General features: G+C 39.3%; 3 protein-coding genes and 3 long non-coding RNA genes across 28 annotated transcripts; 3 read left to right on the top strand and 3 right to left on the bottom strand.

Moving 5' to 3' along the window:
• Nucleotides 1-6225: 6225 nt before the first annotated feature.
• On the bottom strand, nucleotides 6226-39925 carry LOC111940906 (interleukin-6 receptor subunit beta-like). Of its 2 annotated transcripts, XM_086869410.1 has the most exons (15): nucleotides 39883-39925; nucleotides 39614-39664; nucleotides 37056-37167; nucleotides 33683-33849; nucleotides 32478-32617; nucleotides 27547-27688; nucleotides 27302-27384; nucleotides 25974-26184; nucleotides 23751-23909; nucleotides 22586-22708; nucleotides 21868-22020; nucleotides 19355-19498; nucleotides 16264-16360; nucleotides 14251-14314; nucleotides 6226-10300 (listed from the first exon to the last, which is right to left on the bottom strand). In XM_086869410.1, the coding sequence occupies exons 1-15, from the start codon at nucleotides 39923-39925 to the stop codon at nucleotides 9824-9826; spliced, it is 2166 nt and encodes a 721-aa protein (XP_086725536.1). In that variant the 3' UTR covers nucleotides 6226-9823. The 2 variants fall into 2 exon arrangements, with proteins under 2 accessions (XP_086725536.1, XP_023799563.2); XM_023943795.2 differs by lacking the exons at nucleotides 39614-39664; nucleotides 39883-39925 and adding an exon at nucleotides 39019-39221.
• Nucleotides 39926-57566: 17641 nt separating this feature from the next.
• LOC147648497 (uncharacterized) lies at nucleotides 57567-107381 on the top strand. The gene is made up of 2 exons (XR_015281098.1): nucleotides 57567-57738; nucleotides 104525-107381. It is a non-coding gene; the product is annotated as an uncharacterized LOC147648497 (long non-coding RNA).
• Nucleotides 107382-118619: 11238 nt separating this feature from the next.
• MAST4 (microtubule associated serine/threonine kinase family member 4) lies at nucleotides 118620-405352 on the top strand. 21 transcript variants are annotated; one of them, XM_086869388.1, is made up of 31 exons: nucleotides 118661-118950; nucleotides 178455-178608; nucleotides 198748-198869; nucleotides 239787-239861; nucleotides 260965-260996; nucleotides 332100-332188; nucleotides 344124-344193; nucleotides 346801-346821; nucleotides 347549-347627; nucleotides 353670-353827; nucleotides 355048-355123; nucleotides 356537-356746; nucleotides 359814-359915; nucleotides 364390-364522; nucleotides 370054-370121; nucleotides 372454-372539; nucleotides 380726-380934; nucleotides 381861-381999; nucleotides 383080-383212; nucleotides 383925-384090; nucleotides 386842-386943; nucleotides 390715-390837; nucleotides 391080-391192; nucleotides 392152-392279; nucleotides 392382-392614; nucleotides 393368-393568; nucleotides 394798-395027; nucleotides 396680-396802; nucleotides 397152-397288; nucleotides 398061-398242; nucleotides 399065-405352. In XM_086869388.1, exons 1-31 carry the CDS (start codon nucleotides 118726-118728, stop codon nucleotides 402940-402942), a joined length of 7797 nt encoding a protein of 2598 aa, XP_086725514.1. In that variant the 5' UTR covers nucleotides 118661-118725; the 3' UTR covers nucleotides 402943-405352. The 21 variants fall into 21 exon arrangements, with proteins under 21 accessions (XP_086725516.1, XP_086725518.1, XP_086725514.1 ...); XM_086869390.1 differs by lacking the exon at nucleotides 239787-239861 and having other exon boundaries at nucleotides 118620-118950; XM_086869389.1 differs by lacking the exon at nucleotides 346801-346821.
• On the bottom strand, nucleotides 181753-192121 carry LOC147648496 (uncharacterized). Its single transcript, XR_015281097.1, has 3 exons — nucleotides 189016-192121; nucleotides 188254-188386; nucleotides 181753-183688 (listed from the first exon to the last, which is right to left on the bottom strand). It is a non-coding gene; the product is annotated as an uncharacterized LOC147648496 (long non-coding RNA).
• A 4898-nt stretch (nucleotides 405353-410250) lies between the features above and the next one.
• CD180 (CD180 molecule) lies at nucleotides 410251-418877 on the bottom strand. The gene is given in 8 exon segments (XM_086869811.1): nucleotides 410251-410334; nucleotides 410336-410401; nucleotides 410403-411140; nucleotides 411143-411229; nucleotides 411231-411951; nucleotides 412617-412724; nucleotides 412726-412801; nucleotides 418796-418877. Coding segments are annotated over 8 exon segments (1962 nt in total).
• A 16967-nt stretch (nucleotides 418878-435844) lies between these two features.
• LOC147648495 (uncharacterized) lies at nucleotides 435845-454541 on the top strand. 2 transcript variants are annotated; one of them, XR_015280437.1, is made up of 3 exons: nucleotides 435845-436083; nucleotides 442144-442275; nucleotides 454274-454541. It is a non-coding gene; the product is annotated as an uncharacterized LOC147648495 (long non-coding RNA). The 2 variants fall into 2 exon arrangements; XR_015280438.1 differs by lacking the exon at nucleotides 454274-454541 and adding an exon at nucleotides 443320-443554.
• Nucleotides 454542-455006: the final 465 nt, after the last annotated feature.

Raw genomic sequence — 455006 nt, 5'->3', positions numbered from 1 at the left:
GACACTAGCAGTACCTGTCAATTTATTGCCATGGTTATTTTCATACTAAAATTTACTTCTCAATGCCTGAGCTCAATTGCTTTGTATAGTTGGTGAAAATCTAAATAGCGATGATTAGTGCACAGAAGTTTGAGATGTGCTTCTAACAGACTAACTTGCTCACTAGTGATCTGATCTTGTGATTTTTGAGGTTGGTCATGTCTGTAATGAGACTCATGGCTGGTTTAGCTCCCACTGATTTGGTCACCACAGGTGATTTAGTTGCTACATCTGTGGTACATTTGTGAAGTGCATTTCACCGTGCTGTTCCTCTCTGTGAAAGCAGGGAAAAACAGATCTGAGAAACACATTGAGATAACTTTGCAATGGTTCAAAATTGTATTTTGTGTAAAATATAATATATAGGATATAAAAGTATATTACAGAGGAGACAAGCTAGCCTCTACATAAGGTGGTTTTGGGTACTCATGGTAATTGTACATATAAGTATGTTAATAGACCTATCCAAATTTCACTTGTATCAGTGAGGAGATAATTTCATTCACTTAAGATCCTCACAATTGTGACACGTTTGTTTAGTTATGTTTGGTTATGTTTAGTTATGGTATGAGCCTGAGGGAGCTGGAGGCTGCTTTGTAGGGCTGTTTCTCAGGTAACGTGGGACACACAGGAAGTCACTGTAACGCTGTTCTTCACTCTTCTAATTTTATATCAGAACTTGGAGTACTCTACTCTGTTCAGCCAAAGTGTGTCAATGCTGAATTAATTAACTGGAAGTGTACTTCAGAATCTTTTGATGGAAGGAAGTGTTAGACCTGCATTGCATTGCACTAAATCCATTAGAAATGGGCATTTGTGGTGCTGTGATGGCTAGGTGAAAAGTGGTAGCCAAGTATTGCATAAGTTAATTAATTCTAGTAAATCAGATTCCTTTTGATCATTTTTACCCTGGGAAATTTATAGTTGTAAGAATTGTTGTAATTCAGTAGGTGATAATAAATCCTACTACTTTTTAAAAAACTTTCTTCTGTCAGATCTGTAACTATTCCAACAGCAGCTTATAACTGCAAATGGAAAGAGTAGTATATCCCTTTTGAAGTGATCATGTTTCATGGCTTCTGTCATCTTCTCTATGTAAGATTAGCAAGTTTTGCTTTTATGCTTTTTATCAAGAGAGACAGCTAGAGATCTATCAAGACCGTAAAGGCAAGAATTATTATTTTAGAAGCTGTGTCAGCTTTCAGATCATAGTTTTCAAGAGCTACATAAAAGCAGTCAAGCTTCATTTCATATCTGTCTTGTGTTATAGAGGTGAGGAGTAACTGTCCAAGCCTGCTGGTACCACTGTTGATTCACCTTCTGACTTGTAAGCAGACCTTAGAGATATAAAATGCCTACTATTAGTGACCAACATCTCTGGATATGATTATTTATACCATGTAAACTTGCTGCTGCTTGGAAGCTGTGACTGTTTGGGTGAAGGAGGAGTTTTGGCTTTGGGGAGCAGGGTGAGTACAGTTTATAGCTCAGTCTCCACATTCCCTTTTGTATTGTGAAGGTGTGAACTTGTATATTGTGAGCTATGGATTGAGGTATCTTAAGAGACCTCAGATTGGAAGACCATATACATAAATCATGAAGAATTAATGACTGTAGAAGTTGCAGTGTTAGAGGAATTAAAGTAATTTGCAATGAGGCCTTGCTGTTGGATGCTTAGGCAGGATTCTGATTTAGTGCTTGTACAGAAACTTAGCTTTATTACTCTGAATTTATAACCCCAAGCTTTTCAGAAAGCTCACGATGTTCTTGCTTTTGTACTGTGCTGCTTTAAAAAGACACCTTTTCCAGTATGATACTTTGAATCAAACTAGAAATCCTCTTTAAAGATGGTTCTATGTATCACTTAACAAAAACTTCCAGGTCACAGTCTTGGGTTTGCTGTAGCAGTACATTATTTTTAAGGTGTTACCCTTATTGCTGAGAACACAGGCTAGCTGTGTGACCCAAGAAAGGAGGTTTGCAAGAAAACTCCAAGCCCCTGAAGGATTGCTGAGGGGATTACGGTGGAGAAACAAATAATTTTAAGCCGGAATCAGTCCTGGGATGTCAGAAAGCATGTGACAGCTGATGTAGGAAAAGCATCTTCTGGAAACTGGGCTATGCTGCCCTGCAGTATAAAACTCAGTGCAGGAGCACCCCTTCCTGAGCTATCACAGTAAGATTTCAGGTAGTGTTTGAAATACTGCATATTTAGATACTGAGTGTGCTACAGGATTTGTTGCAAGACTACTGCAAAGCACCACTATTTTTAGTACTCTATCACTGCTAATTCTGTACTCTAATTCAGTAGTAATCTGCTGAAATCCACTGAAAAGTGATGTACCTATGTACACATTTAACAGGAGATACTCCATGTACAGGTGGCAGGGCCTTTTTAGTCATATCTGAAATACGTTTGTTTTGACTTCTGTGTTATGCTCAGTTCATTATCTGGTGCCTTGGACCGACATTCGGGGACTAAGGCTGATGTATGTTGGAGGTTTGTCTTTAACACTAATTAATTGATGGAATGTAGTTTGAACTATTTCTTTTGGAGGGAGAAAGGCAAATTAGAATGCCTGACAGCAGGAAGGTGCTTTTATTTAATCTGAGTGAGGAGAAAATGAAGTAAATCAGAGCTCTGCAGTCTTTGCTGCAGTGCAGTTTATGATTGCAATGAGTTTTGCCAGTGAAGAAAAGGAAAGGGAACTGTAAAGTTGGATTCTGTAGCATGGCATTAGGCAGAGTACCATGATGCCAGTGTGCAAAACTGGGCCACCTGAGCAGCACAGCTGCTTGCATTTACAAGACATATTGGGCTGCTGGACGGATAGACAATGCAAGTGTAGGGATGTGAAGATAAATAACCAGTGTGTGTTTCATCTTTTGTTCTCTGCATCCATCCTTTTTGCCCCTTGGAGCTTTCAAATAACCAACCAATATTATTAAAAAATACTGAAATGAAAAACCCAAAAAACCCAAACCAAACAACAAACAAACCCAAAACGTAACTGTCCTTAGAAGTTGAAAAATATGTTCTTTTGTGCTTGTGAGTAGGTCTTCAGTGCTATTTCTCCGTGTCCTAGAATCAGGTCCTTTCATCAGGTCTGGAGAGCAGAAAATGAGTCACAGAGAGTATTACAAACTAAACAGGCTGACTATTTATCAGTAAAATACTTGGTGGATTGAGGACTTTAAAAAGTTCTCTGCAACGCTGCAGCTGCAAATAGACAAATATGGAAACAGAGGGGAGAAGCTCTGATGCTTAAAAAATATCAGAGTAAGAAATGTTCTTAGAGCAAATGTCTTCAAAGCAATTGTATAATGGATTTATGAGTACATACACAACCCCTTTTGGAACTGCATGCTCTTCAAGCATTCCAATGGAGGTACAGACTATATAAGGTGAATTCAAGTATGCTACCACACTTCTGCTTTTCTTACTCATTTTTGTGAAATCCAGAGGGTCTTCTGATGAAGGTGAATGAACATTGAAATAAAGTGAATAGAAGCACATGCTACTGGACTATTATAACTGGTTTTGGAGCTAGGGCTTTTCTCGACATCCACAAAATCTCTTAGTTATTAATGGAAATATTTGTATTCTTTTTCATAGTGGGATCCTTAATAGTAATGTTCATTTTCATTGAGCCACTGCATCCACTGTAAATTTTATCTTTTTCATAAATACTTTACAGCATTGGAAGAACATTCATATGACCCAGCATAACTAGTTATAATTTCAACGTGACTAAATGCTATTCCTTTTTAAACTGTAAGGTTCTGACCCGTGTTGTGTTGAAAAGTCTTTACCTAGATAAATAGCTCATCTGTGTATGTTGTGTGGGCATCGGCAATTACAGCTTCTTTGACACAGCTGTGATAATTAAGTTGCAGAAACACATGTAGCTTTCTTTCCAAAAGTGAGTAGGTAGCGCTTGAAAATAGCACACAGGAGTCACAGTGGCCAAGTTGACTGTGTAACCCACTAAACCACCAGATACTGAAAATGCAACCACAGCTGTAATGCCAAAAGGGCATTATTGTGTCTCATGGATCCTGATTCTGGTGATACCCAGTAGCTATATGCATGAAATGAATGCTAGAATGGTTATTTAATTACAGCTCAGAAGAAAGGAAATGGTTGCTGATTGCTGAGTACCTTGGCTTGAACCACTACCAGCGAAGTTTAACAGTAGCAATTAGAGAACCACAGAAAGAAGTAGGTTGAAAAAGACCTTGGAGATCAAGTCCAACCTATGACCTAACACACCTTATGAAATAAACCATGGCACTGACTGCCACATCCAGCCTTTTTCTAAACACCTTGAGGGATCTCAACTCACCACCTGCCTTGACAGCCCATTGCAGGGCCCGATTTCTTTTTCTATGAAGAATTCTTTTCTAGTTGCCTCATTATCCTCTGGCACAGCTTAGGGCTGTGTCCTTTTGTTCTGTCAGTGGTTTTCCAGGAGAAAAGACCAACCCTCACCTGGCTACAGCATCCTTTCAGACAGCTGGAAGTGATCAGGGAGTGATAAGGTCTCTCCTGAGCCTCCTTTTCTCCAGGATAAACACCCCCAGCTCCCTCAACTGCTCCTCACAGGACTTGTGCTCCAGACCCTTCACCAGCCTTGCTGCCCCTCACTGGACTTGATGGTCCAGCACCTCAACATCCTCCCTATAAACTGAGGGGCACAGAACGGGACACAGGATTTGAGGTGTGGCCTCACCAGTGCCCAGGACAGGGGGACAATCCCTGCCCTGCTCCTGCTGGCCACACTATTGCTGAGCCAGGCCAGGATGCCATTGGCCTTCTTGGCCACCTGGGCACAGCCTGGCTCATGTTCAGCTGCTGTCACCAGCACCCCCAGGTCCCTTTCTGCCTGGCAGCTGTCCAGCCACTCTGTCCCCAGCCTGTAGCACTGCAGGCGATTGCTGTGGCCAAAGTGCAGGACCTGGCACTTGGTCTTGTTAAACCTCATATTGCTGGACTCGGCCCATCTATCCAGCCTGTCCAGACCCCTCTGCAGAGCCCTTCTACCCTCCAGGTTGTTGATCACTCACACCCAACTTGGTGTCATCTGCTAATTTGCTGTGGTAGGCTCAGTCCCCTCATCCAGATCACTGGAAAAGACACTAAATAGAACTGACCCCAGCACAGAACCCTGGGGGACACTGCTAGTGACTGATCCCCAGCTGGGTGCAGCAGCATTCAGCACCACTCTCTGGGCCTGGCCCCAAATTACTGTTTGGGAAAGGCCAGAGGATACCTGTAAGAGCTTTATTGTTCTGTTATCCACTTCTGTGCTAGCAATCAATGAAAAACTGGCTGCAGCCTGTAATTTTTCATGTAAAATAGCATGTTTACTACTCTCCAGCTTGCCTAGGCCCCAGTGTCTCCAGTAAGGACCTGAACCCATTTAATCTGTTTCCCTCTCAGTGCTGGCTGTAGCTTTGCCTGTCATTCTTCAGGACTTTTCTTTGTCCTTCCTGTGTCTACCACTTCAACAAATCCAGATTACTTCCTTCATGGGTATTACTTTTTCATGGTAATAAGCCCAGTTTGCCTGAGGAAGGCTTTGTGGAAGGAAGTTAGAGCATAGGGCCTACAAGAGGTGACTGAGGGAGCTGAGGATGTTTAGCCTGGAGAGAAGGAGGCTCAGGAAAGGGATCTAATCACTCTCTACAACTGCCTGAGAGGATGCTGCAGTGAGATGAGGGTCAGTATATTCTCACAGGTAAGAAGTGACAGGATGAGAGGATATGGCCCCAAGTTGCACCAGGGGAGGTTTAGATTGAACATTTAGGAACATTTCTTCACAAGCAGAGTTGTGAAGCCTTGGAACACACTACCCAGGGAACTGATTAAGTCACCATCTGAGGAGGCACTTAAGGATCTAGTCTAGTGGTGGGCTTGGCAGTCTTAGGTGTGCTGTTGGACTCAGTCCTAAAAGTCTTTTCCAACCTCAGTGATCCTGCGTTTCTGTGAAGCACTGGAGGGGTCTCTGAGGATGGGTAATGGGAATGACCATTTCTAGCACAGCAGGTTTATTTCAGTTTTCTTGTCAAAATGGTGCTTCTGCTGTAGAATTAAATAGGTATGAGGATAAGATTATTCCCATCTCAACAACACTGGCATGGAGTGATTTGTCTTAGCAGTCTTCTATAAACAGTGCTCAGAAGTGAGTGGTGTAAGCTGTCACAGGTTTTATTACCCAGGTTGATACAAATTCCATCAGCATTGTACCAGAACACATTTAACATCATTCAGGCAGCAGACACACAGTGACACTGAGAGAGAGAAACAAGCAAACCAAGAGCCTGTGACACACAGTCAAGATTATCTTCTGTAACTAGAGGTCTTTCATGAATGCTTCATTATTTGACAATTTTTGTAGCAATAACTGCAGCTGACTTGGGTTGATAGGATGCCCCTGTGTTCTCTGCTTTCCAGACAACTCTGCTTGGGTGGAGATACTATAGTGCCATAAAAGTAGCTTTAAGGGTTGTCACAGTACCTCAGAGGTTTACATTATGGGGCAATTCTTAGATATTTGGTAGATATTATTATTCATTTGTTAACTAATACATAATAAATCTCTACAATACTATGGTTGCTGCAATCTCCTGTTCCAGAGTGAGAACTTGCTTGTTTTGTCTCTGACATAGTGTTAATTTTGAGAGCTAGCTACTGCACTGTAGTCTGACTTTAAGCACTAAATAAAAAATATAACAACAACAACAAAAAATATTAAAAAATCTTCATGTCCATACAAGAAAAAAAAACATCTACTCTGGATACCAGAAAAATACATGTGTACTAACCTAACTTTGTACTATATTAGAGACTGAGTATTACTTTCCTTTCTTTGTAAATATAGAATGCTGAAGTTCTGTAACCTTGCAGTATTATATCCCATGCTATCAATCACTATGCTGATGTGCCTCCAGGTCTACAGTTGTCTAAGCTTTTACCATGTCTAAATTCTCACTAATGCTGACAGTGGTCATCCAGAGCTATGCTGACTGTGAAAAAAAGGAAAAAAAATAATTATAAAATACTTTGTCTTTTGTGGTCCTGAGCTTTTGTATCTGCAATTTCACTTAACATAACATATATTGAAACTAAGAACACTACATAAACCACTTGAACAGTACTATTGCACATGGAATGAACTATCTTACATGTTTATCCATATAGGAAAGCTGCTGCAGTCACAATACACCAGTATATGCACACATTTTCTTAAACTGCCTGAAGACGTCAGGAAATGCAACTAGACGATTGTTGTAGGACCCTTCTAACTGAACTAAAAATCTCCACAGAAGAGCCAACCAAAAAAAAAAATAAAAAAACAAACCCAGAGAAATCTATTTTTCCCTAACCTGAAGACCTGAGCATGGTATGTATATCTCCTAATCCTGTGTCCCAGAGTAAGTACATTATTCCAACTAAACTTCCTTTTTGGCTGCATTAAACTATTTAGCAAATGTATTCTTCTATTTCTCTCCACATAAAATGTTCTTTCTTTGCTGTCAAAGGATACAACACGATGGGAGGAGTTCTTAATTAATACCTAATCTCCACACCAGGATTTTTCATGTATCTCTTATTCTCCCAAATGTACTGTTTACAGACATTGTGCAAATATTGCTTTAATGAGATCAATATTGTGAGCTTTATAACTGAAAGTAGAATACATCTATACCTTCTATTTAATATCCATGGGTGCTTCTAGTACAATTATCCTGTTCTGCTATGTGAATTTTCTTTAGCAAGCTGTCATGCAATGGATATTGCAGTGGAGTTGATAATCACCAGGTTAAAAGCCCAAGCTATGTGTTAAGATTCATTATCAAGGCTGTTTCATATACTAGAACTGCTTGCAAGCCTTTGGTTTCGTTCTACCTACTTACACATACTTTATGCATAATACGTATTGGTTTGGTAGGTGCAGAGTAAGAAAAGAGGAATTCAGTGTTTAAAGGAATGAGTAAAGCTATTGCAGGTACAAACTGCACCAGGAAAATAAGTTTCTTCGACCAGAAATGAAATAAATGCTGTAAATAAGGAGCATTGATAACTCTTATATTCTGGAAATGGACAAATTATGGCTACTTGATAAAGATTATATTTCAGGACTTCATTGTCTGGAACAGCATTTCAACACCACTACTAGATATTACAAGTAAAAATATCTCCACTCCAATAGCTCCAATAGCTTCAATAGCAGGATCATTTGCATTCTCTTAAATTCAAATCAGGCAAAGCCACCAGATTAAAGTTCAAAGAAAGAAGAAAGATATATAAAAGACTGCCCAAACTTGTGTGAATTCTATGGAGTGCTTCTCTTACCCCTTGTTTAAATTATGAGATTTAACAACCACGAGTGCACATTGCTTTGTGGAAGAGCAATGAATTTTAAGTGCTAAGAAACAAAACAGTGCATAACCCACAGTGAAATACAGGTTTGTTCCTGGCAGTCTTAAGAGATATAGAGAGATGTAGCTAAAGAGAGAGTGAATATAAATAAGGAAAATGAATAAACTAGGTTTTGTTGTGCATTCTCACTAAATCAATGAAATGGGGATATGGAATATCTGAGTTTTTGCAACCGTGGCTGTTCTATAATTCACACTGCTTAATATGGGCGGAAATATTTGTGTGCATGCCAGTCATCCTTCACCTTCTCTTTTACTGAGACATTTAAAAAATGTCCATCTGTGGATTCTCTGGTGCTTACAATACAGGTGATTGCTTTCTTTCTTTCTCCACAAAGCAATTTTAATAAACTACTCCTTCAACTTGAGACAACAAAAATAAACTGGGTCCTCTACAATAAGTGCAGATCATTAATGCCTGCAAAGTTCATGACTGAGTAACTCTTGTAAGCCAGAAAATGGTTCAGACTCCTTGCATTGTGGAGATACCTGATGGAGTTGCATAGAAAGCATATTGAGGAAGACTTTTTTCCCCCTGTATTCCAGTGGCTCCTATTCCATGCAGTCTTTGGAGGTATGGCTTGAAATATCTGTTCAGCTCCTGAAGTCTGTTTAACAGTTATTGTCATTGCAATGTGAAAACATATCTACACCTACACCTCATCACCAACTATGGATGTTTTTTTCTGAATGTGTAGGTAATTGTAGGAGGAAATAGCCTTAATTTAATGCAAGTAATGACTCCAAAACTGTTAATGAAACTTATTATCATCTTCACTTACACAGAACTATTTAGCTACAATGACTAAAGTTGTAAAGTTCTAGAATGTAAAGCATTTATGGTGTTTTATATAGATCAATAAACAAACTTTCCATTCCTAATTTGAGAGATACGCACTGATTTCTTCAGCTAGCTTTGACAAACTGGAGAGCTTCTTTGGAGTGGTAGATACTTTTGCTGGAATTTTTTTTGCTGAAGAACTCATGAGATTTGAAAATCAGAAATCTGAAACTGGTCATAGTGAGTACAGAAGCCTTGAATGACTCCTGAGTACCCTGGGAAAAAATACCAAGCAAGAGGTACTTTACTGAAAGATTTTTCATATAAGTCCCTGAAAGTTTTGCCTGTGTGAAGATGGTGGGACTTTCCACTGAATGACTGTGGTGAAATAGCTAATCTGATCTTATAATCAGTCTACTTCACCAAGGAAACTTACCATAGTGGAGATAACTATTGTCACAAGCTCACTCTCCCATATGGTCCCAGTGGCACCACTGAAGTATAACAAGATTTAGAACTTGATTCCATGGTAAGGAAAATAGTGAAGATGCTCCAGATTTAATTGGCTTGTCCCATGAAATTTGGTCCAGATGGCAAAAGTACCACCTGGCTTTGTTTAAGGTAGTCCTGGGAAGAAAACAAAACCTCATGCACAGTTTGTGCTGGCTTACTGCTTAGTTCCATTTCCAGATGAGGATGAGCAGTTCTTTCAGGCATGCTCACAGCCAGGCTCATCAGGGCTTTCTGACTAAACTCCATGCTGGCATAGTCACTCAAGAATGGTACTTCAATGGAAATGGTGTCTTCTTCACTTGTAACTGCTTCTGCAGGGATTTCTTCAGTCCTTGGGCTCATGTCTGTGTTGTTGCTGGGTTTTCCTGACTGGCAGATGTCATGCTTGCGGTCTTCTCCACCATCTGTGAGGAGGTCTAGCATCAGAGGAGCCTTTGGCTCATGCTCTATGACAAAAAGGCTGGTGGTATCGTTGTCTGACAGTGCTTGAAGCAGTGACCTTGAGGCAGGTTTCCAATAAGTCTGTGAGACAAAGCAAGGAAAAATAATAATATGCTAATTAATTTTATCTCATCTTTGGTTCTAGAAATATGAATAAGAATACTTATTTCTGTAATTTAAAGGACCATCTCCAGTCCCATAGTATTTAATCAAAATTTTTCTTGCTTTTATGTTTACTTGGGATCAAAAGTGGTGATAAAAATGTGCTGTTCTGAGAACACAGCTTTTAAAATATTTAGCAAATATATTACTATAAAAAGGCAGGAACTTGAACAGCAGCCAGACAAGATTAAGCTGTCAGCTGCTATGAACAGTTTGTTATTAAACTTCATGCGGTGTTGTGATCTGAGCATACCTGGTTAACAAGTTTTTGCAAATTTTGGATGGTTAAATGGAGAACAGTTTGTAACACCAAGTTTCCATATTGTCCACCTAGATTGTCCCGTGTTTGACCATATTTGCTGTAATATTTTTTAAATTATGGGCAGGCTGGTATAGCTATTAGATTTTTTTCCTTCCTTCTCCCCCCTGCCCCCACTTGCTCTGGAATTGTTTGCATTGTTTTTTTATTTTTGCAAGAAATAAGTTAGTGTGTTGTGTTTTTTATTTTCTTTCTTCTTACAATTTGTGATCTGACCAGGAAATGAGAATGTTGTTTTTTGAAGTCTCAGCAATACCAAATAAAATATCTCTATTTTTCTCTTGTAATGGATAAGTAGACATCACTGCATGGTTAACTTCTGCCTTGTTTTGAATAAAGATCTGTATGGTATGTACCTTCGTTATCATATTTTTTATGAAGAGCAGCCCAAATTCCAAAGCTACTGAATCTAAGATAGGTTTTATGTCTACATGGACTTCAGTAAAGCCTGTCGTACTATTTCCCACAGAATTCTCCTGGATAAACAGGCTGCTCCTGGCTTAGACAGGTGCACTGTTCACGGGGTAAAAACCTGCCTGGGTGGCCAGGCCCAGAGGGTGGTGGTGAGTGGAGTTACATCCAGCTGATGGCTGGTCACAGGTGCTGCTCCCCACAGCTCAGTACTGTTTAGCAATCCTCACTGATGATCTCATGGGGTGCACCCTCAGTCAGTTTGCAGTGACACCAAGCTGGGTGGGAGTGCAGATCTGCTGGAGGGCAGGAAGGCTCTGCAGAGGGATCTGGACAGGCTGGATCATGGGCTGAGGCCAATGGTGTGAGGTTCAACCAGGCCCAGAGCTGGGTCCTGCCCTTGGGTCACAACAACCCCAGGCAGCTCCACAGGCTGGGGCAGAGTGGCTGGAAAGGACCTGGGGGTGCTGGTGGCAGCAGCTGAACGTGAGCCAGGCTGTGCCCAGGTGGCCAAGAAGGCCAATGGCATCCTGGCCTGGCTCAGCAATAGTGTGGCCAGCAGGAGCAGGGCAGGGATTGTCCCCCTGTCCTGGGCACTGGTGAGGCCACACCTGGAGTGCTGTGTCCAGTTCTGGGCCCTGACTGCAGGAAAGACACTGAGGGGCTGGAGTGAGTCCAGAGAAGGGCAGGGGAGCTGGGGCAGGCTCTGGAGCACAAGTGCTGTGAGGAGCAGCTGAGGGAGCTGGGGGTGTTTATCCTGGAGAAAAGGAGGCTCAGGAGAGACCTTATCACTCCCTACAGCTGTCTGAAAGGAGGTTGTAGCCAGGTGAGGGTTGGACTGTTTGCCTGGGTAACAAACGACAAGATGAGAGGAAATGGCCTCAAGTTGCACCAGGAAAGGTTTAGGTTGGATATTAGGAAGCATTTCTTCTCTAAAAGGGTGGTCAGGCTGTGCAGGGATGTGATGGATTCACCATCCCTGAAAGTGTTTGGAAAACGTCTACGTGTGTCACCTGGGGACATGGATTAGTGGTGAACACAGTGGTGGTGGTTAATGGTTATGGACTTGAGATCTTTTCTAAACAGCATAGCATGATTCTGTATGAGAGAGGCAATATGTGAAGAAGGAGAAGCATTTTCGAAGAACCTTGCCTATATGTGAAGAACAGGGACTGGTTTGGGTGACTGACCGACATTTTAGTTCTCCATTGTTCATTTTCCTGGTCTCTATAAATGAGAGTGTCTGCAGTTCTGCCTGCTGCTCTGTGCCATGGGATATATCACTGACTTATATTTTGTTAAATAATCCCCTGTCTGGACAACAAGACCTCTTGCCACCTTTTGGGATTATTTTTGTGTTTTTGTCAAGAGTTGCTAAGTTGCTCAAATAAACTGCTGCACCTCAATCTTGGAACAGCTAGAAACCTAATGAATGTACAGAATATGGCAAAATTTGCTCCCTGCCTCTGTCTTGCCATGCCTGTTTGGGGAATAACTTTCTCCACAGTTCATTAATTGTTCAGAATACCAAATTACTTCTAGACAACATATGTGGTAAGCTGTTTATTGTACTTCTCTTGACATAGTGCTTCTTCTGCTTTCTCCCAAACCATTATCTGGTATCTGGTATTTCTGTGTCTGACATATTATCAACATTATATTATACTCTACCAGGCATGGTTAATACAGACTTCATTTCCTTTGGCAGTTGCATTTCCTCTGCAGGAAAAGCTAAAGGCATTTTAAATTCAAGTATTTTGCTTTCAAGCATTTTATGTCAAAATGGCACTGTGGTTCATAAAAGCTACTTGTCCTTTCTGTTGCATGCAGTCTCAGTGTATTTCACTTGCAATCCTTCATTGCAAAATGACTACCTGATGACAGCTCTGATCTCATACCTTCTTTATCTATATTTAGGTGGAATAAAGGAAGAAAACAGCAGAGGAAGTCCTGACCTGTAATACAAAAATCCATACTTGCTCTGTTGCAGGAAGCAATGCTGATGTTCAGCAAAACTTCTGATTATCAGCAGACTATCAGGGTCTTCTGAAATGTTCTTTCTGATTATTTCACTCTGTATCCCAGCTCAGGACAGTGTCTGGCTTGATACTTACTTGCTAATGCCCACAATTTGGCAAGATAGAAGTCTGCTTGTTAAAGCTCATGAGAGAAACTACTGGATTGTCAAGTGCCAAATTATGTTCAAGTCTTCCAGAAAAAGAGATTTATCAAGGAAAACAGTACTAACTCCTGCTACAAAAACACAATCATAGGTGGTCTGAGACTTAAGAGATAAACTTAGGTGCTCTAAAATGGGGACTTTGAGTATCAGATTGGATGATCTATGATTGACATAGATACCAAAACTGCAGCAGAAATCTTATTAAAAGGGGGAAGGCATAAAGGTGAAGATACAAATAAATCCACTAATCGGCAAAAGTGGATAATGTGGTCTCTAGCAGCTGCTTCTAGTACAGCTAGTAGCTGTATTTTTTCCTAACAGCTGATTTCCCTGCTTCTTTAGTGCTGAAATTTAGGTATACTTACCAAAACATATGGGAAAGATGTGGCCAAGACATGAGCATGCTGCTGAATGCTGGTGCCTGTTGGGTGCTCCTCAGACAGCTGCCAGCTGCCAGTCAGAGCCCCTGGATTGCTTAAAAGGCAAGCAGGGACTAAGGAGTCAGGAGCAGACTTCAGAAAACACCACGTTACATGGCCTCTGTCATAATATGCCTCTGGAATTAGGCCACAGTTCACTACTTTATATTCTGGATAACTTGTACTTAATAATCAGTTTGAGTTGGTTAAAACTGACTGCATATAAAAACTGAATTTCTCTCTTTAGTCTCCATCTACCCCATTCAGCTTTGATTTGCTCTTTTAAGAACCACGCCTTTAAAAATGTTCTACATTGTACTCAGAAAATGTCTGAGACCTTTATTAAATTTAAAAGTATATACAGCCTATGCCTAAATAACAACCACCCCCCATTCTATATTTTCAATATTACTCTGGCTTCCAAGCTGTTGTTATTAGACGTTTTCTACAGTGAAGTGTGAAAGAACTGGTAACTAGCATCATGATTAATCAAAAATCTCCCCTGTGTATTTTTTCATGCCATCAGAAGAGTACTTGCCATATCTTGGAGTGCACTGCTGTTTCTTGGGCTCGGTACACTGGGCCAGTGTGATATTTTCAGCCTGTAAAGAAGTATCTTACATTTAACATCAGGTTAAATGACTGAAATTTCCTATGCATCTAAATTAATTTCTGTTCATACGTAAGATATTAACATTTTTGTAACCATCAGAAACGGTGTTCTACAGAGACATTTAATCATAATGCTAATTAAAAGCAAGACCAATCTTGGTAGTCTACAGTGAAATGCTGAGTTAATGATGATTAGCATCTTTGTTTAATGACAAAGGAGCTGTGAAAGTCTGGCAATGGTGTGTCTTTCTGTACATTTAATATAATATTTCTCTACATCTAATTTGTTATTTCCACAAAACCTCCATCTTCCTCAAGGGCTTTTGGACATACAGGATGAAGTTTGTTTCAGTAAGTATTTGCTCCTGGGCTTTGATTTAGAAGTTTCCTTTCCCCTGAAAAGGAAGAGCAAGATATTTTTGCATTCAGCCCATGCACAATGGCACGGGTAGTCTGGATGAATCTCTGATCAACACAACTCCTGCTCCTTCCTGATTGTTTTGAGTTTGACGTATTCTGGGACATATTACATACAATATCTCACCTCCATAAAAAAAGCCTCAACAAAACTGTAAGAGAGACTGAGAGTTTAGGTAGTCTATCACTCTGCTTTAGTGTTGGCTTCAGTATTTTCCAGTTTTGAAATTAAATCTAGACTTCATTAGTTTTATGGTAGTTTGCCTCTTTTTAGGCTGTGTTTGGAGGTAAGGTCTGTGGCTGTAATACTACTGGATCTCTTGCTGATCCTGTGAAGATGGAAGGTTGGCTGGCTGGTGAGTCCTTTCTTACAAATCAAGAAGGGAATTGAGATGAGGGCATCACTGGGACCCTTCATCTCAGTTCAAAGTGTTCAAAATTAAAACAAATGTGAAAATTTAAGCGCTATTTTGTAGTGCTATACAGAGCTCCCGCTGCCTGGTTGTTTTGTGTCTTGTTTTTTTCCTGTTCTTTCCTATTGGGCCCAGACAATGAAGTGTGAAGTGTTCTTATATTGAACACAATGAAGTTTGCTCTAGGTCAAAACTTCCATGTAGGTCTCAGAAGTTCCTGTCAAAACTGCTGTATCAGACATGATGCAACTTAAAATACAATCTGAAAGGGTAAGAGCACAGGAGGCTTCATGTGGAGTCTGTTTCCCAGTGGCAAAGACAGGAATTTAAACTAAAGCAGGCTATGTAATGTTGTGTGGCTTTCAAGCCACAGGTTGTGCCATCTGTCCTTTAGCAGCTCTGTTTTCAGCTTCTGAGACCAGTGCTTTGTGAAGAGGAGAAAAAGGGAGGGTGGTGTTCTAGGACACCAAATGCTAACATGAGTGGTTGTATACAATTAAGTTTGCCAGAAAATTAATTTTAGAACACATTACTATGCAAACCTTTTAGTCATAGTGTATGTTGCTGATATTGTACCTCAGATTATTATATGTACTTTATTACTGCAGAAAACAATTTCTCCTAAAATAAGAGGACCATTGCCAGATCTTACAGGCATCCTTGTTATCTTCTGTTGTTCCTACTCACTCATGTATTTCTTCTTATTATTATGTGCATATATGCATACTTTATACATTTAATATGCAATGTTTTTGCAAGAAACATCTTAGATAAAAATAATCAAATACGTGCTTTATTTATATATCTATAACATGCTTCCCAATGTGAGAAATGGTCTCATCTCTTTCTAGGCATGTTTGTGACAGGAGGTAGTCAAATGAAGGAATCAAAAGCTAAGTTGTACAACTTTTTTACAAACTTGTTTTTCCATTTTAATCAGCTTATAGTGGCTTGTAATTGCTCTCACTGTGAAATTAGTATGGTGACTTTTGTGCTGTGTGTTTTCTGAGTTGTGTTGCCTTTATGACAATAAAAGCCCAGTGCTATGAAGTCAGAGCTAAGCAAAACAAGAGTGTTGCTAACAACTCCAGCCAATATTATGTTCTTACCTTTTAATCATCAGAGAACAAGTGAGAGGTGCAAAAACCAGAATGAGTATCATGCTGAAACAAAGACCAATCACAAAACCTTCAAGTTCTCCTTTATCTGATGGGAAACAGAAAGCTTGAATCAGATTTATGGTCTTAAGTACAGAAAGACCTTATTAACTTCATGAGAGAAATATTTCAAACAGAAGTCAAAGCCAACTTTACACATGTTCTGGAATTAAAGTAAAATCTAGTTAAAACTAAACCTGATATTCTCAGGGAAGTGTGAGCTTTTTGGGTTTATATTTTTAAGATACTGAGGTATCATAGAGTCACAGAATGGCTGGGATTGGAAAGGATCTCTGAAGATCATCTGTTCTAATCCCCTGCTAAAGCAGATTCACCTAAAGCAAGTGACACAGGATTGCATCCAGACAGGTTTTGAGTATTTCTAGGGAAGAAGACTTCCCAGCCTCTCTGAGCAATCTGTTCTCGTATTCTATCATCCTCACAGTAAAGAAGTTCTTCATCATGTTCAGGTGGAAATTCTTGTGTTTCAGTTTATGCTCATTGCCTCTTGTTTTGTTGTTGGGCACCACAGAAAAGAGTCTGGCCCCATCCTCCTGACACTTGCCCATAGGGTATTTATATACATTGATAAGATCCCCTCTGTGTTGCCTCTTCTCAATGATAAAAAGGCCCAGATCTCTCAGACTTTCCTCACTAGTAAGGTGTTCCCGTTCCCTAAACATCTTTGCAACACTCAACTGGACTCACCTCAGCAGCTCCATGTCTCTTTTGTCCTGAGGAGCCCAGAACCAGACACAGCACTCCAGGTGAGGCCTCACCAGGGATGAGTACAGGGGCAGGATCACCATCCATGACCTGCTGGCAATGCTCTTCCTAATGCCCCCCAAGGTCCCATTGTCCTTCTTGGCCACCAGGACCCGCTGCTGGCTCATGGACACCTTGTCCGCCAGGACCCCCAGGTCCTTCTCTGCAGAGCTGCACCCCAGCAGGTCAGCCCAAGGTACCTGGGGTTGTGTCTCCCCAGGTGCAGGACCCTGCATTTGGCTTTATAGAATTTCTGACAGCTCTTCTCTGCCTATCTCTCCAACTTATCACGTGTTTTTTTTCACCTCATGCTCCTACATGAGCTCTAGCTTGTTTAACAGGTCAGGACCCTCATGCACATATAGCTTAATAAGAAACTATTTGAGTGAAAGTAGCCTTTAATCTGTTTCAGGATTTATTTGTGTCTGGGTGTTTTTTGGGTTGGTTGGTTTTGGTTTTTGTTTTCTGGGGGCTTTTTGTTTCTTTGTTTGGGGTTTTTCATTTGGTTGGGTTTTGTTTTATTTTAGGGTTCATTTGGGAGGTCATGCCTAATCCTGATAGAAATAACACAGTTTCTGTATTTAGTTGGTGTCCATACTTTACCTTTTAAGATTTATCTTTTATCTGCAAACAGCCATTTCTCAATCCTACAAATGCAAACCTACATCTCCTATTGCCTCTTAATACTTGCTTGAGATACTTTCTATCAATATCCCACCTACCTAAAGAGGAGAAAGTGTCTGGGAGGTTAATGAAAGTTGATAAAATGCTCAGGCTAACACAGGAAGCAAAACTGACTGTGATATTAAGAGTGAGTCGGTGCAGATGTCTTCTTAATAGATGCAGACATCAAAAGTTTAAAAATAGTGCTAGTAGAGTGTGATCAGCTCATGATTGTGTTACTGATATTGACAAACCATATTTGCAAAAAAAATTCACTTGCTTTTTCTTTTCCTACCCACCCCAAAACAAAAATGTCTTTTTTTTATTTTTTTATTTTTTTTACCTAACAGCTATGTAATATTAAAAAGTAATTTGGAAAGCTGTGAATTGCTTTGTTGCTGAAATTTGTTTTTTATAGCAAAGAAACCTGACATTCTTCTAATGGTTTAAATAACCTGTGAAATGTCTGGGGAGAGCAAAAATAGTGAATGTAATGTTTAAATTCAGAGTAATTCCTCGAATTTTTAAAATGTTGTATTAATTTCTCTCTGCAATTTTTTTACTTTACTGAAAAACTGAATACTCTCCAAGCATGTATTTGGTAGGATGAATGAAATAGAGTCTGAAGTAAAGCTCCAGGGAGAGACTTTAATATTTTGTGTTGAGAGGAGAAAGTTTTCAGTTGGGGGGGGGGGGGGAAGAGGGGTGCAAATCCTGTTGATTTTGAAGAAGATTTAAAATTTCTTATTTTTTTATCTCTGCTTTACACTTCTGACTATTCAGTTGTATGGTTTTATACCTCCTTCACTTAATACAAAAAAGCTGCTATGGGGAGAAACCATTTGTGTACTTCTGTCTCTGAATATCACAGGTTACTGATACCATCTTAGCATGTTCTTTTCCTTTGCTATTTAGAAATCTTAATTAAGGGAAGCTGTGGTCAAACAAAAAAAAAGTCTGTTGCAGTGTTAGTTTTAGTTTAACTGATGAGATATTTAACATGTTTGAAAGACTAAGTTTAGCCAACCCTATACGATTTTAAGGTTTTTTTTACTTTTTAAATATAATTGTATGAGTCTTAGCCTATCCAGGCACTTCTGAGAAAAGCAAGTTTTTGCCAGTGACCTAAAGGACCTGTTATTTAGAATGTACTTAAATTATCAGAAAGCAAAATATACTTTGATTAGTATTCACCCACACTAGGAGCAATTGAAAGGTACTTAATCTTTTATTTTTGCAGTTAATGGCTCAGGAAGCCAATTTTGCGTGATTGCTCAGGATTTTGCCAAGAGCAGATGATTGAACATTACTAGTCACAGGCAGAAATTTCAACTGCTGAAATCTAGAGAGTAATTGTCAATAAATTAAGACATAGCTAGCACAAAAAGGTCAGCAAAGATTTCAGAGATGAAGAATCCTAGCTAAGGCTTCCCTGAATACTAGATAATGAAACACAGGCAGAGTTGTTCTGTGACACAAAGTTTACCTCTTGCAGAGGAACAATTTTGTGTTTGCTCTCAGTAACTGAGGGTTGAATAATAAATCTTATGAGTGAGCACAGAGAAAGCATAAAGCAAAGATTCATGCCAGCTAATGCACAGAGGTTCCACAGTACCATATTTTGGAGTGCTGAAAGATTGAGAAAGAGTCAGAGGTCCTTCTCCAGCATTAGTGAATCCTGAAATCTGCACACGATAGGTGGTCTTTTCCTTCAGTCCAGTAAGATGGTAACTTGTGATAGAGGAGTTGAGAGTAATAGCTGAAATGCAAGAGGTTTTAGGAGGAGATGATTAGAAGTCTCATGGCTGAGCATGTGTCAGTGTAGCTGACTGGGGAAAAGGCAAAATTTTAATGCCCCAGTGCTCATCTGGAGGAAGCCAAACCGTGCTGATGTTCTTTGGATGGGTATAAGATTTCTCCAAAATATTTACGTGCATTTTGAATCCAGAGGTTAAAAACCTGAGCTTTTAACACACCAAGGCTGTATTGGGTTTTTATGTGAGGTTTTGGTAGCAGAGGTGCTAGAGGGATGGCTTCTGTGAGAAGCTGCCAGAAGCTTCCCATGTCCAACAGATCCAATCCCAGCTGGCCCCAGGATGGATGTGCTGCTGGCCAAGGCTGAGACAATTAGAAATGGTGGTAATGCCTCTGTGATAAAAGATTTAAGAAGGAAAAAATGTTACTGTGCAAATATAAGAGCAGAGTGACAATTTGTGAGAAGAACAGCCCTGCAGTCACCAAAGCTGGTGAAGGAGGGACAGGAGGTGCTCCAGGAATCAGAGCTGAGGTTCCCCTGCAGCCCCTGGTGCAGAACATGGTGAGGCAGCTGTGGCCCTGCAGCCCCTGGAGGTCCCTGGGTATGCAGAGATCCACCTGCAGCCCCTGGAGGTCCCTGGGGATGCAGAGATCCACCTGCAGCCCCTGGAGGTCCCTGGGGATGCAGAGATCCACCTACAGCCCCTGGAGGTCCCAGGGGATGCAGAGATCCACCTGCAGACCCTGGAGGTCCCAGGGGATGCAGAGATCCACTTGCAGCCCATGGAGGAGACCCAGGCCACAGCAGGTGGAGGCCTGAGAGGGGGCTGTGGACCCGTGGGAGGCTCGTGCTGGAGCAGGGTCCTGGCAGGGACCTCCAGACCCACAGAGAGAGGAGCCCGTGCTGGAGCAGGTTTCCTGGTAGGATTTGTGACCCTGTGGGAGATCTATGCTGGAGCAGGCTGTGCCTGAAGGACTTCATCCTGGAGGAAGTGAACACTCTGGATGCTGGAGCAATTAGTGAAGAACTGTAGCCCTAGGGGTGGACTCATGTTGGAGAAGCTCATGTTGGAGAACTGTCTCCCATGGGAGGTAACCCATGCTGGAGCAGGAGAAGGGCTCTTCTTGCTGAGCAATGGCAGAAACAATCTGTGATGAACTGACTGTAGCTCCCAGTCTGTGCCTCCCAGTGCTGCTGGTGGGGAAGAGCTAGAGCCCAGGAAGGAGGGAGTGGTGGAGAAAGGTATTTTAAAGGTTTGTTTTACTTGTCATTATCCTGCTCTGAATTTCATTGGCAATAAATTCCATTAATTTCCCCAAGTCGAGTCCATTTTCCCCTACGGTAATTTGTGATCTCTCCTAGTCCTTATCTCAACCTGTGAATGTTCTGTTACATTTCCTCTTCCCTGTCCACTTGCAGAGGGGATAGAGTGGCTCTGGCATCCAGTGGCTGTGGTATACAGCCAGGGTCCAACCATCATGGGTGATGAATACAGAAAGCTGTGTATACTTCATGTGAGGAAAATAAATCTAACATGCTGAACAGTTATTTTTATCCTGACTGTAACAACTAACATTAGGAGTAGCCCATATCATATACTTTACTCTCACTCCAATTGTCACAAATATCAGGTGATATTTATCTTCCCTACCATGTCTTCTATTCTATTTGAAATTCAGTATATACAAAGTTAATGTATTATCACTTATGGCAAAGAGACTTTCCACTCTAGACCAGAAAGAAAATGTTTATCAAAATAATATGGGGATTTTTTAAAATTGAAAACTCAAGTGGTTTGAATTCACAACTATTAATTTATTCCAAAGTGTAGAAGTTTCATCATTCGTAGTTTGTTAAGGCTGAAACGGTTCTTTAAGGTTATCAAGTCCAAACTTAGACATAAAAACTACCAATTTAAGATAATGTTTCCAAAGTTAAGTTTATAACGGTATCTTTCGAAACAGGTAAGAAATACAAACTGCTAATTGAGTTTAAAAATGAAATATAAAATGTCTTATATCTTACAGAAAGGCTCAGACTCAATCTTGGATGAGGTGTAATGAAACATAAAAGTGTTATGACTGAAGTCGTAATACTGAAAATGTATGTCTTTCTTTAAGTGTTCCTAGAGAATTCTGCTCTAGTCTTAGAAATGTAATTTTTAAGGGAATAGCAATATTTAATTTGAGATAATACCTAGAACATTCTAAGTGTTTGTGTGAGCATTAAAAATCTAACTAGGAGTTGACCTTTGAGAGCAAAGCACTCAATTTGCACAGAAACTGTAAATTACTCAGTAGACTTAATGGTCCAAATGAAGCTTTTCTATGATGACTCTGAGACGCTGCTTTGTTCTGGCAATGGTGACTTACCTGGAGAGTTTTTCCTTGATGAATCTGTGTAACTGATCCTGTATCCCTGGAGAAAGCCCAAACGGTCTTCTGCAGCTATTTCACTCCACTTTACAAGTGCAGAATGCTTTGTTATATTCAGAATTGTCACATTAGCAGGACCAGTCCTAGGAACTTAAAAAAACATATTTGAGTTCTGCATCAATGCCTGTGCAATAGACATACAAGACTGAAACCTAGCTGTTTCCGAGAGAGTTCTTGTCAGATTCTAGATGCTATAAATACAATGTAAAGGGTGCAAGAGAAAGGCAGAATCCCATAGAGTAAAACCCCCTCATCTTAAACGATACCAAATTAGGTAGAAATTGTGACTATATCATTATGAATATTGTACTTCAATAGCAACAGCCATACTCATTTCAACTTGCAATAACTTGCAAACACTATGTTATTGGGATTGGAAAATCTCATTTAATTTAAACTTGAGCCACATGGGTCTCAGACTCTGTTATTTTTGGTAATGTCACACATTATAAAAATATTTCTGTGGGCTTGTCAGTAAGGAACAGAATTCAGGTCATTTACTGCCAGGACATAACAGCTAAGAATAAAGGTAATGTTTCTGGAGAAAGCTGTTCAGTCACCTAGAAAATAAATTTTGTGTAGTCGTCCTTTTATTTCTGCAAATAGGAAACAAGAAAAAACATAGGGAGTGGGGTAATACAAAGGGGAGGAATACCTCCTTCAATGGAGTAAAAGTGGGTCACTCCAAAAGTCTTTTCATGTCTTAGGAAACTTTCACACTGACACACATCAGATGCATGTACCATTATTTTGTACAACTTATATGGCTGAAAATTGTCTGGAAAATAAAGAAAGGTATGTCAAGATTTACTGAAAAGTTATAAAGAAGAATAGGAAAGACAACAACTGCATAGATTTTCTGTGCAGCTCTTGCTTTCTGAGACTCAGAGCATAGCATGAGTGTATAGTGCATTACATTGAGTACAAAATATGTACATCCTTCTTCAGTGTCTCTAGATGCTTTATGCAAATTATTTCAAAGCCAGAATGGGACATAACCTGGGTTTTCAAAAGATAACAGACGTGTTTATAGTGTCCCTATGGGAGACTTTATCTGTTGAAGGAGAAATTGGGAACTAAAATGGCTGTAGTTATCTTATCTCAGGGATAGCTACTGCCCACTCAGCTAGAATATATAAACCCAAACAAAAAACCTATATGTAATGAGACACTACAGATTTTGCAGAAGAACCAAGGTAAACAATGCACTCTCTAGAAGACTTTGTAGAACTCTGAAAATAAATGTTCTCTATTGTACATAAAAAACAGTGCTGAATGGCCCTTGCAAGAATCACATGACTTTAATCAAGATTTTCAATATCTCTTCCATAAAGAAATCCCTGACTGAAGTTCATCATGTCTAGCATGGTAAGCAGAATACTGGAGTTGAAAACTTAGGCTTTGACAAGTATAGAGATTGGTATAAAAATAGAAATTAATCTTAGGGATTCTGTAACAGAGCAGTTTTTATTGAGAGATCAGCTTACCTAGGTACAAGATGAAAATTTTTTTGAAGCCAGTAATGTATAGGTCTGCCTGGAATGTGGGCAAGGAGAGACATCTTACCAGCAGCTTAGCTGCATTTCTTGCATTTCTTGCCCAACAGTATCCAGAAGAACCCTCATGAAAATGCTGCTTTTTAACTGCCTTAATGTTGCTAAGCATTGGATGGTGACTCAGTACTGGACAGGTATTAAGAGCTGTACTTATCTGGAAGGATCTTCAGTTTTCCCTTAAAAACAGAACAAAAATCCTACTCTGCCCAACCAAAATTAACCAAGAAATCAAAGGGTGCCTCCATAGGCAGTGTTTGCTGTTACCTAATGTGAAATTGCTGGTAGGTCTGTTTATTATTTTCATGCGCATATCCTCTTTACCAGTGCCCCAGTCAACCACAAAACATTTTGGATTGTATTCTGGAGTCCATGTGACGACTGCACTAGTTCCCTGGCTTTTGACATGGATTTTACCAGGCAAGTCTGTGAAAAAATATACAATTAAAGGTCAATAAACAGGAAAGCAGTTTTCTCCCCTATTGTTCTTTGTCCCTTTTGCTCTGTTTTTTAAAAAATTATTCATTAAGCAGTTATCATAGTAAGTGACTTACTTATCACAGTAAGGTTTATACTAGTATTTCAATAGAGGAAACTTAGCATTTACTACTTTGCGGTGGTGGGCTAAGGTGTTGGTTGCTGTTCAAGACTTTTCCTGATTTCTGATTATTTGAAATTCTGTGGCTGTTCGAAGCCACAGGAAGAAGTCTGGTGTTGCTAAATAACCTCCTGTGAGCCGCTAGTAGCTGATATATATAGAGTAACTTCGAGATAGCGCTTGTCTGAGCAGGGGTGGAGGAGAAGAGGCTAATGATAGATCATAGCTAGGTGATTAGAAATTTCATATATTTTGAATTTTCTGAAAGGATCTTTGATTTTGATTATTTGAAAGACAGATTATCAAATTAGGGAATACCTCTGAACGACACTAAGGAGGGAAAAGGGCAACCTGCCATTTTGAGGTAAGAAGTGGAACTTGTGAGAGACATAAACATTCTCCATTTTGTTTCCTGACTGGATACAAGAAAAGCAAATTAATTCTGAGGGAGCTGTGGTTGACTGAGGGAGCTGGGGCTGTCTGAGATGGCTGGGGTAGTTTAGCCTGGAGAAGAGGAGGCTCAGGGGAGACCTTATCACCCTCTACAACTATCCAAAAGGAGGATGTAGCCAGGTGGAGTCAGTCTCTTTCTCCCAAGCAATGAGCCACAGGACAAGAGACACTGTCTTAAGCCATGCCAGGGGAGGCTTAGGCTCAACATTAGAAGGAATTCCTCCACAGAAGGAGAGATTGGGTGTTGGAATGGGCTGTGCAGGAAGGTGGTAGGGTCACTGTTCCTGGCGATGTTTGAGTGGATGTGCCACTTTAGTGCAATGGTCTTGTTGGCAGAATAGTGTTAGGTCATAAATCGGACTCAATTATTTCAGAGGTATTTTCCAAACCAGCTGATTCTGTAAAGAAGTGATTATGTAAAAAAAATGACTGTACTGGCTGAGAAAAAGTTGTGTATGCTGGGAAGGAATTTATCTTAAGAATGCACTTAATACAAGTATCCCCTCAGTAATTCATGATAGGTACAGAAAAGCTGCACTGAAGTACAGTGAAATGGAAACTGGCATCTGTGGAGAGCCATGAAATACAGGTTTAGAGGTTCAGTAGACAGCTAATTGTCAGTCAAAAAGTGGCTTGAACTGGTAGGATATATTTAACAGAAGAGAGCTAAGAGACTGAAATGTAAGGACAAAATCAAGCTGTTGCCTCTTTGCAAGGAAAAGGAGAACAGCATGAGGGGAGTGTTAGAAAATTCTGGATAAGCAATCATTTCCAGCTATCTGAAGACCAACAAGGGTACTTGCATGCTTCTTTATTGTGAATGCTATAGCTCGATTTAAAAAATGTCTTAGTTTGTAAGAGAGGTTCTTCTTATATTGCAGTAAATACACCTCAAGACTGTAACGCGTGAAACTAGCTAAGGAAGACATTACACAATAAGTTTTATTATTTAAATGAGAAGACTGTCTATTTAGGCCTCAGAAAAGCTTACATCTTCATTAGAATGTGACATGTACATCTATTTCTTTTCCTATGTGCCAGTTAGAATAATAGAAATAAAGGACAGTAGCAGGTCTCTTAATAGTTATTTAGCTCAAGAACTTGGACTTGCACATAGTTCTGTGATGTTTTATTAAATCATTGGCACCTACTTGATATTGAGGACAGCACATAAACCATTTTCCTAAGTAGATCCAGCACATAAGTGCTTTCTTCAGCTTGACAAAAAAAGAAGGGCTAAAATGAATATTAAATTGCTAGTCTGTTAACTTCTACTGAAGTATCTTCTTAAGAAACAATTCTGACTCCTAGTATGTGAAAATATTAGCCTAATGAATATTCAAGAGAATACTTTCACCTATCCCAAAGTCTGTCAAAAGGTACCCTTAGAGTTATAAAACTTCCCCACCATTACGATGAATAGAAGATAAGGTAAGTACCTGCTACAGAGAATTCTGGGACAATGTAGAAGGCTTGTGGAGATTCTCCTGCTTCATTATAGGCAGAAATAATAACTCTATAGTGAGCCATGGAGAGATTAACAAGAATTTTTCTGTCTTTGAGAGAGATGTGATTTGGTGGGCGACTGCAGCTGTTGGGTATTCTTTCCACATTAACAAAATATCCAAGGACGTTCTCACTTTGTGCTACCTAGCAACAGGAAAAACATTATTAGTATTAGTATTAGTATAGTTATTATCATTGTTATTATTATTATTCTTATATAAATGCTGTTACATCCTGTGCAGAAAATTAAGAGGAATTTAATTGTATAAGCATGTAGCCTCTAATGATGGGGATAAAATCATGCTGTTTTAATTAGGTCCTTAGGAATCAATGAAGCAAAACATTTCCTTAAAATTAAGAACGTGCTTAAATTGAGAGGATTTAAGTAAAGGATTAGGAATTTTCCTTAATTGAGATCTTAGTTATGGGTATGCAATTAGTAATAACAGCAGTGAAGCAGCTGTAATGTTCTCTACATTTCAGTGGAACATATCCCTCATTATCAGGAACTTGAAAGTTAATGAGAGGTGTTTAATTGAAATTTATGCCTCTGGGGATCCTCATCTGCTAGGGTTTGGTTAGGTATGTAGTCCCTTTAAAGAGAAGTGCTAGTAATTATCCTACAAATTTGGAAGCTGTTAAATATCCATTGGTAGGAATTTCTGGTTGTGGTTCACTCATTATTTTATAGTACTAATTTTAATAAGAGATTGGAAAATGAGTGCACAGAAATTGAAATTACTGCAATATAGACAGAAACTTAATACATGAAAGCCTGTGAATTCTTCAAGGATTATTTCTGATATCAAGATTGTCTGTTACTTCTGGCATTAAAATTAATAGTGTGGAGACACCATGACGCTGTGAGGCTGGGTTATCTTAATGAAATAATTGAACACTTTTGGAGTAACATAGATAGGAAGACATTCAATAATTTAAAAGGCAGAGACAAATGTCTTGTGAGGAATTTCAGATGAAGCTGGAAGCTCTTAAAATGAAAACATGTTTTTCCCTGGAAAAGAAGGGAAATTTTAGTAAATTTTCAAGATTATAAATTCATTTAATTTTTCCTTGTTAGTTTCTAGCACCTGAATCATCAGCTTATAGATGCAATGAATTCTGTAGCAAGTATACAATATCCAGTGCCTTTCACATTTCAGGTGTAGACTTAGTACAATGAGAAAGTCTGTTTTTCCTTTCAACACAATAGATAAATAGCATATACATAACAGGAGGTATCCAGACTCCAAGTGAACCTTACCTCCCATCTCAGAAGAACACTTCTTCTTCCTGGAGAGACTTGTGTAGTTACATTATATGATATTCTGGGCTTGTTCATGAGTTCTGGTAAACATGGAGAAAGTTGGAGACAGGCACTCAGATGAATAATTCTGATCTTCATATTCTCAAGAGTTATCCGAAAATGCTATTTGATATGGCACAGAATTTGGAAAAGCTTTTACATTCATACTTAATACCAGTAGGATGAAACTACATTTCACTTACTGTGAGGGACCAAAATCTCTCTGCTCCAAACACAAACACAGTTGAGGCCATCCTTGGTTATGCATCTGAGCTGAACAATGTATGAAGACATAGCATTTAAATTTGAAATGGTGACATTGACAACATTGTTTCCTACAGGCACCTAAAAAAAATTAAATTTTTGTAACAGCAATAAAACATTATCTCAGATTGTCTTCTCAGCCTAAGACCAGTCTTCTGACTTAGCTGAAAGTAGAGGTTCCTGTCATCAAATAGGAATTATTACGCATTTTAGTCAAGGTATGTTCAGTCTTTCAGGGCAACACTCTTTTTCATGAACTTGTTCTGTTCACTCAAGACAGTAAGTAACCTGGTCTAAATATTACTTTTAAAATCAATTAGACATTACATATACTGAAAAATTAAAATTTACTTAACTCTGATTCTTGTTAATTTTCTCAAAAACAGGAAGTCAAGGGAAAATGAAATATTAAAAAAAAAGTCCTTATTTTTAGAAGTGTTACTATGTTGATATAGATCCACATTGCCGATGTGTTGAACAGCATGGCTGGATTGAGTGTGTGGCTGCCTATATGCCTTAGCACTGCAGAAGAGATTTCATCTGCAGCTCATGATGGCAGTGGAGCCCCAGTAACTGTACAGGGGAATGGAGTTTTTCTTGAAAAAAAGACACCACCATGACTAAGGAAAACCCTGAGCTGAAAAATGCAGAAAAAATAAGAGAAAATACAATAAGAAACTCTTGTTATCACTTAAACTCTTTGCTAAAACCCCACAAAAACAACAAAGGCCCACTGTAAGGTGACTAACTCTTCTCTTTCAGTTTCTACAGTACTTTATTTTTTAATTAATGTTTAATTAACTTCTGTGACACTGTGCTCACCTCCCTCCCCTCCACTTCCCCTCCATCCTGATCTTTATTTCCTGTAGTCCTGACCAAGTGATAGCCAATATCAGCAGTCATAACAGATGTGTCTGGACCAGTATCTGGCTCAGGCAGACAGACAACAACATGAAAGACAAGTGTTAATTTTAACAGTTCATCCACCTAATCATAGTGCTGATTAAGATTTGACTCAAGCCAGCTTTGGAAAAAAGCATGAAGTGAGCATGCATATATGTCTTTAAGTTTCTCATCTTACCCATTAAACAGTGGACAGCCCACAGCCTCCTGAGCTCTCCTGCACTTCAGTGGGCTATACAACAGAACTTACAAAGGTTACTCCTCAAGGATGAAAGTATTCTTCTCATCAGATACTTGATAATTCAATTGGAAATTAACACACTGAAAATTTTAAATCTCAATTAAGTGGTACAAAGGATTGATTGTGCACATATAATCCTTTAGACATAAACTATTGACCAGGTCTGGGACTAAATCTGGATTTAGAAGCAACTAGATTGGCAGGGGCTCTAAGAAGAATTTTAGAATGCAAGGGGAGCCTTTTCCAAATATCGTGACCCAAGTAAAAGGTGTCCCTCACAGTTCTGTCTGACTCTATTCCCTATGAAGTAATCAAGTGCTCCTTGCCATCTCCTATTGTTAAACCCCTGTCACATTTACTATCAAACTTTGCTAGATTTCTGTTTTATATCAATAAACGTATGGCAACTTCTTTCTTATGAGTGAAGGGTATTACTCTGTCCATGACAATTTCATACAACTTTGCTAATAAAAAATGCTTGGTTGCAAAATAAATCCCACTACCCACAATATTACAGAAAGACTCCATGTCTCTACAGAATAAGAAGGAAGTGGAATAGATTTAAAACCCAAATGTTAAATTACATTACAGGTACCGCTATTTCACTCGTGATGAACACCAGCTTTATACATCCTCTGTGCATGTATGACCATGCTCACTTACTCATCTGCAAGTGTAGCCTGTTTATACTATTAGGAAGAGATTATAGCCTAAATTCATAGAATCAGCTGGGACCTGGGAGATAATGAATATTTATGACTTGTAGTCTTCACTCATTCGTGTCACTCAGTGTGGCTGTCTCTACTCATCCTTCACTCGTCCTTCCCCTGTACAAAGTGCATTTGTACTGCTTTTAATCCCTTGTCTGCTCTTCCACATGCCACATACCAGACTGTCTGCACGTGGTTTTCTATCTATTCCACTACTGGGTGGGCTATGCAAAGGTGACTGGCTGCCATAGGATGGTCTCAGACTTGTATGCAAGCGAAAGAGGGGACCTTCCCAAGACCAGCGTGTTCTTTGTACTGAGACAAAACATTTCATACGTGGGCCTCTCAAAGTACCTCTTCTGAAGTGACTAAATAAACAGGCAGTCTGTGACAGGAGAAATGGGAACACTCTTCTGAGACAAAAGGAAGAAAAAGGGAGATTTTTGTAATAAAAAGGAAGCAAAGAGGCTCCTGGGCGAGCAGTTTCCCAAGAAGTGGGGACTGTTGCTATTTGAAGAGTTTTCTTATTGAGGTTATGTTCCACTTGATAAATGCATATTTAAAACCTGATTAACAAATATAAAAATAACAGAGCTTGAAAAACAATTTCAGGGACTTAGTGATACAAATCATGCATACGTGCCTGCCTGCTGGAGAGCTTGACATGCTGGATAGGAGGGGGCAGGATAAGCAGTCATTGCTGCTACATACAGACATTATTGAAATTATGACTGATTTTCCATCTCTTATGTATTCCCTTTAGTTTTGTACTGCCCTGTTGCTGTGCCATATTGCATGTCCTAAAATGCATCTGGAACTGAATCTTGTATCCCACAACATCCTTCTCTCCAAATTGGATAGTGATGGATTTGATGGGTAAACTGTTACGTGGATTAGCAAATGGCTGGATGGTCACATCCAGAAGGTAGTGGTCAGTGGCTCAGAATGCCAGTGGACATCAGTGACGTGTTCACCAGGGGTCCATAGTGGGTGTGACCAATGTTATCTAATATCTTCAGTAATATCTTAGAGGAGTCCAGTGCACCCTTTGCAAATTTGCAGATGACCCCAAGCTGAGTGGTGCTGTTGGCACTCCTGAAGGATGGGATGCCATCCAGAGATACCTGGACAGGCTCCACAGGTGGACCATTGGAACCTCATGTGGTTTAACAAGACCATGTGCAAGATGCTGCACCTGTGTCAGAGCAGCCCTGGTACCAGCCCAGGCTGGGGGATGGACAGATCACAGCAGCTCTGCCCAGAGGGGCTTGGGGGTGCTGGTGGGTGAGAGGCTGGACATGACCCAGCCATGGGCACTCCCAGCCCAGAGAGCCAAACGTGTCCTGGGCTGCATCCAGAGCAGCGTGGGCAGCAGGGCCAGGGAGGGGATTCTGCCCCTCTGCTCTGCTCTGCTGAGAGCCCACCTGCAGGGCTGCATCAGCTCTGGAGTTGTTACTGAACAGTCCTGTAAGGCAATGTATATACAACAGTGGAGGAAGGTGCTGGAAATTCTTTTAACTTCAACACAATAGAGCATGACCCCCCTATTTGTTGTTAGTGCTTAATTTTGTACATGCAGTACTTAGTACAAATACCAGAGATTGATGTGGCCTTGTGCACAGATGTAACTCCCTACATCTGTGACTAATAAACTTGTTCCAGTTAATGCTTTCTTGTTTACTTCTATAAGTGATTTAATATGTACTAACTAATATCTCAGTTTTGAGAACAAGGATTGTGTGTCAGGGCAAAGAATGATAAGAGGAGTACATTATGACCTGATGACATATTTGAGATAGTCCCAAGGAGAAAAGATTCGTCAGAAGATCTGGAACCATAGCCAAACAAGTGGAAATAATTAGCATATATGTGTTTGTTCAGGAAACATGAAAATACAATCATTTCAGGAATATAACCTGGTCTCTTAGGTTTCTGGACATGCATGCTTTGAAGAGAATCATCCATGCATTCAGCACTGCTAATGAAATAATAGTGGCTTCCTAATCTAATAAATTCAATGGAGATTTTATTTCCCAATTTCCAGGGACAGAGTCCCCAGCAGAGGCAGGATATGGACCTGTTGGAATGAATCCAAAGGAGGACCACCAAATAGATCAGTGGGATGGAGTAACTCTCCTGTGAGGAAAGGCTGAGAGAATTGGGATTGTTCAGTTTGGAAAAGAGGCGGCTTTGAGTAGGCCTTATTACTGCCTTCCAGTACCTCAAGAGAACTTACAGGAAAGAAGGGGCAAGACTATTTACAAGAACATGTAGTGACAAGACAAGTTGTGATGGCTGTAGACTGAAAGAGAGTAGGTTTAGATTAGTTAGTAGGAAGAAATTCTTCACTGTGAGGGTGGTGAGGCACTGGAACAGGGAAGTTGTGTATGCTCCATCTCTGGAAGTGTTTAAGGCCAGTTTGGATGGGGCATCCTGGTCTACTAGAATGTGGCCCTGCACATGGCAGGACTGGTTGGAACTAGATGATCTTCAAGTTCCCTTCCAACTCAAACTATTCTATGATTCTATGACTCTATTACAGAGAAATTATTTATCTTCTTTCAAAGAAGAAAATCTGGAATACTTATACAAACCAAAAGTTTGTAAAGTATGAATTAATACCTTAAAAAACAAAGCAACCTGATCTGTTTGAAAATGTAATGATACCAGCTAAAAAGCAATATTGTAAATCACTGAAAGCATGATTTAGATCTGAGTTTACATGGCATTTCTGATATTCAGCTTTTGCATCACTGGTAGCTGTAGTGTCTTACTGGTAGGTTAATGAACCAGACAACATGCTACTCTATTTTATTTTTTTTAAAGCTACTATTCCTTCTTTCCCAAGCATTTTATGATTTGCTAGAACCAAACTAAGGTGCCTTAGTGGGATCTGCCTACAAAGTGACTCCTTGCTGTGCCTCCTTGCAATGCTTGTGCTGAATGTAATATGTGCAGCTGAGCTGATATTGAGGCACCTTATGTTCCCATGAGGCTGTCATCTGGAAGTACTTACCAGTGTCCATGGAGCAGATTCTGTGAGTGCCTCTCTGTATCTCAGCTCATACTGTGCATGAGCTGTCGTCAGGTCCCACTTAATTATCAATTGGTTTGTGATCTGATAAGCATTTATGTTAGATGGTGACAAGCACTTTCCTAAAATGGGGGATATACAGCTGTTAAAAATGCAAGAGAAGCAGGAAAGCTTTGGTAATTATGTCTGTTGAGTGTGGTCTATAAAAATAAAAAGACTTGGCACAGAATACTGAACACTGTGAGACTTCAAAAAACCCTGGAAATGAATAATTACTACATCTTTATGGTATCAACAAAATACCGTTGTTCCTCTTCCCTTTTTTTTGTGAATGTTTCAACTGATTTCAGGAACACTCTTTTTCTAAGCAGTTACTATTCTGAGTAAGGCTGGAAGGCAAAATCAAAATGTCAGGAGCACCTGTAATAGTACAGAAAATATCCAGAATAGCTTTACATTTCAGTAAGTGCAAATATACTTTCCAGTAAATATACCTCTCCAATAAAGACAATGTGGCCAAAAGTTTTCGGTAAAGGTTATATTGATAATTTGGGTGTACCGGTAGTAACCCCCAGCAGTGAGAAGCATTGTTATTTCTTGGGCCATGATTAGTCTGAGAAGGTGAAGTTTTGTAAAGTTCTTAACATTAGCTCAATGACCAGATAGGTAGGGAAACATTAAATTATCACCTAAAGGGCATAGTAAATAGGGCTGTTTTTTCATATCATTTTGTAGCCCTGTGTAATGGATAAGTGGCCTTAGAAAAGAGTTGAACTTTGAAAATTTTCTCAAAATACTAATGCTCAATATCAAGGATTCCTTAGGTGCACAGTGCTGAGTCAACCTGCTCTTTGTAAACCAATACAAAGAAATTCAGAAAACCATCAAAGAGAGCATAGAAAGCTGGTTAGGTTCGGTACACAAATATTACTGTATGTTTTTCTGGATATGAATATTAAATATTCCAGCAAAATATTTAACATAAAACCCTCCTCCCATAAAATGTGATAGACTTCATCACATTAACTTCATTATTAACTTCATTCAAGGAAGTCAAACGGCATCTTAGCTCTCTGAATCTGTAAAAATAACAAGAGTATTTTGGGAGCTGAACTTTTGGAAATAGTCTTTACAGACTACAGATTTAGCTGGGCACTGCAGAAGCACAACTTCTGAAAATGCTGTACCTGCTTTGCTTGGTAAAATTGAGATATTCTTTCCTTTTGCACAGGTGTCATGAGCATAATTCACTGCTATCCAAATGGATACAAATCTCTCCATGTAGAGATTCGTCCGTTCTATTGTGATGGAAGGTGATGATGTTTTTCGTTGAAAAAGTTTTCGTATTTTGTTCCTGCAGAGAAAAGGAGGCAGAATAAAAAACATTTGACTGGATTATAGTTATTCTTTCTTCTCCTGCACAAGAAAGCAAGAAAGCAAGATTACAGTAATTGATAGCTTTCCAGGTACCACTACACATAATTACGCTTCTGGAAATCATGAAGGTTCACACTGAGCAGCTTGAAACAGCAAGATGAATTCCAGCACCCCAGTAACCCCAGTAAATTTAAATTTGCAAATCCTTGTGTTGTGTGGTAGAGAACTGTTGAATTCCTTAAACTTTTAAGGCATCGCATGATACAACAAAAAGAAGTATGACCTTCTTTTGTACTTACTGTGGGATATATAGAGCATTTTGAAGATATAAAATTAGGTTAGATATTACTTCATAAAACCATGTCTCCTATCACAAGGGCACCCAAATTCCTTTTGAGCAGAAAAAATTTCCCAGTTACATGAATCTAAATTACTATAAAGTTATGAAAAACCTCTTATGAGTTATATGCCTACCTTCTGGCTTCTCTTCCTGCCAATCATCAGTTTTACAGAGATATTTAAATGTCACCTGAGTCCTCAGCCCTGTAGATTTCTCCTGGTATATCTGATACACACAGCACAGGAAGAGGTTTGATGCCTTACAATTTTGCTGCCTATTTTTTTTTCCCCTGTCTCTCTCATTTAGTCTCTGACACACACAGGACAGGTTTTTCCAAGGTTAAAATTGTGGAAGTTCGGTGTTCTTAAGGAGATGGGCTAGCGTACTAGTTGCCTACCTATGCATTTCAAGTACTAAATTACACACATCATGATTCAATACTTAATACCTGAGCAAAACTACTTGAAGGTTTTCCTGCCTTCTGCTTCAGGCCAGTTGTGAATCAGCCATTAAAATTTCAAAGCATGATTTTGAATTCTTGGCTGGAACTTCTCTGTGGGTGTGTTTATCTATAATCTTTTTCTTCCTGACAACTAAATCATAAGGAGCAAGGAAAGGAACTATTACAACATCAGACTGATGTTACATGCAGGAAGGGGTGATACCCTCTTCTAGGCAAGTTAAAAGCCCTTTCACATATGGGTTTTTTTTTTTATTTTCCTTTTAACACAGTAGAAGAAGAGATAGGAGGTTTATCTTCAAGACCACCGAGTGGAAGCTTAGGAGACTAAGGTTAAAGTCCTGACTCTGACTTGATGAAAACATCAACATCTCTGCCAGGGAATTGTCTCCCTCTTCCCTCAATGACATCCTATTCCATTCTTTTTTCTGCCTGTTCTGTTCATGACATCAACCATGCAGCTTGGGAACGGCACGGTCTGGTTCTGGCCTAGGACTTCAAGAGCAACTATCTTACAAATATTTCAGCTGATAACATCTCTTCAGAAACAGAGCTGCCTCACAGATGTTTCTGCCCTCCCAAAAGATTTGGATTCCTTGAAGTCCCAAGAGGCAAGACAGCAAATGCAGTGGAATGTGGTGCTTGTTGCAAATTGATGCCTGCTGCTACCTCCAGTGAGAAAATATTGAAGGTGATGAGGGAGTAACTTCAGCCTCTAGGTGGTTGCTTTACTCCTCTGCAGTGTGAAGATGATCACCCAGGGGAATTTCCCAGTGTGGTGACATTTTCTTAGCTTTAGGAGATGCTTCTAACCACAGCTTATTTTTAATGACAAGGGGTGGCTTCGTGGCAAAATAATCAGCAATGAATATCAAAATACCAACGGCATACAGTGTTGTACTCTGTGTACCCCGTGATACAGTCTCATGGCAAAGATCAGGTTTTCTGATCTCACGTCTCTATTTCTGAACACACCCTTAATCTCATGGGAGATTCCAAATATCTAGATATAAAATGAAGAAATTCAATTTTGTAATGCAGCTGCAACTGAAGATACCGTATTTGAGGTAATCAGTTCAAAATTAACCCTTCAAGTTCATTCCATCTATTAAACCACTACTTGATAATTCAGAATTGCCAGAAAGCATGCCACATTTGACAGCTCCTTGGGTACATGTTATAACAAAATTCATACTACATAAAATAAAAGCCTAATGTCTGTTTATGTTTGCATTTTTGGTTTAATTTTTTTTTTTTTTACTTTGAATAAATCTGTGTTGAATAGTCAATAAAAGTCAACAGTTGCAAATAAAGGCAATTGAGTAAGCTCATCTTTGGCAATAATGCTTTAAAGAGTGTGTTGGAGGCACGGTATAATGTATAAAGACTTTGTATTGGGTTTGCATGGCAAGGTTTTTGGAGCAGGGGAGCAGATTGCTGCAGAGGTGGCTTCCTTGAGAAGCTGCAATAAGCTTTCCCCATATACAACAAAGCCAATTCCAGCTGCCTTCAGGACAGGTCTGCTGCTGACCAAGGCACAGCAGCAGCTGGCAGAGAGGAATGGGAGCATATGGGAGCAGCAGAGAGCCCACACTGGAGCAGGTTTGAAGGGTCGTGAACCCATGAGGGACCTGCTTTGGAGCAGGCTGCTCTTGAAGGGCTGGCACCCCATGGAAGAGACCTACACTGCAGCAGGTCATGAAGAAATGCAGTCCCTTGGGAAGAATTCATGCTGGAGGAGCTCATGATGGACTGTCTCCTGTGGGAGGATTCCCATGCTGGACCAGAGGAAGAGTGAGAAGAAAAAAGAAGTGACAGGCACAACATGTGATGGACTGACCACAGTCTCATTTCCCATCCCCCCACAATGCTGGGGTGGAGTAGGTAGAGAATTCAGGAGAAAAATTAAACCCAGTAAGAAGAAAAACCAGGGGGAGGGGTGGAGGGGACAGAGAAGGGGAAGGTGTTTCGGGTTTTAGCTCTATTTCTCATTACTCTACTCTGATTTGAATGTTAATGGATTAAATTAATTTTCCCAAGTCAGGTCTGTTTTGCCGATGACAGTAATGGCTGAGAGCTGTCTTCCTGTCCTTATCTCGACCCATGATCCTTTGTCATATTTTCTCTGCCCTGTTGGACTGAGGAGGGGAGGGATAGAACAGGTTTTGTGGTGTCTAGCCAAAATCAACCTACCACTCATTCTCTTACCAAGCTCTTACAAATCAATAGGTATTGATGAGAAGTGATGAAACATATTGACCAGCATTATGTAACAATCTATAACTTGATGAAATACACTGGAGTATAACTCTGGCAGATGGTGGGAATCACATCTAACAGCAATAACAGCTTTTTGTTTTCTGTGATTACTTTTCAGACTTACCATTTTAAGTATACAGTGTAATTAACTGTATTTGCAGCACTAGGTACTGGCAGCCAGGTACAGGTTAGATCCTCATTTAATTCTTTGTAACACACCAATTCGTTGTCCCAATCTGGAAGATGAAAACATGTGCACTGGAAAAGACCCATCACAGACAACCATTAACTGACTCAAAGGGGCTGTGAGTAATGAAACCAGATATAAACCAGGCCAGAACTGGTCAACTAGACCCGAGAACTGCTTTGAAGTTCAGAACTACACATTATTGCTGGGTAAAAACAATATTACTTTTATACTGGCAGCTTTATAAAGAATTAATTATAAAACAGGATGGGCATCAGTTTACGTATATTTTTCGCAACTGAACATGCCCTTTTTTCAGTTGATGTGAAAGTAAACACTGATGACATTATTAAAAGAACTTATTTTTTGTCATTAGTAGTTAAATTTATGTCAGTATTTCAAAAATCTCTTATCAGAAATGCTAATGATAAAATATGACCATTGTTCTTCTCTTGCTTTGTGTCTTACTGTCTGAACTATTAGTTCAGAAGAATCAGTCACAGTCTCAAAGTACCACCTAAAGGACTTTTCAAAAAGACTCAGATTCTTCTGTTATTGTTGTTGTTCAGAAAAGCAGACAAGGACCTCAACAGGCATGGTATCCTCATGGTGAATTTTTCCTGATGAGTAGAGTCACACATTCTTCATACCTGTTGGGTTTAACAAGTTGCCAATAGGCCTATCAATCTTAAATAAGAAAGTTTTTCTGTGTGATAAGTAAATATGAATATGTCTGGAGCTGGTGTTGTAGGATAGTTGTGGTATCTCATAACCTAGGTTATGAGTTAAAAGATCAATTCTCTTTTCCTCATTTCTTCCCACAACCTGAGTTACAAAGTATCCTTGGCATTCTTTTCATCATTGAGATGGCAAATGCATATTTAGGCTGAAAAGTCTTTTGGAAAAAAAGTGTGTCAAGTGAGAATAGCACTGACTTGAATAACCTCACCTTATGACACTTCTCTCATACTATATAAATAATGCTTTTTTAATAAAGTTATGCTGCATCAGTTCAGGCATGTACAGGCTCCTTTCAGAAAGGTAGAGATCATGGCTTCCTTATTTCCATAGCAATGTGAAGCATTACAGAATTCTTTGCTTTTCTAGTCTGGCCTCCAAACCATATCTTGGCCTCCTCACCCATGACCATTATGTTTGTCAGCAGCAGGGAAAACAGTAACAGCTCTCACGTTCTTCTCCTGATTTACTCGGAATTAAACCTTACCCTTAGTTTTTTATTGTCATTTTGAAGAAACATCTGAAAACAAAACCTTTTTAGAACTGCTGTACTACTTCATGTCAATGCATTGGTAATACACTGCTCCTGAAATGATTTGAAATAAGAGTTCTATTAACTCAGATTCACACAGTGTCTACCATGCTGTAGACCTGTCTCTGCTCACAGAGGAGCAGGGGTCGTATTGCTCCTCATGCTCTAAGTTTCAAAATATCCCCTTGTCTTTCTCTATGAGATTATGGTATTAGAGCAGACAAAGGAAAAATAGTAGATTTTGTGTGTGGAAATAATGTATTAGCTCAAGTAACACCCCAAAGCATCCTCCCACCCCCAATATACTGAAGTTCTATATTACCTTCTCCATATGAGTATAATGAATCTTGCACACTTCTATATTCACTTGTCTTGTTTGTGGATATGAGTGTCCACATGCACATTCATTTTTATTCTAGTGCTTTCTTTGTTTTACTGCCCCACCTTAACATGCGTAGTTTTAGTTCTTCCCAGACTAGTATAGTACTACAATTGTATCATGTCTGCGCTCCAAGAGTTCTACAAAGGAAGAAAAAAATTCAGTTTTTTCTTCCTTTGAAAACACAGTTCAGTTTCTCCAATTAAAAAAAAAACCAAACCAACAAACAAACCAAACCCCAAACCACCCACCTTTAATTTTTTTCACTCTAGAACTTTCTGTTTTTCTTCCCGAGCATCTGGTTTTCTCACTAATGATTTAGTGGAGCTTAGTCTGGCAGGTTAATTGCAAGGACTAGATAATTATCCATGGCTAATTTCAGAAGAACATAGTCCTGCAGATGTCTGGCCCCGTGTCACAGTGTTCTCAAGAACCTGTCATCTCTGCTGTGTCTGCTAGCAAGCAGGATGTTCCTGCCTATATTAAATCCTGCACAAAGTACATCAGATGACCACCCACTGCTCTGTAATACTCTCAATCAAAATGTGTTGTACTGTTCCTTCTGGCCATCATCAGCAAGTTCCCAGTTAAAAGGAAAGCAGAGACAGCCGTCGCACAGGAACATTAGAGCATCCGCCGTCTTTTGGAACGGGCTCCACTCACAGCGCCCGGGTGAGCCCTGCTCCCTGCAGTCACACAGGCACACCTGCCCGTGCTGCTCAGGCCAGGTGTTCCCCTCGGGAAAGGCTTTTTAGGGGCCGTGTTTCCCGAGAGTCCCTGGCTGTCAGCAGCCCTCAGCGCCCGCGGAGCCCGGGCACCGCGCCGGGACCCGAGCGTTCCACCCACCTGGCAGCTGCCGGCAGAACGGAGAGTCCCAGTCTGTGCAGAGGCAGGAGTCTGGGCAGCGCAGAAAGGAAGGGGAAAAAAAAAAAAAAAGGAATTGTTGGTCAAGACAACCGCAAAAGAAGTAAGAAAAATGCTGCTGGTGGTTGTTTCTCCTACCCACAGAACTTAATTTGGTCATGATTTTGTTCATACGGCCTCATCCTTGAGTAGCATTAAGAATTCTGACTGTCCATAAGCAACAGTAGGCTGTGCAGTATATGAAAACTCACCTCTAACAAGTAAAAAGATAGCTGCCAGCAGAGAGTTCTTCATCTTCTCTGTAAAGAAGCATAATGATTACCATCAACATTACGCTGTCTTCAGTCTATTTTTCACACTTCCTCTTCAAACTTCCTATTCATTCTAGCACCTATACTGCTACTGGCTGAACAAAAGTAATAAATTTATTAATGACAATGACAAGGACACTTGAGTTCTGTGTTTTTAATTATACTTACAAAATCCTAAAAATTCTTCTGGAAAACGGGAACTCTCCACCCTGGTTTTTGTAAGCACTCACAGTGAGATTCTTGACAATGCCAGCAGTGACAGAGCAGTGCAAACTGAATTAAGCTTATAGATAATTCAAATTCCTTTGAAAACCCTAATCTCACTGCAAATTAGTGATATTCACACTAGTAAAAAGGAAGTCAAGGTGTTTGACTGAATCTAATATGAATTCTTGGATGCTGTAGAAATAATAGCAGCTGAAGACCCTGACTTTGTCTTCACTTTCTGACATCTTTCATCTTTCAGTGTAATTTCCCTACCACGAGGATGCTATATCTACATTGTTGGTACCTACACTGGGGCCCTAATACAGACAAAAATCACCATAGCATAAATCAGAAGTTTGCTCCACACCATTAATTCAGAGAACATTCTGAACACAGAAGCCAGCAGAGACATAACAGCTGTTACTGTTACAGCAGTAAAGGGAAATTTTCAGAAAATTTTGTTACGGTGGGAAATTTCCCTTCTGGGCTTAGACAGCTGCTATCAGAGATTGGATCCAGACCTACCTGGAGATAGGCAAATTATTAACTTATCTTGGCAACCGTGGTATATTTCAGGTTGAGTGTTGATAGAAAAAAAAAAAAAAAAATCTGCCTAAAATTAATCACTTTCCTAAAGAGAGAGGCATGCTTCTCAGCATGGTCTACAGTAGAGGTGAGTGACTAATGCAACAACCGTGTATTATCAGATTTTATGAAGGGCAGTCATGAAAGGCAAGTGATCAAGGAATTCTGAGTGCTACAGGGGGTTTCCTAGTGACGAATTCACTGGCCTTGGGAGTAAGCTCCAAAATGCTGAGGGGGTACAGATACAATGTAGGATCACAACCCCTATTATCTGAGAGGTCCAACAATTGGCCTTGACAATGCCTCCAACAAGGAATAGCCAAGAGGACAGGGTCAACTGATGATCATAAGGAGACACTGATAAAGAAAAAATGCAAGTCATCTGTGACAGATTTTGACAGTGGGGCTGAAGAGCTGCAGACTCAGAATAGTGTAGAAGCTAAGATATGAAGAAAACTTTAACATTTATATGTATTGGTTTGATGTGCTCAGCTTAATTACATTCAAAACAACCTATCCTAAATGAAAGCCATGTAATTAACCCAATGAAAGAGCAGGATTGGATTTAGTGTGCACAGAATTAGAACAGAGCATACTGGAGAGATTTAAACCAAATGAAGCAAGTCCATATCATCTTTGCTCAAGGTCTAGGTCTCAGTATAAATGTCACTGTCATTTGAAGAAAAAAGTTAATTCTGACAAGCAGAGAAAATACCTTATCAGTCCAAATAGCAGAGGAGATACAATCTTGAAAATTGGAATTTCACATTTGAGTGAAATTTTTTACTATATATTTTTACTACATTTATTACTATAGGATAGCTATTGAGTTACTATAGTAACCTTTTAATGTATAACAAAAGATAAACTCAAATATAATAATTATTTGAGGTAAATTTTGCATAGAACCACTTTTTCAAATATTCAATATTTCAGCTTTTTTCACCACTATGAACTTCTATCAGAATTGCAAATGCTTGAAGTTTTCCTGTTAATTCAGATGAGGATAAATTATGCCATCTTCTGTGATATGTTTGGAAGTGCAGAATGACTGTAGGATACTTCCAGCTTTTCTTCATTTTGACCTAGATGTTTTTTCAGACTTAAGTTTATGCATAATTCAAGATGAGGTTTTCCATGAGTGCTTTCCCCCATCATTTCCTTATATAAGTTCTGCAATAAAAGACATGGCAGGCTCCTGATCTCTGCAGAATGTCATCTTGAAATCAATTAAACTTTCCATTTAGACTGGATTTGACAATGTAAATGAATCTAAACCCCACATCCTTTTCTGTTCCCCCCCAACATTATCTGTTAACTCTTGCTCTTCAAAGGGAAAACAATCTCTGAAGACAGGAAGGTTCAGCCAGGAAAATGCCAGCGGCCCCTTCGTCCTGCTCTGTGCCTGTGGAGCCACAGCTCTTGTAGCACATCATGGGAGGACTGGTCAAGCCATGAACTTCTCAGCGCATTTTTGCAGACCAACCACGTGTCTGTGATTGCTAATGAACCAGAAGGGGTCTGAAATCTTGTTTGTTGGGAGCTTCTCCCAAGACAGTTTGGGTTATGTGTAATCAACAACCCAGTTAAAGTGCACTCAGGTTCTGGTGGGCAGCCAAAGCAGAATGCAGACTGCAGAGATACCACATCGGGAAAGGCATATTGCATTTTTATTTGAAGTCTTTGTATGAAGTGCAAACTGCTGTTTCTTTGATAAACAGTTGCAATTGACTAGAGGCGGTCTCTTTCAGGTATGTTATAGCAAATTCAATATTGTAGCAATTTCAAATCCAGTTTTTGCTGCTTAGTATTTTTCAGCTAATGCTGAAATTGTGTATCTTTCCTTTCTGGATTGAAGGTAGAGTCACACAATTTTTACAAGTTAGTTCTCATATAACTCTGCTTCCAATAAGCAGACCTCCAGGTCTGTAAATATCTAACAGATTTTTACAGATTGACTTTGTTTTCCAGAGAAATACATGAATATCTGAATTCAATCAGCAAATTTCATAGGATCATTGGGGAAAGAAAAATTCCCACTCAGCCCTCAACTATAGCTCCTGGGGAAAATTTGTTGTGCTAGGGAGAGTCTCCACCATGAGCGCTTTCATCCTTTCTGAGTTCAAGTTACATTATCAAACAGCTTACTTTTCAAACTATTCCGTATTATCTTAATGGAAATCACATTTTTTTACCTTAACACATTGGCTAGGCAGAGGCCATTAAAAAATGTCAATGAGAGATCTGCCCTGGATATTTATAAACTTCCAATTACAGATGAAGCATACACGTGCCTGAATAGACTAGGCACCCAGCACAGAATGCAAAAAAATCCCAGAGGTTTATATATTGGGGTGAAGATTCCTTTGAAGAAACAAACAAAAAACAAATACAAAGCAAAGACAAATGTAGACTAAATTCTGCTTATACTAGAGTAGATCTGGGGTCTCACCAGTACCATGCCATTGACACTGATGTGGTGCAGAGTTTTGCCTAATGCATCAGCATATTAATGAGATTCAAGGTGGTATGATCAATGCACCTGGTAAATTCTCTTTACTACAGCATCACAGTTAGTACTACAGGCTTGTTTGTGCAGTGATGGGAGAAAATTATCTCTGTGGTACCTCAGACTAGTGGGTTGAAAACAGAGTTCATCTACATGGTGGCTGACCTGTATGCAGAACCAGAATCTTAAGTGTTGTGATTTAGAACCAGGGTCTTAAGTACTGGGATTTGACTTGCAAAGGAGATCTTCTGCTAGATCACCTTGGGGCACATCTTATTTGTCAGACTTAGTGGTCTCTGACTGCTCTGAAAATACAGTATAAGAATCTGCTTCCATTTACTTCCATTATCTTTTCCTGTGCAGCCCAGAGGAGAAACAAGGATCATTCTTAACTTTCTCCATCACATTTAAGACTTTATTAAATGCTTTACAAGCATAATTGTGCTTTTAATGCACAAGTGGATGACAAAGAATCTTCTTCCCATCCCTCCTGTTTAGTTTCCCTAGGCTTGCAACTGCTACAGGGTCTTATTTTGGATTACTGATGTGAAACCAAAGAGAATTTGACAAAAGCTTGTCTGTGCTCTTCCTATACACAGTTTTGGTAGTAATCTCTACATTTTTGAAATCTACAGGAAGGCTGGATTGTTTGTTTTGGTGTGTTTTTCTTTGGCCTTTTTTTTTAATGCCTGTGTTTTAATCTCTGAGGCAAGGAGATATAAATACTTTGGTTACCTCCCTTTTTCTTTTTCCCCCAGGGATTACTCCTGGACAAATAAATGCTTGCCAGTGAAACACAACTATTGTAGAAAGCATTTTTGAAGAAAGTCCAGGAAAACAGTATGAAGAAGCTTACCTAGCACAAGGCAAAAGGTGAACTTTTTCAGGATAGTATTCTGTGTTTATCTTTTAATGGTATTTTATCTTACCATTTCCACCTTAGTAACAATGAAAGTATTTGCACTGCTAATGCAGTGCAAAATGAAATGAAAATTTCATGAAAATTTTTGTCTCTGAATTTTATCCAGCATAACTGGTCTGGCAAGTCCTTAGCTTTTCTTAATTTAGATGTTTTCAAGCATGTTTTCTAGCTTAGAAAAAAGTGATTTAAAAGTAGTAATTATGGTTAACTGAGTTCTGAGAGTCTGCATATATACCCAGTTATGGCTTTATTACTCTTGGCCACTTTATTTTTCTTTCAGCTATTATAATGCAATAGATAACCTGGGGGAATTTTATTTTGTTTTGAGGCATCATTCCATTATCTATCAGAAGTTGTTTCAGCCATCTTAAAATAATTCACAAATAGATATTTTCTGCTGTGGGTAGAATAGAAAGTCAGGGAAGAGCTAGATTTGCCAAATTGAAATAACACTGTCCTGATTCTCATTAGCCCCTGTATCTTCCAGAGTTCAGTGGTTCCAATGATTGCTCAGAAGGTGGGACCCCTTAAACTTAGTTTGACTACTGGAGAGGCTTGCTCATGAGACTAAGCACTGTTATTTAGGACATCATGGCATGGCTTGTTTTGAACCCCCCATTAAGATTATTCTTGCTTTATATCAATAACAATTGATACACAAAAACTCTTGAATGAGGGTATGTATCTAGTGAGCCACATCTCATTTAAGCTTTTTAACTATTAACCTGAAACATCACATTACAGCAAGAGTCTCCAAAGAGTACTCCTATGCAAATTGTGTAACTATCCTAAGTTGTTAAGGTATATTTTTTACAGCTGAGAAATTCTGATTTATAGTTTGCCTCATAAGATCTGAGCTAAACATCTTTGCAGCTTCTAACTTTTATCTGCCTGCCTTTGGGCTACTTGCACAACTGTGATTATGGCTTCTTTTAATTATGGCCTGTCTGTCCATAAGCTCTGTCAGCTTGCAGATTTTCTTCTTTTTTTTAGTAATAATCCCATTCACTTTTAGCCTCCAGCTGAGGTTTGCTGCTAGGAACACAGAAATACCAGGAGTGTTACGGCTGCCCGAAGTTTCCTCTCTGCTAGCATTCTTCTCACAATTTCTTCTGTGAACCGAACTTGTTCGATCTTAAGGAGAGATTTTTGGTTTTTAACCTCATATCTCATACAAGAGACTGCTCCTGAATTTAGCAAACCCTGTTGAGAGTTCTTCCTTTACTCTAAAATCTTTTCTTTCATCTCCCAGAACGATTACCAGCCTGTGTTCTGCTAGATTTAGACAAATTATTTTTTTCCCAGTCTATTGTAACACAAAAAAGGTTCCATTTTCCCTGTTATCTCATTAGTCTTTCTCCATACAGTTTGATTCTCTGAGATTTTGCTGCTAATGGAACGAGAAACACCTGCTTAGGCTGTTGCTTCTATTGCCCTTATTTTATGTCTCTTTGGCTAAGGGTGCTGTCAAGGTGAAGCCCTCCCTTTTCACGCTTTATGACCACAAATAGTCAAGGTTTTATTTTTGAGTTGCTGAAGTGTGTTTCAGTGGTTAGCATGGAGTGTGACAGTCTGGGTCCAAACTGGCAGGTGTTTTTAATGTTAACAGTTTTGGGACTTCCTACCACAGGGGGTGAATTGGAGGCTGAGGAGTAGAATGGCACTGAGAGGCCTAAGTTTGCAAGTGTGCCACAAAGACTCAGAGAGGAAGGAGGCTGGCATGTGGCATTCTGCAGCATGAGCATCTGCAGGCTGAGAGCATGCAACAGCATCTCTGTGGGGCAGATGCAGAACCCTGAAAAGGTGCAGACATGGCCCTATGAAATTTGCTGATTGAATATGAATATGAATAAAATGAGTTGTGAATTGGAAAATTCCCCGGGAGCTATAGTTGAGGGCTGAGTGGGAATTTTTCTTTCCCCAATGATCCTATGAAATTTGCTGATTGAATATGAATATGAATAAAATGAGTTGTGAATTGGAAAATAGGGAACATAAAGATCCTAAGGGATGTCTTTGACAGATAAAGAAACATTTCAAGCAAAGCTACTGATGATTCTTTATGATGCGGTAAAGCCAAAGTGACCTCTATAAATTGCCCTGTTTTGAAGAATGCAAAACTTTCTTAGGTCTCTCCAGTTATGAACATTTAATTAAAACATTTTCTTCTATTTTCTGAGGAAGAAAATGAACTTAGATCTGTCAAATGGTGACAGATTTACTTAATGAGTTCTCAGCATGAGCCTTAAAACAAAGTGGTAGGGGATATGGTGAAAGTGTCTGCATGAGAGTGAAAGTCCACATAATCACCATGATTAAGTCGCTTTCTTTTATGAAGACAGGTAAAGGTTGTGGAGGGACTGTGACAGGAAAATAGGAATCACATTTAGAGTGAAATGACATGCCAAAGAGTACAACTGAACTGACAAGGATATAAGCAACCCTGAAATTTGGAAAGTTTATATCTAATCTTTGTGGTCTTTTCCTCATTTACAGAATGAACAGAGATCAATGGTTTAGAGCTCAGTTTCCTCCTCAGGCACTGGCCCTTGTCAATGAAAGAGTAGTTGATCAATATGCAGACTTCAGCACTCAGTTAAGGAGAATCTGAGAAATATGTAAAGGACAGGCCTTCCAGGTTACAGAAAGGATTGCTGCAAGATGGTGTGGAACTGCAGTTAGGAGAAAATGCCTAGTTATAGTTTTGAACTTCCAGGCCCGCACTATAGCAGATAGGTCACTATGGCAAGAGCAAGATAGAGCTGGGAGCTGGGCTGCCTGTGTGTGTCTTGCTTGTTATTTCCATTCTTTCTGAATGCTTAGAGGTATATTGATATAAAAAATAAAGTGTAAGAACAGAAAGGAGGCACTTCTTCCGAGGAAAACAACACAAGTACTAAAGGATCCTCCTCTCTGTCACACATGGCTGTATAACATGGGCATGTGTATATACAGGCAAAGCAAATGTTGCCTCTTGAGGTCATATGCTTTACAGTGATTTGGGACAAGGGCCATTCATATTTGACATACATTTATTTGGGAGGTTTGCTTTGGCTTTGGCTTTATAAGGGGAATGTGAACTCAGTTTGGTCTTGCTATATACCACCCTGTCTTTCACCAAAGCAAGGCCTTGATGTGCTGGGGAGTGTTTCTGACATCTGGGAAAAGCAGTTGTTGGCAGCCTGTAAGCGTTGTGACATGCAAACAGGCTGTGGTGTCATGCCCCACCTACCACAGGAGCTTGCTCTGCCATGGGAAGGAGGCACATGGCCTCTGAATGGAGGAAAGATGGAGAAGGCTCGTTTTTACAAGACCTTGTGGTGTAGAAGCTATGCAGCAGAGAAAAGCTGCTTTATTTGATCCAATTTACTGTGAGCATCACTTTGGTAGTAAAAGAAATAGGAGAACTAATTCCATTCTTACCTGTAAATTCAGTTTTCTAGAAGTGAAACAAAGTGAAAGAACTTTCATACAGGAAGAAACAATATTGCAATAAACAGAGAACAATTTTATTTCATTTATCCTTTCTGCCTCCGGCTCTTAAGTGAAGGAAGGGAGCTTCTGAGTTGCCAATTCCAGTACTGTTGAAGACATTTGCAATCAGCATTCTTGTAAACTGGTCAGGCTTCAACTTAAAATTTCTTGGTTTTGATTGGTACTACTCCTTAAGGAAAGCTTTTTTTCATAACTGCATCTCTGAGAGCTATTTGTGAGAAAATATTTGAGCATCTAGTGTGTTTTATTTTTTTGAATAATATGGAGGCAGAATTTTAAAGGAATACCTACAAATGGCTTTTTGCTCTTCCTTTGTAAAAGAAAAAGAAATTCCTTTCATTACAGTGGAATGCAATTTCGCAAGACACTTTTACATTTAATCTCTTGTCTTTGGAGTCATTGTGGCAATGACCCTTGTTCCATGTTTAATGACAGTTCAGAAGTCAGCAATATCCTCTTTAAACACAACAGGCTCTTGATGATAAAAAGGATTTGAAGCATCCTTTCATGCAATCATTCTTTCGCAGACCTCAATAAAGAAAGTTTGTATTTCTTTAATTTTATTATACTGCATTACAAGTGACATCACAAATGCATAACACAAGAGACATTCACAACTCAGTATTTTTTACTGGGTGTAATGGCCTTTAATGATATCTCTTAATAAGTATGGATAGGTAGTGAAATGCAAAATCCAATGTATATCCAATATTTTGTAACAGCTCTTGATGGCCCTCTGCCACTGTTTTCCTCAGTCCCTTCCATTCTGTGGTTATTGAAGTTTCTAGAATTCCTTACTAAGAAATCATCAGCATTAACACTAAACATGACTTAAGGAATGCCCATGGGTCATAGAATAAGAATCATGCTGTCACAGAACCATAGAATGGGGGTTGGAATGGACTTTAAAGACCATTTGGTTCCAACTCCTCTATCATGTCAGGGACACCTTCCCCTAGTCCTGGTTGTTCAAAGTTCCATCCAGCCTGGCCTTGAATGCTTCCACAGATGGGGCATCCACAGCTTCTCTGGGCAACCTATTCTATTGTCTCACCATTCTCACAGTGAAGAGTTTCTTCCTAGTATCCCATGCAAACCTGCTCTGTTTCTGTTTAAGGCCCAAGTAAGACACAGTGGATGGAAGGGAATATTGTCAGCTTGGTCTAAAAAGCCATGATGCAGGCACTGCACACCAGTTAGTAGTGGAGCTGGGGTTGTTGTTGCCAGAGTTCATGTAATTGTACAGTTTTCAGCCCTTCTCTAGTGATGCTGCTTTCAGTGGAAAGCAGATCTTGTCCCTCTATCTTCCCCTTAACTATTTCTTTCCATTCTAAACCTGAGTTCTGTGAAGGCTGCTCAAACCTGGCTGTGCCTCATGGTGACACAAATCCAGTAATGCCTTTTTGCTTAACTGAGTTTCTGAATCTCAAAGAGTAAGAGAAAAATAACACACACATCACAGATCTGAAACTCTGATAAGCTTCTGAGTAGTGTTGAGTAAGCTTTGTACATCTTTGTAAATCAAGTTCTTACTTATGGTACTGGGTAAGTTTATTACAAAAAAAAGAAGCAGTTAATAGAGGGAAAAAATGACCAAAGAAAGGTCACATTTCTTTATATTACTTTCTTACAACTTATTTAAAGGAGAAGGCTTTTTCAATTTAAGTAATTTAAAAAGTGAAAATTACAGTGCAGACCAGAAGCAAATAATGTGCATCCTGTACTAGTTAGTCTGTTCACCTCAAGGAAGTTTATTTTCAGAGGTCAAAAGACTCAGAAATATTTCCTCTCCCATCACCTTCAATGCTTTAAGGAGCAAATTTCAAAATTGAAGGAGATTCTGATACTATTGTTGAAATATCTCTTTAGAGGTTCTAAGGAATTTGATGGAGGCATTGTTTTCTTTGTGAAAGTAGAGCTCTAAGGTGGAAGATATTTGCTGTAGGTTCAAATGTGCAAATCAAACCAATATTTTCTTGACTGTTATTAACCCATTTCAAAAGGGGAAAATATAGTGAGACATTTCTGAGTTACAAGTGTCAGAATTTTTTTGTTTGAGAATGGTTTTTCAGAGACTCTTGTGCATTGAAGCTGTGGGATTCCGATTGCTGCTGGTAAATAAAGGCACTTGACTACCTTTGTATGTAGCAGGCTATAATTCACTGTGCCAATTATAAGAAACAGCAGTGTTTTGAATAATCATATTATAGTTTGAATACTTTGTGCTGATCTGGAATTTATTATCTGCACCAGCCTATTTTATGTATCCCTGTGTCTACATACTATGGGTTGAAGAGCTTCTTGAGAGTAGTTCCCTTCATACCACAGGTTGAAGAGCTTCTTGAATAGTAGTTCCTTTTTTTGATGAGAATAGGTTATCTTCCCATAACATCTACTAGAAAATAATCTTTTGATATAGAAAAAACCAAAATTCTACACTTTCCTACTACATATTTTCACAGATAAAACCATATTTATTCTCTAGACATGAATAGTATATTATTTTTACTCATAGAAATGTTCTCTGGTTTTTAATAATCAATACTAAAAAAAAAAAAAGTATATTTGAAAGTTCTTATGAAAAACTTAAATTGAAAGAACCTTCCAGCTCAGAGGAGCTTGACAGTTCAGGAACTCTGAAAAGTGACAGCCAAGAGTTCAAGTAGAGGGCAGGTCACAGAGAGCCAGCAGGGTGCCTTCCTCTTCAGCTTTTGGACACTACTGTTCGTTTCTGTGCTCCTGTCCTTCACTCCCCTTTTAAGGAAGGTTAGACAAAGCCGGTACACTTCCACAAAATATTCTTTTGTGTTAACATTTTTCAGAGAAAGAGTGCTGTCTAAACTTCCTCATCCATCTCTATATCTAAGTCTACTCGTGGTTTATATTGTATAACAGTAATGTAATAATTTACATAATTGAATTGCTCATAAAGGCTATTATGACTGAATTTCTCAGACACATCGGTACTGATTTGCTCCAACAATAAAAACATAAAACCACTCTGGAGACTAATAAAGCTATCAAACCTGAACTGCAGTTCTGCAGCCAATGGAATTTTTCAGTTTGGCTGCAACAAAACATGAAATTATGCTGACATTTTCAAATTTGGCTTCCTGACGCCAGGCACACAGTCCTTAGGCAGACAGCTATACACTGATGGCCTTGAGTGTCTTATTGCTCTGGAAAACCAGTCCCACAGCTGCCAAATTAAGGATTTCATGACACAGCAGAAGCCCAAGATTAAAAAGTAGGTTTTGCTACTGAAGCCAGCAAGGATTCATCCTGTGTACAGCTCCAGGCTTCATAGCAAAAGCTGTGAAATATTTAGAGTAGCCCCCTCCACCCACGATGCTCACGGAGCTGCTGGAGGCCAAGGACCGGGCCCAGATGTGGCAAACCCAACAAGCCTCCCCCAAACAGGCCCTGGGAAAGGCCTATGGCTGCATCTTCAAACGCTTTTTTTTGTCAGGCTGTGGAGTGTGTGCCAATATTCCTTGCCCTGAGGGCACTGAGCCATGGATTCTTCACCCAGCCAGGGGAGGGGTGTCCTGAGTCCCGTCCAGCTCCCCACAACTCAGGGAGGGGCTCGGATTTTGTGTTTGTTACCTTACAGTGACACCTGCTGGAAAAGGAGCTTCATCCAGGCAAGGAAGAGTTATTTTCACTTGGGATTAAACATTCACTGGATGCCAGGAGCAGGACATTATGTGAGGCAAAGATCACAGAAAAGACTAGAACAAGTGAAAAAACACCAGCAGAGTATTCAAAAACTTCCTGAGAACAGCACTGCAATCTTGTAAAGAATTGCAGCTTCCTGGAGGCAGGAACTGGCTGACCACAGTTTTACACCCCAAGTCCAACACCATTTGAGTCCCTGTGCAGACTTCGGAGGAATGTGCTGATTCTCTGCACAGTGATTTTTGAGGATGCTGAAGCCTTCTTCCGGACATCTAGTGGGGTTTAATCAATGTATGGAACATGCTTTTCTCCCATTCCCGTATTTTAGGAAACAGTTCTTTCATTTATAAAAGGCGTAGTTCTCACTTCGAAGTCCTGGTATACTCCCTCAGCTTCCCGAGAGATTCAGAGAGCAAAAGGAAGGTGGGGAGGAAATCTGCCACTGGGCATTCAGAGAAGCTATTTTTCTAACATAGCTGTGTAACAAACCGAGAGTGAACGGGCTTCTCCCACCCAAGAAAACACCACTAGGTGTCACTGAATGCCAGGGATTGTCGGTACTGGTCCCAAGCTGCACCTCCAAGGGAAAACACCAACAGTGTATGTCATATACACACTGCTTTATTACTAGCCTTTTTGCAATGAACAAAATGTGAGGTCATCTTAGCTTTTAGCAAGATTTGAACTTGTTTTGGAAGCTTTCCAGTTCTAATTGGATATGTTTTATGTACAGCATAAGTGAAATAATCTTGGTCTGTATAAGCTGTTAAATTCTACGTGTTTATATTTGAGAGGAGTTACTTTAGTCTCAGAATTAAAATAATGATGGTGTTTTATCTGGTTTTCCTGCCATCTGTTCTCAGAGAGGTTGTACTCAGTGGAATTCTCATCAACATTTTGTGTAGTCAAAAGAAAAGCTTTTAGAATACTTTTTGTATGTGCACATACAACGCATGCAGAGGTGTTAAAACTAAAGCTGCCAATGAAGCTGCAAACACAACTTTGTCCGACCATGCTGTGAATTTTAGAACAAAAATTGTAAGTGTGGTTTCTCTCTCAGATTGAGTTGTGATTTCCTTAAGCAGTGTGGGAAGACACAGGGAGAAAGCATATTTTGATTACAGTGGTCTAACTTATTTTGAGAGATGTATCAGAGGTCTTCCAGCAACTTCCTAATTCCAACTCTGCTCGGTTCCCTACCTCAATGAGTGTCTGGTCTTTCTTCAGAAAGGAAGGATGTGGAGTCAGGATGTAATTGTGAGTACCCAGAAAAAGGATTAATCAGCACACAGTATGTAAATACCTCTGCCTTTAGCATCTGCAAAGGGCCTGAGTAGCAAGGATCTTTGCTGGAGCTGCTGGTGCTGGATTCTGACCCATGGCCCTGGGCAGAGCTCTGTAAGGCAGAGCTTCCTTAAACTGGCAGTGCTGAGGATCTCCTGGGAAAACCTCTGAAGATATTTGTGTTTCTTCAATCAAACATTTGGTGCCAAAGGCAGAATGGAAGTGTGTGCTGCAAAAAGAAATAACAAAGTGAAAAGTGAATATCTGTTTCTTCTACTGAAGGAACAAAAGCTTAGCAGAATAAAAAGTAGCATTTATATTTATCGGTAATGTCTGCTTCTTTATGCATACGAGGAAGTTGTGCTGAGATTACATGTGCATCTTGTGTTCCTTGTCACATGATAGGAATATTTACTGAGTTTTCCTTTTGCCAAAAATAATTTTTAAAAAATATATCATCCAATATATATTTAGTTCAGCCTCTCCTCCTCTTAGGAAGAAAATCTCCCTCTAGAATCACGTATTTTATAATTACAGTTTTCTCTGACGGGGAGTAATAAGAGTAAGCCTCTCTTTGCTCTGATCATTTGGTTTGGCTGTGCTTCTTATCCCCACTCAGACATATTAATTTTGAACTTCAATGTAGTCTTCTCATACACAGAGCAGTAAAATTCTTTCTGGCACAGTTTTTTCCACATAGAAAATGAAGATGACTTTATCTCATGTACCTCATGTTTTAAGGTTTAATACACACAGGTTTGCAGAGTGTATTGAAGATGAAAAGCAGTATATTTTAAGCAGTACCTTCTACTTTGATCATAAAAGGCGCATTAGTGCTTTTCCTCATCCTTCAAATAAACAGCAGTGCTATTCCTTCCTAGACATCCATAAAAATATATCTATAGAACAGGAAGGAAAATAATTATAAGATAAGGCTTCATAAATAAACAAATACAGAAATAAATTATTTTAAGATGACAGTTGAAATCTCTCTCACAGGCTTCTTTTGATCTCCTTGAGGCTCATTAAATTGTGGGTGGCAGACCCTGCTTCCATATTTGAGAAAGAAGCTAAAGGGCTGCTTATGTGCAAGCAAAAGTTTCAAAGGTAATGAGGCTTGGGACCTATAGACCAGAAAGTATAGGTTGATTTGCATGCATTTTCCACCTCTCCTGCTGCTTATTTGCATTGTTCATCATTTTCCAGCCAGCTCAGAAATCCTCAGCTGATTTGTTAATATTTGCACAGTGCTCATAAGCATTACCGATAGTCTTCAGGTAGACAGGGGAAAAAAGCACTGACCCAGTGAACTTCCAATCAAATCACTTGAGTTGTGACACTCTCATTTTCATCTGCTCCTTACCCTGGATGAGCATCAAAGATTTTCCATAGCAGGTGTGAATGATAAATTCACAGAAATGTGTTCTAAATTGAAAGTCCAAAATAGAAGGGAAATGCTGAAATTCTGCTTCCTTGGGTTCTATATGTAAGGAATATAGACATCCTCTATTTTTCTTTTTTTTTCCTTTCTCTTGTTCCTGTTGGTTTTTTTTATTTTTTTTCTTCTTCATATTATTTTGCTGATTAGGGTTGAGGTATGCTACAAATCAAATATCTGTGTAAGGACTGATGTGGGATTGTCTCAGCAGATATACTAAAAGCAAAATAGCTGTTTGGATGCCTTTACCTAACTTTTGTTACATGCTGTGTTAGCTTTGTGGGCCAGTGCTGCATACAAGCACTGATAGAAGTGGTATCTCCTGCACCTGGTATGGTTTTCTATGGCAAGGAACACTTGCAGATTTGAGCCCCATATTTTGGACTAGATGTATCTTAATACATCTTCTAAAAGGGGAAGAGAATTATTTTAACAACTTACATAAGGTAAAAGAGATAAGCAAATTGTAGCCCCATAAACAGCTTACATTACAGCCAAGTTCACAACCAAGTGCTCTGTAATAGGCTCTTCAGGAGGGTTGACTTAAACAAAAGATACCCCAAATAACACTCTGGGTGTCATAAATGACTGCTACAGACTGACTGCTGCTACGTGTCCATGATGTCTTCCAGCACAGAATGTGAGGACCTGCTGTTGGTGAGCAGCTGTGCCCATGCCAGCCCATCCTGCTGTGTGGCATCACTGCTCACAGGTACAAAGCACCTGCACAAAGCGCAACCTAAAATGAGTTCTCATCATGATACTGCTTTGGCAAAGGAAGCTAATCAAGAAATGTGCAAAGCAGATGAATTTATCCTTGTTTTTATTGTGAGTGACTTTTCACATGCTGTTGAAATTCTAAGATGGAGTTTCTAATGGCAGAAGGAGTTACAATGAGACAGGAGAGGGTGAAGAGACCTGCTCATCCCTGCACAGCAATACTAGTATGGAAGATTTTTGTGTAAAGTGCATTATCTCTTTGTATATAAGCTCCTGCTGAGATTGAATCCTAACTGGGACAAAAGCACAGCACAAGGAAGCTGATACTGCTTAAATCTGTGCTAGATTACTTTCTTCCTCTTTCCTTTCTATGGTTTAAGGAGTCAACAGTAAGCATAAAACATATCATGTTCCCAGTATGCGGCACTTCTATAAAGAGAACAAAATTTCCTTAAAAACTACAAAGGAGCTCCTGAGCATATGTTGTTATCAACAAAGTTTTTGACAATAAGCAAGAAGCAAAATAGAAAATACATTTTTAAGTAGCATTCCTACAGGTTTATTGAAAGTTCATTGTGAAACTACGACACCTCCTATTAAGCCAAATCACAAAGAATCTATGAAATCAAAGACACAGCCATGAAACATATAATCAGCTGTTAAAATAGAAAAAAAAACATGCTTGGAGGAGAAAATTTTGCATTATAAAGGCAGCAACCAGCAGCTACAAATCTGAAAGCAAAAAGGCATTATCTTGTGTTTCCAAACAATATTTGTGCACAGGGGCCTGAGATCTGAACAGATTTACAGCTTCCCTTTCTAAAAAAACCCATGTTTTTATACAAAGCACAGATTAAAAATAGTATGCAGAAAATGGCTAGAAGATTTTAACAGTGAAGTGTTATGACCACTTCCTACCCCCCTCAGTAGTAGCTGCTGCTGCTAGAGAGGAACATGTGGTTTGCTGCATGACATTGTGGGAGATCAGCTGGTTTTCTCTTCAGCATTAGTCCCCTCAGTGCTGATCTGGGGCACTCAAAAGCTTGTTTGAATAGTGGAAAAGAAGAATATCAAAAGGCGGATTGGAATTAGTATTCAAATGAATAGTGTGATATCTTCAAAGTGAGATTACCAGGGAAATAATATACAGCCATCTCAAAAAGAAGGCTGTTATTTTAAGAAATGAAATTTCACCAAGAAAAGAGAATATCGAGATCAGCCCCACCAGAACAGTGACTTTCAGATGGAAGGTAGATCTTTAATATGAAACACTTCTTTACACACTGTTGTGAAATTGGCAAATAGGTTTGAGAAGATTTTTATCCTTATCCAAATATATATCTCAACTTTTATCTATATCAAAATATCTAAAAATATCTAAAAATAAACAAATTAATAATTTCATATTTTCCCCAGAGCCTAAGATAAAAACACCAAAGAGAATTTTTTATTAATGTTCCTTAAATTAATTTTGTATTTATACTTCTGAATGAAAAAATACGAGAAACATGCATGCAAACAAGATGATTGGTTTATTTTCTTTGTTATTTGGTTACAAAAAGATTTGAGTATTTTCTTGTATTTATTTTGAGTAAAATATGAGCTATCTGTTCTTTTGGGGTTTGCAACAAAGGCTAGGTGATCTGGGGAGAGAGTGAGAGAACAAATGCAAGTGTAATGTAATTTGTCTGCAGCTTCTCAAGTGCTGTAAAAGTCACCAGAATAGAAGGACCCGTATAGAACTAATCTGTAATATTCCTGTTCTGTAATGCTGGTACCAAGCTGTGTTACAGTCAAAAGTGCAAACCAATAGAATTGTTGTATTACTGTATAGATCTCTTGAAAAATCACCTTTCTTTTGGGCAAGGTAAGTAAGCTTTTAGTTGTCTTCCATATTTTTTCTTGGTAGATTATTAACTTTGAAATTACCTTTGTCCATCAATTCTAGTTTTTGGTGGAAAATTGGAGGCTGCTTTTGATTATTTAGTGGTGAGCAAACCCCAGTAATTCCTCAGATTCTGGGAGAGAGCTGAACATTGACTATACTTGCATGGCCACATACCTGCTGCATGGGATTATGTGTATGTTGTCCTTGTTTTTTGCTTTTCATTCAAAAAAAAGGAAAATTTTGTGATGTTTTGTGGGCTATGCCAGTCCATGGATTACAGCTTGATTAATCCTGTCTTAGAGGTTGCTAGGGGTCAGAAGAGTGTGATACTGAAAAAATAATTGTCTGCTTGTTTTACTTAAATGATGCATGCATCTGTTGTACAATATTAAAAAAATGTTTTTACACTTTGAAGCTAAATTTAAAATAAGTAACAGAAAGAGCTTGTGATGAGTTGCTAGCTGTGGAGTTTATTTCAGAAGGAATAACTTCCCTCTGTCTACCAGCTCCTGCCCCACTTAGTTTGAAGAGAGCAGCCTCTGCTCCTGCTTTCAGAGCCACATACAGAGTCGTGTTTTGTAAACCCAGAGAAATACAGGTGTCCAAGAGAATTCTTTGTCTTTCTAAGCTTCACTTGACTGTCACTGCTATTTCTCCAGTGGAAAACTCATCTTTTTTTCTGTTTAAATCCATTTCTTTTACTGAAAGAACAAAAAAAGACCAGCATTTTTGTTCCTTTTGAAGTTGCCCTCAGAGCAAAATATGACCTTCTGCTTCACAGTTAGAACATCTGAGAAACTTCTCCCATTGATGTTAGCACATCCCAGTGACCAGAAGAGTTGTCTCAGACTGACATGTGTTTTTGCTTCTGTGTGTGATTTATCCCTTCTTTATTCAGAGGAATACTCCACATCAGCATTGATGCCTTTTGGAAGTCACGCGGTACCTTCCTGCTCTGTAACAAAGATGTCTCTGCTATGGCACTCCATTCCTGACAGGTGACACACCTGCACAAAGAACCTGGCCCATCAAACTGCTGTATGCCTGAACTGCACAAATTCCAAGGCTAGGTAAGATACGTGTAAGATCTTAATTTATTAAAAAAAAATACAGATCCTCATGCTCCTTCTGCTTCAAGTTCCTTTACCCCTTTATGCCTCAGATGCTGTTTGTCCTCTACATCCTGCTTACATGCTACCCACAGCCTACCTTCCTGAACAACACAACATATTGCAGGACTGACAGGGTGATTTCCTTGTGCCAGTGAAAGAGTGAAATGTCTGCCCTTGATTTGTTCTGCTTAAAGAAAACATTTTCTGTGTAAATCCCCCAGACCTCATAGACTGTCTTGTGTTGCATTTGGTAGAAGAAAAAGAAGCAAGAGTTATGTAACTGCAAAAAAAGAGAAACGAAAGGATGCTGTTTGCAAGAACGTAATGATTTTGTTATTTTAACTGCAAACATAATTATTTCATTATTTAAATTGCAAGGATATTGATAAGGTATTGACAGACTTTGAGAATCAGTTCTTCAAAATATTTGCCAGCAGACAGTTGAAAACAGCTAACTCTATGAGAATGTGTATGCTTTGGGCTTTTTTTCTAAACAAAATCAGCAGCTGTGCATCCTGATCTGCTTCAGGAGGGTAGCAGTTCACAAGCCATCAGCAGAACACGACATAGCTCAGAGTGATGTGATCTCGAGAAAGTGCTAAGCCTGTGCACATTTCTGTGCTCAATGACTCCTTCACTTGTACAAAATAGATGGAATATTTCACACGTGTAGTCATATTGCTGCCTGTGGATTACTGCTGTGGATGTGACCAATGTCTTCTGTAATTCTGCATATTTGCATGCCAGCAGCCACCTAAACCTTCACAAATGCAGCTGAAAATAAGGTGTTGCAAACAAGTAAAGGAGCCTTCACGTATTACTGCAATAGACAGTTTTATTCATTGTACCAAGTTATTGTGCAAAATCCACATTCAGAGAAACACTGTCAAGGAAGAACCCTGACACAATTATTTGAATGGATCAGTTCTGCTTGCTCCTGCAACCTTATCCAACTGACACACACAAATGGACTGAAAACGCAGCTTTGTTATGCAGCCAGGTTATTGACAATTGCTTGAATAAAACAAAAGGGATTCTGCAATCGTTAGACTTTCAGAAAGATTCAGCTAATTTACATGGCAGTTACTGAAAATTAGTCTTGCCTTCTTCACGTAGTATTAAATCAACAGCTTACTCAGAAATAATAGCTGAGACAGGGAATGAGTAAGTCCCTTGTGTGCTTGCAGTGATGGTTACCTGAGTGATGCTTAGGGTAATGCACATCTCATGGTACAGAACAATTTGACTTCTTTTGTGGAAGATGAACAAGAGTCTTCATCTTAATTCTCTGAGGTCATAGTCTTGTGCCTGACTTTCATCCAGTCACAGAAGCATGGCTAATAGTCAGATCTATTTATTTGAACCAGATTAACCAGATGAATCAGATTAATAACTTACTCTACATTCTGTGAAGATAATGATTATTTTTGTAGTGCAAACACCCACAGAGGGTCACTTTTCCCTCTGCAGCTTGTGATGTAACTTGAACATGTACATGATGTAGCTGGTGATGTTTTGTTTTTGAACAAAACTTGCGGTGCCATCTAAACAGATAAAAAATAATAGGGTATTTGCTTTTAAAAAAACCAAACATGTCTACTATACAATACATTACTCTGTTAAACTTCTATACCTGCTCTGGAAATCTAAAAATATATTTTTTGATCTGCTACAGCTGATTCATATACCTTTCACAGGACACTTGGCAACAGAGCAAATCAATTTGCAATAAGAAACCACTGCAATATTAGTTCAGAGACACACACTACAAAAACATCATAAAACATGTAACAGGTAGGCTCCAGTCACTAATTCTTATTTGCTATCTAGAGGAAAAAAATTCATTTTTCTGTGAAATTTCAGTAAACCTGCAGTCTAGTATAAAACATGAATTTTGATTAAATATATTGCATGACCAAATGAGTGCATCAGAAATGCTGATGATTTTAAATCCTTCTTCTGTACAGCCTATAGTCTGGTGGCTCAAATCTTATTGCAATATGTCACAACTGAGACTTCCTCAGACAAACAAGTGACACCAGCTGGACTTGTTATCATTGTTGTGCCATACTCTGCCTTTGGAGGCTTCACACTGCTAACAACCCTGAGCCACATTCTCTGGACTTTTATGTGATCAAAGCAGGAAGCCTGGACACAGCTCAGGAGACATAAAAACATGTGCTCAGGTCCTTCTGAAGTTAGTAGGGTATCAGTGTGTGCTAAAGTGCTTTGTAGAAAAGGTATGGAATTAGTTCTGAACCTAAAAGTTCATTACTGAGTTACTGAAAGGAGCTTCTGTAGGCAGACTACTTACATAAGTGGAAGCTGAGGTACCCTTGATAGCATAACTTGGATTGGAATGACTCTGCTAATGTTCCATATGGCACTGCAGCTGAGCTGCATGGAACCATAGGTCAGTTGATTTTGGTACCTGAAGCAGCTGTCATCTCACCTTTGATGGCAAAGAAGTGGATTTGTAACCACAGAATCATGGAATGGGTTGGGTTGGAGGGGTCACAGTGATCAGGGACATCTCCAGCTAGGTCGGATTGCTCACAGCCCTGTCCAACCTGACCTTGAATGTTTCCAGGAATGGGGCATCCACCATCTTACTGAACAACCTGATCCAGTGTTTCATCACCCTCATCATAAAAATGGTTTTTTTCTTATACCTAGTCTGAATCTACATTCTTCTAATTTAAAACCATTACCCCTTGCCCTAATGCACAGGCTCTGCTAAAAAAAAACCTGTCCCCATCTTTCTTATTAGCACCCTGCTAAGTATAGAAGGCCACAGAAGGTGTTCCCAGTCTTTTCTTCTTCAGCCTGAACAACCCCAGCTCTCTCAGCCCGTCCTTGAAGGAAAGGTACTACAGTCTGCTGATCATTTTTGTGGCCCTTCACCAGACCTGCTCCAACAGGTCCATGTGTTTCCTGTTCTGGAGCCCCAGAGCTGGATTCAGAACTCTGGGAGGGGTCTCACCTAAGTAAAGGGATAGAATCACCTCCTTTTACCTGCTGGTCATGTTTCTTTTCATGCATTATGTCATTGATGAAGGCATTAAACTGTATGGGTCCCAAGATGAGTAATGTGGTAGATAAAATTGTGTTGTGTAATTCTTGGATACTTCTACTTAACGAACCAAAGTTCTCTCAATGGCATGTAGCCTAGCTTAAACTGCAAAAAAAAAAAAAAAAAAAAATTTGGCTCCATATTCTATTTAACAAATTCTCAAGTATAAGAACAATTTGTCTTATCTCTAATTTATGTGCATGTGGCATAATCCCTTTTTCTTTCTTTCTTTCCCTTGAATGAATTTCCCTAACTGATCCTGTGGAACAGAGATTACTCCATAGTAGAATTCTCCTCCTCCACCATTGTGCTAAATAAATTGAAGGGAATGGCTGTGATACTCTCTGATTACCACTGAAGGAAAGAAGTTTTATAGGCAAGGCTAATTTTGAAACCCATGTTGTCTAAGAGAAGAATAAAATCTTATGTAAATAATGTGTTGTATTCATTATATATATGCTTCCAGAAAGCTATGGGGAATTTCCCACTTAAAATCACAATGAAATTTACCAGATATCGAGAGTTGCACTATGCTAGTATTTCTGGAAGATGCTGTTGCACATTCTATATGTATTATTATAAATTAGTCTTCAGCTGCAAAAATAAAACCTTGTGTTCAAATACTTACCCTGCAGCTTGTTATGTTAGCTAATTTTAAAAGTAGTTTGAAGTAGGAAATTACAAAATAAGGAGATAAAATATCTTGTATATGACTCACAATGTGGAAGAAAACCAAACTCATTGTAACAAACAAGTGCCCATATATTTGCAATGAAACATTTTTTTAAAAAGATGGTTTGTATTTGGTTCTTTTTAATAAAGGAATCCACATGCCTCTCTTAGATCTGTTTAAAAAAGCATTGTACCATTGTACCATTGTACCTACCATTGTAAATGTTATTTCTATGCACAGCATTTCCTATTTTCACTGTGACCTCTACTTTTCACAGGGGTGTAAATAAAGCAGTAGTTGCTTCTGTTCACTACTTCCATGACCTCCTGATGGTAGGGTCTAGTCCTCTCCTTGGGCTTCTCTGGGCTGCTGCCATATTAGTAATTTCCAGTGTTACACCAAAGCAGCAGTTGTAGGAGTTTTGTAGGTCTACACTGCTTCTTCACATCCACTGACTCCAGTTTTATATTCCCTTTCCAAGCAGTGAAATTTTGCGTTCTTGCCAAGACTTGCTACAGCTGCATTTCCATGACTAGGCACGGATAACAAGACACTTGCATTCTCCACATCTGATACACGTGCTTTAAAAGAAACCACTCACTTGGCAGTTGGCTATCTGACATTCTTCTAAGAAAAAAATAGATCCTGTTTGAGAATATTCCTGTTCAAAAACCTGTTTTCTGTCTGAATCAGTGTGCAGTTTAAATAACTGCATAAAGTGCTCATGAACTGTGTGTGTTTGTGCATCAGAACTTCTGTGAATAGTGTTTTGTTCAGAGCACTGTTCCATGTCCAAATCTTCATAATCCCAGGAGTATGGAATATAAACTCCACTAAACAAAGCAAAAGTTGGCTAAGTAACATGAGCTATCTCCAGGGTAGAATCACAAAAGACATTATCTCCAAGTAAAATAGATCTTTCCTTTATGCACAGTGCCTTGTTGCATCTTGCTTTAGGCTGTGTACCACAGTCTCACAGCTACATTTTCTACCCTGGAAATTTGCCAGTATCCTTTATCCATATGCAGTCAGTGGCAGAAAGTGTACAAGTGACCTATAAGGCTTTTGAAGCCTTGCACTTTGCAATAAAGAAAGATGAAAGTATAGCCTTGAGAGCATCCATCAGATGGAGAGGGAACTGCTGCAGAGAGGCATCAGGTGAACAAAGGAGTTTAAACATATGCATAGCTGGGACTGCTATTGTTGAAACAGGTTTTGTGAGGAGGGTTCAGTACATTTTCTACTAAATCTGTCTTCTGTAGTGTTAATATCACGTCGTTTCTGCACCAAGAACTGAAGATGACTAAGAAATTCCAAGATTGATAAGTGAGTGAACAGAAAATACATTTCATCTGATTTACTGAATAAAATACTGAGACAAACTTGAAAAGATTGTAATCCCCAGAAAGCCCATGATATCTGTAAATAGAAATATTGTAGTACCACAATCTTAGAAAAAATCTTAAGAAGAACTAAGGCCTCTTTTTACAGAATCCAGAGCTGCATTTTGCAACTTGCCCAACAAGGCATACAGGGAGAAGAAGGTGAATTTCAGAAAGCAAAGCAAGAAAAATAAGTTTTCATAGATACATTTGGTAGAAGACCTTCATATTCTTAAGGCAGACGGCCACGGACAGAGGTACAGGTTGCTACATCCCCATTTTAGCACTGAAAATTGTGAAGACCTTGGGATTACATTTCCCACAGAACTAGAAAGCTTTTGAGGGCTGATATTGTCAAGTGCTAGGACGATAGGGAAAATGTATTAAATTGGTTCCTAGTTGTCAAATGTTGAGCAGGGCAGAAGCAGCTCATGAATTTTGGAAGCCTTGTTTTCCCAATAAGTTAAAACTGGGCATTTAACAATCTTGTATAGAATTCTGCAGTCTTAAGCAGAGGCCACAAATGTGTAAAATTGCACAGCTTTTTAAGGGAATACAATCCCTGTGTTTGTAATCTAGCAAGGCAGAGATGTAGGATTTAACCACCTCATACCTGCACAAGAACAGTTGCATATGGCTGATGCAAGTTCTGTCATTGCCTCTGTGACTGTATTACAACACAGACATAATCAAAACAGCTTTAAATGATTGGCTTTGGGAAATGCTAGCAATATTGCTAATCATACAAGTACTCTGATTTCCTGGGTGGGTTTTAAATCCTTTGTTGAGCTGTCTGCTATAAGAACTTCCTGCTATAAAACTAATTCAGCTATAACTAGCAATGTGGTAGTTACTGTAGAGTTGTTGAAAACAATGCTGCTTTGAGAAGCTCTTTAAACAGATACACCTGAGAAATTGTTCCTGCTCTCAGGCAATGTTTGTATGCTGAGGAGGCATTGATGCATTTATCTGCTCTAAGATCCACACTTCATCTGTCTTGAATTGATGTGTAGTTCATATCACTCTGCTATGCCAGTTTATGGTTAATAATGACTTTTGTCTAGCTTTGCCCTTGTTTGAAAGAACTATTTATCAGTCTGACCACATATCTCAGGGCACAGCCAGCAGGAGTGTGATAACCCGCAATGGCAGGCAGCTCAGCTGTGGGAAGGCAGAGGATATTCTTCCAAAGATCTTCATGGAGCTACAGCAATGGCCACTGATATGAAAGCTCCCCTTCTCTAGCTGCAGTTACTCCCTGGGAACATGCAGTGCCCTAGAGCAGTCAGGTGTTCCTCAAGAGGTTTTGGCTGCAAGGTCAGGTACATAGATTATTATGATGGTAAAAGTGTGCTGCACCTTCACATGTTCCCTTCCCACCTTTCAACTCTGCTGTTCTCTGTTCCTTTTCAAACTTGCTTCTTCCCTTCAGTCATTCCCAGCACAAGTGTCCTCTAGCAAAGGCTGTATTTTGAAATTGCATTTTCTTTTCAATGCTGAGTGGTGTGTGATTTTGGAAGATTCTAATGTGCTTTTGTTTTACACAACCATTTCATACAACTCAGTGATTATATCCAGCCTGGACTAGGGTTAGATATAGCAACGGCTGTCAAGGCAACAGAATTAAGATTATGAAACACTAAAGATATATGTGAGTGTGATCAGAGTATGCTTTAAAAGTCAGGATATTAAAAAATAACATTATAAAATGAATTTCAGGACAGAGCAACATGGTCTAGTGGGTGACATTCCTGACTATGGTGGAGGCCTTGGAACGAAATGATTTTTAATTTTGCATCCAACCCAAGCTATTCCATAATTTTATGAAGAATCTGGAGTAAAAGTGAACAGAGAAATTAACAGCACAGGACAGCTTATAACTTCTGTAGGCTACTTCGGATACCCAACAACATGGACAAGTGCCAGTCAGGTTCATTAGTCACCCCTTGGTTCTACCCAGCTTGATCAAATGAGGAACCACTGTTCCCACAAGCTGGCAGGGTGAAGGAGCCCCTGCTGGCACTGCTGCCCATGCTGGAAGGCCAGGGAGGGGATGTCAGGGTGGTGCCTGAACACCTGGACAGACTGTAAATGGCCACTGAGCTGCAAGAGTGACCTGTTCAAAAAGTCATGATGTGAACCAGGGAAATAGGCAGCACTGCTATTCAAGGTTTTCCCAAGAGGCATAGGAATTGAAGGAAACAGCAGGCAAACCTAAGTACATTGTTTTGCTATGTAAGTGGAGGCTACAATTAAAAGCCTCTTTTACTCCAATTTCTGTCATATAACACTTATAAATCAGTATAAAGATAGCTGCAAAATTAGTCACAATCTGTAGCAATTGTTACAGAGATGAGTGTGCAATCATGCCTTAAAAGAGATATGATTTCCTGACATGTCTCCATAGCCTGATTTGAGTCATTTATTTCTTGAAAACTCAACTTCAAGGAAGGCTGAGTGCACTCTCAAAGCTGTAGGTTAGCATGTCTTTTCTATTAGTCCTTTTTATTAATCTTTCTCTACCTGAAGAGAAAATGAACAGTATGTGTCTCTGTGCAGAGTTATAAAAATCTGATTGCGTTTTATTTTTTAACCCATCTGGTGCCAGCATTTTGTAGTTGTCTGGAGCTTGCTGAAGTGAGAAAGAACAGGAAGGAGGTGGTTGACAAGAACAGGCAACAGGCAATGCCTATTTCACAGTACACAGAAACACAGTGAAGAAATTCCTGTACCAGCTGTGTTGTACGAAGGGAGGTCAGTGACATACAGGTGGAGAGAAACACTTAGCTCTGCAATACTTACATTACTCCAACCCAGTATATTGCATACTGCAACCCAGCCTATGCCATTCCTTATTTTCTTGTTTTATAATGGAATGAGTTACAAGTCCTCCACAGCAGAACTGGTGTGTATGTTTTCATAGGTTTTTTGACCAGGATCCAAACCTCTGTAATGTAAATTTGATGGTTCTTCCAGTAACTCCCCTCCTGGTGAAATCCGAAACATTTGGACTGGAAGATGGGATTTGTGGGGAAAACGGGTGTGATTTATTTTTCCATGAGTATGAAGAATGCAATAAAGGCCAGGTCCTCTCTCAGAGAATATGGGGAGGCAAAAGAGCCATTACTGAAAAGGGCCCCATGTAACGTGCATTTCATCCAGTCAGGAGAACTCCAAAACATAGCATCAACCCAATTAAAATAACACTAATGTTGTCAAAGGACACTTTTCAAGTAAATTAACAACTACTGTAGCCGGTACCATGTTATGTAGACTGGGGTGAATTTGGTGATCCCATTGGCCCTTAAACAAAATTTTTTTCCAATGTATTAAAGCAGTTTCCTAAAATTGTTGGTCCTAAAGTTCTGTTGCAAGACTACTTTGTTTTTTGAAGAGCAGTGATTCTCCAGTCCCAGATCCAGTGGGATATTATTTGGGATATTTATTTCCAAGTGTGGAAGCCACTGAACAAGCTATCCAAGATATTTCACCATGACCTCCATATATCTCTTGTGTTACAATGCCAGTATAGTTTTATCCTAGGACAGCAGTTTGACCCAGGTAATCCAGTTCCTTTTAACAGGACTGCTTTTATTCCAACAGCCCTTGAACTAAAAGGAAGCTTGCCTCCATGTCTGACATGGGATATAATAATTTTTGTCTAGGTGAAAAAGTACCAGCAAAATGCTTGATACAGCAAGGCTCTAACTCATGCAGGTTTAATGCAAAAATACCCTGTAGAGTGCCATGCTGCCACTTTCCTTCAGTTCATGGGGTCTCTGCTCTCATGACTTGAGAAAAAGGAAGGAAATTTACACTGTGTAGGAACACTGATTGGTCTGATTTTTTGTTTTTTTATTTTTATATTATGCATAAGAGCTGCTGACATGTGCAAAAACATTTTACTAGGTGTGATCAGGAAGTAAATTGTGCCTGCCCTCCAGCATGGTCCAGCAAATTCTTCCAATAGCAAAACTAGTAAGTTAATCACAGTATTTGCTAACTTAATCTCATTGTTCATATGCTGCTTTTCCATTAGAGTGTGGCCCATTGAAATTGAGAGTTTACATGTTGCTCATTTGAGGCAGGTGTTTCTAACTGTCAAGAATACTCTAATTATTATTTTTCTAATTAAATTAGGCTTTTTAAAAAGGTTAACCATGACATTTTAATAGCTTCAGCTCATATTGATATTCTGAGGACACACTTCAACTCAGCCACTTGTGACTGAAAAGGATGTTTTTCCAATTAAGAAATCTCTTTTTAAGGGCTTCTCCTAAACGACATCTATTTTACAGGAGGTTGTGGACTAGAATATAATTTGCTTCCCTGGCTGCACAATCTCATAGTTCAGCAGGTAGCCCTTTCAAATTGTTTTGTTACAAAATTTTAACCTTCAGGATACATATTGTTTGCAGTGTCCAACAGACAAAAAAAGAGAATAAAACAAATTATTATGAACAGTTAGTTGTAGTCAATCCACGCACATTTCTTTCTAATGCATCAGGGAAGATTCTAAAGAAATACAGATAAAATTTATAGACATACCAGATTCGTTAAACGGTGTATCTGAGACTTCAAAATACTCCTGCAAAGTATGTGCAGGCTGCTGGAATACAGTTACAGTTCCTTTCATTTTGCCTTTACAAATTGTATGTGGGGTCCCCCACAGGGACTTGCACTTCATTCTTTTCTGTATTGCCCAAGCAAAGAAAAAAGACAGTAACTATCCCAGGTGACCTACAGATAAACACTTGTCAGGATTGTATGGATACAGCCAGGTGAGGGGGTTAAAGTTGGAAGAAGGAATCTGTATGGTAGTGACTTAATATTTCTGCAGCACGTTTAGTGAATTCCGACCAGGTACAAGGAAATAAAAAGGAAGGAATAAAACTTTTAAAGACTGGGAAGACAATATGGCCCTTTGGTGACAGAAGTCAGCTTCTTAACACAGAATGGAAATAGGATTGTGATTTTCCAAGAGGGTCCTTGAAAATGAGTACAAGTAATTTACCCTTGTTGAAACACAGGGGAGGTATTGGAGAAGTGCAGAGCAGAGAAAGATATCAGATATAAAATATCAGACCAAAGACAAAAAAGATGTGGTTTTATTTTGTTCTTTGCTTTATATTTGACAATAATTATCAGGCCAAAGTTATACTATTGATTTAATACAAATTTTTAATGGTCAAAATCAGAAAAAAGCATTTTATTTGCACTTAATGTTTTTCTATTTTGATTTTGAAGTGCACCTTGAAGATAGTTACCCTTACTTAGAGTTGGTGGGATGAATTCCATGACTGGAGTGTGGCTATCAATGGCTACAGGCTGGTCAGAAAGCAACAGGGGCAGAGAAGTTGCCCTCTAAGTCACCTGTTAGTTGGGAAATTTTCATGAACACTGTCTTCAAGAGTAAAAAATTAATTACTCAAATCACACTAAGTACCCTAACTTAACTCTAAACAACAATGTAACTTTTAAGAACCATTTTCCTATTTAACTAAGCTTAAGGATAATGGTTATTGTATTAACATGAGTTTGTCTTATATTATAGAAGATTTCAAATAACAAATTTTCCATCTTGAAATATTTTGTGACATTACTGTATCACGGAAAGAAATACTTTGAGAGACATTAATTAGGACTGGGAATAACAACTCAAAATTTTATTTTGTTATATCTCTGTGTGACTTGTATTTTACCACTGCTCTAACTGTGGTTCAGTAGAAAGGAAAGAGAATGGACAAACTCCTTGACAGGACAAAAGAGAAAGAAATGCTGTCCAAAAGTCTCCATTAACCTAAAAAGCATAAAATGATGAGAATCATGAGTTAGTTGTTAGCTGGCTTTGGAATCAGCAGTGCCTGGAACTGATTATTTCTGGCTCTGTCAAAAGGTCTAGCTGCAGTGAACTGAATTACTATAGATGGTTTCAAGGGATAAGGAAAGATAAATGAGCCAAACGAAAAAGCCTTCAGGAAATTAAATGAAAATACAGACTTTGTGCTCCAACACAATATCACTGCTAAAACTGAGTGCAAGGGAAATAATGAATTCATCAGAACAAGCAGATGGGCTTAAATGTTATTGCATCCAAATAATTTCTGACCTAATTTTCCTCTATAGAGTAAGACAAGGTGGTGACATCATACATACAAACTTCTATCTTGTTTCAACTTTGAAGCATATTTAATCTATTTTTCGCTAATTAGACAAGATTCAAGCAATTGCACATCAGAATGTAAAGACACTCAGGCAATGATCTCTGAATTATGTCACTCTTTATTAGTTTTTGTAATAAAGTATGTCCATTTGCTTTTCCTAGCTTGTGCTATGTAGCAAAAAATCTCTGAGCACATATTTCTGTGAAGGATGGAAACAATTTTGTTGAAAATAAAAATACTGGCAATAAATGGCATAAATAGATAATCCAAGACAATATATGCATAAAAAGAATACTAGGAATAAAAGAACCATAAGCTCATAATAAGCTGCTAAAATGGAGAGGAATACATGAGGCAGTGCATGTAAGTAATATTATCTAACCATCTGGTATAAAATCCTTAGTAAAAGAGTTGGAGGTCAAAGTACCTGATGTAACTAAGCTTTCTGCAAACTGAGAGTATGACATGAAGGGTGAGAAGAGAGTTTGCTGACACTCAAGTATCTTAATTTAAAAAAGGTTTTACTCACTGATTTTCATAATAGACCCATTTAATACATTATAAACTCCTTTTAGAACTCACTGTTTAGTCTATTAGGCAGTTAGGCACCCCAAACTTTATAAAGTAATGATTAACTTGCTCATTCGTGGGGAAGCTCTTACTGGCCATGAAAACATATATAAACATATCTTTGAACTTTGCACCCCTCTTACTAATTTTATTGCATTCAGTGTGCCCCTGTGACTGAAGGGATAAATGAGGATTTAACAGGTAATAGGAATAATCTATGGAGATGACCCCATTTCCTTCACTCAGCTGACTTTTGCACACAGCTGTCTGCACTGTGCAGAGGATAAAGAATAAAAGAAGTTACATGAGATAGGAGGGGTAAATAAATATCTTCTCTTTTATAATTTTAAATAATGTATAGCAAACAGATCTATTACCCCAATAAGGCGTAGGATTTTTTTTTCTTTCTCTTTCCTGGTTGTTGGATTAAAGCATTGAGAAGTTGGGATCCAATCCAGGATTTTGGAAAAGATGACCCAGAGGTCCCCTTCAACTCCAGCAGTTCAGGGAGTCTGGCTTTCTTTAGCAGTGAGAAATGTCATCTTTGTGTAATAGTCCCAGAAAGTAAGATAACAGAAAGAGAAAATGGCATTAATGGGTGTCATGTCTGGTGTGCCAACTCTGATTTACCTCAGGTGATGCTGGTACGGAAGTGTCTCAGGCCAGGGAGCTGTGTATCCCTCATCTGCACCTCTTCTACATCTCTCACCAGCTGGATATAGCTGAAATAGATTGAGGAGAGACCAGATGGCTTCACATAATAAATATATGATGAGAAATGTATCCAGTGTCAGAAAAGATTTTGGAATATGGGAGATGTGGAGGAAGAGAAGGAAAATACAAATAAAGGGAATATATAAGCTATTTCCCCCAGAGTTTCTGCACCCTTAAGAGTAGATCTTCAATTTCTTTCAAAAATTATGCTTTTACACTGCTGTGATTTAAAGCACAAAATAGGCACAATTTTTTTTTTTCTTATTATGAGGAAAAGTAAAATTAATTGTCTAAATGTGCCACAGGCACTCTATGTCTTCTACCAGGCATAAAGTGGTCTCCTGCATTCAACACTAACATATATTGTTTTTCTGTGAGTAATTGAGGAAAGGAGTGATTAGGGTCTGTTGGTAAAATTCTGATGATGATAAATGATGATCACTAATTATGATGGATCTTTTTATGAAAAGATCTATTAATGTTAATACGACTCCATTCTATTTCCAGCAAAGGAAATCCAGCTCCTTCTATCAAAAAGTCATCTGCTAATTTCCTATATCAGGAGCCTAACAAAAGCTGCCTGCTCCCCCTCTTAGTGTATGTATGAGTGAGTTTTTCTGACCCTTGACACTGCTCAGTTGATTAACTGGGAAACAAAAGCAGGGGATGGACAACTAATTAGCTTATCCTCAGCAATTTGGAGCAAGCCTATTTTCAGCACATTTAGGTTATACCAGATGTTGTTCAAGGATGTTTATTTGAATGTGATGAGCAACTTACTACACCATTCACTCGTTCTGTGTTTTTCCTCATGTTACCATTATATTTCAGCATTTACATTTTTCCCATTGTGGCACTGAAGGTTAAAGAAATCTCAGAAATAAAGACTTACTTAGTTTTTTGTGGGCAGATTCCCCTCCATTATTTTTTTTTCTCTCAGACCTTTGTTAAACTGAAGTAGATGAAGTGGCTGGCGGTGTTGGAAACAGTTTCAAGTTTGCAATTTGTAAATAAACTTGTGTGTTCTTTTGCTTCAAATAAACAGCAACTAAAGACACAAAAGCCTATACACAATAGTCACCTTTTAATAAACTAAATTCCATCTGAGATAACATTTATCTAAATCTAGGAATTTAGCAGTTGAAGAAAAAATACTGGGGATTGGATTTTTGGCAAAGTGAAACATTTTCATGTCCAGAAGTAGAAGGAACAGTATTTTAGCAAAACCTAGATCATCTGTAGCATTGAGAAGTTATACTAACCAGCCTTTAACTACCTAAAAAGCAGACTTTTATGTGTAGAGAGTCTATATAAAGACATTTCTTTGTTGTAACTCCCTGATTCTCCATTGCCCTTATGAGGTGTGGAGAAGGTGCCACTGGCAGGGCGTGTTCCAGTCATTTTCTGTCACAGCTGATGGCAGACCACACCCACAGTTTGCAGCTGGAATCAGAGTTGGATTAAATCCTAACTGTAGAATTACAGAGTCATTTAGGTTGGAAAAGGCCTTGAAGATAACCAAGTCTAAGCACTAACGCAGCACTCCCAAGCCCATCCTAAACCATGTCCCCAGGTGACAAATCTGCACATTTTTAAAGAACCTCCGGGGACGGACTCAACAACTTCCCTGGGCAGCCTGTTCCAATGCTTGACAACCTTTTCTGTGGAGGAATTTTTCCTAACATGTAATCTAACCCTCCTCCCGCACAACTTGACTCATTTCCTTTCATCTTATTGTTTGTTATTTGGGAGAAGAGAACTGATCCCCATCTGGCTACAATCTCCTCTCAGGTAATTGTGAAGACTAGTAAGGTCCACCCCTGATCTGCCTTCTTTTCTCCCGGCTAAACAGCCCCACCTCCCTCAGCTTCTCCCCATATGACTCACTCTTCAGGCCTTTCACCAGCTCCATTGCCCTTCTCTGGACATGCTGCAGCATCTCAGTATCTTTCTTGTAGTGAGGAGTCCAAAACCAAGCACAGGATTTGAGGTACAACCTCAGCAGTGCTGGAGTAAAGGCAGAAGTGCTTCCCTGAACTTCAGGCTCAGTGTTTTCCTGGCAGGTAGACAAGTTCTTTCCCAGCGCTAGTGCAAATGGGGACTCAAGAGTGGGTCACATCTGGCATCTTTGGCCTCTACAGCCAACCCACAATCACAACCATCTTTGTGGTGTGGAGTAAATTATTTTACTCCCTTAGAGATTTAGCTCCCTGACACATCTTATTGTTGCACCTTCCCCACTGCTGAGGAAGCCTTTGCAAAAGTCTTCTAAGGCAGCTGATGTGTATTCTGGAGTGGATGATCCCTGAACACACCCTCACACCCTGGACACACCTTCCTGATGGGACTGGTATGAGAAGAGAGTACCAGTGCCCGGGCTGTGAGGGAGGCTCAATAATGGAGCTGAACAAAACACTTTGACTTTGGCCTTGGGATTTCCTTCAAAAGCAGTGTAGACTTACCCTGTCTTCCTGGAGACCTGTACAGAATACTTGAGAACAAATATCCTCAAAGTCTATTTGATTGATGGCTGCTGTTTTAAAGTGTTGCAGAAAAGTATGTATCTTATCCCTACAATTTAACAAGGTCATAACTGTGCTGTAATCTCAGGGGATTGCCAAAAATGAAAGGAATGAGAGCATGCTTATTAGATTTGCTAATGACACTAATCTGCAAGGGACTGTGAGTATGTTGGAAGACAGGATTGGAATTTAAAGTGATCTTGACAAATTGAAGGTATGGTCTGAAATAAATAGGATGCTATTCACTGGGGATAGATACAAGGAACTGCATTTATGCAGGAATAATCAGGTGCACAAATAAGAGGACCAACTATTTAAGTAGCAGATCTTTATATGTAGGTTTTATGGATCACAAACGGAGTACAAGTCAGCAACAACATGTCCTACCCTTCCCTAACTGCCAAAGAACTGAGATATTCTGTAATGAATAACATAAACTCCAGACTGTGGGGATGTGCAAAATTATACTCCTTCTTTCCTTGGGACCAGCTGTGCCACAGCTGGACTGCTCTATCCCACTGGAGTATTGTCTCAGTCCAATAAAATGTTTGAAGTGAGACTACAGATGATTCAAAAGGATTCAAATGCTGGATGGTGTAGAATATATTACTTAAGAATAAATTGATTAAATTAGTTGGTCTTAGTCTTCGCATATTGCAAAAATTGCTATGTGGATGTCTCAAAATAATTTGTGATAAGTAACTAAAAAAATTAATGTGTGGTGTGTAGTTTCATTTGACTAGACCTGCAGCTACAATTGGAAATGTCTTAAAGTATTTTTGCAGTAAAAAGATTTTAAACCACTGAGTTAGACACTGGAAATGGTTTCTTAAGATCTAAGGCAGGACACTGATGTTCAATCTCTATTTGGGGATACCATTAAGGACTGGTTATGTAAATATCTGTCAGGAACGACACAGACACAGAAATAGCTGATATTTGTTCAGGTAAAGAAGTAATTTGGGTGGTTTTGTGAAGCTTCTTCAAGCTGCATCATGAGCTGTGTCTTTTGGAGATGAAGGCAGGGAAAAGCTCTAAGGGAAGGCAACAAGGCTGCTTGTACTTGACATTACTGAACATTGTATTGCTTTCGGAGGGATCTCTTTCCTGCTTTACTTACAGTTGCAATTTCTTCTTCATCTTCCCTCTTTCCCTAAGTCTATTTTCCTTGACATTTTCATCATTTCCACCTATTCATCCTTTCTTCCTTTTTTCTCTCCTCCCTCAATATACAAGAGCAAATGAGGTTGTCCCTCAGATGAGAATAAATTCAAACTGATGACTTCTCTGCTGCTGCAGTGGGTATTATATTGACCCTCACCTTGACCCCCCTCTAACTACTGGCTCTTGAGGGATGCTTCACCTTGCTGCTCAGTCTCTTCTCAGCTCAGTGTTTGAGGAAATATGCAAATACTTTGGCTGTACAGGCAAATCAATTGGAGATTGATCGTTGATAAACCATTTTGACCTCATGCAGAATTTGTCTGAATATTCAATTACAAAATACTGCCATTGTTAATAAAGCACTACATACACTTTGGGAAGACACAGGCTGAAGAACAACAGTGTGCAGGTCCACACATACAGCCTATTTTGCCCAAGATTGAGTTTTGCACAGAAAAAAATCAGGCTTGAGTTGCACACAAAATTGAGACCAAATCCCTATTAGACAAATTCAGAGGTTATCACATGGTGCAGAATCATGGCATTTCTTCTAAAGACACACCTTCCCCTACACTGTCAAACATGCAGACAGCACATCACTCAGCCCAGGCATCCCGAATCAATTTGGAGCTTGAGCACTTAATTATGTGTGGCCCTGGGCAAATTCCTTCTTCACTTTGACCTTTCCAAACTTCTGTTTCTCTTATTTATGCTGCAAAGCCTTTGATTTCAACAAAGCCCTGTATTATATGCTTACACTGCATCCATTTTAATGGAATCTCAACAATTTCAGCCTACCATGCATAACTCTGATTGTAATGATGGAAGAGAATTCAAAGTTTGACACCTTTTGCCAGCTTACTAATTATGGGGAAATATAGTATTTTTCAAATGCAATAAATTTTTACACAGAACATTTTTCACAGAACATTTCTCTACAGTTGCTGCTTTGGTCTGATATTTAGGATGCAGGAATTTTAGTGAACTCACGGAACGACCATTCGTTTAGGGATGTAATTGATATATAGATTAAATATATACTGGTGGCTTATGCACTTAGTATTATTTATGTATGTATTCTTTTTCAAAGAAAAATCCCATCTGACACAGCCTTAATTATGATGATTCAAATCTCTGGTTTTGCTAGCAATTCTACTTCAAGCTGTATTAGCAGAAAATGCCACCTACAGCACTGGGGATTGTAGCCAGAAACAATATACTCCATCTTCATTTTATCTTTCAGCATTGAGTCCTTTTTAAATTATTCAGCTGTGCAAACTGTAGGCAAGGAAAGCAAAACCAACACCTGCCCTCTTGAGAAATAAATGCCAAACCCTCTAGGTAGGGATATAGCTGACATTTATCCAGATGGTGCATGGTAGCTCAAAATATTTCTCTTATTTATCTGCATATGAAAAAAATAGAGCAAGGGGGATTCAGGTGGGGAAGATTCAATTAATACACAAAAATAATTTAATATACAATAATTGATATTAAAATGTGTAATGTCAGTATGTATAAACATGTGGGTGCCCTGAATGAATCCTCCCTTGAATAAGAACAGTAGATAAGGAAAATAGAAATGCAGCAGTCAAGGCAGACAATCAGAAGTGGGATGCATTATTTAAACATACTAGTTGTGAGCATGTGTTGCACAGTGAGCTAATGAGATTTCAGTGTTAAGCAATACTTCTCTTTTTCATAAAATTCCCACTTCACTAACTATAGTGAGGGAAAAAACCCCAACAAATAATTGCAGATTAGCCTTAAAATTAATCTAATATTTATTTTTTTTTAAATCTGAACATTTTAGATTAATTTATTACTTCAGACAATGATGTAAACCACTGTTTAAAGGGATGGTGAGCATAGCTGATCAGTCAGAGGACTCTTCCCTCCACCTCTGTGTGCAGAACAGACGTTAAATGAGAACTAACAGAGGAATTTTTTACTCTGCTAATATGCAGGAATTTTTTTTTAATACACCTACGTTTGGAGTTCAGCTCCAGGTCTTGTTTTGCTGTGTCCTTCACTGCCAGCATAGACATCAACATGTTTATACTGCTTTAATAGGTAGAGTGAAAAAGTGGCTTGGAAAGCATCTGAAAAAAAATCAATGCAAAAATAATCCAAGACTGTGGGAGGACAGGGATTATACAGATATTCAAAAAGCTATCAAGAGCTTCTTGTGTGCATGGGTAGGGCATGATGATATAAATACATTCATATATCTTCTCTGCACTTTGCTTTTGTTTTTGCCGACGTGAATTTTTTTCTGGCGAAGTGCAATTTGCAGGTGTTTGCTGAAACGAACCCTGGTAGTGACCTACATATTACAGAGCCCTTTTCTGTGATAGCTGACTCAGGTGATCATCAGCACTGTGTCTCAACTGATGCATAGCATTTGATGAAGACAGAGCAGTCTAGTCTGCAGTGTTATTACTGGTAACATAGATGATAACACTACACCTCTTGACATTTACAAGTGAAACAAAGTATTATGCCCTTCATTTATGACTATGAGGACAGTGAGACTTAAAAGGGAATACGGAATGGAGGCAAAAATGGTTTTAGATAGATACCAGTGTAGAGAAATAAGGTTTTATCTTGTACAGACTTGTAAAATGCATAAATGTTGATCCACTTTGACTTGAAACTGCAACCTTTGCAGTTAATAGACCTATTTATCCAGGTGTCTAGAGAGTTTTGTTGTGGCTAGTAAACACCTGCTCAAAGCTTTAGGATTCGAGGAGGGTATATGAACACTAGTACACTGAACCAAACTTCTGACCTTGAAAATAAGTGACTATGAAGCAAGTTCTGGCAAACAGATCTAGTAAACTAATGCATTGCTCATGCATGTTAAGATTGCTAGAGAGGAGGAAATGGTGATAAAATGAAACCATATAGCCTATTTCTACTTTGTGAAAGCATAAGTTGTACAATTTTCTTGCCTCCCTTTGGATATCCAAAATGAAGACACTGACATCTGGTGGGCTGTCCATTTTTTTATGGAAAAGAGAAAGAAATAGGGGGTGTATGACTTCATTCATCACACCCAGTTTAGATCCTTTGGAACTAGATGAATCATGCTGTAGAAATGCCTCTGGAGTGAGATGAATTGAAGCCTCAGTATTCTTGTCCAGTCCTCCAAGGATGCATTTTTTTTCAAGATGTAGGAAGCTAGATACTTGTGGCATAGGCTTTGAGGGATGAAACAGCTAGTTACAGGAGACATAAGGTATGTATTAAAAATATTTTAAAATTGATGTCAAGTAGAGCTATCTGCCACACACTAAATGCACAAAATCTCTCATCTAAGACCTTTAAGCTGAATGCTCAATAGTTGGATTTGAGTTTCTGAGTTGTTTGTGTTTGGTTTTGAAAAGAATTTGGCTTGGACTTTATCGTAACTCCTGATGTCTAGTCCTGTCCTATTTCCAGCTTAAAGTCTGGTTAGCAAGCTCAAGGTTAGCAAGCTGAGCATTTTAAGACTATCTATCAAAGCTGATTACCAAATTTTCAGGAATGATCATTTTGATGTCTCTAGTCTTGGTTTGAAGCATTTCAGTGGGCTTCTTGAGAACAAGGGCCAGCTTTTGTCATGCAAATCCTGATATAATTAGGCTTTTCTGACAATAATAGAAAAATTTAAAATTTGCATATCTCTGTACAGGTAGGAGCACAAAACCTGATGATAATACAAAATGATTCCTTATGTGAAGCACATTATCTTGAAGGTAGCTGGTGAATGATAATGTTCACAAAAGCATAAACATGGGAACGCAATGCATAACCAAGTATAGATCAGCGGGAGGATTTGCATTTTCTCTCATTTGCTAAAGTATTGTAACTGCTGCCAATTACATAGTGACTAATCCTGGTCTACACCTCATACAACTGATGGAGCTGTGACAAGTTGCTTGGTATGAATAACTGTTTATAAGAAAGTATGTCAGACAGTTCAATTACTCTTTTGTTTTAACTCATTTTGAGCCTCCTTCAAAACTTGAAGCTGGAGTCTGGAAACACTGCAGTGCCTGCCATCTGTTTTAACTGGGCAAAAATTCAGATTCCTCAGTATTTTTAAAGTAATTTTGATAAATGGAAATGTTGAAAATGTGTTGCACTGCAAAACTTTATCTATTAAAACGGTATGTTGCTACTTTAGTAGATCTTCCTCTACTGCATTTGTCCTGCTCTCTTGCACTATTGGCAAGACATTGTCATTTTTTCAGTCTTCTGGAATTTCATAGAAAGTCCAGAATTCAGCAAGTGTTAAGAAAAGTGAGCCAGAGAGTTCCTCAGATGGTGCTTTTAGGAATTAGATGCAAGTCTTCCCAGCCTGATGGTTTAAAAATTATTAAATGCACTAGCTGTTTAACGTCCTTTGTCACAAATAGGCTAGAAAGTACTTAATCATACAAAAATCATCCTTTTGTGATGTCTCTTTATTTTAAATACAGCATGGAAATGTTTCATAAACACTTCTGCTCCTGGACTATTGTGAATAAATCTACCATCTCTGTTGAGCAATGAGCCTGTACCATTTTTGCAGTTTTTATTTCTTTCATTTCTTTCAAAATAGACATCAGACTCGATTTTTTATTGGTCTCAGCCCTGCCATCCACAAAGCCTTCTGTCACCTTTAGCTTCCCTTATCAGTTTTACACAATTTAAACCATCTTTTATATATTGTTTGCAATCTATTTTCTTTCCCAATTAGTGATATTTTTGTTTTCATTTTAGAGAAGTTAAAACCTGTGCAGCACAAACATCTCTACTATTCATCAAAGGCATGCAAAGTGCTTCAGATTCCTAAGACACTTTGCAGTGCACTACAGAAAATAAAATAAATTTTGGGAATAGGAAACTCCTCTGTGGGAAGAAAAGTACAGAATGGGATCACAATCCATTGGAAGGATTTCACTCAGTCAGGCTTTGCATTCTGTTTTGTACCAATTATATATGATATTTACAATAAGCTATTAGCTGAATTTCCTTCAGTGGCAGGAAGAGAGTATTTGGACCATGGGTAGACACATTGTATTTTGATTTTGGAAAGACTTTTGGTATTCTCCATGTCAATATGTCCTATGCTAGCTAAAGAAACATGGTGACTTTTGGGAATGTAGATCTAGAACTTGAATTTGAAAAGAATACTGAAAGACTGTTTATCAATTGGTCACTGTCAAAAGAGAAGGATTTATAGAGTAGTACTTATTTCTAACCCATTTGTTGTTCACTGATTTTGTTAATAAATGAGACGATGGAGTGTAGAGTATGATTATCTAATTTGCAGATGGAGCCAAGCTAGGAATGAATTACTGGGAATGGTATTATAATTTCAATGTATTTTGACAAATTGGAGACAAAATCTGAAAATAATCAGATGCTATTCAATGGGAACACATATATTAAGCAGTCACTGTCTGTTTTGTAGATGGGATGGATAAAAGTAATTTAAAGAGCAGTTCCACAGGAAAGGATACAGGGGTTAAAACTGGCCATAACTGTAGATACACTCAACATGATTCAACAATGTCATATTGATGAAAAGAAGTCCGAGCTCTTTGGGATCAAATGGAATTTATTACCTCAAGTGCAGCCTGCAAGACATGAAGAATTTTTTCCTATTGATTCAGCATTTAAAGGCTTCACTCAGAGCAATTTTCCAATTACATGTGGACCAGTTGGAGAGAATTCAGTGGAGGAAAAATGAGAATGTTCGGTAGTCTAAAAATGTGATCTATGAAAAATGGTTGTACAAATGGGGTTATTTAACCTGGAAAGGAAAAGATGGTTGGAACCAAACAACCTTCAAATACATAAAAGGTGTTGGCAAAGAGAGGGAATAATCCATTCTTCCATGTTCTGTGCCTGGAAGTAATGGGTATAAACTACAGCTTAATTGGTAGGAAAGTGAAGCACTGCAATAAATTGCCAGGAGAATTGGTGGAATCTCCATCTTTCAAAGTCTTTAAGAACCAACTAGTGGAACACCTGTCAGAAATGACACTGGTATAATTGTTCTTTCTGGAGCAGAGCAATAATAGACTTAATGACATCTCAAGGTTCCCTTCAGTCCTGTGTCTCCAGAGAATTTTTGGATGAAAAATACATCACAATGGGCGGATGTGAAAAATGCTACAGTTCTGATACAGTAATGGAAGTTAACAAAGACACAAGAACTAGAAAATCAAGTGTCCTAACTTTAATTGTGAGAGATAAATTTACACAAAAATTCCTGGTCTTCCTTCTTAATTGTTGATTAAATCTTAGAGATTCTAAGATCATCTCATAAGATGAAATATGAAATGTGGAGGAAGTATTAATATCATAAAATTCCCTCCAGTTATAAAATTACTAGAAATTAAAGCCCTGTCATATGTTGCAAAGTATTTAAATACACTATATAGATGTAATACTTCAACAGATTTGTAAACAATCCACAACACATATTGTGAATTTGGTTAAATTAAGCAAAAATGTGTGATAGAGTGATTACAGACTATTTTTCCCCAATAGCAATATGCACTGAAAAAAACCTGATATTGAGTTTATCCTTCAATATCAACTTAGCTCAAAGAGGATCCTGCTTTGCATAAGCAGTTGAAGCAGTCAAATGAAAAAGAGAGGTCTTTACTTTGAATGAATAATCATGGATTTCAGCAGAGTTTTCTCAAGTAAAATGAAAAAGTAAATGGAGAAGTTTGAAGACTTCAGTCTCTTGTGCTTTGGTGTTTACAAGAATAAATGGAAATAAACCAGAAAACAACTTGTAAGTGGTATAGATGGCTCTGAAAGAAGCTTGTTCCATACTTGGGCAGTCATGAGATAAAAAAGTCAATCAATCTGACTGGGTGAAGAATAGCTAATTCAAAGAAAGCAGAAGCACAAGGACAGGTTTCATTAAAATCAAGGTAGTGGAGCAGAGAAACAAACCCTGATGGAATGGATACAGAGCAAGGCTGTCCACATGGACTTGTGCTTTCTGATAAGAAGAAATGACAGTTTTCTTAGTGAAGCCTGAGTTACTTTGCAGAAACAGAAACATTTTCACTCAGGAAAAGCAAACAAACAGATAAACAAACTCTTGTGTAAATTCAAAGCATTTGAGGATCAAACTCTTCAACAACTGTCAAGATTCAGCGGTAGAAATACTATTACTTTTTATTGATGTGTTAAGAAAAGATTTGGAATTTGTATTCCCCACACAGAAAAAAAAATACTCTTTTTTCTGTTTATTGAAAGTAAAAAAAAAAAAAAAAAAGAAGATATAAAAGATTAGTTATCAAGCTTAGAATGGAACAATCTGTGGCTATGTAGCTTGAGCTCTACAGCATAGTCTATATGACTAAATGAACAAATTCTTGTTTAACTACAATGCCTTTCCCAGAAAAACACCACCGTTTTAATTAAAAGTTGTCAATGATAGGCCATATCAAAACCCAATCCTTGCAATCATTCGTAAATTAGTAACTCCTCATTTAAAACAAAGATAACATTTTATTGTCAATTTGAACTGCCTCCCTTCAGCCCCCAGCTATTTTATCTTGTCATATATTTGTCTGATGGGCTGACAGGCTCCCTATGATCCTGTTGCTGTGGTGCATGTGAGTACTTACACAGTACAATCAAGTTGCCCGTGAGCCTTCTCTGTGTTTAGTTAAAATGGATTGACACATTGCAGTCTATAAAAATAGGCCAAGTTTTTCAATATTTAATGTTTCTCTTTGGCTCTTGGAACTCTAGCTCAATTATTGCTACCCAAACTGCATTTCTCTAGATATTGCATACCTACGTTCTTTGGGTTTAAATGTACTACTACATGTTTCCCAGAAGAATTAGGAATGTTTCCTGCTAGGAAAGGCTCAATTAACTGGTGAATGTGGCCAGAAGATTTTTATTCTCCTACAGATCCCTTCTAAAATGTGAAAATGCACTTCCTTTCATTGTTAACTACTGCATAACCCCAGATGGAAATGCTGAAGCCATGTTTTGTGAGGTTAGGTACTGCAAAGTGTGTACTGTCACAGTCCAAAAAACTGCATGTCTGGGTGTTTGGTATTCAGCAGATATCATGGAAATGTCCTTAGCTTCAGACATGCTGAGGTGATAGAAAATCCAAGCATTTATTTGCGAAATCCGTGATAGATGATTCAATCACAGATATTAGAAATAGAACAGCCACACATCTCTGCTTATTCTAAGGCCAAATTTTTTCCCTTCTACTTTGTTTCTGGCAATCAGTGTGACCTGGCCTCATGACAAGGGTCTCCCATTTTGTACGCTCCCCACAATTTAAGGAAACTATTATGGGGTAATTATACATAATCAGCCTTGCTTTGACTAACTGATCATTTCACATCTTAATTGATCATCGAGGCATTGATGGCTTCAGCATGACCTTAATGTGACTTGCTAATGACTGGCTCCAAATAAATCTCTCCTAGAACTTTTCCTAGCTGAGTAGCCTTGTATTTCAGTTCTGCATGAAGCCTTTTCACACAATGCATCTATAGGACTTAGGAAACCTATCTTCTGTCAGTCATACCTTCTGTAACTGTATGAGTGTGTATAGCTCAATACTGGCTGCTGTTTGCAAGCCAAAAATGACAGCGAGTAATCACATAGGGGTGCTAATGGGCACAGAGGAGATCAGTCATCAATCATCAATTGGACACTGCATGATTCTACATTTAGCTTTATTAAATGTGCGTGCCTAGCTTCCAGGCATTAAAATAACATGGGGTTAAGGACTTGTTCTCTTATTTGGCCTTCCATCAGTCTTTGTGACTATTGGAAATGTTATCTGTAATGACTTTGTTTTTTTCCAAGTCATTGATTAAAAAATGTGACCTGTCCCAGGGCCATAGGTTCCTTGGGGAACTGCATTAGTAACTTGTCCATTTGGTGATGGTTCCCCAGCTGCATGCTGACAGACAGCCCATCAATGAATGTGGCCTGGACCTGGACATGGATAGCCCAGTCCAAATGTTAGACCCTTGCTGAAGTTAAACTGTTATTATAGCCTTCTGAGGCAAATAGGCCTTGAAAGATGTGCCCTAATGGGTCTAAACTTCCAGGGAATTGATGCTTAGTCAACAATCTCCTCTGCTAATAACTTACCAGGCAACAACAATACTTCAGTTACAGCTATTGACACACTGCCATGTCAATCCTCCAGTGCCTCACCAGCCATCATGATTTATTTGTGATTGATGAAGCAGTGAAAGAAGATGCTAGAGCACTACTGTCAAAAGATTGCTGAATTTGATTAATTTCAGCATGGAATGTGTTTGTTTTCCCATGTGATAGCAATGAAAAAAAGGTGAACATGTCAAGCCTACAACAATATTTCTTCTGACTGAAACCCCTTGAGGTATTTTTGAACCCCAGGATATGGAGATGGGGTAAATACTTGTGAAAATGGTAGAAAAATTAGATATGACTCCATGGTTTACAACAGAGCTATAGTAAGCGTGGATGAAATGTAAAATATTTGGGCTGATCCTGAAAAGAGTGCAAATTAAGTAAGATGAATATTGTGATTCATCTGAGGAAGATACCTGATGAAGTGAGCGGACAACTTCTGTTAACCAAATTAAATGTTTTTGGGATGAAGCATCTGATGAATGCATAAGTGTGAAAGCGACTAATATGTTTGTTTTTGTAAGAATTTCTCATTAAATAATCTTGATATGAAAGATTATATTTTTAGATGGTAGATTGCAGTCGAAAATAGCTAAATATTCCAGCTGTCCTTTGAAGCTAAAGACAAGTTGACATTTTAGGGCTGACAGACTGCTTTTCATGTATTTAGGTATCTTTTCTGTCAGTGAAGCTTAAAAACGGCTTAAAACCTCATTTTGGGTGACCAGATTAAATGATTAATTGTACCAAACGATTTTTTAACTGGAAAGAATGAGGGATCAAGAAAGACCTTTTCTGTTTATATAGTTATTTACATTCATGTGAGTACACATAACCTCAGCAATACTGCAGCTGGAGTTATTTGACTAAGGGCAGTGGTGAAAAGACATAAGCCAGCTCTATAAAACCTTTCAAGCTCCCCACCCGTGGGACTTTAAACACAAACAGCCAATACCTGCATTTTTTCATGTTGTGTAACCTATTTCTGTATTTTATATATTTACATCCTATATTTACAGCCAATTATTATTAATATATATTATTAATTATATATATATTATTAATAATATTTATTATTATTAATATATATTTGCAGCCCATTATTAATAGGCTCTTGTCTCTGTTGACAACCCATACTCAAAAGATAAAAAAAACAGAATTAAGATTGCTACAGGAAAGATGGCATGTGATAGTAATTAAACAGTACATATGCCTCAGGACAAAATAAATTTGAACAAAGAGTCATAATGATGGAATTTCCCGGGTTTCCTGTCTACATTAAACCATATTTACTTGTTGTTTTTGGTTTTTTTGCTTTTGTCAGCAATTCTTCAAAATGTACCATTCAATGTTGAGGATGATTGCCTGGGCCTAGAATGCTTATTTTAGTGGTGAATGTGCTGTGTACATATAGTTCATATACATGACATTGATACATCAAATGCCTTTTTGAAATCATGACGAAAAGATCTAATAAAAAAAATAAATTATCAGTTAGATTGTGCTTTTGAATAAAATTTTATGTCAGATTTGACTGACAGCAGTAGAAGAGAATGAAGAAAACCACATCTTAGTACCTGTTGCAGGGTTACTGTCCACTTTAGTTCACTCAAACCGTGCCCTATGCTTCTGTTGGCAACAACTCAACTGTTGTTTCCAACCACAGCTTCAGTTCTTTTTTTCTGCAAGAGTGGTGGAGTTTTACGATGCAAAGTACTTACTTTTCAAAAGTCACATTTCAACCTGCAATTCTGTTCTCACCATATTTCAAATATTAGCTTCACTTTCCATATCCAGTAACACTGATCTAAAGTAAGTACTTAGTTCTCATCACCAGATACTAGTTATATACTTTGAGTTTATGGTATTAGTTGCTGAGCTTAAAGTAAAACTGTATTTCCCAGAATTTCCTAGAATGTATTTCCTTCCCTGCTTCATAGTAACATTGGCTTGGGTAGAGGAACAGAGAAAATTTTTTTAAAGAACAAACTGTAAAGTCTTAAAAACATGTTTCCAGAAGTCTGAAATTTGATTTCTACATATATATATATATGTATCTTGCAAAAATACTGGAAAGAGTATTCCAGTCCTTTTATCTGTCACATTAGGCATGGCACTTTGATTTATGGTACTTAGGGATTTATTTGATTTTTAATGTTGCGTTTATTCAAACCAGTGAACAGTGTACTCCAGATGGGTTTTTGTACACTCGATTTACATCTGCACACTTTAAATCCCATCCTGGTAATTAGGCACGGATAGTCAGGTCTAAGGTACTTAAAGTGCTCTGAATGCTACTCTACTCTAAATGGCTTTTTGCATGTTTAAGTGTTTTACTAGTCAAGATCTGAGGGAGACAGTACCCAACTTTGATCTTAGTGCCAGCAAAAACATACTGTTAACTGTGGCATTTGTAGCAGCAAATGATAAAATTATGTTTTTTGTAAAAATACAATCAGTGTTCCTCTGAGTATGCAGTCCAAAGTGAGAGAATAAGGAGAACTAGAAGAATACAGAAAGGTATGATGGATTATCAGGGTGTTTTTAAGTGGAAGAATTAGTTAAATTATCAAAGAGTATAAAAAACAAGGCTAAGAAATGACTGGATGAAAAGGAGAGAAGGGAATGACTTCTTTGGCAAATAGTAGGAAGGTGAGATGGAGAAGGTGTCTAGCACCATTACTTTATGCAAACAGCCAATGAGAAGAAAATCTGGACAAATTTACTACCACTGAGAGTTTTAACTAAGTTTTTGCAAGATTCACATATGCAAGCGTGAATCAGAAATATTTCTGATTTCTGAGTTGCTAAGTTAAAAAAAGGGCTAAAAGGAAACCATATTTTTAGCCTATTTTTTGTTTGAATGAAAATCTCTGGATATGCCAGAAGTTGGTCTACAATGAGGTTATGTAAATCTATGTATTGGGGCACAAGCAGAGATACTTCAGTACGTGAAGCTGCATGCATGCATGCATCACTTTAGTGTGAAAAAGCAGTTTGTATCAGTAGCTCCTGCAGACTAGAAAATGTTCTGCTTGTGTATTCACTCTCAGTTCAATGAAATTAAAATGGTGTTTGTGCAGATAGGTGACTTTTAGTATAATTTTTTTTTTTTTGCAGTACAGTCTGCAGTCCCATCTTTTGCAAGAATCTCAGCAAAGGTGCATGTTCAATAAGAGGTTGTTTTGCACTTTTGTTACTTCCAAAATGATATCACAGGAATTTGGATTACTTGGTCCAAATTTTTTTCAGTTATGAACTTTGTTGAAAGAATAAATTAAGTTTACAAGCAGAGCACTCCTATGGCCTTTTGAAAGTGAAAATCATATGATCATAGAATCCTAGAATCACAGAATGAATTGGGTTGGAAGGGACCTTAAAGATCATCTAGCTCCAGCACCCCAAGGATGCCACACATTAGATCAGGTTGCTAAGAGCCCAAAAATTCTTATTTCTCTTTTAAAAAAATGTTAAAATGGTCTTATGAAAGATATTATGCAGTGGCAGAAACATTTGGCCTCTAATGAGATAACAAAAACTTCTCAGCATACAGTGCTGATTCATGTTCATGCCTCTGTAATATCACCTGATTAGAATTACTGAGAACTGTATTAATCAACTTGTCCTTTTTGCAATTAATTACACCTAGATGAAGTGTATGTAAAATATTACTATTCAGATTTGGTAATGTTTTATCCCCATATTTTTTACTATTTAAAAGATTACATAAACTGTAGGACCATGTTTGGTCCCTGGATATTTAGAAGAGGTCTCAGAGGGTCATGTTAGGGTAGCCAATACTGCAAGGAAAAGGGAGATTTTGTACTTTCTCTGGTCTCTCCAAAGAAGAATTCATGCCAATTTATTTTTTAAAAAGTAGTAGATGTGCACCAATTCTTTTATTTTCACCCACTACAAAACAATAAATACACTTTACAGTCAGGGGAAGCACATACCTTCAGCATGGTTTTTGCTGAAGGTTTAAAGGTGACACTGGAGAAAGCACAGTTTGTGTCTCCTATGTAAGCTGCATTGATACTGTATACAAATATTGAACACTATGCTTTTCAGCCAGCACTTTTAGGTTCTTAGGAAATGGAAGGCCTTAGTGGAGAAGGCTGTCCAGTTTCTGTGAAGTGAGATGCTTGATTTAGATATATATATATTTAGCACAACCCCTTAAGTTGCTTGTCACAATTTGGCGGGTAGGGCAGCGCTGGCAGTGTGCCACAGCCTTTTGGGCTATGCAGTATTTGCCTAATGAACCTCACAAGCTTTCATTAATGTTACATGGAGCAGTGGATATAAAGCTGCTGTGGAGGTTCTGTCAGTGACAGGACACACCTTGGGCCAAGTGGTGTGCGAAACAAACTCTTTGTAAAGGACCCAGTCTCATTTTGTACCACTGTTCAAAACTTTCCAAATGCATTATGAAAAGTGTGTGTGTTTATGGCATTATCTACTTCAGTGCCAGAGCCTTCCTATGTCAGAGGGCAGGGACTGCAAGGAAGAGGTCATGGTTTTCATGTATGGGTGATTTTTACTTTTACTTAAGGATTTTTTATGTAGAGTACAGCAGGCAGGGCTTTATAAAAATGCTTGAGTGCATGGGAAATGAAAAGTCTCCAAATTGCTTTTTCGACAGCAACAAAAACCTCTCTTTCCTAATAGTACAAATGTTCTATTAGGCTGTATAAATTTGCAAATACATACATCATAAAATGGAAGAACTCTAGTGCATTGAATACATGGCTAGGTATGTATTTTGCTATTGGTCCAGCAGAACAAGTATACAGTTGCTGCTTGCATCAGTCTTGCTCTTGTGGCTACGAAGAAATGTTGATTTTTTGAACAGTACCAGACCATTTGCACATAAAACATCAAAAGCCTCCACAACCCACTGGATCTGCTGCTGTGCAGGACGGAGCTGTGGCTGGACAGCTGGACATTCTTGCATGTGTCCTACAGCTCTCAACACAGGAAATCTCTCCAGACCCATTTGAGATAGATGAGATCCCAGAGGAATGTGGTGAGGAAAATGAGTCTAAATTTAAGAGAATATCTGTTTACAACATCTATTATCCTGAGCATTCCTGACCACAGCAAGGCTGAGCTCTGCTATACCCTTCTCTTTAGGCCTCTGATTTAATTTTCATACTGTCCGCTTTCAGTCTTGGGACAGTCATGTTTATACGGTATTTTGGCAGGATGACAGCAGGGCTGTAAGTTACCTCATCCACCTCTGTGTCCCTGTATACCAAGCGTTTCTAGCAGATATGTCTGCTCTAAGTCATTATGCACCACACAAAACCTTTGACCTGGGTGAGTTATTATAGGAAAGGCTTGCCTTTCCCAAGCCAGCTGGCATGCAGTACACTCAACTTGCTGGATAGCTGTGTTGTTTCCTTCTTGCTGCCTGTGAGATGTACAGGCTGTGAGCAGGACCGAGAAAACAGATTTAGACTTTCCTGTACAACCTGTACCAGGTTGGATACCATGGAGGATGGAGGGACAAGTGTCTTTTCTGTCTCCCTGTTTGATCCTTCAACCAGAAACACTGCTGAGAGAAGTGATTCCAAACATAGAGTGTATTACATTATAGTGGTAACACCCAACTGGGGTCATGGCTGTATTCCTTCTGTTTTCCAAGGACTTTCAGGACTGCAGAACAGAGATCAACACCTTGTCATATGATTCCACCATCCTCCCTCATCTGCGGGGAACCGCAGTGAGTTCCTCTGGGAAGCTGGGTTTTGCTGTTTTGGAAGTTTGGGAGAAGTCTCAGCTCCCAGCATTTTAAGTCTCCGTGTCCCAGTTCCACAGGAGGGATTTGGTATCTTGGATGAATCTGGGGAATTAGGAACAAGATGCCATTACAAAAGGTACGAGCACACTTGTGGTCATGTGTAGTGACTTTAAGGGACACTGACAGTGTGACTTAACCAATACAGTCCATCACAGTGCCGGAGAGCCCTTAATCTTTCTTGGGATGACTGTCTGATGCACTGACACCTGTATTATTTTGTCTCTTGTCTGGCTTTGCAAACACAGGTGCAAAAGAAAAGCATTTCAAGACAGGTACAGATAACAAAATCCTTCCTAGATGCACAAATGACTTAGTTTAGGAAATTGTCAGCTTAGTCCCCAGCTTTTAAGGGCTGACCTCTAGTAAATCAGCTTCAGCATCTCTACTCTGTCCCTTTGTTGGCCATGGCTCCCTTTAGGGCTGGTGAGGTTTGCCTGCTTGCTCTTATCTCTCCTCATTAAATCTTCCTTCCTCTTCCCACTTGAATTTATATCTCTCTGGCCTAAACCTCCTTTCTCTTAACACTTTCTAGAGCTGGATTTAAAAAGTGCAAATGTCCGTAAGCAGCTCGAATTTCTCTTCCCTTCCTTCCCCTTCCCATTATCTTCTTTTGTGTTTTCTTACACTGCATTTTGCAGTTATTTCTTCTCTTCTACTTTTCATGTTTCATAACAGTGAAATATGATGAAACACTGAATTACATAGAATTCATTGTCCTAAGCTATCCTAAAATGTAATTTTTGCGTATATATTGTATAGATTAATGAATCTCTATTACCAATAACTAAAGTTCTGATGTAATTTCACCCTGGCCAGCAACTAAGACCCACACAGCTGCTCACTCATTCCCCCTGGGCAGGATGAGGGAGAGAATCAGGAAGGTAAAAGGAAGAAACCTTGTGGGCTGAGATAAAAGCAGGTTAATCAGTATAAAGCAAAAGCTGCTCACACAGGTAAAGCATGACAGAGAATATATTCCCCCTTTCCCATGGGCAAGCAGATGTTGACAATCTCCAGGAAAGCAGGGCCCCATGACATATAAGGGTGACTTGTGGAGACAAATGCCATCACTCGAAATGTCCCCTCTTTTCCTTCTTCTCATACACCTTTATACCTATGGCCCAGTGCCATATAGTCTGGGATATCTCTGTGGTCCGTTCAGGTCCCAGCTGTGCCCTCTTCCAATTTCTTGTGCATGCCCAGCCTCTTTACTGGTGGGGTAGGAGCTGAAAAAGCCTTTATGCTGCTCAGAAATAGCAAAAACACCCCCGTATTATCAACACACCTTTCAGTAAAAATCCAAAACACGGATCATGCTTGCTACTATGAAGAAAATTAACTTTACCTCAGTGAAAGCCAGTGCAGGCTGCAAAGTGATTTGTCCAGGTCACTGGTCCCTCTATTACATTCTTCAAGTGCTAGGGAGCAGGATGGCACAAGGGCTTCCCAATTCTCTTTGAAGGACAGGACTTTCCTTCCTTGTCATTTGTCATGGGTCTTGCAGCAAGAGAGTGAGAAGCAGGGGCTATTGCACTGTGAATGTGTGAAATGTAGGGCTACATGGGAGACAAAAATGCTTTAAAATCCTGCTGTGCTTATCCTTCTCAACTTGCAGGAATTTGACACGTTTATTCTGTTGATGAGTAGAAAGAGTGGATTCCTATCAGAGGATAAAGGCAGTGTATACCTTTGCTGAGAGTACCCTGTATGCACAGTAAGGTAGTTGGAGCCAAGGGCTCCATGTATTTCCCTCCTGCTGTGCCCTAAGGGAATCTTCAGTTGTCTCCAGAGCACAGCAGTTATGGCACTTGTCACAAGGGCTATTATACTTACTATTGAAATTTATAGTATTTATTGTATTTATTAATATTGATAATATTAATATTTCATTGTAATAATAATATTTGTTATTATATTTATTATATTTAAAACCAGTGTATGAAATAGTGCTTAGAAAAATCCCTTCTCGCTTTATCTAAAAAGCCTCTTGCTAAAAGAATTGATCAGCTATCTTGAGCAGTGATGAGTTTACAACTATGGTCAAAGCTAGCAGGGTCCTGCAGGGCTGGTGAGGCTTTCTGAGTACCGAGTCGTTTTGCTTGGAATAGCTGGTCTCCTAGCATATACATTCAAACTTCCCTCTGGCTATTTAAGGAGATCAATAGTTCTTACAAATGCTTAATAATTTTTTTTTTTTTTTTTACTTCAAAATATAATTTTAAAAAGTTACTCTTAGCTGGACTGTATCTCCTTGCATCTGAGTAATGACATTTCAATATTTATATCACTCTTGCTTCAGAGTACTACCAATACATTTTTAACAGAAAAACAGAACACAAAAAATGCAAGCAAAAGGAACCAAATTTATCCTGTTTCTAACTAAATTGATGATAAAATTCTTAACCACCAGACCACTTAATATTATTGCAAAAATTGAAATGAATGCCTGTCATTTCAACACTGAGGTAATGTGTTCTCCCTATTAATATCTAGTTACTGGAACCTTGCAAGATTGCCTATAAAAGCTTTCATGATGCAAAAAGAAAAGCAGAATATATTCTTAGTGATGACCTGGGTGAATTAAATTAAAATCAATTTCAGTGCACCAATGTATATAATCCATTTCCTCCTAAAGGCTTATCCAAAGACTCAGCCTGAATAAGCCAGGAAGGCCAGGTGCTGGGCTGTGACATACTCCTGCTAGTAACTGAATTGCAGCAGGTGCTTGAGATCCTATTTTCAGGAGAAAAATGGCCTGGCTAAAAGGATAATTACTATGCTAAATATTCTTATTTATATTTAGACTATGCTTAATATTATTATTATTCTTACTACTTTTTGCAGACAGAGCTTGGTTCAAAATGATTGATGTGTAAAAAGTGTCTGCATATGAGAAGACAGAGCTGAAAAATTGGTGATAGGTAGGCTTCATGTTCAGTAGGTAGTGTGAAAAGACATTAAAATATTGCAAATTGAAATGCTTACCTAACATTCTGTCTTTCACATTACGATCAGCCATAGTACATTAGTCAGCTTTGCAGGGAATTACAAACATGATTTAAAAGGTGCACAATTCATCAGTATAAGGTTTATTCATCATAATATTTATCATAATTATTCATCATAATAAGGTTTAAAAGTCAAAATATAAATTATTTTTTTCTTTCCATTTTACAATGAACTCCCTACATGGACAGTTTTCCTTCCCAAAATTTCCAGTTGATTTTCTTTAAGATTAAATATTTTCCCCACATTTAGATGTGTGCTAGAAGGAACCTTCTCTGTGGAGTTTAAGGAATTTTTAGCCTTGCTGTTGCTTTGTTACGACTCAGCTGAGATGGATGAAAACTATGTCAGAATTACTTGTGATGATGGTTAAAGCTCGGCTTGAGGAGAAGTCTGTGATCACTGGTAAGCCAGGCACACACAGCTGTAAGTGGCTGGTTCATTTGCCCCGGATCATTAAGTCTCACAATGTTTGTGGACAGTTACCAGGTTGTAGTGTGATATGTGGAGCACCTGTTCTAGCACAGAAAAGTGTATTCAGCTAAACTGTCTGGCTCTGGCATACAACTAAGGTGGCCATCACTGCAGGGGCAACAGAAATCCTTGGGAAAGAGAAAAAATCTGATTCTTACAAATGCCTTTAAATTCAAGATTGTCTGCAGACACACAGACGTTTGGTAATCAAGCCCCATATGACACAAATTTTATTTATTGTAGCAAAATGTTAACATTTCTATTATTTAGTGAAGCTCATTTGAAACTAGGCATATCTACATAATAAAAACCCTCCTGCAATATGTTGTTAATAATTAGGAACAAGCCTTCCAATATGCTATAGGTAACCTTCATCTATGGTGCTTCATGCTGTTGAAAATAACAGCTGAAATGTGGATTAAATCATGCCAAAAATGACCCATGCAATTATTTGTAACTCATTTATGATACTGGTGAGAAATTGTCACCAAATACTACAGGTCTAGTTTTGGGTAAATTTGTTCCAGCAGAAGAAAGAGCCTGTATGCCTGCCCAGTCTTTTCATGCCTTTCTCTCTGTTACACTGCCAGAAATATTACTGATATCCTGGCAAATCCTGGCTGCTTAGGCTCCATAATAAGGCAAGAGTGTAAGGCAGAGCAGGATTCCTGATGCTCGTGTTGTGCCAAAACAGTTCCAAGAAACAAACATTTGGGTAAGAAGTAGAGGAAGTAGAGGAGTCACATTTGGCCTGTTGATTCCAGGGTCAAAAGAGCCTTCTGCTGCTCTTTGCTTTATGTGCCATATTTTTTGTGAAGAGATGTCATGTAAGAACTACCTCTTCCTGTAGATGACCAGTAATCTGATTTCCATAGTTTTGTTGGGGTTGATGATCTGTGGATTTGGAAAAGAAAAAAGTCAGGTTATAGTTACTTTAAAGAAATGAAAAATCTACAAAACTTTCAACACAGCTGAGTCTGATAAGCAGCAATGACTGTGCCTTAAATTTCTGTGGGATGAGTCATTTGTCTTTGATAATTTAGAGCTTCTGAGACACTTTCCTTCCTTCTTTGCCTAATACTCCATTTGGGCAACATGCTTAATCAATGTTTGTTGATGTTTATAGTCTAATGCATACTGACAGCAGGTGCAGAAAAAGTAAATCCCCATCTGCATAAAAATCTTGCTGACATTCAGAAACATGCTGTTTCACTGTAATTTTCATAGACAGGTGATTTTTCATGGTACCTCCAGAAGGCTCCTCCCACCTCCCTGCTGTTACCTCTATTTTCCTACCTGCTGTTATCACTAGCTATGGTTTTGTTTGTAGCCCTGCATGAGACACCATTCAAAATCATATCTATTTGTTTTGTTTGATGGGCTCTCCTTCAGATTCAGTCCAGGTATGTGTTTATGTGTCAGGGCTTGCCTCATGACTTTGAATGTTCTGGCAGGCAAGAGGCCTCCTTTGAAATACTATTGCTCTTCACTGGGGATGTCGTAAGTAAGGCTTTAAAGCAGGGGTGGAGATCTTGCATCCTGGGGATGAGACTCTGTGACTGGTTCATCCTGTTTCTGGCATGATATGTGTTAGGTTTTGAAGAGACTTTTATTATTATTTTTTCATTACTATTGTATAGCAGTATATTAATGTGACATGGTTAGGTAACTTCTCTGTGCTATAAGCTTTTGTTCTAAGATTTGTATTGGACATTTGAAGTTAAGGAACAAGCAAAAATTGTAACAACCTGTTTCTAAAAATGGGGAGGTTTTTTTGTGGTTGATTATTTTACTGGGTTTTAAGGATCAACATTAGTCTTCTGTCCCTTTTAACATACCTTGAGGATGTAAGACGGCTTCCTTTATTGTCTTTTCTCTCCTTATTCTCTGAGGAAACAGAAAATTAAATGGTTTGTATGTGAAAATTTATGATCAGCAGCTGGAATATGTCTTATTCCTCATGCTAAATTATTTTGAATAATATGTGTAAGTGTTCTCAGAGGTTACACAGGACCTAAGTCACATCATACAAGTAAATAATTTTCCCTTAAATTTTTTTAACTTAAAAGGTTAAGAAAAAAGAAAATAAAAGACACGGTCTTACTGATTGAGATAAACCACTACAGGAATTAGGAAAAGAAAACTTGATTCCTAGCCAGGTAAAATACACTGGACCATGTTACCACTTAGTAGATGGTTTCTTAAAATTAAATAATCTGATATCTTTCAAGAAGTATCAGAGATGAAATATAAAAAATGGCTTAAAGGAAAGTTACACAGAGTCATACTTACATTCTTACAGGTTTAGCAATCAAAGTAATGTGATACCAAACCTGATGACATACAAAGAAAGATTGCTATATAGAGCAAGATAGCTTCAAAATCCATTTAAAAAAATTGAATGTAAGAAACACCCCCACCAAAATACAAAAACCCCAACATGAAATGGTACATTTCAAACACTAAAAAGAATATGAGAAAGAACAATTCTGCTTGAGGTATTTTTTATTTTTTGGATTTGCTGGTTTGTCTGTTTTTGTTTAGTTATCTGAAGGGCTAGGGGGATTTTTATTATACAAATGTGTATTTCCATATACAGTTTCTAAAACTTTAAGCTGTTTTATCTGATTTTCAGGTAAAAAAAAAACCAGGAAAAAATAGATAAGTTCAGTTTCTGGTTCAAATACATAAAATGAAAATCAGAAAATAATTAAACTAAACCACGTGAGAATAATCTCAAAGCAAGCTGAAGCTAAACCGATAGTAACTCAGGCTCAGCTGTGCCTATACAACAAAGGCGAAATACAATACAGCAGGGAAAAGCTGTGGGAAGAAATGCATTAGAACATTATCCATTATAGTATGCTAGAGAAAAATGAGACCCTGTGCTACTCGGTTTCTCAGAAAGGCTTTTTTCAGCAACTAGCAAAAGCAAATGCTTTGCTATCATCGTTCTGTAACTGTTTTTAAACATGTTGGTAACTAGAAGATGTCCCTGAAAAATGTGGGATTGAATGGCAGCTGTAGCTGAGGCTTCCCTTGTAAATTAAGTCTTTGTCAGGACTCCAGTTAAAGAAAATGAAAGGTTATATGGCTAAGCAAGCTGGAAAGAAGGTAATGAATAGCTGGGATTCTTTAAATGTTAAAGAGATTTGTCTCAGAGCACTCATAAAATATGGGATGGTGATACATGGAAATTAAAGTAAATGTGAATATGAAGTATTTTCAATGCTTTTGCACAGAAAAACGTCCCATTAGCAAGAAGAAAAGAGCCTGGAGTCAAAATTAAACATAGATGTATGACTAAAAGATAAATATTAGGTAAGATAAAAGGTGAAAGAGATTGACAAGACAAAACTACATTTAATAATTGATCAGTCTGCTGATTATACCTCAAAATGTGGAGGACCTTCTGACAGCAAAATAAACAAGACTCTTTGTTTCACTACAGATACAGATTTTGTCATCTTAGGCAAGGAGTTGAAATCCAGAATTTGTTTCAAGGAATATTTATCTAAGACTTCCACACAGGTTTCATTTTTCTCATTTAACTTGCAAGGGAATGAAGTATTGTTTTTTTCATGATGAAGAGTTATTCTTTTCTAAACATCAGGCTTATAAAATCCCACTAATTATATGACACAGATTAGAATATCCTGGCTTCACTTGCCACTGTCAAGTTAATTGTGTGCATAAAAATCTGAAAAGAAAATAGAAAATTGAGTCATTCAGTATAGTTCCCCGCTTCAGCTATTTTTACCTCAAGTAAACGTTAAGGCAGACAGTCTTGCACAACTGAAGACATTACCCACAGCTGGTATATCTAAATATCTATCTAGCCTAAATATTTCATAAATGGAATTTCTTTCGACATTTATTATTACCCTTGTTAGTTTCTGCATTTATCTTTACTATCAATATTGTTGATGTTAAACTTTTTTTTGGCCCCATTCTCATTACTCTGGAATCATAAAATATTATGCTTGTGACATAATGGACTTGAGCAATCACCTGCACTGTCATAATGCAAAGATATTATAATTTGCAATAAAGAGTAAATTATAAAAAAAATGAAAATTCAGGTTCCCTAAATAATACTATAAGAATACTACTAAAACTACTAAAACCATTAATTTTTTTAAACTGTGATATTTTTGTTTTTCCAAGTAATTTCCATTAAATTAAAAGTCAGTACTGGTGGCACGTTATTCATGAAGTCATTTGAGGGAAAATGTGGCACAGCAGCGAGGGAGCAAATATGAGGAAGAATTTCTGTTAAGCTGTTTGTAACTAAAAGCACAAATATGCTAGTACAGATTAAAAGCTGTTATTATGTTTGATTTTTATTAAGCAAAAAGTCTGATGAGCTGATGCATTGATGGGAAGTCGATAGAACGTTACCCACTAAAATTCTCAAAAGACCAGGCTACAATACAATGGCATGTAAGAAACTCTGGTGTAGCTCTTTTTGAAATGTTATGCTTCCAAGGGAATACCATTGAATGTGAACTGAAAGTAGGTTTGTGGTATAAAGCAGATTGCACGTTCACCTTCTTTTGCAACCTTTTCTAATCTTCTGGATTGCTTCAGGTTTCAGAGCACTAGGGATCAACCATACATGCTCTAGCAGATCTAGCTCATCCAGGAACTTGCATTTCTTTTAGACTCTTGTCACACTCACAACTTTCTATGTTCAAAATATGACTTAATAAGAAAAGAGGATAACAGAAAATGGGTTTGATGAATATGCTGATTTTAGTTGGGGTAGGGTTAATTTCATTTACAGTGCCTGGTATGGGGCTGTGTTTTAGATTTGTACTGAACATAGGTTTGATAATACAGAGGTGTTCTTATTATTGCTGAACAGAGCTCACACAGAACCAAGGCCTTTTCTGCTTCTCGTGCTGCCACACTGGTGAGAGGACTGGGGGTGCCTGGGAGGTTGGGAGCAGACACAGCCAGAACAGGTGATGCCAACTGACCAAAGGGATATTCCAGACCATGTGGCATCATGCTCAGTATACAAAGTGGGGTGAAGAAGAGGGAAGGGGATATGTTCAGAGTAATGACATGCATCTTGCCCATGTTCCTGTGAGGGATGAGGCCCCACTTTCCAGAGATGCTGAACACTGGCCTGTGCATGGGAAGTGGCGAATACATTCCTTGTTTTGCTTTGCTCGCTTGTGCACCTTCTGCTTTCCTATTCTTCCAGTTCTCTCTCTAGTCCTACTGATGGGGGAAGTGGCTGGGATTAATTAATGACATTAAGTTAATTCAATAATTTTTCATCTTATTTTCAATCAGTATTGATTTTTAATTCATGTATAAGCCCTTTGTGTCTTGCATTTTATTTGTTTTACGTGTCTGCTCAGCTGACCTTTTGGCACTATCTATTAAAGGTGCTGAAATCTTGCTCTGTTATGGTCCCTGAATCTGGGTTAAACCAGTTTGGGTGGTTTAGCAGAATCAACATATATTAGACCAAAGTCAATGGTCCTGAATGTTTGCTGATAGTCTGGCACTTCCAGAATTGCTCCTTTTTGTCTTCATTTCTTGTTGAATAAGCAGCTGAATTAATTTGAATACCACAGGAAACAGTTTAGTAAAAAAAAAGAAAAAGTAATAATTTATGACAATCAAATAATAGATATTCTAAATCTCTCTCCTTTAGAGACATGTAATCACCTCCCAAGACACATTGTCAGAGTGAATGAACAGGTATGGTTAATTTTTCTGCATGCATTTAATTGCGTCCCACAAAAAACGTAATCATAATGAAGTGCTGGAACCAACTTTATAAAGTTGTTGCATCATTAGTGGGTATCACTGGTTTGTTTGTGTACATGGACCAGTGTGCAGGAAGAGGGAGTTGAATTGGCTATGCTGGATTTGGGAATTCATCCCTTTTATAATCACAGCCCCACACTGAACATGACAGAAGTTACAAAGTTAGAAGAAGTACAACTTTCTGGAGGCATTGCCTTTTATTTTCATTGTTCCTTTTTGATCCCCAGATAGGTTTAACACATATCTGTAATAACACTGCTCCCTAACTGGTAACTTATGCAAGGCTTGTTTAGGGGTTCCTCACCTGTGTAGAGATAGTCATTGCAGTCAGTCCAACCTGTTTGAATTGTATGGATTACATTTATATTTGAAATACATATATAACTGGTATTCTGGTTGTGGCTGTTTATGTGGCTAAATTCAGTTTTCTGAATTTCTGTATCTGAGAAATAAGTGTCAATAATTAAATAAAATATTTTCCACAGGATTCAGGAGTCTGGCATCAATACCTTCCTAAACCATTACTTACCCATTACCAGAATAGAACTGATATCAGGTAACAGTGATCTATTACCAATTACACATTAAGTTCAAGTATCAACAAAAGCAAATATCCCTTTTGTGTTAAACATGATATACAACCTTAGCATATCAACTGCTTTCTAAATTCAAGGCTGACACCATACATGAATCTCATTCTGCTTCCAAAAGGCTGTAAATCCTCTTGGGGTGACTTTCGGAGAAGGCCAAGGAGGAAATTTAGACCCCAAGTATACCTTAGCATGTACCAGAGCAGCAATATACATCCAAGTGCCATCACGGATTTCTACCACTTCTTGCCACATGGCTCCAGAACTTTCCTGCCATAAGGGCAGACTGGACTTGCTGATGATCTCAAGGTACCTTTAGAATAGATCAAAACTGGTAGTTAAGCTAGAGGCACTTTACAGCAACAACAGATGTGTATGTATGTGTGCATGTGTGTACATGTATACAGACAATCTGCTGATTACAGCCCATTTTGTCAAATCATTGTGTGAATATAACATGGTCTAGGAAGCTTTCAGTCCAACTTTTTGATGGAAGTTGTCAAACAGAACAGGCAGGAGTGCTGAGGTAACTTCTGAGTACAAGAGGGGGCCATGTGTTCTTTATTTCAGCATATTGAAATCGTAACAGAGACAGATTGTAATGCCTATGTTAAACAAAATTGTCATCTTAGTTTAGTTCTTTGGGGCCAAAGCTGTCAATCTGAACCACCACTTCTGTTATTCAGAAGTGAAATGAAGACCTAAAAGGAAATGACACTTTGGGAAATTAGAATTAAATAACATTCATTCTTCAGCTTTCACTTATATCTGGAGAGTGGCTATGTACTTTTTTAGCTAGAGTAAATCTAATGCACTTAGAAAACACTAAATGAATATTTTAAAATGTCAAAGAATAAGAATCACATATTTATCCTGGGTTAGTGCCAAAGATGTCAACATTTGAAAGCTAGGTGTTACAGTGCCCTGAATCTTTGTCTTACTAAACTCTCCACTGTGTCACGGTAATTTGAAAATGAGAGGAAGAAAAGCCACTGGCCAGTCTGGGGGTGAAAGGAAAATACACATCGAAATACTGTGCATTGAAGTGCAATCTGTGTTGCACCAATTCCAGTAACCTGTGCTGTGCTGATTTAGATGCGTAGCTTTCCCATACAGTGGATAGTAAAGTACAGTACCTCCCATAAAGCCTCCTAGATTCAAAGGAAACTCAGTAAAAGTAGCCAGTAACTGCCAGACAATCAGTCATCTTTTCAGCCTGTCTCTTCTCCACTGTTGAGGTAATAAACAGTAAACTATTGCTATTTTAGATGTACATTCAAAGCTGCCCTTACGAATGCAAGGCTGACCTTCCTCCTTTTAACATGTTTTTCCTGAAGCATATCTGCTTCTGTCGTTCTGGAGAATCCTCATGGAAGTCTGTCTCCATAAAATAAAGCTAATGTGTAGTCACACCCCATGGAAGAAAGAAATATTTTATGCTAACTCTTGATCTGTTTAAGATCTGTTAAGAACGTTTAAAGCAAAATGGCCACTGGAGTGTGTGAAAGTTGTGCTTTGTGTTTGTAGGGTGCTTTAAACACCTGCTTCTACCTGGCTGTGGAAGTAGGCTGTTTCTTACTCTTCCTCATTGTACTCCTGGGTCCTGGTTTGGCTAACAGAACAGCTTCAGTCACCAAGGGGTGTGCTGGTTTCACAGTATTTGATATACAGTAAGAAGGAAGAAACCACCCATGGAAGAGTGCCCTATTGACAGCAGGCAGGGGAATACGCTGGCAGGATGTGTGCATTTTTCTCCAATCTGATTGAGGTGGTAATCTTCCTTTCTTGATTTCTGAATGAATGTTTTAGTCTTTCAGCTGTTTTATCAAAGAATCGGGAGAAGTAAGGTACTGATGCTGCATTTGGAAATCTGAAATAACTGTATACCATGGGAGCCTGAGGCTACCTACATGTTAAATAAACTGAGAAAACATCTATGAAATTCAGCTTTACAGGGCACATAAGCTAAGTAAATTCCAGTAGGGTTAATTTGAAAGAGTTGAAGGAATCAACCTGGCTAGAAAGAGTACATCCAAAAAGCAAGATGCTTTGTTGAGTTCTTACTGCCCTACACAGTGTGATGTAAAGTCCCTCTCTCCCCCTCCACCCCACCACATTCAGCAATATGTGCTTAAAAGTTGCTATTCAAAACCTGCCTGCAACCCAGTCAAGCAGCAAATTCTAAAAAACTGTAATTCATTGTCAATAGTTGCTGTGTGCCATTTTGTCTTGTCAAAAACAAAGACTGTTCCTGCATGCTATGGAACATGGATAATTTGTACGTTTGAACAATAGGTACTACCCACTACAGGTATAATTCACTCTGCCATGCATAAAGTAAGTTGAGTAATTAATGATCACGATTTAAGAATTCAAGTAGACAGTGTAACAACTATACATCAATGTTTCATTTCTACTAAAAACTGTATACCAGCATTTCTGGTGCTCTATGATTCAACAAGAAAACATTAAGTGCATATTTCAAGATAAACACCATGTATCAATGCTTCTGGCCCAAATTCTGATTAAAGAAGTACCCATGTATTATAGATGTGCATCTGGTGGGTAATACTTCATTTTCCACTGTGATTATACTATTTTGTCTAGCTGGGCTTTAACTTCAGAAGAAATGAAGCACTGTGTGGAGAGGTAATGTACCTGGAAAAGACAGGCCCACATATATCTCTCCATCTCAGGCAGCTACAGTAGGAAAGTGCTTATCCACTTCTGTGGTTCTACAGTCTCAAATGGAGTAAAATTCAGCACCTTTTATTAAAAGCATTGAACAAGCATGCTCTGGTTATGGTGTGGCATGGGTGTCAAATTATGACATAAGCCAAAAAAATCTGAATTTATTACAGTCCTTTGGCGTTAACTACAAACAATTGCATATGTCTCAAAAGTCAGTAGGTTTTCCAGTGATTGTGGTTTCTATGAATTTTTTGGTTGTTACCTTTTTGAGAACACTTAACTCAGGATTTTGACTGTTGCTTTGTAGCTTTTACAGCTTAAATGGTGCTTATGGAAGAAGAATTTTCTTTCCTGCAGCATCACAGAATCATAGAATTACCTAGGTTGGAGAATAATTTTGAGATCACAGAGTCCAATCTATGACCTAACACCATCTCATCAACAAGACCGTGGCACTAAATTGTCACATCCAGTCTTTTTTCAAACACCTCCAGGGATGGTGACACCACCAGCTCCCTGGGCAGCCCATTCCAATGCCCAATCTCTCTTCCTACTAAGAGCTAGTCCCTGATGTCCAACCTAAACCTCCAATAGTGCAGCTTAAGACTGTGTCCTCTTGTCCTGTGCTGGTGGCCTGGGAGAAGAGACCAACCCTCACCTGGCTACAGCCTCCTTTCAGGCAGCTGTAGGGAGTGATAAGGTCTCTCCAGGATAAACACCCCCAGCTCCCTCAACTGCTCCTCACAGGACTTGTGCTCCAGACCCTTCACCAGCCTTGCTGCCCCTCACTGGACTTGATGGTCCAGCACCTCAACATCCTCCCTATAAACTGAGGGGCACAGAACTGGACACAGGATTTGAGGTGTGGCCTCACCAGTGCCCAGGACAGGGGGACAATCCCTGCCCTGCTCCTGCTGGCCACACTATTGCTGAGCCAGGCCAGGATGCCATTGGCCTTCTTGGCCACCTGGGCACAGCCTGGCTCATGTTCAGCTGCTGGCACCAGCACCCCCAGGTCCCTTTCTGCCTGGCAGCTGTCCAGCCACTCTGTCCCCAGCCTGTAGCACTGCAGGCGATTGCTGTGGCCAAAGTGCAGGACCTGGCACTTGGTCTTGTTAAACCTCATATTGCTGGACTCGGCCCATCTATCCAGCCTGTCCAGACCCCTCTGCAGAGCCCTTCTACCCTCCAGGTTGTTGATCACTCACACCCAACTTGGTGTCATCTGCTAAATTTGCTGTGGCAGACTCAGTCCCCTCATATGGATCACTGGAAAAGACACTAAACAGGACTGACCCCAGCACAGGCCCTTGAGGGACACCATTGGTGACTGGCCCCCAGCTGGATGCAGCAGCAGTCAGCACCATTTGCTGGGCCTGGCCCGGTCTTAACCCAGTGAAAAATACATACATCAAATGCCATGTTTCTGCTGAGCCTGCTGTTAATCAAATTCAGCTGTGTGCATTTTATGGTATGAACTAGTAACCTTCACTGCTTAATCTTCATGTGGGCCTTCAATTTCTTTTGGCACAGAAATGCAGGACTACAAGTATTTTTACCCTGATAATGACAAGTGTAAACACCTAATCAGTCATAAAATAGATAGATATTTATCTTGTGTCCAGAGAAACATGTGGTCTTATTGCAAGAAATTTTGAAATACCTGGCAGAAGAGAGCCACTCTGTCCCCTTCCACTTACTGTGATTTCTCACTAGAACTGTCAAAAAATATAAATGACCTATTATAGCTAAAAATTATTTTCAAATTATTTTGACTGTGGGATGCATCTTGTCGGGTCCCATAAGCTTATGGTCAGGTTCCTCAGGCTGTCACACACACCAGATCTTCTCTTACAGTGGGTGGGACTTTTCTGTCCCAGGTGCCATCCTGCTGACCATCCACCCAAAGGTGTGAGAAGTGTGGCAAAAATATTAATAAGTACCTCAGCCCTCTCCTCCATTTTTACCAATTTAACAGTTTTGTTTATCAGACATCTTCTTTGGCTTTCCTTTTCTGGTTAATGTACCTGAAGAAGCCCTTCCATCCTTTGTGCTTCTTGCCAAGTGCAGTTCTGGTCTTGCCTCAGCCTTCCTTGCCCTAACCCTACATAACCAAACTTCTCTATACCCTGGCCAGGTTATCCATCCTAGTTTCCACCATGCATTTGCTTCTTTTCCCCCAGTTTGACCAGCAATTTCCTACTCAGCCATGACAGTCTCTTTTCTTCCTTGACCAATTTCTTGCTTTGGAAATTGCTACTCTTACACTCTATGCAAGATTTCCTTAAAGACCTACCAGCTGTGTTCCACTCCCTTACCCCTGGAGGCAATCTCACAGGGATCCTGTTGACTATCTCCTTTTGGATCTGAAAGCTTAGTATCCTGAAGCTCAGGGACACTTTAACTTTTCATTTTCAATTGTTTCTTTTTAAAAATCTCCTTAGTCAATTTGGGGTTTTGTCTCAGGTTACCCCAAAACAGTATTCTGTATTTCCTCTATGTTAATCTGTGCAGATTGTTTTTAATGTAATTTTAAGACTCAACAACCTGGGAAACAGCACTTAAGTTTTTTACACCAGATTCACAGAAGGGAGCTGGTGAGGTCCCTTTAAAAATGAGAAAAGGACTCATGCAAGCTCTGTTTCCTTCTCTCTGGGCTGCTGAGGGGGTTGCCTCTGGCTGGTCTCTGAGTTACAACCTGAGAAGCTGCATTTTGCAGTCTGAAACTGTTCCAGACCTTTTTTGCCACTTGGAACTGCCAGGCTGGGCCTGCTTTTTCTTGGTGCTCACCAGGAGCATTTCTTCTGCCCTGCAATGCAGCAGTGACTCGGAACTGCACTGACATTAACTGTGTTCATTCAAGCCAGAAGGAAGCAGGGAGGCTGACATTGCAGGCCTGGAGCTTCCCAGACATGCCAGCACCCCCGTGTGCCACCAGAACTGCTTCATATGCTCCTTTTTTTTTGTTCCAGGGAGAAGGTTGTGCTGAGGATGGATCGGACCTGCAACTTGCTGGGAAGCTTCTTCCAATGTTTTTGGCAGCATCGAAGCCTTATGGACAAAAATAGCTTTTCCAGGGTTTTTTTGTCCCTATCCCCCATTGTTGAAGTGAGGGAGTCGTGGAGTCATGGAGGTTTGGTTGCTGTCTTCTTTTTTACTTTGTTCTTTCTCTCTGGCACATGGTCTGAAGAAGGGGACTTTGCCACCGTCCTGTCTTTTTCTTCTGGCTCATGCAGGCTGCTACACTGGCCACCATCTTGGAGGGAGGGGCTTTTCCACCATGTTGTTTTCTTTGTTCCCGAGGAGTCCCCAAGGCTCGGTACCTTTGTATCTAGCGGTTATTGATGTTTTTTTGGTTGTTGCTGTTTTTCTTTTTAGCAAACTGTTACCTTTTCATTTATAGCTTCTTGTATTTGTCTCTCCTTATTGCTGAAAGGAGAGTGATTAAACTTAAGTAATTTTGGAGTTCTCACCCCACATAATTGTCTTTAACTAAGACACTTTTGTGGAAGACTAAGTAATAATAACTTGTTCGAGATTTGTGTTTTCAAATCATATTATATATTAATATGATATGACATTACATACTTAAAAATCTCTGGTCTAATATATAAATTTTACAGTATTTAGAACTGAACGTTATCCCAAAATGTATGCTGCCATTCAAATGTACATGTTCTCTATAGAAGAGAAAGAAAGGACAAACTACATGCTTAGATCTCTTGATTTTATTTACGTGTTTTAAATAACACACTGGCTCATTCACATAGCCAAAACAGTTTGGCAAATCAAAATGAAACAATTATTTTAAGTTAGACAAGTAGCAATTGTGCATATTTTAGTACCTCTATGCAACTACGGATCTGGATAAATACTGTGACTGTGAAAAGAACATTTGTAAACGAAAAGATCTTTGTTCAACAGAACTGTTGCAGTAAGAAATTAATTCATTTGCAAAACACTCTCAGCATTATTTAACATGTAACATCTTAACATCTTAGAAATTAATTAACACTCAAAGCAATTATTTTATAGATGAAAAGGCTGATTATGCATCAAGAGTGGTTTTCTTTTTTTCTTTTTTTTCTAGATATGCACAAATATTTCTATGAGCCTTCAGTAGCTGATGTTACGTGAATCACGAAGTCTGTCACAGCAGGCACACCTACATGTGTAACTCACTTCCTTATGCTTGCACAGAGACTTCATAGAGGGGACAGAGGTGCACAGTCACAGCTGGCCAGCCTGAGATCCTGATGAAATCACACAGTCAGCAAAGGGGGAACACTCTCCACTTCTACTGGCCCTCTGGTCTCCAATAAACTTTCCGACCTCTGCTTTCTACATGGTAGAAAAGTTCAAGGATGACGTTACATTGCTTGTCTTACATAAAATTTGTACTCATTTAATGAATTATGCTTTAGTTATACACAACTATAGTGAGTCTGCATTAACTCTGCTATGTAAAATATAACGTTGGGTTAATAGCAGGATAATTTCCCCATGGAAAGGAATTATGACTTTGACCCTCCTGGAGTCAGAATAAAATGCTGCAGGGATAAGAGACCTTATTATCGTTAACTCCCTAAATCCTACCATAACAGATGAACTGAAAAATAGCTTATGTGCTTTGGATAAATTTTTCATTCAACAAATTAACATGATCTAGGGTGGAAAAATATGTACATATTATCCTTTCTAAGACTTCTTTAGCTTTTATCTCACTGACAATTTTTTCTTTTTTTCTTTTTTTTTTCTGGATGAAGTATTTAATAATTTGATTTGTCTGGAATTTCATTTTAAAAGTCATTACTAAATCCATCAGGACCTAGAGCTGTGTTAGAGTGATTGAATATCCTTATAAAATTCCCTTGTATTTGCCATCAGTTCTAATTATCACAGTAAATGCATTTCAATGACAGTAAAAAATATAACACATCAAAATGGCTATAAATGGTTTTGAAAACTTGAAAACATTCTTTTTGAATGAACAAAATGTGGCTGTTGAAAGAGCCTTTAAAACTGCTATTTAGGGTGTCACTGAACCTCTTTTTTCTCAATTGTTGATTGCATTATTTGAAATAATTGTTTATTTTCTTTTAAATTTAAGGGATGGCTAAGACAGTTTAGTTACCTTAGCACCTCATGAGTTTACTTCAGGTTTCTTTGTATTGTATACCTACAATATTGAAAGAACTTTAAAATAATTTAATCAGCTAATTTGTTTTGAATGGGCCAGAATCATGGCTTCCTGGGTAATTGTACACAATCAGATGCCTTATTGCAGTAAAAACCAGTCTTGTGTTATAAGTTAGATGTCCAGTGAAATATTACCTCTTTGAGGTAATATTTCTTTAATTCCCTTGCTTCATGTGTAACTTCAGGGCTGACATAACTCATAACCTTAATCCTTATGATGAACACAGAATTATTAAATTTTGCCTGCTCGTTTCTGTGACTTTTTACTGTAATACAAGAGTCTTTTGTATATGAAGTAATTTCTTATGGCAACAGTTCTATGTCTGCAGTAGGTTTTACCTCTATTCAGGGTAGACAGAAGTTTCACCTGCTAGAGACACACTGAGTGGGTGAGCTTGGCTGAAGACAAAACAGGCCAATTTTCCAAAGGGTGAAGAACTATTTAAAAGTTTCCAGTGTGTTTTTATGATTTAATTTCTTTTTAACAGTTTTGATTCAAATTTAGTTTTGTCTCTGAGAAAGAAATACAAAGAAAAAGAAAGAGTATCTTAACATTTCTCCAGGCTTTTGATTTACAAATGATTTTGTTTCCAAACATCTTTATAAAGTTGTATTTGAATGGTTTTGAAATACAGGAATACAAACTGAAAGAGGGGAAACTTAAGCTAGATATTATAAAAAAATCTTTTACTGTGAGGGTGGTAACATAGTAGAACAATTTGCCCAATGACCTTGTGAATATCCTATCACTGGCAGCGTTCAAGGCCAGATTGGATGGAGCTTTGAGCAACCTGGTCTCACAGGAGGTGTCCTTGCCTATGGCAGAGGTGTTTGGGACTAGATGATTGTTTAAGTTCCTTCCAATCCACACTTTCTATGATTCAATGATTCTATGATACCTTTGTGTAGCACAGCAGAGTGATAAAGCAAAGTACAGGTTTTTCTTAAGCAGCACAAAGCAGCAAGGAACACAAAGCAGAATGCTTTTGTATTCTGGCTGCTGCAGGAGGATGCTGTCCTGTTCCTCCTGTACCACCACAGCTGTGGCCTGGATCAGCCCCCACTGTTCCCTGCCCTCCAGCACAGTGTTTCACATCACCTCTTCCAGCTTCTTCCACTATTTGAAGAGGCATCTGCACCATCCCCTCTTTTCTCCTCAGGCCAGTCAGGGCAGGATATTCACTGCTTCCTCAAGCATTGCCTCAAACCAGGGGCACACTGAGGCTGCCAGCATGACCTCAGCTTGGGTACTGCTGAAGTTTGGGATGTTTTCCTGTGCAGCTACATTGCTCTACCCTGCTGGATCCAGCCTACCGTCCTCAGGCCCTGCTCTCTCCCTCCCCAATGGCCCGCACCAAACTCTTTAGACCCCAGCCTGCCTTTTTTTTGGATTCATGTAGTTATCAGTCTGGAGAGTGTGGGCTGCCACACACATTGCCCCACGTGGCAGTAGCAGCGGTTTACAGCCTGCATGTTCCAGACAGCTCACACTTTGCCGCTGGCTCCTCAAGGGATGGATGCCAAGATGCTGCTGTCCAAGTCAGCCACACTGCAGCACCTCAAGGAGCAGGTATGGACAAAAGGACAGTGCACTGTGTGAGTTAAAGGGTGCAGAGGGAGTCAAAGAGTGAGAAAGGGCAGACAGATGCCAAGACCAGTGGAGAGAGAAAGGTGTTCTAGTGCTTGCTTCTTCTCTCTCTGCTTCCCTGTTCCTGAGTAAGGAATTTAAAACATTTTATTGGGATTTTAAGAGAGACAGGATGACTGGAAGATGTCTTAAAGCATGATTTATTACTCTTCTTTTAGTCTCATAAAGGAGTGAGAACATCTTCACCACATTCACCAGATGATTGCGGTCACAAGACCACAGGTTACAAGGTCTCTTAAAGGTTAATTAGCTTATAAACTAGTACCACAAATAATGTTTCTAATTTCAGACCTAGAGTTAACTATTTTGTCTTATACATTTTTGCCACAGTGCAGACTTTCTTTACCGATCATATAATAACACAAAACTATTTCCTACACTTTAAAATTTCTTATTACTTTTGGAACTACTTCTATATCTTAACTTTAAAACCTTAAACCTTTTCACTACCTAGCTTAATGAACATTTTTTGCTGTCTAAACTACTAACTCACATTCTTGCTTATGGCTTCTAAGTCCCCGAGCCTTTTCCAAGGTCATGTCAAACCCTGCGTTCATTTCTGTGTCTGGGCCTGAATGCACAAGATTTTGAGAATTTTCTGTGCTTGGAATTCCCACACATTAATTGGCAATAAATTGTTAAATTACCCAAAGTTGGGTCTATTTTGCCCATGACAGCAATTGGCAAACCATCTTGCTGCCTGTGTCTACACCCACGAGCTTCCTCACTCATGTTCCTGCAATTTTCTCCCACGCTGTAGGGAGGGAGTGGCCAGGGGCTGGTAGTAAGGCTGGCAGCCAGACGGGGCCAACATACCATAAACAAGAACCTCCTAATGTAAGGGACTCAGCTCCAGGGAAGAGATGCACCACCACTCCTTACATAAAAGATTTGACCCACACAGCTGTCGGATCTCAGCCCACTTGTAAGGTTCACTCTGGTTGTTTGATAGAAGCATGAACAGGGACTTGAGATACTTGAGATTTTGCAGTCACCTGCAGGTACCTATGCAGGTTTTGGCCTACAACATCCCTGTTTCCTATTGCCTGCAGCATTTTTGGCTTTTTCCCTGCTGAGATTCTACTCTTCTCTGTCCATACTCATCTGCATATATTCATTGCACTTGTTATATTTCCACATTCTTGCTCCAAATCATCCTCAGCTCTTTTTCCAGTCTCTGGTGCTCATAATTGCCAATCTTTCTGTAATCCCACTTCTTTGAATTCCCTCCAGTTTGAATATTCATGCCCTGTGCTACATGTTTTCAGTAGCAAAGACAATAAAAACCACAGGAAAGACAACCCACAACAATTTTCAGCATTTAAAAATTTTCACCAGTGTCTTTGAAAGCCTGTCTCAGGCTTTGTGATTCTTTTATACATGGCTGAATATCAGGCTCCTTTCAGACAAACTGTAAATTGGTTTTTTTGTTATACACAAAAATGTTTTTACTCCATGAACTAAGATAGATCTGTGATGAAATTAGGCTGCATTCTCATAAGGATGATAATCACATTCCTGACAGGAACGTGTTCTTCCCACCAAATGTTGTCTGTTATTCTGAAGAATAAAAACACAGGAGCTTTGTATTGAGTTGCTGTGAGAATTTTAAGTGTGATTAGATGGCACATTTTCTTTGATGTATTTTTTGAAATGGCCAAATTGTTTTGGTTAAAAAAATCAATAAATGCAAATCTACCCACTCCCAAAATAAAATAGCCTAACAATGACAACAAAAAACCCACACATGATTGATCACAACCTCAGTTTTCTCGTTATAGAAAACTTCAGTTTGAATGAGTGCAATTTTGCAAAGTTATAAGCAGTCCAGGCTTCTATATATATGTAACTGTGATAATGACAGTATTGGGCAACACCATTACTAAAAGCAGATCACAATACATACCCTTATTTTTGATACATTTCTTAAATGTTTGTGTTGGCAAAGCTTAGGCTGGGACAGTGATTTGGACAGGAAGCTTTTCTGTTAATGTATATGACTATATTTTTTGGTCTGAATACTTCTATCATGTCTCTGAAGTCTGTGAACCAGTCTTTCTGCTATTACACTTAACTAGCTGCAAAGGAGAAAAGTGTCACTGGAGAAGCATAATCTTTCTAGACTTGGTAAATGAAGAGAAGTTTGCTTAAGCACTTCAAGTTTATTACATTATTACCATATACAGAAACATTAAATGTCACATATGCAAAGATTATTTTAAGCACAAACCCAAATATTTTGAGAGAATTGCTTTGAACACAGAGAATTACATTGAGAAGGTGCAAATTTGAGCTGTGTTGTTGACACCAAGACTGCTGAATTATTAAATCAACAGTGGAAATTGCATTAATATATAAAAATCTTGGCTTACTTTAACAAACCTTATAATTTTCAAAACTTATTATTATGATTATTATTGTTGTTACTGTTATTATTATTATTATCATCATCATCATAATTATCTTCCACATTTTGAAGGGTTTACTCATTTTTGCCTGACAGAAAACTTTTCATAATACATATGGCCGTCTGTGTGGGTTTGCAGAATCTAGAGGAATCCCCTTGTAGAGGAAGCCAAGGCCAGCTGAGCAGCAATGTCTATTATTTTCACAGCTAGATCCTTCAAATTAGCTTCCTACATAAAATTAACCTTGTTTTAGATTTTTAAGTGGCTTTTAAGGACCCTTTGTACATATTTAGGAATTTGACTTCAGGCATTTACTTTTTTAAGTGTTGACCACTACTTCTAATCTGGAACATAAGAAATGTTTGAATTTTAAAATGCAAGTTTTGGATAAGTGGAATGTTTCCTACATCCCTGTCAGTGCAGTTTTTATTTTAAACTGGCAGTTACTGGCATAAACAGCACTTAAATTGTGATAGTAAATGAACCTAAGAATATGGATTTGTCAACTTCAGCTCCCAAAACACAACTGTAAAATATTTATTTTTAGACCTAGCTGCCTGCATGAAATTTCCAGTCAAACAAAACCAACATAGAATAAAAATTGAAAAACCTATGGTTGAGGTAATATTTTAGCAAAGTATACCAATGGACATGGTATGGTACTGTTGATATAATCAGTCTATCAAGCTACAGATGAAATAAAGGTCAAATTTTGATGGAGAATCTAGTGAGTTTTTACCGTACCTTATCTTATGCCATATATAAAGCCTAGGAAAATGTATGTAAGATCTGAAGGCTATGCATCTCTCTCAACAGGAACAAGCTTCTAGTAGAGACAAAACCCAGAAAATTCAGTCACCTCTAGCAGGCCTTCCACTCATGTAAATCTTACGTCACAGTGAGTGTGATTGTTCAAACAATAAAATTCCTCCCTCTTCAGACTCCACATAGAAACACAGAACTCAGTTTTGATACATGGTGGGACACAGATACAGTCAATGAAAAATTAAGAATAAGACAATAAAGGATAAATCCCTTTGTCATATTTTACTTCAAAAATAGGGGTAGGCTGCAAAAGAGGTAATCTTTGCTATTAAAATCTTGGAAGTTAAAAAAAAAAAAATGTAAAGCAATATTTCGAAAAGAAACCCCACAGCCCATTTTTTTTGCTAATTCTGGTAGACAGAGAAAGTAAATATTGGCTTTTGAATATTTTACTTTACACAAGGTATTTATGCTAAAATTTGTATCCATCTTGTTAAGCATGTGATGTCTACCTAGTTCAAGGGTCATGACATTTTGAGTTCAAGAGACAATTTTACTTTAATGAGAAAGAGATCAGAAAAGAGTAGAACTCTGAATATTAATCCTATTTACATGTACAATGAGGACTTCATTTTTGCTCATTCTATGAATAAGAATGTCTGAACAAACAATACCATTTAAGTACTGTGGCACCATTTTTAGTGATCCCACACAATAGCTGATTTCTCAGAGAAAATCACAGCTTTTCCTCAAACACTGTGCTTGCTCTATTTAGGAACTGTGAGGCCTGGGATGAGGGCAGGCAGAGCTTACAGAAACCTCGTGGGCTGCCTCAAACCTGCTTTTACCTCAGTTGTTGCCATGGAGCTTTGGAGAGTTTGGCAATTCAGGACAATCACTGGATCTCAGATTCACTTTCCATTTTCATGTTTTTCAAAGAGGATCTTGTTAACACTTGCTGAGAAGGATTTCTTTCCACAAACTTTACAGTCCATAATAACACTGTCAACCACAGCCTTAACATTTTTTGAAGGGATGCTGTGTAGACTTGAGGGCATCTAAACTTATCCAGAGAAGTCAAACACCCCATGGAGTTTGGAAAATGCATAATTTCTAAAGATGCAGATGTGAATTAGGTTTACACCTGTTGAGCTAAAGATTAAAACATGGCTTGGCAGTGCTGAAAACAATGATCAGACTACACCACAGGATGCAGACATGGTTTAGATTATATTTAGCAGTCCACACATGTCTTTGTCTCTCAGACTATGAGGCTGGCAACATAACCACAGTGCAAGTTTCAGAGCTCCTCCCTTCTCCCTGCTGTATCTACAGCTGGAGTTTTGGTTATCTTCAATTCCCATCCTGTATCTAGACTGTCTCTTCCTGCCCATCTGATCTTGATAATAACTGGTCTTCACAACACTCATGACTGGATGTCGCCCTGAGAATTAGACCTTCTGATCTTCTTTTCATAGTCTCTAGCCGCTTTCCCAGGAAAGTAACTATAAACATAGATGTTTATATATTCCATTAGAGAAATGTCTTTTGATGGATGTTTCTCACGAGCAGTGCAGTTGGGAAGGTGGTAACCTAACTGTCCTATCCCTGGTCATTGTTGAGAATCTATAAACACTGAAACCACAGAATTAATTGCACTCCTTTTCCTATCACACATTGAGCTGTATCTGTGTGAATCGTTTCGTGTCCAACAATGACAACTGGACATTAGGATGCTGCTGCAATAAAGTGGGAAATCAGCATCTTTCTACTTCTCTAGTTACTGCATTCTGAAGCAAGAGTTAAAATATAAGAATTTGTTAAAATATAAGAAGCTACAGTTTCCCCACAATTTTATGAAAGTCATAGCATTGACCTTGAATAAAGCAGAATTTGGGGGAAGAGGTCTTAGAATGAGTAACCTACCTGGTGTATGCCAGCTGTTAACAGGGTTGTACCATGTTCTTACTGCTGTTCCCTGCTTCTGGTATGTCACTATATATTCCTGATATACAGATGTTGTGAAGGTGAGGGAGAAATTATGGGAGGCTCCTTGCTCAAGGGTTATCCATCTAAAAACTGAGCACCTCTCCCCGCAGATGCACAGAAACTCCACACAACATGCTGTCAGTACACTCATGTATCTGAAGTCAGATTAAAACAGTTTAACTTCTGTTTGTCCCTCCAGCACACAGACTCACAACCTCCTTGAATCTGTCTGAAACGGAGGGTGAGTTTCTGATGTTTAGTCATAGTGCTGTAACCCCAAAGCAATGCCTTGAGGGAGACCTGACAAGGGGATCACTGCATTATGTTTCCCCGTGTTTCTGTACAGCCTTCAAATTCTCTGTGACATATACGGTGCTGAGCAACATTTCTTTTTTTCTTTTACACTGAAGTGATCAGAAATGTGAATGTCAGAGTGTAAACATTTGCTAGTGGTTTCATCTAAGTGTGATTTTCCGCAGGTCTCATGATGGTGATTCATGCAGTGCTCACACAGGTCCTCAAGTGCCAGTAGTCTGGGAAGAGTGTCTTTAGCAATTACACTCTTTAGTCCAGACCACATCATCTCTAGCTGTCAAGATGGTGACACTACTTGGTCTTGATAAAGGCACTTGCAGCAGGTGGAGGCCTACACTAGTTGTGTTTACTTCCCTGTCAAAAATATTTTATATCTAGTAGCATATGCAATTAAAAGGTGAAATTTTTTTTTTTCAGTTTTATTACATGTTCCACAGATTTGAATGCAGTATTTCTGTTCATGCATATGCTTATTGTTGCTAGGATTTACAGTGTAACATGACTAGCTTTTTAATGCCTTTTGAGATGATCTGAATCTAATCAGCATGTTCAAATGCCCTTGTTTCATGCTACGCAAGTTCTAGGGCAAGTAAATCGTGCCTCACATTCATTGTCAAAAAGGCTTTTTAATGGTAAGAGAGAGTGTCTCAGAATTGATTCTCTTAGAGAGGTACACGGTAGATTCTGCTTACTCTGAAGTATCCTAAGCTCTAATGAGTTTTTCAGAGACAAAAAGAAGGGATCTCCAAACTATGCTGTATGTTTGGTGGTACTGGCTCCAGTCCAGAGATGAGAGTTGTCCTTATGGGTGTTTTTATTCTCTTCCAGCCTATCACTGCTGTTTGCATTGGTGAGTATTCCTGCCAATGGTTAGAACCCTAAAAATGAAAACTTTTGAATTCGTGATCTTGGATATTGCTTGAGAGTGAATATGTAGCAATAAAATGCATCACATAAAAACTGTGTATCATCTTTATTACCCTGTAACGTGCATTCTCAATAAATTAGGATTCCCAAGAAAAAGAACTCTGATCAGAGAATTTACTGCTAGAGCTAGGAGGAGCGCTTAAAAGTTCAAGTTCCTGTTTGCCCATTTTCTGCTACTCCTCCAGGTAGGCAGCTTTGCTTCTTTATCTGAGAAAAAATGGCAGAAAGGAAGGAAGGCACTAATGAAACATTTATATACCACCAATACAAAAGTCTAGAATTAAATATTGAAAGGCCTATTCATATTACAATCTGCATTCAGGATTGGCACTAATTGGCAATACTGTTGGCAGTCTCAACGGGGAGGGCAAGAACTGAGTAAGCATGCAGACTTATTCATCCAAAGAAGTGGTTCTTCCAGGTCAGGTTTAATGCACATTTACTATGCAGAAAGGGAAGCACAGTGCTGTTGTTACTGATAGTTTAATTGTCTTATTTGGAGAGCCTCACATTTGCCAGATCAGTCAGTTTTGTCTAGGGATTTTCTCAGGTGCTAACCCCACTGTCTGTGTATTTTAAAAACTGTTTCTTACCAGAGGTAGACTTTTGCCTAAATATTCAGAATCAAAGAGGAAGAAGAATATTCTAAGCACTATAAAAAAGAATTTGATGCAACATTGCCTAGTTCAAAAAGCCAATGATTTGAATACAACTGATGTCATGGAACTGATACAGTAGCTACTATAAAGACCTACTTTTTGTATTTTATTCATTGAAGCTATAATATGAGACAGGTGCTTGACCTACTGAAACATTTGTCCCACCTTTAAACATTTTTTAATGAGCTTCACAGTCTTTCTCTCTGACTTCTCTGGTTTATTCAATACACTGCTGTGAAGTTTACTTTTTTTGTCTGTCATTTTTACAGTGTACCTGCTCCTTTGATTCCCTGCTATAATTTCTTGATTGAGATACTGATCTTTAGCTTGAAGGGCCAGTTACAAAGCCAATCATCATCTTCTTATTTGTCTTTTCATCCTGTCTCATTTACAGCTAATTTACATTATTTGCTGACAATCTGTTTTCTATACCTCTTCATGCCTTTCTCCAGTGTTTCCCCTATACCTTGACATCTTGTGCCAAACTTGATAATAAATCTGTTAGTCATTTTTTCACTCCTTCAACACCACACCGAGTGTCAGGATTTCCCAAGCATTAACAAATGGTTTAATATAATATATTATATTATAAACAGGGAGTTTTGAGATAACACTTTATTTCTTTTCCTGTATGTTTTCAGCTAACTGACATGAGAAAGTGAATAGCGCACATCCTGAACAGCTGTAACTGCACACAGCGGGTGACTGCAGTGTGTACTGGGGGGAGGACAGAAAGAAAATATTGAGCAAACCAGGGAATGGCTGCCTGAAAATGTACTGGCAGAAAAAAGTGTGTAAATGAGTAAATGTATCCAAAACTGAGCCAGCCACCTGTAATAGCTCACATCAGACCGCTCATCAGACCAATCACATCACACCCTTATCTCCATACTCTCCACCAAATGAGTCCAATGCATGACAGAAAGTGCTCAAAGCTTATTAAATATGGACTTCTCAACAAATGTTTTCAAAATTAGCTTCTCAAGTCATTCTCAAACCAGATATTCAGTGTTTTGCTACAAATACCTCACTGATTTGTGATGCGGAAGTGTAAGCAACAGTGCTTTTCCCAGGATGGAAAATGATGTAAGCTTCTATCTTTGCTGCCTTTAGCTTTAGCTCCCTTTTAGCTACTATAGGCAACATAGCATCCCTTTTCTGTTCATGTAAGATATGTTAGCAGAACATGTGATCTGACATTGTCTAGAGGCCAGAGCAGAACAATACTGTCACTTGTCTAACTCTGGGGTGATAAAATAAATTTTGAGTGTCTTCTTAGATTTCAATTTATGGCATAAATTAGAACAGCTCAGTGACTATTCTAATGTATTCCTTGCTGCCCCCAGATTACAGGGGCTGTTCTGGCAGCTGATAATAACTGAAGTGTAGAAGTGCTTTGGCTAAGCTCTATTTTTTCCAGTCTCATCTCTGGCAGCAAGAGAAAGAAGTGACAGAGACCTGCAGCGTTGCTTTTCACCGCCTGGCAATTTTCTTATGCATTGTGAAGAATAGGTAGGAAATTAAGCAAGTTGTTCTGCTATGAGAATGACACTAAACCAGAGACAAGATTCTGACAGAAGAAGGTTTAGTTCTAAAATCAAGGACTCAAGAAATATGAGTAAGTCCAGGTTTTGGAGATAGAACAACTTATGTGCAGAACAAGGAGTACCAAGGAGGAACTCTTTTAACTGGCTACTTAAAATTATTAGGGTTAGATTTGGAGTAGTACATGTGTGTAATTCATTTAGTCAAAACCAATTTTTGCTCATGTGCATATATCTCGTATTTCCTTATCATAAATGTTGGCATAGGCAAATTTTTGGGTCAAATTCTGTCCCTAGTATTCCACAACAAATTAACATTTAAAGGTCTGATCTAACTACTGATAAAAAAATCTCAAAGACTAATCAGCATTGTTACAGCCTAATATCCAGCACCAAAACCTTGCTGTGCACAGGGAAGGACTGAGATTTGGAGAATTTTGTATCACTGTTTTTCCATCCAGTAACAATCTGATAACAGTCTGACCTATATAGTAATAGTAATAGTAATAGTAGTAAGAGTAGTAGATTTTTAAAAATTCATTTACTCTCTGGGCATACTGGATAAATTGATCAAATTAGAAATCTGAAAAAGTGGAAGCATTCTGCTTCCCATTTTCATCAACTATGTACTATGTTAATTAGAGCACATCAATAACTGGTCTGTGCTCACATTTCTCTTTCTGTGAAATGGAGAAGATAACTATTTTGTAGTGATGCTGTGGGACTTTCTTAATTACAAAAGCTCTTAGTCTGTTTTGATTTCACAATTGGATTAATCTGGGGTCCAGACATAATCAAATAAGGTCCTGGTATATACTAGTATATATTTGTATTAAGTATTAGCACATTAGATGAAGACTTATGATCTGGGGAAAGAAAGAAAGAAAGGAATTTTTTTTTCAAAATAATACTTAAACAGTATTTTAAAATATTAACGACAGGATAATAATAACGACAGGATAACAGGGTTTAAAAGCCATTTAGGTCCTAGAAGACGGAAGAGTTGTCCAGGAAGAACTGCAAAAGCTTTCACGTGCCTAACTTTTTGTCATGTGCTTTGGTTCCAATGACTGAAAGCTTGGTGACAAATCCCAATATCGATGACCGTTTCAAAGTCAAACACTGAAAGGGACTTTCGTTTGCTGCAAAACCATAACGAGGCGTCTGTAGCTTTCTGCAAAATGCTACGAAGACGGCAAAATTGCTGCCGTAAACTGCCGGTAGCTCCGTTTTAGAGGAAGCGAGGGGCGCAGAAAACCCTTACATAATGTAGAATAGCTGCTCGCTCTTAAACCCGTGACATCGCCCAGGAGCGGAGCGTGGCTTGCCGTGCCCACGCCGAGTCGATCCCGTCAGATCGGGCTCTGGCGGACCCCGCTGCCCTCTCCGCCCCGGGCGGCGGGACCTGGTTGTCAGGGCACGGCCAGCCGCGGGACGCCGCGCTCTTCCCCCCTACCTCCTGCCTCCTTCCGCGGCGGGGAGCTGCCCCGGCCCCGCTACCTGCCGCCCTCCCGCCGCTCCGCGGTTCCGGGCCCGCCCCCGCGCCGCTGGCTCCGCCCGGCCCGGCCCGGCCCGCCCCGCCCGCCCGCAGGCGCCGCCCGCCGCCCGGAGCGCGGTGCCTGGCCCGGCCCGGCCCGGCAGCGCCGCTGCCGCTCCCGCGCTGCGCTCTGCGGGGCGGGGGAGCCTGGCTGCCGGCGGCGGGGCTCTGAGCCCCCGGCCATGGCGGAGAAAGTTTCGGTGGCGTCGGAGCGGGCGCGGGGCGCCGGCCACGTCGGCTCCTCTTGCTCCGGCTCCTCCTCCGGCTCGGAAACTCTCTCCGAGGAGGGAGAGCCCGGCGGCGGCGGGGCGGCGACGGCCCCCGGCGGGGCGACGGCTTCGCCGGAGCTGGCGATCCCCGGCGGGCGGGCAGAGGACGACGCCTCGCAGGAGGAGCGGGATGAGGAGGTGCGCGGGGCCGGGGCGGCGGCGGCTGCTTCTCCGCCCCTGCGCTCCGGGAGCCCCTGCGCGGCGCCGCCGTCCCGGGCTCTGAGGGGCGGAGGTGACCCCGCGGCGGGCAGCGGCTTCGTGCCCACCTGGGCACAGCCCCTTGGCGTCTGCTAAACCCGAGACGGTCTTCTTTCTGCTCTGCCGGCTACAGCCCTCTGGCTGCCGATCACTGAGAGTTGGGGTTTTTTTGTTTAGAGAGGGATTTTTTGTTTTAGGAAAGCTTGTTCGTGGTGTTTTCGGTTTTTTTAGGTCCCCCCTCCCCTCCCCCGAGCGTGTCACCTTTGGAAAGCGTTGCTCCAAAGCAAACTCCTGAATGCCAAAAGGAAGTGATGGGCAAGCCCCCACACTACAGTAATCCTCTGGTGAGAGCTTATGACAGGCTGTGGATGATGGAGGAGCTCTGTGGGTGATAGATCCATAGCGTGACACGCACATAGGCGCGTTGTTCCCTTTCCTCCCCTGATCTGCGTTACCTTCTAACGGCACTCTTAAGACAAAACAACCACCCCACAAGGTTACAGTAAAACAAAAACCTTTTTGGGTCTTGAGATGGATTTTTAAAAATTATTTTATTTATTTCTTGTTGCATGATTCACACTCCTTAAATCTCTTTCAAGCCACGACCCCAACCCAAGTGCATTTTTCTGACTGTTGGTTTACTTTGCTCCGGTGTATCATCTCTTGTCTGCCTTACTTACGGTCTTTTGTTGTGGTCAACTTTTTGCTTTGCTCTTAGATGGTGTTTCTTTATTCTGTGCCTTTATGCGTCTGGATGTGCAAAGGTTTTTTGAGAAACCTTGCATTTTTAGAGGAATATCTGTTAAGCTGGTTGAAGTTATTTTCAACTAGTTGAGCTGTGGTTGTCAGGAATGTTTCCCTCTGCAGTAATGGCTTTTTATGTAGCTTCTGTTTTTCCTTTTTTCCCCTTGCATCCTGTTAAATTGATACAACTGTAGAAGAGCACAATGAATTTTTTTTTCCTTAAATACTCAAACTCAGACCAGGTTCCTTGCTTCTTTCAACTGCATGAGACCCCAAATAGTGGAATGTATTTGCAAAAAAAATGCCTTTATGATAGGAGTAGAATGAATGTGGGTATATCCACATTTTTTTTTTTTTTAAAAATATTTATATGTGTACTTGCTTTTTTCACTGAACTGAGTAGGATCTCCGTAGCTGCTGTTAGCATGGAGCACACTGCTAGGTGATTAAGATACCCTGCTTCTCGGCAGGAATGGTACATGTGGGCTTGGGGCTATGCTTACCACAATTATGTGGTGTCTAGATGGTTTAGTGCTTAGTTGGTAAGCCTGCATAATACCCTGTAGAAATATACAAAGTCTGTCTGTTCAGTTAGCTGAACTTGGAGCTGCTGGCAGACTAGTGAATTTCTGGTAAAGGCTTGTTATTTCTGTGTGTGCTTTGGAGATAAAATTACAGGCATCTTTTGAGTTGACAGTATAGAGAAGGTAAGCCCAAAAATAAACGCAACATTGCGATCATGGAATTTTGAAATTCTTTAAGGACAATCTGATATCTCACCTTCAGCTAGTAGTGCTAGAACATAGCAGCATAAACTTAAGGAAGTGTTGTGGGAGAGTTTGCTTAGAATATGCAGCCTTATTCTCTTCCCTTTATTCCCCCCTGCTAGATTCTTTTATTACCTGAGACTAGGCTTCTTTTTGTGCTTTGATTTTTCCCATCTTTCCATTTTGGTGTAGTCAGTGTTTGCAGCTGAATTTCTGCCTACCTGCAGAATCACCTGGCAAATCCACCTGTATAATATATTTTTCTTTTTGTGCAAGGACACCACAGTGCATTAGAGTGTGGAGGTTAATTTGAAACTGAGAGAACATCTATTCAAATGGAAATCCCTAAGGACAGTGGAATAAAGCAAGCCTGAGGTCCAAGATGTACATACAGATGATTTCAGGCTTTCTTTATGTGGCACCTGCTGAAGGTATCCCATTGAGAATAGTGCTTGAAGATACTGTTTTCACATTGACATCCTATTTAGTTACTGTCAAATAATGAAAATTTTGATGTTTTCTGTGATTTTCTGTTACCAAGTTATTTTAGTTATATGGATCCCCAGTGTTTGATCCTGTGCTTGCAGGTTTCATTTCTCCTCTTGTCCTGTCCTTGTTCCCGTTGCCAACGTAGCAGAATTGAATCTGTTGTCACAGCTGTTCACTATCCTTCAGACAGCAGTGGAACAGATTGTCCTGCTACCTCTGTTTCTACCTTAGTTGTCAGTAAATTCTTCTAAGTCATGACATAAAATTTCCAAATTAAATAAATGGATAGTTAGAAAACATGTAGATTTTCCCATACACATTACCATTTCATGTGGTATTTCAGTAGAACTGTTTTTTTCTTCTGTGATGTTGACAACTTGAACCTTGTCTGCTCCTGGATTTCTTTAGACTAAACAGCCCCACTGTCTTTCATCTTCGGTGTAGAATCTGTTTCCAGACATCTGATCATTTACACTGCTGTCCTGTGTACTCATTCCAGCTGGTCACATCTGTCTTGAAGGATGATGTCAAAAAAACAGGATGTCATGCTCAGATTTACACCTTGCCAGATCTGCTAGAACAGAGAGATTATTTCAGAGGTCTCTCAAGCACTGTTGTTTTTTATGTAGCCCAGATGGCTAATTTGTAGTTTGTGGTCCATTATGAGTTTTATGTCTTTTCCTGAAGAATGATACGAACATTTCTACACTACAAAAAAGTGGTTCATCTCCCCACATCAGCTTAATGCTGCTGTCTAGAGTAGGTAAGCTTCTTTAATGTTCAGAAATTAGACTCTGGAACTGAAAGCATAATAACTTCTGAGCATCATATCTGAAAGAGCTAAGTCCTGGAAGAAAACAGGAGAGGAAGAGATGGGAAGAGATGCTACATAACTTTTTCTTTTTCTTCTCCTTCTCTGTTTTCATTACTTCATCCTACAGCTGCATAAACTTCACTTAAAAAAACCCCCAAAAAACAGAATAACAAAATCCACAAAAAACCTGAACAAAAACAATCTCTCATTTCATGTAAGCAATAACAAGTAATAGTTTACAAGATTACAGTCATCAGTTTCTGAAGTGTTTTTGATGTCTTACTTTGAGATCTTAGACATGTGAGAATTAAATAAGGGTTTAACACAAACATCTGAGAGGTGCTTTGCTTTTGGAACGTATGTGCTGTGGATAGCAAGCACATAAACACAAATGAATTTAAGCAGTTTATTTGCCTATGCTCTTCTGAGGTGAGTGGCTAACTGCTGACGGCAGGCAGGATGGGATTGCATGGTGAAGGGCACTCAAGGAGAATACTGCATAGATAATGGATCACTGCATTTCCAATGCCTTGTGGTTGTTTAGTTTTTTAATTTTTTCCATATTCTCTTCAGAGCTCTCTTTGCTGGAATGAGTGTTTTCCAGACTATCAAGAGAGGAGTTGAGGCTGGGCAGCCATATGTTTTCTGTTGTAATCTGTCTGCTTCTGCTCTCTTGAGTAGTTAGTCAATACTGGACTGGCATTGTGGGAACAGGCATAAATGCAAGAAATCCCAGTATTTTCCTCGTTTTCCTTTCTGCTGTTTTTTTGTCTTCTCTGCACTGGTTTTCCTTTTGGCAAAGATGTGACTGTGAGCAGGAAACATGATTTATGAAATTTATAGAGGCAAATGGTGCCAAGTGTCATTGCCTGCAGTAGTTTCTATCATTCAAAATGTTTTACAGTCTTTCAGCATAGGATATCCTCTTTTTTGATGGTGGCTTTCAAATCTTAAGTCAGTGTTTTATAGGGGAGGTGAAAGCTTACTTGGTTTAACCTTGTTTCTTAAAAGGAGAATGAAGACAGGATACCAGTATTCTCAAGGATGTGAAGGTTAAATTGTGTGTCTTGGAGTTGTCTGTCTTTTCCATCACCTTTCTATAAACCTTGTCACAGTAACTACACATTGCTTGCCAAAGTAGAGTAACAAACCAGGAAGGATCAGAATTCTTTCAGAATCATACTTCGCCATGTAACACAGCTGTCTGAAATGTATCCAGAAGCTTCTGAACCTGACAATGTCTTCTGAATTACCATAGGGATTTATCTTCATTATTCTAGAGGCTTAAAAAAACCCTCTTAAAACCTAAACGAATGGTTATTCACAAAAAATAGGGGGAGGGAGGGAAATAGAGTATTTTGTTCTCAAATAATTCCAGTTCTTGCTCTGTAATTTCAATGTTTGTCACTGAAGTGACTATTTGAGTTTATAAGAATTAAGATGAGCAACATGACAAGATAATATTTATCATGAAGTGTCCACTGAACTTTGAAGTTGATTGTTGACATTTTCTCCTACTAGCTATTTGGTGTGTATTGTATATTAAAAAAGATACCTCTGCACAGAGTGAGTACAAAACCTCTTTCTGTTGTGGCTAACTCTTCTCTTGAATCTGCCTTCTTGCTGTTCCTGTTGCAATCTGTTGCAGCTTCATGAGGACTATATGGTGAGCATTAATTACTAGGAAGCTAAGATTTTGTCATTATTCATAGCAAGGTGAGGAATGTGGTAAAGATGTATTGCACTAGAAACTCTTTCACACATTCATCCTTTAGCATATGCCCACTGGGAAGGTACAGTCCCTTCAGCATTACAGATGGTGTACCAGATCTTCACCCCAACAAAATTGTGGTGCAGTTTGAGAGAGGGGTGGAAATCAAAATACTTTGGGGTAAAAGAAGCAGAGTGTGAAGTGACGGCAATGTTTACATGTGTATCTATGTGTAACGGAGGTGGTGATAGTTCTGGCAAGATGTCACTGTGACCTAGCTAGAAGTAGTGTTTTTGTTACCTCTTTCCCTTCCTGCTTCTCCTGCTGCAGAAGTAACCTGGGACATTCACAGACTGTGTGGGACATACCATAGATTTTTCCCTCTAATTGTTTCAGGCTTTCTTGTCTCTAACAGTGATGGATCCTTCCCTGTTATAGCACACCTGAATGATAAAGCTAGCTAAAGCTGAATAGCCTAATTGCTAGAGTGTGATCTTTAGTTCATGCTAGAGAATAGTGATGCCAACAAAAATGTATTCTTCTCAGGGTAAAAATTATTGTGGTGAGATGAGCAACACTCATCTAGTCGAGAGCAGCTGCAAAACTGTTACTGTGTCATGTCAGTCAGGCTTGGTAAACTTGTGAAAAGTTACCTATAAAGTGAAATGTTTGAGAATTTAAGTGAGTGGGGCTGTCTTGAGAGTCATGTAAAAGACTTAATTGGTTTGATTTTAGTATTTAAAAAAATGTATGTTTGTCTACTACTTTAAACCTTTCCTGTGCAGGATAAGCCTTTTAAAGTGAGTGCTGTTACATACCCTTATTACTCAAGAAATCTTCTGGGGCACGGAGAGACACATGGTTGAGGGCTGAATCTAGAATAGCCATGTGCTGCTGCTTGATATTTGAGAATATCTGTATAGTAGTAATGTTTGCAGCTCTCTGGAACTTCTTTTCAAGAATCTGGTAGGTATAAATAAGGCTATAACCAGAACATCTATCTTTCTTCTCACTTGGACTAAGTGAGAACTGAAGAAGCAGAATCATACATTGAGTTGCGTATCTGATTTTTTTGTGCCAGAACTATTTATATACTTTAAATTCTTCTGGAAAGAGATGGATGAACAACTGATAATTAATCTTCAAAATCTGAATGGTTTGCAAAAATGGTTGAGAAGCCCTTTTGCACCCTTTAGATTTTTCAGACTGGTGGACATAGTCCTGAGTCTAATCTTCAGTATCCCTTAGTATCCCTTATGTCCAGCTGTGAAGCCCAATGTAAAGAAATGTCTGTTTTGAAAGCTGCAGCTCTGTAGAAGTAGTGCAGCCTGAGTCCAGTGTAGTCTGCTGCCTTTGACAGTGTGTTGGCTAGATGTGAGCTGCTTTGAACTAAATGTTCGTAAACAAGGTGTGTTACTCTTGTACTATGAGGAAGCTCTGTAAGATGAGGCTGATTTGGTAGCAGTAACAGCTTGTGTAAAGTTGAGCTGGTAGAAGGGAATAAGAGAGTCCAAAGTCTTGAGGCATAAAATAAAAGCATGGCCAAGCACAATGTAAATGAGGAATTTTTGAGCTAGGAAGCTTGCAGCTAGCTAGCCTTCTTCTGCAACAATTCGTGCAATGGGGTAGCTTGTCTCTTGGTTTTGTCACAAATTATATGCTCTGTCCCCCATTCCCAAAGCACAACTGTACTCAAAGATTGTAGTACTGAGGCAATAATACATCTCAAATACTTGGTTTCTGATACTACTGTTTTTGTTACTGCCTAGAGCTGGCAAATAGTAACTAGGAATGCTTTTCTGTACAAGGCATAAAAAAAGTATTTACCCTTCCTTTAGAGCAAAAATCTGAAATGCAGAATTGGGAAATTTAGGAAGAAGGGGCACAAAGATTTTGAAAATAATAGTAATGAGAAATGAGTCCCCAAAGTTTTCTATTGAATCTTCCTTCAGTAAAATTGCTCTGACACCAGACTGGAGTTTTACATCCATTATGACAGAGCATATGCCTTTTTAATAAGAACTTCAGTAATGCAGGGTCTGCCTGTTCTACTGGGTTGGGAACTGAACTGCTCAGGCATTGTCTTGAGAGAAATACCGGCTTCTTTAACAGGGAAAGAGCAAGGGAGAAAGAAAATTTTTGTTTTGTTGCTAGTTTTGTTTTTGGTTGTTTTTTTGTTGTGCACAGCAGTGTTCTAGCTTATGTTGGGAGCCTCTTAATGTTACAGTATCATCAGCAGTACTGTGCCGTTGCTAAGCTCCTTTAAAAACAGTGATGTGGGCTTTAAATACTCTGCAGTCTAAAACACAAAAGTCCTACTGCCAAATTTAATAATTTGTCGCTTCAGCCTTCTTATTTGTCAGTTTTTTTTTCAGTTCTTCTCTTGCAGCTGTGGCGTTTAAAATTATGTTTGAAACTTTACAATAGTTGAGTGGTATTGGGTTTTAAGCTATATGACTTGTGGGAGACTGGTGCCTAAAGTCATAAAATGCTGGTAACTCTTATTTTGTGATAAAGTGGAAGCAAAAAATTGAGGACAAGCTAGCTGAAAAGGTGAGAAACATAGGGTGTGGTGGCAAATGAGCTGTGCTTTGAAATCAAGCCAGGAACCTATCTTAGCTTTTGGTTTACTGAGCTAAGTAAGGTTGTTTGTTTGTTTTTTTTTTCCTACCAGAAAGGGGTGCCCTCATCAAACTTTCAATCTGAAAGACCTGTCTGGCTCTAGCCAAGGAGCAGTGGGATAAATGCCTTGCCCTCCTGTACAAATGTAAGATGATGAACTTGCACTGTTCAGAAGTGAGCTACAAGTACCTCAAGGGTTAAAACATAAATGCACAGCAGTATAAACAGCCTGATTGCCCTTGCCACAGGATTCTTTACTGAACAACTTAAATTTCAGGCGGGAACCAGGGATTAATTTTTTCTTAACAGATAACATACATAGTCTTGAACTAGAAAAAGAAAAATGGCTTTTTTTTTGCCTTTCTGATCAAACAGCTCTGGAAGTGGCTTTCAGGAGAAGCAAAAAATAACTCATCCACAAAAGAAGCTACGAGAAACCTGTTCCAGAATTTCTGTGTGTGAAAGTAATTGATTTTAGGATGGGCACTTCCATAGCCAAGAGAGATTCACTGTTGCCTGACAGAGAAGCTTCTGTATTAGATACATTTTGCGGAGTTTTATTTAAACAACTGTGTTTATCTCAATATATCCTTTTAATAATAATACAGTAATTTAATATTATACAACAATTTAATATTAATATATTCTTAATTTTTCAGGGGCGGTGCTTCTCTACCAAGTCTGTTGTGAGGCCACGCTGCCATGCTGGTGGGACTGTATAATTAATTGCACTTGGACTATTAATGATTCCATTGTTTTTAATAGCTTTGCAGTCCTGAGGAAGAGAGCTGTAGGTGAATGAAGCAGATGAGCTACTGCACTAAACTGCTAATTTGATTTTCATTGTTACCTCAGGAAACTTTCACTAGAACATAATAATGCCGTAGCTATGGCTCAGTGGGTGCTTTCATTGTAAACCTGTTATTCGGGCCATATAACAAAAACGCCTCAGATGACTTTCATACTGTGTTTTTGGTTTTGTGCCCAGTACATGGCAGGGAAGGACAGAGCGAATTGTACCTAATGTATTTTTTTCCGGGCTAGCTAGCAGAATTGATTGTTTACCAAAGGTCACAGGGAAATCCTTAAGCTCAACTGGGTCTTTGTAGCTTTAATGTAAAGCTTCTGAGTGAGTTTTTACTTGTTATCAGGACTTTCTTCCCCCTTTCCATTTGTTCAAATATTGCTCATGTTAACACATTACCCCATGGGAGGACACACTCCAAAGGTGAAGATGTTAATCCACTGATTTCCTTGGAACAGCGCTGCAACAAGCAGAGTACTGCACTTTGAATTGGCTGTATTTACATTTAAAAAATGTAGTTCTAAGTTACAGCTGAAGCAGCAAGGAGATGATCTTGAGCATATCACTTATTTGCCATTGCAAAGCAGTGACTGTCATTGTCTTGCTTGAGTTTCTTTTAGTTCCTGAGTTTACTGAACCACAAACCATGTATTGGAGTTATAGTGTGGATTCAGGGTTGCTGAGTTCTGCTGAGAGGATGTAAACATACTCACTGAGTATATGTTAAGGTAGTTGTGTGGAGCAGCAAAAGACGTGTTGATGTAGTAGTTAGGGACTGGTTTAGTGGCCTCGATGATCCTTTCCAACTTCAGTGATTCTAGGGTTCTAGGAAAGAAATCATGTATTAGAGAATATTCCTACTGTTTACAACAGTATCACTGGGCTGAGTATTATCTTCCCTCCTGGCAATTGTTTTTGTGGTCTCCCCTGGTTTGCTTCCACCCAAACTCAGCCTGCATATTTTTAAGGTCTTGTCAGAGGTAGTAACTAGTGGCTGAAAACTGAGGCAACTGAAACTTGGAGGGTTACATTCAGACAGCAGTGGTCCTACAGTTAGAATAAAGATTTTAGAGGAGGAGGAGAGAGATTCGGTTAAGAGATGATGAGGTACACTAGGGGAAAACATTCTCCATAGCATTCAATAATTTTTATGCTTCTGATAATATTAGCATTATGTTAGAAGGACCATTGGACACTAATTGAAGGAAAAAAATACATTAAAAATATGTAAAACCTAAAGCCATACTATTAGGCACTTCAGGTGTAAGCTTATTTGAGGGTGAAGAAAAGCATATCTGAACTTTGGTATATTGGTAACCACTGAAAGGAGGAAGCTACAAGTCCTGCTGTTACAGTCTGCCTTACCTCACCTGCATGCTGCCCAAGAGAGCAGCTGTGCCAGAAACTGGCATTATACCTTGTGCATAACAAAGGAATAGCTTCACACTTGCACATGCCCATGTAACTTACAAGCGGGTGGAAACAGGTTTTATAGCAGTGTCAGCTAAAGCACTTCATTCCAGGTGTACTTTCCCAATAAGACACTCATAAGCAGTATGTTGTTTTGACATTAAATTGGGAAAAAGTAAATTGCAGAAACTGCAGATGACAAATGTAGATATATTGTCATAGATCTGTCAGTGACAAACAAAGACAGAATTGGAATTAGCAAACTGAACATCTCTGAGGACCTGGGCTTTACTCCAGGGCAATTTGGGAATGTTTTTCAAAGTATACATGTGCTAGTATCTCACCTATATATAGTTGCAGTTATTGAAATCTTCTTGCTGCTGTTATTGAAACCCAACTATTTTAATGCTTATGATCTTCTGATTAAATTAATGTCTTTCTTTTTATTCTTTCCTTTTGGGAACTTTAATAGGTTGTGTTGCAGAAAAGTTGTTTTGACATTAAAACTTCATGTGTACAGCTTCTGGAAAAAGGATCCTACAGTTGTTTTACATGAAGATAGACTTTCTGTAGAAACCTTGTTCCTACAAAACAAATGAGGAAACAGAACTGTACCTACCTAAGCAAGTACCACAAAGCAAGGGTAATGGATTTGTGCTGTGAAATGTTGTTGAGGGCAGTACACATTGTATGTGTTTTAGGGAAATGATTTCAGATCAACACTAGTCTGATCTTATGCACTGCCAGTTGTACAGGAGCTTAGGTATGATTCAGGGTTTGTTAAAGGGCAGTAGGATCCTTGCTGACTTGGGTATTGATGGTGCTGCCCCCAGATCAGCTACCTAAAGTTTGATCCCTGGCCAGGTTTTTCTAGTAAGTGTTGAGCTTTAGGCAGCAGTTGATGCATAAACTGTTTTTACTGGATAAGCTTAAGCTTAGTGTGTCTGCAAGAGCTGTAGTTGCAGCATCAGTGATACTGTAAACACAGTCATTTCAGTTGAAATTTCTAACTGGGTGTGGTGCTTTTCATTAGTCATGAATCCCTGTCTTCATTGGCTTTTGTTGAGGTAATGTGCTTTCATTAGAGAATTAATAGGTGGTTAGTGTGTTAGTCCTCACTGTTTAGGTTTGAATTTGGTAATCCACCTCCAAGAAGTCTTGGCCGTCTGAGGCTGTTTTTTCCATCTGCCTTAATTTTTTTGAAGAGGAACTTTCTTCCTATGTGTCTTTGGCACTGTCTTCCCCATGATTAGGTATAGTTGGTTTTAAATAGATTTGCCTGTTTCCTAGGAGACAAAGCAACACACTCTACATGATTTTAATCCTTAAAGAGGTTATACATACATAAACAAACACAGAAAAGTATGTAGCATCCCCTATAGTTTAACTGGTATGGACAAACAGAATGACTTGATCTGTTTTCATTTCTGATGGTGTTGCTAACAGATGCCTCCTACAGTTTGGTTTTGTTAACTGTGCAGTGTCTCCATTTATTTGGACAGACCAAATCAAACTAGTTAAGCTGCTTCAATAAACCTTTTGGCAAAAGACGTTTTCAAAGAGAAAGATTGGTGTTTCCTCTAGATATAAAACTAAAGCCTAAGATTTAAGAACTCCCCTAAAACCACCCAGTTTTAATACATGTGTGTAGGAGACAGGTGGTCCTCAGTGGATTAATGATATTTACGTACTTGATATAGAAATCTTTATACTTTCTTTACTAGTAGAGAGTGTATATTGACAAACATTGTATATAAAAATGTATGATATGGCTGCATTGATTTCCTTTAGTGTTTGGACAGTTATGACTGTTTTCTTGCTGCAAAATTTCTATAAACGTAAGTATATACTTTAAAGATCCAAATAATATGAGCAAAAATATGTATGTGGAAATTGACTTTGAAGGGTTTTTCTTCCTACAGATGTAGCAGTTAAAATAATTCTGGTGTCTGCATTTGCAGGAGACATAGAAGGCAGCCTTCTGAAGTGCTTTGAGTGGTGTAGTATACATTGGTGATCACTTCAGCACAGCTCCTAAGTGCTTGGAGTTGCAGTACATCATTATATGTGACTAACCCCTGAAGCACTTGGAGAGCTTTTATAATAAGACTTCATCAAAAATGTCATTGTCTTGTTTACTTTATTGTACTCATCATGCATGCTCAGGTGTTCTTCCATGTTGGCTTTTAAGTCAAGTGTTTTTTTGTGGTTGTGGGTACGAAATAAAAGGTCATGTAAAATATCATGAGGCAGACTCAGTATTGGATGAAGGCAACAAAGGTGAGTTGAGCCTTCATTGCTCGACTCTCAGTTACATTACATAGATGTAATGGTGCTAATTTTGCGGCTTTTTAGTATCTGGCTGAAATTGTCAAAAGGACTCAAGGACTGTTTTTTCTCTCCCCTTTCCTGTCCTGTGCTATTAGTGACTGAAGGGTGTCTTTGCAGAGTTTGGTCTTGATGGCTGCAGACCCAGTTTGCTGGGAGTGCCTATAAAGAAAAGTAAAAATCTCTTTTGCCTGGCAAAATGGTGAGCTGTCTGCCTTCCTAGGCTCTCTAAATCTGGAATATAGCTTTGGGGTTCATGAGCCCCTGTGTAAATCCATTGTGTTGGGTGAGTTTCAGTAAGTGTCTTTTCTCAGAAAGTCCTCTTCAGGTGCTTTCCAAACTGCAGTTGTACTGGGCACAGGTGCTGGCAGTGGAAGGCTGCAGGAATGTCCTCTGAGGAGCTGGGCAAAAGTGTGAGGAGGGAGTGGCAGAGGGGAGTTGTGTAGTGACTCTAGCACCCATTCCCAATCCCCTTCACTGCTTGTGAGGAAAGAGGTAGAGAAGTTGGAAAGGAAGAAGTGAAGTCGAGCTCTGAGAGAGCTTTTAATTAGTCTTTGTTTCTCATTAGCTGATCAATTTCCCCTAGGCCGAACCTGTTTTGCCTATCATAGTAATAGGCAAGAGATTTCTGTTTATGTCTTGAGTTATGAACTTCTCCATCTTATTTTCTCCCTTGGGTTTTTTGAGAAGGAGAGTGAGAGAGCGGCTGGATGAGTTGGTTAGCCTGTGAAGGCCTTCACAGTCTTTTGCTTATGTGTATAGTGCATTTTAAAAGCTTTCTAAAAGTTTGGAAAGTGTTGTTACATACATTTAGGTAGGGGTAGCTCCATGCACTTTCAGCTGACACAGGTTGGCAGCTGACATCTGCTCAGTTTACAAGTAGATTTTTTTCCTTTCCTGAATACAGGGTTTTACAGTTGAATGCATTTAATACTTCAGAAATCACCTTTGGAAACTGATGCTGGGCTCTTGGCTTCTCAGTTGGAAACTTATTTTTTCTCTAAATGTACCTGGTGATCTGGCCATGTAATATTGTCCAAAATTAATTCAAAGTTGTAGTAATATTTGCATATCTTATGAATAATAAAGTTGAAACAAGGTGATGTCTTGTCTGAAGAGCTGTTGGAAGTGGCCATTGATGTTAGTTTCCAAATGGATCCAGTGCTGCCGTCAAAGTTGTGTTATTGTTACTGTGTGTTAATATTTTGTTATTTGCAATAGATATGCACTCATGTCACTGCTTCTTTAAGGAAGAGTTGTGCCTTATTTCTTTACGCAACAGCATTTTTAGAACATCATTTAGGCTATGTGTAAAATGTTTCTCTAGCTTCTCTACCCACAAAGTCCCTGAGTGTGTCTAGGGAGGTGAGTACTGCTGTAGGCTGAGTTCTGTAGAGCTGACCATGGGTGGGTTCAGATGTGGAACTTGAACAGCTATCCCTGTAGCACTACAATGTATGTCTTCCAGTTGTCATCAGGTAAGAAGAAAACTCTGCCATTTGGAAACTGCTAAGTGTAAACATTAATACTGATACTGATTTCATAATACAGAGTGTTATATTTGTGGGTTTGTTGTGTGAAAGGGTAAGACTGTTCAATGATTTTTTTTTTTTTAGGGAGAAGATAAAATAATACTATGGATAAGGTAGAATACTTAAATGAGATCCTGAAAAAATTGGTTATCCTTCACAATCTCCCAGTTACTACCGCTGCCTTACTACTGCCTGTTGGTTCACTAGGTAAAAGTGTAACTTCCTGTTCTTCTACATGGAGACAAGATTACATAGTAAATTAGGTCAGTTGAGAGGTCTTTAAAAATCAAACCACTATTTGCAGTTTTTATTTAAACAAATTTTGCAAGTTTTTGTTTCAACAAATGTTTGTAAAAACGTGTTGAATTTGTCAGAGGTGGATATTATAAGTATCTTAAGAGTAGGAGTATATGACAGGGGAACCTAGTATTAATTAAAACTTTTTTTTACAGTAATTTTAGTTTTATGAAGAAAGATTGCCAAGAAAATGCCTTTAGTGTGGCAAAAGCTGAAGGTTTACCTGTTCTGAAGCTGTTCATTGGTCATCTTACTGTCAAGGGTTTAAAACTTTTCTTCGTCTTAAATCAGTCAGCCTCTTTAATTAATATTTGTTTATGAGTTTAAGATTTGAGCTGCATGGAGGCCGGAACTGTGCTGCAGTTTTATACAGAAGATTGAGACTGCCATAACTAATTGGGTTAAGGTATTCTGTTCTCTCAACAGGTGTGCCCTTAGGAAAGGTACAAGAAAGCCATCTCCTTTTCCATTGTTCTCTTTGTTATAAATTGCCTTTCTGCAGGAGGGCAAGGGCAGAAAGAATGTTGCAGTGGTAGGTTAAAGAACATGCAGTGCAGGACTGGTGCTGAGGTTATGTCTGGTGGTGTGCAGCACACTGGCCTGAGGTTGTCCAGTTTGATGGCTTGAATCTACTTTTATGTGGTGTGATGAATATATGTGGCCATGCACCTGAAGTTGTGATTTGCTACCTTCATTTTGTTACTCTGTGCCCAGCTTCAGCCTCCAGCACTTACTGTCATGTCTTATTTATCAGCTGTATTATAGCCCTGGTACAGGTTTAAAATTGTACAGAATTGGTTTTGTAGACATGGCTTTTTTTCTTCCCTTTATTTTTAGTTTGTTTTCTCCACACTAGTTGCTGCTACTTTTATTTTCATTGGGCCACCAATACCTGTTTTTTTGGAAGAATTATGTGAACTATTTTCTAAGCAGTAAAATTATTTTAATGAAGCTTCAGTTGCAGAGATGTGTGTGTTCAGTTGGATGCTGAAGTTGGTTGCCTTTCTTCCAAAGATAATTGAACAGGTGAACAGTTTTCAGAAATAAAGCAAGGTGTAGCATGACTACTTAAAAGCAAAGAGGAAAAAGAATAGTTGGCGTATTTGCACTGACCTAATTTAATGATTTCCATGAACACGGCTAGCTTATCTGTGATGTCAGTAGGAAGTTCTTACATACATATCCAGAAAGTAGATCTTTGAGGGGAAGAAACGCTGATGCTAGCAGACATTTTGCTTTGAAACTCTTTAGAGCTGTGAATCTGTGTATTTGTATGAGCAACCTGAAAAAAAAGTGAATCATGGGAATCTGATAAGGGTTGTGGGTTTAGCTTTTTTGGGGACCGTCTCTTTTCAGGGGTTTCTGGATTAATTTTTGGAGCTATCTTTTGTACTGTGTAATTACTTTCCAGGATGTAGATTTGCATATCACTTCTGTATTAGTCATTTCATCTGCTGAAGAGCTGCCATGCTCATAGAAGTCTTTTCATAGAGGCATTATGCTTCTACTGAGACCTTGCTCGTTCTCCTTTAGTCTCACAGTCTGAACCAAAACACTTTCTCTGTTCTGCCTAGCAGTGGTTTTGTGGTGTGTAGACCAAGGAGGAATATATTTATTTTCTATATTCATTGTTCTGGAAGAGAATGATGAATTCTGAATGCAAGTCAGTCAAGTTTTAGTTCCATGTAACAGTACAGATAATGAAATCTCCATGCTGTTTTTCCCTCTGACTACTAATGTCCAGTGTGTTCCTAGGTAGTAATGTCTAAATGGAACATCCAGATTTTTCATCATACCAGTAACTTTCTTGATTTGTAAGGATAAATTGTTATTGAAAGTAAGGACAATGTATAGGAAAAAAATTGGTTCACTAAAAACCCACTGCGGGAATGATATTACACTGGCTCTAAATAGTGACATTATTGGGCTACTTCTTCAAGAACCTGCTGAAGTAACCTTTGCTTTTTCCAAGCATCAGTATTCTGGTATAGCTGCTCTTTTGGGTTTCAGTTACTGGAAGGCTATTTACTATTGTCACTGGTTTTTGACTGCAGTAAGTAAAGGGGGAAAGATCTTTCTATTTTTTGTGACTTAACTACAGGAATTCCCAAAATTCTCTTGTAAGGATTGTTGACCAGACATTTGTGCAATGGCCTCAAGACTTGAAGAAGAAAGGGGAAAGCTGTTTGCACAGTTTTATCTGTTCAAACTGGTTTTAGGTGAGGACACACTTTGGTTATTTTTGATATTGGGAGTCTGTCAAGCCAACAGCTGAGCTGAAGATTTTTCCAGGAGCTTCTCTTTTGCATTGCAAAGAGAATACCTAAAAAAGAAGCAGAAGGAGAGAGACTGCTTATAAATTTTCTGAGCTCTCATATTGATTATGTTGCCAAATTTAGTCTCACTATTTGAGAAAGTATGTTGATGTCCATTGTCTAAACTTTTGCTGTTTTTCCTTGTATTTCTGGCCTCTGCTGTGCCTGAACACATTAACCTTCTTTTTCAGCTGTCTTTATTCAGTATCCTTAGGTTAAGACTTCACCAGTATGTATGTCACCTGGGTTTTGGATGGTGGCACTTGTTTTTCCTTCCTTCCTTTAAGGGAAGTTGACTGCTATGTTAATACCTGCCATGAGCGGACAGCCACCACCTCACTTACTGTCAGCAATAATGCCCTTCAGCAACCCACAGAGGATCAATGTCCTTCTCTCCACTGCCCCCTAAGTTGGTTAGATTTATTACCAGAAGAAAACCCTGCTATGGGTTTGGACCATACTGATCACTCCACCACATCCAAGGGATCCTGTCTGCGGTGCCAGTAAAATGTTACAACTCACAGCTGAAGGTGAAGGTAACCCAGGTCCTTGTTTATTGATCCATTGGGGTAGATTAGAGTAAAATGACACTAAATGATCAGTGTTTGTAAATATGCATTTGTAGGGTTTATTATAGAGCAGTTTGATTGCAGAGGAAAACATATATGTAGCCGTTTTATTATTTATAGTAATATACCAACATGAAAGCATTACAGCATGAAAGAACTAAAGTATGAAAGCACAACGTCACCCAAAGATATGGACAAGAGAAGAGAAGGGAAGAGATAAAGGACAAGATGAAGATACCACCACCTGTAGGCCCTGTGCTGAGGCTTGGTTACTGCAGAGTACTCTTGATTACTTTAAGTCTGACTGGTTGAAATGGTGGTCACAGACCAGATCAATCAGTTGGTGGCTGAAGTCTTGAAGAAGTGTTGGGGAAAAATAATCCCTATGAAAATCCCTGGGACATAAAATATATTTGGTTTGTTTTCACTCAGGTTTAGGTGGGAATGCTTCAGTATCTCCCCTAAGGCAGCAGCTTCACACTGGATGATGTAGTGTTGTGGACCATGGGGCACCTTAGGAGTCCTTGACACCTCCTGCGACAACACAGCTGCCTATCACACCAGTGTGGCGTATGCAGTTGAGTCTCACTGTGGCCCATTAACAGAGATTAACATCTTCTGGCCACAGGGAAGTGTCCTGGTGTTTTCTCAGGGGAAGTAAGGAGAGCCCCACAACCCAGTGGTTTGTGCAAAAGGAGGAGGGCAGGTTAGGATGACAAGAGGTGCCATCTCTCTCCACAGATGCACAAAAGAGCCACACCTGGCTCCTTTCTCACTCATAGACTGTCATTCACTCTCCTATTGGAGGTTTAGCCATTACACACCCAAAAGTTCACCACCTCCGTTTCTGCAAACCACTCTGGCATGTTCACAAAGGGGGAATATTTTGAGTTGTTATTTTGGGTCATTACCCATTAGCAGTTCAGTCTGTCACTGTATGTGGAATGAATGTTTCAGCATGTTTCAGCTATTTATCTGATGACTAGGAAGTGGGCCAATTCCACATGCACAAGTGGCTAATGGAACAGTGATATTCCTGGAATAAAACTGTCGTATTTGTTTGCTTCTGGTTAGATATTCATGTTGTCTCTTGCTTGACTACACATGGGAATTCTTAGAACGGGTGAAAATTTGAAGTCAAAAAGTCTTGGGACAGGTTCCTAACCTACCATTATCAAAGCAAGAACTGAGCCAAATTGCAGTGTTACAGATTTCTCTCAATAATCAAACCACTTACCTGAAACACTGTGGTTTGAATTGTCTATCCCTCAGTCAAATGCTGATTGACAAGAAAATTGAAGGTGTTTCCAGGGAGGACGTAGCTAGAGGGAGGACATAGCCTATCCAGGGAGGATAGCTAGATTCAGTAAAGTGAAAGAATAAGGAACATCTTTAATCTCTCTTACCTTCACAAGAAGTCTGTTGTAAATGCTATGTAGAAATCCAAGTTCAGGTTTTGGAGGTCTCAGGAGTGCATGCAAAAATCCTGGAGCTTGGAAATGATTACTCTCTTCATAACAGCCTATTCTCTCATTTTAAGATATGTCAGTGTATATCCTGGTAGAGAGGACAACTGTAGTGGAGCCTTTCCTGTACAGAGGAAGATGAGCTATGGACAGTGTGTCATTAATATGTCATTAGTCTACCTTCTGACAGTAATGGTGATGACCCAGCATGTTCAGGCTGTCACCACTAGTTAATAGCTTTGGAGGTCATAAAATCTCTACTGGATACTCACTTTGGCTCTGTGTGTATGTTGGAAGGGTGTTTGATAAACCTGCAGGAATCTTTGCCCTGCTTTGCTCCTGACTTCAGGATAGCTTTCCAAATGAAGGCGGAAAACATGTTACATATAACCTCTTACTGATCTTGTTCATCACAGCCTCCTACAGACTCAGGCAGAGATTTCTGTTCACCTTTCAGACTTTACCCTTATTAGAGAAGCCATGATCAGAAGCTTCTTTCAGACTTCGTAACATCTTAAATTGACATGTAGGAATATTAAGTCTGGATTGGAGAATCTTGATCATTTGCTTTAGAACAGGTACTGACGGATTATTCAAGTACAGGCATTAGGTTTATACTGGATCAGTGAGGGAAAAGCTGATTTTTAAATGCTGTAAGGGCTTTAAACTGGAAGACTATAAACATACATAGACTTGGGTGCTGAAAAGCTTGTCCCATATTATGCCATGAAGCAATTTATGCATTGACAAGCTTTCAAAGCCATAATTAATTTCCTTCTATGTTGGGGTAGAAGAAGGTCAAGAAACCTTCTTGAATCCCATGATCTTTTTTTTACAGACAAGCGTTAGCAAAATAACTTTTTAAATATTTGTCTAAATTAATTGGAAGGCCAGAGAAAACGGTGTGATTTGCTATTCTTACTTTTCCTTCTCTGTTTTGATGATGCACTACATTTGATTGCTATTAAATATTCTAAGCCATTGTACTTGTTGCCATATTGCATCTGCTGATGAGTAATTTGTTTGATCATTAAGTCACTTGGGGGCAGGGGTGGAAATACACCACTATGCTTTTTTTAAATTTCTGAAGCAAATAATTTCAAAACTGAAGTGTTTCAAGACTTAAGTTTTGAAATTATTCATGGTATTAAAACAAGGTATGCTGCTAGTGGAAGGTTTCTCAAACATAACAGTGCCAATATTAAAATATTAGTCTTTTAAAGCGCTAAGAGGAGGCATCAATAAGACTCCAGTCTTGCACCATTACCTGTTTAGACCTTTAATTTCCACAAGTGCAAGAAAATTAGCATTTTTAAAGATTTTTTTTGCCTTGCATTGTTATGCTGTTTCATATTATGTTGTTAGGAAACTGAAATTTGACAAAAAGGTTTCTAGGTATTCACCAGAGGATGAATCACTTGGAGATGAAGATCTTTGGGTTTTGTGCACCAAGGAATAGTTTAGTCCAGTCAGCTGTATATGTGTAATAATCCTACAGGCAGTGTAACCAAATAGAAGTGAACTGGATTGCCTGCATGATGGATGGCACTAGATGAACAAAGGCAGGAGGTCTGTGAGTTTGTGTTAACAGCAGGTATTTAAACTGTTTTTAAGATGTGCAGATTTTGAGCTGTAACACTTGAAAATTGGCTTCTCTTGATCTGACAAGTTGAAGTTCATGCTTTGTTGATCTCTCTGGAGCAGCATGTGACACCAGAAATGTCATGACCACTTTGTTAACACATTTATCTTCTTCAGTTATAAAAAAATATGGGTATTTCAAGTGGTGCTACCACACAAATGTGCTCCCCTTCTTGCTTGTTAATGTCAAAATGTAAATTTGGTATCCTGTTCCTGTTTGCATTCTATGTGAACTCTTAATGATTTGTTAGCTATTATAGTGTTAGGAATAATGATTTAATGTGTACCGCATGTGCCTGATGTTTAATGTTAGGTGTGTTTGATATAAAAGAAAGCTAGATCTGCATAGAGAAAGCAGTCTGTATTCAAAGTTAGATTAGAAGATTACTTCCCTGTTGTTGAAGTAGTATGTGAATAGATGTGATTTTTTTTTCTTTTGATGATGATTAGTTATTATCGTTGTGTGTTTGTCATTCTAATGATGGGAGGCTTAATGATGGGAGGGGAGAGAAGACAATTAGAAAAACATCTGCTAAAAAAGAAGCTTACTTAGATTTCTCTGTGGTGAGCTTTAGTATTCAGGAGTGGGAAGAATATAAACATCAAAGCATGCAATTTTTATAAAGTAATGCAGCTTAGTTGTCTCAGTTACTTCTAATTTCTTTAACCTATGCTATTCTGTAGACATCTTGCTTCGCTGGCTGGCTGTGGCTCCAAAATAGTTAAATGTTATGTGCATATGTTAACCATTTGATCTTCAAGCTAACTGCAACTCTACCTTAACATGCATACAGCTGTTTTAATTTGAGATATTCTAATACCCTAAAAAAGTAATGCTTCTAAATACACTGGACAGCTCTCACTTTCTAGTCTAGTAGAAGCTAGGAGCAATAATTTTTATTTAAACTTATGTCTACTTATGTCTACTTGGCTAGGAGAAAATCTGGTCACAGAAATACAGAAAATCACTGTGAAATCTTAGGTATTCTGCTTCAAGGCAACACAATCTGAAACCTTAGTGAAAGATATCAAGCATGTCATGCCTAGGTAGTATATAATACAACTTTTCAGTTAATGTTATAAGTAAGCTAAAGATGAATGCTGGTCAAATAAATTCCTCAGAACCCTCTTTGCGGACCATGTAAGAGTTTCATTTGTGGTTTGGTTCTTTTTCTTCAGTTTTTGAAGACACACACATAAAAGGTAGTGGAAAGCAGAATTTTTGCAGGCTTGTATCTGCAATGTCTTTGCTGCTGATCTGGCAGTGTAAATGAAAAACAAGCTCTCTGATACCTCTCTGCTTTAAATTTATGTAGTCCAACTTGGTTCAATTCTCCACTAGACCCCAAGTGAATTTGTAACAGTGGATGTTTAGCCTAGTTCTTCATAATTGAGATGTATTGTTGCACGTGCCTTGTGAGTTGTTATTGTAGTAAAAATATATTGGCAGTTGATTACAACACTAATGAAAGTCTTGCTTCAGTTCAACTTTTAAAAAAAACTGAGTTCCCAATAGTGAAATATTTTAGTTTAAATCAAGATTTTTACTATAATTTTTAGAGGGCAGTCTGATCTATATTGAGTTCTGCATTTGAGACAAAGCTTTTGAAATAGTGTGTTAGTGTTGCTTATTAGGTACTTTTAGAATATTAATACAACTGCATGAGTTGTTAAATTAGGAGTAGCTGAATCTTTTAGCATAATATTCATGTGGTTCACACTGCTACTTACATCAATTATAATTTGTTGTATGTGTTCCATATAGGCTGTCTCAAGTGTTACTTAGCTGCTGAAGGTTTTCCCTTAGTATCTTACTCCTGAATTCGATTTTGTTCTGTAGTGTTCCTTAGAGTGGCGTGTGCTCAGTGATCCGTCGTGCAGTGACAGTCCTTTGGGTGCTTGTTACCTGTCCTGTGAGGGCATCCATTGTTTCCTTTATTTTGCTAGGGACTTGGGAAAAGGTGACCGAGACCTGGGGATGTTAGCATCTTTTGTCTGTTTGTGCTTGGGATTACAATACTTGAATAGAATGTTCCCCTTCTCTCATGGAAAGGTGTTGCTCTTTGGAAGCAAGCCTGGTGCTTACTGGTGCATGTTATTTCTTGTCATAATGCTAAACCGTAAATTACTTCATAAATGACTGTGTGAATGTGTCTTTCTGTCTGTCAGTATATTTTTCCAAATGAATGCATGCTAGTCTACTACAAGTTACTCCATCTTGTTTACAGAATTGCAGATCAGAAAAAAAACCTATTTCTGTGCCTGAAGGTAGTGATGTATTTTGGGGAAAATAATTACTGCAGTGACATGTCCAACACAAAAATTAATCTGCTGCATTGTGCTAGGAGGTGTAGTTGCCATGAAGTTGTAACTTATTCTTTGAGGTGATAATGTACATTTATTGATTAAGTAGACATTTGGGCTTGTGCTTTTTGAGATGAAAGTGATTCCTCTGTTTCTTTTGTCATCTCTAGAAATAATAAGAGCTCACTGCTTAAACCAGAAAACAGCCTCTGAGCAGTATAACACCTGATTACTGAATTTTCATAAAATTACACTTCTCTTTAAATCAGCAGTCCTGCTGTTTCACATTCAGAAATACAAATGTATAGCCATTGGGAATTAATGAAAGAAGAAACAAAAAAAAAATCATTTTTATGTCAGGGGCAATCAGAGAATCAGCTGGCCTTTTAATGTCTTTTGCCTTCAACATTTAACAGTATTGTAATGTGATTTTAAAATCTCTGAAATACATAACCTGCACACACAAAAAAAAGCCCACTCAACCTTAGAAATGTTGAACTATGAAGTTTTTGGTTGGCAGATGTTGCTAGAAGACTCCCTATGTAAGGACTGCTGTAGCTTGCAGAGTTTTAGTTAGTAATGTTGACGTTGATTCTTGAATATCCTTAATGAAAGGAAAGCCACAGCAATTGCTTTGTGGACTGGAACAGACTTAATGCAGAAGAAATGACGCTAACTTCTGGATATCATTTTGTGTAGGTCCTGTTGTGCCAATAAAGCCTCCATGTTCTATTCTGGAATAGTTTACAGAATTGGTCTTCTGTTGATAAAAGAAGCCTATGGATTTTTGCAGCAGCAGGCTTTGAGTAATTATGCTGCTAATGAGTTGAATTTTTTTCTGCATCTGTAAGAATCTCTTCTTACAGAAAACATCCAATTCACCTCTCTCTGTGCATTAGCTGGGCACTGTCATTGTGTGTGGTAGGGTGGTGACAGGCCTGGTTTTGCATTGTTTGGCTTTGTTTAATTCAAATGAAATCCTGGATGTTCTGCTTGGTCCCTGGGCCATATTGCCATATGCCTAGACTGTAACTGTATTTGTAGCTGTTCTGTGTGCAACATCCAGCTGAGTGTTCAAACTAGGTCAAACAAAGGGGGACTTTATCTGTTCTGGTATTCTGAAACATTTTGTGCAAGCTTTGAAGGCCTTTAAATGTGAAGTTCAGTCATAGTTGAAATGTGGACGAAAACTCTTTAACTAATTAAACTTAGAAAGCCACAGGTTTATTGTGACGGCAGGCAACAAGGGGAGTACCCTCCCAAAAATGGGTGTAAGATCCACAAAGCTCTTGCCCTCTTTTATCTACAAAAATCTTACATATTCAGGTATTCATTTATGTACATATATGCTTATACATACGTATTTCCTAATCCTGCCTAACCCCACTTTGTATTAAAGTGAGCTCAAAGTCCTCCTGTGCTTGGATAGTTCTTTTTTCTAAATGAGTTGGTGGGTCTTGAAATGGGTCAGTGGTCTCCTGAGATGAAGTCAGGAACGTCTTCCTCACACTGAACTTTTCACCTTTGTCTTGTTGGCGGGCTCTTTGTCCTTTGGCCATATTCCAGGCCTCCCTGACCTGGTTCTGGCTGGTTTCTGGGCCCAGGTGCAGTTATGGTTTCTTCATCTTCACAATGGCTCATCATTCTTGTCACCTTTTATAAACACAACTAAGTCAAGCAAGTAATATATTGCCATAGCTTGATTGGGTCCATCTAGTAATTATTAATCCTTTGCATAGTTTTGACTACCCCTCTTAATCAAAATATATTGCCTCTGCCTTGCTAGCTACATTCTTAGCTTCTAAGTTCTTTTAACCCTTTGATTCATGTAATGTGTATAGTGTCTGCTTAAATTATTCAGTGTCTGGAAGTTGTCAAAAAGATTGTACAGCCTGGCAGGGCTGAGGTCATAGTTTCTGAGATGGAGGTACTCTTTGATCAAGCTGCTAGGGGAAATTATCACAAGAGAATTTTCTGGTAAGACGAAGGGCGAAGCAGTCTTTGGTGTGAAGAACCACTGCGATTTGTGGCTGGGAGGGTGTGGCATCAGGTCAGAGCACAGGGCAGCGTGGACTTTGCAGCAGAATTGAGGGCTGTGAATGTCCACTTTGTAATGCTGCTTCTCTGGCTTCATCTTGCTACTTCCAGGCAGTAAACATTTTGAAGCTGAACACCCACATATACAGGGAGTCAAAGCTGAGGTTTATAAACTGGTAATTCTGTAGTTTACGTCAGCCAGTACGTGTATGTGCATGGGAAGCACACTCTCCTCTTGTGCCTTTGGCCACGAGAAGGCTTAGGAATCCTTCTGATACCCCATTTTTCCATTTTGGAGTATGGTCTCTTAGGGTGAAATAATTGGGTTTGCTCAAAAAGTTTCATCTATATAACCTTCTAATGCCATGTTTAGCAGGTAATTTGTGTTTTTCAAGAAAAACCCACAACCCTAAGTAACATTTATAAGTACATTCCTTCTAGTAAGCTGAATTCATCTGTGAGCCTGTCACATGCCTCTTGTATGACTGGAAGTGTGCATGGAGCTTTGAAGCTTACATATAAAATTAACAGGCAGAATTGCTTCACCTTACGGTTAGTTATTTTTTTGGATAATAATTATGGTGCAAGGCTAAACATATTATCATGGCAATGCTTTAATCATGTGCTGCAGCTCCCACCTGGGCACCTATAATTTCTACTAACACTGAAAATAGAGAGTAAGCTATGAAAAGCCAAAGAAACTAGTTTTTAAATGATGAGCAAAAATCCTGAATGAAATACAGGATCTTGTTGATGCAAATGACTATGAATAAAAAATAAAAATTAGGTTAGCTTTCAGGCATCTTTAATTCTGTCCTATGTGATTCAATTCAGTTGTCTTCCTTTTTAATCAAATGTTCTGCTTTCAAGCTAAGGGGATGAGATCAAGGGATTGTACCAGAATAGAACTGTAATCTAGTGATAGAACCTCACTGGAATTGTGAATGAAACTGTACTTCTGAAGCCACTTCATAAAGTACTTGATTTGTTGTCTTTAACTCATAATAGTTTAGATAAAGGCATGTTCATGGTAGAACAAGTTGTTGATTTAATATGATTATTGGGAAAAAAGTATTTTTTACATATTTCCAAGAATGAGGCTAAGACTGCAGAGAGGATTAATTGGCAATTACTATTACTGCCATCATGGCATTTCTGATGCTGTCACTTCCTTGATTTAGACAAATTAATATTATGTCAGGAAACTCTTCAGTTCAGTTTTGTTGGTCTCCTGTGAAAAATCCATGTAGAAACAAGTCTTACAGAACTGGTCAGAAAATTGATCCCTTGGCATCCATTTTGTCACGCACCTTTTACCACGGACAACCTGTATAAGCTCGAACTAGTTTCCCTTGCCCATTGTCAAAATTGGGGCAGACTAAATTTTGTGAACTAGCAGTTTTTTAATAAAGTAGCTTGTATACAAAGTCTAAATCTTCCTTGTAGAAATGTTGTATATATAAATTCTCTCAAGGAAGTAGTAAAAGCTGCGTTAATAAACTTTACGCTAATATTGAGTGTGTTTTCAGGTATGTTTGTTTCTTGTCTACAGGATTTAATTATGAAACCAAAACCTACCTACGATTTAGTGTTAATCTGCACCACAGTGTACCAAAACTAAGTTGCCTTTGTAAAATGAATATTAATATTAGTTTCAGTTCTTTCTTGGTAGGCAGTATTTGCCTAATGCTAATGGAGCAGAGAAGGAAAAGATGCTTTGCTACAACATGATGCTTTTCTCTCATGCTAAATGTGAAATAACACCAGTGACAGTGATTTGCGTTATCAATGCAAATTATTTTCTAGCAGTAAAGAGAAAATAAGCCCTGAAAATATCTGGTTTTCTTTTTAAATTTCTTTTTAAGTGAATTCTGTCTCACTGCTTATGAAATGAAAAAGATTTTGATTCCATATCTTGGAAAAACTTGTTAAAGAAGCCGTAAAGAATTAAGTTTGTAGTAAATTATTTAATCTATTTATTGCTTAATGATTGTGTAAACAGATAATTAGGATTAAGCATTTCCCTGAAACTGCAGAAAGTCCTGCTTTGATTCTGTAATTTCTAATGTGGATTTTGCTGAAGCTGTCATTCAGATTAGCTCTTGAAAATTCAGCTACACCCAGAAATTCTGATCAGATTGTTTTGGCATCTTTATTTATAGAGAGAAAATGGTGGTTACTACAATAATAAAGTATTTTCTTAATACAGTGAACATGTCAAAAGGCAAAGAGCAAAGCCTCGTGCATATTAGTGACACTTGAAGAAGAGGCTGTTTTAAATGTCACCGTTGGAATTATGTATGACTTTGGGAAATTTGTGGACATGTGGATAGAAAGGACCGTGTTTTCAAAGGATGCAGATATGCGAAGGAACCATTGAAGTGTTACTACTTTTTAGGAGGTAGGCCTGGGCTGAGCTTTTGTGTCTCTAGCTTAAAGGAGGTAAAATTTAGGAATCAGTAACTTAGGTTTGATTTAAATACTATATGGGACATGAAAACATAGAATCCTGAAATTATTTGTGTTGGATGGGACCGTGAAGATCATCTGTTCCAATTATATATTGAAGTTACCTTGAGTTTATCTTGTCAGCAAAAATCTCTGTTTTAATTTGTGTGTTTGGAAAGTGTACACCTTTAAAGAATTAATGTTCAATATTAAATTCAGGAAACTGAAAGTGTTTCTATAGGATGATTTCTATCTGTTGGCAGCGTGTTCTGTGTGGAGCTTTTTGCACTGAGTACTTCTGTGGGTTTGAGTTACGATATGTGAAATTATTTTATTTTTAAATAGCAGTCTTGTTTGAGCTGAACATAGGATCTTGAACTTAACGAGTTACCTCATTTAGTTTTGTGAGCTGTCCTAGCACTTTGTTGGTACAGAACTTCATGTTAATTTTTGGTTGTGTAACATTTTAGTTACTGCTATGATTTGTTTTAGGTATAACAGATACAGGATATGACATGTTGTTCAATTCTCACAAGTAAAAACAAAAAGTTCATCTGCTTGTTTTCAAGAAATATTAGTAAATTAATTAACATGAGTCTCCTGTGTATTTATGACCTATGATATATGAAGACCTGACTGTATCCCCACCCCTTGCCATTTTTCTAATTTGAAAGAACTGTAATTTGAATCAATCCTGTAAATAGAAGGGGAAGCTGAATATAGTCTTCTCTGGAACAATGTACATGGGGACACAAACACAGGAGTGGAGTTATTTGGAGAGCTGATTACGTGTAAAACTCCTGTCAGGTGTGGGTAGTCTGATGTAAATGTATGCACTGCTTTGAATTGTAGTCTCACCTGTCACCTTCCTCTCTATGTTCTGAGATTAAAGTCTTTGTCGCTTGACGGGTCATTGAACAAGCAGAATGAGAAAGTGGCCTGCCTGTTTGCAGCTCCTGATGAGGTGAAGGTGGGCAGCCGTGCAGGTGTTTCTTGGGTTCCTTCTCTTGAGTGGAGCTCAAAGTAAACGACAGTGATAGAAGAGAGGTGGACTTGTACTCTACAGCTAGATGAGGAAGAGAAACCAAACTGCAAACATCAAACCTGTGCTTTAAATATTAAAGGAGAGAAGGAGGATGAGAGAAGCCTCAAGGCTCTCAAAGTCTAAATGCTGAAGAAAACTTTAGTACTGGGAGAAAGCAGCGACATGCAAATAGGGATTTTCTATATATTCTCTGTGCTGTCTAAACTAGAAGAGAAGTGAGAACTTGTAAAATAATTTTAAACATATGCTTCAGTGACTGGTTAGTTGAAGGAATAGGTGGTAAATGAGATTACTTCACTGTTCAAATTGTGACTATAGCAGCCCAATAACCTGGTACATCCCCCAGGTGATACTGTGGCATAGTAATGTGTTACACATTTGGTTTAGTTACTGTAGAAATTTAAGAAATTTTGGAAATCCTTTACAAAAGGCTTGATGATAAGACTGTTTTGTGTAATTAAGACACTGCTATAGGCAATGGGCATATTTTAAAGTTAAGAGCTCTTGAAGGGATGCAGTAAAAAACCAATTTTTTTCTTTCCCTTTTCTCCACTTCTCTTGTATCTTAGGCCTCTTACCTAACAAAGCAATTTTTGGAATATCTGTCTTTAGTCTGAATATGTTCAGATGTCTTTAAGCAAGTTGAATTTTATGAACTCATACAGCTGGACATGATTTTTTTTTTTTTTTTCCCAGAGATTGACCAAATAGGTTTCTAAACCCATCATGTTTTAGTACAGCTAGCAAAAATTTAGTCCAGTTTATAACTTTATATTGAGTCAAGCAAGACAGTTTCTGTGATGCTTAGTTGGGCACAATAAGTGGTCACATACCAAAATACTGTTCAGTGCTTATAGTGCAGCAGTTAAATGTAACCTTTTGAATTTTTAGCAGTGCTAAGTAACTTAAAAGGAGTGCTTGGGGTAAATAATGCAGGATACAGAGTTTCCCTAGGAAGATGAAATCACAGGATGGTTATTGTACTCAGTGAAAATATTAATCTAGCTTTTACCTTGAAGGCACAATGCTCATTAAATAATTGAAACTGAACAAGCATGCAGGATGTTGATAGGGTTTTCTCCATGTATCCCTCAAGGATTATAAAATTAAGATGAAAGGTGCTTCAGTGACCAATGTGTAATCCATACATGATGATAGAGTTTCAGGAAAACATTTGGTTGCAATTCTGTAACCCAGTGATTCAGGCTAGAAAATGACACACTAATTCACACATATAGATGCCTTTTTTTTCTGGCATTAAAGTATATTTATGTGCATTCTTTAAAGGATGGTTACAAGGCTTCATGGGTTTATCAATTAAAGTGAAAATTATCCCTTTAGAAATATTATCCTGCACGAGCATTATGCAAAGGAAAAACTGTAACTCCCTTGTCATCCGTAGAAAAGACTAGAAATTAGTCTGTATAAATTTAATTCTCTATAAAATATTAGTGCTGATTATAGCTTAATGTGGAGTCATATCAAAAGTTTAGATATGTGAGTTTGAAGAATTTACCCTCAGAAGATACCCTTTTTCCCCTGTTACTCAGAACTTCAGAAATCACATTGTAGTTTTCTGAGTGGAAAAAGTAGGAGCAATCCCCTGTGGAGTGGCCATGCTTTCATTGTATTTTCCTTCTCTTCCAAATTCAAAACTCTCCAGCAGAGTAGCTTTTTACTGTCAAACATAAAGTGATTTCTCCTGTACTAGAGGATGCCTCTAGATTAAAAGTCAGATGATACTTGTAATTGAATTGCCAAAGTTCTGTTCAAAGTAGAGCAGTTTCAGAGCCTGTCATTCTTCTTGAAGGCACTGCATTGACTGTCCTGTCCTTCCCCTCCCAGGTTCATATGCCATTGTGTTCTGTGTCTGCACAGAAGACCTGTAACAGGGATCATAGTGACATTCAAACTTGCCATTTTTTTTTATTTTTTTTTTCAGAGGTAATGTGGGAACAGGCTGGTGGGTAAATCCTTTAGAGTACTATGCTTGTGAGGCCGTATGTTCACATGGTTATTTTATTAACTAATGGCTAATCAAATGATTTGCTCTGTTCTGTCGTTGACTAAAAAGGGCTGTTCCTGCACAGTTCCCTAGGTTAATGCTCTCTGGTGGTAGGTCAGTAACTGCTGCATTCCTACATAATTGTGTCCAGTCTGAAATAGCAAAAGTAGATAACATGTATCTAAATATTCAACAATTTCCTGTTGCTTTAAGTAGAAGTTGAGGAACCTTTCTCAGAGGAAGTAGGAAAGGAAGAGGAATCTCTTCACAGGATACTTGCTGCTTAAGATAGGAAGCCAATTTGATGTCTTGAACTTAGACATTTCAACATTTTATCTAATTTAAAATGTTTTCACTTGATATGCAGGATAACTGTGCTTCCTTCTCCTCCTTACTAGGAGAAGTATTTTTTTAAAATACATGTGAGCATGGTGGGTGCAGGAGTGGGTGTTAGTGATTTCATGCTGTGCCTCTTGTCCAGACGCTGCCTTGTTTGCTTCTGCTGCTCTGCAGCTGGTGCTTGCTGGGAATGCTGGCAGCTGTTTCGGCTGCCTTTGTGCCTGGCTGGACCAGGGCTGTGTTTTGGCTTCCTCCCTGGTAGGTCACTCTCTTAGTGTGGCACATTCCTAATGCTTCAGCTTAACACAACATGCTCCAAAGTCTCTCTGGGAAACATTTATAAGCTCTCCCATTCAGGTGATAGACCTCTACTGAGAAGTCCCTGCCTTGCCTTTTTACTACAGTTTTCCTGTATTATTTTTAAATTAAGAGCTAGGAAAAAGCATCTTTTTTTTTGTATTGTCAGTACCAAGTGGCATACCTTCTTCTTTGATGTGGTATGCAGTGTTAACCAAGAGAATTGTCTGGGGAACTCTTCCAAAGAACAGAAGAGACACCTTTCTGGCAATGGAGTGGAATTCTGTGTGTTGTGTTAGGATAGTTAAGTTATTGTTGGATCTATGGAGCAGTCCTTTTGCCACTAATATCCTTTTTGCATGTTCTTTATAAACTTTTGCAGTCTCAGTTGAAGTGATCCACAGCCAGCAGAGCTGAAGTGCCAGCTCCTCTTATCCAGCAGACTTCAGTTTGAAAAACAGAAATAAAAAATGCCCCAGTGGTATCAGAAGTTCCTGAGTCACTTGGTGTGGTGTTCAGGCTGTACAAAGAAGACTGGTGTATTACTGAAACAAGGGCTGGCAACTACCAAAGTAGGATTTCCGTTCATCAGCATTTTTGGGTAAATAATGAGCAGCATCAGATTTGGAATCGCATTGAATGCCTATAGTGCTGACTGCAGCTAACATAATTTTGCTGGTGACTGTGGTAATAGCCTTGTTTAAATGCAGGAAAGCTGAAATAACTGTAGGCATCTTAAGAACATAACATAAAAATGTAGTAGAATAGTTGTCACTTGCTGTTCTAGAGTGTTGCATAGGCATACTATGTGCTTTGCACAGTTGGCATTAAACAGTTTTCCATGTGGCTTCTTGGAATTATCTCTGACTCATTTTTGTCTTGTCTTAATGGGTTAATGGGAAAACAGCTCTTGGATGCACAATTACATGTTAGAAGAGATGCCTCTAAGAAGTTTTTGCTTACTCTTCAGCTTCTTTAGAAGTCACAGTGCAGATTCTTGTGCCTGTAGCCCTTCTAAAAATCTTTAACATTTCAGAGAAGGCAAGTCCCATAATACTGTCATCCTCAAGCTGATTTCTTGGGCTCCTTAGAGGAAACCTTCCAGCAGAACTTCAGGTAGATGGTAATAAAAAAAGCAGCACAGCAGGAGAATTCTACAGAGTGTCTTGAAAAAAGTGAGTTTATCTTCCAGCTACATTGGAAGTCTTTTTCTCTTTTTATTTTATATCCTGATCTTGGGGATTGCTGGTTAATAATTCATGTGTACTACAGTTACCAATTAAAAAAAACCTGAATTTGAAACAGCAGTAGGTTCAATTAAATATATTTGGGAATCAGTTATTTCTTTTATTGCTCAGGAAGGGAGTTTAATTATTTAAAAAGTCCCTTCTTTATACATTTTTATTTTACATGAGCAAAAATTACCAATGGCTAATTACCATTCCTGAGAAATTTAACATTTTGAGGCTCTGAAACTTGGGACTTTAAACCAGAAAAAAATGAAGCCAGCTCAAGGTGAAAAAAATGTTGTTTAGTTGGTTTGAATGCATGCATAGAACTAGTGACAGTCCTTACAAAACACTGTCAAACCTTGTCAGAAATAAAATACTTAGCTTCAATGTGTGGTGTAAAATAGCATAGTAGATAGTGTATACAGCAAAAATTGAGTAATTAAATATAAATGGAGAGAGTTGGAATTCTTTACTTAGTCACAAAGAATGGAGTGAATCCATTCCTTCTAGAGTACCTTGATTCCACCCCCTTCCACACCCCGTACAAGAAAATATGCAAGAACAAGAAAAAGTCCTTCATTGCATGGTACATGTATTACAGGAGTTGATTTGGTTTACTTTTTCCTACTAGTTTGTGTTCCATAATTGGCTGCATCAGTATCACAAATTAGTCATATTATGGCTATTTGCCACACTCTATAGAGGAAAAATAATACTTTTTGTTTCTAAATGTCAGCTTGCAGAATTTCCTGTTTTGGTGAGAAGATACATCTTGTTGCCACACATTGCTCTTTCTGACAGAATTCTTGTAAGACAAATGATTCTTTTTCCAAAAAAACTATACTGATTAGGGAGCGAACAGTATTCAGTATTAAGAAATATTTTATCTGTTTGTTTTAGAAGGAAATTCTCATCTATGGTAATATAATGCAACAAAACCAAAGCTGGCTATGTTAAAAACAGAAAAAAGAGATCTGAGTTAAACCATGTTGATTCTTAGTAGGCTGTAACAAAGTTGAGATGATTATCTCCTAATAATAATACTTTTATACCAGTAGGGACCTTTGAGTTCTTCTTTCATGTACACATCATAACCCTAGCCTCATAGCAGGATCTCTTTCATAGCATGAGTGATACTCTGGAAGTGTTACTGGTTGTACAGAGCAGAGGTTTTGGGGAGGATGAAACAGAGAAACCTTATGAATGTGATTGTTTAGCAAAAGATTCTGAAAATATGAAGTCTAGAATCGAAGTAGAAATGAGAGCTAGCTTTGAGTCATGGGATACTGAGTGCTATCCAAAGAACAATAGCCTAGCCAGCTGAAAGAGAATCCTGGTTGATGAAACAATGTCCTTCCTTCTGCTGATAAAGAATCTAAAGGTCCAGCAGCAAGATAAGAATTTGTAAAGCTTTTAGAGGTTGAAATGTAGCACTGTATGGTTACAATGTTTTGTAATTCCTATAGGCTATATGTAAATTCTTTAGTAGTTGTGTCTCGTAGTGATTGGTTATTGGGAATTAGAATATTCACTATAGAAAGACATATACTGTATTGTAACAGGAACTTCGTGCTCTTGCTCTTAATCTTACTCTTCCCAGCCTCTCTTGTTTCTTCCCTCCCCGTCTTTAACCTCTCTTCTCCTGCTCTCCCTGCACTCTCTCCCTGCAGCCCCGACCACGTGTTTGCCGAGGCTGGTGGTGGACTTTCCCTCTCTTTACCCATATAATAAACTGCTTAAACCTGTACAGCTTGACCCTGGAGAAGTCTCTCACTGCAAGTGAGTGTTTTGTACAACACTACAGAGGTGTCCAGCAGCAGACATTTGCTTGTTCATCATTTTCTTGTTAAACCAGCTTTGTATTTTAAATAATCTTGGGTACTCCTGGTGAATGTTTCCTAGGGGATTCCATAGACATGCAGGAAGCTTGATGACTTCAGTAAATCTCTGGCATGTGTCCCCTTTGTTATGATTGGACTTGTTCTGGTTTGTGATAGCTTTTTAAACGCTGATCTATACTTACAGGTATCTAAATGACTTGTTAAGTTCCAGCTGGTTTCCGTCCAAGAGAACTGAGGGAAGTGGTAGAAGAACTTGCCAAGCCTCTCCATCATCTGGTATCAGTCCTGGCTAACCGGGGACGTTCCAGGTGCCTGGAAGCTGGACAGTGTGGCACCCATCCGTAAGAGGGGCTGGAAGGAGGATCTGGGAGATAAGGCTAGTCAGCCTGACTTCAGTGTCCGGCAGAGTTATGGAACAGATCATCTTGAGTGTGATCATACAGCACCTATGGGACAACTGTGGGGGATTAGACCCAGCCAGCAAGGATTTAGGAGGGGCAAGTCCCGCCTGACCCAGCCAGATTTCTTTTTTTGACCAGGTGACATGCCTGGTGGATGCAGGGAAGGATGTAGATATTGTCTACCTGGACTTTGGCAAAGCCTTTGATACGTCCTACCACAGTGTTCTGCTGGAGAGGCTGGCAGCCCAGGGCTTGGACAGGAGCACTCTGTGCTGGGTTAGGAACTGGCTGGATGGCCCAGGGAGTGGTGGTGAACACTGCTGCACCCAGCTGGGGGCCAGTCACCAGTGGTGTCCCTCAGGGGTCTGTGCTGGGGCCAGTCCTGTTTAGTGTCTTTTCCAGTGATCCATATGAGGGGACTGAGTCTGCCACAGCAAATTTAGCAGATGACATCAAGTTGGGTGTGAGTGATCAACAACCTGGAGGGTAGAAGGGCTCTGCAGAGGGGTCTGGACAGGCTGGATAGATGGGCCGAGTCCAGCAATATGAGGTTTAACAAGACCAAGTGCCAGGTCCTGCACTTTGGCCACAGCAATCGCCTGCAGTGCTACAGGCTGGGGACAGAGTGGCTGGACAGCTGCCAGGCAGAAAGGGACCTGGGGGTGCTGGTGCCAGCAGCTGAACATGAGCCAGGCTGTGCCCAGGTGGCCAAGAAGGCCAATGGCATCCTGGCCTGGCTCAGCAATAGTGTGGCCAGCAGGAGCAGGGCAGGGATTGTCCCCCTGTCCTGGGCACTGGTGAGGCCACACCTCAAATCCTGTGTCCCGTTCTGTGCCCCTCAGTTTATAGGGAGGATGTTGAAGTGCTGGACCATCAAGTCCAGTGAGGGGCAGCAAGGCTGGTGAAGGGTCTGGAGCACAAGTCCTGTGAGGAGCAGTTGAGGGAGCTGGGGGTGTTTATCCTGGAGAGACCTTATCACTCCCTACAGCTGCCTGAAAGGAGGCTGTAGCCAGGTGAGGGTTGGTCTCTTCTCCCAGGCCACCAGCACAGGACAAGAGGACACAGTCTTAAGCTGCACTATTGGAGGTTTAGGTTGGACATCAGGGACTAGCTCTTAGTAGGAAGAGAGATTTGGCATTGGAATGGGCTGCCCAGGGAGCTGGTGGTGTCACCATCCCTGGAGGTGTTTGAAAAAAGACTGGATGTGACAATTTAGTGCCACGGTCTTGTTGATGAGATGGTGTTAGGTCATAGATTGGACTCTGTGATCTCAAAGGTCTTTTCCAACTGTCTTGATTCTGTGATTTTATAAGATTTGCTCTCAATATTTAACCATACATAATGAACTTGCTTTTAAGGGCTTACAGTTAATGGACATAAAATCTAACCAGAGAATAGTTCCTTTTGTCATTAATTAGGGTCTTGATTAATTTGATTACATTGCATTTTTATTTTTTGCAGTCAAATTTTAGAAATATTTTTGCTGTAGTCCTCCTGGTAAAAAATAATAATTCTATGAGATTAAAAAAATTCACATGTGCAATTTTAAATATTTGAATTCTGCTGAATTGGTGGAAGGAAGACAAAAGACATTATTTAAGTAATATATACACTAATATTGTCGACAGTTTTTTCATTAAAAAAAGGAGTTTGTCCCTTTGTTACAGAGTTGATAAGAAGTTGCAAGAGAGATCAGTCTGTAACATCAGAGATTTTCATAAAAAATGCCAATACTTTGCCCTGGAAAAGGTGACATAGAACTTGTGTTTGAAATCAGTTTGATTATCCAAGTGCTATGAGAGGGGAAATTAATTTTCTTGAATTTTCATGTTGTAATATCTTCATTTTCAGATCATTCCCCATGTTTGCTTTCTAATTGTGTATGTAATTAAAAGCAAATACGAGTTGAATCAGAGTGTTCATTTGATATTTCTCATAATAATTTTAAGTTTTGATTTTGCCATCATTTGTTACACATTAGAGAACAGAAACGGTTTCTTTTTTGTGATTGCAGCTCAGAAGATCTGGGAAGCTGCATCTGATAAATGAACATCATTCATGTGACGTCTTAGTAGTAAATTCAAGGAAAATAGTGGGTTTTGGTACGCAGAGATGCAGACAAGCTAGTTGTCTTTCCAGAATACTAGTGAAATTACCTGGCTGTTTTATAGTGTTCCTAAGCTGAACTGTCAGTGGATTTTTTTTAACTTGATACACTCTGGGTCTATTAAGGAATAAATTCACCTGTAAAAATGCAGCTAGCTTAAAATTATTTTTATTGCCAGAGGTATTCTTTTGTCTTGGTTTGCAAGCATGTCATGCTTTCTACTTGTGTTGTTAGGTCTTGCTTTCCATCTTGAGTAACATTGCTAAGTAATGTTGTTTATCTGGCGGTTATATGCCTTCAACCAGCTCAAATTATCTGTCATTAAACATGATCATTGTCTTCCTGGAAAACTTTTAAATGCTGCACGAAAGGAGAAAAAGAAAATTACTGAACATAGCCTGTATTATTTTTGTATCAGATTTTCTTGATTTTTAGTGCATTACTGAGTAAGAGAGGTCTTGCAAATTATTTCCCTAATGATTTAGTCAATGTAGACAAAATCTATGACTTGATGAAAATGTATTTTTCTCAAGTCTTTTATTCTGCATATCTGTTCTTTGAAATTTACAGACTAGCAAAGAGTAATGCAGTGGGTCACTGGTTAACATCAAGGAACATTCCTGATTAGCCTGAAGCAGACTGTTTACAAGTAGTTGATGTCTGAGTAAATAGTATGTAACCGAAGAGTTTAAAAAGCCTTTAGCTGGAAGGTTGTGGTAGCTTTTAGTGCTTTCTTTTGATCAAACCAGGGATTTTTTCCCTACTGACATGCTGACCTTTACTTTGTGAGTTTCTTTATTTCCCTTCTGCCTGCTTTGCCCCTTTACAGAAGAAAAAACAAACAAAAATCCCCCAAACCCAAAACCCAACAACCCTCATCCCCCTCCCAAACTCTCCGAAACACCAAACCCCACCAAAAGAAAAATTCAAACAAAAGAAAACCCCAGAAAATCAAAAAGAGTTACTGCTGTTGTCACTTGGTTTACAGCAGTCTGCCATGAGAGGTAAGCATAGCTGTTTTGGAAGGCAGCTTTGGTAAGAAGTTAATCATCAGCACTTAGGAAGAAGGTGCGCTTTCAGTTTCTGACAGGAGGCAAATTTTGACATTTTCAGTGGTTATTTCAGTTTTGTCCTAAATGTGTTTGGAAGAACTACTTCCAAGTCTTAGAACTGTTACCATAAAACAGTAAGCAGCGGGTGGGAGCCTGCCTGGGAAGGTGCTTCCTCCATGGTGTCCCCTCTCAGCTAAGCTTGAAAACAAAACATTCGTCATGCTGTAGTTTCCTGGTCACCTGCAAGTTTTCCAAGGTGTATTTGAAGTTAGCCCATGTCTCTGTCCCGAGCCTTGTTTCACCAGGAAGTGGCAACTGCGATGGTTCTGTGGACAGAGAAGGGCTTCTGTAGCACTCCCACCAGCCCTGGTTGTGGAACAGGGGCTGCTGTAGTGCTTCACTACGGGTGAGCTGCACTGTGCACTGGGGAAATTGCCCTAGGGGAAATGGTTCTAGAAGCTTCAAAAGTTTCTCTGCTTAAGGGATCATTTGGATGTGCAGTTGCTCTGTACTCTGGGAAAGGCAATGGGCAATTTTAACTGAGTGAGTATTGAGTGTTTTTTTTGATAATTACTTTTGCTGAGCTATGGTTGAATGATGGTGAAGATGTGGGAGCAGAAGGCTGGGCTGGATGACCGAGACCTTCCTGACCTGATTTATTTTTTTAGTTTTTAAAGTTATTGTAAACTTTGTAATTTTGTCTTTCCTGCTGCTGTCACTGCTCTGCCTTTCTTATGCCACATCAACCGTGCTGCCTTCATGTTTCCTTTCCTTGACACTAGCTGGAAATGCAGGTTTTCTTACGAGTAACAGGAAGAGGACAGAGTTGGAGTGAAGAAATAATCCATGCAGAAAGGTTTTGGTCATCCTTACCACCTCCCCCTCTGCTTCTAAAGGTGGAGCAGGAAAAGATGGTATTTTCTGTTAGACTTCATAGTAACTAGGGAAGAACAGTCTTTGTAATACACAAGAACAACTGATATTTCAATCTGTACTACCTGATCACCATTCAGAAAATTGAAATAAATTCCTTTAAGTAATACAACCATGATATATGAAATACACTAACGTGAATATTAATGTGTAACAGTAAGCCAGTTAATTTTAAAACATGATGATAAATTTTATTCTCTTGAGACTCTGGGAATGAAATGGACTTTCCCCAACACATATTAGTAATTGGCTATACAGACTTTATAAAACCAAAACATCATAATTGCATGTAAGGAATATCTAATTATGCATTCTTTGTGGCCATCACTTAAAAGCTTGGATGTAATTGTAGTCCTGTTTGTTTGTTAATGATGTAGGTATTTGATTAAAATTATCAATTAAAATTAATCAATGGTCAAATGGTCAAAATCTGGAAAAAGCCTTGGCACATGGAGATGTGTGTCTTACCACTCTCGGGTTTTGGTAGTGTACATGGGCTCGACATGTATTGGGAGCCATCTGGAAAGTAGGGTTGTGTTTCTAGGATTCTAAGTTTGTGTGTTTCTAAACTACATAAACTCAAACTCAGTTAAGTCACTGTCATGTGCTTTGGTACCGCCTGTAACGCAGTGGGCCGGAGTTTATCTGTCTCTATCACTTTGGGCCGCTCCAGGGGCGGGTCACACCCCAGGAGCAGGATGACCCAAGGTGTGACTAGAGCACTTGCTCTACGGCTTTTTGGCTGTCAGTCTGCACTCTGAGGAGACAAGGATGGTCTTTTGCATGGGATAATAGAGGATTTATTGCTCTGGGGAATCTTGGGGCAAAAGACAGAAAATGTGAGCGTGCAACAGCTGAAATAGGGAGGCGGTTCAAAGGGAGGGTACAAAGCATCAGCTAATCAGAGATATCCTGGGGAGGGTAAAAGGCAGGGTTCACAAGATAATTATCCAATGAGGGAGGTTGGGGGGAAATTGGGTCACATGGACTAATCAAGTGTCAAAGTTTAGGGGATTTCCGAAGTGGAGTTCCAAGCATGGGGTGGGCCTAAAACAGATTGACGGGAGACTCAGGGTAGATTGACAGCATGGGGTGGGAGGGACTAATTTGGACCAAACCATCAACTTGGGCAGTATCAGAACATACCATTTACAAGAAACACATGGCAACACACCTGTGTGTTTTTACGTAGACAGAGCCTCCTGTGACTTTTGTCACTAAAGCTGGATTCCCTTTGCTGCCTCTAGTAGAAGTAAATATTCCTACTCTTGCCATGACTTTTGTTGTTTGCTGTTCCTGGTGTCCCTTTGGCTTAGCTGTTTTTCTTGGAATTTCAGGATTTTCCAAGATTCAGTCATTGCTTCTTTGCAGTTGATACTCTAGTTAAGCCCGTCAGTGGCACTGCTTTTGTCTCTTTTGGTCAAGAAAGTTTCTTCTTCCATGAGCTGGTGCTTTGTTTTCGAGCTCATCCTGTGTGGGTCAGCAGGCTTTCTCTCTGGAAACCTGTTTCACTACTACATTTCCTTTTTCCCTCTAGGAGGCTCCATTACTTCAAATTCAACTTCTTTACGGAGAAAGTAAATTTAATGAACAGTAAGATTTTATCTGGTGAAAAAAAGTGGTTTTGGTAGTAAAGAAGTGACCAAATTATAGTGAAGTCAGTTCCTTTCCCAAGTATATGTGTGGGAGTCATGATGATAAAACTGAAATCTTGGATCATATTTGATAAACTTATTACATGGACAGAACTGGAAACTAACTAGAAAAGTTAGAAAAGCTAGAAAGACAGTTTCATAATGATTTGTCTGTTGTTGTGCAGCTATTTCCTGGTAGATGTTCTTAGTGGTGTCATACTCCCCTAGTTAATCCTTATGTCACCAGTGCTGTCAGTGTTGCAGTGTGTAGATTGTTTTCATAAGAAAATCAGAAAAGAGAACTACTATAGTACTATATCTTTGGGTTTTTTCTTGTGTTTTTTTTCTTTTTTTTAAAAATTTCTCTAGTTACCAATCTAAGCACATATATTTCATCGATGTTTTTTTTTCTTCCCCCTCAGTTTGTGTACACAAGATAAAGCATTCTAAGACCAAAACTATAGGACTGCTTACTTAAGAAACAACATAGCAAGTAGTTTTCTCATTCTTTGGATTTCCAATATTTTTTCCCCAAAAAGGAAGGAAACAAAAACCTTCTTGCCTTCTTGTCCAGACCAGTGGTTATCTATCCAGTGAAGTTCTTGTATGTCCCTTCTTAGAGAAACATTTTTAGCCAGAGTATTGTTGTTAATTTTCAATCTTCAGCTTTCTCTGCCATCATGCTAATTCTGGATACTGTCATCAAATCATATGTAATCACACATAATAAACCATGCATAAAAAATCATACATACATAAATAAACATATATAAACCATACACAGAATGCCTCCAAAGTGGTAAATAACAGCAAAAAAGGCAACTTTATAATATTTTGGCTCAGATATTTCAAAATAAATATTCAAAAATTATACATGATATTAATGTATATTTCCCATTCAGGAAACTAAGTTAGTAGCATATAATCTACGATGCAGTAGATCTACTTTCAGATTAATTGTTTTTAAAAAGCTGCACGTTTGTTAGGCACTTCCACTGTATTTATCCTTGGTTGTTATTTTAAGGGCCTTAAAGAATGCCATTATCAAAACCCACCAGTTTTAATTAGACTAAACAGTTCGGTCTTCCTTTCCTGTAATCATTAGAAAATCTTAATTTGTTTGAGAAAGGGCAAAGTGGCCTTTATTAATTTGGTCAGTGCTCAGGGTCATGCTTGTCAGCTGAATAAACATGAAAAGAAAAATACACTTATCTCCTAGTGGCTTTTCTTGGAATGAGTGGGGATGTTGCACTATTCATTCCAAAGCAAAATAGGTCAACTCTCTTAAATATCCCTTTCTTTCCCACAGCTCCAATAGTACTAAGAAATCACATTCCTGAAAATTGAATTAAGTACTGGATTTCCTATTAGTTGTGCTACAAGCTTAAGTCTGCAAAAATAAAATAAGCTCTACCTTCTGAATTTGTCTTGTAATCGGGTACTACTGTTCCAGTTAATGAAAAGTTAAAATACTTCAAAGAGGTAAATTCCTGTGGCTTTTAACATCTGATCTCACTTGCAGAAGTAAGTAAACCCAGAGATCAAAGAAAACTGTCATACATTGATCTTTCTTTCCGAGACTCTGCTTTTATAAATCCATAATGTTATAGAATGAGAAATGTGAAGCAAAATGTATCCCCTAGATGCACATTAGCTTCAGTTGTGTTAGTAACAGAGACTGGAAACCTGCTCCCTCTGCGAGTCATTGTCTTAGGTGATCGGCAAAGGTGTCTTTGTTGTTGTTTTTTTTTAACCCATTCTGACTCTATATGTGTTGGTACGTATTTGAGGTGTACACAGAAGTAAAATTTTACACGGTCAGATCCTGTCCCCTCTCCATTCCTTGTTAAGAGAATAATGTCCACTTTTACCCAGGAGATACAGATATGAAGGAATAGGTAAGGGATGATTAACTAACTGCATTAATCTGCAAGTGTGGCCATGTTTTCAAATAATGAATAATTTTGCCATTTCCATGATTAAAATTCAGAGCAGATGATGTAATAGTGAAGATGTGCTAAGGTGTTTGAACATCATTCACAAATCGAGGCCATTTTTAGGGGAGTTTAAGATGTAAATGATTATCCTTTTCATTGTGTATGCAAATTAGCTGCTTCCATGGGCTGTGTTTCTTCTTTGACTTTGATCTGAAACAAGGAAATACTGATTGAAGTAGAAGAATACTGTATGAAACTTCTGTGCTTAATTCTACTTTATGCTATGTGTCAACAAGGGTACAGATTTTTTTTTTTTAAGATTTAAAAATAATATTTTCTGTGCTAATCTTCCATTTTTCTGTGTACAACTTCAAGATATAATTTCTTGAGCAAAAAGTTACTTGGTAATTCTGAGAGCCATGTGGTTAGGTTTTTTGTTTTTTGTTTTTTTTTGTTTTGTTTTGTTTATTTTTTAAAATTTTTTTTGTTTGTTTTGTTTGCTTGAGGCTTCAATATCAAATGGAATTATAGTATAGAAACATGTATTTGTATGCTTTTAGATCTGTACCAGAATTCTTTCACCTTGAGCATTTCAGGTCTTCCATACTGGCTGTTTAATTTTGTACAACTAAATTCAGAATTTTGAATGATGGTCAGAGAATCTCTTTGCAGCATAAAGGGAGAGAGATTTTGAAGAATGGAGGAAAATTCTCTCTGTGTGTTTTATAGTCTTTCATTTTTCACTTTCTTTGTATCGAGTATTCCAGTCCCTTTTTCTCATAAGGAACATTTCTTTGTGTCTTTGATGCTCTGTATCTGTTCAGGTGCTAGCCCTGCCCAGTGTGGCAGCACATTTCCGTATGTTGGCTATGATCACAAAATCTGATGGATGCAAGAGTTATGATTATGAACTATAAACCATCTTTGGAACCCCAGCAGTGCTGTGTAAGCCAGTAACTGTGGCCCCTAGCTCAGGCAATTGTAGTGGTCCTGTTGTCTAAAAATGTTGGTATAAGGTCCTGACATACAATTCCTCAGTATTTGTTGTCTAATTTTTTTTTGCTAAATCTTGACTGAGGTCAAATGGTAAGGCCTGGGAACCCTATTCTGTCAGTTAGGGTCCTGATGATAAATGGGTAGTGTTGTTTTGAGGTACTGATGCTTTAGTGGCCTAGTCTAATAAGTTTCTGGGCAACGTGTTAAATTATCTGGAGTATAGACTTCTATATGCAGATTTCAGGTGCTTTGTGTCATCTGGATGATATGGGCTTTCCTCTTGCAAGATTTGTGAGCAGGTGACTTTTGTATTTACCTGGAAAGCAAACAGCTTATGCCTGACTCATAAATGAGCTGGCAGCTGTTAGCAAAAGACACCTTTCAGCTTCTCTCCTCATTTAGGCAAGCTACTATTCAAAGTAGGATAGGGACTATTAGGGAATTCATTTTTCATAAGGCAAAAGAGAGAGACATGAAGATCTTCCCAAAAAGGGTTGACTCTGGTTGCATAAATCCAGTGTTTCAAAACGGTGAAAGAGTGATCAAATAATTTAATGAAAAAATTGAGTCTTAATATTTAAAGGTGATTTGTAAAACTTTCATGTTTGCACTTCACAGCTACAAGATAGAATACTGATCTTCAGTTTTCACCATGTTTCTACCATGGTTTAGCAATTGTAATTTGTTCTATGCTCTGTGCTAACTGAAGTTTATTTCTGGTCTCTGAATATGTAGAAGTAAACCTTTTCCACTACTTAAGCCTGTATGATAGTGAAACAAACATGAGGTCATATCAGTAGACCAGCACACTTGATCAATTTGTTTTTTCTTTTCTTGACTATAATGTGAAGTTATAAAAGCTCACAGAGTGTACTGTATTTCTTGGTTGGTGGAGTCCCTAACAGTAAAGCTTGGTCTGTCCAGAGAGTTGGTTTTTGTATGCCTGATGGCATAGCTTAAAATGCTGTCTGAGCTGTTTCTTAATAAATACAGCCCTCAATGTTGAGCCTAGGAGGGAGACTGCCCATGGAATTTTCTGTCTAAATGCCAAGCTGTCTTCGGCTATTGTGGAATACGAAAGTGCAGCAGTTCTTTAGAGAAACTTCAGGGGAGCCCTCCAAAAAGTGGGTAAGAATAAAGTTTAAGAAACTACATTTTTTCTAAAACCCTGCAAACTTCTTCTGATTTAGATTTAGGATTTTGACAATGAAAGTAAGAAAGGATGCCTTCAAGATAGGGAGCCTTCCTGAATTTTAAGGATCTTTTCTTTTCATGTACCAAACCTCATTATGTTTGGTACTATCCTCAAGTATTGTCTTTCACTTACTGTGATCTGAGTTTTTCCTTCCATAATCTTCTGAAGACTCTTGGTGAGGTGTTGAGGTAGGACATGATAGCAATACTGCTGTTTCCCTTCTGTTTGCACTACTTGTCTTTTCTTTGGGAGGGATCCTGCAAAGATCTGGTGGAACGGAGTCTAGTGTAATCCTTAGCCTGGGGATGAGTATGTGCCTCCTTAGGCTGTTTTTTTTGACAGAGCATACAATGTAGCATTTTTTGCCTTGTTAAATACTGGCTTGAAATGAGAGGAGGAAGTGAGTGGATAAGTTGTGCATTTTATCTTTTGTTTCTTTAATTCTTTCAAGTCTGTATATATTGGGGGGATGCAGTTGTCTGGTCAGTGTACTGTCTGGGCTTAGTTTTCCTGCTCTGCTGTGAGACAATTAGAAGGGAGGGAAAGGTCTGCCTTTCTCTAGTCACCTCAGTTGTGGTAGATTGTTCAGTGACTTAGTAAGCAGTGACCAGCTCAGCAGCTGGTAAAGTGTCCAATAGGCTCATATCAAATTGTCTGATTTTCTTTACTCTTTCATCTTGTCTGGAGAAACTGGAGTCCTTTCCTTCTCTGGAGTCAGATGGCTTTCCAAGATGGAACCAGCTGGAAGAGAATGTTTCTGTTTGGGTAGTTGTCTTTTAGAGGCAGAGGAGATTTTTTATTGACTGAGACAGTCTTAAGACCTTAAGCTCTGAGTTTAAGAAAGGTTATGGTGCTGAATTTAATGCAGGCATTCTGCTGATCAGGCAATTCAGGATTTTTCTGCCAACATCAACACATTTCATCTAGGCATTTTTGTGACTGGACTGTTGGCTGTCTTAGAGGACTATTCTCTTCGTAGTGATGCTAACTACACATACTGCTGTTGTGAGGACACACATCCATCTGTTGGCTGGCAGAGACTGCAGCCTCACATGTTGAACATCTCAGGATATCTTTCAGCAGTCTGTTCCTGAACATTTCCAGAATCTTAACTAAATGAGGAGAATGGGACAGAAATCTGTGATCAGATTTCTATTTTATACTTCATTATAAAAATAAGTGGTTTACAGGCAGTGCATAATTAGCTGCACACCCTGAGGTCATTGTTCTGGAGATAAAACACCCAGCAGTGTCAGTCATCTTATGAGAGCAGTAAAGAGAAGCCAAATCTGCAGTACAAACTAGAGAATAATGAAGACTCAAATGGTAATATGGAAGTATAAAAAAAAGTATTAAACATTAGGAGGTTTGTATTGCTTCATTACTGATTCTTCTTTGCCTAACAGTGGCCTTGAGCTGCTTTCTTTCTTACACTTAGAGCTGTAAATTAATTTAACTTCTGTAGTTATGGGAAGTAGCATCTGCTGTGGAAGCATAGTGGCTACTTGTGAAGACACGTGCCAAAGAGCATGGATGCAGTAGTGAATCCTGACTGAAGCTAAGATGTCTGTAAAGGGAGACAGACGAACTTGAATCAGGCAGGCAGGTAAAGGATGGAATTGCCTGTTTCCTCTTCTTGCTGATTCCTCTTTGTTTCCTCCTGGCACCTGGGAAGTTTCTCCCCTGCCTGGCACTTTGAGGAAGGTATGTGTAATGACACTCTGAACTAGGAACCTGAGCTGTGGTTTTAGGAACTTATAAAGATTACTATTTTTGAGAAATGCTTTTACAGAGAAAATATGTGTTAGTCTTGGTTTGCTGCTCGAGTCAGGGTTTCTATCAGTACTGTACTTCTTAATGAGGCTATAATGTGTGTTTGAAACTACAGCATGGTAGTAGCCTAGAAGAGATTTACAGTCCTTCACATTCTTTAGCAGTTATTCATGGAGAGTCCATTGTTTCGTGTTATTTTTTGTGTGACCTCCTGTGTGCTGGCAGTGTAAGAGGTGAGACTGTAGGAAAGGCTGTTTAATTTATAGTCTTTGTATGGGGCATGAACAAATGTGGTGCAGCACCCTAAATCTTGCTGCATGGATGCTGTTCTGCACCTTTGCATCTGCAAAAATAGATGAAGCAGTAGTATTACCGGATGGCTTGGGAATCCAAGTTAACAGCCTAAATATAAAGGATAATTTAGAGTGATTACATTTCTTATTGAACAGATATCTATTAGTGCTAGTTCATAGATGATTTTATAAAAGAAGAGCAGGCATGTATATATTTTCTATCCGTTTTCTTTGTTGGAAGGTTGCTGATTTCGTTGTCTTTGGACAGCATGGTGTGTACTTGTTAGAGGAAAGAATTCTGGATCCTATGTTCCCTGGATGGGAAAGGACTGTGGAGGCAGTAGTCCTCCAGAGTAGATCCCTAACTGAGGTCTGAATGCCTCGGTTTATAGTACGTTTGGGATTCCTAAAAAGGGCCTTGAAGTGTTTGATACTGACCTTCCTGGGGAGGAATGTGCTGCAGAAATGTTGCATAGAGTTATTCCCTCCTGAGTGACTTTGGTAAAGTATGCTGCTGATTGCTTAGATGCTTGTAGTCTTCAGGAAACCAAATATTAAAGCTATATTCTGCCAAATCAATTAAATACTTAAATGGTATCATCATCATCATTATCATGGTGCAAAATATTTTTTTTCTGTCTTTTCTAAATAGGTAAGGTAACATCTAAGTGCTCGCTGAAGTACAAATTACTGTGGCATATGTTTGAGATTCAAAGTTGTTTGCCCTCCTGTCCATAAGCTATTTATTATTACCAATCATTTTTTGAAGTTGCTATGAAAACAAAGATGAGGTCACTAAGAAACCAATTTGTGTATGCCAGTTGCTGTGCTTTACCTGTATTTTTATTCTAAATTCCAAGTGGGGGTTGCATCAGTCATGGTTTAACCCCAGCTGATCACCAAGTACCACACAGCTGCTCACTCACTCCACACTTTCCCACTGGGATGAGGGAGGGAATTTGAGAAAAGTAGAACACATGTGTTGAGGCAAGAACAGTTTAGTAATTGAAAGAAAGGAAAACATAGTAATAATAATCTTCATCTTGGTTTAAGATGATTCAATGTTTTTCATAGTTTTATTTAATGACTTTTAAATACAGTATTAAAGATGTCCAGTTAATACAGCAATTGAACATCACTAAAAAACTGGGTTAGCTCCCACAGTGATATGTAGTCACATAAGTCATAAATTTCAAAGCTTTTAGCATGGCATGTTTTTCCTAGTGAAATCTTGTTAGTATGGCTTAGCACGATTGTTTTATTTGAATTTCAGGAGATGGTACAGTGAATTACTGCTACCTACCAGAATCAAAGAAACCAACTAAAATAAAGTGAAACTGTACTGTAGGTGATAAAGATATATCTAAAGGAGATTCTGTTTCTATATATAGATGAAACTAAAGAAGTGTTCCTGATGTAATGTTAGAGTGTTGCAAATTGCTTCTCCTAATACTTGAGAGAGCCTGAAAAATTACATTGTGTGGGTTAAGAAATAAGTTGTCTTTGGCCTTCTTTATATTTATGGCATGTTTGGTGCCAACATGTCAACTGTTTGAATGAAAAAAAGGTTGTTTTCCAGACAACTTTGATTCTGTATAATTTTATTAGCCTTTTTTATCCATTCTGCTGGCTTTCAGTGCTTTTAAATAAAATGTTCATTTTTCAAATCTGTGCTGTTACATGTTTTAGAAACTTCAGGTTTCTATCAGCTGACAAATTTCTAAACCATAGAAAAGGCAGTATCTTTGCCCTCTAATAGCTTTAATTTGTTTTCAGATTTTGAAATGCTAAAAATGCATCTGTATTTAGAAGCTGGTGGTGTGGAATTGCTCTAGTTGATAATCTCTGTAACTGTACACAGATTAAAGGACTGTGTGTGATTTAAAATTTTTGACACTAGCTTAGACAACTTCTTTTGTTTTATGAAAGAAGTGGGGGTTCATCTGAATAAGAAGATGTAACCCTGAATACAGGACGAAGTATGGTGCTTACTTGAAATGAGTGCACAGAGCTGATTTACAAGATAATTAAAAGTGCAGCTGCCTTTCAGGCAAGAGATATTGAGTAGTCCTTGATAACAGAAGGAGATTGTTGTCCCTCTTTTGACAGCACTCCTCTTTCACTAGTGGAAAGTGCAAAGAAAGTTGAAGTAACACCCTAACACAGTGCAAACGTCATGTGTAGGATTGTACTCTATTTTTTATTAAATCAGGTTACTTTAGGAAAAGATTGTTATAAAACCCTTCTCGTTGAGAGGTTACTACCATCTTGCAGATATTGTAGTGTTTCTGTGCTAAGTCCTACAATGTAGACATTTAAACCAAACTTGCATTAAATTACTTACGACATTCATGGTGATAGCAATCAACTGCTATAATATAGTATACGACTAATCCTTGTAATTTAGAGAGTTTTAAGTCATACTGAACTTCTGAGGAACTGTGTGTAAATCTCTGAGGTTATATGACCTGTAAATAAATCTCTAAAAGCCATACATCTTCTTTTGCTGTTAATTTTAGATTTTCTGTATGAGGGTGAACAAACCATAGCAGCTCTAACCAGTTTGTAAAAAATGCAGTAGTTGTTTAGATTTGGATCCTTTTAATATGTCTACTTTGTAGTTCCCTACATGTATATACTAATGTCTGTTCTTTCAGATAAAATGTGTGGTACATTCTGCTATCATTTCTTTGCCTAATGGGACTTAATATAGGATTTTTAAATAAGTAGAGATCTTTCATTTTCTCAGCCATCAATATAATTGTTTTAAATAGCTGCTTGTTTAATTGGAAAAGCCTGGATAAAAAAGACAGGACAAATAAGGGTAGGTCTACTTAATACGTGTAGGTTTTAAAATGGGGCTGTTTAGAATGCATGGACAGTTACTTGCTTAGATTACACAAAGAATTAAATAGAGGGGTGGAGTATTTAAAATGATCCAGTGTCACCTGTCTGGTTACATTCTCACATGGTCTTCATGGTTTTTCCTAATTGTAGTACTACTTAAAGTCATCAGGCTAAAAAAGAATTAAAATCTTTCTTAGGCCAGATAGTGTTAATAATCCCTTCTGGTAATGATAGACCTGGGTAAATTGTCTGAGACTGACAAATGGCAGCTTAGAGATGATGTGAAATGCAGTGGAGGCACTTAAAATTACCAACATGGATCTTGAGTTTTGTCCTTAACTACAAATCTCTGCCAAATGCAAATTGGATTGTGCACCCTTGCGCTCAGATATTCTTACCCTTCTGATATTTTTTCTGCTAATTTTACTAGTGAGGCTAAAGGGGAAGCATCCCAGTCTCTGAATTCTGTGTTAGATGATGAGGGCAAAACTATAAAGCTATCAAATAAATGCCTTATTCTAGTTTACTTTCAAACGAGTTCAGGAAAAGGGTTTTTCATGGTAGCTATTGTTCGGTAACTGCGCGTGCTGTCTTTCTCAGCACTGAACGGGAAAGAAAGAGATCAAAAAGCCCTTGTCTGCAAGGTCTCTTGTGGCGAGGCTGCATTATTTAAAAACTTAGGAGCGTGTTAAAGGCAAACTCAGGAAAAACCTGCATTTTCTGGATGTGCCTTTGCTGCTTGTGAAGCTTAATTAAGAAATACAAGGAGATACACCTACCGGTAATTATTACTAATTTGTGCTCAAGTTCACACATGCACATCACTAGTACATTGATCAAATAAAGCGTTTCTTTTCTCAATCAGACTGTAAATTTACAATGCAATCCCTTCACATAAATAATCTTGCTTTCATCTTGCATTGATTTATGGATCAACTTCAGCTCCATTACACGCTGAGAACCTTTTACTCCAAGCTCATTTCATCATGGGTTTCTCTCTTTTGTTTTGTACCTGCCTGGCATAAATGTGTTGTGGGTCCCTTTGATATGTTATTCCTAATGAAAGTGATGCTGAATTTGAAGCTTTATGTGGCAGAATTGATTATTTAATATTGTAATGGACTAAATAAAGAATAGTAAATTGAAAATATTTTTTTTACTTATTTGTGAAGATTATATCACCCATTTTTATGAGGTACTTGTGAATTGCTGTGGCTAGAATGCCTGGTTATACTTAACGTTGCTTATTAGTTCTTAACACAATTCTTACCAGAAAGCTGCATATCAAATGTGTTTTTCATTAGTCACAGGAGTAAGTTAATGAGTAGGAATTTTTTAAGCTGTTGAGAAGGTCCCTCAGATGCTGCATTATGGTCAAAAAGCTCTTGCTGTGCTTGAAACTATGGTTTTTCAGAGTGGTTTGTCACAGGGAACTGGTGGAACCCAGAATGTTTTCAGTCTGCATTTTTATTTTTAATTTTGCTATAACTGAGGGAAAAGTGAGACCTAATTGAGCATGGATGGAGCAGATAGACTTGAATAAACAATTAGTTTTCTGAGGCTTCCAATGTGATAGAATAAATGAAACCTTTATAGGTAGTCTAGGAGCTCATTGGTGAATGTGAATGGAAATAGATTTTATAAAGAACTGAACTGCTTTTGCTTCATTAGTATTCATGGTATAACAAAAAAACCTCACAACACACCACCTCTTTCCAGAGTATATGTATTCTCCTCTGGATTATTTTTTCCATGAGACAAATGATGATGGTGTCAACAACTGATGAAGATGAATAGGCTTCTTATGTATTTCAGGTTTGGTTTTTTTTTTTCAATTGAAAGTGACTTTGAAGGTTAGTTTTACTAAATTTTCATCCTGCTAGTTAGAGCCAGAAAAAAGTCTTTCTTAAAAATCTGTGTAAGAGCTGAAGCATTGGAGAGGTTTGAAAAATTTGTACATATGGATGCCTTCACATACACAGAGTATAAACACTTATTTCCATGCATTTGTCATGGATTTCTTGACCTGTAAAAAGAATTTTAAAAATAATTAAGGATGAAAATGGTGCCTGTAATGTCTAAAATATCAAAGTTCTTTTTAGTTTGCTGTGTAGCTAATTCCTGCTTTCATTGAGAAATTAAGGAAATACTCAGTGTGGCTAGTATAATGTCTTTATCTAGGGCAGAGCACAGTGCATAGCTAATGCTACTAATGGCTCTGCATATGATAATAAGAAAATGAATACAGGCACAGAAAGCTCAAGAACAAAAAGCTGCCAAAGAGGTGGCTTTATCCACGGGAAGGTAAGAAAATAGTACTTTGTCACAGTATTAATAACTTTTGTTTAAACTTGGTGGTTCCTACTGTTTGAAAACTTTGTTGTCTTTGTTCTCTCCCACTTTTTAAAGCAGATAAACCAGTGAAAACAAAACTACCCTCTGAAGTGGGTGCTGAGTGTTAGGAAGATGTGATTCTTGCAGCTGTCTGTTCCCTGCCCCGCCAAGTAGGTTCTTTGTGGGGGTCAGCCGGTGCTGCTCCTCAGTGTCCGTGGGCCTGCTGGAAGGATCAGGACTGCTGGGTTGATGCCTGCCCCTTAAACCAGCAGTGCCTTGTTATGTCTGAAGTGCTGTGTGGGGGCGTGGGTGTGGTTTTTCTTTTGCTGCAGGTTTCCAGCTCTTGTCCCTTTGCCCCGGCAAAGGTGTTATCCCAGGCCCCAGGAGCCACCCACCAGGTTTGTGGCTGGGTTGTGTCCTTGATTCCCCCACAGACTGAATCAGGAGTGCTTTTGCCAGCTTTCTCTTGCTGCCTTCTGGCTACTCTGTGGGCCTTTTCCAACAGGAAGATGTAGCAGTTGTGACAGCACATTTCAACACCACAAAATGCTTTTTCCTGACAAGATGGCCATCAGGACAGGGGCAGGAAGGGAGTATCCTTCCTGCTGCATAGCAGTGGCATGCTCTGCTGCACATATGGGCAGCTAAGGGTAGATTTTCTTTTTTTATCTTCATCAGATCACTTTTAAAAGCTGTGGAAGCAAAGGTAAAACATGAGTATGCTTCCTGATGCCCAGGCATTCTTAGAGAGGCTGTACCACTGCAGAAAGGGGATTTTTCTTTTTCTATATTTTCTTTTTCTATATGGTACCCTTGCAGCAGAGCTGAGTGGGTTTGGCAGACCCCTGGGACACTGCTCTCTGTTTTCATGCTTTTTTTTGATTAACTTCTCAAACAGACTTCCTCACAGAGTCTGCTGTTTTGGATCTGATCCCTCTGTGTCCTTCCTAGTAGGGCTGACCTGTTGAGCTGCTGCAGCCTTATCCTGGCTAGCAGCCTGTTTGTGATGCTTTGACTTCACTTTTTTAGAGTGCTGTCAGTTTTCCCTAGTTTGGAAATTATGTTTTATTTGTAAGAATCAAAAGGCCTTAGCACATAATGTGCATTCCTGAGAAGATACCTGTATAAAATAAAAAAGGGTTGATTCTACCTGTAAGTAAATCCCTATTAACCATGGGTTGAACTATATTTATTTAGAACTGTGTTCTGGTTTCTGCTTATGTTTTTAGGGTCTTATAAGAGGTCTGCCAAACCTGCTATTTCTTAATCTTTTGATGTTTGTTAAAGCTGGGTGTGTAAATCCAAGGAGACTGAGGGCACTCTGAGTTATTGGACGCAGTGCCTTCAGCACAAATACTGTTGCTTCCTTTGTTTCCTGGAAAGGGAGCAGTATAGACTGCTCACTCTGTGTGTCTGTGAGTCTGTGTGTACAGATGCAGCACACAGGAGGCTTTCAAGAGCTGAAGGACTCTGTCATATTGTAACAAAACTGTTCCATCCTAACAAGGGTAAAGTAATAATTGGCTCAGACAGTAGTGTGCATGCATATTTATAGGCTACTTTCTGGCCTTGTAGAATACTGTAAAGGCTATGCTTCATTTTCTGTGCAATCATGTGTAAATATGTTTCTGAAAAAGGATTGGATGCAACCTGATTATTTTTTAGCATAGTCATAGCTGATACTTCAAATTTGTCCGAGTTGCATTTATTTGCTTTTAATTGACCAGACATCAAATTTGTTTTAAAGAAAAATACAATTGTTTTAAATTCAGATTTGCATTTCTAGAATGAGTAGGAAGTGGGTAGCAAGATAATGTGGTTATGTCTCTTTTGATCCTTAGCAGAATTCTTAGAATATTTCTTTACCACCTAGGATATAATGGGTAAGATGCTATAGGAAAACATCATGACTTTGTTTGCTGATGCTCTTTATTCGAAGTCATGTGTTCAGCATAATAAAGTGGACAGTTTTGAACAGTGACTTTAGATTTAAGCACTGTCTTTCTGCATATATGTAGAATGTAAAATCAATAAATGCAATGGTTAGAAGTGATGCTTTGTGAATCGCAGAGCTTTACAGTGGGTTTCTTTTTACTATGGTAAGGACATGTTTGCATTGCTATTGTAGGTTGCATTTGTGTGTAAATCAAGTGTTGCTTTATGAATGATTAGCAGATTTCCCTGTAAACAAGACCTTTTCTGTCTCTAATCTTTTTCAATCCACACTGAGCCTAGGTTCTTACTTTCTGTGTCTGCCATAGCTGATGGACTTGTGTCACTGTCCTAACAAGGAAACTGGAGGTCATGGGGGAAAGTGAGATAATCCAAGGCTTGAAGTCTAGACTGCCATTAGGCTGGAGAACTAGTGAGGTCTTTCAGCCCAAGCTGAACAAGACCTTTCTCATGGAGAGACAATGCTGAATTTAAGATATGTGGGATAAATAGTGATCTTCCTTCCTCATCTGTGGTGGTGGAAAAAATAACTGCTTGTTTTTGAGGCATTGTGGTAAGGAACAGGGTAAGAAATGGGATATTTTCTTGTACACTGAAATCCTTGTAGCCTGTTGAGTCTTCCTTTGTATCCACTCTTCACCTTCATTTTCCATGGCTTCTTGGAAGTGATGCTAGTGTTTGGAGAAGTTTCCTTTTATCTCTGTGCCATAAGTTATTTGTGGTTCTTTTGCAGAGTCTGCTCTGAGAGCTGTGGATATTCAGAATAGTTGCATAGTTCTCCCAACCCTACTCAAAACTAAGGTGGATTGATACTGCTTGTGGGTAAGGGGAATGTAGAGTATTTCAACTATCAGCTGATTGAAATGGAACTGTTGACAGTCTTGTTCAGGTGATGTGTTTGATACAGATTTGTGGAGACTCGGGCAGCTCTAGATTGCTCAGATTGCACCCACAAGCAGAATTCCTCAAAAGCTGATGTTGTTGTGACCAAAAGCAGTGGATTCCTGTGTGCGGCAGACATGAGTTGTTGAAGGAGATCTATGGAAATTTGTTTCCACCTCTGCTTGTGATGGTACTGTTAGATAGACTTCTTTTATATCTGTGTGATATACCACCACTGTGGCATTTCCTCTTCAAGTCTAACTTGGTTCTACTGAGTTCTTGTCAGGCATCTGGAGTAACTAAACTGCACTATGCTCTTAATTGATTAAAGTGTATTTTTAAATGAATTCTAAGATGCTTTTGTAAGGTATGGTCCTGTCTGTTAATAAGATTATATTCAGTGTTGCTCTCTGTGTCAGTGCAGCTAATCAAAACTCATGTATCTGTGCCAAATGTAATTAGACTTAGAGAGAGTATTTAAATGGTAAGAACATACCTCTTCCTTATGCCTAGCTGCAATAAGTTTGTATAGCTTGCATCAAAGAAAAGTGCTTTACTGGGCTATTGTGTTCAGCAACTGTGCTTAAAATGCTTGCAAAGAAGCCAGACAGAGAGGCAGCATACTGAGAGGAGCCCAGTGAAAATAACATGTAGAAACAGACTGGCATATCAAAGCAGACTACTAGAAGCATAAAGGGTTAATCACTGTTGAACTATTGGTGGGTCTTAGCATGCTTGCTTCTGGCATAGCTTGTGTTTGAAGAGGCAAGAGACAGAAGGGATTTGTAAGGTTTGTGAAGCCGTGCTCCTGTTAAGCATTTAACTTTACAATGAGAATTTTTAGTGAATGAATCTCTCTTCCACGTCAGGGAAACTTCCATACTTTTACCTGCCTAGGGCTGGAGCCTGATGCTTTCTGACTTACACCTGTGATTTGGCATATTTCTTGGCAACGTACTTATTAGAGTAATTTTCTTTGGGGACTTTGGATTGCTAATGGGAAAAAAATCCTAAACAGTAAAACTACACTGCATATTTTCTACTTTTGATACACTACATGTGAGAGTTTTCAGGTAATGGGTCTTTTTCTAGATTGGTGCTTGACTGGAGGAGACATAAAATGGGTGACAGTGCGCACGCCTTCTGTGGAAACTTCAGTGACTGAATATGGATATAAAGCATGACCTGATGTAGGAAGAAATTGTGCTGCATTCAAGAGGAAGAAAATGGATTGCTTAATAGAACATCTTTGTTCGTATTTTTAAGACTGAATACTTGACCAGTATTTTCCAGTTTCTGTGGGAAGTAGGAATACTGCCTGTGGAGCAATTGAGGGAAGTTGGGGGTGAGGTAGTTTGGACAGTGAAACTGTAGTGGGTGTTGTAAAAAGAGTAGAGCTGATCAGATGAATTCAGTTCTTATTTCAATTTAATTTTTATTGGAAAAAGACACTCCATGTTGCAACACATCTCAGCAGCACAGAACAGCTTACTTTCCTTATCCTGGTTTATCAGTGTGATTGAATTCTCTTAGCTTCATTCACCTTGTACCACGAATTTTCTCTCTGAAATGCATTTTCTTTCTGACTGCCTCACTCCTCATTATGTACTCGGCTCAAATTGCGCTCCTGAACACTGATGCAAGGTCTTATTTTGAATCAGTTGTCATGTCCTTAATTTTCATAAGGACATGTGGGCTGACGTACTTGATGTGACTATTCGATGATACAATTATAAAGCCGAGAATTCATTCTAGCTTTAGAATAAATACATGATTGTAGATAGGTGGATTTAATGCTACTGAGGTTTTAAAAAATATTAGTATAATCCTTTCTGAGTAGGTGAGCTGTTAAAAGCCCATAGTACAGTATGGGAATAATTTTCTTCAGAGGAATGTATCTGATTCTGTTCACACAGAAAATTAATAGTTTGAAAATACAGGAAAAAAATGTTTAAGAACATATTGATTCCTTTGTAACTGAAGGAGACTTTCACTCAAATTCCTTTCCTGTTTCTCCAGGATCTCTAAATCTACGTGTAGAAGTCTATGGTAAGAATATTTTGATATTCTGTTCTATATAGTTTTTAAACCATTCTCTTCTAATAATACTCTGTTCCTTTTTGTAAGGTTCATACGTGTGAGGGGAGCAAGAAAGGATTTGTGATTTTATCTCCTAAATTTTACAGTGCTTCTGTAGAAATTCATCATACCTATGACATAAGCAGATAGATTTTTTTATCAAATGTATGGAAAAATGGATTGGAAGAAGTAAATATTGTAGATCAGTATGCTTGTCATAGGTTGGTGTTTGCTGTGTGTTTTCTGTTTTTCAAAGTGCCTTTGTTGAGAAGGTATTATTTAATGTTGGGGGAGGGAGGCTTTTAAATAAGTTAACTATCCATGCATTGTGAATATTAACAGCAGACTGGTGGCGAGATGTGCACTGATTAAAAATCCCTCTCTAAGCAGCCTGTATACACTTTAAGGCTGACTTAACCCCCCTCATAATTTAAATACAGGGTACTGAAATACACTTGTTTTCACAGTTTCCATTTTTCACTGTTTTCATTTTTTTAGCTTAAAAAACCTGCCCTCTGTTATCCCACTGCTCCCAAGGTCCTGAGGTGTTGAGAGAGTGGTATGGCTGCAGCCTGAGTGCAGTAATAAGACAGTGGGCAGAGCATGAGATAGCCAGATACTCAAGATGTAACATGAATGTGTGTCTGTTGGAAACTTCCTGCAGGGATTCTGCTATTGTATTCCCTGCAACTTGCTTCAAGCAAATTTGACTGATAAAAAAGGGGAACCAGCCAAACCCTGGTTAACCTGCTGTGTTTGCATGCCATGCAACATCAGCACTTGTCCGTATAGCTACTAAGTATGAAGTAAATACCAATAGAATGATGTCTGTGGATGGGCAAAAGTGAGTACTGAGAAAGCAGCAGCTTAATTAAAATGATTTAAAATATCTCTGGTAGAATTTTAACTGTCTTCTAGATAGTTGCTTTAATGTTGTCCTGTGGATAGCAGTGTCTAATCATCTGATAAGATGCACAAACTGAACTTCCACAGTGTGCAGGTTTCCAGGAGGTCTTTCAAATAACCATTAACAGCTTTGAATAGGTCTTGCTATTAGTTATCTACTTGAATTTGATGTAATCTTCTTGCTGAATGATTGTAGTGTCTTTTTGACTGAATTAACCACTTTGTAGGATTTGAATATGTAAAAGATTACGCATCTTCAGAACCAACTTTGTGTTCCAAGGAAGTAGTATCTATATGTTTTCTGTTGGACTTGGATGCTCTGCCTGTCAGGATTGGAAGGAAGTTCTGTTGAGGGCAGAAAGCCTCCTCATCTGCTGCAAATGCTTTTACTTGAAATGAGCTCTGAATAGGGGTATAAACCTCTGTTGCTATCTAGAGGGTAGCACAGGAAGGGAACTTGCAAGCCTGGATACCTTCTGCAGTCCATTTCTCTCATATTTCCCAGGCATCCAGAGCTGTTTTGTCAAGGCTATTAAGGGGTGTATCGTTATCTACTCTTCTTGGTTTACTGCAGTATCAGTTAGAATGTACAGATGCCTGTCATTTTACATGCTCTTAGGTTATTTTGGGCCTTTGGAAGCAAAAGTGAGTCTTTGAATAGCTTCCAGAAATACTTTGTTGATGTATGTGTAATTGTTTCTGTGAAGTGAGAGTTGGCCATCAATATGAAACTACTAAATCTTGTACTCCATGTTGTTTCTTTGTGGTGTTAGACCTTAAAAATGTCTTTTGGTGTGATAGAGTCACTTAGCAGCAAGAGGGTACCTTTGTGAGAGAATGCTGGCATCAAGACTATGAGCTAATGGGGGCTAATGTTTAAACTGTCTTAGCTCTCAAACATCATACTTTTCTGAAGCTGGGATAGCATCTTAATTATGACTTGAAGACCTAGATGGTACTGTGCTGGTCTATAGAACTGTTTCAAAGTTTTTTCTGAAACCCTGAAAGTTATGAAAGTGGAGCACAGCTTGATTGGAAATAATGACTTTAAATCAGAGCGCATGTTGTGGAATGCACAAATTGATTCATTGTGGGAGTGACTTGAACAATCATAAAGTTTGAATACCTGGTTAAAAGGGGAAAAAATGAGAGAATGGATGATGCAAAATTCTGTTATGTTGGTGTGAGTGCTAATGTGCATGTATTGATTCTTTTTTTTCCTTCTGTGGTTTAAAAATTTTGTGAAACTTAGTTCAGGAAAAAAGAGATTTAAAACGTGGTTGGTTACTTTGAAGTGTGAACCTGTTTCAAGAAAGAGCGTGAATTTTTGCCAGTAACTCACCTAAAGCCTTGATGGGATCATGTCATTTTTTGATGCTTGGACTAATTTGGAGTGTAGAACTAAACAATCTCTGGGATCCATCAGTCAGGAAGCAGTTTGAGTATTTGCTTTTAGACTTACATCAAAGACTCTCAATATGGTGTTTTTTTCAGAAGTTAGCTGTTACCAGTTGCTTCCTTTTTAAAAGAGTAATTCATATTTAAGTTTTAAATTCACCTTGTGAGGTGTCTTAGAAGTCGTAAATACAAATATTTGTGACATGCCCATGTTTGTGAAAGATGAATAGTAACAATGGTTAACTAAATATTCTTTGTGACCCCAGAACCACTCAGTTTAGGAAATAGCTAAAGGCATGGGCTGTGAGTTAATCAAATACTTCAGTGTCTGTTGTGAACATGAATAATGAGTCTTAATATACTGAAGAAGTAGATTCAGAAATCAGTTGCATTTCTTGATGCATTAGAAGTGTGTGTACATTTCCAACAAGCTGCATATTTGATTAAAAAAATCTTTAAAACAAACTCCAAAACTAATCAAAATTAATCTGAAATATTGAATACATAGGGAACTAAACATGGGATTCAAAAATGCTTTTTAGGGAGGATGGTACATGCTGTGGGATTAACTGCAAGGAAGAATGGGCTTTGCTGTGCAAAGGTTCATAGATGTTTCTGGTGACCTTGACTCATTCCTTTCAGTGGACAAAAAGGATGAAAGAGTCAGGGATGCAGGTTATGCTAGATTTTCTGGCTGATAAGTCTCAGTACATGAACTGTAAAAATATAAGACCTAGATGTGCTTGACTTCCTAAAAAATTGTAGTGAGAATTAGAATGAGACATTAAATGTTACAGAAAAAAAAGTTTGAATGTTTTTTCAAAATGATGATACTATGCCACTGCAGCATTTACCAGAGAAAGAGGCTTGTAAAACGTTTTCTACTTTGCATACTTACATACCCTGCTTTTTCAGTATTTTTACTTTCTTAGTATTTTCTCACATGCATTTTGTCTTGTTTTTGTGGATTTAATCAAATATTGAGGCATTAGATATATTGTCAAGACCAGGCAGCTAAAATGCTTTGTGGATATGATGACAGGAGCCCAGTCTGAAGAATGAGGATCTGTATTTTCGCTAAACTTCAAAGTCAGTGTAAATGAATGTGCCTTTTATAAACAGGATAATTTAATTTTTCTCACTGGCATTGATAAATCTGTTTTTTATTATTTCCTTGGACTGGGCAAGGAAATTTACAGTTTGTTGATAGTGTAGTGCCATCTAGTGACTGCTGACATGGATGTGGGAAAAACCTGTCAAAGAAAAATGTTTGAAGATCTGGTCACTATTTGGAGTAGGTTTCCAGATCAGGTGGTTCACAACTGCAGAAATGCTGCTTTATGGAAGGTTGAATAAGTTGAGTTACGATCCCTTGTATCTTGAGAGGGGACCTCTGTGAAAGATGCTCTTTGTGTGAGAGTGGTTGGAGGTGGTGTGTACTGTTCAAGAGGAGAATGGCTTTCTTACACAGCCAAATACAAATCTGTCACTTACAAACTTTTTCTTTTAAGTTAGCAAATTAATTACCTTAAGATCCTTGGGACCTGATTTTTTCACAAATGCTATCATAATCTTTAGTTTAAGGTAACTTACATTTTCTTTTCAATGAAGGTAAGCGTTTAAACAGTATAGGTATATGTATTTTTTTTTTTTTGTTTCTTTGCAGCTTGATCACATATTATCACCTCCACCTATGCCTTTACGAAAATCCAGTAGTCCTGAAGTTTCTTCTGGCCTTGGAAGGTCTCCTAAATTTAAGAGGCAGTTGAGTGAAGATGGGAGACAGCTCAGAAGAGGAAGTCTTGGAGGAGCTCTGACTGGTGAGTTTGGGGCATGAGTAATGTCACGTGGATTAGCAGTTGTGGAGCTGATGGCACCTTGACCCTTGGTGTTTGCCTTGTGGTTGAGCTCTTTGGGATAGGTGTGAGCTCCACCTTGAGTTTCCATAAATCTCTTCCATGTGTGTTCCCTCACTGTTAGTGAGATGAATCATATTTGAGGTTCTGCCTCTAGGGGCTGCTGAGAGGTGTTCAGGCACAGCCTGAAAATCACCCGTTTTGAGATTTGCATGACTGCGGCATTTATCTTGCTGACTCGTGTGCATCCATCCATGCGATCACCTGCATCTTGCTTCTTCAAGGAGTTGAAGTGCATGGATGGTGCCTTTAGACTTGATTTCATTAAAGAAAATGTGATTTGGCATCATTTATGTGATGAAATATTCATGGGGAGGAACAGCATTACCAACTAGCCGCAAAGCTGTGGACTGCAGCTTCTCCTCTGTGCAGCCATGCAGAGGAAGCAGGATGCTTGAGGAGGGCTCAGGCCTTCCCCGCCCTGGTAGCGTCTTGTAGATATTATGTCCTGGTATTGTGACTGTGTACTGGTACCCCTGTGGCAGTAATGGTCACTGAAGAGTGATTGGTTTTGATTATGAAGCAAATTAAATACAAAAAAATAGGGACTTAATGTATTTCAAGAAAAATAATTTTTAAATTCACTAGAATATGAATTAAGTATGGTCCTAAGGTGCATAATGGCTAATAATTAGAGGAATTTGTTGTACTTAATGAGAGGGACAACAGATTTCAGTAAATTTACTGGAAGATAGAAATTTCACAGAATAACAGAACATGCTAAGTTGGAAGAGACTCACGAGGATTGTAAAGTTCAACTGGCCCTGCACAGCATCATCCCTAGGAGTCACACCATGTGTCTGAGAGCATCGTCCAAACACATCTTGAACTGTGTCACGATTGGTGCTGTGAGCACTTCCCTGGGGAGCCTGTTCCAGTGCCTGACCTCCCCTGGGTGAAGAGCCTTTTCCAGATACCCAACCTAAACCTCCCCTGGCATGCCTTCAGGCCATTCCTTCAGGCCCTGTCACTGCTCACCAGAGATGAGAGATCAGTGCCTGCCCTTGTCTTCCTCCCCTCATGAGGTAATTGTTTTATCTGTCTAAGTGATGTTGATTGATATTAGAATCACGTACATGAAATTTAGGTTAGAGGAAGCTGAAATGGTGTTTACTTGAGATAGCGCTGTCCTCGTCTCTAAATTCTGTGAATTGTTCAGAGTTGTTTTCACTTGCACATGAAAAATGGTTCCACAGTGGATGGAGCTGGCTCTTTTGCAGTAAGTGTCTGAAAAGTACTTTCAGAGTATTTATTTTTCTCACTTCTCTCCTACCCCTTTCCCTAACCTTTTTATGGAAGAAGCTTCAAGAAGTTATAGCAATACTTGTCTTTGTGTTCACCACCTTAAAATCACCTCTGTGGCTCCTGGTAAATAAGTAATTTTGTCCTAAAAGACCTTAAGGAATCTAAAGAACTTAAAAATTAAAAGGTCTCATACTTTGTGTGACGGAAAAACATGTGCTACTACAGGAGTTTCTTTTATTATACCATCACATAGTTGTTGCTCTGATTTTTAGTGTCACTAGTGTAAGATCTGTAATTTCGCTTGTATCTTCATTTTTATCTTGAGTTGTTATGAAGCTTTCAGAAACAGTGTAAGAGTATTTGTGATCCGTATGGGCTTCCATTAAATGTAAGTGACCTGTAGCAGACAAGTGTCAATTTTGGTAGCCATTTCAGTAAACTCTGTCAACTCTGGAGTGTTACAGCTCTGAAAGCTTGGAGTGTAAACCAAACTGCTGTTTTACTGAGACTAAAAACTGCCCGCACCATTATTTTTTCAGCAAGAGCTGGTGTGGTTTTTTAATTTTGTTTTGGTCTAAGTTTAAAGTGTAGTGGTGGTCTTTAAAAACTGATCTTTGCCATATAAGCCATGCAGATAAGAGGAAGAAGACAGCCTAATCAAAAACAAACACAGCAATTGTGCTCTGCTGCCAGAGTCTCTAGTCTTTATCGCTATGCTTGAATTATTGCTTGAGGCCTTTATAAAGGGAAATGGATATGCTTTTTGTCTGCATGCAATATGTTGTGCAGGTTTCTTGTCAGGATTTGGGAATATAGTGTGCAGTGATGTTAAACTGCTTTATTACCAATGCACTTTAAATGAACCTGAATACCCTAGGGCTTTGGTATCTTAAAATAATTTAAATATCTTAACAGCTTTCATGACACTGATTAAATTAATCAAAATCATTCTGATGACAGAAAGTTCTTTATATTCTTTAGGAATTTTTAAAAAACTGTTCTAAAGAAACCACTGCAGATAGAGAGCTAATTCCTAGAGCTGTTTCAAATGTTCAGTAGTCTGAGGTTAATAATTTCAATGTTATTTTGGTCCTGTATTTACATACCTTTTTTAACATACTGAAGTTTTGGGTGTTTTTAATATTTTTTTAATGCTTGAGAGTGATTTGCCACTCTAGTTTGAAACTATAAGAATCACAGTGTCATTAAAAAAAAAAAAAAAAGGAAGACATGGGGCACAAGAAATCCTTCTTGTAAAATGGTGAGTTGACTTGTGCTTGGTAAGGGATAACTTCTGTGCTCACATATTCCCTCCCAAATTTCTGTTTAAGTCTTAATTTTTGAAAAAATATTCTGGGTACATAAAAGGGGAAAAATATTTGAAGGCCTGTAATTTGAGAAAGTACTAGATTTTTAATATCACTACTACTGGTTGGTTACTGCCTTGCTTTATTCTTTCTCCTCCTTTGTTACTTTTAATATGCCTTTAAGTGCTAGCTTAACAGGGGCTATTAGTTCATTGGAAAGTAGTTTGGAAAAGTATCTTTGAAATTATTTGCAGTTCAGTCTCTGATCTGTTGTTAAAAAATATGCAACTCCTAAAATAGAGTAGGTGGGAGGAAGTAAAGCAAGACACAATATTCCTGGCTTACAAATTTGCAGAATATTCTTATGCAAGAATATTCTTATGAGTGTGTTTCTCGCTCTAAATGTTAGAAAGGTGAATTGCACTTTGTGTTTTACTTTACCTTTCCTTTGGCTGTTAAAAACATAGTATTATTGAGCCATAGAGCACAAGCAGTATTAACAATGAAAACAAACACAAAAAAATTTATTTGTTTATATAAAAGAGAATAGTTCAATTCCTGTAAGCCTGAATATGAATAGAGGTAAATAGATAGGGGTTCTATCTCTGGGAATAGATCCCAAATAAATGGAGTTTATTGAGTTTTACAGGAGGAAAAATGTTATGCAGGACATACAAGAGGAAGTAAAATCTATATTGTTGCAGTATACTGAATGACACTTAAAAACCTGAAAGAGTACAGTTACCGAGAATCTACTGTACTGAAATGACTGAAGTAAATCACAAAACTCTATATAAGAATATGAGAAAAATTGAGAATAATGTACTTTGGTCATCAGTAATAATAATGTAAGTAATAATAAATGTACTGATCATGATGATCAGGGAGAAGAGGGCTGGAAACCTGCAGAGGTGGGATAGAAACTGAAATTATTTTTGACACAGTTAAAAGACAATTTTTTAGCTTCAGGGAAACTAGAACCAAATTTTTTTCCCCTGAATTGCACAGTTTTAAGCAATCCAGGAACCACATGTTTTCAGCGACAAACAAAGAACACTTTTCAAAGTAGAAGAAAAATGAAATAAATGTTTTTGAGAATAATTCTATTATTGCATTCTATTGAAAATTGCTACGCAGCCACTGATTAAAGTTTGTCCAATAAAAGAAATGAACAGGGGTTCCTGGAAGCACCATGCTACTATATTTTGGATAAACTCCTTCAATATAATTGCTGCAACGGTATTGCTTTTCTTAATATTCATTGCCAAGGAGGAAGATTTCAGGAAAAACAGAGACCAAGTTTGGAACGAAAATAGCATGTGGCCTGCTATTAGTCTAGTAAATCTCCCATAATTAGTTCTTGTTGTGAAGTGCTAATAGTCCTGTTGAATTGAAAGACAAGATGAAAAATAGGATTTTATAACTGTGGTTGCTAAACATATGTATTCATGAGATTTAACAATCTCAGAGTAAAAGAACTTCAATGTAATTTATGTCAAATTAATCTTGTAATTTGAAAGGTCGTGTTTCCAACAGGTTATAAAGTTTTGGAAAATATGGTCACTTTACACTGTAATCAGTATTTGCCTTTTTCTCTTCTGCTGTGTCCTAACTTCTCTCTAGCTCCAGATTGCCCCTTTCCTGCATGAACACATGCCCATAACAGTGCTTCCCACATCCTTTGTCTGGGAAGTAAACTGAATCTTTAAAATTTTGTGCTGCTGAAAGTATAAAATACAATCCCTGCATAGGTTGTTGAAGTGCAAGTTAAGCCCTGTCACAAAGATAAGCTGTAGCTGCTTGTTTCATAACCCTAGGTCAGATAGAAAGGGAAAGAAGATTGCTTCAGAGACATACTGGTGCCCTCTGGGTGCAAGGGCATTGGAGGTGTGCTAGACAGAACTGAGAGGAAAGTATGGCTAGGTGAGATCAGCTCTGTTATTCTTGGGACAATAGACACTTTTTAATACACGTGTATTTAAATACCTCTTGCTGTAGCCTTAGATCGCCTTCTTAAGGATTTCTAATGGTACACAGACTGAGACTTACTGGTTTTGAATCAGGAGAAAAGATGTTTAATTAAAAAGCTGCTTTTCTGTGGTGACTGGTTTTCTTGATCTCCATAAACTTCAAAGGGCTGTCTATAGTCAAAGGGTTTTTGGCTTAAATTGTCTACAGATTTTAGTTTGCTGTGTTCAGAGATGCTTAAGTAGAATCCATAGCAGAAGGTAATGTGAAAGGATGAGAAATTAAATGAGCTTTTACCATGGAGAGGGTTTACCTGGCAAATCACTCAGACAAGCAAAACAAATTGCCCTTACTTTCATGTCTCGCTGCTGCTCCTGTCCTTGCTCCAAGATGGGCAGTGCAGCCCTGTTCTGTCTTCTCAGTTGCTGTGCAGCATTTGGAGATTGCTATCTCCCTTTCTACTCCTGAAAGATATGAGAACATATTTCTGGGCAGAGATCATATTTTTGAGAGTGCGGCAGCTAACTAAGTTGTTTCTATACTGTGCTGATAATCTCTGCTGTTATATATAAAGAAAAAAATACACTTTAGCTACGTACAGTTTGAACTTCTTATCTTGCCTACTGTTATCTCATCAGTAATGACTTGGAAAAGACTTCCTGGTGGGCTAATTGTGTCTAACTGTGGGAGGGCTGTTATCTGCTAGGCTTATATTGATCTTACACAAGTACAGGTAACATAATACATACTAATTTCATTTTATAGAATCTTTAATCCAAGGATTCTACAGCACTCTACATTAGTGGAATTACTCCATGTTCTTCTGATCACATATTGTCTACAGATCATGAAGAGCTGAAACCGAAAAAACTTGTGATTTATATATTTTTTTTCTTTAATGTTTTTGCTTTGATCAGCTTTCCACCTCTGAGTCATCAGTCATCCAAATGTGCTCAGCAATTGTTGTTATTCCTGTATAATTAATCTGTGGTTGATTTGAAATGAATTTGGGAATTCTCAGTCTGTTTTTTGCTTCAGAGATTCATCACTCTGCTAACACTAATTAGCAGAAAGATCAACAGCTTTATGGACCGTGAAAAACAAGCTGTTCTCTTATCCATGGGTTGGCATGTGCTGGCAGGCCTTGGAAGAGGAGGTTTTCCCCGTTCGTATGGAGGAGCAATAGGCAGTAGCAGAATTTTCACAAACATTGGGCTGTATAAATTGTCATTAATATTGTTGAAAATGGAGATCAGCTCATTAAGTCTTACAGTGTCAACTATTTGGTACAACTTGGTGAATGGGGAAAATTGAACTTGTACCATCATGTGACTTGTACCTTGAAACCTCTTTGGGAATGGGACCTTCCCATAATATATAACTGCTTGTCATAGGGATGATGTGATTAGTTTAATGGCAATATTAAAAAAAAAAAAGAGTTATTTCTATTAATGATGGCCTCTATCAGTGGTGTTCTCTAAGAGGAAGTGTTCTGTATTTCCTGTGTACATAATCTAAATTTCTTCCTGTAACGGGATAAATTAAACCTATTTACACCAGGAATATATTAATACAATGCATGATTACACCACTCCCTAAGAAGCCCTATGATTTCATAGCTGTCTCTGGGGATACAACTTGATGGACTGTATTGGCCCGTCCCCAGTCTCAGAAGCTGTAGTGCTGTCGGATGTGGGGCAAGAATGACTGCCAGTGCCAAAACTCTATCAGATGTGCCTTTTAATAAGAAATTTTGCTTCTTGCATTTTTCCCCTCTTAGAGCAGAAGTATTTCAAAATGGCTTTCATTGTGATGCATGTCTGGACTGGATGTACCCAATTTAGAAAGCTTTTTCAGCTGCAGCTGCCTGAGGACTCTCCCCAAGGACAGCAGAGGGAGAGTAACAGTCCAGCACAGGTGCTAACACCACTGGGCTCTGGGCTGCAAAGGTGGGAATGTTCAGCAGCCACATGTGTATGATCACAGGCACAATATGCTTCATTCATTCACTGCCTATCCAAAGCATATCTGGCAGTCTTTTCAGTTGCCTTCTTCAAAGGTTTCCTTAGAGCACCATGCCACGTGTTAAACTTATTCCAGAATTAGTAGAAAGAGACAGAAGCAATCTATTCTATAATTACATGGCTGAGGAAATGTTTTTTTTTTTAATGCTTTCAGTACAAAGCTGTCTTTTCCAGATGAAGTAAATATATTCTGCTATGAAATACGCATTTTTAGATGGTCCTCGGTGCACTGGTGTTTGAGATGACATTAGGTTATATTTGTCATTGTCAGTTACTTTCATCATTTGAGGCTTCAATCAGCCTGCATAGTGGAGTTGATTTTTACTTCCCTGTGCGCCTAGCAAGATAATTTCCATATTCTTTGACATGTCTGGAGTCTGCACCATGTAATAGTCTGAGATGAGAACAGAAGATATTGTATTCCTGTCTCATTATTTTGCCTTTAACTCCTCGATTGGTGCTTAATCATGCTTGTATCATCAGAACATGAGAAGTTGATTGTTGTTGAGATCAAAGCAAACTGTAGCAATAGAGTGCCTAATTAGCAGATATGTTTGCAAGCTGCCAGTTTTGAAGGAGGGAGAAATAGAGTCTAACCCTCTTTGGGAGCCTTATAAAAGCAGCTTGAATATTGTTAGGAGTCATTTGTCATAGTGGGAAAACAAAAAGTGGAGAAAATTAATATTTGTGTTAAATTTCTGAAGTTTGAGTTATACCTCCTTAAGGAGTACCCTAAGAGCTGTTGAATTAGCTGGCTCAAGTATGCTTAGCAGTCTAACTGAAGAAGCACAGATGAAAGAACTTGCCTGGACTTAGCTATATGCTTGTATTTAACCAGCTGATTAAGTAAATCTGGAGTCTGTGAGGCAGCAGTCCTGTTGCTGCTAGTACCTGAGCTCATTAGTGCTAAACTGACTGCAGCATATTTATAAATAAACTATAATTGCACATCAAGAAGACATGATCTATACTCCTAGAGGTTTAAGTCTTCCTGTTTTTTTCCCTGTGGTCTCTCTAGTGGATGTTGTAAAGCAAATGATTTTACCACATTTGCTTTCTCCAAGTCAGTTGCTTTAGTAATAAATTGCATGTACAGACAGAGAAATACTTGAGAATAGGGAAGAAACATTTCCTGTACTTAATCCTTAGTGAAAAAATTTATAGATGTTTTCCAGTGAAAACAGGAGCAGGATTTTCTATTAGGAAACTTTAACTTGGAAAAATTACTGAAAGCATGTAGTGATTTAATTATGGGCCATAACAACATATACATGAAACAAAAGAAGGGGTCACAGTTGGTACTGTAGAGAAAGTAGCATGTTAACACACCATTTCACATTTGTCTTAATGTTAATTATGAGTTTCTGGGCGTGTTCTTCATAGTGCAATGGGAGATGTTTGTTTCTTACCATAAATTCTGTTAGCAAAACCCCACACGCTGAGCTGGTAGAGAGTCTTGGCCACTGATTGAGGCAATTGTTCACATAATGTTGGAGCTGAACAACAGTAAATTTTTGAAGTCCTTTATGTTCTAGGCATAGTTTAGTTTTAAGTCTGCCAGTATCAGCTATCTCTGACCTCATGTATAAGATTCCCACTTTTGCAAAATTGACTATATGTTGAAAGGAACACAGTCTCATTATCACTTGCATGTGATACTACATGTGTAGTGTGCTTTTTGTAACATCATGTGTGCAGTGTGAAACTTAAATATCTGTTTTTCCGCTGTTATCGGAGTTACAGAACTGGACCTTGACATTTTGCTAGAACAGCTGTAAGCTGTAAAAAAGGATGTAAGGGGTGCAGTAATACCTGTATATTATATTTGTGTTATAGAACGGACTAGCAGTTTATAAGTTTCAGAACTGCATGTTAGAATTATGGGAAAAGGATCTATTTGTTGTTAAGATAAATAAAGTGAAGCAGTAGAGTGTTCTGGCTCTGTGCTCACTGATAAATACTGCCAACTAATTAATTTGCTGAGTTGTACTTCAATGGAGTTGTGAGGTAAGGAAGTAGTGGCATGAATGACAACTTCAATCTGTAGGGTGTTTTTATCATGTATTTATTGTTGTCACAGGTTGTCTAACAGTGTTATTGAGTTAGGTATTTTTCGTATGGAATACTTAAAAAACCCAATCAAACAAACCAACTGAAAACCCCAAACCTATCCTTATCCTTCAAATCTAATTAAAGGTTAGGGAGATTTTCTGGTGATCTCAAATGCATTTCAGATGTTACATTGCTGTCAAAGTACTTCAGTAATAGATTGCAAATAGTCAATATAACTTCAGTGAATATGTGTTAGCAAAAGAACTCTGAATAATTTCCTTACCAGCAAAATTTTGTACTGTCTTTTAAATGACTTTCAGTGAGAGAATTTTGTTCCAAGCATGAACCATTATTTCTGGGATGAAGGACTTACTCCTAGTAATTTATCTATTAACAGGCTTGATTCTGCATGCCTTTGTAGTTAATGGAGGCTTCATTTTCTTTTTGTATATATGTATTTTTGGATACAGATCTAAGCCTTTATGCTACTAGTTTGTGGTCCAGAGCTAGATGCGTCCTTTTCCAGTTCCAATTCTGCCAATATTGGTGAAATTTTAAGGTAGGTCTCCTGTGGTTTTTTGTGGTTTTTTTAAGTTCATAATCTCACCCCAAATTTTTGCCTTTGTGGGTCACATTTATTTCATGCATTGACAGCCAGAATAATAGAACTATGGAATCCTGAGTTAGAAGGGATCCACAAGGATCAATGAGTCCAACTCCTGGCCCTGCTAAGGAAGACCCAAAGAATCATACTATGTGCCTGAGAGTGCCACTGCTTCATCTGATTTTAGAAAGTGATACAAATATAGAGCATTTTAATTACAATAAAATTAGAGATTTTTAATACATCAAAAGTGAAAGAACTATAGTGAGTGTAATGGGATTTTTTATGAAGGCTTCTTCTAGAGTAACAAAAGAATTTGTAATTCCGTCAGTTGTAAGTATAGGCTTACCTGGATAATGTTATGTTTAGAGGATTGGCTGAAAGGAAAATTTCACCTCCTGTATCAGACTGGGAAAGTGGCATTGTTCATTAACTTCAACCATGTATAGCTGAGTAATTTTCAAAACATGCTCCTTTAAGTTCTGGGCAACAAATAAAACATTATTAAAATGGTATATTTTTTTTTCTTTGCATGTTGGTGGTCATTTGAAACTTAAGTAAAACTTGATGCAGCTACAATAGAAAAAGGGAAAGTATTGAAAAGTTTCCTAGTGATGACTTCAAATCCATCCACTCTTTTACTTGGTGGCTAATAGCTAATGGGAACGATGGACTTTAATTCCACCCCTCCTCCCTGCCCCCAAAGATGAAAATAGACCCTAAAATTTGCAGTGTCCCCATAATTTCCTACAACTGGAATGTGAGCAGGAGTTCAATTTGAGGCAGTAAAGCTAAGTGCCCTAACTTGAACCTAGTAAATATGAAGGTGGGAGACTATGCCTTTCACCGGGCAGCTGTCTGAACCTGGAGTGAGGCTTCATTTACTTGCGGTGGTAAAAGTGGTGGTATGTTGCTTCTATGTTGCCTTGGTCTTCACTTCCTGCTGGTCAGGCAGTTTGTGAGTTACCAAAAATTTGGTAAAATAAAAAAGTTCTTAAGACCAATGTAGCATTAGGAAACAAGCATTCTTCATTTGGCCAGATGCACAGGGGAATAGCTTTTCCCAAAGCCATGCATTCTGAATACAGGGAAGTTCCTGTTTATATTTTACCTATGTATTGATTGATTGTCCCGGAGTATGATAATGATTTCCCTGAAATCATTAACATATTTTCCCTCCCCTTTATGCATGTGTTGTTCTGTCCTGCGGGTCTCTCTGGTAGTCCCTGGTGGTTGTAGGTCCTGATGTTCCTGTCGACCTGTCTGAGCAGGACACAGGGTCTGGTGAACTTGCAGTTCTCCTTACACAGTGGACATCATGCAGTTCCATAGGCCAGTAGTTTTTGGAGAAGAAGCACAGTGTTAGCTGAGCAGGTGTAGACAATTTATCATCTAGTCCCAGTAATATGCTGGGACTGCCATTGCTGCTCTGGTGACATGGGGGCAGGTGGTGGCTTCAGTCTTTCTTCTGTTCATATCAAGACCTGTCAATGAACCCAGTTCTTTTGGGGTTTTTTTGTGTTTGGAAATACACCACAGGTAAGAAGAGGGAGCAGTACCCATCTGTGTTTCTTTCTTTGCAGAACATTTTTATGACCCGAGTACTCTGCAGTAGAGTCCAGTTTTCTCTTCTACCGTGGCTTGTTGCTATTGCTTTGCTCATGCTCCTAAGGCTCCCCAGGAAGAGGTGTGTAATGAACAACCCACTTGACACTGTGCTTGGCAAGACTGACTTGTCCAGAGAATAGGTCCTTGAGATCATCAGTTACATTTTTGAGTAAACCAGTGAGGGAGAAGCATCTAGCTTTCTGTATTTTTTTTAAATATTTTGCACTTACATGTTACATTCCAGGGCTGCAGGATCATGTCCAGGGAAGCTACAGTTAGCAGTGACCGACATAGGACTCAATGAGTCAGGCTTCTGCTCAGGAAAACATTTACTCAGCACATCAACAAACTTGGCTTAGATCCAGAGACAGAGACCCCAAGACAGAAGGAGGGTGGTGAGTTTTATGGGACAGAATGTAGTAGTTTAGATTCGCCAATTTGAGTTTCCCAGACAATGCACCAAACAATGTGGTGGGTTTTAGCGCTGGCTAAGATCACCAGGTACTTACTTATTTCTTGTTGTGAGATAAGGATTAGGAGAAGGGCAAAACAGGCTTAAAAGTTAAAAGGAATAAAGAAACGTTATTAACAGGACTACAAGAATAAGAAACCAGAATAAAACCTCCCTCTACCCAACCTTTCCTTTCCCAGCTGACAATATAGAGGCAAAATTTGGGATGTTAAAACAGTCCCAACTATACAATAGTCTTTTCATCAGTCTTTGTAGGGAGAGAATTTTTCTCTTGTCATGCCATGAAGACTTCTCCACAGGAAAGTTTTCTTGTGGCTTTTCATTTTACGAATAGCAGCCACCTGGGCATAAATTATGCCATCGTGCCCTCTTCCCAGTTTCACAGCCCTCCTAGAGGTGTGTCCATGGGCCATGAACTCAAGGGGTATTATTTTAAGGATGAGTTATTCAAAGGCAAAGGTTCTTTCCATCTGTCTCTGGGATCATCTCTTTGAACAGAGTTTTACTTCTTCTCTCCCTGGGGGCAAAGGTGATATGCGGAATAAAAGGAACCTTATAACTCGCAGAGTAGTTATAAGAGTAGGTATGAATTTATTCAGCGCTGAGGTGCATGGGGATATCTCCTCCAAAAAGCATGCACACCTTTTTGATTAGGTTTTCCCTTTTTATCCTTTACAGAGTAGGTTTACACGATAGGCTTAATAACATATGCATTTCTTAACCTTGCCTGTCTTCACTTCATATTACAATTAGCTCCATGCTCCTTTCAGTCTTTTGGTCACCTTTTGGGACTTCAAATTCGTTTCTTCCGGCTTAGGGTCCGAGGAATCTCCTTTATCCTGTGGTGCCTTTGTCTTTGCATCTTGTTTGTGTATTCCAGCTCCTTATCTTATCTTGCAGTCTGACCCTTTTTCCTGTTCTTGTGGATTAGGGTGTCAGGGTATGGTTTTTGTCAGACACCCCTTTTAGTCAAGCATTTCTTCCTAATTCTTTATTTCTCTGTTTTAAAGGGTCTTCATCAGATCTCATCTCTCTCTCTGTTCAAGTGTCTCATGGGATCATAGTTACTCCAACATCTGCTTAGCTTTGTTGATGTGTACCTTTACTCAGATTTACAGCTTCGTTTCCCTTCGTACTCTTTCATGAATTAAAGGAGTTATTTTCAGAACATTACTGTCCATCTCCATGGCCCTACCAAAAGAATATTTCAGCCTATTAGAGCACGTCATTCTCCTTCCATTTGAGGCTTGATTCCTTCTTTTACTGACCTTGGTGTTTTCATGTTGTCTTTCTATGTGTCATCACTCTTTTCTCTCCCTTGAGAGAGGATCGAGGTCTACAGATCTATTCTGTAGTGAAAGGGTTAAATCTTGTCCTTTGGCAGGCAGTCACAGTGTTGGATTTCAGGCCTCGATGGTGCCTCCCTCAGCCTGGCAGCCGCTGGGAGGGGCGGACGGTCCTTGGGCTGGAGCCGTCAGTGCGGGCCAGAGGTGGGGGCAGGTATTGGTGAGATGTCAGCAGCCGTGGGCCGGCACAGCCTAGGACTGTGGCCCCCAGGGAAGGACTTCACTCACCCCGCCGGAATGGGACCCAGAGGGTTTCCTGGGAGAGGCCGCAGCAGAGCTCGGCCCGGCCTGGGGGTACCCCACAGTCTCCATCCCCTGCCTGGGAGCTGCTGGGGCCCAGCCCGGCCCCACCCCCAGGCTGCACAGGCCGCAGGGGAGCAGAGCCAGCCTCACCACAGTTCTGATACCTTTCAAGGCCAGAAAAAAAAGAGGACGAAGTTCCTGGGCTTGGGTTTTTAAAAGGTGTTTTCACAGAGGTGAACACACTTTTCAGTGGTGCAAAATCCTGTCAGTTCTCAGAAGTGGCCAGCTATTGGCTTGATCTTAATCACAGAAGAAGGTCCCAGCAGCTTCTCCCAGAGAAATCACCTCCGTGGGTGTTTCCCATTTCTTTCCCTAAATGCAAAACCACCACACAGAATAGGGGTTTTATAGGGGTCTAATAGGAACACAGTGAGAGAGAAATCCGAGGGCCTCAAACCCAATCAGAACTCCCTGGGCTGCCACCCCACGAGGGTCCAGAGTGGGGAAACTCTTCCTGGGCTCACAGGGCACATCCCCCAAGGCAGTGGGATGGAATCCACTCCTCCCAGGCTTTAAAGCCATGCCTCTCACTGCAACAGTGCTTACCCGAAACTAAATCTTTGCCTCCCTGGGCAGAGGCACCTCACGCTTACATCATAAATACCTGTAGTGGATTTAACAAGATAATTAATTGAAATGAGTATTTCTTGGCCCTTACCTTAAAGATGTCCAGATGGTAAGAGGCTATTTTGAAGGCTACTATTTCACAGCAGCTAACACAAACATATTGATGCTAGCTTCTGGTAAGTCTGTGGTACACTGTAATCATATACACACCTTTGCTTTGGACTAATTGTGTCTGTAGTTGCTGTTGGCCCATATTCAGATTTTTCCTTTTTAGCAAAGTATATGCCTGTCTTCTATTTGCAGTAGTGTAATAGAAAACTGCTTCTAATATTTTAACAAACAATGTTTCTATCAAAAACTTTCAAGATGCTTCCTCTGTATTTATTTTTGATTTTTGACTGCTTACAAATCAGACTTTCTAGTACGACAATCTACACTGTCCTAAGTACTTTTGCAAAGGTAAAATCTTACTTGGATGCCAAAACATTTTCTTAATGATATGTAATTGTTTAATTATCAGACACAAAGTTTTTTCTAAATTCTAACTGAAAATGGAGGATTTGTAGCTATTAGATTTGAGCTCATTTAGTAATTCTTAGCCTTTCTATTATTATACGCATTGGGAGGGACAGAGTAAGGAGAGGAGTACTTCAGCAGTAGGAAAGACTTTTCTGTTTAGAATAAAACAAAGCCTGCCTTTTGTGACTGATTTTTGTGGAAGTGTATGTGGTTTTAGGCACTTTGTCCTTATACAAGTAATTTTGTCCTTATACAGTAAGTATAACATACAATAAATATGCACATGCTGAGTGCAATAGAATTAAGAATTAACAACAATTCTGTTTGGCCCTTTGTCATGACCCACTAGCACAAGCGGGTGTTGTGAGAGATTAGTTTGATCTCAGAGTGCAAAAAGGACACCAAGGGATTTCAGTTTAAATCACAACAGCAATAAAGCATCTTTATTTTAGTGCCAGCATCATGGGTTATCCGATAGATGAGAGGGAAAGAGGGAGAGAGAGAGGAATAAAGAGGCAAAGAGAGAAAAAGGCGGGGTTGTAGCTACCAACAGATGAGACAGGGTCGCTGGTGTCTTCTTCCCTGGGGAGATCTCTCTTAGAAAAGTCGCTTATTGACTATTGTGGTGAGACCCATTGCTCTGAGAAACAGGTGTAGGGTACAGAGCAGGCCACTCTTGCTCTACAGAGCAAGTCCCTGCTCACCAGCAGGAATTAAGACAGTGTACTGTGGCAGCACAGCAAACACCTGCAAACAATCACTATTCTGGTGTAGGTCCAGCACACCTGCAAACAACTGCTTAGCAAGCATTCACGTCAACCAGGCCAGAACCCCTGCACTAAGTCCCCTGGGGTCTTCAGGGTCTTAGTCTCTGTTGTTGTGATGGTCGTGAGGCAGATGAAGGAAACTTCAGACTGTCTCTTACACCCTTCAACAAATACTCATTACAAATTAATCTAGATGTACAAGAGACATGTTCAAGGGGAAGATGCCACTGAACTGCAGTAATGTATTACCTATGTTCACCAACAATGATGTAATACTATTAAATAATGCTAAGTTATTGCCATTACATGGTCATCTTAAACCACTCTTCATCAAAATGTGTTTTGATAAATGTGCTGGACTAACAAGGATTGTATTCAGATATGAGAAGCGATGTTGTTAGTTCCAGTGTAGCTACTTTAGGCTGTCCTGGTAGTTTCAGGCAAAGGAAGGGAAGTAAAGATACCAGCAAAGCTTCTTCAGAGGAGCTGGTGGACAAAGTCAACAATGACCATTTTGGAATTGAAGAGGACAGAAGTAGGGGATCTCTATCAGTGACTGACTCAGTATCAATAGCTTACAAAAGTAACATGAACATTACTACCAGTGTGGCAATGGTCTGGATGCTGGCAATGTTATATGCCACCCAGAATACTGAATTAAGATGGAAGGGTTGAGGTGGAGCCTTCCTCTCAGTCCCTCATGAATCCCACATGAATTAGTTCACTTAAAAAGGAAAGTAGCTGCTTGGAGCATTAAACTTGAAGGCAGACATGAATGCAGTGTGAAAATAATAATGTATTTCAGCTCAATTTTTTTGTATAATACTGGCATTGAAATCACTTAACAAGGGAAAGTGTGGATATTTATAAATTCAAGGGTTAACAAAGAAAATGTAAAAGCAGTAAAATGCATACAATTATGAATGAAACTATAGCAAGAAAAGTGTAGGAGTACTATAATGTCAAGGGAAAGGGGGAGTGGACAGTATGAGGTGATTTAAATTTTTTTTTATTATTGGAGGAATTGAGGGAAAGTTGATGATTAACTCACTTTAGGGAGGGACTGTTTTATTGTGTAGTGATTTAATGCAGTAGGTTAGTGCTGTTCTCAGATAAGAGATTTATCTGTTACCATCTTTTTCTCTAAGGCCTGGCTAATTTTGCTTCTTTAAAAAGCATATTTCCTGTAAGCCATTTCTGTGTTTAAAAGCCTTTGTACTATGAAAAGAAGAATTGGAGTTCTAGACAGTCTGCTTGCCTTAATTCCAGTATTTTGTGAAAACTGTGGTACCTTCAAGGCTCCTGTTGGGGGTAAAGATGGGAGGAAGGATCATTCCAGCATCACACATGCTCATGATTTCACTGGCAATTTCGATAGTATTTACTGCCTAATTTAGCTTTTCAACAGACACCCCCAACATTATTTTAAATATTTCTTGGTGCTAACTGTGCAGGAAAAATAATGAAATATTAAGTGAATTCTTACAGTGAAGATACTGACTGTAGTACGGAGTAAATCCACTCTGCTTTCTTGTCAGTCAGGTAAAATATTACAGTTCAGGGAAGGGCTTAGTACAAGATTGTGTTGTTGTGTAGGATTGCATCTCCTCTGGCCTCTGTATCAAGATATCTTAAACTTTCTGTCAGATTTCTGAGGAAGATAAAAACAGAGTAAAATATAGATTACTGTAAAGGACAGATAGTAAAGGTGGTTCTTAGAATGCCCTGCACATGATAAGGTACAGACAATATTAGCTCTCCATATTTTGGATGCACATTTGCAACAAAAAGTAAGTACAAGCATTAATAATAGCCCTTATTTATTATATATCTTTATCCTCCTGGACTAATTGTCTTGTTATTTAAACCTTTTTGGCTTGGGATCCAGACTTAAACAAAACAATGTTAACTTATGTACTAAATGCAAATGATTGCTTTCTTTTTTCTTGAGAGGCTCAGGTGGAAATGAAAATTAGTGCAGTCTGGGAAGGGTCTAGTGTCTGATAGGGGGTTTTGAGACTGGTTTTAATGCCCTGTGTCCTAGTTCTAGCCAGGATAGAATTAATTTTTTATTTTTTTTTACGGTACTGGGTGTGGTGGTGTGTGCTGTAGTCCTAGCTGCCCATGAGGCTGAGCCCAAGAATTCTGGGCTGCCATGTGCTGTGCTGAGTGGGCAAGGCCAAGATACAAATGTTATTCATTACCATCTTGTCTCATTGCTGGGGAGGTAAGGGAAAAGGTCTCTTTCTCTTGCTATGAACAAGAAAGGGGCTTCTTACTGATCCTGGAGAAGGTGTGGTGGGTGGAGGGTCTGTGTTACTGTTTTTTGTTGTCCTAGACTTGCTGAGCATTTTGCTTGTAAGTAACCCTCTCTTCATGTATACTTTTTTTGTGTAGTGTTATTGCTGTTGCTGTTTATTTTCTTATCTCATTACTGTTTCCAGTAAATAACCTTATATCAATCCTTTATCTCTGCCTTTTTATGTCTCACTAAAGTGGGAGGGGAGCATCTTACAATTTTCTTTTTTACTGGGAAACCTATGTTGGGGAATACCATTCCTAAACAACAGTGCCCTATGAGAAAGTGCACTTGTTAACCATAGAGTGGTAATGTTCCCCAGTTTTAGAACAAACTTTAATAGAACGAACCTTTTTCTTTCTTGAAGGAATCAGGGCAAGACTTTCTGCTTTTCAAATATTGATTTCTATGAGGATAAAATGCCCTAATAATATGTTACAGTGATGAAGTTGGAAATAATTTAACATAATTTTCCTGGCTTCTAAAGTGGACTAATGAAGAGTTTCTGAAAAAGTTATGTGTACTGTGTGTCTGCTTGACAAAATAGGTACTGCTGAAGCATTATGCTGATGGTTTGTTTGGAACTATCTGGATGGTGCTGGAAGTCTGGAAACCTCTGGGTCTCAGCACTAGGAAATGTTTGATTTCACCCTAATCTGAGAACTTGATCTTACCAGTGTCTGAGAAGTAGAGTCAAAAAGGAAGGAAAGAAAAGGTATAGACCTCTTTTCATGTAGAAAGCATTAAAGAAGTAAAACATATATATTTAAATGGAAGGTTTGTATAACTTAGTTTTTTGCAATCACTTCTTAATTCTATTTTTCCTGTCCAGATGAGAAGGAACCTTTTGAGGTGATTGATACAAAGCTCTCTCTGGCTGCATATGTCACTGGTATATTTCAGGATTGACGTCAATGGAATATCAAAGATATGTATATTGCAATCAATGCCTTAAGCTTTTTATGGCACCCTTTTAGATGAGGATTATGGGACCCTATGTGAAAAGGGAACCAAAATTCTATAGAAAGAGGCAGAGAGAGCAAATGGGAAATTAATTCAAGTTTTCCAGTTCTGGGAAATGTTGTCCTAGATAATTGGGCAAGAAACCACAGATTGGCTGTGCATTTTTCTTTTAGTCTTGGGCAGACTGTTAGCAAATTGAGTGAAAAAATGTTTATGGGTTCTGCTTTACCAATGTAACAAAGAACACATTAGGAAGACTAATTGGAAAGTGTTAGAAGACTTTCTATGCTGCTGATTGGGAACTTCTGGATTCCAAGACAGTCACTTCCCAGAGGCCTCAGAACCTCTCTGTGGATCTACTATTAAAATAAAGTTACGAAGTTGAGGCTTTTGATTTCTTGGCAGACCTGTTCCAATTTACCAGGGTAAACATCTTGTGCCAGTGGTCATGCACATAGTCAGTGTCTGAGATGACAAAATTAATGAGGTGGGGTTTAATAACTTCAGGAAAGTAATGTTTAGGCCATGTGGATTGGAGATGTTTTTCATTTGATCTGGTTAGTCAAGATCTTGCATTGTGTTTTTGAACTGAGATTTGATGAAAAATAAAAACGTGTTGGAATTGTTGCTTTGCATTAGCTTGTTGGTCTTCCAAGAGAAGTCAGTTGCTTTAGTAATGTGATTATCTCATTTTTGTATAGTTTGCAGAGATAAGTAAGAACTTAGGTGGACATACTGCTGAAGTAAGCCCCCTTCCCACCCCCCCGAAGTAATCCGGGCTAGCTCTGTCGAGGGGAGGGATGGGGGGTTCTTCACGACCAAGATAAAAGACCAAAAGGCTGCTTTTCCCCCCGGGATAATGTTGGATGTTTATTCAGGCTGGGATCCAGGAGGAAAAAGAAAAACGTCTCCTGGGCATTTTCAAACCTCGGGAGAGGGGCGGGGAGACATATAACAACACCAACCAATGGGATAACATTTTAGGGACAGGGAGGGGAGGGGGAAAAACACGTCACAGCTGCGGGGAGGGCTTACACAGAAACTAAGGAATGCCCAGAAATGTGCATTACCACGTACTGCCAAGACCAGTATATAGCTTGTTGTTCTGTTTCTTGACAGTGGCTGAAAGTAAGCAGAAATTAACAGTATTGATACATGCTTGTCACCTTAGTGTAATTTCCTGAATATTCTCCTTGCTGCCAGTTTGTAGCTCAAGCTTCATGAGCTTCATGAGCTTCATGAACTTCATGAGATGTGGTCTGCCTCATTAGTACCTGTAGGGAGACAATCCTGACTGGGTGGTGTCACACTGGGATGGGGAATGTGACCCTGTGTAGCCCTGGGCTCGCGGTTTCCTGCCCACAGTCAAGTGACATCACTGAGCAGAGAGCATAGGCGCCGAGACCCCCATGTGAGTACTCCTAAGGAATGGCTGGCCTGCACCTTGGTCATCTCCCCTTACTTGGGACACTGGATAAAGATTCTTGCGAGCTGAATGATAAATATTAGGTAGATTATGAAGAATTCTGGAATAGAAGCAGAATATTCCTCACCCATAAAATATTGTAATCCTCCACATGGTAAGTGTCTTATTCCAATAAATCTCCCTTAGTCTGTCAGATTCAAAACCTTATTCCTTCAAGGGGTAAATGGAAGAATATTTCTTGGTACAATTTTTCTTGTTTTCATTTTTGAATGCTTTTAGAGTTTAAGTTTCTTTTGGTTCAGAACTAGCATTTTAGATGTTTGCATCTGTTGTTGCTTTAAACATGTTTCTATGTAGGAAAAAGGTACAGTTTTGAGAACAGAGAGCTGTATCTAGTGTAAGAATGATGTGAAGGACTAGCAAGTGAATGGCAGGAATTCTGTTGCAATCAGCTCTGGTCAGGGCTGCAGTGAAAGATGTTTTACTGTGGCAAGAGTGTTACAGTAGACTGTCCATTGCATTGCCTCAACTGCAGCATCTCGTATTTTAACTCACTCTTTCTAAACTTGACAGGCAAATATTTGCTTCCCAGTTCAACTGGACAGCAGCTGTGGCAGCCTATAGAAACCACTAATCTTGTTCGGATGCGCTACCAAACACTTGGACAGTCAGCACCTTCACTCACTGCTAGTTTGGTGAGTAATTTTTTTTCAATGCTTGATGTGTAAAAAAAAAATTGTGTCTCTGTGTCTGCTGGTGGGAGGATGGGGATCAAACCAGAGCCTATTTGAAATCCAATCTCCCATCCTTAAGCTGCATTTTTAAAGTACGTAATGCATGTCTACACACAACATTACTAAATATGTTGAGTGCAGGTGAATAATGGTGGCAGTAACTCTAAATTGGGTTACTGTATTTTGGATAAAGCCTGAGCTGAAGGTTGCATTCCTATAGCTGTTTGTATTTAAATGGTTTATTTCCTTAAAAAAATGTATGCAATAGAAGACAGCTGTCCTTTCTACTGAGCATTCTTTTCTATCAATATCTGTTTCCACTTCCTGATGTACTTTGGTTTCATGAGGACATAGATGTGTGAAGCATGATTTTAATGAAGTCTTTTGGGCAAAATGGTAAGGGAAGAGAAAGGGGCAGAGATGCATCATACACTTGAACTTCCAGCTTTTTGGTTTCAAGCATTCATTTTACTGCTTTGTGTTTCTGTTTATTAATATCTTAAGAAGAGCTGAAATTTAATGCAAGGTCCTGTGTACTAGCCCATACTATTCTTTAAAGAGTTATGGTAATATATTTCTTGTATAAAGAATGAAAAAAAATTATTGATCTCCCCTCTCCTGCCTTTTGCTGGTCATTAAAACTTTGTTGATCCATATCTAATTTCTAGGGGAAGCTTATTTTGTGATTTATTTAGGATTTTTTAAACACAATATTCGCGTTAAAGGCAGCTTTGGTCAGCCAATATTGAACCCTGATTTCACCATGACACTTTTTCATATCAAATTGATAGCTAGATGGCTGGTTTCTCCATGATCTATCTGAAGTAGTATTTCACTTTAAATGCAACATATCTTCACCTATTAATTTTAATCCTGGCTTCTGCATGGTGGTGGTGTTGTTTGTGGCTCTTTGAGGCAGATACGGCTTTTTTGACTGCACACTAACTACAAACACTTAATTCTATTGGAAGTTCTGTACTTGGAACCCTAATATTTTCCCTAGTATTTCCCTAATATTTTCCAAGGAATTAAGTGTCAACCTATGTATTTTGTTAATTGTAAATTAAATTTGTTAATTGTAAATGAAATATTTGAATTACTTAATTGAAATAAAAAAGAAAGTAGATGAATGGTCAGGAATGAATTTAAATTGCATTAAACCCACATTTTTTTCTTCTTTTCTGTATTTGGGAATAAAAAAAGTATTTCTTTGAAATTAAATAAATTTAAAAAGGGATGTGTTGCTCTTTGGTGGCATTTTTCTATCTGCACAGCATGCTGCTAGCAATATTGTGCTTTTGTTTTGCTGTGATGCTTAAACTATAGGAAGAGGAAGATGCAGCACCATTTTGAAAATAAGTACTTTAAATGGTCATAAAAAACAATAGACTAATGAAAAATTCAGTGAGCCTTGCTTCCTTAAGGCCCTTTAAGTCATCACCTATATAGTTTTATGGCATATCTGTCTGCCACAGACTTCTTCCTTCCTGTCTCTCCACATCTTTTATCTGTGCCTGACTGCAGCTTCTTTCATGCTGGTGCAAAAGCAGGCAAGAGCCGTCTATGCAGATCTGAGCAGATGGTGCACAGGGTGGAGGTGCAGGTTCCTCAGAAGTATTTATTTCTCATCTGGAGCTGCTGATCAGACTTGCCTCCTAAAGAGGTTAATGTTAGTGTCACATAGGCAGAGCTCTTCTCAAGTCTCCTTTGACAAATACTTGGCTGTCAGGCTTTTTAAGGACACTGGTCTTTGCTTAAAAGGGGCCACAAGTTAGGGATCTCTCCCTCTCCTTGCATGCTTGTGTTTTCCCCGTGATTCTGTGATTTGGCAGGGTTGAATTTGGTAGGCCTATTGTTAGATTTGAGTAATTGGAGCTTTTTATCATACTTATGAGAGAATTTACCTTTATGTAAAAGAGATTTTTATGAAGAATTTTCACGTAGCTGTTCACAGTCTGAGTTGAAATTACTTGAAATGTATTATCTCAGTTATCTGAAAAATTATTAGCCTGTTATTAATTCTTTTACTAGAACTAATTGTTCTCACTTGGGTTGATACTCAGTTGATATGGATCTGACTGAGTAGTGATTATGAGTCGATATAGACAAGAATGACAGGTGAACAGGTCAAAGATACATGCTAGTGTTCAGTGCAATTGCAAACTGGGTACAAAAGACATAGTTTTTTTTTTCTTGTTCTGTCAATAATTTATTAAAAATTCACAAACCCTCACACTGATTCACAGGTGTAAAACCTTTCTGTGGGAAAGGGTAGATTTTAATTTTTTACAGAATATTGATTAAAAATGGGCTGCAGGTGTTGCTTTAGGTAGAGTTCAATAGCTATGCATGATTCACTCCTGTAATATAGGCAGTTGGACTATAAATTAAAAATAGAGTACCATGTAGCTCCACAGAACTGGGTTAAAGATGTATAGGAGAAGGCTGATTTTGTGATGAGTGGGTAGTGTATTTGATTTGATGTAGACCCTTAATTCACAGAATCACAGAATAATCTGAATTGGAAGGGACCCAAAGGGGTCATAAAGTCTGACTCTTGGCCTTGTATAGGACAACCCCCATAAATCACATTATGTGCCTGAGAGCATTGTCCAAACACCTCTTGAGCTCTGTCAGGCTGGTGCTGTGACCCCTTCCCTGGGGAGCCTGTTCCAGTGTTCAGCCGTCCTCTGGGTGAAGAACCTTTTCATGATATCCAACCTAAACCTTGCCTGGCGCAACTTCCATGCCATTCCCTTGGGTTCTGTCACTGGGCACCTGACTCGATCTTCTCGAGTGTGGCCCGGCTAGCTCAGTGATGAGGTTTCTCTTCACTCGAGTTTTGAGCCAGCATATGTTTGTGAGATTCACTGATTTTCTTCAAGAATTCAAGTCTTGTCTGGTTTACATTCCACAGTTTATTTCTGTGAAGGGGAATCCAAAGGACGAGAGACCAAGGATTTGGGGTCTGGGGGGTCTCTTTTAACAGGGTTTCTCGGAGGGAGGGAACATCAGAGAAAGAACCAATTATTTTTCTCAGTTAGTACATCTTACAAACTTTCTACAAATCAAGGTTACACACACCAAGATAAGAAATAACAGACACCAACTTCTTCAAATGCCCACAAAGGTGTAGGAGTATTCTCCACAGAGGGGCAGCGGAGGAGAGAGGGGGGGCTTGGTTTCCTGGCAACCCAGGGGGGAAAGAAAGGGAAGGCAAGGTGAGCATACCCTCTCAGCTTCCATAGTTTAGAGGCATTCTGGGACAAGAAAAACAGAGTTACAAACTTCCATGTTGGAAAGAAGAGTTCTCTTCTCTCAACCCCGTGCTTTCCTGGGCTAAAGAAACTTCAAGCAGCTGGAAATGCCAGCGGGGTCCTCTCTTTACTCTATCCGGCCTCTCGCCGTGGGGCTGAGGAGAGAAACTTCAGTAACCATGGTAACTTGACGCCAGGTAAACAATTAGGAAAAAGAGAAGCTGGGGGTGGGGGGAGAATCACAACTAAAAGATGGGAAAAGATACATTTCAGGCTATCAGCTACAACATCTCCCCCTAATTTTTTCCAAAAGAAGGAAGGGAACTTGGTTTTACTTCTTCAAACCAAGGGGAAGGGGTTTGGGGTGTATTGGGATTTGGGAATTCCACAGCATTTATCTGAGGTGCAGGAGAAATTAACTTGTTGGTGGTGGTAACACACCAATGTTACAAAACAGAAAACATAATCAGAACAACAACAACAATGATTGCAAAAAACCCTAAAACAGTCCGGAAAACAAAAGACAGCCATCCCGAAACTCCCCATCCTGAGAAAATGTCCACAAAACTGTCATGCTGGTGATGGTTTCTTCCTAAAATACAGGTTAACAAGGAACAAAAAGCATTAGCTGAATTCATCAATAAACAGATTCAACAGTGGAAAGTCAGGGTAGAATGGAGAATCTGGATTTCCTTCTCCACCCAAATACCTGTTTGTCCTTTGAACTTCTGCCACTGAAATATCGGGGGGTCTTGTGGGGTGTTTTTCAATGTACGGTTTTACCCACCTCTGTGGGACCCACCGCAAACCCAGGGGTGTTGATACACAAGCGTATCCTCTTCCCCATGTCACTAATTTGTAGGGACCTTCAATTTTTCCACTATCAGGGTCTCTCATCAGCACTGGTGGATGTTCCTTGAGCTTGTGTTTGCCATGAGGGGAGAAATGCTTAACCACAGGGGGGTTTTGATCTTCCATAGAACAATTTAAAAAATTGAGAGTGAACAGGGCTTTGCATAATCTTTCCTGTGGTGTTAACTTTACTTTGTCTTTCCATTGATTTTTCAAAACTCTTTTGAGTGACTGGTGTGCTCTCTCTACTATTGCTTGACCTGTTGGAGAATGTGGGATTCCTGTCTTGTGTCTCACTCCCCATTCCTGCAAAAATTCCTTAAACACTTTGGAAATATATGCTAGTCCATTATCTGTTTTAATTTCTTTAGGGATTCCTAGCACAGAAAAAGCTTGCAATAGGTGCTTTGTGGCATGCACACCTTTTTCTCCTGCATGGGCTGAGGCAAAAATTGCTCCCGAGAAGGTATCAATAGATACATGTACATATTTTACCTGTCCAAATTCAGGAATGTGTGTTACATCAGTTTGCCATACTTCACAGCTTTCAAGTCCCCTTGGATTGACTCCAGCACCCAGGGATGGCAGAGCTGACTGCTGACAGTGGGGACATGTGGCCACAATGGCTTTGGCTTGATCTTGTTTCAGATTAAACTGTCGAATCAGGCCTGGTACATTTTGATGAAACATTTCATGGCTTAATTTTGCCTGTTGAAACAGGTCAGGGAGTCTGGCCAGCCCAACAGGGGCAGCAGCCAGGGAATCAGCTCTGTCATTCCCTTCTGCTATGAAACCAGGTAATTCCATGTGCGACTGGGTATGCATAACAAAGTAAGGATGTTCTCGATGGGACACTGCATAAATCAATTTTGAAAGCAATTCAAACGAAGTTCTGTTTGAGATCTCCTTGAGAACTGCATTTTCTGCTCTGGAAACCACTCCTGCTACATAGGCTGAATCAGTGACCAAATTGAATGGTTCTGAAAATCTCTCAAATGCTCTAACCACTGCTGCTAACTCAGCAATTTGAGGGGATCCTTCCACATAACCAATATCTGATTCCCACTGCTGCGTCTGAGGATCTTTCCAGGTCATTACTGACCTTCGGGATGCTCCAGAAGCATCAGTAAAAACAGTCAAAGCTTCAAGGGGCTTCTGACTCCTCTTATCTTTTGGTACCAAATTAAATTTTGAATTAAACAATTTGTGTGCAGGGGCATGAACTGAAATCTGCCCAGTAAAATTCTCCAGAGCAATTTGCAGGGTCTCTTGATTCCTCAAGAGGTGCTCAAACATTTCCCTGGTCATCTTCACTGAGGAGGTTTCTTCCTCAGAGAGGCTTAGGGGCAAATGTATACATGAAAAATCACAGCCAGCAAGTTCTCTCATTCTCAGCCTGGCCTTTCCAACCAGCTGGGCCATCAATTCCTGTGGCCTTGTAATATTTTTGGACCGATGGTGACTGAGAAAGACCCACTCAATTATTATCAAATGGTCTTTCTGGTCCTTGTCCCACTGAAAAATCAACGCCTGAAGGTGTGGCAATTTCCCCATTACAATAAATCTGAAAGGCAGCTCTGCATGGCATCTATGTGCCTGTCTCTTCTCCATCATGCTGCTTACCTTCTCTAAAGCATCCCTGGCTTCTGGAGTCAGAGTCCTTGGAGCACTCAGCTCATCTCCCCCTTTCAATAAATTGAAAAGAGGGGCTAGGTCATCAGTGGCAATGCCTAGCCAAGGCCTAACCCAATTCAGTGTTCCACACAGAGAGTGCAAGTCGGCTAAGGTTTTGGGATTGCTGTTAAAAGCCAATTTCTGAGGAACAATTGTTTTTGCAGTGATTTCCAGACCTAGGTATTTCCAAGGAGGCATCTTTTGTACTTTTTCCTCCTGAAGGGTGAGTCCTGCAGTTGTTAAAACTTCGATCACCTGGTCCAGTGTGGACTGGAGCAATTTTTCCTGGGGGTCACACTAGCACATCATCCATATAATGCAGGATAATGGCTTCCCCCACCTCAGCTCACACAGGGGATAACAAGGTGGCAACATACCATTGGCAAATCACAGGTGAATTTTTCATCCCTTGGGGGAGGGATTTCCAATGAAACCTTCTCATTGGGGCTTCTCTGTTGAGGGAAGGCACAGAAAAAGCAAACCTGGGGGCATCTATAGGGTCTAGAGGAATTTTGAAAAAGCAATCTTTGATGTCAATCACAGCCAATTCCCAATCTTGAGGAAGCATGGCAGGAGACAGCATTCCTGGCTGAAGAGGTCCCATCTCTACAATGACTTTGTTAATTTCTCTCAGATCATGAACTAATCTCCACTTGTCTTTCCCTGGCTTTTTAATGACAAACACTGGGGAGTTCCAAGGGCTAAAAGTAGGTTCATTATTGCCTTGGGCCAATTGCTCATCCACTAACTCATTTAGCGTCTTTAATTTGTCTTTACTCAGCGGCCACTGGGGTATCCAAATTGGGGAATCTGTGGTCCATTCTAGTTTTTGGGTCTGGCACTTCTCAGTGGCCGCAATCAAAAATCCTGAGGTGTTTTCGGAATTTCAATGCGGACTCCCCATTGGGACATGACATCTCTTCCCCACAGGGGAACCTGGAAATCAGTGACAATGGGGCGAATAGATGCTATTTGCCCATCAGGTCCTCTAATCTGAATGGGTTCCTTTGATATCTTGGCCAGTTGGGCTCCCCCTATACCTTGGATGTGGCTAACCATCGGTTGCAGTTCCCATTGTGGTGGCCATCTCCTTTCAGGGATGACAGTCACATCTGCTCCTGTGTCTATCATGCCTGTCATTCCCATGCCTTCACTACCTTTCTTCAAATGGCATGAGATGATGGGTTTGTTTTCTCCCACTGCTTGAGCCCAGTAGATCTGAGGTGCTGCATCATCTACTGGGATCCCTGATGGAATGGGAATAGCTTGAGCAATTACCTGCCCTTGTGCCAGGTAGAATGGTGGGTTGATGCACCGTGCCAAAAGGATGAGTGCCTCCAAATCAGCTGAAAGAGTGACAGGAGAAATTTCAATCTCTGGGGGTGTGTTTTTTGTGTCCCCAATAACAAGAAACTTACAATTCAGGTCGGGGGTCAGTTTTTCCCTCAGCGGGTCAACGGAAACAACCGTCCAGTGGCAAGACCTAAAAAAATGATCTTTCACAGTAAACAATTTGAGAGGTAAATTTGGCTTCCAAACTTCATAACCCTTGGTGTTATTTCGGTGGCAGAAGTCAGACCTGTGGGAAATGTGACATTTAAGAGTGTTATCACATTCAATTTTCCCTCCCCCTGTGACTTCTATTCCACTTGTGTCTCTGCGCGGAATAGACTCGTGCTGGGTTATTGGTGATGTAAAAACACTCGCTCGCGGTGAGAGACTTCTCCAGGGTCAAGCTGTTCAAGTATAAGCAATTTATTACAAGGGTACAAGGAGGGGAGGCCCATGTCCGCCACCAGCCTCGGTGTCCACGTGGTCCAGGGGAGGGGAGAGAGAGCAGGTAGAGCAGGGGAGGTGAGGTTGGAAGGGGGAGGGAGGGAGTAAGAGAGCAACAGAGGGAAAGAGCAGAGAAGGCGAGAGGGGTAGGAGCAGGGAGAGGGGGCTGAGAGTTAAGAGGGGGGAGAGGGGAGCTGGGAGAGGGGTAAAGAGAGGAGGGAAGAGAGAAGAGTAAAGAGGTAAGAGGTAAGAGTAAAAAGAGCAAAGTTCTTGTTACAATCCAATATATCTTTTTCTGTCGTGAATATTCTAATTACCAGTAACCAATCCCCATGAGACACACACACTAAAGAATTTACATACAACCTATGGGCTTCCCTATATTAACATACAGTGTTGCATTTTATACTCTACAGAGCTTTACAAGTTCTTTCCTTGCTTCTTTACTTTTGGATTCTTATCAGCAGAAGGACATTGTTTTATCAACAGGGATTCTCCTCTAGCTGGCTAGGCTATTGTTCTTTGGTTAACCAGTACTCAGTATCCTATAACTCAAAGCAGGCTTTCATTTCTACTTTGATTCTAGCCTTCATATTTTCACAATCTAGTGCCAAACAATCACATTCATAAGGTTTCCCTGTTCCATCTTCCCCAACACTGGGTATCTAGTTTTTTTGGTTCTGAGGACCCCCTCTCTTTTCCTGGTTTCCCTGCCCTTGCTTGTTAGGATATGACACTTGGCAGAACTTTGCACAATGTCCTGGCTGTACACACCGATGACAGGTGAACAGTCCCTTTGGCTTGGCTGGCGATGGCAGAGTAGGTACAGTTGTGGCTGCAATCCTTCCTGGGGTTCTCTGGGAATCCTCAGTCCTTGGCATTGAAGTGCTGATTACATCTGTACACATCTCGATTAAAGTTGTCAAGGTCGGTGGTGGTTCCTTCGGCAGCACCCGAATCAGTGCTTTGCAGGCTTCATTCGCATTCACTCGAGCCATTTCCAACAGCAAGTCAGAGTGCAGGGTGGTATTCTGCACTTGTCTTTCAATCTGTACCTTTAATCTATTCACAAAATCTACAAATCTTTCATCAGAACGCTGTTTAACTTGAGCATAGGGAACCACGGATTCAGAAAGAGGAATATTGAAAAATGCTTTCTCTGCAGCTTTCTTTATTTTCTCTCTAACTCCTTTTGGCAAATTTTGGGCCTGGTCAATAGGTTCACTCCAATCACCTTCGCCACATAAATTATTCATGGTAATTATTTTACCCCTTTCATCTAAAGCCTCAAAATCACTGCTCAGTAATTCTTCCAAAAGGGTTTTCAACAATCTTTTCCAAGCCCCTTCCCAGAGCAAATATTCTCCTGGGGATAGAAGGCAAGAAAACAAACCCTTCAAATCATGTGGGACCAATTGGTTGGAGGAGAGGGTTGCCTTTAAAAGACTTTTAAAAAATTGGCTTTCCTTTCCAAACTCCTTTGCTGCTTTGCATAATTCCATTTTCAATCGAAATGACATTACATTCCATTCTGGTAATGTTCCTCCCCTCCCGTAAGTTACAGGTGCTGCAAAGAAGGCAGGTCTCTGTTCCTGGTTTGTCCCTTCACCCCCTCCCTTCTCCACTCTGTGTGAGCTGGAGGGAGTGACCTGGGAGCCAGCAGCAGAGAGAGGGCAGGCGGGGTTGCAGGGGGGGTAGGAGGGGTCAGGGGCAGGGTGCCTTGGGAGGGAGACACCCCTGAGGGGTGGGGCGGAGGCAGAGGAGGGAGGGTCTGGAGGACCAGGAGGGGGGAGGTCTTGGGGGAGGAAAGGGTTGAAGGGGGGAGGGGAAACAAAGGGATTGTGGGAAGAAGAAGCAACTCGGGGGTCGGCCATGTGCTCACCACCATTTTGAAGTTCCTGGGCCCTTTGTGTAACACTTGGGGGGAGACTCACCATGTGGTCTCCTCCATTTTGTGTACCCAAAAGACCACCAGGAACAAAAGGAGAGGGATATTGAGGGTAAAGAGGGGTAGGAGAGGGAGCTGGGATGGGTTTTAGGGAAAGGTTTCCAACAGCTTGGCCAGAGCTACTGGAACAGGGGTGCTGAGAGGACTCTCCCAGCTTAGGGTAACAGGGTTGAGGTAAAGAAACAGGGTTACCAGGGTTAGGATTGGATAACCTTTTTTCTTCTTTTTCAATAAGGGTTAGTCTAATCAAAACAAACAAATGGATTACTTTCTCTGCTGAACTATCTCCAGCATTCACAGATTCAGTCAATTTTGTCCCCACTCTGTTCCAAAAGGAAACAGAAGTTATATCTGCAGGAGACACTTGAGGAAAATTTTAAAAAACCCAATTCACTAATTTTTTCACCTTTTTCTTAAAAAACGGTTTCTCTCCAATTTGCAAAATGCCAATCACTTGATTAAAAATCCCCCTTTGTGCTACAGACAGTCTTGCACTCATCTTGTCATCTCACCTGTCTGTTGCAACTATTTCACCAACGGCTCCAAACTGCTCTGCATCCAGAAGTTTCATCTGGGATGGGACTCTTCTCTCACCCACTTCCTCTTCACCACTTCCCCCCTTTGGGGAATTCAGTCTTCTGAATGCTCCTGCCGTTGTCTCGCTCTCAAAAGCAGCCCCTCGGTGCACAGGGGTTCTTGCTTTTCTCCCCAGCACGTCTTCCACTTAGAACAGCGAAGAGACGCTTCTGGGGTAGATGTCGTCCCAGCGGTGGTCAGAATCTCACCTTCCGTTGTTCTTCTGTCCCCTTTATTGAGGGACAGGCCAGCCCCACGTTGGGCGCCATCTGACTCGATCTTCTCGAGTGTGACCCGGCTAGCTCAGTGATGAGGTTTCTCTTCACTCGAGTTTTGAGCCAGCATATGTTTGTGAGATTCACTGATTTTCTTCAAGAATTCAAGTCTATAGAGCAAGTAAAGAAATCAGGGGGGGACTCTCTCTCTGGTTTGCATTCCACAGTTTATTTCTGTGAAGGGGAATCCAAAGGACGAGAGACCAAGGATTTGGGGTCTGGGGGGTCTCTTTTAATAGGGTTTCTCGGAGGGAGGGAACATCAGAGAAAGAACCAATTATTTTTCTCAGTTAGTACATCTTACAAACTTTCTACAAATCAAGGTTACACACACCAAGAAAACAAATAACAGACACCAACTTCTTCAAATGCCCACAAAGGTGTAGGAGTATTCTCCACAGAGGGGCAGCGGAGGAGAGAGGGGGGGCTTGGTTTCCTGGCAACCCAGGGGGGAAAGAAAGGGAAGGCAAGGTGAGCATACCCTCTCAGCTTCCATAGCTCAGAGGCATTCTGGGACAAGAAAAACAGAGTTACAAACTTCCGTGTTGGAAAGAAGAGTTCTCTTCTCTCAACCCCGTGCTTTCCTGGGCTAAAGAAACTTCAAGCAGCTGGAAATGCCAGCGGGGTCCTCTCTTTACTCTATCCGGCCTCTCACCGTGGGGCTGAGGAGAGAAACTTCAGTAACCATGGTAACTTGACGCCAGGTAAACAATTAGGAAAAAGAGAAGCTGGGGGTGGGGGGAGAATCACAACTAAAAGATGGGAAAAGATACATTTCAGGCTATCAACTACAACAGGCACCTAAGAGGAGAAATCAGTGCCTGCCTCTCCTTTTCCCCTCATGAAGAAGTTGTGACTGCAGTGACATCTCCCCACAGTTCAGAGGTAGCAAAGTCATAGTTGTGTTACTCTTCAGTTCCTGTTATGAGCATTTCAAATCATCCGTGACAGATTCTGTGGTGGTGAAACAGACGATGGGAGTCTGCGCACAGAATTAGTGTGGACTTAAAAAAACATCAGGAAAAAGGTGCAGAATGTTTTCAACACTGAATAGAAAGGGAAAGCTGAATTATGGAGTAGTTCTGCTTTAGGATGTTTTTATGGGTCACGTTGGTCTGGTCAGTCTCTTCCTCTCCATGGCCAGTAATATGTGCTCCTGGAAGGCAACTCAGTGTGCATCTCAGTGCTGGGTTTTGCTGGAGTGTAGGGAAACTCTGGTAGAGCTAGTTTATCTGACTCCTTGCACTCACTCTAGTCTGTCAGTCATCTCACTTGACTTCAGGCCTCTTTTCAGGGTAGGATGGATTGGGAGTTATTAATGTGAAGTTGCTGCCTCACCCAGTGTTCAAAGTTTAGGGGTTATTCTCCTGTCCTCTACCAGTTGCCTGCCACTCCATAAGTATTTTCAAATACCATTTGTAAACTTGCTGTTTTGACTTTTCCATTTATTAGTGTGAGAAGAATTTTTGGAAAATGCTTCAAAATAAATTGAAGTAAAGCCAATTTTGTTAAATTCTCATTGTAATAAGCTGATATGCTTAAAATTATGATAACAAGTCTGAAACTGAGCAATTAATTCCTGTTTCATAGGCAGAAAGATATTTTGTGTGACACAGATTGAATGAAATTCTCTATTTTAACGTTTTTTACTTAGCTTTATATATAAAAAGAATGGAAGCCTAAACATAAAATGTCTCTATGATACATTATGATGAATGTGTAGATGAAAGGAAAATAATTTGCCCAAATTAATTTAACATAATTTCTTCAGATTTGGCTTTGTCATGGTTTAGTGTCAAATTCGTGTTACGGGTTTTATTGATTTACTGCTTGTGTGGATGTATGGCGGTTTTTTTCCTAATTTAAAAAAAAAAAAAATCTTTTGCTTCAAGGAGCAGGAAATCTTTCAATTTGTTTATCTATTTTATATTAATAAAAAAAATCCTTTGTGCCACAAGAAAGGTTTCTCACAGTTCAGAGAGCTTTCCGAGACAGTGTATTTCATGATCACTTTATGGTAACTTGCTATATGAAATATACACATAATGAAAATACACTATAACAAAGTTCCTGAAATGAAACATGTAGATTGTAATACGCTTGGCTTTTAAATTCAGTCAAGACTGGATGTGTGATTTCAGCTTTATGGCAAGTACTGAGCTTAAGTTGGCTATTCCTTCTGTTGTATGAGATGAGCACACAACATGAAGTAAAGCAGTCTCTGAAAGGTATGTGGTTTCTTCATGGAAATGTGAAAGATGTGTGTGAAATGACTATTAATTTAATAATGGATCATCTTTTAGTACTTGGAAATAGTTTCTAGTAATATCAAAACAAGAAAAGCTGTAAAACTGGCCTTTGCGAATGGTTTCCTACTTGTTTCCTACTAAGCAGTCAAGGAATGTTTCATCTAGGTATGACTGAAAACATTGCTACTTTTTAGCATAGTAGTTACTTTGTTTTTTACAGGATTTACCTCTAGATTTTTTTCCCCCTCCAAACCAGGCGTCCCCCTGCAAAATGCCTTCACCAAAATAACAGAAGACCGAACTTGCAAGCATCTGTAATTTGATAGCTTTTTATTGCCATTTTATCAGTGTTGATTTGTAAGAATGGTCTTATGGAAACTGGGAAAGGGCGGGGATAATAGTATAAAGTATGGTTTATAAGTTGGATTGCTGCAAGAAAAAAACCATAACAAGTGTTCCATGTCTATGAAAAACAGTTCTACTTCAGAAAGAGCTTTGCCTCTTCCTTTCTTTTAAATAGCATAATACTGAAAATGAGTAAGTGTATCTTTGTTAAATATGCCATTAACTTCAGCTAAATTGACATAATGTTGACAGTTATTATGAGAACTGTTTCAAAACTGATTATGCTAATTAGAACTTAACTACTAGTAATTGCATATATTCAAACAGCACACCAACACCCTTTTGTGTGTTTTATTCCCCAGATGTAAGACAGCCATTTGTTGTCTGAGAAGCTGCAAAATTACAGTGTAGATAATAACTGATTGTGAACAAATAAAATATATTCTTTAGAAGCACTAATTGGTTAGATAAGAGAATGACAGTATCAATTGTGCTTAGCCAACCCACATAATTTAAAAAAGGCTTTTATTTAAATGTTTTATTTTGGAATTATAGGAAATTTTTCGAATCACTAATTATCTGTGTTCAGTTTTAGCTAATGAATATCAGGTGTAGCTGAACGTATTTTTAAGTAAAATTCCTTGAAAGCAAAAGGAAACTACATCTGAAACTTGAGTTGCTTTAAATTTTATTTCTTTCTGTTTGGAGATTCAGGTGTTGAATGTGAGTTGTTGAGTGTGAGCAACTAATTAATACTCTGAAAGTTAATGCAGAGCAAGTACGAGGATGGCACTTGTGAAAAGCACAAAAACTATGTAATACAAATTGCCAAAGTAGCTAATCTTGGCCTGTTATCTCAAATTTCCCCATAATAGTTACCTAGACTTCAGAAACACTGAGTCTGAACTGAGGAAATTGCTTGAATGCTGAACAACTGTATAAAGTTGAAAACCATATTCTTGTTTAACTTAAAATAAGCTTAATATCTAAGAGTAATTACTGAAAATCTTTTTAAAATGTGAGGTTTTTATTCCTATGAAATGCTAAAATTGTCAAATAATGATAGCAGGTTTTCTGTGCTTCAGTTTCTTCTAGCTTTAAAGACTAGAGAGTTGTTCTCCCTTGTGTATTTTATTCCATTATTTCCTTACCCATGAATATATATTTGCATTCATATTTCTTTGTCTGTGTTTGCCTTTTAACAAGTACGTATTTGCAGTTTTAATCCAGTAACAAGATCTAATTTAGTAGTAGCAAGAGGGTGGTGAACATGCATCTTCGTAGATGTGTCTATGTGCTTTGTATTTGTACACCGCAAAAGGCTGGAGTAGACCTGGTCCAGGGCAGTGAAACTATAATACTTTGACAAGCTGATGCAAGAAGTTCATGAGTGGATAGTTTCTTTCATAAATATAAATGCATCTCTACCTGGCTCTATAATTGTTTTCAAAATAGGCACGGTACTTGAATTTAAGACAAAACTGGAGATTCAGTTGCTTGACAGAATTCTAGATACTGAATCCTTTCCTAAGTCATCTGATTAAAACTAATGACTTCATTAATTCTTATACTTCATGTTTATTCTTGGATGTGGATAAAATACAGATGTGGTGATGCCTGGGATTTACATTTCTCCCAGAGAGAGCTTCAGATTTCTCAGAATTAGGAACACAGCTTATGCTGCAAATTATCATTAGTTAAAGAATAAAGGGAAAAGAAGGTAAAATAATCATCTTTCAGAGAAGACTAACCTAGGTTAAAAAATCCTGTGAGCATATGCAGTGTTTTTCAAAAATATCCCCTTTGTGGTGAAGTAGGTCATTTCTCATCAGCCTCAGTTAGCTTCCAGCTGTCAGGATGTACTGAGCATGAGAGAGAACTGAAAGGATATATTGCACAGTTTATTAGAGTTGAATGTAGGTAAAACCCTCTTCTGTACCTATTAATGGTACAGAATGAGTTGAGATCAAATACATGTAGGAGCTATGCTATACATCCCTGTTTTACATGAGTACCACGTTTCTGTTTTCCAGATGTCCCATATAATAGTCTTCTTCATTCATGAGAGACCTACCCTGAACAGTAAAAAGGCTCACCAGGACCAGTTTCTAGTTCTAGATAATCGGGAATTTAGGGCTGTTAAAATTTCTCTGTCAGCTGAGGATGCCTTTGTTCTTCTAGATTTTTGTTTGCCTTGTAGGACTGACACAGTTTGAGATCACTAAGCTAGGTTAAATATAATGCATCATCTCTGGAATTGAAGCTTCTGACTGTGTGTTAATAGTAGCTCTGAATAAGGGCTTATTCTTGTCTGCTGTAATACTTGAGTTATGTCTATGGTGTTAGTGATGGTTATCTTCAAATGTCATCTAGAATTCTGTTTCCAATATTGCTTGGAAAGTCGGAAAAGTGAGGCCATGAACTTTTCACCCAGGTAGAATTGGCCATGTGAGAAACAAAGAAGTAATGTTTTTTGGCAGTAAACTATATGACCAGGAGAAATCATTTGTAGTGCTCAAAGTGTAGATGCCTTTCTGGGAATAAAACTTTCTCGGCTTGTTGTTGGACTTAGAGGATAACTGCATAAAATTGTAATCTGTGATTAACAAGGGATAGAACTCAGGAATATAGTGATGAACTTCTTTGGCCTTAGATCAAAAGCTTCTGCAACTCCTTAAAATATTTATAAGTGTGGAAATGGAAGGAGGATAAAGAGGTTAGAAAGGACATGGAGAGCAGGAAGAAACTGGAAAAATGACTGACATTTGGTAGGATTGAAGAAAATTTAACCATGATGCTGTCTCCTGTTCCATGCTGTCTCTGGTTACCTCTGGTCACAGAAGACTATTGTGAATTTATTGTCTCTCAGTTAACATATTCGTTGAAACACTGGTGCATCTATAGTTTTTAACATTTAATGAGAAAATAGTACACAACAAGTTGCAAGATCTTCCTTTGCTTGAGGAGAGTCTGCTCATGTACAAATCTAATTTGATTGGTCTGATTTCCAGTCTCAGAAGTACATAATGAAAGTGTAAACTAATTCCAGTTGCAGCTCTGTCTTTAAAATAAACTGAGATAAAGTGGGCATGGGCAATGATGTGATGAGTATAGGAAAACTACTGTATGTACTTCTGACTGCAATCAGGAATGAAGTGAGAGGTGTTGCTAACCTCAAAGTGAGAGCTCCTTGTGTGGCGTGGGTGAGCAGTAGTAGGTTAGGTGTTGCTTGCTGTTCTTATAAGGCAGTTACAATTTCTTTGACTGTTCTTAGCAGTCTTAGTAGGAGTTTGGTACTCATGCACAATTAGGATAGGTTGATTAATTAAAAAAAAATAAAAATGCTGTAGAGGACAAGGTACTGTTCCAGTGACCTGAATTTTAATAGTGAATACTCTATATTTTTAAGAAACTAAATTTTTCCTAGTTCTTAGTGCTGATATTGCTATAGAAAACTTGATCCCTGCTTTGGCAGTTCCAGTTGACAAAAATGCAAGTATTAAAAATCTTTGAACTTCCTAGTAAAGTTTGGCCTAAAATGATGGGATTCTTTGGAAGCTGATGAAGTGTATTCCTTTTTGCTAACTTTTTTTGTTGTGGGGCAGCATCCTTTATATTAAAGGATAACTACATAGGGTGCAGTTCTGAATTGATGAAGCAACATTTTTGTTTTCCTTCCTGAAAGCTGACATGCTCTCATGAGTGTTGTACTTGCAAAGTGACTGTAGTGTGGCAGAGAATGTAAGCAGACGGTGTAGAAACAACAACTCTTGTTCCTCAAGTTGAAGTACTCCCATGGTTCTGAAGATAGCTGTAACTCTCAAGACAAAGAGACTCAAACTGAGTTGAATGACACTGCTGACTAACAGGCACTGGAGCAGAGTGGGGAAATGTAGTTTTTCAGGATCTCTGTTGGGAATGAGCATTCCTTCTCATTGACTGATTTTTTTTTTATTTTTTTTTTAAGTTCCACAAAGCAAAAGTATCCAGCAAGAATTTTTATGAACACACAACAGTGTACTTTTGTGTTGGATGGTATGTTGCTATTTATAATCTCTTACAGTTTTAGGTTTAAAAACAACTGCTGTTTTACTGACCTGAAATTTTAAGTGGATTGACTGCCACAGTTGGCTTTGTGACACATGCTACTGGGTATTTGCAGCTCTGGTTTTTAGTCAGACTTGTATATTCATGTGAAACCACATGTGTTCCTGTAAAAGATACTTTTGTTCTATTGAGGCAGGTGGGCATGTGGACTTTGATATTTTTTACCATACCTTACCTGATATTTTGCCATACCTTACCCAATAGTATTCTTGCAGTTTTTCCCTTGTTCTGATATACGGTGATATAAATTGTTCTTGATTCAGTGGTGTGACACGGTCATTGTGTTTGCTTCTCTCTTCTGTACCCTGTCACAATGGACTGATGATTTTTAGCATCAACTCTATTGTCATCTCAGTAAAGTTAGGAAGTATTATTTTTATTTTTTTCTTTTATTACAGTATGCCCAATTGTGGTGCATATGTCTCTATCCAATTCTATCAGATTTTTAATAAAGCAATAGTACAGTAAGATCATTACATCTATTAAGGATTTTCTTTCATGGCATTGCGAAGATTAAGAAACTAGGTGAGTGCTCGAGTTGACCTAATGTCACTTGAGTAAAAGCTATAATAATCAGCAGGAGATTGGTTAACTGCTACTCTCATGAATACATTTAACCTCTTGATCACTGTGGAATAGCTGCAATTATGTAGTACAGTGGAAGATACTCAGTATTTGGTCAGTTAAATTCAGAAATGATGGTTGGATTTGTAAAGCATTGAATAATTTCATGGTAATAAATACACTTGGCTGATCACAGATTCCTTTTTCTATCTGTTAGGTTGTCTGTTTGAGAGAGGATAAAGGTGGTAAGAAACAAAGTTGAATTATGAGACTGCGTGCTGTAAATGAGGGAGAAAAATTCAAGTTAAGTAAGAGAACTAGCCTACAGCTGAAGTTGAATTGGATCTCAATATATTTCATTATTCTCATAAAAATTTTTCTTTATAATAAAAACGTATCCTGAACAAACAGTCCTAGCACGATGTTGCTTTTCCAGCAACCTGTAACTGTGAATAAGTATTTTGGGAACGCTTGTTTTATGTCCTCTACCTATTAAATATGGGATTGCAGCTAGTGTTCATTAGGAGAATATTCCTTTTTATTACAGACTTCCTTACTTTGTTGATATGTAGTGGACCTTCTGTACATAGGGAGTCAAGACTTAAGTGAGGTAAACTATCTTCTGAATTAATTTGAATGTTGAAAGGCTTAACTATTGCTCTGTAATGAAAGGGAATGTTTCTGTGGAGCATCTGGACCATGAATAGTGGAAAGTATTGAATCTTGCTGTGGAAGAAACAGCCAAAACACATTAAGAAGAATTATGCATCCTTGAGAGAAAGTACATTAATATATTATCTCATTGAGAAAATGTGGCATTATTGCAAGTGTTGACATTAAATGCTTCTAAAAAGGAAATCAGAAGGGCATCAAAATAAAGGAGACTAGATGCATCATTGTTCAGAGTGATCTCAAAACAACTTAAACCTTGCCAAAGTTTGATAATTGAAGTTGGAATGGAGCTTGCCTACTACTGCTTTCACTTGAGAATCAAACTTCTAAATGTCTAACAGGGATTATTTAGAATGTAATTGCTATTACTGTTTTGCAATGAGATTTTTAAAAAATAATTTCACTCCTTTTCCATACACAGAATCTGAAATATTCCACTGAGCTGATTGTTAGAAAAGCCGCAACTCAGAGGGATTTTTATTTGTTCTCTGAAAACATAGCTATATGTATGGTGCTTCAAATTCTAAGATTAAAAATGGTGTAGCTTCTGTATGTTTAATGTTAGGCTTTCCTTGGGGAGATACTGGGACAAATACTTAAGCAACTTTTGAAAAAGGGAGAACATTATATGTGTATCTCAGTTCTTGTTGAAAGCAGACCCATGAGAGATACAGACTGAGTATGTATCTCTCATGGGTATGCAGACAATGTGCCTGTCTTTTCAGAAAGAAATTTCTTCTATGCTGTTGTGCAATTATGAAAAACTTAGAAAATTGGAGGGCTGACTGCTTCTTTTGAATCGATGATCTAGCTATGTCTTCTGATGTAAGAAACAGTATTTGATGGAAAAGGCAAAATGGATGAAGCTGGCATGTCTGTTGTAAACTGTGTTCCTGTGTATGTTCTGTCACTGAAAGAGAAGTTGAGTAACTTTTAAAAATAACTTATTATAAAGATTGGTTTGCTTCTGCAACAGTTACTTTTCTCCTAATATTTTCATGATGGATTGCTTACCTAAGGTAATGTATTTTCCCTCTGAATGAGTGGAAGTTGAAAAAACTTGTTGGTGCATGTAGGGTTTTGTCCGGCAGGTGGCAAGAAGACCCAGTGTGTACCTATGCTCTCCATGGAATGTGGCCATTCCTGCGGGTGTAATGATAACTGTTGGCGAGGCACACGTGCTTTCATGGGATATAGTGCTTTATTTTCAAGAACCTTAAAATATAAGTAATAGTATTAGTAATATTTTCTGTTATTAAGGAACAGCAGCAATCAGCCCCACTTCTTTAAGTGTGATAAATTGTTGCACCTGTCTACTAACCTGTGGTTTGTGACTTGTGTAGGTTTATCAGCTTTAGGAGAATTAGAGTTTTGCTAACTGAAGAGTCTTGAATTTTCCCTGCCTATGATATGTATTCTTAGTAATACACAATGAGAATAATAAACTGTCTGTTAAAGCATTCCTGGGCCTGGAAGTTGGAGTGCATCTCAGACACACAGGAAGTCAGCATGGCTTACCTGAATGTGTGTTTGTGTAATGTGTTAAAGTGGTACACAAATTCAATGGTGCTCTATCAATCCATTATTTCCCAAAAATCTTTACTTCTACCCACTAAGATTCTAATGAAATCCCTTTTTCCGCAAAGCATTGTGGAGTGACAGTATAGGTGGTTTGGTGTGGATATGTATGGGTCAGTTGAAAACTTCTGGGTGATGTTTTTAGAGATTTTTTTTGTGTGTGTATGTAATAGAAAAAAAAATGTACTGTGTCTACATAGGGTGTTTGAAATTCAGTGTAAAATATTGGGAACAAATGCCTTTAGGAACTGGAACTATTGTCAGAGTAATACAGAACAGGTATGTTATCTAGATTATTTCTTAATCATATGCAGAGTATGATTGTTTTGGTGTGGAACATAAAAGTAGCTCAATTTCTTTTACAACCATTCAGAAAAATAACTTTGAGCTCCTTTGTGGAATTATAATGCTGTCTTCTGTTGACAGTTTATTCTTTAAACCACTGCAGAAGCACAGAATAACCTGTCTGGGAAGGGACACACAAGGACCATTGAGTCAAACTCCTGGTCCTGTGCAGGACACCCCAAGAATCACACCATGTGCATGAGAGGATGGTCCAAATAGTTCTTGAACCAAATGCTTCTTGAAGTGGTGCTGTGACCACTTCCATGGGGAGCCTGTTCCAGTGCCCAGATACCCTCTAGTGAAGAACACTTTTTCTCTGATAACAAACTCCCCAACAGCTTCATGCCTTTTCCTCAAGTCCTGTCACTGGTCATGAGACTGAAGAGATGGGTACTTGTCCCTCTGCTTCCTTTTGTGAGGGTGTTGTAGACTCTCTCCTCAGTCTCCTCTTCCAGACTGAAGAGACTAAGTGACCTTAGCTGTTCTGGCTTCCCCTATAGACCTGTTACCATCTTTGTTGCCCTCCTTTGGTCACTCTCTAGTGGCTTTTTGTCTTTTTTGTACTGTGGCACCCAAAACTGCCCCCAGCCCTCGAGGTGAGGCTGCCCCAGAGCAGAACAGAGCAGGACAATCCCCTCCCTTGCCTGGCTGGCGATGCTGTCCCTGATGCTCCCAGGACACAGGTGGCCCTCCTGGCTGCCAGGGCACTGCTGGCTCACATTCAACTTGCCATGGACCAGGACTCCCAGGACTCTTTACTGTGGGGCTGCTCTTCAAAACCACAAAAGCAGGAGTTTGCAGGAGTTAATTTCAAAACCATTATAACTACAACATCCAGGGTGATGTGCTAAGGTATACTCTAGTTCTCTCTTCTCTAATGTGCTTAGAGAAAAGCTGCATAAGAATTAATGTTAAACACTTCCAGTATCTGCAGCTGTAGTTTGTCCACTTACCTTGACTTCTGAAATTACAGCAGTTTAAATATTTTAATTTTTCTTGTAAGTTAGTTGAATAGCTTATCAGTGGACAAAAATATGATGAAAATCTTCCTTTTTACCTGTGCTGGAAAAAAGTTCATGTTATTCTGGATTGCAAGTTATCAGAATATAAGGCAATTATTTCATTTCTTGTTATCTATTCTAAGCATATGAATTTTCACATTTAGGAAGAAAATAATTATTTTTAAAACTCAGTGGTGGTGACTGGATCCTATACCTATTTAAGGTATAGGAAATAGCCCTGATAGAGATAGACTTAGGGGCAGAGTACAAATGAGTTTTTTCATGGTGCATAATTAATATGATTTATCATATGCTACCACCATGTGTAATATGAGAGTGGCAGCCACACATGGGATATGTGTATGCATAAAATTAAATTTAAATTAAATCTGCATTGTAAAACTCTAGTTACATATTCATATATAGTTTTGCACGCTTAGGTTTTATCTGGATGATTGGCTGATTTCAGTAATTAAAGTGATTTCTAAATTTTCTTGGTTTTGTCAATCAATATTATTTTCTAAGTGAAGCTGTATGATTAATGCAAAAACATGGCAATTGGATGAGGATAAAAACTTACTAGATTTATGTAATTGTCCTGAAAACTATCTTCCACCATATTTCTTTGCAGCTTTAAATAAACATGGACTTAGGAGTATGTATCTAAATTAATTCTGAAACATCCTTCAGATTTAATCAGGTCAAATGATTCATTTATATGGGAGAAAAAAGTTTGGCAAAATTTGAGGTTGATTACTGTTGTCCTAAAATAATTTTGCCTTTCCTGATGTGGGGGGGGGGGGGAGGAAAAAAAAAGTTTATTTTTCATACACTGTACATGTTTTATTTGTGGTGCATGTACAACTGAACTGTGCCTTTCTGCTACAAGTGATGTGAAAGAATATGTGAGGTATTTTGCTGTATTTTGTATATATAAAATAAAGATAAGTATATTAAAATGTTTCAAAGAGCATGTATTCTTATTCTAAAGCACAAATTCTTCCATACCACAATCTTACTTGCCATGGTTTTAAAGGTGAATATAGCTGAAATAATAATCTGAAAATAATGACAGCTGCTAGAAAAACTGCCAGGCTATATGCATTTTTAAACATGAAGATGCACTTTTGACAATAACTAAAGGGATTCATAAATTGTGAGAAAATTCAGTGGATGCTTTCCTTCTTGTGTGCAAACCTCTGCCTTTCAGTTCCTTCCAATACACCTTTATAAAATTCAGCACTAGCCCAGGAAAATGCCACTTCTAGACTTGACAGTGAATGCACTTCTCACTGAAAGATAGTTTTCTACTCTTCTATTTGGGATTTATCTCATCTTCCACTGGAAGGCAGTCTTCTCTTTGTTTCATTCTTGGTGCCTTCCAGTACTGTTTAGGTGTCTGTAGCAATGACCTTCAGCATACTGCAAAACTTGTTACACTTACACTCTGTAGTTGGATAATTTCTTCAGGCATTTACATCTGTGCTTTGTCTGACTTTAATCCTTTGTGTAAATTGTCCTCCTATGAAATTAAAGCTTTTATGATACTTGAGGCTTTGTGCATTTTGTTAGGTAGGGGACTTTATGCATCTGTGCCTTTCAGTGACACATTAATTGAGGGTATGACTTTCTTGTGCTGTTGTTGTACTGTACTGTTGTTCCAGTAATGACCTCTGAGCTAGATGGTGTAGGGTACTTTTAATTCATACATGCACAGTTAAATGTACAGTTAGGCTGAAATGATGGTTGGACTAGAGCTAACTATACCTCAGTATTACTTAAAGGAACTGATAAATTGAGCATAGGGAGATATTGTATTTCAGTGATTAAAATAAAACTTGTGCAATATATATAAAGATTGGGTGTAAAAATGCAAACAGCCTTGCAGCTGAAACTTGCAGTGTGTCATGAGAGACAAATGGTAAGATTTTGCCTCTCACCCTTGAAACTTGTCAGTCTTTGGTTAATTAATTTTTGCCACCCTTGCTGGAAGTATGTAACAGCATTTAGATTGTCATTCATTTGCCTGTGTTGTGTTAGGAAACACAAACACAGAAGAGATACGACGTGAGGACGCATGTATGTGAATGATTGGCATAAAGTTTTAAATTGTTGCAAGAAGAAAGAAGATGACATTTTGAAATGGAAAAGGGAAAACAGGAATATTGGGTGGAATCCATAGGAGATTTTCCTGTTTGTTTCAAGCAGGTGTGAGGAGATCTAGTCACTTTTTAATTTGATTCTGTAAAGCAAAGTTTTCACTAGGGTCAGCATGTTGCTTGAAGAGATACTACTCTTGAAAAATGAATTCAGGAGGGATGAGTAGCGTTTGTTACAGAGGAAGGCAGGATGGTTGCATACCCCCTTCTGGCCTACAAATTTGTAAATCTATCAGTGTGTTTGATTTTCCTTGTCTCCCTCTTGTGGAACTGGAATTTTGGTCAGTATGAGCATCTCTCTTCTTAATTAAAATACTATACTGTTCTAATCCTGTAACTGAAGTCTGTGATTGCTAAATTTTAAGCCATTGGCCGGATGTGATGGATGCATTTAGAGCTGGAGACACAGGAATAGGGAAGAGGAAATATGTTCAGTTAATGTCACCATATAACTTAGACAAAAATTGACTGTTTTTTTAGAATACTACAGTTGGAAGTATCAGAGAAATGTAGCTTGACAGCTGAAATTACATATTCTTTAATTGTAACAAGTGTAAAACAATAACGTTAATGCATTTTAGTCATATGAGGAAGAGTTAAACTTTGGGGGCAGGGAACACAGCAGCCTTTTCTTCTCTGTTCTTAGATAAGCTATTACTGCTCACTGTTATCCTTCCAGCAGTCCTTTTTTTTTTCTTTTTCTTTTTCTTTTTTTTTTTTTTTTTTTTTTCTGGTTTTAAATGCCTTTGCTCCTGGCAGGTTTTGCTGCTATGGAATGAACATAGACTACTTCTCAAAATGATGCAATCTGACAGAAAATCAATATTTCTTTTTCATACTAGATTTAAGGGTGTGATTGTCATAGTCCTCATATTAGATTGTTAATGGGTGAATAGCTAATAGTATGGTGACAGATTTGGGGGGGGAGGGGGCGGGAATAAAAAAAATATCAGCTATTTGTTTAACCTTGGCAGCTTGGCAGATATGGAAACTCCACTACCGTTTTGCTCCTTAAAAATCTGTGCTTTTAGACATAACCTTTAAGGATCTAGCCCCTAGTTTTTGACGGAGACGAGTTTTCCTTGCAGCAGTCGGGACAGCTGAGCTGATGAGAGGCCCTCGGGCGACAAGACCAAGGTCACAGCCGGACCTGCTGGCCGCGGTGCCTGCACCCTGAGACAATCCGTCCTCTCTTTCCGCGGGTTCTCCGCAGGCTCACATGGGAATCCAGTGGGGCGCGGCGTCTCACGCGGTGCCGTTGTAGCACTGCTTTGGTTCCATTCCGCAAGTGAAGGAAAACTCGTTCTGCGTGGCTGTGGCGCCCCGAGTTGTGCGGAGGGCAGCGGGGGCAGCGCCCGCCGGACTGCGCCCCGAAGTTGCCGGGGCGCGCGCCTCGCGCGGTCACGTGCGGCGGCGGCGCCAATCGGCGCGGGCGTGATGTCAGCGCTCGGCAGCTGCGGGGATGCGGAGCGGGGTCCGGGCGGTCCGGCATGGCCAGGCGGCGCCGCGCGGCGTGAGGGCGGCGGAGCGCCGGCATGGACGAGCCGGGCATCCTGCGGAGGCGCGGGCTCCAGGTAGGGGCGGGTCGCGGCGCCGCGCCCGCGGGGTGGTCCGCGCTCCCCGCAGTTGGGAAGTTGCCCCCCTCACCTGCGGCGGGGCGCGGTGCAGGCGGGCACGGCCGCGGGGGGACACCTGTGGGCGGGCGGGGCGGGGCGCGGCGGCGGGCGGCGGGCGGCGGGCAGTCCCCGGAGCCGGCGGCGCGGCTCCCCGTGCCTGGGCGCTTCCCGGCGAGCCGGGAGCGGCGGCGGCGTGGTTCTTCCCGCCAGCCGCGCTCCGGGCCGGGCAGCGGACGGGCATTACCGGGAGGGGTGAAAGTTTGGCCGGCGCCCGGCGCTCCGGGCGACTGCGGCGCACTTTGTTTAAAGGCGGAGCGGGCGCGTCTTCCTTTCCCGGGCGGCTTTGGGCTGACTTTTCCGCTAGGGTCCCTAAACTCTAGAAAACCCCGTATCCCAAATGGAGTGCGGGTTATGACACAGTGTTGGTACTGTATGTTGTGTGAACCCCAAGACTCGAGCCGTATACCTTCCAACGATAATGCATAAGCGGCTCAAATAATTAAAATGCGCATACTTATTTACGTTTATCTATTGGCGGAAAGTGTATTAATAAAGAATATGTGACTACAGCCGAATAGAGGGTGTAGTTACTTTTTTAATGTTTCACCAAAATGGAGCACCACCTCAAACTACATCATTACGGCCCATTGTTCAGAAAGACCCTTTGCTCAAGTAGCTCTCGGCGATGAATGTATTTCCTTTCTTTTGTTTTCCTCCACATCTGCAATTTCAATGGGAGGAGGGTGAAAAGGAAAGTCTCCATACATTTGGGATCCTTATTTTTAAGTAATATTAACCCCTATAAAGCATTTGACATGCACTGAACTTGCACAGTTCTGAACTTTTTTGGTAAGACACCCTTTTTGATCACTGCTGTCAACTTGGTGCTGATCCAGCGTGACGGTTTCTATTAGAAAGGTATATACTAGTAGTATCTGTAGCACACGTTGTTATGTAGCATACAGAGGTCCTGAAATTCTCTTCGGCCTTTAAAAGAATCCATTAGCTTTTCTTTAACTTTTTGTATGATAATACTTGCCTGTGGAAGGTGAATAACTTTCATAAAAAGGTTCTGATATTTCAGTCAGACCATATATCCTAAATATTTTCTATCAGTTGATTTCCAAGTAGGAGGAATAATCTCTCCTGCAGGTTGAGTCTGTGGATGACAGCTTTTAAAGGATATAAAAGTTTCAAGAGGTAGATCTTCATAGTGAAACCGGATTTCCTTCTCTTAAACCTGCTCTAATCCATTTAGTAGTGTAAACCGGATTTCTTCCTTTTGACAAGAATTGAACAGCAGTCTGGTCTGATGAAATTATAACTTAAACCTCTGTGTGAAAGAAATATGTTGAGTTCTGCAGATGTTATTTCTATTTTATGTTCTATAACTCTAACAAAACAATTCTAAATGAATACCAAAAATATTTTATAGAACTGCTTACAGTCACCTAAGAGTATTGAAGATTATACAGTGAATAATCCAAGTACCAGAGGGGCCTATTCACACTTGAAGTATATGCAGTTTTTGAATATTTGTACTTTATGACTGTCCTTAGGATCTGGTCCTACAATGGAGAAAATCAGTCAGTGGTCAGAAGTGTTAAAATTGATGTACTATTATTTAGAAGAAGATCGGAGGGGTAGAAATGCTGTTTACACTCAAGTTATATTCATTAGACCTTTAAAGTGAATCCATTTTCATATTGTCCTCTCGCTCCCCTTGCATTCTTCTGTTGCTTTGTTTCTGTCTTCATGTGTTGTCCATGCAGCTAGCCTAGGGACTGGTATGATGATGTGAGCTGGAAAGCAGGTTATATGACAAGGGGTGTATCTGCTGTTTAAGTTTTGTTAATAAATATAGTCTGAGTTGTTTACTCTGCTGACCTCCTGATTTTATAGTACATTCCAAAATAGTGACTTGGTTGTTTTATAGTAATAGTATATGTTTTTACTATAAAATAAACACAACCCTAAATAACTCTCCTGTCTTTGTTTTCTGTGGGAGTAATCCATGTATTTGTCCCCTTCTTCTTTTTTATATGTGATCAATACTCTCTTGTAAAAGACTACTGAGTATCGTCTGAAGGGGATAAACAAACCGCCCCCCCCAAACAAAAACCCCAAAACATCCCAAAAAAACCTACCCATCAAAAAAACCCAAACCCAAACAAACAAGACCCCCACAACAAAACACCCACCTCGCCCTCCAAACAGCAGAACAACAACCCCCAAATAAACAACGGGGGAAAAGAAAAGGAAATTTTCTGAGCTAAGACTGTTCTGAAATACCTGTGATCTTCAATATAAGGCCAGATAACTGCATATAACTTTGTTAGTTGTTTTGGTTAGAAGTATAAATGATAAAAGCAGGTAAATCTTAAAAGCTGTGTGCTTTCTTAGGTGAAGGTACATTTAAATTAAACTGAAGATATAATGATAAATAGCATATGAGTAAATTAAAAGAGTAGTTGGTATAACTGCTGTGTTTTTTGTTTTTTTTTTTTTCTTTGTACACAGTTTGCTTCAAAGCTTGATTTACAGGACACACAAACCATTTCCTTTTCGACGGGAACCTGATGTAGTTGTGTTTAATGCCTTGTACCATCGTGCTGTGTTTAAAAAAAGCCAGGAAGCAGCTTGAATTGAATCTCAAAATATAAGCCTTAAGTAAATATGTTGACTTGGATGAATCTTGTTTCAGCTTGATATATAAAAGATTTTTCTCTTGCTCAGGCTTCTGAGAGAAGCTGAGCCCTTAATTTGTTGCAACCTGAATACACATACCTACTTAATATAACTACAGCCTCTTTCTTGTGTCTAGTTACTTATGTTGTTTGTATTCATAGAAGAATAAAAGCATCTGAATGTGTAGTATATGCTCCTTTTCAATGAGCAGATTCTGAAGGTTTAATTGCAAAGAACATTTTCTTGGTAAGAAACATCAGGACAAAATTGATCATTTCTTTCAAGGTCTAAATTTTTAAAGGACAATTTAGTATGGATTCAAACGACAATTTCTTGCAAATAACTTTGAAAAGGTGAAAACAGCTAATTACTTCTTACACATTATTAATTACATTCTTAATTGCAGTCTGCTAACAGCCTATGTTTGTAGTTGTTTGACTAAGCATTGTACTTCATATTGCCTTAAACAAATGACTCCAGCCTGGCAGTGGGTAAAGGTAGCACGTATTTCCCTGAATCTGTAAGGATATGGGAATGCCAGAAGTGGCCAGATTCCGTCGTGCTTCCAGTGCTGATTAGGCTTTCACTTTGTCAGACAGATGCTTTGGGCCTTCACTTTTCCTTTTGCTAATTTCAGTCTGCCTTTAAGTGGCTTGTAAACAGCGTCTTGTAAATCTTTGGGTAATTACGTGAGCTTTTTTAATTAGACTTGCAGAGAAAATGACCGACAGTAGAGGAAGCAGCTGTACATGAAACCTCTCAAATGTCAAAGAAAATGCTGTGTTTATTTCTCTTCTTGTCTCTAGGAATATATATACTTTTTTTTTTCAATGCTGGAAAATTTTCACAGTGAATCTAATCCTTCTTTAAATTCAGAGTGACTTCACTGCATTGTTTGCAGTGATATGATTATAGCCAACATGGAAAATTCCACTTGGAAATCTAATACATGCATTGATTTGAGGGGGGGAACAGGTATGAGGTAAAAATAATTGAATGACAAAATTCAGATTTACTGCTGTAGAGATGGAAGTAGGCAGTGTAAAAGAAAAATGTGGTATAAATGGAAAGTTACTATTTTTGTGGAATTGAGCAACTCAGTTTATACCAATTCCACATGTTTGTAGAAAAGATGGCAAGGGGCACAGTCATTATGTAGCCTCGACTACTCCTCTCTTCTATCTTCAGTACAGGAAAAGTTATTTTTGTAGGTAGATGTTTTGAAATTTCATACGTAAATTATTCAGACTTTTGCAAAAAGTCGTACCTTACAGATTTTCTAAGCCTTTGCTTATTGGCTCAACTGAAAATGCATTTTCTGAGAAATCAGAAAGAAAGGAAAGAACTTCATGGGAAAAAATGGCCTTATTTGCAGCTCCCAAGCAGGTGAGATTTCTTTGGAGTAGAAGGTTTAATAAAAAGAATTCTTTCTGAAATACTGAAAATTGATGTGTGAAGTAAAAGCATCATCTTGGAAGCCATGCTCTACAGGAGAGGAAAGAGGTAGACTGTAACCATCTCTTTTCTAAATGCAGTTTGTGTTTGGGAGTGTGTTTGTTGGGTGGTCTGCTGAGGAGAAAAAAGATAAAAGTTGGAGAGCATTAGTTGGAATTTGGCCTGGTGTCTCTTGCAAAGGGAAGAAAGAAGGGTGTAAAAGTCAGTCTTACAGATATGGTTCTGGAAAGCTGCTTAATTTTCACTGGTTTGAATACTGTGAATTTCGGTGTTCTTTTTTAGGCAAGAGAGGCCTTGTCCATTGTTTCTGCTGGTGTTTCTGTATTGGTGGAAATGTTTTTACAGTATCAAAGAGGAGTTGGGTAACTGTGAATCAGATCTGATATATCTCTCTGCCTCTCAGTGAGCCCATGGAAGAAAAAGTTTTTGGAGGGCGCGAAACAGGGAAGGATTTAAAAAAAAATTATTTTCAGTTTTCAGTTTCCAGTGGGTTTAGATTAATCAGTTAAGAAGCAGAGAGATATAAGACTTCTGGTGTTGTGTGGGAGCAGCTGTGTGTCTGCACACTGCATTCATGCTCCGTGTAGTAGTTTTGCCCAGACCTGCCTGAAAGGGGCCACACTTGCAAACTAAACTTCTCTACATTTACTAAAACCTCAAAAAATTTGTAGCAATTGAGCTACTTGGAACTACTTAAAATTGTGACACTTGCTCTTTCATTTTATGAGTTTTTTGCATGACCAACATACATAGATGTAAACGGTAAACCCTAAATTTTTTATAATTGCGGTAAATGATTATTATTTTCTTTTCTGTATAGAGCCATATTTATTTTTGAGTTGTTTTATACATTGTTGTAGAAAACAGGGTATCTAAGGTAGATACTAGGAGGTGTGCAAGTTAGAATAGATATTTTCTTGACTTAAATAGTGATAGGCAGTGTTAGGTCCCTTTAGAAAGGAAGGGAGCAGCTTTCTGAGAGAAGAGATACTGAGATAAAGAACATTTTTGCTCTCCTTCTTAGCTGTCACTTGCACAGGCCTAATAGACTGTACAATCTCTTGATCAGTCTATTCACCTCTGTTTTCCAGACATTCATACATTGTTACATGTTTGTCAGGTCTTCTAAAACACTTCGTGTCAGACATATTTTGCTATTATTTGAGCTGTGAAAGCTTTTCTGAAAGGGTTAATCTTTTTTATTCCCCCCCCCTCTGTCTCTGCTTTTCTATATGTTGTGGACACTTCATTGTGGAGTCCAATATCCAAAAAAGAAAGGAGAGCCCCATGCTGCATTCAGAGCTAAAATATTTGGCATGGGGCCAAAATTGGTGCCTGTAGCCCATATCACACTTCTTACTAATGCCTTCTGATAATTGTAGCAACATTTCTTCATAAAGTCTACAGTACGTCATAAAGCTGACTAACTGTTTTGTATTAGATTCGGAAGGTGAAACATAAACTTAATATTTCTTTGTGTTAAATCCTTTGGTGAGCTCAGTGGTAGAATCTGTAATGATTTGAACTTATCTCAGTTATGTTCTAAGGGTCATAAAATAAAGCGGCTTTGGCGTCTTCTGTATACTCGTTAGCTCCTGTTTCTGAGTCACTTGGCTTATCTCCAAAATCTACTTGTGTGGGGTTTTTTATTTATTTATTTCTTTGCCTGTTTTGTTGGTAACAGTAGGAATAATAGCTGCATGAAGGACAGTAGCTTATTGAAACAGATTTTTTTTTTAAGTTCCATGAAATGTCCTTGGTTTGACAAATGTTTTTACTTACTTTGTCACAACTAATAAAACTCGTTATTGTCTGTATTTTCTTTTCAAATTTTTTTCTTAGATGCTTCCTTTGAATTTGATGAAGTTTCAATTGTGATGCTGCTTCATGTGTCATATTTCACATAATGATTTTAGATTTACTTTCACCAGCTGATGCACTACATTTATTTTAAAAGTCAAAAGTTCTAGATTTGTTAAGTTAGCGGTTTTCTCATAATAGCCCACAGGCTTTGAGATGCTATTAATTCCTTCTACTAGATTGAAGAAATGCTTCCTTCAAATTGCTTGTAACAGTGCCAGTTATTCATTTGAACATTAAAATTACATAAAAATCCATAAGTTACTGCTATGGTTTCAAAGCAGAACACTCTACTACATTTTCATAACTGTTTTTGATCTTGTTTTCTTGGCTTTACATTTTCCCCTGTATGTATAGCAGTGACTTCTGCAACGCTCATGTAACCCTTCAGTAATTCATGCTTTCTGTAAACCTGTTCAATTACTTTGTCTCAGTTTCTGACTTGTGTTCCTCTTGGATTCCCTGTGCCTCTTCATTCAAGTCCCCCTTGATTTTAGGTCTGAAGTTTAGTGCTTCTCAGTGGCATACAACAGCTGGGATTAGAGACAAGAAGGATACTTGTACTCAGTGTCTGTGGCCTTGAGAAAAAACATGTTTTTCAGAGACATTAGCAACTAAACTCCATGTTTTCACAGTACATGTTTTGTTTGGAGTACTTTGTCCTTTTTGAAATTCCTTTGTTTTGTGTATGTATGCTTGGCTTAGTTCCATAAGGATGTTAAGTAACACTTCTATGACATCTGGTTATCCTCTCCAACCAAGACACTATTTCAAAGCAATGGAAGATGTGCATTGAAAAGTATTACAAAATGGATGATTTTTTAAGCTTTACTGTCAGAAATAGGAGATCCAGTTTAGCAGCACTATATCAAAAGTACCATCCTTGTCTGGGTGCTGTAAAAGAAAATGTTTCAAGTCATCAAATTTGAAGAAAATGTTATAGTAATTGAACTTACAGTCTAATTAAACAAATAGATGATCCCAGAATATGGACTTGTGGTAACTGATAGCTCCTGTTATGAAACAATACGTGTTTTTCTGTATTTTACTTTCAGCTGTCTGGAACCTGGAAATAGTTCAGAGTATCTACCCTGTAAAATTGACTGAAGTGCATTGATCTGTTTTGTCATGAGATATTTTGATATGAGATAAATTTCATGTCTTCCGATAGCATTTTAGCCCTAGAAAGCTACAACTTGAAGTGTGCGTGTTTCTGCATGTGTTTTGTGTATTTGAATATTCTTGGTATTCTCTACAGATAAATCATGTTATATCAAATGCAGAAACATAGCTGAAGATATTTTTCAGCTGTATGTATATTCCTCTCCTGTTCCACAGTATAAATTTTTCTTTCTGTGTGAAAAGTAAGGAAGATGTGCTAAGAAGTGTATGAAGTCTGTGCTTCCTTTAACTTCTGCTTTGAGTTCTTTTGATGTGAAAAGGGTTTTTAAATGTATTGTATTGCTTTGCTTTAAATTATGCCACTAGAAGAGCACCATTTCAGTTGCACTGAAAAAGCCTAGTGGTATCCGAGTTCTGCAGATACATTAGAGGAATTTAGCATTCAGAATTTGTGTGCAGAAGAACCTGGAAGTATTCCCCAAACTCTTATGTTTTCTGAATACAACACTCATGAGCACAGCTGGAAAATTCAGGTTATGAGCGGAAAATTGATTTTAGGACTTCAGTACCCCTTGGGAACACAGCTTTTTAGTTTTAAATTACTTCGTTTCTGATTTTTGATTTTTTTTTTTTGAGATTTTAGTAAATGTCAAGAAGTGTAATAAAGGAAGGAATAATATAAATGAAAAATTAGAGAAAATGTTTATGACAAGGGTAAGAGCTACATTTCATGCTACATTGATTCTGTATTCATGTGCTGTTCTCTTTCACTTCTTCAAGACAGAGTAGTCTGTGTTTTAACATTAAAGAGTATCAGAGTTGATTTGATGTAAGCAAAATAGTGGTCAAGTATGGTGATAAATTATAAAAAGACATGGTGATGATAAAAAGAAGGGTTCAACATTCAAACATTAATAGCATTTTCATATTTGTCACTTTTGTCATAAGTATGTGGTCCTGTCTGAAAGCAACAGTTCAAAATTGTTTTTAGGACAAGGTGGCCAAAATCTACAATTTTTTTGGGCCACTTGGCAGCAGAGAAGAGCATATCGCATTTATGACTTGAGTAGGGGCTCTTACTGCATTTACAAGCTTTGTTTTGTGGTTGTGATAAGATATTTAATCCTTAACAAATGTATTTGTATCATGTAGCTGCAAAGCCCTCATTGTACTTGACCATGATCTTCTGAAGAGACTCATTGCCTGCTAAACTGGAGCAGCTTCTTGACTGACTGTTAAGTTGCTTCAATTTAATTTCTCAAATAGTAGTTGTGTTTCTTGTCCATGCTCTTAGGACTGTGCATTGCTTTACTCCTCATATTTCAGCGCAGATTTTTTTTCTATGAGTGTTTGGAATTTGTTTTATGTTGCATGCAATTTGCCTTACCAGTAGTGCCGATTTTGTTTTTCTGTTTTTTGTCTTCTGGTGTTCTTCCTTATATTATCCTTATGGTCACTGCTAGTCTCATCTGATTGTGATTGCAGCTCAGGACTTGTGTATTTTTGAGCATTTGTGCCAAGACTTTGTAACTGATTTTGTTGTCTTTTTTATTTTTCATGGTGTTCAGGGGTTTTAGAATAGAATAATAAGCGAACAACCACCTTTTGTGTGCACGCATCTTTTTTTCTCCATTTCTGTTCCTGTGTATTCGTTTGTGTATACTTAGGCCTGATGTCTTTTAATAATTTCTGTAGCACCTTGTCCTGCAATGGGGTCCCCTCCAGGAAGCAAACCCATGTGGCCCCTTTCCTCCCCCACCCCGCAACCAGTTTGGGAAGAGATTTCTCATAGAGATGTGGAAAAAACCTGTTTATTTAACAGGCACAGCACTACCCAGTACGAGAATGAACAATATCAAATTACAAAGCCTCTCACCGCTCTGAAGAGATGACAAAATTCAGAGGGTCTCTTTCCTGTGGCTATTTGCTCTGTTTTCAATCTCTCTGGCACTGGAAAAATGCCACTACCCAGGCTGGGCTCCTGGTAGTCCACGGGTGCAAGCTCCCGATGTTCCCCAGAGTCCCCAGTCCAGAGCAGGCTTAAACCATTCCAAGAAAAGGGAAAGAAAACAGTCCAGGAAGACCTCACTGCTTCAGCTAGCTGGAAAGGAAAGGCAATCTCTCTCTCTTTGTCTGTCTGTCAAAAACCAATCCCAGGATGTGGGGGGAGCAAGTACAGTCTCTGATAACAGACTCGGTACTTCTTCTCCACTCACTTTTACTCTCAGATGAAGTTTTAAGGATACTAAACCTATTTCTGGACTAGGCAGATGAATGGGGGTGCAATTTAACATCACAGTCATGCCAGGACACACATTATGCCCCTTCCTTTATTTTAACAGTAAGATTGGAAACTTCCAGTTAGTTTTTTAGCATTGCTGCAAAATGTGTTAGTGTATGCTTTTGATTGCCTGTTTCATCCTAAAGACATCTTCACTTATTTCAATATAATTTCTTTCTGATATGGAGTCTATATGACAAATCAGTACTAACTTCTTCTGATGATGAATCCAGTAATGCTCGTCCAGCTTATAGGTTTGTGAAGTGTGTTTTCCTGTCTTCAGGCTCTAGGGAGATATATGGAGAAGATTCAGTCACTTATAAATATATGAGTTTCTGCAAAGGAGCTATTCTAGAAAAAAGATCTTATTTCAAGCACCCATTTTTCATGTGCATCCTCTCTAGTACCACTGAGGAAATGCAGCAATCAATGAGGATCCTGTCAAAAATTAGTTCTTGCCCTTTTCTCCTTCAAAACGGCCTAGTGTTCTTTGTTCAAATGCTGTAATGATTGTCTACGTAGAGCCGGATGTGGTTAGGGAGAAAGAGGGTAATGCCATAACCAGGAGTGCTACTGAGAGAGGGTCTGGCACACTGATGTGCCAAGCAATTTCAACAAACATGTTAGGTACACATTTTTGTTACTCAAAATTTAACATCTGTGGCTGTGCTGCAAGAATGGGATACAGGAGTTTACCTGAGATGAATTTTTTTGTCTGTCAGTACTTTATGTTGCTAACAGCTTAATTGATGCAAGATGCAGTCCTAGCCTCTGATTTGTGCTTTGTTTGGGAGATAACCTTCAACGGTTTGTTTTCTTACTGTTCAAAATTGAAGCTGTGCATTTGTGTTGCTTTTCAATGACATGGTATCTTGCCATTTCTGTTAAGGATTGTCAGATGTGCCATAATGTGACACTGTTTGTCGAATAACTGAGAAATTTTTTTTAAAATTCCATAACTATGTAGAAATCTTTCCTACTTAACTATGCTTTTTCTCTGCTGTGAGATGTCCCTGAAGCAGAAAGAGCTTTCCTGATCAGCCTATAAAGCTTGGTTCAGAATCTAGTTAAGTATTACACTGAAATTTAAAGTTTGGGACAGTGGATATCAGCAAGAAATGAACATCCTACTAGTTAAAAGCAAGCTAAACCAATGCACCCTTCCCCCCCCCCCAGTAAATCCCAAAACATTTCACACTTGCTTGAATCTTAAGCTGAGAGGGAAGGACTGTGTATTACAATTTATAGCTTGGTTCTGCCCCCACACTTGGCACACTGAATTGCCTACTGTCTGCTGCTCTGTTTTACAAAAACGAGTAATTTGAATTCAGCGTACTTTGAAGTCATGGAGACTATGATGCAGGATTATCCTCTGTTGTTTGTTACCTCTTGTACAACCACAAGGGTTTGGGGATATTTTTGGATTGTACTGTATTATCAGAAGGGTAAGTGCCAAGATTCTGAACATCTGCTGGAGTTGTCCGTCTCTGCTGAAACTGATTCTTGTAGGTTCATCATCAATGTGTTGTTGCATTATTTGCATGTCACCTTGGGTAATTCAACTTTTCACACTGGAAAATACCCTTTAAGTGTTGGTGAATTTTCAGTTTCATGGCATGTAAGCAGAGTATGTTTTACTGTCCAGTTTTGTGAGTTTTTGTGGGAACAGAATGTTTACTGCCTCCCTCGCTCTCTGCACATCCCTGCTACCTCTACCTCTTATGAAATATCAAATTGTTTTAATCAGTTGAATTAATCTTTATGAGAAAAAGGCCCCCAGTGTCCCCCCAAGTGGCCCTCCAAAAGTCTACTCTTTTTCCCTTCTTCTTAATTATGAAAAGCTGATTAACCAATCTGTACTTGTAGCACTGAAAATTTTAACCTAATTTACCTTGTGAGTCTTTTGTCTTTTCCTCTTTTTTAGTGTCATATTATTGCTGAAACAGGAATAGTATTTCTTTATTTCTTTGATAAGTTGGAACAGAGAAGTTTATTTGTGTAAGACTGCAAGGCTACCAGTGACCTTAAAACAGTTAAGACATAACATTATAATAGATAGAATGTAATATAATAAAACAGAGATGTCAAAATTTTATCTATTAATACAGTTCAAGGATTAAGTATGAAACGATTGTAATATCTGGATGGACCCTGTCTAATCACCGGTAGCTTTTACCAAGCGGATATCTGATAGAGATGGCCTTGGTGTTGTTTCGCAGATCTGTTCAGCAGGTAATCAGTGCCAGAAAGCTGAGTGTAGGAAGAAATCCTAATGCTGATGTAGCATGCTGACCCTCTGAATGGTGTCATATAATTAATAAAAACATAATTGGGTAATACGGTAAATTAGTGTTGTGGTGATGCTGTTGAAGGTTTTTGTATGTGAAATGACTTGATTGTGTAGACATCCCACAATATTTATTGCTTCCTTTGCTACATCCTAAAACTATTGAGCTATCAGAAGTTTCATGGTGTTCTTTATTGGTGATATCTTGGCCCCTTCGAGGCAAGAGAGAAAAAAAAGCAAGAGAAAAATCAGGCTAAATACATCACATTCTAACAAGTAATTTTTGTTTCTAATTTTCTTATTTGCTTTGTTCTTGCTTGTATTTTTGCTGTACTCTCACAGCTGTATTTACGTAGTCCGCTTAAATGGATGAATGATAACAGAGTAACATTTTAACTTTGTTTTACATTGCAGTAGAAAGAATGAAAAAAGGAATCTTCAGATAATTTAAAAATACACAGTGTATAGTGGTTTGGAAATTGAATAGAACAGCTGCATCTTGTGTGAGACATTATGCAACAGGAGGTAGATTGCCATGTAAAGGAAAGTAAGAAAAAGTTTAGATAAAGTCTTAGCTATGACAGCAGATCTTGGCCATGAGTTTTGCTGTAGCTTTTGCTAAACTCAAATGCCAGGATGCTCAGGCTGAACTATAGGACACATACAGATGTGGCAGAGACTTGAGTCTTGGGTGCAGATGTATCTTGAGATAGCTCAGGGCTAGCTTGTGCGGGAGGAAGCATATTTAGAACGATCATGGTTTGAGGTGTTAAGAGGTATTCTTCAGTATGACACTTACTAATGTAAAAACATTGAAATAGCCTTGTCAGCATAAGGATTTGCCCAGCTTGATGTTGATTGAATTGCGTCTGTGAATTTTTTTTTACTTCAGTGCTAAATACTTGCAAAACTGTCAGGGACCAGCTGTGGTGTTTGTTGGTGAATTTAACTCCTCTGTGTGGAATTTTTGCCACTTTTTTCAGATCTTGGTCTGGAAGCTAATAAAAATGGAGAGGAAAAAAAGAGGTCTGTGGCCATGTCAGTCTGGAGGTAGAAACCACTTCAGATAAGGCCACATGCTTGTGTCACTTGCTGTTCTTGCTTCTCTCTTGATACTGCTGTTTTCATGAGAATAGTCATACAATGAATGGTAGCTGCTCTTAATGGAAACTACTTTTAGTGTCAGTATTAAAGTCTGTACATAGTTGAATTAGATAACAGCCTCTGCAGCCAAAAACACATTTTCTCTTCACAGCTGTTTTCAGGCTTCTGTGACTTCAGAAATAAACTACGTAATATCTGCAATGCTTGTTGCCCCTGTGTTGCTTTTTTTTGGTGGGGTGTGTGTTTTTGGTTTTATGTGGGTAATTTTTTTTCTTTCCCTAAGATGTGTGTTTCCCACAAGATTATTTCTTGGATTACTCTCCTCTTAAATGAAATAAGTCTCTGTCTCTTTCTGCTTCCACATAATGGAGCAGCAATCCCACATGCTGCCAGTTTTCTGCATTCCATCTAACTAAAATACCTTACCACAGAATTATTTAGAATCCTCTGGTTTTTCCTTTAGCTGTCCTTGTTGACATGAATCATGTTGGCCTTTGCAAGGAGCTAGTTTTGTGACTGTAGTTCTATTATGTCAACTTAAAATTGCATCTGACTGGTTTCTCTCTAAAGGACATTCATCCTTTAATATCATGGATCCACTGTATGTGCTTTACTGATAATAACTGCATAATAACTGTAGCCACTCTGCATGCTTAGTCTTTAGGTGTTTTTGTTTTGTTTTGTTTTTTGTTTTGTTTGTTTGTTTAGTTTTCAAGTGAAAGATTACTGTGTCTCTGTGACATTGACTCTGGTTTGTGTGCCTTTATTATACAATCCTGTATGGAACAGTACCTACAGCTGACATTGGCAGGTTTCTGTTTTTATCAGCTGAAATGCATGACATTATGATGCAAAATATATATGCATACAGTCTAATGTCCCTAATGGCTTCAGATGCTCTATATTGAACTTATTCATAGTGAAAGAACCAGCATCTTTTCAGCTTTTTTAATCTCTTGTTGATCGTAGTTGAGCCTTCACATGTCCTGATGATAAACTGTCATCCCTACATGGAATGGTATTGCATGAAGTCTATCCTGTACTGGCTGGCGTCACTGAAGGCACAGCCCACATAAACATTTAATAGCCTGAAGTCTGACTTTGCTTTTTTGTAGGAGTAGTCACATCAATTTAGGTATATGTTTTTGCTTCTGAAATGGCATTGGTACAATATCAGTGGTATTGGGGTTTTTCAATGTGTTAACTGTTTGTGCCAGCTCTCAGCTACTTCTGAAAAGCATTCTGAAGGTGAGACAGGAAAGACAGAAAAATGCCAATAAGAGAAGAAGAATTCCATGTTTCTTACGATTCCAAGTAAAGGATCCCATGTTAGATTAGTTAATAACCTTAATATGGGAGAAGGTAGGGCCTCTGAAGTTCAGCACTTTTGCTAGCTAATGGCCAAATTACTCTGGCTCTACCATTGTTTCCAAACTGACAGAAAGGAGACCCTAGTCAAGCATCCATTGTTAATGATATAAAATTTGGTGTTAGATTGTAATGGCAAGGGCATTGAGAAATTTTAAAATAAATTGTTAAAGAAATGTTAAGGTCATCCAACCCTTATTAATAATTTTAGTCCATTACACCAGCAATTTAATGGAATGTTACCAAAATACATTACCGTCAGCAGAACAGTATTTTGCAATTGTAACCTAGTGTTTAGGCAAATGTTGGATAAATACTTTTTCTGTAATGCTGGTTCTATTAATTAGAACTAGTTTGCCCTACTGCTGATTCGTATTTGGTGAATTATGGTGTAATCATCCCATAGTGGCTGTAATCTTTGATAATTTCCACCATGATAATTTCCAGATCTTTTTGAGTTACAGGGCTGGTTCTATCTGCGTGGTGTCATGCCAGTAGAAGACTTTTGTTAAGGAGGTGTAAAAACTACTTTTATAAAAATGCTTTTTGAAAAACAAGTCTTGAGATCTTGAAAAATATTTGCAGAGTTGTGCAGCATTGTATTTTCATTTAAAGAACCCTCTGAATATCTTTTCAGAAATAGAAGCAGATCTGTCTTATATTTTAAAATATTGTAACTTTTTTTTCAGAGAAGACTCCTTGGAGAATTATATCTTGGCTCTGAAGGAAAAAACTAAAAAAAGAGAAAGGAAAAAAGAAAAAATTAGTCTTATCAATTTTCATCCTCTGATTCCTGTGATTAGGAACAGCCTCTTCACGCATATCTTCTACCCTTCAGACACATACCTGAAATAGCAGACTGTAGAGTTACACTTACTACAGCAATGAGGGGATTTCCAAATTGGAAAGTTTTTGGAGAGGTTGAGGCAGAATATTTAAAGTATCTCCGGGAAGAAGCTAAATGTTTCTCTTCAGTCACTTTGATATTAAGCAGGCAGAGGATTTGGAACCAGTATCATATCCTGGAAAAATCTCTTATGGTATTGCACATATAATGAAGACTGTCAGGTTTCAGGTTTTTTTTCAGCTGAATGATCTTTCAGGTTTTGCTTTCTAAGAGAAAATACCTTTTACCTATGTAAGCCTAGTCTTTCTCGGTTTTCTCACTCAAGGACATTAAGTTCTGTTAGGTAAAAGTCTCTGGAATTTAAGGTGATTATTACAGGTGTGGGTAGAGAATATGAATCTAAAAGTCTTATTGTGCTAGAGGAGATTTTGATGTTTGTGTTGAAGCATAAATCAAGTTTGGTCGTTGGCTAGTGGATTGAGGTTTTTGTGTTTAACTCCATAAGTTGATACAGAAAAGGTAAGATAATGTTTATAGTTCGGAAAAGTGAAATGAATGTTTATGTGTTTATCTAGAAATGAAGTAGGCATGTGTACATGTGTGTACATGTGGCTTTACAGGAGACAGCATCATTAAATGTGTGTGAATAATTCATATATAAGAGCCTGGAGAGACTACTTTTTAAAGAAAATGCTTAATTTTCTAAATAAATAAATAAATAAATAAATAAATATATTTTTCAAAGTTAGTGAAAATACAGTTCAGTTAAATACTCTCCCTCTCCCTTCTCCAACATCCTCCATTCCATCCCCTCCACGATCCATTGGCCCCCTTTCCTCTGTTCTTTCTCCCCTTTCTTCATTCACTGTCAGGAAGGGACGCCTCAGAAGAGTCATTTCAGCTCAACACGCCACCGTCAGAGACTAGTGGAACCATCACCTACAAAAGTGAGTGCCTTTATTGAAGGACCATTTCTAAAATGGAATGTTGTGCCAGCAGAGGATTTCTTGCTAAAGAGAAGCTCTGTGTGCTTGGTGGGGGATTTAGTTATTTTTACTCATCTTCAAGAGATATAATCACTATCTCTAAACTTCAGCACTGAATCAAGTGCAGCAGTTGTTTTTTTAACTTAAAAAAGCTGTGGGGAGATTTTGTTTGCATTTGCAAAGTGTAATAGAAACGGTACAAAAAGTTCCACTTCGCTTTTTTCAGTTTGTGTGATGTCTTTTTGTAAATCCATGTGCAGTTCATTTGTCTCATTCTTAAACAAAAGACTTTCATTGAATAAAAAATTGGCAAGGATATGGAAAATAATCAAACACTATTATCAAGCTCTACAAAGCAACACAAAGTTTCAGTGTAAAACAATAGGCTGGCATCAAAGATGATACGAGCTGATACAATAGCAGTACTTGCTAGTTCGTAAGGCTATTCCACCTTTTTAGGAATGTACTCAGAAAACTTGATAGGTTCAGTGAGGGAGTTGTTACTATGGAACTTTTAATGACATATACTATGGTGCATCAGTGCATCAGCATCTAAATATCATTTAGAGCATCAGTGATCACCTGTATTTATTTTGTGCTACTTTTTTGTGAGACTCCAGCAAATATGAAACTGTATCCATTACTACCACTGCTTGGAAATCCCATTTTTCACTTTATTTGAGATATTGCAGAATGGATTGCAGTATTTACATACAGCTTTTTCTACATGTTGAAGTAGGTCTGTGATAGCAGTCCTGGTAGTGAAAGAAAATCCCTGGTTTTATATTTTGTCTTACATTCTAATTAGGATTCTAAATACTGTTGTCAGATTGATTCTTTCTGTTTCTATATGTGTTAATTCATTAATATTAGTAAGGCTGACTTTTACCATTCCTTTCAGCGTGTAGCAACATTATCAGTATTAAGATATCCTTTTGGGGGTACTGGGTAAGGGCATTTTGGGGTTTAAAGAAGCAAAAGTAAGTCAAACACACACACACACAGATATATATGTGCACACATATATCAGCTTGTTCTCTTGACACGCCACTTCCTGTGTGTGTTTACTAGCATCACTCCAAGTAATTTCTGCAATGTGCAAAGCCTCAATGTGTAAAGGAAAAATGTCTATTGAAGTGCAGTTCTGTGGACATAAGTGTGCTAGGTTTTGCTCCTTCCTTTTACCTAGCTTTCCTGGATTTTTTTGCCATGCCCCACTGCCCTACTGTGGGTCTGGATATTCTTTATCAAAGGTAGGTGTGTTGTCAAAACCACAATGTGGTAGCTACAGAGTAACCTTAGTATTTGCTTTTCTGTTTAGTTTGAGACAGAAGGACCAGAAAGGGTCCTGATTGGTGTTTCTAGAGTCCTAATCTACTGTCTTAGTTTCTTTGCTTCTGGGTGGGAGAACATCCTGATGTAGTGGGAGCAGCTCAGCAGCTCAGCTCTGCTGGTCACCAGCCTAGCATCCCGAGGGGGGCTGTTACCACAGACCACATCAGCTCCACCACTCCTCCCTACAATGTCTGCCAGCAGTTTCAGCATGACCATCTGCTTACTTTTCAGCACATAGTAAGAACATTGCTCTGGTTTAATGTTTTGTTTTTGATTGAAATGAGTCTGGAGAGAGAGAGAAGGAAGAGGAAAGAGAAAAGAGGAGGGAGGGGTGGAGAGAGAGAAGAGAGAAGGCAAATAAGAAGCACTTCTTCAGTGTCAGTGGGAAAGAAGAGAAAAATTGCAAGTTCATGGTTCTCCATGATGTGCACTTCACATAATCTTCTCCCTCATTGTCCAGGCAAGAGACTGGTGAAAATCTGAAACAGTAGTCCTATGAGTCCTGTTCTTTGTCAACATTTAGCTGAGTGTGCAGTACTTAGACATGGCAAGCTTATTAAACTAACAGGCACCTGTACCCATCTGTACTGACAGCCATGCCTTCTCTTCTCTGGTACACATTTCTCAGTGAAGAATAGATGCCATGTTTTATGTCCTAGGTATATGTACCTTTTCTCTCGCACCCACCACCCTTGCTGTTCTTGAAATCAAAAGCTGAAAGAGCTGTATATCCCTGATTTGGCTGAGGAAATCTGAAGTATTAATTTCTGTTCATTTCCCTTTTCTTCCTGCATGCTTTTTCTTTTGTGCATGGGCCACATTCAGGGGCTTGGATGATGTGCTTTGGGCTCACAGAATCATAGAATTTTCAAAGCTGGAAAAGGCCTCAGAGATAATCAAGTCCAGTTGTTAACCCAGCACCATATTCACCACTAAACCATGTCCCCAAGTGCTGTATCTGTGCATCTTTTGAACACTTCCAGGGATGGTGATTCTGTCACTTCCCTGCGAACCTGGTTCCACTGCCTCACCACCCTTTCAGTGGGGCAATTGCTCCCAAAACTCAATCTAAACCTCTTGTGACACAACTTGTGTCTAATACTTCTCTGTGTTTCAAGTCTGGAAGTCACGTTAACTGTGGTCAGACCCCACTTGTGTTGGCCCAGCTGATGAAATGTAGAACCTGGATTTGGCCTTGGCGGCTCACCAGAAAGAAAGGATAATGGATGGTGATTATAGGACAAGGTAACATAGTTTGCTGCTCTGCATGGGACATGGCCTGGAAGTGGACATGAGAAGTGTAAGAAGGTGGTTTTCAGCACTCTTTATCAGGACTGTTTGGGTTGTACTGGGTTATTACTCTATTGGCTGAGACTACCAAGAAAAGGAATGAAGACAAATCTATCCTAAAGCAGAAACTGCTGCTGATTGTGTGCTGGTTGGAGGATAAGCCCTGAGCAGATTTGGCTGGGGAGAAGTATGGCACAATGCACTGGTTAACAAATGGGGGGAAACACTTTGTTCTTCAAAGGCTCATCTGTGTTCCAAGGACATGCTCCAGGCAGTGTGAAATCCTCAGTATTTACTATTCAGGTGACTTTGAAATTAAGGTAGGGAAGTGCTGTTAGCACAGAGCTTCTGAGAGACAGACTGTGTCTTTGCTTTGTATTCATGCTTGCACTTGAAGAACTATTGTTTTCTGTGAGTCCCCTGCAGTCAGCTGCAAGTCAGTAGGAGTCATCAGAATCCGTCTTTCCTGTTGTGTGGCATGATGGCATGAGGTCACCAGTACTTGCTGTGACAATCTGACCAGCAAGCACTCTGCTTGAAGGAATCCATTTGCAAAGCAGCTGGTGAAGAAAGCCCACAACTTTGTGTCATGAAGTTGTAACTAGTCTGGGAAAGTTGAACTCCAGTAATTTCAGAAGGCAACAGCAGTGCAGCCTATCTCCCAGTCCTACCAATGACTTAAGCTGAACATTCCTTGTCTCTCTGCAGACACATCTGCTGCAGTGCCTTTTGGCAGCCTCCTCTACCACTTCAGCCTACAGATAATTGATCATTCATTGGGCTATATGAAGCAAGGCTGTTCTCCTGATCAAGACTAGGAATATGGTTGAGAGTCAGTTATGCAGGTAGTTTCAGAGTAGGAAGCTGTGGAAAGGCAAGTCTGGCAGATCTTGTCCAGCTGCTTATTTTGTCTCAGTCATTTATTGCCTCAGAAAGAGCTGCCAGTTACTCCTGATGGTACAGGTGCACAGAAGCCTCCTGGTCTTGTTATGCCAAAACAAGGACTATTTTGCCTTTTAGACCAAAGATGGCAAATTGCCATCAACAAGTCTCATATGTTTTTCTTTAAGCTTGTTAATTCAGCTCTTCCTAGTTTAAAAAAACACACTACACACACACAAAACTCCAAAAATACAAACCCACAAAAAGCCAAACAAAAATCCAAACCAAACAAACTTGTTACTTTGAAAATGTTGTTTTGTATCTTGGCAATGTAAAGACTGGTGGGATCCCTTTTATTCCTTTTGTCTTCCTGTGCAGCAGCTGTTTGCCCAGGTGTCAGGATGTAATGGAAGCTCAGGTTTCACAGCTTGCAGGGACTGTTGCCTGCATCAGAGATGCTATTTGGGCTTGAGGCAAGACCATCACAAACTTATAAAGGAATACTGGTTTTGCGCCTACATTCTGCTGGGCTTTGTTCTAGCTTTATTCTGCGTGTCCTGAGTTTCCTGCATCTGCCTCCTAACCTCATGGTTTTGGGGGAATGGTTGTATTTGAGAGACTTGGAAGCAAGGCACTGTCTGTCATGAGGCACATGCTGTCTCATGAGAGCAGCAGCAGTGCTGAGTGAGTCAGAGGACACTGAGGTACAAATTGTCCAGAAGATCTTTCATTGGTGATCAGCTGACTGCAATGATTCACTTGTGTCTTCCTGTCCAGGACCCTGATGAAGTGCATTTCTGGGTCAGTGATTTGGTGACCCAGAGCAGCAAGGGACATGTTGTATTGACTTAGTGAGTTTCCTGAGGGGAGAGGACTTCGGCCTGTCCTGTCAAAAGAGAGTAGACTTGTTAGGATATGGTGCTGTGAACTTGGCCAGCTATGAGTTTCTGTTTGATCTGATGCAAATCAGGGAAACCTAAACTTCAATCAGTCATACAGTCATAGAATGGCTTGGATTGGATGGGACCTTAAGATCGGTAGTTCCAATCGTCCTGCCATAGGCAAGCTCGTCTTCTGCTAGACCAGAGCTCCATTCAGCTTGGCCTTGAACATGTCCAGATATGGGACATCTACAGGTTCCCTAGATAGCCTGTTCCAGTGCCTCACCAACCTCACAGGAAAAGTTGTTTTCCTGATATCCAGTCTAAACCTGCCCTCTTTCAGTTTGAAGCCAGTACCCTTTGTCCTCTCACTACATGCCACTGTAAAAACCTATCTTTCTTAGACTCCCTTCAGATACTGGGTGACTTAGGAGTCACACAGGTGACACATCAGAGTTAGGTCACCCTGAAATCTTCTGTTCTTGAGGCTGAACAATCCCAATTCTCTCAGCCTTTTTTTTCATAGGAGATGGGCTTCATCCTTCTCATAACTTTGATGGCTTCCTCTGGACTCACTTCAACACATCAATATCCTTACTGTGCTGGGGACCTCAGAACAGAACCCAATACTCCAGATGGGGTCTCAGCAGAGCAGAGCAGAGGGGCAGAATCCCCTCCCTGGCCCTGCTGCCCACGCTGCTCTGGATGCAGCCCAGGACACGTTTGGCTCTCTGGGCTGGGAGTGCCCATGGCTGGGTCATGTCCAGCCTCTCACCCACCAGCACCCCCAAGCCCTTTTCAGCAGGGCTGCTCTCAGTGTATTCATTCTGAAGTTTCATACTGGGAGTTGCCTGAAGTCAGGTGCAGGACCTTGCATTTGGTCTTACTAAAACTCATGAGATTCCCATGGGCCCACTTCTCCAGCCTGTACAGGTCTGTCTTGATGCCTTCCTGTTCTCCAGGTGTGGGGTCATCTACAAATTAGCTGAGGGTTAATTTGATTCTTTTGTCTGTTGTCATTAGGGCCGATATTAAATAAAGCTTAAGGACCTGTGAGGGACATGGCTTGTCATTGTCCATTGGGATTCTGAGCCATTGATTACTGCACTCTGCAGCATGCAACTGTTCCAGCCAATTCCATATCCACACTTAGAGTCCACCCACTGCACCCATTAAATCCACCTGTCTCCTTTTTAGAGAGATGGATGTTGTAGGGAGCTGTGTTGGGGGCCTTAGAGAAGCACAGATAAATGATGCCTGTAACCCTGCCCTTGTCTACTGATGTAGTCACACCATTAAAAAAATATGAAGTATAAAAGATGCTGAGACACTGGGGATTCTGACTTGTCTGCTTGACCTACAAAGCAGGACTGGTTCTCAGATATACATGGAAGCAATATAGATGTAATCTCTAATCAGCTTTTGCTGTATTACATTGCATTAATTTATTTACATTAGCTGGTGGTGCCTTGAAAAAGAAGCTTTATATAAAGGGTTGCTGGTTAATTTGTTCGCTGGAGCTTATTAGTGGGTAACAAATGTGGACACAGACAAAGTTGAAGAAAGTACTCCAGTAATAATGATCTGAAAGACAAAATAAAACATGCACTTAGAAAGCTGTGAAAGTTAAGAGTTGAATAAAAACCAATTTGATATGGGGGCACAGAATTGAGAAAAATTCCGTGTTACAAGGGAAAGCATTCAGACAATTCGCAAAACTCTTTTTGTGTTTCAGTGCATAAATAAAGCTATATTCAAATTTGGCTGCAGGTATAAATTAGGAACATCTGTCTGTAACAATTATGAAAGTTACTTAGAATTTTGTTAGCTTAGAAAAAAGCACTGTAGAAGAATGAATTAAATAAGTTCCAAAATGATTGTGAAAAGAGAAGACATTTCAACACAGATAGTTTGTTTGCTTTTACACACATTCTGGTGTGAGTACCCTATCAATTAATTACAGAGCGAAGTAGTCTTCCCTCAACTCATACTGAACAATTGCTGCTGAAGTTTTTTTAAAATCTGATACTTGCTTGCTTATAAAGTAATTTTTGAATTTAAGCTAGTAATTTATTGTACTTTTTCAGGTGATAAAATTTTTCTGCAACTGTTTTCTCCATCTTAGTGACTCATAATTTGTAATTGTAAAGAAGTAGTTTGCTGTTGAGAGCCATCTCTCTCTCTACCTGTTAAACCTACACTGCAGGTCTTAAATAGTTGAGAGGTCACATTAAAAATAATGATTTATATATGGCTATTGATAAGAAATGGCTAGATGGATCAGCTGCTATTTTATATCTTTATATCTTTATATATTTTATATCTTTATATATTTATATCTATAAGGCTCCACCTTAAGTATCCTTTAAACCTACACTCCTAAAATTTTACTGCTTTTTACCATAAAATTGACTCAAATAGGAGAGTGTTACTGTACAAGTAGGGTATTTGTGTAATGTGTAATGTATTAATCACAGGATCTGCTCATATAAAAAAGGAATCATCTAGAAGGCAGGGGAGTGCAGAGTATGAAGCACTGTTCCTTAGCACTGCTCTGTGGCAGCAGATGACAGAAGGTTGATTTGATTGCAAATTGATCGCTAGAAAGTTATGTTTACCAAAGGTTAGGGAGTCTGGCAGATGTATAAATAGAAACAGAAGATACGTTACAGTCAAATAATATCGATGGATCCTGCCTGGCAATTTAAGATTTTCTTCCTTATAAAATTATTCTTCTGACCAAGTCAAGTCTGTCAGTAGTGTAATATTCATTGCACTGGATAGATTTTGTGACATTCTACCCCAAATCTGGGGAAAAAATCCACAGTACTCCCTTTTTTCCGTAGTAAAACTTCAGTTCTATACAAGGCATTACCAAGTTATAATTAGATATTTTCAGCTGTTACTTCAGATGTGTGATCTCCATCTCAGAGTTGCTTCCATGCTTCTCAGTTGATTAAAAATAGATGTGGTGGAAACAGTATTATAAATAGTTTGGCTAGAATAAATGCTGGTATGTATGAAAAAAATACTACAAAACTGTAAAGTTAGTCTTAAAATATGGTTAAATTAAGCAGCATGTTTAATGCTTAATTCCACACCATTTAGATGTGGAATGCATACTACAGACACACAAAAAACCGGATCAAATTGTGAGCTAGATTTTGAAATGTCTGCCTAGAACTGGACTAAGGGAAGTGTTGGGTCACACCAGTCTTGGGAAGTATTTCAGCCATACTGAGATGAGGTTTGTGTCTTCAAAAAGATGGGTGTTTTTTTTTTTTTCCCCCAGAGAACTATGTTATTCACAGAATCACGTAGTTTAGGAAAGACCTTGAAGGATGTTAGTGCAAATCTTTGACTGACCACCACCTGCTGGCCAGCTATTTCTATGTCCAGTCATTTCTTGAACACTTCTAGGGATGGTGATTCCACTGCCTCCCTGGGCAGCCCATTCCAGTGCTTAACAGCCATTTCTTTCTGATGTCCAACTTGAGCCTCCTCTGGTGCAGCTTGATGCTATTTCCTCTCATCCTGTCTCTTGTTGCCTGGGAGATGAGGCTGACCCCTACTTGGCTACACCCATTGTCAGGCAATTGTGGAGAGTGATAAAGTCACCCCTGAGCCACGTCTTCCTCAGGATAAACAATCCCAGGTCCCTCAGCTGCTCCTCACAAGACCCACTCTCTAGACTCTTCACTAGCTTTGTTGCTCTTCCCTGGGTACCTAGTACTTCCAGTACCTCAATATCTTTCTTGAACTGAGGGGTTCAGAACAGCACAGGATTCAAGATGCAGCCTCACCAGTGCCCAGGACAGGGGGACAATCCCTGCCCTGCTCCTGCTGGCCACACTATTGCTGAGCCAGGCCAGGATGCCATTGGCCTTCTTGGCCACCTGGGCAAAGCCTGGCTCATGTTCAGCTGCTGCCACCAGCACCCCCAGGTCCTTTCCAGCTACTCTGCCCCAGCCTGTGGAGCTGCCTGGGGTTGTTGTGACCCAAGGGCAGGACCCAGCTCTGGGCCTTGTTGCACCTCACACCATTGGCCTCAGCCCATGATCCAGCCTGTCCAGATCCCTCTGCAGAGCCTTCCTGCCCTCCTGCAGATCAACACTCCCACTTAACTTAGTCTTATCCATGAACTTACTTACTCACTTGGTCTCCTCATCCAAATCATTGGTAAAGATTATAACAGCACTGGGGTCCCTACTGAGCCCTTGAGAACCTCACTAGTGACTGTCTGCTGATTGGTTGTGGCACCAGTGTCCCTAAAATTGTTGTCAGCTGATGTGCAGTAGACCAATCTCACACACTGAGCCGAGATACTTGTTTCTATCGTATTTGTGCTTAGATGAGTGCTGTGTGGTAAATCTGCAAAGCTAACACCCATTCTTGAAACTACACTGTTTATCCACTTGGGCAAACCGAGGCGTATTGGCTACAAGTTGCCTAGTTCTCACATTAATTAGTATTCTACGTTCTGTTGGTTGGATGATTCTCTTGCTTGTCATGGTGGTTAGTCTGCATGCTCAGTCTTACTCTTCTTTTGGGTTAGTGGTTTTCTTGATCAATGAGTCAAAGGTCATAATCCACCTCCCACCAAATTGTGTTTTACCCTGCTGCCTCTGTGTACGGCTGCTGATTGAGCTTGAGTTCACGGGAGCCTGAGTCCGGGCGGCTGTGAACTGGCACCAATCCTTTGCACTTCAAAGTGCATGAGGCGCTGTGGCACCAGCCAGGTGACAACAGAAACAGCAGGACCTGATGACTCAGCAGGAAGGCCCCAGACTTGTACAGGGTATAAAAGCCCAGGTGGTGCTTTGTTTAGGATCCTTCTTTTGAGGTTGTGAGGCCTGTTTCAGGGGTAAGCCAAGACCTGTTCCACAACCCTCTTCTCATTCCCTGTGACTCTCTGAATGAAGCATTATTTCTGACCCCTGAGATATTAGCACCATTCAGCACCACTCTGGGCCCAGTCACCCAGCTGGATTTTAACCCAGTGAAGAGTGAAATTGTCCAAGGTGTGGACTGACAGCTTCTAAAGGAGAATGCTTTGGGAGACATTAGGCTCTGAAGGCTTTGCTGAAGGGAGACTGCATCCACAGACTTTCCATGGGCTGGTCACTTGATCATAAGAGGAGATCAGGTTGGTCATGCAGGAGCTACCTTTCCTAAATAAAGGCTGGCTAAGCCTGATCCCTTGGATGGCCTGTATGTGCTGTGTGATCACATTCCAGGTCATCTGATAAAGCTTCCTGGACACTGAGGTACATCACTATTCATTTACTTATTTTACCTACTTATTTTAGGTAAGCACAGGAAACGTGGTTTAGATGAATGGACAGTGGGGTGGACCAAGGGCTGGCTGATGGCAGAGCTCAGAGAGTCAGGATCCAGGGCTCAGAGGGTCAGCAGAATCCAGCTGGAGACCTGTGGTCAGTGGTGTTCCTCAGGGATCAATACTGGGTCCAGTCTCACTCAACTTGTTTATGACTGGCCTGGATGAAGGGATCCAAGGTACCCTCAGCAGGTTTGCTGATGACACAAACTGGGGAAGTGGCTGATACACCTGAAGGCTCTGCTGCCTTCTGGCTGGACCTTGGTAGGCCGGAGAGTTGGACAGAGAGAACCCTAATGAGGTTCAGCAAGGGCAAGTGCAGGGTCCTGCACCTGGGGAGGAATAGCCCCAAGTACCAGCACAGGCTGGGGCTGCCCCACTAAAGAGTAGCTCTGCAGAGAAGGACCTGGGAGTCTTGGTGGATCACCAGGTGACAATGAGCCAGCAGTGTGCCCTTGTGGCCAGAGGACCCAGTGGGATCCTGGGCTGCTTTGGGAAGAGTGTGGCCAGCAGGTCAAGGGAGCTGACCTCCCCCTCTACTGGGCCCCAGTGAGGCCACACCTGGAGTGCTGTGTGCAGCTGTGGGCTCCTCAGTACCAGAGAGACAAGGAGCTCCTGGAGCAGCTCCAGCAAAGGGTCACAAAGATCATGAGGGGTTTGGAGCATCTCTCTTACAAGTAGAGACTGAGAGAGCTGGGCCTGTTTAGTCTAGAGAAGATTGAGAGGGGATCTAATCAAGGTGTATAAAAAGGCGGGTGCCAAGAGGATGGTGCCAGACTCTTTTTCACTAATGCTCAGTTACAGGATAAACAAGGAGCAATGACACAAGCAGTTTCACCTCAACATGAGGCAGGACTTCTTTATGTTGAGGATAGGAGAACAGTGAAACAGGCTGCCCATGGAGGTCCTGGAATCTCCCTCTCAGAAGACATTAAAAACTCAACTGGACATATTCCTGTGTGTAACCTGCTCTCAGTGACCCTGCCTTAACAGGGAGGTTGGACCGAATGATCTCCAGAGGTCATCAACCCTAATGGTGGTGTGAGTACAGAAAAGGTGAAAGCTGACACGTTAGCCTGCCAGTTCAATCATATAAATCAGTATATGAACTGGGAGGAATTTAATATACTGTTCCCTCTTAATTTAGGACTGTCTTGTCTCCTGGTTTAAAACCATCTAGGAAGTGTAGAGAAAAAATTATTGTTGTCTTTCTTTTACTTTTGCTTCATGTTGAATAGATAGGAATCTGAAGGTGTATCCTCTATTTTTTTTTATCTTTTTATTTTGTGAGGGTCTTTTGGACTAATCACACAAGAAATCTGTGCCTTTGGAAAGTTCTTCCCATTAATTAGCAGATAGTTCATGACAGAAACTTGCAGACAAACATATTAGACAGAGATACAAATGCGAGTAACCTTCACTGATCTTGTTAGACCTTATTAAGCTGGTGTAAATAGGATTATCAGTCAAAGGTAAAAGGAAATTTAAGAAATGTAATGTTTGCAAAATTTAATACAGTTGCTGATGTGATTTACTGTAGTTTCACTTGAAACAATCATCTTGCCATATTGGACAAGGAGGGGAATGAAACTGTCTATAAAATGGCAATAAACCAAAAAGACTATCGGGGTCCTAATCTCATTTGATCTAGAGTGTTAGTAGTCCAAATAAAAACTATAAAATATACCTGACTTTATTGCTAGCACATACAAAGGGACCAAGTAATGATATAAATTGTGGGAAAAGATTTATCACAGTTATGTGTTTGTGCTTTTTTTTATGGAAGAAAGATTGTCTGTCCATTGTGTTTTTTTAGCTGAAAACTGTGTCTAGGGTGAAACACTGCTTTATGTCAAGAGTTCAGAAGTTCTTACACACAGTGGTTCAGCACTGGTCTAGTAATTTGTATTGTTTTATCAATGATTATTCCAGTGAAATTGTCAGTATTAGGAAACTGGGGTTTTGCTTCAAGGTAGTTGCTGCTAGACATCGGCTTCCTCTCTGCATCAGAGATTTTAGACCTGAGATTGATACAGTAGGTATATGTGTTGTTGCACGCATTTTTTGATGCTTTCAGATAAAAATAAAAACAGCAAACTGATAAGATTTGTGTTATGTTCCCTTTCTGATAGGGAAAGGAATACATAAAAAGAGCATTGAAATTCCCAAATTACATTTTTTCCTGTCTTCCTGGGGTGGATACTCAAAATTGAGATTGCAGCTAATCAGAGAACCTGGTTAATGTCAGCAGGGAGAGCAGTGTAATATCAATATGGACCATGGGATTTTTGTTGTATTATCTTTGGAGAGGTTGAAATCAGTTTTTCTTGCTTTGGAATGTGTGTTGACTAGTAATTGAATATTTGTGAAACATTTTATGCTGGTGGTGTCCTCTTGCCTACCATATACGAAGAGGAATAGTCACAATAGCCTTCTGCAGTTCAGCAGCAAACAAGTGTGGCGAATGGTCAGGACATGTAGAAAAGGCTCATGAACACCTATGTTTAGATTAATCTGGTTTAAGGGATCTTCAAATTTTTCAGGGCATTTAAAGCCCTATAAGCAATCAAGCTTCAGATGAAAATTGAACAAGCTGAAAAATCAGATGTTGGGAGAAACGTGTGACTAGAATTTTAAAGCGAAAAAACAAAGTGTGCATTTTGACTAAGCAATTTTCAGAAACGGGATTAATGTTTACCTAGGTGGTCTCCAGACAGTCTCACTTTTTCTAATGTAACCCTTGTTTGAGAACTTGAAACTTTCTTTGACATCAATGGATTATATTACTAATAAGTTGTGTGGGATCAACTGAACACGTCAAATGTGAATTGATAAAAACAGATTAAAATGTCAACATGAAGCAAAATCTCTAATTTTGAGACTTTTAATTGCATAAGGGGCAGAAGATCTGGTGTCATAAACAGAGCAAATATAAAGTATCCATTTTCTGCAAAAGAGATATCTTTTGAAAGTGAAAATGTGATGTTTTGTCATTGCTGTTCCATGTGATTTTTCTGGGTGAAAAAGTGCATTCTTTGACCCTTTGTTTTTGGCTTTCCCCAATGTGGGGAAGAGCAGCTGTGGAGCTCAGCTCTATGGGTGTGAGTAGTGCTTTGACCAAACTTCGTAACTCAGTTTGGCTGAGTTGAAAACTTCGTTCCAGTGGACTTTTCCTTTCTGGCTTGGTCTCTTCCAGCTGATGATTGTGAACATGTTAAGGTAGAGCAAGGCCTGTATTTTGCTAGTGCTAATCAGTCCTGGAAGAAAGAACAAATGTATTTTGACTATTTTTGCCCCTTCTATTCTGTGCAAAATAACTAACAAAAACTATTGAAATCAAAGCCTGACCATAGGCAAGTGTCCCATGCTGAAGGCAAGCTTAATCATTTTGTCTTCTAGTTACTGATTTAAACAAAAGTCAGCAGCAGCTTCTGAATTGTGTGATACAAAACATGATTTACATCTGGGGAAAGGAATTCTTACTCTTAATCTGGGGAAAGATTCTTATGGGCATAATGGTCTTTAGCAACTATGTTGTCAAGAAATGTTGATGCTGGCCACTGTGTGCTATGGTCGTGTTTTTTTTCTTTAGCTTTTTAAGAGTAGGCAAAATCCTTTGTATGTATGCCCATATAAAAAGCACTGCTTTCTGTCTGATGAAAGAACCTTCAGATTCAAACAGAATTTAGAGAAATCAGTGGCTTTAGTTAAACCATGGATTTAGGATTTTCCAGTTCTGGTTAACTGTATAATTGTTCATATTTATTCAGATGAACACTTGTACCAGTAGCTGGCATTTATGTCTTATGTGACTTTTTTTCTTTTTCATCTCCTTTTCCCTTAATATATGATAACACTTTTAAACTCTAATGATGGGAATATTCATGTGAACTGTGCAGCTGGAATCTGTTGAGTGTTGGTGTTTCAAGCACTTTGCAGTCCATGCATTTTCTCCATTAGTCATGTGATGATGTACTTTGCCAAGGGGTGAAATAAACTGTAGGACAGCAGGTCAGAATGAAGCATAGATTTTCTAACACTGTGTTAGCTGAAATGATTTTGTGTACTTGGAGATGGAGAGTTCATTCAGAGTTTTCACACTTTTTTCTTAAAGAATTATGTTGTTTTTTTTTTTAATGGAGCTAAGAGTGCAACATAGTGAGCAAAAATATCAAGTAATATTTTTCTACTATGTTTTCCTGTGAATTATCTGGAATAAGGAAAGATCACACTGCTAGAGAATGAATGCATAGATTTACAGAGTTAATGTTGGCAACAGTCAAATTGCTCTCTTTTCAAAAAGGCTTGTGTTTCTCATTGAAAGGGGTTTTCACCTTTTACTAATTACAGTAGCTACTCTCAAATAAGATGAGCTGCATTATTGCCTTAAGGTAGTGACATTGATATGTTCTGCCACTGCTGCTTTTTGTGGAGAACATGAGATCTAGCAGACATAATTTTGTGAAGTGTAGTTTAAATAATTCTCAACTGCAATCTGCTTCTCGTTTGGGTAGTAGGTTAGTGGTACAGTTTAGTAGGGTTTTTTTTGTGATGATTTGGTATATCCCTGAAGCATTGAGTATTATGAACTGCATTGGGGCAAACTAGGTAAACCTCATTTTCTATGTTGATGAACGTCATTTCCATAAATGGTATGTTTGTAGCACTTTTGATTTACTTTTTTTTTTTTTCCCCCCCGGACATGTCAGTTTGGTTATTTTTTCTCTTTCCAGCATTTAAAGATGATACTCAAACTGACTTGAAGTGTCTGACTCTGTTTTCAGGTTCTTGCTACTTTCTCTGAAGAAACTGTTGTAGTTCTTTGTCTTCTGGAAAAAAGCCTGGTGTAATTATTTTTGTTTTTTGTTACAATTTCAAAATTTAATTGGGAGTGTTGTTGTATCCCTAAACAATGTTCAACAATGTAAGCAAAGTTCTTTTGCTTACTAGATGTTATTATGAGTCCCGCAATTGAAGAGTCTTTAGACTATAGTGTATTCCATAGGAAAATCCTTGCTGTTAACTCATGGAATCCTTTTGAAATGTTTCATCTTTCCTATGGATCAGTGTTTTTAATGCTATAGGAGAATTCCTAGAATACTACACAAAAAGCAAAACATGTTTAACTGCTGTTTATGTAGTTGAGTCTAGTCTGTTATAAATTTTAATGTTGTATCCAGTTCATCTGTAGGAAAATAGATAATTTAAATTGCTCTTGTATGTGATAAAGTGATTGCTTTCTTTTTATTATATGGTTTTTATATATAGCCAGTCTGGCATTTTTTGATCCAGTTAATTTGCATTTAAATTGATAATGCCTAGCACCTGAACATCCCTTTTATTTCACATCTCAGAACACAGAACTGACACAAAGATATGTTTCTCCTTTGAAGGATACAGTCAGCAGTGCCTGTAACAAAAGCAGGGAAAGTTAACTAAGGAGATAAAAATGAATTGCATAGAACACACAATATTGAATTAGATAAAATGTGGCTTTTTCTGGCCAAGTTGAAGCTTAAGTGCCTCTTTACTTCTGCGGTATATTCCCATTACAGTATGTGGTGGTGTTGCTAATTTGCAGTTTGAAGTTCGGGGATGTGAGGGGAATAAGTTATCATGCAGAATAACATCTTTAAATTTTGAAATGCACATTTAAGAATGTGCAGAATTAAGAAGCATTGTGTTTTATCTCAAGGGGTGTTCTGTTGTCATAGGGCAACTGTGAATGGAATCTTCCTTGAGTAGTGGTAACTACCTTCCAGAGCTTGTCAGTGCAGAAGTGGCAATTTTTGATCATGTTAATGCTTATGAAGAGATGATCTGTGATTTAATTGATGAACGTACACAAAAAACAAGCAAAACCCCATGTAAACCTGGTGGCTGTGTCTGAATGAGTGGAAAGAATCTGTAAGCCTTCAGCTGAAAGGTCGAACATCAGACTTTACTGTAAGGCATTGATAATGCCAGGTTCCTTGGCAGCAAGTGTGGAAAAGGAAAGATAGTGATCTTGACTTACATTACCAGTGAAGAAGATATTGGTACAGTTTTCCTGAGAAAAGTGGATATAGAATTGCATCTTGGACAAGACTAGAACTCAGACTGCTGAGAAGGAGGTATTGCAAACAGAAACTTACTTAGGTCATCTGAAAGGAAGAATGGTTTTATAGTTACACCTGTTCTGAGAGCAATCAGATGCGAGTGAAAATACCCTGACTGACAAAGAAAGACCTCAATGTATTTTTAGCATCTTTTCAAAAACTGGTTAATCCTGTGTTCAGCTGCAATTTTTAGGGTCAATAGCCACTCCTAAAATTCCACCCTGATGTTAATAAAATACCAGTTATAAGGCAAAGGTTTACTAATCCTGGAACCAAGAAACACTGTAAGTTGTCATAGGAACAAAAGACAACTTTGCCAGAGAAACAAATGTAGAGCAGAAGATGCACATTTGGTGTGAGACACTAACACTTGTCATTTGTTGTGGTTGCTCTGTCTCCACACAGATGTCACTGCTCTGTGTGATTCAAAAGAACCAAATACTGGCAAAGTTGGAAGCAATAAAATAGAAAAGCATAACCTGCCACTGCCTTGCTTAGAAGGTACTTAGAATGGATTAGTGCAACAACTTAATATATTAATCTTATAAAAAGGTTAAGATTAGCTTGTTAAAAGCTCTTGCATGGTGTAATACCTTTCTCTGATAGGTGAAAACAGTCCTTTACTTTGTTATTTGTACTGCTTTCTTTCCTTATTTTCACTTCCAAATATAAGATCTGCTGTCATCCCCCAGCTTATCTTCAGCAAAAACATAGTAATTATTTAAGAAGAAATCATACAATTTTTTTCCTCAAAGCAGTAAGTCTTGCTGTCATTGATGATGATAAGAAGGTGAACTGTTTGACGTTGCTGATTTTTCCTTCCTACTGTTATTAATGCAGTGATAATGTTACAATTTCTGTCTGTTTAGATCTAACACAGGTTACCAAAAAGCTGTCAGATGTTTACAGTTTATGATGGATGGGTAGAGCAACAGTATTTTAAAAAAAAACCCAAACAAATCCTCGTATTAATCTTATTATATTTAACACCACACCAGCTGAAGAATGCATAACCAAGATTCATTTTGAAAGGGTGCACTTTTCCAGACTACTTTTATGAGCAACTCGAAACTCTGAAAGACTTCTTGAATATTTGAAGACTGCAGTTGTTGGAAAATGAAGCAGATTTACTGTGATTGTAAAATCAACCTTGTACTAACAATATTAGCTGTGTCTTTGGTAGTTTATGAATGTTGTAACTTTTTATTGGTTGTTTAAAATTGAACTAGTAACAAGCAATAAGTTGACATTAACAATAAGAAACATTGTTTCTTCCTTGAACATATATGACAAAATTCGGTATTTTAAATTATCTTGACTTGCTGATAATCTTTACAAGGAATATGAAGAAGTTACTGTTTTCTAAGTCACCTCTTTTGTTCAAATCTATTAACACAGTTTTGTTTACTAAACCATATTTCTAGTTAGTAGGGTGAGGCTTTGACTCAGAATAAAGTTGACTGTGTTTTATTTGTTCAGCGTATCTGTTTGTAAGGTTGAATATATGCAGTGTGGTGAAGATACTGAACTTGTGCATACTGAGGTGTCTTAGAGGTATGTAGAACCAGAGGAAGAATCATAATTACTGAAATAATCAAAAAGCATTGTTCTTGTTAAAACATGCTATTGATAGTAAAATGCACAGAGTAGAGAGTTTGAACTGATGAATGACAGCTGCATTCAGTATACCTGGTTCTTAATGCTACATCACAGCAATTTGGCGCGGCTTGCATAGAACTCTTAAACTTGAGGCAAGGTTGATTATATTTTGTGACAACAGTTTTTGAGACATACAGGGCTTCAAGGGCAGGAGTCTCTGGTCCATGCTTTGTGTAATTGCAGTGGAATGAAATAGCCCTAAAACCAGCCCAACTTAAACTGTCCAGAGGAGGATTCCATGTAGGACAAAGGCAAAAGAGCACAGTGGTATCCTCTAGGGCAGAACTGGTGACTAAGAACCATGCAGAGACGTAGTGAAGGCATATTTTTCTCTTTTTAATGCACTAGGTGCTTGCCTGCTAAGTATGTTACCTGAAGGTCCTGACCCTGCTAAGTTTTACCTTCAGCAGTCTGCATGCATTGGATGCTGAGCAGTGGAACTAGGGCAGATGTATCTTCTGGGTCTTCTGCTGAGGCTTTCAGAAAGGAAACATGGAACAGACAGAAAAATTAGATTGATACAAGTCATTTGGAGTCTAACTGAGATCTCAACAAGAGCGTTGCAAACCTGAAGAGCTGAATGACTTTTGGTTTGGCATCATTCATCCCTGTTTTAAGTGGCTGTGATAAAAACAGCTGGAAGAGGCAGGGTAAAGGTGTTTTCTTTAGAATTTTAGTACAAATAGTGTTTTGTATACCTAGGAAATAAATTATTTCTCTAATCTAAGCTATAAGCTAGATCTAAGCTCCATGTAGAGCACATTTATGCCTTTTCTACCTGTTTTGTGTAGAGTCGGTTATGGAGCTGTGCTGTACTGTGACAAAACTAGCATCATGTTGGTGAGCCTTCTCAGGAGGGAGGAGGTCCGTAGTAACACAGCCAATAATCTATTAATTCCTTCAGGCTGTGGAAAAGTCTTTGGGGTGGGTGAGTCCAAAGTAACACCAAAAAAATCATGTAGGAGCTGTAATACTTTAACCTGATCTGAGAGAGAAAAGCATGTTTCAGTTTACTACATTCTAGGTTTGTTTTGTTTTTTTTTTCTTGGAGATACTCCAGCTGGAAAAGCATGAGATAAGTGACCTTTCATTTTAACATAACAGATAGGAAAAATGAGGATAGAAATATTATCCAGGAAGGATATTAGTTTTATTTTGGTACTACTTTTGTTTATGTATCATATATATTGTTTATTTATTATGTATGTTTATGTATTGTTTTAAAATCCAGCCTTAGAAATGCTGTATTTTGTAAATTGTCCTGTATGAATTATGTACTTAAGGTTTTGCTTTATTTTTTCTGTTACGTGGGGTGGTCTTGACAGTTTTTAATGTTTATCAGTGAGCCGTTAGTCTTTTGGAACTTCATTTGATAATCAAAAGTACTGCTTCAGCATGGTATGCATGAGAGTGTGCCAAGAGAGTAATGTGACCTCAGGTGTCTAGAGAAGCCAGTGTCTCTCATTTGCCCTGCTGTTATAAACTACAACCAAAACACTGAATAAAACAAAATGAAACAAAAAATTAAAGTACATGTTGCAACTCAAACTCATGTATTATTCTTGCTCCTAGGCTTTGGTAGCTCTCCCACAAGTATTGTCTATTCCAGTATAACCGTGCCCACCATTTCAAGTAAAGTCACATGTTAGAAATAGAACACAATGACATTGTAAAATTAAAGAAAAAAAACACAAAGGGAAGTATGTGAGTTCTAACTTGCAGTAACATTTTGTTCATTATTAATGTGACATTTTGAATTGAGGGGAATTACTCAGCTTCATAATGCAATATTGTATGCAGGTGTAACTGTTCCTTTGTACGTAAGCATATGTTATGCTAAAAGATGTTGTTTTAAAATGCAAATTGCTGGAACTTCCTAGGAAGTACCAGAATTGGTTACCAAGGCCCCTAATTCTGCTCTCCTGTGCCTTTGCATTACGATGTCTAATTGCATTGTTTCACACTATTTTTTCCTTCCTCATTCAGTGAACAGGATGGGCGGTGCTCAGGAATTGAGCTGCTACTTGATATTTTAGTCCTTATCATTCAGTTAGCAGCCTGGGCTTTATTTACTGCACACCATTTAAAACTCTCTAAAGAATACATAATTATTCATTCCCTTATGGTCTTTTATCTAAGGTGCCTGGCTGAACTATTTTTGTCCATTTGATTTTATTCTCATATGTGTTTTCTGGTTGATACCTATAACTTTCTTTGCTGTGTGAAATAAATGCACGTGCACATACACAGAAGGCATATGTATAGTTTATTTACTTTTCAATGAGAATTTTTTAGTTATTCCCTTTGATAACTTCTAGAAGCAAAACTGAGTGCCTGTTACATACTTCAAAACAGCTTTTTGTGAGTTCATTGTAAGTAAACATAAAATAATGTAATTAAATTACTAAATGCATCCAGCCACATAAATTGAACCATTCACATATGCAACCTTGTCTTTCAGTAAGGATGATGCCCTTCAAATGCATCTTAACTGTGTATCCTCTGGGTCAGACAAGTTGTCCTTTTATTTGAATGTTGTTGATTCACTCTGCTGGGCATGATTGCAAAGATAGTGCTTAACTAATGTACAGTTCAGGTTCATGTGAGAAATAAAAACAAATGGGGGTATTGGACACTGGAACTGATTGCCTGGAGAGATTGTGGGTGTCCATCTTTGCATAATGTTCAAAATGATGTTCAGAGCACGACTGGATGTACTTTGGAGTAATGGGATGCAATTGCCTCTGCCGTGAGTAGGTTGGACCAGAGGATCTCCAGAAATGCCTTCCAACCTCAGCTTTTCTGTGATTTATACAATAGGCAATTATATATACTTGTGGTATATGCATTTTGCTTGTGTCTGATGGACAAAACTTCATGGATCTTGTGGCTTTCTTATATGCTAAAATAACAGTAAAATGTTTGTTTTGCAGTTTCCATTTGACTAGCAGACTATCCTGTCAATCTGATAAAAAGTTATGTAATTGTTAAACCTAGTTTGACTGTTTAACTGTTCTCAGCAAAAGCTGTAAAAAAGTTTACCAGCAGTGTTTCTGTTGTTATGTAACTACTTTGCAGAAGATTGTAATAAATTGTAATTATTTATTGTGGACCATACTATTATGAACTTAATCTTATTAGGGTTTAAGAATATAGCGTAGAAGGCTTGGTGGCAATGGTCACCTGTTCAGCTTGTGGTCCTGTTAATAAAAATTTTTGCAAATTATGAGTATTGAAAAGAATTTAGTTCATCTTTGTCAGTGCCTCTTGCAGATTTTAATAGTGTTGCCACTACATCATAGCTGACTGTAAGGCTTTTCCATAAAATCTGTCTATTGCTTGAAATGTTTCAATATTGCTGCTACAAAAAGGTATAGACCCCCAAATGCTAATGTTAATATTTCAAATAAGAAAGGAAGGTGGAACATATAAAATCTGTAACATCTTTTTCTGTCCCAATATACCATGTTTGTCTTCCTGCTTCTGATGGGATGAGAGGATTATGGCACTTGTCTCAAAAAGACAAACTTCAATTAAAATATTTTATTTCTAATACGCTGTAACTTTTTTTTCTGTTACAGAAAGAGTTGAGCCTTCCAAGAAGAGGAAGTTTGTAAGTATATTAAGTTTTTCTCTGTTGCGCTTAGATTATAGTGTGTGTTTTTGACAGTTTTAGAGTAGGCTAGTTTTCCTTACAGGGTAGTTAAAATGTGGCAGTTGATCAACCTTAGAATACATAACAAAGAAATGAAAATTGTAAATGAAGACCTATGGGTTGTGTAGTCACCATTTTTATGCTCATCTTTTAAAGAAGCTGTTGTGAGGGATTTCCAAAAAGATAAAAAGTTCTTAAGTTCAGGATTCGTTTTGTATTAAAGATTTTTCTTGTTAAAAATAAAGGAAGAAACATGCTTTCTTTGTGAATAATACAAAAGAAACTTGTCATGCTTATGGAACTGTGTGAACAGTCCTGTGGATGAGAAGGTAGAGAAAAAGAATAGATGTTTTCTACTACACAGCCCTAGTATAGGACTGTTAAGCTACTATTTTGATTATGGAAATAAAGACTATATATTCTTGTATAAATTGTTGCTTAGTTATAATATGTACTCAGATACTTAGTTTAATTGTGCTTTGCTTGGATTTGTATACTTCTTTGACTCTCCAGTGATTTTGAGCTGCTTGATTTTTAAGCTTGTATTTTTTATTTGCATCTGTCTAATTTCTTGTTCTGTATTAGTAACTTCTTGAGAAAGTTTTGGGGTAAAAACATTACAAAATGTCTTAAGAAACAAAGTCTGTTCACTTACTGCTTTCTATCAAAAATAACACTATAAGATGATCTGAAGATTATTGGTGACAACACATTTTGAGTAAAACCCTGTGCTCTTGCACAAGAGGCTGGTGCCTTGTTTTCAGTTGTGATAGTGCTGTGTAGCTTTTAGTGATAGTAGGTGAGATATGTGAATAACCAAAACTGCAACTGCTGGGAAAGTGCGGTGAAGTGCTCTGTTGTTCCAAGTCAAAGAGCACACCGAAGTCTGTGTGCTTAATAGGATATCTGCTGTTTTGGAAAAGACTCTTTGGATGCATGAGAAATCTTAGGCTAGACAGTAAGCAAACCCATTATGTGAGAAAAGTCAAGAAAATAGAAAACTAATTTCCTATCAAGTATTTAATGATTTAAGTATTTCAGTGACAGAGAGAAAAATAGTTAAAGAAAATTATTTTTGTTGCATTCTCTTGGTGTCCTTGGTGCTTTATATTAACCTGAAACTGTTGTGTGGGTAGAGGACTGCCTCTGTTAAAGTTAATGGCTAAACTGCTGTTCACTTTAGTCAGAGCAGAGAGTGGCTCTTGGAACTTGACCTTGCTTACTCTTGCTAGGATGTTTGACATTGAATTTTACTAGTTTACTCCAAATCTGATAAATGACTGCAGCACAATCACCTCAGTTGCATTTGCAATTTGTTTTAGCTGATCACTAAGATGTTAGTGTGCTTTCTGTGATGTTGCTGAGGCTTTATTAAAATATAGTAGAGGACAGCATCTTGTCAGCATAATCATATCCAGTTATTAACGTGCTTAGGTTTCTGCAGATGGTTGTAGTGGGTTGACCCTGATTGGGTGCCAGGCGCCCACCAAAGCCTCTCTGTCACTCCCCTCTGCAACAGGACAGAAGTGAGAAATGAAGAGTTCATGCATTGAGATAAGGATGGGGAGAAATCACTCACCAAATACTGTCACAGGCCAAACAGACTTGAATTTGGCATATTGGTTGAATTTGTTACTAAAAGAGCTGGGATAATGAGAAGTGAAATAAATATTAAGGACACCTTCCCACACCCATCCTTCCCAGGCTCTACCTTTCCCCTCACTGTGGCAACAGAGAGAGACAGGGAATGGAGGTTATGGTCAGTTCATCACATCATTTCTGTTGCTACTCAGGTAGAGGAGTCCTTCCCCTGCTCCAGCGTGGGGTCTCCCCCATGGGAGACAGCTCTCCAAACTTCTCCAATGTGCATAAGCAACAGATCTGCATGAACTGCTGCAGTGTGGGTCACTCTTCCATGGGGTGCATCCTTCAGCCACAGCCTGCTCCAGTGGGAGTCCCCCACAGGGCCACAGGTCCTGCCAGGACCCTGCTCCAGCACAGGCCTCCCTTGGGTTCACAGCCCCCTCTCAGGCATCCACCTGCTGTGGCCTGGGTCTCCTCCAGGGGCTGCAGGTGGATCTCTGCATACCCAGGGACCTCCAGGGGCTGCAGGGCCACAGCTGCCTCACCACAGTCTGCACCAGGGGCTGCAGTGGAACCTCAGCTCTGGTGCCTGGAACACCTACTGTCCCTCCTTCACCAGCTTTGGTGTCTGCAGGGCTGTTCCTCTCATATATTGTTGTTCTGCTCTTCTCTGGCTGCAATTACACCTGGGCAATAACTTTTTTTTACCTTCTTAACTCTGTTACCACACAGGTGTTAACATCATTTCATTGGCCCAGCCTTGGTGAACAGCAGGTCTTGGAGTCACCTGGCGTTGGATCTGCCAGACACGGGAAAAGCTTCTATCAGCTTCTCACAGAAGCCACCTTGCAGCTCCCGTGCTACTAAAACCTGGCCATGCTTAACCAATACAATGGGATTTTAAAATGACTTTAATAGTGCTTAATTAAAAGGGTTCATGCTGCTGAGGTTAGCAATAGCTGTGGTGTCAGGGATTGTGTGCATGGACTGTGTTGGCTGCTGTATTTGCATATTAAATAAATACTGACACGAAGATTGAATTTCAAAATGTGAAAAGTCCTATGTTTTGCATAGACGTCTAGAGGTCCTGAACAGTTCCAGGTAGGCACATCTCACACTGTCTTTTGGAGCTTCAGACCCAATGTCATGCCAAGGGCACAACTTTAAACAGGACAGGGAGAGCTATTTCAGGGGTGAGCAATCTTAGCACAGCTGCCATAAACTGAGATAAAGAGTTGTGGTTGACTGTGAAGTGATCTTTTCCATGCTGGGGGCACCCCCTGGCTATGTTGGCACAACTCTTTCCCTGAACACAGGCAGAATTGATGCAGGTTGCAACTAGCTTCACACAGTTTCTTCAGCATGCTAAATTGCCCAACAGCGCAAATGCTTTTCTTTCTGGCAGCAGGGTGGGGTGGCTTGGGGGCAGGATGAATAGATTGTCACTTCCTCCCAGGCTGACTTCAGCAGCAAAACTGATTTTATATAAGCTTAGCATGATTGTAAACCTGCATGGCTGTTCGTATCCCACTTTGCAAGTCCATTGGAAAACTAAATAGCAATATATTTTTGCATACTGCTACAGTGGGGGTGGGTTATTTATATTTTGGTATATTTTTATAGATTTGTGTATTTTCACCAAACACTTCCAACTTTAACTGTGGCTCACTTTGTTAGATCATGGTGCTAATAACAGCAAGGTTGTGGGTTTGATCTCTGTATGGGCCATTCACTTAAGAGTTGACTTGATAATCCTTGTGGGTCCCTTCCAGCTCAGACTATTCTGTGATTCTGTAATATCAAGGAAGATACTTGTGCTTAATGTTAATCTAGACTCAGAAATACAGATTTAATTTGATCAGAATTGCTGTTTGTAAAAGCAGACAGATCCTCTTATGAACCAGGGAATGCCTGATAGCATCTACACATACCTATCCATTAGACATTCATCATGTGTCTAGCTGAAGTAGGTCGCCACAGATGGTCTCTCAGTGTGTGTCAATCAGGTGAGTTTCCATTGCTGGATTTATATATGAGTGTCTTTATCATGATTTGTTTCCTAACATACTAGAGGAGTTCAGAAAAATTAGAGCTTTTTATAGACAGGACAAAACCACAAAGATTGTGGCAAAAAAATGACACTCAGCTTTGAGCAGGTACATTCTAGTTTAAAATGCCCTTCTCCTAAAAGAAAATTTATAACAGGCTGCTCTGAGGTGGAGAGAAGGCTTCAGGAACAGCAATACATGTGAAGAAGTGAGTAAGTAGAGGCAGTTTCTCCTTTTGTTAGAGCCTTAGTGCTTAAAGTATGTGCCCTAGGAGCAAAAGTCCTTACTTTTCCAGACTGAATCTGTTCTCTTTCTGTCTTCTTTTCTTTAATTTTTCAGGTTCTGTTTGGTTTGGAGATGTATCAATCTGATGTATTTATTTTTGCAGCATCTGTCCTTCTCCTTACAGTTCTGCAACTAATTTCTATAATTATGAAATATGGACTCAAGTTCTGTACCCACAGTTACATAATCTGCTTGCACAAATGTCAGAGTTGGTCACAGAATTTTTATAAAATTAATTCTTGCATTTCGGTGAAACAGTTGATACCCTTGGATAATACCAATATAAGATTGTGGCCGTCCAAGAACTCAAGAGAAGCAGTAGTTAAAACCACTGCTTAGCTGCTTGATTAATAAATAGTTTTAAAGAATGGTAAAAATAATCTTGTAATAAAGTTTTTTTTAATTAGTAAAAAGTATGGACTGTCTGTTACCCTTATGGAAAAATGGGAATGATTTGTACTGTGGGAAAAAAAAAAAAAAAAAAAAAGCAAAAAAAAGCTCTGAGGCCCGTGTCATGTAGGTGGACAGAACTGGAATTTGACTGACAGTTTCTGTGTGCACATAGACATTTACATAATAAAAAATTGGCTATGTTCATAGGTGACCTGTTACCTTAAATTTGGAGAGTGTAGTAGATTAATTATTGTAGCCAGGTAGTGAATTTCTCCGTTCTAGTATGGATGGATTGTGCTCCAGTAGATATTCTCCATAGCCTGTGTTTGATTCTCAAGTTGCATTTTCTTTCGTGTCATTACTAGCATTGTTTCTGTCCTCAACTTTCAAGGGTTTTCTGCTGCTGACAGTGAGGGGAATTTTTTCCCCCTAAATAACCTGCCTCTCTGGGGAACTGATACTCAGAAAATGAGGTGATTATGCTTTAAAGCTTAATTGTGTAACATTATGTTTATCTACTGTTCTGTGACTGCTGTGGTTTCTAAGTAATGTAGAGTGACCAGGTATCATGTTTCTCTGCAGTGTGCTGTGTGTGCTGTGCTCTGCTGGAATTTTGTTTCAGCTACTTAGTCAAGGAGGACAGGGTCAAGAATGAAAATTAATCTTAAGTAGTTCTTTATCATAATAGTGATCAAACTTAAGCCACAGGGAAAAAGCAAAATTAAATGAGCCTCAAGAGTCAAGCTGTGGTTCTGTAGGCATGCTGCAGAATTTCAGGATGGCAGAGTCATATGATTCTTGGTGGAAGCAAAGAAAATCAAATATCTGGGTGCCTTCAAGCTTTGCCTAAAGTAACATATGTTTGAGCAGTAGGGTAATTTAAATTTAAACTGATTTTAATTTAGTTTAAAATTTAAATTAGTTTATTTTTGTACATGTAAAAAATTATTCTATAATGCATGAGGTTCAACCTGGTTTGAGAGCCAGATCTCATGGCTAATGGGTTACTGGTGGTGTGAAAGCAAGTGCCAAGGTATGGGAACTGACACTGCTCAAATAAGACAGTTTTAGGCTTCAGGCGTTAGCTTGAGCCTGAGTGAAACTAAGTCACACAAGGTTCCTAATCTGGCATGAGGAATCCAAACAGTTGGAAAACCACCTTTGCAGGTGTTGTTTGGATCCTTGTTGTTTACTTGAAAGAAACAGTTAAGGGGTGGTGTTCCCAACTGTCCAGTGACGATGATGTGCTAAATTATCAATGAGAGTTTTGCCTTTTGGACCTTCTCGGACATGTCTATAAAAGAAAATCAGGAATAATAAAACTTGCTCTCTTGTGCAGCCCAGAAGAGAGTCTATGTCATTACTTTAGTCGGTCCTAATATGGTGTGACACCAAGGTGCTAAAATATCTGAATCTCTACAAAGAAATAGCAGTAAAGTCTCATCAGTCTTACCAGTTCACTGCGAAAACTTTTAATAGTAAACCTGACAGAATGAAGCTTGGGGATGGGGGATGGAATGGAGGCCTGGCAAATTGGCAATCCTAATGTTCTTGATTGTCCCATGTGACAGTCTCTGCCTCTTAATAGCCTCTTCTGCTTACGGTCTTTTTCACTGAGCTGCTCACTCTGTGTTTGGGTTCTGCCCTTATATGCTGCTTTACCTGTTGAGCCAGCAGTTGGTGGTGTTCACGGTGTTCTATGTATATTGAAGCAGCAAAGCTTAGGGCGAGAGTGTACAGAAAATGCATAGGGGAATTTAACGGCTGGAAATGTGAGGTGCTGAGACATGAGTATTGATGTCTGAGCATCAGGGTGGGGTCTAGAGGTAACTTAGTATGTGAGTGCAATAGCTGTGTGATTAAAGTGTGTCTGGCAGTGGCAAATGTGATCAATGTATATAAGCATTTTAAAATCAGTATTGGCTGTGTCTTCTTGTTTGTTTTGTGAACAGAAGTTGCATCCTCAATGAGTAGAATTGTCTTTGATTTTGTTCCAGTAAAGTTTCAAAATTGTATCACATACACAAAAAGAACAAATGACCATATAACCTGTTTTATTCTGCTGCCTGAGAAATTACTTACGCATTGAGAAAACTGGCAGAAGAACATAATGTGGGTAATCACTAGTAGTCAGCACAACCGAATTTCTAATAGTAAACCTTGAAAACCTGACATAATGAGGCAGTTTCTTGTTCACTTTTTTTTTCCCAGTGTCATTAATTTCAGGAAGTTCAGTTTTCTTCAGTTAAGTAATGTCTGAAATTTGTTAAAAAGAATTGTTAGTCACAAAAGGAATTGCAATGTCCTGATGAATTGCATGATCTAGGCTGCTGTATGCTGTATTGATGAATTGATTTTTTTTTGGCACTGATGCTATGAAGTTTTGCATAATCTCTTCATCTACAGAGGGAGCTCCCTGAGGCTGTGCAATTCCTGGTGTGCACACACTTATTTAGCCTCTGTAGGACTGATGTCTTGGTGGGGTTCTGGGAGAAGTACGTGATACTTTGATGAACCTACGCTGTGTTTAAAGAATTGTAATGAGAGGTTGTTTTTTTTGTTGTTTCTTTTGTTTGGATTTTTGTTTGTTTGTTTTGTTTGTGCATTTTGATGTGGGTTAAAGGTGAGGTGTCAACTACAAGTATATGTTTGCTTTTACCTTAAGAAAAGAAGCACTCAGGTTTTTCTGGACAATATATTTTTTCTTCTGGTGCCAGTAGTATCACCTGTATTCTAAATACCTGCTCTTAGAAGAGGCAGTTGCTGAACATCAGGAATCTGCCTGCCTTGCATCTTCAGTTAAGCATTATGCCATTACAGATTTTCCCCTTGAAATTTTCAATATTGCCATTCCATTATGTATAGTCTGACTTTCTACAGATGTCATGAATAACACTCATGAAATCCCAGTGAATCACTTCTGTTTTGTCTTATAGGAGGAGGAAGGATTTTTTCCCCTCATTCTTTCCTGTGAAAGACTATAGACTTGGACATTTTTTATCACTGTCAGTACTCTAAATCTGTACTGTTGCTTATCATTAGGAACATTAGTGTATTTGTTACCTGCAGTTGTGTGTCCATAGACAGACTTCAAAGTTCTAAAGCAAACAGATGACAGCATGGCAGCAGGGTCTCTGTTGACTGTAGCTGGGAGTGTACCTGCTCAATAGTTAGGTTGTACCGGCTATGTCTTTAATATTTTGTGAACATATGGCGTAATGTTTGTAGCTCTGGCCATTCTTGCCCCTACCACCACCTCTATCCCTGTCTAAAACTTCGGGATCCTGTTAAATTTCCTTCCATCCTACTATCTGCTCTCTCCCTTCCCGCTGGGAGTTATGGGTCATGCTAACTGTCTTGCAAAGTTTTGTTGGCTGATTGCAGTCTTCTGCATGCTCTGTTTTGCTGGAGGCTCTCCACTTGTCTTTTCAGCCTTTGTGTAAAGCCAAGTGCCTTCCTTGCAGGTGTGTTCTCTGGGATGGAGCTGGGGAGAGCTGGGGCAGAGGTCCTGACATAGGTTTAGGCTTGCAGAACTCACTTCCTGATTGTAGTTTCCATGTGGGGATAAGCATGCAAAGAACCTGGTTGCCAAATGCTTTGTGTATGGGAGGCCGGGTGATGGCTCTTGGGAGCATGTCACAGGGCAGGCAGCACATGCAGTTCTTGCAGAGGGGTTGATGGTTTACCAAAGGACTGGAGCTTGCAGAAACTGAGTAGGTTACTTTAGCCAAAAGCATGGGCAGCAGGAAGGTGGGTGGCTTCTATGGCAGTCTAAAAAGGAAAGTGGGGGTTGGATGGCAGCAGGACAGAGCTCTTCTTTTGTAGGTTTGGAGAAGGAAAATATTGTATTGACATGCTACCATTCTGTTCTGTTAGGGCTAGTCAACGAGCTCTGCCTCTGTGTGGTCTTTAATGAGTCTGTGCTCACTGAATCAAGGCAGCACCCAACCTGGCTTTAGCACACATTCCTTCCATCTACGTACTCTTCTCTCCCTCTTGTCTTTTCTCCCAAATATTGTAGGGTTTCCACTTCTCTGTGGCATTTTTTCCTAGCAAGCCAGTCAAGCTTAGACCTGTGAGGTTTAATGAGGTGTGTTGTAACAGATCTCACAGGCATGTGGAAAGGTCAGAAAGGGTGCTGGGGATAAGTGGATCCACATTATTGCCATGCTTGCCTGAAAAAGGTAGCAGATAACTGCCACAGGGAGCAAGTGAGTCTAAAAGGCTGACACAGGGAGTTTCTTACTTTATATGCATTGTGTGTAGCTGCCACTGTGCAAAAGGCAGTGTAATTGCATATAATCACATTTCCTCAAATCCCAGTGGCTTCACTCATGAATGTTTAGTGTGGTCATGCCCCTAAGCAGTGAAGGCAAGCATGGTATTGAGACAAACATGCTATTGCAGGTGCTTCTGACATGGCACTGAGCATGCTGCTGTAAACAAGCAAGTTCCTGCTGTTCTGTCCTGAACAGAGAAGCTCTGTTGTGCCTCTGTAAAAGTTGTACAGGGAACATGGGCATTGGGAATGCTTTTTTCCCCTCTGCTACGTGGTACTATTTCGCCATCAGGTGGCTGGACACATACTGCACTTAAACATAGTAAGTGATGGAAACAGGACTAAATCAGCCATGTTTACATTCATGTGTAGGCATGTCCTTGAGACCCAGCCTCAGCTGTTCCGTGATTCTTCTTAGTATCATTGAAATGCTGCTGAAAATGAGCTTTTACAGATCATTTTCATATTTTGTGAATGCTTGTCTCCTAGATTCTGCTAGGAGAAATGTAAAATGTTTTCATTTGCATTTAAAAATATGGCTGTTTCTATAGCTGTCAGAAGTACCAAGAATATACCCACATATATCTAAATCCAGAAAGCTTTTAGATTCTTGCTCTATAAATCAGAACTTTGCTGGCTTTTTTTTAAGTCAAATTTTACCAGTAAGCCATACCAGCAAATGTGTCTTGGTGGGGTGAAGGCATAGGGTGGGGATATTGTCACTTCCAAGAGCTTTTTGTTTTGCTGCTTATAGGGTAGAAACACTAAGCAGGAGATACACTGGACTGCTGTAATAAACTAATAAACCTGGTTGACTGGCTGTAGTCATTATTTTTCATTAGTGACTTAGGTGGTAGAATAGATGGTGTTTATGAAGTTTGCAGCAGACAACAAGCTGGGAAGAATGCAAGTATGTTGAAGAACAGTATGGGGTTTCAAAACCTTTCTGACAAACCAGAGAAAATACACCAAGTAAAACAGAACTTCCTGCATAAAATATGCAGGTATGCAAGACAGTTGAATAAGCATTAGTTTTCAGAAGTGATCTGTGAGGTTTAAGGGACCACAGTTGCTGTTGGAGGGTGGTGGAGATCTTATGCTAGGAAACTGATATTTTGAGCTGCAGAGCATGCAGCATTACTCTATCCCACACTTATACAACAATACAAGGACTTACAAGGCCTTGTAGTGGAGTGCTGTGTATTGAGGTGGATCAGCTGGAAAGAGATGGCAACTCTCAGTTGCTTTGAAAATTTTACATGGTATATGGAGAAATATTGACTGCTCTGGGGTTTTTTATTTTAGGGAAGGCTGAGGGATGTTCATGAAAGTCTTCCAGTGTGTGGAACATCTGCCCTGAGTAAGAAGTGAAAGTGTTTCTGTGTTATTGGGGTGTAAAGCAAGATGTAGTGTGTTTAAATTGGATCAAGGGGGATTAATCTCAGACATGGTTAAAGCAGTGTCTAAACAATGTAGCAGAGTACACTGGGAGTGCCGTGGGAGTGTTGTGAAATCGCTATCAGTTTTTAAGAACAAATGAGAGAAAAATCTGACAGGGGCAATAGGAATATTAGACATATAATGGACCTCTCCTGGGGAAGGAAAATATGACTGCTTGACTTTCCTAGCTCTCTTTATAAATAATCATTATGTCTGAGGGATTATTGCTCAAACTTTCTGCTGAAACTTGATTCCATATATTAAGTATCTTCTTTGATGGAAGAAAATACCATCTCATAATGGACAATGTAATTAATTTGTACTTGTCTGTAACGACAGAATTCCCAGTGGAAATGTGTATAGGGCTTTATGTAAGATGGAAAAAAAAAAGACACAAGCTTCAAATTTCTTGAGGATTTTTTGTTTTGTTTTTGTATTTGGGTTGGTGGGGGTTTTTTTGTTGTTCGTTTTGTTTTGTTTTTTCTTTTTGTGAAAGACTGATGGCTCTCTTTCAGCTGCTCACCTCTATTTGGAGCACTTGCCTACCCGTTTTCCTAATGACAAAGAGAACCAGAAGGTGAATTAAAAAAAAAAAACAAAAAAAAATACATGAGGTAGCCTTACAGAATTCTTGGGAAGCCTCTTTGGCAGGCATATGTGTATTTGTGTGCACAATAGGGTTTTAACAAGGAATAAGTTATTAACCAGCCAAAAAAGAGCTTGGTAACTCTGTAGGTATATATTAGTTGTTGATAGATGGGTGTAAGGTTTTGGGAGAATCCAGCTGCAAGCTGGACTATAGAATCATGAAATTTCCTGCTTGTGCTTTAACTTTTTGAAGGAGAAATTCAGATACCATCATGATCCTAAAAAACTGTTCAATAGATGGTTTTTATGTCTCCGAGGTTTTTTTATGTTTTCATTCTTTTGAGGAAAAAATACATACAGGAAAGTTAAATGGCATCAATTAGCACAGAAATATGCCTTAAATGAAGCCCAGATAAACAAATGCTCATTAATAGCCTGAGCTTGGGTTATCCTAGCGTAACAAGGGTCTTGACTTTAAAAAGAACAACTGTTTAAACCTTGTATAATGTAGAACTCTTCAAAAAGTAGATATATTTTTGCCTCTAATTTTTAATGCCTTTTTTTTTTCATGAAAGGCGGTGCAGATTGAGGTCATAATTATTATTAACATGTAATTTCTCAAGCTTTTTACAGTTTTAGTAGTAACTTAAAGTCTGTTGGCAAAAGACTTTATTGGTTCAGCTATTTTTATTTTTATTGCTCTCTAATTTTTTGTTCTATTTTTTTTATTCTTACAGTATAAGAGTGAAATATGGTAGGAGACTCTCCAAATTTGAAGTAGCTGCTCTGGTAACTTTCCATTAAAAAAAATTTGGCAAAGGGTGCACTGTGCCATTGTATTGATTTTCTGTGGGATGTTATTTTTGAGCTTGCACAGGCAGGTGTGGAAATGATGCTGCCTGATCAAAGGAGATGGGACACTGGTTGGTGGAATATGAGGAAGGCTGCCTTAACAGATGGCTAGCACCTCTAACACCTCTTGCTGGTGTCATCTATAATAACAGTTCAGATGATATATAGACAAAGAATAGAGAACTTTTTCTCTCATTCTTTGGCCACGTACCTTGATTATTTTTATGTGTCTTCTGAAATCTCAGAGTGGCAGAGCCAGTCGGTATGAGTCCTGCTTCATCTAAAATGCATCTGTTCTACTCACAAGGAGGCTGTCTTGGCTGTAGGGAAAGTTCAAGAACTACCTGTTGAAACTCAGTGTAGAAGAATGGAAATGAGTGAGGTTGCAGAAAGATTTTGCCAGATCTTGGCTGGTGATGTTTATTGTCTGCAATGCTTTAGGATCAGTGATTTTAGTTAAGATGCTCAATGTGACAGTCAGTTGCTGGGTTAACTTACAAAAGTTCAGTTATTTCTAATGTTTAATTAACTCTGCTAATAAACACATTCTTTTGATCCATTCCATTTTTAAGTAATACAGACAATACCATAGAGCTATCAGCAGAATATACAACTGGTTTATAAAAAGTTATTAAAATATATTTGAGTTTAATAGTGTGCTTTCTATATAGTATATTTTAACACAAGTCCCTTGCAGAATTGTTAGAACTTTAAATAGACACTGGCATGTTTAGCAAGACCACCTGGTCTTTTACTGTGCACTCCAGTGACACATTAATAAAATGTGTTACTGTAAATTGCTTACTGGTTTCAGATTTATGGATATGCATGTAAATGCCAGTAGATCCATGATGTTAGCAGGACTTAGGGCTGGAAGGGGCTGTCTAGTATGTCTTTCTGTTGTGGCATACCAAAGTCATGCCTGTACCCTGGGAGATCATAGTGCTCTGTGCTGGCATGTATTGAAAACAGATAACTATATGCAGGTTCTGCCAAAATCTACCCACTGTGGTAGTGGTGACAAGGAATTTATTTCTGCATGCCATGCTGAGCCCACTGTGTGATCTGAGCTTTTGGGTGTGGGTGAATGCAGACACCTTCTGTCATTTGCATCCACATCCTCCCATCCCCAGGGAAACCAACAGGACAGCCAACCTCCTCCTGCTCCTTGTGTAAGCTGACCAAGATGAAATAGTCCTTGCAATTTCAAATTGGGCAATTATTGTGAGTTTGAGCATGTGAGCAAGACATTCCAGACAGAGATCTAAGGAAAAAGATTGCTTTCACCATCTGGTATTGCTTTTTATTATATTTTTTACTATTTTTATTAATTTTTTTTTTAATATTACCTGTGACCTATCTCAAATACTAATGGGAAAAGTAGGAAGTAGCCAACCCTGAATAAACTGGCCATTTAGGTCAATATTAAGAATACTTTTTGGTGCTTTCTGGCAGAGGGCTAAAGCATGAAGTTTGCTTTGTACACATTGTGTTGGTCAGTCTGTTGACTTCAGGCACAGGTAACAAATGGGAAGATTCATATTTCAGACTTTCTTTGTGCCTAGTTGTAATATGCCCAGACATATTATTTTATACATATTATACAGTTGAAACACTGTAAAAAGAGATTGTGCTGTGTTTTGCATCTCACTGATGCTAACAGGCAGTGTTGAGCTCAACTGCTTCTGCATCATTCCTGCTAGAACTTCTTTATAAACTATGGTGCTAGCAGTGAAGCAGCTGTGCTTATGCACAAATGTGTGAATTGGTGTGCTAAACAGACTAGATGACAGAAATTCCGAAGAAAATAATCTGTTGTTTAAGGACTATGACAGAAAGATGTCATTGTTCTTTGAGAGTTGATTACTAGCTCTAGAATGCCTTTGGAAAGCATTAGCCAAGAGTGCATGCAGAACCAAAGGATGCATTGACTTGTTAATTGTATTAGTGTAATTGTTGTTTAATGTTACAGAATAATGAAAGCCAGTGGCTTTCATTGTTAATGGTATTATTGTGTTACCATTATCTAAGAGGAAAAAGCAAGAGCAGTCAACATCTGCAGAAGAGAGGGGCTTTGAAAGCATACAGCATTAATAACTGTGCTATGGAAGTATCATCTTTCTGGTTTGTGTTTCAAGGAGATAAACATTTCTCTGTGCTTTTCTGGTTTTGCTTGGTTTTAAACAGGTGTCTGAGATTACTAAACCAGAGAGACCTTAGTAAAGATGTAAATGGATAATTTGAGCCATGTTTTCCTACATCTTACTTTTAAAATCTGCTCTTGAACTAGCTAAGAGGAGACCAGGGTTTGTATTTGCAAAGGAATACAATACTTAGAGCCCTTCAGTGCTGTGAGTGACTTTTTATTTGGATTTCTTTCCAGATAAGAAATTTTCTTTACAGAAGTTGTGTCAATATAGGCAACATTTGCAGGTTAATCTGCATTTAGCTTTTATAGTAACAGCAAGCCTTCTTGCTAACTTTTGCTTCCTTCCTCTACTCTGTGTTGGAGAGAAAAATCTAAACAGTGCAGAATTAAGAGCAAACAGATGTTTTGATCAAACTCAAAGTCAGCTTTCACTTGCAAGGCTTCATCTAATTAAATTGCTGCAGTTTTTTTGTCTCCAGATGCATGAAGCAGATCTTTTGTATTCCTACAAAAACTGTAAGACTACAAGAGTGAGAAAAATTTGATATCATACTCTGTATTCATCTCTCTTTTTTTAAATCATAATTTTCTAAACTTCTGTCTGGATCAGGCAACATGTATTAAAGAAGAATTTTCCAAGTCAAGCTATAGCTCAATCTCAGTTTTGAATAATTTACCATTAATGTAATGTGAGGTACTTGCATGAGTCAGCACCGGAAGGATTTATCATGGTCATGTAACAACCCTTCGATGCAACTGTGTATGTTTAAGTGCCTGTACCCACTTGCCAGTCCCACTCAGTTTCCTTTTAGACAAGACAAGCTGCTAGTATTGTCTTCCTGCAGGTAAAATGCACTAAATGATCAACTGTTGTGTTTCATGAAGTAGTGTTTGGTTACAGACTATTCATTTGCATGTGGAGGGAAAAACAAACAAAATGAGTGCTTTTGTTATGGACTTCCTTATGGAAGTAGTGTGTAAAATTTTTATTGCAGTTTTGATGGAAGCATACCTTCACCTCCAGAGCTAGTCCTTTTGCTAGTTTGTTTATAGAAATAGTTCTGGTGCCATCCTGAATCACTGGAGTTGGCTGTCCTCTTTGAGGTGTTAATGCTGTCTTTGTGTACTCTTTGTGCCTTCAACAAAAAGTTAAGTTTTATAGAACAACAAATAGTACTTAGGTGCTACATGTGCAGGTGCTTACATAGCTAGCAGAATGAAGCACCAAACTGAAAGTTGGTATCCACAGAGTTCAGCCCCTCTGAACATCCTTTAAGGCTTAACTAAAACTGTGCATGTCTGGTGTGTATACAGTCACAGTTTACCTGTCAAAATTTTCTTACTCCATCAGAAACAGAACTTTTCAGCAACTGTAGAAGTATTATGTACAAAAGATACTTTTATCAATGGATTTTTAAGGGAACAGATCTTGGTTTGAGAGGTGTTGAGCAGTAGGAGTAGGGAGCTGCCTGTTCCTGGCAGCTGGGACCTGTGGCTGTAGTACCCCATACTCTGCTGCTCTCTTGTTGAATTTTTGTTCTTAAGTAATTGTCTCCAAACTCAATAGTGAAAACACTTGTAGGCATGGCAGCTTCACCAGATAATTTCAGTGTCAGAGTTGTTTGACTGTTAGACAGTTGATTCTTGTACTGTATTTTTGAAGTTTGAGAACATCCTTGAAAACTGATGTTTTACTTGTGTTCTGAGTAAAATTTCAAAACCCTGTCTGAAAGTGCCGTTAAGAGTTGGGCACCTAACTGGTCTTTGTGCCCTTGCAAATGTGTGCACTCACCCATTGTGGTTAGTGAGCTGTATTTTAACTCCATCTGTTTAGTTCTTTTGTGAGTAGGACAATTTGGAATTTCCTTACAGAGATTGCTTACAGGATGCGTGCTGGGACCTCAAGTTAACACTCAGAATCCAGGTGTCTGTTATGTTTTAAAAATTCAAATGTGTAGTTCTGTGTATCCTTCAGGTTTGTTTTCAGTGTCTTCAAATGAAGGCTCCAGATAATATATAACATAAATTTAAAATACCTTCCAGTAGAAATATATAGGTGATGTAAGAGATGTAATTGAGCATTTAATTATTCTTTTTTACTGTGTGGTTGAAAAAACAATCAAGTACACCAAATCCAGTTCAGCAGTTTCCATAACTAGAAGATTTCTCTCTGTGTCTGAAACCTAGTACCCGTGAACTCACTAATGTCTTCCATAATTAAGCCAAGGACCCAAAAAGAAGCCTCTCCTGGTCCTGTCTTTTGACTAATCTGTAGAAGTTGTCCATCCACAGAACAGGTCCAAACTCCAGCAAAAATAATATTATGTGGTTGACTTTATTCTATTGTGTACAGGAAAAGTAGGAGGGTGAGATAAAATATTCTAGCACTAAAATTACTAAAAATAAGTACTTGTACTTTTTTTTTCCTGGTCTTTTTTAGAGCATTAAAAAAATATTACTCATGGAACAATTCACAGTATATATTTATTAAAATTGTAATTTCAAAATAAGAGACAGTGCCTAAAAAAGAAATACAATTAAGTTATAACTAAGATCCCATATAGCAGCACTATCTTAAACTGTTTATTATATGAAATGTTGTGTAGTGGTTTGCTTTCAAGTGATGCTACCTTTAATACTGTAATCAACAGACTTTTTTGACATTTGAGAGGTTTGGCTCTCACCCTCAATATAAACTGCAGATGATTTCCCTTTAAAATTTAGGTGCAGATGTAACAGAACCAAATGATGACTTCTGCTTTTGTGTTAACCTTTGTGTTACAGGAATACATTTGTTTTAAAAAGCCTTGGCAATTAATTTTCTCTATTAAAGGAGAAGAACCTGCTTTTGATTCAGCACTTCACTGTTCTATCACTGCAGAAACTGTCTGTTTACCACAGAAAGGGATAATGTGACTTAAAGAAGATGGCTCAATCCTATTTGGCAGGATCCGAGGGGGTGGTGAATGTTGGACATTTGCCAAGAGAAACTGTGTTAAGCACAGCGTCTGTTTAGCGCGGTGGGCTGGCGTAGTGAGGGGGACCACTGCATCCTCCGAGGTGCAACGTGTGTGTGTGTGTGTGTGTGTGTGTGTGTGCATGCGTGTGTCGGCGCAGTGGCTGCTGCTGCGGAATTCCGGGGATGAATTACTTGATGTGCACAACTGAAGGTGCCGTTCGCTCCACAAAAGCGGTGCGCTGCCACTAACCTGAGAGAGGCAGCCTGCGGCTCTTCGTGACAGCTCGAGGTGGAAGGACCTCAACCTGCGGTCCTCCCCCCGCCCCCAAGAGATCCTTAGTCCATTCCTTTATAGTGGTTCATTTGGCTCTCTGTCATCGCCAGAATGCTGCCTGTGAATGTGTGTCATGATTACAATAGAGTGTGGTAACACATAACAGCAATGAAAGCCCAGCGGGAAAGGCTACAAATTCCAGGGCTGACCTTGGAGTAAGTATTGTCTGTCTTTAATATTTTAATGGTTTCTGCATGATGCCGGCTTTTGTGCAGTCAGGAGCTTTTAACATACGTTTGTGATGACAGGCTGGGAGCACTGCAGCTCCAGGTTGAAGGAACACGTTTTCAGTGCATTGCAGTTGGTTTCAGCAAATGTGTGAGCCTGGAGCCAGGATATTGCAGTGTGTTTGGAAAGAAAGCATTTCTGCATATTTAAAGTTACTGAATCTCAGTGCATGAAGCATCCTGTCAGCTTGTAGGAGAAGAATCTGTCAGTAGGCCATGGTATCTTTCTCTTCAGCTCTCTGTTGTTGTTTATCCCAGCACTGCCTTTTAGAAAGGCCTCTTTCTGTGCTGAATAATAGAGAGCACTGTGAGAAATTAAAGCATTATAAAAAACCGGTTTGTAAAAATTCATCAGGAACAAGACGTATTTTACATACGTAACTGCACTAATGACCTGTATTGACATTCTGGAGGATTCCTGATAGTTTCTGCAGTAAGTATGTTTACCTAATTTAGCAGTGTGTTTACTTATACTTGCTTAAAACTGATTAACTAATCTGTGTGCTTTCAGCTATTTAGAGAGTAGCTAAATGAAAACGTGTGATTTTAATGTATAGTGATAGTAAATGTAGTCTTTTATTCATAAATGCCAGCATATGTTTACCCCAGATATATTAGTCAATGCCTATATTAATTTCTGTGTATACATACATACATACCTCTAGTATACACTGACATGTCAGGCATGTACGTATGCATGTTTCAGCCACCATGAGAACTTGCTAATTTTATCTAGGTAAATAGATATGGTTACGTCAGATCCTTTAGTATTCCCTGGGACTGCCCCATTCTTGCTGGATTAAAAAAAAAAAAAACAACAAAACCCTGAATTCTGCAGATGCCTGCGGTAAAGTTATTTAGCTAAGAAAGATTATTATCTCTGGCATCTGCCATGTGTTAAAGAGAGGGCTATAGGTAAGTGTGCAGCGTAGCAAATAATTTATTCTAATAATCACATGAAGGTGACAGAGCACTTTATTCCAATGAACAAATGTAGATGTCATACCGAACAGACCAGACCAGTCATATCAGAACTACATTTGTGAAATGTCTCAAAAATTCTGCATTTCAATCAGGCATCTTCTGGTAAGAGCAGTGTGTGTTAGCTGTGGGCAGGCTAAGCTCTAGATGTTTTTCTGAAAAAAACAGCATTACTAATTTCTCAGGAGTTTTGGAGGAGGGGGTCTTATCAGAGATCTCATTAAAATGGTTGCCATGAATAATTGATAATTATACTTCTTTTGAGATGTGGCAATTTAAATATTTTTAAGTCAGTCTTCACCAAATTATGTAATCATCATGTGAGAATAACATCACTAGCTGCAAAGGACGAGAAAGGATTCATGTTTTTCAGCGTATGTGTGTGTTTTTATAATATGAAGTAATTGTTTACTTCCTCCTTTTTCAAAGTAACCTAACATAATTACACTTGCTGTTCCATATTTTCAAAATATTTAATACTGATAATATTAATAGTTATATTTCAAATTAAATATCAATCATTGTTTTTGCTAAAATGTTGTCTGGATATATTTACTTTTTCCATGTATTTGAATTATTTTTGTCATCACACTTGCTACTTTTTGAACTTGATTTACCTATAGAGAAAAGAAAATACCATATTTTGGTTACTGGCACATAATGATTTCCACAGAGTCATTCTCTCATGATTTCCCAGAGTTGAGTCAATGCAGACTTAAATCATGTCTCCCAAACTGTTAATTACAATCATTTAAAGAAGAGCATATCTGGAGGGGGGGGGGGGGGGAAATCAAATTTATTCCTTGCACCCTGAGTCTCATGAATTTTCTTTCAGTAAAGTTTAAATGTTGCGACTAGAATTATGTTGTCTCCCTGAGAAACAAGTACAGTCTGTCTACTTTATATTCATTACTTGCAAAAAGCTCCTTGAAAGAATATTAAATCCAAAATAAAGCATTCCAAGTTTAGTAAGTGTAAGAAGTAAGGCTGCCTGTCATACACTGTGATAATTTGTTTTAACAGGTTTTTGTAGGTCTTAAAAAAGCAAAGCTGAAGAGTGAGTTCTATAGAAGAGCTGGATTGACACACCAGTGTCATCTCTTGGTGGGAATTTTTAGATCCGTAGTACTAGCACATCTGATGTTGGATGCCCTCAGAGTCTGTACCATTACTGAGACTCTGATGTGTTACAGTAGTGACAACGAGGAAGAATATGAGTAGCTACTAAACAGTGTAGGACTTCCACCTGCTGTGTGTGAGCCATCCAGTAGAGGAAGGGCAGTGCCCATTGCCATAGAGTATTTCTAAGATTTGTTCACAGCAAGGTGAATTAGGGGTCTCAGTCTGGGGCTTGAAGTGAATGTATTCTTCTTTTTCCTTTCTTTTTAACCATTCTGGCTTTAGTAGATTCTTTATCCCCAGTTGTTACTCCATAGCAGTCCCCTTGCTCTCTGCTGCAGCCCTGTGCTTTTGGCCAGTTGATGCCAGTGTTCTTCTTCCTCCATGATCCTATATTTGGATCTGTTCCAGCTTTCCCTCACTGCTTCTGGTCCTGTTGAAGTCTGGCCGTGGTCTGCATTGCCTGCCTCCACATTTTACCTTGCTGTGCCCCCAGGAACTGCAGTGCAAGCAGTGACTGTGCAACACAGGATTGTTGCCCAGCCTGACTGGTGGACAAAGGGAGGACAGTTGGGGCCAAACAACCAGCTCTGCTGCAATGGAGATGAAGAGACAGAGCAGATAAAGCATAGAAGTACAAAAGCAGTTTTTACAAGTCTGTCCTGTACTGATCATACAAGAAACAACAATCTTCCAGTGCGTGTTGTCGCAGGTTAGTGCAGTGCAACGCAACACAGACTGCCCCAGTGGAACAGCTGAAATCCTCATGTTGATCCACATGTTCTTCTGCAGACCTGCATGGGCTGACTGATAGGAACCTGTGTTCAATTTAGCCATTTTCAAAGTGATATATCAAGCCATTGGTTCTTAATGGATCTTGTCAGCTGAACACTACATGGGTAGTCTGCAGCTGAAACCAAACTAGCTTGTACTCAACTGCTGGTGCTCTTCTGTGCACCTTGTTCAGAGATTATAAAGGCACAGCCAGCAGCCAGATGAATTTACTCATACACAGTAGCCTTGTCAGAAATTACCTGCAGGCTCATCCTTGTCTCAGTGTGCATGTCCCTGCCAAACTTTGTGCCTTCTCCAAGACACCTCAAAAAGGAAAAAGTTGCAAAAATGTACAATATCAAAATTGTATTCCTAATCTGTTCTAGAAGCAGTAGTACTCTTCCTGCTGAAATGTTCAGAAAAATCCTGGATCAGGTATCCACCTTGAAAGATTTTTGAAGGCAAAAATCTGGCAAAGTGTTATGCAATTGAAAATCCAAACTGGACCTTGGCTGTGCTTAGCATATTGGCCATCTGCATCTCCACTGGGGACAGGACAGGAGTGCTAGCATTGGCTGGCTGCAAGGGTCTGGCACAGAGCAGAACGTACCTTTATGAAGATGAGCTGAAAAAAGTTCCTCATAAGCTTCTGCCTTTGCTCAGTCTGCAGAGAGTCGTTTTTTTGACAGAAAGCTAAAGCAAATTGCCGTGAGAGTTATGCTGTAAGCATGGTTTTAAAAAGAAGCTTTCTTCTGAGTTTTGTAGGGAAATGTGCATATAATGGCATATTTTAAAAGAGCATCTCTGAAATCTGGCAGTGGCCAGCTGTTTTTTTGAGAATCCTTTTGAATGGAGATGTACTTGAGGCAACTTCTTAAAGACACCTTTGAAGTCAAATGCTCAAGTAAGGATTTTATGGATGAATTGTTTATATCCATGTTGGATTACCTAGAAGAAGAACTTGGCATTTGTGAGGAAACACTTCATAATTAAATTGATACTAACTGGAGCACTTCTAATTTTCAGTAAATGTGTAAATTTTAGGCTCTCAGAATGGAAGTTTTTATTAAAATTTTCATATTGCTGATGGAAGTTTATCATGAGTTTTAGTTTTCTTTTTTGTTTTTTTGCATATAAAAAACTTAAACCCCCTGCCCCTCAAGATTCTTTAAGAGGAAAAAAGCACCCCGGTTGCATATTCTGTTTGGTTAAATGTCTAAAAAAAGTTACCATGTTTCACCACTCTTGGGACTTTTTACACAAACTTTGTTCCTGGAGGAAGTCTAGCGTAGTCAATCATATGCATCAACACCAATTCTCATATTTATTTTTATTTAAATCAATTTCATTTTCAGTCAAAACCTCTGTGGCTACTGCCAATCACTTCATTCAGGAGGATGGTCATGTTTTGGTTCTAACCGAAGCTCCTTTCATAACTCCTACACTAAAACATGCGACTCTTGCTAAACCTTCTGTTTACTAGAGATGACATTATTTTAACTTGCAGTCTCACCCCAAGGAGCCTGAGCCCAACCCCAACAAGCCCCTGCAGTCCATGCAGTCCTCTGTTCGCTTTTCATTTTTGGAGGTAAGCAAGTAAACTATCATTGTTGATGTTGTCTTCTGCATCCAAAACCTAATGATCAAAACATATTTCAAAAGGAAAATGGAAAAAAAAAATTAAGTATGTCTCTGCAATCCAAAATACATTTTACTTGATCAGCTGCTGTTCTGAAGGTATTTTATGGGAAAAAAACCCAGAATAATCTGTATTTTGAGTCTCTGTATCTGGTACAGAGACTCTAGATACTGATGTATAATTCTGTGTTGTTTTGACTGCTTAGGAGTGTATCTGAAATATTACAGTTTGCTTCCTGTGATCATACCTCAGATTGTATTCTGTTATGTGAGAAGTTTAAGGTGCATTCAGAAATGAGGGTGATTCATGAAACACATGGTTATTTTTTGCTTGAGTGAGGGTTAGTAGTGAGTTGAGTGATTCAGAAGAACACAAAGTCATATTCAGTAAATTGGTAGGACTGTTTTGCCTGCAGGACTAGGAAGATTTTAAGCTTTGCTTCTATTTCAGTAATGTTCTGGATAAGCCTTAAAAGCTACATGCAACATCCTGTTCACCTTCTTCTTTCTTCTGCTTCCATGTTTATTCATAAGAATATTTCTTTTTTTGCACTTGTCAGAAAGGTAGTTGTCTTCATGAGATCAGAAAATCATTAAGTGCTAAAAATTACTTTGTAATCCTCCTTTGTAATCCTATAATTACATAAAATTATAATAATAGTTGATGGATGTTTCTGATACAGAAAAACTTTTTTTACTTCCTTATTTTCTGTTTAATGCAGAAAGTTAAATTGCTAGTCAGGGATCTCATGGATGTCAGTTACTGAGATTCTGCTCCATAGGGAAAGTAGTTTTTAAAATCAGTTACTAATAAGTTATCAATGCCTCATGGATTAAAAAAAACCAAAACCAAACCACTTTTAATTTTCATCAGAGGTCTCACTTGTTACTGTGAGAATAAGAACTACTACCTTATTAAATTACATAATAAAGCATATTTTTGCTTTTTTTGGTACCACCTCAAACATGGTGTGGCAGAGTTGCTTGGATGTGTTAATCTCCTTCAGTATACTGACCAAATTAATATATGAGAGCCCTTCTATCAAGGCTTGATGTGATACTGAAAAATGGAACAATAACCTAGAGACTTGATATGTGTTTTTGAAGAAATACTGTAGTTTTTTTATATATTCTGTTTTGTTAGAGAAGAGTTGATAGGAGAATCCCTTATTTGTGCAATTTTTTGAATGATTTAATTAAAGACACTTTTTTCCTCAGTGAAAACAGTTCTATGTTTGTTTGATGAATTACTAGCAAAATCATCAGCTAGTATAGAATGCTTAATGGAATTAACATTTTCTAATTGGGTTTTTATACAGCCAGAAAAATCACTTCCCTTTTTTGGTGAAGGATGTGCTCTTTTTCAGAATTTCAGTTTTGTGGAATCAAAAAGCTGTATACAAATTTTATATTTTGTATGACCTGGATGACCTGCTGAATGGCCCTTGCAGGTGCGCGGATGTGCTGCTGTGCAAACTGCGCTATAGACACAGCTCTCAGTGTTTTTGGAACTCAGACCTTGTTTACCCCTCTGGGTGGCAGAGACTTCCAACAGTGCCAAGTTTGAGCTTTTCATCCTATGATGGAGGACTTTGGGAGCAGACTTTTCAGATGCTTTTTGAAGAAATAGAGTGGAAATTACTGATTCTGCTTGATGTGGAACCTCATCCCTTGATACGTCTGGAAAATGTCAAAGTTCGTAGAGAATTTTCTTAGGTTCTTTTGTCCTGGAATTTATGTAAGTCTCTGCTGGAATGGTTACTTTTTCCCTGGACTGGAAATGTTTAAAGTCTGATGAAATCTGAAACAGAGTGCTGTATTTATCTCTAGCTGTAGAGGACTGCTGATGTATTGAACATCAAATGTTTTAGTTACTAGTTATTCTTAAGCTTGACCTAGCGTAGTGGAAAGATGGAATGTGTTGGTTTTTAGGGTATATAAATAATTAGCATTTCCTGTTCCATTAGCTTAGAATACTCCCATATGTGGGAGGAATTACTTCAGTGACACTACTTCTGCTTATATTCAGAAATGTTAACATGGGAGCCTTACCAGAATGAATGGATAGGGTTTTCCTGCATTATTTCTCTTTCTAACATGCTGGCTCATCTCCCTCATGGCCTTTGACTTGCACAGCTGCTCCTTGGGCGGTTGTTTTTGTTGAACTTCTGCTTATAGCAGTTGTCACACATAGTAGTAGTCTAAAGGGAATCTTTTGCCAGCTAGATGATGAAGATCTTTTCAAAATAAACAGTAACATCCTGCTGGTACAGTGTGAATCTACCCATTCTTTACTTTTGAGAGAGGGTGGGGGATGAGGTGGTATTTCAGCGCTCAGGAAGGATCTCAGGCACACATTTGCCATTATATTTTTATGTTTGGTTTGAGTCACCTGAAAACTTCCAGCTGCTGTGTGGGGGAAAAGTACAGTTTTAGTACTAATAATTATAAGCAGCAGATTTGCAAGAAAAGAGAGAAGATGATGTAAAGAACTGAGCACAGCTACTGAGATATTTAAGATACTCATACTTCTAACATAATTTTAGTGTTTTTCTTTGCTGTGGATAATTTGGAGTCCTTTATCAGAGTAATGGGGAGTGGAGTGGGGAAAGTATTTAAAAAAGCCAGGAGGAAACACTAAGTGCTAGAAGTTATAGTAGCTTCTAGTAAAAGCGATAAAGAAGATGGAAATAGTAAATTAAAAATATATATAACAGCATGCATTTGAACTTCAAGAGTGCAGAGTGGTGATTGTCAACAAAAAATATATTTTTGTTCAACCTTTTGCTTTACTGATGTCATTGATACTGGACTGGGAGAAAAAAAAAAATATCTAAGGCAGTTGATAGAAAGCTCTTAGTTTCTAAAAAAATAAAAGGTTATAGTGAATTTTCCAGAAAGCCTTTATTCAGGGGCATGAAGATTGCACATATGTCAGGCACTGTACACAGAGAAATGTTACTACCTGGCTAAAACTGGTGAAGAGGTTGACAGAATTCATTCTGAAGCTTTGAAAAAGAAAGCATTAAGTAAAAAAGGCCATGTACACTTTTTTTTAATGGTCAAATTTTTTATAGACTATTTTATGAGGAAAATCCAGTTTACCTGACTGTATCCACAGCTAAATTGGCAGGAAGACAAATGAGAATTATTATCTATACCTTTTGGTAATGTAATCTGCTCTTTTGGGAAGCTTGTGAGGATTCCACTGTAAACACTGCAGTTTACATGGGGTCATGTTGTCAAATGATTATATGTTGCCAAGAGTGGCAATTAGAAGTATAACTAGCATGGATTAAACCTCATCCTATGGCATTGAGTTGAAAGAAAAACATATGTCAGTGTCACAGAGAGCTTGCCACTTTTTGGTATTTAGTATTAAGTTCTTATATCTGGAAATTGCCAAAAAATGTTGATACCTGCATTTTTTTTTAATGTAACCTGAATCAATAATATGAATGAGTAACCATTATAAAGGGAGAATTAATATAAGACTTTAAAATATAAATTTATACAAATAAAAAATTAAACTATTCTTTTTTATACAAATTTTATTTATTTTATTAATAAATTAATTAAATTAATTTATTTAAAGCTGTCTAAATTCATATACCAAATTGTTGAAATAAAAGTCAGCATGCTCCTCTTCTCCCACTTTGTTTGCATCCCCTTTTTTCTCCCCATGACATTCTGCATTCCTGAATTAGATAAAGACAGAAAGCTTAAAATAGCTACTTTCTAACAATGGTATTGGTTTGTATTATTAAATCATCAGTGAAATGGATGGCTTCTGTCAAAAAATGAACAGTAGAGTTTGTAGTGATTTTTTTATTGTTCTGAAAGTGAGCATGTTTGAAGAGCTTTTAAATGTTTTCTGGCTCTGTGTGATGCTGCATGGGCAGGTGGGGCATAAACACACACCCACGTGAAAGATGCAATGGACAGTAGGAATTTAGTTTGTTGTTTGGTTTTATATTACTAAAAGCAATAGTTTGTTTCTAAAGTTAGCAGCATTCCCGTGTTTTGGGAGGAAGGTGGTGTGGACAGTGTTGGTGTTCTGCTGCCTATGTGGGCTGGCTGGGCTGGGGCACTTGGTGTGGCTGTGGGGCTGCTGGGCAGAATTGACTCAGGGACTTGCACTGCCAGACCTATGTCCAGAGGGTCTGTCTGTCCTGCCCTTGACCCTATTGCCACGACCATGTTCCTGCCCTCTTCTCCATTAGCTCTTGGTCCTGTGGCAGCACCAAGCTGAATCTCTACCGTGAGTGACAGCAGGCCCCTCTTAGGAGCAAGGAGGGAGTGGGGCAGCGCTTTTCTGCATGGGGGGACCCAGTGGCAGTGTGTACTTGGACTGGCACTCCACTGCCTTTGGCAGCACTAGCTGCCCACTCAGACCGGAGCAACAGCCAAGGTGACAGCTGTTATAAATCTGGTTAATGATTAAATCTGGTGTAAGCATACAGTCTAGCTAGACAGGGAATACTGCAGAAAAAGAAGGACTAGTACTCCCTGATGAGGAGGGACTTGTGCAGACACATTACGTGGTTCTGTCAAGGTAGAGTAAAATTGTTGTAGAGGAGTTAGCTATTAAATCTGGACTCTTCTGGTCTCAAAGTAGTTTTACTTCTGTGTTATTTTACTATGGAACTGCTACTTCCTGGATTCATAAGGTTTTATAAAAGACACATGAGGAGTACATGTCAGAGGACGCCTCCTTTCCCTGCTTTCCTCAGTGACATAGCTTCCATACCCAGGGATTCTCAAACAGACATTTTTCTTTAAAATTTATTTCCACCTTAACTTTCTGATACCAGTACAAAGTACATTGACCTTAAGGTTATGCTGAAAGATGAAGCTGTTGATTTGTTACCCTGAAAGGGGAAGTTCTTGGGGACAGCTGATGTGGATAAGGGAAAGAATCACTTGGCTCAATTTCTTTCTCAAATTTTTCTTTAAAATGAAGAAAACCTGCTGTTTCATCTCTCAAAATAATCTGATTAGTATTCATGAACATCAGCCATGAAGCATGAGTTCCTCAAGGTGAAATAAATTAATCTTTGGCTTTCTCTTCCAAAAGTAGTCATTCTGCTCTGAAGTTATTTTTATGTCCTTGCTGTTCTCTTAACTCTTTGGGACTACTTACTTATTTTACCATATGAAACATTTTCCTCAGCTCCTCCCCATACTGCCTCATATTGAGACTTGTGACAGGTCAAAGGGAGAGCTGTTTCCATTGGAACTTGAAAATGGAAAATGAAAACAAATTTCATTGCATGTATAATTTTTTTGTGATGTAGAAATGAGATGTGAGAAGTAAGAAAAGCAGCCCCTTACTCAGCAGATGTCATCTCTTGTGTGCTCAAGTGTGCTATTCTAGCTTCAGCTTTTGAAACACTTTAGGAAGTTTTCTGTTGTTTGAGCTCTCTGGAGTCACAGCACTGGAGATTTTTGCTTGTGGGTCATCAGTATTTTGTTGAGTGCTAGTCTGCTATATGTGCATAACCGTATTAGTATTGTAATGACATTGCACCAGTGTAAATGAGGGTTCAGCTGAGAACTGCAGAAGCTGTCATGAGTGAACATGGAGTCCCCTGGAGGATCTTTGCTATTAGTTTTTATCCAAGACAAATATAGGGATCTGAATTTCTGATTCCATGTTGGGTTTTATGAGCTGGTGCTAAAGAGGGTGTGGTTTTACTTGTCCCACACTGATGCAAAATCAGGGAGGTTAAGGCTGTATTGTTATGATGATGTTTTGTAAAGCTTCTGGAGTATAAAACTTGATTTTGTCATATCATATAGATTAGGCTTTAAACACATATTTAAAAGCTCCCATGACAAACTGAATTCTTCTATATGACTTTGTCTTATGCACATAACTTTTTCAGTTTAATTTGTGGCTTGTACTACTTGATATTATTCTGCAGAAAGATTTAGGTATATATATATTTAGATCAAGTAAAGCAAGGAAAAGGAGAATCCCTCTAAGTTGACAGATGACAGAATTTTAGAAAGCTTACCAGAAATAGAGATCTTTGCTTTCATCCTGTACTGTTGGGTGGGTTTTTTTTTTTGTTGTTGTTGTTTTTGGGGATTTTTTTTGTTTTTGTTTTTAATTTATGCGTAAGGTGCATCTTAAGAAATCAAGTAAGTTCTTGTGAGTTATTTTTTCTGATAGACTGAAAGCTACAGACACAGAGCTCATGTGAATCATTTTAAAAGCCAGTTTGTTGATCTCCTCTCCCTCAATTCTCATAAAAATCCTCCCAAAGTACTTGTGTGCTAGTTTTTTTAAATCTTTTGGCCTTTCAGGTTGTATTTTGTGTTTACCATTGAATGTTACATTTTTTAATTTGGTATGCTAGACCTTCTAAGCATTTTGAGGAGGTAACATGAATTTGAATTTGAAAATTACAGTAATTTTGGAGGGGGTGTGTAACAGGGGAATGCTGAATCTGAAGACAGATTTTATTTTTTATTCAAAACATTCCTTGTAAAAATGTCTTTCTTACAAGTTTGAAGTCTATGCAGTCATAGGAATGACCTGAATGGAGATTCCTTGAACTGTTTTTTTACTACTTTTACTAGAACTTTTACTACTTTCTAAAACAGAGAATTAAAATATTCTGGAAGTATTTCCCACTGAGATATTCCCTCATAATAATGCTTATTTTTACCATAGTTTGATGTGCTGCTCAGCTTACTTAGGAAAGTGTTCAGTGGCTAATCTATGAATGTTTTTGCCATACAGCTCTTAAACATAAATGACCTGGTACAGGCACATTTTGAAATCAAAACCTTATATTACTCTGTAGATTTTTCTTTCCCCACATTTTAAATTAAAAAATCCTCACAGTGTAAGTTGTTAATACTTACAAAAAATTTACCACACCTAAATCAGAAATTGTAGGAAAGGAGGGAGGATGACCAGGAGTTCTGTTTGGGGCCACACAGAGAATAGGTGAGTTGAGTGCTGCACACTGTGGTCTTAAGAAAACACTGCAGTTCAAAGAGGCAGTTAAAATTTGAATAATTTATCTGCATTCTACGTACAGAAATAACTCTTATGGTGGGTCTTGAAAAGTACTGGAAAATGGACAGTCTGCTCTCTTCCTGTGCTGTCATACTATGGAGTTTCATGTACATGCAACTCACGTGCTAGCAGTTGTCATAAGTAGCTGTGTGACTGTTCCCATTGACCTCTTCGCTTTGCCTGCCTGGTTACCTATCTGTTAGTAGTGACTGAAATGTGCTGAGCCTCAGCTGCCCTCAACCAGCATGTACAATTCAGACTTTTGTAGTATGGCTTCAAAATTGGCTTAATCAGATTTGATAAGAATGCATTTAGTACATTGTAAATGCAAGGTCTCTACTATCCAAAATGGGACTGTCTGTAATCTGTTGTCAATCAGTTCTTGCAGATACAGAGAAACAGCTAGGTTACCCTGACAATTGGTCTATATTTTTCTTTAAAAATTTTGTCTGATAGGGATGTCAGTGGTTCACTTCCAGCAGAAGTATTTCCTGAGGTAATTCCACCAAAAATCACAAATTCTGCAGTCTTTTTGTGGCACAATGGCAAATTTCAGCTGGTCCTTGTGTGAGATGCCAGACGAAAAAAATCCTGCAGCTATATTCTTGGGATGGAAATTCTCAACCTTGCTCAATGCCAATGCTGCAGCATTATGTTGCATCTGCATCATTTTATTGCACCTTGATAAAAATAGACGCAGAACAGAAACCAGCGCTGTGTGCATCAGCCTTCCCTACAACACACAGCTCCAGCAGAGGAAATGCTTTGAGACTCTCAAAGACTTCAAGTGGGGAATGCAGAAGAAGGAGGTGTGCATTGGAAGCAGACTGCTGTCCCTGCAGTGGCCTTTTGTGAGGGTTTCATTATTTCTGTTGTACACTACACAACTTGTTTCCACTGCTGTGCTGGCTGAATTGCTTCACACTGGAAGTTGGTGATCATTTAGGGCGTCTTGCTTTGGTAATAGCTTATTCTTGAGTACTATAGAAGTGATAGCTTCACAGTTCTGAAAACCTTTTAAAAATTAATATTGTAGAAACAAAGTGGTAAATAGGAATGAAAATGCATGAGACTGAGCCCCCCGCAAAGTAGAAATCTTCTCAATCCTTCTGTTTTTCAGAGATCTTGTTTCTACTCTTGCTTGCCACTAACCATTTCAGAAAGAAAGTACTTGCATAGGTTCCTAGAGGCAATGTCTTGCAGCTGTAAAAAGCTGGAGAATGTCACTAAACTGGTGTGTTTGAGACTTCACATTTCTGATGCCAGTTGTGGCTAGCTTGTCGTTGATCTGTGAGATGCATCAGTGGTTAGCACAGGGAATGCCAGTGCTCCTGATTAGAAGAGCTGTTCCACAAGTAGTCTCATGGCTTGTAGCAGGAGAGCACTTTCCCTGGATGTTGTGGGAGAGGGATACCTCATGGCATGATTTGGGGACACAGGCTGATAAGCTACCCCATTGTCTCTGTCTTCTGGTATGAGATGAGATGCAGCTGGGCTCTTGTGCAGGGTGAATGTAGTCGTGAGCATCTCTGAGGAAGCGTTTCCACTTACTGCTGGGACACCACTTTTCTTAGAAAGTATTGGAAGCTCCTCCTGGGCTAGAACATTGGAAGCAGAAAGCATTGAGGAACCTGAGGCTGGAATGATCCCAACTTAAGTGTCCTTGCCTCCATCTCCTGATAACCCAGCTTTCACACGCTAGTGTGTCTGTCAGTTTGTGGTAATCATTCCCTGTGTGGTGTGGCAACATCAGTATTCATGTGATTCTGTAAATCTTGCGTGTATGTTGTCACATCTGGCTTTGATAAACATGGTGACATGCTGAGCTTGTCCTAGAGCAGTCTGATGCTCAAATCCACAAGGAATTGTTAATGTTAATGTTAATGCTTATTAACATTACAGACTGTGAGAGGGAATGATCCAGACCTGCAAAATTTTTTCATAGCACTAAGAAAGCTGCTGTCATAGACCAGAATCATGGTACACCCTCTGTTCATGCCAGGAGTGATGGAGGCTGCTTTCACTGCTCTTCAGAAAGAGATCAGCAAGACTCTGGTTGGGCTGGAAAACAGAAGGTGGTTTGCAGTTAGCAGCTCAAGCATAGTAACACTTCAGCTGAGCAAAACTGGTGGAAAGTTAGAGCTTCAGTTACCAAGCAAAACATTAGTGTGTCTGACAGCCAAAATGTGTACCTTGAAAGAGGACAGAGGGATTTGCTCCAGGAAGGCTTCTTGGATGGGAGATGGCATGATACTGCTCGGCTAGGAAGGCGATTTCTCAAATTGATAGAAAAATAAATGGTGGCAGAAACAGGCCTAAACTTTCACACAACAGAAACACTCTAAAGGACATGTCTGTGGGACTGTGAAGTGCAGCCACAGCACTGGCAAGGAGTTCTTGTCGGATTTAGAAGTTGTAGACTGGTTGCTGTAGTTTTGTTGGCAAGTACATAGGGTCACATTCTATCAAGTTTAGGAAGGCTGTAAATGCTGTGTAACTACTCCAGCTGATAAAACCTAAAGTATTTCTAAAAGTTGGTGTAGTACCTGAGAGAAGGGGATGATGGCAAGTGGTAGTGTACATATTTATCTACAGAAGCCAGTTTTTCATTATGAGCAGCATGGTATGTTCCACCTTCACCTTCATGCTGCTGTTTCTTTGCCAAGAGAACATGTAGGCTCTCCCCACGCAGTCTGCCACTGGACTGATGAAATCTGCTCCTCTTGTGAGTATGCAGAAGTGTGCAAGTGTGGATGCTGAGGAACAGGAGAATATAGAATAGTCTGAGACAATCCTTAAGCGTGGTAATTTCTGAATTTTGCAGAATTGAATTGTTTTGTGATTTTTAAAAGCCCTCTACCAGAAAAAAAAAGCGCAAAATACTGAGATAAATGAATATGATGATTTAAAAGAAATAAACCATATACATTTACATAGTTCAGGCTCATTAAATGCGTAGTAATCCGTGTCCAGATGTGACTGGAGATGGTCAAAGAAGAGACGGATGGAATGGTGAAGGAGTTTCTTGCTGGTATAGGAAGAGTATATATTTGCAGCAGGAGGTACTTAGAAGTCTCTTTTGTGTCAGGATCTTAGTATTTCCATAAAGTTATATACACTGCAGTTATATGAATGGAATAATAAGGTTGTCTGGTATCAGAGAAATTAGGACACTTAGTGGTTTGAGCTGCTATTCGAAAGCTGAACAGTTTATCACCTTGTTTCTACTATAATAGAGTTTTTCAGAATGCTGGAGGCCTAAAACAGCTAATGTGGGTTGTACTGATCCTCTGTGTCTTGGTTTACATAGTTTTGACAGTCTTGGTGACAATTCAGGTGCTGACTTGAGCTTCCTCATTAGAGAGAGCTGATGAGCACTCTTAGTCCTACAAAAATAAACTGAAATGTATTTGCCTGTCTTAGGAAATGGAGGGGGAAATTCTGTGATTTACCATGGTGGCCTCCCTGACTCTTGTCATTCTCCCTGACAGGCATATCAGAGAGATTTAAGACTGTTTCTTGACTCATCTAAATCCTTTTCAACTTATGCATATGTAGTCTTTGCTTATAGTGGGGGCAGGAATTGTAGGAATCATTCAGTACCTCTGAATCTCTGGAGTGGTCAGCCCAAAGATGTCCCTATCTATCTATCTATCTATCTATCTATCTATCTATCTATCTATCTATCTATCTATCTATCTTAATTAATTAATTATCTGAACATTTGATACAGGTGTTTCTGGAATTATCTTCACTGAGTTTCCAAGAAGTAGAACTTTGCTTTGCAGATGAAGAAGTGACACTAGGTCTTAGACCCTGAGGCATCTTAGCCATGAGGAAATTTTTAGTATTTTGTCCTTGATTTTGAGAATTTTCAGTCATTTTTATGAGCATAACTAACTAAAATAATCTTTACTAGTCTTTGAATTCTAGACGCTTGCTTTTAATTTTGTTTCTGTAAAGTTCCCTTCTTTCTATGCAGTTAATTCTGTTGCTTCCAGCGGTCTATTTGGCAGCCATGTCATCTCCATGTCGGAAAGTAAACTGTTTAGTAAACCCCACAGACATAAGAAAATGTGCTCAGTGTAATTATGGTTTTTCAGAAATTCAGATTTAAACCTGAGGTGTGTGCTGAAGCACACCTATGGTTGCTTATTATTCATCCTTTTGAGGAGGAGAGCATTAAGGGTGACCTGTAAAGAGATTTCAGGATATTACGAGCTTGCAGTGCTGTGTGGTCAGGTCATTGAAATACCAAGGGTAGCATTAATGGGCAGTCCACATTATAATCTTCTAAAGATAATGTTTTCCCTTTCCACCTCCTGTGTACCTAAATTCCAATTTGCCAGCTTGCACTGCATGGGGTGCCCCATCTCACACTGCTCTGCTGACAACAGATCCATCACATGGATTAACTGAAGCATGAAGCCAGATGAATGCAGGGAAAGATCAGGAAATGGCTCTACTTGGGTGTATATATATTGCAAAGCTCTGAGTTCTTGGCACCTGGTTTTTATTCACTGTCATTTAAATAATGATTTTAAAGAAAATGGTGTGTTTAAAATACGGGAGGCAAATAGAGTACTTCTGGGGAGGAGCCCATAATGTCTTTGCTCTGGCAGAGACCTATGATGGATCTGTAACTATCAGTCTTGTGCAATCTGATTGGGTGATTAATTTAGGAAATTGAATATGTAAATATTACAGCTGGTGAACTTTTTTATCTCACTAAAGACAGCATTTATAATGAAGAAGTGCTTTTCAATTCAGTATCACAAGAGTTGATCTGTTTAGACTTTGATTGACAGACTTGAGGACTTCACTGTGCTGACCTCCATTAAACCTCCCCTGTACCCCAGAAGGTGTTTTAAGAATGGGGAAAGTTACAACTCCTGATAACATCTTTCCCAAACCTATTAGAAGCTATCAAACAAAACTTGAACTTGATTTTTTTCTGTAGTTCATTTGACTAAAAATAGAGAATCCCTGAAGTTTGTTACTCAAATTTGTGAGTATGGCACTGGGATGTCCCAAGGACAGAGTTGAACATGAGGAAATGGCTCTCTATAAGGGGTAGTATTTCTCTCAGAGGAATATGTTGTTTGGGATTCTTCAAACCAGAAAGCTGTATTGGCAAGATAAAATGCTCTACTTAGCCTTTTGAAGACTGTGGGTTTGGACTCTGTTTTTCATAATTAGAAATTTATGAAAATGAAACAAACTCAGATAAACTTAAAAATGCTGAACAGTATTATTATTTTTTTTTTGACATATGTGTTTCAAATTCTATTTTATGTAGTTCGTTTCCTGTAATAAAGAAAAGTTGTTTATGAATATTTTCATCTTTAAAAGGTAGAGAAAGGTTGTGTGCTGTAAGTTGGATTTATACTGATTCATGTTATTTCAAAATGTCAGACACAAAATTTTAACTTTTCAGTGTAAAAACTAATAAAAGCTTCTCTATTAAAAAAAGGTATTTCTACAATTGAATTAACAAATATTTTTTTCTCAAAAAATAGGGCTTAGTTGACTGCAGCTATGATTTGGAATGGATGGCAATATCTAAGTTTGTAACTGTTTTAGGAGAATGATTGTATCCACATTTTCTTAAGAAAGTTTTAGGAGTTGCATTTTGATCCTTAATAATGCCATTTGCCACATAGGCTATGGCTGTTGACTTAAAAAGATGCTTGATAAAATATGGCTGGATGTGTGAGACATCAGGAGAACATCTAAGTGTGTAGTGTGGTCTAAGCCAATGCAATGAAGTAAGTCTTAAGTGGTGATTGTTTCACATGAATTCTCAGAACCGTGGAAAATTTCATTGTGAGTCTTTACGTATCTGTTGGATAACATGGTGCCTACAAATTTTTATCAGTGGGGCTGCAGCCATAAAAATGGTTAAGTTACGACTTGAAAAAATGATGTAATACTCTTAGGATGCTGTTAAGTGCTGGCAAAAAGGTACTTGAAGAACAAACAAATTAAGATAGAATAATGCTAATACTTAGTAATACAGTATTCCTCTCCCCACTCCCTGACATTTGTAGTAATAAAGTCAAGGTCCAGACATGATGGTATCTGGAAAATCGTGTCATCTTTATTAGATGTTTTCTGACCCTCTCTGTACTTGCTTATCACATAAAGCAGCACCTCTGAAATGTAGTAATGCTGCTCTACCTGCCAAGGTGAATGAAAATTCAGTAATAAAATAGGAAATGGTTCTTGTACATCTTTTCATTAGTTGGTTTGCTAAATTAGCTCAGAAGGAGAAGCTAATCTCTAGGCCAGAGTAAATAGGCAGCATAGCTGTTATCATGGTTGGCTCATTCCACTACAGACAGCAAAATGCTGGATTAAAAATAGTATTGCCTGATGTGAATTCTGATGCCTGATGCAGATGGATAGACAATATATTTAACTTCCAAATATATTGTGCATAATTTTAGAACCTTTCAGAAATGGAGGGAGATGCTGGGGCCATTGCTTTTCCTAAATGTGTTTATGTTAGATGAGCTATAAAAAACTAGGGTGGTGGGAGGTATTTTTTGTATTTTGGATGTTCAAAACTGGTTAGAGTAATAGTGTTTACGTGTATTTATAAACATAGCTAAGAAAACAGGAATTTGGCAGACATATATTGTACACCCACAAAACATTCTTTTGTACTGTGATTTCTTCAACTTATTTTTACACAGAATGTGCTGCAGTGAAAAAATCCTGTGCAGTCACTAGAAGGTAATAAACACCAACATCAACCACTAGGGGGAGCAAGATTTCAATTATTGTAATTAAGTGTAGTGATAATAACTAATTAGTACATTTTAAGCATTAAATATACCATTCAATGTATAAAGTGAGATAGTTTGACAACCTTTATAAAATAGGTTGTAGACTTCGTCTACCGCTTAGGGCTTTTTTATCCATACCCTAGTGCTTGTTTGAACTGTGATAATTTTTTTAGTTAGAAAGTCATATACAGGATTTACAGTGATGGAAAATCCCTGTTTAACAATGGGTAAGGGAAAAGAGTTTAAAACTGCTTTTTTGTCTGCCTTCTGCAGATTGAACCTATAACTCTATGTATGAGAGGAGGACATGATGCAGTTTGCTGTTCTTGCACAGTTTCCACATGAATATCTCTTACTGCTGAGGAAATGCATACTGCATGATGAAGGTTCTCTGACAGACTTGACCAAGTAAAATAAATGAATTTTTTCAAGCTGCACACTGTAGTTCAGATTATAAGTTTTTTTCCTTGAACTCCTTACACCTTTTTTGCAGCCTTTGGGAAATGCCACAACTAGCTGCATATTAAGCCCTCAGTGCTCATTTATATCATCTCCTTGCTCCCATGAGAAATTTTGCTGCTTGTAGAACTGAGGGACATTTATTCTTTTATCTATACATCACATAAAAATGTAGTTATTTATCTATGCTTAGTACCTAAATTGTTTGCCTGATATCTGCCTTCCAGATTCTACAAAATGTATGTATATTATGACTGGGGGCTGCTTTTGTCCTTTGGTATGACTTGATGGCTAGCAAAGCTATAATGCATGTTGTTTAAAGAAGGCTGCTTTTTCCAATGATAAATTATCCTGTTCCTGTGGTTACTTACTTCCTACGCCTTGTTTGCTAGAATTTTTTACTTGTTTTAAATGAAAAACATAACCCTGTATGATCTACTAGAAATACTTAATGTGCAGTTGTCACTAAAGGACATGGAATGGTTCACACAAACACGTCTCAGTGGTATGACAGGAAAAGAAGTAACTTTATTTTCTGATTCCAGTATTTATAGATTCTCGACAATGACCAGGGATTGGATAACCAAGTTGCCACCTTCCCAATCACACTGGTCATACGAAATGTCCATCAAGTGGTGTTTCTTAGAAGGAATGCGTAAACAACTTATATTTACAGTTACTTTCCTGGGAAAGTAACTAAAACGGTGAAAACAAGATCAGAAGGCTTAGTTTTTCAGGGTGACATGCAGTTACTTTTTAAAATCTGTAGGTGAATTTTAATGTTTCTCTTATGCATAAATATTTTCTTTTGTTGTCGTGAGCTTATTACAACATAGTTAAAAATTACATATTTTACTAATGTCTTGATACATTGTCAGCTGACAAGTTAGTTTATTGACCAGACTCGAAATCTCATTTGAAACACCTTTTGGGCATGCTGTCTCTTGTGGTACTAAGCTACTGTACCTGAACTCGGTACTGGTAGCAGCTAATATCCTGTTTGTTCTTTTCAAGGAGTGTTATGCCATGATAGCTTTGTTCAACCATTATAATAACTTCCAGCTATTTCAAAATACTTTGAAAATAGCAATAATTGAATGAGCAGCTTCTCCAGTTCCTTCGTTAGTCATTGGATAATAATTATCTGACTCAAGGGACTCAAGTAAACCAAAACAAACTCCTCTCAAGGGATGTGTTAGCTCAGTTCTAATCTATTGTTCTTCTAAGATGTTGATGAAGTGAGAAGCATTTCTTTGTTGCTAAAAGATGTGATTTCATTGTCTTCCTAAGCCCATGAAAATGGAGAAGGTGTCTTAAGGTGACCTGTTTTTTACCCTGGTTCACAAATTAACTCTTCTTTTTCAGTATGGGGGCTATGCTTTTAAGATTTTACTAGTCTTAGTGTCACTAAGGAACTCTATTGTCTGTATTGTTGCTGGTATTGTTGCATTCAGTGTACATAGCCCTAAACAACTGATGAGAATTGAGCATTGTGTAATGCCTTTGGGCAGTGACTTCTCAAGATTTTAATATGTTTTGAAAATTTCCAGTGTTTATTAGTGTAATTTTCAGCGTGAAGATGGTAGATTAGATAACTTTTGCATTGGAATATTATGTGCAAAATATTGATTTATTATCAGTATGGCATTGTGATTTTAAACACAGACTTTCAACTTCCTAAGCAGTATTTTATGGTGGTACTTAAAATCCGTAATCAGTGTTACACAATTAAAAAGTTACTGGGGAAGAATTTTTATTGCTGTTAATTACTGAAGTAGATGTTGACATTTTTATTTTTTTTTTTCTCTTATATATTGAATGAGACTTTTTTCCTAAGTATGCTTTTTATAAATTTGCTTTTGGAAATGTAATCTTCAAAGCAAGGGCAGATTAAGCACCTTTCCTGACTTGAGTGATACGATGTTTTTTTATCTTCAAGTGAATATGAAAAGGAAAACTTTATGATCTTTATCCCTTGTTTTGTTACTTGCCTAGCTTATGTAACTCTTCGTGATAAATAAAAGTCATCACCCAATTTCTATACTAAAGCATCTCCTAAGAGATGAAGTTGCTTGAGCTGCTTGTTGTTTTGCAAGTGGCTGTATACCAGATAAGTTTCAAGCAATAAATGCTGTTAAGAACATGTTTGCAGGTTCTTAACTTCATTATTTTATTTATTTTTGACAACTGCAGAATTCTGTTTTAGTTGGATACTGAGGGGAAGTTGCTGAACATGCCAATAACATTTTGTTGCAAGAAAACTATACCTCATTGTCAGCTATGCATTTACCAATATGACATAGATCTGTTCCTAATAATTCAGGGTTTTCATATTTTTAAAACATCATATTTATTGGTAAATTTCTTTTGTGCAGTCCTACATGGCAGAGATAAGTTCATTGCAATGGCTTACAGAACACAACAAAATACATCTGTTGATTCTGTTTGTAAAGTATAAGCAGCATTATCAGTATTGCTAGTGAAAGAGGATTCAATTTTAGGGACAGGTGCTGAGAAGGAAGTGGTCCTGCTCCCCCTGCCTCCTTTCGTGACCCTTCATTCCATCCACGTCCCTTCTACTGGGTGTGGTCCTGGGATGTCCTTCATTGAGCTGATTCAGCTCACTAAACTGGGAGAGAAGTTGTCCTCTTAGCATCTAATAAGTTTGCAAAACCTCACTCTCCCTTGAAGTGTTTGCTTTGAAATCAGGCATTTCTATGTCATGGAAAGTCACAAACAGCAGGCACCATTTAGGAAACCAGGTCATTTATTGACAGGCATTGCAAAGTCTTCCCCACCATTTACATGTTGTGCTCTTAAAGGATAAGGCCTCTGCTTTGCTTTATGAAGCATATAATTTGTATAAGGTTGTTGTGGGATGATGCTGGACTTCTTGCAAGTACCTCCCTTCATTTTCATACTTTTGTCAAAGTCTCTATAGTGCCTTAATATGCACATGTCCAGCAAGCACTTCAGGAAAATAATTATTCAAGTCTCCTTGCTTTCAAGCCCATTCTACAAACAGCATGACTGATTAGCTGGACTGTGTGTGCATGTAATTGTGCACAAAGAAACAAGGTGAAGTTACATTTGGATATATGGGTCACGGAATTTGGGAAGCTATTGCTTGTGAATAGTCTGTACAGAATCTAGAGACAGAGTTGCAAGGGATTTGACCATCACTGTTTGAAATGTTCACCATTGATTGATATGATCATAAGTCCTGGTTCTGGCCAGTGTTAAATTTTGCAGTAGCCAGAAGGGGGCATGGCTAGAACGTGGAGGTTATTCTATACCAACTCGTGTGACTCTGGGGATGGGAGGAAAGGGTCTCTGTCGGGTTCCTGGAGGGAGCAATCAGGTATTCATGGGGGTGTTGAGAATTCACATGCCTATCATTAATTTTTTGTACACTCTTTTGTTTTTGGTGCTGTTACTGTTCGTTTTTTTTGATCTTGTTTCTAGTAAATTGTTCTTATCTAAACGTGTAATCTTTATGCTTTGTATCTCCAGTTCTTGTCTCCATCCTATTGCAGGGGTATGGGGGGAAGGGGGAGAGGGAAGTAAGTGAGTGTTGTATGGTTTGTAGAATCTCAGTCGGAGCAATAAGTTGGGGAACATCATTCCTAAAACCATGATGTTAGAATACCTATCTCTGTTACTATATACATGGACAGGAACAGTTGCCTAGAATTTATCCTTTCTTCTGTCCTATTTTTTCTCCTTTCTGATTTTGCAAAAATGCACTTTTTCAGATAGTAAAATCTGTATAATGGCTTTTAGTATAATCATGTCTGGTTTTACACAGAGGGATTAAACTTTTTTCCCCCATCTGAATTCGTCTACTTGCAAGCAAGACAAATTTTTTATTTTTTTCTGGTGGGTCTTTGCCAACATTATGATAGGCTAGTCTTGCTCAATTTTTAAAAGGTTTTAGGGTATGTGATAGGTGGAGGACTTTGTTTTTAATATTCAGCCAGTGCTTTTCACAGCATCAGTTATGTATAATTCTCTGGTTTCATGATTGTGTACTGTTCTTTCTCCAAACACACTGATTACAGGCAAAAACTTGTGTATATAGCAGAGAAGATAAAGTTATAGAGTTCATGGAGGAGGAGGTGTTTTTTGGTACTTATACAGAGATTTGAGAATTTCCTTCTTACGCAGTTTTAAGGAAGGACTATTGCCAGCCATGCTTGCCCTCAAGTGAACCTTTAAAACTTCATGCTCAGTATGCTTAGGCATGCCTCAAAGTGAAAATAAATGGATGAGAGTTTTTCTTTTACTGGCTGCAGTAGATGTGAATATAGTGTTAATGGAGAGGTATAAAAAGAGCAGTCATGCTGGGAAAGTGCCGTCCCGTGGGGTACAAATGGACATCAGCCCAAGTACCAGCTTCTGCAGCTATTTCAGCCTTTCTTGTACAAGAAAATCTGACCTGAGACTTAGATGAGGCTGTTTTCCCTTCTTACATGGAAATGGTCTTTTCTAAAATGAGTATGTCTTTAAAGAAGTGTTTGATTATTCTTTTGTGTTTGATCAATGTTACACTGACATTTTCTGTGGCACAACAGTAAACGGTGTTTGGTGGGGATTTTTACTAAAGCCTTTGGTGCTAAGTAGGGTGAGAACTGTCTCATCCCGAGCGTCATGTGAGCCCTTCCAGCTCTGCTCTGTGACCCTCAGATAAACAAAAAGGCAAGTGGAAATTTTTAAGTACATTGAAAATACCTCCTGGTTTTTCAATCCACAGTATCTTTTCCTGTACCTGACTATCACTGCTTCGACATCTGGAGTTAAGACATTATGGAATGACAAGGTAGTAGAGCAGTAATTTTAGAAATACTTTTATTTGCATACTGCAGAGATATGAGGAAAAATAACTAGACAGAGCTGCAGAGGGAGAAGGGAGAGGGCTGGAGAGTGATGCTGGAATTAGGTGTGAAAAGGCTGAGGACAGCAGTCAGCAGAGACTAAAACGAGGAGTGAAGGTGGAATGTTGGGTGGTGCGAGTCAAGAAAGCAAACCAGCTGAGTTGGAAGGCAGCTGGGAAATGGCCAGGAGGGAAGCAAAGGACGAAAGCTGGAAGGAAGAAGGGGAGGAAATGAGTCAAAGTACCTGAGGGGTTAGGTCATTGTTATGAGTGGGAAAGGTACTCAGAGCCTTTCTGTACCCTTCTCTTGCCAGCCTGTGCTTCAGGGTAGCTTTCTCAAAAGAGGTAGCTGGCAATGGAGGCAGGCGGTTGTCCCACCTTTCGGTGGCAAACGCGTGATGTCTGGAGTGGCAGGTAGCCATTGTGACAAACGGTAATTAACTACCTGGTACCGTCAGTTCTCCCAGGAGAGGCACAAACCCCAGCAGTGACACACGTACACCATGCACTGCACCGAGACCCCGGTCCTTAACTTACAGTTCCCTGCACATCCGAGCGTAGCCGGCGGGCGGCTCCGACCCGCCGGGGGCTCTGTGGGGGACCCGCGGGGCTGTGCTGTGCGGGGTGCGGCCTGACCCGCGGGGCTGTGCTGTGCGGGGTGCGGCCTGACCCGCGGGGGCTGTGCTGTGGGGGCTGACCCGCGGGGGCTGTGCTGTGCCGGGTGCGGACTGAGCCGCGGGGGCTGTGAGAGGTGCAGGCTGAGCCGCGGGGGCTGTGCTGTGCTGTACCGGGTGCGGACTGACCCGCGGGGGCTGTGAGGGGTGCGGGCCGGCCCGCGGGGGGCTCTGACCCGCGGTGGGCGGGAGGAGCGGCGTGGCCTCTGCGCGGCCGCCAATGGCCGGGGCGGGGCGGCACTTGCGGAGCAGCCGCACGGAAAAGTTTCTGTCGGTTCGGGTTGCTGCTATCTCTGCTCTCCTTCCGCCCTCACGGAGGCTGGCTGCCTTCCCGCTCTCTCTCCCTGGGCTGCTGTCCCTTCCTCCTCTTCCTCGTCGTACTATGGCACTGAATTATTAAGCTTTCAAACTCAGAGAAATGGATATGTCGGATCCTAGTTTTTGGACGCTCCTTTCCAACTTCACGCTGCCCCACCTGCGGCGAGGCAGCCGGCTCCGCCGGACTCAGAGGTAAGGCAGGCCGGCCGCTCCAGGTGCGCGGGAGCGGGCGCTTGGATTTCCTGTTCCCCGGCAGAAGGGCCCTTGGAAGGCGTCGGGACCCGCGGCCTCCTGACTTCTGCTGGTCTGGAGCTGCGAGAGATGAGAGCCTCTCCTTGCGAGGCCCTTGCTGGTGGTTTTTCTAACCAGACGCTGCATAGTACTCTGCCTCTATTCATAAGATACTTTCTTTTGTCCAGCCCTTCTACCCTCCTCCTTTTTTCCCCCGTTAAAGACATTTCCAGCTTGCTCTCGGGTATCCGACCTTTTATTGAAAACAGATATTCTTCATATGGACAACTCAAGATAGCCTATTTGGTTCGGTGTTCTTAAAGGGACAGGTTTGCATAAGTACCTTTTTTAAACCAGTCTAGATTGATATTTGTTGGTACAGGAATGGCCTTTTTTTTTGTTTAGCATTTTCATTATTGTCGAGAGGGGGGAAAAAAGGCTTGGAAATAGTAAATGCTGAGTAAAATTGCCATCAGTGGGCAGAAGACTGACGAACTTTCATATCATGGTCATTTTTTGTGCCATAGTGGCCCTTTCAGTTAAATATATATTCCTGTCACAAGGAAAAGAAAAGATGTATAGAAGTTTGTAACTTTGTGCGCTAGTATCCCATATGCCATTTTTTAGACATACCAGGTGTAGTGTTAAATTATGACATGCTTCTGACTCTGAAACTACCTCGAGTAGCTTATGTATTGTCTTTGGAGAATGTGCGTAAAACGTTTCTTCTGCTGGCTAAAAAGGTGGCACAAAGCAAGCAAGATAGAGGCTCAGCAAAGTTGGACTTTACTAAGCTTTAAGTATTTGTGGTGTGATGTTTTTTTCAAAAGAAAATTACTATCTGTTTAATGGCAGAAAGTTTAAAATAAGAAAAACAAGTGGCTTGTTTGACATCAATGAAAAAACAATTCCTGCAGTAAACATCTATTCTTTGTGTCTTCTACTTGGGGTAGCTGTAAAGGCTGTGTTATTTTATAATTTCTATCCCTCTCCTGTAAATAATTTTTCACTCGCACAGAACATTAACTGAGAATCCAAATAGTTTTACGGATTTTTCTGCTGAGATGTGTAGAGGTTTTTTTCAAATTATCTTCACTGTTCTTACTCAAATTTGGTTTGTATCTGTGTGAAGACCTACCTTTTACAAACATATGGCTGTGTGGCAAGTTGAGGAAGAGAGAATCTTCATAGATCTCACAAGAGGCATGAAATAAATATTTACCATTGGTTGGTTTGTTTTATATATTTGGATGCCTTCCTGCTTTTCAAGCATATTCAGTGCTGTACTAGGTTTGTTGAAACTTTTTAAAGCCCCATTGAATATTGTCTCAGCATATTACATGTATGGTATGTCAGTGAATAGTACATGCCATGTATATACTTGTATACATGTATGCAGTAGCATTTGACGTATTATATGAAATATTTAATGCCCTCCCTGTAGGCAAAACAGTGTGTCACAGCACTGTGAAGTAAAAAAGTGAGCATTAGAATTTCAAGGCTACTTACTCTTAATGGGCCCAGATAACCCTCCTTTACCAGGTTGGTTCTATCTTCTGAGTGGTGGGATGTCAGAATCTGCTCTGTTGATGTCTCCTGGGGAAGGTTCTCCACGCACTTCTTCAACTCTCATCTTAAAGGTGGACCTGTCTCTGCCCTCCATACTCATAATTAATTTACTAATGTAAGATATAAAACTTACGGAGCAATAAAACTGTCAGAAGCATAAAACCCAGCATGGATAGCACAGATACTTCTAACTCCACTGTAGAAACGGGTTTGGATTAATTAAGGTGCTATCCAGGTTTACATGTTCTGTGCTGTGTCTCACCTGTATTATCTTTACAGGCTCAGTCAGCCATAGCTGCAGCTGCATGCAAAAACTGTATGGATAGCTACTTACTTAGCTTATCTTGCTAACAGGATGCCTTCCCTTTCTTTCTAACGTTGCTGCTGGTTGCCACTTATGTTGTGTAACTTCCCAGGCATTTTAGATGCCTGAAGAGTAGGTTAAGGAGTGAGATTTGAAGGAAGTTTAGTTCCTGCCATCTTATTCTCCTTTTGGGCTTAAGTGAAAGTTTTGGGCTTTAAGTGAAAGGGTCCACTGATTTAATGGAGATTTTTTCTTAATAGTTACACTGCCTGTGAAACTTGTCTAGCCTGGTGCTTGCCTAGGTGTTTCAGGAAAAGTTCTGAAGAAGTGTTTCTTTCTGGTTGTATCTGCAGTTGGCTTTGGAGCTCCTTGCCAATTTAAGAGCAAAAATTTTATGGTTTGTCTGGGCACTGTTACCTCTCAGGTTCCTTTTGCTTGTTCAATTATTTTTACCACTGCTACCAGATTTTTGTGGCCTGCTAGGCTGTATTGTTTCTTTGAGCACTACCCTGCTTTCGTAAAACCTGGGATAATGAGAATTGTCTGCCACTACTATGAATTTTGTGTCTTTGTACAGATTTACTTGGTGTAATCATATATCTCTCTTTGAGGTTCTAAGAAGCAAGGAATGAAGAGATAGGCTCCTTCAGGTTTTCTAACGGTTGACATTAGCTGAATTTCAGTTGCAGCAGCTCTTTGGGAAGTGATACCTGAATGAGAAGTATCACAGCCTGATGTTCAAGTGGAGTGGGTTTTCAGGACTGGTGGGTAGGAAAATTATCTTCAATAATAAATTGGTGGCATTTGTTCCTAAAATCCATGAGACTGTAGGTGCCATTGATTATAGTTTGTGCTTTTACAGGGAAGTAATATGTATATGACCATATAGAGAATTAGAGTGAGAGAGAGAGGGTCTCTATCTATGTGTCAACATCTACTTATGGAAATGTCTGCAGATATACTTCTTTTCACATGGAAAAATCACTACTTTCTGCTTTCTTTTATGATACATATTTGGTTCTCTCTGACACTTGCACTCTTCGTATCTGATTTTCTGTGTATCTTTTACAAAACCAACAAGCCAGTGATCTTTTTGGTGTGTGTCCTTTTCTCTTGCTTTTTTTTATGATAGTTGCACTGGAACAATGTTAGTGCAATTGTTCTTCCTTTGAGTCAGAGTGGGATTTTTTTTTTTCCCCAAAGGCATGAAATTAATGAATTCTTACCCAGTTACTTTTGAACCAAAGTAGACTCATAGATGATTTGTGTTGAAACTTCATTTTATTTGTTTACAGTCACCGAAATGGTAGTGAGTCCTTCATAATATGAGATGAAAATATTCATCAGTCATCAAATATGTGTTATGACAGTTCATAACCTTTCAGAAACCTTAAAAACAGTGGGAAATTATAACTTATTTGAAACACAGAGAACAGAGTCGTCAGACTTCATTGTAGTTCTGTTATTTTTGGGACAACATGCTACTTGGAAAAGCAGGTTTTTTGAATGTCTCTTATCTGGTAGTTCGAAAAGGCAGTGATACTAAAATTCTGATGTAAACTCTCACTGTTGTTTTTTATGTAGACCTTGGTTTTTAACTCTGTCAACAAACTGTACTAAAAGAATATTATAAATGGATTTTTAAATTTAGTAACAGGTGTTCAACATGGTCCTGTTGATAATATGAGAAAACCGATGTCTAATTATGTTGATGTCAGCTGAAACTGTTCAAATGGAGAGTTTTTACTTCTGCATAAGAGTAAACATCAGTTCAAACTTCGTTAAAAAAGTATTTCTTTTTGATGTATTTGTGTTGTTTTTAATGTATGTTTGGGGGTGTGGTAATTTGTAGGGCTTCACTGTTTCTTGACTTTCAAGTGATTCACTTGATTCACTTTAGTTCCTACAAGCAAGACAGAGGAGCTATTATTCAAATAATGTTGAGTAAGTTTAGAGAAGGTGGTTATCCCAGAACTGGGGGGGATTAAGAAGTATATCTGTGCAGACTATCTGTGCTTCCAAACACACTGCCATTGAATATATTTTGTTAGAAGTTAATCTGCTGGACCAGTGATCCCATTGTTTTCTGTATTACCTAGTGAAATGTTAATATAACTTGGTAATTGTATTTCCTTTCATTCACATTAAAGGCTGTCTGTTAGGGGCTCATTTTACAGTCTCACCATTAAATTGAATGTGTTATTTTTATTTTGGTTGGTTGAATTGACCAATCATTTTCTTCAGGCAATTAATTCAAGTTCTTCTTACAGTCTGAATGAGCCAACATTATTTCTTAGCTTCAACCAGACTGGTGAGGATTCATCTGGCTGTACTGCTATTTTTTGCCCTGTTTTCACTCTGATAAAATGTTATTTTATTAGAATTATGTCAAGATCATTAAGAAGTGAGCAAAGGGTTTTATTTTAGAAAGCCTGAGGAAAGTCAGTACATGATCAAAATAAAAGAAAAAAAGCTTAGGAAAATGCTGGAATATACTGAAAGAAGCTGTAATTGTTATTTCTTTTTCCACTGTCGTGGTTAATATCTGCTCTGACATGGTAGGAGACAGTCTTTGTTTTTCTTACCTAGAGAATTTAAAGGATAGTAGTTCAGACATCGTTTCATGAGCTGTGGTTGTTTGGACATGCCACATGGTCTAGGCACAGCGCACAGAGATTCACTCTTTGCTTACATCTTCTACTGATGTTCTACAGTCATTACAGATCCTGCTGTTTTTGACTTTGGCTCATCCTTCTCACATGTTTTGTTAAGCACACAGGAGCTCATCCATGCAGTTGTTAATAGTTGCCTCTTCTGCTGCACCTCTTGTCAGAGAGCTTCAAACTTTTGTTAGAGATAAGCTAACTAGTGGACTTGTGTAGCTGCAAATACCGATTGATCGGCTTGCCTCTAGTAGCTCTTTGTCAAAGCTGGAAATGGTGGGCTGAAAAGTGGATTTCAAGGGAGGTTTCCAACTAATTTGGGCAGGGAAGAACCATCTGAAATTCAGCAAGGGCAGGTGCAGGGTCCTGCTTCTGGGGAGGAATCACCTCAGGCACCAGCACACAGGCTAGGGCTTACCTGCTGGGGGGAAGCTTTGCAGAGAAGGACCTGGGGGTCCTGGTGGACAAGCTGTCCATGAGCCAGCAGTGTGTCCTGGTGGCCAAGAAGGTCAATAGAATCCTGGGGGACATTAGGAAGAGCATTGCCAGCAGGTCATGGATGGTGATCCTGCCCCTGTACTCATCCCTGGTGAGGCCTCACCTGAGGTGTTGTGTCCAGTTCTTTGCTCCTCAGGACAAGAAAGACGTGGAGCTCCTGGAGTGGGTCCATCAGAAGCTGCAGAGATGATGAGGGGTCTGGAGCACCTCTCATATGAAAGAAGGCTGAGGGAGCTGGGCCTATTCAGCCTCAAGAAGAGACAACTGAGAGGGACCCTCATTAATGTGTATAAATATCTATAGGATAGGTTTCAAGAGGGTAGACTGGGCTCTTCTCGGTAGTGCTGAGCAGCAGGACAAGGCATAATGCGCAGAAACTGAAGCCCAGGAAGTTCCAGCTGAACATGAGAAATAACTTCTTTACTGTGCAGGTGACTGCACAGGAACAGATTGCCTAGGGAGGGTGTGGAGTGTCCCTCACTGGAGATACTCAAGAGCTGCCTGGACACAATCCTGTGTCACGTGCTCATGGCACAAGGATTGCCCCGCGTGAGCAAGGAGGTCAAGCCACTGTGATCCTCAGATTCCTACTTCACCCATTCTGTGATCCTGTGAGCTTGTTACATGTCATTGTGCAGGAATTGTAATGATTTTGTTAGTTCATGAGGTGGAATCACTCAATATTTTGAGTGTGTCTAAACACGGTATTTAGAATATGAAGGTGATCATAACTGGTTTAGATTGAACATTTTAAATTAAGTGTATTAAACAGATCACACTGAAAATGAGGTAAAACACAGCAGTCATGCTGTGTGTATTTCCACATGATCTATAGGCTGTAGACCAGGATCAGGGTTGTGATGTTACATGTCATTAGAAGAGGTTTAGTAGAAACTAGATTTGTTTGGAGGAACACTGGGATGGAACCAGGAGAGATGCATATCTGAGGAGAATCAGAAAGTTCTCTGTCTCTGATTCAGCCTTATTCAACAGGCTGTGTTGCATTCAGTGATGGCGCCTGGATTTTCTCTTGAAAATGACCTTTCAGAGAATTTTTTTCCTTTGAACCTTTGCATCTGTGGTCATTGTGAAATTTTACAGCTTTTGATCTCTGTCATTTGACTTTAACGTATCAAAGAAAATTTTTTAAATGGCTACCCACTATGAATTTTGTTTTCCTCCCTCAAAAAAAGCTGAAAATTATGTCAAATGAGGCACTGCTTACAGCTAAGGAAATGGCTTTATATATGTGTGTATAGATAGATATAATCAAAGAGTCTGTCTTTTCTAACTAGACTGGTTTGAAACATAATTATTAATGTCCAAGTATGGAAAAATCAAGACCACATAAAATCTATTTTATTAAACGATAGACTAAGGTAGTCCTGTGTAAAGTCAAGGGTGTTGGCTGAAGGAATGCCATTCCTGTTGCTGCTTAATTTACTGAAACAAACAGTGTGAAGTGTTAAGCATTGAAATTATTTAGTTTAATAAAAATGTATGTACCCTCAGTTCTCTTAGTATTTGATTATAGTATTTCAGAGTGTGTTCCAGAATTAAAAAAAAATACTATTTCTCTCAAGGGAGTAAGATGGTTGGTTGTAGAACAAATGCAGGTTTGTTGGTTTTTTTTTGTCACTAAGAAACAAGATTAGTCTGAATGTTTTTTATGTATCTGACAAAATTGTTAACTTTTGGTTTTCGCAGACGTACATGAATATAAACTTACCTGCTTTGAGATCGGAGACAAAATGTCAATATTTTTGTTTATATTTAATTTTCATATGTATCAGAATAAATGGTGTCCCTGCCGATGGCAGGGGGGTTGGAACTAGAAAAAAAAAAATAACTAGACTAATTCAAGCTAGTGTAGTTTTTACGTTTTGAAATACCATATAATCTGAGTCTTTTTTTTCCTTAAGTAAATGGCAATTGGTTTGGTCTGGAAGCTCACCTTGAGAGAACTAATAAATTAAAAGTTACCTTGGTGAATGCTGGTACTTACCACCTGTGGTAATTTGAAGAGGCGCTCAAGATATGCATAACTGAAACTGTTGTAGGTAGATTACTTTATTCTTCCCTGGTTGCTTTTTTGCATGCATTTGGGAGCAGTGCCTTGTCAGTCTTTCCTCTCTGGGCTGCTGGGCCCAATTCCTGTATGACATTTGTAGTAGGCTTATACTTCTCACAGGAGATAGATTTGATATGTGAAACAACTTGCAGTGCTCTTATTGTTGGGATTATTGGCATTTTCTTTTCATGCATGCTTGGAAGAGAGGAGTTTATATTAACAAGGATAATTACTTGTTTTATTAAAGCTATTCATCAGATCTGGATTTCTGTAAGAAGCCTTCACTTTGTTTTTGAAATACACTTAAAAATTACGTTTTTAAGCATCTGTTCTAAGTCCTAAAGTTATTATAGGGAAGATGGATATAGTAGTTTGAACTTCCTTTAATAAATTTGAGTGTAATGAATTGGCTTCTAATTTAAATTCTTCCTACTCTTAAAATCCATTTGGAGCTACTGTTATTACCACTTCTTGGATGAAATGCTAAAATGTTCTGGAAAGGTATTCCCTCTTAAAAGTATACAGAAACCTCAACAGTAAAAAAAAAAGGTAGTCATAAGAATACCGTATTTTTAAAGCATGTGCTTTAACCCTGAAACCTTCCCTCTTCAAGACACTAGAAGTGCCATCAGTGTCTCCCAGAAATGGCTTATCGGTGGCTCTATGAACCATCTCTTGCACTATGGATAGCTGAACAGCAGTGAGGGAAGCTGGCCTCAAAGGGGGTTTAGAGAGCAAATGGAGTATGAGAAATGAAAATTGTACAGGAGCATTGTAGAAGATACAGTGTTGTGATTCAGTCAGAGGACATGGATCCATAGAATATGCAGGTTCCCTGGTTATTCTCTTGACAGAATTATTTGTCAAAAGATACACATCATTGAATTAAACAGTGTACTCGTTAATATCAATGAACCTAGCCATCTAGAGTGAAGGTCTGTTGAAGTTCTGTATGGGCTGTTTCCTGTTGATTACAGTCTGTGCTGACAGAGAAAAAGCAAAAATCATTACTAGAATTTTCAGTTAATAAATACCTCTTTACAGATTTTGTATAGTTCAAACATAAACCTTCCAGTCCTTGATGAAACAGAAGTTAAATAGTGATGGTGGGAATAAATCAGACATGTTTCTTTCAACAGATGCCTTGATGTTTACCAGAATTTGTCTTCAGCATGGTTTTTGTAATGTAAATCATCAATACGTGGGTTCTTAAAATTCCCTTTTTGGGAAACCAAAAGAAGAATGCTTGATTAGTATCTCCTTCATCCAGACAGTGCTGTTTAGTGAGAAGTTGTAATTAACAAATATCCTTTGTATTAATACTTGTAATTCTCTTGGAGTTATGAAAAGTAGATGGTGTATGTTTGTTTTACAAATTTGCCTTTTCAGTGACTCTAGGCCTGTCTAGCTTGTTCTTATGCATGGGTATGTCAAGGGAATTTCCATAAGTGCTGTAACAGTAGAAGCAAAAGCAGTCAGACAAGTCCAATGTGCTCTGTTCACCTTGTCTATGAACACACCACGCAAAAAGATGATTATGTCAGTTCACTGCACCATCAGGTCTTACCAGAGCATCTTTTGCATTACCCACATAATGAACACAGAAATATATAACACTTTTTTGAAGTAAGCTTGCATTATATATTTTTTTTCTTACATGAGGCTTGGTGATTTGGCTTCATCCCTGGCCCTTCTGCCATGTTTTGATGACTGAACTGTTGAGTTTGGAGGCATTTGCTCCCCATCTGTGACCTACAAGTATCTGGAGAGCACTTCTGTTGGGAAATACATTTCTGTTTAGTTTTTCTTTGCTGCTCAGTTGTGTCTTTGATGTGTTACTCTGTCTTATCAAATGTCAAAATATTACCATCTTTGAAAGGCTTTGATTTCTATCTGTGGGAAAAATTGAAAAACAGAAAAATGGAACTTCTTCCTGTTGGGTTGGGGGTTTTTTGTGGTTTTTTTTTTTTGTTTTGTTTTGTTTGGGGTTTTTTTGGGGTTTTTTTTTGGTTTTTTTTTTTTTGTTTGGTTGGTTGAGTTTTTTTCAAGTTTGAAAACTGTATCTTCACATTTCTTCTGTGTCTTCTTCAAATCATAGAAGAGCAAAATGCTTTTTTTTTTCTTATTTTTTCTCCTTTTCTGTAAAGGAAATACAAAAAATACTAGTGTATATGAATGTACTAGGTTACTTTTTAAAATATGCAAATTGTTTGTGTGGGTCAGACCTAAGCATTCAGCATTATCTACAAATTAATACCTTCTAGCGATCATGTGTTTCCTTCTTCTGATTCATAAATTATAAGGCAAGAAGAAACCTGTAAGATCACCTACTCTGGCATTCTACAGGAAGCAAGACACAGAGTAATAGTGTTAGAGATTTAGTAATCTGGCCCTCCCAGATAAGGTAACCTGTTTGTTTAATCATTGATGAGTTTAGCAAAATCTGAAAGATTTAACACTGCTCAGGACAGCTTTCTTTTGTTTCTTGTTGTTCCTTAAGTGAGCTGTGTTTTCCCACTACTGATTCATTGATGTTGCTATTTTCTTTCACACTAACTTAGTAATAGCCTCAGAGATACTGGGCCAGTCTCTTCATAAATGCAGAAATTGTTCAGTATATTCTTTGTGACTGTGATTGCCTAAATCCAGTACAGGGGTCACCAGATGGGTATTAGTGGATGGAAACAATCTAAAGAGAGGTCCAAAGGACTGTCAGCATTTTCTGCCTCAGTTGGTATGGAAAAATTAATTTTCTCTTTAAGTCATATTGAGGGAACAATAGCATTGTGTTTTCTAAAAGACACCTGCCCCTGGAAGCTGGCTGACAGCGTGGTCTGGCCTCTTTGTGTGGTGGGAGTGCTTGGCTCAGGTCCCTGTGGGAGTGTAGGATGTGATGTGTATAAGGACTTAGAGGGGGAAGCTGTGTGCTGCTTTTCTCTCCTAGGTGTGACAGACTGTCTGAAAAGATGGAAGGGTGTGGGAGTTGTATGAAGGAATGTGTCCTGCTGAGGTGTTGCTAAAACACTGTAGTGCAGCAGGAGGCAAAATGTCCCATCGGTCTTGTTAATGGAGACTCTTGAGTTACTTGTAGAGCTGCTCCCAGGTTTATCTTGTAGGTAAATCAGCTAGATCATTGCCAAAAAAAAAAAATTGGAATGAAGTAAAGCACAATGCAGTATGAACAGGAAGATGTGGCAGGAACACCCAGTGCATATTAAAAATCCAGCCCCCTAATACAATGACTTGCAGCCGAACATTGCTTTGGTATAGGGGTAGCATATGCCTGTAGAAATCTGCCAAGTTTCAAATGATTGGAAGTTACAATTTAAGCATTTTTTAAAAAAAAAATTTACACAAAGATGTTGCTATTATATAAATAGGCATGTTAAACATGCATGTAACAGAAGTTAAAGAATTATGAAAATGTGTTGCCCAATTTATATGGAAAAAATCACATTTTTTAATTACTGGCATTTTAACATTAGAGGAAGGATTAGAGTTTGAGAACTGGTTCATTGTTCTGCATTACCTAGTGGCCTCTTAGAAGTCACAGCAGGAAGGCGCATAATGCTGCACAACCAAAAGCAAGTATGGAGACAAAGTTTTCATTCTAGTTTTCATTTCTATTCTATACATTTATAGATTTTTTTCACCTGAACAGTTTGTGCTGTGTTTTCCTACAAAATTTATATTATTTTATAAAACCGTTTTACTAACAGATACCAAGATTCTGTAAATATAAAACTCATAGAGTAGATGATTTCACTTTATATTAATCATACATAGGGCAAAGGCAGCAAATATTATCAGTATACCTATTCAAGATAAGTGAAGACACGTGAGTATAGGACTTGAAGTCTAAGTATTTAAAAGACAGTTCATTACAATAGGATTTAGAAGGATTGTGGTGCTTTGTGTTCTTTGGATAAGACATGAAGTATCAGATTTTTTGCTTTTAAGGCATTTGGTTTTTAATTGTCCTTTTTTTATGATTACAACTCTGATTAATTTACTAGCTTCTACCTTTATTAGGCAATGTGTTCTTCTAGGTCCTGTCAAAAGTAAGAGCTACTGTTGTCTCATAAAAAACTCAGTGAACAAAGAAAACTCATGTAGAAGGTGAAATTGCTCTTGTCTTTGTGACTTGGCTGCAACTATGAGGCACTGAAGTAGTTTTTTGACCAGTGTCACATTTTTTTTCCTTTCTCTCAAACCCTCTGGGGTGTTCATAAGACCTGAGATATTTTCCAAACAAAAACAAAGGCTGCAGAAATGGTGGTTTTATGCTTTATGAACCTTATGCCTTCTTAAGGCATCCTTCTGCTGTGATGCAAATAGAAACCTTAAATTAGCTAATGGGCTAATGGGCCAGATGAGTAGTGAGGTGATTACTCTTCCTGATGGGCAAAAATTGTAGCACACCCTTTTTTGTCACCTTACCTCATCCACACCCTATTCTAACCTGTTGGATATGTTTGTCTGGTCTATGTATTGAGCCTGGGTTTTTGGGCTTGTGTAAGCTTTTCAGAGTGGAGGCTGTCCTTTGTTGTGTTCCTGTGATGTGGAGAGCAATAGAGACTTGTAGCACAGCTGCGTATGTAAGAAATAATAACGCTTCTCTCCATTGGGCTCCACTGTTGCATGAGGGACCCAAGTGGTTTTGTTCTTGAAAGTAGAAAATGTGGGCTTTTCTCAGTTATGACAAATCTTCTCTCAAAAATACTTCTCTTTTACTTGTCTTGGAACAAAACTGGTAGTTTTTTCAGAGTTTCTTCAGATTCACTCCGTTGCAGCCTAAAGGAAAAAGGCTGAAATAATCTGAAACCATTGTAAAGTGTTCAAGAACAAAGAAAATAATCCTGTCATTATTTTAGATAAAATCAGGAGTTAAAACACCTGTAATTTTTTGACTTTTAAACCAAGAAGCACCATTATCTCTACCTGTAGTAGCATAGTTTGCCTTTTTTGGCTCTAAGTAATAACCACATGGCTCTAGAGACATACATAGGAGCACCTATGATTTCCTGTTTTCATATGTCCTTGTAGAAGATAAGATGTGTAGAAAAACAAAACTGCAATTATCTTTATCACACATTTTCTGCTGTTAACTCTGGAATAGAAAATGTACAATAGTGTTAATGTACTTGGTGAATTTAGTGGTTACCAAGGTTTTCAAGCATGTATGATTTCAAGCATAATGTATGATTAATTTCTATTGATTTAATGTGTTTGAACTAAGCTGGAAGGTACCCTCCTGTTACATTGTAACATGGCAGACTATGCTTAAGGCTTACTGGTTTTTTTTCCCCTTCCCTCTGTCAGCACACTGAATGTACAGAATGACCATATTGACCTAAGCTGAGTACTTTAAAAAAACCCAAAACATTCGTAAGTATCTTGAGGGTGTAATTTAGTTGTTTGAACATGAAATAATGACTTCTAATCTTTAATGTGGCCACAAACCAATTATTCGCCTTAACAAATGGAGTGAACTTCCATGCTTCTCTTTGCATCCTCAGTGGTGATAACCTTTTAACAAGATTATCAATATAATTTACCTACTTTTTATACTTGGCCTGTGATTTATAGCTGTGTTATGTTAAATTTAATCTGAAATCCTCCTCATCGCAGTTTATTGTCAGAGGTGCTAAGTTCTCTTGACTGGCGAATTGTACCTACATAGTGTGTGTACAGACTTATTTTTATTAGTTTGGGAAGGTTGTTGGTTGTTTTTGTTGGTTTTTTTGTGTGTGGTTTTTTTTTTATTCAATCAGAATACATTCTTGGTTTTAGATTAAGCATTGGCAGAGAAATGTTTAAGGTAATCAGGGGGATGCTTAGCACAAATATGCTTTCTAAATAATTGGACTTTTTCTGTAATTAGCTTGTTGAGATCCCGAAGAGCAACCCAGGACTGAGGAAAACACATTCAGTTGATTTGGTTTCAGAATGTTCAGTAAGTTTCCTCACAAGTGTGTGCTTCACTGCATTTACGTTTACTCAGAGAAATGATGTCTAATGATCTCATGTGGTTGGCAGCCCAGATTCATCTGCAAAACAGCACTGTGCCCTGCAGCACTATGCTGGGGTGTGTGCTTAGCTCTGACTCGGAGGTGATCATCATTTCCTGCAGCAGCTAGTTAGCCCAGTGCTGCACAGCCCAAGATGTGAAAAAATTGCAGGGCTGAGGCGGTATGGCTGCAGGCGTTTGGACTATTAAAGCTAGACTTGTAAAGAATGTGACGTGTGGCCTTGTATCACACTGCAGCATGATTCCTGTCTCCAGCACTGGTGAATGACATGTGTCTACATTTCTACTTGTGGTAAAATGTGCTGGGAGACATTAGTGAACAGGAACATCACAATATGCCCTTTGGAGAGGGTGACTACATTATCTGTTTCAAAAATGTGGCTCATATAACATACTGACTAGTCAGAATTTAAAAGCAGAATATTATATTCTGGTATTGTTATTACTAAACTTCTTTTCAGAGCCTGAGTGGGAAATGCTTCAGTGGCTAAGATGTAATTTCAAATACAGAACAATCAGTAATGTAATGTTAACCCAGCTTCAGTCTTACAGAAACTTCTGGGAGTTCAGCAGATTTTTGCAGAATGATATTTTATCTGTCCTATGTTAAATGGCTGTGAAGCTGCTATTCTGGTCTTTGGGTTTCTTTCCTGGAAAAAAAGAAACAATAAAGAAAAATTAGGAGCACAAGATATGATATTTCTCTGTAAAATATGAAGAAAGTAAGAATCTGAGTCACTCAATAAATACTCTCCATGGTTGTGTGGAGCCTAATGAAGCACTTTGGAAGGAAGAGATGATGAGATTGCATTTGTTTTTTTCACCAGTTTTTTGATGCTGATTTGGATGCCAGCTTGTCAGTTATAACCTTGGGTTTGTTTTTTCAATTGGTCATTTTTTAATATTTCATTGTCATTGTTTTCCTGTATCAGCTAAGTTTAGGCTAGTCGCAGTGAGGCAAGAGATTATATATCCCCATTAAAACAAATCAGAATTCTGTAAGCTAGGCTGAGAAAACAATCAGTCACTTTTTAATTGGGTACACACCCATATGTACATCCAACTAGTTGTACAGCCCTCCTGAACCTGTATGCCACCATTACCTACCTGCACATACTTTCTCGAGGTTTTGAAGGATTGAAAAATCATTTTGATTTTATGTTTAGTTATGGATTTATAGAAGGGAGATGATTAAAAATATATGATTATGTTAAAATTGACTCATGTTTATGCTTTATCATTAAATTTATACCTTTAAAGTGGTAATTTTTATGGTTATGATTTGAAGAAAGGGTAACATGAACAAATGTCTCAATTCTTTTATACCGAATACATTTAAGAAAAAAACTTTGGCTAACATTAATTTGTCTTTCAGAGGTATGCCTGCATTTGGTTTTCAGACTGAATGTAGTCTGAGGTCATTTGTAATGATTATTTGAAAGGCTGAGCTAGAACTTATGCTAATAGAAAATCTAATGTTTCATTAAACCACTGAACCAAATTAGAGGTTCGAGGGTTCTATTTTACAAAAAACAGGAAATGAAGAATTAATGTTCAATCTCTCAGCACATTCTTCCTTACTTACTGAGAGGGTTAGGAGATCACAGAATGCCAGGTGTAGTTCTAATTAAACTTGTCTCTATTATGTCAGATGGGCAGTGTGTGAAAGTTGTTTTCAGTGGAACAGGGTATTCCTCTATGAAAACTAGTAAATTTACCTTAAACTGTAAGTTCAGCTTTCTTTTCTCTTCAGCCATGCTGCTTAAGATGACAGGTGATCTGCAAGACTGCTTTCTGTGGGGGAATCACGGATGTGAATACCCAGAATAGTAATGATGACAGTAACCCTACTGCAGTACAAGTTGTGTGGAAACTCCCGATTTTAACTTGTCCATATGAGAGTTACTTGTTAGCAGAGCAATATGTCTTAGAGAATTTGTGAAATGTGATGTGATGTGATGTAGTAGTACTTCAAGTTATAGTTGAGGAAAGGGGGAAATTTTCTCATTATGGATCCCATTTTTACTTTTTTGATGTACCCGTTGAAGCATAATACGATTTTTTCCCAAGGTTTTTACGTAAATTTCATGGTTCTTGTTCAGGTTAACAGCTTTTATATAATGAACTGCTTTTGAACAGCAAGACTTAATGTAAAATCACCTTTCGTGGGAGGACTTCAGCTCTCCTCATTGACAACTTTGAGACAAATTCCCTTTCAAGTTTACTCCTTCCACTGTCATGTTTCTGCTGCCCCAGACGTTACTGCTGCAATGTGGAGTTTTAGCAGAAATTTAAAAGCCAATACAGATCTGTTCTTGCAGGATTATGAAATCTTGAGATATTTTTCACTATGTGATGAAATTTCCAATATTCTTGAAAAGATTGATGTATAAAGAAGACAGACTTCACACTGGATTGTACTGTTCAACTTCATATGCATCCAAGCCAGTGTTCCTTTTTATTTGGAATTCATTACTGCGTTGTAAAGTTTAGCAGAAGTTAATTTTGTCTGTTTTCAGATACTTAACTGTTCATCTTAAATCTCTCTGTTGCCAAAATAGGACTTGAAACATGAGCTTCCAAGAAAAACTGTCAAACCACAAAGCAAAAAACCAAACCCAACAATAATAAACCCCTTCCCTCAAACACCAGAAACCTGGACTATTTGAGTCACTGTATGAATCCAGAAGATGGAACTTGAAGACTGCATGCACTTCATTATATAAGACTTAACAGCAATGCAATCACTTTGCTTTCCTCTCCTTCAAGTTTGTCAGCAATTCTACTTTTACTGGAGCAGATACTGTTTAAGTGGTTAAGTTTAAAAACAGATGTTGTTAACTGTTTTGCATTGTGTGGTTCAACAAGCAGCAGTTCCTGCAGCCTCTCAGGTGGTTCTCGTTACTGCCAGTAGCACTGCCAGATCTGGCACTAAGCTATTGCAGTGGCTGCATCACGTGGGCTGTGGGCTGTTGTGGCTGCAGACAGTAAGTTAACTGATGTGTTCAAAATTAGAATGTTTACTATAATTACTGCTGCTTGCTTTTTTGTCTCTATAGTGGATGTTGCTTTACAAGTCACTTTATGTGATACTTCATTCTTGACACATCAGGGTGAATTAAACAAATCTTCATTGTGAAATTGTTCCTATTAACTCATACCTATTTACACATTATAAATCATATCCTTGCTTCATTTTCTTCCTTTTCTTCTTCCTTCTACACTGAGTCACTGGCATTTGCTTTCATGTATCTTCTGTGACCTACTTCTATTTGTGAGCAATTAGTACATTGCTTTAGTGTTAAAATAGTCCTTAACCGGTAGGGGTGTTTTTACGTGGTGAAGTACATGCAAAAGTTTTTTTTGTTAATTGCTTATATACTCTGTAGCATGCTTAGCCTTATCTCTGTATCTTAGCCTTATCTCTGTATTCTGTATAGATTTAAGTCTAGTCTATATAATGTGTACAAGTTCGACCTATTTTTTTGGTCTTGTTTATGTGTACTTGGATTTTCATGAGAGAATAAGGTGTTACTTCAGTGGTCATTGAAGTGGTCAGGAGAGATGTAAATTAGAAATCAAACTTACTTGATTCTGGAAATGCCATTTTTTTCTGTGAAACTTTACTGACAGTAAGAAATCTTGTTTAAGATATACTAGAAATGGATTTTGTGGGCCAGATTAATTCGTGTTGATATGCTTCACTCTACTTGGAAACTTCTAGTGTTGAATGTGTACTTCTTTGCTAGGATGGTGCTACTAATTTTCCAGTTTGACTCACTGGATTTTCATGAGGCATAACCGGGTGGATAAATTTAAAGTCATTGTGTTCTAGTTGTGCTGGGTCACCAGCTGTGGGAGGGAGCTCAAAGTATATAATTGCAGAGAAGGATTTCCGTTTCCATGGGTAATGCATCATTTTTTCTCAGAGCCTGTATGAGAGGTCACAGCCCAGCACTATGGTGTTTTGATCTGCAGAAAACCTATCTTAGGCTTAAGGGGTTCTAAAATTGAACAGGGTTTGTGATTCAGAGACTTGGATTACTCAAGTGGCACAGCATGTCAGAAGGAAGGGATGTTTGATGACATGACACGAATGCTTTATCAGTACTTTATTTGCAGTGGCCTAGATAATTTGTTTCTGACCTCACTGAATAATCCAGTCACTTGAAACATGAAGCATATGCCACTGAAACTTATTTTCAGTACCACACCACACTATTTTTAATACTATAAATGTGCACATACATATCGTGCAGGTCTGTGGCAGCACACTGAAACACATCAATCATCTGATCTTTCCTGGCTTGTGTGGTGCTTGATGATTAAGCATTAACATGAAAAAAAAAAAAAAAAAGGGTAGATGTCAGAGGCCTTGAGTTGTCATCCCCACTCATGACTATGCTTGGAATGTTTAAATTGCTTCACTAGAGATTATTCAGACGTTTCCAATTACCTCACTGTGACTACACAGTGTGATGATCTACGTGTGCAATAGGCTGCTTTCCTCAGTAGCTATATTGCCATGTGGAGCTGAAGTTTGCTCCCAGACTTAGTCTGGGTGCTGGGTTTTATACCGGAATGATAATTTGAGCTGTAGCTAGTTTCAAGTTAATCTTGCTGACTCGGCTTTCTTAGTACACAATTGCAGTTGAAAAAGGCAGTTTGTATTCTCATGGCTCATTTTTATTTCCATATGGGGAAATTCTGAACCATTCTGACTTTTATCTATGGTGTAACTTGGTCTTTAGAAGGGAGATATGCTTATTTGACTATACCAGTTCAGAAAAACAGCTGTCTGTTTTAAGTGTGGACACTGTATATCTAATACAAATTTGTGAGGAGAAGAAATGATTTATGTACGTTTGTAAATGGTGTCAACTGTGAGCAGCATGTACTTAATTTTTTTTCTGTTAAATTTCTCATGAGTCTTTGTTAAATAAAAAGTAATGATCAGTAGTTATGTCTGTTACATAAGTTGAGTTTTAATCTGGAAAAAAGCTAGATCAGATATACACATTTTTTATAACTGTTATTTATTGCTTTGCTACTAAAGGGGTATAACTGTGTTTGTAAACTCTAACACAAACAGACTTTTTTACTGCTCCATATGACTGGTGGGGAAAGCCACCTTGCTGGCTGCAGGTAGATGTGTAGTGGTGTGTTAACATTACGACTGTGGTGTTTGGTCACTTACCTTTTAGCATAAATTTGCAGACGTCTGGTTCCTGCAGAACAAACATCCCCTTGATGAAAGCTGCCATAGCTGGCATTAATTGATGCTCTCTGCCACTGGCTCGACAGAGACCAACAGCTTGAATGGGCACAGTGAATGGATTTTTTTTTTCACCTTCCCCTGGGAAAATAATGCTTCTAGATGCTTAATTATGATTTAATTAAAAAACTTTTGGTCAGCTGTCAGTGGGAGGGAAAGAGAATGTGGGTCTCACTAAAGATAGGAGGGTCTTTTGTTTGCAAAGTGAATTTCTGAGCTGCAGTCAATGTGTGCATGCTCAAATGTGGGACACTGATGGTGCTGCCAGAGGTCTTGTGGGAACAGACATAGTTTTGAGGTTGAATGCCTCCCACTTAATTGTTAATATTCGGTCTCCTAACCAGTAAAGGACATAGTTTTCAAACACCCATATTTTTGCCTTAAATAATGGTTTTAATTTTTTAAAAGTGGTTTTTTTCATTTTCATGAAGTCCAATGCATTAACTGCTTAAGCATTACTGACCACTTATAGCCAACAAAAGGCAAGACAGAATATTAATTGCAAAGTGTTTATGTTTCTTGTATAGAAGGTGTGACACTTTAGTTATATAATACTGTCTCTTGTGTTTTTTAAAACCTGAGAAGGGAAAAGGAATAAGACCAGTTTTCCTGTTACTTGCATTGATTCCCTTAAAGAAAAGATGCAAATTTACATCACATTGTTTAAAATTAGGCATTTATTGCAAATTTTTGGCGACTCTTATATTTTCATGAAGAAAGAAGATAAACCATAGCAATTAGTGCCACAGTGCTGCCGAAAGAATGAAGCTCATTTCCCTCACATGTCAAATGCTCAGTAGGCAGCTGTGTTTAATCACTGTAGTGCTTTCCAGTCTGTAGATGTGTATCCCCACTTCTGATTCTCAAGAGGTTAAGAAGTAACTTTTTATTCTTAGTAGGAGCATGTGTCTTCTTCTGGGGACCATCCTTCTTAAATGCTTTTCCCTCCTTTGTTTTTCCCCTTGGCCAAGTGGGAATCCTGTGCAAGCAGGAATAAAAATTCAGACTCTTGTACTTGTACTGGGTGTGATAACAAAAGAATTCAGACTCTGGCTGCTGTATTTGATCTGCTGTGTAGTTTTCCTTCTGTCAGGTGCATTGCACTGACATCTAATCTGTTAATTTCCTAAGTCTTTGGTAGTATTTGCTAAGGGTTTGAAGGCAACACATTTAATCCATCATGTGCAGCCTCATAGTTTTGAGAGGATGGGAGCCTACCACATTTATCAAAGAAGGAAAGAAGCAATCCTGTGCTCTCTGGACTTACTGCTCTTTTGAGTAAAAATGAATTGGTTTTTCTTAATTACAAAAGGAAGGAGGCAAGTATAATTATAATTAGGGGGTTAAACCAGAAGAGAACTACTGAATTAGAACATAAAATGATATAAAATCTGTCTCCTTCAAGCAGCTCCCAATCTCCTACCCTTGAATTTTAGGATGTGACTACTTTAGTTCTACTTGAAGATTATTAGGGGAAAACAAGGTGGGGGAGAGGTGTAGAAAACAAAGGGGGAAAAAAAATCTAAAAGTGTTCTAAAAATACTGTAAAATAATGTAGGAAAAAATTACTTCTAGGACTTTCTCTTACTGGCTTTTCTTCGGGGGTGAGTCTCTGGAGTACAGTGCAAAGAAGTGTTTCATATGTTAAAGGGCGCTGTGTAGACTTCTGTTTCAATACGCTTCTGGTTCTTTTTATGTGAAAGTAGCCTAGGCAACATAAATTTTTTTAACAGGTACCACCAAATAGACGAGGTCGGAAGGAAGTTGAAGCACAACTTCCATAGCAAGAAGCAGGGCAAACTCAATAGTCTCTTGTTTTATTCCCCCAACTGGAAATGGATTAGTCATTTTGTGGTGTCTCTTAGACATCTACCAAGGAAGTAGATGTTTTTAGGCTGGCTGCTTGTAACTACCTAATTTCAAAACATGACAGACTTTAGCCCACTGGGACTTCTTGAGTGTTGATGCCATGCAGACACTTTTAGCCAAGAGAGGCATTCCTTAAAGTTCCTCTCCATGCTATATGGGGAATGTGCTCACTGCTATGAAGAGGGCCTGTATGGCTTATCATCCTGACCTGCTGATACCTAGATTCATGGTAGGTTAGGAATAGTGGTGCTTCGAGCAAGTAAGAAGCAAAGAAGCCCAAGAAGAGGTAGGTCTAAGAGGAAAACAGAATGAGAAAGCTGGAGAGGTGACCAGGTTTTCATTGTGGCAGGTAACTGGAAAAACAGGTCTTCGGTCTGTAATTTGGAGACACTCCCATGTTTTATCTAAATTCTGAACTTGCCGGCCTCAGTTTCAACTGGAGTTACAGAAAACTCAGAATATGTGCTTGGCTCCCTGTCAGTACTGAAATGTCCCGGTGAATTGGCTGTGGTTAATCCTCGAGTCTGGATGGATGTTGTTCAAAGGAAATATGGCTGGAATAGGACCCATTTGTTTATTGGTTTTATTTGGTGTTATTTTTTGAAGGCGCTGAGTGGGTAAAAGTTGCCAGTAAATTGTCTGCTTTGTTCAATGTAAATGTGGAAAAGGTTATTGTTCCCCATAGGGGGGATGGAAGGATTAGGAGGTGGTCCCTCAGCTGACTCACTTGTCTGAGTCTGACTGCTTGTGTTGTGAGCAGCAGCAACAGGGCTCCAGCCTAGCTCCTGAACCAGGGACAGAGCCAGTGGCAAGCATCGCCTGTAACAGTGTCTGTATTACAGCTTTGCAGACAGCATGCCAGCCTGAGGTGAAGTGGCAGCTCCAGAGGAAGTGGCATCCAAGATCCTGAGTCACCTCCATCTGGCTCCCCCGGTTTCTCCAAAGTTGCTAACAACTAGATCTAGGTCAGAGTGAGAAGCATCCTGTCCCCAGCCTGGCCTCTGCAACTTCTTTGGAAATGTCTGGCTGCATTCTTTCAGCACAAGAGATGCACCAGGAGATCAGAATATGGAGTGATAAGGGTTAATGTAAACTGCAGTGAATGGCCCAAAAGCACAAGGAGGCATAATTTTTGAATTCTGTCTGCAGCCTGGATAGGCATGCCCTCTGGTGAAGAGGGTATTTCCTATCTCATGCAAACAGTTTCTGCAGGATTATCTACTATGCAAGTCAAGGCACTACTTCATTTGGTTAACACCTCCAAACTAGTGATGCTGTGATCTTAATAGGTGTGATGAATGACTTTTTTTTTTTTTAAGATAGGACTTGTTGTAGCCCTCACAGTGGCTACTGATTTTGGCTGTTTTCAGTTAGGCTTGTTTGTTTGTTTTTGATTTTGTTTTGTTTTTTGTGGTTTTTCTTGTTTGTTTCTTTTTTTTTTTTTCATGTTCTGAATTATGTAGCATGAAGATAATCATACTTAGCAGTAATTTAAGCCAGCCCTGCATGCTTTTCCTCTGCATTTGCTGTGAGCTTCCCAATTACCCTTCTATTTTGAATAAATAACATTTATGTATCAAGGAATTTAGTTAAATTTCTCAGTATGATAGGAGACGTGCTGCTTACCTAATAACTTGGCTTATTTCCCTTCTCAGAATACAAAATAAACTATAAATTCAAGAAGCAGTGGGATTTAAATGATCCCATTATCATGGTCTCAATGGGTTGTATGATGTGAAGGTGCAAAAATGTCATTTTGTGTATAATAAAGCAGAATTGCTCAGTCACCCAGTCATTTGTGATGCTGCGTACTCACTTTGGTTGTAGTACAGATTTTAGCTTTGGAGCAGCTATTTTATGAACTAACCAACTATGGAGTTGGTAGTTAGCTTACACTCCTTTTTGTTACTATAGCAATAAATATTTAATTATGTGAGTTAAATGTGAATCAGTTGGTTTAGGAAGGTTCAGGATAGATACGCCATTTTAATTCTGTAGAAGAAATTCTGATTTCTTGTAACTAGTGGTTATTCTCCATTACAAGAAGAAGAAAAATTATGGATCAAAATTGACTAGAGTAAAAGTGAGAGCAGTCAGTGAAGCTGAATACACTGAACACATCCAACTAGCAAGTTCAGTTGAGAAGACATAATAATTTCCTTATTTGTACTGTAATATTCTGGGTTATAGGAGATTGGGAAGACCTCTACAGTGTAACAGGTCTTTGTGTCAGTCTTCCTCAGGTCTAGCAATTAGAGATTGTCAGATTATTTTTGCAATTCTGTGATTTTTCCTTATGTCTGTTTTTGTAGTGATGCTGTCTTGTGTGCATTTGGCTCCTTCAGGCAGTCCATGGAAGGAGTGATCATACATCTAGCTGAATGCATTTTATGTTTTATTTTCTCTGTAGATTTTTTTTTTTTTTTTTTAGCAATATGAAGAAAAAGACTGAAGTCTCTTATTAGATAAAGGAAGGGTGAAGTTCTGATGGCATGGTGGCATACTGGTAATGGGTATTAATGGTGGAAGAAGGGTGTTGAATGCACGTTTTTCAGTACTTAGAGCTGACCTGTTGCTTATGGCCTGTGTTTACCTGTCCAGTAGCCAGAGCCAAAGCACTCAATGTGGTGTTGCAAAGGTTCGAGATGGACCACTAAACTAGGGCTGCAAGCAGCTGCATACCTCATCTCGGTGTGCCATGTTCATTATGTTTTGACAGCATTCTCACTTCTTCAGACTAGAGATTGCCTTACTTAAGTTGACTAAACCTTACATACAAAGAGGAAAATCTGAATCCCTTCTTACATTATAACACTTAAAATTTAAATCCTAATAGCCTTGTTTTTCCCTGCTTGTTACAGACTGATGTAGAATAATTCCTCACAGAGAGGTGGATTTATAGTAAGTAGAACGTTTGACTATATGTGCAATGTTGTGAATGTAGGATGTTAGATAGATATATTTATATAAATATATGCATATATTTTATGTGGAAATACAAATGTGTATATGTATATGCTTATATACACGTCTGTATACACATGAGATTTGGAGAGTGTATATGCAGGCATATAATCTAGTTAAAATACATCAGAAAATACTGCTAGATGATAATAAATTGATATGATTGTGTACTACTGACAGCTTTTGAAACAATAAAATGAAAATTCTATGTGTTACTGATGCTATATTTTACTTGCATTGGGATGGTTTACACACTTCTCTCAGTTATTGTGTTACCTTGAAAATGTAACTCAGAGAGACAGGAAGTATCTCTCCAAATTGTAGACCTTTGCTTCCTTACTCTTTAGTCTTTCCTAGCTGTGAGTTAGAACAGGGTAGCAAGCACTGCATCTGGATGGAGTCTGTTGATTATCCTAGTGTAACTGTAGTTCTTCAGTGTTCCATGAGGAAAGTTCTTGGACAATTTGTTTCCTTACATAAAGCAACCTAGGTGTGAACTGGCGCTAAATGTGGGCCCTGTGTTGCTTTAACTTTCTAGGCCTGGGGATGCTTCATCAAATACAAGCTTAGAGGCTACTTCTGACGAAGAAGCAGCATCGGTGTGCATCATCTCTTCAGAGCAGCTGGTTTTTGCATTTGTTCCAGTTAATATCTCACAGAACTTGTCTGGCTTCTGGAGGATATGGAAGTACTCACTGAACTAACTGCTTTTTAATGCAGAAGGCTTCGTCTTTAAAAATAAAGTAAACCAAAAGAAACCAGACAAAATAGCAAGACGAGCCAAACTAAATGCCTCACTTCAAATATTCTGCAATTTTTTTAGTGCTGTGTGCACTCTTCAATGACTCTTTGGTGTTGGTGTTACTGAAGATAATAACTATGAAGTCATACCTTAGCTACCTTCATAACAAGTTAAATATAACTGAAGTAGAACTTAAATTTAACTTTCCTGTATAACCAAAGTCACAACATCTCAAGTCTTGCTAGGGACAGCATGCTCCTGCTGGGGTAGTTTTCAGCTATGCAATTTTAACACCAGAGAAATTATAACCACCTTTTATATCCTTAGAGCCTTTATAGGAGGGCTGGTCTTGCATTATTAGTGTCTCACGTACATGTCTAAGTTTCGCATTCTGGGTATGGCAGTAACTTCATTTCTTTGTGCTTGTATTGGCAACTGAAACCATTTCTTTGCCACCTCTTCTTAGAATGGGGAGAAATCCCCTTTTAATCTTTTCCTCCAGATAAACTGCTATATGGTACACTAACAGCAGAATTAAGATGGTGTGGAGTAGTGCTGTGCTCAGCATAGCCAGGGAGAGGTGATGAACTGTCATAATAGCTTACATTCCAAATCCATCTTCATTACAAGTGTAAATATTAATAATTGAGGATGGTGAAATGAAATAATTACAAATTATAAGGGCTGATGCTTTATTTCCCATGAAAAGCCTGGCAAGTGGTAATCTGACAAAATAGCCAGCTTTCCCTACTTTATTTGAATGAATAAAAGTGATTAACCTTCACTGCCTGTAATTTGTTCATCTGTTAGCCTTCATTCAGAGGAAGAAATTTCCATTTCAGTGTGTATCTTTTGCAACTTTTACCATTTCTTGATTACTGTACCAGGAAACCTGCATTTTAGCTCTGGATGAAGTATTGTTCTGCTTCAGCTTTTTATTCTGTTTAATGTTTCCAGGAGATTGTGGAATGTAGCACTATTTTAACAGGCATACTTGTACTCGAGTCTTGCACTTTGCTGATTTCAGTCTCACAGTTCCCCTCATTTCTACCCAAATAGCTTTTGCCTGATACGGGAAGAATTGTGACTATTTAAGGAGCAAAGTAATCAAGCTTTATGCAACAGGATTGCATCTTTCAGCAGCTGCTGTTCACCCTGGCTTTGTTACAACAGAAGTTCAGCAAAAGCACTTTCTGTGTAGTGTCTTCTAGTTTGTTTTATCATGTGTGCTTCTCATCAGAAATGTTGATTGTCTGTAGCAGCTGGAGAAGTGACTTGGAGTTAGTGCTTTGGGAATGATACTGGAGCTAAAGTGAAGGAGGAATTCCCCCACAGTGAGACATGGTGAGAAGTCAGGATAGGGAGAAGAGTGAGTGGGCAGGAGCGTCAGCGACAGAGAGCAGGAGGTACGACAGAACCTGTCTGGGGGGGCGGATTTGGGAAAGAAATAGGAAATTATGAATTGGATTTGAAGATAAGGAGGAGTGCCATTTGTCCAGTTCACTGCTGTTACAGTGTAAAGTCAATGACTTCTAGATAGGTAGTCACCCAGGAGGAATCAAGTCCAGGAAGGATATTTGTGGGGCAAAGGCAAAGGGCAACAAATGTAAATTTTCTGTTCTGTTCAAGTTTTCTGCACGCTGCAAAGTTCAGTTATTGTTAAATGTGACTGATTTTTTTTCCCTGCTCTTTTTCATCTTGTAAAAAGGTTTTCTTTTTTTTCTTTTTTAAAGTGGTCCAAACTTTGCATTTTACCTGCTGCCTGGCTTGCTAGTCTCTTCTTGGCATGCAGCCTGATCACAGCATGAAATTTGAGGCTTAGAGAATTGCATTTTGAGGGTTAGTGCACTGTGGTTTACCAAGGTTTATGTTTCCCTAAGTTAAAATCCCTGTAGAGTGTTCCTGCATGGCTATAACTTTACTGCAGACAAAGAGGCTTTATTTCAGGGTTGCCTCTTATCTGTTGGTTTATCTTGTCAGATTTGAATGGGAGAAGAATAGTTTCAAGAAAACAATAGAAGGGGAAAGTTACTACTTGATGCGTTCAGAGATCTAGAAAAAAACTGGTTTTGTCTGCAGAGTGGTTTTAACTTCTGAGATTCTTTTGTATAAGGAAGATGGCTGTTTCAAGGCTAAATACAGTTCAGTAAGTAATGCTTTGATACTTCCTTTGTACCACCCTGCTTCCCATTTGTGGAGTTCTGGCAGCTTAGATCATCTTTCAAGGTTCCCTGAAGTTTATTTTTTTTTACATCCACAAAATGCCTCTTTTATAATAGCTGTATTTTGGAGAAGGAATTGTGTTTCACAGATTATACAGGATGGATTACATTGTTTCAAAATCTTTGTGAAGCACTGCTGAAAAACAAAGCTTACAGTGAGAGCTCTAGAATGGATATGTCCTTCCATGCAGTTGAGTTGCATCTTACCTTACTGGTAAGGCAATATATTGGGAGGCTTCATATATTTTATATATATATTCATATATTTTATTTTTTTTTTTATTTCTCAATAACACATTCCATTTGAGGGTGATAGAAGATAAATTCTCTCTGCAGCTACTTCTGAGCAAGTAGCAAAGATGTTTTTGAAATGGCAATAGGGAGGAAAGATTTCTCATTATGTAAGATCTTGATATTGAGGGTAATGCCATCATACTCCCTAGAGTATGATTAGTAAAAATACACATCCTCAAAAAAGAAACCAGCAACCAGATACAAGTTTAATTAGATGTCTTTGATAATGATTTGTGAAAGACATTGTACATTCAACTGAGAAATGTAAAGTTTGGATATTAATGTATAAGTAGATACAAGGCATTGTTTCTTTACATAGGAAATTATGTCAAAAGTGGTAGAAGCCTAGTTTCTAGAACTAAGGGCAAGTGATAAGTAAGTACAAGAAATAATCCTTATAGTAAAATCTGTGAAGGGTATCTAAAATTCTTGTGCTTCAAATGTATTATTTTCTTTTGCCAGAAGCTGCAGTGGTACTTTAAATCTCAGACTTTAGCCACACAAAACTGCTTTCAGGTCACATAATGGGTGCACTGAGCCCCAGCCTGCACCACAGATGTTGATAGTGATACCATCACATCATCATGGACAGATGCAATCTCTGTGTCTTTTAATGAATGTCTAATGAATAGCAGAAGTTCTTCCTGGGTTCAGTTTAAGATTGGGGAATTCCAAAGAAAGTCATTCAAGCTTTTAAAACAAGAGTAGCAGATAAAGGGAGAAGAGGGAATTAAAAAAAAAAAATATATATATATAAAGGAAAAATTAGCAAAAATATGGTGATATTGCATGAAGCCAGAAGAAAAATTTTGGATCATTCTTTTATATGAGAGGAATCCAATGGCTCTTTAGCTGGACAAAATTAAGAGAAGGGGGAAGACAGTTAAAACTTTGTTATGTAATGGAATATGGAATATTTGCTCAGGTTTTGTGATTGAAAAAATAGAAATTAATCTAGACAGGTTACTAAAAACATATACATATAATTTCACATTTAAATGTTCTTCCTTTTTGTTTGGCTTAAAAATGGCAGTGTATGTTTTAAGTAAGTTTTGACTTTTCCAGTACTCTAAATGTGAAACTTGCTATAGTTTTGTACATTCTTTTCTTAAAAAGGTCTACAGTAATGATACACTTATGGGTTAAATCATTGAATGTAATAATAAGGTAGTATGGTAAAACTTTGTGCAATGTGCAAATGGACTTTGCATTAACCTATTAGAGATTTGGGAGTGGCACTCTTTCTGCTTCACAAAGCATTTTTCAAGGGGAGAGTGATCTTAGTGTTTGACTTCTTTTTTGCATATTACAGATATCATCTGTACAGATTTCATACTCAGGTTTTCCTCTACCTTTTTTTTTACGTTTTTTTTTAATTTTCCTTGTCTTCTGTATTACTCTGCATTTCTTTTTCTTTATGCTGTTAAACTCCATCCATTCTTTTGCACTTTATTCAATTTAATCATTTAAAGAGAAATTAGTCTTGCTTTCTGGCTGTTACATAATGAGAGATCATCATAATACAAAATTAATTTTTGAGATGTCTAGAAATAAGATCTGATTCTGCTTCTCTTGGAATCTGCTTTGATAATTAAATGTGTTTGTTATAAATTTTCCCCATTTAAGTAGTTTGGAGTTTTTCTAAACCTTTGCAGAAAAATTCTGATTGCAGTGCTGTAAACATTAGCATATGCTCTTCAATTTATACACAGCTAAGGTCTCTTAGTTCAGGATAATGTTTTCCTTCTGCATGAATGTTGGGGGCGTTGGGGATTTATGTTTATGAGAATATTCTTTATAGTGGAATGAGGGAGAAAGGAAACTACTTCTGCCAACAAACACATAAAAACTGTGTGATGTATTTAAGAAAAATACCTCCTTTCCCAAGTTTAATAGATGTGTTAATTTACTTTTTATCTTGTTTAATGATCTTATGGTATGGGAAATTAGTGGCTTTGCAGATGAAAAATGTATGAGTAAAAAAATGCATTCATCTTCTTAGTTATCATCTGTTCCATTGACAAAAGGCACAGATGTGAAATTTATCTCTGTAATTAGATTTATAATTATTATATCATTCTCAGATTGATAAATCTTGTTCTCTCTGGCATGTGATTTCAAGCTGCAGTTCATGCAATAGAAGTAGGTTTAGTCATTGAATGGTGATTGTAAACTTGAGACTGTGTTTCACCTGTTTATTTTTATATTTTATAAAAAGCACAGAAGCTGTAGTCAGAGATGAATATTTTGTAAATGACTTTACAGGGAAATGCTGGTCATTGCATAGAACAGCAAACGTGCAAACCTGAAAAGTATCCATGGTGTATTTTCTTTGAAAACTTCTGCTTTTGCCATTATCCATTATGATTGTAGACTTCCTGGACATGCCTACAAAAACAACAATAGCTCTGATTTTAATAGGAAACTGGGAAGTCAAGGAACTCAGCAGCAAAATCTCAAAAATGCCCATATGTGGTACATGCTGTATTTCTGATGCTAATGCCTTCTTTCCTCTCTTTTTTGCCCACAGCTGTAGAACAAGTAACAGGAAGAGTTTGATGGGCAGTAGCCAGTCTCCAGCTCTCCCTCGGCCTCATTCACCACTCTCAGCTCATACAGGTGATTTTATAACTATGCTACTACTGCTATTATGAAATTCTTAGGGTGTCTCTATAACTGAGGGAAAACATACTCTACTGGTATTTTCACTATTTATAATAGCAAAAAGTTGCATGTCACTCTATCCAAATTTCTGCTTTACATTTATATCCATAAATCCTATGTTATGATCAGGAGCAGTCCAAAAATATCATGTAGCAATTTTTCATTTCCCCACTATGCATTCTGATAGATTTTCTTTCCCCCTACCAGCATTGCCCTTCCTGTGGCTTGTGCCACATAGTGAAGATAGTAGAGTCTATATTACATTCTATTCTGTTTGCTTCCCAGCATTTATAGTGTTGGGCACTTTGCTGGTAGTTTCTGTGCTTCACTTTGCATGGCAATAAATTGATGGTTTTTTTTTTTTCCTTCTAAAACATCTGAAGCACTTAAAGCTTGAATGAATGTCTATAAATAAATACTTTGTTTATAATAATTGCCTTAATTTTTAAAAAGGAACATTTTTAGCATATCACCTCACATTTCCACAGAGGTTTATTGTCTTTCTGTTTTTGAGGGTGCATTGGCTGTAGCTACAGGCCAAAATTAAAGCACCACACAAATTCTTGTGTAATCAATGACACTGAATACTCTGGACAACTGTTCTCAGGGAGATGCTAAACAAGAAGATGCAGAGCTTCACAAGAATTTTTGAAGTATATTAAGGCATCTCCAATTTTCTTGTGGAAGCAACACTGTTAGAGAAAACACAGTGGTAATTTTCACTCAAAAGCAGCTGTCACAACTAGGAATCCAGGCAACATGAAAATTCGTGAAGAGTTCAAGGCAGCGGAAAATGTAAAAGAAACAAAGTAAAACATGGTACGGACTATTTTGAAACTGAAAAATTAACTGTGGGAATGCTTGGAATGCTCATTTGTGTCTCCCAAATAGAGAAATTTCTGTTTGGAAGAGGAGATTGTGGTCACCATAAAATGTGTCCTAGGTTGTGCTGTGCTGACTTGAGTAAAGCAGTAGCAATGCTTGCTCTAGTGTGCCTGCTGCTGTAAATGACTAAACCACCTGTTTGGAAATGGAAAACTTGGACCAATGATGCCTAATGAGCTCAGAAGTACGGACTGAAGAGCACACGTTACCTCGGATTTTGGTATAGGTTGTGTACTTGATGAATTCTGGAAAGTTCTGATGCTGCTCTTGGCCGCACCGGAGCTCCGGGCTAGCTCTATGGTGCCCCTCCAGCACGGGCAGTCACCAGGAGTGGGGAACTGCAGGGGAAAGGCGATCCCACTGCAGAACCTTCAGAGCACTGAACCCTGCCAGGCTCTGCCAGATCAGGCGTCGTGGGTGGTGGCAAAAGGAAGGAGGAGACTTACTTGGCTGTACTTCCCAGGAACAGGTTTATTCGGGAGAGGGGATGAGCACAAGGGTCTGGGCTGGGACAGATCAGGACCGAAGAGAGTCCTGAGCACCTCTGTGCACTGGGTTTTATCTCAGGGGCGGGTACAGCCCAGGGTCCAATGGGAGCGCACAGAGGGAGGGGTAAGGGGAGGAGGTTACAATGACAGGGACCAATGGGGATAGAAAGAAGGTGGGAACATAACATAACAATCAATAACGTGTTGAGGAAGGGATGATACACATGGAAGGAGCTGGAAGGAGAGGTGGGATTTACAGTGATGGATGAGGAGATGGGGCAGGGTAAAGGTGATTGACATGGAACATTCAGGAAAACTGTGAGGGTTTTCATAACAGACGAGTGGAACCAACCAAAGTAGTAAACTGGGGAGAACCAGATACCAAACATACCAAACAGATAAAATAATAACAATTTTAACAGAACTGAATAAGCATACTACAACAAAGTTCCTTTCTGGCAGTGGACTCAGGCTTTCAGCAAGTTGCTTCATCTTTTGAATTGAATTTTCAAACAGTAAAAGAGAAATAATATTGCTGATGTCACAGCTGTTGTTAAGGTGGCTCTGAAGGTTGAAAACCAATTCTATAAGTAAAAAGACAGATTAAGTCTAAGCTGTTATTTTCCATAAACTCAGCAGTACGTACTGCTTATTCAAAAACATATTACGGAAAAATCTGACTTCTCCAATTACTCAGGATATAGTAGGTTCTCTTATTTGAATACTTCCAAGACATGTGTGCTAGACACTTGAGCAGCATTAGTAAATATTGTAGTAAATCTCATCACATATACGAGAAGAAAATTTACATGTGCATGGCCAGCTCTGTTTTATCTTGTTTCCGTGAATGGCTAATTATAGTAAATATTCACACAACCATTGACTCCTAGCTCAGCTGGCTAGTGTGCTTAGACAAGTCCGTACATCAAATCCCTGTGAATGTCATCCTAATCCACACAAATATAAAAAGATGCAAATTTAATATCTTAAAAATTTTCCTCTATGTATGCAGTAGGTGTTCAGTATTTCAAGTGTTTAATGTTTATAAATCCATGGTCAATGTCAGACCTGAGAGCCTGCATTTATAGTGATCCTGTTATTTCTGTCTTGTCAGAGCTGACATGTGTTAAACTGCCCTAGCTTCTGCAAACTCAAATTGCCTGCCTGCTCTCTGTGGTGGCATGTGCTGAAGGCCTGTTTTCTTGCAAAGTGTGATGGAGGGATGTGACAAGAGACTGTGTGTGCTTGCTGGGTTTTTCTTGGCCCTCCTTGGCTGAGAAGAATTACTCCAAGTCAGAGAGGCCTCCCTTACTCTAGAGAACCTGGTATATCTCCTGTCCAGCTATAGATTATTTTAGAGTCCTTGTTTGAATCTGAGATTCTCTTAGAAAAGTTCTTTAAATTGGAAAATTTTACTTTACAGCCTGCTACTTTATCTGCCTGGAGCATGTATCTCAAACTTTAAATATCAGAGAGACTGAAAATGATCCTCTAAAACCTTCATATATTTCTTACTAGTGTCTGCTGTTGGAAGAGGAAATAATAGAAGAGGGAGAGGCAAACAAGAGAGTTTCCATTCCTTGAGGAACCTACTGAGCTCCTTGAGGAGCAAGCTGAATGTGCAGCAAAGTGTCAGTGCTTGCATTCACTGAAAACAGATTTATTCATCAGACTGTTCTTGGCTGAAGTGTGGTAATAACATGCTTTTTTGACCAATATGTACTAGTGAGATTATCCACAGTTTGGAGGACATTGGAGATTATGTGCTCTCTAAAGAAGTTTTTCTTGTGTGTTGTTAGAGTTCTGTTTCATTCAAGCAGTCTGCCCAGGTGAGTGCAGCCTGAGGATTAGGCTGCATGGATGCTAATATCTGACATAACTTTGTGAGATCATTGTGCAATTTTTTTGTCACTGGGTTGTCAAAGGAAAATACTGATTCTTGCATCTGCGTTTTAAGGGACTCAGTCTAAATGATGAGAAAGCTATGAGCTTTAGCCATTGCTGCCTCTTTCAGTATCACCTATCCTAGCTTTAGCTTCTTCACCCTCCATATTAGGCTTTTTCTTCTGATGGATCCCACTCCTGAACTCCCTACTCTCAGGTGCTCCGTCCACCTCTGGGGAGAGCCTGCTGCTGCCCTTACTGAAAAGAGTTCCATTCAGTGCTCTTATTTAAATGGACTAGGGTCTTAATGTTCGTACCATCTTAGTTGCCAGCTATGGTCAAAGCACAACAAAGGGATAAAGACCTCCAATAACAGCTAAGTTCCATGCAACTGCTTACCCACTCTCACCATCCTCTTTCAGCTGGTAGAAAAATTAGAAAAAAAATTAAAACTCATGAGTTGAGATTAGAACAATTTAATAATTAAAACAAAAAAATTACAATATTATTATTGAAGCTAAAAATAACAATAATAAGTGTAATGAAAAGGAGAGAGTGGTGTAGAATTACACAAAGGGAGAGAGTGACACACAGTACACAAGGTCTCACCAGCTGCTGACCAATGGCCAGCCCATCCCCCAGCAGCAGTCAGCCTCTCCTGGCCAGCTCCTCGTGATTTACGTTCTGGACATGATGTTCTGTGATCAGGAGCATCCCTTTGGCCTGTTCAGGTCAGCTGTCCTGGCCATGCTCCCTCCCAGTGTCTTGTGCACGTGTTCACTGATGGGGAGTGGGAAGCTGGAAGGTCCTTGGCTAAGGGTAAGCACTGCTCAGCAGCAGCTAAAACATCAGTGTGCTACCAACATTACTCTTGTGCTGAATCCAAAGCACAGCACTGTGCCAGTGACTAAGAAGAAAATTCTATCCCAGTCAATATCAATATGCCCTTTTCCTAATTCTTGCCTATTCAAGTTGAATGGAATCAAGATTGTCACACTCTTGAAAATCCACCCAAGATCAATTTCTTCTAGTTATCATCTTAATAGTCTTTAGTGTTATCCTTGATTTTGTGTGTAGCCTAATGAGATTGTTGGCATTGCTTGGGAAATTAATTGCCCCAGAGACATCTTAAATGAATATATTCATTCTTTGTGAGAACACCCTTGGATTCCCTAACAACATTTCCCCTTTGACATTAATTCATTGCTTGTTGAGAGCAAGCCAAAGACATACTCAGTCACCTCTGTTTTCATGGCATACTTGAGGTGATTTTATTTGGACCACTAGTTTAAGCTACTTGGGGTTTTTTCCCCACAGGACCTCCCATCTTTGAGGACAGGAAAGTGCTGGGAGTCCTCTCTGTCAAATGTAGCAAAGTGAGTGAAGGTGTGTTCTGGAATCTCAAGGTGGAGCTCTCTTAGAGTACGTGCATAAGCACTCCTGCCAGTGTGCCTGTGGCTTTGCTCAAGAATATTTTCATCTTTGATATCTGCAGTGCAATCATTTGGAGGTCTGGCTCCACCTTTGGAAGCAATGTGCCATTACTTCAGATTTGCTAAAGAGCTCAGGCAGTTTACTGTTTAATCATAAACTGGATTTGAGTTAGCCAAAACTGATTGGATGTGAGTAGGATTGCTCTATTTTAGAGGACAAGCATCTTGAGAAGTATGTATGTAAGCATACTTCTTGAAGGTGCATTTTGTACCCATGTTCTTCCTTGTAGTCCTGTTTTTCATCCAGGTGCAGTCTGAACTGGAGGTATCAGCTGTTCTCTAGTTTATATAGATGTTCATTGAGGAGGACCAGTGGTGCAAGTTTAGAGTAATAATAATTGCCCCATATGAGAAAGTCTGATATAGAGATCTCAGGCTCATTAGCCCCCCTACACACACCTCTCCACCCACAGTGGAGAGAGAATAGGAGGTTTATCCTACAAGGGAGTTGTTGTTAATCTTTACACATGCAAGCTAATTTGGACAAACACTGAATACTAATATGGAATTTTTTCACAGTTAGCTTTTCCGTCCCAAGCAGATTCATGTCAGATGAGAGGGAGAGGCAGTGAGACAGCACGACACTGATGAAATAAATAGGTTGTGCAGAGTGCAAGTAGTGCATGAGTGGCACCTATCAGGGAAGGGGAAGATTTGTTTGTAAGCAGCAGGGACCATAAAAGCTCATGGGCTACACTAAAGAGTTATTAGAGCAGTAAGTAGTCCAAGGCTTGGGAGCACACAGAGAGGTGTAAGGTCTGAGTCTGAGGATAATAAATGGAACAGGAAAAAGACAGCTTGCACAGCAGATATTATATCTCTGTTACATGTGTTAATTGCTAATACACTATATGCAAGTCCATTTTCCTCTATGCAGGACATGTAGCTGCTTGCAGAAATATTTTATCTGGAAAGTCACAGTTCAGTTTGAAGCTGAAGTCTCTTGCCAAGCCTAATGCACACATGTGGAGATTACACAGTATCAGATTTCATTACATAAAGTGTTTCTGTTTCTTGGAAAAAAAGAAAACATGCTAGGTAATATCTTTAGGGTCATGATTATTAGCAACTGTCTTAGGCTAGTTGTCTGGACATCCTGTGCCTTTAGTATCTGGGCTGGAAGGTGTTAAACCTGCTGAAAAGTACTTCTGATTTTTCCATGAGCTGAATACATTGAGAATTGTGGGAAATTAAGAGCTGCAGCATTATCTTGGATGGTACCTGGTGCCCATGTCATTAATGGGCTTTTCTAGATGATGGTCTGATGGTGTCATCTGCGTCAGCACCACCCAGCCTGCAAAGTGAATGATTATAATCTCAGCAAGTCAGGGCATTCAGGTGTCCCCACCTCAGCAGTCACAGGAGCTTCTTCATGTGGGTGATACTAACCCCCTAATGATTAATAGTCACATGTGGTGCTTTTTAATTGTATCTGCTGAAGGAGTAAGATCTAGTTGTTAGGAGCAACACTGTAAATTTTACTTGTCTATATTTTAAGAATATTCCATGTGGTGCCACTGAGATGAGTAGGACAAGAATTGTAAGATAAGTAGGAAATTTTTTAAGGGTGTAAAGAGGCTTCTGCTAAAATGAGGAATATTGGAAAGTGGGAGTGGAGGTTATCCATCAGGTTTTGCTTTTGTGGCCAAACATTTTATTCTTCTCACAAGAGACATCAGCATAAAATTACTGTAACTTATACAAATTTGAAAGACTCGCAGTATGAAATAGCATTGGGGAGCTGTGTTGAAGTGAGTGAATGATTGGAATAAAAAAGCATGAAGTTAAGTTGCAATATGCAACATTTTTTACTGGAGTACCTGTAACAGAAATGTATATGATAAACTCTGAAGTCCCATATTGTAAGGAGTTTAGATAAGGATCTGACTGCATTTTCTGGATAAGATGATTCCAAGGACCAGTCTCGTGCAGCGTTGAAAATGAAATCTCAGAAGATGTATAAAGGAAGTAATTTTCAGTTTAATTTGGGAAGATTTCAGGCCCCTGTACAGGGGTTCCTGGTTAGATTTCATCTGTAATACTGCATACATTTATTGTTGTACATAATTGGGTGGGATCATGTGGGGAGAAGGGCTGATAGGATAGAATGTGAGAGATTTCTGTGTAAGACTGGAAGATACTATTTGCTTTCCTTGCAACAGAAGACTGGAAGATGGTATTGTCACCTAAACCAGTCAGAGTTGCCTTCCCCGCACCCTTCATAGAGTAGGAAGAGGAGCAGTACATGATGGCCATATATACTGGAATATAAGGTTTTAAAGAATTGTCCACCCAAGTATGGCAGGCACAAATTGCTGACTTCTTCTATAAGATTGCATAAATCTCATGGATAAAGGAGTCTAAGACCCCAAACAACTCTGTGAGGTTTTTAAATGGCTTATGGTTGTTCATGTACTTCAAGTACCACACATGGGAGAAATACCGACAAGATGTTCTCAGGAGGTCATAACAAAAAGAACTTCAATGGTAACTTTAGAATATCAAATAACCTGGGGAAAAGGTTTAGTGTAACATTCAATCAGCACAGAACACTTCTCAAAGTGTTGACTTGGCTCATTGAACTTAGCAAAAACTAAGTCTGTTTGATTTTAAGTTACTGAGAAATTCTAAGAAGAGGTAGTTAGAAGGAGAAGGTGGGAAAGGCAGAAAGGATACAGAAGAGCCCACATAGAGTAACCAACCCCAGGGTTCCAGAGATGTTCAGACAGAGCTTCCCCAAGGAGTTGGGGTCTAGACAATGTGATGACCTTGTGTTCAGCCTTAAATACCCCTGGGCTTCCCGGGCCCTTTCCCCAGGTGGGATTTCCGGTAATTTGGCTAGTCAGGAGCCGGGTTAGGGGCTCCAGAGGTGGAGTGTGGGGCATTGCCTCTGCTGTGCCAATGAGTGGCATCTCTGTTGGGCTGGGATAGAGAGGGCTGGGGGTGGACAGGGCAGGACACTGCCTCATCAGGGTAAGGTCTGACCTGCCCCTTTCCTCAGCACACATGCACTCCAGAATGCCTCAAGACATCTGTCTCTCACAATGGTATTACATGATGCAATTCCCTAAAGCAAAATTAAAGTTCAAGAAGGTTGTAAACCTATTTCTGGGATTTTTTCAGGCTTGTGTAGATCTTTCTAGGTGGACACTGGTAGAGTGCTGGCTGTTCATACTCTGCTCTCACTGTGTTAGGGCTCACTGCTTGCATCAGATAATTCTGTTTGAGAGGTGCACTTCAGTTAGCAACACTGAAGCATAGTATTCAGCAAAGCTGCTTGCAGTATATTTTAAGGTAAAGAAAGACTATGCTTGTAAATAAATGAGGCCCCATAGTGGTGTTTTTGTGGTGAAGTATGGAAATGCTAAAACCTGGGATATAAAGCAGACTTCTAAATGTCAGATTTTAAAAGAAAACCAAAGGAAAATAATACAGTGTATCAATTACTCTGACTCCAGTCACATGTAGAATTACAAAAACAGATTTACTAAAACAAAACTTTCTATTTAGTCTTGCTTTGGGTGCAGTAAATGCTTATAGAAATTTCAAATCATCTTCTACTAGTTTAAGGACAGGAGAAGAAAATCTAAGTGATAAGTTACATGCAGATAGAAATCCTGTAAAAATAGCACTCTCATTATTTAAATAGTGGCTCAAACATGTAGAGCTTTCTTGCAGATGGATTTAAGGATCATACAGACCTTTGTTGCCATAGCTAGGGAAAGTTGTTTGCTGGTTTCAGGTATAGTTAATCTAGATTTTTAAATAGCCTGAGCTCCTCACATGAGTGAACCTTGGAACCTTGGAAAGCAGCTGCAGAACTATTCAGAATGATTCTAGCTGTATGTTCTGCTGACTGATGCTTTTTGTAATGGCAACAAAGACCTGTGACTGCAGGTGGGTGATGTCTTGTGGATTGTTCAGTTCAGACACAGAGGAACATATGACCTATTGTTTATTGTATTAATGGGGCACTGATGTACTGTGGTACATTTTAAAAAAGTTTGAACTGGATTTGTCTTTGATCCATTAGGAATTTGGGATAACAATTTCCATTAATTGTCTGGTATTCCCTCTATACTAACAGAAAGTCATCGCATCTGAAACTCTTTATTTTGTAAGTAGAGAGTTATAAAAAATACATTAATAATATACAGTGACTGTAACATGCTTTTTAAAAAAGGTTTGAAACATCTTCCCTCAGTGATAAAGACACAGAATTTCTTGAAGCTGTTTGCAAAACTATCACAGTTCACAGGTACAATTTTCTTAACAATAGGTGCTTGCAAAGTGAGCTACCCCGTGTGTTGCCATGAAGCAGAGTATTGTTTGGGTACATTGATTGCCTATCTGTTGTGTCTCTCAGAGGATGCTGGAGTTAATTACCTAATGTCTGACCACCGGTCCAGTTTGCTTTGCCGGGTCAAACACTTGGGCAGTAATCTCAGTGACACAGAAATACTGTGGGACTAGAACATAGAATAATACAAGCAGATCCCAAAGAACAGTGGACTTTGACTCATCAGCAAGCACTGTGCATGTGGACAGAGAGTTAACTGGCACTGGGTTTTATTTGAAAGTCTTCTAGGTATTGACTTGCAGATGGGTGGAGGAATGCTGTGGTGGATGAGAGTTATCTGTAGGACTCTGATTCTAACCTGTCTTGCTCCTCTGGAATACTACACCTTAAACCTGTAATAGCACTATCTGTTTCTCCAGTCATTTGAGGTTTGTATTTTCATTCTCTATTTCCAGGTTTGTCTTGAGTTCTTAGGACTTCTAGATAAATCTTCAGGATTTAGTATCCAGGTATTATGTGTATGGTGTCACCAGTCTTGTTATTTTAAAAACTGATTTGCTATTGAAAGCAATGCTTGCAAGTTGATTTTCCTAGTAACAGGATCTGATGCTCTTCCTGAGTAAGACTTGGACTTCTTCAGATTTTGTCTGTAAGGAAGTGATTTATGTTGATTCTAGCAACGTAGTTTGCAGCATTGTGTCTCCACAAATTCAAATCCACACTGGTAGCTATAAAATTGCTGCATTATTTAATAATATTTTTTTCTTCTTTATTAAGTTTTTGTGTATATTTTAACTCATGGACAGTAAGGCACATCCTTGGTGTGTGTTAAAGACATGTTTATATCTATTTATAACTTTAGCTAGCAAAAAAAACCAAACTGGTTTACAAAGGCCCATATTCTGATTTGTAACTATTTCCTGTCAAAAGTTGCTTCTATCTTGCTATGTTAAGGCTAATTCTGTGCTCTTCTGCCAGAGTTCCAGGTAGCTTCTTTGTCTTTTTTACTTATCTAAATACACACACACTAAATTACAGCTGATTTCTTTCCTAGTGCACATTTGAAGTTTGTGACTTTGTTTTACCTCCACAGTATTACTTATTTAAACTTTTTTTTTAGCTTAATCTTTGTTAAACAAGCTCTGGTAGCAGAAACAGAAATCCAGTTCACTGTTAAAATGAATGAACTGTTGCTCTCAGTGATTTGGTGTTTACAGTTGATACAGGATAAGAATAAATTTTTGTTAGTTCCCAAGTCAAGACTGGAATCTGTGGCTTCAGATTCCCTCTGCTCCAGCCCATTCAGGGAACAAAAATCCTTGCCACCCTGAAATTATTGAGGCCCTCAGAAGTATATGAAGGGTAATGAAGAAGCTGGGGTCTTGTGGGGATGGAGATAATGTTGGAAGGATATAATTCTGCCATGATAGGTTAATTGTCAAAAAAAAACAACTTGGGGATATTGGCTAGTGAGAGTAGAATCCATATCTCTTGGGGCTGTGGGAAACACAGATGAGATTTAGGCACAGCTTAAAAAGCATTTTTCATCTGCTTTGAGACAGGAAAGGATTGGAGTAGTGTGCTTTTAATGTGTGTTGATCTCTGTGTTTGCTACCTAATTGCTTGATGATCGTGCTTTCCCATATAGAATTCATGTGATCTGTTATGGGCATCACTATGATAAATGCAATGTTAATTCAAACATTTGAATAGCAGTCAAGGCCACTTGAAACCCTTGAAGCACTCAATCTGTTGTGCTGGCCTTTTCATGCATAGGTAGTAAATTTCCCCTCAAAAATTTCATGCCATTTCTAGCTGGCTACATAAGAGCTATTCTTTTATCACTTGCTTTTGTTGCAGACTCATTTTTGTTCAAAAATAAAATGCTGCAACAAATGCGTGGATTTTCATGTATTACTGCTATAGCAGTTTTTAGGAAAAGTTAAAGGAAATAGTAATTGTTAGATGTATAGCAGTGCTACTTTAAATTGGATCATTTTGGCTTTGTGGTGAGGGGTTTTGTTGGGCTTTTTTGGAGAAGAGGTGGTTTGTCTTTTTTTACTTGGGGTTTGGTTTTTTTTGTGTGTGTCTGGTTATTTGGGGGTTTATTTTGTAGGTTTTTTGTTTATTTTAGAGGTCAGTTTTATTCCTTCTAAAGGAAGGAATACAGTTTCTCCTCTAACTGTGCAGGCTGAGGGGCAGAGGTGGCAGAAGCAGCTCTCAGTAGCTGTTGCCTTTCTGCATTCATGCTGGTCGACTGGAGATCAGATGTTCTAATAGGAAGGAGTAACTAACCTCAAAGTTGAAACATGTTCACAAAATGCAATTAATGATAAAAAAGTTCAGTTCAGTGTGTTTTGTCTGCTTGCTTGTTTTGGAGATAGAAAAAAAATGAGCAATGGGAAAAAAATTGGAATAAAGCCTGTGTAAATGCTGTGTAGACTTTGTATAAGGGCTAAGTCTGTTTGATAATGATTTTTCTATCCTTCAGTGTTTTGTATGATTTAAAAAAAATAAACCTTTTTTTCTGACATTAAAAACAGGTTCTTTCAAGATAATGTATTGATTTCTTCAAACATTAATTATCAAATTGTTTTGAGAATTTTCATATTAAAAGGCTAAATGAATAGTTTTCTATGAGATGCAAAATCCAGTATAAGTAAAACATGAGTTTAAATAAGGTTCTGTTTCAGAATTTATTTTCAGAGAGACTGTGAGAGAAGAAATTCTGAAATTTCTAATCTACTGGAAATGCATGCATTAATACATCTAAATGTTTTTAATGGGTTCTCTTCACCCCACCATCTAATAATAATTTTTTTGTGTATCATCTCCAACAGGAAACAGTCCCCAAGATAGCCCTAGGAATTTCTCTCCCAGTGCCTCAGCCCACTTCTCTTTTGCACGAAGGTAAGAGATTTCTTGTAGTATTCAACATGCACTTTGCATAGAGGAAATGATGTTGGATACAGATACAAAAGGTGACTGTAAATACATCTACCAGATCTGTCACTTAGAATAATAAGTATTAGCTCACTTTTGTAAACCCTTTTAAACATCAGCAGCAACAAATTGCTGAATGTGTGATGCAATGTGAGCATGTATTTTTGAATTTAGAAAAAACAGATTCATGATTTTTTTGTAATTAATCTGGTTCAGATGTTGTTGTCTTACTGAGATATGAGGAAATTTTAAATTACTTGAAGGTTTCTTCCTGTATTCTTCACCTGTCTGTGGAGGTAGGCAGAACTTACGTGTTTACCCGGGAGTTTAAATATATAAAAAATAAATACTGTATTTTGGGAGGTCAGTAAAGTAGCACACACAAATTCTCAAAAGTAAGTGCAAGGAAATAGCTTAGTGGGGTTTTTTTTTGTTGTTTTTTTTTTCTTTCTTTAAAGCTGCAAAGGAGTGAAAACTTGCATAATTTTAAAATCTGAATCTAATTAATTTGTTACGGTAGATCTTGTCTTGTGATGCTACTTTCTAAATTACCTTAAGAAAGTTGAGTATTTCTTTTGAATCCACTTCCTCTTCATAGTTTTCCTTTTGTCAGTGATACTATCTCTTCAGAGATTACATTTGTTTGTGAGCATATTTTTAGAAAGATTCATTAAATCCAGAAATAGGTTATAACGGAAAAAGCAGATGTGAAAGATAGAGCATTGCTTAGAAGTCAGGAAATAGTTTTCCTTCCCCACCCATAATCAGCAGAAAGTTTAAAACATTATACTTTTGCAAACCTTAAAATTCAGAATTAATGGAAAAAACAAACAAACAAACAAAAAGTTTGTTTTCCAGTGCTTCATTTTGACCTGTCTAGAGCCCTGTAATGAGCTTTAAATAGATTCTTCAACTGAAGGAAATTTCTCTGATTTAAAAATACCTCACCACTTCAGCAGGACTCAAAAAACATTTAGAGTCATTTTCTGTGGCAACTGATTTTGTTCTGTGTTTATATTGAAAATACTTGATGACAGTGAAGTTTAAAACTGCGTTGATACAGCTTTCTTACTAATGTGGTATGTCTGTTTTGTGGTTGTTTTCATATAAGTTGTGGTAGGATGAATTTTCATTGTAAAATTCACTGTGGTTAATGTGAGCTGACTTCCTGCCTTTCCTGTTATATTCTGTAATTTAATGGATATACAAAGGAAGGGAATGACAAGGGTGATGATAGCTGAAGGTGCAGGGGCAATGGTATAGGGATATTCCTTTTTCATACATTGCCACACAGTCAGTGAGGATACCACAAAACTGTGACTGTGAAGAAGGGAGAGAGGGGCAAAGTATATTATTTAAAGCCTCCTGTGAAGCTGCTTCCTTAAGTGTAGCCACTTCTCATCAGGCGCAGGCCATGCCTGGCAGCAGCCACAGCAATGGGAGCTGTCTCAGGGAGGTGGCCCTGTGCTGTGCTGCCAGCCGGTGGGCAGGGCTGGAGGTAGCCTTCCCCAGCACCAAAGCTGGAGGGTCACCTTCCTCTGCCCCTGTCTGGTGGGGTGATCAGTGCCCAGGAATACCTGTGCTCTGGAAGGCAGCACTTCAGCTGTATGCACCAGTCCAGCATCTACAAGCCCATGGGTAGGTGACAGACTGCACTTTCTAGAGCTGCTGGAAAGTGAGTAAAACCATACTTTAGGACAGAGGCAAGTGGTGTGTCATGAGTCCAGGGGAAAATGCTGTAGGGGCTTGGTTTCCTTTTCTCCCATAATCCCTTATGAATGCCTCCTGTTCTCCCACCTTTGCCTTCCTGATGACTTTCTGTAATAGCCCGTCTGCACCCTTGACAGCCTTTCTGTGTGATTCATGTACCCTGTTCACTGTGAATTACTCAATTAAGAAATACTTTCTCACAGATGCAGAATACATGGGTCTCACCCATGTTTAAATACTAAGTTCTTGTTTCAGTTGCAAATAGCTAAGCCAAATGAAAAGGAAACTACTTTTAGAATTGTGCTTTCATGTGGAGGTATCTCTTACATGCCTGGCTGAAGAAGAGAACGTAAATGAATTAAGAACCAGATTATGGCAGAGGTAGAAACTTTTTCCGGAATTCAGTATTTGACACAATTAGCAGTCCCTAGCACATGCTCTCTTCATATTTTAATACTAATAATATACTATAGTTGTTCCTTTTCTCACATTTTATATATACTATGTCCCAGAGTTTTGATTGTAGTTTGTGGATGAATAAATAGATATATTGGAAAGAAGCAAGGGGCTTTTTAGGCAATTTGCTTGAAGGAAGAGATCTCATAAACCTCTGCATCAATAGGTTTAAGAATCCTGATTTGACTTGACTTCAGTTCTTCAAAATTACATTTCACTTAATCTTCAGTTCTTCAGAATTTCACTTTTTTGTATCAGTGAGACTTGGGAGACGATCTTTGTTAAACGGGTCTTCAGTTCTCCTTTCTGCACTGTCATACCATTTGTTAATAAAAACTTGGCCTGTTTTGTTATTTACATATTATCTTTTTCCTTTTTTTTAACACATATGATTCAATTGTATTGCAGTCATGGGCATCGAAATGACAGGTAAATTCTACCTTCTCAAAAATCCATACACTTCTCTCATAGCTGGTTTTTAGTTTGCCACTTTGAATATTGTTTGAATATCCATGTTGTCTTTCTATAGATCACCTCAGACAATGAAGAATATAAATCGGGTTTTGGTTATAATTTGTGTATTTATTTTATTTCTTACTCTGAGTGAGCATGATTTTTTTCCTGAAGATTTGTTTTTCCTGATTTATATATGTAATATCTAACATTTGGTTTGGTTTTGTCTAATCGTTGGCCTGCTACTTTGCTGATTGGGTCTGCTGATACCACTGAAGAATGCACTACCCTTTTACATCAGTCAGACTGTGATGGTTATTCTGTGGCTCAGGGAACTGTGGTCTGCATTGTTCACATTTTTTTTTTAATTTGCTTCTCTTTAATTTTTGTGTGATGGACGTAAATGTTGTGAACTTCTTGTCCATTTCTGTTTTTATTAGATACCAGTTCTGTGGAGCTATTCATTTTCTTTGTGGTTGTTTCATCTCATAGATTTTTAACTATAAAGAAAAACACAATAAAAATAATTATCCATGGTGAATGCTTGTTTATTGTGATCCCCTGTGAAAGTATACAGTTTGTTAAAAGCCCTGTTTGTATCATGCCTTTGGGATGCAGTTTTACACAGTGATGCTTCAGCAGATGTTACTGCATTAGGGTACTGCAGTGTTCATTTGACTAATCGCTGTGTCATGACTTTCAGGACTGATGGTCGCCGCTGGTCTTTGGCTTCTCTTCCTTCTTCTGGCTATGGTACAAATACACCCAGCTCAACTGTTTCTGTAAGTATCTCTTTTACTGTGTTGATAGATGTCTTTTGCATGCTTGAGCTTCTTAAATGTAGCATGCTTCTCTTAGGAGAAGAAAATGTAGGGTTTTTTTAGGTTTGACAGACTTGGAACTAACGTGTGATAGGAAACTGCTTTACTTCTGGAAATAAAAGAAAACTTAACACAATGTGTACTAGGTTTAGGGGTGCTTTCTGGTGGTGAATAGTATTTAACTGTCCCCTTTTGATGTGTCTTACTTTAACCATATAGTAGTTAGGTATCAAGTCTTAAGTGAGGCTGCCTTGATAACAAGAAGAGAAACTGTCTGTGGCATCTGTCCTGAGTTAGACTGCTGTCTTAGGATGAACACACATTTGCCTTTCTTTTCCTTTGGCAATTGTGAGGCATGATAATAGGTTAGATACCTACCATCTGGCTGTAATCACAACAGAAGGAGTCCTTCAGGATGCATAGAAGAATAAGTTTGACTTACTAATTTTTACCTTTTGGACCAGTTGTTTCAGTGTGACTGTGGTGGTTTAAAAAAACAGCAGGGAATTAAACTTCAAATATGCCACCCCCATTTTCCCCACCGTGCTCCACTGTGAGGGGCATAAAGGGGAGAGACTATGGGTTGAGATAACAACGTATGGAACCAGCAGCTAAGGAATAAGAAATGCACAGTAGTGGCAACAATATTGATAACGAAAGTTACAAAAGAGAAGGTGCTTTACACACAAAAGGTATTCCGCACCTCAAGTCAGTTCTGTGTGGCTACTGAGACAAAGAGAAGGTGGTGTTTGCTCTCTGCAGCTTGCATTCCCTGTCCCTGAGTCTGGAAAAAGAAACAAAGAGGGGCAAATCCCCAAAAAAGCTGGACTATCCATGCCATCTGTCTGCTGCCGGCTGTGGCTGTCAGTATTTGGCTGGGCTAGGCTGGGCTCCCTCAGGCTTGCTTCTGCCACTCTTGAGCCAGCCCCCCACCATAGGTATGCATCTTGTATGCCACAGCAGTGCCTTGAATCCTGCTCCAGGACTTGGGAGCTGGCCATGGGAGAAACACCAGCATCTGCTTTGTATGTCTGCATATCTCTGTGCTGGAGAGGAACGACTGTCTCACATTACAACCCAAAGCAAAGCTGTTGGTCGCTCCTGTGATAGTCACACCTGAGAGGCTGTGGAGATAGAGTTGTAGAGAAAGCCTGCTTTGGAAATAGCAAATAGTTTACACTCTGACAGTTAGAATGTATCACTGCAGGGAAGGGCTTGGTCTGGGTTGATCCAACTATGGCTCTTCAATATTTTATCCCTTATATGCATATGAAGGGTGTTTTACCTTTTATGAATGACACATTTGACTGAATGGGTGATTTTTTAAAGCTATTTCTCTGACAATTAAAAGTTGGCTTTCTCTTCCCACTTCCAGTGGGTTTGTTTGGTTTCTTTTGTGAAACAATAACAGTTCCACATTCTATACAATGATGAAATATGACAATTCTGTGTTATGATCAATTTTTATTTTATTTTTGCCCACAAAGACTTCTGGAAGGACAATTCTATCTGTCCTAAACCATGTTGAGTAATGTAATATATCTTAAGAACTTTTCCTCTAAAGCACTAATTTTGACCTCTGCTTTCTTTTCTGTGTAGATATTACTTGTGCCAAGTAAAGTCCTTGGTTTCACATTAATTCCATAAGCAGTTTTTGTTTGGGCATGTGTGAGTACATCTTATTGGAACTAGATCAGATATGCTGTGCTCTTCACTTAAAACATATTGACATAAAGGAGTTTATATCAGATAAAAGTAATTGCCATAGAAACACCATCACTCTTGCAAGAAACAGGCTTGTGCTAGAAAGGAGATTAAAAGCTGTGTCAAAAACAGATCAAAACACAGTTTTAATTTTCTGTCCATATTCATTTCTTTGATATCTTCAAGTTTAAAATGGTAATTCTAATTCATGTACTTTTTTTCCACTTAAGTTCACTAGCTGCTGTAGACATCCTGGAATGTGGAGCAGTTTTATGTGGTATTTGCATATGCTGTCCAAACATTTATGGACTTAGATGTCTTGACTTCTGTAATGAATCATTGTTGATTTAGCCCATGATTATTTCTGACTAGAATGTATAAATATTAAAAAACTTATGTAATTTAACTGAGTAAACAGTTTCTTACTTGTGGAAATAAACCTGTTTTTCCAATGAATACATTTTAATTTTGTTGAAGAAAGGAGCATCAGCGAATTTGTGCCATAAATATCTATTGTGTTCTACCCTTAAGAGTAGGGGAGCACCCAAGATTGGTGAATACTTGTGGTCGAAAGAAATGACAGAAGTCAGATGATCCACAAAACTCTTACTGACTTTCATTTGTAGATTACACACTTGGCATAGAAATTGGTATATTAGTTTCTGACTTGCTACATAAACGCATGTAGGTTTTACATAAAGGGGTGGGGTGAGAAGAAAAGAAGAGAAGAAAAAAGGTGGGGAGGGGGTAGGAAGAGATCACCAGTCCTGGTTCCAGCGTTAGTCCAGCTGCTGGCATATCTAGGGTCCTGGGAGTGCCCAAGGATTGTGAGGGGGGTACAGTTTTACAGAGAAGCTGTTGCCACTCTGAAGGTGGGTTTCTCACTTCCTATGCAAATTAGTTATCACTCACAATCCATTCTTCAAGGTCTTTGTGGAAATGGGTCAGAAGGTTTCAGGCATCTTTGGCAGTCCCAATTCCCTCCCCTGCTCTACAGTCTGTGCCTGCTTCTCCTCATTTCTCTGTCCTGTACTGAGCTGTGCTTATCTCCAGGAGGAAGGTCAAAGATGTTTGTCCCAGAAAAGTGCTGTCCTATCTCTGCATGGCCCCTTGTCCAGTCACATCTTGTTCTTTCTCACCGTGTTACTGCCAGCAGTCCTTGGCTGTTGTTACCTACAGTCCTTGGCTGGTGCCACAGCCACCGTGCTGCTGGTGTTTGAGACATACACATTAGCCTTTATTGTCTTGGTTTCTGCAGTATCTCATGGTTAGTTTCTTGTTCTGTTTTGCCCAAGAATTTGCTACTGCATCTAAGCTCTGCAAAAGCACTTGCTTGGATAGCCTTTGAATTTTAAATGTAGCCAATATTTCTTTACTTCCTAGAGATGTTTTTTACTTTCTTCTTTTACCCCCTGTATGATACATATGAATCACAAAACCAAAACTAGTAGTGTACCCATCTAATTGGTTTCATGTACTTTTTCAGAATCTGAAAGAACTAGTACAGTTCAGCCTTCTCCTCCACTTTATTACTAATTCTTAGAGGAGATGAGAGACCAGTTCATACAACACCATAAATGTACATATGGAGCCTTCCCTTTTCAGTGATGAATAAATAAAATCCACATTAATCTAGACATGTATTAGCCAGTGAGCAGAAAGAGTTTTTACACATTGCAATAGAGCACAACTTTGGTCTTCACAAGCAACTCAAAGTCAAAGCAGGGGCCAAAGTGTACGTAGTTACCACAGTTATGCTGAGGTGAGTGTAGCTCACCATTTCTTATTACCTTGGGGTTTTTTTTGTTTGTTTTTTAATATTGAAAGTGATGAGATGGATAGAATTACCTATTTAATGGAAGCTCATGGGTTTAGAAGTGGTGCAAGTACCACATATACCAGTTCTCACAATGAAATCAAAGTTAAGTAACTTCTGCTTGATTGTTCAGTTGAAAAGAAGCTCTTGATCTGTCTTAGTCTAGCACAGTTAGGTCAAATCTTGGCAGTTAGAAGATGCAATTGAAATGATTGTGTCTTTTAGAATAGCAAGCCATATAAAAATGATGAAGTGAGACAATACACAGCTGCATATTTTTTTAAATCTGCATTTCTGTGTCAGAAGAACATTTGTATTTCCATAATGAGCTATGGTTGAACATACTAAAAATGTTTTAATTCTTGTGGGATTTTTTTGAGCATTAATTGTAGGATGCCAGGAGAACTGTTTTGTTTAAGAATTTTGCTGTAAGAATTTGGATTTGTACTGAAATTAGACTTTAGATCACCAAAAAAAAGTACGTTGTGCCTGTTATGATCCTGATACAACTGAGAGTGGTTAGCATTAGGAAGATCCTCACCTGAGTCATGTTGGATCTGAATTCTGTGACACCTTATGTGAGAAGTGTGATACGAGCTATTTTCCCACTGCTTTTCCCATAATCCCTTGAAACCAAAGAGGTAGAGAATGATTTTAGAAGAATAGCCACCTGTGATGCTCTGTATTGGCACAAATTCTCCTGTGCTAGAGTATCTTTTATTTTACAGAGCATGGCTATGGGAAATATGCTGTGAGGTTAACTGCAACTAGCTGCTATAATGTGAGATAAGAAATAACTGCTTTACCTATGCTGTATGCTGAATTATTCATGGTAATGTGCTAAGGCAGAATTCCATGCATGAGTTACTGTAACTTGACAAGTCGCTGCCTATCGTATGAGCTGTGGTAAATTCTCAGTGTGCATGTCTCCTAGCCTGCAGCAAAGCAAGGTAACACAGTCTTGCAAACTTCAGCTTGTTCTGATGTGGTGCAGCATTCCCATGTAGACCAGTCCTTCTTAGCCTTTTCTGCCAGTGGGTTTTCTTCTGTTTTTGCTTTTGGAAAATGACTTCATGAGATCTAGTGTGATAAGAAAGCTTTTCTTTGCTTCTAAGAGTTAGTATATTAGCCTTTGCCACACAAGTTGCCAGGAGATAAAAAAGACTTCTTAGTTTCTGTGTTTACCAGCCTGGCTATTATCTGCTGACCTTGGCAATGCAAGGGCAATATTTGTACAGTACAAAAGTTTAATGGTTTCCCTCACTAGAAATAATGTAACAAAAAAACCTCTTGACTGTGTTTGCCTCCATTTAAAGAGCACCCAGGTGGGGGCCTTGGTGTTCAATATGAGAAGTCAGATAAGCAGTAATGGGCACATGTAAATTGATACACAGAATAAATTAATTTTATTGAGAAATTCAGCTGGAGACTGAAAAGCTCCAGAAAGTTATCCAGCTTTTTCAGCTTCATCCAATTTGCAGGTAAAATACAGGGAATGTCTGCATGGTACTAAGCAGATTTGTGTAGTACAAGAACATTTATGAAATGGCTAACTTGGAAACTGGTTTTGGTACAGTAGAGCATTTTTCTGTGTTTGTCAGTCCACATTAGCAAGGCTGGTTGTTCATGATTTGAACAATGTATGTGTTCATTAAAAAGGATACCAGATCCAGGTTCACAGTAAAGTTCAAAGTTCTACCTCAAAGCATCTAACATGGCTCTCTTAGGTAGAGCTGCATTAAAACCCATAAAATATGATAATATGGTCATTTGCACTGCTCATGTAATGCAGCTCTATACGTCAAATGTTGCAAGGGTGGTTATCATGGTAGCACTTCCATTCTCATACTGGTCCATATCTTCCAGTTTTATACTAAGTGGGTGGTTTTAGTGTAATTCCTTTCACTTTTTGTCAGCCATATAATTGTTCTTGATAAATGTATGGCATTTGCTCACTTTATTTTCAATGTACAGTTTTTTTTTATAAGATAGTAGCATATTCATTTTTTCAGCAAGATTTTAGATAGTATTTAATTTTATTTTTAAGAGCATTAGTAATGTCTTAAGTAGGGATAATGAAGTACCTTTATTATGCTGATTCATGATTGACGTTGTGACAATAAGTTGTACTTTATAGTTACCATACTCAATCTGTCCTATGGCAATAATTAATTTTCAGCAGACTCCATTTTAGCTATTCTCATGTTATCATTGACATCAGATGTCACCTTTCCCTTAGCAAATTTATATTTTTGAAATGCACTGTGTCTTCTGGAACGGAAGTGGTTTTTTTTTTTAATATTTACTCTGTATTTATGTCATGAGTTTGAGAGTAATTATTTATTTTCTTCTGTAAATTAGTAGTCAGGCATGAGAAACAGAAACTATAATTTTTAACTTACTTTATTCATGAGCATCAAATGCAGTCTTGAAAATGTTTTTTTCACTCTGATGGAAGCTTGTGTTTTCTTGTGATCTTGCAGTCATCCTGCTCATCCCAAGAGAAGCTACACCAGTTACCATACCAACCAACTCCCGATGAACTACATTTTTTGTCTAAACATTTCTGTACCACTGAGAGCATTGCCAGTGATAACAGGTGCAGGACCACTGCAATGCGCCCTCGGTCCCGAAGTCTCAGGTGAGTTTGTGTATCTGAGAACAGGGATTGGATCTAGATTGCAATATTGTGGGGAACATCATGGTGTTTTACACTGGGGATGTGTACAAGTTTTGACATGGCTGAAATACATATGTAACTTAGGCTGAATGAAGAATAGTCCTTTAAATACTTACTCTGATTTTTGTCATGACTTACTTCGGTGGTCAGTATTGTTAAGATAGGTCTTAATGTGAAGGCAACTTATCTGCAGAGACTGTCTTGATGACCTAGTCATTAATGATCTAGTTGCAGGATTCCCTTTCTGAATCTATGTACCTGCTCTGTCTTCAGTAGTAGCCTGTGAATGTCTATTACAGACTGTATCAGTTCAAGGACTTTCCATTGTGATATATTGTGACAAAGTTTAGTGTTCAGTTTTGACCTTTAAGAATACCAGAAGCCAGATTTAGATTCACAGAATGATTTAAGTTGGAAGGGACCTTAAAGATCACCTTGTTTCAACTCCCCTGCTGTGGGCAGTGACATTTCCACTAGACCAGACCTTCTAGGCTAGATTGAATGGGCCAGAATCACAAACACAGTAAATCTGTATTAAAGGGCTTTGTAGCAGACAGTGGGGCTCATAATAGCAAAAAGTAATTTTGGGTTTGTGAGGTCTGTGAGTATCTTTTATGAATTCTTTTCCTCAGAGTCTTGTGCTTTTTTTTACAGGCACAGTGCTCCAGCTTTGTTCGACACATACATATATATGACATTATTTGTAGGAAGTTATTGCCTTTATTTGCTGCTCAGATTAAAAACATATTGTTTTGATACATTTTTTCAAATTATCCATTTAGAGAAACAAACAAAACCCAAACTCATTTTGTACTTTCTCACTTGCAGCTACCAGAATTCTTGGTCAGATCTTCCTATTTTGATTGTATCTAATCTTCAAAGGTACAGGTATAAGACCAGTTAAATAGATCTCTGTTGCCCTTTTGAGAAAAAGACAATGTTCACAAGGCTTCATCTGCCTTGAAATACAGGTAATGTTTACAAGGTTTCATCTGTCTTGAAATATAGGTACAAACTGGGAGAATAACATGTTTAGCAGTTAGATGTCAAGTACATTAAATAATCATCAGGACTTGAACAGAAATAGCAGAAAGAAACTAAGTGTACCATTGATGGCAGACTGTTCCTTTCCAGTGAAGTCTGTGCTGACTTTTTGTTGGGATAATTTGCTTTGCTTGCAGCCCTGGACGTTCTCCTGCTTGCTGTGACAATGAAATAATTATGATGAACCATGTCTACAAAGAAAGGTTCCCAAAGGTAATGAATTATATTTAAGATACCCAGTACCTAAATTGATAGACAACATAGGTTCTAAGTAATTGGTGCTTTTGTTATGGGAAGTAGTGATCCAGCCCAGTAATTGCTTCCATAAAGTATCACTGAGCTCTTACTGCAATGATAAAATCATAATAAAGAAAACTCTGGCTGAGAACTGGACATTCATTTGGCAGCGCTACCTGACTGGTTTTCAAATGAATCATGCTGGTAATATACTCTGCTGATTGGAACCGGATGATACTGGATTTCAATAGATAGTGTATACTTGGGGAAAATGCATACTGCTTTAGTAAATCAAAACCAGTTTCCAGTGCTAAGGCACAAGAACCATCTGCTGCCAAATACCAGCAGATTCCTTCAGTTAGTGCCAGTTCTTCATTTTCCCAAACATTCGCTATATACTTTACATACATGCATATGTATTATATGCACTGAATTAATGCACTTAATGAGATCAGTACAGATATGTGGGGGTTTGGCTATGAGATAGGAAGACATTTTGCTCTACTGTCCAGAGATCTTGAGACACAGATGAGTTCCTAGGTGCCCCTGTGTGCACAGCTTGAAGCACTATCCTCTTGCTTGCTCCTAGGATAACAAAGTACTGTACTTAAAACATGAGTTAAAAAGGGAGAAATTTCTTTGCATTTCTTCATGTAAGAATGAAGAAAGGTTTGTCAAGATTTGCAAAACAATCGAGCAACAATATGAGATATGAAGAAAGCATTCATCTTAGTGTTTGAGATATGAACTAATAGGTGTGGGATTACTGTTTGATAATAATAACATCTTCAAGGTTTTTTTTAAGCATCTGCAGTTCTGTGAGAGCCAGACAGCTGATTCTGTAAAACAGACGCATCTGGGAATGTGCAGACACGTTTGGCAGGACCTGTGAGCCTGTGGTGCTTTTAATTAGTCAAATGAGCCTCTGCTCAGTGAAACTCTGCTCAGTGAAATATTTTTATGGAATAACCATTTTGAAAGTAATGGCTATATTCTACGGTGTAGTATCTGCAGTTTTAGCAGAACAAAATAGACCCCTATGAGTTCTCTCTCTTCCTTTTATATATTTCCTCTTTGGCTTTGACTTAAAAGCTTTTTAGTTCTCTTAGTGATTACCACAAGATTAATTCACAGTTAATCACGAGTGGCAGACAAAGTTGGGGGGCTGCATAGTAGAACAATAAAGGCTGCTGCTTTTCTCTATTGGTAATGTGGGGAAATGTCATCTGTCACTTTGCCATTGTGTACTTGCCTTCTGGCTTCAGTAATTTCATGCATTCCGGCTAGGTAAATTCTTAGGCAGTACAGAAATGTTCTGCAGAAATAACTTCAAGGCTGTTAGTTTCACGTAGAGCTAATTTAATGTGTTGAACAACTACTTTTCTATAGGCCACAGCTCAGATGGAAGAGAGGCTTCAGGACATTATAACAAATCATTCTCCAGAGAACATCCTTCCTCTGGCAGATGGAGTGCTCAGCTTTACCCACCATCAGATCACAGAACTGGCTCGAGATTGTTTGGATAAATCTCACCAGGGCCTCATCACATCACGATACTTCCTTGAATTACAGCAGAAATTAGACAAATTGCTACAGGAGGTATGAGCCATGAGACTGCTGTCTGTTTGCCTGAAAAATTGTTTAAATCTGTTTGCCTAAGAGTTTTCTTGAATGTTGTCTCAAATTATGACTGTTTACTCAAGTAATTGTCAAAGTGGTATTCATGAGATGGTGTAATCTACATAATGACTCCTACAATAACTATAAGGCATCCTAGCATACTGGTCTGGAATGGATGGATTGTAAAGATTCCAGAAACAAAAGCATTATGTCCTGCAGTGCAGGTTGTAGATTGCTGACAGAAGCATGTGCATAAGCCCCAGACAGGACTGGGTATTCCATATATTTTTAATAAATGAGTTAACATACACACTTTCCTTTCATCAACCCTACTGTGTTGAGAAAGCAGACAGAAACCCTTAGTTTTCTACTAGTGAGAGATTAGTTAATAATTTGTAATATTCCTCTCATAGCTGAAATGTTGATTAATAGAAATAATGTCTTTCCTAAACGTGTTGAAATTTTCATAGAACAATCAGCTAAATTAAGAAGAATTTGAAACGTGGCAAATGTGCTGTTACATAAGTTGCTGTAGTTTATTAGTGTATCATTTTCAAAAGAATGAGTGCAACATGTAGCATACTCAGTTATTTCTGCAGGATTTGACGGTACATTGAGTCAAAATTAACCTGATAGAGCAGCAGATTTGAAATAAATTTGGTATTTTTTCCAGCTGATAGGTTAGGATGCCATATCTGTCTTAACTTGTCTTCTGCTTTCTTATGAATGCACAAACACAATCAGTTTCAGGGTGGTTTTGGGTTTTTTTGTGGATTTTTGTTTGGTTTTGGTTTGTTTGTTTGTTTTGTTTTGTTTTTTGTTTCATTTGGTTTTTTGGGGTTTTTTTGTGGGGTTTGTTTTGTTTTGGTGGGGGTTTTTTTGTTTGATTTATTTATTTGTTAATTTCTATTCAGTAAATAAGATTTCTGACATTACTTTGTTTTGAACTTTTTCTCTTCCTACAGCCTAACAAAATTTAAGACATCAGTAAATTTACTCTAAAGTGTTGAAACCCTATTTTTTAAATACTGAAAATACTTAGTGGTTGCTTGCTAGTCAAGAGGAAGTTTCGAACTACTCACCTTCTTATGAAATGATATAGTTCTGCCATGCCAAAGTGCAGGCAGAATTGGCCAGTGTCAAAATACAAGAAAACATGTCTAAGCCAGAAGTCACTGAACCACTGTTAACACTGTTAACAATATATACCTTAAAATGGCTACACATTAAGTAGAATTTAGAATGCATGTCCACTAACTAACACCTCTCCCAAAACCTGCTAAAAAAACATGTCAGCACATTATTCTTCAATCTGCATATAAAGCAATACATTGTTTAAAAAAAATCACCAACCCGCTCATTTTGTCATACTCTGTGGTGTTAATTCCTTATTATGAAAAAGATTGCAATTCTGCAAAGACATGATACCTTAGAAAATTCAGACTTAACTTCTGAGTGCAGTAATTGTGGACTAACACTTCTTGTTAATAGCATTATATGATAGTATGAAAACATTTTCTTTGCACAACTTTGTTATGGGCACTTAGTTATGCTTTGGTTTCATGTGATTCATTTGTTGTAAGTTCCCAGCTGCAATCTTCAGTAGAAAGCTGCTACTTGGCACTGTGCAGTTGCTTTAACTAGGGGAAGTTACCTCCCTTGAGGTTGAAGCCACTTGGTTCACTGAAAATATTTAGAACTTTAAGGTCAAGTGGACCTGAATGCTTTCCTGCTTCATCTCCCTTAAATGTAATATGTATTGAATCTTTTGTTCTTTTAGGCATCTGAGTGGTCATAAAACTCTACAAAGGTGCTTTAAATTTCGTTGGTGGTTAAAATAGGCAGGTGTTTTGTTTACAGAACAGTTGTACTTGAGCTAAGTTGAAAATGGTCAGAATTATGCTTCTGTCCAGTTAAGGTTCTTCTGAAACCTCTTGCAGCCTGCTAGATGATATTTGTACCATTTTCTTTTATTCCTTTTTCAAACTCCAGAAATTAATTCCTCTTATATATTTGGTGATTTTTAAGATTGTGGTACTTACATTAAGAGCAATATGCATAGCTTCCTGTTTTCATAACTTTTTTTTCAAAAATGTAATATATTATAGAAAAAGTAATTATTGGTCCTCAGTAATAATTTTGTGTTAGTCTTTATTTTCTTTGTGGTTTTGAATAAGCAAGAGATGCTAAGAAAATTAAGTCTGTGAGTTCTACTGTTCAGAGCAAGGAAATGGTTTGATATTTGAGGCAAGGGTTATTAGTACATTCTAATGAGAAGAAGAATGATACAGTTCCTTTGCATTCACTAGCATCCTTTAATAATGTAATTTGTTCTTAAAGGTGAACATGTAAAAGAAACTTGAAATGCAGCTCAGACCATTGAGCAGATGTTGTTAAACCTTCTAAAAGTATTTTTTCTGTATGTGTTCTTCTATAGCACTTCACCCTCTCTTTTGCAATCTTTGTAGAACTCAATTTTTATTGTTATCCTTTCTACATGTACCTTTAGATGAAGCTTCCCTGCAAGTTTATGTTTTTTGTATGTATATCTGTGCATAAATTGTCATTTTTCTATGACTCACCAAAATGCCACAGTATGAATTTGGGATTGATGTTACTTATATTTATTACTATTCATTATGTTATTTTTCATTTTAGCCTTGACATTGTTAACAAATTGAGGCAGGACCATAATGTATAGATCTATGTTGATCAGTAATGATACATCATATCAATTTGTAAAACTGATGGTACTAATACTGTGTAAGCTTGAGAAACAAGAAAAAAATAGAAGAAATAGGTGCTTTTCTGTTGTAGACACTTTTGTTCTTACAGTGTTGTTACAAAGTTTTAAAGTTGGGATTATTTTAACAGAAGTTAGTGTTGCTCAGATTTTTGTAATCTCTGCTGGCATCTTGAAATTGATGCTCAGTTTTTATCAGGTATATGTTTCAAACTCTACAGGTGTTCTAAATTTCATACATGCTTTCCTAAGCAGTGCATTGAATGTAATTTGGTTTAATATGAGTTTATTTTTATCTTTTAGGCACAAGAGCGATCAGAGAGTGGAGAAATGGCATTTATTAAACAACTTGTTCGAAAAATCCTGATAGTTATTGCTCGTCCTGCTCGCTTACTGGAATGCCTGGTAAGGTCCTGCTTACCATGAGTAGTACTTTTCACTTCGTAGTGCAGACAGTTCTCTGACTTAGTATTCAAGTCTCTTTACAATTGATTTTTGGAACATGTCAAACAGTGTGGTAGGGCTTCATTGTTAGTGGGATCCTTTCCACTTCTGTTATTGGATATGTTGGCAGGACCCTCCTGCAGTCTTGTCTGGCTCCCTACTATATTGCAGATACTATGGTGTAGCATCCTTTTCATCAGCTGAGGAAGCTGCTGTTTAAAACGAGTTGGCTTTTTGTGTTGTTGTGTTAGACTTCTCCATTTCTTGGGAGGACTGTTCTGGAATTGTAATTGCTTGGTGATTTTCTCATTTCTTAACAGTTTCATAATTTTGTTGCACTCAACAGCTGCCAGATCTATAAACAGCTTGAGGTCAGCTCTGCAGTACCTGATCTGGTGATAAGAGCAGGAGAAGATTAGGCTGTCTGGATACATGAGTATCCATGTGTTTTAGTGGGTACTAGAAGGAGTAGAAGAGTTAATTTATTTATGCATGAGCACAGCAATGATGTTGCCAGACTGGGTTAATTTGTGTGAGCTGTGTGGGCGTGTTTCTGCTTTTCTTGCCTGTGCTGTGGAGCTGGGATGGCTCAGGTGCGGAAAGTTGCTCCTACACACAGAGCCAGTGTGCTTCAGTTGTTCAGTTGAACTTACAAACACTTGCAGAACACAGTGTACACAGGAGGATGGTGTAGACACCCAAATACCATGCCAGAGCCAATCTGAGTCCAAAAGGCCTGGCAGGCAGCCTGAGCTGACTTTGAGCCACTCTGCTTGCCAATACTAAGATCAGTGTTGATGCTGCACACAGCTATTTGAGGCTGACAGGGCTTATGTGGAAGCCAGCCTGTTGCTAGACTCAAGTTATGCCTGAAACTGTCATAACTGCATTTGCATTGCACTGAATCTGAGCTAGTAAGTCTTTCCAACCTGATTTTGGCTCTGTGCTATGTCTCTTAATCTGTGGCACAGTTAATCCACACCCTGACTCATTCAGCTTGGCCATGGGCATTTAGAGAGCTGCCTCTATTTCGTTTTGGAAACACTGAGTGTCAGTGTTCCCAGTCGCTTTTTTGTTCATGATCTGCAGTTCAGAAGGGATCTAAAAATAAGATATGTGCTCTGAATCAGCATGAAAGAGATGTTTAACAAAAACAACTAAAACAAAACAAAAAAGAAGGCTTTAGAGACAAAACCACCTTAGCATGTCCCACTTTTGCCATTGAACCCAAACTTGTTTTACTTCTCCCTGATTCCATGTTTATTCCATGTCTAATGTGTTGTTCCAAGCTCTGTTTACAAGGTTTATGTTTCTACACATCATCCAGTTTTTTATATCCCTGTTTTTTCCCTTCTCTGGTTTGCTTCCTTCTCTATTATCACATACCCAAAAATGCTCTCTAATGGTCTTGTAGGCAGTCAGACCAAGACTTGTTAATAATACTTTACATATTTCCATTACAGGCTTGCTAGCTTTTTCCCATCAACCCTTGCTCCCAGCATCATCATTCTCTATATTAGCTTTCTAATTGAGGTGCTGGAGTGTGTCCATTGAAGGGCAGCAAGACTCATGAAGGGTCTAGAAAATGTATCTAGGAGCAGCTGAGTGAGCTGGGTTTGTTTAGTTTCAAGAAGAGGAGGCTCAGGAGGCACGTTATTGCTCTTACAGCTCCCTGAAAGGAAGCTGCCAGGTGGGTCTCTCACATGGTGCCTGCAGGAGTACAGGAAATGACCTTAAATTGAGACAGGGGAGATTCAGATTACATATTTGAAAAATTTTTTCCCCCTGTTAGAATGGTCAGGCTTTGGAATAGGTTGTGTCGGGAGGTGGTGAAGTTACCTGGAGGTGTTCAAGAGGTGATTGGATCTCCTGCTGGGTGATGGTTCAGTGGTTTAGGGGTTACAGTGGTGGTGCTGGATGGATGGTTGGACTGAATGGTCTTATGAGCCTCTTCGAACCATGATGATTCTGTAGTTCCAATTCATGTTCTCTCCTGGTGGTCTATTTGCCTATTAGTTTATTCTCCCTAAGTGCCAGGTTTTAATGGGATCTAGTCCATCTAGTCTCTGTTCACTTAGTTTCCGCTTTCAGCCACTGGGATTTTATCCTAGGCTACTTGCTGTGCCTTACCATTCAAGGAGAGTGATGTTCATCCTGCAGCCCTCCTTTTGCTGGGCATGCTGAAGTCAGTGGAAAAAAAGTGGTGCAAGGTCCAGAAACTCAACTACCTGTCTCATAGTTGAGTTTCAGAGTTGAGTTTCAGTGGCAGGGAAAGCCAGGTCAGCTTGCTTCAAGAGTTCTCACTTCAAGCAGGTTCAGGAAGTTTAAACTGGATTGTAACAACCTTGCATCCTGTATTTCTACAGATACAGGTAGCTTGAACAAATTTAAGCCCACGATCATACAACAATACATTTTTCATGCAAGGTGTTAAACCCAGATCATAAACATAATTGTAAACTTATAGAAACAGTATTTTTTTCTGTAGCATCTCTCCAGAAACTTTTGAATATTACTGTCTGAAATTTTAGAATATCTGTCTGAAATCAATACTATGTGTGGAAAACTTCAGCCTCTATAATAAAGTTCGTAAAATGCTAGCAAATAAATCCAGCTTTGTGGTCATCAGACATTTCAGGTACCATGCAGTAAAACTGTCAGTTTTCTGATGGTGGTCTTGTCTCAGGTGTTCATAGGATGTAAAATCCTATTTTAGTTTAGAGCTGATAATCATAATGAATAAAGGTTTTACGGTTTCATAGATAGTAAGAGCTACTGTCAATTATTTAAATATTTTTCTCCATTTGTATATGGAAAATGAAATGCAGGGTTGGAAGTGAAGATCAGAAAATAAATTCACTGCTTCTCACTGTTCAGACCTCTGTATGTACATGTGTTTGTTTAGATGTGTACATACACACACACACACACTCATATGATTAAAATTGTCTATTGTGAAATTGCCTTGTCCTGTCTGTAAGTGGAGGAGAAGCTGTGTATCTGCCACTGTGGCAGCTGAGGAGATGATAATGTTTTCATGACAAAAGTAAAGAGAAATCTTGGCACATAAAATCATGCTGTTGGCTGCTTTAGTGCCAAGGGGTAACATGTAAGAGATACAGCTGGGGACATCATGTAAGATGAGGAGAGTAAGACTAAAATAGCACGTACTATTTAGTTATTGGTTCAGATTATTGGGCAGGTTTGCAGCATCCTGAGACTTTGAGCTAAGGTAAGTCAGCTTGGATAGTTCATGGGTTTGTGGTAAGTCCTTTTCAGTAGGTTGTAAACATGATGAAAATTACTTCATGATACAGCTGAAACTAAGATTGTTTCTAAAAGACTGAAAATTCCAAAGATATTTCATTTAAAACATGCTACGGTTTACCTGTTAGCTGCAGAAGTTTAGATGCTTCCGAAATGAAACATGGTACTATCTTTCGCAATCTGTCTTCTGGGTTGGGACGTCGACTTTCCAAGTCCTGAGTAGCCTGATGATCTAGGACAGGACCCTTGTGGCTCAATGTGTAGTCTGAAATGCCGTGGAGTTATGTTTGGCTGCAAAACAGCCAGGAAATTAGCTATCTCAGCAGTCTGCCTGACTTCTTTCTACATGTGTTTGTGACAGAGCTGAACTAAGGAAAAAGTCTGTTTTGTTACATTAATGACTGATGGCTATAATTCTGTTAAGGATTGCACCTATAGGCACAAACACCATAAAATAATCATGAACTGATGTCTTGGTATGAATTCATACTATTAGAGAGAGAAATTGGAGTTTTGAGTTTCTATTTTTTTGTTGCTTTTTGTTCCTTGTTTTTGTTCCTTGTTTTTTGGTATGTTATGAATTATAGTTGTAATATAGATAGTTTCCACAGGAGAATGTTTCTTTTCTGGATTTGAAACAATTGGATCAATGAAGCTCAGGTTTTTTAAATCAAGTTTCAATTCTATCTTCATTGTAACGCTATTTATTTATTTATTTATTTGTGTTTTCCATAAAAACAGTGCATATATATTGATTAGAAAGACTTGAAATTACTACTTCAGAAGTAAAAAGCATAGTGCAATATACTTACATAGTCGTAGTGGATTTTTATAACCAAACACATGCAGGGAGATAGTCTATTTGAAATCTTACTTTGATGGTTATAGGTCATTTCATTCAGTATTATATGAAGTTTTTATGGCAAAGAACAAACTATTCATATAAAGTAGTGCTCTGAAATAATGACATACAATTCCATTGCTTACAGCATGTTACACTGTATAAGTATCAGAATAGATTAATAGACTACTAGTAATAGAATAAAGTGGTATTGTTCTTAGTAGGAAAATGCCATATATGTGGAGTTGGAAGAAGCAAAGGAAGTTTTTATGTTAGATGCTAAGGAACCAGTTTCAACTGAGAAAATGATGATTGTTTTTCCTCTAGGAATTTGATCCCGAAGAGTTTTACTATCTTTTGGAAGCAGCTGAGGGCCATGCTAAAGAGGGGCAAGGCATTAAAACAGACATCCCTCGATATATTATTAGCCAGCTGGGCTTAAATAAAGATCCTCTGGAAGGTAAGTGAATCTGTTGGTATAGCTATAGGTTTCTAGGTTCTTCCTTCTCAATGTGTTCTATCATTCTGATAATCTATGTGCACCTGAAAAGGGTCAAGGTGAAGATGGTAGCAGAACAAGCGTTTGTGGACTTGCACTGTACTCTCACAAGCTCAAACATATTTAAAAGACCATCTTTTCAGAATATTGTTTTGTTGTTTTTTTTTTTTTTTGCAAATTTTAAAAACTTTTGAATTTTAAAAATACACAAATGCACTGTATCAGTGATACCACTCATCTTCCAGCCTGACAATGCAACTTCCTCATTGCAGCTCTAGCTGAAATTTACTGGAATAATTTGATGGTGATTGTTATCTAAGCACGGTTACAAAGGACCCTTGATTGCATGGTTGTTTGCCTTTCAGTTCTCCCAGGTTCTTTCATCTTGGAGTCTCTTAGGAGACTATCCCATCAATTTTCTGTGTAATTTGAGTCCATGCTGGGTGCTTTTTTAGGGAGAACTTAGGTTCCAGTGAAGGTATTGTCACTGCAGAATTTTTCTTTAATGTGAGAGCGGTGAGGCACTGGAATATGTCGCCCAAAGAAGTGGTGGGTGCCCCATCCTTGCAAGTGTGTAAGACTGGACAGAATGGTCCTCCGAGTAACCTGGTCTAGTGGAAAGTAACCCACCTAACTGATCAGGGGAAGCCAGCTGATGCAATCTTCTTGCATTTCAGTAAAGTTTTGACACTGTCTATCACAGTGTCCTGCTGTATAAACACATCATTTGATGGGAAAGCAGCTGGCTCGTGGGTGAGCCACAAGGGGTTACAGTGAATGGGGTGACATCAGAGTGGGGACCTGTCGCTAGGGGGGTTCCTCAGGGCTCCACCTTAGGCTCTGTGCTCTTCAATATCTTCATAAATGCCTCAGGAGTAGGGCTGGGAGGGATACAGAGTTCACAGATGATACAAAACTAGAAGGAGCTGTTGACTCCCTCCAGGCCAGGAGGCCCTGCCTGGAGACCTTGACAAATTAGAGGGCTGGGCAATCATCAACCATATGAAATGTAACAGGGGAAAGTGCTGGTTTATGCACCTGGGATGGGACAACCCTGGATGTACAGACAGAAGGGAATGAGAGGCTGGAGAGCAGTGCTATGGAAAGGGTCCTGGGAGTCCTGGTCCATGGCAAGGTGAATGTGAGCCAGCAGTGCCCTGGCAGCCAGGAGGGCCACCTGTGTCCTGGGAGCATCAGGGACAGCATCGCCAGCCGGGCAAGGGAGGGAATTGTCCCGCTCTGCTCTGCTCTGGGGCAGCCTCACCTCGAGGGCTGGGGGCAGTTTTCAGCAATGCAATATAAGAAAAACCTTAAACTGTTGGAAAGCATCCAAAGGAGGGCAACAGAGATGGTGACGGGCCTTGAGGGAAGGCGTATGAGGAGTGGCTGAGGTCACTTGGTCTGTTCAGCCTGGAGGAGACTTGAGGGGAGACCCCATTGCAGTCACAACTTCTTCATGAGGGGAAGAGGAGGAGCAGGCACTGATCTCTTATATCTGGTGAGCAGTGACAGGACCCAAGGCCAGAAGTTGTGTCAGGGGAGGTTTAGGTTGGACATCAGGAAAATGTTTTCTCCCAGAGGGTGTCTGGGCATTAGAACAGTCTTCCCAGGGAAGTGGTCACAGCACCAGCCTGAAAGAGTTCAAGAAGTTCTCAGGCACATGGTGTATCTCTTGGGGATGGTCCTGTGCAGGGCCAGGAGCTGGACTTCATCATCCTTTTGGGTCCCTTCCAACTTAGTGGATACTGTGATTCTGTGTCCCAGCCCATTGCAGAAGGTTTAGAACAAGATCTTCTAGGTCCTTTCTAACCCAAGGTTAGAAGTTATGGTTCTTTTAAGGACATCATTGAAAAAACTAAAATTACTTCTGTGTCCTAGTCATATCATCTTCTTTGCCACCCTGAGACCAGGTTCTATCACTGGAAATAGAAATTTTCAGTAGAAATTGGTTCACTGTGTTCAGTGATAGTTCTGCAATTTGGAAGAAATTAGCAGAAATGCCATCATGGAAAAATGAGCCTAGCTGATGCAAATCAGCTTGTCTGCTGTGTTGTCAACCAGGACTAGGAGAGGGCTTGATAACAAAATAACGGCAAAAAAATATGATAAACCTTTTATTTTGCTAACTTTCATGGTGTAAGATCACATGTTAAATCAGAAAAGTAGTATATCATGTGTTAAAACTCTTTACCTGATCTAAAGCAGTTTGTGAAGTTCAGCACTGCCAGTTGTGTCAGCAGTTTGGTTAGTTCTAATTCAATTAAACTGAGTATTGTTACAGATGACATGGATGTTATATTAACAGATCTAAAGAAAGTCAAGCTTATTATTAGTCCACTTCCTATCTTCACAGAACTTCCTCATCCAAATTTAGTATTATTTTTTGTCTGAGGTACAGATTAACAGCTTTGATGCTTTTTGTTTATATTTGGAGTGCAGCAAAGGAAGCCAGACAAATTGGGAAAATATACATAAATACTTTTTTCCCTTTGGTTTTGGAAAAGATCAAGAAGTATTGAATTTCTCTTAAAGATAAAGCATTGTCTTCTGGATTTGGTGAGCTCTTGGTCTGTCCTAAACAGACAATTCATCAATAATTCTTCACTTATCAAGTACACAAGATTTAATTTGGAGTGTGGGTTGAGAGTTTTGTATCATTGACTCTGGTTGTACCAGTTAACCTTATCTTTCTCACTGATTCTTCCTGGCCACTTGGATAAAAGTGTTCCTCTGCAGTAGTCAAGAATCTCTCATTACCCAAGTTTAATAACAACTTCGAATTTTTTTTTGAACAGTTTTTTGTGAGAGAGGTATAGAAACAAATGCCTATATATAAACAAAGAATACTGCTTTCTTTAACTAAGAATTTTTTTTTTTTTATTGGAGCATGTAGGACACATCTTGCTATATTTAATAAACTGAATATTAATGAATATAACAAACTTTGAAGCATTCAAATGATAATTGAAATGTTGGGTTTTGGGGTGTTTTCTGAAAGGAAAATGGTCTGTGTGGTTTGTCAGTAAAAGTGGTATATGATATGGACTACTGATATTTGGTTCAGTTGAAGATTTGAGCAATTGAATTATATAGTATTTTATTTTGAAGATTTATGTGTATGAGTATTTGTAATAGGTAATTTAGGCCATCTGATTTGTGTCAATGCTTTCCTCCCACACTCCAAAAACAGTAATATTTATAAGCAGTGTAAAACACTGTACAATGACTTCTTAAGTGACCTGGTTTTGATGTAAATAATAAAAAAAAATCCCTCTATATATAGGGATACTACTTAAGCAAAAATAAAAGAAGGGCACTATGGGTTTATGCCCTGGAATTAATGGTTTACAAAGAGAATTACTGGGAGCACTGTATTTGTTACTATAAAAATGCTATGGGAAGATCATCCTCAAGAACCTTAAACCCCTTTTATGTAAAAATAGATTTTTTTTTTTTAAAAACAAAACCAAATTTTTCAAAACAAAGAAAGTGCACCTCAGTAGCACTACTTGTCCTGTAATGCAGAATTGTATTTTCAACCAAGATGTTAATTTATGTCTTCAATGTTCATAAACGTTCATGCAAAGGATTTTATTTTGTCTGCAGGGAAAATCTACCTACTTTAGACTTTTCTCTACTTCCCTCCTTTGTTTGCTGTCATAACTGTAGTCCTTTCTTTGAGTGAAATGATGCTTGCATTATTTGGAGATAATGCTAGATAAATTTATACTATACTGAAAGCAATACCACAACAGATTCATCACTTAGCAGAGACTGGTGGCTGCATTTTTGAAGAGTTCCCTGGGGAGAAATTTTTCTCCATGTTTTTTAAATTACCATCTTTACCTTTTTGAATCATGAGTCTTTGGAAATGGTTTAAATCAATGAAAGAAAAAGGACAGATGTTTAATGGTATTTAGATGAGTTTGAAAAATCTCTTCAGGCATTGCAAAATGGTTCCATAGCTCCCTGTTTTGAAAGCTGGCTCTTGGTTCCATCCCATTAGTACCTACCGCTTGCAAATAATATGGATTTCTCAGCTAATGGTTACTTTGCAAAAGTTTTGTTTCAAAAAAGATTATTTTGATTTGCTATTTATGAAAGTAATTTCAGTTGAGAAGGCTGTCAAAGTATATTATTTCAGCTAGCTTGGTTCTTGCCAATATAAAAAAGATTTCATCAGAACTTCTATTCTAAAATCCCCATGTTCATAAAACTGTGACTTTTGACTGGAAAGTCCACTTCATGTTCAGCCTATATAAATTTTTTCTTTGAGATTGTTTGTTTATTTAGTGCACAATTTTCATTGTTTATTGACTTAAATTTTCAAATGCTTTTTGGCTTCTTTAACATTTGAAGGATCTGTTTGGCTTTTGAAGTGACATTCTGTTTTCTTCTGTTTCTTACACTTACCCCATACTTCAGTTTATATAATGGTTAGAAATGAGAATTACTCCTTAAATCTTTAGCTGTTCCAACAGAAAATTATCTATGTGGTTAATTGGCTTTTAAAAATTGCAAGTAAGTATTGTGGAGCATTTCACTTCTAAAAATAATTTATTTTTTATATAAAAACAGTTTAGATAGTCTGTGTGAATATTCAATTACATTTCATAGCCATAAATTCAGTTAGCAGTCCTGAGATAAAAACAAATCTTGCAAATTTTAGGTGGTCTTATTTCTGATTCCCAGGACATAATTGAGATAAAATTTGCATCTTTGGCTATGTAGGATATATAATTAAATATATATATGGTTGCTGGGGTCTTTTAGTGACTGGCTGTCCTGTTTAGCTTTTTTTACCCAGTTGAATTCTTGGTTACTATTCACCCTGAAGAACAAGCTGGGCTTTGGAGCTCTGCAGCAGAGGTTGACCTTGGCAGGGACAACCTGATCAAGTTGTAAACTTCTAAAATCTTACTTTCCTGAAGGTGTCATGTCTGTTAGTCACTCTGTAAATGATAAGTTTCCACAAAAGTGGCTTTTAGCTTATTCTGGCAGGTTATCAGCATTTCTTTGTAGAAGAAGCAAAATATTTAGAGTCCATCTTAGGTCTAAACTAGAAACTTTTGCTGTAACTATGGAGGAGCCTGAGAAGGATGGGGCCTACTGTTAACCCCTTAGGGGCTAAAATACTCAGAAGTTTTAGCAGATTAGTGCTGTCTTTCCCTTAGTGCTCAGTTTGCATGCAGCTCCTGGAATTCCCCGGTCTCAGCAGTGAAAACAGTATTGCTCTTCATTGCTTCGTGGCTAATCTTAATTGCTTCAGTGGAAGACCGTTACATAGGCACTGAAGAACAAGTCTTCATTTTCTGGGTGGATTTTTTAATACATGCTTGGCAATGCCCTGAAAGTTATTTGTCAAGTGCTACAGGTAGGACACCATTTTCTATTAAGTATTCCAGAAAGGTGTCACTTCTCACATTTTCTGTGCTTCATTTAGTTTTGTATTTTTCACAGTAAACAATGAAGTTTTTAATTTTTCTTTCCAGAAATTGCTCAACTAGCTAATTGTGACAGTGGGACAGCAGAAACCCTGGAAGCAGATGAATCAATAAATGTAAGCTTTCCTGTTATGTTGCTGCTTTTGTTGAATGTGAGAAAGGAAAATCTGGTGTGTTCCCCCAACCCTGCCTGTTCTGTTTTCTCCTGGTATGTGTAAACAGATTGAATAAACATTGGTTAATACTCACACTAATTTTGTGAAGCTCTTCAGGCAGAGGGCTTTCAAAAGATACAAGCAAGCTTTCTACCCATTTTTCTACATATCTCAGTATCTTCATCTTCCACAAAGTTAGTGTTTACCATGTGGTAATAACTTCACCACAAAATCGACCACTGCTTTCTTTTTTTTCTATTCAATCAACGTATTTCTTTTTCTTTTAGAAGTATAGGTAGACTATTTAATAAAACAAAGTATTTTAAAGAGGTTTTAAAACAGTCCACTCACAGAGGCAGCTAACGGTCAAATTGATTGAGAGATTCTGAACAGATCCAGTGAAGAGACAAGGAAGAAATGAGTAAGTTAGCAAATAGCTTGGATTCAGGAAATTATTTCACAGTTTGAAAGGTTTTGCATCATTCTTCTGAATCTATGTTCAAAAACACTTGCCTGCAGCAATGGGTATCTTACACTAATATTTTGTGAGGTGTGTTCTCAGGATGACAAAAGAAAAGCAAGTTGGACACGTTGATTGTGGGCTTAAATGCGATTATTTAAAATTCTTACTTCTAAAAGTTGGTTCTTATACCTTGGATTTCAGTCAACAGAGTAGATGAAGTTCTAACAACTTAGTCCTGATTTTGAGTGCAAGTGGATAATGAAAACTAGAGCAGTTTTAGGGGATGTCTAGGTAATTCAATGGTACTTAACAAGTATTTACAAATGTTAGCAGGCGTGGATTATCCGTTAGACCTTTTCTGATACATAACAGAAAAGACATCATTCTCTGCTACATGTCATGTTATTTTGGGATATTTTCTAACATTTGGCTAAGTGCCACTTATGAAGGATTCTGTAATTGACAAAAAAGGTGTTTCTTCTGCTGCTTTCATTCATCTGCATTTAAAATACTGTATTAGACCTGAGCAACATTTAGTGCAACGATACTGACAAACTGGAGAAAAGACAGAGTAACTAGAAAGCATAAGGGAAGTGTCAAAGTAATTAACTGTATCTTAGGTGCAAACTGGCTTAGCATTAACTAAGCAATTGAAATTGTGAAGTTATTTGTGTTGTGTGAATGCTGAAGAAATAGAGAAAGGCTAATGTGGTGTAATAAAGGAATGTGAATGGGGAGATGATTAAATCAGTAAAGAAAACAATAGAGGGAATATTTGGAAACATCTCAAAATGTAGCTATGGAATAAACACACATGAGAAGTGACAGGAACCATAACTTTCAACTACAGGACATCATGAATAGCAATTAGGAAGAATCCTGTACTGGCAGACAAGTGGGCTGAACAATTTAGTAAGTCCTCTCTTTCAGCTCCTGTGTAGTTCATTATATTAACATTTCACTAGTCTTGCACTGAATTTTCTTTAGCAAGCATGTAATTAAAAATGTTTCAACCAGGTCTACTTTCAACTTCTGTTACTGAACTTACATGGATAGGGATCACGGAATTTCTTAGAGGTTCAAAAGACATTTGAAAAAGATCTTGTGGGTTTGGAAGTCTGCATTTGGAGTCCTGTGCCTTCATCTTTTCCCCCTGAACCCAATTCTATTTGGGTTCTAATAACACCTTCAAGAGTAATTAAAAATTCAAACCAGAAAAAAGGTTTTGCCATACTTGGGGTAACTTGGTTTTGAAAAAGTTCTGACAAAGAAGTAGATTAAAGTGACCTCTTTAGACGTAGAATTAATGCATTTTTGTTTTCCATCTTTTTCTCTTGATTTTGTTTCTTTTCACCATCTTTCCTGTTATGTCACACTCTGTCCTAACCTTAGTTTGAAGTGTGCCAAAGTTTATTTGAGTGAACAAGAATGCATCAACAGTTTGTTGCTACCAGGTCATAATACGAAAGTCAGATTTACTAAAATGGGAAGGCAGTGACCAGCGGGTGCCGTGTGGAATTCACAGAAATCCATGACTCCAGATAAGAATTGCCAGTAACTACTCTTCCAGAAGCCTTTGTGGCTGTAACCTGTGTATGGAGAGAAGTGGACAGTTTGCTGCTGTGCAGCAGATACCTGCTTGATGAAGAAGCAGCTTTGTTTCAGGAGCCCCTTGATCCCTCTCTATGTTGGCTGTGTGGCTGGCTGTCCAGAGCTTTTACCTGGCTCATCAGTGTGACAGCCTGGTGATAGCTGGTTTTTCGTTTGGGTTTTTTTCCGCCTGATTTTGAAAAAAAAGTATTAACTTCGTTCATTCTCATCTCTTTGAAGAGCTCTAATACCTCGCTGAAGCTGCAGAGGAAACCTCGGGAAAGTGATTTTGAAACAATTAAACTGATTAGTAATGGAGCTTATGGGTGAGTAATCCCTAACTGTGACAGCTCTTTTGCATTTTAGTTTTGCTTAATTTCCCATTTCTTATTTCAGGTATCTTTGTGTGATGGAGTGAGTTTGCACCCTGCTTTTTTCATTTTGCATTCTTGTTTTGTTACTAGTATTTTTAGTTCACAAGGTTTTGGAAAGTTTTCTAGGCAGTAATGAATTACTCTGTGCTGCAGTAAATTGAAGTTCTGAATATTACCTCAGAAAGATTTTTCAGAATCAGATAGCATGCTAAAGATGAAATGTGAATAAATCAAAGGGCAGATTCAAGCTCACCTTTATAATACTGTGAAAAGTCTGTGTTTATGCAGATGTGAGAAAGAATTATATGTCATCTGTAGGGAGACAGATTGATAAAAATGAGAGCTTACTTGACCTAGAAGTATTGTTGCAATAGACACAAATTTCCTGAAGTAGGGTAGCAGTGTTTTGTTGCTTTGTGGATGCTGCTCTAGTTCTCGGGTTTTAACAACTAGCTTTGAAGGAATTGCTATTTCTTGGTTTGTTTCTGCATACTTGTACAGTGCACAGCTTACTGCCAAGGATATGTAAGTCATCTGAAGATATCCTAGAAGACCAAGACAAAATTCTGGTAACCTGGGCCTCTAAATGAACACAGAAAGTATTTTCTGAAAGTACTGTGCAGTGGTGGTGGCTGTCTTCAGTCCCCTCTTCTAGTCCTGTACTATCTGTTAGACCCTTGTTTGGCTCCTCCTCTGCACTGAAATGTATCAAGACAGGAACTGTTCTGTGTAACCTGTAGGAGCGAAAAGGATGTAAACTGGCTCAAAAAAGAGTGTTTCCATCTTGCAGTGATGAGCCCATTGCCAATTGAGCCTGGCAGAGGAGGAAGGTGATACTACTTTCCATCACTGACCCCATGAGCCTGACTCTTCTTGAGGGTGGGAAGTGTCAGCGAGCTGCTAGGACTGAGCATTCTGTGAAGGGATCTTGGACATAGGAGAAAAAGCACCTGCAATCTACCCATTCAAGTTCAGTGTGACTGCTGAATGGCCTGAGGCTGTTGGGCTCTCTGATAGATTTTAGTTAAAGGTAGCCATGAGTTCTGGAACAGAAGGCATTTAGTACTGCCTAGACTGTTGGCCATGGTAGTTTGTGTGGAGGCTTCTTGTGTCTAGGCATTTTTTCATAACTCAGAAAGAAGCCCAAGCGAAATAGTATAATCTGCATTAAAGTTATATAAATACTCAAATACATTTTCTCACTAGTCAAGCTCTGCTCAATTAATTTTCTCAGAACTTCTTCACAGACAAATTTGCTGCTTACTGTATCTCACCTTCTCCCAGTTATCCCAGTACCTCAAAAGCCTGCCTCCCAGCAGTTAGCAGTAGATGCTGATTCCCTCCCTAGCTACACCCCTTTCTCCTTCCATTGGCAGATGTTAAGTCCCCTCTGTTCTTCATCTCTTTTTTTTACTGGAGGAGGATAAAAAGAACTGTGTGGGGTAGGCCCCTATTGGAGAAAGGGGTGTTGAGAGTCACTGAACCTTTCACAGTTCTGAGCAGTTTTCAGAGCTGAGGGATGGGGAGAGGAAGGAGCAGCTGCAGCTCAGCGTGTGGCAGTCAGCAGAGTAGGCCTGGCACCTGAAGGCAGAGGTTCATTGCACCTCCTTGTGCCACTTGCTCCATAGGTGTTACAGCCAGAAGGAGGCTCAAAGAGTACAGACTGGATTCACCTGTCCATCTGAAACCAGAGACAAAAATGGATCTGCAGAGCTGGAAAAGAACAGATGAAAAGCCACAGCCTTCTATGGCATGCACTTACGTTTTTCTCCTCATGTCTGTGGAAGGGAAAAATCAAGGCTTTATTGATTATCTTTAAATGCCAATAGCACACAAAATTGGCATTTTGGCAGTGTCGGCATAATACTATAAAAATTGCATGAGAACCTGATAAATACATGAAGAAAGGTGCTAGAGAATAACCGGCTTGGAGTAAATCCAGATTCTTCATGAATCATTGTTTTCATTAGCAAGTGTAAAAACAGGGGTAGATTTCCGGGTTATAATGTGGTAGTATTAGTGGAAAGCAGTGGAATTAGTGAAAGTAGTAGTGTTAGTGGAAATTGAAAAGCTTCTCACTTTAGTAGAGTGATATTACTTCCATCAGTAAGGAAGTAATAAAGTAGATTGTGTTGGTTTTCATTTTTCTTTTAAATGGTTACTTCTTCGAAGAAAAGTCAAAACTGAGAAAAAAAACAGCCTATTGACTCTGGCTGGGATTCCTGGCACCTGCCAAATCTATTCTGTCACTCTCCTCCACAACTGGATATGGGAGAGAAAATAAAATGAAGGGTTCATGAATTGAGATAAAGACTGTGAGGGATCACTAATGAAATACCATCATGGGCAAAACAGAGTTGAATTTGCGATATTAAATTAATTTATTGCTAACAAATCAGAGCAGAATAATGAGAAGTACAGCGAGACCTTAAGAATCCCCTTCCTCCCACCACTCCATCCCTCCCAGCTCTGCCTCCGTGTCCCAACAATGCAGGGACACAGGGAATGGGGATAATGGTGAGTTCGTCGCATCTTGTTCCTGCTGCTGCTCAGCAAGGAGAGTCCTTCCTCTGCTTGTGTGGGTCCTTCCCACAGGAGACAGTTCTTCATGAATTTCTTCAATGTGAGTCCATCCCATAAGCAACAGCCCTCCCCAGTGTGCTGCATCATGGGTCACTCTTCCATGGCACGCAGTTCTTCAGGCACAGCCTGTTACTGTGTGGGCCCCTGCCAGGGTCACAAGTTGTACCAGGAAACCTGCTCCACCGTGGGCTCCTGTAGTACTACCAAAACCTTGCTATACAAACCCAATATGTGGAGAGGGAAAGGAGCACAATGAAATGTGAGACAGTAAACTTCTAGAAGTCTTTACTCGCTTTTAAAAGTTATTTTAGCACCTATTCAATACTGTTAATTGAGGAGGCTTGTGCTCCTAAGTTCTCTAGGACATCACTTTTTCAAAACTATCTGTTTGCTTGAAAATGACTACTATATCAGATGGACTGTAAAATCAACAGACCATTTTTCTGGTCTTATATTAAAGTAGGGTTTTCTTTTTGCTGTTAGCACCAATGCAATTGATGGTTGATTTACTCAAAAGTTATGGTCAAGTTTAAAGGGGAACACATCAAGATAACCTAAATGCTGTGTAACCCATCTATTAAATGGAGTGTAATAAACCACCAATACCTATTTCTTGTGAATATAACGCAAGAAACTATCCTGAAGGCATTTATTGTAGTTTATTTACAAGTATAAGTAGCTGAAACAAAAGTTACTGTTGTTATGCTACTACAGTTGTATTTTGCCTCTGATGTTTTTCCAGGGCATTATTTTTTTTTAAATAATCTAAGTATATGTAAGTTCTACCTGTGTTTCGTTGATTCATTCTCTAAAATATGTCAGTGGGCACATTTTGTGCTCTGACTTACGAAAGCTGCAGTATGCTGTTGTAATATTTTACTTATTTTGAGGCTATAATGCAGGGTTTAAATCTGAACTAATTAAAGAAAACCCTTATAACTCTGTTTTCCTTTGCTGTAATGTTTTTTCCTTTATCAGTGAAATGGAAAGCTTTCATTACTTGACAGGGTAATTGCTGGTCTTGGCATGTTGTAGCAGAGATTTGTCAGATATGTTAAATTTGATGAGTTTAAATAGAAACTATTGGTTTTGTGAAGGTTTGAGTAAATACCTTAGCAGTTCCTTGCTTTTAATTGATTGGGTAAACTCATCTGTAGTGCAATTAAATGACTGTATAGTACATGAGGTGTAGTAGATGAGGCTTTTGGGAATGGCTTGGAATATACAAGAAGTTAAACAAGCTGTGAATCAGTAAATATATAGAATTCTCGCCAAGTCATTAATGGTTTCACAAGCTGTCTGACTTTCTTCAGCCAGACAAAACTTATGTTTCCCAAATTTTAAATTTTTACTGGAATAACAACATTTTTTCCATATTCCAGCTTGTGAGAGGTAGCAGGTAGTAGTGTTCCATCTCTTCAAGTTAGCATCAGCCTGTGTTCTTGAAACAATTAAACAAAATAAAAATTACATTTGATTTCAGGGAAGCAAGTGATGTTAGTTCAGTATTTCTTCAATGCACAGCTGTATCAGTTTAAAGCAAATACATGATACCACTTTCGCTCCTGCCTGGAATGCTTTCAGTTTTGCAGGGATGGTAGCGTCAGTGTGTACATGACATACTGGCTAATGGTGTTGTTTGATAAATTTAAGAACTCAGAAGCAGTGTGTCTTGAGCAGCTGCTGCATGCAGTTTGTAAGTACTGCTTCTGTCCCTTCACTCTCTTGATAGTACTTGCTCATGTATAGTTGTATTTGGAACAGGATTAAGGAAGGTACCAGCTGTAGAATAAAACCCTATCAGTCAGGTTAATTCATCAGCAGCCTGGCAGCCACTAGTTCAAAAGTGAAAGGGGACAGGTGGAAGTGTGACTTTGTAGGTTCACTAAAGTAGCACAAGACAGTTTATCCATCAGAATTTTGGACTGCAGTTTCATTACTTTGCATCTGTGTTTACTAGCTGCCATAAAGATGGAAGGCATTGGTTCTGTAAGGTATGGAGAGGTTTTATTACTCAAAATTGACGACATATTAGAACAACTAGGAGTAATACCCGTTGTGAGAGAAGGAGCAAAGCCATCATGTTCTCTTTGTCATGTGCACAGCTTCTCATTTCCTTTTAGGCAGACTAGGGCAAGTGAAATATTGCAATGAGAAGGCTGGGTGCATTGTCCAAGAGCTGCAGTGCATTGTCCAAGAGCTGCAGTGCTTTAGGTAGCATTTCCTCCTGCCCCCAAATAACTGATCTGGTCACAGACATTGCTTTGTTAGGAGGTAGTGCAGTGCTGCTTTAAATTCTGATCTTAATTAACTGTCTATAAACTTTAGCAGATAATGTAAACCATAGCCTCACAAGGAGATTCTCTTCACTGGAGGCAACATGAGCCATAATTCCAGGGCTGAACAGAATTTAGCAGTCTCTTCTCAGGAAATTGTTTGTAAAAATGAAACAAAGTTCCTGGTCAGCAGGTATAATTTTTAAGCAGTGAGTACAGTAACTGCGTCTTCACAAGGAGTTCAGGATCCTCTGACAGATTAAAAAACAGTGTCAGGTATCTTAGCCTTAAGCACTGAATATAGACTAGGTTGCGAAATGGCTCTAAAAGTTGGAATTATTGGAGAGCTGTAAACTAGGCCTGAAACCTGTCTATCTGGATTTTTTTTTTTTTTTTTTGTAATTAGAGTTTTTTTTCAATTTAGAGAAAATACAGGAATCATGACAGTAAGATCAGAGTGATAGATGGCATGATATTTAAGTTGGACTAATCCAGCAACTCTGTTAAATATTTTAGCTTGTTTTTGTCATCTTAACCACTTCTGCAGTGTTTTATAGTTATACCTAACTAGAGGTATTATAGAGATAGATTTTCCTGCTGAGGCTTATGTTGAAAATGAAATAAAGTAATATTTGGACACTGCCAAATGGATGTTCTTTATTCCTTATGACTGGTTCTATTTCTTTTGAAAACTAAGCTTTTCTGCTGTGTTGTGCTACAGCATCAATAAAACACGTAGCATTTTCATACCTGTTGAAATTCACACAGTGAAATCAGAGGATGCTTTGGAAACTCTCGTTGATGTGTTATGAAAACAGAAACAGAAGATAGGAAATCAATTTATTTATTTGAAATAATAGGAGGATGCAACAGTACCACTCTGGTTGTGGCTTTGTGGGGTGACAGGGCATGTCACTGTCATTCAGTGGATTGACAGGACAAGTCTGGGTGCTCCCCCTACACTGTTTTTGTGTCACAGAATCCTTAAATTTGAAGTTGTCTTTGCCTTTACTGAAGATCATGGGCAGCATTTGATGATCAACATGCTGCTGGCTGGGGTATAGTTTTCTTCATATGGTATAAATACTGTTTTCTGGGGTTACTGTGACCAGGGGATGTGAGGGATGTTAGATGTTTCTGTACACTGAGATCATTTAAAAACACTGTATAGCATAAGCAGCGCAAAAGTGAGAGAGACTACTGTGTTGCAGTTGTCTTGTGAATCTGGTACATTTGAGCTGAATTTTTTTTTTTCTGAGAAACAACTGACTCCTGGTAAAAAGTTACTTTCTTGTGACTGTAAGTCTGAAGATGAAGTTTAGACAGCTGGGAAAACATAGCAACATGTCCCAGAAATTTAAAGGACTACATTGTCCTTGGAACTTAGTCTTTAATGATTTTTAAATATGCTAGTAATGATCTTGCAGATGTGTATGATCTGAAAGGAGGATTTATTAAGATGCTGTAATAATATGCTCTGGTTTCTGTCTGCCTTTTAAGAGTCCATCTTGGCACACTATCCAGTTTGAGACTCTAGAGAAATATTTGTATGAAAAGTCCTCAATCAGTCCTTAGTTCCTTCATATAACTAGATTTTTTTTTAAGGATGGAGACTTCAGGCAATAATTTTCTACATGCCAGGAATGCAGAGAGGGACTTAAACAGGTAAAAGAAAAGATTTGCAGGACAGTATGAAACTGACAGGAGAAAGCAACAAATGAGAGAGGAAAACCAAAATGCAAGGGGAAGAAAAGCACATGAGGGGCTTGTAAAAGACTTGGAGAGAGAAGTGAATATGAGGGGAGCAGTAGGAAGGACACAAGGCATGAAGTCAGCAGGGAGGAGCACTGGAGCTGAATAATTCAGTCTGTATTCCAGTTTGGGAGGGGCAGAAGGGAGTGAGACTTAAGAGGCACAAAGGGTAGGGTTTGTCATGAGTTTTGCCCAAGGCAGTTTTTACCTACCTTCATAATTGTGTAATGCCTTTTACCTGCCCCATGCTCAGACAAGAATGAGGGATTAATGAAAGCTTTTGGAATCATTAAGAGAAACTATGCTGTCTAGAAAGTTTTCACAAAGGAAAGGAGAAGTCCTGTTTTTTCAGTGTCTGTAACTTCAGTAGCTGTGTGAAGATCTTTATAGAAATAGTAAAGCAAGTGTTACTTTTTGTGTTTACAAAAAGTATTTTTTGTATATATTGTGTGCTGTTAGTTGGACCTCATGGGGATAATGAATTGAATTAAATTTATTTATTAAATATTAATAAATTGAATTTAATTAATTTATTGAATTTTAAAAACTTCTCTATTGAATCCCATTTCCTCCTCCTTCCCCCCTTTATTTTAAGTGCTTTCTTTCAATAAACACTGTGATAATTATATACAGGAGATGGTATAAGCATTAAATGCTGTAAAGTAGATTCCAAGCAAGGCAAAAATCTTGAGCATTTGCCTCAAGGGATTTTGAGAAATGTAGCAGTAAAGTCCTTCTGAGTGTTTCACAGTAGGGTAATACCTTCTCCTTAGACCTGAAAGATGAAAGAGTTGCCCAAGGGAGGTTTTATTTTCTTTGCTTTCCTCACTGCATTGACTTTATCTAACCAAATATACAGGAAACGCAGCACCCCAGTGGAAATTCACAATGCACCATAGACCCACACTACCATGTAGTTAACACAGTGATCTTTGTTTCGGGTTACCTACTGGTGACCTTCCTCTGATATGGATCAGTGCTGATGTCAGGGACTGAGCAAGAAAGGGAGATTTTGCACCTGGTAATGAAGAGCCACCCTTTTGAGCAACTTCTAAGCAGCCTTCATAAGAGATCTCTGATATGTCTTATAATCTGGACTAAGTCTGAGTCATAATTTCCTTTCAGTATTCCTACAGAATAAGGATTTGTCACAATGATTTATAACACTGTGCCATAGCTGGATTTTGTATGTAATCCTTTGTTGATGGGAATGCCTGAAGTCTACCTGGGCTTAAAGCATTTGCTATTATATCTGCTGTTATATTTGCTGTTGTTTGGTTGGGTGGGAGAGGGAAAGGCAGGAGAGTTGTTTATTTTAGTTTGAGTACTAACTTGTGTTGATGAAATTCATCTTGGTTTTTAAACAAGATGAGATTTGTAACCATTCTTTAATGTGAAAAAGTACATAGAATTAAAAACAAGTGTTCTTATAATATATATAGTTTTTAAAAGTTGAAGGAAAAATGTATTTTAAAATGCATTTTTAGTACTTAACCAGACTTTTTCTCTCCTACTCATACCTCTCAGTGCGGTTTATTTTGTGAGGCACAAAGAAACCAGACAAAGATTTGCCATGAAGAAAATTAATAAGCAGAATCTCATCCTCCGAAACCAGATCCAACAGGCCTTTGTTGAGCGTGATATCCTGACATTTGCAGAAAATCCATTTGTTGTCAGCATGTACTGCTCCTTTGAAACAAGGCGTCATTTATGCATGGTCATGGAATATGTAGAAGGTAAAATTGCTCTTCTGTTTTATAGAGGAAGAAGAGAATATCCTTAACACCACAAAAGAAAAATAACCCATATGGTACTTGAATTAGTAGGGGCCCCCTGTGTGTCCTCCATACTCTGGCAATTCAGACTTAGGAACCAGATCCAACATCAAGGTGGTTCTTTTTTTTCACCAGTCATTATCTCCCAGTAAACAGCTTGTAAAACACTTGTGTTCCAGCTATAATGGGAAATAACTGCTCTTAAAGTAAGTTCCTTATGGATTGTAATCAAAAGTGTGCTAGCATTCAAAGTTCATTTGGAAATGTTTGCTTTCTTCTGGAGCTGAAATTTTCATTAGCAAGTGTTGGGGGATTTGTAGTAGTTATTTTTACAAAGAAAGCGTAAAGATGAGGCATTTTGAAAAGGTGCTAATGCTGAGAACAGTGGACAGAAGCAGTACCAAAGAGATGCCCTGGTGTGGTTCTGTGGGCTTCCACCCTCCTCCCCCCATCCCGTTAGTTAGTTAGTTAGTTAGTTAGTTAGTTAGTTAGTTAGTTAGTTAGTTAGTTAGTTAGTTAGTTAGTTAGTTAGTTAGTTAGTTAGTTTGTTAGTTAGTTTGTTAGTTTGTTAGTTTGTTAGTTTGTTAGTTTGTTAGTTAGTTTGTTTGTTTGTTTGTTTGTTAGTTAGTTTGTTTGTCTGTTTTCTCCTTAGGCAGCAGTATGTTACCGGTTTTCAGCTGAATCCTTGTAGTGGTCTCTCCCAGCTTCACACTATTTCCAGCACACTACCTGGGGTGGGGGGGAGTTCACATGTTTGGTAGAATCATCTGACTAGAAAATAAAAATTCGTGACTGCAGTTTGTGTTCCTTTCAGCATCATATGTGGTTTATACTGATACACCTCAGAATTTATAGAGTCATCTGGAACATTTATACTGTTTCCACAGGTGGAGACTGTGCTACTTTGATGAAGAATATGGGTCCCTTACCGGTAGACATGGCAAGGATGTACTTCGCAGAGACTGTTCTGGCCTTGGAATACCTTCATAATTATGGAATAGTACACAGGGATTTGAAACCTGACAAGTATGTATATAGAATGTAACTGAAAGAGAAGTGTGAAATTGTTAGGCAAAATATAAAAGGTTTAAGCTTCCTTTGAATTACTTTTTTATTTTAAATGTTATGTAGATTCACAAGTCCTTCACAGCATTTGAATTTTTATTACTTGTGGTTACAGAAAGTGCACTTTTTTTCCAAAAGAGTTGTTAAGAATTTTCTGTATTTAAGATGGAAGAGGCTATCAGAGTAGCTAAAAAGAGAAAAGTATTTATTCTTCTGGTTAGAATGTAGGGAAACACATTTTAGTCATTAGGAAAATTTTTTTCAAAGTATACTTTACTTAAACCACTGATACCATAAATATAAATGATGATGATAAAATATCATCAACTTGCAGGTATTTGCATGTTTGAAGACAAGATTGACCAGACGCAGAAATATCCTGTTGCATGGGTTTTGGGGGTTTATTTTGTTTTCTGAGGGGGTTAGGGTTTTCAATTTCAATATTTAAAAGTACAGTGTTGCTCCTATACAAGTAAATTAACATTGCAGCAAGTAGCTGAAATACAAACTATGGCTCTTGCAACTCCATTAATCTTCCTGTTTCACATTTTAAAAAAAACCAAAAAAGTAATGGGTATTGATTGACAATACCTTCACAGCATGGTGTCTTAGGACAATATATTACTAGTTACTAACTTAATATCCTGAGGTTTTTTCCAAATGCATGACTGACCCAGCTTGTTACAGACATAAAATACTCACCTCATTTCAAAAATTACATGTATTCTATTTTAAGTCTTTCACATGATAACTACTTCTTCAAAGCTTCAAGTCTCAGCTCTCAATTCTGTAATTCTGTAAGATGTTCAGTTGTACATAAAATGTTTGTTTACTTCTGATAGTAATAGTAACAAATATAAGACTTAGATTTTTAACCTATTTATTCTGTACTAATTAAAGTACTTTTTAAAGTTGTATTTGTAATTTTACAGTGCTAATGAAACATTTTCCTCTAGGTGTTATAATTGTAATAGTAAAAACAATGAGAGGCACATAGTGTTGAATTATATCACAGTGACTTAAGAACTTTCTCTTTTTCAGTCTGTTGGTAACATCCATGGGCCATATAAAGCTTACAGACTTTGGCCTGTCAAAAGTGGGGCTAATGAGTTTGACTACCAATCTGTACGAGGGTCACATTGAGAAAGATGCCAGAGAATTCCTCGACAAACAAGTAAGAAACAGCCTTTTTCATTTCTTCACTGCATATTTACATGAAGTAATTTTTTGCCAGCAGAACATACTGTAATACTGAATAAACCATAGTTATTTGGTGTTCCAGCTGAGTATGTCAGGTACTTTAACTGGTGTCCTGAAGATTATTCTAGGCTTTTTCCTTTTTACATTAAGATTTGTTAGTAAGATGAACAGCCTAATTTGTGTGCAAGTGAATCTGTGAGAGAGACAAATGGAAACCTGTTTTGTAAAGAATTCAGAGGTCTCAGCAGAGTAATAGTGGAGCTCATTATGCGTTGTACAACCAAGGGTGCTAAAATCTGTGCTATGGCCCATTTCCCTTTAAGCATGCCTCATTACTGTTGCTCACAATCTGTTCACTCTAAAAGTTACTTAAGATAAAACCATCACAACCTTCATATAAGGATAACAATATGTTTTAAGTTAAATAAAATACTTGCCATGATGGATTTATGTGTACACAGCACAAGCTGTCCTTTGCATGACTGATATGCAAATTTTGATTATGGCGCCTCTTAATGTAGGTCAGTTGTTCTAAAAACATAAGTTCTTAAGCAAACTCAGACTAAACCCAACTGAATTCCATTTTTCCATGTTTCTGTATTAATTTACATTTCAGGAATTATAAATAATGTGATATATCTCAATTAAGACTTGATTTGCCATCATGCTTGTTTCCTTTCTTTTAGGTCTGTGGTACACCTGAATACATAGCTCCTGAAGTGATACTGCGACAGGGTTATGGAAAACCAGTGGATTGGTGGGCTATGGGAATTATTCTTTATGAATTTCTTGTTGGATGTGTGCCATTCTTTGGAGATACACCAGAAGAGCTCTTTGGACAAGTAATCAGTGGTGAGGATCATCACTAAAGAAACCAAAATCTGTTATATAGTAAATATATTTCAATTTTACTGATAGACTGTACAATTTGCTATCAAAGCAGAAACAATTCAGATTAAAAGCTGCATTTACTGTATATTGTTACTATGTACAGAAATTCATTGATATAGAATCCAGGAGTTAAAATGCACTGTTTGAAAAAGAGAAGCTATGTTAGTAAAAAAATAGTGCCACTATGCAGTAGTGATTTCTGTCTTTGGTGAAGAAATTATACCAGTGAAGAAACAGTTAAAATAAATTGCTTTAAATGGGAAAATGCCTCATGGCACAATAAAGAAATTAACAAAGATGCAATAAAACTCTAAAACAAATGTCTCCCAAATAATAAATATTGAGAAAAAGAAAGAAACTAATTCAATTCACAGATTGTTAATGATTTCATTGGTGATTGTCAGAGTGTAATGTTATTTCTGTAGCAGCTGTTCTTCTTCCATTTAAAATTCAATAACCTTTTAGGTCTTAACCTGCAAACTGACCCTCAGTATTGTTATGTGTCGTGTGACAAAACTGAATGATAATGAAACAGAAGTGTTTACTATCCTACCTGCTGTTTCCATAAATTTCCCAAATGCATAGATATAAAGGATGGCTATTTATGACACAAGGTTAACAAAATGGCACCCCTGTTACTAAGTATTTTCCAGTCTGTTTTATGGTCTGCTTAAAAAATCCAATAGCTAAAAATGTATCTCTGGTTCCTCATTCTGTGAGAATTCAGCAAGCCCCCTTTTGTACTTAAGGAGATGTTCTGTTGTCATCTTTCTTTCCTCTGTCTGAAGCTGAAAGCCAGACTTGCTTGTAAACTGTCAAAATGCATGTAACATTCTGTGTGTTCATGGATTTATAACCATGTTGTTTTCTGATGTGATATGCTGAGGCCTGAGTGGCAAGAAGAATCAGCTGTTTAATTAACACAAGCAGCAAATGCTCTCTGTTTTCTGGGTGCCCCATGGCTGCAATGCATTTTCATTCTTTATTTTCCAAATCAGGTTTAAACTGCAGTGGAAGCCGTAGGTAGGCAAACATGGAAATAACTCATGTTTTTATTGCATTTCCAGACATATGTACCTGTGTTTTTATCCTTGTATTCCCTGATCGGGAGAAGGGGAGGGAATAGTCTTAAAATGAATGAAAAAATTTTATTTTGCATGTGGCATTAATTTTACCTTTTGTAAAAGGTATTATTGTAAAAGATATATTGTCATGTGTTACAATCTAGCTGATACTTTTGTAAATATCTTAATCTAGTTCACTGTGTCAATTTAGCTTACAGAAATTATTTCTAGAAGTCTCTTTGTAAATATCATTTATTCCCACTCACCCTCCCAAGACTGTTGGTAGGCTCAGTTTCTTGTTTTGATGTTGATTGTTAGTTGCTTCTCTTTTATTTGAAATATTCTTACTTACTGAAATAATTCTTAGTAGCTCTAGAAGAACTCCAGTTAGATATGTTTCCTGTGCTAAAATAAATTATCCCCTTCTATTTGACTGTAAGAGCCATCTTAAAGAACCTAAAGAAACTGTAACCTAGATTTTTCTTCCTGTTTCCTTGAACAAAATCTATATTCTGTTTAAAATTCTACTTTAAAATCTTGCTGCCTCCTTTTTCATTGTAGGTTGCCTTTCCTGCCCTCAGGTTTTGCAGGGACAACTGTGGGAGGCCTCAGTGTAAATTTAGATACTTAAAGTGATAAGAATTGAAAACATTGCTCCAGAAACAGGTTACATTTCATGTCTGTCTCGATCAGTACCTTTACTTAAGCTCTGAAATGCGAAGGTTAAACCTGTGTGTAGCTTCTGATGATTATTTATCCAGTTATGATTATTTTATAATCATAAAGAAGAAGTACAGATCATAACATGATAACAAAATCCGTAACAGCTTGCTGTATTTCTGGAGCTCTGAGTATGCTGTTTTTGTGATGCCAAAATCCTTGTACCTCCCAAGAAACTTCTGCAGAGTTTTGTTTAAACCTGCACTATATTACATTTGTGGAGGCAGCTTCCAGCAAAAACCAGGCAAAACTTGCTGTTTGTAGGCTGTTAGAAAGTTCATGTTCACACACACTGTATCCTGTCTTGATTCCACAGTTTAGGTCCAGCTTGCCATGAAGTGCAAAAGCCATAGTAGTGTAAGAGTGATTAGGGGGAGGTGGTATGGAAGTATGAGACTCTTGAAAAAAATGCTTCACTGTCATGTATTCCGGCAGAGCCCAGTCTGACACTTTGACCCTTAGTCATGGGAGTAATGACTTCAGGGAGTCTACTAGCGTTAGAGAAGGAACACAGATGTGAACAGCAACTGCCCGGTCAGGTCTGCAGTTTCCATCTTAACAACAGTTTCCATGGAACATAACTACAGTTTAAACTGTGATTTGGTGGGGGAAGAGAGAATAAGAAGAATTACACGTTGTGCTAATATTTTGAAAGTTTTCCATGAGCCAAGCATTGGTGTATTCTGCTGCTAAACACAGTTTTGTGTTAAGTGATACTTCCAAACATAGTATGTCTATGCAGTCTGCATAGAGAGTATAAAAATCAGAAATAATTGGTATGCAGCACAGTTGAAAAAATTTAACTTTAACTCTGCTTTTAATTTAGCTTTAACTCTGCTTTGCTGTTAGGTCAGTTTTGAGAACATTCATGCAATTTGTGGTGGAATCAGACTCCAGCAATATCAAACAACTTTTGTTTTTTTAATAGATGAAATCAACTGGCCTGAAAAGGATGAAGCACCACCTCCAGATGCCCAGGATCTGATCACTCTGCTCCTTAGACAGAATCCATTGGAAAGACTGGGAACAGGTTAGGAGGCACTAATTTTAAATTGTTAATGTACTATAAATAGCTTCTGTATTTAGCATTGGTAGCTTTTGTTTACCTATTTGTTTTGCTTGGGAAACATCTGTCATGACACACGGTATGACAACATGCCATGATAATTTATAGATTCAGACCAGTAATATGAACTTAACATAGTGACGTCCATGCTGGTTTTTGTGGGACTTAGATGTGCTCATTTGCATTTACTATTCTCCTGATTTGATAAATGTAACAGAAATTTCTCAAAGGCCCTGTTAGTGAATGGGGTTTCTTCTTGAGTACAGTATTAAATGACTAAATACAGAAATCTGGGGGGGAAATCAATACACAACTTCCATTTTCAGAAGTATCTTAGCCTGGCAAATTCCTCCAGATGTTAGGGTGGGTGATGAGTACTCAAACTGCTTATTCAGAAATGACTGTCTGAGGTTGTGCGGTGAGAAGTCTCGTCATTCTCATTTCTCAAGCACTACTACCTTCTTTGAAAAAGAATTAAAATAAAATTGAATGTTAAGGAAGTATTAAGACTTCCATAGGCTAATAAAAGTGCTATGTGTTTATGTAATAGAGTTTATTTGTTGGTTGATTGACCAGGATTTATTTGGGAGTTCTCTGAGATGCAGTAATGAATATTGTGTGTGATTTTTACGTGTTAAAATATGGCAGTCACTGACTGCCATCCCTTTAGGCAAAGCACTAGGTAAACACAGCCGAAAAAAAGCCTCCTGCAAAAAAAAAAGCTCAAATATAAAGGTATAGTCTTATTTAAATTGAACACTGTATGCTGTGAACAGAAATACATTTGGGATGCTAAGGAAACCAAGTGGCAGGTTGAGTCAGCATGAGAGTACTTGGCAAATTGCTCACAAAACTGAGTTCAACTGTACTATATATCTTTAGGCTTAATTAAAAAGAGGCTTTAGGAACAGTTCATAACTGGCCTTACCACAGCTGTTCAGGGAAAACATGATTATAACCCAGACCCTGAGTACTATTGATATGGTCCCAAATGACATGTCTTCCTTCGGCTTCCTTCAAGGCACAATGATGTGACTGATATGAATGAACTGCATGTCCCTTGTAGCCTGAATGTCTGGGGTCTGTGTGAACAGCCCTTAGACTTCACCCTAACTGATGGTATGACTAAGTGGCTTCCAGCAAAGTTTAGTGCTGTCCCTTTCCTGTGTTGAACAAGTTAGGATTGAAGAAGTTGTCATGTCCCAGTAGCTTCTCGACTTACTGCCTGCTTCATCTGCTGCACAGGGCACCAATGCCAAAGGCAAAATGAAAATCCACAACTAGTTTTATTTCCTTGTTTTAAGTACACTCTTTCCAGGCACTGTTGTTTCATTGCCAGGATGATTTTCTTGGTAAACACAGTGTTAATTCAAGACTGTTGCCCTGTGAGAGGCTGGATCAGAAGTGGGTAGCAAATTCTGTCTGTTGCTATACAGTTGGTGGGTAAATTGGGTGAGATGAGGCTGGCTTAAATACTGAATGGTCAGTGCCACAATATGAAGCACCTGTGGTGCTCGGTTAGGAACTGACATTCTTTGAAGCTTCTGGTCTCTCTAAGAGTTGGCAGTCTGAAGAAGGAAATAAGGCAGCTGTAGGATCTTCAAGTGTTAGAAACAGCTCACAGAAATGGAGGCTGCAGTGTGACAGGTCCTACATGGGCACTGAAAAATGGTATGGTTTATGCCAGGCTCCACCATGCATTTCAAATAACGGTCCTGTTTGTTCAGTACATATTAGAAAGCTGCATAACACTTCATGAAAATCATAATTGTTATTTACTAGAAGACAGAGTGGCAAAGGTAAGTTAAAGAAGAGAAATGGATACTATACTTACTTTGAAGAAGGAAAACAGCAGTAGAAGGACTTCTTTGGGCTTGAAGTGTCTGATCCCAGTCAAAAATTACACAATTCTGATGTGATATCCCATTACTGTGCTCAGAGGAATGTTCACTGCTTAGCTGGTGACTTATGATGAGAGGTGATTTTGGTCTGCTTTGGGAAGATTTGGCTCCTTAGAATTTTTCCCTGCAGTATGAAAAGTGAAGAACCTAATCTAGAAATCTTAACACTGACTTAGAAACCAATCCTGGAGATTTCATACAGAGATAGATTTGATATAGAGAAGTATCAATGTGCTGAGTTGGGCCTGGCTGGCCACCAGGTACCCACCAAGTCTCCTCCCTCCTCAGCTGGATTAGGAGGAGAAAATGTGCCAAAGGCTCATGGGTTGAGATATGGACAGGAAGTTGCCATCATGGGCAAAGCATACTAAAACTCAGGGAAGTTAACTTAATTTATCCCAAATTAACACTACTGCTTTACTTCCTCCCTCCAAGCAGTGTGGGAGGATGGGAAGTGGGGATTGTGGTCAGTGTATCACATCCTGCCTCTGCTGCTCCTTCCTCTCCACACTATTACCCCGGTCCAAGGAGGGTCTTTCCCACAGGGTGCAGTCTTCAGGAACAGAGTGCTCCAGCATGGGGTCCCCCATGTGGTCACAAGTTGTGCCAGTAACTGTGCTCCAGTTTGGAGCTCTCTTGGGCTCCTCTCTGCCACAGGTTGTACCCAGGGCACTGCTCCAGCACTGGCTTTTGCATGGGATCACACTCTACTTCGGGGATTCTCCCTGCTCCACTGTGGGATCCTCCATGGGCTGCAGGTGGATCTCTGCTCCACTGCGGGATCCTCCATGGGCTGCAGGTGGATCTCTGCTCCACTGTGGTCCTCCATGGGCTTGGGTGCAGCTGCCTCACCATGGGTTGCACCATGGGCTGTAGGGGAATCTCAGCTCCAGTGCTTGGAGCTCCTTCTGAACCAACTTTGGTGTCTGCAGAGTTGTTCTTCTCACCTGTTCTTACTCCTGTCTTCTCTCTGCTGTTGTGCAGCCGTCTTTCCCCTGCTTTAACACATTATCCCAGATAATGCTGATGGGCTGACAGTGGGTCCATCTTGGAGCCAGCTGGCAGTGGCTGTGTTGGATGTAGAGGAAGGCAGCTTCTCACAGAAGCAACCCCTGTAGCCACCCCATTGCCAAAACCATGTGACATAAACGCAAAACAAGCTGGCAGCTGGTCTTGCTGCTGCAGGTTACTTGTTCAGGTTTTAGAATTAGATGTATGTCTATTGATGGCATCATCTTCCACCTTCCCAGGACAAAACTTCCAGTATTTCAATACGTTCTTACAGTTGTTTTCTAACTTAAAGCTAGTGTAATTATTTAACATAGATAAATATAATTAGGCAGTTATAAATAAGAAAAGTGATAGGGTATTTCCTATTGAATTGTGTATTACTGTCATAAAACACTGAAAGGACCTCTTAAGTCAGCAATAGTGTTTATATTGAGCAGCTATTAAGAATCATTCTGCATTACTTTATGACTTGTACTTACTCACCAAGTGCACATACTTGTATTTGTAGAACTACATATGATGATTCTGACTAATGTCAGACTAATGTGTAGCTAACAGATTATTACATCCAGAAAAATAAAAATCCTAAAAGAGGGATGTGATAAGGCAATAAACTGTTAAAAGAAATGGCCGCAGCGAAACAGGAACAGGGAGTATGTCTGACAGGTTTAGGATATTCTAGTGGGAATGTGTAGTAGATGTTCATGTATACAGTGATGACTATGCCTTTCTATGATTATTTGCATTGTTGGCTGGGGATTTAGTTCATTTAATTTAGAGGATTTGGTAGAACTTGCTCAGTGTTTTCCTCTGGCTCCTCCAGGTGGTGCATATGAAGTAAAGCAGCATCAGTTCTTCAGGAGCCTTGACTGGAATAGTCTGCTGAGGCAGAAAGCAGAATTCATTCCACAATTGGAGTCTGAAGATGACACAAGTTATTTTGACAGTAGGTATTTTATGGTATTAAAAAAGTGATTAATGCCTTGTTTAAGTAATCACTGTCTTTGACTCTTGTTTACTTCTTTTTTAAATCTCTTCTATCAGAATCACTGGCAGTTTACAGCTTCACTGCTGATTTGATCTTCAGCAGAAATAATCTTAAGAATAAAACTAGATTTTTATTTAATGTTATAACTTGGTATCCATTCTTCCTGTTAAATTCAGATTTTTTATTACCCTTGTCTGTAGCTCGTTCTGAGAAATACCACCATATGGAAACTGAGGAAGAAGATGATACTAATGATGAAGATTTTAATTTAGAGATAAGACAGTTTTCCTCATGTTCACACAGATTTTCAAAAGTGAGTAAAAATTTCTGTAATCTTATTGTTGTACTTTAGCAAATTTTGGAAATACAGAAGAAATATAGGGCCTTGTTTTCACAGGAAGCTATAAAGTTAACTGAAACTGAGCAAGAATACAATGAATACCATTAAATCAAAATGTGGGAAGACTGTGTATAAAAGTTACTTCTTTGAATCTTTAAGATACTAGTGGAAAATTATATAAATACAATGTTATTTTTTGCAGAAGACTGAGCATAACAGGAAGGGTCAAGGAAATGTTGTTAAATGCTAATACATGTTCTTTGCATTGTTTTTTTCATACATAGTTTTCATGTTGCTCCACTTGTGTCCTGTGTATCTTGTAGGTGATAGCTTAACAAATACTACAGTACTACCATGTAGTAGGTATTAATTTAATGACATTCAACCAAAGGAAAAAAGCAAGGCAATGGTTAGCATGTGTTCCAGTCTTGGAGAAATGTAGATTTGAGGGAATTATTTGAATGCTCTGAATTGAAGGTAAAACTTCCCAAAAGTTTTATATAAAAGTATACTCTAGTAGCTAAGATAGCTCCAGTAGCTGAGATGATTAATTATTGCTGATCAGAGATGTGTAGGAGAAGAGTGGACTTGCTCAGGCAATATGGTGGAGGTGAACTGGCAGGAAATAATGGAAGAGAACACCCAGGATTTTGCCTTTACTGTCTTGGTTCATACTTGGATATGAGGAGAAAGCTGATAAATTCATAATGAGAAGAGTCTCTATTTGTGTACCCATACATGAGGAGCCAAGAAATAATTTTGCGGACATGAACTGTTGGGAATTTGAAGTTTGCACTCTGAAATACTGTATAAGCATTTAAAATCATAGAACTGTAGATCCTTATCGTTTTTTAATATCAAATATGTTGGTGATGACTCGGATTTTTTTATTAATTTTTATTTATTTTTTTTTTTAATTTTTCCTGTAATAGGTTTTCAGTAGTATAGATCGAGTTGCTCAGATTCAAGGTGAAGAAAAGGAAGATGCAGGAGACAAAACAAAAAATGTAGCCTTGCCCTCTGTGGAATCTTTAAGCTGGAGTTCAGAATATTCTGAAATGTAAGTAGAAGGATGTACAGCAAGTCATCTACATCCTGCTTGCAAGGTAGCAGGCCTCCTCATTTCATTAACTGCATGAGATTTTGCTTTTTTTTCATGCAGACAGCAAATATCTACATCCATCTCATCTGAGACTGACAGTAGTCGGCAGCAACGCACTTCTGGTTTGCTTCCAAAATTGTCCGTATCAGCTGAAGGAGAGCAGGATGATTCCACCAGCTCACGGGGACCCCGGGAGGAGCAGGAAAAGTCTGCATTTGTGAGTGATGAAGTGGTGCAAGATGAACCTGAAGTAACCACTCCAGCAAGTACAATCAGCAGCTCCACACTATCAGGTAGTTTGCGATGGGTGTCTTGACTGATGATACTACTAACAGTTGCAGATCACCTTCTTGTGGCAGTAACACTTAGAGATTTAGAAGTCAGGCATTTCAGAACTGCTTTTAAAAACAGATGTCCCAGGAGGGATCTGGGATCAGATTAGATCTAACACTTTACTACACATTGTGTGTTTTTAATTAAGACTTCTCTGTGATGTACACCTTTCAGAATTGAGAGGATTCTCTGTGACTTGTGGGAGTCACGTTGGTCATTACAAATCTGGGAGGAAGTGTTGCAGACCATACTTAATTCATTTTGAACATCATCTCCCTGCTCAAACACCTGTTGCATTTTAGTTGACTCTAGGGCCTTAGTTTCTTATCTACACATCTACCAGTCTTCAGCTTATTTCGCTTTTGTATCTCACGGAGTATCTCAAGATACCGCATTCTGTTCCCAAGCTCTTGATTTCCCATGTAGTCCCCCTCCCTCCTTTCTGTTCCTGGAGAAAAAAAAATTCCCTCCTTCCCCTGTGTAAAAACTTGATGTTGATTGTGCTGTATCCCAAGTCTTTCTTGTTGTCCCCTAGGCCAACACCTGTAATGGGTAACACAACAGTTGCAGTGATACCTCAGACCATGTGATCCTCTTCTTAACACTTAACCAGTTACACTTAAGTGCAATTCATTTTTTTTGTGGTCCATAAAAAATGACACTCAGTTTCCCTCAATCTTTTTTTCCCCTCAATTCCCTCCTTCTTTGTACAGTTGGCAGTTTCTCAGAGCACTTAGATCAAATAAATGGAAGAAGTGAGAGTGTGGACAGTACAGATAACTCCTCAAAGCCAGCTGGTGAAGTTGCATCTCACATGGCTCGACAGCGATTGGAAAGCACAGAGAAAAAGAAGATCTCTGGAAAAGTCACAAAGTCCCTTTCTGCAAGTGCTTTGTCCCTCATGATCCCAGGAGGTAGAGATAAATACTTTTAGTTGAAATGTTAATGATTTATGCAATTTTATGAAGGCTTATGTTGAAAATGCAAGATCCTGTATAGTCCAGAATTGATTCTGTGTCGCTCTTTTTTGTTTCTCTTGTTCACGTGCGTGACTAGTCAGTGCAATCTTGTCAGCAAGTTACGGTGCTCACAGTGCAGCAGAGGGGCCTTCTCTGAAGCAAAATTCTCTGGGCAAAAATGCAGCTTAATGGTGATTACCCTGTATGACCTTGAGCTTGCATGTCAGAATGCAACTTCAGTCCTTGGTCCATCTGACAGTAGGGCTGTAGATTAAGTTTTAACTAGCTCACAAAAACAGATATTTGTTAGAGCAGCATATGACTAGTTGTCTCTCATCCCCCATAAGAAAAGCTGATAAACAGGAGTGTCACAAAAATAGAAATAGCAGGGAGCGTTCTACTTGTATTACACTGACTTAGATTAAATGCTCAAAATTTGGAGCCAGACATATTGCTGCAAGTGGATGTATAACACTAATATTGAGTGTTTTCACATGAAAGATTGGTGCTTTGCTTTCTTGTTGTTCAGAAATGAAGTCCAAAATGCTGCAACTGTATTCACATTTGCACAAGCATGAGCACATAGTGCATTCAAAACAATAAAATAAAACAAAGTTGGAGTTGGTGGTGTTGCAAGAAACTCTTGTGGTCTTTATGTGATGTAGCAGAATGTAGCAATGGAGCCCTGTTACAAATACTGAGTTACTGGACCAGGTACCCTGCAGATACTGTGGTTTAATTGCAGTAGTCTTTATCTGTTTTTATATATAACTGAAACCAAGAAAACAACTAGCAATATTTTAAGCATTGCTGAATTACTTGCTGAATGATTTTGGGTATACTCTTAGTAACATTTGCTACCCTACTCTGATTTTCTTTTCATCAGTGTTTGCCAGGAAAAGGCTGAGAATTTTTGCCAAGTTAGAGTGTGTTTCTTGTGCAAAAGGAGAAAGCACTCTGCATCTAACAAACTAACCCTTGCATTAAACAATACAGTTTATACTCCAGGGAAAATAATTAAGTTCTAATATCTCGTTGTTGAACTTCTTACTCACTAATATGCACACCAGGTGAGGAGGAGAGGTTGTTTAGACAAAGACAATGGTGTATTTTAATACAAAGATATGATTAAGCTTAACAAAATTTGTGCTCACAGTGTAATAGGCAGATTTTTTTTTTTCTAGATGTGTTCGGTGTTTCTCCTTTGGGAAGTCCTATGTCTCCTCATTCTCTGTCATCGGACCTTTCATCATCCCGAGATTCATCTCCCAGCCGTGATTCATCAATTGCTGCTGCAAGTCCTCATCAGCCGATTGTAATTCACAGTTCAGGAAAAAAGTATGGTTTTACCATCCGCGCAATCAGGGTTTACGTGGGTGACAGCGATATCTACACTGTGCACCACATTGTTTGGGTAAGATAAGACACGTTTTCTTGCTGACCCAGGGCCACAGAATATCATAATGATGGAGTCGCTTTTTTGTACCCTTGTAATCTCTATGGTGACAGTTGTGTAAATTACAATGATATGCCAAGCAGTTTTTCTTAGAATGAGATTCTGCCTGTACACAAGAGGAGTATTCTCTGTAAGGAAGACAAGAAACTGTCTTTGGCAGAAGCATTATCTACCTGTGATGCTGAACTTCTGCAACTTCACTTCAACTTTTCGCAAGTTTGTCAGTTTTGAAAAACAGTGTCTTGGGTTCAGAGTACTATGTCTTTGAAGACCAAAGGCTTGGTGCAGACCTTCTTTGATTTGGGTTAGGATCTGCAAATATAGGAGGTTGTAAAGAGAAATTGTTGAAAAATGGTGAAGTTTCATTAAACTGCATCAATGAAGGGATTCATGAAAGTCAGCAGTACTTTTCTAGGCACAAGTAAGATGATCTCAAGCACTGATTTTCTGTTGTGTAGAAATGTGCTGATTGTTTGGAATTGTGAATACTTTTGAGGTTAGTATGGCACAGGTAGAAGATTGACTGTCTTGAATAGATCATGTATTTTTCATCCTCTCCTCACTACACAGTGGGAGAGAGGCTGAAGCAATTCTTTCATTGTCAGCCTCTTTAATTGCAAAGTAACTATATACTTGTGTACATATATATACATTTATTATATAATCTATGCTGGTAAATTATTTTATATATTGTATAAATTACACATACTTAAAAGTATGTGTATATACATTATTTAAGCTACCCTAAAAATTATTACAAATTTATCAAAGGCCTTTAAGTTTTGTACACTGCTTAGTTTTAAATATGTATTGTAGAATTTGAAGGAGCAGTGCTGATGTAGGGTATTCCTCATTTTTTTATTAATATTGTTTACCCCTTAGACCTATTAATCCATCAAGAACAGTAAATCTGGAGAACTTGGTACATTTGGTGGTTAATGGAATAAATTCAAAAATATTTCTTGCCACTAGTGTAACCCCACACCAGTGAAAGCCAGGGGCTAAAATGGTACATTGCATTGGGGTTTTTTTAGAGTATTGTAAGTTTGTTGTTTACCTCTGTTAGCACTGTAGTCTTCAGTAGGATCTGCACGTCTTAAAAAACACATTTAAAAATATAACAAATTATTTAAACCACCTTCAAAATATTTTTCAATTTAGTTTGTTGTGGTCCTTTGTCACTTTTATGCTGCACCAACCCATGTAATGGGAAGCCTGGTGAATTTGAACCAAACGGAAACAATCCTTAACCATATGGTGGAGTTAATTTTTATTGTGATTGGAGTACTGCATGTGACCATTATCTTAATTACATTGGTGTTTCTCATTGTCAGATGCTAAAAATCTTCACTAGGTTCTTACCATGCATGAAAACTCCCTGTTCTACAGAGCTTACTTAATACCCATAGCAACCTACAGTGTTTTAGCGAGCTTTGAAACCACTCCAGGCCCCACCTAAATATAAAGTTTGAGTAAGTAAGGGATGGTGAAAGAGCTGAATGTATTTTTCTTCTTTTCTTCCTTTATATAACTTAGTATCTGTAAGTTTCTTCATTGCTAACTGGTTTGGATTTCATTTTGTGTATATTCTCTTCCTCTCTCTTTTTCAGAATGTGGAAGAAGGAGGTGCAGCTTACCAAGCAGGTTTAAAAGCTGGAGACCTGATTACTCACATCAATGGAGAGCCAGTGCATGGTCTTGTTCATACAGAAGTCATTGAATTGTTGTTAAAGGTAACTCTTGGACAGCTGGCATGCTAAAGTGATTGCTTCTTTTCATCAACGATGGTGGGGTTATGTTTGTTTTCTTGAGATTAGTTATTAGATTTTATTGTTGTTAGAATTACAAACTCTAAGCTTCTATTGCCACTGATCTGGAGACAGGCCAATGACTTTCATGTACTGTGCTATGATTTTAGTTTCTCTAAATAGAATAGTGCATAGGGTTCTGTCCAAAACCACCTCTTATTCTGGAGTTCATTCTCATTGTACACCTGTGTGGTGTAGATTCAGTTTAAGGCAAAGTCGTCTTGTATTACTTGAGTGTTACTCACACTTAAAGTTTCTTCCTTCATTTTGGCAGAGTGGCAACAAAGTCTCAGTAATGACCACTCCTTTTGAAAACACTTCAATCAAGACAGGACCTGCCAGGCGGAACAGCTACAGGAGCCGAATGGTTAGGCGCAGCAAGAAGCCCAAGAAGAAGGAGAGTTTAGAGAAGTGAGTAATCCATTGCTTTCATTTGAAGTGAAGGCATTTCTTTATTTGTGTGTATGTCTGTACCTTACAATAAGCTTAAAATATGAAGTTAATACAGTTTTCCCTCATCTTCTGTATTTCTGACTTATTTTCTGAGATTCTCTGGCTTTCCAAATCTTGTTTTGCCTAAACTAGAATCTGCTAAAATAGCCTTTAAAATTAGTGAATAACTGAGTTTGCATCTTAATTTGGCTTAACTGTATCATTTTGCACTTTTTTAGTTAAACTTTCTAGAGCTAATGCTTATGAGTGTTTTTAATTTTATATGTATTTTAAACATTATAAACATTATAAACATATAAACACAATTATTAAACATAATATAAACATATATATAGACACGTATTTATTTATACGTATTACGTGTTATTTATATAATATGTATATGTATTATGTATTTAATTTCATGTGTATTTTATAAATACGTTGCTAGTACTTTATAGGTATTTCTTCAGTTTTGATAGGTTGCTAAACTAAGAAAATAAAGATTTATACTCATAAAGAGGTAATCGTTCTTCTGAAAGAGTGAGTAAATTTTAGTGTGAATAAAATTAGTTACAGTGTCTATCCCACCTGTTAGTGAATCAGGATGTTTTCAAAAGTTCACAGTCTGCAGTGTGGTTTGCTTTCATTTCAAGATAGATTCAGTATTCTCATAGTGTCAGTATCTCATAGTAATAGTATCTTCTGTTCACCATAACTTATGGTTGATGCTGTGTTTTTCTCACACAAGGAGAAGATCTCTCTTCAAGAAGCTGGCAAAGCAACCCTCACCTCTTCTTCATACAAGCAGAAGTTTTTCTTGCCTGAACCGATCACTTTCTTCAGGGGAGAGCTTGCCTGGGTCTCCAACTCACAGCTTATCTCCTAGATCTCCTACCCCAAGCTACCGTTCCACTCCTGATTTTCCATCAGGTGAGTGTGAAGCAGTGGAGAGCAGAGGAAAAGAACTGTACATTTTGTGAGGCCCCACAGATCTGATATATTCTCCTAAGAGCAGTCAGCTCTGACAAGCATAATCATAGAACAACTGTTTTTTGTCCGGAAAAGGGAAACAGATTCCTGATTCCTGCAAAACAGGTGTTTTTATGATACAGAAGCACCTAAAAAGCAATAATCTCTTAGTTTGTCCTGGTGTTTAAATCTCAGTCCAGTGGCTGAAAAATGAGTAATAAACAGTCACAGCAAAAAAGAGAATTTTACCTAACAGAGGCTACATGGTAAGAGTGAAACTGAGATAAAAGCTGCTACATAATAGAACTGGGATGGCACTCATGAGTGCAGATTTATTGCTGAAAAGATTAGTCAAGTTCTGAAATATGCATCTTTCTGACTCCTAAAAGCCTGCCCCTTTTTCCTTTTTTACTTCTGTCACAATTCTAGTGTGTACTAGAATTGACTGCTATTGTACAATCCCTTGGCAAAGGTAAATTATCTGGAAAGCCTTGATCATTGCTTTGAAGTGTCAGAAAGCATTAGTTATTCTATTTGAGTAGAATCAAGAGATAACTTAAAGGGGATGATGGAAGAGAGAGAAAGGGAGAAACAGCAGATGTAATTGGAATCATGCAAGTTTTGCAGCCTAAAACCTTTTGCACCTTAAAACCTTCTAGATTTTGGAATACTGTGGTGGGAGACAGCATAGAGACTTTGTTCTGTTTTCTCACTGAGCATTTAGACAAGATTGTAACAGTCCTGCAAATCTTATGTTTGCTCATTTTTTTGTTCTTTTTGTAGGTACTAACTCTTCCCAGAGTAGCTCCCCAAGTTCCAGTGCTCCCAATTCTCCAGCTGGTTCAGGGCACATAAGACCCAGCACTCTTCATGGCTTGGGTCCAAAGCTTGGTGGGCAAAGATACAGATCAGGAAGGCGCAAGTCAGCTGGCAGCATTCCCCTTTCTCCTCTTGCACGGACACCTTCTCCAACACCCCAGCCAACATCTCCTCAGAGGTCTCCATCACCATTGCTGGGACATTCAATTGGAAATACAAAAATAGCTCAGTCTTTTCCTAGCAAAATGCACTCGCCTCCTACTATTGTGAGGCATATTGTCAGGCCAAAGAGTGCAGAGCCACCAAGATCTCCACTGTTAAAGAGAGTCCAGTCTGAAGAGAAACTTGCACCCTCTTACGGAAGTGATAAAAAACACTTATGTTCACGAAAACACAGTCTGGAAGTGACCCAGGAAGAAGTGAATAGAGAATTGTCTCAAAGAGAGGTAACTCTTCAGAGTTTGGAGGAGAATGTATGCGATGTACCATCACTCACACGAGTCAGGCCTGCAGAGCAGGGATGCTTGAAACGACCCATCTCCCGAAAACTGGGTAGACAAGAGTCCATTGATGAGCTAGACAGGGAGAAGCTGAAGGTCAAGGTAGTTATGAAAAAGCAAGATTTTGCTGAAAAAGCAAATGCTGCTATACACGAACCTAGCAGTGAACCAGAAAATCCCAATACCTTAAGGCTGGAAGAAAGAGACAAAAAAGCATTCCAGAAGGTATTAGAAAGATCAAACCAGTTTGAAACTAAAATTGTTACTGTGGAGACCCAGTCAGCTGGTGGCATACTGAAAGATACCCTTCAAAAGAATGCTAACTTGAGATCAAATGATGGTGTTGCTTTAGATGCACAGATGTTGTGTCATGGGCCTCCCCCTAATGAACTCAGTCATACTTCTTATGACTTCAAAAGAATTTCCCCTTCATGTACCCTGCAAGATGTGCTACCTCAGTCCTCTGACAAGATGCTAAATGGAAAGGGAGAAAACACAGATAAAATTTTACCAACAAAAGAATTTGTCAAATTTGAAAGACTAGATGGTAAACTTGCAAATATTGATTATCTCAGAAAGAAAATGTCTATTGAAGAAAAAGATGACAGTGTCTGTCCAGTGCTAAAACCTAAGATGACGTCTAACGTTCATGAATGCCTTCAGCTTAGTACAGGCAGACCCGTAAACATACAGCAGGACTCCACTGCAGTTGCAGATGGTAGGGCATTTATTGGCAGTGCACATGCTACTCCGATTAACTCAGTTTCTTTTGTTCCTCTCAAGACCTTGAGTGGCCGAGCAGACATGAGCGTGGAAAAATCAGCCCTTATTTCAACTGAAGCTCCTGTCAGAAAAAGTCCTTCAGAATATAAACTTGATGGGAGGTCTGTTTCCTGTCTGAAGCCAATAGAAGGTACGCTAGATATTGCGTTACTTTCTGGGCCGCAGGCTTCAAAGACTGAACTGCCCTTGTGTGTGCTGCCAGAAGGACAGAGCACCAGCAGTGATGGGGGATCTCCTAAACCCCCAGCGCTGCAAGGGGCTGGTGGGAAGGCAGAAATGATCTCTCAGAAAGAGCAGTTGTTAAGCTACCCAAAATGTGGCAAAGTCAACACAGCAGAGCCTCAGGTTCTACAAGTAAGCAAGAGTTCTCCAAATCCACCACTTATCCCTGTGGCCACAGAAGCAGTGACAGAGAAAAAGGTTTCTAGTCCAGCCACTAAAGGCAGTATTTCTGTTGTTGAAGCTGTTCAGAAGAAAGATACCTCCCCTTCAAAACAAAAGGCCCATTCAATGGAGGTAAAGTCTTGTGTTACTCAAAGTCAGAGTCTTAAAACAGCTCAAACATATTCCAAACCTTCTGCTGGCCAAAGCACTCTTGAAAAAACTGTAGGAAAAGAGAAGCAAACACAGAAGGAGTTGCCTGTCAAACAGCCAGTAGCCCAGAGAGGTTGTGAGCCTATCCCTGCAAAGGTGGAAGTGATCAGGGAGTCATCTCTGAAGGTTTCTGTCTCAGATGTCCTGATAACAACCTGCTCCAAGAGCAATGAAAAAAGTTGTGCTGATTTTGCCATTCCACCTGAGATGCAAGGAAAAATGCAGTCAGCTGGCCCCAAGGCACAACCTAAGGATGGCAGAGAATCACTGAAACAGCTAGGCAAGGATGACAGCAGTGTTTCTAAATGTTTTATGGAAAAGGACATAACCAAGCAGAAAGCTGAGTCTAAGAAAGTTATCACAGAGGCAAAGAGTGATGCTCTTCCAGCCAAATGGCCTGTGCAACCCTCAAGAGATTGTGATCACAAAACTGAGAAGTCTGCACCAGTTTCCTTTGTGCAGAAGGACAGTGCTAAAGATGTGGGAAAGAAAGATCAGAAGTCACTCACCGATACAAGACTTCAAACTAGTGAGAGAGAGCAGTCCAGCGAAGTTCCTCGGCTGCAGCTTAGCACTTCAAGCTCCCCTGCTCTGAAAGAGGCAGTAAGCAGACACAGCACTATAGAAGTGCATGTAGGGGTTCAAGAACATGTGAAACCTGCTGCCACCTGTGTGGAAAGCAGCAGTAGTAAACCCAGGCCAGCCTCTGATACAAGTTCCTACAAGTCTAAGTCCTTGGATAAGCAGATATTGTCACAAAAACCATGTGCTCCAACCATAAAAGAAAAAGAAATTGTTAGTCAGTTGTCTACCAGCTCCAGGAAGGATGGAAAACATGCCAGTAAAAGTGTCCTAGATCACCCTTCTCCCATTTCAGGCTCTTCAAGAAGAATGAACAATGAACATGTTCAGGCTGAAAAGCCTGTGGGTTTGGACCATGGCTCAGTCACCACTCTCCAAATGAGCACCACAGCCCCTGACACCAAACCCAAATCCTCTGCCGTTGGCCCACTACCAGCAGGCCCAGAGAGTTCTAAGCAGATGCAGAGGCAAGATGCAGCAGGTTTGGGGGAGTCTGCTGATCAAAAGCAACTTCGTTTCAGTGAAAAACAAACCGCTGCCCCAAAGATTTCCACTGTGAAAGACTGTCTCTTGCTGAACAAAGAGACAGACAGAAGTCCTAATAACGAGATGATCACTGCAGACAAAAGACCTGAAGGAAAAATATGCACTGATGCACTTTACATTCAGCTTGACAGTGGGAAAGTGGAGCCTACCCTTTGTCTCACAACCTGTGACGTCAGAGGGAAAGGAGCAGAAAAAGTGACAGCAAGTAGCAAAGTCTCTCAAGATATGAAAGGGAAGGGACAAGTTAATCAGAAACAGCCAGAGGATGCAAACAAGCAGACTGCAATAAAACATCTGCCGGCTGCCAGTGGGCAAAGTTCTTGTCGTGTGACTGCCACACCAGGAAAGCCGCTGACTTGTTCATCCAATTTCTCTGAATGTAGACAGGAAGTATCTGTTTCGTCTTCAGCCAAAAGTGATGCATCTTCAGCAAAGGTTAAACCAGGCTCATCAGAGCTTACCGCAACTTGCAAGGAACTAAATAAGAAAAACACCTCTTCCACAGGGAGTAGTAAGGCAGAAATGACTAAGAGTGTTTCACTGATGGCCTTGCACAGTGCCGCTGTTGTAGCAGAAGCCCACCACCCTGCTTCAAACCTTGGGGGGAAAGCTGGAAATCAAGAAAAGCCTCTTTTCGTTAACACTGTGGATGTAAAGGGAAAAGATGCTGTTCTGACTCAGCAGTCTGCTTCAAGAAAACAGAATGTAAGTAAAGATTTATCTAGGTCAGCAGCCACACCTGACCGCCCTAGCGCACTTTCAGATGACAAAGACTCAGTTCGGCAGCGTCGAGGAAAGGAAGTTTCACGGAGCAGTGCTCACAAAAAAACCTGCTAACTCTTAAGACCTGGCAAGTGTGAATTCAACACTAGCTGAAACAATTTCAATATGTTGTACTGCCTTTAAACCAGCACTGTGTCATGTCTTTGTGCGGCAAAGCTTTCATGTCACTGAAGAAACAATACAAGGGGATATGTAAAGAGAGGACTTTTTTTCAAAATGCCTTTCCAATTGTAACCGGTAAAACTGTTACCACATAGTATTTGTACAAAAATACCTTTACAGCCTAGAGCTGTTAAAAATACTTCTTCTGTAAATACTTAGCAATGTGTTTGGGGTTTGAATGTAGCATATATACTTTGCTGCTGGTTGCGTTGTTTACTCTTTCCCTTTTTAAGGTAGTTGCTTTGCCAAGTATTTGCCATACTCGAATATGAAACCAAATTACTAAAATTCAGACCTGGCACGGACATGCACAAGCATTGGTCTGACAAAAAACAAAACAGCATTTTTACTTACTAAAACTAGGTAGAGACTAAAAAAACACTAGTACAGAATAATATGGTGACCTATTGTGAGTTTTTACATGTATTTTTAATAATCTGATTTTGATAGTACTGTACTTGGCTGACTGCTTCACCAGATCTAAACCAAGAAATAACTGCATTTCCCTGCTGCACAAAATCTGACTAGAGTAGATGTCCTTAGAGCTATGGGAAGACCACTTAATTATCAGGGCATCCCAGCAAGAGTCACGTTCTCTGGTGAAATGATGGTTCTTGTCTTATCTCTTGGGAGTGTATTGTGTGACTTTCACCTCAGACAAGGCTGAAATTCTGAAGCACATGCCATGTGCTCAGTTTTTGCTGCAATCCTCTCGAGTTCCTTGAGCTTTTTTAAATTCAGGCCCTTACAGTGTGAGGCACAAGTATAAGCACATGATTGGTAGTACTTGTATGTTCATCCCTGTTCTTAATTCATTTAGAGAATACATTTTACAGCATAGAGGTCTGTTTAATTAGTGTCATAAAACTGGTAGCTGTTTTCTATTTTATGACAAGTAAGGTAAAAAAGAAAAATAAACTTCAGTATCATATCTTCAGAAAAGTTTAGGCTATCTGACACACTTTAATACATAGCCGGGGCCTTATGTTGTAGACCTAACTTGCTGTTTTTAGCAAGTAATCCTGGGTTTCATATTCATTTTGAAATGCATTGAGTAGCTCCATACATTTCATAACATAATCTTTTCATTTGTATGCAAAAAAAATTCAATACTGTAATTATAAAAGAAGCATTTTTTAACAAAGGAACTTGTTGGAGCTATTTGGTGCTAGAATGTTACTGTCTTTTTACTTTTGCTAAGCCTTATTTAAATTTTGTATACAGTGGAACATGTAGACTTTGATCATTTTTGTGTGGAGTATTTAGCTTGTTTTGAGGGATGAAAGGTAAAATTTGAAACATGTACAGAAGCACTACGAAATACCCTTGCAGGCGCATGGGTTTTAATAATTGGGGATCAATAGAATGGTCGTTTTGCTTATTTCTGTTTTCTGTAACCACAGTAGAGCTAGGCCCCTACGTTTTTCACCAATGCTTATGGTTTGTCTTTCTGTCTCAAAAGCTAGAAAATTTTTCATAAAAGCACAGTGTAATCTTGACTTGGAGACTTGTGTGACAACAGACAGTGTGCAGAATTCATTTCCCTCTGCTGAAAACTTCATTATACTGATTTGTCGAGTTGGATTACAGCAAACCTGTAAGGAAAATCCAATATCACAAACAACTCCTTAATTTTCATGCAGCGCTAGCACATTCATACTGCCTTGGATGCATTCAGAAAGGAGCTAGTAAGCAGTGGATAATAATTTTTGAGAAGTCTTAAAATAAAATGGTCTCAACATTTACAGTTCATCTGTGCTTTAGCAGTTAATGCAAATAAATGCTAATGCACTTCAAAATAACATTTCTGTCTGGGAGATATTTCCTAGTTTACAGTCTCTGCATTTTTTCAACTATCCTCTTGTTTCTTTTAAAACACATCTAGCTTTTGTTTACAGTATACCTTTATGAATATTTTGTATTATCACTTCTGACAAATAAGTTCTTTGCATTTTGGAAGTGTAACAGTGCATAAGCTTGTGTTTATGTAGTAACTGTTTGTTGGTGTTTACCTTATAAGTGAGCTGTTAGAGATCCTCCTGCCTGTGTTCTTCTTGGTCAGTCTTAATGTGATTATAGATCTGATGTGTTCTTTTGTAGATTTCTTGCAGTAGATTTCTCAGCTTACAAAAAAAAATAAATTAAAAGTCAAAAAAAAAATTGTTAGGGTCTGTGCAATAAAGTGTTTGCAGTCTTATTTTCTCTGAGAAACTCCTTATGGATGTCATAATTGTTATATATTGAACACAATTATTTATACTTATGCAGTTGCATAACATTGAAATAAAAATTCAGCATGAAACTGTTGTGTTTGCATTTTTCTTGAGCTGCTTTCACAGCTGTAATGTAAGGCACTTCTCTGCTGTACTCGGAGGCTGGCATTTTTGTTGGTTTTTGGGTCCAGCTCTGTGCGCCCTTTAGGGCATGTGCTCGTGGAGGGTTTTGCGTGAGGAAATGCAGTTTGGTCTAAGGACAGAGGAAGTGTGCATGGCTGAGTATCTAATCTTAGGCTGTGTCTGTGCTCCACTGTTGGATAGGCAAGTGTGGTGTGGTGGTGGATGGCATAGCCTGACTGCCGGCTTCTACGGGCAGTAGCCCTTAATGCGACACCTAAATTCCTCCAAAAGACGTATCATCATTCATTCTATAGGAGAGCTTATATTAAAGTACTGTTCACTGCTCCTAACTCTGCAGAGCTGCCCAGCAGCTGGGAATTTGTGTTCACATTTTATTATTGTGTTATTTTCTCTGTATTTTTCCACTGCACGGAACTAAGTGCAGCAGTGTTACAGCATCACTTTTGCTGCTTGTCTCTCCGTTTGGAACATACAGGTGGGGGGAAGCTGCAGTTCACCTCCAACTTTTCCAATTTGCTGCAGCCCACCAGAAGGCAGATAGTCTTGAAAATCCAGTGTGCTGGTTGGGGGTGACGAGGAGAAAAGGAGCAGTATCCAGCAGCTGAGGGAAAGGAAATGACAAGAGTTGAGGGCTGACTGTCTCATGCCTCTGCTGGACAGGCTGTGCTGTCTCTGGCTGTGGACAGCACAGTTGTCTCTGCCAGGAGAGGCAAAGAGCCCCCAGAGTGTTGTGAGCCAGGGGAAAGGGGTGCTGTATGGAGTTAGTGTTAAGGGGGAAGTTGGGAGATTTGAGTTATCAGTGTTACATCCGTCATGGTCTGTCACCTTCACTTTTTCACCTTACCTGGGATGGGAATGCTTCCATGGTCTGAAGGGGAATGTGAGCTCTCTTCTTCAGCACTGAACTCTCAGTTTGCTAAACCTCCTTAGGCTCCTTCTTGCAATCTTACGTAGCCTGCAATACTTCACAGGGATGTCCAGCTTGATTTGGTTCAAAACTGAAAGGGCAAATCAGAAGGAAAAGATCACAGGACAGGAAGATACTAGAGGGTGTATGGCTGCATTTCCCACTGCATGCCTTGAGTTAGCAAGTTTTTCTTTCCATTGACTGTAGTATAGTAGCAGAGTAGAACTGACCAATTCAATCTTCCAGGTACCTGCCAAGGATGCGTTTGATTGAAATGAGTTTAGGAATCACAGAATGATTGGAAGGGACCTTGAAGTTCCAACCACTGTGGGTAGGAAGAGATGCTAAAGGTTATAGTTCAAGAGGCAAAATATGGCAGCATCAGGAGGAATTGAAAAGACTGCAGAGTAAGAAGACGGTGATGGTGGGGTTGTGCTTTAGTGCACATTATGCCTTAAGAAATGCAGATCTGAAGGGGAAGAGGATGTCCAAGGGATTTGGTAGGAAAGATGTCTTCTGCTACTGGGGGAGAAGAATTTCAATTGTTTTTGTCTGATCAGGCAGGTATAGTATGGGTTGTTTGGGAAGGAACCTCACCTGTTCTTTTTCCAGGTACAGACAAGACCAGTGAATGAGAGAGTTCTTCAAAAATGTTCCAGTGACATCAGGGCTTGTTTTTTGAAGTCAACATATGTAGAAATTTGCCCACTCAGCCACCTTGTTCAGAGTAAAATGTCCCTTCAAAAATTCACTTGTATCTTAATGAGAGACCTTGTTTAAGCACAGTTAGGGAAAGCAGAGCTTGGCTATGAGTTTTGGTTTGTCCTGGTGGAATAAAGCTAAGTGCTTAGCAGTCTTTGAAGTGATGAAGATATGATCAAGTTCCTTCTGTTTGTAAATACTGATATATTCTGTGTTGTGGTGTTGAGTTGTACTGTGACTTCCTGGGATGTGTAGTCCAGGAGCTAGGGTGGTGGTAAGCTAAATCTTGTTAGGTACCATTCACCTCAGACAATCCTCTTGTTCTCTCTATGTTCTGGCTTCATAGACATATTTGAAAATTATGAGAGGGAAAAGGCATGACTGGAAGCCAAAAGAGTGCATCATCACATCAGAGGCTGACTAGGTACACAATTCTGTAAGAAAAAATGTATTGCCTCTTTCCCCGTGTATCCTTACTAAGTAATCCCATAAGACTAAATCTTTGAATTTAACAAAGTCTTAGTACATAATCTGGACATTTTACTGTATTATATCCGGAGATAAATTTTCCTTTAGAATAGTCAGTCCCTGTATTTAGGGTTTGTGTATCTTGAAATACATAGCATATGCTGTTCAGCATTGTTTGCACAGTGTCTTATGAATGGTGTTTTTGCAGGCAAATAGAGCAGAGATGACACTGTAAAGAAAAGAGTAAAATTAGAACACCTGAAGATATGGTCATCTAAAACAAGTTGTATGGGGGGCAAGGGATAGATTGCAAGAAAGCCATAATACTCTCTGCGGAGATATATAATGGCACAGGAAGCACCTTCTGCCTTCTCAAACGTCTGAGTTTTAACTGAAGTCTACACCTGAGTACATCATGACACATAATAGCTTTTCAGAAACTGGTGGTGGTTACATCCTCTGGTATTCTCTCCAAACAAAAGGGCATTTCAGAACACCTTTCAGCCCAGCATGCAGTTTTCCCTTTTCAGTCACTACTGTAGGTGGATCTCCCACAGTTACCAGCTGATACTTGTAGCTTTTGGTGCCCTTGGAGTGTGTTCCGCTCCCTTTTGATGTCAGTAAGGTCTAACACCTTCCCAAACCCACCACTTTAAAGAGGGAAACAATGGAAGAAGCAAGCCTTTCTTGGGTGGAACATAGACTGGCAGTCATGCTGGATTTTTAAGATACTGGAGGTTGCTCCTTTAATCAATTGGATTTGCAGAGTGAGAGGAAAATGCACCTTGAACCTTGGGCAGAGTTCAGGAATGTCCCTGCCTTGCTCCAGGGTGTGCTCAGCTTGGGCAGCATGGTTTGCTCAGGGACGGTTCTCTCCTGTAGCTAAGCCCTTGCAGAAGGGCAGGCAGCCCATGCAGCTCCCGTGTTGGGCAGCTGGAACACAGCACCTGCCCATTGCATCAGGAGGAGTCTTCAGCAGACACTCAAACAGGGAACATGGACCTGCAGTATAGAGGCAACATTTTAGTATGCCAAATCTGGGAGTGTTTGTAGGCAACTGGACAGCAAACATCTCTCCCTGCGTGCCCTTGGGCAGCACACGGCTGTGGAGGCAGGAGGAGGAAAAGCTGGGGGCAGTGATGTATGTGATGTAAAGGCATCTGAAAGCTGCAAAAATCTATACTGCATGAGTCTGTTCTGCTAACACATGGTAAAAGGGGCTTTCCAAATGAGAGGTGTTTCTTACTGGAGAAGATCAATTAGGGGTTCTTAAGAAATGAACAAAAACTTTCTAGTCCAGCAGGAATCTGAAATTTTAGCTAGTCAGCATGTTAGAGGGGAAAATGTTGAGGAAATGCCTTCAGACAGTAGCTGAAGCTGAATGTGGGGTCCTGCATGGGAAGTGTTGAGAGAGAGATGGCCTTCCACATCTCAGAAAGGAACCGCAGTGCAGCCTGACAGGGAGCGGTACTGGGCGAGCCTCCCCGTGGTGCGTGCTCCAGGAGACAGGAAGGTCACATCACCAGGAAAGTTGTGTCTGTTCATCAGGGTAAGCCTGTTACTAAGGAAACAAACATAGATGACTTTGTGGTGATACAGGGCAGATGAGTAGGCCTGACAACCTCCCCTTTGATCCTTGGTCCAATGCACATAACATGCCTTGCTCTGGGTTTACTCACACGTGATGCCAGAGAAAACAATTTGGGTTTATATAAATAATAAGTCTTTATTCCTGCCTAGCTGTTGCGTATCCAACTGAAGCAGGGATTGTTGTCCCTGAGTTCACTTTAGGGATGCACACCTGAAGCAATGTGAAGCAGCTGCTGGCACCAGGAGCATCTGTGGGATGAGTTTGTCCAGTGTGCTGCCCCCTTTGCAGCCTCTAGTTTTCTTACCTGGGATTTGGCTGAAAGGAACAGTCCACTCCAGGCTGGCAAAGGAATGGCTCATATCTGTCAGAATTGAGGGGGTTTGCCCTGTGCAAGCAAACAGAGTATTGGACCCACAGATTAGACCCACAAATCCACATTTTTATGGTTAAAAATCATTCTGTCTTTACTTACTGTGGAGTTTAGAAAAGAGCACAGGAGCAGGGTCTGCCCCAGGCTAAAAGATGAATAGTCAGAATTTCAATGGCCAGGAGTTCTCTAAGGGTCAAATATATTTTAAAGAAATATTTTTTAAAAATCACAGAGGTGACACATGCTGTTTCTGCCAGTCCTGCAGGCATGTCTTATGTGACCTGTAACACAGGTAAGTGTTTTAGTTGGTTTTTTTAGCAGAGTGGGGTATACTACTGCCAGCTCTTATAAAATACTGCTTTTCAAGAGTATTTGATAGAGGGTGGAATTTGGTTGGGGTTTTTTTGTTTGGATGAGTTTTGTTTGGGTTGTTTGGTTCATTTTATGGGTTTTTTTTTGCTTTGTTTTCCTTTTTGGTATTGGTGGTGGTTAGGTTTTCTTTTTTTTAAAGAGAAGGAAGTGTGTATTTTGGCTGTTGGATATTCCAAGTGCATTAGCCACAGTACTGGTACAACAGGGCTACCATTGAGTTGCACTGGGATTTCTCTATAAGGTAAGTTATTAATTTTCAAGATTCAGGTCATAATTTATCTTTTCAATTCTAATTTGTTCATTATTTTTCTAAAAGTTTTAATACAAGTAGAGACTGTATTACAAAAGTTAAGAAAATACATGTCACAAGTGAAAACAGTGAGATGTCTTTCATCTTAATACAGCTGCTGTGGATATTTTTTACATCCTAGGCTTATAGTTGCCGGTAATTTTGCTTGAAATAATGAGCACCCCAAATAAAAATGGCACTACAGGATAAAACAGCCACAATGATTGCAGACAACTGCAATGATTCCTGACGTGTCCTTCCCACAGGAGAGTGAGATGGTGGCCAGCTGAACCCAATTTGGGTTCAGAGTGCCTTGTTCCTTCAGGGTCTTCAATTTTATCCAGAAGTTGCTTGTAACAGGTGATTAAATCAATCTTGGAGCAGCTGCAGTCCAGGAGGTTGTAGCTTAAATTGATTATTCAGTGGCCATCCAGGGTCACTAGCTGGTCACCTGGTACAATGTGGATCCTGTTAGAGGCACAATTGAGATAAATACTCTTGAAATTAGAAAATGTATCTGTGCTGAATGCAGTATATTTACTGTCACTCAGGTCAACATGCTGTAACTTCCTGAGGTTGTGAAATACTTGGTTACCTATTGCTGTCAGTTCACAGGATGATAATATTAGCACCTCTAAATTGGATAGTTGTTAGAACAGTTTGTCCTTTGGCATGATCCCCAACTCAAAGTTATTTTGACTAAGATCCAAGAACATGAGGTTTTTGAAGCCCTGAAAGAGATGCTTGAAAATACTAATACTAATGCTAGTATTAATGTGGGACAAGGAAAGATTCATCACTTCCTAGAGATGCAGATCTTGGCAAGGACTCTGTGAAGAGCTGATATGGAGAGAAATGAAGGGTAAGTCCAGCAGCTCTAGGCTAGCACTGTCCTGGAGAGGGAGTGTGTTGTGGCTCAGATTCAGGTAGTGAAGTCTGCTCAAAGCTCTCAGCCTTTTGCTAGAGCAGTCAGAACTTTCAGTGTGACTCTGATTTAAATCTAGATGTTGAAGCTTTGCCAGAGCCTGGTTGCAGAACCTGAGTTACCCTTGATGTGGAAGCAGGTGAGGGAGGGGAAGGCAGCAGAGCTGGTGTTGCAGAGGTGCTCAAAGCAATTTGCATTTGAGAACCATCTCCTCCTCTAGCAAGCTCATGCCACCGATGCCAGGGGGCAGTGCACGGATGTGGGTTTGGGTTAGGTCCAGCTTTTGGAGCCTGGTTAAGCACTGAAATGTGTCAGCATTCAGATTTCTGAAGTGCCATAACTGCAGATAGAGATCCTTGACAGAGATACTACAGAGGCCTTGTAAAATATCTGGGCTCATGTACAGCTCCTTTTCCACACCGTAAAATGTTCCCAGCCAAAGGGTCTGGGCTGTGGAGTTCTGTATCCCTGCCAGGACCCCAGGGATGTCAGCACAGCCCACCAAGTCCAAACTGTAGAAATGGGACTGAAAAGATCCAGGTTCAGTGTGTGTAATGTCATTGCCTTTAAGGATGAGAGTCACATAGCTGGTCTTCTGCAGAGCTTGGACATCTTCTGCTGTGATTGCTTGTATGTCATTTGTTTGAAAACCAAGGCATTTGAGGTTTGGAGTGGGAAAGCTGGGAGGAAGCTGCAGTGAAGAGATGTGGTTTCTGCCCAAGATGAAGATACTTAAGCTGTCAAGATTTGTCACTAGCATAAAGAACATGTTATTCCTGTCTGTGTTAAGATACTCCAGGGAACGTGGGCCAGCAAATGCTGTGTCAGACAGAAACATGAGCAGGTTTCTGGTCAGCAGGACGGTCTTCAGCTGCCTGTTGCTGAGAAAGGCCCCGGCACACACTCAGCTGATCTGACACCTTAAGAAGACAATAGAAAACTGCACAGTGGCCAGTCTCACAAACTCTCCTGGTAATGCAGTTACACAAAATGCACCTCATATCTGTAAAAATCCATGATCTGTTGCCTTCACCAGGGTAAAAGTGTCTGTCTTTTTTAGTGATGCTTGCTTGGTACTTACTTTTAAGTTCACATTTAATTACAGAGTTCAGAGTCAGAAGAAAAACCTGTCCTGAAATGATGGGTGTGAGGAAGCATTTGTGGGAGTCAGGAGACATGAGGCATTTAATGTATGTCTAACTTAATAGGAAAATCTCTTTTCCTATAAAAAAAGTCGGCCACTTCCAAGGGCCAAACAGGTCTTTCTCCAGTTTTTAGGGAATCATATTGAAAATCAATAAAAATTTGCTGTCACAACTGTCTTATCGGTGGTAATATCTGGAACATGTGTATTTCTCCCACTGAACTGTAAATGGTTGTCCTTAGAGGAGAAGCTGAGATACTGCCCAAGTGAATCGATCTCTGCTTAGCAAAAAAATTCACCAGCTGTCTGAAGGTGCTGGTAGTGGTTTCCCTGTGAAGGCAGGAAGATGTTGCTGTGGTGTGCTCCAGAAGTCGCTGTCTCTGACAGGGACAGAGGGGTTCAAGATTGTCATGAGCAGAAGTGAGGATGCTCCTTCCATACCTTGTTGTGTCCAAGTAGAGAAGAGAATTCAGGTCAGAGAAGGTTGAAGTCTGGAGGGAAGGGAGCGCACTGAAACTGAAATTGGGGATTTCTGTTGTGACATGTAGTCACAGGAACTCCTCTCAATCCTAAACCTTCCCAGCTGTATTTTTTATTTTCTGTAATCTGGAGAACACTCAGTGAAACTGAAAGAGTTAAGTACTGTGAATACAAATAGGAAAACATGGCACTTGGAAAATTCCCCCCTCCCTCCACCCCCAAACTAACACAACCCTTAAAATAATCTAAAGAGAATTTTGAATTATTTAAAATGCAGCAACCAAAACCCAAGGAAGCCTCAGCACAGGTTTGCAACGCATAGCCCTGGGGTTTTGGAGAGTGTGTTTTTCAAACGACTGCCTTGAATCTCTCTTGTATTAATTTGAAGTGTTTCATCTGCAGTACTTTCTTATCAAAGTGAGCACATATGAGGACTGTTTACTCTTCTGGATGAATTATTAATCCATAAAAAAAGATCTCCACAAGGTACCTTTAAATTGTGAATGTCATAAGTCTTCTAACAAAACTTACTCCAGGAGAAGTCTTAAGTAAACCTTACAGAGAGGAAGTAACAAAGAGCAGGTCTGGAAAATGTTTCTAGGAATGTGGCCAAATTAATTGGATATGAATTCAGTTACACACTGTAGTCAAGAGACAGCAGGAATGTTTTGCTCAGGCTAGACAAAGATCATGCCTGATATGGTAAGTCTTTAAAACATCTACAAAGGCTTTTCAGTTTTAAGTGAAAATAAATCCATCTATTATAGAGAGAAGTCAACTCTGTGGATACCAGGGAAGTTTGTTGAGTGTACTTGACCTGCCATTGCCTGCTGGTTACATGAAAGTCAACCATGTTCCTATTTCAGGTGGCTGTGCCATGCTGTTGAGGCATGAGAATGCTCATGACGTTCACTTGTCCCAGCTGCCAACAGCTGCAGCACCAGCACTGTGCACAGCCAGTGCAGCACCAGCCTCCTCCACACCCACCTCCCTTGCCAAAGGACAGAGGAATGTCCTGTCCTGGGTGGTTCCAGGGCCAGCCTAGGAGGGGTGGGGTACCCAGGGCTGCGTAGGAGCTGCAGCTCTGGCAATTCCCTGCACCGTAACCTTGAAGACATTGGTCTTGTGGGGAAGTGTCGTGGTTTTAAACCAGTAACTAAAAAAACTACTTATTTTTTGTTGTGAGATATGGATTAAAACAAGAGCAAAACAGGCTTAAGACTTAAAAGGAATAAAGACAGTTTATTAACAAACTACAAGAATGAGAATACCAGAATAAACTTTCAGAAAACCCCCTTATCTTTTACATCTTAACTATTTCTCTGTACACATGACAACATAGAGACAAATAACTTTAGGACTTTGGTGGTTAAAAACAGTCTTAATTCTTGCTACAGTCTTTCACCAGTTTTTGTAGAGAAACAGAAGTCTCTTTCTGTTAGCTTACGGAGTTTCTCACGAGAAAACTATTTTTCATCATAGTTTTCTATTTCTCTAATGCCAGCTGCCTGGAAATCTGTCATTAGATCTTCTCCTCCCATTTCACATCTCCAAGGTGTGTATGGGTCACAGAGTTTAGGAATCTTATTTTTAAGGATAAGTTATTCAAAGGCAGAAGTCTTCTTCATTTGTCTCTGTGAGCCTTCCTGGAAAACAGTTTTCTCTTTGCCCCCAAAGCTTCAAAATCTTCACTCAACTCAATTCCAGCAACTCACAGTATCACAAGCACTCTCTCTCTCTCTCTTCTGCTCAAAAGTTACACTTTGAATATCTCATTCTTCTTAATACTCTTATCATGAATTAAAGGAGTTTTTTTATACTATTATTGTCCATCTCTATAGCTTTAACAGAAAGATATTTCAGCTGTAAAGCATCTCCTTATTCTCTCTTTCTTATTTAAACTTAACTCTTTTCTTCACTGTTTTTGGTGGTTTTATGATGTCTCCTCTATGTTGATTGTCTCTCTCTCTGTCTTTCAGAGAAAAGGAGTAATCTGTATGTTTATCCAGGTAGTAAAAGAATTAAAAGCTTTAAGAAAACTGCAAGAGTTCATGGTGTTAAGTTTCAGTCTAGCAGCAAAAACTGAAAACCAAGCTCGGCTGGCCAGCGCTGCTTCTCTCCCCCCTCCCCACCTCCACCCCGCGGCCTTGTAGGCCTGGAGAGGGGGGAAGGAGGCTGAGACAGAGCCTTGTTACCTTGTCCGAAGCCGGAAACCAAAGAGAGCAAGAGAATTCTGTCTGTACTTCTTAAGGGGGTGTTTACAAGTTGAATTCACTTTTTAATGGTCAGATCTGCTGTCAATTCTTAGAAATGACTGATAATTGGTCAGGAGGAAAAACTCCCATCAGCCACCAGCAGCTTCAACTTCCTCTCCCTCCAAGCTGTCTTAAAGGTAAAGCTACCCCATGACAGGAAGTAAACACATGTATGGCACTGTTGGCCAACATTAGCACTTTAATTTGACACAAAGCTGTTGTGGTAGTGGAAGAAAGCAGGGCAGCAGTTGTGTGTCCAGGGAAAAATGCCCTGGAGCCCATGGAGTGTAGAAGACAGTGCAGGTGTGTGCCCTGTGGGTGGGAGCACGTGGGCAGTCGGGGTTTGTGGAGGGGCACATGTGTGGGACCCCAGGAGTGGTGCAGGGGGCTCAGGTCTTGCTGACACAGCCGTGAGTATTTCAGGCTAAAGCACGTCTCTGCCTGTCTGGCCTAGAAGAGGCAGGTGGGCTGTGTCTGCACTCAGTAGCCTCAGGAGAAGGGCAATAGTGTTTGTTGCAAACCACAGCCTGGGTTTGGTGAATATTTTCTTCCTTTCTTTTAAGACAAATCCTGTAACTGAAGGGTGCTAGGGAGTGTTGGGGAAGAAACGTGGGCCTCCACTGCTGCAGACAGTGCAGCCTGGCAGGCAGGGACAGACTGATGTTGGCAGCAGTGTGGTGGAGTGGGAAGGGCTCCCCCCCCAATAAAGAGGGGCTGTCACTACAAAATTCCCCATCTGGGTGGGCAGCACAGCTTCTTGACTGTCCAGCTCCCTCTGGCATGCTGGTCCCAGCTGGAGTTCAGTGGCAGACAGAGCACAGACTCCAGCACCCAGGGATGGCATCAGCAGGGAGGGGTGAGCCAGTGCTGCCCCTGGCTGAGCCCCCCACAGGTAGGTGCTTGGTGTGACCTGGGGGCAGAGAGCCAGCCCAGCACCTGCTGCAATAACACCTGTGACAGCACAGGGACTCAGGCCCAGCCTAGAAGCGCTGATACAGTGTCAGAATCTACAAAAATGACAGAATACGGACCTAGAAAAGTCGATGCTTTCAATACTGGTAAGCAAAGGAGAACCTGTGGAGCTAACTGCTGCCATGTGTAGTTTAGACAGATAAAAGTAATTTAACTGTCACTATAAATTAGAAGAGTGCCTATGTTTTACCATTCAAATAAAGCAATGAGTAAGTAAGCTCTCTCCATATACTTCAGGGTGTGGAGTGGGTCTCGAAGTGAACTAAGGAGAAACTGTCCCAAGGGGGATCCTGTTGTGCAGCTCTGAGTGCTTAGAGATTTGCAGATTTAATTCAATAAGGAGTTTGCTACCAGCCCCAGGTGTGCATTTCATAGGGCTGTTTTTCCATTGTGCTTCTCCCCTGAATCAAAAATCTTGCCTTTTTTTTCTGTTGTCTCCCACTTGGAATAGAAAGATAAAAGAAAAAAAGAGAAGAAAAGCAAAGAAAAAAGGAAGTATTAAGGAAAAATAAAAATTTATTCAGTCAATCTTTTCTCCTGCCCCTGGAAAAGGCCTGGTATTTTCTTACTATTCTCATGTGGTATTGCACACTAACTAAACAGCAAATAATGACAGAATCATACCCTGTGTGCAAATTCCTGTATGAAGAGCACAGTACAAGAGAGAGTACAAAACTACAAGAGAGAGCAAGACTCTCCTCTGTCTACGTCTCATACCTGTTAAACACCCCTGGGAAACTTTACCATCCTTCAAGCTCTTTGTGGGATGAAGTACAGTGTTGATATGATGGGCTCCCAAAGACCCCATCAGTGGTGGGAGAGAGAGTGAGTGTGCACAGATGCACAGGTGTGAGGAGGAGAAGGGACAGTGGCTGATGTCCCTAAGCATATACCCAGACACTTGTCTTACTCCTCTTGATAAAGACTTTGAGATTCCCCGAAGATAAATCCTATCTGGGGACTGGAAACACTCAAACATTAGCAGTTAAGTGTTTACCCCAGTCTGCAGCTCCTGCACATGGAGAGGGATGGCGGCTGTCGCTCCCCTCCACACACATTATCCCTGTGGTGCTGGGTGCTCTGCAGCTGGCACAGGTGAGCACTGTGAAAATCAGAAGATGTATATAAATCATATATATAAATAATAGATATAAATCACAGGCCATTGTGGAGACAGGGAGGTTGGATGCTCTTGTGCTGTCTTCTCTGAATGAAAGTGAGGCTGAGCAGAGAGGTCAGACAAAGTCAGAGGGCTGGCTGGAAAGCAGGTTGCAAGGAAAAGACATGCTGAACTCAGTGTGAGCAAAACAGCAGTTTCAGAGTGAAACAGGATCTTGCCCGCTTTTAGTCAGGTTACTGTGCATTGATGCTTTTCTGAGGCAGAACAGATTTTTAAAAAGTAGAAACTGAGAAAAATTGGTCTTCATGTTCATATGGACTGGAATGTCTCTGCAGGTTACAGGATAGAGCAGATGAGACTGTAGCACACTACCAAAGGCAAATTTCATGTAATGGGAAATTTGAGTTGAACAAAATTTTATTAATCACTTAGAAAAGGCACAAAATCTTGAACAACCAGCTGACAGAGCTCTTCTTTGGTGGCTGGTGGCAGTGGTGGATTTGGTGGTATTAGTTTCACAGTGGACTCAATGATCTTACTGACCTTTTCCAGCCTAAACCATTCTAAGATCTCTGCCTACACTTCTGCAAAAAGGATTGTGTTGCTGGTGCAACTATTGCAGTCCAAACAGTAAAGGTAGAAAGCAATACCTCAATCTGAAAATTAGAACTGTTCCTCTTGTATTTAGGTCACTTTTTTGTAGGGGGAGAATATCTCTAACCATCTCTAAGATGAGTGGGTGTGTGGCAGCTGCAGGCAGGAGGGGATTTTGCGCCAGCCAGACAGAGGTGCCCAGGGCAGTGCTGAGCACTGAGCCTTTTTCTCCCCTTTCTTAAATGACTAAGTTATTAGCTTGACAACCTTGCTGCCTTAAGTGGCACTCTTTCTTCAACACCTAGGAGAAAAAGGCGAGAAAAACTTCCTCGGCTCAGAAAATGTGCCTCAGCCCAACAGAGCCGATCCAGAACCTGTATGCAATCAGGGAAGCTTCAAGTAATTAAGATACCATTTGGAGTGCATCAAGGTCAGCACCTATGAAGGTGAAGACACCTGAACTTCTCTGGTGCTAAGGATACGCACAAAATCAGTGGCTTTGGCTCTGAAACAGAAGGCCACAGCTGTGCTGGTATCTGGAGCTGACTTCAGGGTTCACCTGAGCCATGCTGTGCTCATTGCTGCAGGTAGCTGAGGAGAAGGGAGGAGTCAACAAGGCAGGAGTGAAGCTGCCAGAAGCACAGAGCTCAGTCCATTTTGCCTAAACTTGCCTAAAACTGATGGCACTGAGAGGCCACAGAACCAGTGCCCTGCTTTTGTATTTGTCTGCTACCAGGATGTTTCTGTGTCTACCTGGTTGGCTGGGTTTTTTTCCCCTCCTCTTTAATTTATAGTATACAAAAGAAAATACCTTATCTTAATGATAAACTGAAAAGCTGACTTCACATACCACTAACAGCTCTGCCTCTTCCCCATCCAGTCCTGTGTTTGCTGGAAATCCTTCTTGCTCTGCAGCTGGTCACAAAAACTATGAAGAATTTGATTGATATATTAGCTCCTTGTTCATCTGCCATTTTCCATGCTGTTGCCTTCTGCGAGGCAGATGGCCTGGTTCAGGAACGGCACGGTGACCCCCCCCCAGGTCGCTCGGTCCATCGGCACACAACAGCAATGTGGTGGATGGCAGAAATGGCATTTATTGCTGAAGAATTTGACACTTTATAACCCAGGTTCACAGTGTCACTCCCATCTGCTTTCATCACAGCTAGGTGCTATTGGCTAATTACGGGGGTCATTACCATAAACTATTGAGGAGGGGGGTGACTCTATCTTTCCATACATCCCGATGTCTTCTGACTGCTGGGCCCTAGTTCTCCACATTTCCCCCCCTCCTTATGCTTAACTAAATTTGCTAGAATATAAGGTGTATTAGTCTGGAAAGTTCTAACGTTATTTTATGTATATCTGTCTTTAAACATTTTATCTAACTTATCTATATTATGAAACGTTTTAAAAGTAGATATAATAGACTTGAGTAAAAACATAAGGTGTGCTATACTTAACTAAAAAGGCTAAAAACTTATAAAATAGACACCAAAGTTTTTCATTGACAAGCATAAGGCACAGGTGGTGACCAAGTGCATTCTTAGAGCACATGTTAATGCTCAAAAGTTAAGGCTTGGTGTGTCCCTGTGCACTGGATTTGCATGGACAGGTTTTGGTAGAGGGGGTACTACCAGGATGGCTACTGTGAGAAGCTACATGAAGCTTTCTTCATGCCCAGCAGATCCAGTGCCAGGAGGCTCCAGGATGGATGTGGCCCTGGACAAAGCTGAGCCTATTAGAAATGGTGGTAATGTCTCTGTGATAAAAGATTTAAGAAGGAAAGAAGTTACTGTGAAGGTGTAATTTGGCTCAGAGTTGGAATGTGTGAGAGGAACAGCCCTGCAGACACCAAAGCTGGTGAAGGAGGGACAGTAGGTGTTCCAGGCACCAGAGCTGAGGTTCCCCTGCAGCCCCTGGTGCAGAACATGGTGAGGCAGCTTTGGCCCTGCAGCCCCTGGAGGTCCCTGGGGATGCAGAGATCCACCTGCAGCCCCTGAAGGTCCCTGGGGATGCAGAGATCCACCTGCAGCCCCTGGAGGTCCCTGGGGATGCAGAGATCCACCTGCAGTCCCTGGAGGTCCCTGGAGATGCAGAGATCCACCTGCAGCCCCTGGAGGTCCCTGGGGATGCAGAGATCCACCTGCAGTCCCTGGAGGAGACCCAGGCCACAGCAGGTGGATGCCTGAGAGGGGGCTGTGGACCCATGGGAGGCTCATGCTGGAGCAGGGTCCTGGCAGGGACCTCCAGACCCACAGAGAGAGGAGCCCGTGCTGGAGCAGGTTTCCTGGTAGGATTTGTGACCCTGTGGGAGATCTATGCTGGAGCAGGCTGTGCTCAAAGGACTGCCCCTCAGAGAAAGAAACCCATGATGGAGCAGGCTGTCCATGGAGTACTGCACCCCATGGAAGTGTGACCCACCTTGCAGCAGTTCATGAAGAAGGTGCTGTGTCTGTGGATTGAACTTATGCTGGAGAAGTTAATGAAGAACTGCCTCCTGTGGGAGGAATCCCATGCTGGAGCAGGGAAGGACTCCCCTCCCTGAGCAGCTGCAAGAACAATCTGTGATGAACTGACCATGACCCCCACTCCTTGCGCCACTGAGGGGAGGAAATAGAGTCTGAGAAGGAGAAGTGGTGGGGGGAAGATGTTTTAAAGATTTATTTTACTTCTCATTATCCTGCTCTGATTTAGTTGGTAATAAATTTGCTTAATATCCCCATGTTCAGTCTGTTTAGCCGGTAATGGTATTTGTTGAGGGATCTCTCTTGTCCTTATGTCAGCTTATGAACCTTTGTTATATTTTCTCTCTCCTGTCCAGATGTGGAGGGGAGTGATAGAGGGAGTGCTGGGTGCCTGAGTTCCAACCAGGGTCAAACCTCTACACCCTGTGATCCCTGCTGTGCTTTCCTGGGGTGGAGCAGCTTGGACTCGCACTTGTACCCCATGACCTATTTTTTGCAGACTGTGAGGCCTGGTGGCACAGATACTTCCTCAGACCATCCATACCAAAACCCTCAAATTTAAAATGAATCGGGTATTTTATAATAAATAGAATTAAATATTTTATTAAATAAAAAATATAATTTTATTCTATAAGGGAAGTCCTCTGAATCAAGAAAAGCATCAGCCAAAGCTAATCTTGTCTCATTCTGTGGTGCAGTAAAGCCTATTATTATGCATCATGGAACTTTTGTGTCATATAAGAAATAAGAAAGCAGGATTAACTCCAGAGATGTTTCTGGTTTTAGTAAGTTTTCTTTTTTTTTTTTTTTCTTTTTTTTTTTTAGTGGGGTGGGGAGAAGGAGTGGGTCAGTCGGCCCGTTAAGAAAATGGGAAGATTTATTAAGATTTATTATTCAAACAAAAGTTCTAGGACCTAAGTCAATTTCTTAGAATAAAAGAATAATCTAAAAGAAAAGTGATGCATAAGGATCTTAAAGCCCAACTCTTGGCCAGTCCCAAGGATCACACCATGTGCCTGAGAGCATTGTCCAAACACTTCTTTAACCCTGGCAGACTTGGTGTTGTGACCACTTCCCTGGGGAACCTGTTCCCCTGCCCAGCCATCCTCTGGGTGAAAGAACCTTTTCCTAATATCCAACCTAAACCCTCCCCTGACACAACTTCTGGCCTTGGGTCCTGTCACTGCTCACCAGAGATAAGAGATCAGTGCCTGCTCCTCCTCTTCCCCTCATGAAGAAGTTGTGACTGCAATGGGGTCTCCCCTCAAGTCTCCTCCAGGCTGAACAGACCAAGTGACCTCAGCCACTCCTCATACGCCTTCCCTCAAGGCCCGTCACCACTTTTGTCACTCTCCTTCTTTCTAGCAGCTTTACATCTTATATTGAGGCTCCCAAAACTGCACGCTTTGGATAATGAAGAATTATGAAATTAGTGTTAGGTGACTGAAGTTCCTCTTCTTGACCATGTAATTGTTGAGCTTAGTAAAACTGACTAATGATTAGGGATATTTGAATTATTCATTGTATGTGCCCATCAGATTAATTTAGATCTTTAAGGTGTTAAAACAAAGTGGGGAGAATTTATGGCAGTAGCTAGTGGGAGTGGGTTTTGATGTTAACAGGGGGCTTTGCTATGGATACCCACCATGGGCTCAGGCAGGTTGCAGACCCTCTGTGACAGCCACAGCCAGGACTGTTGCAGGCTGGCTCACTTCCCATGCTCAGTACTGCTCCTCTTCTGCATGCAGGTGTCGGCTATTCCTAAGGGCTAGGTAAATTTTTTCTCTCCATCACTGCAGTCAGGGTGACTGTCAGACCACAGGGGTTGCTGGGGCAGTCCCCTCAAGAATAAGTTGCTTCTCCTAATTAAATTTTCTCTGTGCTTGGTTGAAACTCTTCCAGCTATTGATGATGGGGAAAATTTGGGAGCATGCAAGCACCAGCAGTAGTAGTTGACCTCAGTACTTGCCAGTGAATGCTCTTGAGATGCTGCATGCCGCAGAGAGCTGAGAACACCACTCTGCCCCTGCAGTGGCATCCCAGTCAGTCTGCCCTGCAGTCAGAGTCCTCCAGAGAGGGTGGTACACCTTCAGGCTCCCTATTCTAAACTGGTATTCTGAACTAGTGTCCTGGTTTAGGGCAAATTTGGGAGAAAAACTCCAAATCGGGTTCCTCTAGAAAGTGAATTCAAGTGGCCCCTCCCCCAACTGGTTTGGGAAAAGATTTCCTTAGAGAAAAGTGGAAAAAAACTGTTTAGTTAACAGAAATTGAATAATATTAAACAATGAAACCTCTCCCTGTTCAAAGAGAAGGCACATCCAGAAAGCTCCTTTTCATGGTGTGTAGCTTGGCTCACTCAGTCTCTTATCAGTCCCTCTGGTGCTGGAAAGTGCCGAGGCCCAGGCCCCGGTGGGCCACAGGTGTGAGCTCCCGGGGCTTGGCTGGGTGTTCAGTCCAGAGCAGGTTTGCACAGATCCAAAGAAAAAACAGTCTGGGGAACTTCCCTGCCTTGGCTAGCTAAACAACGAACAGCCAAGGAGAGCTCTGTCCCATTGTCTGTCCGTGCTGCAGACACCACAGGCCAGGAGCAGCATGTGGGGGAGTGATGTTTGTCCTCAACACAAACTGTGGCTTCTCCTTCCCCACTTTGCTCTCAGAGCCAGTCTTAAAGGTGCAGAACTTAGTATGTAACATAAACCAGGTGCCTGGGGATACCAGTATCACAAAGTCACTCCATGACAACTAGACAGGAGGAAGAGCTCACAAATGTCACCAGAATGCAGTGAGTCACACACAATGTCTGCCCACAGGTTATGGATCTTTCCTCACCTAAAAACTATCAGGGCTATAATGTCACTCTGTTGGGGTCAGAAGCACAGAAAATAGGCCCTTATCTGTGGTGCCTGGCTCTGACACCCAAGAGAGAGACAGCTAAAACCATGGAGACAGCTTTTAAAGTTAAGTAAAGAAACTAATGATGTGAGTGTGTAAGTTAGAGAGTTTTGTTAAGTCACTGGATGAGAAAGATAGAGTTTGGGGTTTAAGCTATATTAGAGAATAAGAGACAACATGGAGGATTTAGGGCGTTGTCCCTTTCTCCTTCTTCTTCCTTCTTCATTTTCTTCTTCTAAGGGTTTTTGGGTAATAATGAGTGATTGGATGAAAGATTCTGCAGTGCAGCACACAAGTGTCAGGTCATTGGGCCACAAAGAAAAATAATTTACTTGGCATTTGATTATTGGACAGATAGACACATAAAAGACCTTGGAAAGATTCTCCGTTCTCCATTTTGCACCCCTCTATCTCAGTGTATTTAGCTCCTTGTAGTCTGTGTATATGTAATGTAGAGAAGGAAAGAATAAACAACTAAGCCCAAACATGAGAAAACAGCCTCTCTCTCATCAATCTCAGTCCTGGGGAAAAAGAACCCAGCTGCCAATGTCATGTCCTGACATCGCTCCTAGCAGAGGCTGTGGCAGTGAAGTGCTGGCATGTCCCTCAGCTCAGCCCAGGGCCCAGACCCACAGGCCGAGGCCTGGCGTGGACAATGTGGAAGGCACAGTATGCCATTCCCACCCCCGACACAGAAGGGTGGGCCCTGTTTCTGGTGGGACCCTTTGTCCTGCAGAAGCCTCTCCACCTGGTAGGAGGATGGCTAGCTGGGTTGAAAGGGAATCCTGTGTGAAGTCAAATCTATGTGGCTGACCCTATGCCAGGCCTGGCCTGTCAGAAAAAGAGGCCCCAGTCAGATCACTGAGTGCCACACCTCCAAAAAACCCAGGCACCAAGGCATGCTGCAGTTCCAATGAACCTGAAAAAGATGTGTGATGACTGTAGGAATAAGCAAGAATTAATCTAAGATGTTAAAAATAAATCAAACAAAAGTGCACTGAGTTGTGTATATATATTAAAAAAGATTTTAGTACATTCAGAATCCCTGTGAGATGTTAATTCTCTCTTTTTAGAAAGATAAATCATGTAGATCTCTGGGCCTTCCACAGCTCTGAAGAGAAAGGGATTTGCAGCCCAATACAGCAAGGCTTCCAAAGTACATGTAAATCCTATACAGGATCAAAGGATTAAAATAATTTTCAGCTATTTCCTTCAAGTATGGATTTCAAGATTTTCCTCATTTGTTGAGATAGGAATCCAAATGTTTGAATGCTAGATGTTAAGAACACAGGATTTTCCTTAGAGCTGTGGATTTGGTCTGTGACTCTTTCCCTGCTGTGGCTGCATGGTACCACAAAAGGGTGAAACATGGCAGCTTGGGAGGACCAGGACCACCTGCTCTAACTCAAACCTGCATTTCCCAGCAGGAAAACCTGCATGGGCTTTGCTGCAGGTGCTGCAGGCTCAGGCTGCAGGCTGCATTTTAAGGAAAAGCCTAAAACAAAGTGATGAAGGAAGAGGATAAATCACTGTCAGGAAGAAGCAGCTGATGTAAAACAAGTCAGACTTTGTGCGAAGCTCCTTTTCTTCATGCTGTAGCAATTTATCTTTCTGAAATCCTAAACAGGGGCAGGAGAGAGCAGCCAGATGTGCTCTCCAGCCCACTCTCTGGGCACGTGAGCAATGTTGCTTTGCCTGCCCTTGGGGATGGTAGGGACACAAGTGGGACATGAGCTGCAGGACTTCATCTGTGGTGCCCTCCCAGCTGGGCATCATCTTGCCCAGTGGATCTTTTGGGCAGCCAGGGACCAAGCCAGGGACAACATACCCCTTCCCCAGGGATTCCTTTCCCTCTGGTTGCCACCACTCCTTGACAGGTGACCAAACCACCAGCTTCTTTCTCTGGAACTGATGGTTGAGGTTGGTGCTGAAAACTCACCACAGCTTCAATCCAAAATTTTCATGACTTAGGAAAATCACTTGCACAGATAGTGACCTGGATGCCCATTGGAAGAAAGGGACAGTGTGACCAGCGACATGATGTGAGCACTGGGCTTAGAAATATTCCAGACAAATAAAGTGAGGACTCCTTTGGTTGCCTCTCCACTGCTGAATTGTTCTCTAGTGGATTTCATTTGTGGTAACTTTCAAAAGGCTTGATGGTGCAGGTGCTTAGCCAGGGTACAACTGCTGCTCCATGCCCTGGAACACCTGGCTTTGGAGAAGGCAGCAGTGCTATTTTTTTAGCAAACAGGATGAACAAACCTTCAGATGATGACTGCAGCTTGCTAGAGAGCAGGGGACACAGGGCTTCCTGGCCCCTGTGCCTTCATCCTGAGCCGTGCTGGTGAATTCAGCCAGAAAAGCTGAATTTGCCATGGCTGAGGCATGTGGAACTGTGTGAAGTCCTCTCAAATGCAGACTAAAAATGACCAGGACAAAGGCACTAAGTAGGAAGGAAATTGCTGACAATATTAATTAACAACAGATTAATTACTGGTGGTGTGTTCGCCCATGCTTCTTCTTCAAAGGGGGAATATCTCCTGAATATCTCCCTCAGACACTGTTTCTCCATAGTTACTGCTGCTGTGTTATCATCCTTGAGCAGCTTGTGATTCTTCAAAAATCAGAGGGTGTCTTGACAATCTCAGCACTGGAGCTCCCTGTTACACTTTGAAATAGTTATAAGACCTTTCTCAGTCTCAAAAATTCAGCCTCTGCTCCATGCTAAGCAAGCAAAATACTCAGTGTTCTTGGTCCTCAGGGGAGTGAGTACTTTATAATACTGTAAAGATAAAATGCAGATTTCAATGATTAATGACAAGCCATTGTTTTTCTGTCCAAACAGTACAGAGTCTGACAAACAGGGCTTAAAACAAGTCTTAAAACCTAGATTTTAAACAAACAATAGAGAAATCTAGTAATTGCAACAGTTCTGACTTGAGTAGCAAGCAAAAAGATCAGAATTAAAACCCTTGTAAGCTTCCCTTTTCCTTGGTGTGGCTTTGGGGAAAAGTAAGTTCTTTGCGCTTACCCAGTGAGGCTGGACTGATCACTGGGAGTTGCATTTTTGTTGGTTTTGGTTTGTCTGGACACGGATATTAACCTTGCAATGGAAGGAAACCAGGCAGAGATAAAGGAAAAGAATCAAACTGAGGAAGCTGGTGTGAGTTCAGACTATTTAAAGAACTTCTGGCATGGAGGCTTTGAAAAGACAAAAGAGCATCTTAAAAGGAAGCCCTGTTGCTAAGCAACATGAATTGTTGTATATAGAACTCCAGGAAGATAAGAGAGAAACCTCTGCTGCTTTCAAGGAAGAAATGCTGGTGAGGAGCCATAGCTGCATCCAAAGTGTGTTTGAAGTGTTCCAGACACATCCTATCTGTGAGAGGGTTTCCATGACCCTTCAGATCAGAGAGTGGCCACTGGTTAGCCTGTATTGCAGGTGAGAACTCCTCCTCCACCTGCTGGAATGCAGGAGCATTATGCTTCTGCTCAGGGTGGGTGAGAACAATGGGAAAAACATGAAACTTCTACAGTAACACAAAAAAAAGCACAAGCCATGCTCAGCCATATGCTTTGGGAGCGTGAACTGATGTTTCAGCAGTGTTTTGATTGCTTCAATTAATTTCTCAAGTTTCCCTTCTCTTTCTCCCCCATTCATGTTAACAAATTCTTATCTTTCATGCTGATGGCCTTTGCCTGATGATCATCCATCCCCCTGCCAGGTAACTACTGGTTATATCGTGACACAATGACATGAAATGCATTCTCCATTCAGGAATATGTCAAAATAAATATATTTTGCCACAGCATAACATTTCTTCCTTTGTCCTCTTCATGCTTCAGAGATGGGGCTCACAGTAATCTTGCCTTTCTTGCCAAGTATGAATCCTTGACTGATCTGACTTGCTGAAGGAAGAACAAATCAACCTCTTCGCTAAAATTCAGGATTTTTTCTTCATGCAGCTGCTGGGCATTGAGGCTGCAGTTGGGTGCTGCTAATAAGCTGTTCCTATTAGATGGTTTTGAAAGGGTAAATTCTTATAACTCAGCCAGACTCTCTAGTCTGGGAGTACGGTTCCATGTGTGCAGAGCTAGTCAGCCATGACCCTGCTGCCCACTGGCCTCAGCAGTAACAAGTGACCTGGGGCCACAGGTGGTTTCTCCCATCAGATGCTCCTGAAATCCTGTCTGCTCTAATGTCAACTTTCATGTGATTTTATTTTTATATATAGGTACCAAATATCCAGTCCCTGTTCCCAAAACTATCTGCAAGAATTTGCCAAATGTTTAGTCCTGTGAAGTTTGTCAGACCCTGATTTGGTCCTCAGTCCCCTGAAAAATCTCTGGATAGATGTCCTACAGTATTGTCAGTTGTAATTTTCTGCAGATTGGTCATTTGTCTTTTGAAAGGGTTTCACCTGGCAACTCAGTCTTTGGCAAGGTTTTATTTCCATCAGAGAAAACACATCAGAGCTTCACTCTGCAGCTTGTCTGGGTGTTCTTTGCATATTGCTATCCCTCCAAAATGTCATTTTCCTTCAAAGGAATGCCAGAAGCAAGCCAAAGCCTTCTCTTGGTCTTCTGCAATAACTCTAAAGAAAGGAGTGAAATTCTCAAGAGACTGTACCCCAGCTCTTCCTGCTCTCTGGGGGTGGCTGGGAGCAGCTGAACAGCCATGCCCACAGCAGGGAAGGCCTGGGATGGCTAATCTCCCCAGCCAAAAGGAAGGCAGCAGTGGTTGGGCTCCATCCTCCCACAGGCATTGATGGTGAAGTCTTGCTGGGTGGTGTCGGCCAATAGTCAGCGCTTCCTCTACCACTGGGGCCCACTGCCTGTGACATTTGCTGTCAATTACAGGGTTTTTCCTCTTGGTGTATCTGCATTTTCCTTGCTCTGATTTAACTTGTTGCTTATTTTGCTGTTGACAGCTGAGAACCATTGGCCCTTTCCTCCACCTAACATCATCTGCAGCATCTGTAGGCTGTCGGCACTGCAGCCCCCATGCCCTCACCCACGTTGTTTCTCTGCCTGGTCGGAGCTGTCACCCTCATCCTGTGGGGACAAAACCACATTTAAGGAAATGTTCTGGGAAGGTGTGTGATTAGTAGTGTGTCACCCTGCTGTGCTGGTCTGAGCTGCGCTGTTTGGGGCTGACACGTGTCTCTGTTCGTCTGCACTGCACTATGGGATGTAGACTTTCATTGGGTCACAGGGGAGTGGGTCTTAAAGATGCACTAGGGGCTGGGCACTGGCCCTCCATTTTAATGAACAAAGAGGAAGTTTCAGATGTGTTGTTGTAATAGAAACAGCAGTGTCTTTTAATGTGCTGTGGTTTGTGAGCAGTAAGCCTGCCCTGGGTGGGGTTTTTCTGGTTTGATTAAATGACACAAGCTGGGTGTGGGCAACAGGACTGTACAAATGGACTGTTTAACACACAAGTGGAAATACCTCTAGAAGTGAACAACAGCAGAAGGGAAAACTCCTATGATCTTGATGAAATTTCCAAAATTTGCCTTCATATTATCCTTTTATTTAGTTTTACCTTTATAATTTTGCTCTTTCAGATACCTAAGCAGCAATTGCTATGGACCCAATCTTGCAGGAGCGAGCAGGACCTTGGGGAGGTGGAGTTTGTAACAAATTTAGTTGCCTGCCTGCTGCCAGGGGAAAATCTAGCCAGTTACTTGAGACACAACCATGACTTTGTCTAGATTTTCGATTGACAGCATTTTCCATGGCCTTTCTTTTTGCGGTCCCGTTTCTAAACTGCTGCCAGCCTGGAGTTCACCGTGGTCAGCTGCATGGGATCCCTGCAGTGCATGCTGCTGTGCCTGTCTGCAGCCCCAGCTCTCATGCCCATGTGCTAAATGGGCACTGTTTGCTGATGCACTGTGGGATACCCTGAGCATGAGAAGACAATGAAGAATTCCCTTTAGGGTAATCCATTTTATCATTATATAAGCGTTTGTGCACCTTGCAGGTGAGTGCAATTTCACCTGAGGAGGTTGCTGCATCTGTCTTCAGTGATCTGTGCTGGTGACTTCTTGATATAGTTTATGGGATTTTTGTTAAACCTCTTAGGCCTGAAAGATTTTGTCATTGTTTAGATGATTCTAAATGGTGCTAACAGTGTAAAACCAAAAGGACATATACTTGAACATGAAATTCACTTCTTGTCCTTCAGGATATAGATTAAACAGACTTCAAAAGGAAAGATTTAAGTGACTTTTATTTTTTATCTGAGTGTAAAGCTCAGAGTCTGGATAAAAAAGAGAATAAATCCAACAGTACATTAGGAAAGAGGGAGTAATTATTATTTTGAAATGTAACCTCATGAATTTCTTATCTAAACTGGAATGTCCTTAGAGACAGAAACATGTTTGAGCTCTGCAGTGCAGATGTTCCTTCCATTTAACAAGTGTGTGCACGGGGTACAGACAGAGGGAAACTACACAACAGAGGTGAGAAAAACTGCTGAGGTGCAGATGCAGCTGAAAATTAATCAATGGAAGCAGGGAGTGATGGGGGTGAGGGAGCTCCTCTGGGAGACAGTCTGAAGTGGAGCTCTGGGTGACACACAGCCCCTGAGCTCTGAACATGATCATAAAGTAACTGTGTAAATATTACAGTTATATGTCAAAAATCCAATAAAATATGCCAATTATGCTGGATTCAGAAACAGATATTTTTTATTTTTTCAAACCTACAGCTTGGGCTGAAATTCTGGGAGAAATGGTGCTAGGAAAACCCCTATGGACGGGAGCCAAAGCCACTGCTGGCACACGTGGCCAAGGAGCAAGTTGCCAACATTTTCCTACAGTTTTCTTCCAGATCATTGTTTGCTCCCACTGCTGCTATGGATTTCCACGAGATGGAGCTATTCTAACATGGATTTGGCAGCAGACCGTGAGGAGCAAGTGTGCTACTGCATAGTTTATTTTATTTTATTTTATTTTATTTTATTTTATTTTATTTTATTTTATTTTATTTTATTTTATTTTATTTTATTTTATTTTATTTTATTTTATTTTATTTTATTTTACTTAATTTTGTTTTGTTTTGTTTTGTTTTCTTTTGTTTTCTTTTCTTTTGTTTTCTTTTCTTTTGTTTTCTTTTGTTTTGTTCACATGCAGGGTGGCTCTTTGATACCCATCAGACCTTGTCTGTGGCCCCAGTCTGCAAACATCAGCCCTCTAGGGCAGCAGAATTCCTTTGCTGAATCATGATTCCCTCTCCTGTGACATTTCTGTCCTTTTAAATCAATTTTTTAAGGTCTTGCTATGTCTGTTTCCATGTGCCATCTTCTTCCACTGCAGCATCTGCTCATTCCTTCTCTACTTTACAGCCCCATTATCCACTGAGTCACAATGCAGACAAAAATTCATGTAAATGCTGTTGCTTTACGATGTATGTTTGAAAATCTCATGGCATGCCTGTCTTTTGAGATCAAGTCTTGCCCACACAGCCTAACACCTCTTGCCCTTGTTGTTGGAGCACACCTTGACACTGCAGCCCCTTTAACAGCAGCAGCTCAGGGAGAGGCATTTATCTGGGGATTTTCAACAGGAGCTGTTGAAGTTAGGGCCAGGCTTATATGGAATATTTGTAATGCTTGGAAGAAAGGTACCATGAGCACCCCTTGCTCACAGTGCAAGTGCTTTAGAGCTGTGCTGGCATTGCTGTGAGAAGCTGGTGTTCTGTGTCGGCACACAGGAGATAAGTGCTATCTCTGTGATGAGGTGTTGCTGGCAACAAGTGGCTGCCCTAAGTCCATGGCCACCCAGGGAGCCAATGGACAGAGGTTTCCTTCCCAAGCAAGCTCCCAGTGCTGGAGGCTGACTGCTCCCCTGGCCTGCCGCAGCAGAGGGCCAGCCGGCTGCTGCTCGTCAGCCACACGGGCCTGAAATCCTCACGGCTGCGGCTCCGGCTGAGTGGAAACCACAGCAAGACAAGTAAGGGTCAGCTATCTAGGCAGGGAGCTGCCACTGCCAGATCTGGTGACACTGCACCTGTCCAAATTCCCGTGTGAAATCTTAATTCACAGAGTCTGGAGCATAAATGTGTCTGACAGTTGTTGGTTAGGCCTTTTTTATGGTATGGTCTAACATCCATCCTTTCTTGCCCCCAAACCTGTGCTTTGCAGTAGAGGGAGATTTAGGGGAAATATAAAAGGCTCTTGTGAACTCCCAAGCTGAGAATTGTCCTCTTTGCAGGCATCCTTGAGGCAGACCAAAACCTTTGGTACACTCTAAGGATGCAGACACTTATCAAGCATCATCTGTCTCTTGCTTTGCAAGACCAAAACAAAGACAGAATCAGTATAATTTCAATTTCTTTAATTTGATGACCACCTGGAGGAGCTGATAGGTGTGTCTGGGAGGCCCCAGAGAGCAGCAGTCAGCCTTCAGCCATCACCCCTTCCAAGGACCACCTTGCTGTGTGTCCTACAGCTGAAGTTTCTCCTCTTCCTTCCACTCTCCAGTTTCCAACATGAGCTGCTTAGAAGTGATTTTGCTTGAGCCACTTCACTGCCACTATACCACTTGTCCTTTCAGAGTCATTAAAATCCTCTAATATGGGTTATTTAAGTATTCCTTTAAAGGTGTAATTTCCATAAAAACATGTATCTATCTGTGCATGCCTAGCATGCAGTTACTGTGGTCCACATGTGTGTGCCCTTGATGTGCTGGCCTGCCCAGCTCAAGCTTGCATGCACCCCTCTGGCTGGGAGCACAGGTGTTCCAGGAGCACATCCAAATGCAAACACACAGCATTTGCTATTGTCCATGAAATCCTGCAGTGTGCAATTGCCTGCGGGTGTTCAGGGTGTTGTTCTTGGGGATGACACACTGTCTGTAGCTCCTTATGGACTGCACTGCTGTGCAAATTCCCTGAGACCAATCGGTTCAGATCCCAAAGCTCCTGAAGCTGTGCCCCTGGAAGGTTCACCCAGATGAAGGGAGACAGCAAGGGAGAGAGCAGGCTGATGGCAGTGTGTGGGAGCGTGGCACAGGCAACACTGGTTCCAGGAGTCCAAAACGAGTGAGCTATAGCACATTATTCTGCTTGCATGAAGGTCCTTGCTCTGGTCAGGTAGCCAAGCTGGAGGATAGCAGAGAGGGAACGTCTTGCCTGCCAGCTCCCCTGCAGGCCCACCATCCAGAGTCAGGGAGAGCTGAAATCAGCCAGGGAGAGATGCCTGCCCATGGACACCAACAGCTCCCAGAGCAATGAATGATCATGTTTCTCTTTTTCAGAAAGAAAATGAGTCATGTGATATCTCTTGCAAGCACTGGTGCCACAGATAGTTGCTCCTTTTATGTGAGAATAAAAAAAAAAAAAATGCATGAAGGACCTAATAAATCACAGAATAAATGCTACTATTTGAGAGATCTGGGCTAGAAATTACTTGAACTTTCATGAGTTTCACATGTCAGGGGTGTGGGTGATTTAGGCTAGTGATTATTCAAGACACAGGGTGTGATTGAACTTTCAGGATTTGAAAGGATTACACATGCTTGTCAAGTGGGTGTTTAATTTCTCCTCAGTTATAACTTCAGTTTGTAAATGTTGAAACTATAAATCCTCACACCCTTGGTCCATGGCATAGGGCAAACTGCTGATTTCCTCATCTTAGATTAATAAGCAGATTAACTGCTTTTCTCCAGTGCTATTAATGCCCTCCAAATTATGACTTTTCCTTTTTTAGCCCACTCTGTTGTGTGCACACACACATATGCAGGCAGGCATGTGTTTCATAACAGGTTTTTGTGCTTGTGACTCAGAGCTGAACTATTAAACCATAACACATGGCTGACATCTGGAATTCTCTCAGACGTTTTTGTCATTTGAATATTGGTAGCCATGGTTTACTACTCTTCTTTCCTCCAAAATGTAACTTTCTTTATTCTCAGCTCATAAAAACAGAGCTAGGAGGTTTTACTGAAGCTTTTGGTGTCACTTGATCAATACATATAATATTCCAAGCCTGCTTTAAAGGCACATGTGTTCAGAGAGTTTAGCAGAAAAATCTTACTAAAGAAAGCCTCTGCTTCATCTTTAGGTTTAAAATGATTCAGAAATATCATTGTTTTTGCACAGCAAGAGCCTGTGGTTGCTAAGAGTCAAAAGCAGTCACCTGCTAGGTAGCAAAATGGGGTAAGATTTGCAAATGGATTGGCTTGGTGTTTGAATATAATTATTTATATTCATTCCTCCAAATGAATGCCACTCATTTGGCTGGTTTTAAGAGCACGATTAAAATATGCTGGTATTTGCTGTAATGTGGAACAGTTTGTCTTACCTGTGTCTCACAGGGTGTTGTGTGCTATTCCCAGGGCTGTTTGCCATGAGCTAGTACGGTCCTGCAGAGGTTAGGATTTTGCATTCTTTTTAAAATATTGCGGGGCTGCCACTCAGAGTGCTGTAACTAAAGATGTGCTAAATTTCACATTGATACCAAGGGTGCAATGAAAACTTCTGCCTATCTGCCACTGTGACAAGTGTCAGGCAAAATGGGTGAACCTGGGGAATTGTTCTTGGCTTTGGTTTAGAAAATCATCTAATCTTGGTTTTCAATTCTGCCCTACAAGCACATTTTTGAATTTGAGGATTGTCTGATTTTCTGCTGACATTGAGAAGGATGTAACACTGCTTCAGTGATGCTTCAGGAAGAGAGGAGGAACATTGTCTGAAGCCTATGTTGTTCCCTCCAAGAGTAAATATAGTATGTCTTCGAGGCACCTTTTTGCCCGGTGAGGGGCTGCAAAAGAAGGGTGACTGCAACTAAGTTAAAGAAGGTGACCACAAGGATTTCTGAGAGTTGGGAATATGAAGGTTTGTTGCAAAGCCTTTCTAGTCTTAAGCTATCAGAGCAAAAAGTGGCAGTGGTGGTGCAGCACTGTGATGCATTTGAAAGCATGCATGTTGTAGCAGAGAATTAATGTCATTTGGTGCAGGTTTTTCATGTGATTCACTGTAAGGCCTCTTAGATTCGGCAGGGAAGGCTTCACCTGCAGCACTTCGTCTATGGCACAGATCTGACAGGTATAGCTGGCTCTGGTGATCATTTGTCTGCGTGTCTGAGCTGACAGCTTTCCATGTATGTATTTTTCGAAAATCTTTTTTTAGCTGTTGTGTTTCAGATCTGGCTATGTCTGTTTTCTTCACGGTAGCTGAGTAAAATTCTCTTGTCAGTGGTGCAGAAAACAATTTGTGCTCTGGCTCAAAAAGTCAGGTCTCTGACTGTTACTGTTTTTAGTAATAATGCCATGCCAAAGAAGTCTCATTGTGACAGGCTGTGACCCTTAAACACATGATGGCTGGAAGAACATTCTTCCCAGGGTCTTTCATCCTCACAGCTGCACTCCCCTGCTGACTGGACAAGTGAGTACACTATTGTACTCACCTGTCATGATTACAGTGGAATCCTCTGAACTCCTACAGACTGGTTTCTTCATCAAAAGCCTCTGGTGCTGATGTGGCCCTGAACTGTATGTGTCCTTGCCAGCAGGTTTTTCAGTGCACATGGATACACATGCACAGGTTCACTAAAGGTAAATCATATTTGACCAGCCTGATTGTCTTCTGCAATGTAACAGCTACCTGGATGCATGAGGGGAGAGCAGTGAATATTGTTTACCTTGACTTCAGCCAAGGCTTTCACAGCTTCTCTTAACAACATCCTCATAGACGAACTCAGGGATGTGGGCTGGATGAGTGGACAGTGAGGTGGATTGAGAACTGGCTGAACAACACATCCCAGAGGATCAAAATCAGTAGCACAGGGTCTATTTGGAAGCCTGTCCCTAGTGATGTCCCTCAAGGTTCAACACTGTAATGTTTAACTTGTTCATCCATGACTTGGATGATGGGGCAAATGCCTGCTCAGCAAATTCAGAGGACATAAAGCTGTGAAGAGGAGCTGATACCCCAGAGTGCTGTGCAGCCCTTCAGAAGGACCTCAGCAGGTTGGAGAGATGGACATGTGGAGTGCTGTGCCCAGTTCTCAGGACAAGAGAGACGTGGAGCTCCTGGAGTGGGTCCATCAGAAGCTGCAGAGATGATGAGGGGTCTGGAGCACCTCTCATATGACAGAAGGCCGAGGGAGCTGGGCCTGTTCAGCCTCAAGGAGAGATGGCTGAGAGGGGATCCCATCAATGCGTACAAAGATCTGAAGGGAGGGTGCCAAGAGGACAGACCAGGCTCTTCTCAGTGGTGCTGAGCAGCAGGACAAGACATAATGTGCAGAAACTGATTCCCAGGAAGTTCCAGCTGAACATGAGAAATAACTTCTTTACTGTGCAGGTGACTGCACAGGAACAGATTGCCCAGGGAGGGTGTGGAGTGTCCCTCACTGGAGATACTCAAGAGCTGCCTGGACACAATCCTGTGTCATATGCCCTCAGATTACCCTGCTTGAGCAGGGAGGCTGGACAAAATGTGGCCCCTTCCCACCTGACTCATTCTGTGATTCTGTATGTTAAAGTGACCCTGGTGGCTGTGCCCTGATTTTAGTCAAAGCAGAGGTTGCTCTTGGTAGGGGTGGCCATGGCCACAGCAGTACCAGCCCATCTGCAGCCCAGAGCAGGCAAAACCACCCAGTCCATCTCTTCGAGCTGGAATGCAAATGTAGCTGTATTTTAGCTGCTGACAGCTCTGATAATGGATCATGTGGGTACAGAAAAGTGATGTGTTATAAACAGCAATTAAAACTGTGTTGTCAGAGTGTCAAAATCAATCTCAGTCTTTGATATGGCCAGACATATTACTTTTTTTTCTTATTATAAGGTTTAGAGCTTATGATTATCAGGTGCTTCTAATTGTCAAATTCTAACAAGGCGTGAGACCCTGAGCTGAGCACTTCCTCACCAGATCTCTGAGTCAAGCTGAATTTGCTGGAAAACTTCAGCCAAAACCCTTGGCTGCTTTTGTGCACAAATCCTGTGCATGTAAATCCTGGTGGACACCCTCTCCTGCAGCAACCCATACTAGCTTCATCCCTTGGAGTGGCTCAGTGAGGCCACATGTCCTGGGACTTGCACAAGCCCATGTTGATGTCTCTGCCACCAGCCAAAGTGTGTGCTATCCCCATGGAGCCCAGCACTGTGCTTCAGCTTGGGGTAGGTGGTTTATGCTTTTCCAGTCTGGCGTGGGATAGGGTTAGGGGCTGTCTTTGTGTATGGCCCCCATTGAGGACCCCAGCTCTGGCTTGCTTCTTGTAAAATGAAAATTGTTGCTTCCCACACCTTCTCACCCCTCGTGTACCCAGGCTGCCTTGAAAATGAACATGTTGTTTCTGGAGCACTCACTTATTGTAGTGGCATGGGAGAAAAAAGGCAGAAATTAATTAGTTTGTCTTCAGAGTGGGGTTTTGGGGATTATAGAAAATAAGCCTGTTAATCATTATGGAGAAGGTAGAATGGTCTGAACTGGGTCCTCACTCACCCTGGGTACTTAATGACATGTTTTCACTAGAAAAAAATGGTAAGATCACGTTAATTAAAGGCTATGCCAGAATGCATATGTACAAGGGGGTAATTGAAGAATGCTGACTGTCTGCCAATTTGACATTACCTAACTAGCTTGATTTTTCAACCACAGTAATATTCTCATATTTATGTATTTTTTGGGATGCCATATGAAAGAAAAAAATATTTAAGCAAAATAGCATACTGAGCAGAGTAAATTACAACAGCAGGGTTTCTTGTTACTCTGTGCCTGATGGAGAAAATGGAAAAGGATAGTGAAAGGAGCAGGGAAGCTTGATGGTTTGTGCATCATACATAAAAAACTACTGTACCAGTGGTGATCTGTCTGCTGTAGTAATGAAGTCAAGCGTTTAGAATAATATGGTTTCACAGCATGACAGGATAGTAGAGCTCTGTTGAGCTGAATCTATATTAGATTATGTTTGTTATCTACATGAAACTACAGAAAAGGTTAAATCTTAGTTTTATTAAATAGTGGGTCACAGCAGACAGGATCACCTTATGGGTTTTTGAAGTTCCTAGCTTTCTTTGTCTCTAGCTTGTATTCATAAGAGCTCTGCACAGAGCTGTGGGCTCCATGCAGCACTGGGGATGCAAATTCATGGTGCTAGCCCTCTTCCCAGGCTCCTTATTCTTGTAATGTGCTGTCAGATGCAATATTCAAAGATATCACTCTCTTTAATATTTCTGGTTTCTCTGTTTATATCCCTGGTAGAAAAAAAAAAGACAATTCTGCCATCCTGCAGCTAAGAAGCCCTGACACAAGAGTTGCTTTTTCAACAGAATGTGATTGGCTTTGTATCCCCAGATCTCCAAGTATCTTAGACCACCAGCTCCTAATCTGATCTCTGTGACTGTTCCCTTCTTTCCTTGGGCTGGCACCTTATGGCTCATTTCTTCACACCTCCCTTGAATTTCCCTGTGTTGTTTTGACTCATGTTTCTGAACTAGGTCAAAAGCTTTGGCTAGGTAGTTTCCAGTCAGAATTGCTTCTGCTGGGACACCTCTGAGGAAAAGGAAAAATCTGATTAATCATAGGAAAATCAAACTCCACACATAATGTGATTATACCTGAATCTGTTTGAAGGTCAGCTGATTTTTCAGATGATTTGAAACCATTAAATTGAGCAAGGGCAGATATGCATCATTACTCAATCTTATCTTCATTGCCCTGGATGCCTTTGATCTCCATTTGTCCTTCCCCTGTTTGTTTATGCTCTTTCATGCCTTTCTTCAAAGTAGACTGCAAAGCCTTTGGGACAAAGATCAGTGGTGTGTCAGTAAATGGGAAGGACAGACTGACTCCCTCAGTCTTAACTGTGGGAGTCTTGCCCAGTCTTAACTGTGGGCAAGGGGTGAACACTGCCGTGCTGAGAGCAAGAATGGGTAAATCTTGTGAATGGGTAAATGAGTACTGAAATCTACGTGTGGCAACACTAAGTAGGGAACTAAGTTTGCCTGTGTATCTTATCTAGATTGCTTGGTGGCCAGGGGAGCAGTTGCTTTGGGCACCTGTGCAGCATTCAGGAGCCAGCCTGGCCAGCACTGTAACCTGGTACTGACCAGAAGCTTTGGCCAAGGGACAACAAAAATCTATTACAAAAAATAAATGAATCATAGAAACATCACATGTTTGCAGTCTTAGGTTTTGTATAGTTTTCACTCCAAGGGGATGTTCAGAAGGAGTTTCAATTACTACTGCAGAAGCCATGATCTTCAAGACAATCTCAATTATTATTTAATTTTAAAATCAATTCTTGTCAGGTTTAATACAAACAAAAAGAATATTATGAGGAAGAGCTAGAGTTAAGACAACCATTGGAGCAATATCAGAAGATCGCCCTAGAAATGTGCATTGATCTTCCTAATGTTTTTAATTGTGTTAAGTGCTTCAGGGAATAACCTGTATGAAGAATTAGTTGTAATGATAAATTGGGGAGGAACAGTTGTGAGAGAGACAAGTCTTCAACACCTGGCACAATGTAAAAGCCCAAACTGAACCAGAAATGCTCCTTACAATGCAAATATAAAACAACTGTAGCTGTTTTCCCCAAGGACTATTCTCTAGACTGTTTCAGTGGTTGGGGGATACCTTAACTCTTGCATTTTACTCTCCCCTTGCTTGTTTTATCTCTCTGTCCCTTGCTGTGAGAAAGAACTGTGTGAGTACCTTACTGCTTGTGTCCATGGAATTGATAAAGATGAAATGTGCAAAAACCCAGAAGCAAAGTGGAAGCAGTGGCTACCAGTGCATCTAAATGGGAGATTTCTTCATTTGGGTTGGTAGCTCCTTTGGTGAAGATTTTTGCAGCAATCTCATATTAGGCATGATGACTTCCTTTGAGAAAATCTCATCCCTTGTTAGTGACATCTTTATTTCTATCCCTCCAGAAACAGATATGAAAGACTGGACTGTGCTTTTATAATCAGAGGGGAAGTGTAGGAGAATTAATTTTCAAGAAAACTGCCCTACTCAACAGGGAGGCTGAGAAACTGGTAAATCAAAACTGAAGATGGTTGAGAGAGGTTTGTCTGAGTTTGTTTTTTGTCCATCACTACTCAACATTTTAGTAAGTAAAGACAATTCATTAACTTTGCAGATAAAACCGAGGTTAGAGTGCTGTGATCATATCTCAGAAGAGTTTTGAATTGTAAAGGATCTCGGTGAATTTAAGATATGGGCAGATGAAGAATGGTGTAAATGAAGACAGTCCAAAACTCTGCCCTCTCAGAAGCTATTAGATCAATGGGCACAGGTAGGGAAGTGCTATATGTGCAGGAGTTTGGAGGAAAGGTGTTCTGAGACATGTAGTTAAGTTTCAAAAGTGGGCATGAGGCAACATTATCCTCCAGTTGCAGAGGGATGTGGAAGAAGTGCCAGTAAGGATAAGCTGTGACTGGGATATGTAAGCATAAGTGTGAGCTCTGGGAGAAGGCACTGAGCCTGTGACAAAGCAGCTCAGGAGCTGTGTCAACAGCAGATAATTTGGACAGCTAGTGGAAACAGTCCATAAAGAAGCAGTATAGGATGCAGCAAATAATGTTTGATGGTGAAAGACTGAGGGTTTTCCAGTGGAAAGAATGGGAGAATGAAGATGGACGGAAGAAATAAATGCTTTGCTGCTGCAGAAATGCTGTGGAGTAAGGGAATGGCAATTTGTAAGTGGCAGTGAAGAAGTTTCTGGTTCTAAAATAGGAAATATTTTCTGGTGGTAGTGATAGTAAGCTGCAGGAATAGGATGCCAGTTTTAAAGAACTGTAGGGAGACATATATCCCATAAGTAACACTGGAGCATCTGATTCTGCCTTATAGCAGTGGTAAGAAGTTCATGGCTTTTCAAATTCTTTTCAGCTGTATTCTTCTATGAGTCTACAACAAAATATTTCAAAGCATTTTGCACTGAGCAAACTGAAAGAGAGGACAATCTGTCTTCAGACTTTACTTGGTATGTCAGGTGGTACAGCTTTTCCTTCCACAGCAATAGGCTCATTTTCAAGGATGGTGCTGCAGAATGCAAGATAAATACATGAAACTTGCATTCTGAGTTTCTTCTGCATTTAATTGTGGCTGCACTCTGACATGGGATGAATGTTTGGAATCTCACCACTTCTAATGTGGCTTTGTTATGAGCTCTAAATGTCACTGCTTCCTGGTGACTCTCATTTTTTTGTGTATGTTGATGAAACATAGTACTTGACTTTGTCTTATGTAGGTTGTCTGAACAAAGGGAGCTATCAAATGCAACTTGTTCAGAGCTTGGTTCAAGCTGCAGCTAGATTTGGCAAATAAGTTACAGTGAGTCGGTTTCGTGGTAACTTGAACAAAAAGCTAAGAATAGTGTTGCTGAGAATGTGGCCTTGTTGGTTTTTCTTAGTAAAGAGGTAGATGAGCAAGATGTAGCCTGTAAAAGGGAAGAGAAGATGCGGGAGTGGTTATATGGAAGAAATTGAAAATTCCAGGTGAGATCTAGTGGTTTGGGCATATAGAAAGGTAGTCTGGATTTGCTAACTCTTAATCCTCAAAGAAAACCTTGTATTTTAGCTGCAGCAGGAATTATCATCTCATCAGATAACATTTTTTGAGCTGCTTCTCTTATGTATGTACTGTAATTAAATTCTAAGAAGTTATCAAGGACTATATCAAATGCATTAAATAAGCATCTGAAATATAATGCTTCCAGCTTCCAAGCTTAGTGCAATTACTCTGGAGCTTTATGACACAGGGTTTCAGACACTTTTTGTAGGACATAGAAATGTCCAGCTGGAGAAAGAAGTTTCAAGCATTTTCATTAAAATTGAAGAGTTCCATGAAATCAGGTTGATTTTCCTGGAATTTCACAAAGAAGGGGAACAGTAGGATAGTTTAGCATTTTTCTGATAAGACACTTTAATTATTTTAAAACATCTCAACAAACTCCTCAGCCTTCCTCCAGCTGAGCGCTGAATACTGCAATAAAATACATACCAGTAGGATGTTTTGATTTTATTGATTCCAGAATGTTCAGATGACTGAGAAAGAGATGATGCAGCAGAACCATTTATTCAAAAAGTGTTATGTCAAGCAGTGTGCTGCAGCCTGATGGGAGAGAGGCAGGTCTCACACAGCTCTGTTTGAAAGCTTCCTCACTTTGTGGTTTTTCCACTTCAAGAAGATCAAAGGGGAGAACCAAATTTGCCCTAACAAGCCAGATTTTTAACCAGATAGTTAGAAACCAGGCCAAATGGTATGTATGCAGCTTCCCCAGGCCTCCACCAACTAGCTGCTTCCAAAGAATGAGATTCCACCTCCAGCTGCCCTTTCATTCCTCTGGCACTGCTCTGGGTTATCCCCACTGCCTGCAATTGCTCACTGAATGTCATCAACAGGGGACTACAACACGACTCCCAAAAATATTTCATCAAACACAGTACGTACCTCTGTTCTCATACATCTATTCCTGAAGTGGGAGAGGCTGTTTGACTTTTCTCTGCTGGGTGCAGAGCTTAGCACAGAGGAGCTGTGCGCAGTTTCTGCCACGGATATTGCTCAGCAGGTTGCCATGCTCTGCTCAAAGAGCACTTCCCCATAGAAGTGATGGGATTAGTGTGGGCTGCCAAACCTGAAAGAAAGAATCCTATAATAGAACAGGATTAGTTGACAGCTGTGGCATGTCATTTCCACCTCTTCTTCATCAGTACTAAGTGAACTGTTTATTTGCAACCCCAAGCTCCTCCCTGAGAATTTACAGAGAAGCTGGTACAGGAAAGAACTGCTTAGTTGATTCACTGGTTACACAGAATCAGCTCCAGCCCACAGAACCCCATAGAGAGGGACTGTGTGGAGCTGATGCAATTACTGTTTCATCACATCATGCATTTGAAATGAATGCATCTAAAATCTAGAAGAAAATCATCTAATTCTCCTTAACTACTTTCATTCTTTGGGGATTGCAGCTTCCATTTGTTGTAAAATGATTGCTGAAGACATTTAGTGAGAGAAAACAGGTCCCCTGTTTGTCTCCCAGCAGTGAGGTCAAATTTAAGTTGTACTGTTGTTTTACATCTGCTGTGTTCCACTAAACTTGCAGTTCTGTCAATCAACCAGCTGTGGTGGTCTGATAAATTATTTCTTCATAAGCTTGTGCTGCTATCCAAATCTGTGTTGCTGTTAAGTTTAATACTGTTAATACCTTCCAATTTATTCCTCTCCAGATAAACCAGAAATTTCCAGAATCTTCATCTGCCTCCTGCCTCAAAGATTAAACATAGCACCTTGCTCCAGGGGAGGCTGGCAGATCTCCTGGGTAGCTTCCCAGCTCCCTGGACCGGACCGAGAGTCATAAGGTCAGTCATTCCTCATGGGAAAGAACAGGGAGACTGTAGAACATGTCTGAAAACCGAAACCTCAATGTATAGGAGTGCAAGAGACAGAGGTAGCTGACTGCAGGTTGGACTGTACATTCCTTTTGCAGCAGCACTGGTATCCCAGGGCTTCAAACGTGGGAGCTCAGACCCACACACCCTCTGACTGAATTACCACTGCAAGCAAGAGCTCGAGCTTCTCTCTCTGGTAGCTAGAGCCCATAAACAGGTTATTTCAGTGAAATATTTTTCTTGAAAAAAGAGAAGTGGTGTGCAAAGTCTGTTTTTGCTCACACAATAATAGTTTGAAGCTCTTCAGCTTCACAGACGCCAAGCAGGAGAGTATCTGTACGTTTTCTGTACCCTACCTGTAGCCTTGACATGACATTTATTGCAAAACACCGTGGAAGCTGGATCCCTCAACACTAGCATTTGCACCAGGGTTTCCTGTCTGCACATCAGGGTTTCCCTGCAAAGCCTGGAGCTTGATATGACTATGTCTTACCAGGTTCCCTTGAAGTGCTGGAGGTCTGGTTTTCAGATCCTTTTCTGAATGAGGCAGAAACAAGACTTAAACCTCAGCCCATTGCTTTCCTGGTAATTATTTTAAACAAAGGTTCAGACTGAAATATTGTGAATTCTGTTCTCAAAAATGTTGGTCTACATTCTGATATGAAATGTTTGAGATGTTTTAATGGAATAGGATTTCTGTCTAGCTGCCTAAGGGAGTGGTCCATGTCATAGCTTTTCAGATCACCTGTAGGGTGACAGAGATCTATCAGGCCCTCAGAGAGCTCCATATCAGTAGTTAATAGTTCAGATAAAGATTATAGCCTCCCATGTGCTTGTTACAGTCCTGTTGTCTCACTTTGTCAAGTAGAGATGATGTGATCAGAAAAAAGTGTTGATTGCCTATGAGGTAGGGTAATTCTCTGTAATTAATTCTTCTTCTGCTTCCTAAAACACTTTTTTCCCCCCTTTTTTTTCTTTCTTTCTCATTGGTTTCATGTACTCCCTTCTCTGCAGTTCCTAAAGACCTGAGCCTCTTTTTGGCAATGTGTGAAGATGAAAGTGGTCAGTGGCCCATTGGAAGGGACCCATGTGGCCTGCAGTAGAGACTGTCTTCTGCAGAGATGTCAATGAAGTAGCAAATACCAGATAATGATAAAGAGAAATGGGGTCACAGCTCATATTGCCTTACATAGAAAACATGAAGTTATCAAATCATAATTCACAAGTGAAAACATATAATTAAACTTTGTCATTGCTCCCTTTCTTGATTTCTCTTCATTTTTTCCACCATTTGATAAAGCACATTAGTAAAACAAATTTGATATGGTCCCTTCTTATTGTCTTATATATTTGTTGAGGTTCATGAGGTAATGACAAACCTATGTCTTGGTTAGAAATTATAGCCATTGGAAAATACTTAAGCAGACAGTAGGAGTTGTGGGAAAGGAATATGAAAGTCCTGAGTAGTGAAAGTTATGACTGAACTCTGTTTTAGCTGACAAGAGGGGAAGAAAAAAGTTTGGGTACTGTTTTTCTTTCCAGTGAAATGTAATGAAAAGGAAAATTTTACTTTGGAGATACTAAATATGCTACTTTCACCTCAAATGAAATATTATTTTTACACCATAAAAATACTTACAAGGTTTATTTGAAAATTATCACCCGCCTTTATTTGGGTGTTTGACCTGAATGATGAACAGATCAATTTTGGTCACCTCTGAAACTATTTATGTGGTTACCACTTGCCACACCCACGAATCTGTTTCTGTGGATTCTGAAACAAAAAAGGGCAGAAACAAAAAAGCAAGGGTCTGCCTATGGCAAGAGTGGTTGCAATTATTTACAACAATGTTGAAGGTCCATTGTAGAAATGATGCAAGAGAGAGTGATTTTCCTTTAAGCCAGATGAGGCCTTGGTGTTGCTGTTATCCTGCTTCATCATCCTTAGGGGGATTTATGGTCCCTGCTCCTCAGGTACTTCTAGAGCAAATTTTCTGTCTGTTACTACTGCCTTTACAAAGCAAGTCCCATGTGTGTAAGATGATGGTCAGTGACTGGTGAAAAAAAGCCAGATTCCATCTATGCTTCAGTAAAAATGCTCTTAAGTGATTTAACATGGAAAAATGTAGTAGAACAGAGGACTGGGTTAAACAATAGCAAAGCAAGACATGCTTTAAATGAAAACAGCCCTCGTGACACTGGAAGGAAAATTGTCTGGAGGACATAGTGCATATAAACTTCAAACCATCAGCCAGTATCTGGCATCAATTAGAAAAGCACACAGGACACTGGGCTGCCCCGTGGGTTTGATATCACATCCTGCCCCTCCTTGCAGGATGGCACCAAGCACCCAGGGCCATGTGGGGCAAGGCAGAGCAGACTTTGCCAGGCTTACATGAGCTGAACCCTTGCAGCTAGTTTATTGCACCAGTTAGGTAACTGGTAGGAATCTGTGGTATGGAGATATTAAAAACTTGCTTTTGAAGTCTTGCGTTTTCTCTAATTATCTTTGCGTAGGTATTGTGTCTAAAGGTCAAGGAAACCCTGATTTGTGACAAAGCTTCCTCTTCATATCCAAGCTCAGTCTGTTACTTTCCAAACAAATAGACAGGGTTGAGTGCATTTGAAGCAAGAGAGCAAATTTGTCACCTTTGACAGATCTTTGGCACAGATCTGCACTGGAAGTGAAGCAAACAATGACAGTAGCAGTCACATGTAAGGTGTCTCTCTGTGGAAGTCGCTCCAGCCATGTTCTGACCATGGGATGAGTCCACAAGGAAATTGTAATAAATTTCATTGAGCCTAAGAGTGGAGAAGAGTCAAAACCAGAGCTGGAGGGCAACCAAAGTTTGGTGCATCTGCCCTTCTCCCCCACCCAGTACACCTCTCAGCTCTATGGTGTTGTCTTTGATGAGAAAGCTTACTTGTCATTCTGGGAGAAGTATCTCATCTCCATCTTGGAGATCTGCAGAGAGACAGATCCATTTTCTCTCTTAAGCTGCATTTTTGCAACATGCAAAACCAACATATCCAATTTCTCAGGCTTTCTCTGGGGCAATCACTTGGTGAGCAGCGGCAAACAACTAGGTACCAGGTACCAGTGCCACAGCATCAGTGCTCCATTGTCACAAGAACACTCTTTGCCTGCAAAGTCCTGGAGATGAGCCTTAGCTGGCCAGAGTGCTGACTACCAAAGACAAGGCTGCAGAGAAACCTGTGCCATAGTCTCCCCATGGGTTTTTATGAAGCAGAAGGGCTGTTACATCTGTGGTAGCATTTCAGACACTTGTTTTTCTTCCCGAGCTGAGTCTGAGGCAGTTTTAGCCTCTGGAAGAGGATGTGGCACTGAGCATCACAGCTGATAGCATCCTAGGAGAGGTGAAGGATAAAAGATAGGCCATGAGATCATTTGATGACTTTTGGTTTCCCACAAAGGCCCTGTGACTTAAAGGAAATTGGTTCTATTTTCTATTTGGTTAACACATATCATTTTTAAAAATAGCAAACTGGCTTCTTGTTATCTGACTTGGGAGAGATGATTTTTGAGCTTCACATATAAGTGAAAGCCAGCTGTCAGCTATAACTTCTACGTGAGGTATTGAGCTTTGCAAGTGAGCTTGAGCACTGGGAACTCAGGCCACTCTGCAATGACAGTACCTCACTCATTTTGGCAGCCTGCCTTCCTTTCTTATCAGCTCTTGGGGTTTCATTAAAGCAGAGAACCTTTTGTGAAGAGATGATGGATAAAGATTATGCCATGCATCTCCACAGTTCCTCTTTCACTCCAATACAGCTTTTTCCCTTCTTTTACAATGACTCCTCATGCATAAATAATATCGGTATTCCTGCATTGCCTTGAAACTTAGACATTACTTCTGACTATATCATAATTTTCTAATTTTGAGATGTTCCTTGCTACAGAAGAAGGGTAGAAAGCACCATTCAGTACTAGGTCTGAAGCTGTTGAATGTCAATGGCAAAAATTTCAGTTTCCGTGTGTTCAATCCTACCACTTGCTGTCTCCTCCCTCCCTTTTCTAATTAGTCTCATCCCCTCATCCAAAGAGACATACTTAGATCTATTTCTACCAGATCAAGTCTTTTCCAACTTTCATGTGCAGATCTCTTTCTCAGCAGGCATTCAAAAATCAGGCACAAGCTCTTCTTCCATACTCATGTTTGACTTCTGACTGTGGGAGCAGGTCTGGGCTATGCTTTCATCATCTTTCCCTTTGTACAGATGACAAGAAAGAGAATACAGAATGAAGCAGGGCATCTGCAATGGCCTCTGCTCAGCCAGAACAATACTAATGCACTGGGTTTTGTCATTTCTCCAAGGAAGCATAGGCCTTTCTTCATATGCCACCAGACCTTTATCTCAGCAGGAAGAGAGCATTTCCCTCAGTGTGCTTGAGGCTGACTATAAGGGCTTTCATACTCTTTAAAAGAAGTTGCTCTGTAGAGATGTGGCAAGTTCTGTGAACAGCTGGAAAAAATAACATTATCTCTTGCAAACTTTTTTTTCAGAATTCTAAAACCCCCAAAGGGCCCCATAGCTGTGCACTTTGCAGCAGTCACTGCTGACAGGCTCCCAGCTCAGCCTTAACACAAGTGAGGCCTTTGCAGCCTCACCAAACCAGGCAGCTTTGCTCATAAACAGGGCTTTCATCAGGGCTGTGAGCAAAGCTGTTTGCTGCCATTGACATGTTGCTGGGAAATCCCTGAGAGCCTGGGAACCTGGGAAGTGCTTGATCCTCAGCTGTTGGTGTCCCAGGCACGTGGGCTCCCAGTCCCAGCCTGGTCAGCTGCAGGAGGGTTTGCTCTGCTCATCAGAGTGTGGTTGATTCCCACCAGCTTTTGGAGAGTCCTTGGCAGGCAGCTGGCTGCCTTCCTCCCCTGGCCAAACCCTGTGCTAGTCAACAGCCATCCTGCTATTTAATATTTCAAATATGCGTGAATAATCCACTGAATTTCAGTATCCCATTATTTTCTCAGATTCTTTGTGGTCGCCATGGGTCATGGCTCTCCCATGGGGACAGCCACTTCCACTTCAGACCTGAGAAAAAGACTGCATGATGAAAACTGGTCTGTTTTGTTTCTGTAACTGTGCTAGTGAGCTTAATAAAATATATTTCTCTTTGTCCACAGACCTTGTTGCTTTATGTTCCAATATCCATGTCTGCTGGCACCACCCTTGCCAAGATGGAGTAACTCTGTTGTTTGTGCTGTGCTTGCTCTGGCAGTGAGAGCTCAGGCACATCAGTCTGACAGGGTTATGGTTTTTTCTGAAGCAGTCTTGAGGGAAACAGCTGATGTAGTGCTCAAACCACCTCTCCCCTTTCCTGGCTTTGGGAAAGATCGAGTATCTCTGAGTCACACATGGTGCATCCTTGCCCCAGGGCTCCTGCCACCAACTAGCATTCAGATATTTGCTTGTTTACCCTGACTTGGCTCTCTACATCTGCAAGGTTGGAGGACTGCTTCTTGTTCTCTGGCTTGCTGCTGCTGTTGCTTCTTTTAGATGAAAAATTATCAGGTGACAACCGGCAGTTTGTTTTGGAGTTCAGATTATTTATATAGAAGCCAAACATAGGTGTTTCAGGTGGTTCCAGTGGGTGCTCCCTCGTTTCAAAACACTTTTTCTCTATTTCTTTGGGCTGGGATAGGGAGGTGAGCTGCTGTGCTGAGGCAGAGCAGTTGTACATTGTGGTTAAACCACTCCTCCTCTGCAGACTGTTCATCTACACAGCACCATGTCATGTTGGTATTGCTAAGGTAGTTACAGCAAGTTGAAAAAAAAAGAAGTAAGTTTTATATTTTTGGTGCAAATGTATTTTCTAGTAAAGCTATTGGTAGGGAAAAGACTAATTAACTGGGTCTCAGTCTGCTGAGGTTTTCCAGACACCATAGTTATAGATTCACACATTAGTTTGGGTTGGAAGGGACCTTGAAAATCATCTAGTTTTGAGCTCCCTGCCGTGGGCAGGAACACCTTCCACTCGAATAGCTTGTTCAGGGCCCTGTTGAACCTAATCTTGAGCATTTCCTGGGATGGTATACCTACAACTTCCTTGGGCAACCTGTTCCAGTGCCTCACCACCCTTACACTAAATAATTTCTTCCTAATAACTAACCTTAATCTGCCATTTTTCACTTTGAAGCCATTCCCCCTGTCCTATCACTGCATGCCCTTTTAAAAACTCCTCTCTATCTTTCTTGTAGGTTCCCCTCAGGTACTAGAAGGTGCTTTAAGGTCTCTCTGTAGCCTTGTCTTCTCCAGACTGAACAGCCTCAGGTCTCTCAGCCTGTTTTCATAATCAGAAAAATTTTAACTTTGTTACAGGTTTCAGTTTTTGTTATGCCATGAGCATGGGTTCTTCCCTCACCTTGGCTGTATCTTTGATGTACAGAATCAGCAGTTTAAAAGTCCTTACTTACTGTCATTTCAAGTTTTTATAAAACTTCTTAGTGTTTCTCTTGAGCTTTTTTCATTCTTGACCGAACTTCTCATTATGTCAGCTGAAGAAGCAGTGTGGCTCCTCCATGCCAGCCCCAGAATGGGAGGGCTGTGGGTGTGTTTGGCTGGGGCTCGGGTAGCTGAGGGAAGGAGTGAATGCTTGTTTTGGAGAAGCTGTCAGGGTGTGTGGTGGAATGCCACGGCGGAGCCAGGGAAGGAGGAGCCTGGGGGAGAGATGTGGTAGGGTCAGGCTAAAAAAACATTTGGAAATGCTAACCCAAGGAAAATGTCAGTGCAAGTCTTGATGGCTGGGCTGTCAGGTAGCTGAGAAGCACCCTCTGAGGACAAGCCCAGCTGCAAGCCCCTGCTGCTGGATAATTCTAAAGTGGGGCTACATATCTGGACACCCAGACTGGTCGTAGAGAAGACTGCAGTGGCCATGCAGAGGTGATACAGTATGGGGACTTTCCATTCCCTCATCTCTCTACTGCATGTGTGGATCTAGCCTACTAGTGTCTGTGATCTTGGCAATAATTTGAGTGAATAAATATTGCTGCCTTTTCAAGTTATAAAGGGGAATGAAGAAACCGGAAGTGTAACATCACCTGCATCTGGGTATGTGTGTTGTCAGAGAGCACAGAGTGCAAATAAAAATGGTGAGATGAGTGTGGGGGAGCTGGAGGTGGAGGTGTTGCAAGAACTGTGCTGTTCTGCAAAATGTTCCTGCCACTGACAGTGTTATTCAGTGATAGTATCTTGATACATTACTTTTAGACACTGGTTCACCCTATTCCTCCTCTATTTCCCTGTTGTAATTCCAGGATAGCTCTGAGCAGGGACGGTGAAGGCAGAAGTGGAGAATGTGTAACATACTCTTCATTGCAAGCCTGAAATGTGTCAAACATTGAAAGGATCAAAGAATTGCTTTGAGTTCCTGTGCGTGGTTAATACTCCAGAGGAAATAAGGGAAATATTGTCAGGGTGGTCCAAGGTCAGCCCACAGGGATAAAGCTTGTCACACAAGGTATCCCTCCTCATCAGAGAAGTGTCTGGCTTGCTTCCCATGGTGGCACAGCTGGAACCTGTGCTGTGAGATGGGGAAAGCCTCCCTCTCCATGAGCTGTTCCATACCTGCAGGATCTGCAGTGTCAGCAGGGCTTTGTTAGCATGGTGGTTAGGTGGTCACAGCAAGCTGTCAGGCAGGCTTATCACTCACTGCAGGTGTTCTGCACCTGGAAAGATCATCATCATGATGTAAATTATGCACCACACCAGGGACTTGCTCTCTCCTCACTAGGATCAGCAGGTAGCTCACAGGCACTGGATTGTGCCAGCTGGAGTATGAAGAGATCCTAGAAGTGCATTCCTGCTGAGAAACATTTCTTATGTTTCTCAGGCAGAGTTAACCTCTGGTGACTGCTGTAAGCTCCCATACCATGCTAGTGCAATATCAGGCAGTCCCAGACACAGCAACATGTCTCACCTTCCCTGCTGGCTGAAGTTGGCCTTTCTTTTATGGCAGAGAAACAGAAATTTTCTTTCTGTTTGTATTTATTTATTTTTAAAACAGAGGGATTTCTGAAAAAAAACCAACCACATGGGGTCTATTGTGACCCTTCTGTGTTCCTGTGCAGTGAGGACCTTCTTATTTCCTGAATGGCTTGCTCTGCGCTCCACTTAACTCACACCCTGGATTTCATCCAAGTACATTCTGTTTCTTGATATGAGGCCAGGCTTTGCTGAGTTTTGGTGCCATTTTCTTTTGCCTGCTCTCCTCCCAGTTCTTCTATTATCATTCTCATTGCTGAGAGTTGCTAGCACCCCTTAGCCCAAGGGAAGAGCAGAGCCCAGCCCCATGCCTGCTCCTGACAGCAGTCGGAGCAGGAGAGCTGGAACTGCGGTGAACAACTTCAACGAGCTGTCCCCAGCTCAGCCTGTCACTGAGGAGTATGTCTGAAATCAGCTGAAGCAGAAAACATTTGAACTCTACACCCTGCCAAATACCTTCCAGATGTGTAAGATGTAGCCTTGCTGTGGACTCTGACTGTAGCTCTGCCAGCATATGTCTGTGCATTTCTGGTGCACAGGGAACATGAAAGTAGATATTTTACAACATCTGCTGCCTTTTCCTAATTCTCCCTCCCTGCTTTTTGCAGTCCGTTTCCTATATTTCATCCTTCAAGTTAAAAAAAAAAAAAAAAGCTACAAGTCTTTCTACTGATTTATTGAATCCTCTTGAATCCTCTTTGCACATTTCGTACATTTTTGTGCCAGCAGTGTGGTAAAAAGCAAGGGAAACAGAGAGACCTTGTTCTCCTGCCTGGAAATCAAATCAGTGCCCAGGTCCTTTAATTATTTCTGTATTGATTCAAGGTGCTTTTCTTGCAGAATTGAATAATAAAATAGTATCAAATTCCATTGAAAATGGGTGTTGATAAAAACAGAGATTTATCTTGCTTTCACAGTATAAGAATTACTTCCTTAGTCATGCAGTCACCTGGGCCTGAGGGGTGTCAGAGCAGAGTTGTCCAGAAGAAGAAAGGGAGAGAGCAGAAAGACTGAAGATTAGGTTAAATGTGGAAGTGATAATACTTCTTTTTTGAAAATGAAGAAAATTACTGGGTTTGAAGGTCTTACTTTTAAAGCACTCTTTCAGTTAAGAAAACAGAAAATAGCAGCCTTACTTCTTCATTGTTCCCAAACAAAATAAGGTAGATTTGCTCTGACTCCACAAGTAGTGGTTATTTTCTGACCTTTGTTGCTAAAAACTATGCTTTTTAAGAGAAAAATTACCTTTGGAGCTGTGTTGGTGTCATTTGCTCTTGAAAGTTAACCAGATCTAGGCCTGGGATATATTTTGATGAGAGACCACCTGGGAATCTCAGAAGCCATCTACATACTCCAGGGAGTTGTGGTCAAACTCTGGCACGCAGTAGACCACAGGAATCTAATGAGTGGAAAGACTTCATTAGGTCTCATCATCACTGCTGAGCTGACTGATGGGGCTGAAATGCAGCAATACTCACACACCTATTTCTGCCTTCTTGCTGTGACAAACGGGCGCGTGAGAAGCCTGTCAGCCAACTCACTGGACTTTTACGGATGAAAATGTCAAGTGGAGGTTATCTGTGTGACTGTGCCATATCACAGAATGAGGGGAGGGAGACAGGGAGATGTGGCAAGATGGAAAAACGTGTCTCCTATTCAGTCTGTCTATGTTATAGATTGCCTTCTTTTGTGAACCTCATCTTCCTGACTTTGGGAAGGTGTCTCACTGACATCTTTTGTACGTGTGGAGGGACTACAAGATCCCATTTGTTCTAGCCTGGCAGCTAACCTGAAGGGGTGGTCTCTCTGTCTCTCTCAGGCTTTTGATGACTGTGGGGTTCTTTTCTTAGAGAATTTTCTACAGTGAAAGCCTCATCTTTTGCTGCTGGAGACAAGTGGACCAGATCTGGTTATAAATCTCATTTAATCTAGACTAAAACAGTTTGACTTAATGACCTTAAAGGTCTTTCCCAACCTAAATGATTTTGCGATTCTCTGAAATGTTTTAGTGCTATGTATTTAAAATTATTTGTTTCTTAAATTGGCTTCATATAATTGAGATGTTTCTATATCTCAGTTAAAGATGATTAGGGCAAGAGATGAACAGGATACTGAAGAAAGAAGTTTTTAATATCTAAAAGAATGAGCTCAGTTCACCCCTTCTTCCTTGGGTGCTACAGATAGAGTAAAATGGGGGCCCTCATCTTGGCTGCTGCTTTATCTCTGATATGATTTATCTAGCTGTATGTCATGGAAAGATCTGGATGAAACAGCTTTGTCTTTACAGAGACCTTCTCCTCAGCAGTTTAAATTTAAAGACAATTTTATGTAGTGAAGAATCTGGAAGTCTCCTTGGCCCCTTTCCAGCTCATTGTCCCATGGAACATCTTCCTTCAAGTGCCCCCAGTGAGAGACCTCTGTGCCTACAGGATGAAGCAAAGCATCTCAGCTTCAAAGCTTCTGAGCTCCCCTTGCAACCCCTGCCTAAGTATTATTTGAACAGGGAAAGAGGACAGGCAAGTAACAGCCATGCCTTGTTATTTGCAGAGGATACAACTTTATTTAATAAACAGTACCTCTGATACCATCATTCTGCATGTCAACATCACCATCTCTGCTGGTGCCCTGCTTGCAATATCCCCATGATAATCTAGATAACTTTTGTAAGCACAGTAGAGATAGAACAGCAGATAGTAAAGGAAGCCAGACTTGCTTCAGTCTTTGTGTTTGTCTGCTCTTCCCTTTACTCAATTAGTTTTGGATCTGACTTACTTCATTCACAAGTCATCTCTTTGATCTACTGCCTCGAGTATACCCTAAGCCACTTCTGTCTTTCTTCTCCAGTTTCTTAGGCTTATGTTATTGCTCCCTGATGGCTCTGATCTCACATTTTTAGCTGCTCCAGGCCTTCCTGATATTCCCAGTGAAGCTGCAACAATCCTTTCTCTTCAGTCATTCTTAGGTGTAAATTTGATCTCTATGTTAGTCTGCCAGCTGACTTCTCTGGAGATTTCCATACCCCACAGCTCTGTGTGTGTGCTGAGACAGAACAAGAAGATAGTGTAAAAATATGAGATTACAACTAACAAGTAATTAATATCTGAGGTGATGACTGTTTGCAAATGAAGAGCTTTCATATATTGTGTATGATGTTCAATAAACCCAACAGCAAGCTCCATGCTGCTCATGGATCTAACTTCCTGGGTGTTCTGGGAGCTACAGGAGTTGGTAAAGGCAGCTGATGCAGGGCAGCAGGTCTGGACCCTTGACTGTCTTCTACTAGGAGGTTTTGGACTGACAGGAGGTGAAAAGACATTACCATTAGTGGAAAGAAAATCCTGCTCTAACCTTCTTTGGTGCTTTTTGCCTTTACCAGATAGTGAGTGTTTCATGGAGGGATTTAGCAGATTTCTTCCTAGGACTCAGTTAGTAGAGTGGTTAACTACTTTTCCAGAGGGTGGATTGTCTGCATGACATTCAGCCTGGTCATTGACATCAAGGTCAGCTGCAGTATGCGATTTAATGCCGGTTGCTTTAAAGGGTGGCCCAACTCAAAATAGAGCAATTATTGCAAGTCAGAGAATTTTAAACCTATGATAATGAATACATGTTATTTATATTATTATATTGCTATCATATGTTAATATTTTGAATAATAATTTACATTAAAATCCATGGTATGTCCAAGATCAGTGCAGGCTTTTGTTGTTCAGCTATGGTGCTTGAGATACCAGTCAGACTGAATGTCTGCAGCACAATTTGATTATCAGTGAAACACAAGGCACTTCAGTACATGACCCAGGATTAATGATCACAAATTCCTATCATAACCATATGGAGACTTTTCATTTTACCTTGGCTCTTCCATGGCAAGGGGAGAGTTTTAGAACAAGTGCAAGTCAAACCCAGTGCAGACAGCAAACAGCTAACTAAAAACTTTTTTTTTTTTTTTTTTTTTTTTTAGGGAGCTGGTGTTAAGTTTTTCATGAGGTGGTGGATGATTGCTCTTGAGAAGATGATGCTCTTGCACAGCTGGTGGAATTATGACAGACTGATTACTGACACCACATAGGTCTGAATTTTACTGCATTTGTGTATCAGAGCTTATGGATGTTCCCATTTAAAATTTTGGGTAATTGAATAGCTAGCACATGTAAAATGCATGAGGAGGGAAACTCCTGCATATAAGAAGCTCAAATGCTCCTGAGGCTTATGGGCATCTGCACCTTGAACTGTTGCTTTAGTTTATTATTTATTATTTATTATTTATTTATTTATTTATTTATTATTTTTATTATATTCTTTATTGATTTCTTATTGATTATTGACTATTTATTTTTAGTTGATTTGGTTTATTATTTGGGGAGCACATGCCATTTAATGTGACAACCTCTGCCAGTAGCTTTTGTGAATGAATGTATTCGCTCTAGTATAAATTATTGTCCACATTACTCTTATTGTTATTGTTGCACATATGGAATGGATGTATCATCCAGGTTTTTACAAGTAAGTGCACAGTCTGCTGTTCAGTGGTGTTCAAAAGTACAGTGGGCAAATTCCCCAAGCAAATCTGTTCAAGTTGCAGTTTATATGAATAGGAGATATTGAAAGCAGAAATACCTATTTCTTGATACAGAAAAAAGAAAGAATCCTATATAACTACTTACCACCTGTAGCCAGAGCAAATGAACAGTGCT

Source organism: Cyanistes caeruleus, chromosome Z (genome assembly GCF_971803275.1).
Source record: "Cyanistes caeruleus chromosome Z, bCyaCae1.hap1.1, whole genome shotgun sequence".
In the NCBI taxonomy this organism is placed as follows: Eukaryota; Metazoa; Chordata; class Aves; order Passeriformes; family Paridae; genus Cyanistes; species Cyanistes caeruleus.
The sequence above is the reverse complement of the archived record's forward strand: the minus strand, read 5'-3'. Positions and strand labels throughout refer to the sequence as shown.

What these genes read in the sequence shown, in the direction of transcription:
- LOC111940906 (XM_086869410.1), bottom strand. Translation starts at nt 39,925, where the DNA reads ATGAAGAACTCTCTGCTGGCAGCTATCTTTTTACTTGTTAGAG. An exon ending in AATTTTACCAAGCAAAGCAG is followed by an intron (nt 32,618 to 33,682) that starts GTACAGCATTTT and finishes CCCCCATTTTAG; the next exon opens with GAAAGTGCTTGTCACCATCT. An exon ending in AGAGATTTTGGTCCCTCACA is followed by an intron (nt 27,385 to 27,546) that starts GTAAGTGAAATG and finishes CATGTTTACCAG; the next exon opens with AACTCATGAACAAGCCCAGA.
- MAST4 (XM_086869388.1), top strand. Translation starts at nt 118,726, where the DNA reads ATGGCGGAGAAAGTTTCGGTGGCGTCGGAGCGGGCGCGGGGCGCCGGC. An exon ending in CTTCACTCACTGCTAGTTTG is followed by an intron (nt 198,870 to 239,786) that starts GTGAGTAATTTT and finishes ATTCACTGTCAG; the next exon opens with GAAGGGACGCCTCAGAAGAG. An exon ending in AAGAAGGAGAGTTTAGAGAA is followed by an intron (nt 397,289 to 398,060) that starts GTGAGTAATCCA and finishes TTCTCACACAAG; the next exon opens with GAGAAGATCTCTCTTCAAGA.